This window comes from Eublepharis macularius, chromosome 2, assembly GCF_028583425.1.
Source record: "Eublepharis macularius isolate TG4126 chromosome 2, MPM_Emac_v1.0, whole genome shotgun sequence".
In the NCBI taxonomy this organism is placed as follows: Eukaryota; Metazoa; Chordata; class Lepidosauria; order Squamata; family Eublepharidae; genus Eublepharis; species Eublepharis macularius.
Window position 1 is genome coordinate 187,356,800 of NC_072791.1, and position 460,159 is coordinate 187,816,958.

The following is a 460,159-nucleotide window of genomic DNA, read 5'->3' on the forward strand; positions in this document are numbered from 1 at the left end:
GCACCATTTGTGTAGGAATTCAGGTGAGCCAAAAATTCACATGTGACTGTTACACAGGGTAGGGACCCCAGACCCAGCCTGTATTCTCTATAATGTGTGAATAGGAATGTATGACTATTGATGGTCCCTAAAGTTGATGTAACCACTTGGGAAGCAGTCACAGGCTGGAATTCCATTTGGAAACTACTTGTTTAGCTTAAATGAACCAACTTAGAAACCTTATTAGGTGGCACAACTTCACTTAACTTCCCACATCCTATAATCCCTCAGTTCCTCTATGCCTGGTCCTTGTCTGTTGTGAGGCACCCAGTGGGACTTGCATTCACACAACAAGTGTAGATCGGTGTGTATTTGGATCCACTTTTCAATGGAGATGGGAATGCATATATACAACTGCTGCCTCAGGCTGTGTGCATGCTACATGTATCTGAATCTTTGTGTCTGAATCTGCTGTCCAGCACCCAAGTGCTCAGTGATGCCAAAGGAGGCTTTTTCTTGCACATCAGCTTTCATGTAACTTACAGGCAATAAATCACTATTTAGCACTGGTAGTGTCAGAGCCAAAACAAGGTGAAAGCTTTTTAATGGCCCGATATTGCACATTTATCAGAAGCTGAACAGATCAATGTTATTAGCTATGAGGAGCTGATTGACATTTTGAGTGTCAGCTTGGAATTCTAGAGACAAATCCTGTCCAATTGAAATAAATGGAAAAGACCTCTTTTATGCAGCTCTGTGCCATTCTCCCTTCTGTGGGGGGAGAGCCTTCCATTTATGATAATAAAAGAAATAGCAGCCATGGACAGCCCCTGTATCTATTTCATTGTCCAAATTTTGCTTTGCTAATTAACTCAGCTCTGCCCTGGGGAAAGCTGTCTTTGCTATGTGAGAACAGTTATTCATTTGCCTTACCAGTCTGGTTCACATTCCTTCCTGAAAAGAAATTGTCAGTCACGTCTAATTGAGCTAAATTATGTGTGATAGATTGGAGGGGAAGTGCTATTAGCTTGCGGCACAATGGGATCTTCCACTTTAGTTTCCCTGAGCTTCACAGCAGGACTTCAGCTGCATTCTGGAACTTATGGCTAATAGGTGGCTAATAGGTGGTGTCATGTGCTATGCAATGTAAGTTGCATTGATCGGAGAGGTATAGGATGACTTCCTTTGGCAACTTCCAGAAGCCTTAAGCTTATGAAACTAAAACTAAGGATAATGGACCAGATCTTGCAGATCTATCCCACTTGGGATTGCACTAATTAGTAGCAGGAGCCTTCATTTGATGCAAGTAGCTCTTCTGCTGGTGGAAGAGATCCTTCTACCAGGAAATGTTCCTGGCAGTAGAGGCATGTGCCACCATTAGTGGAATGAATCCACAGGATCTGACTCATCATTCTTGAGCTGAAATAAGAATTGGGCATCTGTGTCCAAAGAAGGAGTAATTTAAAAAGACAGCAAGATGAATGAAATAAAATTTTTAATGTTACTACTTTTACATCTTACAGCACAGAAATCTGAATACCTGTCTCTGACTGTGATTCCGAATATAACATTTGACATTTACAATGGTTGTACAGTGCTTTCTGCCAGTTTTCACACATCCAGGGAAAGGTAAGCGTTTACCAGTTGCGCTGAATTTGACGAGAGCTATCCACTTTGCTTAAGCCCTTCCCATTGAAATAAATGGATCCTTGAAGTGCTTGCCTTTGGCTGCAACATATCTTTTGACTGCAGTAACTGTGATGTGAAGCCCAAAGTGGTAGATTTGTGTACGGACATCCCAGAGACAAAAATGGGGAAGAGGTCAGGGATGAAGAGGGAGAGGTATCCATTACCCTTGCAGGAAAAATACTGGGGGATAAGGATAACCTCCCCACCTGCAAAACAAATCAAAGAATGCATATACCTCTAGATTCTCCCAAGAAATAGAGGCACTGAACAGAATATTTGGAAGGATGAGGTGGGGAAATGGAGGTGCATCAGAAACAAGTGGGTGCTTGGCCAACATAAGAGCTGTTTGCACGTCTTACTGGCCGTGCAAAGTCGTGCAAAACTCCTGGAACGACGGCATCTTCCTGGCATGATTTTCCATTATGACTCCAGTTTGCGGTGCAATTCGTGCTGCAAACCAGAGTCATGATGAGAAATCACGCCAGGAAGACTTGAATCCCACTGAAAATTTCCACTCACAGAGAAATGTCAGTCAATGGAGGGTGAGTTCCTTGCCCCCCCCCCTTGCTGCAACCTAAAATGCCTGCCAAAATGCTCTCCCCATGGGATGCATGACCCTGGGAGGATGGAAGGTCTGAAGCAAGAGGAAGGAATTGGCAAAAGAAAGCCTCTGTGGGATGCAATCATAGTATCTGCCAGTTTTGGGGAATCTGCACCTGCTATTTTCAAGCAAGTGGCGGCAAAGGCCCTTCCCTGACAAAAGGATTCTTGGAGGGGTAAAAATGAGCTCCAGAGTCATTTAAGCAACATGGGGAACCCCATCCACCACCACCAAAACGAGCCTTTTGTTCTTTAAGAATTCACTGGTTAAATCTTTGAATTAACCAAGCCTTGGCAACGCAAAGGCTCCAGAAGGAGAAACAGTCCAGCACGCCAGAGGCAGCAGAGGGCTGTGAGAGAATTCATCCCCTCTGGAGCAATCTCTGCCAGCTCTGTTATTTAAAACTATGCTTCCAGGCTAACATTGCGTCTCCCGACATGTGAAGAACATGTGCCAGAAGTCTTGTGTAAAGAGAATCGAAGTTGTACAGCTGCCCAGTCACTCATGTTATCTTGTCATTCTTTCTCTGTGGTGGGTGCAAGCCTCCTAAACTTTGAAAAATAGAGGCTGATCAAAAAAGCTTGCACACTTCTAACAGGGTGTCCAAATCTTTTAACCCTTCCTGTCCCAGTTGGGAGGGTTGAACTTTAACCTATCTTGAAACTGGGAGTGCCAGTTAATTTGACTGAAGAAAAGGTACTCCAGTTGTTGCTGTGCCAGAATGGGCCATTTTCAGCACACATGCCAGGAATTGTCTCAGAGCCAAGCTACAAGTGACGCCTGACACAGGTTGGACACTTGTCAGCTTCCCTCAAGTTTTGACGAGAAATGTAGGCGTCCTGGTTTTACAGCTTGGCTCTCCATTACAGCTGCAAGACCAGGATGCCTACATTTCCCATCAAAACTTGAGGGAAGCTGACAAGTGTCCAACCTGTGTCAGGCGTCACTTGTAGCTTGGCTCTCAGTCTAGTCTAGGTGTGAAGCCCAAAGTGGTGAATTTGTGTACGGACATCCCAGAGACAAAAATGGGGAAGAGGACAGGGATGAAGAGGGAGAGGTATCCATTACCCTTGCAGGAAAAATACTGGGGGATAAGGATAACCTCATGTCTAGTCTAGGTACCAATTTGGACTCTTAGTACTTCCTGACTTAGTGATGAAAACTGGAAAAATTTCAGCCATATGTAAAACAATCAATAAACTTCTAAAGCTCCTTGACCTTTTAGTAACATGATCTGTTGAATAGAAGACATTTGCAGATAATGACTTGTTTAATCAAATTTGCACATTTTAAAATTTAATAATCATTTCTTTTTCCATCCATATTGAGACTTTACTCCAGAGCAGAATTGCATTTCTGAGTGAAAGATTATACTGGGTAATGCGGCATCTATTTCTTTTCTAATGTATGATGTTAAGTAGGTCACAACATGTAGAAATTACTTTTCTAACTTATTAGAGAGTTGCTTTGGAATATTCTAATGTCTCATAAAATAAAATTATTTCTCTGTCTGCGGGATAGAACTTCTCTTTCCTTTGTAGAACTTTCCCCCATTCCCAATTTTGTTGCAAAAATGGAAATTATGGAACTCTTTGTACAGGATTTTAATTTTTAAAAAATTATAAAGAATCAATTTGTAACCCATGAAGCCATATGCAGTACACCAGTGACATAGTGTGGTTTATCAAAAGCTTGACTACTACCCTATTTTTGCATTTAACATGGTGGATCACAACTTATATAGCTATTTTTGTGCAAGCTATTTTCCAAATAGGACTATTTGGTCAATTCAAGGTCTATTGAATGGAGTATGTGAAGGAACGGAGTCACAAGTCCCTCTTGTTCCTTCTGGTATGTCCCCAGGGGGTCAGAAAAAACTTTCAACTACCCCAAGGCTTGCCTGATGACACCACCCGTTCCCCTCACAGATGCAGAGGAGTTTGCCGTGTTAGTCTGTGGTAGCAAAATCAAAAAGAGTCCAGTAGCACCTTTAAGACTAACCAATTTTATTGTAGCATAAGCTTTCGAGAATCAAGTTCTCTTCGTCAGATGCCTGATACAGAGACTGGTCAAATACAGAAGAGGAGGAGAGAGAAGAGGCAATTAGGGGGAGGAAGGGGGAGGGAGCAATCAAAACATTCCTTTGCTAGTATATGTAAACATCTCCTTTTAGTGTGTGTATCAGTTGGCTTCAAAGGAGTTTGCCCTGTTAGTTTGTAGAAGCCAAACAGCTAGACCATCCAATTCCAATGCAGCATGGGCCTTCGATAACCACAGCTCTCCCTGCCAGATGCATCTGACAAAGAGATCTGTGGTTCCCGAAAGCCCACGCCAGGTGCCACTGAGCTCCCCCAGACCCCACCTCTGTAAAGGAAATCTGTTACCTGTGGTAATGTGATAACCATTCATAGTCCCTATTCAGTCCCAGCTTGACAGAGTCAAATTTGCATATGAATTCCAGTTCAGCAGCCTCCCGTTGGATTTTGTTTTTGAAAGGTTTCTGTTGAACTACAGTGACCTTTAAGTCTTTGGTGGAATGTCCTGGTAGATTGAAGTGTTCTCCCACTGGTTTCTGGACGTTTCCATTTCTAATGTCAGATTTGTGTCCATTTATTCTTTTGCGTAGAGGTTGGCTGGTTTGTCCAATGTACAGAGCAGAAGGACATTGTTGGCACATGAGGGCATATATCAGATTGGAGGATGAGCAGCTGTAAGAGCCAGAGACAGTGTAGTTGATGCCATTGGGTCCTATAATTGTATTCCCTGGGTAGATATAGGGGCAGAGCTGGCATCTGGGTCTGTTGCAGGGCCTGATACCTGTGCTGGTGACTCTGCTGGCCGATTCATGGTTGTGAGTGAGAAGTCGTTTAAGGTTGGGGGGCTGTCTGTAGGCAAGGAAAGGTCTTCCACCCAGGGCTTCTGAGAGAGAGGTATCATTTTCCAGGATGGGTTGTAGCTCCCTGATGATATATTGGATGGGTTTGAGGTGGGAGCTATAGGTGACAACCAGTGGTGTTCTGTTGTTAGTTCCTTTAGGTTTGTCCTGGAGTAGACTGTTTCTGGGTACTAGTCTGGCCCTGTTGATTTGTTTCTTCACTTCATTTGGTGGGTACTGTAGTTCCAAAAATGCTTGTTGTAAATCTCTTAAGTGTGAGTCTCGGTCGAGAGCATTGGAGCAGATACGGTTGTAACGTAAGGCTTGGCTGTAGACAATCGACCGAGTGGTATTTTAGGGTGGTAGCTGGAGGCATGTAGATATGAGTATCGGTCTGTTGGTTTCCGGTATAAGGTGGTATTTATTCGTCCATTATGTAGTTGTACAGTGGTGTCCAGGAAGTGTACCTGTTGTGTAGAGTGGTCCAGGCTTAGGTTGATAGTAGGGTGAAAGTTATTGAAGTCTTGATGAAATCTCTCAAGAGCTTCCTTCCCATGGGTCCAAATGATGAAGATGTCATCCAGGAATCTTAAGTATAGTAGTGGTTCCAGTGGATGGGAGCTGAGGAAGCGTTGTTCCAAGTCCGCCATGAATATGTTAGCGTATTGTGGTGCCATGCGTGTGCCCATGGCTGTGCCATTAATCTGTAGATATAAGTTGTCACCAAATTCGAAGTAATTGTGAGTGAGTACGAAGTGACAAAGTTCAGTGGCGAGGTGTGCTGTGGTTTTGTCTGGGATAGTATTCCCTATGGCTAGTAGTCCATCTGCATGTGGGATATTGGTGTATAAAGCCTCCACATCCACGGTTGCTAGGATGGTGTCATCAGGTAGGTTGTCAATGGACTGTATTTTCCTGAGGAAGTCAGTGGTGTCCCGTAAATAGCTGGGTGTGCTGGTGGCATAGGGCCTGAGGATAGAGTTTGCAATCTCTGTCCCTTTTGGGTGTAACCTGACAGCAGGGTGTAAGGTACTAAGCAGTTGTCTTACTTTGGCCACTCATTAGCATTGCTATGAGTAGTACTATGAGCTCTGTCCTGGGAGCTTGATGGCTCCCTTCTTCTGGCCACTAGTCTGCAGCTGGACTCCTGTACATGAACAGACAGTGGTTACAATAACTGAAATCTTGGGCGGAGGGCATTTCTGCACAGGGCTTATTCCCAGGAAAGTGTCCTTAGGATTGCACTGTTAATGTGTATAGATATATGTACAATTAAAGTAAACTGATCAATAAGTTCCCGAGAGCGGATTTAAAATTCTATTTTCTTCCATTTTTTCAGGTAGAAGAATTTTCTTTATTGAAACTATAAACAGTAAACATAAAAACTATAAACAGTAAACATAAAAAAATAAAAAACACACCATTCTAAAGGGAACACACTAACAATACATATAAACTAAAAATAACAAACAAGACAAATAATTAGTAATAATAAAGGAAAAATACAGTTTTTTTTAAAAAAAGACTAACACTAAACTACAAAATGAATTCCGATTTTCTCCTCAACAAATATATATCGTTTTCAAAATCACACTTATTCTATGTTAAACATCCCTCTTTTTTCTTTTGTTCATCGTTCTTAATCTATAAAACCAGATATCATCAAGTCATTATTATCAATTTCATGTTAAAAAAACTATAAACGGTTTCCATTCAAGCAAAAATGTAGATGTCATTTCTCTGATCAGTGAAGTATGTTTTACCATTGACACAAACTCCAAAACTTTTATCCACCATTCCTCAATTGTGGGCAATGCTGGAGTTTTCCATCTTTGAGCATACAGTACTCTTGCTGCTGTGATCAAATATAAAAACAAAGTTCCAAAGCTTCTTTCCAACTGGCTGTCCATCAATCCCAACAAAAAAGTCTCTGGTTTCAACTGGATTTTAATCTTCAAAATCTTCTGTATCAATGATTGTATCTGCAACCAGAAACTCTTTGCTTTCTTACATGTCCACCACTTATGATAAAACATCACTTCTTGTTTATCACATTTCCAACATACATTTGAGGCATCCTTATACATTCTAGCCAATTTTTCAGGAGATATACCAAAGATACATCATCTTATAGAAATTCTCCTTAATACCAGAGCTTAATGTAAATTTCAGCCGAAGATTCAACTAAAATTCTATTTTCAATAATCAGAATTTAAGCCCAGGATGTGGTATATTTATATGCATGGTATATTTATCCATATACATTACAATAGAACAGTCTGTTCCCCCCTCTGATATTTTAACCGTCTCAAGGGTAGAGTCTCTGATCTTTAGTTCTGTTTGTTACCTGGAACTGCAGACTGCATGAGTTCACTTATCCTGAAACCAGTTGCTCCTATCTCTGCATCTTCTTGTTAATAAATGGATGTTGTTTTAAACACACCCTGCTATGTGAACCTAAGAGCCAGAACCCATGTAAGTAACCTATTCCTGATTTGCAAGCAAAAGGGCACAAAACATAGTGCTTTCTTTCTCTTTTTAAAAAATCTTTTATATGAAATACTTAAGATTGGGCCACAAATCTTGTATTATACACATAAGAAATAAAAGTCATTACAATCTATGTTTCATTGTTGGCCCAAAGTGAATGCAGGCTGCTGAAGCAAGTAATTAAACAAATAAACTTCAGTAAATCTCATTCAAAACCTATAATGACCTTTTCTATCACAAAAAAAGAGCAGGTCAGAAATGAGTTGGCTTATTTAGATTTAAAATAAACTAAATCTGCCTCCAGACACAGGTACAAAAATGCTCTTGGCAGCAGCAGCAGCAAACAGCACAGGACAGGGCAGGGATTGTGTCCGCTTGCCCACATTCTCATTCCTTCCTTTTTTTGATCCATTGTGTCTGCACACAATTGGAGACTAGTAGCAGTTTCACTGGGAGCCTCTGGAAACTTGTCCCCACTTTCCTGGATCACCACCAGTGGGATGCACTGTACCATTACAGTATGATTTGGTAGGAAAAGGAGAAGAAAGTTCTTTAAAGAGCTAAAAAGAATCAGAATAGCAAGCCGACCATATCTTTTGGAAAGGGGATCTTAGCTCTGCCCCATTCCTATATTAGCTACAGTAGGAGTATCTAGATGGATACTCCACCAATAGCTATTTCCCCTTTTAACTGAAGAAAATAAGGGAGGAAAATGGGAGCCAGACAGGGTTTCCAGGTCCCCTTACCCTCCTGGTGGGAGGGGGATGACTTGGCAATCACCTTTTTAAACTCCCAGGAGCAGCAAGATGATGTCATTTCTGGGAAGTGATGTCATCACACAGGGCCCAGGTGCACTCATGCACTTCACAGTGGGCTGATTTGGGCCACAAATGTTTGGAGCCCAAATTGGCCTGCTGCAAAGCATGGGAGCACTCCCAGAGTGGCACAATAATATCACTTCCTAGAACTAACATTGTTGTGCCACCCCAAGAATGCGCCCAGGAGGCCTGTTCCCCCACCTTTCCTCTTTGCCAGCCAGGTCAGTGGTGGTGGGGAGTGGATGGAGGATCCCTCGCCTCTGCCGGGGGACCTGGGATCCCTAGAGCCAGATGAGCCATGTAAATATTGGAAGGACATTATCTGGATGATCTCCTTTACTGCAAGCAGTTCCTGCTGCCAATGACGGGGGGGGGATCCCTGTACAGAAACAGCCAAGGGTCTCTTCTTAAAAGACACGACATTTTGGAACAGTTAAAACGTGTTCTTTTAGTGCCGAGAATGTAACTATAGAGGCTCTAGTTCAGAATCTCACTTCCTAGGGGAAATGGTTTGGCATTGTCCACTTTGACAGTGTTAATCCTGATTTAAGCATGAGGCTGTGCGATTTTGCATCCTGGTTCAGGGTCTCCTTTAAACAGTGCAGCAACCCATTCAAAGTAGCTATGCAACTAAGTTTTCATGTGAGAGATCCACAGCCCTGGCAGACACTGTGCTGGGATGCTAATTAATCATGCTTTGTGTGGGCTGCAGCACCATTTGAACAAGACCCCGAGTCCATGCAAAATCACACAGGAAAGCTCTTTGTCTCACCAGTATCTGAGAGCGAAACTACAAGTGACAAAAGGCACAGGTTGGACACTTGTCAGCTTCCCTCAAGTTTTGATGGGAAATGTAGGCATCCTGGTCTTGCAGCTTGGCTCTCTGATTGCTGTCCAATGGACTTTTCAACTGTCACTTGTCCAACATTCCGCCAAGCTGCCTACATTTCCCATCAAAACTTGAGGGAAGCTTTCAAGTGTCCAACCTGTGCCTTTTGTCACTTGTAGTTCCGCTCACATTTACCTCTTACAGGATGAAGAAGGTGGTGTTCGGCCTCAGCCACCCCATTTCCTCTACCACAAATCAGTGCTTGACATTGACAAAGCTTCGTGGCTGCTCATTTATTTGGTGGTGCATAGACCAGGGACACAGAATATTCTCTCTTGTTCCCTCTCTGCCCTCCTGCACATTCAGAAAGCATTGGAAAATGAAAGACCAAGGCTGGTTTAAGGTATTTTTTATCCCAAACAAGGTACTCTCATGATCTCTTCTGCTACCAATAGTGAGGTCCAAGTCAAGTCCCCATGGCAGTGCCAAGGCTTGGACTCTATAGCCCAGTTCAGGGCTCTGGTACTGGTCACCTCCCATGTCTCTTATGACTGGCAACAGGCTGAGACTGTAATATATTTATAATTTCAGGTAGATAGCCATGTTAGACTGCTGGATTTGAGTCCAGTGGCACCTTAGAAACTAACAAGATTTTTTGAGAGGCAAAGCTCTGAAGAAGGGAGCTTTGACTCTCAAAAAGCTTATACCCTGAAAATCTTGTTGGTCTCAAGGGTTCCACTGGACTGAAATCCTGCTGATATATTTAATACATACATTACAACAGAATGGACTGCTTCCCCCTTGGTATTTGTGTGAGTTGGCTTAGTTTCATGAGATCCTGGCTTAGTAAATTCTATTTCTTAGCTAGAACTCTCTTTTTCTGAAACCAATTGCTCTCTGACCCAAATCTCCTTGTTAATAAAACAATGTTATTTGGAGCACACCCACCCACCTCTGCTATGTGAACCAGAGAGCAGGAACCTGAGAGAGTAGTACCCTATTCCTGATTTATAAGAAACAGAAAACATTACAGAGCCTCTGATACATTGACACACCCTTCATTAAGCTTACCTGAGCTTCAGGTGGCCCAGCCAGATAAGTGGCCCAGTGAAAAAGAGGATCCAGGAGTCATACAAGCCTCTTCTGCAACCACATCAAGTTTTCTCAGTTGTGTATGTATTACATTGACTGTTTTTTCTTAACAGCCAATGCATAGTTTAATAGCAGTTGTTGCAGTTCCAAGTAGAGTGTGATTGGGAGAAGCACAGAATGATTTGCCTGGAAAGAACATTTAAATTATTATGTATTTTAGTAGCACTTCTTGGGGGGGGGGCGGTGTTTATTTTGATGCATAGTTACTATTCCCCTGAGCTTGTTTTCATCACAGTTTGATAAATCATAAATAGCTAATCTTTTGAAAGAAAAGATGCTGAAGAGAAGCTGTGATTACAGTCAAAGAAGATGGCAAACATGAAAAAGCTTCCTCAGTCTTTTGAAAACCTTTCTGGTTTACAGTTACTAAAAATGGTATTGACTGGGATGCTTCTGCATAACTTGACATTTACATTTGCACAAAAGAGCTAATAGGGCTTTTTAAGTTGGCTAATCAAATTGCAGCACTTGTGTCTCATGAAAGAATATTTGAATCTATGTTTTTAATTTCTGAGCCTCCAGATGATTATTCCATATCACGTGTTCAGTTTTCACATCCATACTGTAGAAGTTCGAAATTGCATCTTATTTAGGATTTTGCAAGTGGTTAGCCAAGGCAAATCTTGCTTTGGAAGTAAATGGTCTCAGACTATTAGAAGTACACCAGCAGACATTAGAGAATTCACTCTCATCCTCCAAATTCGTGAAGTTTTTCTGGCTTGAATGGGGGGGTGTCACAATCATAGCCGCTCAGACTGACACTGATGCACTGTGTTAAGCTGTAGCATTGCTGCAAATTTGCCATGACATTGAAGTCTATGCATGGGAAACAAGGCAGAGACATGAGACCATCTCCTCATTTCCTGGGCTCTGAGAATTTCATGGCTCTTGGAGTCTTCAAAGGCACAGGGATAGCAGGAGAAGAATCCCAGCCTCCTAGCAAAATAGCTTCACACAATCAAGCCAGAAAATGTTATAGACATTCTGTACTGGTCCCTGAAGTCTTTCTAGTGTCCCTCTGCTTCTAACCAGGGTTAGATTTGTGAAATTGCTAATGCCCTTTCCAAGCTCAGTTTTTGAACAGATACAGTGTTTGGATTTGGGTTTTATTCAGAATCCAAATACATTCTGTTTCATTATTCCCTATGAGGAATTTTTTTCCAGGGAGCTGAAGAGGCCATTGGTCAAGCAGACTACACCAAAATTTCAGGGAAACTAGTCCTGCCTGTTCACTAAAAAAAAGTCAAGTTTTAATTGAATTTGACAATTCTACAGGCCTCTGAACAAGCTGCCCTCAGCCACTCTCCGTTGCTATGGGTGTGTGTGTGGGGGAGCAGAATTAAAGGCTTTCTCTAGGACACAGGAAGTCTTAGCCAAACACACAATAGCAACCAATGACCAAAAACCTCCCAATGCAAACAGAATCAACAAGGCCCAACAGAAGTAATGTCAAACCAGAGAACCCCACCAGGACCAAACTGAATCAAGGGACACTGTTACATGCCCAACAGAACCAGTGTCATTCAAAGATGCCAGGAAGAACCCAGGGCCAATGCAAGCCCAACAGAGCTAACATCGAACCAGAGAATCCCAGCAAATCTAAACTGAAGCAAGGAACACTGTTACATGCCCAACAGAAATAACGTCAAACCAGAGAATCCCAGTATCCAACCTAGCAAGCCAGTAATACCAAGGCAGCAGCCAGACCTAATAATGGCATATAGCAAGCAAGCATCTCTCTCTCTCTCTCTCTCTCTCTCTCTCTCTCTCTCTCTCTCTCTCTCTCTCTCTCTCTCTCTCTCTCTCTCACACACACACACACACACACACACACACACACACAGCTGCCTTCCTACCTACCTCCTCCTGTTGCCTGGGAAGCCTGCAAAGGGGGGAGGGAACAAGCTGCTGCAACCTTTAAAATACAATTCCCAGATATTCCCTAATATTTCCAGATAATTCGTGAATTTAAATACTGGTTTATCCAAATGTATCGGAATATACCAGAATAGCTGCAGATATACCTGAATAGTTCTGAATATGCATTTTTGGATGTACATTTAGCATTCTTGAGCCAAATTGCACACCCATACCTCCAAGACTGATGTGAGTATTGATGTGGGTATGTGGGTAAAGATGCGAACTCACACGTGGGAAATACCTGCAATTTTGAGGGTGGAGCCTGGAGAGGGTGGGCTTTGGGGAAGGAAGGGACCTCAGCAGGATATAAGCCTCTAAAGTCCACCCTTCACAGTGACCATTTTCTCCAGAGGGAATCATCTCTGTAGTATGAAGAAAATGTGTAATTCTGAGAGATCCCTAAGTTTTGGATACCGCTCATTAGTAATTTTGGTGAAATAATGTACTGTTATTTTTGCTGTTCCTAAAAAAGGGAATATATTGCTTAAACATGATGTTGGAAGAGTTATTTATTACATGGTTTTCCATATTCAATAAATTGTTGAGGGATCCTTTCTTCTGGTAACTCTGGGTCCATGTCAATATGTTTCAAAGAGTAGTGATTACCACCTCTTTCCAGTCCACCCCACTCCCACAACTACCTTAGATATTTCTGAATTTATTGAATTTATTATTACATTGATGACCAGGTGTAGAATTACACCCTAGTAAAAGAGAGAGAAATATATACACCCAACTGTGTAGTGGTTGACGGAACCCCACTTCCTCATTCCGTGGGTTAAAAAGAACCCACCTAAATCTTTGGTGCTTTTTCCCTTCTGTGCAGAGAGCAAAAATATTCAAGAAAAGACCATGGAATTCTTGGAAGTGAAGAAACGAAATCTTGTTAAGTGCTAATGTCATACTATAATCTCACTCAGGGCAATTCAGTAATCAATTCTGATAGGATTACAGCGCACTAAGTGGTATTTACTTCCTGCAGCCAAAGAAACCATCATACCTTTAACAAGCTAAGAAGAAAATGTTCCGAAAAACCAAAAGGGTTTTCTTGTATTGTTGGCACTAGGGGTGCTTAAGTATATGCCAGTTTAGCTGTTGTTCTGTTTGTCAGTCGCAAGGAGAGAGCTGTTTTTTCATCAAGCAGTTTGACTGTTCATAGGCAGCTCAACCTCGACTGGCAGATTATTGTCTATGTATTCAGACTGTACAGTACAGTGCAATTGACAGCTTTTAAAGTTGCATGTTCTCACAGCACCCAGTGGAAATCCTAGTTCCTTCCCGCAGGCTTGGTGTCACCATTTAATGGTCTGCAGCAAATTGTTTAAATAAAGAGTGAACAAACTAATCAATCAGTTATGTATAAACATGTGTTTTTAAGAAAGTTGTACCATTGGGTGTTCATCTCTGTTAGTGCTATTATTTCACACGTGTGCATTTTTGAACAGTCAAAAGGGCCTCATAGTTCCGCCTTTTAATTACTTGACACAACCATTGAAAATGCTAGGAGTGATGGTTGTGGCTTGTGTTTCCTGATCACCTTCTGGGAACTCCCTGGATCCTTGGCCAGGAGTTTTCAGATTTTACCCTTGCCCTCCTCCCTTCTAGGTTGCTTTGCTTTGCTTCTCTTTCTGGGTGGGCCAAGAGCTGATCTAGGAATCCTCTTCAGCCTTGAGTTGTGTTATATTCTCTTCCCAGTTCTCTATGGCTCTCCTGTCCATCCAGGAAATCTTCTGAGCTTGTCTTGTTTTGTTCTGCTCCCATTGCCTTGGTGACCAGCCCGAAGTATCAGAGGGTCCCATCATTCCCCTTTTGGAGTCAGGCCAGGATGGGGATGGGAGGCAGGGATTTATGTAGGCCTGACAGCTCATGAGGCTCACACCTGCTGTGCTACTACTGGAATCTGCACCTGCCAGGCCACAGAGAGGCAGGCAATATGCTGAGGGCTAAATGCTCAACTGCTGCTCTCCCATATGATGTGTCTATGGAGGCGCAGGTCACAGCAGTTGTTCGATCCTCATTTTTCTATCTAAGACAGGCTCGGCAACTTGTCCCTTACTTATCGATCCATGACCTTACGACAGTGATCCAGGCAACGGTTACCTCCAGAGTAGACTACTGTAACTCGCTGTACGCAGGGCTTCCCTTGGGCTTGATCCGGAAACTCCAGCTGGTTCAGAATGCAGCTGCATGGGTGGTTGCCAGAGCTCCAATCATGGCACATATAACATCCATCCTCCGTCAGCTGCATTGGTTACCGGTTGGGTACCGGGTCCGGTTCAAGGTTCTGGTGCTGACCTATAAAGCCCTATGCAGACTGGGCCCAGTATACTTTCGGGACCGCCTCTCCCCATATGTTCCCCGGAGGTTGCTTCGATCAGCCAATAAGCACTTGCTCATGGTCCCTGGCCCCAGGGAGGTCCGCCTGGCCTCTACCAGAGCCAGGGCCTTTTTGGTCCTGGCTCCGACCTGGTGGAACTCTCTGTCTGAGGAAACTAGGGCCCGGCAGGATTTGTTATCTTTCTGCTGGGCCTGCAAGATGGAGATGTTCTACCAGGCATTTGGTGGGGGCTAGGCTGTCCTCTCGCCGGCCGTACCACTGAAGACAATCCACCACCCATGCAGGAGCTCGTAAGTGTGATGCAGAGCATGATGCAAGAGCTAAGCCCTGCGTCTAAAATGCTGTATTTTAATATTTATATCCGCCAATTTTATTGTATTCGGAATAACGTTTTAATGTTTTTATAATGTTTTTTATTGTTTTTAATCTTTATCGTATGTTGTTACATCGTATGTTGTTACACAGCCCTGAGCCTGTCTGATAGGGAGGGCGGTCTAGAAGTGTAATAAAATAATAATAATAATAATAAAGCCTAGTGCTGGAGGGGGCTATTAAGGGGTCATGAAGCCCCGTACAATCATGGAAAATTCCTCTCCTACCCTATAGGAAAAGGAGGTAGACTTCCCATCATTTTATAACTCTTGTGCTACCTCTTTTTGGACGAGGGCCTTATCACTTTTGAAAGGGGGGACTTGTACAGGAGGGTTGCCCAGGCTACTCGCAAGTCACACTGTGATATCTTAGAAGAATAATGTGAATTATCTCCTAATTTTGGCTCTTTCTAAATTCTAACACTACCCCTTTAAATGTACTCCCAGGAGTCACTTATGCACATTGTGAAAGATGATCATACATGGGGGGGAAATAATGTGGGAACTAAAAGACACAGGTGCAGTCTGGCATATCAAATCTTGTTTGCGTCTCACTCCTGGGATATGAAATGCCATGAACGTGATCTTCTTAGTACACTCTAAGAGCCAGAACATGTCCTTCAACAGTGTGATGCTACATTGGAGGCTACCATTCACAAAGAGAGCTACAGATGGCAAGGAGCTAATCCTGCTAATTACAGACACTGTGCCTTAATACCTTGAAGGTTTACTGGGAAAGGTGTGCTATCTGGTTTTCTTTGTTCTTTTTAGAAGATCAAGGAGTCTCTCCATTTTGGTTCTGTACATGAGAGGCAGAAAATGTGTCAAATGATATTTTGTACTAGGCGGGCAGTTGTTTTAAATATATCGCAAACCTTCAAACCTTAGGAGATTTAACTCTAATCTAATCAACTGCTCAGACGCTCCAGTTTTTTCTCTCTACTCTCTTACTGATGAATAAGCTAACCTACAACTGTACAGGCTTAATTTATTTGCTTTGGGGTAGTTTGGTTCAATTTTGCTTTAAGCTGCTATGCCTGAAAAAGAATTCCATCAAAACTGAAAGCCTATAACACATCCATTTAGCCTAAGAGGACCAGGGCTGTGTATGTGCTGTGATTCTATGGGAATGCAACAGAAAGGCAGAATGTGGTTGTAACCCCCCACCATCTTTCTCTTTTTTAGTACCTTTAAACTCCTGGGTTTATTTTCCCAGGAGTAAAACTTCATTCAAGCCGGTTGAGCAATGAACAGTGCAATCCTATGCAAAGTTATTCCGGTCTAAGCCTATTGAAACCCATCTAGTCAGTCTTTCACCTAAAACCTAAATGCAAACCTTTAAGACAAAAGTTTTATTAAATATCTTGTTATGATGAAGAAGTAGGAAGGTGTATTGCTTGGCTTGTGACCTTATTACCAAGAAGGCTCAAAATATATAGGGTTCCAAAATCCTTTGTTCAAGGCTTTTCAAATGTCCAGAATGGCTCTAGGGCATGGCCTCTAGGCTCCCAGCCAATCCATGAATCTCTTATGCAGCCATCAAGTAGCATCAAAAGGGGAGAGAAGGGGGAAAAGATCAAACACTGTTCTGGTCCTAGGTGGGGGTAGCCATGTCAGTTTGTAGCAGTAGAGCACAATTTGAGTCCAGTAGCCCTTACATGACCAACACATTTTTCTAGGGTATAAGCTTTTGTGACTCAAAGTTCACTTCTTCAGATATCAAAATGGCAGCAGGAAAACTAACACAAGGAAATGTGTTCCTTGACCTGGGTCTCCTACCTCTGTGCCTGTGAAAGATTTCTACAGGAGGCCTTGAATTCATGTAGTTCAGTCACTAAAATATGCACTTAGGAACCTGTCATTCATCAATCATGAATTCAGCCACGTACAGTGAGATCCTAAGCAGAGTTATTCCAGTCTAAGTCCATTGAAATCAATGGGCTTAGACTGGCATAACTCTGCTTGGGATTTCACTGTTTATTTCAGCTCCTTTAGGGTAGGTGTAATGAGGTGCTCAGAACAGAGCTCGAAGCAGTTCACAACAATTACGTCAGTTAAGAACCAATGCAAAACGTAATGTATTCAATAAAATCACAATAAAACAATAGCATAGTACAAATACTTAAAACCTCTCTAGTCTCATCCCCAGACTATAAAACTCTGCAAGTAACACAAAATTACAAGTAAAGCAATTAGCTCTGCCTCACAATAAGGATATTACAAGTGCAATCCAAAGAAGAGTTTCTCCAGTCTAAGCGAATTGATTTCAATGGGCTTAGACTGGAGTAACTCTTAGGATTGCATTGTAAATGCCAAAAGCATGCCTGAATAGTTCTGCCTTGCAGAGTTTCATAAACACGAACAGGTCCTGCTGGCCACAAGTGCCTTCTAACAGTGCATTCCAAAGGGAGGGCACCACAATCATATAAAGGCCCTCTTCCTGGTGGAAGAAAGTCATGCCACACCAGGACTGGGAACCGCCTGAAACCCCTGCGAAGATGAACAAAGGGTGTGGGCATGTTCATAATGGGAGAGGCAGACTTGATGGTATGAAGGGTTTTAAAGGTGAGGACCAAACCTTGAATTGTATTCGGAGACTAATTGGTAACCCAGTAAAGCTGCTTTAAAATTGGTTTATATGAGCTGACCATGGTGACTTGGTCAGCAACCTAGCAGCTGCATTCTGCACTACCTGAAGTCTCTGGAGCATCTTCATGGGTAGCCCTATGTAGAGCCAGTTGCAGTAGTCTAAATGAGGTCACCGTCTCATGGGTCAATGTGGCAAGGTTAGACTGGGGCCCATTCCGCATGGTCAGTTTAAGGTGATTCAGATTCCGTTCTGCTTCTCTGGCTCTCCAGATTTCCACATGAGGAAAGGAGGTGTAAGATGCAGAACTGACCTCTTAACAACATCTACTGCGTATATACATTAAGAAGCATTGGGGACAGGACCTCACAATGTAGTTCCTGTCGGGATGAACCCTCATCCCCAATGACCACCCTCATCAAGCATCCTTGGAAGAAAGAGGAAAACCATTGTAAAGCAGTAGCTCTTAGGCCCGGGGAAGCTAGACGGTCAACAAGGACCAAATGGTCAACTGTGTTAAACGCTTCTGATAGATCTAATATAATCAGCAGTGCTCAACCGCTCTTATCTACCAGAGCTTTTATAGCCATCCAAAGCCCGGCCTGAAGCCAGACTGGAACAGATCAAGAACTGAGATATCATTCAAAAACCCCTGAAGCTGGTCAGCCCTGCCTTCTCAACAGGGCCGGATCGAGGGGGGGCAGGGGGGTAGTCTGCCCCCGGTGCCAACAGGGAGGGGGCGCCAGGAGCAGCTGCCAGAGGGCGCAGGCAGCAGTGCAGGCAGCCTCGCAGCCCCCCATGCTGCCTTTCACCTGCCCCGCAGGACAGGGGGCGGCCAGCTTGCTGCGCACCCCCTGTCCTGCAGGGCAGGCAAAAGGCAGCACGAGGGGCTGTGGGGCTGCCCGTGCCATTCGCCTGCCCCGAAGGACGGGGCAGCCAGCTGCCCCCTCTCCTGCGGGACAGGCGAATGGTGCGGGTGGCCGCGCTGCCTTTTGCCTGCCCTGCAGGACAGGGGGTGTGCGTCAAGCCAGCCGCCCCCTGTCCTGTGGGGCAGGCGAATGGCGCGGGTGGCCTTGCAGCCCCCTGCACTGCTTTTGCCTGCCGGCCACCCCCTGTCCTGCAGGGCAGGTGAAAGTAGCGTGGAGGGCTGCGAGGCCACCCGCGCCATTCGCCTGCAGGGAGGCCTCCATTCCGCCCTGCGTGATGACATCCACCCTGCAAAGTGACGTCATTACGCAGCGCGCGCACAAGGTGGCTGGCCGAGGGCGCGGGCAACCCTAGATCCAGCACTGCTTCTCAATGGCCTTAATGGCCACATTGAGAAGCACTGCTTCTCAATGGCCAAGAAAGGCAAATTCAACACTAGGTGGTAATTTTCTAGCTCCCCTTTACCCAAAGAAGGCTTTTTCAACAGAGGTCTCACTACAGCCTCCTTGAGAGAGCAAGGGAACTGACCTGATACAAGAGAATATTTTATAATTGCTCACAAAGGGCTTCTCACCCCATCATGGCATAATTTAACTAGCTAAGAGGGGCAGGGGTTCAATGAGCAAATGGTGGGAATTACAGCCGTCAAGGGTCTGTCAACATCTGCAGAGGCAAGTGGATTGAAGGAGTCTAAGCATGGACCCAACAATGCAGCAGAACCCCTGGTAAGCTACTATCAACAAACTTGGCAGCCAGGTCAGTACGAAGAATAGTTCACTGTAAAATAGCTCACAAATAAGTCACAGCTAAAAATCGAACCATCTACCACTTTAGACTCCGTAAGAGGAGTAGTTAACTGCTGAATCAATCTAAACAATTGAGCTGGATGTGAACTAGCAGATGTGATGGAGGTGGAAATGTAATTCCTCTTTGCCGTCTTCACCGCCACTTCATAGGTCTTCATCTGAGCCCTATAAAGTGTTCTCATAGCCTCGTCACAAATTTGGCACCATTTATGCTCCAGCTGTCTTAATGACCTCTTAGCCTTTTTTAGCTCCTCATTATACCATGGAGCCGCCATTTGAGCTGCATTGAAAATTGGATCCCCTTCATATGGATGAGTCTGTAGACTAGAGTTAATGTCCTTTTGGTCGCAGATAGTAACAGTGCTTAGCTTACATGACCTCCCAGTTGAGAACTGTGACATGACAAATGACTGACAAACCTAAGCCCATATTTTTGCAGCTCCAGAAGTGTAAGAAACAGGATATTTATAGAGTGCTTAAGAGGCTACCACACTGAATGGCCGCCTGTATTCAGCTTGGCTAGTTCAAGGCTTTGTGCAGCCTCTCTTACTAGGTAAGGCTACCATTTTTAGAGCTTCAAATAAATTAATTATAATGAATCAATGATTTCCTTCTGGAACCCTTTTGCCATGCTTGAGCTGTTTTCTTTTTTTGTAATTTTTTTTAATATCTAACATAAAAAACTACAAAAGACTACAAAAGTACAAGGGGGGGAAGGGAAGGGGGGACTGGGAAAAAGGGAAGAGCAACATACAAACAACAAACGCTACACTACATGTCTTGTATTCCCTTCATGCTGCAATTTTTCTTAAAAGTTAACTTTCTAATATGCTATCAGATTGGTAGATCTTATACAATACAGACTATATTCAGGATCAGGTTTTCCTCCCCCCCTACGTCTCGGTCTCAGTTCTCTCTGCGCAGCTGGAGCAGCTGCGCCCGCTCTCTCCTCCGCCCCACTTTCCCCTTCAGACTTTGGACTTTCTTCTTGCTGGAACTCCTGATGGTTGAACAAAAAGTCTGTCAGCTGCACTTCCGATGTAATCTTGTAGGTTTGATCCTTATATCTAAACCAGACGCCTTCTGGAAACAACCATTTATATTTTACATCACATTTCCTCAAGAAAGCCGCAAGTCCTTTATACTTAAATCTTCTTTTACGAGCCAAAAATGGAACATCCTTCAATATTTTAACCTTATTGCCCAAATAATCCAAGTCCACATTGTACGAATTATATAAGATGGTGTCCCGAGTCTTCTTAGATGAAAAGTTAATAATAATCTCGCGAGGCAGCTGACGCTTCATTACATACTTTGAAGATGTCCGACGGACTTCCAAAATATTGCTTTTTAACTCTTCTTTAGTTGCCTTTGCGAATGGCGCCAAAAGTCCAGACGCCAAATCTTTTAAATTTTCACTTTGCTCCTCTTTTACATTCTGAAGACGCAGTACCGTTTGGGCACGGTCCACTTGCAATCCTATTATTTGATTCTCCAAAAGCTTCACTTCCTTACTTGTTGCTTTCATGAGTACTACGTTCTCATGTGCAGACTGCTCTGCTCCGGTACCTGTTTCTTTAATGGTTTTCACTTCGCTTTCCACTGAATCAACCTTTTGCCCCATTTCATTCAGTTTCGCTACAAAGGGCTGCACAGCATCAAAGACTGCTCGTCTCACCGTCTCTTCCAAAGTTTCCCCCTTCCCCTGTAACGTCGCCATCACCGATTTACTCATTGCTGGAGTCTGCTTTTTTGTCGCCATCTTAGGGGGGGGGGCGCCAGCTAAGTTCCGAAACTCCGTGAAGGGGAAGAAATCCGCACCTTCTTAGCTTCAACTCCCACCAATCCTTCGCATACGTTTAGAAATCAGAAGGGATTCACTTACTTACAGGTTTTCACCTTAAATCTGCTTATTGCCGTTCTCCATGGCCCGGCAGCACGCGATGCGCAGCACAAGTCTGCCAGCCTCCGTTGGAGCAAACGGGCAATTTACCCCCTGCTTTGCTTTCAGGGGGTTCTTCCCGCCGCGCTCTGGACCCCGTCTCCCTCACTGGGAGTCCTGGGGGTTAACCCTCGTGGGTCAACCGCCCGGTCAGGCTGCTCGGACGTTTCCTCCCGGACCTGCGGAGAGGAGCATCCGACATGGCCAGGAAAACGAAACCAAATCCTCGAGCTGTGTTCTTGAGTATGCATTATTAGTATGAGAAAACTAAGCTGAATAAGAGCCATTATATTTACATTCTACTTGTTCATAACAGATACTTAATAATAATCTCCTTAAATTACTCCATTAAGCACCTGGACTTACATGCAACAAGAGTAATGACGAACTTGAAAATTCCAGTTTAAGCAAGGAGGATCATAGGTGGGAAAATTCAGGTGTCAAGTGGATGGATTTTGGAGGATGACCCTTTTTGAGGTGCTCCAGTTGCCAGGGATATTCTCTTTTTTCATATTGTAAAATATCGCTCTAATTTACCCACCTTGAAATAGAAACTCTCATGTCGTAAAGTTCAAAAACTGCTTTAAAAAAAGGCTCATGGTGGGACAAACTGGCATTCCAGGTGGGGCAGTTCACCCAGTGGTCTCCACTTGACTACAACCCTGTACAAGCATCATGGCCCTAGTTTGCTTCTTTTTTTTCTCCATTGTGGAAGAAAGGTTTAGTATATTCTTTTAATTGAGTAACTCCTTTCCATGAAGTTTCAGGACATCTTCCTCCATTTTCCTTATGGTAGTAGTTTTCTGAGAGCTCCCCTCCACTTCCAATTTATAGTAAACTGGTGGTGTCATGGGGCTCAGTGAGAGTGAGGACTCCTCAGGAGAAGAGGAGCCTTGTGTAACCAGCCAAGCCAGCCCTGATGCAGCTGAAGCTGGTAATCAGGACGAACAGCTACTGGCAGATCAGAGTCCATGGCCAGCAGCTGCACCAGAAGCCCCAACACCCTCCAGCTTCAATACCACCAGTGAAGCCCAGCCACCAATTGCCCAAAGTCCCCAGTCAGTAGCTGAGCCAGAGGCACCAATGCCCTCCAGCTCTAACACCATGGGAGAAACACAGCCAAGGACACCCAGACCTTCAGCTTCACCCAGAGAGCACCGCAGACAGAAGCAACGTATGGAGCTGCAGGAGAGGCAGCAGGGTGCACACCTCCTGGCCAGGTTCCAGCTGCTTGGGGAAAGTGATGGAGAGTGAGCACAGTATAGCTCCCAAGCAGCTATCCGCAAGCCCAGCTCATCTATAAAACCCAGCCACAGAAGACTAGGAGGCATGGAAGCAACACGTCAGATCCCTGCTCTGGCTGCGACCACTGCACTGAACCTTGCCTTGCTGTGTGACCCTTGGACCGTGCCTCAACCTTGTCTCTGTCTAGCTCTTGCTCTGACTGACCTTCGGACCTCCTGACCTGGCTTTTGGATTCTGGACTTTGGACTTCATACTCACTCCTGGCTTGGGACTTGCGCTCTAACCTCGGACTGGACTTGAACTACTCTGCTTGGGCTGGCCCAGCCCCTGACAGATACTACCTTACAAGAAGGAAAGCACGCACAGCCCTTAAGCAGGAACCATCTTTAAATATATGGAAGTCAAACCTCACCTTCAACAGCCTTTTAGAAATCCTGATGACCCAGAAATTTGCCTTTCAGTCATCACAAGGCTCCCTTTAACCATATATGGTTGTCTTCCACGTTGGACATTCCACATTGGATATTCATCTCCGACAGCTGTGATAGTTGCATAATGATGGGAGGTGAAGGGTGAATTCAGGGAACTGAGCTCCCCTTGGCTGCCTTGAACCATGTGATATCCCTCCAGCAAAAGCAAGACAGGGTTACAAAAGAAGAACACATTTCCCAAGTAGCCTTCTGCTTTACCCGTCGAACGCAAAAAAAGAGAAAGGAAAATATAGGAGGGAGCTACGCAAGTGACTTTGCAATGAAATAAATCTCTTTTGGCAAAATAGTTAAAGTAGAAGGAGCTTTCATGTAATTTGATTTGAGATCTGCACAAAATGTCAAAGATTTTTCTATTCCTGGCTTTCTTTGGTGCGCATCGTGTGTCTCCGGCTCAAAGATTCATTCGCTATTCCTGAGCCTGGAGCTAAATGGCAGCAATTTATTATTCTGCTATATAGCAGAGGTAGGTTCAGGAGGGAGGTCATGAAGCAGAGAGGAAAGGAACTGGAGATGGACAACAGCACCATTTCCAAGGGAGACGAGTGTCTGAGGCAAGCATATTATTTTTGCGGAAAGAATTCATTGACAAACACTCTTTGTGTTAATGAAATTATCACTTTTTTTCCTTTAGTGGCATAGCAGGGATTTTTTTTTGCTCTGATTAATAAATGTAACAACTTGAATTAAGGGAGGGATATGTGGTGATTTTAGATGTACTTTTCTCTTATAACTTTCTCTTAACAGGTGTGCTTTTCATGTTGATGTGATGTGAGAATAGGATCGCCAACTGGCCTGGAGGGGAAAAAGCCTGTCCTTTGAATAGAAGCTTAATGGGATGATATTTATCTTCACACCATGAAAAGCTTCAGCTGCCCATTGTCACAACAAGTCCCTATTAAAAGGACACATAATGCACACATTTTTCTCCAGACCAGTTGGCAACTATACATGAGAATAATGAAAAACATGAACTACACGTTTGTGTTTCAGATCACTTTGTTCATCTCAAACACAAGGACAGGTAGGATGCAGAGTGGCGGAGGGGACATCCTGTGATTAAAGTGAGCCACTGTAAAGGTAGGGTAAAATAGCACTAATAAGTTCCGTTGCCATGACGTGTGAACAGGGGCAATATGTATTTTGCCATGAATGAGCTTACAGGCTGTGTAGCTATGTCTTCAATACACCATACATTTCTTTGGAAGACTCAAATGTTCGCTTGTCTTTGAAATCTACTCCAAGGAAAGTGCTTTTGCCATCTCATGTATTCTCCCGTGTTAGCCTCTCCAGCAGAGAGTTTGGTCACGAATGTCCTGTCACAGATGTCCCTGAAGTACATACTTAGCAACAACGTTTGTGAAATGAACATTTCTGGTAATGTGTCCCATGAACACAGGGCATAAACTAGCTAGAAATTGTTATAGCTCTTGGTTTGTATATAGCCCCTGTTTTTCAGTAATTGCTTTGACCTTAGGGCAACCTAGCTTTGTGCTTTCCCCAGATAAAACTTTTCCTATTGTATATGTTTACAGTGCAGTCCTCACCTGCCTTATACATTTATAAGCCCAATGAATTCAGTAGACTTAGAACAGTATACCCTATTCAGGACAGCACTATGCAGTTTTCCTCAGGAGGACCCAGCCCCTCCATCCATATTTTATTCAATGTTGATTTTTTTGTTTGCTGATGTGCTGAATAATGATGTTAGCCTTACAAGAATATCATGCAAAATGAATGAATGTGATACCCTTCCGTTTGTTCTCAAGATCTAGATATCACATTATAATTTGCAGTGTAGATCGGAGCTCATTCTGTGCTGTGAAATGAAACGTCATAACTACCTATGATGTAAAGCATGATTTAGTTACTGCTGGGATGTTCTGACTTGAGTCTTCAATTCTTTGTTGTCAATGAAAAGAGGATACTCGGGATAGCAAGTTAATATGGCACCACTGAGGGCTCTCTCTCTCTCTCTCTCTCTCTCTCTCTCTCTCTCTCTCTCTCTCTCTCTCTCTCTCTGCAAATCAGGGTCAACAAAGGAGCTGGAAATTCCCTCATCCAAGACCTAAAAACAATGATTGAATGTGACAACTGACTTTCCCCTGAAATGTACCAGAGGGAGTCTAAATGTGAAAAAAACATGTACAATTTATAAATGGACAAATGAACAGAGTCATCACATGTGCTTATAACTATAATAGCAAAATAGTGGTTTGAATTTATGTGCCGTTTCTAACAGAGCATGCAGAGTCTCTGTCAGAGATTGTGAGCTGCTTCCAAAGCCTACTAAACTTATTGGGGAAGAGAGCCAGAATCCAACATTTCATGCCATCAGGGCTCTTAAATACCCGGTGTTGTTTGGCTGCACAGAGGTCAACAAGTAGAACATTCTTCAAATCAAATCATATCAAGTAGCACATAAGTATCTTGTATCTCATCAGGGGATTGTGGTACACAGCTGTTCCGCTAATGGTGGTGTCATTCTGGGAATCTGATGTGAGACCCTGAAGGAGTGTTGTTTTACCTCCAAATGCTCTACTTGTGTACTTGTAAACAAAACACATATCACAAAATCCCCAGAAGTCTGCAGGGTTCTCTGATCTGAAAGAAACCGATCCCAGCTAGTTGCCCTGGTATTTCTCACTGCAAGGGAAGTGGAGAATATAACTGCTACCACTGTGTGAAAATAACAGAATACGGGACATCATTGGCCCTATCTGACTGGCTCCTGAGTGCTATGGAAAGACAAGTAAACCCCTATATGAACTAGAACCAGAACTTGGGGACAAGGAAGAAAACTGTCCTCAGCACCCTTTGTGAGCCCCAATCTTGCCCCATAGTGCATCTTCACATTTTTCCTAGCTGCTTTCACATCTTGGTCCTAACTGTTGGAAGAGGAGGATCCAGCGCTGTCTCTCTCCTCAGGTTTCAGAGGGGGGTGAACCAAAAAGTTAGAAAGATAGAGAGGTCAGGGCACTCTGTTTACTGATTGTCCTTTAATATGCAGATTGCTATTCTAAGGATTCCCTCCTCCTGACTTCCTCCCTCTTTCTCCTTCTCTTTCTGGCTCTGTTCCAGGCAACTCCTCTCTCCTTCTCCTCCCTCCATCTTGGCAGCATGGATGCAGGCCTTGCCCTGCCATCCATGCCCATCCTTAGACTAGACAGGTAGTTAGGATCTGTCTCTGCTCCTTTCCTATCAGAGTATGGAGTTCCTTCAATAAAAGAACTCATTTCTTTTCTAAATAAAAACCAAGTGTATGCTTTTATTATTTTCATTCCTGCACGCACACCAGCCAGCAGAACGAGCTCACAACCACCTATAATCACACTTCCTATGCCACACAATAGACTCTGCTAATGGACCAAACATGGAATCCTTTAATTAGCTTTCTGGGGCCTACATAACAATTTATTGATCACTAACTATTGCTGGAAGGGATCCAGTTGAGGCATGCCCAGTGGGATTTTTGGCTGTATTTAAACAACTAAGCTTTTTTTCATATCATACATTACTTTTGGACTGCTTTTTCCAGCAGTATTCCCTGAAGCTCCCTTGGCCATTTGAAATTAGTTGCTCTGTTCTTTGTTTCTGGTGATAAGCATATTCAGGGCAGCTGCCAAAGCACTGGTTTTTCTCCTGCCACAAAGCCATGAGAAAAGAAGCTGTTGTCACATACATGCTGAGCTTAAGCAGAAAACGGGAACTTCTGTAATTTCCTCATTGCTATAAAGCAGGCATCCTGAACTCTTCTTCTTCTTCTCCTTCTCCTTCTCTTCTCCTTCTCCTCCTTCTTCTGCGCTTGTGGACATTTTTTGAAATTGTGAGAAAGGGTAGTGGGTAACACCACAAATGGCACCACTATGAGAAGGGGGACCAATAAAAAAATGGCTGCTGGACAGATACAAAATATTGAGAGGATCCAAGTCAAGAATTCTCCTTGAGGCTGCTGTTTACATGCAGACCCAAAGATACTGCTGCCTTCTGCAGTACCTCCTGCTGCACTGAAGTAGAGGATATCTGGGACTGGCACTTTACTTCGGGGAAGAAGGAGGTGGGCACCAGGGAATACAGTGGTGGGCACCATGGTACCCACTGGCACCACACTGGGATCACTGCTTTAAGGCAAGTGGCAAGCAACCACGAGGCCAAAAAGAGATTAGTAGCTCTGAAGAAGCTAGGAATTGCAAGCAACATGATCCTGTCTCACACGGCTGTGGTCAGTTACACCAGAAAAACACATGCAGAATACCAGGACTGAGTGTTTAGTATTCTCTAGTGACAAAAGGGGGCCTGGAAATGACGGACACCAAGGAATAAAGGAAAAGCCTGCTTTCACTGTACACAGGCTGCTAGTCTTTCTTCCATAGATAGTGCTGGGAATATCACCATTCTTTTTCTCATTGGAGAAAGGTAATCACTACATTTAATACTGAAGTTACTAGCCCAGGTTCCCAACTCTATGTTGGGAAATTCCTGGAGATCTGGGAGTGGAGTCTGAAGAGGATAAAGTTTGGAGAGGGAGCTCAGCGGTTTATAATGTCATACAGCCTACCTTCCAAAGCAGCCATTTTCTCCAGGGAAATTGATCTCTGTTGTCTGGAGATCAATTGTAATTCTGGGAGATGTTCAGACTCCACCTGGAGGATGACAACCCTACAGTGGCCTCCATACCCCTGTCAGCCATCTACAAACAAGTTGGAGGTCTCTATTTACTTGGAGGACTCTCCAGGTATGCAAAAAAATCTGACTTCATAAATTAGTCAAAGAAAAATACCCCTTTCTGCATAGCCTGAGGAGGAATGAATGCGCTCCCATCAAGAGAAGTTGAACATTAATGAAGGGGGAAATCACATTTCTCAGGTCCCTGGGAGTTCATACAATATTTGAGGTGAAGGTTTTGGCGGTGAGTGGAGATTTCCAGACTGTTTCCCCTCCAATGGTTCTTCATAAGCCCAGTTTGTCTTTACCAATTTCCAACGAATGTCGACACAATCACTTCCTGAAAATCCTGTACAAAAAGCGGACAGTACAGCATATATGCTTAACTGGATGAACTCGGGGGCTACATTTTTCTTTTCATCTTTGTATTTTTTTTCAGTGACTTTAGATGTGAGAATTCTTCTCTTACTTCCTCTTCTCTCTTCCAAATTTACTAGCTGGGCTTCTTTATCACCTCCTCAGCCAGTTCTTTCTACATGAATAGCATGCTTTGGATTTGGAGGTTACAGAAAACCCTGAGAAAGCAATGTTTTTGTATCTTCACAACAGCAGCTAGAGCTCTGCAGTGATAACATCGAACAAAATGAACAGACTTCTCATTTAATCTTTTCAATGGTGTGGGGTTTTTTTTCTTTTTGCGCTCATTCATTTTTTATTTTCACTTTTCCCTATCTAGGTCAGGAAGATTGGGATGTCCCTATTCATTCTTGCTATTTCCTGATTCCTTGTTATCTTTTCTGGAGACACCTTGTCATATCTTTGACTGATCAGAGATATTGTTTATACAAGGTCAAGCTTGTTTTTGTATTTCTACCTTTTCCAATATATTTTTAAAGAGGTGAATGGGTTCTGTGCCTATTTTGAATTCATTTTTTCTCAGTCCGACTTCTTCCTCTGGTTTCATTTTTGAAAAAAATCCTGCTTATTTCTCCTCTTTCTTTTTTAGTACTATAGCAACAAACAGTTATTGGCTTTCTGCTGCTCCCTTTATTCTTTACTCTACCCCCACTCTCAATTTTTTATTTAGCTTCCTCTTTTGATATCGCAGCAACATTTTATGATGCCAGAACCAAAGTGGATTTGCTAATCCTAAACAGAGTTACTCCAGTCTAAGCCAATTATTTTCAGTGGGTTTAGACTGGGGTAACTCTGCTAAGGATTTCACTGAGAGTCTTAAAATATGCTAGAAATCTTGGGTGCATATTATCTTATGGCCTGATCCTATGACAGGCTGTGCTAAACCGCAGTGCATAGGAATAACTGCACAGTGCTTCATCTTGGCATATTGCTGTTGTTATCCATGGAACAGTGCAAATGCCCAGACCTCAAGACCCAGACCCAGCCATTTAATAGCTTTGAAACTTCTGCCTCTTTACATCACATCGTAATGGTCCTTTGCTAGCTAGAATGAAGCCTGGTATAACTTTGAACAATCCCAACCCCTATAAATATGGATAGGATGTACAGCAGCCAGGCATAACATGCTACTTTGGTGTTAATACATTGCTGGTTTTGGTACAATAACTAAATGGGATCAATGGGAGTTGGGATTCAAAGAGCAATCTCTTTTGGTCCCAAATGACATTGTGTTTTCTTATTGTTTGTTAATGAATAGTTTCCACAAGAGACATGTTTTGCCTTCCGACAAGATTCACTGTTAGATTGATCACAGAAGGTGAGACTAAGAGACATGGTGGCATGCACTACTCACTTCTCCGAAGGATAAGAAGTTCCAGGGGGTGCACTTCCTGGGATGGTTTCCTTCGGACGAGCGATCAGAGGGATCATCTGGCATTTCTGTCATATTTCCATTATTTGAAAAAATGCAAGTAGAGTTTACATGAAGACAAAGAGACACCCGTACAGCACTGCAGGACTGCTCCCTCACATCAGAGGGGGATAGCAGAGGAAGAAGGCAAAGAGTCTGCAGTGCACCACAAAGAGCTTTACTTGACTTGTAGTTGTCTGCTTTCTCCAGACTAAAACTGCTGTTAGTTTACAGACAGGTGCATCTGCAACTTCCATTCATCTGTTGGTACTTGAACTGAGCCATGGGAGAATCAACTCCTAACACGTATCCCCCGGTGAAGAAATATCCAGTCATAAAGCAGCATTAATGGTCTTTTGGCCTAAGCCCTGGTGCTATTCTCCTTAGGAAAACCTGTTCACACCAATGAGATCGCAATCTTGCAGCACCTGTTTTTCAGTGTTACCTTCCTACAGAAGTTACTATGGGACAAGAGAGGCAATTTAAAGGGGAAAGGAAGGCAATAGGAGATGAGCCTGCTTCGTTAAGTGTGTGGACCAGAGTGTTTGGTGATGGTATTTGTGTTTTAGGCAGTAGAAGGAAGCACATGTGGAAGACTTGAATAGATGTTCCAAAGTAGGAAAAAGAATTTTGGTAGCTCCTGTGCAAGATGGTTTGTACATATCTGTTCAGTGTATTGAGTGAAATCCCATAGAGGATTGCTATAAATGGAGGGGTGGACCAAATTCCCCAATCCTACTGCAGACCTCCAGCTGTTCCTGGGTATCCATTTCCCCCAGGAGCAATATTTGGGGGTGCATTTTGATATACAGGAGTAGGGGAGGCAGGGAAGTCCTGCTCTGCAGACAGAAATCCCTCCCATCTATGGGAATCCTCTGTGGAATCTAAGCCATTCATTCTATATTCTCAGCTGTGTGTGCCATCTGTGCACTTTTCCATGTGTGTGTTTGTGCTCATTGGCTTAATTTATTCTTATTCATTAAAAAAAATTGTACACCACCACTCAGCTTAATGGATTTCAAAGTGGCTATAATATGCATCCTAGAAGTCTATCACTCTAGGACCAATCAGAGTTCCATGGGAAGATCTGCTGTTTGAAACCTAATAAAATGATGGGAATATCCCAAGAGAAGCTCTCCGCTTTCACGTCCCTTCTGTTTACTACAGCAGGGTTGTAGTAGCTTGTCAAATCTAGACTACCGGCATGGTAGTTCTAATTACTACAGAAAATTTCATTTTTATCATATATTGTTAGGGATGGTACTATGAAGCAAAGATGGAAAGGAGCCGTGGCTCACTGGTACACATCTGCTTGTATGCAGAGGGTCCCAAGTTGAATCTCTGGCATCTCCAGTTAAAATGATCAGGCCATAGGAGATGTGAAGGGCTTCTCCCTGGGAGCCTGGAGAGCTGCTGCTACTGGCCTTGATGGACTTAGGGTTGCCAATCTCCAGGTAACAGCAGGAGATCTCCTGGGATTACAACTGATCACCAGGTCAGAGATCAGTTCCCCTGGAGAAAATGGCTCCTTTGTAGGGTGAACTCCATGGCATTATACCCTGCTGAGGTCCCTCCCCTCCCCAAATCCCACCCTCTCCAGGCCGGACTCCCCAAATCTCCAAGAATTTCCCATCTTGGAGCTGGCAACCTATGATGGACCAATGGTCTGTTTCAGTATAAGGCAGGCAGTTTCATAAGTTCATAAAATGACAGTGAAAAGCAAGAAGGAACAAACAAATGTATGCCTGACCTGTGCATTTTAGTGCATTCCAATTCCTAACATCCCCGTTTTACTACACTGTGGCATATCACCAGCTTGTACAATTAGAACGTTTTGTTTTACTCCCGTGTGAATATATGAACTGTCAAGAGGTTTCATCTTTGGGAAAATATTAAGTAATGAGTCTCTATGATTTCCATTTCCCCAATCTCGGCAATTTAATTTCAATAATTGTTTCTCTGATATTTAACTGTGATTGGAGCTGTGCAGATGTAATTGTCTTTGCATGATTAAATTTTTTATATCCCATTGTATTTCTCAGGCATGCTGATAGCTTTCTTTTTATCCTCATGTGACACTCTCAAAGATGCTATACCCTAAACAAAACAAAACCCCTCCCCCAAAAAAGAATAAAGGAGGAGTGATGTCATCCCAAGGCACTGTTTTTCCATGAATGCCACAATCACAGAAATTCCTATCCTTCTTAGGGCTAGATTCTCAATCTCCTGGTTGTGCCACATGTTGCAGCAATGGCTTGAGCTTCTGATAATATGCCTAAAATCATGGCCACTTCAGTGGGGTTTGACCTGGAAAAGGATCAGACTTGCTACTTGTGAGCACTTTATCAGAAGCTCAAGCCATCGCTTCAGCATGGAACACAACAAGATTTTCCGGCTTTGCTGTCTCTTTGTCAGATCCACAGCCACTGAATAAATCAAGAACTGTTTACATTTTTCGGTTGGGCTTCATTTGCATCTCGTTTAACATGTAAGGAGAACGTAAATGGATTCATCTTTTTGCAGAAACTCTTATTTATGTTGACATTGTGTTTGATTCAGCACAAATGCTTATGTTAGATCCACTCATAGCTATCTGGAATTTCACCACTTACATTGCTGAAATTAGCTGCCATAACTGGCATGGTGGTTGAGTCACAATGACTGGGGATGCCTTTCGGTGGCACACAGTCAGTTATCTTACAAGATATATGGCGATTTAGCAAACTGCTAGGTATGTTTTGACCACCAAAAGAATATTTCCATAGTGCAGAAGCTTGAATTTGGTGGCTTGCCTAGAAGAATTTGCTGAGGAAAGTCTTTACACTTTATGCTGGTCGTTAATATGTTCAACAGGGAGCCATTATCAAAGATGCTTTGAGTAACTGCATTGCAAGCAAAGATCGCGCAACACAAATTGCAATGCAATTAAGCAGGCCTCTGATAACGGTCCTGATTGTACAGGAGTTAGCCCAAGGCCTGCTAAAATTAATTAGAATTATTTCAATATCGTGAATAGGATTTGCACTGTATCTGATCTTCTTGTCTGCCCAATAGCATAAATCTTAAGATTTGCTGCTTCAGCAGATGGGGTGTATATGATGGGGAGTATCAACAATCAAGGCAGTGAATTGTAAAATATAATGCCATGTAGGAATCAAAGTGATGTTACCAGCAGAAATCTTAACATAAGCACTTCCGTTTATATAGCCAATAAAGAAGGATGGAATAAAATAAAACTCAGAGACATTTACTAACGTATGGATACTGCACTTGTGGCTGTAATTTCTTTAAAATAAATAAAATGCAAGCTAGCCACTGGTTGAGCATAACTAGGGCTCTATATACTCTTGACCTCAAATGCTGTTCTGCTTTAAGGAAACGAACAGTGCAATTCTATGGAGAGTTACTCCAGTCTAAGCCCATTGACTTCAATTGACTTAGACTGGAGTAACTCTGCATAGGATTGCACCGGAAAACTCTTTCTTCAGCATAATAGCTAAAAAGTTGGGTGGTGCTTTAAAGAAAAGCAAAGAACCAGGGAGATGGCAGCAGCCTCTGTGACAGGCATGAGATTCTTCACATTGGTAGTGTACTGCACTGGGCACAAAATTCACCCGGCACCTAAACGATTCTCCACCAACTGAACAGGATAAGGTTTACGATCACTCTCAAACTATATCCTCCCCTCCTCAGTTTAGTCGATCCAGACTCAGGGTACACCAGTGGGTCTAGGTGATTTTTCCATGTCTGCGAGTGACTCTCACTTTAATGTCTGGTAAAGTTTCTGTAGAGAAACCGTGGCATGAATGTACAGAATCATGCGATAAATGAAAGTGAAACAGGGATTGGGGGGGGAGTTGAAACAGCAGGAATAAAAGGTTTGAAATCGTTCTTGTTTCGTTTATATGATAGATTAGGTAACGTGGTGGTGCTCATTGCACCTTAGTGAAACAGTTCAACACAGCATTCACTGCTGAGCTGAAGCCCATAAATTGAAATAAGCTTAAACATGCTGGCTGCTGTACTGGTTTGTGTTTAATTACATTTTAGATAGTTAATTCTGAAGACACTCAGGCATATTTGAGAGTAATATGTAGGGGGGGGCAGCTATGTAGATACAGAAAATGTAGATATAGATAAAATACCAAACAGATGCTCAATTGTAGAGCCACAATCTCACTTCGAGGACAAAACTATGCATGCACAATTCATAGAGAATGGCCATGGGTAATAATTTTGACCATAGATGTTTGATGTTTATACACCAATCCCATGGCAATTGTCCTAGAAAAGGGAAGAGCAACTCTCCAAAGGTTAGCATTAGCAGGCTGTAATATAGCAGAAAGTGGTTGGAGTAAACAAGCACAAACAGTGAAGAGTTCTTGTGGCACATTAAAGACAAACGCACTTATTGTGACAATTATTTTGTGGACTTGATGCAAAATAAGCCTCCTCTTCACTGGGGCAAACACATCAAAGAACACTACGATAATGTCTAACGTGCTGAGCTTAATTGGCTAAGGGTGAACAAGTTGAAACTAAGACCCCTTTCATACACACGGGTTACCGCGCCATTTCCGAGGAGTCACCATGATTGCAACAGATTCAGCTCGGCACCCGTGCGTTTCACACTGTCCAAGAAGTTTTGAATTGGCATCCTGTATTTTGTTCACACTCGCTTCGAAGCCCCGGTTTTGTTGTGGGCTTTGTGGGCTTTGGAATTTACGTCACCCTTTTTTTTTTTTAAGTTCGTGCATGTGTTGTAACGTTGTGACGTTACCACTTGAAACTCCACCCTCTCTGTGCGGCCCTTTTCGCACCCTAACTTTTCATGTTTGAAAATAGCGCCAAGGGGTGTTGAGAGCTGATTGTTCCTGCCCAACAAATTTTCTGGCCATCATTGGTCCCATGCGATCACGTGAACCCTGAATGGGTGTGGTGTGGTGATCTTTTTGGAGAAAATGTAGAGTCCCCAATGCTTGTTCGAATATCATCATTATCATTTTTATCGAGCATTAAAAATCAAAAGGGAAATGTATTCAATGTTCAAATGAACAGAAGTGGTTCTTTGCAGAGCCAGAAAGCCTATCTACTGGTGGTGATTTCCCATGGCACCTTTTTCCCAAACAGCAGTAACGTAAGAGCCTTGCTTCCTATCCATTGATTAAAAAAAGATGCACAACGTTAAAATGTCACTGTGCTTTAGAAATACAAAAAAAATTACAGAAAAAGTGGACGGGGTGCTGAGGAGGGTGGGTTTTATTAGATCCACACAGACTAATGGAAAAGGAGAGGGCAGTGTAGAGAAGCAAACAGCTCAAATGTAATGAGGAAGCTTAAGAGGAAGCCGCAGCACCAGGATGCAGGAGCAGAGGGGGGAGCACAAGGATGGGAGCCAGAAGAGAGGAGAGGCTGAACAGAGGCCTTGCAGGAGGGATAGTCCCCACCCCTCTTGCTCATTCCCAGCCTTCCACCCTCTTTCACTTTGGGCCGCAGATCATCCCCGGTTCACAAACTCGCTGGGATTTGGCAAGGGCAAGAGGCAGCTGAACGACTATTAAAGTCAGCTCAGCCCCAGACCTCGTACCGAGCGCCTTGTGCGCTGCACAGCCGAAGCCCTCCCCTCCCCCCGGCCGGGGATGCCTGCTAAGCCAAGCCACTCAGATGGAGTCACTCAGATGGAGGCGCTGGGGCACAGAGGATGAGTGCACACACCTGCACCCCGCGACCCCAGCCCTGCCTACCTCCCTCTCACTCTGTGCACTCTTCACTGGACTGCTACCAAATGCGGAAACATTAAAAAGGGGGGTGGACAAAGTGGTCGGGGAGCTGAGGAGAGTGGGAGTAGTCAGATCCGCACAGCCCAATCAGTTCCTGAGGAAAAGGAGAAGGGGGGGAAGAAGCAAAAAGGGGACAAAAGTGTTCACACTGGTATTAATCGGTTCAGTTGCGAGTCGGGAGTGGCTTAAAAATTAAAATTGCGCTATGTCCGCAGGGGGGAAAATCAGGGATACCACAGACTAAGAGCAGCACTGCATCCCATGACCAGCTTGCAAGTGTGAAACGTCTGTAAACACGGGACACGAAACAGGTACAGATACGCTGGGAAGTACGAGTGTGAAAGGTACCTAACTCCTGAGAAGGCAGAGGTAAAGCTGATCAGGAAGGCTGTGATCTTGCATTGCTTGTATTATGCCAGCCTTGATGTTTACATTGTCTTTCAGTTTCGGATTACTAGTCCTGCACTGACCTGGACAAGCCCAGGCTAGCCTGATCTTGTCAGACCTTGGAAACTAAGCAGATCTTGGATGTGAGACAGATCAGGGTTGCTGTGCAGAGGCAGGCAATGGCAAACCGCCTCTGTTAGTCTTTTGCTTTGAAAACCTCAGCATGGCGTCTCCGTAAGTCAACTACGGCTTGATGACACTTTCAACCTCCACCATTCCTAGTCCTCGTGCATTGTTATTAGAAGTCAATTTTGTATTCCTAGCCCTGTCGCACTATTCATTTGCATAGTTCACCGTATATTGTATACTGTATGTTCACACTTGCTCACATTGTCATTCAGTTTGGTACTTCAAGTCCTATTGCATTGTTCAGTTGATGTCCTATAACGTATGATTACATTCTATCCTCTGCAATCTGCCTTGAGTCTCAATGAGAAAGTTAGGCTACACATAAGGCAAATAAATAACCCACTATTTGAGTGCAGCACAAGGAGGAACCTTGTCTTCCAGATGGGCATGTAGTGAACCAAGCCACAATGTTCTGGCCTGTGTTACAGTGTAATTTCCGCAGCTGTGTCTGCAGCAAAATGATAAGGCATAGGCTTAGTTCACATTTTAACTTCTCTCTTGATTTCTTGCTTTAAAAGAAATCATTTTATGGAAGCCCTGGGATTGGCACTTATTTGAGTGTGTGGAGGTCCAGTTTAATGTGTTCATCTCTGGCATTAAATTAAAAGCTTGGTGCAAAATCCCTCATCCGTTTGCTTAGGGTAGCATTTTATAACGATGACTATTACTTACTTAAAATTCAGATAAGCTTAGCGGCCAAGTGCAAGCTGATTAGAAAGTGCAAAGAGCATCAACAGAACGTTATTATAATGACAAACACATTCCTCCTACCTTTAGGCATCCATTGAGCCTGTCCTCAAATATTAGCTCCCCATGACAGTATCATCAGGTGCTCAGAGGCAAAGGTGTGCAAGACTTCGGCACCTTTAGCAGTTACATATGTTGGTGTACCTGAAGAAATTCTATCATAATAAAAAGAGAGCCAAAAATCCACACTTAAATTGCTGTTCAGCTCTTTGAAGCAACTTCCAGAACGGTAGAAAAAATTCAGGAAACTGGGCTAGCCCATAACAACTCCCCCACACTAAAAAGTTGGTGTGTATTGATTCAATTCTTACCCATGCAATGGCCATACAGGCAGGCCAGGCAGTGGTGGGACATCCGGCAGTATCTTGTTTTCCTTAAAGGCAAGTCTATCTGCACTCATCATGCAACCAATTAGATCCAAAGCAGAAAGACTGAACCCTTAGCATTAACCATGTTGGGGATATGCATGGTGGGAAGGGGCTGTGCACGGCATGCATGACTGCATTTTTTTCTTCAGTGCTTCCTGGGCAATGGCACTGAATGGCTTGTAGGGATCAAATTGCAAAAGGTTTGCTTTGTGCCAGGGAGGGGAGCAGCAGACAGCATGGTGCCATTGGCACCAGGATCACCATCCCTTTCTGAGTGCAAGGAAAGGCCAGCAATATCCATGTGGTCATGCACATGTGAGTTTGAGGCGTGAGGTGTCTCCTTCAGCCTCTGAGCCCCTGGCTGCTGCAAAGGCTCATATTATGCAAATTAGAGTGAAAACTGGAAACAAGAAGCAATTATTAAAGGAGAGGTGCACTGAGGAGGTTTCAGGCATGTGGAGCTGGTTGATGGCCATTCAGTGGCCTTCTGCTGCTGCTGGCTTAGGTGCCAGGGACACCGCTATGACTTAAGAAGTCCTCCAAAGAAGTCCACCAAAACAAAATTTTCTCAGTGCACACCCCTTCTGTATGAGTCACTCAAATGTAAACTGGCATGACTCCTTGAAATACTGAGAACAACCAAATATACCAGTCCATATCACAAAGGACATGCAGTTGCTCCTGATGTGCATGCTGTAGCCCACTATGGCTTCTGGTAAACACATTTGACAGGATTTTTCTTCAAAAACTTGCTGAGCGTGTTTGAGCAGAAGTGACAGGGAGACAAAAGAAATGGTGAGTGCACTCTAAGGGTGATGCTCCTAGAATATAATTTTCTATTCTCTTAAAAGCTGCCACTTGCCTGCAGGTTGTAGTCATTCTGGCAATTCAGCAATCAAGAAGAAACCCTTTTAACCCTCTCCATAGCAGTTAATTGGAAGATGGGAGGTTACTGACAGTATCTTTTTTTCTTTTTCTTTTTCTACTACAGCCGCTTTGTTTTTATATCATGTAGCCTTTCATCTTGCTTTCCTTTATAGATGCAGATGTCTCTCTGAAACCAAATGACTTTAAAAAGCACTCTGTTGCAAGGGCTTCCTGGGAATTGTCATCTTAATGTGGTTTCCTTCTAGCAAGTGGAAAGAAGTAGCAATGGGCTCTGAAGTGTTCTGCTAAAAAAAAGCTACAAGATATACTCATCGGTATGAATTTCTCCTGAAATCAATGAAGTGCCAGGATTTGGAGAAGTGATATTTTCCAAATACTGCTGCCCTGGCACACTTGTCCCAAATATGTAATATGGAAGCAAGATCCACTGTAAGCCACAGGATGTGTTTCCAAGGAATAAGTTCACTATCAAATGCATGGTCTGAAGATTATTTCATCTGTTACAAAGTGGCCACAGGATGTATTTCGATCAGGTTTATTCTGTGATCAGAACTCAGTTCCCAGGAGTGCTCAGTCCCAATTCAGATGGGGACCTTGGTGTCCAAAACATCCCAGGGAAGATCATTTGTTGGAAGAACATTTGTGGAGCTATTAGTATACATTAACATGTCTTCCTCTCTGGAACTTGTAGATATCCTATGCTGCAGATGGGTATAGCAGAGATTGGAAACTGGAGAGAGAAAGAGTGGCTTGCTTACTTACACACAGTCAGTTGACAGCAAAAGGAAGTGCCTCGCTCATTTAGTTACTACACTTTGCCAGAATGTGCATTCAAATGAACTTGAGTTTTGAGTAAAGGGCCTTGCTGAAATAACAAAGTCTTCTTCATCCAAGCATGGAAGTGCCTAGGCTTATGTTTCTTGATATCTAGTTTAGATATTATGGCTGATGTTGCCAGTCTCCCAGCTTTCCATATGATTGAAATAATTTTTAAATAGTTTAAATGTATATCCCTTCTTTCCACCTATAAAGATTTCCAAAGATCATTCAAAATGTGACTATAGTTTGTTTTTTAATTTGTTAGAACTAATATTACAAACCAAAAAGAGTCCAGTAGCACCTTTAAGACTAACCAACTTTATTGTAGCATAAGCTTTCGAGAATCACAGTTCTCTTCGTCAGATGCATGGAGGGCAAGAAGATGAAGAGAACTGTGATTCTCGAAAGCTTATGCTACAATAAAGTTGGTTAGTCTTAAAGGTGCTACTGGACTCTTTACTATTTTGCTACTACAGACTAACACAGCTAACTCCTCTGAATATTAAAAACCATTTCTAATAACCAGACAAGCAAGCAACAACAATAAAATCAGAAGCACAGCTAAAATGAATATAGTATTAATAACAGCATAATATTAAAATGATTCAAAATGGCTTCCTGTCAAGATGGCCTAGATCAAACTTTCCATGCTGATAAAGCCAGCCCCTTCAATCAAATACTCTAAGAGAGGTGGGCAGTACAGATGAGTGACACTTTAATATGTGGGTCCAAAGATATGGCTGTTCCTCATACTTTGGATTTTTTGTGCCATGCTTGGAGAAATGGAACAAGTAAACCCAGCTGTAGAAACACACATTAAATGTTTTGCAGTAATAAAGCAACTTTGAAGATGTCAATAGAACTTAATTTCAATGACTAAGTATGCTTAAAGGGGGTATTGTAGTTAAAGGTGAAATTTCCCAGCAAAAATGTATGTATTTATTATATTTACATGTCTTGCTCTTCAGTAGAGGTTGGGTCCCAAAGAAACTTAAAACAATTAGAATCTTTCACAGTGATACAACATAATATATTAGGACTGCATCCATGTATTATTGTGATGTTTTCTGGCCTTTAGTTGTTGATGGCATGACCTAGGTACAAGGTTCTTTGCTGCACGGTGGGGTGGGGTAGGGGGCAGAAAGACGTAGATGAAGACACCAGGACTGGTGGATGGAGGAATGTGCGTAAAATACGCACCCAAGTATAATTGTAGTTCAGCTAAGAGCCAAGCTACAAGTGACGCCTGACACAGGTTGGACACTTGTCAGCTTCTCTCAAGTTTTGATGGGAAATGTAGGCGTCCTTGTCTTACAGCGTGGCTCTCCATTTAATTGAAGTTTACAGAAACCGCCCCTCTCCCACACCCAGCGGAGGGGAAGGGGGATCCGGGAAAGAGCTTGACATCTGCACTCCCCTCCCAACCGCACGTTCTCCCTCCCATAGACTGCCGCTCTATGGGACCAGGACGCCTACATTTCCCATCAAAACTTGAGGGAAGCTGACAAGTGTCCAACCTGTGTCATATGTCACTTGTAGCTTGGCTCTAAGTTTACTTACGATTAGTCATTTGTGGAAACAAGATCCATGATTAGACCTCCTGTAGAACTTCACTGGAAGTATAGTTCAGCAAGTATCGATACCAGGCACAGCCAAAATCTTACCACTTCTGGCTGAGATACCTCTTCTAATAGCAACACTGGCAGCAAAAATGTCACATTAGGAATGATGGATATTAAGACAATGGATATTACTGTTCTCAAGTGAACAATTCCAAAGTTACAGGCTTACGTTCTTCTAAATCCATTGAAATCAATGGGCTTAAAAGGGTATAACTTTGTTTAGGGCTGCACAGTAAATACCTGATCATATGATGGAACGGTTTGTTTCTCTGCACATTCACTTTATTTTGTATTTTGGGACACTTTTTCTTTTCTCCTTCTCAGTGCTCCTTTCCTCCGTATTTGCCCTAACTGTGCTGTGACTCAGTTGTCCAGACTTCCAATGAATCTGATGGACTATGGAAACATGCTGGTGCAGTATAGTGGTTAGAGTGTCAGACTAGGATCTGAGAGGTTTCATGTTCGAATCCCTGCTCTACCATGGAAGCTCACTGGATGATCTTGGGTCAGTCACACACTCTCAGCCTAGCCTACATCACAGGGTTGTTGTATGGATAAATGGAGTAGAGGAGAACAATGTAAGCTGCCTTGGGTCTCCATTTGGAAGAAAGGTGGGGTATAAATGAAATAAAATTACAATGAGTACTGAAAAGTAGCTCCAAATGGAGGTGTTTTTTGATAGAAACAGGTGATACTAGAAATAAAATAAACTACCATGTCTCCTGTTGTTGGGATTGAGCAAACTGAAATACCTACCCCTTTAAGAATTTGGTGTCATAAATTTGGGTCTTTGCTGTTTTTTGTCTTAAATTTCTGCCATACATTTTATCTGTGACAGTTTATTCTTTATGGACATTTAAGGGAGCAAATATATCTCTGACATTTGTCTCATAACTCAGCTTAATAGCCTAACATACCTCTGGTATTTAAATGTCAAAACAAAATGAAAGCCATTTTTTTCTTTATTTCAAAAGGCCATTTTGGTCACTGTTCAACAAAGTGAGTTCAGACAAAGTTAGGTTTTGTTAGATATATACATGTTTCATTTTGCTTTGGTAGATGCTGTATTTGTTCATGATCACCTCATAAATCTCACATCCATCTGAAATTGCTTCTGATGTCAAAGTCTTACCTTTCCAGTGGCACTCTAAAGTATATTGTTACATTTCATAAAAGTTATATTTGTGATTATAGTTACCTTTTGTTATTTAATGGATGGTCAATGGTGGAAGATTTATACACATTGACATCCTTGGGAGGGAGGGGGGAAACCAATTACAGCTCTCTTATCTTGAGACATTCTTTTACTTTAAATGGTCAGAACTAGTACATCGATCTTCTAATTGCGCTTTTACTAAACTCTCTTCTATCCTTGGCTTTTCTCCACAACCCTTTTCTTCTTCTTTTAGTGCATTAAAAAAAAACCCTTATCCATTTTAGGGGGAGAAATTACAGTGAAATGTATCTGGCTGCATATTGGCAGTGCAAGCATATCTGAGCATTTATTTCTATTCTAAGGGGATTTACGATCTTTTGTATTCTAATTTGGCCATAACATAGGTGCTTAGAAAAGAATGGTGTCCTAAAAGGGAATGCCAAGGACTTTGTCTCCAGCATCAGCAGCTGAACTAAACTTAATCAAACTGCTCATTTACCTGTGAGGTGAGTCTGCCCATGGAATTGCTTCACTATTGTTGTTGGACTTGAATGGCATGCCAAACATCTTTGTGCCTCCTTGTCGAACACAGAGTTATTTGCAATTCGCCCCCTCTTTGTACCTGCACAATCTTATGACCTATAGTGGTTATATTACTTTTTTTTTTTTTGCATCCACAGTTGGAGACATCTATCATGTTGGCACCTATCCAATACTGACTGCAAGATGAGCAAATCTGGACTCACCAACGCCATGTGGCCATGCAAGAAAGCACATGTGTGAACATACAGATCTGGACAGCTCAACAGCCAGGGACAGATCAAATCACACTGTGATAAGGCACCCAGAAATACCTAAGGGCCTCCTATATGATACAGGAAATGTGAGTCGGAATATGCAGTTGGGCATATTCAAGCTGTTCAGATACAGCTGACGGTATGTTGACTGTTTGGTTCTCATGATCACTACTTGCAGGTAGAATACAAGCCAAAATGATATGTGACTGTGCATGTTTTCTGATAGTTGATGAAAGAAGGTGCATGTGAAATGCAGCATTTCTAATTTTTGCATTTGTTTTGATTTGTATTTTCAAATCTATTAGTTTTTGCTTGCTTCTTCCTATGTCCCCATATTGCAGAAACATTTCCATTTTCCCCTTCTTGCTCTATTCAGTGAAACAAAGGAGGAGATGTGAGGGGGGGGAGCCTCTTCTGGCTGTTCCTCTGAGCTCCACACAGTGATCTCATGCACAGTGCTTAGGTTGTACACAAGTTATAAGCACTCCTTATGACTGGAGACCCTGCCTTTTCAATGGCTCCAAGCTTGCATACATACAACATATACTGCATGGGCTCTATGCAGAAAAGTCATATTAATACAGAGATCATGGGGATGGGGGCAGTGGGTACAATCTTGACCCCTCACCATTATGAGCAATGCTTATGTCTCAGAGCATGGGAATGTTTCAGTTGCATGTCTTCTGTAGCAATGAGTTGAAATTAAGAATCCAAGAGATGAGGCTGGCAAAGAAGCTTCCTAGCTTCTATGAGGTCCCTTTCTCCTGTTTTCAGGAAACAAATTAAGACTTTTTTTTTTAAGCAGAGCCTATGAGTAAGAAAGATGGGTTATGTTGCTGCCATTTGTTAGTGTTTCACTACGGCTGTTGCAGGCTGCTCTTTCATCTTGGATTTCTGTTCTTTTAATTTTCCTTTGTTGTTTTATGTGTTGTAAATGTTTTATGCTTTGTATTACATGTTGGTGACATTGATTTTGATGTTGTTAGCCACATTCTCTGCCTTATTGAGGTTGAAGAGTGAGACGTAATTCTTTTAAAGAAATAAATTAATAATACATTTTAAGGAAAAGAAGAAGGGGAGGTAGAGAAGGGCTGGGGCTTTATTATGAAAAATGGAGAGAGATTGAGCTGGTTTGAGGCAGAAGGCCCACAGAATGGGACTTTCTCCAGGGATTCTAGAAGTCTTTTAAGATAAGGGGTATCAGGACAGTCAGAACGTAATGAATGTCACCCACTTTTCAGGCACTTTTTAATATCATTTAATGGGCAAATAACCTTATTCCATTCAATATTATTGAGGCTAGTTCCTCATGATCATATGTTGCAGTTGATAAAATAAGAAAAATCTAGTTTATCCAAGCAAAAACTATGATATACTATCAGAATTACAAAGTTGGGTTAACAAATGCTTTTTTGTATGGTAAAGCTAAGCCATTTCATTTGCTTCTAAGAAATAAAGGTGAAGAGAGGTGGTGTAGTGGTTAGTGTTGGACTTGGATGGGGAAACCCGTTTGATTCCCCATTCTGCCATAGCCTGACCTACCTCATAGGAATTTTGTGGACAGGAAATTGAGGTGGGGAGAGATAATAGGGTTGCCAACCTCCAGGTGCAGCCTGCAGTTCTCTCGAAATTACAACTGATCTCTAGACTACAAAGATCATTTTTGCCTGGACTGTATGTCATCATATGCCTGCTGAGCTCCTTCCCCTCCCCAAACTCCACCCTCCTTCGGGTCTGCCCTCAAATCTCCAGGAATTTCCAACCCCAAGTTGACAACCCTAGGAGAGAACCATGTACGCCACCTGGAGTTTCTTGGAGGAAGGGCAGAATAAAAGTGAACAAATAAGGATGGATGCAACAATTCAAGGTCTTTCGCAGACACTTTTCTCACTCCAGTGTTTGTGTTCATTTTGTTGTTTCAGAGTGTGTGAGCATGTGTGTTTGTGCCTATCTTGCTTCTCTTTAACGTTTGCACAATTTACCTGCAATGCTGACTGAGGCCATTGCAGTCATTTACCAAACTAGCTCACAGTCTACGTATGCTTACCTGGGAACAAGCCTCACAGAAATCACTGGAATTTATTTTTGGACTAGATATGAATAGGATTGACAGATTAGATTATAAATCTGCTGTATTTCAAAAGGGGAGAGCAGGCCATGTGAAATTCAAAAGCGATACCAACTGAACTGGAAAAAAAAGAGTAGACGCAGATCATGAACAGAAGCATTGAAGAAGGAGAAGCTCATGCTCCAGGGATCCCTCTTTCCACTCACAACTTCACCTTTCTCTCTCTCACTCTGCACAGATTAGCTCAACACAGGTTAGTTCTTCCCTCCACAGTTCCACTCACTTCTCAAGGAACAGGAAGAAAGGCTTGCTACAAGAATGACTGTCCCTTTCCTTTTCCCTTTCCCTTTTTCAGCCTTTCTTGACTTCAACAGCTTTAGTGGCTTATCCTATTGAGCGGGGGGGATTGCTATTTGCTATTGAGTTAGTATTATCAATTAGTTGCTGCTGCAATCTGTTACTTCTGCATTACACTGGAAATGTCATTCTTGGTATGACGTGGGGGTGCTCTGGAGCGCAAGGTGAGTTCATCCAGGGCACAAATCCCCCCGACCCCTCCCCTACTTTCCCACATGTATTAGGATTACATTCACCTAATAATGCCATCAGGCTCAAGGCAGCAGGTAACAAACCTAAATTAGGCATAGGAATGATGTCAGCTGTACACAGCAATGACCTTGCACTACCAGATTGACAGCATGCACTCCCAACCACAGCCAGTCCCACCACCTACCATGTCAGGTTATCTGATGTTCCTTTCATTGGTTGTTCAGGCAGAGAAATGGAGGAGAGGAGGGCACAGAAATAGATACACATACATCTATTTTCTGCATGCAGCTGTTAATTAGATCCAGGATCAAGGGCAGAATTTGTTTCTTGCTAACCAATGATACACACGTCTTTCTTTTTTCAACTTCTGGTAAGACTTCACTTCAAAGGGCACCATTGTGGCCGTTCACAGTGCATTTTGCACAGGCATGCAATGCTGGAATGCATGGTGGTTGTGGAAAGTGCTGTCAAGTCACAGCCAACTTATGGCAAACCTATAGGGGTTTCAAGGCAAGAGTCGTTCACAGGAGATTTGCTACTGCCTGCCTCTGTGCAGCAACCCTGGACTCACTTGGTATTCTCCCATCTCAAGTACTAATAAGGGCCAACCTTGCATAGGTTCCAAGATCTGACAAAATCAGGCTAGTGCTGCCTGGGCCATCCAGATCATAATGCATAACCAAATAAAAATGCTGCCAATGCAATGGAAAAGAAGTTCAATTCTAAATGTTTCATGTGATGGTAAGGGGCGAGGTCAAAGAAAGATGATCAAGGTCCAAGAGAGTAAACAAAACCATGACCAAATCCAACCATTAGTAAAGGCCAGATCTCAGCTTGACTATAATGTTACTATCAGCAAAAATTTGGAACTGATAGAACAATGAAATTCTACCTCTTTTCAAACTAGGGTTGTTTTTACAGGAAAGACATGTTCCCTCTTCCCTGAGCCTCCTATCCACTTGCAGATTTTGTCTCCCTTTTGCAAATGGTACATTTTTTCCAAAGGGATGGAACACTGATCATAGAGAGTGAAACTGTTCACACAAAGCAGCTGTCACTAGAGGTGGGCACGGACTGAAAAACAGACCAAAATTTGACATGGACCAGCCCAGTTCGGCGTTCGTGAACAGGCGGGTCGTGGGATGCACATTTTTCACTAACGCAATGACTTTTGGGCCATTCCATTGGTCCATTGTTCTGTGAAACCAGACATCCCAGCACCAAGCAATCAATTCCCTAGGCAACGTAGGGGAGTCACCTGCAGACCTTCTGCTGCCTTTGGAACACACCAGTCTTAGCCCTGAAAACAGCTTTGGCTGCCAACCAGAGAGCTCCCATTATTCTCTATGAAAGAAAGCAGTATATATAACAGCCAGCACTGAGCTGTGGTTTCACTTTCCAGCTGGTTACTGAGGGAGGAACGGCTTGTTGTGGGAGTTTTTTAGATTGTGCGAGAGGGAGGCTTGGGCTTATGCAGCAGCAAGGCCCTGGGAGCAAGCTTATTGGGTTTCCTCAGCTGAGGGCTCACTCTTCCATTTAATATTTTTAAATTTCAATTCTTACTTGCTTGTGGGGTGGTGGGCTAACCTAGGGCTGTGCTCCAACCCAGTCTCAGAGCTGCAGTAAGGCTCTGGGTGCAAGCTTCTTGGGCTCCTGAAGGACTCACTCTTCTCTTTGATTTTTTGCATTCAATTCTTATTTGATTGTGGGGTGTTGGGTTAGCATTTGGCATCTCTGAGTGCAAAGGGGATGGTCCTAGAGCCCTCGGAAGTGATGGACCATGGACTGATGAACTGGTCTACAAATGGGTGGGTCCGTGAAAAGTTCATACTGTAGTCTGTGGTCCGTGGTTTTCCCCCAGTCTGTGCCCATGTCTAGCTACCACCATTTTCAGCCCAGCACCAACTTGAATGTGTTTCTAAAGGACCAATATAAATAAGTATAAAATGGTCAGAGATGGAGTATTGTCGAAGGCTTTCACGGCCGGAGAACGATGGTTGTTGTGGGTTTTCTGGGCTGTATTGCCGTGATCTTGGCATTGTAGTTCCTGACGTTTCGCCAGCAGCTGTGGCTGGCATCTTCAGAGGTGTAGCACCAAAAGACAGAGATCTGAGAGACACTGAGAGATCTGAGAGATCTGAAAGAGATCTCTGTCTTTTGGTGCTACACCTCTGAAGATGCCAGCCACAGCTGCTGGCAAAACGTCAGGAACTACAATGCCAAGACTACGGCAATACAGCCCGGAAAACCCACAACAACCATCGTCAGAGATGGACTTTCTTGAAGGAGTTTAGGAAAGTTTAGATGACTATTTTTGTCATCGTCAGTGCAAGAAGGTAGAATTATGACACACTTTAGTTCCTCTGCTTTTTGCACCCATATAAATGATGGTGAGGTTGCTGCTCACGGACAAAGAACACATGACACACCAACTTTGGGATGAAATGGGCCATGGTTTTATTGATTACAGGTATTGGGGCATTGGCAAGGCATAGGGCAACAGATCCACTGCATTGAGTGGCCCCTTGTCACTTGACAGTTGCTTCCCCAGCAAGCCTGCCACCCACAGTGAAATCTGCAATGGCGAGCCCAGGCACGTACCCTTCAGCCCCCCAAATCCCTTGAAGGTACCCTGAAAAGGGGAGAGTTGAGCTGCTCAGTCAGCAAGACTTACCCCATTGGATCCACCCTAATGCCTCAAAACCACCACAAGAAATGGGTGTGCTGCCCAACTCCCACCAACGCTCCAATGGCTACAAGTAAGTTGGAGCCCCTACCCAGGTGGCCCCCAGCATCCAGAGGAAGGCAAAAAAACTGGAGCCTGCAATCAATCTGTTCCCCCCAGGGAAAAATTCCTTCCTGCTGCCCTGAAAGGCAACTAGTATGCTAAACCCTGGGCAACTGGGCACAGACCACCCAGGTCAAAAACACCCATGAAGGCCAGCCCAAACCAGTCTACTTAATGTTGCTCTGCCTTACCCACATGGAGAACTTGCCAGCCAGTCTGCCTCTGGTGTTGCCACAGCACCTGCAAGTATAGCAGAGAAGCATTAGTGCCTGACTGGCCCCAGGATATGCCCCTTGTATGCCCTTGAAGTCCAGCGCTCAATAGATTGAAATTGAGATGTGGGCAAGCCCACTTTCAGTCCAAGATATCAAAAACTGAGTTGTCAAAAAAAATCTTTCACCGTCTATATTGGGAAACCAGCCTTCCAACCTGAGAACAAAGTCTCCCACATGAAAAGTATTCTGCAATGTTATACAGATATGACTGAATGAGCATGCCAAGCAAGGTTACATAGTGGATATTTACATTGACATAGTGTATGAGTGTGGAAGACGTGGCAATTATTTTTAGAATATTTATGACACACACACACACACACACACACACACACACACACTCACTGCAATATGAGAGTAATCTCTCTTTTTCACACCTCTCAGGTAACAAAAGAGAGTATTTGTCATGAGGCAGAAAAGATTAGGCGACAGGGCATGAAATTAGGATGATTTATGTCAGACATGACAAATAAATGAAATTTCAAGAACATTATTTCCACAGGGAACAATTACATGATTAGATTAAGGCCCCACAGAAGCCTGTACTGATGCCCCAGCAGCTGTTTAGTAATCGTCTTCATGCAAAAGATTAAACTTTCCTTCAATATCATTGTACCAGAGGCCAAAAAAAAAAGGTAGAAAAATCGTTCTCGTCACAATTCTTTGTTTTACTTTGTGTCTCTCTAGTTACTTTCAGCTGATCTGCATTTTAGAATAGCTAGAAATTAAACACTAGCAGATAGTTACGCAATGGCCTGTCAAATCCATTTTAAAACTGATGTTCCTCTTCAAGCAATTATAACCAAGGTTGGGGGAGGGTTTGGTCTTCTAAAACCCCGATGAAAACCTTCATCAGTTTTTTAGATATTGTTTAGACTTTCTCCCAGTTTTCTATAGTCTTTGATTGATTTAAGAATATATATTATTTTGGCTGTGTTTTTATTATATTTTATATGATTGTTAGCTGCTTTGTGGGTAAAAAGGGCAATAAATATATAAAATTAAGGGGGATACTGAATACATGTCTTTGTCAGCACTGGATTGTTCCATGAAACTGTGAACTTGATTGGAAGTTTGAGGTTGGCAGGAAAGTGTCTTTCCAGGAGGGAAAAGTTGATGGATGTTGGGGGATGTCAAAGAAATAGGTGGTGATGGAGGAACAGATTGAAAAGAGTCCAGTCTCTTTGATGATGAATATCAGAGAGAGACACAACAGTAGTTACTTGGCATGATGATACGATGAGGAAATGAAGCATGGGAGAGGGAACATCAATGTTAAGTATATATCCTAAGAAGTAGGTATGTGCTTATAAAAGGTAAGACAGAGCCTGTTCATACATTTAGGACTATGGGGAGATCAAACATCCTGAAATGGTGCTTAAAGTGGGGGCAAGGGGGGAGAAGTAGGTAAATAAGTCAATTTCTAGGCAGGACTATTTGACATACCTGTAGTTCTTTAGTATGCAAGGAGTATGTTGGAGTGCTCATTTCCCTACATCCTCCCATTGCACATTATTGCTTGTCTTTCTACCCTTAAGAAAATTAAACCATAGGTGTACTTATTCTGGGGGCAACATGGGGTGTCTCAAGTCAACTTCTCTGATGCTGACATATTATTTCCATTTTGGCACTTACCGTTGTACAATATTTTTGTAGAATTTAGATTAGAATGATCCAGAGTAATATTGACGCTGTGACTGTGAGATCACACTGTGAGAGCCAGTACGGTGTAGCAATTAGACCAGGAAAATCTAGGATCAAATCACTACTAAGTCATAGATCTCACTAAGTGATCTTTCTCAGCTTAACCTACAACAAAGGGTTGTTGTGAGGATAAAATGAAGGTGGGGGCACTGCTCTGAGCTCCTTGGAAGATGGACTGAATAAAAATGGAAGAGATAGATAGGTGTGATCCTCAATGGCTGGGCTCAAGAGCAGCAGGTGTGTTTAAGACTCATATAATGGCATGCTCAAGTGCACGCCATCTTTGATATAGAATGGTTGCCATTCATTTTTATGGGGGAATAGTTAAAGCACACATAGGGAGACTTTGTTACTATAACAGCAAAATCTGCTTGAGACCGGGTAGCTTGGCTTTACTGAGTGGGAATCTGCAGGGAGGTAAAATATCCTTGTGTTGCAAAATGCTGCTCAGAAGTGTACTGTGGGACAAAATATGCACATTCTCCTGGCATATACTGCCTGCTTGTAATAACAACTGCAGACATTTTAATCAAATATAAGTATTTTACAAACAGGACAGGGAGGGAGGCTTAAAACTTAATTGCTTTTCCTCACATTTATCCTTTACGTTTGCCTGGTGGTGAACTGTTATTCATTAGATGTGACATATGGTGTTTTAAGAAGGTGATTTTATAGAGTGTTCTGTATATATTTGCAAAACTGCTTTGAGTCCCAAATTTGGAGAGAGAGGTAGCATCAAATTATTTAGAATAAATAAATATACAACTCTTCTATCTCTCTACTGTTTCTTATTCTTGCTGCCTCCTGTTTCTACTAAAATTTAGACTCTATCTACTTATATGTGCTGCATCAGCAGAGACCTCTTTGAGAGAGCACACAAGGAAGAACTACCACCAAATCATAAAAAACAGTATTCTGCCTGCTCCTAATCCCAATGCCACTGCCTAGCTGGCTGCTGGTACTTTCCCATTATGGCTTGATCCAGAAGTGGCCAGAGCTGCTGTCCCCACTGCCCTGTGATGCAATGGTGGCCCAGCACAACGAACCCGAAAACAGCTGACAGAGATGCCAGCCCACAAGGAGGCAGTGGTTCTCCCAAACTTAGAGCCACAAGGGGGCATTGCTTCTCCTAAGCCACAAGGGGGCATTACTTTTCCCCAGCTGGTAGGGGGAGGTAAAACTAGTTAGAAGAAAGGACTGGCGATGTCTCTTGCTCAGGCCTTTAGGACTGCCAGCCGAGAAGAAGGAAGGCAACAACTATAGAATCAGTTAGTTAGATAGGCTGCTATCAGTCTCCTTCCTACCAGGGGAACTTCCTTCCCTTCTCTCCCCCACCTCTCTCTCTTCTTCCCTGCATGCCCCAGGAGAGGCAGCATGGTGTCTCCTCCTGAGAGAGATGGGCCGTCGTCACACGGGCATCTCTTCCATTAAATTTACAGCATATAGCATCCTACCTGTTATCGGCACAGTAATGTTTCTTTGGGTCACCTAACGGCTCTTCGCGCCACCAGCTGTCCACACCGAAGCACTCTGTTCTGTTCTCTCTAACTGCGCAGAAGCAGCTCCCCCCCCCCTTTTTTATTATTCTGGCGTTTAATTCCGCTATAACGGATTAACAGCATATAAACATTCCGTTAGAGCAAAATATTATGACCCCTTTGTTTTTCCAACTTTGAAATGATATAAATAGCCCTTTGCCCGCCGAAAACTCCGTGTCTGACGTGATCCCCACCGCTGAAGACTCTGCCATGGCGATTGAGTCATTTTTACTTCAGCAGAAAGTTTGCATTGTGTTATGTCGTTATGGCGTTATAAGGACATAATAAAATAAAAAAAAGGGGAGTCGCAGGAAGAAATGGATTCTGGGATTGAAGGGAGGGCATAGGACGTTGTGAGGCGAAATACATCGATGCGAGGCATTCACACTGAGGCACAAAATAGCGTGACTATCAAGCACAAAGCAGAAGAGAGAAAATCGCTACAGTGTTGGAATAAGGTGGGTGTTTGCCGGGAAATAGCGCCATTTTAGCACTAAATAAAAGCCCGTGTGACGACGGCCAAGGCCTACTTTCTATCTAAAGCCATCCCAGCTAGTTAGATCAGTTACTAGTTCTTTCTCTCCACTAAACTTATGTAAATATATTTCTTTAGATAAATAAACAGTTATTGGTTCTCTAACTTGGATGAGAGCTTTCTGTGTGCAGTTTGTTTAGTTAACGTGCCTTAAGTAAAACCCAATAAAACTCCCATAGAAAAGGCCTAAATCAGAAGGTAGAGCATATAAAGACTGTGGGGAGAGGCTGAGAAAGAGGATGTTAGGGCTGCTCCTCTCCTCAAGGCTGAGGGGAGCAATGTAGGAAGAACTGGAACCCCTTTCCTTCCCAATTCAGAACTTTGAAAGGTGGGGGGAAAGCATCTTCTCTGCTGCTAGGAAGAGAGAGGAGGAGGACCTAAATGCTAATACAACCTCGGTCCCTCTCAGCTTCAAAGACATGGAGTGGGCTATGCCAAGTTTCTCCGACTGGCCTTCACTCTGGCAGGCAAACTCAACACTCTATTCCTCACAATAAATGATCGATATATATATTTTTAAAAGCCGTTAAAGGGGCAAGTTCCCTGGAGAGTTGGCACAGAAGTTTTCCAAACAAATAAATAAATAATCTAAAAACAAACAGCATAAATTGAGCACTTCAACCTAAGAAAAACCAGTAAAACAGCCTTAGATTAGAAGCAGGCCTCAAAACTGCTAAAAAAGATAAGAGCCCCTCAGTTTAAAGCCTGGATAAAAAGAAATGTTTTGGCCTGGCACCAAAATGGCAGTAAGATAGGTAGGTGCCTCACATCAGCAGGGATACTCAAGGAGACCAAGATTTAATCTGCTGGATTTCTGCAAAGCCCACACAACTGTGAAAGACACAGAAACCCTAAGGGGGAGGGGAGCTTGTCCCAAGCTGTTCCCCCCCCCTCCTCAAATAATGCATTACATTTGTTTCTAACAGAATTATCAATAACAGTCTAAAATACGAAAAAAAGATCTAATATTATTTTTCCATCAGAGGTCAATAGATGTTACTGGAAGCTTCCATCCAGACTGCAAGGGAAATACGGGCCTTCCTTGGTTAGTTTGTCCCTTGATATATGTTGCCTCTGTACCTACCTGGAGGTTCAATTTAATTATCATGAGTAAACAAAGGTAGATAATATGTACAAAAAAACCCAATAACAACTAGGAGAAATTTTCCCCTCCCCCTAATTACATCAGGAGAAAGCAGGTGCTAAAGAAAACAATCGTTGTGTAAAACAATTAGTTTTATCTACTTCTGTCAAAATATGACTACTGTACCATCCATCTTTTATTCCCCACACATGGAAACCATTTCCAGTTTATGCTGTATACCTACTGCAGCTGTATTTTATTTAAGCCACACTGTCTACTGCCACAGCTTGTCTGTCCACCTGTGCACAATTTGCCATGAGCTCCAAACAATGGAGTGAAGTGAGTTTAGGATTTTTTTTTTAATGACAAGTTTTATTGAAATTGCAGTTGCCTCTCCAAATGGTTTAAAATGCTTCTCAGTTAATAAGACCCTTTATTTAATTTTCCAGATTTGGCATATTTATTATAGTGTACCCTATTTTTTTCCTCCACTAATCCCCAAATCACTTTCCTAGGAAGACTCCAAAAACAAGCTGTTTAATGATACCTTACATCTGTTTCGAGAGCATCTCCACACACACCAGCTTTTCCTTAATTTGAGGATAATGATTGTATTGCACATGCATATTAATTTTTCAGCATTTTTTCTAAGCCTTCTGAAGAGGATGTGTTTACGTTTTCCTTTTGGCCAGTGCTTAGAATTTTTTAGAGATACTGTTAGCAAAATTGGTAGTACCTCCAATTTCAGTACTTTGTAAAATATAAGTGGTTATGATTTGGAAAATATATTGATCTTAAAGAAAATCACTTCTTCCTCTGAAAATTCAATTCATGCTGTTATTTCCATGACTGGCTTTTAAAGACTGCATATTATTTCACTCATTGGGCTTTGTTAAAATTATACCTCTGTGGGACAGAACTTTGAAATCTTCTGCCTTCATCTTTCTTTTTTCCTACTATTATTTTTTATAATTATCGCAGCTTGGCATTTATATATTTTTCTCCTTCTGCTTATATGCTCCAGAGTATTGCATCTTCAACGCTAAGATAAAAAATGCACTTTGAATTCTGCTAGAAGTCCCATCTCTAATTCTTATACTATAATTGTTGCGTTATTTTATTTTTAATACACTATCTTTTCTGTTCTGGATGTCTAATCCTATTTATAACCTATTTGCATAATTCTTTTTGTTTCCATGTTGGATTATACTTGGAGACTCCTTATTTCATTATTACTACATTATTTCATCTTATCTCTTCATATAACTGAGTAACATAACTTTTAGTATAAAAATCATCTCTACTTATCCTTAACTTTAGAACATTTACATATCCTGCAAACTATTTGAACAATTATATATTCAAACATTTTCACCCTTATCAAACTGTGACCTCTTATGAATTATATACAATGTCAATATACGATCTTACTCCGATTTGTAAAACTACAACATCTTATATATTCTATTCTTTATGAGCAAAATAATTTCCCCATTTCTCTTCCAATTCTCTTATTTGTCTTCTATTTATGTAACTCGTCAATTTTGCCATCGCTGCATATTCTGCCATCTTGTCTTTCCAGATTTCCCTGGTTGGGCATTCATCTTCTTTCCATTTACTTGCAAATGCCACTCTTGCCGCCGTCAGCAAATGTCTGAATAATTCATGTGACGTTTTATCAATATTTTCTGGTATTATTCCCAGACGAAATCGAATTTTAAGATTTTTTGCATCTCAGCATGTTATGTCTTTCCAAATTTTTTTACATGTCCACCACATATGATAAAGAGCCATCTGCTTCTTCACATTTTCAGCATGACCCTACATATTTCTTTTCCATTTTCTCAATGTCCTTTGGTGTGATGTACCATCTGAAAGACATCTTATAAGAGTTTTCCCTTAGGGTTTGGCTTGCTGTGAACTTTATGCCCTTTGTCAAAAGATTCTCCCACTGTTGAAATGCTATTTCTTCTCCAAAATTTTGCATCCATTTTATCATGCAAATTTTAATTTGTTCTGTTTCTGTGTCATATTGGAGTAAAAGTTTATAAATTTGACCCAAAGTGTGCTCCTTCTGTGTGATTATCTTCTCAAACTCAGTAAGATCTCTTAACTGTCCTCTGTAAATTTTAAGAGCTTCTTTTAATCTGCAGACCGCCTGGAAATATATCAACCATTGTATTTTTATTCCTTCATCTTGAATTTCTTGCCATGATTTTATCTTTCCTTGAGAGTTTATCATATCTCCATAAGTTATACAGTCATTGTCTTTTCTCTGATTCTTATTACAGAAGGCTTCAATTGGTGAAAATATTGGCAATATCCGCGGACTAGTGGTAAAAAGGCAACTTGATGCATACATACATACATACATGATGCATACATGTGTAAATGTCAACTTGGGATCACATTAGCTATTATTTATATATGTACACACACACACTTATCCCTTACGTTATTCAATCTCTGTGTAAAACCTTTAAGATAAATCATTCATAGCTTTGGAATTGGATGTCCTTAGTATACATATCTGTCTATCCAAATCCCCTGGTGATGCAGTAAAGGTCTGGAGTTGCTGACTGACTGCTGTGGTCAAACGGCTGAAAGAGAACAAAGTCCAACTGGATCTTAAATTCAACTGCCAACAGTACATCCATTTAACATCCCTTGAATTGTGCTTTAATATGGATATAGTTTGCAGCTCAGAACTTTTCAGTACTTCTATTACATACCACATAGCCTGATTACTATCTCACTATTTCTGAATAGGTGCTCCCTGAAGGCACCTGGACCCTTCCTACGCCTATGAGGAAAACCAGGACTGGCTATTTGCTTTGGAGAAGACATGAATGGGGATCAGAAAACTCAGTGCTGGCCAAGGGCACTACATTGAGAATTACTGCATCTAATATTAAACCATTGCTCTAACAATAATCCAATCCCAGGCATGTTTACTTACATTTAATAACTAATGGGACTTGCTCCCAGAAATTTCAGTCTTAGTTTGCATATAGATAATCTTTATTCTGAAGCATGAGCCTGCATAGGCTAATGTGGTGCATATTCATATTTATTGCATTTTAAAAGGTCATGTTGAAAGAGTGGTTCCGAACGGTCCAACATTTGTTTATTTAGAAGTCAGTTGCACTATGTTCTATTGGATTTACTCCCATGTAACAACAACAACAACATTTGATTTATATACCGCCCTTCAGGACAACTTAATGCCCACTCAGAGCAGTTTACAAAGTATGTCACTGTTATCCCCACAACAAAACACCCTGTGAGGTGGGTGGGGCTCCAGAGAACTGTGACTAGCCCAAGGTCACCCAGCTGGCTTCAAGTGGAGGAGTAGGGAATCAAACCTGGCTCTCCAGATTAGAGTCCTGTGCTCTTAACGACTACACCAAACTGGCAGTCCTAAGTGTACTTAGGACTGCAAATTTTCATCCTGAGAGTCTTATAGTTCCATATCAGCGAGTCAAAATTTTTCTTTTCCCCCTCAAACTTAAAATGACAAAATTCCAGATGGTATTACTGTATATTCTGAACGAGTTTGGAAAGTACTTCTAAAGCTTTGGATATGACATTTTGGTAGCTACCGTGCTACAAAGTTTAATGTTCCAGAAATTAAATATAAGATGTTATTCGTCTTGTCCCATTTCCCCATCCTCCCTCAGAATGATGTTCATTTTAAAGTAAGCAGGAAGCAGAGTATAAGAAGCCTATGTGAAACAAACTGATTTGTTCAAGAACAAATTGTGGAATTGCACATTTTAGTCAAATGGTAGATATGACAATCTGTGTACCACAGAGTGACAACCTGGATATAGTTACACTTACACGTTACAATCATTTCCTATCTTTCCTCTACGAAGAAAAGAAATGTAGATAGAACCTGGTTTGTCGTTGAGATTAATCAATCTGAAAATAATTTTTTAAATAGTCAGTCTTTTAGTGGTAAGGGACAGGCAAAGCATGGAGGATAGCATATTTTTAAAAACACCATGGCCAAAGTACAGAGAACTGCAGTATTTTCTACATGTATCATGAATGATTAGAGATGGACATGAACAGCAATATGAACAAAAAAAGCCACGAACAGCCCAATCTGCTGTTTGTGAACAAGCTGTTCATGAGGCCCCATTCTAAATGAACAGGTGGTTGTTGCAAGACTCATTCGTTGCTGTTCGTCAAGCCAGACAGTCTGGCACCTGCAATCAATTCCCATGGCAATTTAGGCAGGGATTGTCTGAACTCTGTCTGAACTCCTGCTGTTGCCCTGGAAACCCCAATCTAAGCCCAATTTAGCTTGATAGGCAGGTCTTCCTTTCAAGTGTGGAGCTCCAAATTTGTTACAAGGAAGCAAAGAGCAGGGGGGAGGGGGGCTCCTAGCTTTGGCTTAGTTTGGAGACAGCGGAGAGGGAGAGAATTGCTGTTGGCATTTTGAGAGAGAGAGTGCATTGGAGCTTGAATTTTCTTTGTGTGTGGTGGGATAGGGATCTACCCCTTCAAGTTCCAGGGCTGCTGCCAGGCTCTGGCCAAGCTATTATTTATTATTGGCACCTTTCCTGCTGCCTGCTCAGGTAAGGTTTCTGGGAGTGGTGCAGTAGGGATCTTGACTTGGATGATGGCTGGAGGAGAGCCTGCTGGCCCCCATGAACAGCCAACCATGAACATGTTCATGAACAGGGCCATGTTCGTGGTTGTTTGTGAGTCCCTGTTCGTGGATGGCAATGAACAACGAATGTCATGTTTGGGTTTTTTTCTGTTCGTGCCCATCTCTAATCGTGATGCCTGTGGAAAAATAGTTCCAAGTAAGCATGAGCAAGGGGCATGTAGAGGTGGATCTCATTGGGAGTTGGCAGGATGGTACTTTTGTACTATTCTCTTCCTAGAGGTGACCTGTTACTCCCCATGAGCAATTTATTGTACCAAGAGTACATAAATTTTATATATATGGAAACTGCTTTCCACATGTGAGAGTAATCAACCCCAAACTAAGCACCTTTAAGCTTCAATTATTCTACTAGATAATGCTTAAATCCTTCCATTGAAATCTATGGGACTTTCAGCCTGACCCTGTGCATGTTTACGCGAAAGTAAATGCCCCTGAGCTCACTGGAATTTACTCTCAAGTTCATATGCATAAAACCACATTGTTCAAAGAGCACTGCAGTGACTGGGGATTGCCCAGAGAGTGTATTCACCAGGCTAGAGTTTTTAACTACAAGCTAAATCGAACAATATATAATACAAACATCGTTTACTTTTGCTTCACTATTGACTAAGCAGCAAAACAACATATAGTGTATCTATTCAATTATTGCTCCAAGTCAGATGTATGTTTATGTAGATTTGTTTTGCATTATCAATGCACTCAGCTGTAATACAAAATGCATTTCGAAATAGATTTTTTAAAAAGATGTGATGGTTGAAAATCTTCTTTCTTCTGAAAGATAGTGTCTGTGAATAGAACGATTTCACTGAAATAGGTTTTCCTCTTTCCCCAGCAGCACTGTCGTCCCTGAAAAGTTGCAGGTGCAGGGTACTGATGCACCCTGGGTCAAAGGAAGAAGAGGAATTGTGGAATAGGGCAACTTTCTGCTCCTCTCCCATCTTCCTGCACTTTCCTTCACTGTCTGCATGGCATATTGTCCAGGAAGCTATCCTGCACAGAGACTTTTTGAGGAGACACAAAGGATTGGAGAATGCATGAACGATCTACAGTTGGATCCTCCTTTTGTGTGCCGATGTTAAGATCCAGTCCTATGCATGTAACAAAAATGTTCTGTAGTGAATGACACACATTCACTAGATCACTCCTCAGAGGGTTTGTTAATTTCCTCTTTGCCTCCTGAAGGCTCTGTCAGTTTCATCTCCCATTCTAGGCAGTGAAGAGGAAATTAACAAACCCTCTGAGGAGTATCTTCCCATCTCTGTATAGAGGGGAAATTGACAAAGCCTTCTGATCTCATTTAAAACTCAGCTTCCCAGCTAACATTGCGACTCCCTTCACGTGCAGTCGTTGTGTAATTCGTCATTTGTAGTTTGGCTTTCAGATTTTACTTCTAATAAGTCAACTTACCTGGTTTTGCCTAAGTTATTGTTTCACTATGAGAGTATGGATATTGTAATTACTGAATTCAAAGTGGCTTCACTGTGAAAAGAAGACTGAAGAGGACATGAGAAAGGGGAAACTGGAAGTGTAAGAAAAGAGCACAAACTAAATACGAGGACTTATTACAGAAGCGAACGTTGCTAACAAATTGATGAAGCAATTAAAAAGAAAAAAAATGTAAATACAATCGTCTTTCCATCAAACGTGTGTTGCTCCAAGCAAGCATAGTGGGAATTATATTATGAGATTCTAAGCACTTGTAAATTTGTTAGTGTTAACTGTTTCTGCCTGCAATGTTTTCAGATATAACATGAATAGAAAACAAACACAGTGCATGTCCCTAATGGGCATGTATCAGCTCTGTCACAAAATTTCCTTGGCTAGTAAAAATCCTCTCTGATGCTGGGGGTTGGCATTTTAGCAGTCGATGTGTGTAGCAACAAATGTACTAATTAGCTGAGGAGTCACTTGTGAGATACATCCTAAGTAGGACTACTCATAATCCTACTTTAGTCTATTCAGTGGGTTTTACTCCCAGGAGCACATTCTTAGGATGGCACTGTGTGTTGCTTACTCTTGATAAACTGATGACAACCATTTCATATATCTCAATTCAATTCTGATGCATTTTTGGCCTAATTAATGGATGAGAATAAAATGTATTCTAAGGATGTGCCTGGGAGGGAAGGCAGCATGGTATAGCCCGATCTTGTAAGCTAAGCAGGGTAGCAACTAATCAATACTTGGATGGGAGATTACCAAAGGAGACTCTGCAGAGAAAGGCAATGACAAACAACCTCTGCTTCTCACTTGCTTTGAAAGCCCCAGGAGGGGTCGCCATAAGTCAGTTGTGATTTGACGGCACTTTACACACACACACACACGCGCGTGCGCACACACACACACACGTGCACACACACACAGAAGTGTCCATTTATTTTTATTTTATTTTACTTCATTTATACACCACCCTGCTCCTCTATGAGGACCCAAAATGCCTTACATAGGTCTCCTCTACTCCATTTTATCCTCACAACAACCCTGTAAGGTAGTTTTAGGTAGTTAGTCATATTGGTCTCTGATGAAAAGAGCTTGACTCTCAGATTCTTATACCGTGGAAAATCCTGTTGGTTTAAGGTGCTACTGGACTCAAATCCTGTGAGGTAGGTTAGGTTGAGAGTGTGCGACTGGCCCAAAGTCAACATGCAAACCTCCGTGGCAGAGTAGGGATTTTAACTTGGGTCTCACAGATCCTATTTTGACACTCTAACCACTACATAATACTGGCCGTTTTTTTAAAGTTCTCTTTCATATTTAAAAACTTTTTTCAGTTTTATGAAGTTTATTATAATTTATTATTTTATCAAATTTATACCCTACCCTCCCTACAAACTGCCTCAGAGCTTTCAATTTCAGTTATTGAATTAAGGGTTCATTTCCATTGGTCCCATGGAACATCCATCTGCAGCCTCTCCCGCACCCCCCATTCAATCAGGATGAGATTCTGAGGTTGCCCTCCTCCCTGAGTGACCCTCTCTGCCAAACTTCAGGCAGAAGGAAGAAAGTGTTCCAATTTTTATTGGCAGACCAGTCAAAGGCAAATATTTGCTCAAGGCCACCCAAGAAAACAGGTAGTGTGGTACAGCAGGCACATATAATCCGTAAATGATAAAACCATCAGGCAGGCACTACACCTACCAGGAGTGTCAGGTCCGCTGTTTGCTGAGCATACAGGAAAATAAATTGGGTAGAAAATGTTGCTCGAAGGGCCACCATCGAACTCCTCTGCTCTGTTTGTAACATTTGTGTGTTAGTGTGCCCCCCCTTCCACTCTCTCTAATGGAGTGGAACCACATGTTATGAATGTGGGACACTCCCAGCCCTAAGTACACCACATTACATATTTTTAAAAGCCTGATTTTTGCACCTCTTTCTTCTGTTGAGGTGAAAAACACTCATGGGCAGATCCAGCAGTGCATTTTGTATAGAGCACACACAGAAGATGCTGTTAATAGAATAATTTTATGGAGCGTCCTTCAGACTTAGTCCTATGCACACTTACTGGAGGAGAGGAGCTAGCCCTATTGAAGGCAATATTAATAAGAACATTTACAAAAGCACTTCAGATCAGTTGAGAAGTATTGTCAACCAATGGCAGAACTGAAATGAGTGATTCTGGACTTTTCTGAATAAGACACATTTTAACAGAACAGAAATACTTTTTTTTATTATTCTACAGAGCTTTGAAGAAAAATAAACTCTCTTTCTGTTTCCCCCTTCCATTACTACTAAATGAGTTGCTTTTCTTAATTGGCCTATGTATTTTATGAGTACTCTGTTATTTTTTTAAGGAACTGCTCTAAATAAACGTCTAGAATAAAATTAATGGGAAGTCACAGGTAATGAACAGCTGTATTTTAGACACTCCCACAAAGACTGAAAGAGGTTTGCCAAGATGAGTATTGAAGTAATAAACCTGTAATAAATGTCACCTCAATGGGTGCCTTGATTGGAAGAAAGCTCACATGCTCTTTTCAGCAACTGAACCTGTCAGTTATACAAATGAAAATGCATATTGGGCAGAAACAAGCAATAAATCTTTTACTCTGGAGATGAAATTTTGATTGAACATGAAGAAATACAGTGATAAGTAAATTAGCTTCCTGTTAATACCAAAGGTGGCTTCTTTTGAATATCAGCCAGTCTGTCTTAGAACATAATGAGCGTCTAATAAATATTCATGTGGGTTTGTTTTAAATAATGCAAGTGTTTCAGATAAACAGAACCCTTGGGTAGGATTGCTTCTTGCCATCAGAGGTGTCAGTTGACAAAGTAAGCAGCTGACGGGAACTTGGAACTCTTTGCTGGGGCAAATAGTTGTTTGGTAGAACGGATCCTGCAATGCTGAGCCAAAATTATATGTACTAAAGGTCACAAGTACCATCAGAAAAGCAACTGTGAAATAGGAACACGTAACTGTCCTTTGTAATATTGAGTACAAACATGGGAAACAGTAGTTGTAAAGCAGTTGCACTGTAGCATGTTACTACAGGCGGGATGTTTGCAGGCTGCGTATGGCGGCATTTCTCTTCTGTCAGGTTCTTACAGATACACTGGGACTAATGAGCTTACTGAATTCAAATCTTCTTAAGTATGGTTCTGTCCCCAAGGAAAGGACCACTCCTCAATCCCTTGTGCAGGCATATTCCAGAGATATGCTGATCAAAGATTAGTGCTGCTATTTCACTGGCAATGTCTTCTCCATAAGGACCCCCGTGGTACAAGAGGAAATACGGGCCAGAACGGAGGCATGGTGGGAGAGAAGCTCAGCTCTGCCCTCTTAAGCACCAGGGAGTGCGGTTGGTGTACTAGTCATTGACTTCCTTGCCTCAGAGCTTACCTCTCCTGTTTCCCATTGCCGTACTCTTTCCTATTAGGCTATTGGGGCAGCTTGTAGCAGTTCTTTCTGTTGCAGTTTCTGTTTTTCCTTGTTCATATGAGCACCATTACCCTTCCTTACATAAAACTTGGTCCCCTCACACAGACATCAGTGTAAACTATTTTGAATACTGACCTTTTCCACACAAGTGATTTACTCTTCTCTTTTTGAGTGTTTGCCCTTCAAGGATCAGATTTGTTTGGGTCACCTGACCTAACTTTCCACATGCTGCTTTTCATCCCGGTGTGGGTGCTGTATTTTTCTTTTAAGCACTATGATCAGGAAAAGAGGATGATGGCATTTTATCCCCAAGTGTGGTGAAACCATAAAAGAAGCTTGAACTTTCAAACTGAACCACTGTTGTGCCAAAATATAGTAACACCCCTACATATTGGTAAGTAGTGGTACAGTCTTAAGGTGCCTGGATCTTTAATAGAGAATGTTGCAAAAGATTTTGGAAAATTCCTTCTAAATGTCACAGAAACTGGTTTCCTCAGCTGTGGTAGCTTGGGACGAAAGAGAACAATGTGAGACAGATGTTAAATTGACTTTTAACTCAGTTTTTGAAACATAGTAGTTTAAATGGTAACTTGAATGTATCTTCCTTATTCCCATTCACTGCTACTGAAAAAAACAGTAAAACAGACCAAAAAAGGGTCCACTGTTAAAAAGGGATAAAGAGAGAGGTGATAATGCTGGAAGGAAAAACTGGGTTAGCATTGAAGTGCAACATCTTTTAACGTGGTCATACATTTTTACTGGATTTTCCCTTCTGGATTTGCTCTTTAGAGGCAATAAAAGTAATACATCCAGTGCTGAGGTGCCCAAGAAAACAGCTCAGATATTAAACTGTGATAAATCACATGAACTAGATGGTATTCTCTAAGAGTCCTGGAAAAAGTCTTGAAAGAGCTGGACTCCTGCCAAAAATATGTAGTTTATTATTGAACTGAGCCACAGTATTAGAACAGTGGACTGAGTATCTTGTCTAGCTTTTAAAAATGCTACTAAGATTTGTGTGAAGGACACAAGGGGAATACATTTCATTAAAATATTTGAATGCAAGGTTACTTCAACCTTCTGGTGTGTGAGAGAGATTAAAAAGGAGAGTATCTCAAAGTTACTGGAGTTCATAAACAAAAACATATTCCAGATCACAATAGTAGGATAGTATCTGTGGAAAAAACCATTGTTCCATGCAAAAATTAATGAGAAGCTGTAGCTTTCAAATGTATAAATGACAACCTGTGAGCTTTATAATTGATACCTAAGCTTGGATCACCTGCAGTTTGGCAGTTCAGAAGATATAATCAAACGAATAAATGGGATGTGAAATTTTGGCAAATACCAAAGTAATGGAAATAATAATTCTTTAATTTTGTTTTAACTTAGCTGATATGACAACTGAGTTTGAAATGATAGAAAAGTAAATCTGTATCTTTGTTTTTCAAACTATCTTTTTGGGGAAATGAAATATATGTTATTTATGCTTTTAATTTTTTAGTACATTTGATGCTGAGCTGTGGATACTGCCAATTAGTTCAGAAAAATAATCCAGTGGAAAGAATATCCCAGGTGGGTAGTCATGTTAGTCTGTGGCATCAAAACAAAACAGGAGTCTTTAACGAGTAACAATAAAACAGTGTGGGACAGATATTAAAATGACTCATTTTTTTGAAATCTGGCAGTTTAGATAGTAACATGCCTATACCATCCTCAGCCCTTTTCACTGCTACTGAAAAAATATAACAAAACAAATGAGTAGAAAGTCCACTCTTCAACAGAAAGAAGACGGAAAGGTACCACTGCACTCCTGTAACCTTTTGTTTTGGAAAGAATATCAGAATTTAAACATGGTCCAAGTGGGTTATATGGTAGAAGTTTGGCTAAAACTTCACACGTATTTTTGCGATCATGCTTCTAATTCCAATTTTACTTGTGCTTTTTTTAAAATCAAGAGAAGAAGAGGAAACACAGTAGTGATTATTTAGCTTATTTATAGCCTGCCTTTTTCATCTAGACTCGAGGCGGAAGACAGAGTAAAGAAAGAGGTGGAAACAATAATCATACAACAAGGAACAATGCACAAGGACAAGGAATACTAAAAAAAAAAAAAATCAATGCAAGCAATAATGACACCAGCAAACTGCCCAAGTCAAAGATATTCAGTGAACACTGCAGAATGTGTGATTACAAGGTACAAGACAATGTAGTAAATACCAGATGATACCTACAATATTAGATGTTAACAGTAATCATTGCACTGGCCTATAGACTTATTTCCATATGGAAGAGTCCTTCTGGGCTGGTCTGTCTTAATACAGTTCTGATTCCATTATGAGAATGCTCATTTTGGTTTTGCATATTTTGCAGAATGATACAACTATAGGAGCCCTCCTGACCTTCTTAAGCAGGCCATTCCACAAGGAGGGAGCCACCACAGAGAATGTACGTGAACAGGCATCTTACCAATCTTACCGATTTGCAGGGAGGAAACTTCAGAAGGCTTTGCTCAAATTAGCAAAATTGTCATGGCAGAACAGGAGAGGTGGTCCTGCAGTAGGTATGTGGGTCCCAGGCCACAGGGGCTTTGGAAGTGATAATCAGAATTACACCCGGTAACTCTGATTATTAAATAAATTATTTAATATATTATAAATTATTATTGTAATATATAATTATAATAAATTATTATTGTAATTATAATATATAATTATAATAAATTATAATTATAAATTATTATTAAATTAAATAAATTCACAGGACTGTATTTCAATAAAACTACTTGGACTGCTTAGAAACACAGAAATGTAGAGCTAGAAGGGGCTCAAGGGTCATCTAGTCCAGTCCCCTACACAATGCAGGAAATTCACAGCTACCTCCCCCACTCACCTCCTCCAGTGACCCCTGCTCTATGCCCAGAGGGAGGCAAAAAAACCCTCCAGGATCCCTGACCAATCTGGTCTGGAGAAAAATTCCTTCCCACCCCCAAAGTGGTGATTGGCATTACCCAGGGCACGTAAGTAAGGGTCACAAAGGCCCTTCATGCCCTCCCTCTCCCAATCTGCATAGGTTCCTATTGAGTCATAGAATCATCCTTGCCGTCAGGGGGCAATCTAACTTCTTCTTCAATACCTCCAAGGAAGGAGGGCCCACCCACCACCTCCCAAGGAAACTTGTTCCACAGAGGAATCCCTTTGTCAGGAAGTTCTTCCTCATGTTTAGCCAAAATTCTTTTGCTTTAATTTTAACCCGTTGTTTCTGGTCTGACCCTCTGGGGCAACAAAAAATGACTCTGCTCCATCCTTTATGTGACAGCCCTTCCAATATTTGCAGAGAGCTATCCTATCACCTCTCAGTTGCTTCCTCTCCAGGCTAAACGTACCCACCTTCTTCCTCATACCACTTGATCTCCAGCCCCCTCACCATCTTTGTTGCTCTCCTTTGGACACATTCCAGCTTGTCAACATCCTTCTTAAACTGTGCTGCCCCAAACGGAACATAGTATTCCGAGTGAGGTCTAATCAGAGCAGAGTAAAGTGATACTGTCACCTTGCATGATCTGGACACTATACTTCTGTGGATACAGCCTAAAATGGCATTTGCCTTTTGAGCTACCACATCACACTTCTGACTCATGTTCAGTGTATGATCTATTAAGATCCCTAGATCCTTTTCACAGGTACTATGCCCAAAACTTAACACTTAGGGATACAAAAATGGCATCCTGGACTGAGTTTTTGTTTGCTCCTCTTTTTTTTTTTAATGTACCTTACTTAAGATGGTTGACAAGTCTAAAGAGAACAAGAAAAGATAGCATGATTCACAGACAGAACCTCAAAAGCACTCCAAGCCTGTGAATGTTTTGAATAGTTGAATGGGCAGAATACATTGTAACACAGCATCCTAACTATTATTACTAGGGATGTGCACCAACATAGTTCCCGTTTCATTTCCAGGGGATCTGGAATCATTCTGTTCCATTACTTGCTTGTACAGGGTCAGCTGGTGCTAGCTTGGAATTGATCCGTTCGGTGGATTTCAAAGAAGGCGAGTATTGACAGGCACACACAATGGCAAGAAACTTACTGGCAAAGTTGTGCCAGGGGGAGACGGGACAGGTTGCTGGCTGTCAATCTCTCTTTCCAGCTGAAACTGTTAACTCAGAGTTGAATGAAAACAAAGAAACAATGTTGGTGGGCACTGCTAAATGAGAATCCTGTTGTTGTACCTGAAAATAAAATAATCTGACCAGATCGATCCTTCCACATGGAATACTGATCTGGAAAGACTTGTGTGAGTGTGAAACGCACATGCCTCTACCTCTGCTTCATTTAATGATTAAATGATCATTTAATCATATAATTTTAATCAGAGAAGGCCAAAACAACTGGCCAGAAGGCTTTCTGAGCAAGATGAAATTCCTCCTGGTGCTCCTCGACCTGCTGTCTTTGGAGGTCTTCTTAAGTTACAGTGAGTGTCCCTGGGGAACCTTGACACTAAGAGCCAAGCTACAAGTGACGCCTGACACAGGTTGGACACTTGTCAGCTTCCCTCAAGTTTTGATGGGAAATGTAGGCATCCTGGTCTTGCAGCTGTAATGGAGAGCCAAGCTGTAAAACGAGGACGCCTACATTTCCCATCAAAACTTGAGGGAAGCTGACAAGTGTCCAACCTGTGTAAGGCGTCACTTGTAGCTTGGCTCTAAGTGAAGGATAGTAGCAGCAGAAAGCCACTAAATGGGGATGAACCAGCTCCACATGCCTGAGACCTTTTGCCTTTTCTTTCCTATTTTCACCCTAATGTGCATAACATGAGCCTCTGAAGCAGCGAGGGGCTCAGAGAATGAAGGAACCCCCTCCCTCCTCAAACCCATGTGTGCATGCCCATGTGGATGTTGCTGGGCTGGCCTTTCCTTGCATTGTGCAAAAAGTTCACAGAAAGGGATGGCGGTGGCAATGGCGATGCTGGCACTGATAGCATCATGCCATCTGCTGCTCCCCCCCCCCACCGGTTTCAAAGCAAACCTTTTATCACTATGAGCTACTCAATGCCATTGCCCTGGAAGTGCTGAAAAAAATGCACTCATGCACCCCACGCATATCCCCTTCCTACCAACAGAATACATGCTTAGGGCTAAGTTTCTCCCCTTTGGAGCCAATTGGTTGCATGATGAAAGCAGACAGATTTGTCATAAAGGAAAACAAGATGCTGCCAGACAACCCCCGATTTCCTGGCCTGCCTGCATGGCCTCTGTGCGGTAAGTACCAAAATGAAACACACAGACTTTTGGAGGGGGGGGGGAGTGAGTTGGTGTGGCCTTGTCTCCAAGATTTGGTTAAGTGTTCCTGAAGCTGTTTTAATGAGCTGAACCACCGATTTCTGTGTGTAATTTCAGTTTGGTTTTCCTGTTATGCACACCCCTAATTATTACACCCTTCCAAGTCCACTGAGGTTTATAGGTTTAGAAACGACTGCACTTTTAGAACATCAGACCAAAGTAGTACACAGGGATAAAAGAAGATGAGCAACAGTGTACAGTACAGTAAAGGAAATTAACCATTAGAAATGTGTTTTGCAATTATTCTGAAATTTAGATGTCAGATTTTTCTGTGCCATTTTAAAGTGATCTCGTTGGCAACATTTCCGCTTTTTTAAAAACTTTGCATTTTCCAGTTAGTTGTGCTCTTCTTGAGAAGGACTTTCACTTAATCAAATCCTCTAATTAATTTAGGCTGCACCCCTTATTAGTCAAGATAATTAAACTGCTGTACACAGTGGGACTTACTTGCAAGAGAACATGCATAAGAATTTATTTGCTTTTTTCTGCCACTGTGCTGCAAAAATTGCCTTGATACATGGTCTTTTGCAGAATCTAGAGTTGATACTTGTTTAGTTTTGACATTGTGTAAATTGGTCTCATTGAGTCTTTCTCCATAGCTAAGCCTCTTCTTGATGGACAGGAGCTCCTCCTGAGCTATTGCCTCTTGGACGCTGCACAGTTTACGTGGCAGGCACTATTGCTGCAAGCGTATTGATCATTCTCATAGCAAAACACACAAAAGTGAATAATGCAGCTGCTTCGATAAACATGTACTCATGCTTGGGAATCCTGGCTAGCCTTTAAGATGCCACGGGGCTCTCTGCTGTTTTTCTGCAATCAGCTCATGTGTTACTCATCTTTTGGAGTGCTTCTGTTGAAAGAGGAACAGCAACCTTCATGATCTCTCATCAACAAACTTCTTACTTGTTAAAACAAAATCTGTTCGTTTTTCCTTTGGTATGCAGGAAAAGCATATGTAATGGAGAGTAATTGGTCTGGTTCCCTGAATTCTTTCTTTCCCAGCTAGGAATGCTGAAATCTAATGTGGTATAGTGGTTATAGTGTCAGGCTAGCATTTGAGAGTCCCACGTTCAAATCTCCACTTTGCCATGAGAGCTTACTTGGGGACCTTGGGCCAGTCACACACTCTCAGCCTAACCTACCTGACAAGGCTGTTGTGAGGATAAAATAAGAGAGAGAAAAATGATGTAAGATGCTTAGGGTCCCCATTTGTGGAAAAAATGGGGTCTGAAATAAATAAATGAATGAATGTAATTTTTCCCTGATTGTAGATTACAGAATTTATGTATTTACCGCTCATCATAGATGACAGATGTATCATCGAAAGACACCGATTCAACACAATCTTTAAAATACTGACTGCCAAAGCTATATGGGATGCTGGAGTTCTATGGCTGGAACTCCTGATTTGACAAAGCTTCAGGGAAGGATTGAAGCTGTGGAGTCTGGGTTTAACTGCTGTCCTCATGCCCTATTCTTGATCAAAAATGCCCCTCTGGACTTCTTCAAAGGCTGGTAACAGTAATCTCTATTGCGCCCCTCCATAGTGGCATTAAAAGCAGCTCATACATTTTTGGCCAAGAAAAGAGTATAAGAGTTAAACCCCAGTCTCTGATGTTGTGGCCCAATCCTGTATCATTACCATCTATGATTTTTCCAAATATAATGTCTGGAGTTTAGTCGTGGAACTTCATGTTTTATGCATTTTAGCCCGTATCACAGCTGATCCCCCAATTAATGAAATCTTAGTAAATTAATGAAAATTAATTGATTGCATTCACAATTAAAAACAATTGATAATTGTTTTTAGAAGGTAACACATATATGTTGTAGCAGGTATCACCTTAGGAGGATTTTGTCTATGGGTGAACAAAGGTGGAATGAGGTGAGCATCCAAGGTTTTCATCAGTGCTAGAATTTTTAAGTGACTTTAAAATATGTTATTCAATTAGGCACAATCAACTTTACAATTAAAATTACTCCATCAATTACTTGAACCAATTACTTGAGTCTGCTTGTATTGAAAAGTGGGGTAAAAGTGACTTACATGCTATATAATTCAGGCTGCAATCTTATATGCCTAGGCAGTTTAGCCTGCTGAATACTGTGGGAATTACTTCTGAGATGCTCATTCAGGCTGTGGACTTTGCACGTTAGTAAGTCCCAATGCGTTCTATTGGACTTATACATATTTACCAGAAAGTACTGGATTGGGTTCATGTGTGGGTACCGTTGCAATCTAAATAACCTATTCCTTACTACAAAAACAGTGGGATCGGGAGACCCAACCAAAAAAGCCTACGAATTCCAGCAAAAGGTTAGATCCGCACATATCGCGCCGTTGGAGCGTGTGTTGTTACCTCTGGCGCTGAACAGGATGCCAATGGAGCCTTCTGTACTATTGGTATTACTTTAAAAAAATGAACGCGCCCTCCATCCCGAATCCGAAGAGGCGCCTTATTCTGAGAGCGCCTCAAAGAAGCGGGGAGAACCGCAGCCTGAGAAGGCTCGCTTTCAGGGCCGGCCTCTGGGGGCTCGCCTGGGCGCGCCAAAGCGGCTCGAGAGCGGCAGGAGGGCGGGCTGGTTACGTAAACAGCCCTGGCAGCCCGAGGACGGCGCTTCTCTCCAGGCTGCTTTGCAATGGGCAGGCGGGTGCGACCGCGCGGCAGGGGAGTGGCCAAGGCGCCGCCGCGCTTCGCCTATTTGCCGGCCCCGCGGTTCGCCCAGCCCCGGTGCCAAGGCGGGCAGGTTACGTAAAGGCTTCCAGCCGGTTCGAGCCTGGCCTCCGGGCGGCTGCGATAGGCGGAAAGCGAGCGAGGGGCGGCCCTCAGCTGCCTGCTTGGCTCTCTTTGCCGCTGCCGATTAGTATTACCGCCGCCAAGAGATGCCAATGTGCTAGGGGCGCTCCATCTCCCCCTTCGCTGTCATCCCGGAGGAGAAGCGAGGAGGCTGCGAGATGAAGCAGCCGCCTGTGGCCGGGGAGAGACTCCCCTGGCAAGCGTGACCTTTCCTGGACTCCAGTCAAATAACACATTTGTTCCTTTTTAAAAATTATTTTTAAGAGGGCTTCCCAAGCTCCTTTCCCCGGAGCACCAGGAGCTGCAGGACGAGCCTCCTCCTCGCAGGTGAGCCCCGGGCAGATGGGGAAGGAGCGGCGCCGACGGCTCGGCTGGAAACAGCTGCCGGGGGGGGGGGGCGACTGTGGCACCAAGGCGGAGCTGGCGCGCGGTGCAAGAGGGGGGCGCTCGCAACTTTGGGCGGCTGCAGCGACGCTCTTGCCTTTAGCGGTGAGGGGCGCGCGGCTGCCTTCGGGGCTCGTCGACAGCAACTTTTGGCGCCCTTTCTTGAGCAGCGGGGGGCTCGAGGCGTCTCCCTTTGGCTGCTGTAGGGCACGACGGGGCGGCTCTGCGCCTGGGAGGGGGCCCGTCTTCCATTTTTTTTTTAAAAACCTGTTTTATCTAAACGAGGAAAGGTGCATCTCCTTAAACCGACGATAGTTCCCCATCTGCAGCGGCTATTCTGTCTCTTCTCGGTTCATTTTGGCTCGTCGTTGCTTTCTGAGGGAAGGGATGAGGGTCAGGGTCTCTCTTCCCAGACTGTAGCAGGCGTAATACGTGTGACACGGAACTGAGTGGCGTGTGGATGAGTGGCGAGGCGCAGGCACTGGTATTGTGCTGTAGTAGAAGGGGGGGGGGGCAAGGCGGCTCTCCCCAGTTCCTTCCATGCGCTGCACGCAGCTGGGGAGGCGGGGAGGGGCAAGAAAGCCTAGTGGGTGTAGTGCTTGCCAAAGGAGACCTCTGAGTGCTAGTGTCTTCCCAGTGATCCCGGGGATTGATTTTCTGAAGGCGGTGTTCTTGGTCACAGGGATCGAGGAAGATCTAATTCTTTCATCTCTCTCGAGGTGATTCTAGAAGCGTCTCGTGGGACCCGTTCAGGTCATCCGTTTAATAAGCTGAGGATAGGTGCTCACAAGCTTGCCCCTGGTTGTGTGTTTAATGTCTGGGACACGTGTTTTGTGCATGTGTATGGTGCCTTCTCCTCCTTAGTGAGGAACCACGACGAATCCTGCCTGCACCTGCAATTAGGAACAACATTTACATACAAAGGGGTGTTCTTTCATGCTAGCAAGCTTGAGGATTCCTCATTTTTAGAAACTATATATATTTTTTGTACAGTTATGTTGGACTTTCTTTGTAAGAGATTGGTGCCCTTTTAATGAAGAGAGAATACCCAGGTTGGGGAAAAGCTGTGCTTCTAGTGAAGTCTAAAGGATGCAAAATGCTAGCTTAGAGCATAATTTCTTTGGAAACGATGCCTTTGTACCCTTCTGGCACTTTCTGTAACCTTGTCTGTTGAATCAGCTTTGTAATGCAGTACAGAGCTTTGTAAAAATCTGCATATAGAAGGACAACCTAATCCTTCCAGGTACACCTAGATCCTGGTGGAGCTTCTGCTTTTCAGGCAAGGGTGTTTGGGACTGCAGCCTGGTTAACTCTAAACAAGCATTGTTAATATCATGCCCTTTTCTGTACAAGTAAGAGCTATTGAACTTATTTGTAAATATACAATAACTATGCTTCTACATTGCAATCTTATGTATATTTAGTTGCACATCTTTAGAGTAAATATGCATAGGTTCATGTCAGTCTCTTCTTTCTTCACTCCTCTCCTGTGAAAAGTCAACACTTCAGAAACTTGTATTTAAATCTCCATGTGTCCTTGTAATTTCTAGAGAAGTTAAATGTAAAGCAAGTGAAATTCTTGGTAGAGCCTGCTGATGTGAGGCCCCCTTGAACATAGTACATAGTGAGGGTCTTTTTTTCTCGGAAAGCCTGGTTGTTTGTTCCAGTACTTTACTGAAGGTCTAATATGCACCAGATAGTAAGAGCCTAGAGTCATGCAACATTTCATCTACAAGCTGTTAAAGAAGTCTGTTTCTTGGGGTGTCTATGGACCTTACATTGGCCACTTGTTTCATGAGACAGATGTTTATAGGTTATTATTACTTCCTCGGAGTTGCTTGTAAAGCTACAGTTGTCCTGACTAATACATTGCTCAGGTGTCCATTTCCTTTACTACTCTTTCTTTACTATTTATTAGTGCTGTCACTCAAATTGCTTTCATTCAAGCAAGTTTTTTTTTTTTAGCGTAGGTGTTTGTAAAATAAATGCTAAATCTGGACAGCTGAACATGCTGTGTGTGAACTCTGGAATATTATGTTTCTGGTCTTGGAAAGGAGGCTGTGAAGAACTGGAACAGAAATTACTATTCTTTTAGCTGAATGAAGCTGAAAATTAGAGTCTGGCCACATGTCACATCACGTTTTCTTCAATGCACCATTTAAAGCCTATTCAGTCCCCTGAGATAGTCTTACTCCATGCAAGAGATTTCCCTCCCCCTGTGTTGATTAATTTGTGAGATGTTTATACTGGCTTGAGTTATGGTCCTTATGCTGTCAAGTGGCATGATGTCTTGTCCTGTACCTCCTCCTGGAAAGAACTGTATGTATTGTGAATGTTCCCCACTGGTGTACAGCTATGCCAGGCCAGAAAATTTAGCAGTACACCATAAGAACTAATGGAGTACAATGATTTCAGTCTTGTCTTTCACATATCAGTGTAGTTACCTTCAAATGAATATTAGGAGGACGATGGAAGAGGTCCATTGATGCCGTTAAGTGACAGCAAACAGCCTGAGTTTAGGAAAACACCTTCTTGGAACTACTGTGGTTCTACGTGGTACAGGAAGATCCAGAATGGGGAAGCTTTGTGGGTCTAGAGACAATATTTTGGAAAGTGTCTGCGCTCACACATGATTAAGAATGCTATTACTTTCTATAGCTGATTTAGAAAAAATATTTTAATGGGTTTTTATGATGAGAACATAAGAAGATCTCTGATGGGTTACTCCATTTATCCATCTAGTCCAGCATTCTGTTTCACACAGTGACCAGTTGCCCCAGAGAACCAACATCAGGGCACAGAGACTAAGGCTGTCCTCTGATATTTACCTTCTACACTGGGATTCAGATTTTTACTCTCTCTGGTTCCCATAACTCACCTTGAAATGCAAGGTTTCTGTATCATTTGTGCAGAATAGGGACCTTCAGTCATTGTAGCTTTTCAGAGTGGAGTGTCTGCTGAATTTTCCTTTTTTACACAGCCACTAAAGGTATTACAGTAGCCCTCTTCTTCCTATGCATCCTGTAACCTTATAAAAGGTTGTGTGCTATGTTAATGGGTTACAGGAACCCAGTGTTTAGTAGATAGATCAATTCCAAGTAATGATTTAGAATGAAGGGATTATTCTAAAAGACTAATCTCCCTCAGTGCAATCAAATCTCTTGTAATAGATGAAAGTTTTCACAGGATTGTGTTTTGAGTTTTATTTCAACTGACAATATGTGATGGGATTGTTACTAAGATTTTAGTTCCATGGGGGAATAAGACAGTTGGCAAATGGCAGTTGGGTTGTGAACTGAGTAAGGACGGAACACTTAGCAGGCTTAGATTATAGGCATTTTTAATAGGTTTTCTTAGACTGATGGGGAAAAGGTTATAGAAATGGAAGAAGTTGACGCTGAATGTTCAGTTAGGGATTAGTAGGGAATTAAATAGTACTATTTCTGTCCAGTAAATGGTTGTCAGACCTTCAGCTCAAACTGTGGCAGGTGTTGTTAAAACCAATTCCCTTTTCCTTAGGTTTTGAACATTTATCATGTATGTTCTAAATATTTTAAGAATTGTTTTGGCTTAACTCACCTTATGTAGAGACCTGGGCCTTTTGAGCAGGGTACCAGGTACATAAGATAGTATCTTTGATTAGGACCAGCCAAACTGAGCATAATAGTGTGTGAGCTTTCAGGTTCAACAGAACTCTTCATCAGGTTCAATGTAACAAAAAAAATTTATAACATTAACTTATTTTGGTAACATCCAGCCTGATAATGAGTTCAGATGAATTTGAAAGTTCACATACGGTTATGTATCAGATAGTTGGTCACAATAAAAGATGTTAAGTGAATTGTGTTCTGGTTTTCTTGAATGTTACATTCGGAGCAACTCAGCTGTTAACAACTTTTTACCAGTTAGTTAGCATTTTAGTTCCCAGTTTAGTTTTTACCAGTTAGATAGCATTTTAGTTCCCACAAATGTGATTCATCCTAGAGAGAAGTATAAGCAAACAGGTTACATTTTGTAATAATAATTGAGTAGAGCATGTCTGCAGGTAGGGTTTCTGCCCTTCATTATATGATACATAATATAGTTGTATTCCTGAAAGTTGATACAGCTCCTGTAGTTGATTGAGGCATCTATAAGATGTCGTTCAAGTATCAGAATTTTAATAGTAAAGAATTCCCTTTCTTTGAGAGACTTTATATTGAAGAACTGAAATATTTTATCATCTTTTCCTCTGCCAGAAGCTTATTGAATTTAAAAGTCTTTCCCACCATCAAAGCTGTTACACTTTCAAATAGTTTTCCTTTGCTATATGACAAGGGTGGCCAAAAGTAGTTAATGTAAGAGCCACATAGAATAAACGTCAGATGTTTGAGAGCCGCAAGACATGGTACATTGAAGTGACTTCAGATGAGGAGGTGGGTTGGGGGAGTGTCCTGAAAGTGACATCACAGGAAGGAGTGGGGTTTTGGTGCAGCATGCTGGAAGTGACATCATTGGAAGGGGTGGAGCTTGGAAAGAGTCATCACCTGACCTTTGACTTGGAAGTGACATCACAAAAGTGACATCACATCCTTGCTAGGCTTCGCCCTCAAAGTCCCCAGATATTTTCTGAGTCAGACCTGGCAACCCCAGTTTTTTTATTGAAAATGTGAAAGACATGGAAAGAAAGAAGGAAGGAAGGAAAAAAGGAAAAGGGAGGGAATGGCATGGAAAGAAAGGAGAAAAGGGAGGGGAGGGAGGGAAATAAACTAGACTAAAAGAAAATTTATGGTCATGGTGATACTCAGAGACCTCTGGGAGCTGCACAGTATGTCTAGAAGAGCCAAATGTGGCTCCCGAGCTGCAGTTTGGCCACCCCGCTATATGACTTTGAGGTCTCTCTCTCTTTTTTGGAGGGGGGTTGCATATTAGTACATAAGCGTGGCTGCAGCTTTAATCTTCATAGGGCGTTGTAAAACTTTACACATGTTCACATTTAAATTCTGCATGGAAAACCAGATAAGATTTGGAAGAAACTTTATTGCATTCTGAAAAACCTGATCTGCAATTATGAACTAGGATTCCTTGGATTGTGGAAAACTGAAGTGGTGCTTTGTACAATCCTTGAAAAATTGTGGTGTGGGTAAATTTGCAGACAAGTTGAATTCCCAAAGTCAAAAGATTTCTTAGGTTGCAATCCTAAAAACACTGGGAGTAAGCTCTATTGCGTAAAGTGAGTCCGACTTCTTAGTAGACCTACTTAGGATTGTGTGTGTGTGTGTGTGTGTGTGTGTTATGTGCCGTCAAGTTGCCTCCGACCTGTGGAGACCCTATGAATGAAAGATCTTCAAAGAGCTCCAAAATGTCCCATCATTAACAGACTTGCTCAGATCCTGCAAACGTGGCTTCTTTTGAGTCAAGCCATCTTGTTTTAGGTCTTCCTCTTTTCCTACAGCCTTCCACTTTTCCTAGCATTATTGACTTTTCCAGAGAAACTTGTCTTGTCATGATGTGTTGTGACCAAAGTACGATAGCCTTAGTTTTGTCCTTTTAGCTGCTAGGGAGAATTCAGACTTGATTTGATCTGGTACCCATTATTTGTCTTTTTAGCTGTTCATGGATCTACAAAAATTCTCCAGCACCATATTTCAAATGAATCAATTTTTTCTTGTCAGCTTTCTTCACTGTTCAACTTTCACATTCATACACAGTAATGGGGAATACCATAGTTTGGATTATCTTGCTGTTGGTTCCCAGACAGACATCTATATCTTTAAGGATTTTCTCTAGCTTCCTCACAGCTGCTCTTCCAACTCTCAATCTTCTTCTGATTTCTTCATTGCAATCTCCCTTTTGGTTGATGATTGAGCCAAGGAATAGAAAATCTTGAACAATTTCAATTTCCTCATTGTCAACTTTAAAATTGTGTAATTCCTCAGTCATTACTTTTGTCTTCCTGATGTTCAGCTGTAGTCCTGCTTTGGTGCTTTCTCCTTTAGTCATTTCAGATCTTCACTATTTTCTGCCAGTAACATGGTTTCATCTGTATATCTCAAATTGTTAATGTTCCACCAATTTTCATTCTACCTTCTTCTAAATCTAATCCAGCTTTCCTTATGATATACTCTGCATAGAGGTTGAACAAGTAGGGAGATAATATGCATCCTTGTCTGACACCCTTGCCAATTCCAAACCATTCTGTTTCCCCATATTCTGTCCTGACTGTAGCCTCTTATACAGAGTACAGATTGTCCATCAAAACAATCAGATGTTGTGGTGCCCCCATTTCTTTTAACACTCTCCATAGTTTTTCATGATCCATACAGTTAAACGCTTTGCTGTAATCAGCGCCGGATCCAGGGTTGCCCACGCCCGGAGCAACCCTTGGCTTACTGCCTCGCGCGCACACGCGCGCTGCGTGATGACGTCACTTTGGTGACGTCATCACGCAGGGCGGACGGAGGCAGTGTGTGGGGCTGAGAAGCTGCCCGCCCCATTCGCCTCCCCGCAGGCGAATGACGTGGGCGGCCTTGCAGCCCCCCACGCTGCTTTCGCCTGCTCTGCAGGATAGGGGGCAGCCGGCTTGCCGCACACCCCCTGCCCTCCAGGGCAGGTGAAAGCAGCGCGGGGAGCTGCAAGGCTGCCCGCAGCATTCGCCTCCCCACAGGACAGGGGGCGGCTGGCTTGCTGGGCACCCCCTGTCCTCCAAGGCAGGCAAGAGGCAGCGCGGCTCCCCACTCTGCTTTCGCCTGCGCCGCAGTACAGGGGGCAGCCGGCTTGCCGGACACCCCCCGCCCTCCAGGGCAGGCAAAAGCAGCACAGGGGACTGCGAGGCTGCCTGCGGCATTCAGCTCCCCGCAGGACAGGGGGCGGACGGCTTGCCGTGCACCCCCTGCCCTGCAGGGCAGGCAAAAGGCAGCGCGGGGGTGCGAGGCTGCCCGCACTGCCGCCTGCGCGCTCCGGCAGCTGGGAGCTGCTCCCGGCGCCCCCTCCTTGGCGGCGCTGGGGGCAGACTACCCCCCCTGCCCCCCCGTAGATCTGGCCCTGGCTGTAATCTATAAAACACAGGCTGATTTTCTTCTGAAATTCCCTGGTATGTTCCATTAGCCATCGTAAATTTGCAACGTGATCTCTGGTGCCTCTTCCTTTTAGGCTTCTCCTTTCTTTTGGCTACAGGAATAGTCTTTGCACATTCTTCCTTGGTAATAGCTCTAGTTTCAGCCCATAGTTCTCCTGGCTCCCAAAATTCTATTTGTGTGTGTGTGTATAATGAAAAACATTTTTGAGGATTAACTAGTAGCAGACTACTTAGATGTAAACATTCTTTGTGGAAATGTAAAAAACACATCACAAAAAATTGGAATGAGTTACTTTTAGGATTCATATGCAAGTTGAGTAAATTTGTGTACACATACTGTCTAAATCAGGTTTTGTTAAGCTCAGTCGAAATCCTTTCTCTCTCCCTCCCCCTTTTGAGATTCCACAGGCAAATGTCCCAAACACTTTTAAACTTGCCTACACAGTTTGAAGCTGTGGGGAATAATGAAGCTCAAGCTTTTCAAAATGCTGAAATCTGTACCCAGCAGCAAAGCCTATGTTTGTGTGATGAAGCCACACATATTCATAGCTCTGGATATAATAGCTGAGTGATATTTGTCTGCATGCTACATAATATACTTTTTTTAAAAAAAGGGTGAAAATACTGACTAACTATTGTCATAGAGTTGGCCAAGCTTATGGGGAACAGCTTGATGGGCAGAATAACAGAAGGTGCCTCTATAGTTCAGGTCTGCAGTTGGCCTGCATTGATACCTGGATATGCCGAGCAAAGAACAAAGGGGCTCCATTATAGAATAGCCTTGGAGGAGGTCAAAGAATAAAGGAGCGTCATAAGAGTTTGGTCTAGAGACAGTCTGGTTCATACCAATTAATATAAAAAAGATGTTCCATTTTAAGACTAAGTGTGAGGAATTTCTGAGAATACCAGCCAAAGATAAATGAAATTATGTAGTTTAAAGATAAAGTGTCCTGATTAGCAGCCAACCAATAACCCTATGTATGAGAGAATAGTAATCATCATTTGATATTCATTGTTAGGACTAAAAGTTACAAGAATGTACTAATAAAACTAATTTTATGAATATATATCTTTAGGCAGGGGTGGTGTGTCAATGGAGGCAAGTCGGGCCACTGCCTCAGGCGCAGAGGCTCTGGAGGCAGCACCAGGGTGGGTGCGCACGCGCTGTGGAGCTACTGAGCGGGAGGGCTGGGAGGACGCACACATGCCAAGCATTCCCCCCCTATCTCCTGCCTGTTGCTTCACAAACTGGAAAGGAGCGGAGGAAAAGTGATAAGTTTCTTTTGGGGAACTGGGGGAGAGGATGAGATGGAATAATGACAGAAGAAAGCAAAGGGGAAGGGAAAGGAGAAAGCAGGAAGGACCTAGAGAATCAGCGGGGACATTTCTCTCTCTGCCATTCTCTCCTCCTCCTCCTCCTTCTCTTCCTCATTCTCTCTGTCTCTCTTAATTTAAGCCTTGGGTGAAGCTTCCACGTGGAGCAAGGAAGAGAGACTCTAGCTGGCTGGGGAGCAGCGAGCTCCCGCCTGACCTTTTCTCCCCCTTGCTCCCTCCTTTCTTTTTTGCTCCCTCCCATCGCCACCATTTGCTAAAAGAATGACAGGAGGATTGCCCATTGAAAATAACAGGAGAGGCTTGAAGGCTCATTGGAGATAATGGGAGCCAGGGATGCCAATACTTGCCTGGGCTCCATTGAAATGCATCACAACCCAAAAATGTTGCAAAGAAAATGCGGAATGGATTTTCCATAAAGGTCTCTGGGACCAGATAGAATACTCTGGGAGTGGAATGACAGCCCCCAGAGTGCAGTGACTGTCCCTAGCTATAGAGTTTGTGCTCTGGGACCAGAAGGACAGGTTTCAGCGTGGAATAGGCTCAGTGCTCTGGGACTGGAAGGACACTCCCCAGAGTGCAGTGCAATGACAGCCCCTGGGAGTAGAAGAAGCATTCTGGGACTGGAATGACAACTCCCAGAGTGCAATGTCAACCCTTCGGAGCAGAATCTGTTCTCTGGGAAGGAATGACAGGTTGCACAGTGGAATGACAGCCCCTGGTAGTAGTAGAAGCATTCTTGGAGTGGAATTACAGGCACCACAATAGAATGACAGCCCCTGGGAGTAGCAGAAGTTTTCTTGGACTGGAATGACAGCCTGCGAGTAGAGTGACAGCGTCTAGGAACAGAACCTGTGCTCAGAGACTGGAATGACAGGTCAAAGAGTGGAACAAGTGTTTCTGGGAATAGGGTCAGGGCTCTGGGACTGGAATGACACACCATCATTCCACACCCACTGCCATTCCAGTCCCAGACCACTGATTCTTCTTCCAGGGATTGTCATTCCACTCTGGGGCTTGTGTTGATGGATCAAGATAGGTAGCCATGTTTATCTGTAGCAGTAGAAAAAAAGCAAGAGTCCAGTAGCGCCTATAAGACTAACAAAATTTGTGGTAGGGTATGAGCTTTCATGAGCCACAGCTCACTTCTTCACTACTGGAATCTTGCTCTTTTTTTGTGTTGTAATGCATTTCAATGGAGCCCATGCAAGTAAATTGGCATTCCTGGCTCCCATTTTCTCCAGTGGGCCTTCAAGCCTCTCCCATTATTTCCAATGGGCAATCTTGTTATTCCTTTTAGTACATCCCTTTCCCCCTCCCTGGCTGGCATCAATTTTACTTCTTACCTTTCCTCGGGCTTTTTGGGGGGGGGGGTTGCTGTTTTTGGTGGAAAGAGTGGCTGGTTGTGTGTACACCACAGCAGAGGAGGGAAGAAGTGAGGTAAGACACACACAATTCCCTTTCAGTCCCTGTGCGACAGGTAGGAGCAAATCACTGTTGTTGGGTTTAAAGATGTTGTTTTAAATTCTATTACTTTCCCCCTACCCTTCTCCCTTTCGTTTTCCCTCCCCCTTCTCTGATCTCAATGCTGCTCCCCCCTTCACTCCAGCAGAGCAGTGCCCTGCACTGCGCCCCTTCTTTATCACCTCCCTTCCTCATTCCCTAGTTTCCATATATCACCCCCACCTTCCCCCTTTCCCCCAATAGTTTATTTCAATATTTATACACCATATGCTTAGCTGTCAGCTGCTGCTCACTTCAAACCCAAGGGTGGGGGGAGAAGGATGAGCATGGAGGGTAGTTCCCAAAAGGGATCTCTGACAAAGGTGATCAAGCAGGCCCTGTAAGAGAAACCCTCCTTCTACTGCCAAGAGTCTCTGGGTTCAGAGAGAGGTAGGAAGAGAGAGGGAAACTTTTTTACACATACACGCACACACACAAGGAGGTGAGCTTAAAACTTTAATGCAAGTTGCTGTTTCTGCTCACAAAATAGATTTTTTGGCTCACAATAAGAAAAACAAAGACCGTTGTTATTTATTCTCACACTTATTTTTAAAAAAAATAAATATAAATTAAGAAATAAAAATTAAATTAAAAATGTAAAAAGTTTCAAGTTTTGTGCTTTTCACTTCTCCTGCATTTCTTCTGTTTTTAAAAATTGGCTAGCAGGGGAGGGGGGCGCAAGTAGATATCTTGCCTCAGGCGCCAGAAACCCTGGCACCAGCCCTGTCTTTAGGTAACTTTTTATGGTGTTTAAAGCTCCTTACCTTGTGATTCTTCTTATTTTGAGGCCAAGCATGTATTAGACTTATGCAATGCTCTCTGTTTCATAATTATCTTTATACAATTCTTAGTGCTTTCGTATTTCTTTTAGGTTAGTAACTGTTAAAGATTTTATAGGTATGTTTTAATAATGGATGAATGAAAGCATTGTCAGGATTAATCCTGACAAGACAGATGTTCTCTGGGTTAATATAAAGGCTGACCAGCAATGTGAGAGTTCTCTTTTCTTAGATGGAGTTATACTTCCCTTGAAAATTCAGGCTTGCAGCTTTGGAGTACTGCTTCACACAGCAGTCACCTTAGGAAGCCAGGTGGGTGTGGTAGCTTAAGAGGTAGTGAGTTCAAATATCAGGCTTTTCCTAGAAAGCTTGAGCCTTGTTGCATATATATTTGATGGAACCTGAAGGTACTGCTGAGTCTTTTTCAGGATTGTGTAGAAGATGTTTCTTGCGTTAACTGCACTGTATGTTGTGGCAAGTTGTATAGAGAAAATTTTAACAGGTGTATGCTTCTCTGCTAAAACTTAACTGTGAGCATGCTTTTTAGAAAAATGGACTTAAGTGAGCTGTGATCCCTCACAGCTCACAGATCCACGTCATCTCAAATGTGAGGGATAGGTAGGCTTCAAATACTCATAATTTTTAAATTTTGAAATCACAATATAGTCAGCATAGTTCCAGCTACTGCCGCAACCATTTATCCATAAAGAAAAATCCCAGTGTCAGTATCAGGACACTGAACTGAGCTCAGAAGATGAAAAAACAGAATGAGGGCAAGGAGAGAAGCTAGCCTTAGAAAAACAGGTAAAATGTAATATGCACAACTCCCAGCAAGCTCTGTTGTATATAGCCACTACTATATCTAAGAACATCAAAATAGCTTTCCATCTCTTTTCAAATGTGGCAAGTTTCATTGATTGACTTGTACTTTCTTAGGATTGCAGACTGTCATCAGGATGCTAGAACTCAGTAGAAAATGGTAGCGCCATCCAAAGCAGAGTTAATCTTTCTAAGCACATTGACTTCAGTCGACTTAGAAGGATGGAATTCTGCATAGAATGTCACTGTAACTGCTTGTAACTGGTCAACCTGCTGGATTCAGTTATGGGGAAAAGGTTAAAGCTTTCAAACTCAGAACAATTGTGAAAGCTTAAGGTGGGTTTTGCAAAACCTGATCAATAGGAGATCTGTCCTAGGTGGTGTTTTAGTTTTTTATCTCTGCCCCCCACCCTCAGCTTTCCTGCTCTGTAGAGAGAGCAGATACTTGTCTTAAAACTACTATAGGTGTGCAGTTCCACAAGATTCTGCAAAAAACACAACCTGCGTTCTGAATGACAAACAAACAAAATAGAATCCATTCAAAACTAGCCATATGTTGACAAGCAATTTTGTGTGTGTGTGTGTGTGTGTGTTGCAAAATTACACAGTTCTGTTTTCTGTAAGACAGGTAAGCAAGGGCCAAACGAAGCGTGATGGCATCTTTGTGGCAGCCACAAGGATGCGGCCCAAATTTAAAGTGTTCTAAAAATACCAAAAGGGCCCATTCATGAAGAGACTCATAGTGGGCTAAGGGGCTCTTGTTCCCTCTTCCATCTTATAAAGTGCTGAAATGTTTGAACACCCACCTACTCTTGCACAGGCATGGGGAGGGGGCAAGAGTGCTGCAGGCCCATTCAGGATTGGGCCTCTTGGGGCATTTTTAAATCACTTTAAAATTGTGGTGGCATCCTTGTTGCTGCCACAAGGGCACTGTCACATCTAGTTTGGTCCTAAGTTGCTCTTTAAAGAAAGGATGATGGGATCCCCCTGTATATACCAGTTGGGACTAATTTTGTCTTCACTCTTGGGGTTTTATTCTAATGTCCCTTGATATGATGAATGTCAAACAACACAACCAAAATAACACAGAAAATTTCCTCACCACTTCTTTAACAAGGGGGAAATGTTCCATAGGTATGCCATGACCTCAAGAATCAAGGTTCCTTGGAAAAGGACACCAGTGTAATAATAATAAGTGTACTTTATGTACTACACTTCGAGACAGATTAGTGCCCACTCAGAATGGTGAATAAAGTCAGTGTTATTATTATCCCCACAATACAGCTGTGGAGCTGTACCAAAAAGGAGTGGCTTACCCAAGGCCAATTCAAATTCCATGTATTATAGATAAAATTTAAAAGTTAAATCATATTATGAAGCTTAAATCTGCATGGTGGAAGAATATTAGAAAAGAATCAAAGTTGGCTGCATTTTAAAAGTATATTTCGCAGGGTGGATAAAAATCAATGATTTAAAAAAAATCAAAAAAATCAGATTTTTTTTATTTAAATCATTTTTTTGATTTAAATCAGATTTTTAAAATTTAAATGGGATTTTTTTAAATAAAATGCTTTTTGAGGAAAATATATTACCATCCAAAGGTTATTCCATCATGAAATAAAGATTAGTTTTTAATTATGTAGAATAAGGCTGTATATGTTTAATTTTTTTGGTAAATAAATTACATTAATCCATTCACAATGTTATGCTCTTCCAGAGGTTTTTGTAAGATTATTGGGCAGTTTCTCTGCCTACAAGATATTAACACAGATGCTTGGTTTTGCAGTTCTCAAAACTGAATTTGTGTCAGCTCAGCAGAGATCACATGCCTCTTCTTCACAGCAAAAATGTTATAACATGAACAGAGTTGAGAAAAAGACCTTAATCCTTTTGTTCTACAAACCTATGAAGACAGAATCAACCCCTTCAGTGCTAAGTTTCAAGAAGTTCAGTGAATAGAAACAATATTTTTCTGATTGTTTGGAGTGGAATAGATCTGCACAAGAAGAAACTAAGTGTGAGGAGGGAGGGGCAAGCAGTACAAAATGAAAGTGAAACTTTTTGAGCACAATAACTGCACAAGTCTTTGGATCTTTTGTGTGTATGACCTGAGGTTTATCACATTCTTTCCTTGGAGGAAAAAACTATAATGGCAGCAGGCCGTAAAAGAGACCCAGTTTGGGAATACTTTAATGAAGTTCCTTTACCTATCGGTAAGGCAGGCATGCGTGCAAAATACAGTATATCAAGAACTGGCCTATTCTGATGACAGTTTGTGAACAAAATCGAGGTAAAATAGATGGCACTGTTACGGCCAAAATCCTCAACATTGGGCTTAAGAGAAATGTTGAACGTACGCTGAGCATCCTGAAACCCATCTCTGAAGCTTTAAACAAAATACAGAAAAATAGCTGTTTTATTGCTGATGCTGTTGAAATTTGGAAGGAACTGAGTGAACACTTAAAAACAGAACTACACAAGGACAGAATTAAATTACAAGCATTAAAAAAACAAATGGGACAAGCACTGTCTCCAGCTCATTTTTTGGCAAATATTGTCAATATCCAGTACCAGGGTCAAAACTTAAGTGCTGAGGAAGAGGAGTTAGCTATGACATGGGTATCCAGCAATCATCCATCTGTAATGCCAACTATAATAAACTTCAGAGCTAAGGGGGAACCATTCAAGAAATATATGTTTGCTGAAGATATTTTAAAGAAAGTCACACCAGTGAACTAGTGGAAGTCACTTAAGCACTTGGATTTAGAGACTGTTCAAGTAATGATTTCACTTTTAACAGCAGTAGCTTCTTCTGCAGGCGTTGAAAGAATATTCTCTTCCTTTGGACTCATTCATTCTAAATTGAGAAATCGTTTGGGACCCGATAAAGCAGGAAAGCTTGTTTTTCTTTTCCAGATTATGAACAAAGAAGAAGATGAAGATGATGAGTGAGCTACAGAGGACAGTATTTAAGTTTTTCATGTGTACGCTGGGCTGACAGTCTAAGTTTCTTAAAATATATAGATTTTGTTTAGCCAAATTAGTTAACAAACATGGATGTTTGTTTAAGCAAATAACATATGCTGTAATGTTATTGTTTCAGTTGAATAAATAAAACTATTTAAATTGTTATTATTAAGGTAATGATTATTTTTTTCCTTCCAATAAAGTACAACAGAAAAGTTGTCCAAATATGAATGATTAACCTAAACTGGGGATAATTCATCTCACAATAAATTAACTATAATGTGTTTCTAATAGTATTAAAATCAATATTTTATACAACTGTAAAACTAATATGTAAAGTTGTTATTCTAAAAATCATCTACTTGCATATTAAAGTTATACCAGCAATAATTAGTCTTTATGTAGAAAACTATGATTTAAATCAAGCCTTACTGACTAGTGATTTAAATCGTGATTTAAATCAGTTTGATTTAAATCAAATCCACCCTAATTTGTTAGACTACGTCAAAACGTTTAAGCTGTCGTTTCTACTACACTTATTTATGCATATGATGATTATACATATATTAAACCATTGGTAATCAAATGACACTCCATGCAGTTTCTGATGACTTCTTAAGGTTATTTGCAGGTGGCTAAATTGCAGTGGTAGTTGATTTTTCTTGGTAATTGTATAGTTTGATTCCAAATGCCATAATATTCAGCTGCTAAGAGTTTGCAACTCTTTAAAACTGCATTCGAAAGAGAATTTGGTCATAATGCTGTCATTCATTCTTGAAGATGGCTTATACTGAGGGCAGAACCCTCGAGATCAGTATTGTCTACTCTTAGTGGAAGTAGCCCTAAAATGGAGTTCCTCCACATCACCTAACACCTGATTCTTGGAGATACTGGAGACTGAATCTGAGTCACCCTATATACAGAGCAGATGGTGTTCAGTTGAACCACAGCCTCATTGAAACTGCATGTGATTTCTTTTTTAAAATCACAAGCTTAAGTAATATGCAAGGGAATAACACGTGTTACATGGGAATGGACTATATTACTTTTAAATGTTGCTGCACCTATCAGTTTGCAGAGGAATAGAATCAGCAAACTGATTTGGTAGGCCCCGTCCTGGTGGCAAGTGGGTGCTTCGCAGCAGCCTTGAGGCCAGAGTGGGAGGGTGCTGAGGGGAGGTGTGGGGAGGAGTGCTTAGGCAGTCAAATCGGTGGGGCCCCTCCTGATAGCAAGTTGGCGCTTTGCAGCAGCCTTGAGGCCAGAGTCATCGGCAATGTGCCCACGTGGGGATAAAAAGTGAGTCGTCTCCAATATGGCTTGCCTTTTATATAATAGGGTTTTGTTCTTTAGCCAAAGTACTATGCTTGAGATAAAATAATTCATCTTTCTGGAAACTACATCCAAAATGCTGTATAGGGAACAGTCAGCAATCATTACATGAAAAACTTCAGTTTACAAGCCATCACAAAAGAATAATATGCACAAATTTTGTGGTGTGACCAAGCATACAGAAATAAGTAATTATAACTATTCTCTCCATAGTGAAGGTGCAGGGGTGTGTGGGGGGAGGATAAATGAATAGTGGCTTGCCTAAAGCTACTTAATGAGATTATTCCAAAGCTGAAATGTGTGATCTCTTGGTTTGCAACTTGGTCTTTTGAGATTTTCCACCTTCTGGATGCTTATATAAAATCAATTTGTGTATTTCATAGAAATTATTTTATATGCTTAACAAAAATGAAATTATATAGCCTTATCTGTGTTTTGGAACTGTAGTGTTGTTCTCAAAAGAACTGTTACAAAATTCTAAAAAAATTGAGCATGCTGGCATCACAGGTACTATGGAGAAGACTACTAATTTTGTTGCCAAGCAACAGCTGTCAAAACCTGATGCTCAGTCAAGCTGTTGATGGATTCAGCTGAGGAAAGTTAAATGCATACAATGGGAAGCAGCAACACTGTGGAATTCAACTTGGGAATACTTCACAATTACGCATGTTACATCAATATTGTTTAAAATGTAAAGGGAGAAGTGAGACTCAATACTTCAAGAGTGAGGAGGATAAATGGACAACTCTGACCAATGAAGTTCCATCAGATATCATATTGTTCTTCATTCCTAATTCATTGCCACATAAGAAGCAAATGTCTGCTTTAGATAATAGGAGTTTTGATATTTATGATAAATGCTAAAAAAGAATTACAACAGTCTTTATATATAGCTGCGTGGCAGGAGGCCAGGGTGGCGCGCGGGCAGCTTCTCATCCCTCCCGGTCAGCCACCCGCACGCTGCTGCCGCCAGCTCCATGGTGTGCGCCCCTGCCCCCGGCCCCCCCTCCGGCACCTCAGCACTGGAGGCGATCAATGGAGGCGCTGGCCCTGTGTGTGTGTGTGTGTGTATAAAAACAGAGTATTAAAACTACAAAGTAGCTTTTTCCTCTCCTTCCCCATACTTATTTATAGTAAAATACACTATACTCAACATTTTATATCCAGCATTTAACATTGTAGTCAACATTTTAAATTCTACAGTTTAGATTACCGATTTAACAATGGATCTATTTTACTAATAATTTTTTCCCCTTAAATTTCATCTACATAGTCAAAAAAGCTTTCCATTTTTTCTGAAATTGGTGTATTGTGTATATAAGAAATTAATTTAGTCATTGACGCATATACATGCAATTTGTTCATCCATTTAGTCACACCTGGACAAGATTCTGCCTTCCATTTCATTGCATATCTACTGCTCTTGCTGCTGTCAGCAACAGACACAGTCTTCAGATTGCCATCTGTTAGTAGCCCACTGGCATCTGCTAGTGCCTGTGCCTTTCTCATGGTATGGGATGGCTCCCAGAGGAAGTGAGGGAGTGCTTTTTGTTGAAGTAGTTAGGAGGAGCTGCAGGTGTTTTAAGGTGTGGTGTTATACATTTTTTATTTCTTAAATTTTAATTTATAGGCATGGAACTATGGGAAAGGTAGGATATAAATATTTTAATAAACAACTTAGAGGAATATTTGTAAAAGTATGACTAAATGAAAGCTTGCAGTTGTATGAGATACATAGAGTTACCTAATATTGAATCCGACCATTGGTCCACCCCAGTCAGTGTTGTGTACTCAGACTGGCGTGACCGTCCAGTGTGTCAGGTAGAGACCTTTCACATCACCTGTTGCCCTGGTCCTTTGAACTGGAGATGGGATTAAACCCAGGACCTTCGGCATGCAAAGCAGAGGCTCTTCCACTCAAACAGAGCCCTTCCCCTAAGCATGCCTGTGAACCACAAGTTGGCTGGGTTTAAAACTACAAACACGTTTAAACACATTTATGTGTTTAAACTTGGTAAGATCAACAAGATTTTCAGAGTGTAAGCTTTTGAGAGTTGTTGGTTTCTAAATCTTGTTGGTTTCTAAAGTGCCACTGGACTCAAATCTCGGTGTTCTACTGCAGACTAACATGGCTACTACCCACCTAAACCTTGTAAGTTTTAGTTGAGAAAGACAAGTTATGATGTCTTCTGAATGCATCTACATAACTGAGTTTAAGATCTTGAGTACAGTTGTGGGCATGAACAGTAGATATGACCGTTGAGCATTCTGAATGCTCCCTCCATAGGTCTGCTCGACCACCTCTTTTTCATTTCTTACTTCCTGAACTCATCTCTCCTTATCCAGTTGCCCTGAAAGGTATGAGATGGGAAAGCTGGGAACAAATAACCACTGCAAGAGGTGGAGAGAGGTCACTAGTGGCACTGTGATTTCTTTCCCAATCTTCATGAAACTTACAGAATTCTCAACACACAGAGCCTGGATTACAAATGGGTATTTTAAAGAGGATGAATATAATGTGAAGCTTGTGTGGGTGCTCATGTGTGCATGCATGCACATATGCAGTTATGACTGAAAAGTCTTAACTGAGGGTGAGTTGTAAGGCTGGAAAACTAACCTATTAGGATTATACCCTGCTTCAGCTTGGAAGCAACATTTTCTCTATTAAAATATTATTAAATCATGAATCCAGAACAATTATAATCCTCTTTAAGGGCAGTACAGTGAGCAGTAATTTATTTCTGTAATACTCTTGTCCTTGGTTCAGGACTCATGATTTACATGATCTTTATAGTTGGCTATGCTGCCTACAAATTGATTTCTGTTACAAGCAAGAGCCATTCTGCAGACAGCCCATCTAGCATGTTATGTTCTCCTCTTATAAGGCAGCTTTCAGGCTTTTTACCATGTTAACAACAACTACTCCTTTTAACCAATAATGTTTTTATAGCTCCTTGATAATGAAATCTATAAAAGCCCCATTTTGTGTACTCTTTGTGCATCCTCTTCTTCAATTATGAACTGCCACATTCCCAAGATACACATTTTACTGTGAGTTTAGCAGCTAAATTGCCAAGCTTGATGTTAGTTAGCTTCTCCCCCCCCCCCCCACCCCGCACCTTCTGAATCTTATACTGGGATGCTACAGCATGGCCAACCTACTCCCTTCTTTTCAAGTCTGGCTGGGTGAATTTGCAACCTTCCACTTCCCCAAATATTTTACATTAGAAAACAAAACATTCCTGTACATCACAATTCAATTAAAAAGTCTTTTAAGGCATTTGAAAAGAGCATTATTAGAAGCCAATACATATTGGCTAGATTGAACCTTTGGGCTAGGAGCCAGCTTATCCCTGGGATCCTGGCCCAAGGCACATAATAATAAAGTAAAGAGGAAATTAAAGAGCCATGAACCTAACCAGAGGCATGCTGTTCTGAGATTGCTCTGGCACCTAGCAGTCTGTGGCATCAGTTCCTGCTGCTCAGGCTCCAGGTATTTCACTCCGATTCAGGAATGTGTGTTTCTCAGTATAATCTATCTTTATGGTAAGAGTATTAGACTGAGTGAAGTGTTAAATTTTCGGAGAGAGGCAGCTGGATTTCCAGCACTACAATCTCTACCGAAGTGGTATGTGCCTTGGGCTTTTGTATAATGTGTTGCATCTGATAAAAGCCACTCTTGGGACCTTGCTCAGTCATTCTTTGGACTCCTGAGAGCTGGTCGTTTTTCCCCAGAGGGAAAAGGTATATGTTCTTATAAAGGGAACAAGGATGTGGTAACACAGAAGAACAGCTCTTTTTAAAAAAGGGATAAAGTTTTAACTGAAAACGTTATGCATCTCCACACAACCCGTGCTGCATTGTTCATTGGATGTCTTATACTGTCTTTTTCATTTCTTTGCTATGAATCAGTTTATTGGAGGTACATGCTGTGTTTATTTCTCTGTTCTCTTAACTACGTGATCCATTTTCATTCATTGTTCATTGAATGTCTTTACTGGTCTTTGTTACAGTTTTGCAATTCTCCTTGAATGTCAGTGAGAAAGGCTGATGATAAATGAAGGGAAATAAAATAATGAATAAACTGGAACACATACAGAGGTTCAGCAAAGTCTGCGTTCACATATACATGTGATACAAATACACTTCCAGTTCCGGTCCAGTCATTTACCTTCTCCCTCAGGACACCGAGGGATAGGGAAGAAACAGTAGGAGCCTGAGAGCTCCTCCAGTCTTACCCCAGGTAAAGTCTCAGAGGGGCATGTGTTGACTCAGCAGAGCCTCTGTGGGCCAAACCTTCACTTTTTAAAATAGTTAGGTTCGGGTTCCCAGACTCGGATGCTTCTGTGGGTAGTTCAAGGGCTCATGTCTTTTCCCCAGGCTCTTTCTCTGTGCTGGGTGGGGGAGTTATTTCCCTGTTTTTGCTGCTCCACATGGAGCATTCTGTGCACGGGTATGGTTTATTACAATTGGGTTTCTGGGGAACTAACTTAGGGCTTCTTCACATTTCTGTTTTAATTTGATTGTTATCAAGTGCTGCCTTGGCTTTGAACATTGGTGGTTTCAAACAGAATCTATGTCAGTTGATGAACTGTATGTGAATAGCTGTGGCCATTTCAAACGATGCTGCTTTTCCTGGGGTTGGGAGTGGCTACCTCCCCCCCCCCCCCGAGCCATCAGGGTGTTAGCAATTTTTTTACAAAAATCAGCACAAAAATATTGCTATAGCACTATAGAGTTGTAATGATAGGTCTAGCAGGTTCGCTGAATTCTCAAATTTCCTTTGAAAAAAAGTATGTTTCTAGCCCCTTCCCTTTCCAAGAAATAAGGGGAAACATATGTCTCTATAAAGGAAGGGGCTAGAGACTTAATTAAAAAAGAAGAAGAAAGCTGGGAATTCAGAGAAACCACTACACATATCATTACAATACTATAGTGCTAATCATTATCCATTCAAAAAAATAAAACATGGTGTAAGTGGGTGGGAAAATAAAAAAGTCAGTGCTAGCTAAAGCACTGGTGACATTTCAGATAGTGAACTGCAGCAGATCCGAAGTGCACAGAACACTTGAGAAGGAGAGAAAATGTTGTTTTAAAAAATGGCTCAGTCATGCATTGGAAACAGGATGCAAATGGCTTTGAAAAGGAAAAAAAAATCCATTAGCAACTGGCAGCCAAGTTAGTTGTGTCTGAAGTGGCACAAATAAACCCCTACCAGCAACGCAGTTTATAAAGACTGTGTGAAAAGGGCCTTAGAGTACATAGGGGTTGCCCAAATACCAGGCACACTCCATATTTCTCAAGCGTGGTCTCCAGAGGCCCCAATGACGTCATTTTTCGTTGAAAGCTGGAAGCTGCAGGGTCTCAGTGGGCTCGAAATCAGTCCTAAACATAGCATTTCTCCAAACAAACTCACAGGGCACAACCCTAAGCCTACATATTCACAAATAAATCCCTTGGAACTCAGTGGGCCTCACAGCCTAGTTTAAGATTGCGGCCACAGTCTATTTCAGTTATGCTACAATAAGAAAGAAATAAGTTTCAAATCATGTATAGAGTGCCTCCTCTTCTCCCCCACCCCTAGTTCATACATACTCTTTTCCTTCCCCCATCTAACTTTCCTCCATCAGCTTCATTCAGTCTGATGTCATGTAGGAAACAATGCCTCTCCATTTAAACACATACTTTTCCAGCCTTCCTGAGGTTCAATTTCTTGCTTTCCTTGGCTGCATGATACACTAGTTGAGGGTGGAGGAACAAGAACAGTCTCTTCTGTTCCACTACCTCCACGTCTCTTAAGCCCAGGAATAATATGGGGATGCTAGCAGTGCAAACAATGCTACCATCTTGGAAGAGGGCAACAGTTTAAATGCTCTTTTTGTCAAGGGAGCTTGAAACTGTCTTTGGGAAAGGGGTGCGTGTGTTGAACATCTAATTATTCTCCTATATTGAGATTTGGCTGGAAGAGGGGAAGCCTGCCTGAATCTTCTGCATTGGGATAAGGGGAAAAATAAGAGTTGAAGGATATCAACATGCACCCCCATCCTACCGCTGTCAATTATCCAGCTTGGGCAGTCTCCATCGGTTGCTCTGGTTGTTAACCTGAGATGCAGGACAATTGTGAGAGGGAAGGAGATTGCACAGGAAGTTTGAGTAAGCACATTGCAGCCTTGAGATGGAGAATGTGATGCTGGCTGAGGTGACTGGGCAGTCAACTGGCTGTTGGGCAGAAATGGAGTCAGGGAGGCAGAGCCTGAGCTCTTTTGGCCAGAATGGCTGCTGGGTGGAAGTGCAAAGGGGAGGAGGCGGCAAGGAGGCAGAGCTCAAGCCTGAGTCCAACTCCTTCTCTCCTCAACGAGAGCCCGCACTTGACCTCTCCTCCAACCAGATGCTGAGACACTAATCAGCCATGCAGTGTATCGGCAGGTGTAGTGACCTGCTGACACCACTGGCTGCCTGCCAAAATTTTTGCATTCCCAGGCCCAGCAGCAGCTGATGCCGCTGCTCATCCTGCTTTGCCACTTCTCCTCCCCATTGTGCAAAAATACTGGATATTTAAATATCTGGGATTTTCTTTGAAGTTTTCCCAGACAGTTAAAGCAAATACCAGACTGTCTAGGTGAAAACTGGACATCTAGAAACGCTAAGTGTACCAAGGTGTTACAGTATGCTATCAGGATTTGCAGGTGAGTAACTTATAGTTACAGCATAGTTATGTAACACTACATATACATATATGTACAAATGGGGGACCTGCAAGAACTTGTGGGGGGTGCAATTCATTTCCTTTCCCCCATTTCTTCCACTTTTCCCTTCCTTTAAAGTCCCTACAAGCTTTCCCTTCTTCCCACTCACACTGTGGATAACTTGTGCAGCATGAGCTGCTAGGCTGGGCCTGGTTGTGCTCTGGTTGTCCTGGTTGGGCCCAATTTTAAGATGATGCAGGTAGTGATTCTCCAGTGATCGCCTTTGCACCTGTTCCTGGCAGGTTCTTCTCCACCACGGGTCATAATAGTGGCAGGGGTTGGAGTCATCTTTGCAAGGCTGTTTTGTCCTCAAAGTGCTCCTCCTAGGGCTTTGTTTTACAGAATCTAAGGCTTAAAAGGTTCAGCAGTATTGTGGTTGCCTAGCAACCTCTAAAATGTCCACTGAGAGCTCAGTGGGCATTCTTTTCTTAAAGTTTTAGGTTTATTATATATATATTTTATTTCAGATTTTTCTGCAAACCTGGAACTTCATCCAATTTTGTAGAGAAATCTATCTCTAACTCAATTTTGAAGATCTCCTGCTTGAGAGAAGGTTTTCCTGAACCTTCATGATGAGTGGTTTGAAGGCTAACATCTCACAATTCCTGGATATGTTTTAATGTTTGTTTTAATTGTATGTTTTTATTCTTTTCTTAAAAAAAAAAACACAACCAAACATCTTGTGTCTCTCAGTTTACTCCTGTTATAAATCTAGGCCTGGATACAGTTCTACTTGGGTTGTATCTTATCCCCTCAAACTTTTAAAACTCCTGTTAAATAGTGGGTTCAGACACCATGTAGTTCAACAGCTCTTTATTCAGCAGGAACACAGAACGGAAGATTTGTATTCACTTACCGTGAAGCTTCCTTCTCGGTGGTTGGGAAGTGGGTCAGTCTGACTGACGGGAAGTAGCTCCTCCTCTGCCTCAGGGTCGGTCAAATCAACGATCCTCTAGGAGGAGGGCTCTTCCCTGGAACACCAGTTCTTTTCCAAGCCCTCTAGACTCTACTGTTTTACTCAGTCTCTCCATGCCAGCTGTCTCTGCAACCAAAACTGAACACTCACATAACATTTTAACCACAATTTCAACATTATAACTCTTAACTAGTGCGGGTTTGACTGACCCACTTCCCAACCACCGAGAAGGAAGCTTCATGGTAAGTGAATACAAATCTTCCGTTCTCCCGTGGTTGGAAAGTGGGTCAGTCTGACTGACGGGATATACGTCTAGCAGTACTACATTGGGCGGGGAAGAAACACATTCATAGAGCATGCTGTAGCACCCTCCTGCCGAATGCTGCCTCAGCTGACGCTACCTTATCTACTTTGTAGTGTTTAGTAAAAGTATGAACTGACTTCCAGGTCGCCGCCCTACAAATCCTATCCAGAGATGGAAAGGTCCTATACGCTGCTGACGTGGCCGCCCCCCTCAAAGAGTGTGCAGTGATTCCCTCTGGAGGGGAAAGTTGTCTAGCCTTATATGCTAGTGTAATGCTCTCCCTAAGCCACCTACTCAGAGTGGCTGTGGATACTGCTTGTCCCAGAGAGCTCTTCCTAAACGAGATGAAAATGTTCTCCACCTTCCTAATCTCCCCAGTTCTGTCTATGTAATAACTAAGCGCCCGCTTAACATCTAGCTTGTGCCATTCCTTCTCTTTTTCATGTCTAGGGTTCTCACAGAATGATGGCAGGACAATATCTTCCCCTCTGTGAAAACGGAGTTAACCTTGGGAATAAAGGTTGGATCAGGTCTTAGTACTACTCTGTCATTATGAAATATGCACAACTCCTTGTTTACAGACAAGGCCCTAATCTCAGACACCCGCCTAGCCGAGGTAATCCCCACTAGAAATAATGTCTTAAAGGTCAACTTCTTAAGGGGGCAAGTAGCCATGGGTTCGAAAGGCCCTCTAGTGAGAGCATTTAGCACCACATTTAGGTTCCACGTGGGGAACCTATGCACCTGAGGTGGGTTAAGTTGCATAGTCCCCTTGAGGAAACACTTGACATGTGGATGATTGCTGAGGGGTACCCCACTCTTAGATCCCCTAATCGCAGAAATGGCTGCTGTCTGCCTTTTTAGGTTACTGGTGCTAAGTCCCTTGTCCAGTCCTTCCTGAAGGAATACGAGTATTTCCCTCACAGGAGCAGCAAGCGGATCAATGTCCCTCTGTCTACACCATGCATCAAATGTCTGCCATGTCCTATTGTAGCTTTTGTTAGTGGACCTTCTTCTGGAGGCCAACAAGGTGGAAATCACACTATCTCCATAACCTAGGTCTGACAGCTGTTTGCGCTCAATCTTCAAGCTGTTAATTTCAAGGATACCGGATCCGGATGTAACATCTTCCCCTGATAGAGTAGATTTTTCCACTGTGGTAGGCTCCACGGTTCCATGATAGACAGTCGCCTCAGTTCCTGGAACCAGGGCCTCCTTGGCCAGAAAGGCGCAATTAGTATCACCTCTGCCTGCTGCTGTACTACTCTTTGGAGTACTCTGTCCAGTATCCGTATTGGTGGAAAAACATAGAGAAGAGTCCGGGGCCAAACTTCGTTCAGTGCGTCTGTTCCCAACGCCCCCTGTTCTCTTAGCCTGGTGAAGAATTTTGGTAGTTGTGAGTTCTCGCTTGAAGCGAACAAGTCCACTTCCGGGTTTCCGAACCGCCTGCATACCTGGGCGAAAACTTCTTTGTTCAGCATCCACTCCGCTTGGTCGACACTGTTCCTGCTCAGCCAATCCGCCATCGTGTTTTGCGTCCCCGCCACATGTATGGCTTTTATTGATTCCAGGTTCTGTTCTGCCCAAAGCATGATTTCCTCCGCCTCCCTGTTCAGGTTCCTGTACCTGTTTCCTCCTTGTCTGTTCACGTAAGCTTTGGCTGTAGTGTTGTCTGTTTGTATCAGGATATGGTGTCCTTTCAGTACACCCTGAAGTTCCCATAATCCCATCTTGATGGCCCTCAGTTCCAGCCAGTTTATGCTGTTTTGTCTTTCTTGCACTGACCAGGTACCTTGTGCCATGTGGCTCCCTGTGTGTGCTCCCCATCTGGCCAGACTCGCATCCGTAGTCAGCACCTTCCTCGCCGGTTCTCTGAGGGGAATCCCTTCTTGGAATCTGTTCGGTGCTGTCCACCAGTTCAGTTCCTCCTTTAGTGAGTCTAGTATCGGTATGCGTTTGCGCCCCCTGCGCGCTATGACCCGTTGGAATGGCCTTAATAGTCTCTGTAGCGGTCTGGAATGAAATCTGGACCACACTAACGCATCCTGGCTGGAGACTATCATTCCCAGGAGCTTGTTTAACAGCATGACTTGTGCCACTGTCTCCCCCTGGATTACCTGAATCAACGACCTGATCTTTACTTGTCTCTCTTCCGATAAGAACATCCTGTCCAGGACAGTGTCTATTGTCACTCCCAGGTGCGTGATCCTTTGACACGGAGATAGTTTGCTTTTGCTCTTGTTGATTACAAAGCCGTGTCTCTCCAGACATGAGATGGTTGTTTGAACATCTTCCACCCCCTTCTGAAGAGAAGGGGTCTTTATTAAGATGTTGTCCAGACAGGGAAAGAGATATACCCCTTCTAGTCTGAGGAACGCCACCAGGGTCACTAGTACCTTCGTGAAAACTCTGGGGGACGACTTGAGTCCAAAGGGGAGAGCCCTGTATTGAAAGTGCTCCCCGTTGTATGCAAAGCGAAGGTATCGTCTGTGTCTTTCCCTTATAGGGACATGTAGATAGGCCTCCGACAGATCTATGGATGCCAGGAAATCCCCCTTCTGGATGGCTTCTGTTATAGATCTCATCGTCTCCATCTTGAATTTGGGTAACATAATGAATTGATTCAGCCAGCGCAAGTCCAGAATTGCTCATATGTCTCCATTCTTCTTCGGTACAGTGAAGAAAATTGAATACACTCCCCTGTTCCGATAAGGGGTAGGTACTGGTTCTATGGCTTTGATAGATAATAGATGATGAATGGCTCCCATCATTTGTAGGTGTTTTGATTGTAAAGTCTTTTTCTGAATATTGACTATTCGATTTGGGGAAAGGGACTGGAACTCCAGAGAATAGCCCCTGGATACTATCTCCGGTACCCATTTGTCTGTGATTGTCATCTCCCATTGTGGGGCAAATTCCTGAAGTCGTCCCCCGATCGGTAAGGACGTAGGTAGGCCATAGTCATGCCTGCTGGTTCTTTTTCTGGTTCTTTGCTTGCTGACTGTTCTTCCGGAAGGAGAAGGGTCTGTTATCACTTCTGGGCCTCGGTTGCCATCTGGTCTTGTAAGATCTAGTTGAGCCCTGTCTGAAGGGATGCTTGGAGTCACGAAAGGAATGTCTCTCTCTAGCCTTCGCTTCCTTTCTCTTTGATGGAAGGACCTTCTTCTTCTCCGTGTCCTCCACCAAGTATTTGTCTAGGGCTTCTCCAAATAGTTTAGTCCCCATAAATGGGATCGCTGCTACCTTGCTCCTAGCAGGGGGATCCACGTTCCAATTCCTCAGCCAGGTGTTCCTTCGAGCTGCAACGTTTGAAGCCCATCGCTCTGGAGGCCATCTGGAATGCGTCCATGGTAGCATCTGCTGCGAAGGCTATGGCCAGGGCTATCCTTTTGACCTCGTTCTTAACTTCCTTCGGCACCTCTCTACCTGCCGCTGCAAGATTAGATGCCCAATCATAGGCTGCTCTGGCGAATAATGATCCAGTAGCTGAGGCTCTGAGCGAGGCAGCTGATGCTTCAAATTCCCTCCGTAAGGCTTGTTCAATTTTCTTATCCAAGGGATCCTTGGGCATGCCTTCTGCGTCCATGGGCAGTACCGATGTGGTAGCCAGACTGGTTACTGGATCATCCACCACCGGTAGCTTTAGTTTCCTTGCAGCCTCCGGGGCTAGGGAGTAAAACTTATTAAACACTGATTGGTACGTTTTAGGCCTTGCTGGATTTTCCCATTCTGCCTTTAACACACTATGAAAGATTGCTGGTAAAGGCACTCCTGTGTGTGAAGCACTCACTTTAGGAAGCACTTTCTCCAAGCCTTGAGGGAAAGCTGGGTCTAGCTCCTCTTTACCCATTTTTGTCTGAGTAATTTCTAGGGTTCTCAGGACTTTTGGAAGCATTTTTGGAAAGACCTCCTGGGGAAAAAGTCTGGTTTGTATCACTGCCCCATTATCCTCCTGTTCATCAGAAAGCTCCCCTTCCTCACTGTCAGAGTGATGGTTAGAAAGCTCAGAATCTGACTGGATCTCTGAAAGACTGGAATCTTCTTCCAGATACTTCACTTGCCTTTTGCTTTTCTAAGCTTTTGGAGGGGTAGAGTAGTGTTTGGGCCTGGGCCTTTTGCTTGGCCCTGGGGAAGGCTCTTTCTGTGAAGTTCCCTGATCCTTAATACTGTCCTTAATTTCTCTAAACCCTTTTTTGAGTTCTGTCCTAATCCAAGTCAGTAGATTTTCTTTGGCCTCAGGCCCTGCAAGATCTAACTGGCTGCCTTCCTGGCCTAATCCACTGTAGCCTAGTGAAGATTGAGTTGAGGCAAGAGAGTATGAAGATTCCAGGCCCTCGGCCCTGTCAGGAGCCGTGCTAGGCCCTTCCATGTCTTTCCTGGCCGCCATTCCCGCCAAAACTCACTCCCGCCTAAGGTGAAAGGGGGGAGGGGAGGGGGGGAAACAGAGAAAAAACAACAAGTGGTTCTATTAGCACAGTATGGGCTTCTGAAGAACAGGTTCCCCAGTCGTGCATAGCCCCGGCGTCACTGCCCTCCAATCCCAGTGCCCAACAGGGTCACTTACCGGGATTCAGAGGTAAAAAGGGGGGTTTTGGCTACCGCTGCCGCCGAGACGTGCTTCCGTGGGATTGCCTCTCCAGTTGGCGCGGCGCTTCGCTGCCCTTTCGCCGCGCGCCTCCTCAGCCTCCCCTTCCACTCCGACGATGTTCTGGCGTCCCCCTGTGAAGCGCGCACGAGTGCCTGCCGGCTCATCTCGGCATCAGCTTCGCTCTTCCCTGCCACAGCGAGAAAGCCCGCCGCCGCTTTTGGGACCAAAAGGGGGCTCTCCGCCGCCGTGGCTGCAAACAGCTGAAGAAACCCTTGGAGGGGGTGGGAGGGAGAGTTGGGGCGGAGGGACAAGCCCTTCCTTTTCCCCAAGAGGCTTTTCTTTCTTCTTTCTTCTTCTTTCTTCTTTGGATCGGTGCTCAACAGAGCGCAGCGACTCGACTCCCTGCAAGAGCAGGGCCGGCAAAAAAACTGGTGTTCCAGGGAAGAGCCCTCCTCCTAGAGGATCGTTGATTTGACCGACCCTGAGGCAGAGGAGGAGCTACTTCCCGTCAGTCAGACTGACCCACTTTCCAACCACGGGAGAACACGCCGACAGACTGAACAGAAGCCCGCAATATATATACAGCAGCTCCACCCCAAGAATAACTGATAGCCAATGAGAACACATACTTTACAATACTACCATTTGTATAAACTGTATACAATGTATGAAGTAGGCAGGCCACTGATTGGTCTTTATTATAGAGTACCGATTGGCTGCTGCCTTGAAAAAGTAACCAGTGTTATTGCAGGGATTATGGACCAATGAGAATGCAGGCATTGGGAGCCTTGACTGAACCTTAAGCTCAACACAGTATAGTGCATTACAATCAATACAGTAACTACTTTAGAGGCCTTGCTCGGCCAACTCAGCCCAGTACACAACAACTCCCCACTGGGAATCCTGGTGCAGTGTGGTAAGTGGGGAAATTATTTTGTGATGGAGGGGAAATCCTTCATAGGTAGGTGTCTAGCCCCCAGGAAATCTCACTCCCATCATACATTGCTTTTTATAAAGGAAGTTTAAAGTATACAGAAACCAAGATGTGTGTAAATGATGTACTTCTGATGGCTAGGTCAAGTGTAGGCTTTTTTCTGTGTTGATTAAAATAACAGAAAGCATCTAAAACAAATGTTATTCTGGCATAAGATTTAGAATTCAAATTAGGTTTTTTAAAGAAAAATTACAGGAAAATACACTGCTGTTGGAAATAACCTTTTGTTATTCTCAATCTTTTGTGAAAGTCTGCTGAAATAACTTTACTGAAAACATATATACTTTAGTGTTAGCTACATGCTCATGTTAGGAGTATTTGTATTTCACAACTACAAGTCACTGGGGAGATGGATTAAATTTTTGCTTTATAGCCCTTGTCAGAAAATTGCTCTTCTGTATGGAATGGAGAACCCTTTTTTCACACTGGATCTTTCATATTCCAACTGAAGTTTATGCCTTTGGATTACATCCTTTGAGTTCTGTGTGCCGTCATCAGTTTGCTTGTACTGTACCATCCTGCCTCAAGAGATGAGCCACATATGGAAAGGATTCTTACGGAGTTTATGTCTGTGGGCATGGACTGACTCCTCAGTTTCTCTCCATGTAGCTAGCTAGCCCTTGCTAGCTTCCAATTTTTCCACAGGCATGAAAGCCACATTTCAAAGGTGTTTCAGTGAAAGAGTTTAGCTTCTGGTCTAGATTACTCTCACAAAGAATAAGCCTGATGTGAGGTGCTATTGACGAATGTGAACAAAAACTTCTGCCGTTGCATGTACAGTGGTAGGTATTATTTGTTGTTTTTAATGCAGTGAAAGTTGCCTTTTTAATGAGATTTTAAGAGCTCCACCCTTCTAAGTCCCTCAAAGTCAGTGGGCTTAGGAGGGTTTCACTGCTTAGGATGGTGCTGTAAGTAAAAGAAAATGTGCATCCAGATTGTCTTTGTAAATAATTCCTGGTGGAAGTGTCCTAAAATGTAGTAGTACTGGTAAAAGTTCAAGTGTTGCTGTGGCATGATCTGTAACATCATATTAGATCTAAACCTTATGCTTTTTTTCTTATCTGCTGCTTTAGGAGTCGGCGTATATTTGTTGTTCAGCTTTAACTACTTGTTACAGCAAAATGTATTGCATAAAAATTGAGTTTTTTAAAAGCAAATTACTGGTTATATGTGTTGATTTTCATTTTGAAAGGGTTAATTTATCTGTAACAATTTTATTTCCTTGTGTAATGGGGAAATCAGCATCAATGAATAAAGTATTTTAAATAATAAAGCAAGCAGTAAAAATGTATTGGCTTTTCCTTTGATACTGTTTTATTAATCCCATTCTCCTCCCTTCTTAATTTACAGTGGGATGTTTTCATTGTTGCGTTCATGCTGGCGTCTTGGACTTCGATACATCATTGGAACAATTGCTGTCTTTACTGCAGTGTGCTAACTAATAACTCAATAAAGAATGAGGAGATTTATCTACTGTAAGGTGGTACTTGCCACTTCGCTGATGTGGGTTCTTGTGGATGTCTTTCTGCTGTTGTACTTCAGTGAATGTAACAAATGTGATGACAAGAAAGAGAGATCTCTGCTGCCTGCTCTAAGGGGTAAGCCTAAAGTTTGTGTTGTCTATTATTATTACAAAGGAATTGTAGTTTGAACTTCTTTTCTAAAGAAGTGTGATCTTTCCTGCCATATGAAGGTATAAGCAGGTAGATGAATTTGAGTCATTTGGCCCAAAATTATATATTAGGTAAAATTATATATTAGGTACCTATATATTAGCACATGCCAATGTTATTGTTCCTGTTAACACCCACTACTCTACAAGAATTTATCACAAGTGGAGAAGCTCAACAAATTTTGTTCTTTGAGTTCTCTAAAATCCCTGATTAGAAGTTGAAAAAAGGGTTTTGAGGAATTTGGTCAGTTGTGAATGATCATTGGAGGGGGGGGGGAATCAGGTGCGTGTTAACACATTATTATTTTATTATTACTTTTGCCCTGAGAGAGAGTAAATTATTTCATAATTTGAAAGTATTGACGGGCCCCTGAGTTGAAGTAAATATACAGAATTTATTTTAGCTTTTGTTCAGTTAACTCTGCTTTTAATTCTAGTTGACTGCTTAAAGATATTTTCCTTACGGAACCTGAATAGCTAGACATTGTGTCAGATCCTAAGCTGAATGAGAAGAAGGTACTTGACTGTCTCAACAAGTGGTGGTATTTGATTTATGTAGGCCCATATTAGCCATATCTTGGGTGAAGATCTCCTGACCTTCAGAGGCAGCTTTTGGGGAATGCAGCAATATGTGAGCTACAGATCACAGACCCAGGAAGATCTGCTTGAAAATGAAGCTCTTCTTTTGGGTTCTTTGGATCTAGCCCAATAACTGCACATTAAGCAATCTTTGCTGAAAAGACTCTTCTCCCCTCCCCCATCTAAGACTGTCTTGCTTGTGTTCTTTGCTTGCATACATCATTCTAAAAAAGCAAAACAAAGTACACCATAGATACTTTTTTAAATCCCAGAATAGCATAATTTAGAATCTCACTTAAACATCTTCATATGCATTTGATTAGAGTAGTCCAGAAATAATTCTTGTTTATCAGTTATTCTAATGAACATTTCTAATAACCATGAATAGACAATTTAAGCATTAGGAAATAATTGCAATCAATGAATAAAGAACAGCAATTGGACCATTTGCAAGCTGAACAGGAAGAAGTAAGACTTATTTAATAAATTAGTCATGATAATTTGTTCTTCCAAACTATTTATAAAAAGGAGGTAAAGTACTTTGAGCCTTTAATGGGATTAGGACAAGTCACATTTAACTGGCCCCATTTTTAACAACTGCATTTATAATGCATCCTTGGAGCGTATGCCAAGGAGAACACAAACCCATCAGTTTTATGATAAATGCTCACTTCAATTGATCCACTGATTTGTAGACCAAAGCAGATGATAAATCAGTCCACCCTACTGTTTTATATTGTTTGGAGCTGCATCAAGTTGCTGTCTCTGCTGAAAACTGAACTGCCTGATGGATCATTTCAGGATGGAATGATCAGTTTGTCATCTCTTGAACTGATTCAGCCAGCTTTGTTGCTGAAGGCAAGGGAAATCTGGTTCAGCAAAAATGTCTCTTCTCAGGAAGAATAGGGATATAAATAATTACCTCTCTCAGTAGTCTGTTAACATGTTACAGTGATCACACATACATCCTGTGGGTACTTATGTACATCTGTTTGTAAGAAACAGTCAAGGTGTGTTTATTCTAATGTAATGAAACTGGAGCCCAGTATTCAGATAAGTATGTGGTATCCATCATGTGTTTCGTTGGACAAGCATTGAATGTAACATGAGAATTATTCAATACATATTTAAAGAAAAATCAGGTATATGTCGAACATGATAACTTGTGTACGTCTTCCTTCTGAGTATCTTTACTTTTCATTGTATGTGGCTAAAATTTTTAAAGTTGATATATTGGAAAGGTACACAAAATGGCTGGTTCTTGAAGATTAAGAAAAGCCTTGGTCACGTGGAGGGCATGTTGAATGAGTGGACAGCTGGATGGTTGATAGCAAGTACTGCTCTTGAGTGTCATATGTTCATTGGAGCTCTTTGGTTTGGACTGTGATTGTGTAACAATCAATATACTGATTTAATCTGTCTCTATGTATTTTGAAGCATGTTTCTTTTGATGTCCCTGGACTTTTTCATTCCTTACTTGCTGCCCTGCTTCCCCTTCTGTTCTTCTACAGCCCTTTAATGCTTTTGCTGGAGACTCAGGCTCATGCCACATGGCACACATTAAGCTAGCACTTCTGCATATTCACGCCGATCAGTGCTGAATCGACTTGGGCTCCTGGCATTCTGCACTGCACAACCTAGAGGCGATTTGGTGCTTTCTTACCAGACAAGTTGAGATGTGAAACCACCTTTTGTGGAGGCTGGAGCTGATGTCACTTTTTTATAGTCTGCCTTTCTCACTGAGACCCAAGGCGGCTTACACAGTGTGAGATTAGTACATTCAGTATCGAGAATGCTTCCATAAACAATGCCATAGGGTAAATAGATGCATGTTTACAAGGCACTTGTGTTCAGTCTGTGTAGTGGAGGATGGGATGGAGACCACACTGGCCATGATTCACATCATGCTACCTCTACTCTAATGTAATGACCTTCACAGGGGTATCTTATTTGATAACATTGGGTGGACTGAAATGAAGCGTGAGATATCCCTCTGCATTTTTACTGCTCCTGTTCATTTTCCATATGTGGTGATGCTGGGAACTGGCCCCAGGGAAAAAGTGGGTGATGGAGAGATGCCTATTAGCCATTGTTGGTGGACCAGCTATGGCAGAGGAGTTTCTACTTTTAAGTGTTCCTTCCTTCTCTCATATTAGTTTTGGTAAGAGTATTTTGTAGGGAATATCCATGTAAGCTGCATTCCGTTTTTGCCTTTCATTGTCCTGAAACTGGAATATGGGGAGTGGGAATAATCTCTTTGGCATTGCATCAATGTGTGATGTCACTTATGATGAAAAACTGGAACTGACATTATTGTTTTTGAGGTGGCATTATACCACTTCTGGATTTATGCCAGAAGTGATGTATGCTGGCACAATGCCAAAGAACCCTCTATTGGCCTTTCAAGTGATGGCAGGGAACAGGGGATGGGCTGAGAGGCTCCCCCACCTGGAACTAGTGATTGTGTGTTTTGCATATACCTGTGTTTCTTGCATCTGGAATTGCATGGTTGTGTGTCATTATGTTCCCTTTAATAATCATTGAATTTGCAGGCTGCACCTTTTGGTGTCTCCCACGGCGCCCCCCCCCCCTCCCAAGTGATGTTGTGTGTTATGAAAAAAGGAAGGACACTTAAAAGGGAGTTAATGCTGCTGTTTCATTTTATCCTGCATTGTTCCAAGTGAGATGATGGTGGGAAGCTCCCAATTTCATCTTGGTAGGATATAGCCACCCTTCTCAACTGTGTTTAAAGATGATGTGAATTCTGCTCGAGAGGATCCTAGGTCAGAACCATGAGGTGAGATCCAGTGGGAATTTCTGCAGATGGAAGGTTTTGTTCCTGAGTTTTCTTCCTCCTGCAGCAGACCTCTGACTTCCTGGTGTCCCAGGAGGAGGGATTCCCTATGTCCTTGTGGCAGCATTTTGGGCTGCAGCACAAGGGAGGTATCAAGCAAATCCCACTTGGCTGATGAAAATCCATTCTGTTGGTTGATCTCTTTTGTGGGATCCAACCCATGACTTCTTGTTGGGGCAGAATTTCTACCCACTCTTATAATTTGTTATCTTGTCATCATTTCGAGTAAGAAAAAAGTACAATCCTATTGTTGCCCTGGAAAACAAAAGGAAAGTTACCCTGGCATTATCTTTGGTTGATTTTCTTCATTGTTTTTACAAGAGCTTTTTAAAAAAATAGCATGTTTCTTTCCATGGTTCTAAATGGTAAACAACCACACTTCACATGTTCTCTTACAATCCTATTTACTTATCTGTAATTGTTAAAAAGCAAGCATTTTACTGTCACCAAAGAAATCTTGATCTTTATACTGAGAGCTGTTTATGCAGATACCCTTGACTGATATGGGGACAATAAACTGTGTATTGTGTAACAACTATGATTTTTTCTGTCTGCTTTTAACTTATCCTATCAATTCCTCATTTGAAAACTGATTCGGTTTCGTTTTCTCAGCCATGCCGGACGCTCCTCTCGGCTGGTCCGGGAGGAAACGACCGGGCACCCTGACCGGGCGGCTGATCCGCAAGGATTAGCCCCCAGGACTCCCAGGGAGGGAGCCAGGGTCCGGGACGCGGCGGGAAGAACTCCCCGAAATCAATGCGGGGGGGAATTGCCCGTTTGTCCCTATGGAGGCCGGCAGATGTGCGCGGCGCCTCGAGTGCCGCCGGGCAACGAGAAACGGCAAGTAAAAGAAACAGGCGGAAGCCTGTAAACAAGCGAATCCCTTCTGTTCTACAAGCGTTTGTGAAGGAGAGGTTGATCTGAAGAAGACTCGCTCTTCCCCTTCGTTGAGTTCCAGAATTTTGTTGGCGCCCCCCCCAAAATGGCAGCAAAGAAGCAAAGTCCCGCTCTCGGTAAGTCAATCTCGGCTACCTTGCAGAAGGGGGAGTCGCTCGAAGAGTTGGTGCGCAGGGCGGTGGTGGAAGCTATAAAACCCTTTGTTGACAAGCTGAACGAAACTGATCAAAGGGTGGGCTTAATTGAAAGCGAGGTGAAAACCATTAAGGCAGCAGCGGGGGGGGGGGGCAGAAAAGTCTGCTCTGGAAAGTGCGTCACTTGTGAAGGCTACAAAAAAGGAGCTGAAGTTGGTGGAGAACCAGCTGATCGGGCTACAGGTGGAACGAACGCAGACAATTTTGCGTCTCCAAAACGTGAAAGAGGAGGAAAATGAGGATCTGTGGGATTTGGTCTCGGAACTACTGGCGACACCCGCGAGGACGACTAAAGAAGAGGTTAAAAGTGCCATTTTGGAGGTCCGTCGGGCTTCTTCAAAATATGCAACAAAGCGACAGTTGCCTCGTGAGATCATTATTGACTTTTCATCTAAAAAGATTCGGGACACCATCCTATATAACTCATACAATGCGGATTTGGACTTTATGGGTTTGAAAGTCAAGATTTTGAAGGACGTTCCATTTCTAGTCCGGAAACGGCGTTTTAAATATAAAAAGTTTGCAGCTCTTCTGAGGGACCATGGAATAAAGTACAAATGGTTATTCCCGGAAGGAATATGGTTCAGATATAAAGATCAGGCCTATAAGATATTATCAGAAGATCAACTAAAGGATTTTGAGAATAAAAACCCAGAACTCTGCTGCACCAAGAACGAAGAAAAGGAGGAGCCGGAGGGGGGGGAGGAGGAGGAGAGCATCGCAACAGCAGTTGCACAGAGAGAATTGCGTCCGGGACCTAGAAGGGGGAGGAAAGTTTAATCAGAATTTGAAATGTTTATTCTCTGTATGATTAACCACTCCATCATTATTCTATGGAGCTATTTTTGTATTATGACAGTATGAAGGGAAACATTGAAGTGTAGTGTTTAGTGTTTGTAGTTCATTCCCTCCCCTTTTCTTTTTCCACCTCCCTTTGTCCCTTCCCTCTCCCCTTTCCTTGTGATAGTCTGGTGTAGTGTTTTGTAGTTATGAAAAATAAAAAAAATTATAAAAAAAAAAATTCCTCATTTGAAAACTTAGTATTATACACTTGCAATACAAGGCTTGGCATTCAATGTAGCTATCAAATTAACTATAAAAGTGTGATAACTCTTTGAATCAGATTGCTGCTGCTTAAAGGTTTCTACCTTGAAAAGTTATGACTTGCAACAAACACCTAAAATTGCAGCAGCGTAACTGTGAGCAGTGCCGGTGGAAAATCACAATAGCGAAGGTGTAACTTTCTAGTAATTTTTCTTTACTGAACAAAGTAAAGGGGATGTGACTCATACTGAGCCAAAATGCCACTAAACATAGGCCAATAGCTATATCCACAGAGAATGAAGGACACACCTCTGCTTATGCTAGGGGCTCTTGACTTACGTGTGTACATGTGTTGATAGGGCCAGCAAGTATGATTCAAGTTTTCTCTGCACCCCCAGCTCCCCATTCTGTATAGATTTTCTTAAATAATATTAAGGAGATTATAGCATAGATAGTACTATGTTTTGAAGGACATACCTGGTTGTGGTGAGTTTCCCATTTTTGGGTTACACAAGATAAGAATTTTTCCAGATGTTGGCCTATTATACAAAAGAATCCTCCCATTTCAAATGGGTAGATATTGTATCTTTAAACTGCAAAAGACTCTATTCCTCCAGTATATGAACTGCATGAATAAGAACACAATCTATGGGGTAACTTGCAAGTACATCACTATAGTCTTGCCAATGGAGAGGGAGAGTTCTGGAAATCTACCCTGCAGGGAGAGTTCTGGAAATCTACACTTGATGCAGTCTAAATGAAATTGTGCATATCAAGTATTTCCTATAAGATGACCCTCTCGCTTGACATTACTGATCTGGCCATGCTGATCCATGCCATGGTAACATTGAGAGTTACTGTAATGCATTTTACATAGGTCTCCCCTCTAAGTTAATTCAGAGATTCTAGTTGGTGCAGAATGTTGCAGCTCCTTTATTACCATGAATTAGAAGGAGCATGAATATTACTCCTATTCTGCAGTCACTGCACTGGCTAACTATCAGCTGCTGGCTACGGGCTATTGGCAGTTACATACAAAGCTCTTCAGGGCCTTGGTCTGGCATATCTGGAGGACTGCCTCCCTCCGTTCCTTCCAGCATGGCAACTTTGCTTATCTGAACAGGACTGTCTGCAGGTGCCACCTTCCTCAAGGGCAAAATCAGCAGGGTGCAGTGGCCTTCTTGAAGAGGTCAGGAAAGCCCCCACTCTCTTGGCTTTCCATAAATGATGCAAAACTGAATTATTCAAGAGGGCTTTTTACTCAAACAGGAGGGCTGTACTGTAAGGAAGTGGTCTCAGAGAAATGCATAAGTAAAGGGACAGGGGTATAGACTTTACTGCTGTGTACTGTCTGCTGTTATATACCACTGCATACTGTCTGCTGTTGTACGATCCTCTTGGATAGTTTATGTTGTTTAATAAGTCAGTCTTACAATCACTTATGATATTTTTTAGCATTTCCACAACTCAGTATTAGATTCTTGCTAGTTTTAAGGTTTCACAAATTTGCATTTATATACCCAATTATATTGTTTATTGAAATGTATTTGAAATTGACTATACTGATTCATACTGTGCAAATCTGCCTTAAGTCTCAGTGAGACCGGTGAACTATAAATAAAAAAAAATTGCAAGGATTAGAATTTCTTCTTTAATATAAAGTGCAAGAAACTTTCATGTATCCATAACCTTAATCAATATGCAAGAAATTTGGATGTGACTAGGATTGGCTCCTGAAGCACTAGGAGAAAGTGTGAAGTGCGTGCTTTTTAAAAAAGGAGGGGGGGGGTTGTATGCTCATTTTGAGTCTGCTGAGTGCTTGACACAAAGGTTTTTAAAAGTACTTAAATGATTGACTTGTTAGAAATGGGACATTTCATCTTGATTGTCTGGACTTCAGTGTGAGTTTTCAGCAATAAGAAGCAGTTTAAGAGGCATTGCTTCTTTTTGCTGCTCTAAGTGTTTTGCTAAATCTTTTCCTAAGGTCCTTTTCTCTATCACCAGAAGGGCTGACATAATCACATAAGTGAACTAGGTGGTAAAAGGTTTTAAGGAGAGGAAGTGAATTTCTTTTCTCTGTTTTAAACAATGTTAATATGTTATCTCTTATAAATAGTTTACCTATATAGTATAGTCGTGTTAGGATTAATGAAACATTGAAAGAATCCATTTTCATTTTTTACATTGAACTTTTATCTTTATTTATTTGCTATGCACAATATAGATCTCATTTTTTCTTTATAATGAATGTGGAGGATGGTGACAAAAGTCATAATTTACTTCTTGGACAGGCCTTGATCACCAGGGAGTGAATTTCAGGAATGACAGGTTACTTGTATCATGTTTGCACTCACTGATAATGCATTTTGCTCTTCTGACTACCTTCAGCCTCTTGTTAGAATTGGCAGATATCTTTGGAAAAGTTTAGAGCTGAGTGTAAATCTGATTTTTTTAAAAAGTCTTTCAAAGTGACAGCAGCAGGGGAGAAGAATGGAGTTGTATGTTCCTTTATAGCAGACACAAGTGAAGGGCAGCCGATATTGCTGAAGTTGCTGTGGCATTATATGATAGTGGGAAATCACTGAGGATCATGTTAGACAAGCACTTACAAGATAATTTCTAGATGTTGCATATATTACTTCACAGGGGGGGAAAAGTGGGGTACAGGAGGAAGCCTAGTATGGAGGTGTGTAGCCACTCACCTATACAAGAGTCCAGATACTGCCCCCACCCAGTAGTAGGGGAACGACACACAGTTGCTTCCTTGCAGCCCTCCTGATATTATGGACAAAAAGTGGATAGGGCTGTGTAAGTTCAACTGATCCCCTGAGTCTGAATTGGATACATTTATGTTTGCAGAAAATCCATATTTATTTGTGAGTTAACTTCAGCTAATATTTTAAGTTACTGATGCTTGACATTGTTTATGACTCTGAGATTTAGGAAGCATAGATCTTATGATCTAATAAAGCTACCTTAAACCTCTTCCAAATAGGAAATACCTTGGTCAAACACCACTACTGGGGGAAGGGAATTCCAGAGTCTAGAATGGCTACCGATAAGGTTGAGTCCTTACTAAAAGTTTAATAGGCAGTCTGAAAGGTCCTGCAACTGTGTCTCCTATATACATGTAGAGGCAGTCCTTCAGGTACCTTGGACCAATGCTATTAAGTACTAAAGAAAAACAACAACCTTTTTATTGGGTCCAGAAACATACTGGAGCCAAAGTAGTTCATGGTTTATTGAACCAAAACTTAGTAATCTGCAGTGCTCTAAACCACTGAACATTTCCAGATCATCTTCAATGCTATCCCTACACAGAGCATGCTACAAATTTTTCTGCGAACCTGTTTGGCAGACGAACTTAACTTGTTCAACATCATGATGAGACTTTGAGCCAATCAGGAATGTGTTCAGATTGCTTTGAGAAACTTGAACAACTGCTGAACACTAAGAGCCAAACTACAACGGATGAATTATACGAGGAGGAGCACGTGAAGGGAGTTGCAATGTTAGCCAGGAAACTGAGTTTTAAAAGAGATGGGAAGGCTTTGTCAATTTCTCCCTCTTTAAAGAGTCAGGGAGATCATTGCTCAGAGGGTTTCTTAATTTCCTCTTTGCCTCCTGAAGGCTAGAGCAATGTAGAAAAAGTACATTGCAGAGGTTTCCTGATCTTAAAACAAGATCAGAATTTGTTTGGATTAGGCTTCTACTAGCATCCAGCCAGCTTTTTCACTCAGCCATGCCCAGTGCTCTTTTTTTACTACAGCCTCTATCCCTGCTTTTGTTCATGCAGGTCCCATGATCCCCAGCACAGAGTTTTTGGTGGTAAAGGAGACTCCCTCCTTCCCTTTTCTCCAGTGGAAAAGCTGGCTGGCTCCAAACCAGTGTCTTGTATAAGGGATGCGTGGTTACATATAGGTATGTCGTGTGTCCACTATCAAGGAATTGTATTGATTCTAGCGTGCCAAAAACATCTTTTGATGTTGATACTGTATACACATACAGCTTTATGTATTTTTTCAATGCACAGTAACATAATATTCAGATTGATAATATATTTCTATTTGTGAAGTGAAACAGGCTGTGTTGTGTGAATTAAGTGAATGAAACATTTGGAAGCTGTATTAGGTTTGGGGCTGTGGCCAAGTTCAGATAATGATGCATTCATCATTTTAGTGGTTTCCATGGAAACAAGTTTATCTCTGAAACTATTATATGTATTTGAATCTTTAGAGTAACAATAGTAGCAAATATCCCTATTGACATATGAAACAGGTTTAATGGATGGGTTGAAAAATATTTACATAATTAAAATTCTGGCATAAACTTTTGGTAAATGAAACTTCAAAATAGTAATTTGACTTTTATGGACAATATTAGGCTTATTTTCAGTCCTTTGCCACATAATTTGGTTAAGACCACTTTCAGTGGTTTGAAGGTAGTGGGGAAGATAGTGTATTTTGCTGAGGCTTCAATGAAAGCAGAGATTCAGAAAGAAATTTTTTAAAATTGGATTCAAAACTAGCAAAAATTATTGAGCGGATTTTCAAGTATGATTACTGGTTTTTATCTATTTCTGTTCAGTAGCTATAACAGTGTTACATTTTTTTAAAATAAGGACTTACTTGAATAACAAATTTAAATTCATTCTAGACTCCAAAACTTGTTGCCCAGAATTATGCAACTTGTGGTAAGAATTTCTGCCCTTTAAACTAAAAGATTCCTCGAAAATGTAAGCAACAATGTTTTATTTATTTGAAAATATTTTTGTCCAGTTTTTCAATAAAAAGACAAACCCAAAGTAGTTTACAATAAGAATAAAAACAAAGTTACAAAATATAATTATAAGATAAAAAAAAGTTCTCAACATGGGCCGTTTCCACACAGCTTACCTCTGCCTGTAACGACCCGGGAGATTGCGCAAAAAATGCGGAACATTGCATTTTCGCGTGCGAGATTTGCGCGATGTCATGTGACGTCGTGCAAATCTTGCGCGAGAAAACGCGATGTTCTGCGTTTTTTGCGCGATCTACTGGGTCGTTATGGGCAGAGGTAAGCCGTGTGGAAACGGCTATGGTAAATCACAGAAACAGTACAGCAATTGGAAGACAGAACAAAATACCCAACACGGTGGATTTGATTTAAAAGATAACTGAAAAACTATGGCTCTGTAACTATGTGCAGTTAAATTGGGTAAAATCTGTAGTGTGAATCTCATTTGTCTTTAATCCTGTTTATTTGACATGAATATAAATGTTCTTTCTTGTTTCAGTTTTGATTTTTTTTAGCTATCCTTTCACTTAGATATTTGGTACAATTCACCAATCTCTGGTAACTTGGAAGCCTATTACAAGATCCCATGGAGTGCATGTGTGAGAGTGTGTGTAGTTGCTGTATGAGCTAGATAGCCAGCCATGTGGAGTCAGCTGAATGGATTCTTAACACCTGGAGTTGTTAGTCTCTCTCCTGAGTAATAATCATGTTGGGTGAACTTAATCTAACAAGCCTTTATGGCCCATAGCCTTTAAAAAAATCTCATTGCTTTACAACATTCTTTTTATAGTACACATTGAGTTGGCTTGTTTACCTTGCTGGTGGGGCAGACCACAGGGTCTTTTGGCCCCATGTCATAGAATCCTGTATCTTTAGAATAAGTAAATCCATGATTTTCAATGGAATGATGTTCTCTGATGTGTGTAACCTTTCCCAAATAAGATCTTTTCTCTTATGGGCTGCCCTAACAATCCATACTGACCAAGATTGTTTTATTGGGGGTTGATTGGCATATTATTGAACTTTATTTGATATGCTTGAGACTTTGGTTCCCTGATCACAACCATTTTTCTTTTGTTTTTGTGAACTGTGATGAACTTAGATTTCCTAAGTGCAGCACCATGAGAGAGCTGGGAGGGAAAGAGTTAACTCTATTGCCTGGAATGGAGAGCTGCTTCCTCCTCTCTGATTGGTCAGTTAGAACCCACAGAAGGGCCGACAGTTGGTTTCTGTCAGAATTGTTCAGAGAGAGTTTATGGGTGAGTCTGACAGGGAAGGTCAGACAGGTTCCCCTCTGGAGTGAGGGAAGAGGAAGCTTTTTCCTTTACTGTAACATTATGGTCCTGAAGAATTCAATTTAAGAATTCTTAGTGTAAGTGTCAGCAGAAGCTGAAGCCTGCATGATACAGTCACCATAGAACTGGGAGTGTATTTTGGCAAGAGTGATTTGGTAGTAGGTTAAGTTCCCTTTCAAGCCAAAAGAAGAAGGGTTATCTCTTCTTAGAATTAATTCCTGCCCAGCTTCTAAAGGAAGTTTGGCTCTGAGGAGGACCTTGGGTCTTGCTGCTAAGAACCGAGAATATTAGAAACTAAGCTTCAAAGAAACTATTTTGCCTGGTACTCCAAGTGTGTTCTGTATTACAAACAAAATTTTACCTCAGTACTTTAATTCCCTGACTAAACTTATCCAATCCCTCTATGTTAAATAAAGTTATTATTTTCTTTTTAACGTTATACAATCTACAATGCCATTTCCAACAAAAAGGAAATGGGTTCCTGCTTCTCATCATCAGATTCCTGGGCTGGGCTGGGCTAATAAGCTGAAATTATATCTGTTAGGGTGAGACAAACAGACTTTCAAACTACAAGGATTAACATGCTACTTGGGGCTGCTCTGCAGGCAAACTGAATTTTGGTGGAAAATTTGCTTCACAGTGGGGGGGGCGGTAGTCATATGAATACTACTTGTTCATCAACCTGTTGAGATGTGTCCAGGCAAATTTGGTAGTGTATGTAAGATTAGATGCTTCTACCTGACACCTCCATGTCTGCTGCCATTACCTCCAATTGTTGAAAGGCATCTATTTAAATGGGAAAATTCCATTTGAAATTTGAGTCTTACTACTAAGATGCATTTGTGTACCTGTGCCTTTTCCCACACTTTTGTCACTCTTCTTTGCAAATAGATGTCATTAAAAGGGTGCAAAGAGCAGTGTATTGAGTGTAAATCATTTAAAGACTACATCTAATTGTGCTGGTGCAAAGAACGTATAAACTGGCTGTAATTCCATGCTGGACAAGTAAGTCACTTTAACGGCCTGATCATTACCAAGGGAGATATGTGCCACCTGTGGTTATTGAGAAGATGGAGCAATATTTTTATCAAGCCATGGCCTGGCCCTGTAGCACAGGCTGCTACTGCGCAGGAATAAATCTGCTAGGCTCTGTGCTTGAGATGATTTGCAACAAAAACTATAGATGCAATCCATACAGCAGCGCAGGTGCTATTGAGAAAGTTCAGTCCAATGTAAATTCACTTGGTGATCATGTTCATGTTAAAAATCTCTACATGCCTAGTAGGAGTGTGCGATTTGATATAATAACCATTCAGTATATTAAAAAACTGGATATATGCCTAATCAGCATAATCGAGCTAGAACAGAGTCAAACAAGAGAATTCTAGATCAGATTGAGAGACCGAATTTGGATTGACTGGAGAAAATAAAGTTTATTTGGTTTTATCTGGCAAATGCAGCAGGCTGGCTTCTCTGAGCTTTCCCCTCTTTTCTTTCCAGGCACGGTGGGGTGGGAAGCAAGATTGTCTCTCTTGGCTTGTACAGTCATGGCTTCCCATGCTCCCAGCTGGCTCCTCTCGCAGCTTCTCTGCCTGCTGCCTCCTGTCCCCTGCTGGCCTCATGCCATTATTCTGCCATGGGACTTGCCTAAGTGCACTTGCAGCTCATGCCATTGCCCTCTCACTGCGGCTCCACCTCTGCTGCCTGTTTTCCTCTGCAAACGCCTCCACCTCTGAGTTACAAAAGAGCTCTTCAAGCGGGTGCCTTTTAAACTCTGTGGCCGTTCCGGCAAGCCCCCTTCACCTTGCTTCAGATTGGGGTTCTCTGGTTTGGTTCCCTTGCTGTAGTTTGGTTCTGGAGTGCTTTTTTGGTTCAGCTTGTAGTAGTAATGGGAATTGCATTAGGACTGGCTTTTGGCCAGAGGTTGCCTTTGCTTAAGGTTTTTTTGTCCTGGAAAACTTTGGAATGTTTTCCCCCATAGGAAACATTGGAGAATGGCTGGGGGCAGCTTGTTCAGGGCCCATAGAATTGGCCTGAGAACCCAATCTTCCTGAAACTTGGGGGGTCTTTAGTGGACAGGAAGAACTAGGTTCTCTGTAAATTTGGTGGAGTTTGTTTGAAAAATGACCCTCCCCCCCAGCCTCCTGGATAGTTCACCCTCTAGGGAATAATGGCCAGATAAATTTGGGATTCTATTACATTAACTGGAGTAGAGAATCTGACCCACATATCAAGGATAATGGATAGTTCTGGTATTCCTGATACCCGGATCTGGATTGAACCAATTTTTTTTTGGTACACACTCCTAGTGTCTAGAAAAAATTGAGATAAATTAGTATGTTTGTGTTTTGGTGCCAGCTTATTTTAAGGACTTCCTTCTCCCATATGAATCTTTGCAGAAGATGGCTAAATTGTGTTGAACTGAACAAAAGGACAACCACATCCGCATCAAATAATGTACAGTGTGCGTTACAACTAGTATAACAATTTTCAGTGTTTTTGGTTGTTTTCTTAAACAATATAAGGGAAATGTATGTTGTATTTCCCTTATATTTTTTACCAGGATTATTCCAATAAAAATAATTTTCACTGAAAGTTTTGGATTTGTTTGAATGTAACTATTAATCTGCACTTGATTGACTTTTGTTTTCTAATCAAATATTTCAGTTTGAGTATATGTTGCTACTAGGACATAAAATTAATGTGAGGTACTTTAATAGACCAAACTTTAAAAATATAATTCAAAATAAGCATGCTCAGTCATATTGTTTTGGAAGATCTGTATCTCCGGATAAAGCAAAGAAAAATTTTTGTGGGATGGAGAAGAGTCTCTGAACTTGTCATTGCTAAAAAAAAAAGAAGAAGAATTCATTCTCAGTATTATGACCTGGGCTGTGCCATACTGTTGTTCCTCTCATGATGTGTGCGAATAGTGGCCAAAGGCATGATTCCCTGTCCACTCACTGGATCCAACCAACTGCTTTTCTGCTACTGAAAAGGGAGGGGGAGTTTTTGATCTCCAAAAAGCTTATGCTGAGGATCATGGGACCTGCATGGACAAAAGCCATGTGGAACTGGGAGTGTAGTAAGGAGGGGAATTGAGTGAGAAGGCGTGAAAAATCTGGTGTGGTGCAACCCTGTGTTCATTAGAAGCCAAAAGAGGCTCTTTATGTGCTCTCTCAACCTAGCAGAAATGGTTCTGTGAGTGTGACCCACCTGAGTTCATGACCCTTAAGCTGAAGACCTCATGTCTATGATACCATTGATACTTTTAATTGGCCAGAGATGGACTCAGAGGTGAGCGCAGAGCACTTGTGCAAGCTTTTCAGAATGCAGTCATTACATTTTTAGTTGCCTGGGGTGACTAGGCACCCTTTTCTTTTCCAGCCTTGGGAAAGCATGACAGATTGTGTTTTGATGCCATAAAATATTAGCTATACAAATGCCCTTGCTAGCACCACTCCATACAAAACTAGACTATTATTCTTTTCTGAGAGGCTTGAAATACAGCTATATCTGCTTCATGCATTTTCAAAGTGATTCCAGCTCTAAGAAATTAACAGCATCTTATCGCAGCTCTCTGGCATTCTCAAGAGAAAACACATTCATACTATTTTATCAGTTTAGACAAGTGTAACATTAAGCATCAAAGTGATAGGCTTACAGAGTGGTTATTACACCATTGATAAAACTTTATGATGCATTTACAAGGATGAAACCGAAAACATAACTCTGCTCATCCTCGTAAGTAAGCACTGTTAAATGTGGTGGGATATCGATCAGTTTGCCTGCACAAGGCATTAATGAATTGGGCATTTTTATATGTCGGAAATGATGAAGCCTGCCTATATGTGTGTGCTGCTACAGTGTCTTTAACCTTTGTGGAGGGGCATTGATTTGAACTTTCATAACTGAAATTCTGGAATGAAAAGCACTGACTTCCTTTTATATCCTTTGAAGGCTAATGTAATGTTTTCAAATGTGAAGTACTACTATTTCCCCATGACTTCCTTAATAGGAGAAAGCATTGTTCAGCATACTATAATGAACAGCCAAACGCTGAGCAGAAAAAAGCCTTCATCAAATTCACACTTTATCATCACAGCCTCGCTAAATGGAATAGTTAAGTTGGTAGCTTGTGCCATTGATGAAAAGAACCAGGCCACTTAGACTTTCAGAGATTTCCCAGACTTAATAAATTGACCAAGAGATAACGCTTTCAGAAAGCCTCTTCATGAGGCTTGTGCATGCTTTAGGACACAGAGAATGTTGAAAACATAGTCAAATAGTTTAGATTACACAAGCCCCTTCAGTGCTCATAGCTGACAATTTCCTCATTGTTCGTTATCATTTTTATTTTAAACATTTTGTATGCTGCCTTATGACCTAATTCAGGGTCCCCAAGATGGCAAGCATTAAAACAAAATATTAAAACATTTCAGACACTAAAATGTACTTAAAATACATATATTTGAATGAAATCATAACATAAAAACATAAGAAATAGAAAAACATAAATATGGACAGATAGATAGGGAGGAGGACTAAGAAGAATTACTGAGGGAATGCAAAACAAAACAAAGTCTTCTGGTGGCAGAAGACAATGGAATAGGGAGACAGACGATTCTCCCTGGGGAGGGATGTTCCATCTCTCCCTCCTCTTAATTCCTTGTAGACCTCAAGTTTGTCATAGCATTATATCTGACAAGGATATGTGCTTATTACATCTTTATCCCTTCAAGGAGATATAGCAGCATACTGTGAGGTATGTTGAGCTGATGGAGTGGCTGGTCTTAGTCACCCAGTGTGGTCCAAGGCAGAGTGAGATTTTACCGTGGAGTCTTCTCAGTCCTAGTCCAGTACTACTGCATCTCCCTGGCATGTATAAAATTGTGCAACTCCTTCATGTTATTTCATATACAATCTTAATCTTACCTGATCATGTTGGAATATATAACCAGCCTTCATTAAGAAGCTTCTCAACCTTAAGCCATTTTCTATTTGGGGCTGACAGTTTTAAAATTCTGTGTTGCTATTTGGTTTGTTAAATTGTAGAACCAGGAATACTACTACTGCTAAATTTCGTGATTGTTTCTGCAGTATACACTTTGAGTAGCGTGATTTGATAATAGCTTATGATTTTATTCCTACTAAACCTGTCATACGGGGCTTATAAAACTGGCAAGTTTAAATGCTAATCATGTTGTTATATTAGCTTTGTTCCAAGGCCTGATACTTGAGTATATTTGCAGAGGCTATGCCACAGTGGAAGACTTTAGTTTGTCGGGCTTTACGGTCATGGATCATGAAAGAGTATATTGTTCAAGTAAGAAGCCATTTTCCCAACACGGAATTAGAATGTCCTTGATGCTTTACTGTCTGGATTGTTACAGAGGACCGGTTAATATGCAAAGAAAAGGAGGGAGGGGATGGGGGGAAGGTTGGCATTTTGTACCCTTTGCAGCATGCCAGATCTTGGAGGCATTTTCTGAAAAGATGTTATTTGCTTTAAACACTTGGTTTAGAAAAAAAAGAGCATTACTTGTTTTCAAGGCAGTTCAGGCTACAGAAGGAATAGTGACATTAGCTAAGAATGTGACATTTGCTAATCTACTATAATTTGTCTGTCAGCTCAGTGCTGGCATTAAATTGCTAAAAATTCTGGTTTCTATATGATGCCACTGCTGCCTTCTCTCCCCCCCCCCGAACAAACTCTCATGATGAAAAATGGTGTATGGATCTGTGGTTATGGAGCAGGAGCTGTCCACCTACACCCACCTCCAGAACTTGGGTGTGTAGGGCGGGGTGAGACCAGTCAATCAGTGTATTTGCAGTCTGAGGATGAGTGCCAATGATAAAACAGCTAGTGTGGGCATGTGCTTGCCTCTCAGGCTGTCAGAACCTACAGTGGTTTCCTTCCAGGGCAGAGCAACCATTGGACATGTGTAGTGATAAGTCATCTGCAGCACCCAAGTGAGAGAGGTATAGCTCCACCCAGGGTGAGGGCTTCAGAAGGGACAGAGATGGATTGAGGTGGAGGATTCTAGAGGAGATGGGGGGGGGGAAACAAAAGTAGGAGAGGGAGGGGGGTGAGGAGGCTGAACAAATGTGGGACAAGCTGGTAGTGTACAGGGTCCTGGTTGGAGGTCCGAGACCCAAGTGCCTTAATGTCTTCACTGCAAGAGGGGAGCCTAGGGAGGATACAGACTGGAGATGGTTGGTTAATGATTATGTGCACAATATGAAGATGGGGCAACCCTGTAGCATGGTTTGTCTGGCAAAGATATTGGCTTCATTGTGCTTCTTCTCCTTAATTTTGACTTAAATTTGGTTCTTTACCTGCTACCCCACTTTTAGGTCCACACTTTAATGTGGTGAAGGGATTTGAGTGTGTCAGCGAAGCTTGTGTTGTCTGACTACCTGTCTCTTGAGCCACACAGATTTTGGTGGGGTGATACCACAGCCGTTTTAACACTGCTTACCAGCCACGGAACATCGTGCCAAGCTCCCAAAATGACAGCGTCTTCCTGGTGCGATTTCGCGTGAGAACTGCAGTTTGGCAAGCAGTGTGAAAATGGCTCAAATCTCTCTGTAGTGTGGGTTTGATTGCCACTGTTATGCTGATTATGATGAAGAAAGGGTGAGTCTCAGCAAGCCTTGAGGTTAGGCAGAATGGTGTAGGCAGCTGTTCCCTGGAGCACAGAACTCAGTATGTGGGTTTCTGATGAGGAGAGGGTAGGGGAGTTGCATTCCCATTGCATTCCCTTTGCTTCTGGCAGAATGGAAGCATTTCTAGAGCAGGCCCTTACTTAAGACTGAGGAGCTTATTAAAGTTGTTTTGCTCAGACACCAACCACATAACTATCTCAGTCCTGGAATGGAGCCCCCCTCCCCTATTTTTGATCCGATTTTAATCAAATTCCTATTTCCGTAGTAACCTTCCAAGATGAGTAGATTATTCAGCAGAACTCAAAAGGGATGATTTGGCTTCCTGGGTGCTGCAGGATAAAGTCTGGAAATGCCCATGTTTATGGATTTTTGACCATTATGATCCCTCTGCCCCCAATAAAGTAGGAAGCAGTCCCCAGCATCCTTACTTTTAGGACACATCTTTTTTAAAATGTGACTTTTCCAGTTTGCATGATGGGAACTTTAGGTGAATGTTCTGCAAACAAACTAGTAACATATGAAGCAGGCCTTTAGCCTCTTATTCTAGTTTTACATTTCAGTTGATGTAAATTACTCACCAAAAACTATTATCTGTATCCATGACAAACTGGTCTTGTCCTGAGTTGCCTCCCCAAATGAATTTGAGAGGCACACAGGTGTCACTATGTGAATGAGATCAGAGTGTCATTCTTTCATGTGTTAATATAATACCAGAATTGTCCTTAATCTCTCCGGAGGGAGAAGAAAAACATTGTCTAAGTCAACAGAGGTCTGGATAAGATAGTGGATGTCATGTGACCTTTTAAACTGTTTAACCCACAAAAAAACCCCACTTTGATCATCATCAGTAGCTTTTTGTGCTCTTTCAGTTGGATGCATAAAATGTTCCAACTGTAGTGAAATCTACATTTATGCTACAGCTTGCTAGACAATGGAGAGAAGCCTCAGAGACTGTAATATTAGGCTCCCTTAGCACTGATACTCAGAAACTGCTGAGCCACAATTTAATGTATAATAAAAAAATTACTTAAAATTGGAGTGGGTTTGGGGTAAGTGAAACAGTTCATAGAAGCTGATAAAATCTATTTTGGGCCATTCCCGGACTACTTATGAAAATCTTAAGCATGCATTTTCAGTATACAGGGATTTTTTTAAAGTAACAATTTCCGCTGACTCATGTGCAGTCTTCATGAAGATGAAAAATTACTAATTGACTTTTTGGGAGACGATTTGCTATTCTCAAAGGAAAACCTGTGAAGCTTCAAGTGGATCTTTAGGTTTTGTAACTTGAATTTAGTAGATTTGTGGGACATTTGCATTTTGCAGAAAGCTTAAGAAATGGTATCCTATTCACCTTTCAAATAAAATGAATTGGATCCTCTGTTACAATTTCAGTCTCTTATTATATCATCATTCATCAAAGCAATTAATTCCTTTAACTGTTCTTTTTAGTTCCCCTCTATAATGCAGAGAAATACTGATGTGCCTTATTTTATTGTCATCGGTGATCATGATTTGTTAACACTTAAATTTATATAAATATATTTAAATATTTAAAATAGAGCCAGCATGGTATAAAAGGAGATCTAGGCTTGAATTCTCACTCTGCTATTTTCATGGATATGGCCAGAAATATAGGGGAACAGTTGCTGGACTTTACCAAAAAGATTGTGAAGGAAGTGGTTAGAAGATTTAAAAAAACCCCTATAAATATGGAAAGCTGAATTGATTGGGAATTTCTCAGAAGGTGATCCTTGCTTGTGACCTGCTTATCTTTGAGGTATGATACTTCTATGGAATGTGTGAATGCTCTCTTCTTATGATCTGTGTAACAACAGTGGATGTTATAATATTTTCTTGATTTAGTCAGGGCTAAAAATGGGATAGTTATGCTTAATAAAATGTTAAAATGGAATCAGAGATTCTCTTAATAGGATTATTTGTGTACTATGCCTTTAACAAACCTAAAACATTGTTTGAAAATCAGATATACTATTCAATATTTATTTTGATCATTTAATTTGCTAAGTTTACTTTAATTACTGCTTATTTGCCCCAGGGGCCTTGAGCATACCACACTAAATACAACAATAAATAATTTTAAAATAACCCATATTTTAGCAGACTTAAGAATCAATTAAATTTAATTACATAGACAAAAACAAAACAAAAAATGCACCGGAAACACCAAGTGTAACTTCTAAATCTATGCCTTTCAAAAGTTTTTAAACCTTATCTAATACTGATAGCCCCTCATTGTCATAAAAATAGGAATAATCCGCAAATCCCTAATACTGCAAAAAATAATGCATTCCAGTAAACAGTGCTCCAAAGTTTTCTGTCTGTCACAAAGTCTGTCAGAATATGGGATCCTTTGCATTTGACCTTGCATTGCTTGGGAAGGAAAAGAGTTTAATCTTGCAAGCATAAATGTATCGAGGTACAGTTTAAAAATCTAAATATGGTAGAGGGACCTTTGAATAAGATAATCTACAGGCTCTCTTCATAGTACTCATGTTATTTGCTGAGCAATCTTCTTTTGACTATGTTAGTTTATTTTCTCCAGTGAGTTTTTTTTTGTCCATCCTTAACCAATTAATTTTTATATCTATGATCCTATGTTCAAATTGCTGTGTAAATTTTAAAAACATTCATTTACACTTCAGTCCTGCCGTGCATGTCTCTCACTCTTGCTCTCTTTTTAAGTAGCATCTTCCTTAATGTTCCTTCCTAGGATCTAAGTTTTTTCTGTCTTGCTTTTTCTTGTTTGCTTGTGTAAGTGTGCTGTGAATTTCAAATATATCAGTTCTCATTTTCAAGCTGTGATGCTTTAAAAAAAAAACCCCTTCTCATTGCTTGGTGAAACCATGAAGGCAGCAAAGCGAAAAAGCAACCTCAAGTTATTAAAATAAAAATACACCTAGTTGTAAACATTAGGGAGATACATTATAAAAAAGTATCAAAAATCAGCCAGCCAGAGGATTAGCCGTGGGATTTGTCTTTGATGAGAAATACAAGCCATTTTAGAGTATGAGCTTCACATGGAGAAGTATTTCAATTAAAAGAGCATTTGTTTATCATATCACAATATAACTCTGGCACCTATGTAGATGCATACTTTATGTAGAAGTATGTGGAGGGAGGAAACTTCGAATCATATCTGTCATTCCTGCTGCTGACTTCTAGACATTCAAGGTGTTCTTGGCACAAGAGTATGCACACAATCTGTACTTTGCAAAAATGGAGGATATGGAAATTATATAGAGCACTTGCATATTTATATACTACCTCCCCCTGCCCAGGTTGCTTAGAGTAGCTTACAGTATTCAGCTAAAATGCTGATAATCTTGTTAATGTTTTATTAAGCTAATGTTTACAGAAGAGCCTCTGAAGATAATCCAAAAGGTGATATAGAAGGTGGCAGTCCTTCAGTTTCCTTGGTCCCAGACCAGTTAGGGCTTTTTAAATAATAACCATCACTTTAAATTGTCCCCATAAGACAATTGGTAGCCTGCATCTCTCTATTAAGACTGCAATATGACCTCATTTTATACCAGTCAATAACATTGCTGCATATATGGAGTGGGCTTTTCTAGTCCTTCTTTCATGGGTTTACTTTTGAAGTGAAACGAATGTCTGCAGCTTCTAGTGAAGGCAATTATGTATTACTAGTAACAAAGCCTGTTGTGGGAAAAATACAATGAGCTCTGGAAAGGGGAGGTCGGGCAGGCGAACATTGCCTCCTTCTCTGTGACTGATCCCAGCTGGGTGAAGACAGTGGGTGGATATTGCCACCTGCTCCACTCCTGATCCCAGCTGGGTGAAGGTGGGGGGGGGGAGGCAATACCACCTGTTCTGTGCCTGACCCCAGCTGAGCAATGGCGTGAGGTGGGCATTGCCACCTTCTCTGCGTCTGATCCCAGCTGGGTGAAAGCAGGGGTAGGCATTGCCACCTGCTCTGCTCCTGATCCCAGCTGGGTGAAGGCGGGGGGGCAGGCAATACCACCTGTTCTGTCCCTGACCTCAGCTGGGCAATGGCGTGAGGTGGGCATTGCCGCCTGCTCTGCATCTGATCCCAGCTGGATGAAGTCAGGAGGCGGGCATTGCCTCCTGCTCTGCTCCTGATCCTGGTTGTGTGATGGTGGAGGGAGGGCATTGCCTCCTGCTGTGCTCCTGATCCCAGCTGGGTGAAGGCGTGGGGGAGCAGGCAATACCACCTGTTCTGTGCCTGAAATCAGCTGGGTGATGGCATTGCCACCTGCTCCGCTCCTGATCCCAGCTGGGTGATGGTGGGGGGCAGGTATTGTCGCCTGCTCTGTGCCTGATCTTGGCCTGGGTTTCCTGCCATGATGCACTCTCTGGAGGGACAGGCTGCCTCGTCTGGGCTTCCCTCCAGGGCAGCACCCTCTGGTGGCACACCAGGGTAAGATTGCTATTTGTTTTGTTGAAGTGTTCTACAGGACTGCCATTCACACTGTATTTTTGTGTGGATGCTTTTAGGATCTCTTTGGAACCTCTCCTTAGAAGGAGTTCAGCATGTGTTTATACATTCTGCATTCACGTTCTTAGGAAATTTCAAATTAGGAGATATCCAGTGTTCGTTGGCTGGTGCACTTGCCTTTGGCACAATACTTACTTTCCAGCATTTCACAGATGAAAATAGGAATGCCTTTTGTATACTTGTTACTCTTCTATTCTTTTAATTAAGGATCATTACTAGAGTGCCCTTCCAAAGGCTGTTTTCTGTTTATTGACATCTCTAGAAGCCTCCAAAAGGAAAGCTACTCCTAAGCTCTGGAAACACTGACAGCTAGCTGCCAGGAAAACACTAGCAATAAATATTTTACAGCTATGCTGAGAGGCTACTTCAATCAAAGGGACATTACATCACACGTGTCTTAATTATGCAGTCTCAAGAGACATTAAATATATATATTTTTTAAAAAAATAAAAATTTCAAATACATAAATACTCTATGTCATGAAGTTCAGGTTTGGGTCCCATTGTCCCAATCAAGATCCAAGTAGACAAATGTAGATAGGATTCAGGCATATAGTATAGAAATGAGAACTGTTTTCTATCCCATGCAGCATTCAAAATGTGGGCCCTGGTTCTGTCCATTTGCTCTGCAGTCACCTGTCCTGTACTTGTTTCTAAGCTGAGGGAATTGGCAAATTGATAAAAACAGTTGCTTTTTTAAATGTAGTAAGAACCTTGCAGTGCAAATTTTAGTATAGTTGCCTTAGCTGGGACAAAGATAAGGCAGAAAAATAAAGTGGAATAGATGGGCCGATGGTGCTTGATGAATATTGGGGAAAATAGGATATGTAGGAGTATGCAGATTGCAGTCCAGTTTTGTGCAAATATATCATTCTATTTATTTATCTGCTTGAGAGTTGGAGACTTGGTTTAGTAACTGGTGACTCTCCAACAAGTGAGGTGATAGCACCGATACTTGTCAGGATAGCAATGATGGCATGTGTTAATAATGAATGAAGCTTGCAGTAAGTAAGAATGGCATGAGCATTTGCTTGTTGTAGATTTATTTTACAGGGTAGAATAATTCAACTTTATAATGTATATGTAAGTAGTTCAATATGCAAATATGCATGCCCATTTCAACAGGTTTTGAACTTTAATTGTTGTGATGGAATGGGCTTTTAAATGGAAGGTTTACTGCTGCACTCAGAGTAGAAGGGAAAGGGTTAAAAAAAACTGCCTGAAGGGAGAATGATTGACAAGCTGCTCCCCCCTTCTCTGTGGTTGGCCAGTGATAAGGTAACAATTGCTACTGACAGGAGTTGAAGTTTGGAGTCTGACAAGGAGAGTCAGTCTAGTAAACCTCTGTGTAAGGAAAAAGGACAAGTTTGCCCTAACTGTGACAGTTTTAGGTTTAAAGAAGACTTTAGTTAAAGTCTTCTTTAAGTGTGAAAGTGTGAAAGTCTTCTTTAAGTGTGAAAGCCAGCACTGATTTACACAGTCAAGTTAGAACTGGGGGTGTGTTGTTGGCATACGAAGTGGGTAGTGAAAGGAGATTCCCCTTCAGCCAAGTGATCAGGGTTGTGTCTTTTAGAGAAGAGTAATTCATGCCCAGTGTCTAAAAAGGTTTTTGGCTTTGAGGAAGACGCTTGGTCTGATGTAAATGGAAAAGAGTGCTGTATTGAACTCAAAACACCTAAGCATTAAAGTGAAATCTGTGAAGGGACCTTGTTAAAGTAACTTAAGTTTGAAACTACCAAGCTCTGCAACTATTGAAACTAAGCTTTAAGAAGATTATTGCATGTAATGCTTGTGAAGTATTCTGTTCTATAATCAAGTTATCTCAGCTTTTTTTCTGCCTACCTATTTACCAACCCTGCCTGTTTAAATAAACCTGTTGTTTCCTTTTGAACTTTACTCAGCCTCTAATGCCATTTCATTTAAAGAAGACATGAGCCCTTGTTTCTCCCCTACCAAATATTTGTGCTGGGACATAAGCCAAAATTATATACGTTTTAAACTTTGAGACAAAACGAATTTAAGATTATAACCAGAGGCTGTCCAGCCACAGCAAGCAATCATGACTGTTTTAGAGGGAAATCTGCCTCATAGTGGGGGACTGAGTGGGGCTTACATCATAATTGTATATTTTTTGGGCTACTAACATTGAACATATGTAAATAGTTTCCAGAAAACAATACATCCCATATAAACTTATACAAGTAACTTGGCAGCCTGGATTTTAAGGGTAAAAAGTATCTGCCTTTTAGCTTTCAAAATCTTAAAATGCCATTTGATCTTCCTTGGTTTTCAATGTGGCATTCATTTCAGAAAATAAAATCCCTAGGTAAGAATAAAATATCTTGAATAATCGATCATAAATTCACTGTATATGTGTATTGGGTTACCTAACAAAAACACAAACTTCTGTCTTGTTATAATTGTCAGTAACTTCCTTTATGTTTAGTAATTACCCAGTGCTATCCATAGCCATCTCAAATAAGAGTTGCTTGTCAGCAACACTGATTGATTAAAACCTCATCTCTTTAAGCGGCAGATTAACGCATACAACTCTAGTTACCAGCAATAGAAACACTTAACCACACATTACTTTTTGCCAGCTCTTTTGAATCAGTATTATCAATCCCATGTGCTTCAAAACCACTAGCCTTCATCCCAAACATAGAGGGAGTTTCCACTGCTTATTCAAGCATAAATTGTAGACTTTTATTTATTTTCCTGTTTCAGGTTTCACAAAGTCCAACACTTAGCTCTCAAGCTTAATTTATTTCTGTGTTTGCAAGACGGTTCTTTTTCAGAAAATGAAAACCTGACTCTAACGGTCATCAGCATTTACGTATTACTGGTGATGTTTTTGAAATTCCTTTTCCCCCTATATCTTTGTTGGAGCAACCTCGAGTGATGCACTATAGCTGCTGGGGGGGGGGGCAGCTGTTTGTAATGAGTGATTCAAGGGTTAACATACCTTCAAGGGGGCAGTGATTAATATTTCCTTCTTACCGCAGCACTTACCACAAGTGTCAAGCGCTTCCTTGTGTACCCATTGAATCTTCCCCCCACTGTACTCATACACAGTAAGGCTGCCTGCATGAAAGGGCATGTTACTCTAACTGAGCCAGTGCCACATTCTTCCATGGTTAAATAACTCTGCAGTTTTCTCAGAAGGCCAGGTTTTCTGTTATTCCCTGCCAAATTTGGTGTGGGGTCTGTATTCATCCTGTCTTCTCTGGTAATGCCAGCAGCAGCAAGCATTGCTGTGCTCGATCTGTCGTGAATATAGTACATTTAAAACACTGGATTCTGTTTTTGTTTCTAAATAACATTGTTCTCCGGATGCCTAGGGAAAGAAAACCCCAAGTAGTTTGTATTTGAGTATGAAATGTTTTTTTTCCCCTTTCTGCTGAGAGAACACTAATTACTCGCATACTAATAAATGTTCAAACAAATGCAGCTTGTGTAGAAGGATGCAGTAATGTCCTTTCCTATCTGAATACAGAACACAAGATGATGATTTTGTGGGTAAGATAATAGGTTTCATAGAATAAGCCCTTGCACCTGGGCATAGTTTTCTGAAAAGACACTGTGTTTTGTTGTGCATGGAGCATATTCTAGATATTTACTTGCACTCTTCTGAATTTCTAATAAGTATACATCCCTGTTTTGGAATTTGTGCAATTTGTGCAATCCTGTGCAAAATCACTCCAGTCTAAGCTCATTGATTTTGGTGAGTAGACTGAAGAAATCTGCATTGGATTGCATTGTGAATCTATGAAAGTTTTAGAGGTTTTTTTGGGCTGTGCTCAAATCTTTAGCTTACTACAGAAGAAAGCCACTTTAATATTTCCGTACTGTTGACAGTGAGTTGATCTGGAGTATCCCTTTTACTTGTTCCCAGTGTGGCTCCTGCAGCTTTCTTTGGAAGAAGTTATCGTATCAGACTACTACTAGCAGAGAATACTGCTCACAATGGTTTTTTTTTTTTTTTTGCCAAATTCCTTTCCTTACTGTGTCTCCCAAATGGCATGCCCAATGGGGTACAGGTGGCTGCAGTGGGAATTTTGCTGGTTATGATGACTGTGTGGAGCCTGCAGTTTAATGCACAATTCAGCAATCTACTGCCTGATATGGGTGGGCTGCTTGCTGGTGCAGGGTCAGCCTTCTGTTGTGCAGGGGGCTGCAGTAGAAGGGGAAAATGACAGAAATCCGTTCCTGCACAAACTCTTTTTCTATTCATGTAAAAGTCCACACTTTTACATGATGGGTTGGCTAATTTTCTGGTGATTACTCTTTCCTACTCCAATCCTTGTGCCACATCCCATACTTGTTCACAAGCTTTTGAAGGGTTGCAGGGGAGTGCAGGAAGAAAGGGGAGGTGGCTCAATCCTGTTTGTGAACTGATCTCTGCTCAGGGTCTTAATGCAGCTTCTCTTTAGAGGAACAATGAGAGTGGGGGGGGGAGGTTGATACACATTGCTCGAGGGGAAGAAAGCAGATTCTGTCTCAGAGACTGTACCAGATTCCAGATAGTTTTACATTTTTTTAAGGAAGGTGGGGAAAAAGCAGGTGACATTGGCTGAGTCCCATGCAAGTAGGATGTTGATGATGTTTGCCATTTAAGGGGTGGGGGATGGTGCACAATTTCCATATTTCTCCACAATTACAGACACAGTTTAGGTGTATAGCTACCCATGCATTTAAAGTGGGTCCTATTTAGGAGATTGCCAGTTGCCCATTGCATTTCCCTAAGTGCCCAAGTGCTTTGGACAAGCCATTTTTTTGTATTCATTATAACAAACTAGATGAAAAAACAATACAGAGTGAGAGAATAGATGCCTTTGATGGGAATCATAGGTGTTTTCCGCACAGTCACTTTACAGTAGGGTTGCCAGGTCCCTCAAGTCTCCTGGTGGGAGACTGGGCCACCAGCTCTTACCCTGTGGCTGCCTGTGACGGTCTGCGCTCCCGGCGTGCGTGACGACGGCACTTCCGGGAGTGACGTCATTACGCAGGGTTAAAGGGTGCCCTGCGTGATGATGTCATACACGCCAGGAAGGAGCTGAGAGAGCAGGCAGCTTGCTCTCTTGCTGCTGCCGCCGCCGCCATGCCCTTTGTCCCTACTGGCATGGGCTGCACAGGTGTGGCAGCAGCCGCGGCAAGAGAGCAGGCCACGGACACCGCAGCTCGTTCTCTTGCTGCTGCCACGCCCCTTGTCCCTGCCGGCATGGGCTGTACAGGGGTCGCCACGGCTGCGGCAAGAGAGCAGGGCTCTCTCGCTGCCGCCGCACCCCTTGTCCCTGCCAGCGCAGGCCACAGGGGCACCAGTGGCAGTCGTGGCGAGAGAGCGGGTTGCAGCAGGCGCAGCCACGGCGGTGAGAGAGCAGCCCGTGGTGACCGCGGCAGTGAGAGCAGCCTGCTCTTGCCACCTCCACCTGCTCTTTGCTGCCGCCACCCGCTCTCATGACGCGGGAACGCGCTCCCTACTCAGGGGCGCACCATGCCACCCAGGGAGGGGGCACCCCAGGGAGTGTGCCCCCGCCGCCGCCCAGGTGAGTGGGCATGGGCGCAAAGGGTGGGATCAGGGGATCTCCCGCCCTGGGTGGGGGGATGGTAACCCTACTTTACAGCATTTCAGAATCTGTTCTGTTTCCCATGTTTGCTAGAGTTCTGCACGTTTAAGGGTGTCATGGAAAGCAGAAATCTTTTTTGTCTGTCTTTCCCTCTGAACAACTTTCCCACCATTTTTATTAGTGAGGTAAGGGTCATAAGGCTGCTTCTCCATTCGTTTCCTTCCTCCCAGGTATGTACATACTCTCCTTAATTTGTCTTTGAAGCCATGAATGCTCTTTCCTTCTGGCTTTAAAAGCCAGGAAAAGATTAAATTGCTGCTTTCCCCTTTCTCCCTTGGGGATATGCGCACACTCTCCTTTATTTTTTTCAAAGCTGTAATGTTGCTACTTATTCCCTGCTGGCTTTAAAAGCCAGGAAAGGGTTAAATGCAGGGCTTTTTTTTTGAGGGGGAACGCCCCGGAATGGTGTTCTGGCAGCTCTGGAATCTGCCCATGTGATTCCTTCCTCCTTTGGCCCTGTGGGCTCTGCAGAGGAGGTTAAGCGGCTTTGAGTTCATTCTGCTTTCTTTTCATTCCTCTGTGAGTGAGTGAGTGAGTGAGAGAGTGAGTAAGCTGGGGCCCAGCACGGGCTCTGCAGAGGAGGCTAAGCTGCTTCCAGTTCATCCTACGTTCTTTTAATTATTTTGTGTGTGTGAGAGAGAGTGAGCGCAAGCAGAGCTGCTGGGGCTTGCTCTCCAGAGGAGGCTGACCTGCTTTGAGTTCATTCTGCTTTCATTTAATTCAGGGATTTCTGTGTATGTGTGTGCTGCTTTGAGTTCATTCTGTTTTATTTTCATTGGGGGACTGGGTGGGTGGGGCTATGTGTGCCTGTGCTGCTTTGAGTTCATTCTGCTTTCTTTTCAGGGGTGGGGTGGGGCTGTGTGTGTGTGTGCTCTTTTGAGTTCATTCTGCTTTCATTTCATTCAGGGGTTTCTGTGTATGTATGCGCTACTTTGAGTTCATTCTGCTTTCTTTTCAGGTGGTCGGGCTGTGTGTGTGTGTGTGTGTGTCTGCGTGCACGCGCGTGTGTGTGCTAGTTTGAGTTCATTCCATTTTCTTTTCAGGGGGTTGTGGGGCTGTGTGTGTGTGTGCTGCTTTGAGTTCATTCTGCTTTCTTTTCATGGGGTGGGTGGGGCTGTGCATGTATGTGTATGTGTGTTGCTTTCATTCTTTTGTCAACTGAAGTTGACATTGTTATGGTTCTCACAGATTTTGAATGCAGATTGGTTGTGTGTTAGTTAAATATATCAGTTATGGTTATTTGTAGGCAGGGTCAGTCAGCTGATTTTGATCCTGGAGAGGAGGGGCTTGTCCCTGGAATCACCAGTCTTTCTGGCCCTGCCATCTGAGCAGGACGTCTTCAGCAATGCTTTGCAGAGCGCAATGATCCTGGTGAAGAAGAAACTGCCAGAGATGAGCCAGGCGTGGTGGTACACGCCTGTAATCCCAGTACTCAGGGAGGCTGAGGAGCTCGCAGGGGAAAGGAAAGGCCCTACCGCCTACCCCACCCCCATTTCACTCGGAGCGACAGCGAACATTAGAGCCGACGGTCCTAGGTTGCTCCTAGGTTCCACGGCCACAGCCGCAAAACTCCACCAACGTTCCCCACCTTCGGGTTGGAAGGAACCCCAGCCCCTCAGACGGCCTGAGGGTGCAGTGTTTGAGTCTGCGGTAGCCTGTTGTAGAGACCGATATTATCGGGAACTCTCTCAGGCTTGGAAGGAGCAGCCTTCAGCATCAGCAGAGGACCTGCTCCAACCCTGGCAGCCCCGACTGAACTGCGGTAAGACTGATCCTGCGGGTAACGGGGGCAGCGAAAGGAAGGAGGGAGGAGAAAAGAGTAGCAGAAGCCTCAGTGCCAGCTCGCCCTAAATCAGAGGGAGCCCTCCTTTATTTCTCTTTCCTTTCAGCCCGGACTTGTGAGGCACGCTTTCTCTTTCATTTCTCCTTTAGGAGGGAAAATTTCTGTGGGCAGAAATTTCTGTGGGCCGCCCAAAGGCAGACCTAGCCACCTCACAGGCCTCAAAGAGCGTAAGCCTGCGGCCCAGACCTTCCAAACTTCCAGGCCTCAGCCCCTTCTAGGCCATTTCAACAGGCCAGTTTAAGAGATATGTCCAAGGGCCTGGATGGCAGAATTCAGCAAAGGCAGGCCTAGCTACCTCCCAGGCCTCAAAGAGCATATGCCTATGGCCTAGACTTTCCAAACTCCCAGGCCACAGCCCCTCCTGGGTCTCTCAACAGGCCAGTGAAAGAGAAATGCCCAGGGGCCTAGATGGCAGAATGTCAGGAAAGGCAGGCCTAGCCATCTCCCAGGCCTCTAAAAGTGCAAGCCTGCGGCCTAGACTTTCCAAACTCCCAGGCCAAAGCCTCTTCTAGGCCTCTCAGTAGGCCAGTGAAAGAGAAAAAGCCCAAGGGCCTGGACCCATCAGGCAAGAAGGCCTGGAAAAATTTTCTGCTGGTGGTAGGTCAGCAAAGGCAGGCCTAGCTTTCCTTCCAGGCCTCAGAGAGTGCAAGCCTGCAGCCTAAACTTGCCCAATTCCCAGGCCTCGGCCTACTCCCGGGCGTCTCAAGAGACTAGTGAAAGGGAAAAGGTATGGGGTTTGCATCCACCAGGCAAGGAAGCCTGAAATGAGTTGCTGTAATGTTGTGGTTAAGTGCTGGGCCATGAATCATTACCCTATTGTTTCGAGTCCCATAATTACTTGAGCTTGGTGGCTGACCTTGGGTAAAAGTCTCAATTACCTAGCAGTTCTGGGGGAATAATGATGATTCTGAACTTATCACAGCCCCTGACTGTAATATCACAGTCCAGGCAAGCCAGATCTCATCAGATCTCAGTATCTCAGCAGGATTGGCCTTGGTTAGCAATTGGATGAGAGACCTCCAAAAAAGACCAGTGTTACAGAGACAACTATGACTGGATGACATTTTCCACCACTAAGGAGAAAGAAATCACATGCCTCCTATTTACATAGTCACAGCCATAGTTACTATTTAACAAATGAACTGGCATGGCCCAGGATGAAGTAAGGAATTCAAAGAGGTCCTGAAGGCACACCAATAAATAGTCTAGCAGCTAGACTCTCAGGTGAGCAAGAGAGGCATTCCAGTATGGGAGTCTGACTCCAGATAGGTAAAGGGGTGCCCCCTCCCCAGATTAAAGAGGAGGCAAGGGCCATTAAAAGCACAGATCTCGGTTAAGCCTTCAACCTGAGGACCCTGAGCTATCAGTTTTCTCCCTCAGCCAAGAAGAAAGGGGAGCTGTTAAAAGAAGGGAAAATTCCCTAGCAGGTCTTCCTCAGGAGCCGTATCCTAGAAAGCTCCCTAAGGTGATGAGGATCCTGGAGTCTTCTCCCTTAAGGACTAAGGGGTTGGAGAGAATCCTCCCTAGAATCATCAGGGATTCCCTTCCAGTAGTCTCACATACTTTTAGAAGTCTAAGAGGGACACTTTGGCAAAACTAACTCCTCTTATTTCCTTTCCCCCCACAAGTCTTATACATTAGTTACAGGGGTTACTGAGAGGATCAAGCTGCCATTGGTGGATGATCTGGTAACCAGCCTGCCATCTAATCCTGTGCTGCCCGTTGACAAGGAAGGACTACCTAGGATTCCAGCCGCAGGTGGTTTGAACTGGCTGTGCGCAGAAAATTGGAAGTTTCCGCTACATCCTTCAGTGCATTGGTGACAGCTCCACTCCTTCCTAGAGTTACATTCTCTTGGGTCTCAGACCTGGCTGCAGTGAGCAGTAAACCCTTGCCAAAGAGCAAAACTAAGAAAATAGCCTCGGCAATATGTATGCTGTAGTCAACAAGGACCATGGTTTTCAGGCAACCAGGCACAACACTTAGCTTAGAAATTGGAACGTGGACCATTTGCCCCAAAGCCAAAGTAACCGTGGTTCCTTTCAAAGATATCAACCTGTCTGGAGAAACTCTAAATAAAGGAAAGCAGACCAAACATCGAGAGAAGGGTATTATCTTCTCCCTCTCTCCCTCCCTCCCTCCCTTTGGTCACCCCAGATTGGCATAGGAGGATGAGTCCTCATTGGAGGAGACAGACTTGTTTCCACCTCCTGAAATGCCTAGGAATAACAAATGACATGGTCAAGATTACAGAGACCAAAGATATAAATGATTCCGTTACTCTTTCTTTGGCAAAATATATAGAGGAAATAATTAAATATCAGAGAAATAACATTAAGTAAGGTTTTCCCCATTTTAAATTCTACTTAAGGCAATAGCTGCATGAGCAGTACCAGACAGACAGACTCAACTTGTGAGATAAGTCTAATGCTGGACCCAGCATCACCTTCATGGAAACTCCCTTTATAAGCCTGCAGTGAGACTGGAACCAGTGTGTGATCAACTCCTCCGCAGTCTTGCTGACAATTCTACCAGTTGACTGAGCTCTCTGGATCTTGTTGTGTGGACCTCAGGCTTACCTTTGAAATTAGATCCTCTTACTGAACCTGACTGCCTGGTACTATTGCTGTGCAATCTGTGATTGTCCAGGGGGTTGCCTCCAGCCTGTTGAGCAGGACACAGCCACAACATTGTGCAGCTCCAAGGCAGACATACTCCTTCTGAATATGTGTTTCCTGCAGACACTGTTTGGTTTCAGTTTCCAAAGGAAAGTGTTCTTTTCCTGTGCAACCACAGGAAGCAGGAGGTGTCTGTGTCCAGGGGCATAAGAAGGTGTGTTTCTATGGCCAATGCATGGTTGTGATGCACCCTCATTGCATGTGCTTTGCTCCCTGACTTTTTTCTTTTCTCCCCAAGAAAGCTTTGTCTTTTTCCTGAAAGAAAATTGGATTCCAGGATAGTAGCCATATTGTAGCAGAACTAGGGGTACCAAGGATTGAGACCAGACAGTTATTCAGGAAGGAGAGGCATTTATTAGCTGGCGGGGTCTCAGTGTAACTAATGCCACTGAGGACTGAGCCCATCGAGCAGAAGAACAGACTTGTCTTAAATAGGCAAAATGCATGGTTGCAACACTGGTTACAGTTACAAATTAACTGTTAGTTACATATTGCTAGCCGCATAGCTTGAACACGTGTACGTGCCTATTGCTCCACATAAGGTTACGTGCCTGTTAGTTCCTTATTGTTCCCGGAAAGAGTGCTTATCAGTTCCCCCCTTATTCCCGGAGAGGGTTGTGTACTACTCTGTTAATCTTAACTAATTGTCTTCTGGTAAATTTCCACTCTTCTTCTCTAGGGCAGAGGTCAGCTATTTCTCTAAGGCAGGGGTCAGCTACATTTCCCCCCTTTTGGCCTTGAAGCGAAGCAAAGAGAGCCGACTTAACTTCCCATTCCTGGTCTACAAGTTCTCCTCCCACTGTTCCTCTGGGGAGAGTCCCATCCTACGCATCTTTATTAGTTGCACACGTTCAGGTGAGAGCGAAGTGACAGTCATTAATTGAGCTACAGGGGCAAAACCTTTTGTAAGCGAGGGTGCCACCGGGGTTGCTATCATAGTCATCTTTGCAACAGTAGATTGTATTAAGCGTGTGATGCAGGGAATACAACAAGGAAGCATGATTATTCCAGCCAAAGCACATCCCACCAGGAGCAAGGCCTTTCTCCACCACCCTCCTCCGAATAGTGAATCCCACCATCCAGCATCCTAGGCAGACTTCCATGTTTGCACTGGCACATGGGCTATCTTGCGAATGTTAGAGGCTATGTCTGTGACGGCTTGTCCATTGTCATCAATATTAAGGCAACAATTGGTCAGGTTAAACTTCCCACATACACCTCCTTCTTCTGCCAACAAGTAATCCAAGGCCAATCTGTTCTGAGCACTAATTCTCCCAGCTGATAGGGGTCTCCAGTCACACCTTGCAAGGTAAGCGGGGGTCTGCCAAATACCAATTCAAAAGGGGATAATTTCGTCTGTTTGTTTGGTAGGCAACGTATCTGACAGAGTACTACCGGTAAGGCTTGTGGCCACTGCAATCCTGTTTCTTGACATACCTTTGCTAGTTGGGTTTTTAGGGTCCGGTTCATTCTTTCTGTTTTTCCGCTACTTTGAGGTCTATAAGCTGCATGCAGCTTCCACCGGATGCCTAAGAGTCGAGAGACCCCCTGGACCACCTTATCTATGAATGCAGGACCATTGTCACTCCCAATAACTGCTGGCAGACCCCACCTCCCTACAATTTCTTTTAAGAGACAACGAACTACCTCCCCAGCCTTCTCAGTCTTAGTGGGAAATGCTTCCACCCACCCAGAATACGAGTCAACAAACACTAGCAGGTATCAGAACACTTGGCACCGGGGTAATTCAGTAAAATCTTCAACTAGCAACTGAAATGGCAGAGACCTCGGGGGTTGGAACCCAGGAGGCGGACCTGGCCCTTGTCGGGGATTGTTTCTGGCACAAACAACACAACTTCTTGAAACGGCTGTATACAGTCCATGTAACTTAGCAACATACAGATCCTTGTTCAATTACTCGGCCAGTGCAGATTTTCCATAGTGGGTGGTCTCATGGGCAGTGCGCACTACTGCCTGAGCAATTGATTCTGGTACAAAGAGTCTTCCATCCGGAAGTTGGAGCCATCCATCGTACCTCTGAACATTTTGGGGTCCGGCCCATTCCTCCTCCTCTTGGGAATATTTAGGGGCCCAGTCAGAGATCCTAACTTGAAAAACAGGACACTGGAAATGGGATGGCTGCAAGTATTCTTCTCTGGCTGCTGCCTTAGCTGCCTCATCTGCCCAGCGGTTTCCCTTCGCTACAGGGCTCAGTGGTTTCTGGTGTGCACGGCAGTGCATAACAGCTACTTTCAAAGGGGCATGCACGGCTTGGAGCAATTGCAAAATCTCAGGTCCATTTTTGACTCCTTTCCCTGAAGCAGTGATGAGACCCTTTTCTTTATATAAAGCCCCATGAGCATGCAGAGTAAGAAATGCATATTTAGAATCAGTCCAGATGTTAACTTTCAGTCCTTCAGCCAGCTGAAGGGCTCTGGTCAAAGCGATAAGCTCAGCCTTCTGAGCAGAGGTATTGGGTGGCAGGGGTTTAGCTTCTATGTCCTTTGTCCAGGTTACTACTGCATACCCTGCCTTTCTAACTCCATTTTCAACAAAGCTACTGCCATCAGTAAAATAGTCAATGTCTGAATTTGGCATGGGGACATCAGTTAGGTCCCTTCGGCTAGAGTAGACTTCACCCATAGTTTGGAGACAATCATGGGTTGGGCTCTCCTCGTCTACTGGGAGTAAGGATGCTGGGTTGAGAGCACTGACCACTGTTAGCTCTACTTGTGGGTTTTCACCCAGCAGTCCCTGGTACCGGGTCATGCGTACATTTGTGAACCAATAGCTTCCCCTATAATCCATCAGGGCGAGTACAGAGTGGGGGACTTTAACACAGACCTTCTGTCCCAAAGTCAGCTTCTGTGAATCCTTGACTGGCTCTGCTGTGGCTGCTACTGCACGGAGACAGGCTGGCCAGCCCTTTGCTACAGCATCCAATTGCTTAGACAGGTATACTACGGGCCGCTCCCAATTGCCCAGATGCTGAGTTAATACTCCAGCTGCCATGCCATTCCTCTCGTGCACAAACAGGCAAAAGGGTTTCATAAGGTCTGGCAGACCCAAGGCTGGGGCTTCCAGCAACGGTCTTTTAAGAGTCTGGAATGCTTGCTTCTGCTCCTCCCCCCACAGGAAAGGATCCCGTTCTTCCCCCTTTGTAGCTTCATAGAGGGGCTTAGCTATCTCTGCAAAGTTGGGAATCCAAATTCGGTAGTACCCTGCAGACCCCAGGAATTCTCGCGCTCGCCTCCTGGAGGAGGGCTCTGGAATGGAGCAGACTGCTTCCTTACGTTCATGGCCCAGGGACCTGGTTCCCTCTGATATCTCAGATCCCAAATACTTCACTCGGGGCTGACAGAGCTGTGCTTTCTTCAGTGATACTTTGTAGGCAGCCTTGCATAGCACCTCTAGCAGCTTCTGGGTGGCTTCATAACAATCCCCCTGACTCACAGCTGCAATCATTAAATCATCTGAATATTGAATTAGCAGTCCTTGCTCAGGGTCAAGAGGAAAGTGGGTTAGATCCTGAGTCAATGCCTGGCCAAACAGAACAGGGCTGTTTTTGAACCCCTGAGGGAGCCTGGTCCAGGTGTACTGCAACTTGCGTCCCATATGTTGGTCTTCCCATTGGAAAGCAAAGAGGGGCTGGCTAACAGGGGCGAGTCTTATGCAAAAGTAAGCATCTTTTATGTCTAAAACGCTGAAGTAGCACGCCCTCTGGGGGACAAGTCCTAGGAGGGTATAGGGGTTAGGGATTGCAGAGTGAAGCGTTACTGTCATGGCCCAGTCTGAGAGTGAGGTCTCCTCTGGAGGAGAGGAGCCTCATGTAGCCAGCCAGGACTCCTCAGGAGAAGAGGAGCCCTGTGTAGCCAGCTCTAGCCTTGATTCAGCAGAAGCCAGCAATCAGGAGCAACAGCTGCTGGCTGATCAGAGCTTGCAGCCAGCAGCTGAGACACCAGCACCCTCTAGCTCCAATACTACAGGGGAAGCTCAGCCAGGGACTTCTACAGGTGCAGCGCAGCCAAGAGCCCCCCCCCCCAGGTTCACCCATGCCCAAGGAACGCCGCAGGCAGCGCCAGAGACTGGAACTGCAGGAGAGACGGCGCAGTGCTCGCCTCTCGAGCCAACGCCAGCTGCTGGAGAGTGACGATGAGTAATGTCAGGATGAAGCCCCAGCAGCTGGCTGAAAACCACGCCTGGCTATAAGAGCCAGTTTGGAGGAACTGCCGGGCGTGGAAGCAACGTGTCAATTACCTGCAACCACTTCCTGGCACCTTGCAGCTCACTCTTGCCTGCACCTTGTCTTGATACCCTCGTGCTCTGACCTACGGACTGGACTTGGCTTGGCTTTTTGGATCTTGGACACACCCCTGGCGTTTACCTTGGGCTCTGACTACAGACTGGACTCGGCTTGTGACTCTTCAACACTCCTTGGCTTCGTGTTAGTACCTGGGCTACCAGCAGGACACGTGGCAGGGGGAGCAATCTCTAACGTAACATCATCTGGCCCTTCAAAGGAGATGGTAGCTCGTAATTTGGGCAACAAATCTTGGTCTAGAAGTGGGACTGGGCACTGGGGCACATACAGGAATTGGTGGCGCACTACATGCAAATCTAGATTACAAGTCCGGGCGGCCAGGAAAGGCTGCTTCTGGCAAGCCCCTGTTGCTCCCCTTACAACAATTGTCTTATCTGTCACTGGGGCTACTGGTTATGTTACAACTGAATGTTCAGCCCCAGTGCCCACTAAGAAAGAAATATTTTGGCCCCCCACAGAAATTTCGACCATGGGCTCCTGGGGGTCAAGATTGAAGGTGCCCGGTCTGGCCTATGCCTCCCACTCTCCGTCCCATTCGGAGTCGATTTCCCATCCATATTCATCCTCTTTCAATGCTGCCTCCATGGCTGGTCCTCGTCTTTCATACATCCCATCTCGGACTTTCCCTTGGCTCTGGGGGCCCCTTCTCTTGCCGCCTCTATCATTTTGTCCTCTTCCACTGCCCCAGATACTCTGTAGCCTCTCTCTACATTCTCCCTTCCAATGGCCTCTTTTTAGGCACCACCCACATTGGTCAAATTCTAAGCCTGCCTCCTCTTCCACCCCTCAAGGTGCCCCCCATGTGCCCCCTTCCAGGGGGGTACTGTCCCTGTTGGGGCTGCTGGGCCAGTGCTACTGCCAGCAATTCTGCCTTCTTTTTCATCTTTTTCTCATTCTCTCTTTTTTCTTGCAGTTCACGGGTAATAAAAACCTTATGGGCAATTTCAAGCAGCTGCTCTATATTCATTCCCAGGAACCCTTCTTGCTTCTGTATTTTTCTTCTAATGTCCCCTGCTGCTTGGGTGACGAAAGTGTTCAAAACCATTCTCCTATTCTCTTCCGCTTCTGGGTCATAGGGAGTGTATTGACAGTAGGTCTGATAAACCCTTTCTAGGAAGGCACCAGGAGGCTCATTTGGTCCCTGTTGACACTCTTGTATCTTCCTCATATCAGTTGCCTTTTCCCCTGCGGCCTTTATCCCTTGCAACAGGGCCTGCTCGTACCCGACTAGTTTAGCCATGCCTTCCGTCTCATTTGCATTCCAATTTGGATCTGTCATAGGAAATGCCTCTTTTACCTTTGTTTCCACATCCTCCCCTTCCTTCACTAATGTTGACAGGTGTTTCTTAGCTCCCTGTATAATGCGCTTGCACTCCTCTGTGTTGAAGAACGTGATCAGGAGCTGGTTGGAGGCCTGCCAAGTCGGTTTATGGCTATTAATTATTGACTGAAACAAGGTAGTCACTGGCTCTGGCTGCTCTGAGAAAGGAGGGGTTTGTGTCTTCCAGTTGTACAGATCAGTGGTTGTAAATGGTATGTATATTAAGTGCATGGTCCCAAAGCTGGGGTCCACCGTCTCCCTTAGAGGACAATCCTTAGTTTCCTTCAAGGGATAGGCATTGCTCGCTTCCCCTTCTCCTTCTAGATTTGGAAAGTCTTTGAACTCATCCTCTGCCTCTGCACCTCCCTTCCTTGTCTGAGATCTGGTTTTGGCAGGGGTAGCATTGGAGGGATTTCTTGGTCCACCCCCAGCCCCCGCTGCTTGCTCTTCTCCTACAGGCCCTTCCTGTCTTTCTTCTCTAGGCTCTGAGAGAGCATATGGAGGTGGGGGTGCCTCTTCTTCTTGGGCTTGTTGGACAGGCTTTGCCTTCGGCTGGAGCCCGGCTTCCAGAGGGGCTGTTGGACATGCAGCAGTGCTCTGAATTGGCAAAACAGGATAGAGGCTTCCCTTTGGCTGCCGCCCCTTCAGCTGAGGGTTTATTTTCCTTCCTTTTCCTAGAGCCAGTTGCCACGCCTCCTTCTTCCTAGCCCTGTATCCTGGACACCTTTTAACCCAGGAAGGGGGGTTTAAACAGGTCTCAAACCATGACTGGGCATATATAATCTGATCCTCATGATACTTAAGAGTGAAACGATAGACATCTAAGGCAACTGATTCCTCAAATGTACCCTCTGGTGGCCAGCCTAGATCGAATGTAGGCCACTCTGAGGTACAGAAACTCTCCAACAGCTCAGAGGTTGGATTCTCCCCTGATTGAGCCCATCCTCCATACACCTCTTGGAAATGCCCCAGCATTAACTCCAGAGGAGTTGATTTGGAGGATGACCCACCCATTGTTACACAGAGACCAGACCAGACAATCTAGGGAGAGATAATGGCAAGGAGGCAGTGAGGGGTCTGCTCCTCAGGAGGCCCTACGCACTCGCTTCTCATCGTTGGCGACCTGACACAGTCGCCCAGCCAGGAACTGCGCCTCAGAGACTCACATTCCGATCACCTTGCGGCGTTCTACTCACTTCACACACACAACAAATTTCCAACCCAAAACCCTACAACAACAGCGGGTTCAGATGAGTCTCACCGACTCTCCTACTTGAGCTGTGCTAGGGGGTGATCAGGCCCCTTTTTGTTCCTAAAAGAGGAACGGTACCCCAACTTATTCCATACTCACGTACCCGGGACCACTTTGGCTCAGTCGTTCCTGATCTGTGTAGCGGCCGTTGACGCCTCAGACGGTGCCACCCGACTCCCAAGGAGAGCAGAACCTGTTCCTGAAAAAACACTCAGGGGGCGCCCACAGGTCCACCTGGTCTGGAACCAGGGCAGCACCGGACTGGGGGTCAAGAGGGGATCTCAAATGTCAAATCCCGGACGAGCCCCCAATTATGTAGCAGAACTAGGGGTACCAAGGATTGAGACCAGACAGTTATTCAGGAAGGAGAGGCGTTTATTAGCTGGTGAGGTCTCAGTGTGACTAATGCCACTGAGGACTGAGCCCATCGAGCAGAAGAACAGACTTGTCTTAAATAGGCAAAATGCATGGTTGCAACACTGGTTACAGTTACAAATTAACTGTTAGTTACATATTGCTAGCCGCATAGCTTGAACACGTGTACGTGCCTATTGCTCCACATAAGGTTACGTGCCTGTTAGTTCCTTATTGTTCCCGGAAAGAGTGCTTATCAGTTCCCCCCTTATTCCCGGAGAGGGTTGTGTACTACTCTGTTAATCTTAACTAACTGTCTTCTGGTAAATTTCCACTCTTCTTCTCTAGGGCAGAGGTCAGCTATTTCTCTAAGGCAGGGGTCGGCTACAATATTAAGTGTATCAAATGCAACAAACATTTTGCATCATTTTAAAAACTGTGCATGAATATATTTTGTTTTGTACTGTAGATAAAGGATGGATATCTGTACCAATAAGAATGCAAAAAAATATGGTTGTGATGAGAAGAATGGTGTATGCAACTAGCTTCTGAGCTCTATAATATATAGGGAGAGATAATACTAGGTGTTGCACATCTACTTACACAAACAGAACTATGTTAAGTCTAAGTATGTTTGTCACTGGATACAAGCCAATATGTGTAAACCTTAAGAGAAAATTGTGGAGCAAGTCTTCATTTGTCCTTGTGTTGTTGGCAGAAGATTGGAGTGAACTTGCTTGTCTTTCACAGAGATCTTCCTGCTGAAAAAATGGATGAAAAATTGGAAGGATATTGGGAGAAAATATCAAAAGAGCATTGTGGCATCGTTTGGTTTGTCACTCCATTTCCTCCGTGATCTGCAGGATGGATATTTGCTTAGTGTCTCCATATTCCTGGGTAATGGAAATGGTGTTGAAGCAAACTGAAGGAGAATCTGAGCATTTAAACTATAAATAAAAGAAAGTGAGTTAGCAGGCTAGAAGGCTAATTATTGATTTGTGCTACTGAAGGGACAGCAACATCACTCAGATCTTAAGATGTGTTGTGATTCTGGAATTCCAATTTGTGGTGGTGGCAGGAACTAAGGCTGGTTGTAACAAAAATTCCAAGCCAGAATAATCATGGAAAAAACTGTTTTTGAGCCTTGTTCGTATCTCTCCAGAATGGAAACACTGGTCCAGGCTGCTTGATCGTCAAGAAACCCCTCTCTCACGAAATCTGTTTCTTTCCGAGTCCAGCATTTACCAGCAATGTAGCATGAGCTTGCATTGAACCTGTCCGGAATTTCTCCCTTCCAATCAGATCATTGCAAGAGAGGAGCAACCAGCATTCCCAGCCAATCCTAAAAAAAGCTGCCATTCTCCATCCCCCTTCACCCCTCTGCCACAAACCCACGTCCAACTCAGGCTTAGGCTGACCTTCCCCTACCCTGAGGTAAAACTTCTCCTCTTTAAGCCTATGAAGCTATATACTGGGCTGGGAAGCCTCTGGTAGCGTGGTTGATGTTAAGCTTCGACTTTCCTTCTTGTCCCACCCTTAAGGATTATTAAAAATGGTTACCCAGCTAAGTCTTAGTAGGGGACAGATCAGGGGTTTGTGCTTCCCTTTAGCAGAAACTGACATACAAGACTTGGGGAGGTTCAAAACGTAACTGAAGGTTTATTTACAGAAGGTTAAAATCAAAAGGCAGGTAGGCAGATGTTTGAACTTAAGTATCAGAAAGGTTTTTATACAGCAACTTCACTGGTGTGAGGCACAGAACACTTGGTTTAACACTAGGTTGCTGGCTTCTTTCAGAGGTTGACACTGCTTCACAAATGTTTCCCTTTTAAAGCACAGCACGACTTTCCTTCCTCTCCAGACTTAAGGGTGCTCCACTGAGACAAACCCTTCCTAGATACTGGGCAGGCGTTATAATTATGAGCTATAACCCTGTTCCTCCTGGCACTGAAGGGGAGACTCCTATCTACCCACTTCCTTGGCCCACTATAATTCCCAGATCTCACAAGTTTAAGCAGGAGTTAGTGCTGGTTTTTCCCACTTTCGCCCGAGGACTGACACTGCTTCACAAACATTTATTTCCTCTCACAGAGGATTCTCTGGCTGACCCTCTCTGATCAAAAGCCAGGCTCCATCTCCCTCACTCTCTTGTTTACTTTCCAACTCCAACTGACTGCCTCCCCAACTGCGATTTCAGGCTAGCCACATGGGGGCGGGGAGGAAACATGTCAATCATATCTCACTGACTGGAAATCTCAGCATCTGAAGCTGAGTCCGTCACACCCTCCTTATGGGCTGCAGACTTTTCTTGTGAAAGTGGAAAAGCCTAATAGCGGGAGCAGGGGTTTGCTCAGGGGCCTGTAGAATTCGATCACTTTGCCCAATTTGTTTGAAACATGGGTTAATTGAAAGATGGGCAGGAGACACTCTGATGCAGTTTTGCTGACATTTGGCTGAAAAACAATGACTCCAACTCCCCCCCCCCGAAGTCCTCCATAGGAAACAATGAAAGTGTAATAATGGCTGTGGGGAGGGGCTGCAATGGAAGCCTTCCTCTCTTTCTGAAAGGAAACAAACAAGGAAGGAAGGAAGGCAAATGCAGAGTTTTCAGTGGAAAGGTTAAAAAAAATATTGTCAGTCACTGTAAGAGGAGGAAACTGAAATAAATGCAGACTGGGGAAGGGCTGTCTGGAGCTGTTGTGCAAGGCCGCCTCATGCTAGGCTGCCTGATATGGATGAGGTACTTGTTGAAGCAGGTAGACTTTCTGCTGTTCATGACTCCCATGGAACTGATGCAGGTAATTCTCCCCCTTCCTCCCATGACTGCCCTCGTTTGACAGTTGTTGGCCATCTTGAGTTGCTGCCCTTGAAGTTTTACACTGAATGGAATGTAGCATAAAAAGGATTCAGAGTGCTGCATGCCCATCTTCCCTGCTGAGCAGACACATGTACAGCTGCAGGTCAAGTGCAGGTTGAAGTGCCCTGCTCCTCCTAGCTGCTTCCTGCTTCAGTTGAGAAAAGCTAACGCCTCCCTCACAGCTCAGTGCATCAGATGGAAGAAAGTTTTGCCACTTTTTGGTGCCCTCTCTTATTTTGCTGACATCTATAAAGATAAATGTCCAAGTTCACTGGGGACTAAAATACACAAACTATGGGTTCATCTTTTGCACCTTGACAAAGAAGAAATAAAACCATTCAGTTGGGGGGGGGAATAACCTTCAGAAAGATGCTTCCTCAGACAGACAGACAGACAGACAGACACACACACACACACACACACACACACACACACACACACACACACACACAGAGGGATACGGGTGATGGCAGTTAGTGAAATGTTCCTCATTATTGCAAAGGCAGCTTTCACCATGAAAACCATTTCACCATTGCTAGTTGGTGGAACCCTAATTGTCAGGCCACATGCACACGAGGACGATGCTGTGTTCCTCCGGTTTCCTCTGGTGCACCTATGTCTACTTGTGCAAGAATTTAGGGCAGAAGCTAAAAGTTTAATCTCACTCTGCATTTTGGTTCGGAAGCAGCATTATATAAGCTTCCTCAGGATTTTCATTTTTATGTTTGGAAAACAAGCAAGAAAGGATTGATTTTGTGCTTCATATTAGTATTGGAGAGTAAAATGAAATAAATCAGTGATGATAATTAGGAACTGCATTATGCATAAGCTGTGTCAGGAAAGACACAGTGCCTGTAATGACAGAAAGGCAACTGGGAAATAGAAAAGCTAAAATAAAAGCTAGCATTCAATATTGCATTAACATTTTTTGACATGCTTCATCACTACTGGTTTAATTTATGGAGTAAAATCTGGTTTAATTCTAGTCAGTGTATATACTGAACTTATTTTTGGTTCATTTCATCATTTATTTGTCAATTAGAGATGAAATATTGATTAACAGTGTGGAATGAGAAATTTTAAATGGCTTAAATTTCCATTTACACATAAAAGGGGCACACTCATACCAGCTTCTTCCCAAAATGAAGAGGAGCTATGCATGTTGATTAGCACCAGGGCTGCTGTGCAGATGTGACTTAAGTATAGATATGTTGATGTCATTGGTGTTTGGTCTATGTATTTACATCTCTGTAGTGACAAAATGAATAGTCTGAACAGGTTAACATTATGCCGCCTTGTTATAGGGAGTCAAGTGAAGAATAACGTTGTTATTGGGAGTGGAATTTCTTTTTCCAAAATTCACTTTTTTTTAGGTATAGAGATTGATTCCGTTTGTATTCTTTCCCCTCTTTCTAAAGAAGTATTTCTCTTTGGTTTCACTTTGTAGTTTTCTTTTAGAACTCTATGTGCCCTTTTGTAATTTTAGCCCTTGCAGGCTTTCTTTTTTTCTTTTTTTTAATGTTACACTCCCCAGGTTGGTGCTCCAGCAGGAGGATAACAAAATTTTAGGAAGACATTGTCTGAGAGATTGTTGGATTTCAGGCAGAAACTGGGTAAAGAGGAATGTCAACAGTGGTAGTAGGGAACAGCCATTTATGTTAACTGCTAGGAATTCATGGAAGAATGTGTTGAAGGCCTTTTTATAGTCTTGCCCTTTCCATGTCAGCTGCTGCACCAGTGGCTGTGGTTGATGGGCTCCTAGTTCCAGTGAAAGCCATGACACACAGAGCCAGCTGTCATGCTTATCCAGCAGACAGATTTCTATTGCGGTGAACAAAGAAAGATGAGTGTTTTGTGTGTGTACTCTCTCAGCATCAAGCATATAAAATATATAAAATGATATGTGACTCCTGTGTTTAGAACCCATTAGCATATTCTTAAAGTTGGAATTTTTTTGTTCCAGTGTGCATCATTTTACACTTACCTACGTTGAACTTCATTTGCCACACTGTGACCTACTTACTCAATTTGTGGGGACCCTCCTGGAGCTATTCCCAGCTGGCTGGTTTTCACCATCCTGAATAAATGTGCAAAGTCTGCAAAATTGGGCATTATACTTATCACTCCCAGTTCCAGATATTTATGAACAAATTAAATAGCACTATCCACAATCCTTGTGGGGACCCCACTGCTTACTTCCCTCCATTGTGAGAAATGTGAATTTATTCTGACTCTCTGCATCCTATGGTTTAATGTAGTTTCAGTCCATAAGAGGACCCGCTTCTCCTGTGAATACTAAGTTTACTCAGGAGTTTTTGTTGAGGTACCTGGTCAAAAGTCTTTTGAAAATCCAAGTATATAATGTCTACCAGGTTGTCGTTATCTACATGCTTGTTCACTGTACACTATCATTACAAATTACACTGCATTAACAAAAAGCCATAACAAAAATACAAGAGAAAATTAAATGTCCATCAAGAGAAAATTTAAAAATAAAATAAAAATTTGGACATTTTCACAGGAAAGTTTGAAATACAGAAACACCATTTAAATATCTTATAATAAAACACCACATAATCCAAAGGCCAGTGACACAGAGTAGAGCAGTTACTGGTCAACCATGCTTGGGGTCAGCAGCACGACTCATTGTCTTTTTTACCTTTATGATGGTGGCAGCAGACCTTGCCATTTGGAGAGTAATGGATTTGTTGCTATCTGCCAATAATATAACTAATCTATTCTGGTCTGACCTTCCTGGGAGAGGAGATATAATGGTCCTCAAATATCTTCTGTGATCAGCCTCAGAGTTTGGACACTGGAATGTGAGTTGGGACAAATCTGCAATGAACCTATAATCACAGGAGCATAATCTTTCACCATATGGAATCCCACTGAAGTGGCCTTCCAAGACTGCAAGGGATAGAATATCTAGGCATGCCTTAGTGAAGGCCTTTTTGTGCTCATAATTTGTTATATTGGTAAAATATGCTGGAAGAGTTAGGGGAGAAAGATGTTATTGCTTATAAAGTAGGGTGCCTTCCAGTCCAGCCTTCCAGTCCAGCATCTGTTTGAGTGTTCTGCTCTAACAGTCTTTGCTTTGCTAAAAGTTTGGCTGCATAGAATCTAAGGATCCTCAAATATTCTTCTGAGAACCCAAAGGTAGACATTAATCTCAATACAAAGCTGTGCTGTGAGTTGTCCTTCTCTCCATACACCAAAGACGAAAGGCCTGGAGATGTGCCTCACCACCTTTTGATTGAAAATAATCTTTTGCACAACTTGCCTTGGCAGAAGCCATGCTGATTTCCCTTTGGCAGGCTTTGTTCCTTTATGTGCCTAATAATTCTGTCTTTGACTATAGTTTCTGCTAAGTTGCCTGGGACAGGTGTTAGGCTAACTGATCTGTGATTTCCTGGTTCCCCTCTTCTTTGAAACTGCCCTCCTAAAGAAAGTCACCTGTTTCTGAAGATTAGTAGGATGAATTGCATTTTTGAGAATTGTGTATGTACAGTTAATGATCAAAGTGGTGAACAGCTATCCATTTAGAACAGCATTGGAGGAGGATTGGTACCAGCACTTTTTCACTGGCCTTCAGTTTATGTAGGAGCTGTATTAGTGACCAACTCAAAAGATAATCAGACCATTATGCTGGATGCAGTGATTTTGGGATCCTAAACACCTGGTTCCATCAGCTTGTTATAGAAAAGGGGATTTGCTTGTCCTTGAAACCAGATGGCAGAGCAGAACTGCTGGAGTAAAGCCATCAGGAACTATCATCTTCTCCCACCGTCTCTGATACAAACATGCCCTGATGTTGTTTTTCAGTGTTTGTGACATCACACTTAGAGAAACTTTTTAGTTTCTTGTTCCTCAGTGCTTGTTGGACTCCTCTGGATTGCCTGTTTTTGACTTACTTGGATGTTCTTCATCGCTCCATCCAGTTCTGGTTTGCAGATACCTGACAAAACCTTGCTTTTTGCTTATCCAGCTAGCATCAACCTCAGTGATCTCCTAATTATCGTGCTAGTGGTAGAAAAAAACTAAAACCCTCAGGTGGTTTTCTGTAGGCATATTAAAATGTCACAGCTGTGCTGATCAGTTGTTGCTCGATTCTCTTCTTGATCACTTAATTTTAATTGCATGCCATCTTGGCTACTCCTTGAGAACAGTAAGAACACTCCTACTCAGACAGATCTTACTCTGGTTTATTTGGTAAGCTTATTATGGCTACAGTGGTCTGCATTAGCGCATGCCTGAAATGGGCTGGAAAAGTGATACAGTATATAAACACATGTTTTGAAGTAGATTAGAAGATTAATTAAATCAGTGATCATGGCTCGGGAGCCACATATGGCTTTTTGAAATACTATCTGTATCTCTTCTGAGCACTGTTGCCCAATGTGGTATCCACTCCATGTTCCAGCAAAGTTAGCTATGCTGTTATGATTGGCAGGTGAAACACCCATTATCTCAGAGGCTCAAGGACCGGTAAGCTGTGAGTCTTCCTCAGCTGTGGGTCTCATTTCAGGAATGCATTTAATGGACCCATTTTCACTAATACCCCCCCCCATCCTTTTGTGCACACTCAGCTCAGCACCCAGGTAGATGCTGGGAGGACAGAAGCTGGCCTCAGTTAAGAAAGAGTATGATCATCACCACTATGACAGGCACCCAGGAAAAGAGCAAGCAAAAGTGGTCTGAGATCTCTAATCTTGTGTAGAAGAGGGAATTTTGGCAATCATGCAATTTATCAGTGAATAAGCCATACGTCAGGGTCCAAGTCTGGTCTGGAAAACAGGTGAACTGTACTCATTATCATCATAGGGTGCATTTGTTAATTCAGAAATGGAGTATGAATCATGAAACCATACGGCCATGGACATGCATTACAGATTTGGACTGGGCCCACAGAAATGATGATTAGGCATTCAAAGGGTACAGACTGGCAACTGAAGCTCTGGGCAAAATCTGGGTTTCTTGAGGAATGTCACCTGAGTTTTCCAGTTGTTAACCCAAAGTGATAAAAAAGGGCAGGAAGGAATTTGGTCACTGGGGATCTCCACTGAGATACTTGGTGCAGTATAGTTGTGTAGTGGTGGTGTTATGGAGCAGGTAGAGCAGGTGATTGTAGGTAGGATCTATTTGTAGCAATACCAAGGATTCTTAGACTATTTCAAGAAGGTCTCAAGCAAGCAAATATTTTCTTAACTTATTTGAAGGTTTTGTGGACCTCTTTTAAAAAGATTCCCCTTGATCCAAGGGGAGTGCCTTTTCCTCAGCTATTTGATGTAGTTACAGTTGGACAGAGTTAAACAATGGATTATTTAATGTCTATGTTTTACAGTCTAGTACAGAATATTATGGAGTGGCTTTACTCATACAGCTCTAAAGAATGATTTGTAGCTAGTAATTTGTAGAGCATTAATACTGAAGTTTTTGTGGACAGAAAGCTTGACCTTGATAGTCTTAGGTCTCCCAAAGAGGCGGAAGAAGATTCAGTTTCTCAATAGTCTTGTCATATTCCTTTTTAAATGCAGCACATTTTTTATTGGGTTACTAATTTGGTAGTTGATGGAAACATTTGACTCCATAGTTGGGCTCTTAATCCTACTTCAGTGTTCGTTTTGTGGGTTCTTTGCTGATTCTTGAGATGCTGTTGCAGTGGAAACCAAAGGTATATACCTTATGAGAAAAAATTGTGTATGCAGCTGGATACAGATTATAGGTCTACTGTTAATGCCAAAGGTTTCAGGATTTAATGCTGCAAACGTCTTGATCTAACTATCCGAACAAGCTTGTTCAGAGAAAATAAAAGCTTATTTCCTTTTAAATATCTCCTTTTTGTTTGAAGAATTTCTTCTTTTTCTGTTGTCATATGGCTCTGAGAATGGAGAGCTTCTTGAAACAGATGAGATGTGTCTAGAGAACACTGCAGCCTCTTCCTTAAAAGTGGAAGGGGATGCCTTTGTAGCATGTACGATTGATATTTCTCTGGTGCTGCCTTTGGGTCTACACCTGTTCCAATGCAAAACTTGTTGGACGCTTATTATAATAAAGCTCTGTAGCGTAGTGGTTAAGTGGATGGATTGTGAATCAGCACTCTGCTGGTTCAAATCCCCCTACTGTCATGCACTCAGTAGGGGGGTTCTTGGGTAAGCCACTCCTCTCAGCCCCAACTCTCCAGCTGTAATGTGGGGATAACAACACTGACTTGTTCACTACTCTCAGTGTAGCACTAATCTGTCTAGAAGAGTAGTATGTAAGTCCATTGTTATTTGTTATGTTTTACATCCCAAAGTGGAAGACTATCCTAACCTGAAAGATTATAGAAAGGGAAATGTGCCATGTCTGCAAATTCCAGTTCTCATTGATACTGAGTAACAATCTACCCAAGACCAAGAAAGAAAAGGGGAGAGGGAACATGAAAGACCAAGAGGAGGTGGGTTAATGTGTAGTTAGATAAAGTCATGATGAGTGTTTCCTAAGACTGATTTTGTGGTCTCTACTCATATTTGTATGTTGGGGAGGTTTTCTTTATACATTCAGTCATAGTGTTGGGAGTCCAAATGTGGTTTCTTCTCAGGGTGTTTGCTAGCTGTCTGTGCATGCAACCCAAAGAGGCACTTTCTTAAAAGGGAAAACTCCTCTACTTACTGCAGCTAATAACAAATTGAGAAATTTCTTTCCCCCTTTTTGTCTGAATCCCATGAGACTTCTTCTACAACTCAGGAAATATTTCAGCACTTGCAATAAATCCTGTGAATGAGATGTTCCCTCTACAAAGGGAGCTTTGCTCTTGAGACAGATGATGAAATGTGTCTGCAGGCAGAGAACATGGAATACAACACTTTTTTCATTCTTTGTAGACATGCTTTGAATCAGCTCTGTTATCCCAGCATGAACCGAAAAGGTCATTGAAGAAATGAACTGTTAATTTTTTTGCGGCTTGGAAGAAGTTATCAATAGACAGTTTTCAGAACATATTTAGAAAGTGCTTGAATCATGTTTCAAAAGGAATACTGAAGTGGAATTTGAGTTTTTGATAAGTTACAAAAATGAGAAATCCCTGCATTGTCAATCAGTGGTTTGCATTGCTATATAAAGTCTACTTTTATTGATTTAACTGGATAGCCTGGTTGGTATATGGTTTTGTAGTTGTTTGCTTGTAATGTAATAGCTATTTCAAATATAGCAATTGGGAATGAAATTTGGTTTATAATATCTCATCTCAATTCTGTTTCGATTTCTAAAACAAACTCGATCCATATACCTGTCTCCTAGGGTAGAGAACTTTCAAAATATACTCTCATGGGGTTACTGCATTAAAGATTGAGAATCTGAAATGAAAGTTTATATTCTCTGAAAACCAGACCTAGAGGTGCTTATTATATATAAAAAAAATCACCTGTTCAGATTAAAATACCATGCAGACAATAAAAAATGAAGGAACCATCCCCTGAGAACCCAACATGTTATCTAGGCAAAGCACCTTTGGTGTCAAAAGTCAAACACTGTGACAGGTTTGTTTTTAAACAGCTCTGTTTTGTAGAATTAGAATTTGTTCCAGAATGCTGGAGCAGCAATAGAAAAGGCCTGGACTGAAGCAGATCTTACTCCTTTATGTAAAAGAATTTTAATAAAGTCTGGGAGCATGACCAAAGTTGCTGCATAGATGTACATAGGAAAAGGGGGTCCCTCAGGTATGAAGGTCTCAGAAGTCTCGAAAGATTGAAATTAGCACCTTGAATTGAATAAGGAACCTAATGGGCATCCTATGTAAAAAAAAAAAAGAATCACAGAATTGGAGTCACATAAGCAGAAATCCTTTCCCCTGCTTTTCCATACGTACACATTTCATTATATGCTATAGCTAGCCTTTCACTTTGATCTGGATGGCCCAGGCTACCTTGATCTCATCAAATCTCAAAAACTAAGCAAGGTTGGCCTTTGGTTACCGCTTGGATGGGAGACCTCCAAGGAAGCCCAGAGTCACAATGCAGAGCCAGGCAATTGCAAACGCTGTCTCTTGCATTGAAAACCCTAGAGGATTGCCATAAGTTGTCTGCGACTTGATGGCACATTACACACACAGATAGCCTCTTAGCTTTACATTAGAGTTAACAGTTGTGCAAATTGCTGCATGCTGAATCAGTTATATCTTCCACATGGTCCTCAGGGACAGTCCCACACAGAGGATGCTACGGTAAGCTTACCGTATCATATATTAGTGTGACTGTATTAGCTGGATCTATGAAGGCAGACAATTTTCATGCCAAATATCGAATCAAATACCTTTATTAGCATAACAGGACATACATATGCACAGTCAGCAAGGAGACAAAAAAAATCCCTTACTCCATCACTTAAACCATTCCTCTCCCCTTCGATGCACAACAAAGAAATTTAGCCACAGACTCCATGATCCCAGGGTTATGTGTGGATAGTAAAAGGCATGTCTTACTGTCATCCATTTGACCTTCATGATTTTGAAGCAATGGTTCTATATAAATGGCGCAAATATCACAATACAATAAGCAGTACAGGAGAACATGTTCAGTACTTTCTGTATCCCTCATGCCACAGGCACAATACCTTGTGGAGTAAGGAATTTTCTTAAACCTCCCATGGAGTACCGCAGAAGGAAGAACATTAAAGCGCGGTAATATAAATGCTCTCCGAAGGTGAGGGGAAGTCAAACCAGAAAAATACTTTGCCAATGAATCATTAGAGGAAATCCCCCCATCTCATAGGGGAACATCTACCAGAGGCGAGGCTCCTAAATTCTTGCATCTCAATATCTACCAGTCTTTGTTTAATCAAAGCAAATGCAGACCTCTCAGAAAGAAAAACTAATTCATCAAGGCAAAGCCTGATTGCAGAGATTTTTTTTCTATATCAGCTAACCATGCAGAAGACTGGGATTCAGTTAGTATGTATGCAATAAGACTATTGGGGCTGCTCCTGAAGTGCAAACGCAGCCAGAATTTAATTGTTAGAATCCAGGCTTTTGTCTCTAGGCGTCTTTGGTTGGTCTCCAAACAAATAGCTGCATAGGGCACACATCATAGCAGCCCTAAAATTTTCCTTAGAAAATTAGATTGTATTCGTTCGACTTCTTTATTAAAGGCTGTGACCCATATTGGAATGCCATAGAGCAGTTTAGCACTGATTTTATGATTAAACACTTTAAGGGCTGCTGGGATATATTGATTTCCCTTAGTGTAGAAAAAGCGAGTAATCGCTAATACGTTGCTGTTCACAGATTTTGTTACTTCTTTTTTTTGTGAGTTACCCAACTAGCTTTATGGTGGAAATAGACTCCTAGGTATCTAAAACTTTTGTCATGGAATATTGCTGGCTGGAATAACAAGTCCTGTGACCCGAACTTTAGCAGCTTCCTTAGAAAGTTTGATGTCATCTTACTCCAGGAAACCTGGGCACACTATGAGATTTTCTTAGTGGGTTTTAGGTCACTCTCCTTGCTAGCTTTCAAATCTAAGTGTTTGGGTAGATACCAAGCCGACCTTTCACTGTTATGACCTTGTAACTCCAATTTTGAGGTACTTCACCTATCGGATTGTGGTCACTTGGCGCAAGCCTGTCTCTTGAAATGTTCAGGAAAGTCCTTAATAATAATGAATGTTTATGTGCCACTTTGTGCTGCTAAAGAAACCCTGACATTATATTGGGATGGACTATTAGATTTTTTAGAGGGTCTAGAACAGAAATCCCCAGCCTTGGATATTATAATGGCTGGTGATTTTAATGCCAGAGTGGGACAGAATGCTTCAGACCTTGCAGGGAGATTAGGTTTCATTTCAGATAATGCCCTGCCTAGCTGCTTCCCTAAATTGACACTCCAAGGATTCACAAATTAATGAAGCTGGAATTTGCCTTGCCCAACTTTGCTTGAGGTTTAATTTGGTTAGTTTGAAAGGGTTGCTTCCCTACGACCTGGAGAATTTACCTATGCCTCAAGTTGTGGCTGCAGTGTTGTGGATTATATGCTGATTTCCTTGGCCCTGGTGGATGGTGTGAGAGACTTCTCAATCCTGGGACGGTTAGAAAGTGATCACTTTCCCCTGGCTTTAGCATTAAATCTCCCCTCACCCTCTCAAGTGCCGGAACATCTGAAAGATGACTCCAGAAGGGTGATAGATAGGATGCCCAGAATCCACTGGTCTAATAAGGCTGCTCAAATGGCAGCTTGTGTTCTGGACTCTCATTTTTAGAAGAATTCGTCTCATTAGCTAGGAATTTGAACCAGACATCTGAACTGCTTCAGGAGTATGACAAAATTACGTTCCAACTCTCTGAAGCGTTGAGGTCTCAGCCTGAGCAGCAACAGCGAGAAAGGGAGGTATCCATGAGAGGTTGGTTTGATAGGGAATGCCATTGTATGAAGGCCCAATTGTGTTCTGTCTATCATCAGTACAGAGAATTGAACCTAGAGTGTCTTCCAATTGAGTACTTTGATCTTTAAACTGTATTACACCAATTATACAAAGATAAGCAAAAAGCCTTTATGCAGAAATGCTGGGAACCCCTCCTCCAAGCCACAATAAATAATGATACGAGGAAATTTTGGGCATTGATCTCAAACTCTATGGGCAGGAATGCTTCTGTAAATAGTTCAATAACAGTAAATACCTGGTATGAATATTTCTTGAAGATATTTCAGGTGAATAGAGTTAACATCGTAGAAGAACCTGATTATAGCTTGGAGGATTGTGTAGAATGGCCGCCGGTACAGGCTGCAGAGGTTGAATCCTTGATCCTTAATTAAGACAGCCAAAGCCCCTAGGCCTGATGCAATCCCGCCTGAAGCTCTTACAGCATTACCAGAGTGGTAGGCACCCTTTTTAGCCACTTCATTCACTGCTATAGATAAGTCAGGTTTAATACCTGAAGCATGGATGAATACTATAGTGGTTCCTATATTTAAAAAAGGCGATTGTCAACTCCCAAGTAACTACTCCCAAGTTAGCCTTTTAGCCACTATTGGGAAGTTGTATGCAAGGTATTTGGCAAGCAAACTTAAGTTGTGGATATTAGAACAACAGATTTTAGGCCCAGACCAAGGTTCTTTTTGTCAGGGGAAGTCAACCCTAGATCACTGTATTGTGCTAAGCCATTTAGTGAATAAATATACAAAGAGAAGGGGCTTAAATTGTCTATTATATGTAGCTTTTGTAGATTTTAAGGGGGCCTTTGACTCTGTTGATAGAGATCTTCTGTGGAAGAAGCTAAGGGCCATGGGGATTGAGGTGAGATTACTTTTTTTGATTAAAAAGCTTTATTCCAAAACCACATGTCAAGTTAGATGCTCCAGGGACGGTGATCTAACTCCTAAGATTGCAATTAATATTGGAGTTAAGCAAGGATGCATCTTAGCCCCCTTTCTAATTAATCTTTTTTAAAATGACTTCGCCCCCTTTATGAAAGGAATTGATGGTCACAATCCAAAACTAGGAACAATGCAAGTACCGCTGCTTTTGTATGCAGATGATGCGGTACTCCTGTCTGTCTCGGAAATAGGAATGAAAAGAATGTTTTCTCGCTTTTTAGACTATTGTGAATTGAACAAATTGACTTTACATTTTGATAAATCCAAGATCATGGCTTTTGGGAAAACCTGGAAACCAGTTAAGTGGAATATAAGAGGGAGTGTGATTGAACACGCCAAATATAGCTTTAAAAAGACTGCCATTAAACTTGTTTGTTTCTTCAATAAAGGAGCCCGGTCCAGCAGAGCCCCATGACTCCTAACTGGATATTTTAAAGAGAGATTAACTCCATCCAAAGTAGGCAAAAGCGCCCCTTCCAGGGCTTCAACCTTCCCAATGGCCATCACTTCCATCTTCTCAAGATTAAACTTCAGCATTTTCTCCTTAGACTGCTTGACCACATGCTCTAGACACTGAACTATCACAGAGATGGCTGCTTCTGGAGCCTTATACAGCATAATACATAACTGAGTGGCCTTGGCATATGGATAACTCCAAGCTCCAATTCTCCCTACAGTGAAGCAGTATGATGTTGTTTTGGTTAATTAGTTTTGGTTGATTTGTCCTGTCCAGATCTTCAAGATTAGGTTCCTTGTCAATAACCTGTACAACTTCCACATTCTTATTATAATACATTTTGGTAATCTTTTAGTAATTTCCCCCTGGCTCTGATCTCAAAGGGCTTTATATACTGCTGTAATTTACCCAGTAATCTTATTGTTATTGGAGAGGGTGAAGAGAACTGACCTACTTCCCAAGAAATTGCTCTCTTGTTGCCAATGCTTGTTAAAGCTTGCTTGTTGCAATGTATTACTGAAGATGTTCTGATCTCAGTGGAAAGTCCCAGAGACCATTCCTTTCCTGCAGACTTAACTGTATGCTGTGTATTAGCTTTACACTAGTATCCTTCAGGTAAAAATAAGCCTGAATTGTTTTAGAAAAAAGGCAGGTGGATTTGTTTTGTTACTTCTCACGGTATCACTGACCACAAAGTATATTTATTTTTATTGTGCAGACTAAATTTGTTTCAGAGAGTAACCTATGTCATTTTCCTTACTTGGTGCATACGTGCATGCATGCATTTTCCTTACTTGGTGCATAATACGTCTTGGACAATGGCTGTTAGTTGAAAATTTGTCCCTGACTGTTAAACTTGCTCACAATTTATGCTGGTGTTTTGTGCTTGGTGATGGTGTCCTGCAGTACAAGAAGATCTTCTTCCTGAAGAATATCTTTTGTGGAAAGAAGCTTCTGTTCCTCACAGTGGACAAACATCTTGCTAGTAGTTGAGCTGAGTGGAAGGATACAGCACTGAGTAGCACATGTCCGTGTAACTAGGATTAATTAAAAGAGTGACTCCTGTGTATTTATAGGGATTTGGGGCCATACGGAATTTGAAGGGCACTTGCCAGGTTGTGGTCAGTTTCTGCAAATGACCCGATGTTGTAATATTTATTTGTTTTCTCTTCAGAAGAAAGCAGCATATGCTAATACGAGTTAAATCCTAAAATCAGAATTAAAATCAGAATAATAATCAGCATTAAGAAAACTCATCTCGTACTGCAAATGAGACCCGCACTAGTAATATGAAAATTACCAACTCAGGATAAAACAAAATCATATTTGAAAGCCAATCCCATCAATACTCCTTTTCAACCACCTTGTGAGTTTCACGATCCTGTTTTGTGAAATGTACAGAGCTCTATTTGTAAAGAATTTCCCATTTCCTGCACTCTGTGTGAGGATCTAATCTGTCAGACAGTGGTGGCTGGCTCACTAATAAATGTGCTACAAAGCTTAAAGCCATATTTTGAATAGACGGTCTGTTTAGTTCCCTATTATGATTGTTATTACTGTTATCAAAAACCAGTGACCTACTCCTTTCCCCCAAATACCAGGCTATTACAATGAATACAGAAATGGAGGGATCTTTTAATTAACTTTCTTAAAAAATTGGTTAGAAGAATGGAACATCAAGAATCTTGAATAGGCAAACTTTACTAATTTATGGTTATTAACAGTTACTGATTTTCTTCCTTTATATTCTCTCATTTCTCTCTAGCAGGGGCCCAAGGTAGCTTACATGATTCCCCTCTCCATTTTATCTTCACAGCAACCCTGTGAAAAGGTAGATTAAGCTGAGTATGAATGAATGGCTCAAGGTCACTCAGCGAGCCTCCGTAACAGAGTGGAGATTTGAATCTGTTTTTTCCAGATCTGAGACTGACAGTCTTAACTACTGTACCATATTGGTTGTAATCAGGAATGAGATGTGAAAACCCTGGGGGAGGTGGGAGAGAGAAATTTGGAAACTTATCCCTTGAACTATACAATACTGTACAATGTGGATAATATGTACCTGTTTGCTGTACATATTACCTTGTTCTTACTGTGTTGTTTTATACCTATGTAATATTGTTTTCTGCCTTGGGTCTAATACTTTGATTCGGATTTCTTTAATCCTAGTCCTATTACTAAATGTCTTATCTTACTGATTGCATTAGTTTTAACTGTGTAATCCATCTCAGTGAGAAAGGCAGACTATAAACAAAGTAACTAAAACAAATAAAATTTTGTTTTATTACAGAATTTGTTTTCTGATGTCAACCTTTTTTTTTTCTACTTCTGAGATGACAAAATTAATACACGCACTTTAAGATACAAGAAGGTGCAGCAGCAGTTTGCTGCTCTCTCTGACTTTAGTACCATATATTCTAATAGATAGGTGGCTTAGAACAGCAGACACTTAAATCCATTGACTGGGATCATTTAAAGGTATGATTTTTCTACAGACTTGAAGGTCTCCTAGGCTAGCAGAAAAAAAATCCAAAAACTCTAAAAAGCCGAAACACAGGAACTGTTTTCTGTGCATATGCAGCAACAGCACCTGTGTAGGAATGCAGCTCCTGGCATTACTCTTTGCCTCAGGGTGGGGGAGCTGCTCCCATTAATGTGGCAGTGCTGCGGGGAGGTGGGGGGAGCAGAATCATTGCTGTGGCATCAAAGTGTCAGGGGAGGGGGTTCTGCAGCGACTGTCAGTGGGGAGCGAGGAGGCACACAGACCATGCCGATGATGATGCGGGAGGTGGGGAGGTTCCCATGAAGCAGCAGGATGTCCAGCCAGCTTTTACCATGGGGTGGTGGGCGGGTGGGAGGATGGACTCCCCCTGAATTCTCATGTGCCTCTCTACCTGTTGAGCAGTTTTGCTTGGAGAAAAGTGACACGTTTAAATTCCATAAATATATCAGTTATGCTAAATTACAAATGATGCATTTTATGTTAAAGAGCAAAGTTAAAGTTGATAGAAAATAAAGTATTGCATATATTACAATCCTCCTCTCCCACCAAAAAAACTCTAGAAAAAGCTAAGTCCCCCCCCCCCCCCCGCATTTATTTAAAAGTTTCCAGAAATTTTAAATCTTTAACCAGGAATATCCAGTGTTCCTAAGGGGAGAGAAGACTCGGGTTTTTCAGTCAAGTTACAAATCTGTCTGTAGCATCTCAAACTGCTGTCTGCCATTGTTGAGATGTACGGTGTGGGTGGGACTTAAAACTAAAGGCTGGGAAGGCTGGTAACATTCAGGCTGGCTGAAATCTGCACAATAAATTTGCAATTTGTTTTCTTGATAGGTGATACTATGCATTTTTATGACAAATACAGAGCAAAAACTATGGTACTTCTGTTGTAACTTTAATGTAATTTCAAGAGCTACATACACTAATTCATCATGTTATAATGGCATCTACTTTTAATGCTGTTGCAAAACCAAAATGTGTGTGAGAGAAGAATAAAAAACCCTCCACTAAATTGCACTGTCTTGCAAATAAGTTTCATTTCATTTCAAATGATCAAAGCATTGCTCATGATGGATGTTCGATAGTGGAATGTTTTTGTTTCTAAAATTATGCATGCAAGTCAGAGGTTTTGCAAGATAACTAGAGATTCAACAGTATTTTTAAAGTTTAGGTCTTTATTTGTGGAGAGGAACATTTAATTACTTGAAGCAGATGGGCAGACTGAAGCATTGTGAATACTCTCTTATGCTACAGATAACATGGGACCAGATTATTCACTAATATATAATTTTTAAATCATTGACCTTTAAGAAGTGTTCTTTAAAAAAGCACCCCCATTAAAAAAAACTGATGGAGTAATGCTGCTTTAAAGATTGCTTTATTTGGCTTCAGCAAACTAGTTGCTGATAACTTCCCGAAATGATAGAGAAACATAGAGCTGGAAGGTATCTAAGGGGGTCATCTAGTCCAGCCCCCTGCACAATGTAGGAAATTCACAGCTGTCTCTCTCGCTCACCTCCCCCAGTGACCTCTGCTCTGTGCTCAGAGGAAGGCAAAAGACCTCCAGGAGCAGGGAGGAGTTGCGAGTAGGGTATAAAATACCTCTCCTCTAATGGCTGCCAGTGGCCCAGGTTATGAATTGCTGATCTACAGGGAAATTCTACCACCTTGTACAACCACTGTAGTATTGTAATCTTGCAAACCTAAGGGGTCTACTTGGACCTAGAAGCAGTGGCAGATGTCAACCTAGATTTTACATACTGATATGAATTAATCAGTCATTTCTTTGCCTTCAAGCTTCTAGATATTATCTGCTTAGAATTCAGCCAGAATTATAATTCTTTGTTCCCATCAGGACTTAATTTTTCCTCCAATTAAGCTTAAGAAATTATGTGAAGTGACCATTTTTAAGTGTTGTGTTTTTTCAGGATGATAGATATTTCCATGGCTTAAACTGAGGGGTCACTTTGCCTAGGTTATTTTACCAATGAGCTTTATTGACTGTGTTCTAGATTTGCTCAATCTTGACCGTTAATGGGATATGCAAGTATGAAGCCTTTCATTTGCAAACAAGTTTCAGGTAGGTAGCCATGTTAGCCTACTGCAGAACAGCAGGATTTGAGTCCAGTAGCACCTTAGAGACCAACAAGATTTTCAGGGTGTAAACTTTCAAGAGTCATCACTCCTTTCTTCACACGCAAGCAGAAGTGGACATTTGCAAACAAGATTACCCACTATTTCAATCATCCAGTTTAATCAAACTGCCCATGATTTGTATGTAGAAAATATGGCTCATTTGAAGCCTGTAAGTTGCTATGGTTTCCTTGTGCCTGAGTTGTAGAACAGATGGGTTATGGCCTTGGTATAAGTGTTGCAGGCTTTTGCTCAAAAGAAGAAATGGAAGTACTTGGGATTGGCAATGACAGGCCATGAGAACAAGCCCAGAGTAATGTTCTGTGACAGTATGTGGCATCTGTGTTTATGGTGGTATGCTACTGTTCTTTTCTGGGTTTAGGCAGATATCTTTTCTCTGGCCACAAATCCTTTACTTCCTCAGAAATGCCATTTTATAAGGTTTTAAAAGGTCGTGGAGCAATGTGTAGAACCAGTATCAGAGCAAAAGAGGGGAAGGTGTCGTCTTATTCTTTCTACAAAGCTTCTTTCTACAAAGCTCCTTTCTTTGGCTGATTGCTGGCTATTGTATATTTTAAGGTATGCTTGTTTTGTTTAAGGAACAGATTTTTAATGTCACATCTATAGCTCACTCACCTGCATACATAATAACTTTTTGTTAGCAGATTTTTAGTTAGCACATTTGGATTGAATTGGGCATACTAGGAACCAAAAGTAAACTTGATCCCAATCTCATAAGGCTTCTGGCTAGCCTAACAGGATATCTATTCTAGTGCATCTGGCATGGGTTTAAACTGCATACTTGCCCTTCACTTATCCCATATCCTGGCAACCTTCAAAGCTTTTTTTCCCCTCTCCCTTGGCTGGTATCCTATTGTAACTTGTTAAAGATTTTCTCACAAACTTGTGGACAGAAATCAGCACAAAGGTCAATACATATGTTTGCAGACCCATCTGTTTTCTCCCACTCTTCTGTGTGCAATTTAGAGTTGCCAACTTGTCTGACCAAGCCAAGCCTGGCAACTTGTGGAGAAAGGCTTGCAGGTGGAGACATGAAGGTGGCATTGTGGGTGTAATTATGTCACTTCCAGGGAAAACCTGGAAGTGATAGCATGCAGCTCTAGGAATTGACAGAAACTCTAATTTCTGGTAATTCCTAGACTTACCCATAATAGATGTAATAGCATGTGCCATGCAACTGGGTTTTTTTATTTTCCCCCTGCTACTCCTTGGAGCAGTGATGGGCAACAGGAACTCAGGGTGGGGGAATATCCTGCCCCAGCTGGGAGGGTGGCATCCCTGGTATGATTAGGGTGAGGTGTTATATCGGGATCAAGTGACTGGCAGAAGATACCATAAAATGTTGTAAGAAGGCAAATAAATGCAAGAATTTTATGTGGCAACAAATATGAAAACCATGGATGTTGTATTTATTTATTTCATTTATACCCCACTTTTTCTCCTCCCCCAAATAGGGAGGAGACCCAAAATGGGATTACAAAGTGTTTTATCCTCACAAACCTCTGTCAATTAGGTCAGGCTGTGTGTGTATGACTGGCAGTATCGAAGTTTCAGACAGGGTTTCTTCTAGAACAATGATCCCCAACCTGGCGTCTGTTGATATATTTCCTAGCACATACATTCTTAATCCTTCGAACGGCCAATTCTGGCTTTCTTCTGCCTCATTGGAGCACAGCCTTTATGTCAGTGGTGAATATTTGGAAACAGTTGCCTCAGTCATAGGAGGATACTTGGGTTGGAGCCTTCGACACTTTGCAATTGCCCCTCTCCCCCACAGCAGCCATTTTGTGATGGCACCCACTGATATTTTCAAAATTTCCATAGTGTCCACGGGATCAGCAAGCTACTGGACCCCTGCACTAGAACAACAACTTTAGAGGTATACATAGAGATTTACTATAGTAATGTCAACTAAGGCTAGTCTTACTATGTGTCAGTTTCTGTTCCATGGATCTTCCCCAAAATATCCACACCGATCAAATCAGGCAGAGACAGATTCAGTAGACAGATTTTTTAAATTCAGGAATCACAGTACAACCAACTAACGTAAGGCAGTTGCCAAGAATGACTATTTAACTGTAACAATACTGACTATATACTCCTTGCCCCTTCCTTTTCCTATGGAACTGAACTCTTGGCTTTCAATGCTAGAAAACAGCCTTTCAGTGCTAGAAAACTAAACTCCAACTATGTAACTTCCCTACCATAACTGACGGGCTAACTCCTGTCAGACATTAAACTGCAACTATGTACATTCTGCCTTCTGTGCCTGACAGGATAACCCTTGTCTGACACTATGGTTCACATGGCCTAACTAGGCCCCACATTTGTCCTTTCCAGAACTTAATGTAAGCAGCCAGCTTGCAAGCTAGAAACAGGCTGCTGCCTTGTTGGATGACGTTTCTCCTCAAGGAAGAACTGTGTTGTACTTGAAATATGAGACTTGAACCAAAAGTGTTGAATTCCACCCCCACTCCACATAATGTGCAGTCGACTCCTGACATCATTATGCTGTGTCCTTTCATACCTCCATTTCATGGTTCACAGGGAAACAGAAATGTGGTGACATCAGCACAAAGGCGACATTATCCTTTTTCTGGCAGAATCCTTGTGCCTCTTAGAATGTGCTCTTCTACCCTCAACTTCCTCAAACATTTCTTCATTGCACAAGGTGATTAGGAGAGCCAGTTTGGTGTAGTGGTTAAGAGCGCGGGACTCTAATCTGGAGAGCGAGTTTTGATTTCCCACTCCTCCACTTGAATCCAGCTGGGTGACCTTGGGTCAGTCACGGCTTCTAGCTCTCTCAGCCCCACCCAGGGGTCATTTCCTAGAAAAAGAACTGCAGGAACTCATTAGCATAACTCATTAGCATATGCCACACCCGCTGACATCACCGGAAGTGTGTCAGAAGGCAACATCCACCCCACCCCCCAGGCCCTTTCCACAAAAGTCTCCAGGTATTTCTTTAAAGGAAAATGAACTCAAAGCAGCTTACCCACATCTAGAGAGCCAGCCCTACTTGCAGCAGCTCACTCTCTCAAGTCACAAATGAAAATAAAGCAGTATGAATTCCAAGCACCCTGTGTTCCTTTGGAGCTCAGCACCACTCAGCTTGCACTCACTCACTCATTTACTCTCCCCCCTCCCAGCCACAAATGAAAGTAAAAGAGCAGAGCAGAATAAATGCAAGCAGCTTGCTTTTCTTTGGAGCCCAGCACCACTCGGCATTCACTTATTTTCTCTCCCCCCGCCCCAAGTCACAAACCAAAGTAAAAGAGCAGAGCAGAATGAATGCAATCACCATGCCTTCCTTTGGAGCCCAGCACCACTTGGCATTCACTTATTTTCTCTCCCCCCGCCCCAAGTCACAAACCAAAGTAAAAGAGCAGAGCAGAATGAATGCAATCACCATGCCTTGCTTTGGAGCCCAGCACCACTCGGCATTCACTTATTCCCCCCCCCCCAAGTCACAAACCAAAGTAAAAGAGCAGAGCAGAATAAATGCAATCACCATGCCTTCCTTTGGAGCCCAGCACCACTCGGCTTGCACACTGAGGAAAAGTAATCACGTGGGCGGGGACAAAACCCACGTGACCTCTTTTTAGAGGTACCAGAACGCCGTTCCTGTGCGTTCCAGCTCCAAATGAGCCCTGGCCCCACCTATGTCACAGGGTGTTTTGTTGCGGGGATAATGACATACTTTGTAAACCACTCTGAGTGGGTGTTAAGTCATCCTGAAGGGCGGTATATAAATCGAATGTTATTTATTGTTATTATTAATATAAATCCACAATGTTCATTCTTGCAAGCTGATATAAATGAATTAATGTATAAGGTATTTTGCTGAGAATGTTTGGATGCAGTCTAATCCTAGGAATATTATTTTACTGGACACAAAAACCACATGTTTAATTATGAAAAAGTGCTACCACATATAGCATGTATAGCAACAATGAAAAATGTATATCTTGTGAAATTATAAATGCAGCTTATGCACACACTGTGTGTGTGTATACAATATGCTGTGGTTTCTGTACCATTTTAGTTTGTATATGTTATGGCTTCAACAGAATGTGTTTGCCTTAATTATGTAAGAATGGATTGGTTTGTTGTACTTATGAGATTTGTCATAAGCATAGCTTTAGGAAGCTAGATTTGCGGGGTAAAATCCTAGTTTGAAATGAAAAAAAAAAACCACCATTGGACAAAGCAATATTTTTCTTTCATGCTATTGCTGTTGAAACCCTGGTTATTTTGAAGGCAGTGAGATGTTGCCAGAGGATTTGGTGGTTGTGCGTGTATTAAAGGCGTATGGGAAAATGTCAATAAGTAAGTGACAGAGTGCTATTACTTTGAAGAGAGATGCAGAAATTCTTTTGAGGGAGAAATAAATGGTAAATAACTAGTACTCTCCTATGCATATTTTGTCTGTACATAGTAGTGATAGCCCAGGCAAGCCCAGTCTTGCTTTATTCTTCTCCAAAATCGGGTGAAAGGACTATTCTTCCCAGGCAACAGAAAGATTTGTTTGAAAAAGTTAAGCATATATTTAGTAATGGCTTCCATTGCACGGAGTGTACATTTGAACAGAAGACATGGCTGACTCTAATATACACTATACAGTGAGCCTGTCATCTGGATAGTAATAAGAAATTACGGGTTAGACAAACTTTCAAACTTGTGGTGCTGATGCTCTGAAGAACCCATTTCCTTGATAATAGCTCCTTTTTATAGCTGTATTCACAGTGAATCAGAACATTTTTCTTTCTCTAATGAAGAATGCTGAGCATCTACATCCATTTTATTAGATGATGTGGACCCTGTAGATAATGTATTTACTATATCTATATTGGTACTTTGGAATCTGCATAGTTTTTGGGTTTTTGTCATATCACTTTCTTGTTTATCACACCATTTCTTCCTGTTTTGCTTCAATTAGTTTGGGTGAGAAACACATGTCCTGTTCTAACCTTTTTTCCTCCAGACCAATTCAGAAGAGATTCTCAGGGGTTTATGCCATTCAGCCCCAAGGATCCTCATTACTAAGTGATAGACAAAATCTATTACATATTCTCTAGTGAATTAAATCTCTGGATTGTAGAGCAACTGTGTGCCATCCAGTGATCACATGAAACAGGCAGAGCAGATGCCATTGTAACGGTAATGGTCTCTGGCCGCAAATAAATTCAATTCAGCCCCTCCTGCTTGAATTACTTTTAAGCTGGTTATTATAACTTAAGACGAGCTTTGACTTTTGAGCCTGTTTTGCATGTTTCATTTTTACCAGGTACATGGTAAACCCTGGTATGTGTCTGCTACATGCCTTTATTTCACTGCATAATCAATTTTAAGTGTCCTCTGTTGGGAGCCACAAAACCTTTTTATAACGAAAGAATGTAACAATTTCTGTTGTAGTCTGTCAATACCACTCCATAGTGGTCTTAGGAAAAATGATAGAGCTTTGTATTTCATTTACTCCAGTAATTTCATCTGGGTAATTCACAGCTCATTTAGATCATTAACAGGGAAATAACTTTGCTTCCCAGCTGTTATATTTCTTGCAAGCCCCTAAGTACCAGCAGACAAAAGGGTGTGCTCTCAGCTTTCAATATCAATCTGCATGAGTCTTTTAAATCTGACTATAACACTTTAAACCTGTGTTTTCTGCTTTAAAACATACAGATTATTTAACAGCCCAGTAAAACTTCGTCTATAGAGCATAACCGTCAAATGTATATTTCATGAGAGAAGCAGCCATGAGGAAAATCAGAAAGGTCAGGGAGGGGTTCCATTTCAGTTGCACTTCCCCTTCAAGAACAGGCTCACAGTGCTGTAGGGTCCTGCATTGCTTATTAGGTGTATTCATTTGGTATAAAAATGAGAGAGTATTGAAAAAATCTATTAAAATGGTGAATTAGGTAAAGACGGTAAATACAGCTGTAGCGATGAATGAACTGCTTCTTTCCTAGAGGCCTTAGAAGAGAAGCTGCAAAGAGTGGACAGGGTTTGCCTTGGGGTGGAGAAGTGGCGAGAAATGTTTTAAATAAAATAAATAGAATCCTCTTCCACCAGCCCTAGTGTTTGCATTGGTTTCCCCTGACGGAGAAGGCATTTTGAAGCTAGCCCCATTTGTTTTTTGTATTCTGACAGAACTTGGACTGAAAAACGATGATCTTGGCCAAATTGCTACAATTCTCATGCTAGGAATTGTTTCAGAGATCTCTTTCTAAATTAAGATAATGTTGGGGGGAGGGTTGTTAAAATTTACTAGCATCCTGATATCTTTTTGTGGGGGATAGTGCATCTAGAGTTTTTGTGGGGCTGTCTTCCTTGGGCATCCATGTATTTTTCCTTGAGCTTGTGGAGTATGCTAGGCTACATTTCTCAGCAGTCTCCAGCATCCTCTTTTTCTATCGAAGTGCAGACATTAAAAAAATCTTCTTTCCCTACTATTTTTCACATCCCCTCCCCAAGGCATCCTCTACTCCCTTGGGGGAAAAAAAAACCTAGCAAGGGTCCTCAACTTTTACATCACTCTTCTGCTCTTAAGAAGTGCTGCTTTAGAACTGGAAATGAAGTATAGCTGTCTTGTGGACACACTGACCTGAGTGAATGAACGGTTAACAAGATTATCTGTAGAAGAGATTTATTTATTTTTCCACAAGGCTGAAAAAATTATATTATTCTGAAACTACCATTGCTAGGAGGGAAGACCAGTTCCCAGTCCCCCTATAGAGATGTCTACAGATGCATTCTACATCAGCAGTGACTCTGAGACATTTTCCACTTGTCCTAAGGAGAAGTTATCCAGACCTTCCCTGAAGTTGCAAGTACAGGCCCTTTAAGACTAGAGCCCTACTTCTCATGTTATACTTGTGTTATTTTACTTGTTATATTTCAGTCTTGATAAATGCTTCCTGCTTAAAGTAACAGCTGTGGTATGTTGCTGTAAGATAAATAAATCTTTATATAAGCTGAGTGACAGTTGTTGCTTTAACACTAATGCTGCAATTCCATGCATGCTTGCTAGTAAATCTTGTTGAAATCTGTGGGTCTGGGGTCTGAATGAACATAAATAAGGTCATACTGTTAGTATTTATATAAAGCATTTCAAGTAATCAAAGTGCTAATAATTGTGTTATCTCAATCCTTTCAACCATTGTTTTTTTTAAAAAAAAATCACTGTCATCAATTGGACAAATGTCAAAGTTAGGTGCTTTTTTCTAGTTAATAAAGTTACATAATGCAGTTTGCATTTGAATTCAGAGGTACAGATGAACAGAGCTATAGTTTAGATGTTTTTATCTTTGAAGGAATTGCTTAAACTATAACGAAAAGACAATTGAAAACCTTATAATAAGACTTAGTAGGTGTATTTATTACAACTGTCCATACCTAATTTTAATACGGGCCAGGTGTTTTCTTTGCCAGTCCAACCCAAAAAAATTGTAGATGAAAGGATGTGAGCAGACTCTGTGGTTCAGACTGAGTCTGATGCCAATTACGATTGAATGTATGTAGTGAGTGTATGTATGCTCCTAGATGTATTTGCAAGATCATAAGCCGTGCATATAAAGAGGGTGATTTCCACAGCAATATGCTAGGCTCAAAGCACTTATTTTTTTCAAAGCACTTATTTCTTCTTGGAAAATCTGACTGGAATTGTTCATTTCTGAGCATTATGGACAATTCCCTTCTTGGGAAGCTGACTATGGGAATCGTTGTATATGCTGTCAAGAAAATGGGCCCTCATAGTTTTTTTTGGTTTTTTCAAATGTTTGGTTCAGGCTTTTGAGCCCAGTTAAGCAAGGCCCATCTCTGGAGAATTATGACTTGCAGTTGTCTGAGAAGAAATGTGATGGAACTGAGATACAAGTGCAGATGAGATCATGGGATTCCTCCTTGTATATCAATTAACAGTTTGATTGTAATCTTCTACTGAAGGCTCTTTTGGTCAGCCAAAAAAAAATTCAGAGATACTTAATAGTGAATAAGGAATGTGGCACTACTTTGTTGTTGGCTGATAATAAAATCCGTGGCTATTTTAGTCTACCACGTTTTTACACTACCACGTTTTTATGTGGCAGTTATTTTTTGTGTTGTTTCATTCATATACTGGATCTCTTCTGGTGTGCATAGTCTTCATGTATTTAAATGGCTATCACTGTATACACTGCCGGCGCCAGGGGTTCTGGCGCCTGCAGCAACCCTCCAACGTGCACGCGCACAGCGCGCGCGTGCCACAGACTGCATGATGATGTCATCATGCAATGACGTCATCACGCAGTGCGAGATGGGGGCATTGGCCGGAGATGACTGGGGTGGGGGGCGGAGGGCGCTCTGCGCTCTGCACGCTGCCCTGGCACGGGGCGGGCTGGCTGCAGCAGGTGCAGCCCAGCCATGCCAGCTCCGCGGCGCACGCCTCTGCCCCTGACACCGCCTCCGGTGCCCTCGCACCCTGAGGCCACCGCCTACCTGGCCTCAATGGGCGCACCGGCCCTGACTGTATAGAAGATTTGCCAGTGCTTCGCAGCATAAAGATGTTCTCATCGGTTCTTTGAAATCTCTCTTACAAGTTATTCACAATATACCTATGATTCTATACTGTGGTTACCTTTAAATACTGGGTGATAGCTTGTTTATGGGAAATAGCTTATGCAACATAGGTATCACAGATAGTTCACTTTGAATAAAGTTGCCTTATCATATACAAGATGTATCAGTCAGTAGGAGGAAAGCCTCTGACTAAATGAGTACCCCTGTGTAAGTAATTGTGCCTGTTGGCCTGACTCATTACAATAGCACAAGCAACATTCGTCTAGAGCTGGAGGAAGTATATGAAGAAGTTTAGAAATCTCTTGTATGTTTATGCCAGTTTTTTTTTACCAACTATGCTACTGACTAACTGAGCTCATAATTCTGTTTTCTATTACCATGTTATCTTTACAAGTAATGCAGTGTTGGATAGAAATGAGTAAAAAAAAATGAGCTGTTCAGTTTCTGGCTTGAATGTCATATGCAGTTTCCTCTGAGAATTTGAACTGGATAATGTTCTCAAATATTAATGAGATAATTGTTATGTTTTGGAAATAGATTTATGGCATGCATATGGTCAATTATATGCAGTGCAGAAATCTAACAGAAGAGAACTTTTTTTCTTAAATAGGAAGAGCCCATACATTTCAGTTTGGGTTTTTTTGTTCTTTGAGCCCATAAAAATGTTCAACTTTTTGTGTCTATGTGCTGGAGACAAAGCAGTGTTCACAGAACACTGCACAATATCCCTAACTGGTGTATAAGGATCACTATCGGGGAGCTTTCCTTGACTTAGCTGACCAAAGTTCAAGTAGCCTCCAGTGCATTTCCCATGTTACCAGATCTTATTGGTAGCTTGTTTCATACTGAGGGCTAAAATATATATCATATTCTGTTTTTTTGGCCAAAGTTGTCTCCCTAAGCTTCTTTTGTGTACACACAAGAAGCACGCACGCGCGCACACACACACATGAATAACATTGGAAATCAATACAAATGTTCCTTGCTGAGAGCATTTGTAGCTGAGCTGAATCTAGACAGATGGGGAGTTTCCTGCCTGTTCCCTGTACTCTCTCTGGTAGTCCTATTATCAGCAGCAGGACACAGCAGAGAAGGAATACTGAACTGGAGCAAACTGGATATGAACTAGAAAAAACAAAGCTAACGTGCACATGTTGGTTTTGTGTAACTGTGTGTGTGTGTTTGTGTGAAGTCACTTCTGACTTATGGTGACCCTATGAATGAATGACCTCTAAAACATCCTGTCATTAACAGATCTTGCAAACTGGAGAACATAGCCTCCTTTATTGAATCAAGCCATCTCATTTTGGGTCTTCCTCATTTCCTACTGCCTTTCACTTTTCCTAGCATTTGCTTAACTAGTATGCATATTTTTCATTGACTGTTCGCTCCCTGTTAACTTTCAATCAGTAAAGCTTCCTAGCCAGCTTTAGGTAAAGAATGGGTTTGGATGAGATTGTCTCCTTTCTGTTGTTGTATTGATACCTAAAGCAATCATTTCTGCAGCAACATGGAAAAGTCTTGCCGCTGCTGGGACATGCATACTCACTATTTTGAGGAATATTTTCTAAATGCTACCTAAGAGACTGTGTATAATTCAGTATATTATTGGGGAGGGAAAATGGCATAGCTGCATTACAAGATCATTTAATACTATTAGCCATTACAACATTTTGGCTTAACAGAGTGGTGAAAGCCCCTGTTCAGTCTTGAAGTTCACCTTGAGTCAGTCACTATTGCTAAGCCTAATTTACATCACAGGCTCTCAGTGAGGAAAAAATAGGAGAACATTCCTGAGCTCTTTGAAGACAAAGTGTGAATTATCAACCCATATGATCATTACAAACTGGAGGAAGTAAAGTGTGTCTTCCAACTTCTGATCCTAAAATAAATACCGAATCTGACTCTCATCTTGAGCATGAATGACCTGTATACTGAAAGCTATACAAAGGTAAAGTACAATTACTGCTTCTGAGCATCAGATACCAAAAACACAACAGAAATGAAGTTTGTACACAATGAGACTAGAACAGAATGAGTAAAATGTAATTTTTGGATGTCTTCTATTACAGCTGTAATCTCAAGAAGCCAAGAAGGACCTGGAGAGATGGGAAAGGCAGTCCTTATCCCCAAGGATGACCAGGAGAAAATGAAAGAGATGTTTAAAATCAACCAGTTTAATCTAATGGCCAGTGATTTGATTGCATTCAACAGGAGTTTACCTGATGTAAGGCTAGAAGGGTGAGTCTAAAAAAATTGTCTTGGCCTTGCTTTTTTGATTCTGAGGAATTTGTAACATATCACATTGAGATTCCCAATATTTGTGAACAACTAAATACTTGGCTATTTTGTGGGTTTGTGTGTCTTATCAGAGTAGCATCTTCCTTTGCAAGTTGATTGGATTTTATAAATAAAAATGCTTCACAGAATGGATTCTCACCTTGGAGAAGAGATGAAAAACATAGCATGTATTGTTTTCTTCAATTTATAGTTTATGTTGATGCCTCATGATGGGGGGAAAGAACTTGGCATTGAAGGGCTTGTGTTCAAGCTCATGATTCAGCAATCTGTGTGTTCTCTTCTTTGCCTAGGATAGTTGCCAACTTGACAATGGGTTACAGAATTCTTCCATAGAAAACATTTAAATGCCAGAAAACAAAGGTATTGTATGAAGGCAGCTAATTCATTGTCTAGGGTAGGTAGATCACAGATGTCGTACTGCTTTGGTGAGGTAGGTGAAGGGAGCAGAAATAAGTTGGAAATCAAATACCAGCTGAGAATCTGAGTAAGGGCTTCAGGAACGAAACAGAGGAGTGGTGCATGCTTAGGACACCCATCACCCAAGTACTAGGCTGCCAGATTTTGTATAGAAACACGGAGCTGGGTATTGGGTTCAAGGGTGAAGGACTCAGAAACATATGTGCTGATGTAATAATTGCCTAGTTAGGTTAAGAGTGTTGGTTGCTTCTTACAATGGTGAAAGTGGCAAAGCAGTGCAAGAATCTTGTTGGAGTTCTAACAAACAAGCAGAGTTTGTTCATTTAGAATAGTTTTTGGAGTTTGGTGGGAAAATGGAGATGAAAGTGGTAGTGAAAATTCTTGTTGGATATCCATTCCTTAATTTGGTCTATGTTTGTTCCATTGCTTTGCTTTCAGTAGTTGACTGGAACAGTTAATTGAAGGCTTTGGAGTGTGTATAATCATACGTAAATTGCTGGAGTAAATAGGCATGTATAGGGTTCTGAAACTTTTCTAAAACTCTAATTTTTTATGGTTGCAACATTCTGGTGTGATTCATACTAAAAAAAAATGAAAATGCCGTTATTTTCATGCTACCTGATCCTACTATTCCTTTAGCATTCCAGTTTCTTTCCTTCACCTCTGTTCCATCTGGCTATGTATAGAATGTGTTACTCCAATAATATGTGCAATTTTTTGTATTGTCCTTGGGTCAGGGGCCCATCGAATTGGACTTTGAGGTCCACTCTTCCTGAAATCTGGGACATCTTTAGTGGACAGGAAGGAGTAGGTTGCCTACAAACTTGATGGAATTTTCTTTAAAAATGACTGCCCCCCCCCAGCCCTTTGGATAGTTTTCTCCATAGGGAATAATGGTCAGATAACTTTGGGATTCTCTAAATGGATTAGAGAATCTGATGCAGATTTCAGTGATATTGAATTTTTATGGTATCCCTGAAACCCATGTCTGGATCAACCAGATTTTTTTTTTAGTGCAAACCACTGAGTAATGCTGACAACTACCACCCTATCTGTCAGGATCCCACCCCCCATATTCAGTCTTTGATAAGAGTAGTCCTAGATGAAGCATTAGTGGCAGGCTATATTGATGGTAAAATGCATAAAGCTCTCATCAACCCGTTTCCCAGGACGCCAGTATTTTACGTTATGCCTAAGATCCACAAGAATATCTTCCCTCCGCCTGGTCGCCCCATTATATCTCGGAGTAATTCCATTCTTGAAATCCTGGCGAGATATATTGATCAATTTTTATAGCCAGCCGTTATGCAGACCCGTTCCTATGTTAGAGATTCTGGGGATTTTATACAACAAACTGAGTGTCTAGTGGTCAGTGAGGATTCATTGTTGGTTACGATGGATGTTACTTCCCTGTACACTTCAATACTCTATGAGGGAGCGCGAAATGTTATTGAGGGCACTTTAAGCTCACATCCCAACTCTTTTCCACCCACTGAGTTCTTGATATAATTATATGATTTGGTTGTTGAAAAGAATTTTTTTCATTTCGCTGACCAATTTACAACAGAAAGGAGTAGCCATGGGCAGAGCCACGGCACCCAGCGTGGCTAATCTCTATATGGCGAACCTCGAAGAGACCTTGATTCTGAATAGACTTACCAACCCGTTCTTTGATAATATTCAGTTCTATTGTAGATTTATAGATGATTATTTTTTTATTGTTTCCCGGGTTGAAAATTTTGTTCCCATGGGTGACTGGTTCAATACCATAGATGGAAATACACAGTTTACATGGCAGGAGAGCAGAACTAATGTTAATTTCTTAGATGTTACGATTTATAGAACAGCAGAAAACACCTTGGGAGTTAAACCTTATAAGAAACTGACCGACCGTAATTCTTATTTATAATTCGGTTCTTACCATCCTCATCATCTTAAGATAAACATACCCTATGACCAGTTGCTCCGCCTTAAACATAATGCCACGGAACATTTAGAATATGAGAGGGAATCCAAGAATACCTTACAATCATTTTATAATAGGGGTTACCCCAGTGGAGTCCTATATGAAGCCCGTAATTGTGCAGAGGTTGTACCTAGAGGGGATTTGTTTGAAGTGAAGACCAGTCCTGTTTGTAATCGTATCAGGTGGGTGATAGATTTCATGCCCAAGGCTCAACAGGTACGGAGAATAGTCCATAAATATTGACCCCTATTGTGCGATATTAAAGGCTGTGAATCACCTCCCTACGTAGGCTTCAGGTGGACTAGAAATTTAAAGGATTTGATTGTCCATTCTGACTTCAAAGTAACCCCTAGAGGCTCCATCCCTCCACGTAGTCATTATAGATGCAGCCACTGTCGCCTGTGTCCTCTAGCCATAATGGGAGATCAGATTCTTGTTCCTTCATATAGTAAAACCATACATTTAAAAGCTCTGACTACTTGTCAGTCTATGGGCGTAGTTTATTTAATTATTTGCAAATGCAACAGGTTATATGTTGGAAGCACTACGAGGCATTTAAAAACTCGCTTATTAGAACACATGTCATGTATACTGTTAAAAGTAGCAGAGGCTCCACTGGTGGAGCACTTCGAGAGTTTTGGCCATAGGGAGGACGATTTTAAATTTATGGTTCTATTTTTGAACCCGAATATTCGTAGACGAGACTTACAGAGAACATTGCTGAGAAAAGAGGCACAGAGGATTTTCACATTAAATAGCCTTAAACCTAAGGGTCTAAATAGTGAACTAGACCTTTCATGCTTTTTATAATCTCCTTTACAATACTTGATGCAGTAGTTAAGATTTCTTGACAGGAGCATACCCAGCGGAGTGATGTAATTACTTCCAGTATATATTTCCACCCTGTTGTATTGGTCTGTGCATGAGGAAGCCAGTTGAGACTCATTGTGACTATTCATTGATTGACTGTACTGAATAATATGACTGAACACGTTTGATTAACTATTGGTAAGACTTTATTGATTTTGCACAACACCTTGGATACTGTTTTAGTGTTAAATAAGATGCAGTAGTTTTGTATAATTGCATGTTGTTTTTAGTTGTGGTGGATACTTCTTGCCCCTGAGGAGGTTGTCGACACGAAACAGCGGAATCAAGCCGGCGCTGCATGTCGGGAATCGTGGGTCTTGAGAACTGCATCCCACCGGTTACAGCTCCACCTGGAAAGAAAGAATATACTATTTATTGACTTTAATAAGAACACTTACCTGTTGGATGTCTTCCTTATTGGATCTTACAGTACTCCCAATTGTATGGAAATTTGTGTAGGTGCACTAGTTGTGATTTTGAGGTGCACCGAGCTTTGACTTTGATATTTGATTTATTGTGATTCTTTGACTGTACTGAGAGAGTTTTTTTACTACAATATACTGTTTTGATATTTTTTTGATTCATTACTGTTTCCTACTCGTGTGCTTTCACTCCCCTTGTTATTCTTTTGAGTAGGTTCCTCTCTTGTGGCTGTGTAGAATGTATTCTAAAGCATTTCTCAAATGAATAAGATTGCAGACTTAGTTCATGTTGGATGTTGCCACATCATCTTTAGGGCAGCATAGCTATGAAGCCCTGTGAGAAAACAGATTCGCCAGCAGATAAATTCAGAGTCACAATTTGCAATGGCAGGATCCATAGGGCTGAACAGGTCCCTGATTACTTACTTGGGAGGAAAATGCCTTGTTGCTGCTCCTTGCTGCTTCAAATTTAACAGTATGATTTTATAGCATTAGACTTTATCACAGTGGAAGATGGAGAACATTGTGGGGAAAAGCCTGATTGGTTGCCTAGTAACCACCTAAATGTCCCCTGTTGCTTTCTGGTTACAAAAGAAAGCGGTAGGTGGCACATAGGTAGTAGCCTAGCAACTATTCATGTTGTTTCTCTCTCCTATCCATGATTAAGATTCCTGAGTTCACTTGCCACAATGTCAGCTGTAAAAATTAGGGTGACACCTGGCAATGTGGAATGTGTGTGTGGGGGGGGGGGGGCGCGTTACTGTAGTTAGTGTGCCAGCTGGAAGGCTTTGGTAAGGTAGTTTTGACGTGAATGCAACTGCTTTTCAACTGTAACATTAGAATCTGGTTTCCTTGTTTGGTTATCATCAGTGTTTACCAGTTAACATGAATGTACAGCTCTGAGTTAACTGAAGTTAGTTCCCAGTCCCAAACCAGGATTCTAATCTAGAACTTAACCAAGTTTTAGAACCCAGTTTTGTACACACTCCATTTGTGCACTGGTTTGTACACAGCTCTACTTATTATCTGTTCAAAGTGATATCAGAATGCAGCCTATGGAGTGGCTAGACTTTTCGGTTTAGATATGACAGATTTAGATTCAAGTCCCTGCTGAGCTTATCCACAGGATCTGAGGGTGGCACACAAGTAATAGCATTCCTCACAGGCATCCCTCATGGGCTTATTGTAAGGGTCAGCTGCCTCTCAGAGTTTTTTAGATGTGTAGAGTGGGATACAAATGTAATAACTTTCATATTGGGTTGGGTAACCCAAGGAAACACTGTATTTGTGTCTTTTGAAAATCATTCATAACTGGGGTATTGTGACTGGAGTTCTCATGAGTAGATTCCATCTTCCCTGGCCACAAGGTCTCATATTGTTTGGCATCTTGCTGGGGCTTTCCTTGTCTCACAGGCTTCTATCTTGTTTACACAGTGTGCACTGGGTGAGATGGTACAGAGAAATGGAGAAGGATGTAATTGGTATCCTGATGCCACTCAACTCAGTATGGGGTCTGTGTATGTCTGTTTTTGAGAAATACCCCTCTCTCTGATATAATTATTGCTGTTTTGTAAACTGAGAGAAATAGAGTCTAGACCTGCCTTTCTCTCTTTCTCGCCATCCCTGTATTCAACTCCATACAGTGGGAATTTATCATAGCAGACAACCTGGTTCAGTGTATTGACTTTCAATGTTATTTCTGCTTGTTGGCAACTGAAATTTGAAACAAAATAGAATCACACTCAATATAAAGGTTCTGTTCTTCTGTCTTAGATTGTCAAATTTTGCAGTGCCAGGCTGCTGTTTGCCTTAGTTCATTGCTCAAATTGCAGGTGTACTTTATGTGAAGCTGTCTGTCACTTTCAGTATCTAGGAATACCTTCTGCTTTTTCAGTTTCCGCCCACAGGCTGTTAGATGCCTATTTTCATACTGAAAACAGTCAGTTTCCAGCAAATGGAGAATTAACAGCACAGCCCAGTGACAAATGAAGTAATCTTCTTGGTGTGCTTTTCCAAGGTGCACACCAAAGACATTTGAGTTTATAGAGGACTTTATCTGACCAGCTACAGACTATCAGACTTCCCAAAGAACTCTTGACAATGGAGGGCAGCCTGTCTCTGGAGGACAAACAGGCACCTAGATCATGGCAGTGATACCAGTGCTCCATATGTTGCTCGGTTTTTAAAAAGGTCTCTTTCTCTCATGTACCAAAGTTATTGCTTGCATACATACGTATTATAATACTACTCCCTAAAGCACTTTTTGCTTACCTCTTTCTAAAATCTTTTTGCTTTTACCTTGCTAAAATCTTTTACCCCTTAGCATTTTTTAAATCTACAAGAGTGAGGAATCTTTGAAACATTACCAGGAAGAAGGCAGACAGAGATACTAAAAGTCAGCAGTTCTGTGGCTCTGGTAATATCTAGTTCTATTCTGAAGTCATGTCAGTTAAATGGGTTTTCTTTCATTCCTTACACAATACCAAATTCTGTTTAGTGGCTAGTCACACTTGCATTCTGTCCTTTTTATTGTGCTGGAGAATTGAGCAATTATGATGGATAGCTTTAAGCACATTAGCATGGAAATAAAATTTTATAAAATGTGCCATGTTATGTTGGGCACACCTATACTGTATTGCCATGGAACTGGCTCCATATTGACCTGATGAGAGCTATTGTAGTGTAATGGCTAGGAGCTGTGAGCCAGGAAATCCTTGAATTAAATTTTGATACATCCAGGAACTCACTGAGTGGCCACAAGCATTCTGCACTCCTCTGGTTCAAAGGGGAAAAAACCTGACTACCAATACTAGTACTTTAACCAAGGCAGCAAAAAATTTCCTTTGGGGATGGGTGGGAAGGGGGAGAGAGAGAGAGAGAGAGAGAGAGAGAGAGTGCGCACACAATATGCACCTTTGAATTTATAATATCTTGAAAAAAAATGGACACCTAAACATGGGCAGTGCTGGGTACCAGCTAGAATCTTTAAACCTAGCCTTAGATTCTCCAAGAGCAACATCACCACAAAGAAACTTGAGTTTTAGGCAACACATCTGAATAACTCTGTTCTGTCCAGTTCTCTCCCCCAAATCCTGCTGTTCCATTCTATCCCCCATGAATCCTGGAGAGCACTGCTTTCAGACCCCACATCATTTGCTCCCATTAAAGAAATATCAGCCTATCATCTTTGACTTCTAGCTAGCAGTCAGCTTAACAAAAAGTAGTGGCTTAGCAATTAATATCTTCTTTCTCAATCACCCAGCTGCCTACATGCTTCCATCTGTAATATGAGGATAATAATACTGATGTACCTTACAGGATTATTATAAGGATTACAGAGGTAGTGCAGGTGAAACCCTTTAAATGTTACAAAAGTACTACGTAAATTTTATGCATCACTTCCAGCCTAGCTATGGTATTCTGATTGACGTTTATGGTCATGATCAATAATGTGAACTAGTCAGCTGTATTACTATTTGGGAGCTGTTCATAGTGGTTAAGTTGTTGGGATGTGAATCAGCACTCTGCTGGTTCGAATCCCACTGCTGCCATGAGCTTATTAGGTGGCCTTGGGTAAGCCACTCCTCTCAGGCCCAGCCCCCCAGTTGTATTGTGAGGTAAGTAATAACACTGTCTTCTTTCACTGCTCTGAGTGGGGCACTAATCTGTCTAGAAGAGTGCAGATTATTATTATGAAATGTATCTCCTGTAAAGCATCTTAACAGGGTTTTAAAAAAAAATTGGTTTGTTTTTCTTTATTTCCTCTGCATTTTTGCTCACTGAGAAAGTTGATAGTGATCCTTATTGGCATCATCCCTGTTTGCAGCAGAGTCCACCTTGTGAGTCAAGTAGAACTCGATTTTCCGACTTAATAGTGTAAGGCTATCCAGGCATGAAATTGCTTCCTTCATGTAGGGCAGTTCTTTTATTTGGCCTGGGCAGCCACAGCTTAGAAACTTGATAGTTACAAAGACTACAGCTGTTGGACAACCAGTTGCTACTTGGATCAGAGTTAAATTGTTACATGTGATGCCTTCCCTTACCTCCCATGTTAAATTGGATTAGAAAAGACATTAATTAGAGAGGGTCAGCTAATCAGCTAGGATTCAACCTGGGACCTTCTGTATGCCAAGCAAGTACATGCTACAGCCCCTTCTTCATCTTTCTTTTGGGATAAGAGCTTTTGTGCTCTGTTTGAAAAAGTTATACAGCTTCCATAGTGTAGCCCAGTTTTGGAATTGAAGGGAACACATTTTTGAATGCTGTTAGTAAAAGCTGCGGTACAGAAGACCCCACTAGTTTTCAGAATGAAGCAGCAGTTGTTTTGAAGCAATGGTAATGATAACTTAGGACCTGTCATAAGCATTTAGCAGCAGATACAGGGCCAGATACTGTGGCTACCACTTCTTTCACTTCAAACTAGGAGAGAGAGCTGAGGTTCTCACGTGAGCATTTGTAATATCAAATGAAGGGGGGAAAGCAAGTTGAAAAGGGCTATTGTGGGGAGATGAGTGAGGAAAGGGTTAAGCACATTACTTATTCACTGCTTAGGCACAGTATATGATGTCCATGTACATCCCTCACCACTTTATACTGCAGAACAATGAATGAGGGTTTCCAGCCCTGGTTTTTTTCCAGTAGATGTTGGGATCAGCCTCATTAGCATAATCTCCCCTACAGGTTTATGGTAATTATACTGCTGCTAAGATTTATGCTGTTATCATAATTTAATGTCTTTTTACTGCTTATCTTTTTGTATTTAATGATCGGTTTTAATTGAATAAGATTTGAAGCCACCTTGGGAGATTGTGTGCTGAGTGTTAAAAATACTTTCAGGGTAAAAATACTTAAAATAAATCAATAAGCCTAGTTGAAAGAGTGGGTTCCATTGTGAGTATGAATGTAGCAGACGAGAATGTTCTTTTAATATATGATCTTGCAGTTATACCATTATTACCTTTTTAGTATGTTTAGCAATAAAACTGAATTGTTGAAATTGTAACTGTTTATTAAATATATTTATGTTGTATATTTTTATCCTGTCCTTCATTCTAGGAGGAAGGGTAGTGTGTGGGTTCAAGGTTTCTGAGCTTCATAGCAGAACCGTGACTTGAACTTTTGTCTTCCCATTTCAAGGCACACTGCCTTCCATGAAGTTATGGCTCTCATAAAGTCCAGTTTCTAAGTATCTCTCCCCACACACACATTACTTCTTTTCTTTTTCCTTTTGTCTGCCTCCCATTTCATTTCAGAGTTATAGTACAAGTTTCTTTCTTTTTGGCACAAGTTACTGTATAAATATAATGCATACTAATTGCACTATATAATCATTAAAAACTGAAATATCTTAATACCCACCATCTAATTCTATGTCCAGTGTTATTTCTCATCTTTTGAGTAAATGCAAGCTACCTATTTTTAGGGGTTCTTGGATTCTATCTGAGATCAACTGGATACTTTAAATACTACAGATAAGATAATGGGACACTAACAGTGTCAATGTGCTTAGACTGGAGTAACTCTGCTTAGGATGGAACTGTAAGTGTCTGTAGAAAAATAGTCTAGGGCTATTTCTGACTCAGATTTAAGAACATTACAGCCACATATTTTTTTAGAACGTGTCATTAGTACCTTGAGAAGGCCTAGAGTTCTATCCTTTTTGGAATCTTAAAATGAAATTAATTTACTTATTGGACTATCTTCCTGCATTTCATGTTTCTAGTGGAACATAAGGCAACACAAATGTGAATTGTTAACTACTTTGTTTATAAGCATTATCAATTATGTCAACACAAGGTGTTCTAGTTAGCTAATGATTCCCCAACTGTCAGGTTATTTGGATCTGTGGCAGCAAAGCAACCATAGCATATGGTCGAAGGTTATCTGAATGGGAGACCTTGTCCATGCATTTCTAAAAGGTGTTCTGTAATTTCTATTAGTAGCTGGACATTTAATTTTGTTTGATTGAATGAGGGAGTGGAGCAGATAAAGCAAAAAAAAAAACCCTGAAAAAGCTCAAGGAAAACAGCCAGAGGGGTCAAAAGAGAAAATATGAGGGGGCTGGATCTTGGGTCCATTGGACTCAGTTGATTGCTTTGGGCTACTCTGTGTCTCTCAAGTTTTTACATTTTTTTTTGGCACTCAGGTACTGTTTCCCAAGTATACATCATGCTCCAGCTATTAAAACTGCATCCATTTCAAATCTATCTTTCCCATTCAACCTAAAACTAGGAGACAAAGAGGTAAAGGTCTTCAATTGCTTGGAGACACTAGGTTCCTTTCATAGAAGACAATGGGTTTTATGCTCCATCTGAATATTGGCCAAGATAGACCCATTGTCTGCCAACATACATTAAACATTCTGTATAGTTGTGCTTCTCAGAGTTGGAGAAAATACTCTCATATTAATAGTAAATTATTTTATAAAAGTAGTTAGTAGACAGTAAGTACAGTGGATAAGAACTTTAAATGAAAGCATATGTCCAGATGTGGAAGCATCAATTTCCTTTCTTCTAAGATTGGAATTCTCACTTGTCACAGGTTTTTTTTTTTTAATCGTTGCTTTTCCTCTCTTGACAGAAATCCAATTTAGGGGAGGAAGCTCTGAGACCAGCACATCTGTTACCTGCTTTATGAAGCACAGCACTGAAGGCTGCCTTATACCTATTAGTAAATTCTGAGCACCAAAAACAAGCAACAAATAAACCCACCCAAATGCATGTATTACAAAAATATATGCCACAATTCTTCTCCTTTTATAATAGTAGAGAATTTTGCCCCTTAGCTAATTGCTCTTAACCTAGCTTTTGAACATGATTAGAATATTAAAAAAGCATCTACGATTAAGCCATTAGTATGCAGAAAGAAATGGGAACCCAGTGAAATTTCATTAAATCACCTCTTCTAATAAAGTGAGGTGAGCATACAAGCTAATCTGAGTGAAGCTTGCATTTAATCGTTGGTACACAGAAAGAAGAAGACAAAGAGAGACGATTTTTACAAGGAGGTCACTGTACAAGTCATATGTGTCAGTTGTCATATCTGACTGTTCCATTATTTCCGTGTGAACATGGGGAAGGGCTATGGCAAGATAAGGAAGGCTATAAAGACAGCAGCATAACTTTCAATGGCACCCATTCACTTCTAAGTGAAAAAGATACTTTGTGGGAAGTGGGGACAGAACTGAGCATCACCAGTGGTGAGTAAGTGGAAAGAGGAAGGGAAACTTTTGTCCATGTATCCATAATTGCAGCCTTCCTGTTTTTTATCTTGTACAGACTGGCAAGTCTCATTCATTTCCATGGTACACAGTAAACAGGCTTCCACCAATGAGATGGGAAGGGAAATTGGTTGCTCACTCGTAAAGCTTTGAGAATTTTGAAGAATGGAGAGAGGATATTTTAGCTAGTATCTAATGGTGCATCAAGGAAAGGTGCAGAGAGAGGGTTGGTTTTTTTTTTACACCTTCCTAGGGTTGCATGAAGGAATAGCCTCCTGAGTCAGAGGGCTTTAGTGAAGAGGGAAAAGGGGGTGATGGAATTTATTTATTTATGTCATTTATAGTCTGCCTTTCTAACTGGGGCTCGAGGCATAATACACAGGGTGAGATTAGTACAGTCAATTTCAAGGACATTTCCATAAACAATGCAATAGGGTAAATAAAAACAATTTTAGCAAGACATAGCTTTAGTAAGAATCCAGTGCAGAGTTGAAGAAATGTTGAAACGGAACATAAGCTATTCTAGGGCTGACATTAGACCACATGAAGCACAAGTAGCTCATAGGAGCACATATTTAAGACAACAGGTAGTACGTAAGGCAACTTAGTGGTGAAGTCTATGGTCCTTAACTCATTAGCGAAGCATCTGAGAGCCCCTCCCTACAATAAAAAAGCCTTTTTGAATAATTTGATTTTGCATCGTTTGCAGAAAGCAAGGAGAGTAGGGACTCTCCTCACCTCCTCAAGCAGGCCATTCCACAGAGTTGGGAGCACCACAGAGAAAGCCCGTGTACGAGCTGCTGTTGATTTCACCCATGTGCAGAGTGGCGCCTGCAGGAGACCCTGTTCAGATAAGTGAAACTGCCATGGAGGAACATAGGGAGGGAGGTGGTCCTGTAGGTGTGCCGGGCCAAGGGCATGAAGAGCTTTGTATGTGATAACCAATGCCTTGAACTGAGCACAGTAGCTGATAGGTAGCCAATGGAGTGACTGCAGAATGGGGATGATGTTCATACTCCTGCTCGCTCCTGATAGCAGTCACACTGCAGCGTTTTGCACCAATTGCATCCCAGTGACATCTAGTTGATTACTAATCAATATATCCAACTAGAATATTTACAGCCTGCCCCTTTACATTTTCACTCTATCTTGGTTCCATGGTGCTTATTATTACTTTGAGCCTAAGGCTGGGTCCAGGTTTGGGGGAGCCCTGGCCAAAATCACAGGTGCTGAAGTTAACTGTGCTCCATCTCTTCTGTTGCCACTTCCATATCTCATTTTTCTGCTTGCAGTTTATGAATTCAGAGCTTAAATGAGCTAGAGGGTTGATCTTTCACTTCCTCCAGTGTATCTGTCGAGGAAATTCAAGATTGTCCTAGATGCTTCTTCAACATCCAGGGTTTTTTCAAGCAATCAGGTGGGAGAGGTATTAGAGCACAGCTCTCTTGTGCAAGTATGGCTCTTTTGTTGACTTCTGTCTGGCATCCTTTTCCAACAGATTGTCCCCTTTCCTGGTGAGACCAAATGAACTAAGCATCTCAGGTTGTTGGGGAGTCCAAGGCTGCGAACACTGAGAATGCTCCAGCACACTGAGTTTGGACACTAGCCCTTCTTGAACTTTTGAACTGTTAGGAAAACTGGAACACTAGAGAGAGCCTACAGAAACTTAGTTAAGTGGGTACCCTGATTGTGGTTATGAGTCTCCTCTTTTTCCTTTTTTAAAACTTGCAAGCATCTCATTCATTTTGACTTAATAAAATGATCTCTATCAGTTTCTGTATTTGTGAGATCAGGGGCTGTTTGTTATTTGATTAGACTGATGCAGTTGGGGAAAGCGTGGAAAGAATCTGTAAATTATCCACTTCAGTTACTTCAGAGATGCAGGAGAAGATTAGGTTTTAAAACTGCTTTTTGTATTTTTTTTCAACTTGAAGTACTCCTTCATCTGTAACGTTTTCTTACTCTGGCACAAAGCTTTTGGAGCTTTTAAGTAAATGAAATTGTTGCATAGAGTAACTTCTGAAAAATTAATGCTGTATTTAGAGTTCAAAATCCCCAAGGAAAGTTTGATATTCAAGCCCACATTCAAGGTATGTCATTGTTATGAATAGTGACAGCCGAAGGTGTGAGTGAAGTGTCTTTGTTCTTGCAAACTGCAAACCTATTTATACTGCATAATAGAACACGAGAGAGCCATTTTCATGACACTTTTCCTCATCTATCATCTGCTAGATGTAAGGATTGATTGGCTATGGAGATTTTTGGTTTAGCAAAACTCAACCAGGTAATGGTGATGGAATTGTTTTTAAGTGCTGCCTCACTAAGTGGAATAAAAATTGTAAATTATGTTACCTTTCATCAGCACAAATTATTGCTTAAGGTTGCAGTAACTTGTGGAATTTTTTTCTATTATACATGTTGCCACTGGAAAACTGTGGCAGTCTTCTGTTCTACTATATAAAATGCAAGCCATGTTGCCGACGACTCACTTTTTATCTGGCGCAGACATACTCCTCCCCATGCCTTCAGCACTCTCCCGCTCTCACTTTTTATCCTGGTACAGGCACACTCCTCCCTGCACCTCTCCTCAGCGCCCTCCTGCTCTGGCCTCTGGGCTGCTGCAAAGCTCCTGCTTCTTGACAAGAAGTGTGCTCAGTCCATCGGTTTGCCTGGCCCCCTCATGGCGGCAAGTGGGTGCTTTGCAGCGGCCCCCAGGCCAGAGTGTGAGGGCACTGGGGGGAAGATGAGCAGGCTGCTCTTTCCAGGAGGGGGTGGGGGTTGCCATCTCTAAGTTGGGAAATTCCTGGAAATGTGGAGGGCGGGGTGAAACCTGGAGATGGCAGGGTTCGGGGGAGGAAAGGACCTCAGCATGGTATAATTCCATAGAGTTCATCCTCTAAATCAGCCATTTTCTCCTGGTAAACTGATCTCTGTGGCCTAGAGATATGTTGTAATTCCAAGAGATCTCTAGCCACTACCTAAAGCTGGCAACCCTAGAGAGGGCCCGCCAAATCAGTTTTCTAGAGCCCATTGTATTTTTTCACACAACGGGCTTTGTTACTAATTATATAATAATTATGAGTCATTCTTGTCTTAGATACCTGCTTGAAATAGATGATGCTTCTAGATAGTTTTCACACGCAACATACTGCTGTACTCATAGTATCTGAATATTGTGTACAAGTAACAAAAGGCAGTGATAATTAACACAAAAAAATCAGATTTCAAAATGATATGCATTGTGAACCTCTTTGCGATGTATGGATTGGCATTGGTAACTCCTGTTGTCTCCAAATGTACTTGGAGGTGAAATACTTCAATGTGGCTGTTACCCAAATAGGAAGTCTTCTTAATTGGTTGAGGGAATTAGCATTAAAGAAGACAAGCAAGAGGGAGTAAGTGGGATTCTCCACCTATGCAAATGGGGATTATTCCCTTAGAGAACTCTCAAATAAAGAGGCAGATGTTCAACAAGAAAGGTTTTTTAATTAAAGAGAAATTAAAAGGCAAGCATTCAGAAAACCACATACAGAGCTAACTAAGAAAATAGTGCGGAAATGGGAAAATAGTTGGGGAGAAGGGCAATAATTACTGGTCTCAAATAGGAGGAAGTCTGCAGAAGAAGCAGTGTGAATGACCAGCATTTCATGGAGAGAGGAGAGGAAGCCTAAACAAATTTGGGGGTATGCAGATTGGTCCCAGAACAGGAAGCTCAGTTATAGGGCAAAATGTTCCCTGAGACAATGTTGATGTCTTACCCCCCCAAAACAATAGCTTAATGACTTGTCTGAAGGTAGGACAATAAATTGGGAGAGGTTTGTTATGAATATCTGGGATGGACTATAGGCAAAAATACTGTTTGATGACTTGGCAAAGTACTGGATGGGAAGGCTATCAGGTGTGCTGAATAGCTTTAATTAAGATAAGTGGGTAAGGGGAGGTAAATGAAGGTGTTGATGGGATTAGGTAGGGAGTTTTCTCATTATCTCTGCTGCTCTCTGGGGCAAGGGGACTGTCAATTAGTCATCCCTCCTCTCTGACTGTCCTGGTAACTTTCCAGTCTCAAGGTAAGCTGGCATCTGATCTTCCTGGCATCAGGCAGTGCCTAAACCTTATGGCAAGGGGTTTATGATATTCCATATCTATAAACTGTCCTTGGAGTGTGGGGAGGGGGTTGGACTGCTAACAGCTGGGTTTAAGAACACTGGATGTGATCTGGATGTGATAATGGATGTTCCTTAAAAATAGCTAGCTAATGAATCTCTCTACACGAGGCATCTTACACGAGGACACTCAAGTGTAGGGAGATGCAGTGTTAACTGGGAAACATAGTTCAATTTCACCTCTCTACAGGAACCAGGAGGGATCGCTACTCAGAGGGTTTGTTAATTTCATCTTGGCCTCCCCAGAGGCTCTGTCAGTTTCACCTCCCTGAACAAACCCATTGAGGAGTGATCTCTACTGGCTCAGTCTTTTTAAACTACTTTAAACTACTCTCCTGTAGAGAGGTGAAATTGACAGAGCCTCTGTCTTTTTAAACTACACTTCCCGGCTAACATTGCATCTCCCTACACTGAAGTGTCCTTGTATAAGAGGTCTCATGTAGAGAGACTCAATAAAACATGAAGCTCAGGGGTTTGCAGCCAAAGGTAAAAATAAACTAGCACCTAAATGTGTGTACAGGTTAGTCATATGCACATGACATCTCTTGGGATTCTAGCTTATAGATCTAATATAAATGTTTAATTGGTATGGGAAGGAGAGAAAGAATCTTTAAAAGCCGCAGGCTAATCTTGGGGTAACTGTTTACATTATTAAATACAAGCAAGGGACCTGCAAAGACTTGCAGGGACCATCTCATTTCCCCTTGTATCCTCTCCCTCACTATTTACTCTTTTCTTTCCCCAGTAGCCCCCATAGCCTCTTCCTTTTCCTTCTTTCTTCTCTTCTTTTCACCTGCTGTTATGACCCCTTTTGATTTAAAAAACTTAAATGGTACTAGAGACATTTTGAAATTCAAAAATAATAAAATATTTTATTTAACATAGATGGGGAAGGTCCGGTGAAATCAGAGTTTCTGCAAACCTCATCAGAAGCATCAAGTTTGCAGGATAATAGAAAGAAAGAGAAACCCTAATATGGTGGCCCCTCGGCCACCTTCACATGCACAGAGGGAAGAAGACTTCCCTGAAGATGCAGTTGCTCACTCATCCAACCCCTCACCTTCATCATTAGAACTGTCTTTCCTATACCAGGACATGAAGATTAAACTATAAATAGATAGCATTGTTATTTTTGTAAGACTTACAGGTCTTCATACCAAACCTCTAAAATAAACCTGTGATTTTGCCTTGATTCAGACAGATCACATTTTGTACTTTGCTGACTTGCTGATATAAAAGGGTAATTAACTCTTCCAGGGTCACAAGGGAAAGGAAGAGTCTCTGCATTTACAACTTCAGCTCTTGTAAACATACTAAACGGAAAGGTGTCAGCACAAACATGACAACATTGCAGTTCATAACAATCTGTATCAGTATTTTTCTTGTTCAAAGCTGTCAGGTTGCAAGCTGTCCGGCGCCTGCCCGCGGCCCCTGGACGAGCGGCCCCCCCAGTTCCCCCCGGCCCCTCTCACCTCGGCATGGCCAGGCCGGGGGTGGTCGAAGAGGAGGTGGCGGCGACGGCAGGGACGGCTGTGGCAGGAGCGAAGGCGGTGGCGGCAGGAGCAATGGAGGCGGCCACGGCGGCGGCCAAGCCCAGGACGGGCTCCACCCGGCACGCCTGGCTTCCAGGGCGGCGGTGGCCGTGGTGGCCCTGGGACGGGTGGCGGCACGGCGGTGCGGGCCGGTGGCACGGCATGGCCTCCGGGCGCCCCGGGGCGCGGCCAGTGTGGCCGGCGCCGCCTGCGGCCGTGCTGACCACACCCCAGCCCGGGAGGCTGAGGCCGTGGGCAGGCCCGCCCCCGCTGCACGGGAGGCGGGCTGTGATTGGGCCCGAGGAGAAAGAGGGTGGACGAGTGCATGGGAGAGGACGAAACATGGCACGGGAAGCATGGCACGGGGCGGCAGCATGCGGTGGGGTGGAGCCCTGGCCTCTGGCCCTACCTGTTCCAGGTGGTGGGCCTGGCCCTGGGGGCAGGCTCCTGGGAGCAGGGGTGGAGCTGGGAATAGGGGGAGGAATAAAGGAGGGCTCCAGGACCCAGGCCGAGGAGGAATGTATGAGAGCAAGTGGACCAGTCTGTAACTGCAGTGAAGAGACAGCTGTCCGAAGGCGGCAAGGGCAGCCAGGCCCGACGCCTGTCCAAGTTCTGAGGCCTATTGGGGAGGAGCCCTCGCCTACCTCCGGCAGGGAGAGCTCGGCCGACCCGGCAGCTGGCGTCAGGGAAGGAGGCGGACCTGTTCGGGGGAGGCCAGGACGGCTACCCCAACCTCACCGGTGCATGCGGCCCCGCCCGACCCTGACAACAGCTTTATAGTTCTGAGAGTTCCCTCATGATATTACCTCTTCTGCATACCGTAGTGCTAGGCCCTAAAGTTTTAGGGAAAGAGAAGGTTCAAACCCCAAACTCCAGGTACACACACTTCTGTCTCCCTGCCATTCTTATGGCTCTTCAGTCAGATTCTCCCCCTTTTCCCGCCACATACAGAAACACCCCAACTTCCAATCTTAGCCCCATTAATTCAGGACACCCTATTGACACAAAGACACTACCAAGTGTACATATAAAGTGACCTAATTTACATGGTATATGGATTACCCAGGTATAAAGGTAACCTCAAAAAAAGTAGTTTTTGCCTGCCCTCACTGGTAGCCTTATTCACTCTACGGGCAAGCTGCTATAATTGAAGATACTTTTTGAGATTGACAGGGGAAACTATCCTGACTGCCTCTCTTCAGGACAGGTCATAGGTTTTACCTTCACACCCACACTTAAACACGATGAGAAGACTTAAGATTCACAGCTTCATATCAACTTAGCCTCACTGGTGTAGGGTGGAAACAAGCCCCTTTATCTTATGAAATGTGTGCTGGTCAGCATTCCTCTTTTTACATTATATTTTTTCTAGTGTTTGCATTAGTAATTGTTTCTTTGCTTCTCTATGTAATTTTGAGCAAGCCTTATTGGTTAGAGATTGGCATTTTCATCTGCCTTACTGATGAGAAGTTGGAAGTCTATCTATTCCTGTTGCTATTCAGTAATTATGGTAATTTGGGCATTAATTGTAGTCTATCTGGTGATGTTGATTGCCCACCAGATTGGGGTGTAACATGGGTGTGTTAGGAGATCTCCATTCCCTAATAAGTTGATCTTCCTCAAGTAATTAGGGATGACACCCTTAGGAGGCCTTGATATAGATAGGAAGCAAGATTCCTGCATATACCTCAGTGGTATTGTTTGGTTTGTGCAATGGATGTGCTCAGATGGACACCTCTAGAGGCCAGGAAACAAACTTGGGTAGCCCTTTGGGTTATAGAGAGGGAGCAGGTACAACTGAGGCTGAAGGAGGAGATGTGTTGCAGGGAGCCGAGGAAATGGAGGGATGGGGCACACATGATTGGTGAGATGGAATGGGAAAATGGAGCTGCTAGGGAAGCTTCCTTCCCTTCAAGTTCTCACTGGATTCCCCTAGTTGTATATGTATCGTGTTTCATCAAGTTCAGTATTTTTTGCATCAGTGAATAGATACATATGATGATTACTTAGAAGAAATTTACTGGGTAGCAACTAAGAGTGGGCAGAGATAGAAATAGTCAGTTTTCCTACTTTGGAATTTCCAAAGCGGGAAAAAGAATTGGAAATAAGTGATTTTCGAAGTGGTAAGCTGCTTCGGAAACTGCTTATTGCCCTGCTTTGGTATGCTCTGTGAAGATTCAGAGCACAGTGAAATTTGCTGCCATACCACTTATTTCACCCAATGGGAGGGGTATGGGGAGGAGTGTAAAGAGCCCGCATTTCATCTGGCCGGTTGGAGGGAATCCCCCCACTGGCCAGCTGAAATTTAGAGAGCCCTTTCCGTGCCTCTTGGCCCTTTAAAACTTCAGCTGGCCGGCAGGGGGATCCCCTCCACCAGTCAGCTGGAGCCAGCCATGGGGTTTGAAAGCACCCCGAAGCTTCCCTAAGTGACCCAAATTGTTTCGGGAAGTTTTGATTTAACATTTTTGAATGAAGGCCAGCATACTGAAATCCTGAATCTTTACAAATCGGGTCTGTTTCGAGTATTTTTCCCGAATCAGAAACCCAAATTGCATACTCCTAGTAGCAACTACAATTACATTGATTGTGATAGTCCATAGATTGCAACCCAAATAATGAAGCTATATTGGTTTATGAAAATAGCTAAAAGATAAAGATTACTGCTTCCCCTGTTCTCCAGCAGTGGTGAATAATCATAATGGCTAACCTGTTATCTGTGCCCAGCCAGTATTATGCATCAGAAGGCTTTCAAGATTATGTGTATGAAGTTGGTTTGTGTGCACGTACACACACATAGGCATACTCTAATTGTTGCATTTGATAACCTAGCATGAGTGGAAGGACTCCTGATACTTTCTGATACGAGGTAGGAACTTCCGGATTGGCATAGGCATTTTTGTGCATGTATGAGCAAACAGTAAACTTGTAAATTTGTGTGCACAATAAGTCCCTGTTTCACTTGTTTTGATGCACCTATTATAATTGGATCTGATTGGTACTTTGTACATTTGACTTCACATAGTGTTCCAGACATTCTGTGAAGAATGTAAAGGCATTCTGTTGTGCACACTGTTGTGGTAGAGTTAAACCTGCCCATAATACATCAGTGGCAAGCAGCAGGTTTGAACTTATCCCATCCACCCATGGTCCAGTGAATTCACTTCACTTCACTGGAAAAATAATCCAGGATGTATTCAAGAATATTGTTGGGGCAGGAGTTGATCCCTCTTCCTACTCCTAAGAACAGAAAGTTTTACAGAAGAATCCCAATCAGGTCTACTCAGAATCTTACTCATGTTTGTTTAATGTGGCCTATTCTCAGGCAAGTGTTCTTGAGATCGCTCTGTTAATTTCTCCCATAGAATTATATGTAGCAACTCTGACCTCTTAGGGACGTGGAAAAAGGTGTAGCTGAGTTACAAGAACAGGCTGACCAGTGAAAGTAAAAGGTGAGTTACCTATCTTGTCCTTGGGTGGTTATTGTTGGTACTTAGTTATTTTGGTGGCTAAAATCAGTAGATATTGAACAAAAATGTATCTTAACATTGACCGTTGAGATTTCAAGTATCTCAGTAATGCAGTGTCCCATCTTGAGGAGCCTGTATTAAAATGTATTTTCGTATCAGTCACCCATTTCTGTGGTCTGACCTTTAGTTTAAATTTGATGTGAGTTATTGTATTGTTTACAAGATGAGCTTCAGCAGTGCCATTAAGAATCTGGCAAACCATTTTACATGTAAAATCTATCGCATGTTTTGGGAGAAAAAACCCTTTAACCTAATTTATATGCATATTAATAATGGATTCAATATTATATTCTGGGAATTCAGCAATAATGGAAGTTTTGATTGCTTGCTCGTAAATTTAATATTCTTCAAAGACGAGTGACTTCAGCAATGGAACTGCAGATGGATTTTTGTATTTCTCTTAACTGTGATGCTACCACCTGTGATAGACTTAGTAGGAATATTACAGATTTGAGATTAATCATTCGTATCCATTTTGCTATTGCCTTAATTTTTATAGCTTTTATCAGTGTAAAAGTAACAAAGAAATTTTCTGATCCTTTGATATTGGGTTGCACTTAAAATGTTCAAAGAAGATAGTATTTTCTGCTCCTAAATTACACCAGGGCCGATTCCAGATGGCCAGAAATTGCGGTTTTTCTGCGGAAATAATCGCTTACCGGCCACACGTTCACTTTCGTTTCCATCTGCTTTGTCTCGCAGCGTGCCGTGCCATCCCGCTTCCAGATGTTCGCACGGCCAACTGAGGTACCCGGGATTGGTTGTTTCCTCCCTGTCACAGTTGACGTCGGGGGCCTTCATTGGTTCGCATTTCAGTTTTTAAAAAAAAATTTTTTTACGTGTTTTGCGCAAATGCGCAAATGTGCAAGTATGCGAATACACAGCGTCAACTTTTGTGCATTTGTGCATTTGTGCGCATTTGCGCAGTTCGATGTGCGCAAACATGTGACTGCGCAAATGGCGCCTGGTTTAAAAAAAGAAATTAAGGGAATATTGTTGCCGGCCGGCCAGCAAAGGAAGGAGGGAAAGGGGAGGGCCTCTCCACGGCGACGAAGCGTCCAGAAGTGTGCAAACCCGCAATACGGCATTCACACCGTCCGCTTCTGGAGCGCAACACAGCGCCATGAACCGGAGGTAAGCAGGGACGGGACATTATGGGTTTTTACGAGTGAGGTCGCTGGAAAAGCGAAAGCACTCGCTTTATTTGTGCCTGTCTGGAATCGGCCCAGTATTCACCTTGCTCAATGCTAGTTTTGGAACTTTTGTAGGCAGTGCTTGTTGGATTAATGTTCCTCTCCTTCTCTATAGCTGAATACTTTGGGACCCACTTCAGAATGCTTGATAAATTGCCTAAAGTGTCAGGGTGTCTGTGTTTGTGTTGATGCAACCTTTCATTTAAAACATGAGGTTTGACCCTCCTTAATGTAGGTGGGCATGGAGTGGGAAAACCCCATGGACCACTGACCCATGGTCTGTCGATTTTCACAGACCACGGACCATGAACTTTCACAGACCAGCCCCATTCACGGACTGATTTGTCAGTCCATGGTCCATGACTTCTGGAAGCACTGGCTCCGCCCCTTCACACCCAGAGAGCCCAAACTCACAAGAAATCTTCATCAGCCTCTCCTCCAGCCACCCTCCAAGTTTGGTCAAGATTGCATTTCAGATGTCTGAGTTACAGACCACAAAGTGGTCACCCCCAGGAAACTTCCAGTAGATACTGGAATCGCAAATGCCAATAGAGTTGCATTAACTAGCAGCATCAAAAAGTTGCAATGAGGCAAAATCAAACAGAAAAGGGTGGGGAAAGAGCCTCCTCACTCACCACACAGACACCTTCCCAGCTGTGGCATAGGGAATTTTCTTGCTCCTTGCTCACATAGAGAAGAATGGGAGCTTTCTGGTTGTCAGGCAGAGTTGCCTATCAAGGTTTTGAGGGCTAAAATTGGTGTTGCCATGACTGCAGAACGTCCACCTCTCTGTTAATTCTTGCTCCTTGCTTGCATAGAGCAGAATGGGAGCTGTCTGTTTGGCAGGCAGAGCTGCCTATCTACATTTTGAGGGCTAAGATTGGTGTTGCCTTGGCTGGAGAATGTCCACCCCTCTGTTGCCTAAGGAATTCATTCTTGCTCCTTGCTCCATAGAGCAGAATGGGAGCTCTCTGGTTGGCAAGCAGAGTTGCCTATCAAGGTTTTGAGGGCTAAGATTGGCTGCAGAATGTCCACCCCTCCCTTGCAGAATGAGAGCTCTCTGGTTGACAGGCAGAGCTGCCTATCAAGGTTTTGAGGGCTAAGATTGGCTGCAGAATGTTCACCCCTCCGTTGGCTAGGGAATTAATTCTTCCTCCTTGCTCACTTAGATCAGAATGGGAGGTCTCTGCTCGCCCGGCAGAAATGCCTATTAATTTTTTAAGGTCTGCAAAAGGTCTGTGGACATCCTCTCCATTGCCTGGAGAATTGATAGATCAGTGCCAGGATGTCTGGATTCACAGACCACTGGACCAAAATTTGTGAAAAAGGTGAGTCTCACGAACTGTGTGTTTGTGAACCACAAACCGGGCTGAACCATGCAAAATCTTGATCCATTTTCCATACCATGCCCACCTCTACTCCTTAATATTGTTTTCAGACATGTTGCATGTAAGCAGAGGTTGCTAAATAGAACAAACCTCTACTCCCTAAAAGTTCCTCAGGCATTTTCATGTGCAAACCATATCCTAACTGGGCACCAGGCTGCAGATTAAGAATCTGTAAAATATGACCACAAAGGGATGGGGGAGAGGTTTCTGAAAATGTGAAAAATCTTAACAAAAATGGGATGGGGAGAAAATAAAGTATTTTGTGCCAAGTGCCCCAAGATCTCATAAGACAGACTCAGTGGGAGACCAGAGGGAGTGGCCATTGTTAAAAACGTGATATTACTTTTCGGAAAAACCCAGAAATGATGTCAAGCTTCTCTAGGAATCACCAGGAAGTATGTGGTAAAACCATAGAGTTTCCAGTGATTCCTAGATGGGCATTGCATCACTGCTGGGTTTCCCCCAGAAAGTGACATCAAGCTGTCAACCTGATGGGCATTTTAAATTTTTTCTCCTGCTGTCACTCAGAGCAGAGCTGGGAAAAAGGAGCTGGCGGTGGGGCATCCCCCATCCCCTTTGAGAAGCTGACGACCCTACCCCTGTGAGACCTTGGCAGCCATTTTTGGTTGTCTAGGAGAGCTCAAATAGCTGTCAGGGTCTCATCAGGCACTTTTGAGAAATTTTGATGGTAGTTATTCCACTATGAAACTGAGAGATAATTGGGGGTGGAGTGGGGGGGAGGAATGATGTAGTAACCAGCCATGAAGGCAGAGGGAGAAGCAGAACTATGAAGCAACTAAAATCAAACAGTAAGGATGAGAAATGGGTACCAGAAGGGGAGAAGGTAAGAGAAGGTCCCCTTGTTGTTCCTTCTAATAGCAAACTTAATGGTGCTCTTCCAAGTATTATATGGTAGAATAACTGGATCACCCATAAACAAGATAACTCTGAAAACTTAGGGGACTCCTCAGGTGTGGAGAAGGTCATTATGTTTTCTTTTTAAAAGAGACAACAAACAACCCATACATGAATCTTTCCCATAGGAACACAGATACAGGCAAACTACTAAAAGCCTTAACGATAAAAACAAGGAAGGCCATTCTCTTGCAGCAAGGAAAATTACTTTTTCTCAGACCATGGTAGTAGATCCAAGGAACTTCCTCCAACTTAAGTGTCTCTTCCTCCACAAGAAGAGCCATTTAAGTTGAGAAAGGATATTTAGGCTAGAAGACTTCAGACTTTGCTCAGTGGACTGGTAGTGTGGTAGGTTTAGGAGGGGAGCCAGCCATCTCTAAATTCTCTCTGTCTAAATTTAGAGGCTGGGAATGCAGTGTAGGCAAGTAGTTATTAGAAGTTATTTAAGTATTATAATTAAATGAGTAGAGTTAAATCTCTTTAAAAAAAAATCACTTAAATTTTTCCAGAGAATGTTTTTCTTGACCTGTGAAGTGAATTTGCCACTTTGATGTGAATCTCAAATTAGGATTTTATTTTAAAATTACAACTCCCCCCAAATCCCAAAACCTAACCCCTCCCCCCAAAAAACCAACAACCTGATAGTCAAAAAAATATTTCTTCCAGATCACAGGATCCAGGGCATTTTGGACTCTTTCTTTAACTAATCTTGATGGTCTTTTCCTACTTTTTAAAATACTTGACCTTTAAATTCAATGTATTCCTTAGGAATCACTTGTAGGTTTTGGCATAGAATTCTGACATTTAGGGCTTCTATATCACCAGATTCCCATAGAGATTGATCACAGAATACTGTCATACTTCCCTTAGAAATTTCATACTGCATGTTTCATATATGGAGTGTGTCCCATAGTTCTGTATGAAAATTTGCTTTTATTTGGTGAGATAGTGATAATCTTGCCTGGCAGTGAGACTTGTCATGTGTGTTTTTAAAAAGTCTTTATTGCAAAGGTTCATTTGTTCATGGTTAATAGCTTGGGGTGGGCCTTGGGTTCATGTATTCTATTGCCCTCTCTTTGGTGTGAAACTCCATTCCTTTTCCTTGATCATTTTAGATATAGGTTAATGTTGTGGCTTGAATCCAGTGCAAGGACCATGTGAAGTCAAAAATTCCTGACCTTTCTGTCTTTCTACCTCTACCAGCAGCCATTTCTGACACTATGAAAATTTATTTCCAGGGTTGCAGGCCCCACTGTTTCTTAGTCACACGTGTGTGAGGGGGCAAGTAGAAGGGGGTAGAATCACTCCTTTCTACCTTTTTCGTCAGCAGAGTTCTGCTCATGCTTGAGTCAGCAGAGAGTATTCTTGCTCCCTTCTCACTGCAGTATCCCAGTCTATGGTGTAAGCTATTACTCCTTGTCCTTGAAGGTCATTTGTCCAAAGGAATACACTTACTCAGGTTAAGAAATGGCTGCTGGTGAGGAGGGGAAAGCCAGACAGATTTATAAACATGATTGCCTTACACTGAAAGACCTCAAGATATAATTCTACATCCATGCTACTTCTAACCAGGGCTTTTTTTCAGCTGGAACGCGGTGGAACGGAGTTCCGGAACCTCTTGAAAATGGTCACATGGCTGGTGGCCCTGCCCCCTGATCTCCAGACAGAGGGGAGTATAGATTGCTCTCCGTGCCATGTGGTGTGGAGGGCAATCTAAACACCTCTCTGTCTGGAGATCAGGGAGCGGGGCCACCAGCCATGTGACCATTTTCTCCAAGGGCAACCCATTGAGTTCCACCACCTCTTTTCCCAGAAAAAAGCCCTGCTTCTAACCATGATTGCCTTCTTTGCCAGTGTTTTAAACAGGTTTGCAAACCATTTTAATGAAAGAACCTGGTTGGTATTAGGAGAGATCTACTGCCTTAAGCCATGCTTAAGGGAAGGTGAAAGAATTAGTGCCATAGAAAGGGGAGAGTGAAATGGATACCAGTTAACATCCATCACAGTAGGGACAGAACAGGTAGACTTGCCAACTCCTGACCAGAAAATTCCTGGAGATTTGGGACTGGAGCCTCAAGAAGGCAGAGTTTGGGGATGGGAGGGAGCTCAGCAGGGATAAGATGGGATGGAGTCCAACTTTCAAAGCTGTAACTGTTGTCTGTCTTCTGGAGATCAATTGTAATTCAAGGAGAAACCCAGGCCCCACCTGAAGGCTTGCAATTCTAGTTCGAAGCTTACACCAGATCTCTTAACTATAGTTAAAGATATAGCAGCATTATGTCTTCCCTGGACTTACATTGTACATAGAACAAGAATAGCCTCTCTTGTTGCTTTAATCAAAACAGGATACATTCCCATGTAGTTGTATGAATTCGAACAGTTGTAAAACCTGGGAAATAGCCACCATTTTGTAAGATTCATTAAATCCATGATTGAGTAAATAATCGATTTAGTAGTGGCAATGACATAAAAAAGAACAAATGCTTGAAGTCTTTTTATTTCAGGCCACATTTTTGATTTCTGCTATTAACTTCCATAATGTATAACAATAAATAACAACAACTATGTAGATTACTCTGTTACAATCCAAAAAGTTGTCTGAACTACTGTGTTTGCTTTTGGTCCTAAATGATAACTTTTCTGGCATAAATTGCCTATAGTCACTGCACTTTCTCATTTCTCACACTGGTTTACTTCTGTTCATGGGATGTGTTATCTACAAATCCATTGCTGAACACACTGATGCAATCCTAGAAGGGATAAAATCACAATAGGAACAGTTTATGGTCACATAATTGGTATGTAGCCAAAGGAAATGATAGCAAAATAAGTAGATAGTTGCAGTTTGTTTTCATGTTATTGATCTTGGGAAATGTGTGTTCCTTACATTTTAAACAGCTGTACTTAACTTTGTGGGGTTTTATAAACCTACATCCGACAAATAGATGATTTCCACAGGAAAGCATTTCAGTCACGAGAATATTGCTTGCAGTCACATAGATTGTATTGTCCTAAAGAAGACTTGGACAGAACGGTAGGCTGTTTACTGCTGCAGTTTATTTACGTTGTAATTGCAGCAATTGTTGTGGTTTAATATGGTATTGTTTGAATGGAGAAAAAATATTTTATGCAGTTCAGAATGTAAAAGTATTTTACATCTATGTTCATAAATCAATGTCATGAAATTGGTCCTGGAGAAACATTTAAAAATTCTAGGCAACAGCATCACGTTTCTAGCTGCCAGACCTGGACTGGATTGGAAAGGATGTACTCATATCAGGTGTTACGATGCTTGGTAATTTTGCAGCCCCAGTTGTCATTATAGACATCTAACTGTTACAGCATATAATTGTTCTGTGATGAAATTTTGTACCTTTTTGTTCTGTAAGGTTTATAGTGTACTGTTGGAGCCCAAGTCTGCTTTGCAGAACTTTTTGGTGTTTACATTTGTCCTTATGGTTGATTGATAGGACTTATATCCTTCCTTCCTACAAAATGTACTCAAGGTACTGAAGGATAGAGCTTAACTTTTTCAAGTTGCCTCTGTTGTCAGTATTCCATATTTCCCCCGTTTATACTAACATCTAAATTATTGTATGTTGTTTATATCATAGCCGCTTCTCTTTTTGCTCTCATAAAAGCCCAAGATTCCCATCATACCTTAACAACATATCAAGATATTGAAACCAGGGCAGGATATGCAGATGGCAGGCTAGCTTCAGCTCCACATTGGCATCTATTCGGGAAAAAAAACTATACAGTCTGCAATTTGGAACATAAACTGAGAGGAGGCACAACCTTTCTGTCATGCCAGGCATCCAGTTTTTATCATCCTTCCTAAATATCATTGTCACTTCCCTAGTTACTGTTACTTGAGCCAGGATGATATTTCTGTTTGGTGGAGCCTTTATGTGGAAGAAGTCCTATGCATTTTTCACAAGAGATTAAAATCCTAAGAACAGCCACCTAGATCAATGGCCTATCTAGTCCAGCATCCTGTTTACCATAGTGGGCAACCTGTCGATCCTGAAAGGTATATAAGCAAGACACAGAAGACAAAACCTCTCTCTGTTATTGCGTCCGAGCAGGTGATGTTTGGAAGTATACGGAGTCTGAACATGGAAGCTCTCTCTAGCTGCCATGGCAAATATTTATTATTTTATTTTTACGCTACCTTTTAATCTAGAATTCTCGGGAGTTGTTCCATCAGGCACTGATCAGCCACCTACCTGTGTAACTTTGCAAGGCATCTGCTTCATGCACTTGCCAGCCATACCTGGAAACTAACAGCCTATATGGAATCTCTACATTCAGAGACAGTGTTTGGAACTTATCCATAAATTAGAACTTGCCTTCCAGTTTAAGATAGGCTATTGTTTTGATTTTCCATCCTATGTCAACACATCAAGAAAGTCTAGTGCATCTTGAATGTGAGCTCTTACAGTCTTGCTTCACCTAAGATACCCCATTGGTTTGTTTGAACCACATTTTGTTTTCCAAAGTGTGAGTGTTACAGAGGTACGTTAAAAAAAAGGATATTAGTTTTCTTCCTCCTGATGCCATTCTGTATTCCCTCAACTGTGATAAACTTTTGGACTTTCATATTGAGGGATTTCTGCTGTTGTTTTTTAAGTTAGCCGTCATATTTTTTCACATTCTCCAGAACTACAGAATCCAGATTTGTCCATCAGCCAATGTAGATCATTCAGAAGTGCTTAAAGGAATTCTGGTTTAGTTTTCTGTTGTTGTGCCTGCTGTTGTTCCAGTCAATTGCCGAAGGTGATTAGACTGGTTTTTTTTTCTTATTGAGGTTCCTGCCTGTGAAAGTTAGAGCAGAATAGGTTCACAGCTAGGATCTAGTATTTTTGTAACTATTAGGGTAGGTCGATGAAAGCTAGTCAATCTAGGGAGGGCTCACTCTGTGGGTGGCTGGGGAATTATCCTATCCTACTGAAACAGAAATTAACAGACTGATTTTATACATGAGGAAGATACACAGGCTGGATTTTTCCCCACAGCGATGCTTTAACTATCTGGAGGTATTGATAATTGTACTGTCCCAATCATATCATTGTCCTCTGAGGTCCCAAACTTGTTTTCCATTTTTGTGGAATTGTATCCTGAGTAGTTTACCCTATTTTATAATGCTAGACTAAGAAGCATAATTGGTTTGTTTGGCTTAGATCTCTTGGGCCTGGTTCAAAGCCACTTCAATCAAACCTCTAGGAAGTTTAATCCTGCCTTCACTAGGAGGTTAGGAGGACAGTAATGCTAAAACCCTTTTTTGTGAGTAAGTGGGTCAGGTACACAATGTCTTCCCACAGGAAACTTACATCTCAATTTATTCTGTCACTTTTCCTTTGCACAATTTTGATGTTGTTGTCTTTTTTCATTTGGTATTGTAAAATATTGATTCTTATTATACTCAGAAGTAAAATAACTTAAGGAAGTACATTTTATGAGACTTAATACTAATATCCCTGTTAGCCACAGCACAGACCCATTCATTACCTCTGTGAATATCCCTTGCTTAATATTCTTCTCTCATTCCACTTTTAATGCAGCAACCTTGGGGCCTGCCTTCTAACCTGATTAACTTCTATGTCATTATTTAGTGCCACAGAATGAATTTCTGAATAAATTACCCTCCTTTTTTATCTTTGACAGATGCAAGACAAAAGTCTACCCTGATGAATTACCAAACACAAGTGTGGTTATAGTATTTCATAATGAAGCCTGGAGTACTTTACTTCGAACTATTTACAGTGTTATAAATCGGTCTCCACACTATCTGCTTTCTGAAATCATCTTAGTAGATGATGCCAGCGAAAGAGGTATGCATGAACAGGGTTGCCAAAATGACTAGAAAATAAGTAGTAATTTCAGAATAACATTGTGTTGTATTGATAGATTAAAGGATTCTTCTCCTGCTCCTATTTTGAAAATCTCATGGAAAATCTCATGGAACAAAACAGTATTCTGTTCAACAACTTTGCTTTGGCCAGAGTACTCTTGATTCCCCCCCCCTCTGTGTGTTTTCTTCTTCTTCATACTGTAGTCCTTTCCCCAAAAGATTTATTTATTTTTATTTATTTATTAAACTTCTGTCCCTCCCTGCAAGTGGGCTCAGGCGGGTTATACATTAAAAACCTCAATAAAACCACAGAATTAACACCACCTCCAGACAGCGACCTTACACCCCATCCCTGCCAATAATACACAACAGGGTGGGCAAAAGCATGGGGAACAGGCATTACAGTCAGCAGTAACTCATAAAAAGAGCACTTACTGTCCTAAACAATTATTGTATTTATTTGTTATTTATAGTCCACCTTTCTCAGTTGAACACAAGGCAGATTACACAGAGAAAGTCAATACAGTCAACCGGATGGGACATCCAATTAACAATGCAATAGGAGTTTGGATTGTAGAAATCTGGAATCAACCAGAAATCTGAAACAGAACTGTAGCAAAGCAATAAACAGTAAAAACTATACAGAGTGATATAGACAACAGTCCCTAATCTTTTACCTAAGTGACTTTCTTAACTGTTTTGTTACACTACACCCCTATTATCTGTTTTGTTATAGTACATCCCTATCATCTGTGTAGAAAAGCCCTCAGCCCTAATTCAGTTTTGCATAGTTTGTGGAAAGCCAGGATGGAATGCAACCCTTCCTGACCACATCAGGCAAGCCGTTCCATAAGGCGGGGGCCACAACAGAGAATGCGCATGTGTAGGCAGTTGTTAATTTTGCACAATTGAAGGTTGATACCTACAGAAGGCCCTGCTCAGATGAGTGAAGCTGTCATGGTTAAGCTTAGATGGAGAGATGGTAACAGATGGGCAGCCAGTAGAATGATTGCAGAATGCGACTAATATGCATGCTTTCTCCAGTTCCTGATAATAGCTGAGCTGCAGCATTCTGCACTGACTGGAATCTCTGAGTTGATCTTGAGGGGAGACCACTGTAAATTGCATTACAATAGTTTAGTCTCAGTGTTACAGTGGCATGGATCCAGGTGGCCAGATTAACCACATCCAGGTAGGGGACCATCTTCCAGGCGAGATTGAGTTGGAAGAAAGGGGGGGGGGTTGCAGTTGGATTAGCTTGCTTCTCTAGCAATTATATTGGATTTAGTATAACCCCCAAGGTTCTTAACTGAGTCAGCAAGTGTCCGCTGAATCCCATTGATAGCAGAGAGCACAATGTCCTCTAAGATACTCACCTTCCCAACCAGCATTACCTCTGTCTTTTCAAGGTTCAGTTCTAATTTGTTGCATCTTAGCCACAATTACCCACAGAAGCCAGGTTGCGACTTCTACCACATTACCAAGAGATTTGCATAAGAGTAGAGCTGGGTATCATCAGCATATTTATGACAGTGATCCCAAAACTACAAATGATTTGTCTTAAGGGCTTTATGTAGAGATTGAAAAGCAAAATTAAAAAAAGCAAAATAAAAAAGCGAAATAGATACTGTTTCTTTAGTGATGTAAAAAGAAATGCAAACAGTATTACTGGCTGCTGAAAGTTGATTCTTTAGAGAGTCTATTGCAGTAACTCAGGTGTTGCAAGCTTTCAGAACAATGAGAGATATGTGCTGCTTCAGGTGAGGGAGAAAAATGGTGAGGACTAGTATTTAAAGAGCTCTAGTTTGCCTGTGATTAACTATTCTGAGCCATCCAGAGGATGGTTCTTGTCTGCGGTGTTTGTGTCAGCAGGATTTGGCACTCCTCATTTTCTTCTTCTGTTGGACTTGAAATATTGTTTCATGCATTATAAATATCTTTTTATACTACAGATATTGAGAAAGAGAGGTCTAGGTACCTGCCTTCTATTTGGAGCACAAGGGGGCCTCTGTACATGTGTATATGCCTATTGTGTGTATGCCATCCATAAAGATTCTCTACTTCACTGTCATATTCAGAAAACTACTGTCTTTTGGCCGTGGTGCCATTTTTAGGAATATGTGAAACGAACAGATGCTGTCTTCATCTCAGCAGGTCAAAATGTGGCTCAGCACATGATTTCCTGCACTTTGGTTAATTAATTCGATGAATTTGAAAAACAGCTTATTATATTTCTTTTACGGTCTCCCAATTTAGAAGCTTTTGACCTTTTGTATATTTGTTTGTTAGAGCGTAGTAAAGAAGTTACCCTTTCATCAACCAGCATGGTATCCTAACTGCATGATTCTATTCTGTACTCCAGTTGGCTTCTGAATTTATCTCAAACAAATCTTTCATTGTATTTTCATTCTTAATTGCCTTTGGCAGATTTTCTGAAGGCCCCATTAGAGAATTATGTGAAAAATCTGCAAGTGCCAGTAAAAATTATTAGGATGGAGCAGCGGTCAGGTCTGATTCGAGCTCGGCTTAGAGGAGCAGCGGCTTCTAAGGGGCAGGTCATAACTTTCCTGGATGCACACTGTGAATGCACTTTAGGCTGGCTGGAGCCCCTGCTGGCAAGAATAAAGGATGACAGGTAAGAATTCAGAACTGATCTTGTGGTACACTTGTGCTATGGCAGCATCCACAAGCAGAACTTTAATTAGGAACTTGTTAATTAACTACTCTTTTCTAAGTGTTTATACCTTACCCATCAGGAAAATAAGGTATTTCAACCTGAGGTCATGTTATTTTCATTGGTGAGAACTGGAAGAAGATTCTATTCTGGAAAAAATATATTTCAGTTGTAATTTTGTAGGACTTCAAGATTTAGCTAATTAAATGGTTTGATTAAGCAGCAAAGTAATATTTTGATCCATTAAAAAGGTACCCAGTTTAACTGGTATTATAGGAAGGCTGATTTAGAGATAGCAGTATCACAGAATGGTCAGCATGAAGAGGTAGCTGTGAGGCAGAAAAGAGATCCTTCATTCCAGATTAATCGGGCATTTTGGTTAACTAAAAATAGCATTTATTTATAGGTACATATGTGTGATGGTTGCAGAGTATTGCTAAGCATTTTGATTTCAAAATCCGTTTCCATGTGCCCTCCAGTGGCAGGCAAACTCCCAGGGGTTTGCCACCTTGCCCACCGACCTGCCAGTGGTTGGCGGGAGGTGGCAAGTTCCCAGAGGTTGTCTGCCACTGGCAGGAACACCAGGAACACGCCTTGCACGCTCCCAAGGGGCGTGATGACGTCACCCCTGTAGGTGGCATCATCGTGCAGGCTGCAGGAGTGTTCCTGCACTTTGGACCCCAAACAGGCCGAATCAGCCCTACACGGAGCATGGGAGCTCTCCTATGGCCGGCATGACGACGTCACTTCTGGTGGTGACATCATCACGCAGGCGCTGGAGCGCACTCACGTGAAGAGAACCTCGCTGCTGGCATGAGATAAGTGCCAGGTACCCCCCTCCCAGCAGGAGAGCATAGGGACCTGGCAACCCTATTGATAATCGTTACATATTCTTAATGGTATATTCAAAGATCCAGTCACAAAGACTAATTTTCCACACACTTCTTCATTTTCCAAATAATTCATCCACCCAGACAACATACTCTCTCAGGATCCACACAGATTGCCTGACCTAGACAGAATCAATGAACTAGACAGAATAACTAGACAGATACGCTCAGACTGACTCAGTCTTTCACCCAGTTTGCTTGCTTTAGGCAGAATGAATACTTTCTCTCAGCACTCAGACTAAAAAAATACCATTCATTCTTCCCTCTAGTGTACAGCTATCATCCAGTCACAGCAAACCTCACTCACCCATCCAGCCTCCCTCCCTCTAACATTAGAGGCCTGCACTTCTAATCAGAGTAAGCATATATTCAAAAACCCTATTAATAAACAGAAATAAAACACACCCACTATTTAAATTGCAAAAATTTGCAGCGGTGCTTTTTACAATGCCTAAGAATCATGAATTTGTGTTACCATTCCAAGAAATTACAGTAATGACCCAAAACAGAGATTTTTCTGTATGTTTTCAGTTGGGAATTTGAGAATGCTCACCTCTAAAATTGCAGAACCCACCCTTTTCACGGGCAGAAGTGCCTTGTATTTGCTCAGGGAGTGGTGGGTTAGAATGCAGTCCATGGTTTTGTTCATAAATATATACAGATTTAATTGATTATAACTGATGTGATCCTTCAACTTTGTTCACTGGGTAAGAGTGCTAACATTTAGCTTTTGAAATGAAAACAAAGATTTTTAAAATAAGGCTGCTGCTATTAACTTGTTTCAAGCCAAAGATTCTTGTGTAGAATCCGATCTCCCCCCAGTTGGTTGCACTTGTTCCCATGCTATGTTGTCTGCTGCTCTGCTGTCTCTCTGAAGCTTTGGAATAAGCTTTTGGGGAGAGTGATGAGCTGTGCCAAAATGGAGTCCAAAAAGTCTTGTGAACATGCTTTCTGTTCATGCATAAGATATTTATGTCCAAACCACAATGATGTTTTATTGTTGCTTTTATGGCATGTAGCCATTAATTTTGTTGTCATGCTAATTTGTCATATTTGTTTTCATTTTTTAAAATATGAATTATACACAGTCAATTTCCCTAGTTTGTTCATTTCTCATTAGGTTACTTAGAGACAACTGAGATGCATGCATCTTCTTATTTTCTAGCAGAAAAATTATTACTATTTTTGTCCAAACCAATTCAGCTGAAATTAAAAACAAGATAAACAACAAAAAAAGGTGAATCTTGTGCAGCTTGTTCCATTATATGTCTGTGTCTGCCCACCAATATTAAGTTAATGAGAGCAAAATACATTTAAACCGAAGGGGGTAGGGAGAGCTGAGAAACTTGTTTGTTTAAATCTCGTTGAATTAAATGGAACATAGGTTTTAAAAATATTCATATTTGCTTAAATTTAGAAAAGGGCCATCTGCATGTGGAAGCAAGTTTCTGTATCCTGATCTGGGTGAGGAACTATATGTGCAAATGAGTACTGTCCTCTTTCTGTTTCAGTGTCAGAGTTGCATACATGGAAAAAATATTAATTTTGTTTGGAAAGAAAAGCAGGATGGACCTGATTGGATTTAGGCCCCTACCATTGTTTCTTTGAATAAGTGTGTTGAATCCCTGGACAAATGTATATCTGGACTGGGGCCAGAGTTTTACATGGGATGAAAACTTATATATGCATGTATACTTTTTCTTTTCTAGGAAGATTGTAGTTTGCCCAATCATTGATGTGATCAGTGATGACACTTTTGAGTATATGGCTGGGTCAGACATGACTTACGGAGGATTTAACTGGAAACTTAATTTTCGTTGGTATCCTGTTCCCCAGAGAGAGATGGACAGAAGGAAAGGAGATAGAACACTGCCTGTGAGGTAAGAGGTTTTTATGATCACTGGCTAGTTGCTAATATACTTGATATGTCAGTTTGTGTATTCATAATTCTGATTAGATTTATAACGTGCTGCATGGATTAGAATAAAAGATGAACTTCCAGAAGGCTGTAGAATAGAGTTGGTCATGAACCAAAATATGAACCAAAGTTCGGCACAAACTGGGCTGGTTCGTGGTTTGCGAACCAGCGGTTCGTCAGAGCCCATTTCTGACGAACTGCCACAAACTTTAAGCTGGTTTGTTTGGTTCGTTTTTTGGTTTGTCACTGCAGACAGCCTGGTGCTGATCAATTGGTTTCCTAGGCAACAGGGGATGGACTTCCTGCAGACCTTTTACTGACCTGGAAGTGACGATTTGCTGACTCGGATGTGACGTTTTCATGAACCAAACGAGCCGTCTCATGAACTGGAGCAAGTTCGTGAAAGTTTGTGGTTTGTGCGTCGTGAAATGGGACAAACCATGAACCACATGGTTTGGTTTTTTTCCGTTTCGTGCCCATTTCTACTGTAGAATGTATCAAAACAAGGAAGATATCTTGCATTCCTACATTCAGTATAGAAAAAAAATATTGCATATTCTTCTTGCTTTTTAAAAAAAAGTTTAATGTTAAGAACATTATGATAAAGACAAATTTTAACCATCACCTGAAAAGTGTTTGAGCCTATTCAATTACAGAAGATTCCTGAGAATTTTCAGTTCATATAGTTATTTGCACAAGGTACCCTTTTTGTGGAAGTGAGTTTGAAAAGCCTTTCCATACCCTTGCGGAGGCTGCTACAGCTTGTGGAATGATACAGAGAGATCATCTAAATGCAGAGCCTAGGTCTGCATTCCACATTCCACTTTGATCCAGGAATCAGTGTGTAGTGTTGTTAGCCACTGGACTCCTTCATCATTTCTGTATATTGGGTAGGAGACGTCAGTGCAGGTATTACATTTCTTCCTCATCAGTTTTGTGGGAAAGCTCTAGGAAAGCTTTTATACTCAGCTGTGCCTAGAATAGGAGCTTTTATCTTTAGTTGGTATGTTTAAATAATCCCTAAGGTGATCAACTTTCAATGTATGGGATTTTATAAATTCAATATATGACTGTCGACATCAGCTCTAAAAACCATGGCTTTCATTTTAAAAAGCAATATTTTAGTCCTTGCTTTTATAGAAATAATTTCCAAAATTATCTACATTTAAAAGCCAGCAACAAAACAATGAGGAAACTGAGCATTCATGATGTCCAATCACCGAAAGAGCACAAACTTGTGGGTTGTCTAATGATTCTGAGTTTTTTCAGTTGTCATCTGTGTATATCCGTTGCATATATTTAATGTTAAGATCTTTTGATAAACCTTTGGAAGTGTGTAACCTGTCACACAGACTGGATCATTCTGACGTGCACCGGACAAGCCTAATACACTTGTATGAGGAATTATAAGCTTCATATTTTTGTTGTGGTGGGTGTCTCTTGCCCTCCCTTCCCTGTCCAAATAGTTTATCTTGACTTTCAATGTATCAAATATGTCGGAAAATACAGTAAACCAATCCTCCACCCATTAAACATGAATTCCCAAAACATTTTACATACTTTTCTATTTTATCAAATGTATTTTAAAAAAAGGTAAACTACCTGCCTGAGCCTTCCAAAATATGAATAAAACAAAAAAAATTCACAGATAAAGATAGGCAGAAAAAATTAAAATGTTGATTCACTGAACACTATTTATAGAAGACAACACTTCAGGGAATTGAACTTCCAATGATAACAGGCATTTCCAAATGCATTCTGCGCTGCTCGTTAGGGTATGCAATCTAGATCCAGAATTTGAAAAAATTAAGGCCAGATTTTTGCTAATCTTGCTAAATCCAGCTTTCTCAAATCAAATCAGAGAATCCAGAATCTGATCCAGAAATGAGGATCTAGACCTAGAGATAAATCTGGTAAATCCAGGAAAAGTGACTTCAGCCTCTAGCTGGCTCCTTCCTGGGTTTCTTCCACTTTTTTCCAAGAGGGGAGGGGGGAATGAGGCAGGCAGTGGGGAGTGAGTGGCCAATACCATGCACGAACTCTCCTTGTCTGTCTGGCTTCTGTGAGTGACACTGGTTCAGTTGGCCTAAGTTGCAACAGTGTCCCTTGCTTCAGTTTGGTTTGGATGGAATTCTCTGTTCTGACATAATTCTATAATTTGATGTTGGCCCCCTTGATTCACTTGGGTTCTTGCTTCAGTTTGACTTGGGTGAAATTCTCTGTTTTGACATGATTCTCTGGTTTGGCTGTTTGTCCCCTTGATTCACTTGGGTTCTGGGGGCGGGATTCCATCTATTCCCTTGCTTCATTTTACTTTTGTTGGACTCCTTGCACTTGGCAGTGTGCCTTTGACCACTGGCAGTCTTGCCCCTGTGTGTTTCTGCCTGAGAGCCTTCTTGGAAGTGTTTCCCCCAGGAAACAATGGAGAGTGGTTGGGCATCTTGTCCAGGGGGTGAGTTTACTTGAAAAATGCTTGCCAGCCCTCCAAGAATGCCCCAGATTGTTTTCCCTATAGGAAATAATGGCTGAATAAATCTGGGATTCTCAGGTCTGTCTCAAACAAATCAGAGGATCTTTCCTGGATTTCGGGAAACCCAGATTTTTTTGAGATCCCAGAAATCTGAGTCCAGATTTCCCATTTTTTTCTTGGTACACACTCCTACTGCTGATGAAAAAATGTTTAGGAGTAGAGCACAGAAATATCCATGTTGTTTGGACGGATGGTATGGAGCACCTCAAGTAAGAGAGGCTTAATTATATTACGTTCAGCTCTATCAGACTGTCTGTTTCCAGTCAGGAAGTACCCTAATAAAGGTGGTTCTCCTTTAAGTTTGTCAGTTATTAAATTCAGTTTGCCTGTAAGACCTGCTCATGTGGGAGGTTTACCTTTCTGGTATCAGAGGCTCTTGCGGAAAATAACGAAAGAGGTGTGATTCCCCCTTGAGACACTTCTCCCATGTTGCACACTAGAATTTAGGCATTTATCTGCATGGGTAAGCTATCAGTCAGTACCAAGCATCTTTAGCAATACATATTTTAGGTATGCCCAGTCTATACTTCAAAATATAGGAATGATGAAAATGTGCTCAGTTTTGAGTGGTGTATTTTTGACTTTGCTCTCCTGTTACTGAAGACAATGAAATTCACTTCCATTTGAAATAAAAGTCAAGATAAGTGGCCATTGTGTGCCTTAGGAATAACAATCAGCTTTTTTCAGTTGTCATGTAATGTTGTTGGATTGTTAAGGAGTTGAAGCAATAGAAATATTAACCTTTTTAGAGTTAGCTCGAATTTATGGCAAAGGTTAATTAAATCAGTGACTTCCTTATAAAAGCCCTGTAGGTAATTGTCATCTAAGACAGCTGTACCTGTTCCTGAAAAAAGGGAATATAGGCAGTTCCTATATTATATCTGTAGTTAGCCAGAAGCTATAGAATGTCATTAAAAATATTTCCAGTCTCTAATTAATAATGCTTAAAGTTGCAAATAAAGATTCAGGATTTAGTTAAAGACTAATCAAATCATGCTATTTCAATTTCAGTTCAAGCCTTTTTCACCAATCACTATTTAATATCAAGTTTCTCTTTATTTTAAGCTAACACCGAATAATAGAATGTCTACAATATCCCCACTTTAAAAGCCTCACTAAAGCCACCAGACCTCTTTTAAAGCAATCCTCAAGAATTGCAGCCTGCTTATTCTTTTTCCGCATATTCCCTTATTTTTGTTGTGCATGAAATGAAAATGCAGAATGCTCTACAAAGTGGGTGGGAGTACTGAGTTTTCTCTCTCTGCTTAGTGACTGTTTATAGAAGTGATACTCCACTCTGTGGCTCAGGAGCCACCTGTGGCTCTTTAACACAACACATTGGAGTCCTGAGCATGGTTCCCCAATGTGACACCTACCTCTCGTTTCAGGAAAGTGGACAAGGCTCTTGCCTGATGGCTGGCAGGTGGTTCCTGTCTTGAAACAGCTACTGCCAGAGTAATGGATTTTGGACTGATAACAGGGATAGAAGTAAATGTAGCTCTTTTGGAAGATGTAATTATGAATGTTGCTCTCTATGAGCTGTTTAGTAAGGACTACTGGGTTATAGTAAGAGCCTAACAATTGATCCTTTGAGAAGAGCTTAGGACCAGAGATAATACCTAGCTAATACCTCTGCTGATAAATTCAGTAAACCAGGGTAGTACTTGACAATAGGGACTGTTAATAGATTGCAAGGTTTCTCAGATTCAGGGCTTGTCATTCTTAATGTAAACCTATATTATTTACACAAGTAAACACTGTAACTTCCTTTGTGGATCAAATACAGCACTAAGGAAATATAGTGACAAAAAATGAATTATCTGTTTTTTAAAATGTAAAATTAGTGCAATATAGGTCATGTACTATAGTAATCCTCTGTATTCATTAATTACTAAGCTTGAATGAAGGACAATATATTCTTGTGAATTTGGTTCTGGAAACTCAGCCTGCTAATCAACAAGATAAACTGGCAGAGTTTCTGCCAGTGCTATGCTGGTATGTTTAATATCCCAGGCACTTTCTGAATCAAATGGTTTAATGGCACCACTTCAAGTAGTTTATAAGTATGAGCTTTGGAAATCATTTGAAAAACGTGCTTTTAGCAGGGCAATGTTTTGTGATGCTCATCCCTTTTAACGTGTTAGGCTGCATACCCTAAGTGTGTTGTTGATGCCGCTTTGTTGTAGCAAAAAGATGAGTGGTTGTGAGGAAAAGGTGAGTGTTGGACTACCTTGTGTGCAGAGAGAACACAAAGGTATTTCTCTCATAATCATTCCGCTCCAAATTACATGGGTAATGGCTGTCATTAATAGTAGCACTTGGAAGTTGGTTCATGTGCTACATTCCATTTTCACAGTGAATAATAAATTGGCTGTTAAGTTTTATCTTATTGTAAAAATTCTTGAGGCATATTGTGATAAGAAGTAAGTGCTTAATTTAAGAATATATGTTTTGTCATCTGCAATAACTTCTTTTAAAAGCTGATTTAGTATCAGAAAGGGTCTAAGCTGCAGGACAGCTGTCTCAGGTTCCATGCTGGGTGGAGTACCATTGCTGCTCTTCTAATTGCCTTGTTTTCTCTGTGGGTTGGTTCATTGCGATTTAGTGATGGACTTCATATAGCAGAAGAATTATTGGATGGAAGAATCCATTTCACTGCACAGATATGCCAGTGGGAGAGTTAGGTGTTCCATGCCAGTACCTGATTTTGAATGGAAGTTTCTTTTGAATGGAAGTACCTTTTACTCAGAAGGGGAACACATACAGTTTCCTTGTGACTGGGCATTATTATGAAGCACTCCGCTCACAAGTGGCAAAGTCTGAATGTTGATTGACAGTGGAAGTTACCTACCTATAAACCAGGCCAGCGCCTCACTAATATCAGAAAACTAGCTCTCTCTGGTAGTCATCTCACACAAGCTACACAGATCAAAATCTGCCACTGAACCTGCCTTTTTTTCCTCTGTCCCAGGGCTCAAGAGGACACGTGCCCTCTTGCTCAGTCCTCTTCTGAGTGACACCTGACCCCTCTACAAAAACATCAGCATGAAGCGCCGCCCCGCCCCGCCCCTCCCATTCTTTTGTCTCAGGGACCTCCGTTGGAATAGAAAAGTTTGAAGGGACTGTGTTGAAGTCTGGGCTATTGAGAGTCAATGAGGAATAATGGTTCACATGTTAAACCCTGATTCAAATCATCATTCGTCCACAAAGCTCAGTGGATGACCTTGGGCCAGTCATTTCCTTTTATCCTTCCCTACATCACAGGGTTGTGGAGAAGGAAAAATGAGGGAAGGGAGAACTATATATGCCACTTTGACTTCCTGGTAGAAAGCGGGGGGAGGGGGGGAGTGGAATAGATGAATTAGGGAAATCATACAGAGACAGACAATCAGAGAAGGAACCTGCAAATGGAGGTGTCTTCTCCATAAAACCAAAGAATGGCCTACTCAAGAGACAATACTGAAGCATGTGACATAGTCAGAGCCCTGAGCTGCAAGAATATGTTTCCAGGCTATCTATACTTCTGTCAGAGCCACTACTATTAACATAGGTCAAAACATGTCTCTCTCAAAGCATGAGTTTTGGCATATTTTTTCCTACTTGAACAGCTAAACCCCTCCTAGGAATGCATTATTACAGGGAGCCACACTATTTTTTTTAATTTTTTTTTATTATTTTTTAATTAATGCATCACATATTATTACATTTCAATACAGTCACAGTTCTCCTATGATACATCTTTTACCCCTTTTGTAACCCTCCCCCCCACATGGTGGCCATCCTATAACTACAAATTAAATTTTTAGCCATGAGCACATTTTTTCCAATTTTCCAAATATAGTTGTATTGACAGGGAGCCACACTATTGAGAGGATGATGATCAGCAGAATTATATGTTCATATCATGTTGGACTAAAGTGTTTGCGCAGTGTTCATGACACAGCGATCACTGTAAAGCTTTTTTTACCGCAAACTGGCACTGTGAGCTGCTTTTGTCCAGTATCTGCCTTTGTTAAATCATTTCTTGGGTCCTGGATTACTGTAAGCTCTTGGTTGCGCTATCTTCTGTTATACCAACTTTTGTATATACTTAATATGGCTTTTCATCTGGATTTCTTTTCCTTCATTTCTAGTCTAGTATTTTGGATAGAATTGCCAACTTCCAGGTGGTGACTGGAGATCTCCTGGAATTACAACTCCAGGCCATGTAGCTCAATTTTCCGGGAGAAAAAGGCTGCTTTGGAGGGTGAACTGTATGACATTATACCCTGCTAAGGTCTTTCCCCTCCCCAAATCCTACCCTCTCCATGCTCCTCCCCCCAAATCTTGAGGAATTTCCCAACCCAGAATTAGCAACTCTAATGTTGGTTGCAATTAGAGATGTGAAGGCCTGGGGGGGGGGGGGCGGGGACTGAAACATTTGTAGAAAAAAGTAGTTTTTCCCATTTTTTTCTGAAGCCCCTTCTGGAAAATTGGAAATAAGAACTCCTATGAAATACTCTGTTTTAAATGAGTGAAATGCTTTTAAAGATGAGGTGGGTATGCTGTAAGACTGATACAGCTTTTAAATCCAAGATGCATCTCTGCATCTAGAAGATGTGAAAAAATAGAAAAGCTTGTTTCAGTGTATGCAAACCTCAAGCTTTTCAAAGAGCTGCATGAGGATAAAAATGAAGACTCATAATCAGAAGTTTCAGAGACTGGTTCTGATATTTTTATTTTTAAATGTGACTAATTTTGTACATTATTAAACTGCTATATGATCTATGCTGATAATACCCTACTGAATGGGTCAATTATTTCATTTTATGAAATTTAACTACATGTCAAAATGTGATACTGGTTTTACTGTGTATGTGTGACCCTTTTCCTGACCAAGTAATATATTTATGTTATATAACACAAAGCTTGTGTTTGCTGTTTAACTCCTCCCCCCGCCCCACTTTTCAGATAGCAAAAATTAAGATGAATGTGCTAAGGTAGCATAGGGTGCATCAGCTTGCAATTCTCTCTCAAGTATTGGTTATGTTTGCAATTTTGCTTGTAGAACACTAGGTCATTTATGAATTTTAAATTCCATAAATATCTCAAATATTGCTATTTTATATGCTAAGTAATTTATAAAAGATGCATTTTAAGTTGTTAAAGCAGTAAAATTAGTTTAGGACAGTAAGTATTGCTTATTCCCCCCCCCCCCCCGCCGCCCCCAAATTTCTGTTTTTTCCTATAGGGAAAAGGTTTTTTCCCCCTGTGGCTTCAAAATTTCCAGAAATTTTATATCTCTAGCTTCTTTTGAACTTGGTAGGTTGTTGTTTGTATAAACATAGGGTAGCAGTGTTAATTTTCTTCAACAGCTAGCTTATAAAGTGAGCAAGGCCTAAAATTTTATGAGTATGGGGAGGGGAGAAGAAAGTAATTACATTGTGTGCAAGACTATTGATATTGAACTTGAGCAGTCCAATAATAATATAGACAGCATCTACAAATCCTGGTTCAGGTTTTTTTGCTTCTTAATAACTGCTGGTGTGCATGTGTTTAGCAATTGATCAGATTTTGTTGGGATGGAAGGCTGCAGAAGGTGAACTGCAAAGTCACACTCATTAATGATTAAGGAAACAATTTTACGTTCATGATGAGAAGTGTTCAGGAAATGATGGTGCTAATTTAGAGTATTAAAACCTGCCAATTATGTGGCCATGTGATTTAAACAGCGCTCAGTTTGAGAAACCTCCAGTCAAATCTGGGACAGATTCATGTGACTCAGTTATAAGGAACTGAATTCATTCGGCTGGAACATAAGAAATAGTGTGTGGCTGTAGAAGATCTGGCATCTTTCCCTTTCTTCTGCAGCGTCCTTTGCCCCCTGAAAATCTGTTCCTGGAGGTTGTGAAGCCTAGGGGTTTGTAGCCAAAAGAGAAAAGCAGTAACTCCACAATATTTTTTGTGTTAGTCAAACAAGATGTGGAAGGTTCCCCCCCCCCCACTTCAAGCTGCAGTTTTCTGTGCTGTGTCACATGCCGTTACTGAGAGCCTGACCCTAAAGAATCACTTTTTATAAGCTCAGAGGGCTACAGTGGAAGGGGAAGATAGCAGAAATCCCTTTCATGAACTGTCTGTGTTTATAGTTCTTTAAGATCCAGTCCAGGGAAAAATATGCACCTGAAGTCTTTGTTAGAGAATAACAGTTTAAAATGGAACTGAATAATTCAGCAGAATTAACCTTGTGTGTGTGTTTCCATTGTTTTATAAGTGTGTGCATACTGCAAGTGAAGGCCTCTTAGGTAAAGAGAAAGAATGCACATTTCCTTTTTAATAATAAATAAAAATTAACAGTGCAATCCTATACAAAGTTATTATTCCAGTCTGGGTTTAGACTGGAGTAACTCCAGTAACATAGGATTGAACTGTCAATGTTTGGTTTCCGTTTCTACCCTATTTCTTAGTCAAGTAAAGTGCTACAAACATTCAGGAGTGTCTGAACTTAAATAACCATAGAGTGGAAAAAATCCAGTATGTATCAAATATATCATGTATACGCTTTGATAAATCAATGCAAAATAATCAATAAAAATTGCATTACTAAAGCAGGCTAGTGCTACCTCAGCTGTCTGCATGTGCACTCTTAAGTGAAGGTTTATGGGACCCCATAGAATTTACGTAATGAAATCACTGGGAAAAAACATCCGTTTCTCGTTCTAATGCCTCCTTTATGGAGGTTTTAAACATGAAACCAATACATTTATTGCTGCACATACTTCTCTAACCAGATTTTAAAGAAATTAAGCTAGATTTAATTTTTTTCAAGTAATGGATATTTTCAAGCAATGAAACATTGACATTTGTATAGAAATTCACAATAACTCAATTTGTTTTTTCCAAGGGTTTATAATTCTAACTGGTTGTACCTTGTAATTCTGTGAACACTGTTGAAGACGTTAAATTGTGAAAGACAATACTTCCCACTTGTATTGAGATTATTTTTCTAGATGTGGATGGCAGTATTCCATTAACTTAATGGTGTGAGGTATACTGCCTTAACAAAAAAAGAGAAGAAATGATAATTTTCAAAAAGAAATCTAGAGTGTATTCGTAATTTGGCCAGGTATGAAACAAATGCTCTGGACAAATGCAAGCAAAAACAATATACCCCTTTAAATTATCGTAAATAGACTGTGATTATGTCTGAAGTGTCTGCAAGATGTGTGCTATAGTATCACTTCTTAAATTCCACACAGTATCTTTCAAAAGGTTCTTTTCTTTGTTTTTGTGTTTGTTTTTTGTTTTTCTTTTTGTTTTCAACTAGGACCCCTACTATGGCTGGTGGCCTATTTTCTATTGACAGAAACTACTTTGAAGAGATAGGAACTTACGATGCAGGAATGGATATCTGGGGTGGAGAGAATCTTGAAATGTCTTTTAGGGTAATTCACCATTTTACTTCCTTTTCTGACAACTGGCTCAGTTACTGTGTAAAAATGTTGACGTTTATGATGGCTTCATTTTGCTTATTTATTGTAAATGCAAGTTTTAGTTGGTCATTTTTTCCCTCCTTCACTTTAATATTAACACTGTTTTAGCAGCTTTTGGAACTTGACAGTAGTATTGAGATATGCATAAATTGATATGCTGTGAGGTTTCACTCAAGTAATGAAAATGACAGTTGATATGAATGAACAATTAATGTACAGCACTGCAAACTATCATGCATTTTCAGCAGGAATTTCCAAATGTCTTTGTCATGAATTCAGAAACTGTTAATGGGATTTCTTTCATTGTGCTTCATTTGAGATTATGACAGGATTTGATTCATGTTCCAGTGCGTACCAACTTAATTCTGTCATTAGAGGGTTTTATGGTCCATGTCAAAATGGAAACAACTTTGGCTGGATTTCCTTTATTTAGAATAACTTCCAGACATATGAACCTCAGAAAACTGATTTTTTAAAAAATGTGCAATGGCAAATATGATCAATGACTGAACAGAGGTGTGTTAGAAAATCTGGGACTGGTTGACCTACTTGCCCACTGGCAGGGCAGCCAGCCCCATATTTGCTGTTCACTATGTGTACAACATCATAAGTGTGGACAAGCCTTACAATGCACATATCCATATGTACATGCCCAGCACTCATAAAAAGACATGGATAGATTACAGAGACTGAGTATACATATGGCATACATGATGAGGGAAAGTAACCAGTCTGCTCTCACATTGATGATACTGTACACACAAATGGGTGAGATTGTAAACCAGTCCATGTGGCTTGTTAAATAAAACTATATACCCACGGCAACAAGTCAGACTTTCAAAAGCTGAAACAAGAATTTCAAGAAGCAATCAGCTGATGATTTGATAGCATCTCTTAAACTTGATATTTTTGAAGCATATCCAATGGCGTGCTTGCCTAATGGAACAAAGTAAATAAGGAAACTTCCTTCTGCCAGAGCACATTGGAAGGAAGTAGTTGGGTGGGTCAACTCATAGTTTTTATCATAACTTTCTTTTGAGGAAAACACTGGCCGTTTTCACACAGCCATGCACCCGGAAGATCGCGCGAAACTCATGGCATAAAAGTGTCTTCCTAGCACGATTTCCTGGCACAATCCCATTTAATGTCCCTTTTTCTGACTTCATTGGGGCCATTAAAGGGGATCATGCCAGGAGACTGTGCTAGGAAGATGCTTCATGTGAGTTTGCATGATCTTCTGGGGAGTGTGTGAAAACAGCCACTATTAATGTGTCTTTTTCTCACTGTTTTGAAGATTAGAATTCAGTAGTATTCCCAGCGAACTGACATGACCCCAATCTAGAGAAAGTTAACAATTACTAGCTTTTTCCTAGTGAATTTTCATATTGTTGACAAATGGAGTAGTCAAAGATATTTAGCTTGTTTACTTATTTAGTACATTTTTATCTCAACCTTTATCCAGAGAGCTCAATATGTCATTCTCCCCTTCTTGAATTTATCCTCACTATACCCTGTTAGGTGGGTGACTGGCTGAAAGTAATCCAGGCTGTTTCCTGGCAGGGTGGGAATTTAATCCAGATCCTACTCCCTATCCGCTACACCACACTGTCTTCCAATTTTCTTTTTGTGTCCTGCAATCTATAGGGTATGTGTCTTTGTGCTTTGACCTCTCTGACTGCCCTTATAGCACTCCTTTATAACCTGTGACAGAATATTATCCAAGCAACTCATAACTGACATATTTGCATCTGGGCACAAGGGAGTATATTTCAGCATTGTCTCAATTTCCAGGAGTCTGTAAGCCATGTATTGTGTAAATAAGTAATATTTTATAGTGTTTCTTGGTGATGGAGAGTGCCCTCAAGTCATAGCTGACTTATGGCAACCCGTAGTGGGGTTTTCATGGCAAGAGACTAAGAGAGGTGGTTTGCCGTTGCCTGCCTCTGCATCCCTGGTCTTCATTGGAGGTCTCCCATCCAATTGCTAAAAAAGACTGACTGTGCTTAGCTTCTGAGATCTGATGAAAGCAGGCTCACCTGGGCTATCCAGGTCAAGGTATAGTGTCCCTTATCATCTCCAAATACACCTTGTAATAATAAATTCACTTATTAGCTTGACACTGGTTTTCTCTCCATCTTTAAACTTGGAGGAAGAGAGATCTCATTTTCTACCTCTATCAATAGAGACAGATTTCCCCATCCTCTGGCACATGTAGAAGAATTACAGGTCAGAGTAGCGGTCACCTTCCAGTTCTGGGTTTCCTAGATTTAAGCTCAAAAATAGAATGAGAAAATGTGCATCTCAAAATTGTAGAGACACTAGACAGGCTGATTCTATTCCTTAAGGAATGAGCAGGAGACTTTACTCGTTTCATGATCTTTCTGGTCACTTCTTTCTGGCCTCCCAGTCCAGAGTAAGATGGGAGACTGATCCTGGCCTTTACGCTGGCCCTTGGAAGGATAAGGTCCTTCATTCACCACAGGCTAGTTGGGGCACTCAGTGATAAGATAAAATCTCATTGCTTCTAAGTGTGTCCCAGCATAACTCAATTTGAGTTTGAGTTTCCCAGCATAACTCAATTTGGGTTTCCATGTAAACCTTCTAATTGGGTTGAGATATTACGTGGGTGTTGAAATCAAAAGCACTAAGACACAATCCTGCCAAAGTTGAATACATTTTTGGCCTCATAGATCTCAGTGGGGAAATGAAGCACATGCTGAGGCTTATCTGATTTGAAAGCAGTGGGGCTTAAGTGATTAACTTTGGCTTTGAAGTTTATAATTCTGTCTTGCATCTTAAGATTGGCCCATGCTTCTAGAAAAGTTTGGTGTCTTGTACTAAATCTGAGTAGGGAATTATATAGGGTTTAGCTCTACTCCAGAAAGTGGCACAGGAAATCTTTGCATGTAGCTTTGTGTTTTTTTCTCCTTTTTGCCACTTACTAGAATAGCAGGTTGTCATGACCTCCTTTCTGTCCTTAGATTTTGCCTTTAACCCTCTTCTTCTTACACCCTCTGGGTAGATAGCTGCCACCAGGAATTATATTCCAAAATAGTTCATTCCCCTTTGATAATGAGCACAAGTGTGAAGCTCCTTCGTGGGACTATGTGGCTCTGAGGATAGGAATGGGATATATAGGAATGACAGATACTCTGGGATGAACAAAAAACAAACAAAAAACCCTTTTATTTTTGCAAGAAGCATATCGGTTTCACACTTAAGCTTGATGGTTTCAAAGATAGTTAATGGTTCTTAAAGTTTCTTTTCATAGGCTCATTCTCACAGATATATATATATATATTTCTCTCTCAGGAGCATTCACAGTTTGCCTATTTCAGATAGATGTACATCTCACTCAGATGTACATAGACTTTCTCAGCCGCACACACAGTTTGCCTGCTTTAAACAGCATGTTAACTCTCAGACACACAGAGTTCAGGCTTCTACACAGGTTGCCTGTCTAAACCAGAATGCCTTTTCCTCTTTGCTCAGTAAAAACTGCAATTCTCTCCACCCCTAGAGCACTGCTACTGTCCAATCAGATTTCACTCGTCACACTTCTCAACTCCACTCACACTGTCAGTCATCAACCAATCATCTCACTCACCCCTCTCTTTTACCCCCACTCTTCATCTGTATCACACCAAGCATTTAAAGAAACACACACTTAAAATCATTACACAGCTCAATAGAGACATTCTACCAAATTGCATTGCAAGTGATTTCTAGAACACGCTTTTTTTCAATGGTTTTGTAATGCCAAAGCTCACATTCCTAGCTCTGGAAAGGCTGTAGATAAGTGCATGTTGGAATTTATTGAGATTATTCATCTAAAACCCAGTTAATCAGTTGATTGGAAGATTCTCTAGCTTTAGAGGAAGTATGCTGTTTGTGGGAGGGAGTGAGGAAGGAGTGTGTTTTGTGCACCACATGATAGGCTTCCAAGATCATTTTCTAGAACTAAGAATTACGAGTGGCTAATTTGCTCTTTAACGTGACAAGCTTTCTCCTCTCAGAAAATTTATCTAATCCTGTGTCTTATTTATAGTTTATCCTGTACTGAAATGCTTCAGTGATTTGAGTTTATAAATTGTTACTGACTTTTTGTTGAGTACGGCATACTTGCTACATTTAGGAAGGATTGGAAAACAGTTTTATTCCAGGCACCATTTGGTGAAGGGTAAATTGTTTCAGCAGATTTGGCTGTGTTTGTTTTAATTCTCTGCGCTTTTTAATTTGCAATTTCTGCATTTTAATCTATGTTTTAATCTTGCTAATTGGACTGATACGTTTTGAGTCTGAGTCAATGAGGCAGGATATAAATGTTTTAAATTAATATATAATTTTGCATACTTTACTCTTAAATACACCTAGTTAATTGGCATTTTAAAATAATTTTAACAACGTAGAAAACTAAATTGGAGTTAATGGGGGAAATATAGGTCATGTTTTTATGCATTCATAAGGTAACATTAGAAATTATTTTTAACAATAAAAGAATAAAAGATTAGTAGTAGAAGATAAGCCCTGACCTGGATGGCCTAGGCTAGCTCAGTCTTGTTAGAGCTTGGAAGCTAAGCAGGGTCAACACCGATTAGTACTTGGATAGGAGATCATAAAAGAAGATCAGGGTTGCTATGCAGAGGCATGCAATGGCAAACCACTTCTGTTAGTATTTTGCCTTGAAAATCCCAGTAGGAGCCGCCATAAGTTGACTACAACTTGATAGCAGTTCACACACACAGCAGATGAAGCAACCACAAAATATCTTAATTATCCTAGATTATTTTACTAATTCTGTAATAGGCCAGGCACTAAAGAAGTCTTGTTCGCTCCAAACCTAATGTGCCATACTAAAGGTAGAACTTGATATGTGAGTCTTCCCATTGGATAGTTTAACAGGTGGTATGAAATTTGGAGCACCCTACCATTGAACTTAAAACTTTACAGATGTTACTGTTCTGTGAATGTCTGGCTGAATTTCATAAGATAAATATATATTACTTCCCTTAAGAACATGATGAGAGTATGTTGGGGGTTTTCCGGGCTGTATTGCCGTGGTCTTGGCATTGTAGTTCCTGACGTTTCGCCAGCAGCTGTGGCTGGCATCTTCAGAGGTGTAGCACCAAAAGACAGAGATCTCTCAGTGTCACAGTGTGGAAAAGATGTAGGTCATTTGTATCTACTCAGGAGGGGTGGGGTTGAGCTGAGTCATTCTGTAAGAGTTTCCCAGGGTGTGGAATGCTAATGGCGGGAGGCTTCACTGTCTCCTGAGGAGGTTCTTTTGCATATGGATTGGTGCTTGATGTGCTAATCTTCTCTGCAGGGCTATTGTCGGGTGTGGAGTGTTTTGTTGGCCTGGTGTTTTTCAGAACCGGAGCCCATGCTCTGTTCATTCTTAAGGTTTCTTCTTTCCTGTTGAAGTTTTGCTTATGCTTGTGAATTTCAATGGCTTCCCTGTGCAGTCTGACAAAGTAGTTGGAAGTGTTGTCCAGTATTTTGGTGTCCTGGAATAAGATACTGTGCCCTGTTTGAGTTAGGCTATGTTCAGCCACAGCTGATTTTTCAGGCTGTCCAAGTCTGCAGTGTCTTTCATGTTCTTTTATTCTTGTCTGGATGCTACGCTTTGTGGTCCCGATGTAAACTTGTCCACAGCTGCAGGGTATACGGTATACTCCTGCAGAGGTGAGGGGATCTCTGCTGTCTTTTGCTGATCGTAGCATCTGTTGTATTTTTCGGGTGGGTCTGAATACTGCTTGAAGGTTATGCTTTTCCATAAGCTTTCCCATCTGATCAGTAATTCCTTTGATATATGGCAAAAACACTTTTCCTGTAGGTGACTGTTTTTCCTTGGTTGTTTGATTCATCCTGGGTTTGATTGCTCTTCGGATTTCATTTCTGGAGTAGCCATTTGCCTGAAGTGCGTGGTTTAGATGATTAATTTCCTCATTGAGAAAGCGCGGCTCACATATCCGTCTTGCACGATCCACTAATGTTTTCATTATGCCTCTTTTCTGTCGGGGGTGGTGATTGGAGTTTTTGTGTAAGTACCGATCAGTGTGAGTTGGTTTCCTGTAGACCTTGTGACCTAACTGAAAGTTTGCTTTGCGGATGACCAAGGTATCCAGGAATGAGAGTTTTCCCTCACTTTCTTTCTCCATTGTGAATTGTATGTTCAGGTGGATGTTGTTGAGATGATTCAAAAACTCCCTCAATTCTTCCTCCCCATGGCTCCAAATGATGAATGTATCATCCACAAACCGGAACCATACACTGGGTTTGTGGGGTGCTGATTCTAGAGCTGTTTTTTCAAAATGTTCCATGTAGAAGTTTGCTATAACTGGGCTGAGTGGGCTCCCCATGGCCACCCCATCCATCTGTTCATAGAATTCGTTGTCCCATTGGAAGTAACTGGTTGTCAGACAATGATGGAATAAGGCTGTTACATCCTCTGGGAAAATCTGATTAATCAGTGCAATAGTGTCTTTTACTGGAACCTTGGTAAACAGGGATACAACATCAAAACTGACAAGTATGTCTTGTGGATTGAGTTTCAGAGAACTGACTTTGTTGATGAAATCTGCTGAATCTTTGATGTAAGACGAGGTTTTCCCGATGTGGTCCTGCAGGAGATCTGCCAGATGTCTAGCTAATTCATATGTCGGTGAACCAATGGCACTCACAATGGGTCGGAGTGGGACTGAATCTTTATGTATTTTGGGGAGTCCATATAGTCTAGGTGGCTGTGCTTCAGTCTTGCATAGTTTTCTGTGCGTGTCGGGATGTAGTGAGGAATTCTTGATCAGCGCATTTGTTAGCCTGGTGATTTTGCAAGTGGGATCTCGTTTTAGTTTTTTGTAGGTGGAGGGGTCCAGGAGTTCCTTAATCTTCTTTTTGTATTCCTCCGTTTTCATGATCACTGTAGCATTGCCTTTATCAGCTGGTAGAATGATGATGTCTGGATCTGCATTGAGGGTCTTGATGGCATTTCTCTCCTTGCGTGTTATATTGCTGGTGGGAAGCTTTGCCTTTCGTAGAATCCTGGCTGTCTCTCCTCTTATTTCCTCAGCTTCCTCTTCAGGTAGATGACGGATGGCAGCTTCTACATTTGCAATGATGTCTTCCACAGGAATTCTGGTGGGGGTGACTGCAAAGTTTCCTCCCTTTGCCAAGATGGAGGTTTCTTCTGGTGAGAGTTGACGGTCTGTCAGATTGATGACAATGCGTGCATTGTCGAGCATTGGGCTTGTCTTTCTTTTTTCCTGTAGTTTGTTAAACTTCTGCTTCTGTCTGGATGTGTGGTTGGTAAACACTTGTTCCATCTTCCTGTAGGTGAGATTATCGACCTTGTCCCAATCCTGACTTCTCATTTTATGGCTGGTGTTGATATGCAAGCAAAATAGCTCCTTGTCTGTGGCAGCAAGTTCTCTGCGGGTAGTATGGATTCTCTCACGTAAGAGGGCCTGTTCTAGACGGTCATAAATGCGGTTCGCCTGTGTGGTTTTGAAGATTCTTTTAGTTGTGAGAAAAGATGGAATGGTTCTTGTGTCCCTGCAGCGTAGAAGAAAGGTCAAAGAACAGAGTAGATGTGCTTTCTTGTTCCGAAGTGTTTCCAATCTTCGGGTCTGTTGGAATGTTTCCTCCCCGTAGAGGTGTTCGATGTATTGTCGAAGGCTTTCACGGCCGGAGAACGATGGTTGTTGGGGGTTTTCCGGGCTGTATTGCCGTGGTCTTGGCATTGTAGTTCCTGACGTTTCGCCAGCAGCTGTGGCTGGCATCTTCAGAGGTGTAGCACCAAAAGACAGAGATCTCTCAGTGTCACAGTGTGGAAAAGATGTAGGTCATTTGTATCTACTCAGGAGGGGTGGGGTTGAGCTGAGTCATTCTGTAAGAGTTTCCCAGGGTGTGGAATGCTAATCTTATTCCAGGACACCAAAATACTGGACAACACTTCCAACTACTTTGTCAGACTGCACAGGGAAGCCATTGAAATTCACAAGCATAAGCAACACTTCAACAGGAAAGAAGAAACCTTAAGAATGAACAGAGCATGGGCTCCGGTTCTGAAAAACACCAGGCCAACAAAACACTCCACACCCGACAATAGCCCTGCAGAGAAGATTAGCACATCAAGCACCAATCCATATGCAAAAGAACCTCCTCAGGAGACAGTGAAGCCTCCCGCCATTAGCATTCCACACCCTGGGAAACTCTTACAGAATGACTCAGCTCAACCCCACCCCTCCTGAGTAGATACAAATGACCTACATCTTTTCCACACTGTGACACTGAGAGATCTCTGTCTTTTGGTGCTACACCTCTGAAGATGCCAGCCACAGCTGCTGGCGAAACGTCAGGAACTACAATGCCAAGACCACGGCAATACAGCCCGGAAAACCCCCAACAACCATCGTTCTCCGGCCGTGAAAGCCTTCGACAATACATGATGAGAGTATGCTGTCATCTTTCTAGCATATGTGGAAAATCATTAGAATATTTATCTACATATAGTCACAAATAAGTAAAAATCAGTTGTGTAAGGGGAAGTGTATGTTTGTGCAGATTTTAGCCTTTGTATCTGATCAAGTGATCTGCAGATGCAAGGATTGTGAATCTTTCCCAAGTTGCCCTTCCTTTCCACCACGAGTTGTGGAACCCATGTGGATTAATACCTAGTGGGTCTGTAGTAGAAAGGAGGAAGAGAACAAAATTACCCTTTTCTCCCTTTTCTGTCAACAGACCTGTACTGATGGAAGAGGTAGAAAGTTCAATTGCTTCCCTACTGCAGCCTTCTGATTATGTCAGACAAGTGGCTGTCCTGTCCTTCATCAAGTCATGTATCATCAAGTTTTGAATGTTCAGAGACGTAGCAACATCTAGTCAGGAGAGAACGTTGAATGCTGAGGGAGAGGGAGAAATTGGGAATGAACTGACAACTCCAAAGGTTCTTCATAGGAGAAAGTGTCTGACCACTGAAGGGTCTGATTGCTGAGGGGTTTAGTGGGGTAGAGAGTCTGGCTAAGGTAGAGCAATCTGGTTATTTGATTAAGGTTTCTGAGGGAAAGTAATCTTAATTAAGAATGAGCCTATTTTCTGAGGGAAGTAGACTGGAGACCTCTGTATTTCTGTGACTATGCAGTCTGGTTGATTTGAAGAACATCAGAAATTGGAGTTGTCATACAGTGGTTGACTGAAACCGTTGTTAGTCAGAGTTGACAGTACATTTAAGATCTGAAGGGATTTGAGTTATTTTGTATTTAAGCTCATGCGTAACAGAAATTATCTGAAAAAGAAAATATTTCCCTCAGCTGAAAGTTGTGATGCTGTGTTGTTGCAATACATTTGTACAGCAGCTGTTTTTAAATATAGTGTTAAACCCTACTAAGAAAGTAAATAAACAAATGTATTTCTTTTGTAATCCTGACTCCTGTGCCTCAGTAACATTTACAAATAATTTGCCATTCCTCCCAATACCAAACTGTGAAACTGTGTCATGTTGCTTTAAAATACATCAAGGGAGATTTGTCATGAATAAAGATAAAGGTTTATCACACCAACCCACAACCAGGGCTTTTTTTCTGGGAAAAGAGGTGATGGAACTCAGTGGTGGAACTCAGGACCACACAATGACGTCACTTTGGGTCAGTGGGAACAAGGGGGGAGTTTTCAAAAGTTTAAATCACCTTCGGCAAAAATGGTCATATGGCCAGTGGTCCCGCCCCCTGATCTCCAGACAGAGGGGAGTTTAGATTTCCCTCCGCACCACTGGAGCGCGTGGAGGGCAATCTAAACTCCCCTCTGTCTGGAGATCAGGGGGCGGGGCCACCGGCCATGTGACCATTTTCAGGAGGTGCCGGAATTCCATTTCACCGCGTTCCATCTGAAAAAAAGCCCTGCCCACAACTATGAAATCATGTAGGTCTCATGACTACACTAATAAATCTTCCCAGAGTCATAAACAACTGCTGGGGGAGGGGGCGCACCGGAAAGTTCTGTGATCTTCACCACTTTCCACTGATAGATTGCTGGACCCAAATTATGGATAGATTTTATTAATGGCAGAGCTTTCTGCTGGCACAGGGTTTCTTCTGTTGGGAAGCTCTGCCACACTCAGAATGGATCCAGAGATTTTAACCCACGTGCATTACTATTTCATATATTTATATGAAATGTAAACCGGTGTGGAGAGTATATCATCCCTGTAATCTTATGTTGTTGAATAGTGGTATATGATGCCTCTGTGGGATGTGTGGAAGCAGATAGAATGAATAAGGAAAGGGGATGGACTGAGTTGAGTTTTGTGGGGTTGTATTAATAAATTCCATAGTGGAGCAACTGCAGCAAATTTGAATTCTCATATGTTGCTAACTAAAAGTCCTTAGCGGGATTTATGAAAAATCAAGTATTTTCTTAAAGATTCATATTAACTAGTATTCAATTGCCACTCTTGTATAAATTACATTATTTGCACATCCCTTTAAAATAGTGCTCTGAGGATGGGAAGCTTCGGTCATAAAAATTTTTAGAGCATGATTTGTGTTTAGTAGCACCTTAAAGACTAACTAGATTTCTAGAGTATGAACTTTCAAGAGTCAGAGCTGCCTTCGTCATATATGAGGAACGAAAAAAGGAAGGAGTTCTTATAATCAGGCAAAGGGTGGGAGGAATATTATAAATTAGAGTGTCGGGAAGCTAGCTATAATACATGTTGTAGTTTGCTTGATATAGCCTGGTTGCAAAGTATAGAAAATTAAAATCTGAAATGTGAGAAAAATTTTATGTCCTGCTTCAACCATGGCGGATCCATTGTTCCAAATTTGCAAATAAACTCAGTTTCAGCAATTTCTTGTTGTAATTTTCCTTTGACGTTTCTCTGCTTGAGAACTGCTACTTTTAGGTCAGCGTTCCCATCACTTTTTGAATGTTATGGGGTTTGATACTGGATATATACCCATTCTTTCTTTTGCAAAGGGACTGACCTGTTTGTCCAATATAGAGAGTTGAAAGGCATTGCTGACACTTGATGGCATATATAATGTTGGAAGATGAACAAGTGAATGAGCCTGAAATGGTATGGCTGGTGCTGTTAGATCCACTGATAGTGCTATTCGAGTGAATTGTGCTGTTGAGCAGAGTTGGCATCTTGATTTATTGCAGGCCCAGCTCCAGAGTTTGTGTCCATGTTGGGAAGTGCATTGTTGTGAATGAGGAGTTGTTTAATGTTGGGTAAATGTTTGCGAGCAAGAAAAGGTTTGCCTCCCAATTGTTACCAGAACTGCTCTTTATTGTAATGGGGAATTAGCTGTAGCAGTCTGTAACTTAAAATTAAGCGCGGATCATAACCTATGTATACGGAGGTCCCGATCCCAGACACTCTAGTGAAAAAGAGGCAGACAACAAATAAGTTCCAAACACGTGTATTTAGTGTGGCGTAAGCCTAACTTGCACAATCATACAAGGAACACACAAGATCTAGGAAAATACAGAGTAGGAAATACAGAGACGTTCGCATTAGCTGGTTCCCAATGATGATAGGGGGAATACTCACTTATCCTGGAGCGAAGCAGAGACACAGCAGCGGGGGTGGTGGTCCAATGCCAGCACTGGAACCACAGACGGACAGCAAGGAAGTCTGGATAGGATGGCACGCGCCTGGACAGGACGGGAATGGCACGAGCACCATGCGGTCTGAGAGGCCGGCTTAAATACCCCAAAACGTACCCTGGGGCTGGTGCTGTACTTGGTGGTTCTCACAGATTAAAACAAAGGGTCTAATGGGCTACTGAATGGCTTGGATGGGCCACTTTAGTAATCAGATTGTGATAAGTGACACCTCAGGAAGAGGGGACAAAAGAGGGAGGGGGAAATCCAAGTGGGCTGAAAGGATGTTCCAGCGGACAGGGCTTGTCCTGATGTCATCAGCTTCTGGAATGCGGAGGTTTCTTTGAGATGCATTCTCTAAGTGCTTGGGATGGTCGGCACTTAGCTCTTCTCCGGGGCGGCTCCTAAGATATGCAGAGCGGGGCGAGGTGCTCTCGCTGCGGACGTGGTGTGCCCGCTTCGCCGAAATGGCTTCCCAAAGCAGTCTTCTTCCCAGGGTCTTCGGGCTGCCTGAGAACATGGATGCCGGCTGGGCATAGCTGAGGCTGGTTTGCAGGTTGCCCGGTAGCGAGGGCAAGCTCGGCGACCGGTCCGCGGGAGGCTCCAGGCGGGAACTGACCAGGGAGCGCCTAGCCAGGCTCGCTGGAGGTTTCCCCGGCGGGCGCCCGGCTGCTAGCAGCGGCTTGGGCCCATATGAGGCAGGCTTCCATGGAGGCAGGGGGAACAACACTTTAAAACACAGTCCAAAGCAGGGAACAGGCACGGTTCGTGGCAGATGGTAATGCAGGCACGGGGCACACTTGTAACAGAGTCCAAACACACACTGGGAATTCCAGATACAGGTCAGGGCAGGGCTGCCCAGAAAGAGAGTCCTTTGTGCAGTTATCCAAACATGGAGTCAGTAAACTACACAGTCTATTGCAGCAGCAAGATAATTGACACGCAGGCAGGAAACTGACACGTGTATCAGAGCACACGTGCAAAGCAATCTTTGTGCAGCAGTGAAACAGTAACGCAGGAGACTTTAACACAGTTCATGGCAGGCCTTAAAGCAGGGGAGGGGGCCTACTTGGCAACACAATGCCTGTGTGAGAGAGGTATCATTGTCCAGCATAGGTTGCAGGTTATTAATGATGTATTGAACTGGTTTAAACTGGGAGCCGTATGTGACTACCAGTGGAGTTCTGTAGCAGGTCATCCTTTAGTATCATTCTGGCTTTATTGATTTTTTTTCTTACTATATCTGGTGGATTTAAAGATTTTATGGATTGGGGAAAGCTTTCTAGCTTTTTCATTGGCAAATTAAACATTCTGTATTCAGATATCTATAACAGGGACTCGTTATGAGTTATATAATACAACTCTGTTCCCAACATGCCACTTCTATTTCATTTCTATTTCTTGGAATACTGCTTTCTTCACACCAAAGCTTACCTCCTCCTCCACAACAAATTTTGCAGTCTCTTTTCTGCCTGCTTACGTTGAATGATTGCACTCTACAGTGGTCATTCATAGAAAACGAGTCTCAGTGAGAAAGGCCAATGTCTGAGTCCAAAATGAGTGTTGCTACCTGCAACATGAAAAAAGGCTGTGCGCTAAAAGACACAGAAACCACCAGGTGCATTGTGTACACATTTACAAGCATGTGCATTATCATCAGCCCTGTTCAGAAACTTTATTTATTGATACCCCCAATGGGGCTGGAGGCAGGGGTGCTAGAGTAGTACAGTTCTAAACCCATTAGCATGAAAACACTTATAGTTTTAAAGGCACCCCCCAAGCTCTGCTGTTATGGCCCTGTATCCCTGTAGACTTAAAGGGGTGTTTAAGCCTAACTTCTCAAAGGGAGCAATCTAGTCTCCTTCCTGAGTTAGCTGATCATGAATCAACTGTTCTCCTGTACCTGAGTCTCGACACATCTACAAGTCAGTATCCATTGTGTTTGAGTTACTCAGGGGACCATCTCTTGTCACAATTAGCTTTTGCCACAAACAGATACTAATAAAGAAAATAATTTTCTATGAAACCTGAAACCAGATAACTGACAGTGCAATTCTAAACAGAGTTACTCCAACGGGCTTAGACTAGAGTAACTCTGTTTATGATTACACTGCTAATTTGTCTCCAGTAATTACCACCTGGCACACACACCATGGGAAATTAGATATATTAGGTCTGGGATTTAACTGTACTCTTTGGGTCAGATTTTTCCATCTACTTTCAGCACTAAGGAGATGGCTTCAAGACTAGAAGATATGATCTAACTTTTTTCTTAATATCTCCCTCTTTCTCTTACTATGGCCTATGCTCCCCATGTTCTTCCTCCCCCATTACTCTGACACAGCTCCTAGTTCCTGCTATGGACGCTCCATTTGTCTCTCCCAAAGCCCATCTCTAGATCCTCTGGTTCTCTAGTCCTGTCAGCCCTACCCCACCACCAATTTGTCCATGTCTCCAGCACAACTGTCCTTCTCAGTGGAGGGTACAACCCTCCTTGCATTATCTGTAATTCTCTCTGCCATTTAGTTCTTCTTCCCATTCTCTTCAGAGGTATGCAAATATCCACACAAGTCCCTCATAGACTAACTATGAGTCAGTCATAATTTGGCATTTATCAGAGATTTTACTAATTGTTTGATTAGTATTTCAGTAGAATTTTTAAAGTATTTTACTTTGACCTGCCAAATATGTTGATTTCCACTGCTTTTCAGATTTCCTTTCTGTCTTGCATCCAATCTGACTATCTGTGTTTGTTTGTTTGTTTATAGTCCACCTTTCTCACTGAGATTCAAGGCGGATTACATAGTGTGAGATTAGTACAGTCAATATCAAAGGTATTTCAATAAACAATGACAGGGTAAATAAATGCAAGTTTACAAATAACATTAGCAAAAATCTGATACAGAGTTGAAGAAATGCTGAAACGGTATAAGCAATTCTAGGACTGACATTAGACAGCATAGAACTACCCAGTAGGGTTAAACTTAAAGCAACAGGTAGTAGAGAGGAGCACATACTTAAAGCAAGATAGCAGTGAAATCTATGATCCCTAACTCATTAGTGAAACATCTCTTTAAGACCACCTCCCTACAATATAGTCCTCCTATCTGTGTAAAAAATCCTTTTGAATAATTCAGTTATGTGCCATTTGCGAAAAGCCAGGAGAGTTAGGGCTCTCCACTTGACTTTCTCAGGCAGGCCATTCCACAGGGAATGGTCACCACAGAGAATGCATGTGGATGGATGGATGTTGATTTCACTCATGTGCAGGGTGGCACCTGTTGGAGCGTCTGTTCAGATGAGCAAACATAGGAAGAGTGGTGGTCCTGTAAGTATGTTGGACCAAGGCTGTGAAGAGCCTTGTATGTGATAGCCAATACCTTGAATTGAGCCCGATAACTGAAAGGTAGCCAATGGAGTGACTGCAGGATGGGAGTGATATTCATGCTTCTGCTCACTCCCCTTAACAGCCGAGACGCAGCATTTGCAGTCTCCTAGTTAACTTAGATGGTAACAATAACAACAACATTCAATTTATATACCACCCTTCAGGACAACTTAATGCCCAATCAGAGTGGTTTACAAAGTAAATCATTATTATCCCCACAACAAAATACCCTGTGAGGTGGGTGGGGCTGAGAGAGCTCCAGAGAGCTGTGACTAGCCCAAGGTCATCCAGCTGGCTTCAAGTGGAGGAGTGGGGAATCAAACTCGGCTCTCCAGATTAGAGTCCCACGCTCTTAACCACTACACTAAACTGGTAGATGGTTAACTTATATCATAGTCTTGATGTTACCATAGCATGGATCCAGGTGGCCAGTTCGGCCATGTCAAGGTACGAAACCATCTTCCAGGCAAGAGTGAGGTTGTAGAAAACATTTTTTGCACTGCCTTAACTTGCTTTTCTAGCAGTAGTGCTAGATTCAATGTAAAACCTAGGCTCTTAACCAAGTCTTCAAGGGTCAGACGAACTCTGTCGAAAGTGGGGAGTACAATATCCTTCAAGATCCCTGCGTCCCAACGAAGACCTGGAGTTGGTCAGCTACTGGTCTCTCAATCTCTAATCTGCCCAGAAAGGGCAGATTAGAGACTGAACAATAATTGGCTGCATCATTTTTGTCTAAAGATGAGTTTTTTTTAATTAGCAGGCAGATAACCGCCTGTTTGAGGGGCCAGGGGAAGATTCTCTGAGTGAGCGATTGATTTACAATAGACCTCAGTGGTTCACTTATGTGGTCCTTTCTTGATTTTAACTGCCAAGATGGGCAAGGATCCAACACACAAGTAGCAGCTTTCATAGATGTTAAGATCCTGTCAAAGTCTATCATTTCAACCTTTTAAAAACAATGGCCTCATTCTTTTATGGGAAAATACCGTATCAGTTTGCATACACAAAGACTCAGATTGCAAAAGGCCCAGAGTTGGGGATGCATGTATGAATGGCACACATATTTATTCCTCCCAGTCCCCAGGTAACACTATCCCTAAACCAAAAGTGGGGACGATTAAGGAGAGTAATTTACCTCAGAGTCAGCTACTGTAAAATAGGGAATGTCTTACTTTATTTATAAATTAGTATAGTTAAAGAGTATAGTGATCTTCTCATCCCGATTATTCAGTGAATTACACTGAGGATTTTTTTCAACTATAACCGTAATCAGCTTCCTCATAGGTATGATGTGTAGTGTATGGTTTGTTCTACAAATACAGCTGGTCACATTCAGGATCATTTAAGAAATTGCTTATTTTCTGTATTTCTTTCTACACTGCATAAAAACGAAGTGAAACACTTAACAATTCAGAAGCAAATAATCTAGTAGTAAAAAATATGTTTTATAACCAAAAAGATGGGTATAATTTAAACACCAGAAGATTGTAATTGGGTGAAGTACATAATCTGAGCCCCTCTGGGAAAGGCTAAATAATATTAAAGGGTTGAAAACAGTGGAATTCTGTTCTAATAAAAAAATGAAAACATAATAGGTCTTACATGTTCTAAATATATTCTGTGTGGGTTTAATGGTGGCAAATTATATAGCATGGTTTATGTTTTTTCCTTTTAGACCTTCCCCCTTTGCGTTGTATAGTCTTGTGTAACGGAGTGAACTCACAGCAGGAGCTGAATGTATGAAACCTAGCTGTGCTTTTGGATGACTAGGGAATCTAAGTAATAAATTGGCCGGAGAGGAAATGCTCTTTTTTTCCTTGCACAGTTGCCAGTTTTAAAAAAAAAACAGCAATGAATTATACCTGAAACACAAAAAGCACATTTGCCCAGTTCTTGGTTAGAGGAAAACAGTTCAATCAAACAAAAGGGGGAAAAGAGACACAGCAAATTATCTATGGGAATAATAAAGCTTGTCTCGGAGAAGAAAAAAAATCTGTGCAAAGTGCATGATTTTAGAGACTGCTATGGTCGCTGAGAAGAGAATAAGCAGCACTGATAAAAAGATGATAGTGGTCTGTTGTTTAAAGAGCTTGAAAACCTAGAACTGTAAGAATAATTAGATACATTCTCCAAGTAATTCTGGGGTTAATGGGAAAGCCTGACTGGTGCATTTTCTTATGGTAGTATACCCTGTGGTGGCAACCAAAAATGTAATGCAACATGATGGTATTTCATGTAGCAACTGTACAATGTGAAAGCTGCTTTTCACTTGGTTTGATCTAATTTTACAGAAACTGCCCATCATACAGCCAGTCCTCCACTAGGCCTATGTAGCACTGGTAATTAAGGCATCCACGCAATTAGATCCCGGACTACTGGGAAAACCAACTTTTAAATGGTGATCTGAAAGCAGTGTTTTGTGGCCTCTGTCCTGGGGCTATAATGCTTCAAAGTCAGGATTGTTTTTGTTATCTAAACCACCATTTCTTTGACAGAATAATGTTGGGTGTGGGTACCAGCAACCACACAAAGATTGGAGGCGATTGATGATGCTGTCCCTTCCACAGCACCAACAATTTGTTTTAGAAGTGTGTTGACAGAAGAGACAGAGTTTGGATCCAAAGAACCATGAGTGGAAGGCAAGTAGTTGTTTTACAGATGCTTGCCCAAGATGGAGTGTGACTCTTAAATGCTTATACTCTGGAAATCTTGTTGATTTTTAAGGTGCTACTGGACTCAAATTTTGCTCTTCTGCTGCAGACTAACACAGCTACCCACCTGAAACTAGCTTGGACAAGAGATTATTACAAGGAAATGTAATGCTATAATAGGTTCTATATTTGTTCTCATACTTTACCCATTGATTCATGGTGGGGTTTTTTTCCTTGTGTAGTGTTTATTGTATGCTGTATAAAAAAATCCTTCCCTAACAAGAAGTTCAGGATGACTCTGGTCAGGCCTGATTCAGATACAGGCATGCACTTAAGAAACGCTAAGTATCTAGTTAACTCTCCTATATCTAATCACTTAACTCCTGATGAGAAGTACACCTCAAGTAATGTTTTAGGTTTATTAACAGATATTATCCCCAAGCAAATACAGTTCTAGAATCTGCTTCCATTCTAAGCCTTAATTAAATCATGGTTTTTCAATTTCTCAATATTCTCTCAATCAACAGAAAATCATACCATCCATTATAAATATGTAGATTGTTAAAGGAGAGCAATTACATAAGTCCAAGGAAGTCTCTTACCCAAAGATAAGCAGGTCACAGTCAAAGAGCCCCTTCTAAGAAGCAGCTCCCAATCAATCCAACCTCATATTTATAGGGCTTCAGAATCATCTGCTGACAGTAATGAACTGTCCCACTTGAAAAGGGCGCACATTCTTGGCTAATTAATTATTTTATAACTTCAAATACCAGATGAGGTTATTTACATTTTAAACGTCTTCTTAAAGTATATAAAACTTGTTCATTCTTGCTCCATTTTATTTTAACAAAGTCTGTAAAGTTAATTATTACGTTTCTCATACGTAGGAATATCTTTTGACCTTCAACCAGTTCGACCACAACTCCTGTGAAGTTAGACATTCCTATTCATCTCAAATGCTCTCTGTACCTGGGCCTCAACACATAGTATCTATTACTATGCTTAGATGATCCTGGTATATTTTCTTTTAATTATCTTTCTCTTTTGGAGTTAGGAATGTTGGAACCTGCTTTCTAGTATCCCAATCTTCTGTCCACACACCAGTGCTTTCCTTTAGTCCTTAACTGAATCTGAAGGTTTCTACAGACAGTTTCCAACCACACCCAACTAGGGATCTCTTCACTCTCCATCATGACCTCCCTGTTTAACTGGGTAGGGAAGTTCTCCTGTCCTCAGAAGATCTATCCCCTTTTCCTTGGCCCATTTGGGAGTCTGTACTCACTTTCCAAACCTCCTTGTCAACTTTTCCCAGTTCTGCTGTTGATGTTAAAACTGCTCTCTCCATTAAGACTCCGTCTCTCCATCCTCACACTGGATTTCACTCTCTGCCAGCATAGGTGGGATGAGACAAAGCTGAAGTAAGTCTTGCTTTTCATTCTGTGTTAACTATGTAGCATGCAGCTCCTGGGGGATGAAAACAAGGGAACTCATGCCATCTGTATTTCATGGACTCCACCCTATGAAAAAGTTGTTTGCATCCCTGAATATCTTTGTTAATAAATAGACAGTGCTTTGAACACACCAACCTCTGTTGTATGAACCTGAGAGCTGGAACCTGAACAAGTATCCAAATTGTGACCTACAAGTAATAGAGAACATTACATTAGGAGCAAGCAAAACAAAACTCCTGAGCCAAAGATATACGTGGAAATAACTGTTTCGAATCATTACCTTGATTCTCCAGAATGGTAACACAAATTTAAGATAGTTGGAACAAAGAAAACTCCTCCTCAAAAAATCCATTGTATTTTTTTTCAGTTTCTGATGCTTACCAGCCATGCAGCATGAGCACACGTTTTTGTTTGATTGTCTTGATTTCCCGGAAATGGCACCTGTCTCTTCCAATCAGACCCTTTCAAGGGAAAAGCAAGAGCACTCCAATCCCAATCTGCAGAGAGCTGCCATTCTCCTTCTTTCCTCCTTTGTGGGTTGGAGAGAGAGTTTTCTTTCCCTCTGAAAGTAGAAAGCCTGGGCTTGTTCAGGGGCTTGTAGAATTCAGTTTGCTTGAAACTTGGGTGTTCTGTGCTGGACAGTCAGAAGACTCTCCACTGCAATGTTGGTGACATGTGGTTGAAAAAGAACTATGCCCCCCCCCCCGAAAAAGTCCCCCATAGGGAAAAATGGGCATACAAATATGATGGCTTGGGGGAGGGGCTTGTTCAGGGACCTGTAGAATTAAACCCTTTTCCGGATTTGCTTGAAATTTGGGAGTTATTTAAAGGACAGGCAGAAGACAGTCTGCTGTAATTTTGGTGATATTTGGTTGAAAAACAATACAACCACCCAGAAAAATGTCCCCCATAGGGAATAATGGAAAAACGGCCTATCTCATTCCTTTCTTTGTTAAACAGACCATAACAAGGAAGCACGGCAAATGGATAGTTTTCAGTGGATTTTTATTGTAAGGGTTAAATGTCTGCTTTTCTCCCTCCCTTGTGTTCTGCCAGTGTTGCAAATCAAAGCAGCAGCAAGCTAAAGAAGCAGCATTTTAACCCTTTTGTGGCTTGGCTTTTTAAAAAAATAAATGACAGTGGTACATGTTTTACCCCAGAACTCTGCCACCAATTGCCTCTCCAATGGGCAGGGGACAGCCCAATCAGCAAAAGGAGGGGGGAATTGGTTCCAACATTGCAATGTTGAAAAAAAAAAGTGTGACATCTATTGCAGAGCCCTGAAATCCCAAAACTGCACTGAAGCTTCAAAGCCAGTCTAAAATGAAAAACAAAGATGCCAAATCAAAACTTCTGCGGACAGTGTGAAAAGAGCGGGTGCCAAGCTGAAGCCATTGCGATTGTGGTGACTGCTCAGAAATGGCGCTTTAAACCGCAAGTGCAAAAGGGTCCAAGTTCAGCACAGGAGGGGCCTCCCATAGGTCTTGTACTCTCTGTGTGTGTTGGTTGCAGTCTTCCAGTGTGTGTCTTAGTATTTTCCATATGTGAGTGTTCTCTCCCAGTTGGAAGCAGTAAAGAGACCTGTTACTGAAGCTTCTAGAGAGTCCTGTGTGTTGGCTATTTATCAGGACTGAGGGTGATCTAATAGGTAAATTTACTCTTATCTTCCATGCTTCAGAGGATACTACAACTTTAATCTGTTGGAGATGAATGATATATAAGATGTCAAAGACTGTTTTTTATACGTTGTTGCAGATCCCAGTTTTGTTCTCAATTACTTTAGGTCTAATTAAATAAACTCTGCAATCAGTTACTATAGCAACATTTCCTTTAATGTAAATCAACTTTAAATGTTCCTATGTTTTCTTTACCTTCAATCTCTAAATGGCTAAGGGTACTTAAAAGACCTGTTTAGTTCTTCCCAACCACTAGCTAAGGTCTTCATTCCAATCTCTGTTCTATGAGTGGACGAGGGACAGGATTATTTTACCAGTGGCACCTGCATGAGGGACATTTTCCCTCTGGAAACCTGCCTGGTGCCTACCCTTTTGGCTTTCGGGTGCCAGATTCAGATTTTTTTTTTCTTTGGCCCAGGCTGTAAACTGAATTACTAATTTTTCTTGGCCTTCTTTAAAAATTCTTTTGGCCATGTTAATATTTTATCATCTATTTTATGATTTCTATTATATGCTGCTGGATTATACAGTTTACTTTTATACTGTCGTTGTGTGCATTTTCATTCATCCTTCACTGTTGGTTTGTTGCTTTTCTGTTTAATTTGCCCATTGATTATTCTAATTATACTGTTTGTTTGTTTGTGATTGGTTGCTATTTAGTAATTTGTGGTACATTTTTCTGTTTCTTTGTTTTTATATTGTTGTGTTGTAAGCCATATTGGGCAGCTTCGTTCTGGAAGGGTGGAGTAGAAATGTTCTAAATAAAGAAAAGCAGAGCAGTGCTTAATAATAATAACTGCACTTATATACTGCTCTTCTAGACAGATTAGTGCCTCACCCAGCGGTGAACAAGTTAGTGCTATTATTATCCCCACAATACAGCTGGGGAACTGGGGCTGAGAGGAGTGGCTTGCCCATGGCACCTACTAAGCTCATGGCAGTAGTGGGATTCGAACCATTAGAGTGCTGATTCACAGCTGAACCACTTAATTGGGATCCCAGAGGCATTCAGATTATTTTGTTTAGAACAATTTTTTTCCACATTTACTGTTTAGTGATTGCTTGGAGGGTAGTCTGTTAGGAGAAAGGGAAATGTTTCAAAGCATATTTTAAATTTGTACCTTCAATTTCTATACTATTATAACAATATAATACTAGCCATTTTCATGTGCATTTATTTTGTTGAATGTCAACCAAATATATAGAAATTATTCAAGGTCATGGAACGTATTTGATATGGACTAATCTTGAGCTAGATCAATCGTGAAAATTTATATTTCCTTATTTTAAAGGTTTTATGCCTTCTATCTGCCACTATGGACATTCAAGGTGGCTCACAATAAAAAGAATTACAATTGTGTGATAACTTAAACAATCATTTTTATAATGTAACAGTAGTAATTAACAACGTTTGGCATGTTCTGAATTAATTAAAGTTTCTGAAGACTCTTCAAAGGCAGCTCCGCATATATTATAGTAGTCTATCTTGAGCAAGTATAAGTAACTGTGACAAGATCATCCTTTGCAAGGAAGGGCAGTAGCTGGTATGAAGCTGAGAAAAGTTGGTAAACAGCTATGGATATTACATGGGTATTCATAAGGAGTGCAGAATCTAACTACTGATTAATTTATTAAGGGTTTAATTAATGCATACCCGTTAAACGGGTATGCAACATCAGTCAGTGGTCATGAATGCTACTGCCATAATCTGACAAAATGCCTATCGATCGTGACTCTGCCTTTGTGCGTGTTCAGTTTAAATTTTTACATTCCATCCATCTCTTGACCCACTGAAGGTACCCACTGAACATTCAATAGCTCACCTATATTAGATGAAAAGGAGAAATAGTTGGGTATGACTATTGATACCTAGTTTAAACCTCTGAAGCATTGGTTGATATTAGATAGATATTAGATAGTGATGCTTGGACTCCTGCCATGTCAGCTAATTTCCTGTTTCCAAGAGGTGATAAGGCAACCTGTTAATTGAGCTGTTTAGCTGTTCATGACCTGTTTGATTTTGTTTGCATGAAGGAGCCGAGGCTGGGATCAGCTGAGTCTAGCTTCTGGTCTCCTGCTGGGAAAATTTTTCTGTACACAGCAAAGGTTTTTGTGGGGGGACGGGGTGGTTCGGAGCCAGGTCCAGGGAAAAGGTTCTTCTGATCGTCCATCTTGGAAACTTTTGTGCCTCTATGATTGGCTGAAATGTAACAAATTTGGGGGGCAGGGTGATCAGAAGTTCAGCTCATTTTTCGCAATGCAGACATTAAAAGTATTGCTTCTGTCTCTGTCCAGCTTGGAGGGGAGGGAAGACAAATGTACACTTTCTTCTCTGAAGATAGATCAAGATAGGTAGCCATGTTAGTCTGCCTGTAGCAGTAGAAAAGAGCAAGAGTCCAGTAGCATCTATAAGACTAACAAAATTTATGATAGGGTATGAGCTTTTGTGAGCCAGAGCTCACTTCTTGCTCTTTTCTGCTTTCTTCTCTCTCTTTTACAGTTTCTGCTCCCTTTTGCTGAGTGGGCAATATCATTATCTGACTTTCAGCTGATCCCCAGATCAGCTATGAGTTGGCTTTTAACCAGTAGGCAGCTGTTCCATTTGTTCAATGTAGTCTGTGTGTATCCATGATTGGCTCATACTCTGATTATGAGTGTCTAATAAGGCAAGTTTGTCTGCCAAACAAGATTGATGAAAAATTGGGAGCATCCCTAATACTAAATTCAATGGCGGACCAAACTGAGGCTTGGGGAACTCAGTACCATAAATATCATGGCACTTGGCACCACTGTCCAGGCATGAGCTGTCCTCACCCCCCTGACTTTTCACAGCCACAGCACCTGGTGCCTGCAAAAGATGTATCACCGCCACAGCAGGCAGAGAGCTGGGGGACACCAGGGCCTGTGGAAGCCACAGACGGGCAAGAAGGCAGCCTGCGGATGCCAGGAGACCCAGGAGCAACCATAGACAAGCCCCAGGCCTCTCCCCAGGTGCAAGGCACCAAAGGGCAAACCACATGCCCAAACAACCTAGACAGGAAATCCCCCCGCCCAGGCACACAGAAATACCACCTACCCAGGGGACCTATCTAGCCACACAGATGCCCCCTGAGAGGCGGCTACCTGGCCACCTTGCCTGGAAAGGCCCTGCCAGCCCCCTCCTCCAAGAAGGGAATAAGGGAAAAGGGAGAGGATGTAGCTGGAGAGAGACACCTAGGAGCTTCCCCAACTGGCCCAGATCAGAAGCAATCAGCCCAGGAGAAGGGTGGCGATCAGAGCAGGGAGGGACACCTGGAGGCCTCCCCAGCTGGCCAAGATCAGGAACAATCAGCCCAGGAAGGAAGGGAAGAGAGCATAGCAGGAAGCCCTATATAAGCAGGCTTAGTTGGGAGCCAAGTGGTGGAGAGTTGAGGGGTAGATAGAGAGAGAGGTGAGTGTGTGGTGTTGAGAGGGAGGGGGAGAACAGGGCTGCATATAGAAGGGAGTGAGAAAGGAGGCAGCAGGCAGTCAAGGTGATGTGTGGGTGATGTATACCCCCCTACGGCCATGAACTCAACACCGGTGATGCGCCTCAAGGCAGCCTCCCTGAAGCTCCCACTAGGCACAAGAGTGCCTTGTGTGGCGGCGCCTAAGCCGAAGCGCCACTTACCTAAAGCCCCAGCAAGACACCAAGGGGCCAAGTGCAGCTATGCCCCAGCCGAGGTGAGGTGAATCTGCTTACCTGAAGCCTCCGACAGGCAGAAGGGCGCCAGGCATAGCCATGCCCAGATATGGGCCTGACAACCACTTTTAGAATTCAGATACCAGATAGAACAGAACCAGAGGATGACAATTTGTCCATTTCCCAACCCTTCCAGTTAATTCAGAAAGTTGCTGTCACAAACCCTCGTCTAACTCAGGCGTGTGCTGACCTTCCTTTACCCTGAGGTAAAACTTCTCCTCACCAAGCATATGAAGTTGAATACTGGGCTAGGAAGCCTTTAGTAGCACGGTTGAGGTTTAGCTTCAACCTTCTTTCTTGTCCCACCCTTAAGAACCATATAAGTGGTATGGTTACCCAGCCAAGTCTAAGTAGGGGAAAGATCAGGGGTTTGCACTTCCCTTAGAAAGGAACTGGCACATGAGGCTTAGGGAGATTCAAAATGAAACAGAGGGTTTATTTACAAGTAGGTAAAATAAGAAGACATGTAGGGAGGTATTTAAAACTGAAATAACTTAGAGGTTTTTAAACTGAATATTTCACTGGTGTAAGGCACAAAACATTTGGTGTGATTCTTAAGTTGCTTGATTCTATGAGAGAAGTTGGTGTTATCAGACTTAAAGATGTTAAAGTGAATTCTTTCTGAGATTGGCACTCTTTCACAAGATAGGTGCTCCAAGTTTAACACCTACACAGCACAGCCTCCCCTTTTCTGCAGACTTCAGGATCAGGATACTCCACTGAGTCAAAACCCTTTTAAGATACTGGGCAGGATTTATAGTTATGCCCCAGCTATAACACTGTTCCTTATGCCGAAGGGAGACTCCTTTCTACCCACTTCCTCGGCCCACTACAATTCCCAGATCCCTTTTGTCTATGTAGACGTTAGTGCTGTCTTTCCCACTTTAGTCCAAGGACTACAAGTGCTTCATGAACATTATGATTTCTCTTATAAGGGTACACCTTCCCTTCCTTCCTCCCACAGAGGATTCTCTGGCTGACCCTCTCTGGTTAGAAGCCAGACTCCAACTCCCCTCACTCTTCAGTTTACTCCAACTGTCAACCCTTCCCTCTGGTAGCACCGTCACCTCAACATTCCATCTTCAACTGCCATTTCAGGCTAGCCACAAGGGTGGGGGACATGTTAATCATCCTCCCCTCTTTACTGCCTGGCAGTCTTAGCATTTGAAGCTGCGTCTGTCACAGATGCCAGTGTTGTTTGTGTTGAAAAGCTGCTGAAGTGCACAGAATAATCAACAGTCTCATATTTCCCCTGTCTCCCAGTGCAGGTCATCCACCTGGGCATCCAAGGCTATTGCAATCCCATAAACTTGTCCTTGACTGATAATTACAAAGGTTACAGGCTTACTTAATTTTTTTATTGAAGAAAAGGGGAAAATACTGGACTGTCTGGTTCAAAATGGGACACCTGGCAACCCTACCCAGGAAGGCAGCACCATCATCTGCTGCCTCTCAAAAGGAAGGCAGAAGTGCCTCCTTAAAGGCAGTCAGGAACACCTCCTCTCTGAACAAGCCATCTCTGAACAAACCAGAGATTATACCAGCCAAGAAGGGCAAAGGTCAAAAAATATGCATGGCAAGCTATATTTCTCCAAATGCTGTCAACATACTCAGGCTGCCATTAAAAGGGATATAAGTAAAAATGGAGGAAGAAGTGTGAAAGGAATACATCATAGAAATGCAGTATATTTAAGCTAGAGTCCAAGTTAGCCAAAAAACACAAATGAGCACTGATGCAGTGAACTAAATTCTTCACACAATGTTCACAAAAATAATTTAGTGAATTTGAAAGTAATATACAAGAGTGAATACAACATGTGAAATTCTAAAACATCATAATCACTATAATATCATCACAATCAATCACACACAGCAAGGTGTTACAACACCGAGTAGCATGTGTATCCTCAGAAAAGGGAAGAATCCCAAGAGTTCTCTTATGAGCTGTCTTCAGTCAGTACACTGAGGATTCCCGCTGAAACCGCGGGGGCAGATGGCGGGGAGGTCCCCCTCGGGGGCTCCCGGTTGCTGTTCTCCACCTGCACATTCCATTCTCCTCCCAGTCTTCCAGCTCCTTTCCACTTTGTCCGGAGGGACTTTTCATCTGCCCCCGCGGTTTCAGCGGGAATCCTCAGTGTACTGACTGAAGACAGCTCATAAGAGAACTCTTGGGATTCTTCCCTTTTCTGAGGATACACATGCTACTCGGTGTTGTAACACCTTGCTGTGTGTGATTGATTGTGATGATATTATAGTGATTATGATGTTTTAGAATTTCACATGTTGTATTCACTCTTGTATATTACTTTCAAATTCACTAAATTATTTTTGTGAACATTGTGTGAAGAATTTAGTTCACTGCATCAGTGCTCATTTGTGTTTTTTGGCAAGTTTGGGTGGGTGAGCATCTTTGATAGCCTCTTTTGGTTAGAGTCCAAGTTAGGGCACAAAAGAGCAATTTTATCCACAATGGCAACAGAGAATGTTAATGGCCTTGGGTCTTAAAAGACCCTTTATCAGCTGGAAAAGCTTCCCTGGACAGCACACCAAAAAATTAATATATAAAAGCACACAAAACATTAATATTTTTTGTTTGTTGTTGCCTGTGTTTGATGAGATTTTCCCCACATTTTTCTTCATGAGTGGTGTCATCTCAGCTGCTTTCTTGTTCTGTGCTCTCTGATATACTGGGGAGCTGATCCTAAAGGGCAAGACATCTACAAGTCATTGTATCTACAGCCAAAGGCAACTTGACAGCATTGCCTGACCTGCATCTCATATCCATCACAAATTTCCTCTGAGCTCTCTGAAAACTATCCAGAATTTTCAGGCTCTGAGCCAGATAAACAGATCTCTCCTGGAAAATTTCAGAATCCCTCATAGGCTAACAGGGCAATCCTAAACCTATTGACTCAAGTGGGCTTAGGCTTGAGTAACTCTGTTTTGGATTGCACTGTAAATCAGTAATCTACAGTGTAGTGCCTGTAGGCACCATTATACATTCCAGTGAAATTGTAGGGCTAGTGTGGTGTAATGGTTAGAGCATTGGATTAAGAGCTGTGAAAAAATGGAGGAAAGCAGAATTATGTAAACTGCTTTGGGGCCCTATTGGGAAGACAAGATGGGGTATAAATAAAGTAGATAAATAAATAAGTAAATAATTTTCTTTTAATAATTCTGAGGACCACCAAAGTAAAGAGTCAGTCCTGACTTCATTGGAAGAGAAGGTGTTTCAGAGAGCTCAGGGGGTAATACCGTTGATTTCTGATGCAGCACCTCTTCTGAAACAGTTGCTTCCATCTTCAGAGGCTGCTTGGCTTGGAACCTCTCACCATTCTGTGGAATCTTCCAACATTTTCTGATTGGCCCAGCCCCCATGGCACCCATTTCCTGATTGGCCCTTCCTCCAAGTCATTTTGTAGTGTACCCTTTCTCAAAATTCCCAAAACATCAACTGGTTAAAGAAGGTTCAGGATTTTTTGGTCTAAATCTTGCCAGTTTTGTGTAGTGGTTAATAATGACGGGACTCTAATCTGGAGAACTGGGTTTGATTCCCCACTCCTCCACTTGAAGCCAGCTGGATGACCTTAAGTCAGTCACAGCACTCCAGAGCTCTCTCAGCCCCACTCACCTCACAGGGGGATTGTTGTGGGGATAATAATGGCATACTTTGTAAACCATTCTGAGTGGGTGTTAAGTTATCCTAAAGGGCGGTATATACATTGGTGGTGGTTGTTACAGGTAGTAATCTGACCAGGACATGGTCATTGTTGACACTTTTCCTATTTCTGGATCACCATCCAGCATAGAATACCAAATTGTGAGGACAGAAAGTTCAGACGGGTATGCACCTTCTTTATGTAAATGTCCAAGCTAATTATTCACCCGAGCTTCAAAATACTTTTAGATACTAGATTGTATATATTGAACTGATACTCTCTTTTGTGTATTTTAAAGTTTTGCTTTCCCTTACTCAATTTTACACTGCCCCACTGAGTGGAACTAAATAAATATTTTGGCCCTGGCCTCTCTATTCTTGTAGCAGAAATTATAATAAAGAGGGACAGGTGTTTTGTCGCATTGGAAATGGTGACATAATAAATATATGTTGTTCTGGTATGAATGATCATTGAGATGAAAGGCTAATTGTATATCTCCTAAAACTTTCAACATTTAGTCTCTCTTAGAGCCCAAATTTGACATAAATTGAATGTTGTTGTTGTTGTTGTTGTTGTTAAAAATTGATGGGATAATATAATTTTATTTACAGACCAATACGCTACCTCTCCAGACCTGGGCCATTTCCACACATCCTTAAAGGGACGGCCCACTCACTAAACACTGGCGGCTTTTCTCCTTCACTCCACATGTCTCCAGTTTCAAAGCGGAAGCAGGCCGTTTGGCTTCTGCTTTTCTGTGCCTTTTTGGGGTCACAGGAAAGTGCAGGAAATTGTGTTCTCATAAAAAGTGCCAAAAAGCCTGCTACCACGATGAAATTGAAGACGTGTGGAGTGAAGAAGAAAGCTGCCAGCATTCGGTGAGTGGGGTGCCCCTTTAAGGATGTGAGAAAACGGTCCTGCTCTAGGTGGCTCAGATCAATAATATAAAACCAAGCAAAAAGACAATTAAAACAACATCAAATGACAGCAATGAAATATATCAATAAATCAATCCAAGTCCATAAGAACATGCCAATAAAAGCAAGCCAGGGCATAAAAGCATGTAAAACAGAACAAAGTGCGACTTATTAAAAAGGTCCTCAAGTTAGAGCAGACCATAAAACAGTTTTAAAAGGCTGGATACAGAGAAATATTTTGGCTTGGCATCTAAGAGAAGGTGAAGTAGGCACCAAGCAAGCTTCAAGGGAGAGGGCATTCCAAAGGCAAGGTATCACTGCCATAAAAGTAATACACTTTCCTTAACTTTAGTATAAGGATCAACCGTTATCATAGGGACAGATTCTATAGAATCTGTAGTATTTGGTAGAAAAGAATCAAGCCTCAATGAAGTTACAGCTGTCTGAAGGCTAGTAATATGGTGCAATGTAATGGGAAATATACAAGTGGCTTTCACATTGCAGCCTTGTAAAAAATTTAACTCACGGTTCTAACATGCAAGATACACAAGCCCCATCCTTACAAATTTGAGATCCATGGGTCCTGGGATTCTTGGATCACTGTCTGTGATCCTGCAAGTTAAAGTTCTTTCAGAAATGAACTTGTGTTATTTTATCCAGCGTGCTTGGATATTTCACTACTTTGTGTTTTTTGTTTGGAAAAATCTGGTTAGCAATATCCACTCAAATAATCACTGTAAGTGTAAGGTTCTATTTGTAAGACTTCCAAATAAATATGTTCAGGAAAGGGCTAGGGGACCTAAAGAATGGTATATATTCAAGGATAACATAGTGAACCATGCTCCCAGGATAGCACATTTTTGAGCTCCACTTTTTTACTTTCATATCCTTTCTTGTATAATAAGTAACACCAACACTTAGTTTTTTGTCTGATTGCAAACAAGCTACTTACTTTTTATTTATGTTTAACATTTCAGATCTGGCAATGTGGAGGCTCATTGGAGATTGTAACATGCTCACATGTTGGCCATGTCTTTCGGAAAGCTACGCCTTATACCTTTCCTGGTGGTACTGGTCATGTAATTAACAAGAACAATAGACGACTGGCGGAGGTGTGGATGGATGAATTTAAAGATTTCTTCTATATAATATCTCCTGGTAAGGAATCCTTTTGTGGGAAGTATGAAATAAAAGCAGTGCTGTCCTCTTTATCAATCTGTCTATTGAGACAGGGATAGGAGGATGCCTGTATTTAATATTAGTATTAAATACAGTTCTTAATCATATATTTTTGAAAGAGTAATGTTTTGTTTCAAAATATAAACCTTTCTGTTGCAGCCATCCAAGGCCCAATAATACTTTTGGTGAAGAGTGTGCAATTTGAAACTTTGTGGGTTTTTATTTTGTATATGGCAGCAACTGCCCTTACCAACCTTATAGCATGTATCACCTTCATTCTGAACATTCCATTGTAAGGCAGGGAAGCTTGGAGGGGACCCTGATGTACTTAAGCAAAACCGCAGTGAAGAGACTTCGTTGGCATAATGTCAGAGCAGGGATTGCCGATTTGTTGCCTATCCACGCCTAGGGGTATGTGATCAGGGATTTGTGATCTGGCTAAATAGCCAGACTTGTGCCCAATCCAGCATAATCCAGCCATGCCAGATCAAATTGGAGAATCTCATGTCAGATCTGGGGAGCCAAACTCTCTTGGGCTTGATTTATTCAGCAGCAGATAGTTGCAGCAGAGGTGGAGCAGCAGCAAGTGAGAGGGCAGTGGTGTGAAGGAGAGGCAAGCTCTGCACCATGGTAGGAAAGCTGTGCAAGGGTTGTGGTGACAGGAGGCAGCAGGCAGAGTAGATTCCCATCCTACCCTTCACCCCTGCCTATGCTCCAGAATGGCCCTTCAAGCTGCTACCAGCCACCTTTTAAACTCCATGGCTCCAGTGAGCTTCACCTGCTCTTGCTTCTCTACTTTTACATTGGAGTTTTCTGGTTGGTGTATTGGGATTCTCTGATTTGACATTGGTTCCCTTCCTTTGGTTCCATTGGGCTTAGTTGGTTCAGCTTGAATGGGAGTGGAACTTACACTTAGGACTGGTTTTGGCCAAAGGTTGCCTTTGCTTAACTTTTCCCTTAGCCTGGAAAGCCTTGTAAATGTTTCCCACATAGGAAAAAATGGACAGTGGCTGGGGGCAGCTTATACAGGGGCCAACAGAATTGGATCCCAGGGCCCAATCTTCCTGAAACTTGGGGAGGGGGGTCTTCTGTTGACAGGAAGGACTAAGTTCCTTGCAAATTTGGTAGAGTTTGCTTTAAAAATGTCCCCGTCCCCCAATATTTTCCCCATAGGGAATAATGGCTGGATACTTTTGAGATTCTCTAACCAGATTAGAGAATCTGACCTGAATTATCCAGATGTCAGATTTTTTTGGTATCCCTGAAACCTAGATCCAGATTCACCCATTTTTTTTAGTTCACACCCTTATTCACGCTATAGCAGTCATTAACGCTTTTTTTAAATGTCTACCAAGTGTTTTTTAAAAGTGGGTAGGGCTGAGTGGGTCTTTGGCTCAGCAAGGCTTCTGACTGGCCATTGGAGATTTCATTGGCTGCACAGATTTTTAAAATCTTTGCTTTGGCAGCACTGCCACCACAGCACAAGGTTAATGAAGATAACATGTAGCAACCATTGTGTGTCTGGCTCTGCCTCCTGCAGCAGCCATGTTGTGGCTACTCCCACCTTGCTGTTTCAGAACTTGCAGGCCGGCAGGCTCAGAAAGATTGGAGACCCCTGTTCTAGGGCTTTGAAGCAGAAGCTTCAACAGCAGAGACTTTGAATGAAAAAACCCTGGATCTCACCTGCTCAGCTATTGGTGGTGCCTTCCTACAGTACGTGGAACCTGGTTCTGTGCATTGGGAAAGATGCTGCTGTTAACCAACTAAAACAAAAGGAAATACTTTTTTAACACAACGAGTTATTAGAATGTGAAATTCACTGTCAGATGATGTAGTGATGGCCACAAGCATAAATGTCTAAAGCATAAAAGTAGACAAATTCATGAAGGCTATTAGCCAAGGTGACCAAAGGGAGTCAGGATGCAACATCAAGGAAAGACCTCTGCCTCTGTACTGTTGTTGGCCCTCCAGAGTAGCTGGTAAGCCACTGTGTGAGACATGATGCTGGACTAGATGAGCCACTGTTCTGATCCAGCAGGGATCTTTTTATGTTCTTATGTAACCCATTTCCCAAACAGTCACCTTTAGAAAAATCCTGTTCAGTGATACTGTTTTCCCTGGCGGCTGTTATACTGTAATTTCTTTCATGGTTACTTCTGTCTCCTTCCTGACTTAGTCGCATAAATGACTTAATTGTATCTCATGATGACATCAAAGTACTATAGAATGTCAGATTAGCCTATGTGAAAGCATCATTGAGGGAAAGGTAAAAAGGGGGATGCATTTTGCGCACAGCTGAGTGTTAAAAACTTGTGAGTAATTTTGCTTGGTTGTAATTTAAAATCCATTTAATATCATGCTTGCATTCCTATTCAGCTGCTGTTCAATTCATTTTATGTTACTGTTAAACTAGTAAGGATTAAACACCTAGGATTCCCTTTAAAAACTCTTAAGGCAATTTTAGGTTCCTGGTAAAATGGTTCTTTTGGCTTCAAGCTACCTAACGCAGCAGGTAATTTGAAGAAAAGTGACTCAAGGTTGAAATCATTCTCTAGTGAATTCACAGGATTTCAAATGGAAAGGGCACTTGCTAAGATCAAAGACAAGAATTGAAAACTTCAAATTGTAGCTTTGATCAGAAATAACTGTATTTATCTGAAATGCCAGCTTTCCAGTAATGACTACTTTCACCCCTGCATTTCAAGAAGTATCTTGATTGGTGGAAACTAGTCATTTGTAAGCTATCAAAAGCATTATGAGCTAAGACTTTAAAAAAACAAGGGGGCAAGATGTGTGACTATACTACTTTTGTCCAGAGTCATCCATGATCTGCTACAGGTAAACATTAACGAGGCTACAAGATTCTTCCATAAAATTTAAAATCCTCTCAAATATTTTGAATAGCTTTCATTGTACACTGAAGCTTAAAATGTCAAGTGCAAGCAAGCCCAATGTAGTAAGAATGACCTATGTATGGAAATAGGCCCTAAAAGTGGGGGACCCGCAAAGACTTGTGGGGGGTATTTCATTTCCCCCCTCCACTATTTCCTCTTTCCCCTCCTGAAAACCCACCTAGCCTCTTACCATTCCTTGCTTCCTTCTTTCTTTCCTTCCCACCCACCACTGCTACCTACCTTTAACTCCCCCCACCCTAACCTCACTTGTTTCTCCCTCGCTACCCCTGGCAACCTTTCCCTATGGCCAGTTGCATGATGCCAGTCACCAAGTCGGGCTCAGTGTCATATTGGCCAAGCTGGGTGGGCCCACTTGCATGGTGCTGGCCAGGCAAGGCCAAGTTGCACAATGAGGAAGCTGCAAGGACAACTAATCTTCCCCTGTATCTTCCTCCCCACACTATTTCTTCTTTCCAGCCCTCATATGTTCACCTTTTCCTGCTTGCTTCTCTCCTTTTCACCCACTAACCAACCTGCCTTTTCTCTGCCCCCTCAACCAGCTATATTTATTATTTATTCATTTCTATCTTGCCTTTCTCCACAATACAACTTACATCATTCTCCTCTCCTCCATATTATCTGCTGAAGAACCCTTTGAGGTAGGTTAGGTTGAGAGTGAATGACTGAGCCATGAACACCATAGTGGTGCTGCAAACCTGGCTCTCCCAGATCCTAGTATAAAACTAACCACTATACCACACTGGTATCTGTGGGGTGGCTGCTGTTGAACATCAGCAAGCAGCCAATCATGGGCAAGTCATGCAAATCAGATGATGATGAGTCACACAGTGATTGCTGCCAGCCATTGTCCCAATGAGTCCTCACTTAATCAACCCTGGAAAGGGCCTTTCCCCACCTCCATGCCTTTTACTGAGAGAAACCAAGTTTTAAAGGCTCACAGTACTGTTGTGGTTGCCTAGCAACTGCCACAAGTGCATTAGTCTCTTAAAGTTACAAGCGCTGCTTCTGTTTTTGGAAGGTTTTAACTCCTCAGTGCAGGGGTGGTTTTTTCAGTTTTTTCTGCAAACCTGGGGCATTTTTCAGGTTTGTAGAAAGATCTATCTTGTCTATTCATGGCTCCAGTCTCTGGATTTAAATATCCACAGATTTGGCCATGTTGAGAATTAGATATATTCATGGTGCTCACAAAATTGTGCTTGAGGTCAAACTCTAAACCCAATAATGAAGATGGCCCTCTAGTTTCCCCTGTCAGCAGCACCATTGCATCGCTTCAGAATCCTATCCATTTGGTTCTAGTAGGTACATCCCCACCCCCGCACTCACCCATTTTCCATGAGTATGTATTTTATTTATTCAGATTACGTATTAGTTTCTTCTCCGAGAAATTTTTTAAAAATCTACGTATGTATGTAGCAATAATTTTAAAAAATCAATGAAAAGTAAAATAAAAACTATAGAATAAGAAAAATTAGTAACAAACTAAGCAACATTTAACATGCACAAAAGAAAATGCTAGGAAAATGTATAAAACAACATCTGTCCAAGAACCAAGAATACGCTGCAGTGGACCTTTACAGCACACACAAAAAAGTCTGAGCAGATAAATATTTGCTCAGTACAATATAAGGAAAGAGTTTTTATTCTACTTTTTGACAAGGATGGTTCTGAATGGTATAGTGTCATTCTTGGTGATGTTTACACTGACACAAAGTCTGTTTTTGTGAATTGCATATATTTTCTCTGTTAAGTGAAGAAGGAACTCCTAGACAAAGGCTGTCCAAATTGAAAAGTACTCTAAGGGATTGTTAAGAAAACACATATCCTTTGAACGCTTATAGTTCCCATTGATGATGCAGAGACCAGCGATATTAGCCCTTTTGAAGACAGCTTTTTGTTGATTTTTTTTTTTTTTTAGAAAAATTTTTATTGGGTTAGAATATTATTATTTTTACATTACATTCAATTTTCCCCAAATTTTTCATTTCTAACCCCCTCCCTTTCCCCCCCTTTTGTTGACTTCCAACAGCTTTCCCCCCCTCTGTCCCTTTTCCCTTACTTCTATTAAATTCCTCTATCTAAAACAGATATGCATTCTCCATTATATTAAGCAGTACATCTTTAACTCCTTTACTTACTATACACCCAAACTGTACGTCCTTGGATAAACAATTTATCCCCTTTTCCCATTCTGAATATTTCTATATATCATAAACCTATATATCATAAACCATAAAAATTTCCCACATTTAAATCAAACAAATCAAACAATTTGATTTGTTCTCTATATGTTACTCATTTCATCTTTTTATGGTAATTCTATATAGCTCATCACATAGTCAATCAATTTAACTCTTCTGTACATTCAGTTTGGTGCATATAAATCTTATCAAAGAAAGAAAATATTGTTAGTTACTCAATCCTCATGTTTAAACCTTATCATTAATTATTCTCTATCAATGTTCTATCAATTAACCTATACATATCTATATATATATATCAATCTATTAATCTAACTGCTTATAAGTTCACTTTTCTCTTCCTCCCCCGGTAAAGTCACCCCTCTCTTTTATACTTATATTATACTTCAGTAGTTCTCAAACTGCCACAGTTTTCCTCCCACCTCCCATTTCTTCTCCAGATGTTGTTTCAGCTTCTCCCAGTCCGTGTTAAACTGCCCTGAGTCCAGATCTCTCAATTTTCTCGTCATCTTGTCCATTTCAGCCATATACAGCAATTTGTAGATCCAATCTTCAATAGTTGGCACTTCTTGTACTTTCCATTTTTGCGCATACAAAAGTCTAGCTGCTGCTGTCATATAAAATATCAACGTCCTATGATGGGCTGGAATTCCCTCCATTCCCAAGTTTAGTAGCAGGAGTTCTGGGTTCTTATTTATTTGAAACTGTAAAATTTCACTCATTTCTCTTATTATTTCCCCCCAGTACTGCCTAGCTACCTCACACGACCACCACATGTGGTAGAGGGAGCCCTCATGTTTCTTACATTTCCAGCATTTATTAGAAGTATTCAAGTTCCCTAGCGCAATCTTCTTTGGTGTCATGTACCAACGATAAATCATTTTGTAAATGTTCTCTTTAATATTAGTACATGTCGTTATCTTCATTGTAGTTTTCCACAAGTATTCCCATGCCTCCATTGTTATTTCTTTATTAAAATTTATAGCCCATTTCACCATCTGTGTTTTAACTGTCTCGTCCTCAGTATACCATTTCAGCAGTACTTGGTATACCTTGGATATTCTTTTCTTATCTTCTTTAAGAAGGGTCTGCTCTAGTTCCGAGTTCTCTGTTCGTATGCCCCGTTTTGCAGAGTCCGAATTGTATAAGTCTCTGATCTGCCTATACTGGAACCAATCATAGTTAGGTGATAGTTCCTCTTGCGTCTTTATTCTAAGTTTAGATACTTCAATTTTAGTTATTTCTTTGTACGTTAAGCATTGTTGTTCATTATCAACAGCTCTCGGGTCTATCACCTCATATGGAACCACCCACAAGGGGGTTCCTTCATGTAGATAAATTCTGTACTTCTTCCAGATTGTATATAAACTTCTCCTTACAAAATGATGCAGGAACATCGAGTTGACCTTCACTTTGTCATGCCATAGGTATGCGTGCCATCCAAAAATTTTTTTATATCCCTCTAGGGCTAATAGTTTCTTATTCTTTAATGTCATCCACTCTTTTAGCCAAACTAGGCAGATTGCATCATGATAAAGTCTCAGGTTGGGCAGTTGCATTCCGCCTCTTTCCTTTGCATCTTGTAAAACTTTTACTTTCACTCGAGGCTTCTTGCCTGCCCAAACAAAATCTGATATTTTCCTCTGCCATTTTTCAAATTGTTTAGAGTCTCTGATGATTGGTATTGTCTGTAGCAAAAACATTACTCTTGGTAACACATTCATCTTAACTGCTGCAATCCTGCCCAGCCATGACAAGTTCAATCTATTCCATTTGATCAAGTCTCTCTCTATCTGAATCCATAATTTTTCATAATTATTCTTGAACAAATCTATATTTTTTGCAGTCAGCTCAACTCCCAAATATTTCACCTTACTAGTTACTTCACAATCCGTTGTTTCCATTAACAATTGTTGTTTCTGCTTAGTCATGTTTTTGCATAGTATCTTTGACTTCTTTTTGTTAATGAAGAAACCTGCCAAGTCTCCAAACTCCTTAATCTTATCTATCACTTTTGGCATGTTCTCCAGTGGGTCTTCTACAATTAACATTATGTCATCTGCAAATGCTCTGACCTTATATGAATAGTCCTTTATTTTTATTCCTCGTATTTCCTCGTCTTGTCGTATTTGTATCATCAGAATCTCCAATACTAAAATGAACAGCAATGGAGATAACGGGCAACCTTGTCTTGTTCCTTTACTAATCGTCAATTTCTTGGTCAGTTCATCATTCACTACAATTGCTGCAGTCTGGTCTCTATAAATTTCCTTAATTGCTTTGACAAATCTTTCTCCCAGTTGTAGCTTTTCCATAGTGGCAAACATAAAGTCCCAGTTTAAATTGTCAAACGCTTTTTCAGCATCTACAAAGAAGAAACCAACCTCTTTGTCACAACGCTTGTCATAATATTCAATAGCATTGATCACTGTCCTTAAATTGTCTCTTATTTGTCTGTCTGGCAAAAAGCCTGCTTGTTCCTCCTCTATAACTTCCGAGAGCCACCCCTTCAATCTCTCCGCCAATATCTTCGCAAAAATTTTATAGTCATTGTTAAGTAGTGATATAGGTCTGTAATTTTTCACGTTGGTCAGGTCTTGGCCCTCTTTTGGGATCAATGATATATTCGCTTCACTCCAAGTATCTGGAATCCTTTGATCCCTAAAAACTCCATTCATCACCTCTTTTAGGAATGGTGCCAGTTCATTGGCCATTATCTTATAAAATTTAGCCGTAAGTCCATCTGGCCCTGGCGCCTTTCCTAGATTTGCGGATTGTATTGCCTTACTTATTTCCTCATCAGTTACTTCACTGTTCAACTTATTTCTCCAAGCTTCCGAGATTTCTGGAAGTTTGGTTTTCTCCAGATATGATGCTATTGATTCTTTGTTTACTTCTTTTTTATTATACAGCTTAGCATAAAATTTATAAAAGGCTCTACTGATGGTAGTCTGCTCCAAGTATGTTTTATTTTCTTCACAGATTTTATTTATTGTTTTCTTTTCCCTTTTCTTCTTCAATTGCCATGCCAAATATTTCCCAGGTTTATTGGCACCCTCAAACGCTTTTTGATTCAATCTTTTAAGGTTCCACTCCAATTCTTTATTACTCATTGCTGTTAGCTGTTCTTGAAGAATTTTGATTTCCTGGTATATTTTCTTTTTTCCTGGTCTCTTTTTTAACTGTGCTTCTTTGGCTTTTATTTTCTCCTCAATCTCTTGTCTTTTCTCCTCTTTCTTTTTCCTTGCTCTACCATTTAAGTCCATTAGTATGCCCCTTACAACCGCCTTGTATGCATCCCAAACTTTGTTGGTTGGTACTTCTTTGTTCACGTTGTATTGTATGAAAAACTTTGTCTCTCTTCTCAATATTTCCATATTCTCTCTTTCCTGTAACAAGTCCTCATTTATTCTCCAGGCTTTCCTTTTTCTCCTTTTTCCAAATTTCCATATAATTGGGTTGTGATCTGAGCCTACCATCGGCATTATTTCTACCTCCTTAGTCCATAACGCTAAGTCTTTTGAGGCCCAGATCATGTCAATTCTTGATAATGTAAGATGCCTTGCAGAATAAAAAGTAAACTGTCTGGTTTTAGGATATTCTCTCCTCCATACATCTTCGAGAGTCTCTTGTTGAATCAACTCAAAAAAAAGCTTTGGCAATAGTCCTCTTTTCTTTTGTGCTGTTGTAGTCTTTTTGTCTAATTCCAAATCTGTCACTCCATTGAAGTCTCCAGCAAGAATTATCTGGTCATATGCAAGATCGTCTAAATGCTTCCTTAAATCCTCAAAGAAGCTTTCCTTTGCACCATTAGGTGCATAAAGTCCGACTACCAACACTCTCTTTAAATTCCAATTACATTCCACTGCTACAAATCTAGCTTCCACATCTCTCATAACAAATTTTGGCTGCAGCTCCTCCTTTATGTACAACACCACTCCTCTTTTTTTCTTGTTGGAGGCCGCTACAAATTCTTTACCCAATTTTCCAGATTTTAAATATTTTACATCCTGTTTTCTAATATGGGTCTCCTGCAAACAAACAATATCACATTTTTGTTTTAGTAGCCAATGAAAAATATTTTTCCTCTTATTCGGTGAGTTTAGTCCATTTACATTCCAAGATAATACTTTACACTCCATATTCATAGTTTTGTTGGTAAGTCTTTTTCATTGTCCTTAATAAATCGCTCCATCTCCCGCTCAGATCTGATGCGTTTTTTTGCCCCTCCAAACTCAAAGGACACTCCTTCCGGTAGCTCCCATCTGTACCTAATATTCATGTCCTTCAAAGTCTGAATTAGCACTTTATATTTTTTCCGGTCCAATAACACTGATCTGGGCAGCTCCTTCATTATAATAATCGTCTTGCCATCAATCTCCAATGGATCTTGAAACTGTTTTGTCACAATCCTCTCTTTCATGTTTCTAGTTGTAAACTGCACAATCACATCCCTTGGTAATTTCCTCTGGGCTGCAATTCTCGAGTTCACACGGTACGCCACATCTAGGATAGCCACAACTTCCTCCTCCTCCTTCCCCAGGTATTCAGCCAACACCTCAGTCATCTGTTCTTGCGCTGACTTTCCTTCCACTTCTGGCAAGCCACGAAAACGTAGCTGCTTCTCCATATGTTTAGTTTCTGCAACTGACATTCTCCCCTTCACCAATCTCATCTCTGTTTGTTGCGTGTCTGCTAAATTCTCCATCGCGTCTTCTACTGTTTTAACTCTCTGCTGCGTTCCTTGTAGTTCACTTCGTATTGTTTCCATACCTTTTTTCACTTCTGACAGCTCCGATTTTACTGTCTGTGTAACCTCTTTAACCTCTTTTATCAGCTCCAATTTCGTGTCCTTAAGTTCTTTAATCATATCCAAAAGTTTTTTGTCCAGGTTTTTATCCAGGTTTTCTATTGCCGATTGCCACTCTTTTTTTGACATCGTGGGGCTTGCTTTAGCTCGCTCCCACGAATCCGCTCTCTTCCTTAACTCCGTGGCGTAAAATTTAACGTTTTTCTATTTTAAATGTCCCGGTCTTCTTATAGAAATTAAGTTTTAAAGAGTCCAAAATGTCGGGCGTCTTTTCTCTATGGTTTCTCTATGATTTTGTAATCCAAGATGGCCTACTTCCTCTTCCACTGAAGCCGCGACCCTTCCCCTTTCAAAAATGGCGATTCCCTACTTCCTGCCCTCCAGCAAGGGCCGCTTCTCTCCAGCCACTCTATTGTTATTACGCACTTCCTGTCTCCCGTCTTCCCACAGCAGATCTCGCGATGGTGTCTTTTTCTCACAGCTCCAAAGCCACAGGTATTCAAAACAATAGTCCCATTTCTTTAATAACTTCTTTAAACTTAGTCTCTTTTTAAATTCGATTCCTGCCGAGTCTTCCCCTCCTTTTCACTAGTCTGTTGCAGTTTAAAAATCTACTTTTTTTCCTCTCTGTTTTTATCAATCTGTCCCGTCTCAGAAGATAATGATCTTTACCTTCTCTTCACTTTTCTCGGGTTGTAATCGCTGTTTCGATTTTAAGTTCTCCTCTCAGCTTCTTCCCCCAATCGATGCTTGGGTATGTAGGTCTTATGCCAGCCGAATTGGCCCCAAAACTGCCGCAGAGATTATAGCCGACCCGTCGCAAGGTGGGACCTCAAGGATCGGGGGGAGACTCGCTGTGTAGAGCCCCCCCTCGTCCGAGATCTAGCTCACCCTAGGGTCTTGAGCGTTCTTTGCCTGCTCCCCACCTGAGAGCAGTCGGCCGCGGGCTATTTTCACCCCTCCGGCCGGTTAAAACGGCAGTCCGGTCAGCTCCGCAAGTGGAGCTGCGTTAGACCTCCATGGATCCCAAACAGGAAGTCCAGCTTTTTGTTGATTTGGAGGATCCTTCATTATTCAAAGGTACTTAAGAATTGCATTTTCCCACTTGTAAATGAGCAGCATAGATCAGAATACAGGTTCTAGTTCAAGGAATTTTTTTTGTCTTTTTTTAACGGCACCAACCTTGCAATGTTACTGTTTAAAAATTTTTGTTTTATAAAACACCAAAAGCTTTTTGTGTTAGCCATACTACAGTATCCCCACCCCCTCCACCACCACCCCACAGTTGCAAGGTTGTTTTTTTTTCCCTTTTAGGCACCAACATTACAACATTGCTAATCATTCTTTTGGAAACAGAATTCAGCGAAAAAAACTTAATTGGTTACTATTCAACCAGTCAGGATACAGGGGGAATAAAGGAGAGGGTGAAAATCAGGACCAAGGCTAAGCTTCACACCCAAGAAAGATTCTGCAGTTCATAAAAGCCCCAGTTTTACTATGTTGGGGCGGGAGCGGGGGACCACTGGGGTATGTGCACTGGGAGAAAAGCTGCAGAAAAGCAAGGGAAAGCTTTTCTCCCTGTGCTCATGCAGCTTTTCTCCATGAGGAACGCAAAAAAGTCTGTGAAGCAATTTGGAGACGAAATGGGGTATTTTGAACATGCATGCAGAAGTCTGGACAGAAATTAATGCGGTATGGAGCCAGAACCCATGAAAAAGCCCTGTGTGGAAAAGTCGAGACTCTGTCCTCCAAAGCAGCCATTTTCTGCAGAGGAACTGATCTCTGTAGTCTGGAGATCAGTTGTAATTCCATGAGATCTCCAGGACCCACCTGGCAGATTATAAGCACCATTAAGAGAATAAAATTCTTTGCTGTTTTGTGTGTGTGTCCGCACACGTGTCTGTATGGGAAAAGGAACTGGATTTTCTACCTCTCTTGCCCAGATGTCTTCTATTGGCCCTGTGGTGCAGAACCTTTGGACTTCGCTAGCATTGTTTAACTCATTTTTGTAATTTGCAGGCCCAATTATTTTCCTTCTTTCTTCTGTGTCTTCCCTGTAAATGGTTGTCATCTTCCATGATAAACTCAACCAGAATCTTGGGGGTTTATTTCTGTTGTTCTTAAGATTTTCTTTCAAAGCTCCAGGTTTTGTAGGAAAGAGGGACAGGCATATAGGTTTGCCTGTGGTATAACAGAGTGCTTAATTGAGATTGCTTTTGTGTTTTTTTCCTATTTTGATTAAGTTTTTTAATTACACTTAGTTTAGAAGAACGGCTGATTTCTGAGGCAGAGGGTAGAGGTTAGATTCAATAATTACTTCAGTAACAAAGCACATGCTTTAGGCTAACTAAGTGGATATTGAAAATAAAATAGTTTTCAGGAATTATTTAGAAAGAATGTTTAATTATAAAGCTATGTTCCTTTGTAAGTATTTTCACTGAGTAAATTAAAGGAATGCCATTCACTCTTAAATTCAGTACCCTTCTACTTCCCTCTCTGCATCTTAATTGTAGAGTTTTATTAGTGCTTTTGGGTTGACAAAAATTTCAGTCAAAAATTTCAGCATACACTGAAATATGAGTGCAAGAACTCATCAGCGCCTATAGTACAATCAAGCTATTTTTGTATTCTGTGACAAGCAGAAAAAACCTGTCATATCAATAACAGTTTGTAGGGGGGGGCAAGTTTTGTGTGCAGAAGTCCAAGATCCAAACCTAGCACCTCCATTTGATCCACAGGATCTCTTCCTGAGACGTGGCGAGTTGCTGCTGTCAGGGAATTTGAATTCGATAAACGAATGGTTCAATGTGCTAGATTGTCTGACTTGATATAACGCATATGTTCAGATATGCTGGGCGCTTTTATGAAACCAGGGAAATTCCACAACTTTCAGATTATTATATTTATAAAATGTGTTATATGTTGCCCCTTAAGAAACCAGCTTGAGGCAACTCATGAAATAAAATATTAAAATCATAAAGTATGAAAAATAATTGATCATAAACAGCTATGAAAACAAACGGTCTAAAGAGGAAACAGGCTAGAATCAGACAATCAAATGGGTCAGAAAGATAGAACCCCTTGATTAAAATGTTTCCCCCTGGCATTTAAAGGACAGTAAGAGAGTCACAAGCCTGACGAGTAGTCTGAAGATGAGGCCCCACCACTAAAAGGCTGTGCTTCAGGCAGCCACCCACCTCAGCTTTGCAGATCAGGGCTTGGGAAGAAAGCCTTAATTGGAGGGCTAGATGGTATAGAAAATGGTGGTTCTTCAAGTATCCCAGACCCAAACCATTTAGCATATTAAAGGTAAGAAAGCATTTTGAAATGTGTAGTGTAGACCTTTCAGTATGGAGCTGTAGTGTAGACCTTTCAGTATGGAGCTGTCTATATCCTAACAGTAGGCTGGCTGCTGCATTCTGGACCAGTTGAACCTTCTGGACAAAGGCAACCAAACAACTTTACTGTAACCCAGCCTAGATGTGTTTGAAGCCCTGGATCATGTATTTCAAGGAAGGGCCTTAGAAGGGTGTATCAGGAAAAGCTGATAAAAGGGGCTACGTGCCCAGAGGAGACCTGAACCTCCAACCACAGGCCAAGATTTAACAGCCTCCTAAGCTACACACCTGGTCCTTCAGGAGGAGGTTAGGTATGCAGGTTTTCTTAGTCGTCGTGAGACAGAGAAAGAACTCAACAGACAATGACTTGAATCCCACCAGTCCACTCTGCAAAGTTTGAAACTTTCCTTCAGTCTAAGGATCCTTCCTCTGACAGAAGTGGTTCTTTGGTCAGAGGAAGGCTCTTCCCAGGAAAAGCAACTTCTGTTGGAGGAGGGCTCCTTAGCCTAGAGGAAAATTTCAAACGTGCAAGATTCAAGCCCGTTTGTTGCTTTCAATGTGAGGATTAAATCCTAGCCTGTTAATTTCTTACTATATCTTAAACCAAAGTATTCACTACAACATACACTGGGACAGCTGGCCTTGTAGGATCGTCCATTCACTTAGAGAGAAGGGGCAGCAGTGCGTGTTGAGTACTATACAGCCTTCTGTTTGCCAAACAGGATTCTCAAAATTCCACTTGCATTTTGCTTCAGGTGAAATTCTGTGACAGCTTTAGCAGGAATGAATAATAATAATTTGAGGAGGAAAGTGAATCATTGTTGATTTATTTTTGTCACACACCCTCAGAATACATGCGGTAAGCCAGCATGACATTCACTATATATGTTTTATGTTTGAGAAGGCATTTTATTCCACAGAGTTTATTTTGTTTTAAATATTATTATTCATCACCAGTATCTTGAAATAGTAGGATAAACATCTAAATAAATAATTGATTGCCTAGCAAATTTCCTTCTTAAATGACTGGCTGAAAAAGCGCAAAAGGCATAACTTTTCATTTAGTAACAATATTAATAGAAATTATTTGCACTATCATAATGGAGACTTTCCCCCAGAAATTCCTTTGGTTTATTTGTGTATATCATTTTTAATGTCAGAAAACAGGTTATTTAATGTACTCTGCTCTGCTGATCCTTCAGTTTATATAAATTTCTTCAAAGAGGCTGTCAAGTAAAACAGTGATTTCTATGAAGAAGAAAAGGCAATGAGTGTTGACAATGAGGTTCTGAAATTGATATCTTTGGGGGGCTTACACTTCTCTCTCTTGCAGGAATGTGTTTGCTCAGAAAAGAGAAAGTGATGGTTAGTCCTGCCACTGTCTTGTTAAATATATCCTTTGAGCTAGGCATGGTGAAAAACTTGTATTTATATCTAGGAGTAAATTTTCATTCATCTAAGAATAAACACCTGCATTGACACTATGTAGCAGGGAAGAACATATCCACTGAGTGATAATGTTTGTCAAAGATTTAATTTATAGATAAGGATGCTCTCTGTACTGTGTGAGAGAAAGCTCAAAAACCCAACGGACACCGTAATATGAAAGAAGCATAGTTTTAAAGATTTCATACATACAAGAAGGAATGTGGCATCTAACATGTCCTACCAAAAGTAGTATTAAAGCAGTATACATCTGCTGTAGTTTTTATGAAAGTATTTTTAGTAGTTATGTTTAGATCAAACTGTGTTACTAGAAGTGGGATAGTATAATTGTGTGTTCATAAATCACAGCCGAGTCCTACCTGCCTGCCCCTCCCTCCCACTTCTGCATTCCTTTACAGAAGGGTTTTTCATACAGTGACAGGCTTGTGTAGTTTCCCAATTGTTAATGCTGCTGCTGATACAGTGCTGCAGCAATAGGGTTTCCACATGACAGGTTTTGCTGTAGTTTCCCTGCAGAGGTCACTACCCCCCCCCCCCAAACACACACAAGCTGGCACTAGCAGAACTGAATTCCCAGCTTTCATTTTTTAAAGGAAGTCACTAGCCCCTCTGTTGCAGAAATATGCCTTTCCCCTTATATCGCTGCAAAAGAAGGGCTTGACACTAACTTTCAAACAAATGAAATCTGGGAACGCAAAGAACCTGATAAACAGATGGTTATAATATTATTATACTATTTAGTTGCCAATTTTTAAAATGCACCCTGGTGGCAGGGGGAGGAAATGGCATGGTTGTTTAGTATTTTTGCCAAACTTGTATTGCATTTTAGTTTTCTGGGTGGGAAAGGGAGAAAAAGGGTCCTCTCTATCCCTTCTCAAAGTCCACATGTCTAATGACCGCTTTTTCCTAGAATAAGTGAAATTTCAGGACACATGAGGGCAGCCAGCTCTCCCACTATGTTAGGAGACCTCTGTGTTCCCACTACTGCTTGGTAGAGCAGCCAGAGCAAAACGAATGAAAAAGCAGCAGTGCCACAGAATCCCTTTGGTAATGTGTTCAGAAGTGATGTAAAGGCTGTTTTTTGTTTTGTTTTGTTTACCACCGAGATTTGGAAAATTCCTAGAGCACTGACATTATGTCACTTTCAGGTACATATATAACCCCCAGAGCTCTGAGGGCCAGGTTCAATTTCTAGAGATATGTTTACAAATTTAAAATGTGAATCCAATTCATTTAAATATAAGAGAACACAACTGTGAAAATGTTCCCAAAATTATCAATACTGGTTCACTAACCAGTGACCCCAGAGCAGAATCCTACTCACAATCCACTTGGTAGAGGGTGCAGACAGTTCTGTGGGTTTGGCCAGAGGCTATGCCTGGAACAGAATCCCAGATATCCAGAAGGCCTTGCAACAGCAGGACTCTTCTTATGAAGATGCTATATGAATCCTGGAGCTTGCTTGTTGCCCTAGGAGCAGTTCTCCTTTCCTCCTGGCAAGACAAAGTGGGGCAGCTCTGTACTAGGGTGTTGGTCTCAGGCAGTCAGTAAAGTGTTCAGCTGTCAGCAATTCCTGCTCTTTGCTCTTCTTTGCTTCTTCAGCTCTTCCCAGCTACTGCTGTTCTCCCAGGGAGAAGTGTTAAATTCTTTTCAGCTAGCAGTTGCAGCTCTGTGAGTTTAGATCCAAGAAAAAGCTTTGTCTCCCAAAGAACACTAGCTTCGGAACATCTTTCTCTGTTCCAGTGTTTTCAGCTAGCCTACTCCTGCATTATACTACCTCTCCAAGTGATGGTGGCCTTTTCCAACACATGCCCCATGAGCCTTTGCTAAACATGCAAATTAATACAAACTTAGGTACACATCAGTTATCTGCTAGTCTGGTCTATCTAAGTATCTGCAGTCTATTAATCAGACCTAGGCCCTAGGCCCCAGACTCTTTTTCCAGTACAGGCTTACACATAAATGCATAGCATTAGCGTGCCCTACCCAGAAAAGCTCCAGTAGGCTGCTGGCAGAGAGAGACTACCCTAAGACATAATCATAATCATTTCTGTGAGTAATGTATATTTAAACATAAAGATTCTTCACTCTGTTGAAATAACACCCCTCAGACATCCCCTGTAGAGATACCTACCACTATTTGCCTTTATTCCTATGAATGCACCCTGTATAAATGGCATTTTGAAATTATATACCTACATTTATAAGTATATAGATGTGTAGCTTTTAATGGTGTAAAGAATTTTTTTCGATGAATTTCTCGGTATAACATACCTGTCAGTGGAAAGCTGGCAATGCCATACAATGACAAAAATATTTCTATCAAAGACTGTGTTTTCTCTGTTTAGTTTCCTGCTGTAAAATAAGTTGGTCATATGTATATAAAGTTATGGTGGCCCATACCTCCATTTCTTAATTATATTCAAATGTTGAGTGATTCCGCACACGTTGTATAACACACTTTCAATGTACTTTATCAATCGTTTGAGGTGGATTTTTTGTTCCGCACACGAAAAAATCCGTTCCAAATGATCTATAAAGAGGATTGGAAGTGCATTATCCAACGTGTGCGGAATCACTCGTTATTTCACTCACTAGATTAGGACTACTTTTGACTTTACATTAGTGGAAACTTACATATTTGTTCATAATGTTGCAGATGCTGCTTAATACCTGCTGAACATGTGTCTAAAGGGCACAACCTGCCTTAGAGGAACAATTAAATTGCTTTTGATAATGGCATTGTTTCCCACCCCACACACACACACAAGCTGTTTTGCCTATGCCTGTGGACTGACCATGTGGATAAGCTATACTTCAAATCTCCTCCCCCCCCCCAAGTATGTACAAGAACTGTATATGTGGAAAGCCGCTGTGCATAAACAGACTTACCTGGAGCTCCAGTTGCAGCCCAGGGGATGGGGTGTGTGGCATATGGTGGCAGCTGTCTTCTGTGGAGCCCTGTGGCTCCCAGCACAGTGATCCTTTAGGACTGTTCCAATGTCTAACTGGTATAGGGCTGCCAGACGCCTGGGCCCGTTTTGGCACAGATCGGGCCCGTTGTGGGCCCCTGCCGAGCACAAGAACGCTCCCGCGCTCCACAGGGGCCTAAAACGGGCCCAATCCACGCCGAAACGGACCCGATCCGTGCAAAAATGGGCACAGATCAGGCCCGTTTGGGTGCGGATCAGGCCCGTTGTGGGCCCCTGCGGAGTGCAGCAACGCTCCTGTGCTCCACAGGGGCCTACAATGGGCCCGATCCACGCCCAAACAGGCTGCATGGTGGAGACACTTCCCAGCAGTGACATCATCACGCTTGCAGGAGCACGCGCACATGTGTGCACCCCCCCTCCAGGTAAGAGCCAGGTCTCAATCTCCCGCTGGGAGATTGAGAGGGCCTGGCAACCCTAAACTGGTATGAGGTCTTCATGAGGATCATTCACATGCTTAGTATTGGCGCCAGAGTTTGCTTTCACTTTGTCACAACTTGTGGTAGGGTGGCACTGGGCATTGATTATTTTGGGGGAAACAGGGTGTTATGAGCCTGGCTTAGTGAGGCCTAGTAGCTCTGGGGAAGCCTGAACTAAAGTGACTACAGGGCCTACATTTCACAGGTCCCCTTTGGACCTTGTGATTGATTAAGAGGGGATTTGGAGAGGAAAATGGCACCAATAGAGAAGGGGGGGGTGCCTGAGAGAAGGGATAAGAGGCCTCACCATAGTGGGAGGGTGTTCACTCTTAGGGAGCAGAGCTGAGGAGAGGCTGTTGCAGATGGAGGGATCCCTCATCCAGAATGGGTGAGACAGTTGAGTCAGTCACCAGGAGAATGGTAGGAACAGTCCAGTTAGATGTAGGGTTGCCAGGTCCCTCAAGTCTCCCAGAGGGAAACTGGGATGCTAGCTTCTACCTCATTAGGGGCTGTCCTTTTTGTGCCTGCGTGTGCGATCAAAGCACACACGCACGCTCCCGTTGTGCATGATGATGTCACTTTTAACATCACGCAGGGAGAAAGGGTAGAGAGTGTGGGCAGCTCTCTCTGTCTCTCTCGCTGCCGCTGCCGCACCCCTTGTTCCTGCTGGAGCAGGCAGCACATGGGCAGCGGCGGCGGCAAGAGAGCTCTCGCGCGCACAGCAGCTGCTGCTGCCCCTGTGCTGCCCGCATTGGCAGGGACAAGGGGCGCAGCAGCGGTGGCGGGCAGCGGCGAGAGAGAGAGCAGGCTGTGGCCACCGCAGCTCGCTCTCTTGCTGCCGCTGCCACTGCACCCCTTGACCCTGCTGGCGCTGGCTGCACAGCACCGGCGGCAGCCATAGCGAGAAAGCAGGCGGCGGGAGTGAGAGCGGCATGCTCTTGCAACCACCACCTGCTTTCTCTCTGCCACTGCCTGCTCTCGCGGCACGGGAGCGCACCCCGCACCCAGGGGAGCGCTGCGCCACCCGGGGAGGGGGCTCCCCAGGAAGCGCCCCCCCCCCGCTGGCCAGGTAAGTGGGTGCGGGGGAGGGAGGGTGGGATCGGGAGATCCCCTGCCCTGAGCGGGGGGATGGGAACCCTAGTTAGACATGTTAGGATGTTTTATTTTGTTTGTTCACCAACCTGTACTGTTGTCTTTATCTTACAAAGTTTTGAACACCAGTTATAAATAACCTTTTAAAATAAAGTTGTTTATTATTCTGCCTGGGTCCTCACGCCTCATTTGGTCACAGGTAATATAAAACCTACTGGGAAAGAGTAAACAAAAGGGGTTGGTTGCTCTTGATCCTTGTGGTGACAGCCTACAGAGAACTTCCCTGGTTCTTGCCTACTGTGACACAGGGCCTGCAACCCCAGTTTCCCCATTTTGGGGATCTCCTTAAGGGATCTTGGGGGTGAGGCATTGCAGGTGCTTGCCCAGCTCTGGGACTGCCAGAGTATCCTCACTCCCAGGTAGAAGGGGACCAAACAGAGGTGTGCACCTACTTGGTATCCCACTAACTGTCACCCCATTGTTCCTCCCCCAGCAGGCAGGCTGAGGGGCATGGAGATCATTGGCTGGCAGGCAGGTCAGCTGGTGCTGAATCTATGCTCCATGCTACTCCAATGCTCCATAAGCTTTGAACCAATAAAGTCGTAGCCTTTTTAGCTCCAACAAGTTGTCTGGTGTTTTCTGTCCCCTTGTCCTCATCCCCCTCATCCATTGATGCTGGACCTACAAAGAGACAGTTCCTCACACGTAGAAAGAACCACTATGTGAAAACCATTCCCATTTGTTTATTATGTCACAATTGGGCAAAAAATTATTAGAACTAACCTGAATTACCTCCAAATCATATTTTTGCTAGTTTGGGCATGCTCACGAATCAAGATCAATCCAACAAAGAAAGAGTAGAGAGAATCTGTACATGTGAAGGGGGATCTTGACTGAAGCTGGAGTTTGGGGAACACAGCATCTGAGCTTTGTCAATTTTTATATCAGCAAGTTGAAAAATTAATATATTTGAACAGTTTTTTTTAAACACAAGAATATTTATTGAGAGTTTGCATATTACAGATATAAATGCAGAGTTAAACTAAAAATAACAGAAATACAAATGGGTACAATGTTATTCCTTATATAAACTACATTGAAATCAACAATATGCTGATTATGTTAAAAAAAACTTGAACATGAAAACAATAATTAGAGAAATTAAAGACTGAAACTTTTGAATTGGGCAGAAAGTTATTTTTTTCTATAAATTCAACAAAGGGAGACCATTTCTCTAAGAAATGTGTTTCGTTTGGGAAGTGTTCAGATCGGTATATTTTATCATGTATTTTTTCTAATATAAAACTATCCCATATTTTAGCAACCCAATTTTCTGAGGTCGGGATTATATTTGAACAGTTGAATCTTTATTTTTACAGAAGCTTATAACTTGACCGCTGGTATGAACATTTTGAGAAAGAAGCCTGCTTTTGTAAAAAAATTAGTCAGAAAACAACTTCCTGGCTTTCCTTGGACACTTTCAGAATCAGAAGAGTAGTCTGGAGTTTCAGTTTACTTTGTTTTACTGCTGCTTTTCTCAATCTTTCTTGGCCTTTCTAAGGCTAGTGTTAATCTCATAATGAATGGTGAACAGAAGGAACTGAAGGAATAATAACTCAAGGGCAAATGTTTCTGAGGATAATTGTAGCCTCTGACTCTACATCTATTCTATTTTCTGTTAATGAATGTGCACAGGCATATTTTTTCTTCATTATTGTATGTAAGGCATTGAATTCTTTTGGGAACTTCTAAGCCTATCCCTAGGCAATGCTTGTTCCCATGTCTATATATATAGAGAGAGAGAGAGACATGGAATATTGTTGAAGAATTCATAAGGAGAGCTTTCTGAATATTGCATGATTTTGAAATGATCACTATCTCCAACATATATAATTTTCAACATGACCAAATCTGCAAATACTAAAATGCAGAGACTGGAACCATGCATGGACAAGACAAAGGAGGATTCATTGGGGCCAGGCCAGCAACTACCAGCAACTTGCATGACTCAGTCAGACCTGGCTGCTTGCTGCTGGTTAACAGCAGACACACCATGAAAGTCAGTGTTGTGTAGTGCTTAGTCTGAGTTTCAGATTAGGATCTGGGGGGACTCAGGTTTGCATCGCCAGTCTGCCATGGAAGCTTACTGGGTGACCTTAGATCAGTCGCACACACTCAGCCTAACCTAACGTGCAGGGTTGCTCTGAGGAACAAATGGAGGAGAAGAAAATGATATAACCTGGTTTAGGTCCCTATTATGGCTAAAGGTGGGATACAAGTGAGATAAATCAATAAAAATAGCTGAAGATGGGGGGGGGGCAGATAAAAGGTAGGTTGGTTGGTGCATGTGAAGAATAGAAGGAAACAGAATATGGAGGGAAGGAGAAAGTAGTGAGGGGAGGGGATACAGAGGAAAATGAGGTGCCCTATGCAAGTCTCCACCACTCAGCTGTGCCTGTCTTGGCAGCCATCACTGCCAACTTGGCCAGACTTTCCCCTCGGAAATGCTGCCAGGGATAGGGAAGAAGGGAAACCTGAAGGCAGGGGGATAAAGGTAGATTGGATGGTGGGTGGAAGGAGAGAAGGAGGTAGGAAAAGGGGAGATGTTAAGGGAGCTTTCAGGGAAGGGAAAGAAGAAATACTGGAAGAGGGGAAAATGAGATGCCTCCCACAAGTCCTTGTGGGTCCCCAGTGTGTGTGTACTTGCAAATTTAAAATTGAAGCATATGCTTTTAGAGGTTACTGTCAGTTGCTGTATTTAACCAACAGGAAGAGACCTTGATGATCCTTCAATTTAAAAAGTTTTTCTAGGGTTTTTATTAGTGTACTTAACTGTAACCTCTAAGGGAATTTAAGACAGACACCTGCTTTTTTGTCGGTATATGTGGGGGAAAATCCTAGGCATTGTTTCAGATAAATAGGAAATAAATAAGGTGGAAAGAACTAGGCTTTGACTGATATTTGTGGATTCTAACACTGAAGACACTTGAGAATGGAAAGGCTGAGGATCCTCTGTCTCTAGAGCTTTTAAATAATTGTCAGGGGCAGGAGTGAGAAACAAGAATCTGTTTGTTTGTTTGTTTGTTTGTTTGTTAGTTTGACTTATACCCCACCCTTCCTACAAGTGGGCTCAGGGCAGCTTTCAACAATGTTTCAATAAATAAAATAAAAACATTAAAACCACTTAATCCAGGCAAAAAGTTCAGGCACCACTGATCAAACTAGGCTACTGTAAAACCACTACAAGCCACAGGCACTTCTATGGTGTGAGTTCTGGGCGGCCGCAAAAGGAGGGCAGGCGGTCAGAAAGAGGGGGACTCAAAGCTGGCCCCTAATCAAAGGCCCGGTGGACCATCTCTGTCTTGCAGGCCATGCAGAACTGTAACAGGTCCCAGATCTCCAGTGGGAGAGCATTCCACCAGGCTGGGGCTAGGGCAGAAAAGGCCCTGGCCCTAGTCAAGGCCAGCTGGATGTCCCTTGGGCCGGGGACCACCAGGAGCTGCTTATCCGCAGAGCGTAAGGACTTGCGGGGGACATAATGGGAGACGCAGTCCCGCAAGTATGCAGGTCCCAGTCTGCAAAGGGCTTTAAATACTGGAACAAATACCTTGAACTGGATCCAGAACTCAACTGGGAGCCAGTGCAGCCATCATAACATAGGGTGGATGTGCGCCCTAAATCAGTTTGGTGTAGTGGTTAAGAGCATGGGACTCTAATCTGGAGAGCCGGGTTTGATTCCCCACTCCTCCACGAAGCCAGCTGGGTGACCTTGGGTGAGTCACAGTTCTCTAGAGCTCTCTCAGCCCCACCCACCTCACAGGGTGATTGTTGTGGGGTAATAATAACACTTTGTAAACCGCTCTGAGTGGGCATTAAGTTGTCCTGAAGGGCGGTATATAAATCAAATTTTATTATGTTATTATTATTATTAAATGGCATCCCCATGAGGACACATGCTGCTGCATTCTGGACCAGCTGTAACTTCTGGGTCAAGTCCACAGGCAGCCCAGCGTAGAGCTAGTTGGAGTAGTCTAGTCTAGAGGTGACAGTTGCATGGATTACTGAAACTACGTCCTGAGACCATCTGCCGAAGATGAAAAAATGCAGATCTGGCTATGGCTGCAACCTGGGCCTCCATAGAAAGTGTGACATCCAGGAGCACACCCAGACTCTTCACCATCGAAGAAGGCCATAATTGCACTCCGCCAAGGGCTGGGAGATGGATTCCCAATTCCATCGTCCCACGCCCCAGACACAGAACATCCGTCTTCAAGGGATTCAACTTCAGGTGGCTCTGACACAACCATTTCATCACAGCATCCAGACATCTGGCCAAGGAACCCGGAGCAGCATCTAACTGGCCATCCATCAACAGATAGAGCTAGGTGTCATCAGCATACTGGTGACAACCCAGCCCAAAGCCATGAACCAATTGGGCAAGGGGGGCATATAGATGTTAAATAAAATCAGAGAAAGAATCGCCCCCTGAGGGATGCCACACACCAAAGGATGGCAGGTGCACATCTGTTCCCCTAGCTCAACCCTCTGTCCCCGCCCATGGAGAAAGGAGCTCAGCCATTGCAGGGCTGTCCCACAGATTTCCACGGCAGCGATTTGCACTAAAATGTTTCACTGTACAGAAAATGGATTTGATTATCTTAGAGAATACCTGTGAGACCATTTGTTTGGGGAAGATCTGTGTGGGAAGTTACTTGAGAGCTGTAGGTACATTGCTTAATTCATGTGAGAGCTATCACCCTGCCTAGCATGAGCTTCTATATTTATCAATTTAGCCATAGTTCAGAGAGTAGGCTAAATCTTAGTTAGCATCTATAAGTGGGTTGGGGGAAATAAATCTGAAGTTATTGAAAAATGGGATTCTATATTATAATTCAGATTTGCCAAGCTGCTATTTTTAAGGACAGAAGGTAGTGGCTGTCGTTCATTTTAACAACTTAGTATAACGATGTGTGAGAGCAGAGTTGAGCAGCAAGACTTCTTGTTTTGCTGGTGTTATACTGACGTTAAACTTGGAGAAGTAGCTCTGCCTAATGACTTATTCCAGAAGGCTGGCAAGGGATTTATATAGCTTTAGAGGGTTGGAAGCTTATCTCTGGCTGGAAACTTGATATAGTGCTACAGTGGTTACAATCTAAGTACTTTTAAAGACACTTTCCAGCTTTCAGAATATTTCATGAGGCACATTTTTGTTGGCTTTATTATAAACTCCAATTTCCACAGAAACTACCTTGGATTAAATTTCAGCAATAAAAAGAGTGACAGGCTTGTATGCAATTATTTTGAAATAGCTGCTGGTGCCAGCCATTATCCCAAGGTCTTCATGTGAAAATCAAAATACGCACTTGGGACTTACTCTATTACGTTACCTGGCGGCAGTTCTTTAGAACAGCTCACTCGCACCAATCTCTGAATGTGCTAATGAAACAAAGGACAACCAAAAATAAGGGGGAGTTAAATTTTAGCTGGTAGGGGACTTGTTTTATCCCCCTCCCCTGCGCCATATTTCTAGAGGCATTAGAAAACACAATTATTGGAAGTTCAAACCTCATACTTTCTAGCAAAAAAGAAAACATGTAAAACAAACATTTAGAGCAAATTAATACATTTTTTTTCTTTTTTGTGGGGAAGAGGTCATGTGAGTAGATGCAAATGTCTCCAAGTATGTATAAGCATAGCTTGGCATTTTTTAAAAAAAGGCAGTACTCAGATCACGTTAAATGCAGCAGAACTCGTAAGCACAGTTGCTGGCCCGTGTACTGTTTGCGTGCTCTTCATGAAAATAATTTTTCTGGTTGAAGATTGCCTTGTGAATTCACTTCAGAGGATCTTATCGAATGCTTTTTTAAAGAATACAAAGGAGAATTTATTTTACTAAGTTATGGCTGAGTTAGTGGTTACATAATTTACATTTCCACAGATTATGTGGTAATGCTCTCAAGTATCAAAGTCTGTACAGTCTATGAATGATAAGGGTTTAAAGTCTACACAAAGAAGAGAAGAAAAGGAGAAGGAAATTACATCAATCATAAAATAGAAGGGACTTTATACTTTTAAAGCTGATGGAATAGGTGAAGAGGCATTAAAGGTGCAGAAGGGCCAGAGAGCCCGAAAAGGAGGGTTGGAAATATAACTCAGTTTCAGGATTACTGGAAATCAAACACAAAACTCATTATCTCCCCTCCCCCTTCCCCAGGGCCTACTCTGCCTTTTCCCTTGACATCTCAGCTGCAGGCGCTTCCATGGAGCCCAAAGCCACCTTCCTTGGAACAGCGGCTGCCAACACCAGTGTTATTATGATTATGATATATTTATTTATAGTCCACCTTTGTCACTGAGATCCAAGACGGATAACAAAGTACAAGTGAAAATACAATATAATCAGTGTACTATAATGTCTCTTTAAGTGAAGCAGTTTCTCAGCATAGCTGAAAGGTATTTAGGGTTTTATTGTTTTCTTGTCAGTTAGTTGTTGGCGTTCTTGCAGTTTGGGAGTGATAATTTGTTTGGAACCTTTTGTGTGGTGTCAATAAACTGACTTATCTACTATGTGGAATGTCTGAGTGACATGAAGTCTTGTATGATTTGAGCTGATACAACAACATTACAATCAGCAGCTGGGACATTGACTGAGCAAAGTACAATAATGAACAACAGTTATGACATCCAGGGGAACAGATACAATAGGGACTGACCCCGATCAGCAACCCCCAGGCGTACAGCTCACTCTTCCTGTAGCAAACCAGGTGGCTCAGCTTCAGCCTGGCCAACAAAAGGCCTTCAGCAGTCCTGGTGGTGCAAGCACAGGCCCTAGGCTGCTGAGGGAGCCTACAGAAAAGCTCCAGGAGCAGCAGGAGTGAGCCCAACACAGGGCAGAGCAAAAGCTCCTCCATGGGCTGAGATGGGGTGAGAGGGGCCAGGAGGCTGCAGAGGCTACCAGCCCTCCTATCTGATAGGCTGGAAGGAGAGCCACTTAGGGAGACTGGTCTGGGATTGCAAGGAAACCTAGGTAGATGGGAAAGGGGAACCCTTTTAAAGCAGGTTCCTGTGAGGGCTGAGGAAGGAGGCAAGGGAAGAGGCAACTGGAGTGTACAGAATGAAAGAAGTGATGTAACCCCTTGTCCTGCCCTTCTGAGGCCTGAGGACACCTTCCTTCAATGGCTAGCATGGTGGTGGATGATCGAATGAGGTTGTTGGTGTGTGAGGAGTCTCACGTGTTTATTATTTTTCAAGCATGCAAGAAGAAAGAGGAGGGAGCTGGAATACTGCTGTTTTCTGAAATCCAAAAATCTTTTGTTTGCTTCATACAAGGATAAGAGCTGACACAAGAATCGCAATGACACCGATTTTCAGCTCTGTCGCTGCCAGACTCCCTGGTTGGGCATGTGTCCTTCTCAGGATTGTGAAGGGATTGTGAATTGGCCTCCTTCTTTTTCAGTGTTATACTCTGTGCAAACACTCAATAAAGTGACGCATGCTTATTTGAAAGAAGGTGTACTTGGTTTGCAATGTACTAAACTTTTAAAAGTTTTATCTTAGAATTTCACAACATTTAACTTCCACTTGCAAACTTCTTGAAATCGTGTAATGCATATTCTGTGGTCTAGATATGTACATGGTTAAACAGTGCTAAAAGTTTAGTATGAAATGTAGGTTGATTTAATTTTGAGGAGCTCTGGGGATTTTTGTATTTAATTGGTGTTTTCTATACAAAGCCTAAACCCCTGTGACACCAGTTTGTTACTGATGCTGGCGTAGCATCAGTTATCTTGTGCTCTTTCAGCAGAGAAAAGCCATTTTTTAAAAGGCTGACTGAAAACATAGAAACCATTCTGGAGTTCACAGTGACATTGCCAGCAGCCACCAGTTGTTGAGTGGCATGGCAACAGCACCCCTATACTAGCTGTATACAGAAGGAGCAAGCTACTATGGAATCACTCATAGAAGAGGACAGGAAAGAAACAAAGACTACTTTCAGCTGAATAGGGAACTGCAGTGATATGGATAGTGTCCCTGTCTCCTCCTAAATTCTTCGGATTGCCACAGATGGGTTTTGAATCTTCTTCTGTGAACATATACCATTTTCACAGGCAGACACAGACAGAAGGAAGTATGACAAATCTGAGCATGTCACTGGGCCTCTTTCCAGCTTACTAGAAACCAGCTCCTACAAGCTGTGACTGACCCAAGGTCACCCAGCTGACTTCAAGTGAAGGAGTGGGGAATCAAACCTGGTTCTCCAGTTTAGAGTCCTGTGCTCTTAACCACTATACCAAACTTAGTCTCTTAAACTGCATTGCAGCAGTATGGGGTCGAGGGAAGTAGTGGGAAGGGACACTGTTTTACACTACAGGTATTCCTGAAGGATTCCTCTGTCCAGAATCCCTTCCAATCCGGTTTGTGCCGTGATCATGGGACGGAGACAACACTGGTTGCCCTCATGGATGACACCTGGATTGGGGCAGATCGGTGCTGCTGGTGTTGTTAGATCTCTCTGCAGCGTTCGATACAGTTGACTATGACCTACTGATTTATCGTCTCACCGATGTGGGGATTCGTGGGACAGCCTTAAAGTGGCTGGTCTCCTTCCTCCACGGCCAGGGACAGAAGGGTCGCATTGGTGGAGTAGTTATCACCCCACCACCTCTTAGTGTGTGGTGTTTCCCAAGGTGCAATACTCTCCCCGATGTTATTTCACATCTATATGTGCCCCCTCACCCAACTGGTGCAGAGCTTTGGGTTGGGTTGTCATCAATATGCTGATGACACCCAGCTCTATCTGTTGATGGATGGCCAGCTGGACTCCACCCCAGATACTTTAACCAGGGCTTTAGAGGCCACGACTGGTTGGATAAAACAGAGCCAACTGAAATTGAATCCCATGAAGACGGAGGTCCTGCATCTGGGGCGTGCATTGACAGGTTCTGGGATCCCCACCTCCCTACTCTGGATGGAGCACCGTTGGTGCCTGTTCCAGTGGTGAGGAGTTTGGGTGTGGTCCTGGATGCCTCCTTGACAATGGAGGCCCAGGTCACAGCAATTGTCAGGTCTGCATTTTTTCATCTTCGCCAGGCCAGGCAACTTGCTCCCTACCTCTCGACCAGTGACCTAGCTGAGGTGATCCATGCAATGGTCACCTTCAGATTGGACTACTGTAACTCACTATATGCTGGGCTGCCTTTGAGACTGCTCTGGAAACTGCAAATGGTCCAGAATGCAGCAGCGTGCATCCTGACCGGAACTCCATTCCAGTCACATATAACACCAGTTTTACGCCAACTGCACTGGCTCCCAGTTGAATTCTGGATCAGGTTCAAAGTGTTCGTTCTAACCTTTAAAGCCTTTAGTGGACTGGGACCAGCATACCTGCAGGACCACCTCTCACCACATGTTCCCAGGAGACTGCTTCGTTCAGCAGATAAACACCTACTAGTGGTCCCCAGCCCCAGGGAGGTTCGCCTTGCCTCGACCAGGGCCAGGGCTTTCTTGGCCCTGGCCCCAATCTAGTGGAACTCTCTTTCTGTGTCAATGAGGACCCATTCGGATTTGTTATCCTTCTATCAGCCTGCAAGACAAGAGATGTTCCACCAGGCATTTGATGGTTGATCCGGACAGACCATCTAAAATATCATGTCAGCCTCCTGCCATGGGGGGGGGGGAGTATATGCCCCTCTCAGGCTCTGTAAACATTTATGACTGGCCACTCACCCCGCAGGTTATTTCGTTTGATGGGTTAGGGGAAAATGTGCATGGCTGTTTATAATTGATGCGTTTTAATGTTTATATTGCTGCTAAATTTTATTCTATTTATTGTATATTTTAAAATGTTGTGATCTGCTCTGAGCCCACTTGCAGGCAGAATGGAATAGAAATCAAATCAAATAAATAAATCCATTGAATTCAGTGAGGGTATACTGCCTTAACATTATTCCAGTGCTGGGGGTGAATTCTAAGCTGAAAGGGCTTTAGGGTGTTTCTGAAGTCCTGTGCATATCCAACACGCTGTGTAGCATAGTACTGGCATATCTTCACTGACACTGTAGCTTAGCTGACATTGCAAGCTACTCTGGAACAGTGTTAGGGTTGTGCTTTTTGTTTTTTACGGGGCCATCCTTTAAAGATTTTAGTATTTAATCTTTTTTTAAAAACACAACAAACACATAGATTGAATCTGCTGTGGCATATAAGTTCCAGGGTCTGCTGGATGGCACATCTGTTCTTGATCTATTTCAGTTTGGGTTTGCATCTGGGAGAGTACCTTGTTGGATCTGCATGTACATGTGGATAAAGGGAATGGTTCTTTATTAATGTTCTTCAGTCTCTCTGCTAACTGGCATGGTTGATTACTCATTGTTGCAGCATTGGTAGATTTCTGTGGGGATTCAAGGGATGGCTTCTAAATGGTTTATGTCCTTCTTGATTGACTGTATTAAGAAGATTGTCATAGGTGACAGTCTGCAGTGTGGCATTTCTCCAGTGGAGTTTCATATGGTTCAGAGTTACTGCTCATACTTTTTAATATCTGCTAGATCTGGATGGCCCAGGCTAGCCTGATTTCATCAGATCTTGGAAGCTAAGCAGATTTGGCCATAGTTAGTATTTGGATGGGAGACAACCAAGGATATCCAGAGTCTCTGTGCAGAAGCAGGCAATGGCAAACCACCCCTGTTCATCTCCTGCATTAAAATCCCTATGAAGTTGCCATAAGTCAGCTATTACTAGATGGCTCTGTGTACACACACTGACCTCTAAACAAGATCATCATTATGTTTATGACACTAATATATTTCTGTTTCTTTAAACAAGTCTTTAGATGTTGCAGTCTTTGTCTTTGGTTAATAATTACTGACCATGGTTAAGTGGCTGAGGGGAGCACAAACTGAAATTGCATCCAGGCAAGACACAGTAGATATCAGTCAGTGAGGCTGATATTCTTGATGGGATTGTGCTACTACTGTTGAATAGTGGTAGAAAAGAGCAAAATTCCAGTAGCACCTGTAAGACTAACAAAATTTGTGGTAGGGTATGAGCTTTCATGAGCCACAGCTCGCTTCTTCAGATACCTATCCTTGTTGGATAATGTCTCTCTCTCTGGTAGTTTCCCTTAAAAGCCTAGGAGTCCTACAGGACTCAACCCTTTCGTTAGGATAGCACAGGGCTGGTTCTAGGTTTAGGAGGACCCTAGGCACATGTCCTTTCTTCAGTGATACCGGACAGCCTATGACTGGGCTGGGCCACTGCTGTCACTGCCAAACATGCCACAACTCTGCACCACCCACATGACTTTCCACAATGATGATGGGTGGGCCATGTGGCAGGGATCATTGGTGGTAGACCGCCAAGCAGGTATGGGATAAGGGCACACAGGCAGGTGGTAGGGCAGGCACATGAGCGAGAAGTTAGTGGTAGTGTGCCCCACCAGAAGCCCCGGACCTTGTCAGCTGCCCCACCTCATGGTATGCTGAAGCTGCCCCTGGGATAGCAGAGCAGTGCATGGGCTAAAAGTGCATTTTTTCCCAAATGAGCTTTTTAATAAGTTGCTCTCCCTTCTAGATGCATGTAATCTAACTGCCCTAATAAATGCTTCAATAACCTCAAGACTTGATTATTGTAAAGGGCCCTTAAAGACAAACTCAATTAATTCAGAATATGACAGACTGATTGCTATGTGGAACTAACACTTCACATTATCCCAATTTTGAGATCTTTGCAATGGTTACCTATTTAATTCTTACCATTGAGGTGCTAATTCTTACCTTCTAAAGCTCTTTGTGACCAGAGAGCCACATACTTGAAGTGCCACCTCTCCTTGTATGAACCTATGCAATGATTCCAGTAGTCTCAACAGGTTTTCTTTTCCATTCCTTCATGCAAGCAGCTGTGAACAATTTTGGCTTTTTTCTGTAGTAGCCCTCACACTTTGAATTAGCTTCTCTGAAACTATGAAGAAAAGCTCCCATTCAGAAGATACTCAAGACTGAGTTGCTAGAAGAATATTTGGGACTCCTTGAAAAGCAGAACTAATGTTTGCAATTGGGATACAGTTTTGTGTGGAAGTTTTTGATTTTAATTGTGTTAAACATACTTATAAATATTTGAAATGAGTAAATGCCTACTTATTTATTTCTTGGACATGGCTTTCCCACCATATTTATCTTATTCCATTTTTATTTTCCATTTTTTAATTCTAGTGTTATTTACTAGCAAAAAAAAAAAAGCCATCTCTGGAGCTATTAGATGGATTGTTTTTCCACACACTGATTGACTTGCTTCTTGAAACATTCTCCCTCTTCAGCTACTAAATGTATAATTTTTTCTTCATTAACCTGAACATGTCTCCAAGCTGGGAATTTGAAGTGACCTTGAATATTCTGTTTGGAAATGAGAAATGAGACTAAACAGATTTTCTTCAAGGTATTGCTTTCATGTTATGTCTCGGCAGTGAGGGTCCTTTTGGCCAGATGAAAATGTTTTCTCATAGGCTATTCTTGTCCTTCCCTATAAGCTGCCCTGAATATTCTCTTCTCCTTCTTTCCTAAGCAATTTACATATTTCTAACTATTAATGACAATGATTTCAGATTTCCTCTCCTTATGTTTTAATCCTTTTCACTTTGAGCCTTGATCATAAGTCAGTGCTAGAAATTTTTACTTGTACCTGTAGTCAGGGCTGTTCTGCCCATCAGGTGGACCTAGGTGATCGCCTAGGGCACTTGAGGATGTGTGTGTCAGGGGTGACAAGGAGCAACTCTGAGTAGCACCTCTGGTCTGAACACTGCTGCCCAGAATAATGCATGCCAGCCAACGCTTGGTTGCCAGGCCTACTTTTCTCTGCCTCACTACTATGAAGGAGGGAGGGAGGAGGAATAGGCAGCCACCAGCTCTGCTGCCAGTGGTCTCCCCACCCATCTGGTTTGCAGTCAAGGAGCCAGCAACTCCTTACCCGTTCAACCCAGGCATGGCAGCCTGGAGAATACCCGAGGGCCGAGTTCATGCACACAAGGCTGAAGATGTGATTATTTCATGTGCACCCTGTTCCATGTACACCTAGCTTGCAACATGCCCATGTGCACGCTGGATTGGGCATGGTAGCTCGGGGTGCCTCTGTGGCTATACATGCCGCATTTGAGTGTAGTAGCTTGGGACACATCAAAGGACCGGGGCCATGCATGCTTGACTTGGGTGTCATGGCTTCGGGTGCAGCTGCTCTGCACACACTGAGCATGGAGTGAGGGTGTTGGCCAACCCTGCGAACATTGTTCTCCTTTCCGCTGATTCTTCATGAGCCTCCACCTGGTATCTTCTCTGTTGATAACTTCTTTTTGAAATAAGGTTTTTAAATCTTTGATTATTAAATATAATTATCTACTCCACTGATTTATTCCTAAATCCAACAAATTGCCATTAAAAAATGTGACTTCTTGATGTGTTGCAGTGTTCCGCATGTGGGCATATCCTCAACAGAAGTGGCTTAAGAAGTCGAACATTCATTATGTATCTATGCTCTCTGATGCTCCTGAAATAGGAAATAAATTGACACAATATGTGTGTGTTATACTCAGATATCTATATCGGAATACAACATTAGAAGTGATGCTGTGCTATAGATGGAAGATGCTAAATAGAAGTGTACTTTGGTTATAATCATAGTCAGAAAGGGTTATTGGGTTTCAAACAGAGCATGTCATTTCCAGTGAGAGCAAACTAATAGATTTCCTACATAGCAGCTTTTGGCACTTCTTTTTGTATCTCTCTAGATGTAAACTCATGTTAAAACAAGGCAATTAAAGCTGTATAATGATAGTAATCCCCTTATATCCCTATGCCCTACAGCCACACACATCATAAAAAGGAAATGTTACTGTGTTTAGATTGTTTACAAAATTTATACCCGCCTTCTACTCTGGTCAGGGCCACCAAGATGGCTGATTAGCCCACTGGTGGAAGGTGACAATAGCAGGCTGTCTCTTGGGACAGAGTTCCAGATTTTGGTGCTGTGAACGAGATGGCCCTTTCTCACGTTGCCATCCACCAGCCCAATGACTCTGACTCAGAGTAATCAAAGGAAGAGCCTGAGGAGCCAATGCCAGGGAACCCAGAGGACCAGAGGGCCTGATACTGCAGAGGCCCCTGCTGACCATGCTCCAGCTGTGCCAGAGGCCAGCCCATGAGAGCCTATGAGAGAGACCTTGCCACTGGTCTCTGAGATAGCCAGTAGGCCTCTGCCTGGCAAGACGCAAACTTGGGACCCATAGCTGTTCAGGACTTGCTCCAGCACGGAAGAACGGTGTTGGCAGAAGGCCCGGGCTGAGTCAGTGCAACAAATGTAAAGTGTCAGGCTGGCCGCTTGCTCTCCCAGCCTGGATCCAGAACAGGGCCCTGAATGTTACCCAAATAGGCAGTCTCCTAATTAGTTGGGGGAAGTTACTTAAAGGAGGCAAAGAAAGGGGGTAATTGGGATACTTCACCAATGTTTACAGGGATTTTGCTCTTAAGAGAACTCTTGAAATAAACCAGCCAGATGTTCAGCCAGAAAGGTTTTTAATGAAAGAGAAATAAAAGGGCAAACGTATAAACACACACAGAACACATACAAAGCTAACTAAGAGGAAATCAGGGAGGAGAGAACAGAAAGCAATTTTGGGTATGACTATAGTTACCGGTCTTGAAGATGAAAGTCCACAAAGGTGGCAGCAAAACAACCAACTTTTAATGGAGAAAAGGAGAGAAAGTCCAAACGGATTTGGGGGTGTACGTACAGGTCCCAAAACACACACGCTCACACACACAGTTGGCTAGGGACTCCAGATATAGGGCAAAATGTTCCCTGGGGCAAGCCCCCAAAACAATAACTTGATGGGTTTTCTGGAGCTGGAATAATTAGTGTAAATGGTGCTTGATCACCCTGTGAGTACCAGATGGGAAAAGCTACCAGGTTTGGTGTTAAGTGTTTTTCATTAGGGTTTTCAGGGACTGTGCCGGGGTTGTTGGAGCTTAGGATGGCTTATGTGACTGACCTAGTTCAGGATAGGCCTTAGAACTGGGGGAAGAAGGGTGGTTAGGTGCACCCTGGCTCCCTCTCTCCCTCCATTAAATGAGTTCCGTGTGCACCTTTGCCCACCTCTCTTTGTGCCTTGTCACGCTCAAACTCTCACAGTCCTCGCATGTACATATCCACTCCCCATCTACTCCTCACTGGCCTTCCTGTACCCAGCCCTTATATAGCTCACCTGGAGGAGGTTCCTGCCCTTCCCCCCAGGCTTTGCCCTGTTGGAGACCACCCTGCCCCTCTCCCTGGCACTGCCAGGGCTGACTGCTTCTCCTGGCCTCTCTGGGTGTGCTTGCCTGCCCCCAGCCCCTCCCAGGACCTCCCCCTTTGCCATGTAGGGCGAGGCTGGCTGGTCTCCACTAGTGGGTGTGGCCCCGCTTCATCATCGGAGCAGGATGAGTAGCTTGGCCCATGGCTGCTTTGACGGCCTCTGGGCCATCCACTGAGGCTTCTGCCACTGGCAGCAGTAGGGACGCTTCTGGGCTCGTCTGCGTGCTTCTCCATGCTCCCTGGAGTTTTGGCCATGCCTCAATGCAGCTCCACCAGGCCAGCATGCCTGTCAGCTTACAGGCTGCTCCTGGACCCCACTAGGAGTTGCGCTGTTGCAGCAGCATCTTCCACAGCTTGCTGCTGCCATGCCACCTCTTGGGCCGTCTGTGAGGTGGGCTGTTGCTGCAATGTCTCTCCCGTTGGCTGAGGGTCATGCTGTGGCAGCGGCCCTGGTGGTAGCTGACCCATGGTCCTCTGGCCTCCTGGGCTCTCCGCTGCCCCCCCCGTAAGTCTGAGGGGGGGGGTTTCTGTCAAGCCAGGGGGGGTGTCTGAGTTTCCCACCCTGGACAAGGGTAAATGGGTGAGGGAAAGTGAGGAAGGGTGTTGATGAGATTAGTCAACAGTTTCTTGGGAAATCCATTTTCCCCGGTGCATAAGGAGCCATTAGTCAGTCAGCCACTCTAACTCCCTTCTAAAATATTTTTCCAGGCTCTCAACTGGCTGGCATCCATTTTGTTTAATTTTAGGCCAAGCAGAGTCTTGCGCTTAAACTGCCTTTCAGCAGGAGGAAGGATCTTGTTCACCGGGCACAAGCCCAGTGCTCCCAGCTCTTAATCTTCAGCTCCAAGGTCCAAGAGCTTATAAAATGCTACACTTGGAGATATTAGGTTGTATCTAACCAGCTTTTTTTATGATTCAGAAAGGGGAGTCTCCTTTGACCACCAAAAAAGCCTATGCTGGGGATCATGGGACTTATATATACAAAAGATGCATGTAATGAGGGCTGTAGAATGGATGGGAATTGGGCAAGACTGAGTGAAAAAGCTGGCTGGATAAGATGTATTTTCACCATGGAATTGGATGGTTTTGGACTCTGCATTATAAATTCACCATTGTGATAAGATCAAAAGAATTGCAAAATCCATATAACTTGTATAACTTCCACGTTTGAAAGCCATCTCATGAACTCCTGATTCAAACAACAAAATTCAAGTCCAGTAGCTTTAACCCTTAAAAACTTATAACCTGAAAATCTTGTTGGGCTTTAAGGTGAAACTGGACTCAAATCTTGCTGTTCTACTGCAGACCAATGCTGCTACTCACCTGAGAACTGGTTCAAACAAGGAATGGATTGCGGAAATGAGTACAGGAGATGGGGAAGGGAGAAACTAGTTTAATTTTCCAGTTGTCCACAACTGAAAGGGCTATCCTGCACCTCCTGAGGTCTCTGCAATTGGCAGTGATGTGGTTAGGTAATTTTAGATTCTTGCTATAATAATCCACCCACCAACCCTAGATGTTAATAATAAATAAATGTTAATGTATTACTTCACTTACTTCAAAGCACAGAAAGAACATACAAATATAACTACTTCTGAATGAGAGGGTGCATGCAATATAATATGCAATATAAATATAATCACACAAAAGGATAAAAACTGACACCCACAAATAATAACAGCTTCAAGAGGGGATTGGATAAACATGGAGCAGAGGTCCATCAGTGGCTATTAGCCACAAGGTATAGATGGAACTCTCTGTCTAGGGCAGTGATGCTCTGTATTCTTGGTGTTTGGGGGGGGGGCATTCAGTAGGAGGGCTTCTAGTGTCCCATCCGCACTGACAGACCTCCTGAGGACACCTGGGGGTTTTTTGGCCACTGTGTGACACACAGTGCTGGACTGTATGGGCCGTTGGCCTGATCCAACATGGCTTCTCTTATGTTCTTAATGAAAAATAATCACAAAATCTGTTTGAAAATATACAAACATGCACCAGAATATACATAAAGTTGATGACTGCACATAAGAATACATGAATTGAAAAAATACACAAAAATTGAATAGCGTCATACAAAAACAGCCTCAATTGAAAAAGCTAGCGCTTTAATGAATAACACGTATTATGATGGCTGCTAGCAGTGTATTTCAAATTATCTGCTTCAGATAAATACATGTTATTCTTCAGACAACTAAAATGACCTGAAACAATCTAAACACTACCAATAAACAGTCCTAAATACCACCCCAAAAAGTCAAACAAGCCCTTATATACTTAATAAGATGACATTAACATGTTTAGTTTATATCAATTATACAAGAAGATATAACCAGTTAGACAACCAAATATTTACCTCTGAAATACAAAGCTGAAATTCACCAAGTACTCTCTTTCAGGTCCATGTTAAATAAATGTGCTGCAATGCACAACCTTCATGAATTCAGTTCAGCATGTGACATAGCTCTTCTACAGTCACGGTCTATGTAAGAAACTTGAAATAATTTTTATTTTCAATCCTCGGGGCGGAGGGGAGAGAGGCTTGCTATTGCATGTATTCCTATTACAAATCTTGCATTTATCTACTGGAACCAAGACATGATCTGGAGAATGCAACAAATTACTTGTTGAATATCTAGAAATAATGCCTTGAAAGAGATGCTCCGTCAGTTGTAGTTTTCCTGCTACTATTCCCTCCTCAATTTGTTAGACAAATGGCAAAGGTTTGGTACCTATTCCCCTGATTCTATTAAGCAATGTGTGTCACAATTACATTTGTGGCCCCAGCTATGTTTTTTGTTATCTGTGAGTTTGTGCAGGTGACCTGTGTTCCCTTCTTGCTTGTAGGGATGTGTTCGTGCTAGCTACCTTTATAAATTAGAAGTGGGAGCTGCAGCCAGATTCTCAGTTGCAAGAAATATAGAAGATTGATAGCCTGGCTGATAGAAAAGGCTGAATACCTTTTGTGTACTACAAAATGTTTCTGAGGCAGGACCATGTGGGGTACACAAGAAGAAGATAGACTTTGAAGACATGTGCCTGCACCATCCTTTATATACAAATGCTGGTAGCTGAGAAACATAAGAAATAAGTGTCTTAGCATTCACTGTAACAAAATGTACTAGTTTGAATCCACAATATCCACATCATGTGAGAAGGGATTGCTGATATGTTCCTTCCTGTCTGCGGACTTCTGTGTCACATTTCATAACCATTATGGAAGGTCCCAGAAGTCTCAGGAGTGACTTATTAGGGTGCATGAAGAATGGTAGCAGGAGAGAGTATATCTTAGAACTTGTTGAAATTATTTTTCTGTGTTTATTTTTCACTCATTGGAATTGCCCGCCTTTCCCATTTTTTCTCATAGGCAAAGAATTCAGTCAAGTGAACAGAAGACCCGTAATTTGGTTGAGTCCAAGGCTCTCTCTGTCCTTTAATGTGGTCTTGTTTATAATCACATGATGGAATTATGAAAAGTTGTTCAAAAAAATGCTACTTGTTCCAACAGGCTAAAGAAATATGTAACACTGGAGGTGTGTGATTCCTCCCTAATTAGAAATGAATTGCCTGGAATTAAACAGGAAGAGTTGAGTTGTTGTAGCCTCCTTATTCCTGCCCTTAAAGCAAAGCTTTTAAAAGCCTTCTGCTATAGATGGATAGACTTTTCAATCTATGGATAAGATCACACTGTGAATGTAGTTTACTGGAGATTAAAAGGTCACGGGATGAAAATACATGGCGTGAAGCATAAACAAGATATTCTTTCAAATCATACAATGCTGCTCTTGCAAACAGCAGGTTTTTGTGTAAGAGAACCTTTATTTCCATGTTGGGTTTTTTAAAAAATGTATTTTTTAGTCTCTAGGGTAGCTTATGATTGTACAAAAACGTGTAATCATTTTAATATTCGTGGTTCATGCTGTTCCATTTAATATTGATAACTATGTAAATGGCTTTGCAGCTCTGAGAGAGACTGGCTGGGTCAAAGATGTTAATTATGCGACAGTCACATGACACGGCAGCAGCAAACAGCTCTTCTTGAATAAATAGACAAATATCTTTAGTTGTCAAACTGTGGAACTGGAAATAGTAATACCAAGTTTCTTTTAGGGATTTGGAAATACTCTCCAGTTCCTATTTTAGGCCTTAAACAGCCATTACAGAGGGTAGATAAAAATACTGAGAACGTTTTGATATTGTTGGGATCAGTTGTTTGTCCTAGCTGCTGCTGCATTCTTCTCTCTTTTTCTCTTCTCTGGATTTGTCTCCATCCATCTGTTCATTGTCCACCATTCCTGTAGCACCTCAAGGCAGATTACAGAGTTATAAAAACAATGCAATAATGGCAAATATAATATGTACAATAAATAAGGCAATAAAATTAGATTACACAGTTAAAGAGTAAAAACAGTATTATACCTCCCCCGGTTGAAACGGGAGATCCCCTAATCCCAGCCTCTGCCCCCGCCACTATTCACCTGGCGGGGGGAGGGAAGCATGGGAAATGGGCCCAGGAGCTCGGGAGAGTGCTTTGGAGCTTTCCCTTGTCACACCAGGGATGATGTCATTCCCAGCGCAACAAGGAAGTGCTCCAGAGCATGCACATGAGGTAAGTCTCCCCTGCGTGCTCCCCTACAACTCCCCCATCCCCTGGGTTGAGCTCCAGGGGTCCTGGCAATCCTATTACATAATGATGTCACGATACTACTTTAGTGTGGTGATTTCATATGTTTGTTCCTTTCAATGTGGATCAATATTTTAGATTGTCCTACTCCACTCCAGGACTTAATATGGGCAGGAAAGGGGAGAGAGTAAGAATCCAAGTTATTAAATGGTGATGTGCTCTTGTTTGAAACTCTGCTGCCTTATTTTGATACCTAACATTAATGATATAACACTTAGCTCATTGGATTTGATGATAAAAGACAATATCAAAAAAATTATAAAGCGATAAAGCTGTTTTGTTAGTGCAAAAGGTATTAACAGAATACTGAGCTTTTTAAAAAAAAATCAGCACTAGTGTCCTTTATAAGAATTCTTTTATATATAAGTAAAATTATTTTGCTCCAAAATATACTCTGAAAGTAGTTGGGTTACAGGTCTAGCTTATACTAAAATAGTAATTTATCATGTCTGCTCTGATCTACTATGGAAAATTAAAGAACCGAATGAATTTCATCGTGAGAAACTGCTAAGGCCGTTAATAATTAAGAGCCATGACGTGGACTTGCTCTTGCTTCCTTCTGAATCCTTTATGGTTTACAAATCAAAATGATTGTATGTGGTCTTGGAAGTGAAGATGACTTTGCAGTGCTTTCCATAACAGCTTTCTTGACGGAGTATCTTTAAAATGTACTTGTCTGATCTTGAGGTAGTTTTTTTTAAGCCGATGGAATGTTCACTGCATGCTAATTGACCAGATCACCAAATGAAATAGTAAGGTGAAACTAGCACCCAAACTATATGGTGGCAGTAGACTTTAATCGCAGACCTTCCTCAATCACATGTAAAGCAGGTGGTGGGGTACAATGTTAAGGGGCAAAGAGATGTGTGAGGATGCTGAACCCCTCCCATTTTACTGCTGTTTGTCCTTTCTTAACTTCCTGTCTCTAGGCATATATTTCCTTCCTGGGTTCAGTTCTGGTATAGAAGACTATCTGGGGAGAAAATAACTTTATGGGCTGTATTTGGGACGGTGACAGCAGTGGGCTAAATGTTGAGCACCCCTGTTTCACAATATAAACTGCATTACTATTCCTCTTCCTCACTATAGATTAGGTATGCTGAGAACTTCAACGAATACATAATTATCAGATAAATTTACCTCAGTTTTACATGAGGTCAGTCATTGATTAGATTGCCATGAAGATTATTGTAGAAATTCATCTTAAGCTCTCTAAGAAATAGCTCCACTCTATCCACTTGTGATACAGGACAAGGCCATGCCTTGATAAGTAACCATTAAACTTGATGAAATCTTCTTGATTACCAGAAATACAGCACATCTGAGGTCAAGGTCAGGTCATTAAAATGACTTACTTATCAGCACCAGGATTGCTTGCAGTTCATCCCCTATTTGTACCTGAGCAGTTGGATAAATCCTTTAAATGTCTGGTTTTAGATGCATTGCATTGCTTGCTTTTACCTGTGCTGTCAGTGCCATTTATTTGTGAAATGATTTCAAAAATTGATTACTAACGTGGCTAGGTTCATAGACAGACGGACACCTGCAGCACATAGAAACATATAAGTAATAATTCTCAACTGAAAAATCTCAAGCAGATTTCCTCCTTCCTTTAATTATGTGCTTTCTAATTATTAGAGATAGAGGCAGACAGGGAGAGCTGGCAGCAATGAGAAAAGTTTGATCATGTGCGAAAGCAGTCTAATCAGACAAATAGGCACAACCAAATTTGTTGAGACATATCTGAACAGCTCAATGAACAATCAGGTCTCTTTTCATGAACAGGACACAAACTGAACTGGCAAGTGATCAAACACAAATACTTTAGATATAATGGAAACAAAATATGGGTTTGTTGCTATTGTATGTAGGTTGGACATTAGTATTGTGTATGTGTGTGTTACACACAACTCTTTAATTACCTGTTTGCTTGTGAACTGTTTAATTTTAATTCAGTTTCTCCATTAAATTTATTATTTTTGAACATATTTTGTTAGACAGATTATTAAATATACTCCTGATTGAATCAAGATTTTAAAATGAGTGGGTTGGATCAATTATGCCATTTTCTTCCTGCACCATCAGAAATGGAATTATTATCCAACCTGATTAGTTCATCTTTACAGGCATTATCAAAGCAGTTGAGCTGAAACATATAGAAGTTGTCATCAGCCACAAGAGAAAGATGAGAATTGGTCCTTAGAAACTTTGGTTTGTGAAAGTCATATACTGTAATGAGTCCCATGGTGATGTTTACTTTTGTCTTGGTCGTAATTATTTGATTAGATTCCTGGCTAGTCCCTATTTAGAGTTACTCAATGCAACAGTACATGTGTATTATGTTTTTGGTACTGCCACCACTGGCAACCTACTTGACAGGAAAGGTGTTCCCATTTTTCAGAATGATTTCCTTCACCTTTGAAACATTGGGAACACCTTGGTGAATAGGGAGAAAAACTAGCACACTGGATTGGGTTCTGAGGTTCTAGAGCAGCCTGAATTACCCACTTTACTTTTCGTAATCTGTCATTTTTTGATAACTGCTAACATAATACAGCTTATTTTAGAACTATACAAATATTCTTTTGGAAAAGCACTTTGTTCCCTGAAACAGCACATTTTGTGTCTAGTTTTGTTTTTTACAAAAGTGTGCTAACTGTGGTTCCAGTTATCCTATTTCCCCTTGAGTATTCAAGCATATCAAGGAAGTGAGCATACTGGAAGGACACCCTGTCAAGAGACAATATAAGGCAGGCATATTCATACTCTAAATAAATAAAATTATGCAGTAGTAAGAAATGTTTCAATTTTATTATAAATATGTACAAATGTACATTAATAGCCACCAAGATGGCTAACAAATCAAAAACACAATAATATCATGTCTTAAAAACTTAAGCCAACAGAAAACATCATTGAAACAAAACCAGATGGAACATCTGGTTACAAAAACATAAAAACTATTAAAAAATTGGGCAAAAGGATGGATCACTGAGGGAACAAAAAATGAAACAAAAAAGTGTTCACCCACAGGCAACAGGAGACAGATGAGTCTCGCTGCAGTGAGTTTCAAATGTTGCTGTTTCAACCAAGAAGGCCATCTCCTAGGTTGCTACCTGCCTAATCAGAGAAGCACCCAAAGCAGGGCCTCAGAAGATGACTGTAGTGATTGGATAGGTTCATAAGGAACTCAGTGGTCCCTCAGGTATGTTGGTCCCCACAGACAGACAGACAGACAGACAGATACCCGTGCTTCGCTATGGTATTTAACAACTTTAAATCCAGTTATAGTACTTATGGGTATATAACTTTTTTTGGTTTGTGGGTTTTCTTTTTTTTGAGTTGGTTTTGTAGCATAGTACCCGAATAAAGCGAAGCATGTTATCCCTATTCAGGAGTCTTGTTACTATCTTTCTTCAGCTGTCTGCAGTTTCCTTTACCTGATTTTTGCCAGAACTCAGAGTTCCACAGCTGACCGATCAGAGCTGACCAATCAGAGAGAGGGAACTGCCAGCCACACAGGAAAGCCAGGCCCCACAGGGAGATTGGCAACCCTAGTGAACTTTTAAGGGAAGACTGGGAGGTACATTTTACCTCAGGACACATTCAATAACTCCCAATAGCAACTGCATACTGTTTAGAATGTTGGGGGAGGACCAATCAGGCCGCATACACAAATGACCTGTGTGTTCCAACTGTCTCTGCGGGGGTGGGTTTGAGGTGTGGAATGTTGTGAACCCCAATCAGCCTGCATATGCAAATAACCTTGAAAGACTAACCCAATCAGGGAAGAATGGCCAAGTTGGCAGTGGGTGGGGACGCAAGCAGGCAGCAGCCTGCCAGCCACACAAGGAAGCTGTATCCCTTTGGGAAAACACATTTTACCCCTTTTTACCCCCTTAGGGAAGCAGATTTCTTAAAATCCCTTCTTAGTGGTTGTTTGCATCATGAAAGGTATGTTCTCCCCAAATTTCATGTTTCTAGGTCCAGGGGTTTGGGCTGGGCATTGATGAGTCAGTCAGGACACTTGTCTTTATATAGATAGATAGATACTTACTTTGAATTAGGAAGTCCAGTACTATACTTGAAGACTCCCAACAGCTCAATGTGCTTTAATCCTATTAGGAAATTTGTACTGGTCCATTAGAATTTTTTAAAATCCCAAAGCAATAGTAGTATATTTTGTTAGAACCTTTTATTAGGTGAGACTGTGCGAAATAAATTTCAGAGTGCACCTGGGGCAACTGAGACAGAAGCTAGCTAAGGCTGTTAACCCATTGAAAATAGGGATCCCCACAGCAGTTTGGATATGCCTTTTATCTAGTGAGTGGAGGGAATGTAGTCTTTGCAAAAGTAAAGCTCCATTAGTTTGTGATAGATGATCCACTATGTAGGTAGCTGTATCCAATTTGAGACTACATCTAATGGTCCAACTAAAATTAATCTCCAGTTTTATTAATTAAGGACTATCTCTTGCCATTTTTTACTCTGCTTTGCAAGAAAATTATGTGATCCAATTAGCACTAGAGGTAAATCCAAATTATTACTAGTTGTATATATTCAAAAGGAGAATAACCTTTCTTCGTTATCCCAGCATATTCTGATGCAACAGGATTCCTTGCAGGAATAATAATAACATAATAACTTTCAATTTATATACTGCCCTTCAGGACAACTTCATGCCCACTCAGAGTGGTTTACAAAGTATGTCATTATTATCCCCACAACAATAATCACCCTGTGAGGTGAGTGGGGCTGAGAGAGCTCTGAGAATCTGTGACTGACCCAAGGTCACCCAGCTGGCTTCAAGTGGAGGAGTGGGGAATCAAATCCTGTTCTTCAGATTAGAGTCCTGTGCTCTTAACCACAAAACCAAACTGGCTGGAACTATAATTCAGGTTGAAAACCAAAGCATACTTACCTGGGATTCAGCCCCAGAGAACACAAGTGGGTCTTTTGAGTAACCATGCAAAGAATTATCATAGCTCCTTTTTTCTCTTTTAAAAATATTACAATTTAGGTGAGAACACTATGCCCTGCAATTTTTATTTTATTTATTTATGTTTATAGTATGACTGTCTCACTGATACTCCAGGTGACTTACACAGTGTGAGTCAGTATAGTCAGTTTCAGCGATATTGCAATAAACATGTAATGGTTATATACATGCAAATTTGCAAAGATTTAAAAACATCAGAATTCCAGTACAGAGTTGAAGAAATACTGAAATAGAGCATAAACAATTCTAAGAAGGACATATTAACAACATAGAAACTAACCAGTAGGATCATACTTACAGCAACAGACAGTACATGGTAGTAAAGTCTATGGTCTCAGGGTTGCCAAGTCCAGGATGGGAAATTCCTGGAGATTTTGGGGATGGAACCTGGAAAGAGTGGAGTTTGGGGAGTGGAGGGTCCTTACTGTGGTATAATGCCATAGAGTCTACACTCCAAAGCAGCCATTTTCTCCAGGGGAACTGATCTCTGTTGGCTGGAGATCAGTTGTAATTCTGGGAGATCTCCTGCTGTCACCTGGAGGCTGGCAAACCTAATGGTCCCTATGTCTTTCCTAATGCAACTCTTTGAGACCACTTCTTACAGATCAGCCTTCCTATCTGAGTAAAAAGCCCTCTTGAATGACTTGGTTTCAATAGCTCTATCCTCCCCCCCCCCATTTTTATTGCTTAGTGTACTACCTGATGAAGAATAAACTCAAAAGCTTACTCGTGATTTTGCTTTCAGCTGGTCCTAATACAGATATGATGATGGTGATGCATACTTTTGGAAAGCTGAAGATTTTGAACTCTCTCATTGCTTAACAGCCTCTCAGCCTTCAGGAGAGTACAGGGCTTGTGATTCAGGACTAGATGGAACTGAGATAGGCATGTTGGCTTGATTCTCTTTTCCTCCCTTCCTCCACACAGACATTCCCACAGCATTTTAGGAAAGAAGAATTCCCAACAAACAGCAACAAGTAGTTGGGCTTGGCTGTGCCTTATATTGTACACTGTCATTTTAGGAAAGCAAAGAACAGAATTCCAATCTTTTTCTGGAACCTGAGGCTAACTTGTCTCATGATATCTCAGAAGCCAAGCAGAGTCGGTCCTGATTAGTACTTGCATGGGAGACCACCAGGGAAGTGCAGAGTCGCTCCACAGAGGCAGGCAATGGCAAACTACCTCTGAACACCTTTTTGCCTTGAAAACTCTAATGGATCACCATAAGTCAGCTGCAACTTGAGGGCACTTTCCACCATTACCAGCAAAAAATGTCTTTTCTGTTGTCTAGAGGAGGCAGCTCCCAGGTACCATCATTTCTTGACAGTGATGCTGTTCCCTGAGATATTAGAGTCAGAGGTGGAGCTTTGTCCCTGATTGCCACCCCACTTTCCTCAGAGCTATGAATTTCATTCTCAGTGGCAGACGTGGGGAGAAGAACTGGCAAATAACTGGCTGATGAAATACCAACAGTGCTCCATTTCCAAGGGTCTCCACCAAGCCTCAAGATTTCTACCCCTTCAGATTCTTCTCTCTTGGTCTCCCTGGATCATGCATCGACACCTGTGAACCAAGACACAATTTCCTCTTGAGAGATAACTGCTTTCAGTGCTGCTTTGTCTGTGACACCCTTTTCCCTTAACCCACATTCTCTGTTAGATATTGTTAAGAAGATCATAAGTGGGAAGACGAAGAAGGAAATGTAGGCAAAATTCGGAGCCTGGGTATAGTTCAAACTTGAAATATGATGGATTACACGAAGGGCGGTCAAGCATCGTAATATAAATATTGTAGAACAAATAAACTGGAAACCATATTTTCTCTTCGGTCTTTAAAATACATAGAAGGTTTAAATGGAAGGGTCCATGTGTTATGACTGCTTGCTACCTCTGTGTTTATCAAGGTTGCTGAATTTTGAGCTGTGTTGATTTGATGACAGGCATATCATTTGATGTGCTGCGACTTGAAAGAAGACATGCTGGAGGCTTTCAGGGTGGCTTTGGACATTATAGTTGAGAGACTTGTGACTATGGTTATTTGTACTACTTCACAAAAGATGGAAATAGCATACATTCCTCATGTTGAGATAGATACCTGATCTGTACATGCTACCTGCTCATACTTTTATCCATGGAGAAGATAAGCTATTTCCTTCTGTGCATCGACTGGAAGGATGTAAAGAGGCTGTCAGCAACATGCCCACTGTTCTCTTTATTGTTACATTTGGTGCCATCCTATGCAAAATAATATTAACCCATTTGAAAATCTAGATGGTCAGAGGGTGAAGAAATCATGACAGCAACTCATTATGCTTTTATCTTTGTGCTTAAGAATCTGTCTATATACTCAGGAGTCAGCATTTATAACAATACAGTAAGTAATATGCACATATGATTTACCACCGCAGTGCTGCCCCCTTCCCCCCAGAAATGTCATATGAAAAGAGCTATTATTAACAAAAGAGCTATTATTAACAGAGTTTTGAAGACTAAATATCTGAATGTCCTTGCTTCATTAAATCCTCATGTGATACCTAGAAATCTCTTCCAAGCATATATAGAAACTTAGATTGAAGGATCTGCAGCTTATCATACTGATTTTTGTGGATTATTTTGCATGAGTAAGGTCTGGACATATATTTCATTTCTTGCTAGGAACTACTATGCATTTTCCATCTAAAATAATTTAAAGATTTTGAAATGTCTGGGTCCTGACTTTACATGGGAAAACACTTCCACCTGCTGGATGCTTTGTGAAAAAATCAAGATTTCATTCAAAGCATTTAAAGCTCTGTTTAATTTCGCCTTTTAGCTAAAACTGAACTAAACCAGCGTAGTTAGCTTTGTTTTTATAGTAAGGAATATATTTATAGCATATTTTCAAATACTCCTCCAGACTTCATACATCTTTGCATCTGAATCATGGATAGTAATTGGAGTTCTGACACGTCTTTTCCACATTTTGGTTTAATTTCCATGTCATTTTTGTTAAAAAGTTCCTTATTAATTGTATCTGAATCAGTTGTTAGTGACCTGTACGGTGACACACAGGAGACACATGTACAGCCTCATAGTTCCTGCCATCAGGTTTGTCAGACTTATTTGCAATAGCTTGGATTTGCCAATACCAGCTGTTACCCAGTGAAGAGGTCTCCTTGCAAGTTGGGGGAATTAGCATTCAAGGAGAGGCAGCAAGAGGCAGGTAACTTCGGGATCTCCACCTGTGTATACAAGGATTTTCCTGGCTAGAGAACTCTTTCGATGAACAGACAGATGTTTCCATCAAAAGGGTTTTTTTATTGAAAATAATAAAGATCAACAGCACGCAAAAACACACACAACACAGAGCTAACTAGAAAGCAGTGGTGAAAATTGGCTAGAGTTTGAGGGATTGGGTGATAGTTAGCATCTAGAGGAAGGCATCTGGGAGAGCATTGAGCAGCAAGTACATCAATGCGGAGGAGCTCAAGCGGAGGTCCGAAGGTGAATGCTGGATCCGAGAGCATGCACACAACTATGGCGGAGGGGCAGTCCAATTATACTGAGAAACATATGCTGGGGCAAGATTGCATCTTCTGCCCCAAAACAATGACTTAATGGTTGTCCCCAGGATGGGACAAAGGATTGGGAAGCTGTCTCTGGGGCAAGACAATAAACTGGGAAGGTTTGATAAAGTCTTCCTGGGCTGACCTAAAGTTACCAGTGATGATTGATGACCCACGATATATGGGTGGGTAAGGCTACCAGAGTCCTGGGTTGCCTGAGAATAGGAAAGTGGGTAAGGGGTCTGTTACGGTGATTAATTCAGGAACTCCAGGAAGACCCCATTGTCTTAGTATCTTTGCACTTCTCTGGGGCATGGGAGCTGAAAACTGGCCTCACCTGATATCTCACATGCTATCAACATTCCATTTCCTGGCTAGTATCTGCTTCCATATTTCTGCCTGCTTGGGCAGTATTTTGTGCTTGAAACACGTGCAGAGAAGGGGCATATTCACAAGCCTTCTTAATATCGTGAGGGCAAGTCTGACCACTCACTCAGGCAAACCCATCTGTAAACACCTACTTCTTCCATTTATCCCAACTATCCAAGAATTGGAACTTCCATTGAAAGGGATGTTCACAATGCCATGTTCAGCACCTTAGGAAATACTACCACCAATTATGAGATCTGTCACATAATGTAATTTAGGAAAATGGATATCCAATTTGAATGCATTAATTGTAAAAATGAAATTGTACACAGATTTACACATAAATGAAATATTGGCCGTAGCAGGACTTCTTTCTGGGTTGGGTGAGATTCTGTTTCCCAGATTATTTGCATATTACTATGTACATACAACTACTACCTGCAGTGTGAAGCTGGGGACCATATATGAAATGTATAGGAAGCATAAGCTGAGTCTAAAGTATGCCCATGCTGGCCAAGCTTAAGGTATGATAGGGTATGTCAGAATTCAGCATCGTAGCAAAAATGGTAACATTTCTTATCCCATTAACTGATAGGACCTGCCATCTGTTTAAAGTATTTGAAGCTTTTAAGTTTGCTGAGAGAGCTTTAGAAGTGGCTGAATGAGAGATCAGAGCTTGCTGAGCAGTTAAATGGATTCTTATGACAGGTAAGAGAGACAGTTTGGTGTAGTGGTTAAGAGCAGCAGGACTCTAATCTGGAGAACCGGGTTTAATTCCCCACTCCTCCACTTGAAGCCAGCTGGATGATCTTGGGTCAGTCACAGCTCTCTCAGAGCTCTCTCATCCCCACACACCTCACAGGGCAATTGTCATGAGGATAATAATAACACACTTTATAAACTGCTCTGTGTATCATTAAGTTTTCCTGAAGGGTGGTATATAAACCAGATGTTGTTGTTAAACTAGTATCAAAATGTTTGCAGTGCATATTCTCTCAGGCTCACGCACTTTCTTTTTTCCTCTCTCTCTCCACTTCCCAAATCCAGTCAGTTTCTTCTGTGCTGTGGTAGCATAGAAGACTGCAATTCCAAAGACTTAACGGCACTACCTTTCTTAAGAGGGGATATTTCTGCCAGTTTCCCATAGCCCACTGAACCTGCAAAATAGCATAGCAAGGATCTACAATAAAAAGAGAAATTGCCACCCTCTTTTAAGTGCCCTTAAGTTTTCGGAATGCCGTAGGATACAGACCAGTGATATCAGATCCTATCCTACAGAGAGACTGATCATCAAGAAATCGTCTCTTAACCATTAGTTCCCATTAAAGAAATAGCAGTTGATCTTCTGGATTATTAGCATGCAGTTGAAACAAAGTACAGCCAACTGTTCCTTGATTACCTTTGCATTAGTAGATTTATATATATCTATAGAGATCAAATCAGGGCATAAATAATCTGTAATAATACTAAACTTAGCTTCTTTTTCCTTTTGCTATTTTTATCTTGTCCATTCAGTGTTGACTGATAAACTGATGGTCAAGTCATTTCTGGGCCCTAATATGCTAAGGAAAAGTTAATAAATGTTATGTTACTGGAATAGGACTTCTTGCGAGTAAATAGGGGGATTAACGGCAAGGAGAAGGCTTTGCAAGAGCGGTAACAAATGGGACTTCCAGCAATTTTCACGAGGTTCCCTCCCCAAGGAGACTGACAAGACTAATGTTCTTCAAAGTAAAGGAATAATTTTATTTAAAGGAGAAAGTACACACACACAAGAAGTAATAAACGGTTTACCCAAGCACACAGAGTCCTAGGAAATTAGCCAAAGGTTAGAATCGAATGAGAGATTTGGAGTATATTACCGATCTACAAAGCGGGGTGTAGAGTAGAGCAGTCCACAGAGGAAGAGGACTTCAAACAGCCAGTGTTCTCAACCAGGAGAGTTTTAGGGAAAGTGACCCTAAGGATACAGTGCACAGATTCAGGAAAGCGTGCACAGTTTGAATGGGGCAAGAGCCCTTGTTTTTATATGGCAAAATGTGTCCTGAGGCTGGGGAGCCCCCTCACCTGTTGGGACAAAGACATTAAAGGTCATCTCCTGGGAATGACAAAGGTTTGATTACCTTTGATTAATGCTACCAGAATATATTGTCGAAGGCTTTCACAGCCGGAGAACAATGGTTGTTGTGGATTTTCCGGGCTGTATAGCCGTGGTCTTGGCATTGTAGTTCCTGACGTTTCGCCAGCAGCTGTGGCTGGCATCTTCAGAGGTGTAGCACCAAAAGACAGAGATCTCTCAGTGTCACAGTGTGGAAAAGAAGTTGGCAGGTAATTTATATCTACCTTCCTGAGTAGATATAAATTACCTGCCAACTTCTTTTCCACACTGTGACACTGAGAGATCTCTGTCTTTTGGTGCTACACCTCTGAAGATGCCAGCCACAGCTGCTGGCGAAATGTCTGGAACTACAATGCCAAGACCACGGCTATACAGCCCGGAAAATCCACAACAACCAATGCTACCAGAGTGTGATAAAAGAAATGTATAGTCTTCTAGTGCTTCACAAAGAAGCAGTTTGCTAATGAGCGTTCCTGGAGCTGACCTGAAGAATTTAGAAGTTTTGCTTAAATGTTCCCAAGGAGTGGCGAACTTATCAGAGCTGATTGATGGCTCGCAATCTTTAGGGTGGAAATGGAATCATGGAAAGAAAGGGGATCGGAATGTGGGGTTGATGTTGCAGTTAATAATTGTTAGATACCAGTAATCATATTTAAGCTATTTAGAATTATTTTATTCACATTCCTGTGGGTATGCGTTCATCAAAAGTGGTTATTGATTTAAAACACTGGCTTCATTTGGGAAAATATTCTTGTGAGTATACATTTCTTAATAAAATCTGAGTCCAGTAGCACCTCAAAGGCTAACAAAATTGTATGTCAAAGCTAACTTCTCTGGATTGCTAAATAATTTATTACATTGGTATAACACACCTTTTTAACATCTGGGTGAGAAGGACCAACTATAGGTACATATTTCTAGGGATGGCATTCAGGGGGGTACCCAGGAACTCAGCAGTATTCAAAGCCTTTGGCTATCATGCCATTAAAAAAAGAACACTCATACTATGAAAGTTCTTATGGATGTCTGGTGGAAGGTACAGTCAATCTAAGATTATTTTATATACTGTTTTATGAATCCCATAATAAAATAAGTTATTCTTGTGCTAGTTAAGGTGGGTATTCTCTGTTTTTATTCATAATTTACTTGCACTTCAAACCATAGAATGCCAACACTATGTGATGAAAACTTACAGAGGAAGCAGTGATATTGGACAACTCCTCTCATGTTTGTGGAGTAAAAAAAACCTAGGATAACAAATACTTTTATCATGATAGCAATTCTGTGTAGACTATCAAATTTAGCCATGTCCATGCTTCAGTGTTGATGGGCTCTTCATGCATACACATACTCCAACATTGCTATCATCTGTTTTGCATTATACTAATGTGTAGGCAATGCATGATAGATGATAGAGGTCTTTGAAATATAAGCCATATTGCATAGAGCACTAATGGCATCAAATACTTTTTGATGGACTATAAGCACCTGCAGCCGTTTTTATATCACTGTTGTACATCATCGAGTGCTTATCTGTAGATAGGAAATTTGAAACCATATGTATGTGCACTCTTTCCAGTTTCCATTGTATCTTCTCTGATCTCAGAACTAGTGTGGTGTTCGTCAGATTGCCAGGCTGTTTCCTATCAAAGTTCATGAGCTGTCAGAAAGTTGATCTGGTGGAATGTGTATGAACGGAGCACAATTGATTTATGTTAACATTGCCTGGTGATGTAAAGGCTACGATAATTGCTTGTTCTGCTACTGTCACTTTTGTAACACATCTCTAGTTAGGAAATTAAATACAACCATGAAATACTATGGCAAATGCAGTCTAAATACATGTGTAGACTAAAAGCTTTTTTAATACAGCGAACCTTTAAATGGTTTCATGTTATGAAGAAAATCAGGCAGGAAGTTGACAACCAGTTTTAAGGCAGTGTCAGAAAACTGTTTTCCTACTTGTAACTGAATACAGGCCAACTGAAGAGATCCAAACTCATATGCCATCAGTCTAGCTAGTTGCAAATATAATGACACCAAAATACATTATACATTGCTTCATTCATAGCACACAGTTTCTCGCAGATCTAGGGTAGGATTCATTGGTCACTGCATGAATGGGCAGGGGAAAAGAATATGCCCTTAGTATATTTATTCAAGTGAAATTAGCTATTTTGCATTGTGTGGAGAAAAACATGCTTTTCTGCAACACTTACAGTCTTTAAAATTTGGCTTATATTCATGGCCAGCCTCACAGCAGCCAATCAACAGCTCTGTCTTGTGGGGCTAGTTAGTAGCATGGTATAAGCTGTCTTGCTACTAATCCAAACAGCCTAAGGAGAAAAACAGAGGCATTTAACTCAATAGGACTCAATGGATTAGAGATATGCTTTTGGTGGTTAATAGGTATTACACACTGTACCCTAAAGTGGCTAGATTCCGATTATTTCAGTTTCAAGGTGACACATTCATCACTGGTAGAGGGAAGGATTTATGTACATTCTTTTTTTATAGTAAAATAATCAGTGTCATTTTTGCGCAATTTGAAAGAATCTGAATATTGACTATGCTGTCTTTCTAAAAAAAAAAAAATTTCAGGAGTTGTCAAAGTGGATTATGGAGATGTATCAGCCAGAAAGGCACTGAGAGAGAACCTGAAATGTAATCCATTTTCATGGTACCTAGAAAATGTCTATCCAGATTCCCAGATTCCAAGGCGATATTACTCACTTGGAGAGGTATGAAGTATTTCTTTTTATATTAACAATGAGTAAGACTTAATATGTTACTGAATTATTTGACATTAAATGAAATGCACCTAAAAACATGATGGTTTCTGCAAATCTTTTCAGAAGCTTTCAGAAGACATGAACTGTGTCAGCTGCTACAGGTTCCACTTTGGTAGAAGCCAATTTGGTGTAGTGGTTAAGAGTAGAGGGACTCTAGTCTGGAGAACTGGGTTTAATTCCCCATTCCTCCACTTGAAGCCAGCTGGGTGACCTTGGGTCAGTCACAGCTCTCTCAGAGCTCTCTCAGCCCCATCCACTTCACAGGGTGATTGTTGTGGGGATAATAATGACATATTTTGTAAGCCACTTTGAGTGGGTGTTAAGTTGTCCTGAAGGGCAGTATATAAATTGAATGTTGTTGTTATTTGGGATTTTGCACTATATATTTGTCTTGGTACTTCCCCTAAGTGGTGCCAAGTAGCACCAACAAAGATTGCTGTGTAGAGATGGGCACGGAACAAAAAAAAAATGAACCACGTGATTCGTGGTTTGTAGCATTCCACGGAACATCGAACCACGAACTTCCGTCCTTTTCCCAGTTCGTGGTTCGTTGTTCCGTGGCATTTCAATCGCCCTGCACCAGCTGCTGAAGCCGGTGCGGGGCATTTGAAACAGGTAGCCCCTTTCTTCTGCTGCCTGGCAGCAGAAGAAAGAAGCTGCCATTTCACAGACCCTGCACTGGAACGGGCGGGGGAGGGGGGTCTGTGAAATGACAGCTTCTTTCTTCTGCTGCCAGGGCTGTCCGTTTTACAGACCCCACACTGTTCCAGTGCGGGGTCTCTGAAACTGACAGCCCATTTCTCCTGCTGCCCGGGCTGTCCATTTCACAGACCCCATGCTGTGGGTCTGTAAAACAGACAGCCCAGGCAGCAGGAGAAACGGTCTGTCAGTTTCACAGTCTCCATGCTGGAACTGGCACAGAGGCAGTGATATGACAGGTTCTTTCTCCCACTGCTCTGGCAGCAGAAGAAAAAGCTGTAATTTCACAGACCCTGCGCCAGTTCCAGCGCAGGGTCTGTGAAACAGACAGCCCATTTCTCCTGCTGCCTGGGCTGTCCGTTTCACAGACGCTGTGCTGTGGGTCTGTAAAACGGACAGCCCAGGCAGCAGGAGAAATGGGCTGTCAGTTTCACAGACCCCATGCTGGGTTCAGCCGATGGGCGGAAACTGGCACGGGGTCTGTGAAACTCTGAACCCGGCCATGGAACGGCTGGAAAAATTCGTTTGTTCCATAATCACGCATTCCCATGGAACATGTGTTTCAGTGCAAACGAACCAGCCATTCCACACAGAATTTTATTCCGTAGTTCGTTTTGTGCCCATCTCTATTGCTGTGTAGTGAAGATGAGCAAGCTCCCTTAATCCTAACTCCAGTGAACTGATCTGGAACTAACTCTTGGGCCAAATTAACTTCTTTAATTTGTTTATGATCCACCCCCTGTTGTGTCCCTCTCACCAAAGAGCACTGGCTGCCCAGTCCTGCTGCTTTTGCCCCAGTACCCAAACTTATTCTGAGGCTAGTTGGGAGAAGGGAAACAGAGGTCTCAAAGCAGCATGACCTCAGCTGAAGGCCTGAATACGTGTGCTTTAGGGAATCCTTCCTGGTACAAACTCTTGTATGTGTTCATGGGAGAATCCAGACCTTAAGACTGAAGCCTACACAGCTAATAGGCATAATTTCCATGATGCCTTCTCTGTTGGGTAAATTTGGTAGTAGGAAGGATGGGTGGGTAAGGTTTGGTGGCCCAGAACTAACAATGAGTAAGACTTAATACGTTACTGAATTATTTCACATTAAATGAAATACACCTAAAAATATGATGGTTTCTGCAAATCTTTTCAGATTTTGTTTTCATAAGACATGCACTGTGTCAGGTGCTACAGGTTCCATTTTGGTGGAAGCACAAATACTGGATGGGGGATACACTTCTGGGTAGTAGTGTATGTGAAAGAGATCTTGGGGTAAGAGTGGACTGCAAACTAAATATGAGCAGTCAATATGATGCGGTGGCAAAAAAGGCAAACTAAGTCTTGGGTTGTATCAAAGGGCCATTGCATCAAAATCACAGGAGGTCATAGTCCCTCTCTATACTGCCTTGGTCAGGCCGCACCTGGAGTACTGTGTGCAGTTCTGGAGCCCTCACTTCAAAAAGGATGTGGACAAAATTGAGAGAGTACAGAAGAGAGCGATGAGGATGATCAGGGGTCTGAGACTGAGCCCTACAAGGAAAGGCTGAGGGCCTTGGGAATGTTTAGTTTAGAGAAGAGGAGATTGAAGGAGGACATGATTGCTCTCTTTAAATATTTGAAAGGCTGTCATTTGGAGTACGGCAAGGAGCTGTTCCACTTGGCTGCAGAGGACAGGGCCAGAAGCAACAGGCTTAAATTACATGCAGAAAGGTACCGGCTGGATATTAGGAAAAACTTCACGGTCAAAGTAGTTCAATGGTGGAATCAGCTGCGCAGGGAGATGGTGAGCTCCCCTTCATTGGCAGTTTTCAAGAAGCTGGATGAATATTTGTCAGAGATGCTTTAGGCTCATCCTGCATTGGGCAGGGGGTTGGACTAGAAGGTCTGTATGGTCCCTTCCAACTCTGTGATTCTGATTCTGTGAAGCCAGTTTGGGGGTGTGGTTAAGAGCGGAGGGACTCTAATCTGGAGAACTGTATTTAATTCCTCACTCCTCCAAATTCCTCATGCTTCAAGATCAGAAATGTTGAATTTGTTGGCCCTTGTTTATAGGTTTTGGACTGGTCAGCATTATTAATAAATATGTAATTCTGTGAGGGATTTCACTCTCAAATCTTGATTCTCCCTCCTTCAGAGTGTTCTTCCAACGAAAACGTATATTAATATTCAAATTCAAAAGGAGTTCATAGTTGAGGGGGGTTTCCCGATCTTTTCTTAGCAAGCCCTGGGTGGGAGGAGAGATGAGTATTCTATCTTTACTCCTTGCACTCTGCTCTTCATTGCTCTGCTAAATTTAACAGGAGATCATCTGAGCAAAATCCTGAAGTAAAAGAAGAGAATGAATTCCATTGCAGTTAGAACTGGGGGAAGCTGCTCATCCCAAACCATTAATAGATAATTTGCTATTTTAATAATCACCCATCTTTCACCATATTTCATTATTTAGAAAATCTATTTTGTCTGAAAAGCCTTATATGAAAGTGTGATTACAAAAAGGTGAGCAGCATTTACCTCACAAATGACGGTAATCTCTACTTTAGAATTTAAAATAACAATGTATAGTAAAGGCCAATTCAGGATTGTCATTATAACTATGTTTTTTAAAAGGAAGGCTGATAGTATTTCAAGACATTTATTTTAAAATAGTATGCATGATAAGCATGAAATAATAGAGTTTTGCCACACAGTGGTCAGACAGGCAAACCAAGATAAGTGAAGTTATGAAACAGTAATTAAAAACATCTTATTTTCCCCAATAAGAGCTGGGTTCCTATGGAAACAGGAGAATAATTTCAAGCAGCAATGTGTGTTCACTGCTTTGAGTTGCGACAGCATCCTGTAATGTTGCCCAAGCTTCCTTTTTGTTGTGTTGTGTTGCACAGAAGTTGCTGTTAACTTGGGATGGGATGTATATGTGCGTAACATTTACTCTTTTTTTTGTAAAGTAAGGTTTCTTTGCAAATATGAGGTTTCCCCTGAAGAGCTCTAGGTTGCATTTGTGGCTGGTCTGTGTGGATTTGTCAGCCCTTGTATATGAGGGATTAGGGTTATTTGAAAAAAACAGCCCCACTTTCAGGAACGTATATGAAATATGGTTTCTTTTAGTTTTCTCTTTTTAAAAAATGGCTTCAAACAGAAATACCACCATTATTTTAGACACATTTTGGCAGGTACCTCAGCTAGGAACTGAGTCCAGACACTTTCTCTAATGTTCATTAATGTTAAATAGCTGGTTCATCCAGACCTCTTCCATACTGATCCATATGATCACTTGTAGATGCAGGTTTCATACAATTTTAAGACATGATCAGATCATAAGTCAAATTGTGTTGCCGTGATCCTCTCAGATCCTGACTATAGGTAACAACCAGTGGTGTTCTGTTGTTAGTTCCTTTAGGTTTGTCCTGGAGCAGGTTGTTTTAGACTAGTACCCAGAAACAGCCTGCTCCAGGACAAACCTAAAGGAACTAACAACAGAACACCACTGGTTGTTACTAGGGGTGTGCAAGCCAAAAATTTTCGGCTAAAGCCGAAAGCAGAAAGCCAAAAGAGGATTCTCTTTCGTATAAGCCGAAAGCCGAAACGGCCAGCCGTTTCGGCTTTTGGCTTTCGGCTTACTTTCGGCTTTCGGCTTTCGGCTTTTTCAATGGGAAAATGCCTCCGGCGTCTTCCCGGACGTCTGGGGGAGGCATTTTCCCACCGAATCAGCCCACAATTGGTGGGGACCTTCCTCTAACCCCTCTCTACAAACCCCCCAAGTTTCAGACCGATTGGACTTTGGGGGGCCATGTTATGGCCCCCCAAAGCAGGTCCCCCTATCCTCCCATAAGAAAGCGAAGGAGCAGCATATTGTTAGCATGCTGCTGCTCATCTTCTTCATTATTTCCTATGGGGAAAAATGAAGAAGCAGACTTCCTTTGCCAGGGGTGGCATTTTGCATGCAAAATGCCCCCATACCCTCAGGGGCCCTTCTCCCACCCTTCCTCCCACCCCCCACCAAGGCTCAGCCTGCTCCCACTTGGGGGGGGCATTTCATGGCCTCCCCAAGTAGGTGCTCTGCTCTCATCTCTACCACTGACAGCTGGGGGAGGCTTGTCTTGCCAGGGGTGGCATTTTGCATGCAAAATGCCCCCCAACCCTCTGGGGCCCTTCTCCCACCCCCACCAAGGCTCAGCCTGCTCCCACTTGGGGGGGGGGGCATTTCATGGCCTCCCCAAGTAGGTGCTCTAATCTCTACCACTGACAGCTGGGGGAGGCTTGTCTTGCCAGGGGTGGCATTTTGCATGCAAAATGCCCCCCAGCCCTCTGGGACCCTTCTCCCACCCTTCCTCCCACCCCCCACCAAGGCTCAGCCTGCTCCCACTTGGGGGGGGCATTTCATGGCCTCCCCAAGTAGGTGCTCTAATCTCTACCACTGACAGCTGGGGGAGGCTTGTCTTGCCAGGGGTGGCATTTTGCATGCAAAATGCCCCCCAGCCCTCTGGGACCCTTCTCCCACCCTTCCTCCCACCCCCCACCAAGGCTCAGACTGCTCCCACTTGGGGGGGCCATTTCATGGCCTCCCCAAGTAGGTGCTCTAATCTCTACCACTGACAGCTGGGGGAGGCTTGTCTTGCCAGGGGTGGCATTTTGCATGCAAAATGCCCCCCAGCCCTCTGGGACCCTTCTCCCACCCTTCCTCCCACCCCCCACCAAGGCTCAGACTGCTCCCACTTGGGGGGGCCATTTCATGGCCTCCCCAAGTAGGTGCTCTTTTCTCCCACCTGCCCCACACCCATAACCCCAGGAACAGGCTGGCAAAGGCCAGCCCTCTCCCTTTGTTCCCTATGCTGGGAACTTCTAAACTCTCTTTCCCTGGGCAATTCTGCACAGCCCAGGGGTGCCACAATGGTGGGCACACTTCTGAGTGCCAGCTGGTCCCTGTGAAAGAGCACCTGAACCACAGACACCCTCCCTCAAATTCCCCCACCACCTACAGAGATGGCTGGCCAGCCAGCCCCATTGTTCCCTATGATGGGAACCAACTGCACAACAAAGAATAAAACAAGAACAGCACAAAATAAAGTTTTTAAAAAATTATTTTCTCCCTTCCAAAGTACAAGTAGGCAAAGCATTATGACACAAAGCACGATTCCTGTCAAAAACACTTTATTTCTTGAACAGCTTTAGGTTACACAGCAGGGGGGAACACCAAAGGGCATGGCAGCACTATCTTACACAAAAATAACACAACTCACTTAACATCAGAGAATCACAAAAACACAATTCCTGGCAAAAACACTTTATTTCTTGAACAGCTTTAGGTTACACAGTAGGAGGGCACAACAGGGCATGATAGCAATGTACTACAAAAAATAATACAACCCACTTCACCGTTTTTGACAGCAATTGTGTTTGTGTGATTCTCTGATGTGAAGTGAGTTGTGTTATTTTTGTGTAGTACACTGCTTTCCTGCTCTGTTGTGCCTTCCTACTGTGTGACCTAAAGCAGTTACAGAAATAAAGTGCTTTTGACAGCAATTTTTGGGGTGATTCTTTAATGTGAAGTGAGTTGTGTTATTTTTGTGTAAGATACTGCTTCCATGCCCTTTGGTGTTCCCCCCCTGCTGTGTAACCTAAAGCTGTTCAAGAAATAAAGTGTTTTTGACAGGAATCGTGCTTTGTGATTCTCTGATGTTAAGTGAGTTGTGTTATTTTTCTGTGTGGGGGACTGCTGGTGTAATGTGTCATTATGCTTTGCCTACTTGTACTTTGGAAGGGAGAAAATAATTTTTTAAAAACTTTATTTTGTGTTGTTCTTGTTTTATTCTTTGTTGTGCAGTTGGTTCCCATCATAGGGAACAATGGGGCTGGCTGGCCAGCCATCACTGTAGGTGGTGGGGGAATTTGAGGGAGGGTGTCTGTGGTTCAGGTGCTCTTTCACAGGGACCAGCTGGCACTCAGAAGAGTGCCCACCATTGTGGCACCCCTGGGCTGTGCAGAATTGCCCAGGGAAAGAGAGTTTAGAAGTTCCCAGCATAGGGAACAAAGGGAGAGGGCTGGCCTTTGCCAGCCTGTTCCTGGGGTTATGGGTGTGGGGCAGGTGGGGGTGGATTTGGGTCTGTGAGGAGCTAATGTGGGGATTTGGGTCTGTGTGTGGCAGCTGGGGGGGAATTGGGTTTGTGTGGGGCTGTAGGGGGTGGACTTTGGGGGCTGAGAGGACCTACTTGGGGAGGCCATGAAATGGCCCCCCCAAGTGGGAGCAGTCTGAGCCATGGTGGGGGGTGGGAGGAAGGGTGGGAGAAGGGCCCCAGAGGGCTGGGGGGCATTTTGCATGCAAAATGCCACCCCTGGCAAGACAAGCCTCCCCCAGCTGTCAGTGGTAGAGATGAGAGCACCTACTTGGGGAGGCCATGAAATGGCCCCCCCAAGTGGGAGCAGTCTGAGCCTTGGTGGGGGGTGGGAGAAGGCCCCCAGAGGGTTGGGGGGCATTTTGCATGCAAAATGCCACCCCTGGCAAGACAAGCCTCCCCCAGCTGTCAGTGGTAGAGAATGAGATTAGAGCACCTACTTGGGGAGGCCATGAAATGCCCCCCCCAAGTGGGAGCAGGCTGAGCCTTGGTGGGGGGTGGGAGGAGGGGTGGGAGAAGGGCCTCTGAGGGTGAGGGGGCATTTTGCATGCAAAATGCCACCCCTGGCAAAGGAAGCCTGCTTCTTCATTTTTCCCCATAGGGTTTGTAGAGAGGGGTTAGAGGAAGGTCCCCACCAATTTTGGGCTGATTCGGTGGGAAAATGCCTCCCCCAGACGTCCGGGAAGACGCCGGAGGCATTTTCCCATTGAAAAAGCCTAAAGCCGAAACGTTTCGGCTTTTTTTCTTTCGGCTAGCCGAAACGTTTCGGCTTAGCCTGAAACGTTTTGGCTAACCTGAAAGAAGCCGAAACACTTTTGTTTCGGCTTTCTTTCGGCTTTCAGAAAGCCGAAATGCACATCCCTAGTTGTTACCTATAGTTCCCAGCTCAAACCCATCCAATGTATCATCAGTGATCTACAACCCATCGTGGAAAATGATGCCTCTCTCTCACAAGCCCTGGGTGGAAGACCTCTCTGTGCCTACAGACAGCCCCCCAACCTTAAACAACTTCTCACTTACAACCATGAATTGGATAGCAGAGTCACCAACACAGGTACAAGACCCTGCAACAGACCCAGATGCCCGCTCTGCCCTCATATCTACCCAGGAAATACAATTTCAGGACCCAATGACAACAACTACACTATGTCTAGCTCTTACAGCTGCTCATCCTCCAATGTGATATATGCCCTCATGTGCCAACAATGTCCATCTGCTCTGTACATTGGACAAACCAGCCAACCTCTGCACAAAAGAATAAATGGACACAAATCTGACATTAAAAATGGCAACATCCAGAAACCAGTGGGAGAACACTTCAGTCCATCAGAACATTCCATCAACAACTTAAAGGTCACTGTAGTTCAACAGAAACCTTTCAAAAACAGAATCCAATGGGAAGCTGCTGAATTGGAATTCATATGTAAATTTGACTCAGTCAAGCTTGGATTAAATAGGGACTATGAATGATTATCTCATTATCAGAAGTAACTAATCCCATTATCAGAAGCTACTGATTGCATCTACTCCCCCCTCCCCTCTCCACCTATATATCTGACCAGTTTCTTCTTACCCTCCATGCATCTGACAAAGAGAACTGTGATTCTCGAAAGCGTATGCTACAGTAAAGTTGGTTAGTCTTAAAGGTGCTACTGGACTCTTCAGAAATGAAGTAGTTGGCACATTACAATTACATTTGCATATTTCTAAATGTCTCTTGCAAGAAAAAAATAAACAATTAAATACCCCAAAAGAGGCTAAGGTTGAGATTTTTTTCCCTGATTTACTCTTGTAGCACTGATTGCTTCCATGTAAAAGATGAGAAAGAAATGAACAAAGGAAATGATCTCCAACCACAGGATTTTTGATGTCCCTGTGCATTTTTTTTTCCATATGAATGGGACAAATTCAGGGGAAGGAACATCACTTCTTGCGCCTATCAGTTATTCCCACCCATGATGATTTGATTCTTCTCCCAAATTTGGTTTTATTTAATCTTGTTTCATGCCATCCAGTAGCTGCTATTTTGGTAATAGGTTTTTTTCCTGTCATCTGTTGCCTCCTCACTGAACTAATGACATAACGCCATGGATGACGTGATAATACCAGTCATATTTGATTGCAGTATTACATCACTGAGTACAACTTAGGGCAAAATCTCCTTCAGGGTGATGTAAATAAGTGAATATTTTTGGTGGGGGGGGGGGGAATCACTAAAAAAAATGAAGACATTGTTTTAATCTTGTCTTGAAGTTCATGAAAAACTGAGTAGTTGCAGCTCCACTCTAATATTAAATAATTGAAAACGATGGTGTGCAAGCACCTCCCCATTAGCTGTTTTTTTTATCCAAAACTTGTCACATTGTCAACGTCAGCAAAACTAGCTATTTTCTTCTTGCACTTACTCATTTCTGTTATTAAGTGTGCTAGTATATCGTCCTTAATTGAAGATCTTGAACTATGTTAAGAATGTGCCACAACTGCTATCACTTCATTCCTTTCCTTTCCTTGAAGCGTGAATGAAAATACAGTTGTTATTACCAAAGTCTGAGATGCATGTATGTCAAGGGAGAAATGAATCAAAGCTTTCAATTTGTAGCTCCTTTTTAACAGGAATAATTGTCTTATTCAATCAGTACAACAAATCTAAAAACTAACATACATAAGCATCGGAATAACATTCAAGATTCTTAAAGCTCTCAAAGATTTTTATACATCTGAAATAGCAAAGTCAAATTCACGTCTCTCAGTTCTCTAGAATAAAATTATTAATATTATGGAGAAAACTGAATATGGGGTCTTGTTTCTCCAAGTTCATTTAACAAAGATCACCATTGCTACAATATCACAAACTATTAGTAATCAGTTCTTGACATGTGAATTTGTTGCCTTTTCCCAAAACTTGGCAACATGTAACTGAACCAGCAGCTAATAGTGTATCAAACCTGACCATCTCTTCAATATTTCCTAATAGCAATGTTTCTAGAGATTCTGGTTACTTGATAAAGTGCCATAAAACTTAATTGTATTGGTGACCTCCAACCAGTTCTATTTGATTCTTGAAATACTCTACTCTTTTTCTTTTAGTTTCCAAGTAGTAAAGTTTTGTCTTACTATAACTTTATAATAAGCTTCTTTCATATATGGACTGAAAAATAAATTCCAAACTTTAGCTGTATTGCCAAATACGTTCAGGCACTGAATTTATTTTCCCTCTGCACAAATATGCAGTAGGCTTGGGATTCATGTTTAGTGTGGTCATCTTGCTTTTTCACTCCAAATCTTCCGCAAAGGATATTAACCTCTTATAGACTGCCAGGTTTCTCCATTCCATGGTATATTGGTTGACAAATTTGGAATAAAGACAGTCTTTTTCTATTCAGGTTCCTGATACATGGCAGGCAATTAGTACAAAAGCAGGTTAACCTTTCCCATCTACTAAAGACAGTCCTGGAACCATTTTAAATACTAATTCACAAGTAGCCACCCAGGTGAATATTTAAACCCACATGTCAGGGATACTTGGGATCAAAAGAGATGTTTCTGCAACCTTAGGGGACTCCCCAGGGTTGCGGAAAAATCTAAAAACAGGAAAAAATGCAGGATTTAATAACACAAAATCATTTTCCTGACATTATTTATTTGACATTTTCCACAGAAATTATTTATTTAGATTTTTATATCCTGCTTTTCTCCCCAATGGGGATCCAAAGCAGCTTACAACATCATTCTGCCCTCCATTTTATCCTCACAACAACCCTGTGAGGTAGGTTGGGCTGAGAGAGAAAGAGACAGCCCCAAAATTCCAAAGCACAATGGGAATTTGAACTACTGTTTCCCAGATCCTAACCCAACATTCTAAGTATGGCATGTCCAAAGTCAATTTGCCATGCAAATGTATGTTAAAAGAATGGAGAAAGTTCACTCTTTTAGAGTCATGTCTGTGTGAGATGAAATGAGCAACTGGACAGAACCTGCAGGAACTGTTCAGTGACAGAGCACTCCAAATGACTCGGCTGTGTTTGGGGCGCTGCCTCCACTGGAGGAATGGAGGGTGTCCTCCCTTGCCAGCTGCTTCAGAAGCTGGCAGGTGACCACCTTCTGTAGTCTTGCCTTTCCCTGGCCTGAGTGCTATGGCTACAAGCTGCCCCAGGCCCAGGCACTGCAGCTGCAAGCTGCCCCAAGCCTCCACAGGCCCAGTCAGGAGGTAGCAGCTAATGGGAGGGGGAGTAAAAGAATTGGAGGTTTGGGTTAAAGCAATTGGAGGTTTGGGGGAGGGGGAGCAGAACTGGGAAAAGAAGGGCTTAGGGCAGGGGAAAAAGGAATAGGGAAGGGTGTTTAGGAGAGGGAAAGAGTAACAGGAAAAGGGGGAAGTGAAGATAGGGAAAACAAGATTCCCCCTCTCTGCAAGTTCCCTGTGCCCCCTTGCCACTCTTGGGACCACCACAGCTACAACATTGCCAGATCCAGCACAGCTCCCTGCCCCCACACATCCCCACAACACAATTTGCAGCATTTTATTATGGGGACCCACTTGTCACACTGCAGAAAAAAGTAAAATCATTTACTTTAAATGATGTTAAGATGTTTATCCAAATTCTTAGCAGGCTAACCATCAGGATACTGTTTTGCTGTTTAACTAATATAATCTTTTCCCCTCTAGGCCCTGGGTCCCCACAGTTTTTGGACTTGCAGCACCTTTGGGATACTGGCACAGGGTGGGGGAAGCAGCTACAAAGTGGCAGCAAAAGTCTTCATATTAACACCTCAATGTTTTAAACTTCCTTTTAAAATGAACATTGTTTATTGTTTTAAAATATTGTCTAGCATACACACAGCTTACCTTCTTCACACAGTGTAGATCCCTATGCTCTGCTGGCAACTTTTGCAAAGATTTTTTTTAAAAATCTGCACAGCCAATCACATCTCCAGTGGCCAATCACAAGTAGAGATGGGCACGAACAGGAAAAAAACTGTCATTCGTGGTTCATCGCATTTCACGAACCACAGACTTTCATGAACCTGCCGCGGTTTGCAAACTGGTTCGTTTGGTTTGTGAAAATGTCACATCTAGGTCAGCAAATTGTCACTTCCATGCCAGCAGAAGGTCACTTCCATGCCAACAGAAGGCCACTTCCGGGTCAGCAGAAGGTCTGCAGGAAGTCCATCCCCTGTTGCCTAGGAAACTGATTGATCGGCACCAGGCTGTCTGCAGTGACAAACCAAAAAACGAACCAAATGAACCAGCCTAAAGTTTGTGCGGTTCATCAGAAATGGGCTCTGATGAACCACTGGTTCGCGAACCACAAACCGGCTTGGTTCGTATTTCGGTTCGTACCCATCTCTAATTACAAGCCCTGCTGGGCAAAAGGCCCATCTAGTTTCTAAAAAGACGTATCTAGTGCCAGGAAAGGTGTCAGTGGACACCACATTGGGGATCCCGCTCTAGGCCAAAGAAGTTTCTTCATGGGAATCTTAATACAAGGTTTGCCACTGGTATTTTCCTTCTAATAATTTCTATAGTACCCAACAGCTAACTGTAACTCACAGGGATAGTAATACAAACAAATAACAGAAATTCCCTGACCACTTTCCACTCAGCGCTTTATCAAGGCTATTCTGGAATGTTTAAAAATGTGAATTTTAAAAGCAGTATCCTACACTTTGTTTCATGGTGAAATATATATTAGTAAAGGTCAAAACATTTATTGAGAGCCAGTTTGGTGTAGTGGTTAAGAGCACGGGACTCTAATCTGGAGAGCCGGGTTTGATTCCCCACTCTTCCACTTGAAGCCAGCTGGGTGACCTTGGGCTAGTCACAGTTCTCTGGAGCTCTCTCAGCCCCACCCACCTCACAGGGTGATTGTTGTGGGGTAATAATAACACTTTGTAAACCACTCTGAGTGGGCATTAAGTTGTCCTGAAGGGCGGTATATAAATTGAATGTTATTATTATTATTATTTAAATAAAAAAATATCTTTAATAAAGCTATAGTCTTTGTGACATCATAATCTGGCTCCACTTTGTCAAACCTTCCTTCAGTTCCCTTACCAGGAGACAGATTTTTGCATTGAATAAAATGTCCAAATTGCAGGTTAATACATTAATTACCTGTTATATCAATTAAATTTTACAAATCACTTCTCCTCCTGTCTTGTCTTCAAATCTGGTAGTTGAGATGTGCCTTTTATACCTTTCTATAATTTGTGACAAGCTCTCAACAAGTTAATGGTACTGATCAAAATGTTGACTACCTTGTTTGCATACAGTGAGATTCTGAATTCTTTCTTATTCACTATAACCATCTTATTTCTATCTCTCAACGTCCAATTAATAAAAACAAATTGAGAGAGAAAGAAACCCACCCTTCCTCTAGTAGTCTTTCTATATAATGAAGTATCCAGATATATATTTGTCCATGAAAAGTCAGGACACTCATTCAGCAAGCATCCAGAAAGGAGTCATTTAGTATGAGCTTTGCGTGCAGTTTTCTTACTTTGATAAATATTTATTCAGATTCTTGTAAAGTGGTTTGGAAGCATGAACACAACTTTCTCTGTTAATAAAATGGCAGAATATCCTCTCTGAAGATCTCAAGTATGTTTAACTTTAATTTGAAAGTGAAATAGAAGGTGCTCGTTATCCACTAGAACTCAATCACAAATACTTTTTTCTTTTTTAAAAAAATGTGTGGTACAGATACTATGCTACTAATATCTGCCATGCCAAGTGCCCAGTCAGGCACGCTGTGCAGTCAGGTGATGCTGGGAAGAGAGAGGAGTACATTTATTTCCTCCCTATTGGAATATCTCCAGTAATTTACATATTTCTTGAAACTATTATATGAAATCAGATAATCTAGGTCCACTTTCTTGTCATTACTCAAGCCTTAAACTGGTCACATGAAAACTGAATTTTTAAGCCAAGTGTTCAGAACCATGAAATTGAACAGGAAAAAGTATTTAAGTAGCTTAATGAAGCTCATCTATTTTAAACCTAATAAGCAAATCATCATCGAGTAATAAGCACTGTCTCTGAAGTTAAATCTTCTCCTTTGGAGTCTTTTTTTTAAAAAAAATCATTTTTGTAAAGTTATATTACAATTACAGCCAATTCTATAGGTTACAGGGTTGAATGCTAGGTCCTGTGTTAGCATGAGGTGCTTGTCTGTTGAGCTGATGCTTCTAATTATAATTCCATTCTTATGATCCACTCCCTCCACATGGTAGCCATCTAATCAGTAGGCTTTGAGGAGAGGATGGTTATGTAAGAAAGTGTAGCCAGCAAGAGCCTCTTACATTACGCGTCATAGGCCTTTTATTGGAGCAACAGCTACATGCAGGAATGGTATCAGATTACAGGTCTACTGATAACTTATGATAAGAGGTCTTCAAAATAAGAGGAGCAATGCAGATTATCTGTTACTGTTTGATCAAATAATGAGTGGAGCTGCAGCTGCTATAGTACTAGCTGCTGTTTGCACCACAACAACTACAGCTAAACTGAGTAGGACTGGGCTGACAGTAGGACTGATTAGGTGTGTGGAGCAAAAAAAAAAAAGGTATAATTTGCATCCAGAAACAGGAATACCACAAATATTTAGTATTCCTGCTCAGTTAGATTCTTTATTCAGATTCAGTTTTATTAGAGAATCACAAAATATATCTGGCTATTACTCCCTATGGGGGAAACTATCGGAAGGGGGGGCATTGTTGAGCAAATTCAACCCAATTTGCAGGGAACTTTGTCCTTCCTTTCCACTAAAGCCCCTCCAAGTCTTAGGAAGATTGGGCCACTCTCCATTGTTTCCTATGGGGGGAAACGTTCCAAGGCTTTGAAGAGCAAAGAAACCTTAGCAAAAGCAATCCCTTGCCAAAAGCCAGTCACAATGCAAGTCTTACTCCCAGTGCAAGCTGAATCAACAAAGCCCAACAGAACCAAACTAAAGCAAGGAAACCAACATCATCAATCCAGAGAATCCTACCAGAACTGAAACAGTGGAACCTATGTCAAACCAGAGAATCCTTTTGGAACCAAACTGAAGCAAGGGACACTAACAAGAAAACAACAGGCATCTGCTTAAGCAACCCCCCCCCACACACACACACACAAGAAGCAAGAAGTAAATAAACACGAAGCAACTGCTTGAGCAACTCTCCCCTCACAAGAACAACTCTTAATAAATAAATAAACACTAGCAAGAAGCAAAGCAAGCAACACTTGTCTTTAAAATAACTGAATCAGGAAAAAAAACTACCTTCCCAATGCATATCCACTCACTCCCACTGAAACAAAGTAACAACTGAAACAGCAGCAGTCTGTTTCGGAGTGAAACAAAGTAAGAAAAACAGCTTGGAGAAGCAGCCTGCCAACTTTGAATTGCATATCCCTAGGACTGACATGGAGGTGGCAAGCCATTCTTCTAAGGGCAGTTTGACCTCCATAACTTGCCATTTCCCAGTAACAGATTTCCATCTGGCAATTCACCTCAGTGCCTACCACATCATGCCATGTCGTTCTTCCTGGCAATACCATTGCTAAATGTTCCAGAAACATGCATCACTATTGTGGAAGCTTTTACAATGCCAGGGTCTGTTTAAGAAATTATACTTGTTGCAGAAATCTCTAACCACCAGGTATAAAGTAACATGTGGTCTAGCCTGTAGACGGAGGACACCTCCAAGGTTACTCTTCATTTTGCCAAAGTTCCACAGTGACCTTCCAAGTTCTAGATTGTCAGTGTGATGGACTTGCGGGCATTCCTCCTGGGAAAGAAGAAAGTTGTCAGAACTGCCTATGTGCATTTTGCAAGGAAGGAAAAACCTGCTGGAACCTAGGAGCATGACTTTCCCCTTCTAAATTTGTGGGAGGAAAAGTGTAGTGCCACCATGTCCAGGGAAGATCTACTAAGCCCAAAATAATCTCTCCTCCCTGACCCTTCCTTAAAGAGGTTCAAGATGCTGCCTCTCTCTGTGGTCTCATTTCAAATCTCCATACATACAAGGGCCTCTGTTTCTCCCTTGGATAAGAAAGACATTAAGATTTCCATGCCAAATCATGTAGGTCAGGAACTGTTTCGTATTTTCAGTACTAGTCTCTCCCTTCTCTTTTGAAGTCTTTCTTTGGGGAAGTGATCTCATTATCTTCACATTTAACATATCACTGGTTGAGAGCAAAATACTGGAGATAACTGAGTTTGCTTTGTGTAAATCATATCACTGTTCTGATTATTATACTGTTATTATATAATGTTATTATACTATTATTAAATGGCTTTTTAAATGAATTTTAAAGGCTTTTTCGTGTGTTTGTAATTTAATGTTTTTACTTAAGCCACCTTGAGGAGAGCTCTGGAGAGGCAGCATAAAATGTCCTAAATTAATTAATTAATCCATTGTATTTTTTTTAGTTTTACTAAATCTTTAAACATTTTTAACATTTTATACTTTGATTTTCCTGATTGTATTTTATTTATTTCCCTGTAGATCAGAAATGTTGAGACCAATCAATGCTTGGATAACATGGGACGCAAAGAAAATGAAAAAGTTGGAATATTCAACTGCCATGGCATGGGAGGAAACCAGGTAAAAAACAAAACAATAGGGTATAGATGTATTCAATACTTCTACCAATCAACACAGGGCACCACACGGGAAATAAATCTAGGGGGCATTCAGTTAAGGATATTGTTGTGGTTGAACAGATTTCATTTGTTGTCCTGTTCACTGAATACTGTTACCCATTATACATGTGTGAAATGAAGTGGGACAGAAGTTACGTCCTCTGTGTGTTTAGGGTTGCTTTTCAAAATGCCACTGGCTTTGCAATGGGTTCCTGACAGAATAGAAACATGAACTTGAAAGATATCATTTGGTCTCAGTTAAAAGCATTCCTCTGATATTAGTATCCAAGACAGGAGACACTACAGCCCTACTTGTAGCTTCTCCTGTTGTTTAATACCTCTTCAGAGATTAATTTGGCGAGTTTCTTTCCAACATTATCCATAAATCTACTTCCTTTGTAATTTAAGATAATTGCAGCATCCTGGCTTCAATTGAAGACAGTGAGCAATTTGTTCTCCTTCTTCTTGACACTGGGACTAGTTGGGTTTTCCCCATGCTATAAGTCTTCCACCGTGCCTTCTCTTGCACTCTGCCTGCCTCCTGATTATTTATAGACTACATCTATAATTTTGGAGTTGGTGCATGTGCCGTTTGTTCTTGCTACAGCTCTCTGTTCTTCCAATGTTTGTCTGATTCCAATGTTCATCTGATTCTTTTTCCTCCTTGGTAAGAGGCATATTCCCATCTGCATCTGAGTTCTCAAGTGGGTTCTGTTTAAACAGAAGTGATTTTATTTCGGCTAATAAACATAACCAGATAGTCGTCGAAGGCTTTCATGGCCGGAGAACGATGGTTGTTGTGGGTTTTCCGGGCTGTATTGCCATGGTCTTGGCATTGTAGTTCCTTTGTTTTACAGGAACTACAATGCCAAGACTACGGCAATACAGCCCGGAAAACCCACAACAACCATAACCAGATAGCATTACAAACCTGAGAGGGGTACACTAAACTTGACATATGTCTGTGGTTGTGGTTTTTAATTGTATGAGTATGCAAACTGGAGCAAGGTAGCTGGTTTGAAGGTGAGTAGGTGATCTTAAATCTGATTAGAAGTGTATCAGTACAATCCTAAAAAGATTTACTGGAGTAACTGTATTTAGGATTGCATTCTAAATTTGACACATATATGTTACTAGAGAATGATTTGTTTAGAACTGCAAAGAGCTTGAAAATTACTAGAAGATTATATTCCCTTAATTCTCACAGATTCAGGTAGAAAAGAAATACGTGAACTTAACCAGCCTGGCCAGTTTCATGTGTGTCAGTTTTAAGCCTCTCTATTGTCCTTTAACTCATATTCTGAACAAGGGAAATCTATGGATAAAATTAGTTTAAGCAAAATTTAAAAGCTTCCCTGTCTTCAGTATTTGAACACTGCCATCTTGTTCATCCTTCCTATCTTCTTTTATATTTTTGAAATCTGGCAGACCTTGTTTGTTCATTTTCCTCTTAAATGTAGTGACGTCTTAAATATTTCTGTTCTTTATAATCAGAACCCTCTGAACAATTTATCATCATTAGAGTGGTAGCACCAAGAGGCCTTGTGGACATTAGATTCAGTGTCCTCCAATAACTTGTGGTCTGTTTTACTTGAAGGGAAATGAACTAGTGCCACTCCTACTGAAGCTACTGAAAAACTCTTGAACTTTAGAATTTTCTCTCTGCCAGGAAAGTGGAAGGCAGTAGGAAAAGAGGAAGACCCTAAACAAGATGTCTGGACTCAATAAAGGAAGCCACATCCTTCTGTGTGCAATATCTGAGCAAGTCTGTTAATGTTAGGACATCTTGGAAGTCTTGCATTCATAGAGTTGCCATAAATTGGAAGTGACTTGATGGCACATAGCACACACACTCACACACATAAATAATGTGAAAAATCAAGTCAAACATTGCAAACTGGGCTGGTGCATTTACATGCAACACTATAAATGCACCAATCCATTATTCTTACATGAAGATAATTTAGTAAAGATGGCATAGTTGACTCAGCTTAGGCTAATAGTGCTAGATGAATTATTAAGTAATGAATGATAAACAAAGAAATAGAACTGTTTTACTTTCAGGAAAAAGGGGAAAATACCTTGGACATGGTCCATTCCCACCAAAGGCACAGCGCTTGTCTGTGGACAAAGCCAAGAGTGCTCCATGGAGCTCTTTTCTTCTTCCTCATTCTGTTGTGCACGCATAGATAGTTACTATGGGATGTTTAGAAGAATGGACTGTGTGCACTTCCCACATTTAGCCCTTTCTTTATGCCTTGTGCTCAGAGCCCAAGTAATTGGGAAACAGAATAAAAGAATATTCTGTAGGTCTAATGCATGAGAAAACACAGCATGTCTTTAGCATTTCTTCTACAGTATTGGAAAGATCTTTCATTTTGCCTATGTACATTTTGTGTTTCAGCTTATAAGAAAAGCCTTTTCAAAAAAAAACTCTAGGGTATTACTAATATTAGAATATGAAGAAATAAAACATACTTAACTCTACTTTTAATTTTTTTTTCCTTTCTAAGGCACCTTAATTGGCAACTTAGTATGACTTCCATGCATTCTCTAATTGGTAATGCAATCAAGTTCAATTTGCGTGCTTTGCCGAAGGCTGCTTTCAGCAATTAATTGCCAAAAGGTTGCCTTCAACAATTAGAAGAAAGCGCTTTCCTTGTAGCTTTGATTAGAATGCTTTAAATCAATTGAAAGGTGAACTCAGAATAATTGAGAGTCTTGTAAATAATTTAAAAAGCAGCCACAGAAGGTTGCTTTATATCAGTAGCCTTTAGCTTTTTCAGGGCTGTGACCCTCTTTTATTCTCAACTTTCAGCATAAGATCTACTGCTAATCTTTTGTTACCACATGATACTTGGGCTAATGTGGGAATGAATAAAATCCTGCCTCTCAGTCATAACTGACTTGTGACATAGCAAGAGACTAACAGAGGTGGTTTGCCATTACCTGCCTCTGCAACCCTGGTCATCAGTGGAGGTCTCCTATCCAGTTAATAACCAAGGCAGACCCTGCTTAGTTTCTGAGATCTGATGAGAGCAGGCTCTCCTGGGCTATCCAGGTCAGGGCAAGTTAATGTGTGCAAAGGTGATAATGCTGGTTCTAGACACCTTGCTCTCACAAGCAAATTTACTTTTGCTGTCCATTTTGCACTAATGATGACTATTTAAACATTTCATATGTTTAATATACATTTAATATGTTTTGCCTCAAAAGCAAACATGTCTCCATAACTGACTTCTGCAGGATTTTAACTGTTTTCCCAAAGTGCTGCACTGGGTCTAACATACGGATTGTTTCCTAATATGGAGTCCTGCAGTGAAATCCTAACCAGAGTTACCCCAGTCTAAGCCTATTGAAATCAATGGTATTAGACTGGAAATCATTTAGACTGGAGTAATTCTACTTAGGATTTCACTGTTAATGTAGTTTTTTCAGTTTCATTGATGTAATCCAACTTGAGTTTCTGTGAGAATGTAAATAATATAAATTAACAAAATTTCTGCACCACCATTTGTTAATGAAAACTTTAATCACATCCACATGGACATTCTAGAATTACTGCACTTACATTTTTAAAAAAGGTATTCTGTTCTGTGTTTGTTAAGCCATAATCTTCTTAAACTGGGGTCTGTTTTATGTTATTTTGCATTTGGAACAAAGATATTTGTAGTTGCTTATGCTGAAACATACACAATTTCAATATTAACTATCTGGGTTTTCAATAAGGCCAATTTCAAAAATTCAAAAACCATGTCAAAGCCAATTTCACAGGCTAACAATTTCTGAAAGAAAATGAAAAACATAAACTTTTATCTTTTAAAGATAAATGCTGGAAACCTCCAAAGGTCAAATCTGAAGAAGGGAGCTTTGACTCAGTAGCTTATACATTGAAAATCTTGTTGGTCTGTAAGGTTCCACTGGATTCAAATCCTGCTGTTCTACTGGCTACCTACCTGAAACTACTCAAATGTCATGTTGGTCCACTTGCCAATTCCAAAGCAAAACTTGTGTAATAAAAGGTATATATTTTTATTAAACAATTTTTGTTTGGGAATTTTTCTGATGACTATCCCTGCTAATTAAAATCTTTGCATATTTTGGATAATACCAAATCTAGCCATCAAAGCTCATTTGGAGGAAGATGGATCTTTATATAGATCTTTTCTTATGGGTGCTCCTTGTCCTTCATCCTCTTGATAATATTACTCAGTTTGGCTTCTGGACTCTATAATATAAGGTATTGCACTAGGTAATTACCAGCTTTAATATAAGGACCACCACATGTTTTGTTTTATCTAGCTTGCAGGGGAACTGTGAGTCTCTTTTAAGGGCCAAACTAGATGTGCATAACGAGCTAAGATCCCAAGAAAATGGAGGTGATACTGGAACAGCGAAAGTTTGACCTAGGAATGAGGATATATCCGAAATGAGCACTTCCCTAAACAATATATCCTAAAAGAGCATGCTTTACTCTGCTTTGGTTAGACCTCACCTAGAGTACTGGGTTCAGTATTGGGCACCACAATTTAAGAAGGATATAGACAAGCTGGAACATGTCCAGAGAAGGGCAATGAAGATAGTGAGAAAAGGCTGAAGGAGCTTGGTATGTTTAGCCTAAAGAGGAGATGACTGAGAGGTCAAGATAACCATCTTCAAGTACTTGAAGGGCTGTCATATAAAGGATGGCGTGGACTTGTTTTCCATTGCCCCAGAAGGTTGGACCAGAACCAATGAGTTGAAATGAAATCAAAAGTTTTCAGCTAAACATTAGGAAGAACTTCCTGACAGAACGGTCCCTTGGTGGAACAGGCTTCCTCAGGAGGTGGAGGACTCTCCTTCTTTGGAGGTTTTTAAGCAAAAGCTAGATGACCATCTGACAGCAATGCTAATTCTTTGAACCTAGGAAGGTCATGAGACGAAGAGTAGGAAGGGTTACATCAGTGTTTAGTTCTCATGGCCTCTTCTTACATGCTCAGGGTAATGCTGATCACCACTTTGGGGTCAGGAAGCAATTTTTCCACAGGCCAGTTTAGGTGAGGATTTTGATGGTGTTCTGCCATCTTCTGGGCATGGAACAGGGGTCACTGGGTGAGTGTGGGAGGGAAGTAGTTGTGAATTCCTTGTGTTGTGTAGGATTAGAGGTACCTTCCAACTCTGTGATTCCCCTAAAGGAGCAGATTCGTAGCTTAGGGAGGCTGCTGGTCTCAGAACTTATGTTGTATATACAAGTGGCAGCAGTAGCCAGGGGTGTCTTTCCTCAGTTCCTGCTATGGCCCTTTCTGTGTAGGTAAATCTTACCACTGTGGTACATGCCCTGGTAACATCTAGATTAGATTACTGCAGCACATTCTATGTGGGGCTGACCTTGCAAACTGTCCAGAAGCTGCAATTGGTACAGTAAATGTTTTAATATGTGTTGTTTGCTGCCTTGAGGACTTTATTTTGGGTGGAAATGTTTCAAATAAATACATTTTTAAAGACTTGGGTTCAGCTTCCCATGTAAGCTACTTTGGATCCCCATTGTGGAGAAAGGCAGTATATAAATGAAGTGGTGGTAGTGAATAGTACTGTCAAGTCATAGCTGACTTATGGCAACATCTGGTGTGATTTTCATGGCAAGAGACTAGAAGAGGAGGTTTGCCATTGCCTGCCTCTGCAACCCTGGTCTTAATTGGAGGCCTCCCATCCAATTACTAACCAAAGCCAACCTGGCATAGCTTCCCAGATCTGCTGAGATCGGGCTTACCTGGGCTATCCAGGTCAGGGCATATAAATGAATTAATAAATATAGCTGAAGATGGGGGCAGGGCAGATAAAAGGTAAGTTGTTTCATAGGTTTGAAGGAGAGAAGGATGTAGGGAAAGATGAGCAAATGGAGGCTGCTTGGAAGAGGAAATAGTGTGGGGAAGGGGATACAGGAGAAAATGAAGTATCCCTTGTCCTTACAAGTTCCCCACCATGCAACTGGGCCTGGCTCATCTGGCATCATGCAACTGAGAGAGGGTGCTGGGGGAAAAGGTGATGACAGGGGGCAGACAAAGGTAGGTGGGATGGAAAGAAGGAGGCAGGAAAAGGGGGAGATGCTATGGGCGTGGCCAGGGAAGGGAAAGAGGACATGATGAGGGGGAATGAGATGCCCCCCACAAGTCCTTGTTGTATTTATTTTATCTGTTGAAGTTTTTCAAATTCTAAAGAACAGGACACTATTAAAATAGTTCCACTGAAGTATTCCTTTATCTTGAGTTTTTTGTCATTTGGGAAAAAAATACTTCAGTATTGCTTGTGATGTGATCTGCACTTTGTAACAAACGTGGTTTGTAAAGATTGAAAGTAGCCTTGGGGAGTTAGATTTTCATAGACAAGTCTCAAGCGGCAACTGGTATTTAATAACACTAGAGCCACTCTGGAATCTTATTTACTCTATAAAAATATTGTTGATCCATTCTTAGACAGGGAAATGATTATAAGGAATTTCTATGTCAGCGCTATAGAGAATTGCTTTTCCATTCCTTTTTTGAGGGTACAAATGGGTGAAACATTTATAACTGGTCGTGCCAATGAAACTTGCAATGACCAGGTTCAGATCATGAATTAGCTTGTTTATAATGTGTGTATGTGCGTGAGTGTCTATGTCTATATCAATACACACACACACACATAAAATTATGCCAAGATGTTCCGCCAGGAGGTTGAGGCAGGCAGGCAGATTATCCAGCCAGCCTCCTCTTGGGGGAGGGGGCTTTGATCTCCCCCAGATCATGTTGTCTGTTTTCTACAACTCCCCCCACACACACACACACACTATGGGATCTGAATTTAGGAGCTGTGAAATAGAATCATAGGATCATAGGGTTGGAAGGGGAAGGTACCTCTAGGGTCATCTAGTCCAACCCCCTGCACAATGCAAGAAATTCACAACTAACCCTCCCCCCTCAACTGCCCCAGTGACCCCTGCTCCATGCCCAGAAGATGGCAAAACACATCCAGGATCCCTAGCCAAACTGGCCTATGGAAAATTGCTACCTGACCCCAAGGTGGCAATTGGCATTACCCTGGGCGTGTAAGAAGGCCACAAGAACTAAGCACTGATATAACCCATTCTGCCCTCCCACTCATGATCTGCCCAGGTTCAAAGAATCAGTATTGCTGTCAGATGGCCATGTAGCTTCTGCTAGAGCCCACCACCTCCCAAGGAAGCTTGTTCCACTGAGGGACCGCTCTGTCAGGAAGTTCTTCCTAACATTTAGCCAAAAACTCTTTTGATTTAATTTCAAGCCATTGATTCTAGTCTGACCTTCTGGGGCAGCAGAAAACAACTCTACGCCATTCTCTATATGACAGCCCTTCAAGTACTTGAAGATGGTTATCTGATCACCTCTCAGTCGTCTCCTCTCCAGGCTAAATATTCCGAGCTCCTTCAACTTTTCCTCATAGGACTTGGTCTCCAGACCCCTCACCATCTTCATTGCCCTCCTCTGGATACGTTCCAGCTTGTCTATATCCTTCTTAAATTGTGGTGCCCAAAAATGAACACAATATTCTAGGTGAGGTCTAACCAGAGCAGAACAGAGTGATACCATCACTTTGTGTGATCTGGACACTGTGCTTCTGTTGATATAGCCCAAAATTGCATTTGCCTTTTTTGCTACCCTATCAAAGTGCTGACTCATGTTCAGTGTATGGTCTACTAAGACCCCTAGATCCTTCTCGCACATACTACTGCCAAGACAAGTCTCCCCCATCCTATAATTATGCATTTGATTTTTCCTTCCTAAATGTAGAACTTTGCATTTATCTGTTGAAATTAATTTTATTTGTTTTAGCCCAGTTTTGCAGCCTGTCAGGATCATCCTTACTCCATCTTTGACTGTATTTGCTACCCCTCCCTATTTAGTATCATCTGCAAATTTAATAAACATTCCCTGTATTCCTTCATCCAAATCATTTCTAAAAATGTTGAACAGAGCAGGTTTGAGGATTGATCCCTGAGAAACTCCACTTGTCACTCTTCTCCAAGAGGATGAGGACTCTTTGGGTGCGATCTGCCAACCAGTTACAGATCCACCTAATAGTAACAGGATTCAAACATTTTACCAACTTGTCAACAAGGATATTATGTGGAACCTTATCAAAAGCCTTACTGAAACCGAGATAAACTATGTCTACAGCATTCCCCTGATCCACCAAGGTAGTAACTTCCTCAAAATAAAGAATTAAGGTTAGTCTGACATGACTTGTTCTTGAGTAACCCATGTTAGCTCTTAGTAATCTCAGCCATCATTTTTAAATGCTCAATGACTGACTATTTGATGATTTGTTCTAAGACTTTTCCAGGTATAGATGTCGAGCTGACGGTTCGGTAGTTACCTGGATCCCCCTTTTCCCCCCTTCTTGAAGATGGGGACAACATTTGCCCACCTCCAATCCTCTGGCACCTCGCCTAATCTCCAAGAATTCTCAAAAATGATGGATAGAGGCTCAGCAATTACATCTATGAGTTCTTTTAGTACCCTTGGGTGAAATTCATCTGATCCTGGGGAAACTAGGTGTTTACGTACTACCTCTATGCTGAACCTAGGCTGTAACTTCTTTCACCCATCACATGTTCTGTTATTGCCATGTTGAGCATCATTTCCCTTGCAGGAGAAGGCTGAGGAAAAGTAGAAATTGAGCAATTCTGCCCTTTCTTCATCACCTGTTAAAATTTCACTTCCCTGTCCCTGCAGTGGGCCTGCCATATCCTTGCTCTTTTTCTTTCTTTGAACGTAAGCAAAGAACCCTTTTTTTTGTTTTTAGCATCTCTTGCTAGCCTAAGATCATACTGAGCTTTAGCTTTTCTAACATGCTACCTACAAGCATTGGTTTTTTGTTTATATTCATCCTTGATTATAAGGCCCTCCTTCCATTTCTTAAATGAGTCTTTTTTATTTCTCAGTTCATTAGAAAGCTGCTTATGAAGCCACCGTGGCTTCTTTAAGCTCCTCCCATTCCCTAATACTGAGTGCCACATTGAGAAATTGTTTTATTGTATTTATAGTGCTGATGGATTTTATTCAATGTTGTTGCTGTTATAACTGATGTTGTTATCTGCTCTGAGCCCATTTGTGGGCAGAATGGGCTATAAGTTTAATCAAATCAGATCAATAGATATATCACAGGTGTCAACTCTTGAAAAAGTTCTGGATTAGCTTATAATGTAAAACAAGACTTGTTTGTTTATTAACATGTTCAGCAGAGTCCACTGTCCTTTCTTACAGCCTTTGGGCATCACACAAAGGTCCTTCCTCAACCTGTTCTTAGGTTGTCTCCTGTACAGGCATCAGTATCAAAACACCTGGATGTGGGCAATGCAAGAAACCTCTCTGCTGCCACTGCAACTTCAAAGATTCCCAAACCCTTACAACAAGCACCCAGGCAAGTTTCTACCCCTTCCTCAGAGACCCCCCCCCATTCCTTGATAGGTCAGTCTTGATTATACCTGCAGCAACTCCATTAGCTACAGGGGCTTAGAGGCCTGCGGAGGCTGTCTTCCCAGGGGCCACCAAAACCTGGACCCAGCCCTGAGAACAGCCAAGGAAGAGCCTGACCAGAAGGAGAGGCTCTGTGCTAGTAGATGACGGCATCTGTCACAATATTGGTCTCTCCTGACAACTAGCTTCCATCTACTGGCTTGACTTTGTGCCTCAGCTAAATCACATAGGAGATGGGGTCCACAGGGAAATCTTTATCCATTTTGGGTTCCTTCTGCCAACTAGATCAGAACCAGGGTAGCAGCCACCACCAGAGAAACTCCAGTTATTGGAATTTTCCCTGTATAATACTGGAACAGATGGTCTCTGGTTTACCTCAGAACACACATGTGCACACGTGTGACAGGATTTCTAGGTCAGTCTTCTTCGCTTCCTCTCCCTCTTCTCCCTCCCTTCTGGATTTATTAGGGACAGGCCCATCGGTCAGGATACAAATCCTTGCAAAACCTTAGTAGTCTGTAAGCTTACATGGGCTGGAGTTGTTTCTGTAAGAAATTTCCTCTCCTCCCAGAGATCAGGCACTTTTGTTTCTAAAAGGTTTGTTTCTAAAAGCTTTATTCCACTAAGCACCTAATTAAGCAGGAAGCAAAGGCAAATATAGCAGAGTTAGCCAGAGAAAAATAAACATAAAACCGTGCTTGCTTGTGTTTACTTCCACTCTGCTGAACATCTCCCATCTTCCTAGTGTTTAGTCAGTTTCTGCCCCACCTCTGAACAAGCTTATTGAGCTGCCTCCCTCCCTATTGAGGTTCCGTCTGCCTGAGCTCCCTTAAATCTTGTTGTGGCTTGAAGTCTGCCCATTGTTTTGGACAGGGGGCATACTCTCTAGTTCCCACCAAAAACTGATCTCCAATAATATGTCCAGTAACAGACTAGAGGCTTTCCAGCCCCTGTCTCTCACTTTGGTTTTTGGGCAGATTACCTCTTGGTGCCTTCAAGGTGAGATCCAGATCTTCGGTCAGAGGAGAAGTGACAACTTAAAGATGCTTTGCTGCTTGCCCAGATTTTCCAAGGTCATGCATGGATCACTTTAAAAATGCCACTCTACATCTTTAGTGCAGCTAGGAATTTAATCACCATTCCAGCAAATAAATATGTATTATTTTAGCATCCTAATTACTTCCCCCATTCATAACAGAGCCAAGATTAGGGGAAACTGGCTATTGAAATTTAATTTGTGGAGTGAACTAGAACAAGGATTTCCACCTTCCTTAACTGGAGTAATTTGAGCAAATCAACAAGTCAAGTGTACCTGCATTATAAGTGTACACAGTTAAGCAGCCATATTATCCTTTTAGTAATGAATTCCTGAATAAAGTTTTTATATTTTGCTTCTTATTATCCCATGGTCTCAATGTCTTTCTATTCTACATACAGATGTAATCCTCTACCTACTAAATTCCAAGCTACCAAGTGTGTTTTGTCTTTTCATGGCAAATTGTTATGACATAATACAAAGGCTCAATAACAGAATTTTTTAATAGAATGCAATTGAGAAGTCACACTAACAGTGACCTAGGCCACCCATACTTGAGTTTGGAAGTGGGTAGGTAGGATTTTAAGAAACCTAACCTCTACATTGGGGCCTCCAACATGGTGCTTGCAGGAGCAGTGGCGCTCACTGGCACTTTTCCTGATGGGATCAGGCAGACTTTTGTCCAGCAGGGCTTCTAATTGACATTGAAAATCAGATGGGGTGTTTGGTTTTAAAAAGTTGCATCACAGGCAGATGCAATAAAAGTAGAAGGCTCTGGTGCAGTGCGTTCTCTCTCCTGCAGGTGGAGCATTCCTTTTAAAATAGACACTAAGAATCTAAGACACTAAGAAAACTAAGAATCTCTTTATTTCATAGCAACTCTATAGCCACTATTCCACAGGACTGTTACTGAAGTAACTGTTGTCTTACAGCCTCTTTCTTACAAGATGACAGCTCTCTGACTGAAGAGAAGTCAGAACATATATTTTCCAGGTATCAAGTGAAAATCAATAATCAATGTTGTCCTTTAAGACTTTTATTTAAAATAGATAAGGCTCATAAAAATGCAAAAGACAGCTCCATATGTCAAAGATATCAGAAACAGATAAACGTTCATTTCATCATCCTTTATCTTTTCTATCTGCCAAGGACATGAGGAGCAGTGCAGCACACACGTGATGCAAAATGACAAATATAACTGACAGCTGCAGTTTAACATTTCCGTCCTCTCCAACAAAGAATGTGATGGGCAAGGCAGCTGCCCTAAATTTATTTATTTATTTATTTATTTATTTATTTATTTATTTATTTATTTATTTATTTATTTATTTATTTATTTATTTATTTATATCCCATCCTCCCCGCAAGCAGGCTCAGGGCAGCTAACAACATTTTAAAACAATTTAAAACATTACAACTGTATAAATATTAAATATTAAAACACCATTTAAAACAGCGGCATTTTGTATTGTGCGGCAGCAGCATCAGGAAGACTTACAATATTTTGAATGCATACTGTGGTGGACAGTTTTTCATGAGGGGGTTAAATTTCCTTCTTCCCCAGGCCAACGGAGGCCCAACCTTAGCCATGAGCCTGGCAGAACAACTCTGTCTTGCAGGCCTGGCGGAAAGACAATAAATCCCGCCGGGCCCTGATCTCAGTAGACAGAGCGTTCCCCCAGATAGGAGCCAGGACCATCGTAGCCAGGCAGGCCTCCTTGAGACCAGGGACCATTAATAGCTGTTTTTCTCCCAATCAGAGAGTCCTCCGGAGAATATATGGGGAGAGACGGTCCCGCAGATACGCTGGCCCTAGTCCACATAGGGCCTTATAGGTCAATACCAGAACCTTGAATGTGATCCAGTACTCCACTGGCAACCAATGCAACTCACGTAGTATCGGTGTTATATGCGCTCTACTTGGCGTTCTCGTAATAACATGCACCGCTGCATTTTGCACCAGCTGTAATCTCCGGGTCAGGCTCAAGGGCAGTCCTGCATAGAGCAAGTTACAGTAGTCCAACCTCAAGATGACCATTGCCTGGATCAATGTAGTTAAGTCACAGGTTGACAAGTAAGGGACAAGTTACTTGGTCTGCCACAGATGGAAAAAAGAGGACCTAACAACTTCTGCGACCTGTGCCTCCATTTTTAAGGAGGCATCCAGGATCACCCCCAGGTTCTCGACCCTCGGAACTGGCACAGCTGTGCCCCATCGAGGGCTGGGAGCCAGAGTCCCGAACCTAGTCCCCCCTGGCTCAAGTACAAGACCTCCGTCTTTGTCATCTTCAGCTTCAGCCGACTCTGTCTCAACCAACCAGTCAAGGCTGCAAACACATGTTCCAGGGCGTCTGTGGGGCTGAGTCAGGCCGGCCGTCCATCATCAGATATAACTGGGTGTCATCTGCATACTGATGACACCCAAGTCCGAAGCTTTGCACCAGCTGGGCAAGGGGGAGCATATAAACGTTGAATAATAATGGGGAGAGTATTGCCTCCTGCGGGACCCCATAAACCAATGGCTGCCGAGATGACAATTTCTCCCCAAGCGCCGCCCTCTGTCCTCGACCGTGGAGAAAAGAGACAAGCCACTGTAAGGCAGTCCCTTGTATCCCCACATTGGCGAGGTGGAAAGTCAAAAGATCCTAATCAACTGTATTGAACGCTGCTGACAGATCCAATAATATCAGCAGCGCTGAGCCACCTCGATCCAGGTGTCTGCGAAGGTCATCTGTAAGGGCGACCACCAACGTCTCTGTCTAATGCCCTGGAAGGTACCTGGACTGGAAGGGGTCTAGGGCTGAGACGTCCTTCAGGAAACCCTGTAGCTGTTCCACCACTGCCTGTTCAATCACCTTTTCCAGAAACGGGAGGTTCAAGACCAGGCAGTAATTGACCAGGTCAGTAGGGTCCAGTGATGGCTTCTTTAAGAGAGATCTCACTACGGTTTCCTTTAATGGCCTGGGAAAAACCCTGGTGCTCAAGGATATATTAACAATGGCCTCCAACAAGGACCATAGTCCCTCCGTGCTGGCTTTTACCAGCCACAATGGGTATGGGTCCAAGGGGCATATGGTAGGCCTGACTGGTTGCAGGGTCCTGTCAATCTCCTCCCCAGAGAGTGGGCTGAATCGATCAAATGTTAGCTCCAAAGACAGCCAAGGGGTCTCGAGTTCCTTCACTGTATCAATTGTGGCTGGTAAATCACGATGGAGAGACAAAATTTTATCAGCAAAAAAGCTCCCAAAAGCCTCACAGCCAATATCTGAATTCTGAATTTGGTGGCCTCCCTCTGAGAGGGAGACCAACAACCGAACCACATTAAACAATTTTGCTGGGCACGAGCTAGCTGATGCGATGGGGGCTGTATAAAACTCTTTCTTCACATGGGTCGAATCCACATTCACCCATTACCCGCATGTTTATCGGAGATCTTCCGTTTGCCTCCAATCCGTGATTTTTTCCTCTTCGTTCACATTCCTGCTTCCAATCCGTCTTTCTCGCACGTCCCTCCGGTCACACAGCTGCTCGAAAACTGCTTTTTGGGGCGGGACCTTTTTTTCCCGCCCATTTTTTTTTGAGCGCACTTTTCCGTTATTTCGATCTTGCCTTATAAAGAAACATCATTGAAGATAATGATGCCTCTCTTTCCCCCACTGACAGCACTGATGGCTCTCTCCCGTTTCTTTTTTGGAAATTTGGAAGCATGTGGGAGGCTTTTATGGGCATTTCCTATGCAGGACAGTTCAGTGCCTGAATTTTACTGAAGTTTCACTTCCTTGGAGTGTCATTATGTTCCCAATAGTCACTGGCCTAATCCGCATTCACCCCACACCCACATTTTCCACTTTTGAGGGAGGGAACAGATCTTCCCGCATTTTTTTAAAAATTACTTTTCCATTATTTCGATCTTGCCTTATAAGGATATTGTATATCCTTATAAGGATATTGTAATTTCGATATTACAGTAATATAAAATAAAAAAAATAAAAAACAGTTAAAAAGGAAGTTTCGCGAGTCCGTTCTGAGGATGGATTCACCCCAAAATGATTTTTCAAACTACCAGATTTGATTCAGAAACAGCATAATCAATAAATCCAGTGCTATGAAGTCAAAAACAGTCTTTTGCAGACTACAGAGCACTTGCAAGTTGAATCAGCTAATAGGAACTCTCGGAACGGCCAGAGAGACAGGAAGGGGGGTGGTTTTTTTAAAAAACGCATAAATTGCGCATTGGCCCATTCACGGCCACCGTGAAACTCCCGTTGAAAACCTGTGACCACATATTCGGGAGAAATGCGAATGAAATGCGTCTGTTTAATGAGGTAATGTGACCGGCACTCAGGATTGCGTGGGGAATGCGGGGAACATGCGACTTAGAATGAGTAATGTGGATTTGCCCATGGTCTCAATGGTCCCAGGTAGGGGTGTGCACGGGGGTAAAAAATTGGATTTCCTGCTTCAGTTTACCCAAAGCGTTAAAATGATCCATAAAAACCCGAAAGCCAAAGCAGCTTCCGCCAGAGCAATGGCCTGGGGAAGGCTGGAGCTGTCACCTGTGCTGCCTGCGCCACCTCCTCCACCGCCATAGCAGCCAGAGGAGTAGCAGGGAAGGTCGCAGCCAGCTCCTCCACCGCCCGTGCCACCTCCTCTGCTGCCGCCGCGGCCATAGGGACAGCAGGGAAGGTCACAGTCGGCACTTCCACTGCTCGTGCTGCCCCTTCCGCCAAAGCAGAAACCTGCGGAGTGGTGGGGAAGGGCGGAGCCAGCACCTCTGCCACTCATGCCACCTCCTCTGCCGCCACCGTGGCTAGAGGGGTGGTGAGGAAGGCCATAGCCAGCTCCTCCACCACCCATGTCACCTCCTCCACTGCCGCTGCGGCCAAAGGAGCATCAGGGAAGACTGGATCTGGCACTTTTGCCACCCATGCCGTCTCTTGTGCGGCAGCAGCAGCCTGCAGAATGGTGGGGAAGGCTGCAGCTGGCACCTCCACCGCCTGCGCCGCCTCCTCCACTGCTATGGTGGCCAGCTGGGCAGTGGAGAAGTCAGCTGCAGCTGCCTGCACTGCATCAGCACTGCAGCGAGGGGTCAGGTAAGTGGGGTGGTGGGTGGGACAGAGGGAGCTCTTTAAAGTGTAAAGGTCCCAAAGCTTCCTGAAGCGATACGAATTGCTTCAGGAAGCTTTTATTCGAGGGTTCCGAATTGAGGCCAGCATACTGGCCCTGATTCAGAACCCCCGAATCTTTACGGATCGGGTCCAATTCGGGAATTTATCCGAAATCGGATACCCAAAGTGCATGCCCCTAGTCCCAGGGCTATTTCTTGAGGAACTGGACGGAGGGAAACAGGCTCTGTTAAATTCCTGACTGCCTACCCAATCGGATGCTGGATGACTTCTAGGGTCAACAGTATCTGTCTTCATATTCATAAATTATTACTTTATGCAGTGCTTTTTTTCTGAATAGGTACTGTTACTCGTCGTGATGCTCTCCCCGCTCAGCCCAAGTCCCAAATCCCCAAGGGGTGCTGGGACTCCGTGAAGAAATGCTGGTATTCTGTATTAGCGTGTACCCCTTGAAAAAAAGCCATGACTTCATCACACTAATATGTATGACACATACTCATACTGCTTCAGAGCAGTTCAGATCAGATACTGAAACATCCTTTTAAATTCATGATATGAACCAAAACCCCAATGAAAGGGTTAAAAATGTGTTAATGGACATGAACCAGAAATAAATCAAAAATTTTAGTGGATTGTGATAAGAGTAATTCACTGTTGGTTATTACCTCTTTCCAGCACTCCTATGTAAGTTTTCTCTTTCTAAAGAGATTCTATTAATTATGTCAAAAAGAGTCCAGTAGCACCTTTAAGACTAACCAATTTTATTGTAGCATAAGCTTTCGAGAATCACAGTTCTCTTCGTCAGATGCATGAAGGGCAAAAAGAAACTGGTCAGATATAGAGGAGGAGAGGGGAGAGCGGAGTAGATGCAAACAGCTCCTTCTGATATGGAGATGCAAACAGCTCCTTCTGATATGGAGATCAGTTTGCTTCTGTTAAGGAAATCAGTTACCTCTGATAATGAGATAACAATTCATAGACCCTATTCAGTCCCAGCTTGACAGAGTCAAATTTACCTATGAATTCCAATTCAGCAGCTTCCCGTTGGATTTTGTTTTTGAAAGGTTTCTGTTGGACTACAGTGACCTTTAAGTCTTTGATGGAATGTACTGGTAGGTTGAAGTGTTCTCCCACTGGTTTCTGGACATTGCCATTTCTAATGTCAGATTTGTGTCCATTTATTCTTTTGCGTAGAGGTTGGCTGGTTTGTCCAATGTACAGAGCAGATGGACATTGTTGGCACATGAGGGCATATATCAGATTGGAGGATGGGCAGCTGTAAGAGCTAGACATAGTGTAGTTGTTGTCATTGGGTCCTGTAATTGTATTCCCTGGGTAGATATAAGGGCAGAGCTGGCATCTGGGTCTGTTGCAGGGCCTGGTACCTGTGCTGGTGACTCTGCTAGCCGATTCATGATTGTAAGTGAGAAGTTGTTTAAGGTTGGGGGGCTGTCTGTAGGCAAGGAGAGGTCTTCCACCCAGGGCTTCTGAGAGAGAGGTATCATTTTCCAGGATGGGTTGTAGCTCACTGATGATACGTTGGATGGGTTTGAGCTGGGAACTATAGGTGACAACCAGTGGTGTTCTGTTGTTAGTTCTTTTAGGTTTGTCCTGGAGCAGGCTGTTTCTGGGTACTAGTCTGGCCCTGTTGATTTGTTTCCTCACTTCATTTGGTGAGTACTGTAGCCCCAAAAATGCTTGTTGTAAATCTCTTAAGTGGGAGTCCCGATCAAGAGCATTGGAGCAGATACGGTTGTAACATAAGGTTTGGCTGTAGACAATTGACCGAGTGGTATATTTAGGGTGGTAGCTGGAGGCATGTAGATATGAGTATCGGTCTGTGGGTTTCTGGTATAAGGTGGTATTTATCTGTCCATTATGTAGTTGTACAGTGGTGTCCAGGAAGTGTACCTGTTGTGTAGAGTGGTCCAGGCTCAGGTTGATAGTAGGGTGAAAGTTGTTGAAGTCCTGATGAAATCTCTCAAGATATACAAGATATAAGATATAAGCTTATATCTACAGGTTAATGGCACAGCCATGGGCACACGCATGGCACCACAATATGCTAACATATTCATGGCAGACTTGGAGCAATGCTTCCTCAGCTCCCGTCCACTGGAACCACTACTATACTTAAGATTCTTGGATGACATCTTCATCATTTGGACCCATGGGAAGGATGCCCTTGAGAGATTTCATCAGAAGGAGCTGTTTGCATCTACTCTGCCCTCCCCTCTCCTCTGTATCTGACCAGTTTCTTTTTGCCCTCCATGCATCTGACAAAGAGAACTGTGATTCTCAAAAGCTTATGCTACAATAAAATTGGTTAGTCTTAAAGGTGCTACTGGACTCTTTTTGATTTTGCTACTACAGACTAACACGGCTAACTCCTCTGGATCTATTAATTATGTGAAGCTGTCTACAATGAATGAGGTATGAAGGTGCATACTAAAAACATACATGTTTGAGAAGATAGAAATTTAAAACAAAGAGTAGTTGGTCTACATTAGGTGTGGCAAGTCTTTTGTTTTTTCAAAGACAAACCTGTTGAGTTCTTTTTCCACTTCCTTGTAAAATCAATTTAATTGTTTCTTCATTTCCTCTCCTTTTTACTTTATTTTGTTCCTTCATACAAAGCAATTGAACTGGAAAGCTGTGGAAAATCCAATTGCCCCAGCACCCCCAAATATGACCCAAGACAATAAATACAGGCACCAATTATGTTGGTTCAACTAGTTTATTTCTTAGCCTTCAACTTTAAACTGCTGATCTCCGTCAAATGCATATACCATAAGCTGACTATTTTGAGGGTGGGATGCACTAGAGATCCTCTTTGGGTGTCCACCTGGTAAGTCCATCTTGGCTGCAAACCTGGCTGGTGGCTTTCAGCTGCCTTGTTTATTATAGCCTGTGCAGCCTCCTGTGCCAAGAGGTGCCCAGCTTCATCTGTTTCCAGTAACAGGTTGCAAGCCATCTACCAGGTTCAGGAGATGCTGCTCAGCAGTCCTTCGCAGCACCACCCAATTGCCCGGCATGGGATGGCCTGGACGCACACCCCATCACCACGGTACCTCAAGGTGTTTGCTGATACACCCTACCTATCCTGAGCAACCCACCCTATTTCTTCCAAACAAGGGGGTTTGCCTATCTTAACCCCACCCTTTCCCACCTGCTGACAATTATGTCCCACAGGCCCTGATGAAGATCAGCTAAATAGAGGTCACAACCCTCCTCAGAGAGGCGAACCCCATCACTTCTATACAAGTGCAGCTGATTAAACAATCAAAAGATGAGAAATGCTAGCCCCTCCATTTTCCACAGCAGCCTTTTTAATGGCCATATTGGCATTCCTTTTGATTCTAGCTGGTTTGCTTGTACCCCTCCAGATCCTCCTCTGAAGAAATTCTATCCAAAACAGCAGCAGTCCGGGGCATAGATGTCTAATTTGTTGTAAATTCCTCCGAGCCCTATTTATGAGTGCAGCTCTTGGTGTCTGCACTAAATTATTCTCTCCTAAGTGAATAGCCAAAAGAACTGCCCTCTGTCAATACCTGGTGGAGAGAGGGCAGTAGCTGGCCCCATAACATTCCCTGCTTGCCACACCATCTGATGTTTGCAAGCAGGGACAGGCCAACAGCAACCCATTGATACTAGGTTTGGCCCTCCTTTTCACCCAAAAGACAATCGAGTGGCCCACAATGAGGATTCTGGTGGGACTTCACGCTCTACATACACATGGAAGACAGCAAGTTGCATATTTTAGAACCCATAACTACACCCATCCTTTTGGCCAACAGACACACACACACACACCCCGCATATCACTCCTGAAAACCCTTATTGCCACCAGCTGATCCGCTGTATAAACTAGCCAGGTAGGCCTAAAGCTGCAGCTGTTGATGCCACACCAATCTAAAAGGAGTGTGTTCCAAACTCAAGTGCTGGCAACCCAGCATCCACCAAAATTTACCATGTGGCGGCCCAGAACTGATATTGCATCAGTGCTTCACCACCGTAATGCTGAAACAACCTGGAGCCTTGTCCTACAACTCCAGATACCCGCCCAGAGCTCTCATGGGGCAGAATTGGGGTGTCTCCAGCCATCCTTAATATCACCTCCTGTCCCTTGCCCTTCCGGTCAGTCTTGGACTGCCATATGTATAACCTCACCTGGTCCAAGTGGATGGTAACGTCGGCCAGCTGCAGCACCCTCCAAGACCCGTCCCACCATGATCAAGCCAAGAACTCACTCACTCTGAGTGAAGGCTGAGGGATAGGACAGCCAGCCACATCCCCTGCTGCCCCATCCAGATTGGCTGAGCCACCCACCTCAGCTCCCACCCATCAAACCTTGCGCCATATTCAAATTATGTGGGCCGGGCCAAACTGTTCCATGGCTAAGAGCCATGAACCTCACTTTTCTTAAACTACAAATCTTTTGTTTTGCCCCTATCATTGTAATATATGTAATTACTGTTCTCAAATATTCATACATATATATGTAATATTTGTAATTACTATTTTGAAAGTATTCAAAAATTGTTTTGTAAAGTATATATATATATATATTTTAAAAATACATTTTTATTAGCAACTTGCGAAGCATATAAAACATTATCAAAGATTGCCTTCATTTGAAAATTTTTAACAGCTTAGCCTCAGTGTTTCTTTGGAGAACAATAGTATTCATCAGTTTACCTCATACTCTATGGGAATATGGACAGTACTCTGGTCATACTCAAGGGCACTTTTCCTGGAGGCTGCAGGCTATTGCATATTACAGGAAAATTTAGGCCAAATCAGAGAACAGAGGGCTGCAGGCCAGATTAATCTCTTTCTACTGTGCAAACTAGTCCAGCTTTGATTTAAAATGTATTTCTTTAGCAACACATGACAGGGAGCTGTTTCATTTGCTTATGTCTAGGGCATAGAGAAAGTTAGTAGACCTACAATTATGTTAAAATCTCGTTAGTGATGGAGGGTTGTACTCCGCCTCCCTTAATTACATCAATATGTATTATTTTTCTTTGATCATTCTTTACCTAGTAAATGTACATGAGTAACTAGTAAAGTGTTTTGGATGTCTGTCATCAATATGACAACACAGACCATTTCTGTAGTACATTTAGACACTTCAAAGCTCTTCGCATATACTATTACAGTAATTTTTACATTACCCCTAGGGTAGATGAGTATTCTTATCCCTGTATTGCAATATGAAGGACTGACCGAAAATTACTTGTCTAAGGTCACCCAGCGAATTCATGGCTGAGATGAGATTTGAATTGGGCTCCCTTTGCCCCTGTGCTGTACCTGTTATTTACACAAGTATAATTCACAAAAATTAGTGTTAATATATATGAGAATTGAGATTACCAAATTGAATAGTGCTTCCTGTGAACATGGTGGAGCATTTTATAACATCCTCAACTGTATGTTCATTGGTGAAAACTTTCCAAGGGTTCATGCAGGACTGAGATACATCCTTGTTTGTCTTGATCCTTGCCATGCCCCCCCCCCCAAGTTAGAGATTCTTTTTTGTGTTCTGTTAATTTACAATAATTTGCCTAATAACTGGATATGATGGAAATGCATGCGTGGATTCATCCTTCTCCAGAGACTCAGATTGATTATGAATATTTTTGTATTCATCATGCTAATTGCAGTTTCTAGTAGCCTTTTATTTATCTGTAGTTAGTTCCAGTGCTGAGAATTCTGCAACAAGTATTTAGAGGTTCATGCCAGATTTGTCATTCCAGTTGTCTTAACTTCAAGACTAGATTGCTGTAATGGGACACCCTAAGGGACTGCCATGGAAAGCTATTTTTGATGCAGATAGCTTGCTGAGGTGTATTACACTGCCATTCGGGCACAAGTTAAGATAACTTTATTAAGTCCTCTGTCAAAAGAGGTGCATGATTACATGCATTCTCTGCGATGTTTCCTTTCTTTGTTCTAGTTAAAATGTTGAACTTTATATCTATATATATTACCATGATTAAAAATGATTATTTTACTTTGTGAGCTGCCTTGATGACCACATTGTGCTGAAAACAGGATTTAGATTTTTAAAAGTGTTTAAACCTCTGTGGGTGCCCCTGAACAACTTGCTTACTTTCCCTCTAGGCTACTGGACCTCACACATCTGAGATACTCTCTCTTCCTAGGCTCTGTCACAACTTTTTGGTATTAACAAAGTATTTTATCTGTGCTCCTCATCACAAAGAAGAAAACCAACAGGGCATTTGTTGTTTCTCAACAAGAAGAAAACTGCATTTCCCCAGAGAGAGAGATGTTGATGTGAGAATCAAACAGCAGTATATTTTATTATAATGCCATTCACAGACCAAGATTGTGCCACGGTGTGAATTGTGGAAGGGCTAGCATAGTGTTTTATAGATTTCATATCTTGGTGGGGTTTTTTCATTCAAATTCTCACTACTGCAGTATTGTTAACATGATCCTTTATCTCTTCCAGGTATTTTCATACACTGCTGACATGGAGATTCGCACAGATGATTTATGCTTAGATGTCTCTAGGCTCAATGGCCCTGTCATTATGTTAAAGTGCCACCACATGAGAGGAAATCAACTTTGGGAATACGATGCTGAGGTATTTATTCAAATTCAGCAGGAAGCCAAACTTTTATTAATTGTATTCAAATATTGCTTGTCTGAAACCGTGTCAGGTTCAATCTGTTGACCCAAATCTATTCTTTAGGCTAAAGTTTGGTAAGAAAACCTCCATCCAAGCTCAGGCCTGTCTTCCCTAAAATTTTCGGCAGCTCTGTGATCTTTTGACTGTACTTTAACGTCATTCTAGAAAGTTAATTTCCCCCACACATACTTTCAAAGAACATAATTTAAACAAAAACAAAAAATGTACTTTACTAACCCAGTGTTGGCATTGAATGGACCACAAAGTAAGCCATAGAAATTCTTAAAAGTCTCGGTGGTTTTATTAAGCAGTCCAAAGGAAAAAACCATCTATACTTCATTATTTACCTTTGACAGTTCAGGAACAGAACCACAACAGGGAAAAAAATATAAGAAAGTAAAATTCTGTCATTCTGTGACCCTGGAGATCCCTTCCAACCCTGTGATTCTATGTGCTTATTACTTTCCTAAGCAATGTAATTAGGGGTAGAAATGACCTCCAACACCATGAAAGTCCATGCTGCAGTTTACAAAAACTCACAAGTGATGATGGCAGAAAGCACCACAGGGCAACTGACCTCTGTAAGGTTGACGGATATACAGTTGGAGACAATTGAAAGCAATGTCAATTCTCCCCCACTTCGCTGGGTCAATTTGACTCCACTTTTTGATCAAGGATATTAATTCCTTATATCTCACAAATACGACATCTTTCTGGGTACATCTAACCTGATGCATGAAGCGAGGAAGTATAAATTGGCTATATTTTTGAGTGTATATATGTGCATATACATGTTGCAAGCATATAAATATACGTAGGATGGTTGTCCGTGTCACTTTATTCAGGACAGCAGTGATTTTATATTTCTAATTCCAAGGATGGGAAATGATTATTATGAATATATCAATCAAGCACATATCAATCAATCTTTATTAAAATGGTCCTAGACAAGCATAAAATGTAACCGCATTCTTATTCTCAAGAGATCAAAGGTAAAAATTATTAGCTCCGCATGACTAAAAATATTATACAAAGTTAAAATACCATGTCAGCATTTCATCACATATCTGTATACCTTTCTTAACTGGTGGAATACAGAGAGAATATATGAGAGTGGTTCAAGTAGCATGGCTGCATCAGTCTGGAGAAGAGTCTTCCTTCAAGTAATTAGGTTTTCAGCTTTGGCTGGGAGCATTTTCATTACTTGCTCTGGTCATATTTAATTTCACTTCTGGTCTAGAAACTACAATTCAGGACATCATAAACTCAATTTGCCATTGTTTGTTGGAGTGCTCTTACTGTTCAATAGCTGGAGTGGAGTCTTGTGCACCTTCTCGTAGTGGTGAGACTGCAAATGGAAATGCATTTATTAGCTATTAGTGAATAGTAAAGTATAACATGCCTAGAAGATTATAGGGACCTACATTCAAGTTCACACTGAAAATATGTTTATACAGTAAGTTCTTGAAACCTACCATTTCCACAGTTACCTGCTTCCCGTAAACCAGTAGTATATGAGTCCTTGTTCATTATTTCAAGGTTGCATTTATTCTCAACACTGTAAAGTACTGTGATTAGATAGAATGAATATTCACGTGGTGAATGTAGTTCTCAGGATATGCAAACAAAAGTCTATATAATGTAATGGTGAGAAACTGTATGATATATATGTGACACTGTATGATATATATGTGATTTTTTGGTGCTGAAACTGCTCTACGTAAGGATGCCTTATCTCAGCTCCTTCACATTGGATCTCTCTCTGCAAGGACTGAAAACCAAGACCCTCCTCCTTTCAGCTCATGCTACCCAATCAGATCCCTTGAAGTAGCCTGTCACTCACAGCTCTCTTATTCTGTGAGGGATTAACTCTTAATCATCCTGCAGCTGTGTATACAGCCCTTTCAGGCTTTTAAAATGTGCAATCCGTGGCAGCTCCCCATGGCTCCATCATGCACTTCCCCCTATGCCTTATTTTTCCCCCAGTCAGCAAGGCAAGTGGGGTCAAGAGGTGCCAGGTGGGGGGTTCCCTGCCCTAGGTTAGGGGATAGCAAGCCTAGACAGGCAAGTCCCTTCGCCTTCACAGGGAAAAAGTTCTCTATTGAGTTAATGTTAGAAAACTCTGAAGCATAATAGGGCCACAGGAACAGAAAACAATAAAATAAGGAAAATAACAATTAACATGTGGTCTTCAGGCCCACAGTTCATTACAACAGGGCATTACCCTATTGGACTAATTGTAATTCATGCAATTAATAGACTTTTAAAAAATCTGTATGTATGTGCATAATAATAACAACAACCATTGTGAAGAAAGACATGTTTAGCACTGAACGTAGGTGTGCAAAAAGACTACTATCTCAAAAGAATTTGTTCTTACTTTGTAAACAGACATTGTCTTAAATAAGACATTTCTTCTTGTGTAAGACTAAGGAATGTGTATGGCCTTGTGTACACTTTCCTGGGACTGATAAGCAGGGTGGCTGCTGTAATTGGAAGGTGTGTATGCATGTTTTAGACAAGGATGGTTAAGTTGGGATATGTTAGGATACTTGTCTTTGCTGAGTAACCATACCTTGTTATTGGAATCCTTCTTTCTTTTGTACTCTTCTGTATTTTATTTATTTACAAGATTTATACCCCACCTTTCTGCCTTCATCAGGGCCACTAACAGATTAAAAATATACATAATAAAATCATATCTTAAAAAACGTTGAAACCAACAAAAAACACACTTTATTAAAATACAACCAGAGCTAAAATCCAAATGCAAAAACGTAAAAAAGAAACAATTAAAAGGTAGGGTAGGATCACTGAGGGAATGTCCAAGAAACAAATAAAGGTCTTCATCCTCTGTGGAAAATGGCAACAGAAAGGGACAAATGAGTCTCCCTGGGGATAAAGTTCCAGAGATTTGGTGCTACAACCAAGAAGGCTTATCAACAGGCCTTTTTTTCAGCAGGAACACGGTGGAACGGAGTTCCGGCACCTCTTGAACATGGTCACATGGCTGGTGGCCCCGCCATCTGCTCTCCAGACAGAGGGGAGATTGCCCTTCGTGCTGCTGAGCAGTGCGGAGGGCAATCTAAACTCCACTCTGTCTGGAGAGCAAGGGGCGGTGCCACCAGCCATGTGACCATTTTCACCAAGGGTGATTTAAACTTTAAAAAACTTCCCCTTTCTTCCAGCTGACCCAAAGTGACGTCATTGTGTGGTCTTGGGAGCATGCGCATACTTTGCGCACATGCATGTGGCACCAGGGGTACTACCTCCTGCCAAGAGTTGCCCCCCTGTACTGGCAACCCACTGAGTTCCACCACCACTTTTCCCAGAAAAAAAGCCCTGCTTATCAACCTCCTAATTTCATAAGGCAGGGACACCCAAAGCAGGGACTCAGAAGACAACTGCAATGGTCAGGTTAATTTTAAATGTAATTTATTTTTTTAAAATTTCAAACCTAATTAAGTTTTTTTTGTTTGGTACTACTCCTGCTTGGAGGCTGAGCCAGGCACTTCCTCTAGTAATAAAAGGGTATCAAAGAGTGAAAGGAAGGATAACCTGCCCCCTCTTCAGTAAAGCAAACATTCCAAATCTAGGTTGGTGGCAATAGCAAACTCTACTGCCAAGTAGTTAAGTAGGGTAGAGGGAATGAAGCAGGAAAGGGGGCGTAGAAGCAGCAGGGTGGTTGGTAGCCTGGGGAAGGGATTCTGTGGCTATTTCTTCTTGCTCCAGGGACCCCTGCTTCTGTGACAATAGATCAGTACACTACAGATCCTTTATAATGTGTCCTTAATAGTAATTGTTTAAACGTTTTGATTAAAACAAAGCTCTATTTATAATGTTGGAATGATGCTAGAAATGCTGTGTTTTGCATGAGGATTGATGATATTCGCCTTAGTGTTTTAGGGGAGTTATGGGGAGTTTGCAGACAAATGTAGAAGAACCTTGTAAAATCAGGATTAGCCATTAGATGGAGCCAATAAAAAAGAAATCATTTTCTGTGCTTCAGAATGTTGAGATTGTTCTGTGAGGACAATTCACTACTGCTTTCATTTGCAGGTTCTATTCGGTTTACTTGTTCTGTTGCTTGCATTAATGAGAAAATATTGAAAATTTTTCTAGGAAATATTTTAATATATTTTAATAAAAATATAACTATATCATGTGAAGTTATATTTATTATGCTTTATGCTTCTTGATTTTGAAGTTAATTTTAGTAGTAGTTACTTTGTTTTTAAAGTTCTTTTTGGTTTTCAGTATATTGCAGAAATCTGAATTTTTGCTACAAATGATGCTTGGGTTCCCCACCCCCCCATTCCCATTTTTATTGTATGAGTGTAGCTTTTATTTTGTTTTCATATAGGAAGGAACAGTCTTTAGGAAAATAAATTTTAAGAAAAATAGCAACTAACAGTGTTTTTGAAAAAAGAATAAAATTTCCACTTAATTTCCCCTTTAGAGTAACTACAGGATCTCTTTGCATTTCAGTAGCTGTTTATTTGTTTATGGAAAAATACAAAGACTCTGAAATACTAGGACAATCCAGTCCAGTTTAAACACAAGGTAGGGAATGCTCAAACACCCACCATTTGGTCTCATATTCTATTCAGTAGTCATGAACAGCGAGCCGACTTTTTGATGATAGGTTTAACTATTTTGTTGACATGTTCATGGCAGTTTGGCAGATTATTTCACAAGATTCCTTCCTAACAATGTAGTTCAGTCCATTTTCTCTGTATCTGTGGCCACCACAGATTTATCTATCATACCACCAGATGGCTTTTGAGGGTTTTTTAAAAACTGTAATTGCTATTGCAAATGTGCACACTAACATTCTGACAATCTATTGGCACAACCTCTAAATTCCCAGCATTCATTTTAGAAAAGTCTCATCTCTTGTCTTGTTTAGCAAGTGTTTGTAGCCATTTAGCATAAACTAAATAAAACAGGTAATTGGCTCATGTCTGACTGACATCTTTGAACATGGTAAGGTTGTTGGTCGAACACGTACAATGTGAAATTCTCAGCATCCAGTCTTTTAAGCCCTATGGATTTAAATGTAAGAACCAAGTAGGTGCTTTTGTCTTTTTATGAATGCCCTAGGTTTCTGAAGTGGGAGTAAAATTTGGGGATAATAATCAACATTAGATTGTAACTAAAGTTGCACTTGAGCAGGCAGAAGACATTTGGCTATCATACAAGGGGGTTAACAATTTTTTGAGGTTTTCCATCCCATACACTGAAATTCATGTTCTTCTGCACCTGATCTTCAGAAGGAGCTTATCACTGTCTGTAGAAAGCAGCAAAGATCTATTCTGCAAACAAAGCTCCTCTTACAGTTTTTTGTGTCATTAAACCTTTGTATGTTAAACTTGGTGAATATATGACAGTTCGAATGAGTATTCTGTCTTATCTACATAGGCAGAACAGCAATCTTTCAGGATGTATTTTGTTGTCACTGCAATTTATAATTGCAGTGCACCCTTCCAAGTCCATTGCTTAAGCTTTTGCTGTTAGTACACCAGTTTGGCCAGTTTGTAATGTTTTGATATATTATGAATAGTTCACCATTCCACACACATGAACACCTGAACTTCTTCAACTTAGACTGTTAAACAAATTCTGCATGCAAGGCCAGTTATACATAGAACTTAACTTTTTTTCTCCTTTAAACTGTTTATCTCAAAATACTGTTGATTACTGTGGAATTTTTTAAATGGCCCACAGTTTGTAAAGTACTATGTTGTGTGAATAAATACATTAATTATGTAGTTGATATCCTCCCAGGTGTGAAAATCACATGTGCATTGGTCCAACAAATCATACCTGAATGGGGATCATATAATATTACAGTGCACCTGTAAACTTAATCATAGTTTGTCATACCCTGGCAAAGTATAACAAAAATTCTCATACCTTGAGATGCTGTCATTGCCACAAGCTGAGATTCCCATCTACATACACATGCCAAACATAGGAACTGGAACTCTCAGAAATTGCTGAGTTTTCTTTCTAAATACTCACCAGAGACGGTTTTGTGTAATGATTTTAAGTAAATGTGTGTATGTGTCTTTAAATGCTTGATGTGGTATAGATGAAAAGTGAGTGTGAAAGAGAGGGATGAGTGAGTGATATGATTGGTTGATGACTGAGAGTGTGGGCGGAGTGAATGCAGTTTTAGACTAAGAGTGGAGAAAAAAAATTCAGTCAGGACAAGAGAGGCAAGCTGTGTGCAGCCTTAGCATGTTTAAGCATTTCTGAGAGAAATATTGAGTCAGGTATTATTAGCAGGCAAGCTGTGTGCAGCCTAAGTAATTTTAAGCAGTTCTGTGAGAAATATTTAGTCAGGAGAAAGCAGGCAAGCTTCTTGCCTGAGAGAAATATAACCTGTGTGGAAGCCTGAACTGTATGTTTGTGAAAGAATGTTCAGTCAGGAGCAAGCAGGCAAACTGTGTGTGCCTGAGAAAAGGTCTTACTTGTAATTGAGAGAGAAATTAATATCAAAAGCAGGCAAACTGTGTGTGAAGCCTGAGAGAAGATCTGTGTGACTGGGTTTAAGTAAAGTAACTTTAAGAATTGAGAACTACTCTTTTGAAACCATCAAGTTTTAGAAATAATATGAAATGGATGCTGCTTATAAAAATAAAAGTTTATTTTGTTTGTTTTTTTAAATCCAAGAGTTATTTCTATACCCCATTCCTTTCCTCAGGGCCACATAGTACCACGAAAAAGCCTGACCCTTGGGCATGTTACTAAAAGGAGAAATTTAAGTTATTCTGGAATTTAACTCCTGGTGGCAGCAATCTACGAAGAGGGGGCAACAATAAAAAGGCTTAAAGACCAAATCTACCCAAGAGAAAGAAGGAGGTCATAACAGTTTGTAAATGCCAAGCAGATTTTGAATTGTGATAGGGGGAGTTTGCCCATAATTAGATTTCTTAGGTTTTTAATCACATAATCAACATTTTAAATCCTAAAAAAATTCTGCTGAAACTGTAGGACCAGTACATTTAACAACCAAGCCCATTGAGCCGTTCTGTTTTATGGACTATTTTACTGTAATGTTTAACAATGCCATACTGTGCTGGGGGGCAGCCTAAAACTGAGTTCACAGTTTTCAGTGAATACTTTCTACAACTGTGATATCATTATAGTAGAAATAAATACTTTAGATAAATGCCATTATGTAATATCTTATTAATTATGCCGTGGCTATGTGGTGAGTATGCTTAATTGTCCCTCTACAAGAACACAGCCCTCCTAAAAATTCTCCAGTTATAATCTATGCAAATGCCCAGAGAAGAGACTGTGACACTTCAGCATGCATTGTTTGAATATGAGCTGGCCTTGAATATAGGTAATATGGAAGAATTTCACATAAGTTTTTTTTTTTTAAGTTCACTTCTGGCAGGGCTTTTTTTCAGCAGGAACACAGTGGAACGGAGTTCCGGAACCTCTTGAAAATGGTCACATGGCTAGTGGCCCCGCCCCCTGATCTCCAGACAGAGGGGAATTTAGATTTAGATCAGCGGCACAGAGGGCAATCTAAACTCCCCTCTGTCTGGAGATCGGGGGCGGGACCACCAGCCATGTGACCATTTTCTCTGAGGACAACCCACTGAGTTCCACCACCTCTTTTCCCAGAAAAAAAGCCCTGACTTCTGGTAAACATCAAGGAGCCCTGTGGCGCAGAGTGGTAAGCTGCAGTACTGCAGCCCAAGCTCTGCTCATGTCCTGAGTTCGATCCTGGTGGAAGCCGTGTTCAGGTAGCCAGCTCAAGGTTGACTCAGCCTTCCATCCTTCCGAGGTCGGTAAAATGAGTACCCAGTTTCCTGGGGGTAAAGCGTAGATGACTGGGGAAGGCAGTGGCAAACCACCCCGTAACAAAAGTCTGCCAAGAAAATGTCGTGATGTGACGTCCCCCCATGGGCCAGTAATGACTTGGTGCTTGCACAGGGGACTACCTTTACCTTTACCTGGTAAACATTATTGTTTCACTGGATTGGATCCCAGCTAAACTTTAAGCACATGTAAGCAGGACTTCTTTTGCCAGTTTCACTCATCTTGTGGAAGATCTCCAATCCCCCCTGCCCACAGAAACCTACGGTGGTCCCTGTAGAGATATGAAGACCCAGACAAGGAACACAAAAGATTCCAAAAATGGTTATTCACCTAAGAATGAAGATTATTTGGATTATATTAATACACTGTCTAAATGTAACTATATGTAGGTCAGTCAACAAGTGCAAGCCCCAACCTCCACTCCTAATTGGCCTTGGCCATTTTTTTCCATTTCCTGACTCTGCCTCTTTTCTATCCCTTTGTGCCATTATGCTGTCCCCAATGTACTGTTTATGCTGCATTGTGAAGAACCATAGGTATGAATCAGAACCCCTTGACGCATACACCAGTACTTCTGTGCACGTTCATTTGAATACCTTTTCCACCTGACCAAAATTCCTCATATTGCATCGCTTAGCACCTCCAGTTCACTCACACATTATTCTTGTAGCTTGTAGCTGCACAAATGGCTGTTTTCAGAAAAGAAAGTTTCAGATACGCCACTGTGTGCAGAGTTCATTATTTAGCTGTGGTACTGGCAATATGGTGTGTGTGCCTGTTACACATGGAAAAGTAGTCAGTTATGTAAGAAATAATAACAGCAGCAGCAGCAGCATGCTATTTATATACCGCCCTTCAGGACAACTTAACACCCACTCAGAGCGGTTTACAAAGTATGTTGTTATTATCCCCAGAACAACCACCCTGTGAGCTGGGTGGGCTGAGAGAGTTCCAGAGAGCTGTGACTGACCCAAGGTCACGCAGCTGGCTACAAGTGGAGGATTAGGGAATCAAACCTGGTTCTCCAGATAAGAGTCCTGCCACTCTTAACCACTACACCAAACTGGCCAGTTAGTTCTGAGGACTAGTATTCAATTTTTATGAACATGTCCAAGAATTTTATGAACATGTCAAAAGATGAGAATTATTTGCAGTAAAACATTTTCCTGCATTATAATTTGATTATGTGTGTCACATTTCTTTGCTTTTGTCAGTATATAGGTAAATGGCAGTATAGCTTTGAGGTAAGTAGTTTATGCTTGATAATCCCTGTGATTGATTCTAGTATAGTTCTAGTATAGGATCTTGCTTTACCGCTGTGGTGTTGACCTTGCTTTACCGCTGGCTCTTATTTAGTTACCTTCAGTAGATTGTGTTATATAATGTGAACTTCTGGTTAGACATAGTACAATACCAGTAGTTAAAAATATTTTGTCATAATCCACTTAGGTTCCTTTTTTTAAAAAAAAAACCCTCTTTATTCTATGTAGTGCTAAAGATGTATAAGTAAAATAGCCAAAATATCCTTTCCTAGCATGTATATCCTATATTGTTTTAGGACAACTTTTGTCTTAAGCCAGTGGTTCCTAACTATCTCAAATCAAGGGTGCATCTTTGAGCCAAGCTACAAGTGATGCCTGACACAGGTTGGACACTTGTCAGTTTCCCTCAAGTTTTGATGGGAAATGTAGGCATCCTGGTCTTGCAGCTGTAATGGAGAGCCAAGCTGTAAAACCAGGACACCTACATTTCCCAGCAAAACTTGAGGTAAGCTGACAAGTGTCCAACCTGTTTAAGGCATCACTTGTAGCTTGGCTCTCAATAATCAAATTCAAATACCATCCAGGCCACAGGAGTCTTTTTTAAGGACATAAAAACAGCATTCCAGACCAGGCCACTACATTTATGATATATCAGTGTCAGAGATATTCAGTGAGACCCTTGTGCATAGAGGCCATTGGCCAACAGTTTATTGTTAAGTGGAATGCCTTCTTGCTGTGTGTGCCATTTTTTAATGCTAGATTGTTTTTTAAACAAAATTCATAATTACAATTTGATCCTTGGAACAGATGGAGTCAACAGTGTAAATTTTATGCTATAAAACAACTCCTAACCTGTTGCAAAAGGAGAGAAGGGGTTGCATAAAATCCCAAATGTTCCAAAGTTCTGTGTCCTCTGCAATCTGTAGCTAACCCTCTAAGAAGCGATATGCCTCCAGTTAAGAATCAGTGCCTTACACATTGCAGTGTTGTGGTCTTCTGGTATCTTCAGTCAGAGTCTCTTTAAAGATTACCCCAAGGTATTTAAAGGAGCTGCATTGTTGAATTGGGTTGCCAAGGATGCTCCAGAGGGAGATTGGTATCGTCAGTCAGCCAAGTTATCCAAAATGTAATTTATGATTTCTCCTGTGCCTGAAAACTGCCAGGCTCCCATAGATTTAGTAGTACAGCTGGATTGCATCTTTTGTTAAGCACTCAATAATAGGATATCAGAACCATGAACTGAAGAGAGGAGAACCAGTTCATTAACTAACTGTCCTCCTTTAGCTTCATTTATTCAAAATGCTAATGCCAGATTGCTATTTTTGAGCACTTGTCAGTAGACAAGTGATGTGAAGAAAGTTGAATAAATGCTAGCGGATGCAAGGAGGCGGATGGAGGGAACCGAATGTGAAGATACCTGGCAAATAGGAGAACCATCCAAATAATAATCTAAGGCATTTGCAGTTCTTTTTATTGTATATTTCCAAATCTATTAAAGATTATCAGTATAGATGTAATTGATTACTTTGAGCAACTGGCTGCAGTTTCTTTTTTGGAAGGGAAAGTCAAATAACTCTTGGCTGGCAGTCATGCATTGACTAGTTTTTCATGTACTGGTCTTCATCATTCAGGTTCCTGTAATACATCAGTTCTAAAGTTAAGGCAGCCAAGCAGTAGAGTTTTGCTGCATCTTGTAGGTCAGAGTTCCACCCAAAACACAGACTGTCTGAAAGTTTAATAGTTATATGGGATTTATTTTTTTCCTGCGAATAGGCAAGATTAAGTGAAAGGCAAACAGTACAGGTATAACAGCTTTGAGATAAGATTAGTTCTATTGAATTAGTTCAATTCACTGAATTGAAAGCACTTGTTACATTCCCTCCAGATCTCAAATTGTTTGTAAAATCCACCTTACCTTGTTTATAATTGTCTCTTGGATCTGTTGAATATGTGTGTTTTAATCAATGTTTAAATATGCAAGGCTGTAACAGCTCCCATTAATTTATTCACATGACATTTTCTTTCCTCTAGTGAAAAAGGGATAGACATGAGCATGCATCTCAGATACATAATGAAACTAAAGCAAAAATTGGTGTTCCAACAGCTTACTCAAACTGACATTATAAGGACACTCATTTTTGAAAATTTCTTCTTGTTCTCTATGCAAGTAATTCTTAAAGACAAAAAAGTATGCTGCAGTGTCTCAATAGGCAAGCATTCAATATGTATTTTTATACAATTGTACTCAAGCATAGCTGTAACCTCTGTACTGATTTAATCTTCCTCCAATGTCATCCATTTAGGTTTGCTTTTTATATATTAAAAAGCAGACTATACTGTGGTACATGCATTGTGGGCAATCATTAATATTCATAATATAATTACTGTATACTAATTAAGCATATGTTGTTTTATTTTCCTCTGGCCTTAGTTCCAGTTTCCATAAACTCAGAGCAACTCTAATATTTGTGCTCCTCTATAGATTTTGAGGATAGTTACATTTCTGTAGATCATGTTAAAAATAGACAGTAATAACTAGTTTCTCATGCAAGTTTTCATGTCCTTTCTTAAAATCAGTGCCCTGTGCTGAGATTGATTTTTCATTCTTGGCACTGATTGAGACTGATAAATTGAGCTTGCTGAATTTAGATGTACTCTTTCAGCACCCATGCAAACTGCAAGGTGCACAAAGAGCACTGGCAAGCTGGCCTGTTTAGTACATTAGTACAGATTAGTACATGCATTGCTTTGTGTACATTGAGCTGCCTCCTCTGCTGAAGTGAATTAGGAAGCCCTTGTAGAACAGGGAGCATTGAGAGGAACTTGAAGCACCCTCAATAGATCTCAGGATCAAAGTGAGTGCCTTCACTTTCAGAAATGCCTGGAGGGGGGCACACAGTTTAAAAATGAACAGAAACAAGGTTGCTTTTGTAACCACATAGCACAGTTCCTTATATGACATTTGTTGCATATGTTTGCAGGTATTTTAAAATCATATTTCTGTACCTACCCATGCTTAAGATCTCTCCACGGCTGAGGACCTCACTGTACTATCCTGCTTTCCTCTCAGCATGCATACAAAAAAATGTAAAATTGTGGCACCATTGTTCTCTGTACATGCCATGCACACTACCAGCATGTCCTTCCAAAAAGCAGCAAAAAAAGAAAACACTCTAGCAACTCTGTAGGGATTCCATAACGCAGCTGATGGGGATCCTTGAGTGACATGAGGGTCCCTATGATGCCTTTTGTCTTCCAGGACAATAGAGATAAAACACTTTAACCTCCTTTAGCGTCCCTATAAGTGGTGACCAGCCACAATGGTAGAATTTTACCCTGTCTGAAAGCTTATAAGCTATATAGACATACCTGCTAGTAAATGAATGGAAATTGGAAATGAGGAAGCAGCAAAGACCACCAAATGTCCAACAGCAACATTATTAATTGCTCTTACATGAAGGCTATATCTATTCATCACTGGATGTTGTGATATCGTACTAAGATTATCCTTAGTAAATGGATTTCCTGAGTTGACAAACCAGTGACTGTTGTAGCATAAGATCCAATGATGTGTGGATTCAGCCATCGAAAACTCTCTATAACTTCTTTTTTAAAATAAACATTTAATCAGGAAGAAAACCAGATTAGAATAGCCTCTTAAATGCAGTGGTTGTCTACATGCATGGCAATTTCACCTTTTAAAAAAACGTTTCCCGTCTTCAGAAAATAAGATGATCTCAACAGCAGCATGAAAACAGTGCCACACAGACGGTTGAGTTTGATTTTAGTGAACAGGAGGTTGACTTTAAGTTAATATAAAGTGAATGTTTCATTTGAACTCAGACAATCAAGAGGGACTATAAGTTTTAAAAAATCATTTGAACCAGAAGTGCTCTGCATTACTTGTTAAAACAAATATGACAGTGGGAGAAGAAATTACTTGACTTACAGCTAATGTGGTTGATACGATTCAATCCAAATTTACAAGACAATTCTGCATCATTTTTAGATTGAGGTTTCCTCCTTCTGATGCTGTTTCTAGATCAGATTTGATCATCTTGTGTTCATTATCAGTATTTCATAGTGTTTAGTGTGGTATGTAACAGCCTAGGATTACACGTAGAAAAAATATCTTACAGCTATGCTTGAGAACGTCAATTACTCTGGTATGTAGACTTCGTTGTCAAAGATCCTATGGAGAAATTTTCTGCTTCTTTGTTTGTGATTTCTGTATGTACCATTCTTCTGTCACACAGACACACACATTTCTTCATATCATTACTCAATCATGTCTGACAATAAGCAGAATAGAAGATGGCACTCGTGGCCCCACAGTGGAGACATGTAATGGCGGTCGTTCTCAAAGATGGCTGCTGAGAAACTACACGCGGTTGGAGGTTTTTAGGAATATTTTTGACAGCCCCACTGACTATTTCCTTTAGCAAATGTCTGGAGGTTGGTATCAAATAATGCACAAATTTTATGTCTGTTCCTTTCTTCTTTCTTCATCTGTCTTCTAATCTCCGTCCTAGCTAGTTTAGTTTTATAGATAGTGATTAGGGGGGGGGGGGGGGAGTTCCATTCAAATGTGTGACTTTAAAGTAAGTCTTTAGTAAGCCGAGTTAACAGCTATCTTAATGAGCCAGTCTTATCACACTTTAGCTTGACTAGTAGCACATGTATTGTGAAGTTGCTGCTGCCATCTCTTCCCACCACTGGAAGTTGCTTCATTCTAGAGCAGGCCCTATTTACTCTGCGTAGAAGAGTTATAAGTTCTGGCTGTTAGAAGGTGTGTGAAATAGAGTTTCTCCCTGCATAGAGTAACTTGCCATCTTATTTAATTTAATTTAATTTAATTTATTATATTTATATTCCGCCCTCCCTGCTTTCGCAGGCTCAGGGCGGATAACAAATACAAACATGTTTAAAAACATTTAAAAACATTAAATAATACATTTAAAAACATTTAAAAACATTAAATATAACAATTCATGCTGCCCAGTGGTTCATACATGCCTCTGTGTTTGCATAGGGGTGATGGTTTAACCCCCCCTTCACGGGGGGGGCGGGCACTGCCTGGCGTTAGCCATATGCCTGGCGGAATAGCTCTGTCTTACAGGCCCGGCGAAATGCAAGCAAATCTTGCCGGGCCCTTGTCTCGCAAGACAGAGCATTCCACCAGGTCGGGGCCAGGACTGAAAAGGCCCTGGCCCTGGTCGACGCCAGGCGGGCCTCCCTAGGGCCAGGGACACTTAAAAGATGTTTTCCGCCAGAGCGGAGAGTCCTCCGGGGCTCATATGGTGAGAGACGGTCCCTCAGATACGTCGGTCCCAGTCCGCGTAGGGCTTTGTAGGTTAACACCAAAACCTTGAACCTGATTCGGTACTCCACTGGCAGCCAATGCAGCTGGCGTAGCACCGGTGTAATATGCTCCCACACCGGTGCTCCAGCAATGACCCGCGCTGCTGCATTCTGTACCAGCTGTAACCGCCGGATCAGGCCCATGGGAAGCCCAGCGTAGAGCGCGTTACAGTAATCCAACCTAGAGGTGACCATTGCTTGGACCACTGTAGTCATGTCACGGGGAGACAAATAAGGGGCAAGCTGCCTGGCCTGCCGAAGATAATAAAAGGAAGACCTGGCAACTGCAGTGATCTGGTCCTCCATCTTCAAGGAGGAATCCAGAATCACCCCCAGGCTCCTAACCCTCGGGGCCAGTGTAAGTGCTGCCCCATCAAGTGTAGGAAGCTGGGGTCCCAAAGCCATCTCCCCACGACCCACATACAGGACCTCCGTCTTCGTGGGATTCAATTTCAGCCGACTTTGTCTCAACCAACCAGCCACAGCCTCAAAAGCACGCTCCAGGGCATCAGGGGCCGATCCAGGCTGCCCGTCCAACAACAGATAAAGCTGGGTGTCATCCGCGTATTGGTGACACCCAAGCCCGAAACTCCGCACCAGCTGGGCGAGGGGGCGCATATAGATATTAAATAATAATGGAGAGAGTATCGCTCCCTGTGGCACACCACAAACCAGTGGCCTACGAGATGACACCCTCTCCCCGAGCGCCACCCTCTGTCCCCGATCGTGGAGAAAGGAGACCAGCCACTGCAGTGCTGTCCCCTGAATCCCCACATCGGCAAGGCGGTGGGTCAAAAGCTCATGATCGACCGTATCAAACGCTGCTGACAGATCCAGCAAAATCAGCAGTGCTGATCCGCCCTGATCCAGATGTCTGCGGAGATCGTCTGTGAGGGCAACCAACAATGTCTCGACCCCATGTCCCGGGCGGAAACCAGACTGGAAGGGGTCTAGGGCTGAGGTCTCCTTCAGGAAATTCTGCAGTTGCTTCTCTGCCGCCCGCTCAATCACCTTCCCCAAAAACGGAAGGTTGGAAACTGGTCGGTAATTGAGCAGGTCAGCAGGATCTAATGATGATTTCTTCAGAAGAGGCCGTACCACAGCTTCCTTCAGCGCCTTGGGAAAAACCCCAGAGCTAAGGACAGGTTTATAATCGCCTCCAAGGAATTCCGAAGCCCGTCAACACTGGCTTTCACCAGCCATGACGGGCACGGGTCCAAGGGGCACGTGGTAGGCCGTACCACCTGCAGAATCCTGTCCACCTCTTCCCCGAAAAGAGGGCTGAAATGATCTAATATGGGTCCCGAAGACGGCCAAGGGGCCTCTAGTTCATTTACTGTATCAACTGTGGCTGGTAAGTCGCGGCGGAGAAGCAAGATCTTATCAGTAAAAAAGCTCGCAAAAGCCTCACAGCTTATCTCCAAATTCAACTTTTGATGGTCTCCACCTGATTGGGAGACCAATGAACGGACCACATTAAATAATTTAGCTGGGCGAGAGCTAGCTGATGCGATGGCCCACACTACGTTGGCCCACACTTTGATTTTTCAATGCCCCTTCTTTTAGGTAGACAACTCTGACCTTCCTGAGAACCGTGACATTTTCTGTGATGGCGCCCACCCTTTGGAACAGTATTCCAGAGGAGGTGCAAAGAGCATCTACTCTGACTAGCAACCGCAGGCTGTGTATGGCCAGGCTATTTCAGCAGATCCTGTTGCTGAAACCTTGGAAGATCCCTTGACCTTCTTGATTTGTAAATGGCTGCTGTTTCTTAAGTATATTTCAGACTGGATCGCCACATTGGGATATTTGTCATTGGATACTGTTTCTCTGTTTTTATTAATCTTATGTTATTTGTTATCAGCTGTTGTTATAATTTTATAATTTTTATTGTTAGCTGTCTTGAGCAGAGATGGGTGGGATATGTATATATATTTATAAATGACCTCATTTTTACCATGACTGCATTATTGGAGTAATGCTGGGAGAAGGCATAGGTGGCCGTGAAACATATAAAGTTTGTCAAGTATATCACTGACATGGATGGATACAATAAGAACATAAAAAATATCTGTTTCTTCAGCTACTAGCTTTATTAAGAAAGAAATGTGCTATTTAAGTTTACAGGCATGAACAGTTCTATTATGATGCAAAGACTTCTAGTGTATCACATGATTGCTTGAAAGACCTTGCCTGAAATCCAGACATGAGCAAACCTCAAATTGCAGTATACATACCGTAGTGTGTGCAATATTATGGATTCTAGCCCATATTGTGGTGTTTCTTTACCAGCTTTCTGCTCTGGGAGTTTTTATGAATCACTTTATTCCACTCTAAAACCCCATATTGTGGGATTATTATGAAAATGTCCAATATGCATTTAGTTCCTGGTCACTTGTGGAAAAAGTAGTCATCCAAACCTTGGCTACACCTTTTTTAAAGAACAAGACAGGTCCAGTAGCACCTTAGAGACCAACTAGATTTCCAGGGTATGAGCTTTCAAGAACTTTGACTCATACCCTGGGATCTAGTCTCTAAGGTGCAACTGGACCTGAATCTTGCTCTTCTAGTACAGACCAACACAAATTTACAGAAATTTCAAGTAGTCCTTAAAGTTTTGTTTTAAATAATAAACAGCTATCCAGCTTGCTAATTGTTGGTTTTTTAAATTCTCTCCTCAAACTGCTAAGGCAGCAGAATTACTATGCTTTTTTACTGTGTTTGTCATAATGAATGGTATTATATTGTAAACTCTTCTAAACAAGCTTACATATGTTTGAGTAAAGAAAACAGAAGGGTTTTTATATGTGTTTATGCAGCTTGAGGTTGCCACAGTGCAATAATCATGGTGCTGAAAAATTAACAAGATATTCTAGACTGGGTGGTTATGCTGGTAATGTTTTCTTAACGTAATTGATTGTTGACCAAACAAAGCAGACATTTTATAATAGCATACATAAGAACAGAACAGGAGAAATAAGTGCTTTTTAGAAGACGAAAATCCCAACAATATCAGACACAGCTGATCGGAGACAGCATGATATCTGTAGTCTTGCTTGGATTTCTAGTTATGAGAGTCACAGTATTACCAACTTAATTAAGCCTAAAATATTGAGTTATCCTGAACAGAGTGATATGAGGAATAATCCACATTGGTTAACATGACAGTTCTCATCTCTTATAATTAAAGGAAAATGTCATGGGCTGGGCCCGCCCAAGTTGGTAGCCCAGGTACTACCACGAAGCCAAGGAGTGTTCAAGAGTCACAAGCCAACTCCAGTCTGTAGTCAGAGCCCAAGGTAAACACCAGGGGTGTGTCCAAGATCCAAAAAGCCAAGCCAAGTGCAGTCCGTAGGTCAGAGCACGAGGGTATCAAGGTAAGATGCAGGCAAGAGCAAGACACAAGGTACCAGGAAGTGGTTGCAGGTAATTGACACATTGCTTCCACACCTGGCAGTTGGTCCTGACTGGCTTTTATAGCCAGGCATGATTTTCAGCCAGCTGCTGGGGCTCCATCCTGATGCTTCTCATCATCGCTCTCCAGCAACTGGCGTCGGCTCAGGAGACAAGCACTGCGCCGTCTCTCCTGCAGTTCCAGTCTCTGGCACTGTCTGCGGCGCTCTCCAGGAGTGGGTGAACCTGGGGGGGTGGAAGCCCCTGGCTGGGCTTCCCCTGGTGGTTCTGGCAGTCCCTGACTGAGCTTCCCCTGTGGAAGTTCCTGGCTGAGCTTCCCCTGTGGTATTGGGGCTAGAGGGTGCTGGTGTCTCAGCTACTGGCTGTGAGCTTTGATCAGCCAGCAGCTGCTGCTCCTGATTGCCAGCTTCTGCTGAGTCAGGGCTAGGGCTGGCTACACAGAACTATTCTTCTCCTGAGGAGTCCTGGCTGGCTACATGAGGCTCCTCTCCTCCAGAGGAGACCTCACTCTCAGATTGGGCCATGACAGAAAATGGCTATTCTCACACTGCTGCAAAATATGAAACAGCCACGAGTGATCTAATGTCAGGGGTGTAGCCTTTTCTTTGGGAAGTGCATGATGGTTTGTTTAAACTAAGAGGGAAAACCTCAGGTGAGATGTTCCTTAAAGAGCTTTCCCAGGAGAAATTGTACAGCACATAAAGTCATGCAAAGTGACAGTCTAGCATGAAATAAAGTGTCACCGTTTTGCAGAAGCTTAGATGTTTGTGCAATCTCAAAACTGAAGCTCTCTCTTTTTTAAAATGTTAAATTGACAAATGTTATTGCAGTGGTGTCATAGATTTAACTTTGTTTTTTTTTCTCCTTAATGCTAACTGTAAAGGTGCTAAATAAATAATAGCTAGTGCTTCTAGATAAAGAGCCTTAAGCTAAAATTTTACTAATCTGTTTTGTTGTAAACAAATTATCATTATTGATTACAAGGGAGATTATGATCACCAGAGCTCTAATTCATATGGATCCCCATGCTTCATAGCCATTTAGTGAAAGAACTACTGCAGTGCAGCAAGTACACACAGGAACACACAAACCAAACTACTTTTGTTGCTGCTTACCCAAAGTAAAGAACATGACATGCATTTCTAAATTCTATGCATTTCTAAATTCCCCTGATGAAGTTAGAAGATATTTGTGTAATAGGTACCATTTTTTCCCCACAACTATATGAATGAGTTCCATAACATTTGGCCAACATGGTTCCACAGCTGAGTTGAGCTGAGCTAGAATGTGCTGAGTATTGCATCAGGAATCTAGATTCCCTGATTCCGTGTCACTGATAAATCTTGTTTTAATCTGCACTAGCCTTCTAACAGATTTTTTTCTGTATCCCAGTGAGTTGTAGTTCCAGAGTTCTGTGATGATAACCAGGGACCATGAAGTAATTCAAAGTATAGGATTCTCTACACAGATCATTTCAGAGAGGTAGCCATGTTGGTCTGCAATAGAACAATAGGCTATGAGTCCAGTAGCACCTTAGACACCAACAAGATTTTCAAGGTATATGCTTTCAAACGGAAAGTTTAGACTCTTGAACACTTTATATATACCCTGATAATCTTGTTGATCCCTAAGGTGCCACTGGACTCAAATCCTGCTTTTCACAAAGATCTGTGCAACCCGTGGCCCATTACATTCCTTGTAGCCCACCAGCCTAACAGATGAGCAAAATGCTCTCCCCTCACTCCCATTTTTCAGTTACTGGCAGGCAGCAAAAAAAAAAAAGTTCATTAAGCCCATGGTGGATCACCATATGTGGCTTTGTAGTTCACAAAGAATAACTGCAGGGTAATCTTAAAAAGCAAAGATGACATTTGTTGCACATGTTAAGTCGCTAGTGATTTTTCACCACCATCAAATGTTAGCAGATATTCAGCACTGTGTCAGTGTGCAGAGTGTAAATGCACACTGACAATCTAGAAGAGCTGTGATTTATATATGCACACTGGCCATTTCCAAAGTGAGAGGTAGAAGAGCAGATTAAAATACGCCAAGTTTTTTCCCATATTGTATTAAACAGTGCTGTCTGAAATAGAACTGACATCCTTGGATACATTGGTTGCCATAGTAAGCATTTTCTTCTGCATTGATTACTACCGAAGAAAGCCTGCATGCAGAATACACATTGGCAGACTGCAAGAGCTACCTGGGATTATAGCTTCTGTGTCCAATGTTTATTCAAACAGAAAATTAAAACTTTCTGCATATTTGTCACTCTGCTCCCCAAGAGTATTTCATTTGGGACAGATGGTAAAGATCGCACATTTTCCCACCTGTTTTGAGAAACCGTTTAAAGGAATTGATATGCTATTAGAGGATATGCAGTGACCCAGTATATCAAGACATCCTGACATAAAAATCCCAGAAATGCTTCTCTGCCCACTTCACCATTATAGATTTAAAATGAGTAAAATCACTTCCTGAACTGAAAATTGCATAGACAATGACCAGTGAAATCTATAAACAAAACAAAAATCATACTAGTATTTTAATTGATAGGTTACAAGGTCATATATAAATGGCCAGGCAGTGAAATGCCAAGCAGAGTTATTCCAGTTTAAGACCATTGATTTCAGAGTAACTCTGCTTAGCATTTCACTGAGAAAAGATCATGCACTCATTGTCTATAAGACCCAGGAGTCATATTGGCTTAATGGTAAGAGATAACTTGGAAAAACATTTACGAAGCATCCACAAATGGCATTTCAGCCCAGCTGCTTTAAATAGCACAGTTCAATGGAAAGCTGGTCAGCTGGCCAGTTCTATGATGCTGTGAGTATAACAATAGTTCTTGGAAGGATTCTGATGCATATGCTGGATACTGAAGCACGTGGCTTCATTGCTGCATATTGCTTAATGTGACTGTGACCTTTCCATAGTGCTAAGAAAAAAAAAAGCATCCGGAAATCTTCAACAATATCAAGAAGTTGTAAACCATCAAAATAATACTTGCTGTCCAACAGCTGTATTGATGCAATACAAAGTCTTCAAAGGCTAGGGAAACTAAGGGGTTGCGGGGGTGGGGGGAGAGAAATAAATGTTTAAAATAGCTATATGAGCTGGCAACAGTGAAGACAGTGGCCATTTCCACACATTCTTAAAGGAATGGCCCACTCACCAAACGCTGGTAGCTTTTCCCCTTCACTCCATACGTCTCAGTTTTCAAAAAGGTTGCAGGGTGTTTGGCTTCTATTTTTTCAGCATTTTTTCTGGGAATGCACTTTCCATAGTCCCAGAAAAGGTGCTGGAAAAATGGAAGCCAAACAGCCTGCGACCTTTTTGAAAACGGAGACATCTGGAGTGACGGGGAAAAGCTACCAGTGTTTCGTGAGTGGGCCTTTAAGGACTTGTGGAAACAACCAATATCTGAAAGCTTGCAGCAACAACAAAAATCTATATTAAAGAGGGGGCTCAGTTCTCCATCAGTGTTGGTCTTTGAAGTAGAAATGCATTATAATATCTACAATAAAGATTATGGGGTATTTTATAGGTGGTGTTTCAACTTTTAAGGCGGTGTGCATGTTTCCATTTGATAATCTGCTTAATCCAATATTCTAATGCATTCTGTGTCACAAAAGCTGAATATCATTTACATTTCAAACATGCTGCGGCTGGCTGCATGTAAGCTGCTCAGAGCTTGAAGACTGTCCTGTATGGATAATAAATAAAAAGAACACTGTAAAACTCTTGAAATGTGCACACCCTGAATAATGTTTTATTTCAGAATTATTACAAACTACTAGTAGTTGGTACACCATTATCTTTACAGCCTTATATTTTAAATACAAGTTTTTCAGGTCTACACTATTTAGGATCCTGCAGCTTTACTTTAGTAAAATATTTTTAACAAATCATAAGTAATTGGGAGTTTTTAACCTAAGATCAAAGATGAGCAAGTGACGAGTAGAAAAAAGGTACAGAGGATCGTGAATGAGAAATGTTGGTTTGCCACTACAGAAAGACAAAGCTTCGTGTAATATGAAAGTCTTGTCCTCTGTTAGACTCAGCCAATCTGGCCATCCTTACTACAGTAACATCAAAACTAGATTACACCAGTTTGCTGTAGTGGTTAAGAGTGTGGGACTCTTATCTGTAGAACCGGGTTTGATACCCTACTCCTCCACTTGTAGCCAGCTGGGTGACCTTGGGTCAGTCACAGCTTCTAGGAGTTCTCTCAGTTCCACCCACCTCACAGGGTGATTGTTGTTGTGGGGATAAAGATAACATACTTTGTAAACTGCTCTGAGTGGGTGTTAAGTCATCCTGAAGGGCAGTATATAAATTGAACGTTGTTGTTGTTGTTGTTGTTGTTGTTGTTGTTGTTGTTGCTGTTGTTGTTGTTGTTACACAATATATGTGGGGCTGCCCTTGAAGAAAGTTCAATTGGTTAAAAAATATATTCTCAGCTGTTGTCAAGCTAGCTGATTTGCACCATCTTGAGATGTTTCACTTTAGTTTCCTATTTCTTTCTTGGTTTAATTCAAGGTGCTGGTTCTGACCCTTTAAAGCCCAGCGCAGCTTCAGACCCACATACTTAAAGGATCATCTCTCCTGTATGGCACTTGCATTCATGCAGTCAGTCTCTGATTTTCATACAAGTTAGAAAAGTTAGTGTTTGTCCACACTTGAGCTTTTACATTGGTAGCTTCCATGTTCTGTAATGGCCATTATGAAAATGTAAGGAAGGTGCATATATTTAGAAGTGTCTCTGTAAGGCTTTGGAAGGGGAGTCATTGGTAATAGTCCCTTTTTCTGGTTTCTTGTTTTATTCTATTTGTGATTAATTACGTTTTAAATTTTTTGTTGTGAGCCACTAGCAGTGCTTTTGGAGACAAAAGTAGGTTATAAACATTTTAAATAAAGTAAAATATAAAGCCGTCATCACTAGTCATACTATATAAAGAGGACCTGACATTTTCCTTCTCTGGAAGTTTTCATCAGTAACAAAGGCTTACTTTGTCATCTGTGTTTTAATTCTGGGGACTGGAAAAATTCAAGAGGTGCCACGATTCTGTAAATCACAGTGCAATTCACTCGCTCATACATAAGCCACTAGACCTATCTCTACTTTTCCCTCCTTAGGGAATAACCCCTCTTTAGGTTATTTTCATGGCATAGGAGCTGCTGCAATACAACTTTTTCTTGTACTGACAAAGTAATATCATAAAGTCTTGAAATGATGTAGGATGAGTCTCTCCAGTGGTGCTAAAGTAGACATTGCACTACTTTCTTGATATAAACTTGAATATGATATTCAAATGATATATGGTTATTATACTCTAAATAATCTATGTAATGTGTATCTCAGTCTTCCCTTAGTGTAATGTGTATTCCTGTTTTTCTTTTTTTTTCTTTATCCCCTTTATTGTTTAGAAAATTTTAAAAAATAAAAATAAAGTAGACATTGTGCTACTTTCTTGAGAAATGTATGAACTATTTGAAACTGAAACTATCTTTCACTTTTTTTAGCGACTTACCTTGAGACATGTTAACAGTAATCAGTGTCTTGATGAGCCATCTGAGGAAGACAAAATGGTTCCTACCATGAAGGACTGCAACGAAAGCCGATCTCAGCAATGGCTGCTACGCAACATGACCTTGGGTGCCTAAAACCAAGAGAGACTTGCTGTTTCCTCAGGCCTTGTAAGGTTCTAGGCTTTTTGTACTTCACACATTTATATCGGACAAAAAGGATGCATTCCTCTTCCCCAGCTGTTGGTGAAGTAAAAGGTTCTGAATGCTCGGTTAAAAGCCCACCTGTCAGAAAAAAATACACTTTTTTAATTGCTTAAAGCATGTTTGCACTCCCCCCTCAATTTTTTACTCATTCAGCTAAACATATGAGCTTGTTAGAACATTGGCATTCATTATTATTGAGAAATGTTATTCTTGGGGGGAATCAGAGTCATGAAAAGCATTACAAAGCTAAACTCCAAGGTTCGAGGGCCATTGGGCTTCACTGTTGGTTACGTCACGTAATGTTGCTTGGAAGTGACGATGTTAAATGCCTTATGAAACTTTGCATTGTGAAAGGTTATATCATTTGTTTTATAAAGTTGATGTGCTTGTACTGGCCCTTCATGGCAACAGAGGAAGAATATTAGTTTTTATCTGGTGCTAGTGGTAACCAGTGGAATGCTCAGCTGAAAGGATTTATGAGCAGTCAATTTACTGTATATAATGGATGTTGTACCAAAAAAGGTGACATTTTTATCATAAAAAATATTTTGATCATTAAAAAAAATGATCGTAAAATCAACAAAACTGAAGGAGAATGCTGTAGGAAATAGGATGCAAAATAACAAAAGACAACACAGATCAGAATTTATAGTGTATTCAAATAACACAGGTCCTGGGGTGAGGGGATAATCTCTATGAAATAGTAGTACCTATGGCCAAGTCATTAACCAATTGCACAAACCTAACAAAGAGCAGAACTTGATCATATGAATCAACTAGGATGAAGCTATGTTTTACAGAACAGTACTTTTGGAGTACTAAGACTATTTGAGGTCCAGTTAAGCTTCACTGGATTAATCATTTAGCTTTTCCACTCATTATTATAGTTTTTCTTTCTAGAAGACTGGTCTTATAGGTATATATAGCAGATATGGAGGATAATTACAGGCTATCTGAAAAAGTTATTAACTTGAAACCAGTTAATAAATGCAGTACGCATGATAACAGTGGAGCTGGGATAATTAAAAATCATATCTAATAAGAAGCTGATGGCTTGCACCATAGCCACTTTCAGGACCATGTTTGCCCCAGAGGCATAGTAGAAATATTAAATATAAAAATAAGGGCAGTTATATTCCATACCTTCATCCCTGTGTATAGCAGGAGCAAACATTTCCTAAAACTAAAATTCCTCCCCAGGTTAGGTCAGTCATGAGCAGTATTGGGGCTAGAGATGCATAAACTGCTAAATTTACATGCACTTTATATATTTGAGCCACTTGCCATGCCAAAAATCTCGTCTAAATTGTACTTTATTGTTGAGTGGTATGAATTCACCAGTATCATTACCACATTGCATCAGGGAGATGGTTAGGCCCTCTCTCTGTAGCATGATAGAAGCATCCTTTGAGAAAGGATCAAATAGAGAATCTATTTATGGGCCAAGCTATCCACACTGTTTTGTCTCAACATTCACATCTCCTCTCTGGAGTTTAAGTATGAATAGGTCTAATCCGTCTTCAACAAAAATCTGATTGAGCAGTTTCAGTTTCCATACTCTCCATCATGCAGAAGAAAATAGGGAAGGCCTTGTTTACATACCAAGGATTACAGCCTGATATCTCCATACATTCACACATATACACACCACTCACTGACTAGTCATTCACTGCTGGATGCTCTTCTCAGTCCATTTTTGTTTACCGTCATATTTTGTCTATTACCAGCTTCTGCTGCAGGCACTTTATCTAGATAGGCAATTATCAGAGAATGAAAGGAAGGCAGTATAGTAGCATTTTGTGTCTGTGAACATACATGTGCTGTAGTCAACATTCATCTGCACTCCACTCAGAAATGTGACTTGAGAAGAGACTGGAAGACCTCTGATAAGTACACATTGGCAAATTTTTGAAAGGGGATATCAATAGCATCTTCTCAAATACAAGGCACAAGTTTACCAGGTGTTGATATTAGACTGTGTCTTGTAAATCAGGGATCGTTGAAGAGTGTTTCCATATATTCAAGCTCCAGAACAACCGCACAGTCCAGTCACCCATAACATGAGGAAAAGATCACCCCTTCTAGTAGTCTCCACCACACCATTTGTGTGTGGAACATCTTTCTGATTTTCTCAGGCTCTAATAATAATGATTTACCTTTACTGACCAAAATACATTAATTTTATTGTGACCAAGAAATAAACATGCTCAACTTTCTTTCATATATAATATGAATGTATAGCCTTGATCAATTTGAACACATTCTTTAGAACACTGAGGACGAAAATTGAAGTAGATAAATATAAAATAAACAAGTCTAGTTCTTAGAGTTCCCAGGTGCCCACCAGCAGCGGGCAAACTCCCAAGGATTTGTCCCCTCATTTACCAATCGCCCACTGATCGGCAGGGAGGACAAGCTCCCAGAGATTGCTTGCCACTGGCAGGCACTTCAGGAGCATGCATCATGTGCGCGCTCCCAACCGGTGCAGTGACATCACTTCCAGAAGTGACATCATGCTGCCCACGGGAGCATTCCCATGCTTTGTTTGGGCTTGATTTGGGTCCTAAATGGGCTGAATCAACCCCGGGAGCGATTGCACGGCTGGCATGGTCACATCACTTCCGGAAGTAATGTCATCACGTTGGCTCAGGGGCATGCATGCGTGAGCAAAAGAGGACCTTGTATGGTGCACCAGGTAAGTGCCAGTGACTCCACCCTCCCAACAGGAGGTGAGGGGTACCTGGCAACCCTATTAGTTCTTCATGTTGCTCTGTATGAACCTTACCGTAATGATCTTGGGCAAAAGTAGATTGATCCTACCTTCCCTTTCCCCCAGCAGCACTCTGCAGTCCAAAAACAGATGTAGGTGGTCACAAGACCATTGTGGATAAACATATGAGAGGTTGCAGTAAGGAGGTGAATTAAGCCACCCGCCCCCTTCTTTGGTCAGCAGAACATTTGGTCAGCAGAACATTAGCTGAGTACAATCCAATTAAATTAAAAATTCTTACACAATCAAGCAAATAATCCAAAAATATCTGTAATAATTGAACAGAAGGTTCTTACCATAAACAGTGCTATTTCAAGGCATTACTAAGAGTATGTTCAGGAAGTGTGCAAGTAAGAATGTGGGAACTAGGCAAAGTTCTGTTGTTACATATCTGTGCCCTTGGCAAAATGTTTGGGCTGAGATTGTTTAAAAAGTAGATTCTAATGGTGGTTACCTTAATCTGTGGTGCCTACTCTGAGTGTTTAGTAGACTAATAAAAATAGCTGTTGGAAAAATAAATGGCATTCAAAACTTAAATTTTCAGGTGAAACGCTTTACAATGACTTTGATCCAAACACTTCCCCCTTGCCTTAACCGGAGCAAAGGGCACTTCCGTGAGGAGCAGGGATCTGCAGTTCTGCTGCACTTTCTGTACCACGTCCCATGGTAATCCTTGAGGTCTCCCAAACCTGAGTAGTGGGCTTTGGAGGAGACGCACAGGGAATGCATGAAGAAGGGGTACACAGAGTAGTCATGGTTAGAGATGAGCATGAACCGAAATACAAACCAAAGTTCATGACGAACCGAGCTGGTTCGTGGTTCGTAAACCGGTGGTTCTTCAGAGCCACCACAAACTTTAGACTGGTTCATTTTTTGGTTTGTTACTGCAGACAGCCTGATGCTAATCAACTAGTTTCCTGGGCAACAGGGGATGGACTTCCTGCAGACCTTCTGCTGACCCGAAAGTGACGATTTGCTGACCTGGATGTGACGTTTTCATGAACCAAACGAACCAGTTCGCGAACCACAAACTGCACAGTTCGTTTTTTTCTGGTTCGTGCCCATCTCTAATCATGGTCCGTATGCAAAACTCCAGTTGAAGTTCTTAAGGTTCCTTCAAATGTCTGTGAGTTGTGAGTTCAGTCTGGGTTGTTTCCTATCTGAAAAGTGGAAGCAGCTCTTCCTAATTTCTTATGGTATAATGGAGGTTAGTCACTATTTGTTTGAAATGTCAAAAATAAAAAGTATGGAAGTATCCGCTATTTAATTTAACACTGCTAATGGATTTTTTAGTTCTTCCATATCCTCAGTTGCTTTCATGAAATGGGCGGGAAGCAAAGGTGGAGGTATGTTCAAAGTATGTGTATATTAAGACGGCAAGAAGAAGATAACAGTATTACAGTCCTTTATGGTTGATAATATTATGAAGCGATTGCTGTGTAAACTTTGGACCAGTTGTAGTGAATAAGCTTTGTCTTCAAAAGCTGTTTCTGGACCATGGAAACCCAACTATGATGTTTTTATTTTGTAACAAACTTGTATATATAACTAGCCTTTTAAGCAAAAAGAGATTAGTACTGTACTGTTAACCAGCATGGTCCAGGATTTTTTTTTTACTTGAACATAAAGATCATATCTGATCACGTAAATTTTAGTTGCATCTCATTTGTAGATGCTAAATACAGTCTCAGATGAGGCAAATATTAGTGAAGGTGCTTTAATGTCAAGCTATGAATTAGGGTGTAGGGAAAAGTCTCAAACAGGATTTTAATGTCAGGACCTCAGACATGTAATTAACTACTGTGACCGTTAGAGCTTGAGAATTCCAAGTGTATTCCACTAACCACCACTTTCTTTTTTGGATTTCAATGTATGGAATAGATGAAAAACAAATCTGCTGCTATTACTGTACAGCGTATGAACACATCTGGTGAGAGTACACCCATTTAAACTTGCTACTAAATATAATACTGTTTTATCTCAAGGTGTTGAATGAACACCAGCAGTGTGTTTTCAATTAGGTTGTGTGAATTCTTAATGTAAAAGTGTTTGTTTTCAAACATTCAGCTATTCTTTGAAAATCTCAATTTTGTTGTTCCAAATACGTTAAAGTCCCTGTTGGTCCCTCAAGCAGCCTGTGTTTAGGACTGATGGGGAAGTCCTTTACCCTGAAAACAGGTCTGTTCTATACATCAGTGCTCCATAATCATCTAAGCTGTTTCCCATATAATGTGGTGGCAAATCCAAGTTTGGCTCCATTGTACACTCACAAAGAGTTGTAACCGATTCCAGCTTCCAGATGAGTATACTTGTATGGTACATATATTTGGAAACACTTATTTCCACATTCCCAGTTTTTACATTTTTAGGTGTATATGTCCAACATATATGTACACCTAAAAAGGGTAATGCATGAAGTAATTCTTTAAACATGACAATTGTGGACTTTGCTGTGTATTTTATTTCCCTTGTCAGAAAGAGGCTGTATTTCAGGAATTGCTCACAAAGCTTCCTGAATAAAGTTCTTGGGACACAAATACGTGTTACATTTATACAAATGGGATGTAGATAAATAATTGCACCACTTTAAATGTTGTAACCGTTACTAAATGTTAACGCTGCTGTAAATTTTAAATATTTATACATTTTGTAGAAATAAAATATGCCAGTTTAGTTTTATTCTCTTGTCCATTGTTTTTGTTGTTGGCATCCACAAAGCTGTCATCTGAATCTTAGTGATGTACATATTCTACAGGATGCTTCTTTAGCAAGCTTGCATTCTGAAGTACCCCAGATGATGGAAATTGCATGTCGTGGTGGACTGATAAGCTTTCGCTGAACTGTCTTGGTTGAAAGGGAGACATTCAGAGGCAAGAGGCTGACTCTGAACAGCCATCATGGAAGTAAAAAAATACTTTGGTGTTTCTCTCATAGTATGCAGACTGTCTCTTTAAAATCCCATAGGGATGGTTCATTCACGCGTGTGAAACACTTCATTATTTGCATGTATGAGTGGGCTGTCATTGAGATAGCACCACAGGCATAAATTTGGTATCTCCTCACATCTCTAATGCAGTACTTTTCAATAGAGTCAGTTCGTAAATTCAACTGCTGCTCATACAGGACAATAGTAGTCAAATGTAGATTAATTAAGTTGTATACTTATATGTATGAATCGTATATTAGGGTTCTCTCCTTCCACCATGGATGCATGCATGCACACACTAAAAATACCCATTTCCCAGACCACATTTTAAGTTGCTTTTACACCTCTGGAAGTTTGAACAGCAGTTTGAGATGCAACATAGGGGAAGCTCTAGCAGACCACAAAAAAAAAATCCTATTGGGAACAGCTTCACTATTCTCTGGTTTATAGCCAGTCTGCTTAATTAAAATCACACTTAAAACATTGTCAATAATATAGATAGCACAAATATTTTCTGAGGGTTTTTTAAATGCAAAATAAAGTTTTTGATGAATAAGTCCTATGCATCTATAATAATTAGGACACATATATGCTTATTTAAAACTCTCAAAGACAACTATTCTTAGAAATGCAAGCAACATTTTTTATTTCTTTGCAAAGAGCTAGCGAATACAAAAAAGGATACTCTTAAAAAGCAATCATCTTAATGGCTGGTTTGTGAGGCTTTTCATCCACAGCTTTACAACAATAGTCTCTGATTACATAAAAATATGGCAAAATATGAAATCTTGTCACACTTCCATGCTTAAAATTAACAGATACTCAAGTGTCAGTTTATGTTAATAGCTAGATGTATTTTAAAATCCTATTTTTTATATTATGCTCTGAAAAGATAATTTCTGCTCTGTAAAAGGCAAAGAAAAAAGACTATTGGAAAAATAAAAGATTAGTGCGTGAATAGGGTGTAAATTAAATCCATCTCAGGAGACTGAAGAGATAAGGGACAAGAGAGAAAACGAATCCACTTTACCACATTTTGGAACAGAAAGTAATTCATAATGTGTGTTATAATGAACAATGGCAAGCTCTGATTAGATTATTTCACACTTCAGTATGAACTCAAAATGTATGATGAGCTTGCATGCATTTGTAGTTAACCTTGTACCATTTTCAGGAAGATACTTTTTTTGTTTATTTTGTTTATTTTTAAAAACCGAATAGCATCATGTAGGAGAAATATACACCAAGTTACTTCAATAGATAGATTTCATTAAAAACATTACTAGTAAAAGACTCATTTCGAAAATGGAAGGAGGGCCTTATAACTGAATATAAACAACCAGTGCTTGTAGGAAAAGCATTAGAAAAGTTAAAGCTCAGTATGAGTTTAGCAAGAGCTGCTAAAAACAATAAAAAGGGTTCTTTGCTTATGTTCAAAGTAAAAAAAAGAGCAAGGACATGGTAGGCCCATTGCAGGGACAGGAAAGTAAAATTGTAACAAGCGATGTAGAAAGAGCTGCTCAATTCCTACTTTTCCTCAGTCTTCTCCTGCAAGGGAAATGGTGCTCAACATGGCAATAACAGAATATACGATGAGGGAAGGGATGAGGGAAGGGAGTTGCAGCCTAAGATTGGCATAGGGGTAGTACATAAACACCTAGTTTCTGTAAATTAAACTAAATCCTCAGGGAACTAAAAGAACTCACAGATGTAATTTCTGAGCGTCTGTCCATCATTTTCGAGAATTCTTGGAGAACAGGTGAGGTGCCAGAAGATTGGAGGCGGGCGAATGTTGTCCTCATCTTCAAAAAAGGGGGAAAGGAGGATCCATGTAACTACCTATCTGTCAGTCTATACCTGGAAAAGTTTTAGAACAAATCATCAGTCAGTCCTTGAGCATTTAGAAAGGATGGCTGTGATTACTAAGATGTGATTACTAAGCATGGGTTCCTCAAGAACAAGTCATGTCAGACTAACCTTAATTCTTTATTTTGAGGAAGTTACTACCTTGATGGATCAGGGGAATGCTGTAGACATAGTTTATCTCGGTTTCAGTAAGACTTTTGATAAGGTTCCACATAATATCCTTGTTGACAAGTTTGTAAAATGTGGTTTGGATCCTATTACTATTAGGTGGATCTGTAATTGGTTGACAAATCACACCCCAAGAGAGCTTCTTACTGGTTCCTCGTCTTCTTGGAGAAGAGTGACAAGAGGACTGCCCCAGGGATCAGTCCTGGGACCTGTTCTTTTCAATATTTTTATAAATGATTTGGATGAAAGAATAGAAGGAATGCTTATTAAATTTGCGGACTATACCAAATTGGGAAGGGTAGCAAATACAGTAGAAGAGAGTTAGGATACAGGATAGTCTTGACAGGCTTGAAAACTGGGCTAAAACAAATAAAATGAATTTCAACAGGGATAAATGCAAAGTTCTGCATTTAGGTAGGAAAAATCAAATGCATAATTATAGGATGGGGGAGACTTGTCTTGGCAGTTGTATGGGTGAAAAGGATCTAGGGGTCTTAGTAGACCATACATTGAACATAAGTCAGCAGTGTGACGTAGCTAAAAAGGCAAATGCAATTTTAGGCTGTATCAACAGAAGCACAGTGTCCAGATCACATGAAGTGATGGTATCACTCTGCTGTGATTAGCCCTCATCTAGAGTATTGGTTCAGTTTTGGACACCACAACTAAAGAATAATATAGACACACTGGAGCAAGTTCAGAGGAAAGCAACGAAGATGGTGAAAGGTCTGGAGACCAAGTACTATGAGGAAAAGTTGAAGGAGCTCAGTATGTTTAGCCTGGAGAGGAGACGACTGAGAGGTGATATGATAATCATCAAGTACTTGAAGGGCTGTTATATAGAGAATGGCACAGAGTTGTTTTCTGCTGCCCCAGAAGGTCAGACCAGAATCAATGGCTTGAAATTAAATCAAAAGAGTTTTTGGCTAAACTTTAGGAAGAACTTCCTGACAGAGCGGTCCCTCAGTGGAACAGGCTTCCTTGAGAAGTGGTGAACTCTTCTTCTTTGGAGGTTTCTAAGCAGGTGGCCATCTGAAAGCAATGCTGATTCTGTGAACATAGGCAGATCATGAGAGGGAGTGCAGGAAGGCTTACATTAGTGCTTAGTTCTTGTGGCCCCTTCTTACATACCCAGGATAATGCCAATTGCCACCTTGGGGTCAGGTAGCAATTTTTGCCAGACCAGTTTGGCTAGGAATCCTGGCAGTGTTTTACCATCATCTGGGCATGGGAAAAAACCCTCCTCCGAAGAGGAAAAAAATATAGAGATTCTTCAATAGTACATTAATAAATATTTTTGTATATTTTTAAAATATTTCTTGTTATGTAAAGTGCAAAGTGCTGAAATGTGCGATGTAATAATGAATTAACAGGAATACCTATAAATATAATAATGTAACTTTATATGAGAAGACTATGTAACAATCCTTCCTGTCATCACATACAATCAATGTTACAATATTACAATGTTAACACTACAATGAAATATATAATCCACAAGTCCAATAGGTGAAAAAGGTGTCCTCCAAGTTAATCTTGCAGGTAAGTATTCTTCAGTATCTTCTTATCAGTAATTAATATTCCTTCTCTTTACAGGTATAGTCACCATGTGTCAACCAGATGTTTCCACTGGAATGATATCCCTACTCTAGAATGTAAAAATCCTGTTACAGGGCAGAGCCTGAGGGGGCTTGCTCGCATATCAACTTTCCCGTTTCGTGTTTAAAACTTTTTCAAAGGCTCATCATTCCATAACTGAGGACTTGCATTCTTCAGACTCTTATCACTCGAATGCACATTTTAGCACTTTGCACTTTACATAACAAGAAATATTTTTTAAAATATACAAAAATATTTATTAATGTACTATGGAAGAATCTCTCTCTCTCTCTCTCTCTCTCTCTCTCTCTCTCTCTCTCTCTCTCTCTCTATATATATATATATATATATATAAAGAGAAAGAGAAAGAGAGGGAGGGAGGGAGCGAGTGAGAGAGATTCCTTCTCTATATATATATTCCCCCCCCCTTAATTGTTACTGGTTTTGCACCGAAGGAGCCCTCACATTGTTAATTTGTTTTTTTTAATCTTCTGGGCATGGAGCAAGGGTCATTGTGTGTGTGTGAGGGAAGGGGAGGTAGTTGTGAAATTCCTGCATTGTGCAGGGGGTTGGACTAGATGACCTTGGCGGTACCTTCCAGTCCTATGATTCTATGATTCTAGGACAGGTTTCATGCACAAAGAGGACTTTAGACTTGTGTTCCTGGCACATCTATCCTCCTGATCATATAGCAAGCTTCTTTGAAACAGAAAAACTTTTCAAAAAGCTTTTGGGACTTTGGCTGGAAGAAAGAGAGATTGGCTGCTCATTGAAGGCCCCCTTCCCAAAAGCCCCACCCTGAGTGGACCCAAATTTTGAGTACCCCTTTTGTTCAAGGCCCGATTGTACTTTTTTCAAATTGTAACTGCATAATGCAGTCCCAATGCAAGCAGATTAAGTTAGTGATGACTGAATCCTATTGTTTCAATCCTCTTTGGCTTTTATAATTCAAGTAGACTCAACCTGCAAAGGGGAAGGTAGGGATGCACCTCAGGTCCTATCCCTGACGTTCATGTGTTCACTCTTTATGTGTTCATAGAGCCCACCAGTGTACATTTTTCACATGCAAAAATCTACCTGTAGATAAGTTATATGCATTTAAATTCTGTTTACACAAGAAAAGGCAGTTTCTGGAGATTGGAACTAGGGACAGCAATCATGGTTTCTCCCTCACACCCATGAGTTGGGTTTACACAGAGTTTAACTTCAGGTTGATTATAGGCTTGGCATTTAACATTAGCTAAAATTACGTGATGCAGGTTTGGGGGCTACTTGTCCTGTTCCAAATACTTATGCATGTTTGGACTGACCACTACGAACAGCACAACTCTGCACACCAAGAGGAATATGGATGGGTGTAAATGGAGAGACTCACTGGGGTCACAAGTAAACTGGGAGGATTTACATGCATTTGTGACATTTAATCTCGGTATGAGAACATTGCGTTGTATGTAAAAATATTGTTGATTCAATACTGACTTTATAATGAAAGCAGATTACCTTGAACATGTGTTCTGTCATAAACAGTAAGATCGACCACCGTGCGCTTACCATCATTGCACCATGTGCAGATAGCAAAGGTGTGCTGAGAAGGCCATCTTAGCAAATATCATACCATTTCAGAAACACTGTTCCATCACCCGAATCAAAAGTGAGTATTTTTTGCAAACTAACATCCTTGACCTTTTTGCTATCTTTTAGTGCCTGGAATTAAGGGTATCAGTCTTCCAAAGGTGCAGAAAAGTTCCAAAGGGTATCAGTCTTCCAAAGGTGCAGACGGTATTTTGCTGTGTATTTCCCAAATACAAAAGATTGCAAACTGTATTATATGGTTAATTCCATTAACCCCGTGCCTCTTTGTAGAGAATGCTCCATCAAAACAAGAGCTTTCTCTGCTGGGGAAAGGAACTTTTAATATTGGCAGAAAGCCTCTTTTGCTATAGGAACATGTCAGTTGAACAGATGGTAGGATCCAATCCATAGTAACTGCTGGGTCAGAGAACAAACTAGACATGATTCAGGGTTGTTGTAGGTTTTTAAAAAACGGATACAAAGTATTAGAGGCTGTAACAATAAAAATAGTATTGTGAAATATACAAAGATACAGTGTGCCTTAGTTCATACAAAAATAACCATAGATTAATTACAAGTGTGATCAATATAACTACAGAAATGCACAGTGTAAGATTGTGGGTTCATAAATAACACTGACAAAAATCATGACATCAGCACCAGTCAGTCATATATTGCAATCCTAAAAAGAGTTACACCAGTCTAAGCCCATTGAAATCAATGGGCTTAGACTGGAGTAAGTCTCCTTAGGATTGCACTGTTAATCATATAGTCATCATAAGCAATACTTGCAAACACTCAATTACAGAACACGAGCAGTACTTCATTTCAAAAAAATTCATCGTCGATCAAAAGATTATTAGAGAAGTCTATGTTCAGAAGTCACTCCGGATTCATATAATTTCATGGTCTGGCAGAAACAAATCAGCCAAAATAGGCCTACCAAAAGAAATGAAGGCTGTAAGAGATCTCTTTAAGAAACTTACTCAAATGAAGACTGGGCCACTTTATAATGCATTATATTCAAACCCAAAATGAAAACGGCTCTAAATAAAACATGAAGATCAGCTGCCAAGTTTGTAAATGCATTTCAAAAAAAGCTGCCATTAAACAAATTCAGGCTTACTGTGAAAATCCCCATATGCAGTCTTCTAAAAGAGAGAAACTTGCTGCCTACATATTGTAGCTAAGTCAAAACCACAACAAAAACTAAAATTGACCCAACAGCTGAGCATACTCATTGGTGTTCTATTATTTAAATAATAATAATAATAACAACATTTAATTTATGTACTGCCCTTCAGTACAACTTAACACCCATTCAGAGCAGTTTACTAAGTGTGTCATTATTATCCCCACAACAAAACACCCTGTGAGGTGGGTGGCACTGAGAGAGCTCCAGAGAGCCGTGACTAGCGCAAGGTCTCCCAGCTGGCTTCAAGCAGAGGAGTGGGGAATCAAACCTGGCTCTCCAGATTAGAGTTCTGCCACTCTAAACCCCTACAGCAAAAGAAACAGAGAACCAACAAGGTGTTGCGTTATATGAATGGAGAGTCCATAAGGTCATTCATTCCTTTAGGTTGTAATGAATCCAAAGCATGGATCTAGAATGCTTCTTTTAGAACAGGGTTTTCCTTATTTCATTTTTAACTTGAAGTAGTTTTCAGTAGTTGCTATACTGGACAAGGCTCCACTTACTTGTGGGAATTTTAAAAATCAAAACTGCACAAGCTGCTGTGCGGTATGTACTAATATTTTTCTCCTATGGAAAAAAGCAGCTTGGAGGGATGGTTGCAGTAAGGAGCCTCCAGGAAAAAGATAAGCATCTCCTCTCCAGGATGTATACTTTTGTTCTAGATCATAGCTTGAGAAAATATTAATGGAACCATTGTCACATGTAATCTGATCTTAGGCACTGACAGAAGTCATGAAGACAAAAATCGGATTTAAGTGAAGAGGCCAAAAGTTTCCCAACTGTTGCTAAGTGTTGGTATGAGCAAACATGGAGGCACAAATGCATTGCATGTAGGGTTGTATTGTATTGTAGGTATGTATGCATTGTATATAAGGTTGCCAGGTTTGGCAACTGGTGGGAGTTACAGAAGTGGGGATACGGGAGCATGTTATCTGCATAATGATATCACTTACGGTAAAACCATAGAGTATCTGGCAATTCCTAGAGCTACCCAATGTCACTTCCAGGTTTTCTCCAGCATGGTTGACCCCAATTTTTTTTTAAGCTCCTGCTGCCACTCAGAGCAGTGGCAGGCAATGACAGCTGTCAATAGAAGGCCTCCTACCATAGCAAGATGCTGTCCAGGGGGCAAATGAGACTTGGCTCCTCCAAGAAAAAAGGTAAAAATGCATTTAAAGACTTAATTGTATTAAATTACTCAATTAAAAATTTCTGTGTGACCTAAGCTAAGGCATCAACTAATTAATCTTGGTTGTCCAAACTCACGGCTTTTCCCTGATGTTAAAATCTTGCGTTTCAAACTGGTTTTTCATCCTGGCCTCTCTGAGGCTGTCAGGAAAAAGGGGAGAGCTCTGCAGACTAAGAATTCATGGCAACACTCCCTTTTGCAATCAGTACAGAGAGGACCCCTTTACTTTTTGGCTCTTCTTAGCCAGTGGCTGCTGAGGCTGCCAGCAGCTGTGAGGCAATTTTCAGCCAATCACATACATCCAGTAAGCCTTGGGTAGGGCACGCCCCTCCGATATGTCTTGAATACCACTTCCTTCCAATTGGCTGATTTTTCTCTATTAGTACATCCATAGACAGGAGCCAATTATCATAATATGCCAAACAAAAGCCCTTCACTGACACATCCCCGTAATGTATTTTTCAAAAGCATTATCTCTAGCAAATGACAGGTGATAGTCATTTGTTGCATTATTATGATAGAGCTGATACTTATCCCTTTTTGTAAGTTAAGTTAGGCACTCAGAAGCCAGCTATAACTTACTTTTGGAATTGCCAACTCCAAAAAAAGAAATGAAGAAGGGACATTCCCTCACGTTAAAGATTCACATACACACACAAGGAAACTATGCATATGTGTTGAACGTACACACAACTGTAACTGTTGTAGTGATGCATGCTATGCATGAGCAAAAGAAATTGGCCCTACGACTACAAGCCTTGTGAGTTGCCACCGGCAGGATGTCAGGCAACCCCTAATTGTGTGCAATTCATTATGAGTTATATTCAGAAAGTAATAAAAAAACAAGCCTGAGCATGCACTGTTCATTAAACTCAGAAAGGTAAGTCATCTGAATGAAATTTTCTCCTCTTTTCCTAAACCGGATACCAGATCTGGATGTTTTCCTTGTAGCATCACCAGGCCTGCAGCTGCACTATGCTTCAGTTTCCCGTGATGTTTCTCTGGGGCAGCAAGTAATTCAGCAAATGCTTTTTATGTGCTTTGGAGACACAGGAAGGTGCTCGGCAGAAATTTCCAAGTACAGCTGATGCTGCAGGCAGAATTAGAATCTTTGTTTCTGTAGGGCAGTTGCACAGCTGGCACAAGAATGGGATGGATTTATACTTGTTGTAGAGCTTTAACCTCGGAACTCTTTCCTATAGTGTTGTTGGGTGGAATAGCAGTTTGAGTTGATACTGCTGTAGTGTATAGGCAGTCAGTTCTCAGGGGTGGGCTGTGGCTCAGTGGTACAGTATATGCTTAGCAAGCAGAAGGTCCCAGGTTCAAACCCTGGCATCTGCCATCAGGTGGCAGGGATTCGGAAAGGGACCCTGGAGAGATGCTGCTAATCAGAATACTGAGCTAGATGGGTCAATGTCACATGCACATTGAGGTTCCCCCAGTTGCGAGGCCAGTTGAGGAGTTGCTGACAACACTTGAAGGGTTAATATCTGTCACCAAACATTTGCCAGGTATGAATAATAGCATCAGAGGTGCCTTTGTTGTCTTAGTTAGGAAGCTTGCTGTTGGCTGCAAGTAGGGAAAGCATGTAATGTGGCAGACAAAGTCCTTGGGGCACCTTTAGCCCCAAATGTAAGATCATCCATCATGAAGCTCATAAGACATTTCAACTATTTAGGCAACTGGGAAAGTTTGAGGAGTGACTAGAGGTGGGCATGAACCAAAATAAAAAACAAACCATGTGATTCGTGGTTCGTAGCATTCCACAGAACCTCAAACCACGAACTTCTGACCTTTTCCCAGTTCGTGGTTCATTGTTCCTTGGCATTTCAACCACCCTGCACCAGCTGCTGAAGCCGGTGCAGAGCATTTGAAACAGACAGCCCCTTTCTTCAGCTGCAAGGGCAGCAGGAGAACAGGGCTATCAGTTTCACAGACCCCGTGCCGGTTTCAGTCGTTGGGCTGAACCCAGCATGGGCTCTGTGAAACTGACAGCCTCTTTTCCTGCTGCCCGGACAGTCAGTTTCACAGACCCTGCGCTGGAACCGGCGCGGGGTCTATGAAACAGACAGCCCCTTTCTCCTGCTGCCTGGGTGACAGGCTATGGATGACAGGACATGGCAGACAGATCCCTGTACCATTGCAACAAGAAGTCCAGGCTCTTGGGTAATGGTTTTATTCAGAAATCAAATCATTTCCATATATGTGTCCATAGGATTACTCAGAAGCAAGGTAAGCATCTAAGCAGTAAGACCAAGATTGTCAGAATAGTAATTCTTGGGAAAAACCTTCCTCTTAACACACACAGTTGCTCCTTCCCCCCTCCCAACAGTAAACAGGATTTGCAGTGCAAAGTTGCCCTGAGAACATCTCGCATAGCTGTACTATGAAGTTGAGACACTGAGAAAGCAAGAGATCAAAGTCGAGACATAGTAATGCATGGGAGTGAGTAGTCTACAAGGTCATGAACACTGAAAGTTTCTGCAGTCCCTTAGATAAGCACCTGCAAGCAGCCTGTGAAAGAAACAGTTATGGCATTGGCAATAGGACATCAAGTTACAGTATGAAACATTGGTTCAGTATTAGCATTGGCATAGATGGGGCTCAGACATGACACCGGGCTGTCCATTTCACAGACCCCGCGCTGTGGGTCTGTAAAACGGACAGTCTGGGCAGCAGGAGAAACGGGCTGTCTATTTCACAGACCCTGCACCGGTTCCAGCGTGGGGTCTGTGAAACAGACAGCCCGGGCAGCAGGAGAAAGGAGCTGTCAGTTTCACAGACCCCATGCTAGGTTCAGCCGATGTGCTGAAACTGGTGCGGGGTCTGTGAAACTCCAAACCGGCCATGGAACAGCTGGAAAAATTTGTTTGTTCTGGAAAACGCGTTCCCACGGAATGCATTTTGGTGCAAACGAACCGGCCATTCTGTACGGAATTTTGTTCCATGGTTCATTTCATGCCCATCTCTAGGAGTGACTGGAATGGGCCATAATCACCTCATGTTGTTCATGGGGATTTCACATCATTCTTTTCTCCCCCATATCATCCTCACAACAACCCTGTGAAGTAGGTTATGCTGCAAGTGTATGGCTGGCCAAGGTCACCCAGCAAGTTTCCATAGCAGAGCAGGGATTCAAACCTGGATCTCCCAGATCCTAGTCTGACTCTCCAGCCACTGCATTCCACTGGCTCATACTGGAGAAAGTTGAGCTTTGGGTGCCAGAGCTATTTTGCAGGCAAGCTATTTTGGAGGGCTCAGAGGGGGATCTCCTACTTCAGTTCTGGCCCAGTTGCACCTCAGTTATGTTGGCTAGCATTGAGTGGTACAGAAGCTGTGGGACATCCTGGAGCCAGCTGTTCTTTTAGATCTGCCACCACTTGAAGATTGCACTCCCCTGCAAGTGTGTTATTCACTTGGGCAAGAATGACTCCATCGCTACCAAAATGTGGCTCTCAGTATACACCTTCCACTGATTATGGGTCCCAGGGAATCATCAAACTCTGCTCTGATGTGCTTCGGAATGGGCGCCAAACCAGGTAGGATGCCTTACAAAAGGCACAGGGAGACGTGGAGGGCTTTTGTGGCAGGTAGGGGGATTTTGTTTCCCGCCTGGGGTTCCTCACCTGCATAGAGGGGCTAGGGGCTGGGGCAGCTTTCCTAGAGGGATGCACTTCTGTTTCCAACTGATCTGCAGCATGGCCTGTGTGACCATTCAGCAGTTAGGCAGTCGGTGACTAAGCAAGGCAGGAATATGTCGGTTAATATGAGGTAGGCAGGAGGGCTTGGCAGGCACTCTGAAGCATCTATAGATGGAGGGAGTTTACCAAAGTCAGTCACTTATTGGCTAAAGAGCCGGGGGGGGGCCTCCTTTGGTACTGAGCAGCATTCAGCAGAACTCGCATTACTGTGAACCCCGGGGTGGGATTTTGGTGGAGCTCAGCATTTCTTGGCATAATTTTGTGTAGGCAATAAAGAAGCAGGGCGTGGCAGTGGTAGGTGGGCTGAATTTGGAGCTATGGTGGAATTTCCCCTTCTTCTGCAACCTTTACTGCGGTGCTTTTAGCCGACCTGCACAATTTGGGGTGTTACAAGAGTTAATATTTTGCTGCAGATCAGTTTTGAATAAACCCACTTTAACCCATACATTTGACTTGTGTCTTCATTGCAGGGCGGAGCAAATGTCTTTCTTGTAGTGGATGGCAGAATATGGGCAGGGAGGGGGAGATAGAAGCAAAGTTGTTTTGACCTATGTCTGATGCCACTGCTCCCGCCAAGACTGCTACTGGCCTTCTACCTCCAAAGAAAACGTCAAAGGCTTTACTTGTATTCTCTGTAAGGCAGGACAGTGGCAGTTAGTGACTGTCAAAAGCTAGAGGTTATTTTTGCATCTGTATGCAAGGGAGCCATCTGAATTGAAGTAAGCCACACTGGAAGTATAAGAGCTAAAATTAGGCAGAAAACAGAATGGGGCTGTGGATAAGGATGCCAACTCTGAGTTGGAAAATTCATGAATATTTGTGAATGGAGACTGGGGGAGGGTGAAGTTTAGGGAAGGAAAAGAACTAGGGCTGCCAGTTCCCTTTACCCTCACAGTGGGAGGGAGATGACTCAGCACTCATCTTGTTTCTTCACCTTATGCATGCACAAAGCATTTGTGCACTCCAGGCACAATGCAATGATGTCACTTCCAGGAGTGACACCATCGCAGGTCCTGGGAGTGCTCCTGCGCTTCACATTGGGCTGATTGGGGCCCCAAATGAAACTAATTCTTTAAAAATTGGCCCATTTGGGGGCCCAAATTAGCCTGCAGGAGCGCTCCTGGGGCCTGCACGATGATGTCACTCCTGGGAGTGATGTCATCGTGCCACACGAGCAGCATGTCTGGGAAGCCTGTTCCCCCACCAGCCAGCTGAGTGGGGGGTGCAGAGCTGCCATTTTCTCCAGGGGTAAGACTAACAATTACAACCGTGTAGTTTGAAAACTACAAACAATGCATAGGATAAGCAGTCATAAGTATCTAGTAACAATCCTATCAATGACTCATAAGTCATAACAATAATGCAGTGTTTACACTATCAATGCAGCTGGTCATATGCAATCCAAAATAAATATCATTTATTGGCAAAATTCACATCTAATATAAATTCTTATATCCAATCCACAATAATAGATAATCAATGTGCTCCCGGTGATAAACCACATTTTGATGAAAACATCTTCAAATGTGGATTAATCAAAGTTTTGATGGTTAAATGTCTTTCTTCAATTCGCAGTTAAAGTTAAAGTGACTGTGCTATGAAAGTGTAAAAAACAGCAGTAAGTAAACTATTTCCCTAGTCAAGTTTTAACCATTGATTGCAAACACAGGGTATTAAATGACCTTTCCCCCTATCCCCAGTTTGTACATTATGGAAAACAACATCTTACTGATACAGAAAGTTCTTCTGAAGTATACAAAACATAAACTATTGAACAACATTCATACAATATCCAACCATTAATTTTAAAGAGGAGTATTTTACAATATCAAAAACAAACATGCATATTAAACATTATGACATTGTGCCACTCAATCTCTTGGCAAAAGCCTCCATCCCTTCTGAAGTTGGCTATAGTTAGTTACACCATTCTACATAGACATGTTAAATCCCACCAACCTCCATAGGTGTTCTTAATTCACTTGCTCTGTTAAAGAAACAGTACACAAAAGTACAGCATTCCTTCATCCCATAAGATTAATGCTTATAGAAAGGCTGTAAAGTCTACTGATTGGTTTAAGCCATTAGGAACTATAATATAAAACCTGTAAATCAAACGCATTTCTATCTGGAGTAGAACCCATGTGATGTCAACCTTATTATAGGGATGTGCCCTATATTGGTACAAAATGCAATATGTAAAGGCATTTGGTCTTTGATTAAGTTGGGTGAAGAGCTCTACCAATGGGGCATCAAAGATCTTATTTTTAATCCAAGAGATATGCTCAATTATCCTCACCTTAATTGGGCTTATACTCATACCAATATACAGGGCTTTTTTTCTGGGAAAAGAGGTGGTGGAACTCAGTGGGTTGCCCTCAGAGAAAATGGTGACATGGCTGGTGGCCCCGCCCCCTGATCTCCAGACAGAGGAGAGTTTAGATTGCCCTCCACGCCACTGAGCGGCGCGGAGGTCAATCTAAACTCCCCTCTGTCTGGAGTTCAGGGGGTGGGGCCACCAGCCATGTGACCATTTTCAAGAGGTTCCGGAACTCCATTCCCCCGCGTTCCCCCTGAAAAAAAGCCCTGCCAATATACAATAAATTGCATGGACAAACAATTAAATAAACCACATTTTTTTAACTGCAGTTTATATACTGTTTCAGATTATAATACAACCCTCCCGGTTGTAAAGAGATCTTGTCAGCAATCCATGCCTATCTACATACAGAGCAATTGTAACATCTGTTGTGACCCAGTTTCGATATTATATTCCAATGAGCATATCCACTATCAGCTCTAACCACTAGGTCATGGATACTCCTTGCTTTTCTAAAACCAATCAATGGTTTGCTATTACACCCTGGATACAATGTGAATAATAGATTTGATGAGCTGTGCTAAATGGGTGAACTGAAAAGCACACTGTACAACCAGGTTAGATTTTATTTGAGAGTCACCTAAGAGGACTATTCTATTAGCCCTATACCTAGCTCTTTGTACCATCTCTCTCGGATAACTTCTGTTCATAAATTGTTGTGCCAGTCTCTCACTATCAATCAAATAATCTTTATTTAAAGTGGAATTGTGTTTGAGTCTTAAAAATTGGCCATAAGGAATGTTATGATGAAGATAACAGGAGTGAAAAGAACGAAAATGTAAGTAAGAGTTTTATCAGTCTCCTTATTATATGTCCTAATAAATAACATTGTTTTTATCCACAGATACTGTGGTATCTAAGAAATTCATCTGGTCCCTGTGAATTTAATAATGGGATGCTGAATGTTAAGCCACTCAACAAAAGGCTTCAAGAGGGTTTGTGAAAATCAAAAAGATGTCAAGAAAGTGTTTGTACAAATAAATGTATTTTTGAAACTTATTATTGTTGTTGAAAATTATTCTGCTTTACTAATCAGCCATAAATAAGTTGGCTAGGCTTGATGCCATGTGACTGCCCATGGCCACGCCTCTAACTTGCAAAAAGAAATTATTTCCATACGGAAAATATTCTCCAAGATTAAATCTACTAAATCCAAAAGAAAATGAGTAGCTGTGTGTGTGGATCATCACGAGAATCCAAAACGTTCTGAGTAATATATCTGCCCTCATCATGAGGAATGTTAACATAGAGGGCTGTGACATCTAAAGTGACCAATATAGCCTTATTGGGAATTGTCAACCCCTCAATCTTGTTCACAAAATCCTTAGTGTCTTTAATATAGGACTCAATTTTAACAACAAAAGGTTGTAAAAATAAATCAATGAATTTAGCTGATGGTTCCAATATAGATCTACATCCAGATACTATTGGACGTCCTGGGGGCAGAAAAGTACTTTTATGGTCTTTGGAAGAGTGTAAAAAATAGGCACATGGGGGAACTTGTTAACAAGGAAATTAGAAAGTTTATCTTCAATGTAACCCAAGGCCAAGCCTTCCTGTACAACTATGTTGACCAAGAGCATAATGTGTTTAGCAGGATCACATGCCAATAATTCATAATAGGAAGCATCCTGCAGTTGCCTACAAATTTCCTCATGGTACATTTCTGACTCAGGTGTAAAGAATTTAATTCTTCCCAATTTTCTGAACAAGGGCTTACTAATTGTGATTCATTTCAGATTGCTTGCTTTCCCCCTCTTCGCTCAGCCAAAAAGCCATTAGCCCAAAGATGTTAATGCTGACTGGTTTTTTTTCAAATCCTATCAGGTTTCAAATCCTTGAAAACAATATATCATTTCAAAATGCCATGTTCTGTGCCTCTTATCTGGTATAGGACCAGCACTATTGCAAAGTCCTTGTTTTTTCCTCCCCCCTCACCTTCCAGAAATCCCACGAAGTTAATTTTATGCCTTTCACCTGACAGTGACTTGTAATGAATTCAGTTATGAACACCTAAGCCACACCATCTGTTCAATGGCAGGGGATGTTTAATCTGAGCCATTCGTTCCATCTCCGCTGTTTCGATGATATACACTTGTCTCCAACCTGCACAAGGCCAGCTTTGCTACTAAGAATTAATCAAAATCACAGATCCTAAAGCTGACATCCTTCCAGTCATCCTTCACTATCAAAGAATAGTTTTTCCTTGAACATTTTATCTTTTGGTAACTTAGATATATTGGAGGCAGGGTCCCGATAGATTATATTTAAAGGTGAGAATCTCAGTCTAAGTACAGCCATTTTAATTTGGAGCAGTAAGGATATTGGCAGCAAAGTAAAAGTAATGGAAAAGTAAACAAACCTGCCCACAACAGAGGTACTTGTTTTTCTTTTTTAATAACAACAACTGTGCTTATGTATTATTCCAGAGTGGTGAACAAAGTCGGTATTATTATTATCCCTACAATACAGCTGGGGAGCTGGGGCTGAGAGGAGTGCTTACCCAAAGCCACCTGCTGAGTTCATGGCAATACTGGGATTCAAACCGGCGGAGTGCTGTTTGGCAACACAACCACTTAACCACTATACTACAGCAGCTCTTGAGAAAGGCAAATTTCCCTGCACTCAACTTGAAACTTTTTGCCATTTGCATTGTTGTGAGCATCCATGGTGAACATTCAACTATGCTCAGTGTCAGGTACTTAGCATCACCTATCATACTCAGCAACACCCTACTGTTAGGATTGTATGCTTTATGTTACGGTTATGGTTAAATGCTGAGGCTATTCTTTGATTGGACTGCAAATGTTACTCACCTTGTCTTTCGGACCCACAATGTGAAACTATGCAAGGGAGGTGTTTGTTCCTGCTGTTACCTATGCTCCTCTGAACTGCACCAAGGCCCTCTCTCCTTAGTCTGGGAAGAGGTGCCTGCACAGACACCATGACCTTGAAAATCCCATACATCAGTTCTGCTGTTTTCCCGCTTAGAGGCTTTCCTGCTGAGCTTAGCTGACCGTTAGACTGGGGGCGCGGTGGATTTTAGAATTTGCCCATGCTTTGGAAGCCTATACATGTTCAATGCTTGCATGTAAACCTCATTCCTGGCGAAGATGGAATAAGCTGATGATACTAGCAGCTTTTCAATAAAGTTCTTTTTCTGCCTGCAGTGAAGTCTTTTGAGAGTTGCTTGGCAGATCCTTACATTCAGGCATTTGTGAGCATTCTGTTGAATGCTCTCAAAATGTGCATATCCTACTTCAATCCAAGCCAAAAAATTTTGCCGGGGAGGGGTGGGGGGAAGCAAGGGTATGGCTTTTTAAACAGGGACCCACCTATTCCAAAACTAACTTCCATCTTCTTCAGTTTCAGTGCCTGACGGGGCTAATTGGAATTGTTGTTTTTGTGGCCTCCCATAGTGAAACAGATGTAGAATATTACATTTCCCATGAACCTTAGTGATCCAAACAAGTTCTGAGCATGTGCCAGGAGGGAGTAACAATCAGAGCCAAGCTACAAGTGATGCCTGACACAGGTTGGACACTTGTCAGCTTCCCTCAAGTTTTGATGGGAAATGTAGGCAGCATGGCGGAATGTTGGACAAGTGACAATTGAAAAGTCCATTGGACAGCAGTCGGAGAGCCAAGCTGCAAGACCAGGACGCCTACATTTCCCATCAAAACTTGAGGGAAGCTGACAAGTGTCCATCCTGTGTCAGGCATCACTTGTAGCTTGGCTCTCAGTCACCTATTGAATGCCACTATTTGAGCAGATGCCAACAAATACAAAAAGTTCACTTGTGAACAAATAATCAATATGAGCAGATTGGCTGCTCAGCACATGAGTAATGGGCATCGCATGTAGGATATATTTTCAGACATATTATTTCTGACTATTACAGCATTACTGATTACTAGTGCGCATCTCTGAATTTTTGCCTTCTAATACTGTGTTATTGGATGGGAACAAATAATCTCAACTGTGGACAGTTTCCAGAAAGTGAGTACATATTTATCAGACTTGAAAGGATTGTGTTGCCTTGTAGGCAAATCAATGTACTGAGACACAAGGCTAATTCTCTTAATATGAATCTCGACAAGTCTGTAATGGCACAGCAGTAAGTGATGATATTTGAAAGTCCAATTTCCTGGAGCACCTTTTTCTGAGCAATTTACTCTTCAGTAATGAAGTTGCCGCAGGATTTAGCAACAGCGGATCTTGAAATAAATTTGACAGATCCTTCTCAGAAGATTCAAGAACAGTTAAAAGTACTGCAAAAAGTTCTGATCAAGTTTCTCAAGGTTTCATACAAGAACCAGTCTACAGTGGAGTGGAGAGAATCTCTACCACAAGAAGTATATTAAGTAGCAGAGACATCATGTATCTGAAAAAGTGGGTTGTGGCTCACATGAACCTGGTGCCACAAAAAAATTGGTAGTATTTGAGATCTCACCATACTCTTAGGCAGACTAATATGGCTATATATATTACAACTCTTCATGATGATTGAGGAATGTTGTTGTAGAGTGGATACAGATGGCTCCTCCTGGTATGCTGAAAGAATGAATAGATACAGAGAAAACCGCCCTGGGCCAAATGGTATACTTGTCAGGCAACATCTTTGATACATTTCTCTGTTTGTTCAACTTTGAATACATTTGTATTGCTATCGTACCTTTGCAAAATTTGTATTTGGGTTTTATTTATTGGAAATATTTCTATCCTACTGAATCTCCTTAGATGCAATACAGCTAACAAAGTAACAACAAGTTGTGGACTCATAAAAGTAGTATACCAGTCAGTCAGCAAGATAAAAGTAACACACAAGATAAAACGCAGCCAGAAATTTTACCCTTCATAAAAGGTATCGCTGTCACGGAAGGGTAATATATTTGCACACTTACATTTGTTAATTTATTTACAACATAATTATATGAGAGTTCAGTGGCAACTTTGGAGCTCACATCATCAGATGCAAGAAGTTTATGTGCACATAACAGGGACATTAACATCCAAAGTTGCAGTCAAGAGAAGGTAGCTTTGGGTATAAATGACTCTGATAAAGTGAGTTTTGTCTCACAAAAGCTTACACTAAATTAAATGTTGTTAGAATTTAAAGTGCCAGAGGGCTCCTGATTAATTTTGCTGTAACCTACTAACAAGGCTGGTGGAAAGTGCTGTCAAGTCATAGCTGACATATATTGACACCCCCTCCCGCATATATTTTTTAAGACAAGAGACAAACAAAGCAGTTTGCCATTACCTGCCTCTGCATAGCAACCCTGGTCTTCCTTGGTGGTCTCCCATACAAGTACTAACCATAACCAGGGCCGACCCTGCTTAGCTTCCAAAATCTAATGAAATTCGGTTGGCCTGGTCAGGGCGGCTAATACCCAAACTATATCTAATGTGCCATAATATTTTGCTCTGATGGTTCCCTTCTCCTGTAGTTTGAGATTGGTCTAGCATGATGTAAAATTATGCATTTCATCTTTAGTTGTGCTTCTGCTGAACTCCATTCTTCTCTTGGAACCGGATTGCACAAGGTGTTGATGTTTGGGGTATCTCCCCAATGATGCTGCTGGACTTCATATTTCCTAGGCTCTGAATAAAAAGCTCGATGGCTTGCAATATCTGTCCACACTTATATCTTCTCCTTCCTCCAAGGCATATGTAGTTCTCCCCTCTTCTACTGTAATATTCAACTTCTGCATTTGCCAAGCCAAAGAGAAACTCTTCCTTTCCCCCTCCTGAATAATTCAATTTACCTGCAAAGGCTGTAAGCTGTGGTGTCTGCTGAGGCAGAAGGAAGGATGTGTTCATCTCTACCCATCTGTTTTCTCTCACCAGGAGCCTCCAACACTGCTTTGGAAGTGTTAGTATTCTGGATGATATAGTCCCCAGGGAAACTTTATATTGAGTATATTCTTCCTCAAAAGAAGGGGGTATTAGAATCCTCAGAAAATATCGAGTGGTAAGATATCCCCACCCCAATTCACCAGTGTTGCTTATAACTGCATTTTCTGCAGCAACTTGAACTGCTGTGTGGAAACATACTAGCGGTGGACACCCAGATCAGGTGACGACGGGAATCCTGCTTTGGCTTCCTTCTCTCTGCCCAGCTTCTCTTCCCCCCACTGTGGACTGGGCTGGTGAAGAGTAAGTAAGTAGGGCAGCAAGGATAGGGCGGGAAGCAGAAGCAAGTGTGTGAAGCGGCAATCAGGGGAGATAAACCTGAGCAAATTAGTGAGGGGAGGGGGAGAAATGAGTGTGCAGGTGGGAGGCAGAATGAAAACCAAAATGAACGTATGGGAAGATGTTGGGAAGGGAAGCCAAAGTGGTTATGTCATGATCTGGCTGTGCCATGAAGGCCTAGCAAGGCCTCAGAAGCCTGTTAGCAGTGAGAGTAGGCCTGCCTACAATTCCCAGGAGCTCCTGGGCCGTTTTGGCACCCTTTTTGGCCAATCAGAACACAGGGGGCTGGTGCTGTATAAGTCTGGGAGGAAAAAAAGCTTGTGTTCTTTCTCCCAGGGAGCAGGCCAGAGGAGGTTTCTGCTAGGGAGAGAGGCCCTCATCCAGGTAGGGTGAGAAGGCAGGCCTGGCAGACAGAGGGACAGTGAGTTCAGTTGCACTAGGGCCTTTTGTTTATTTTGCTTTCACCCATCTATTGTTGCTAATGTACCTTGCTTGTTTGTTTGTTATTAACTGACCTCCTCGTAAATAAATCCTTTTGTTTGTTGTTACTCTGCTGGGTCCTCCTCACACCTCTTTATTGGCCAAGCTACGGTGGTCAGAAGGGTTGGGAGGGTACTCTGGGCCTTCCCAAGGGACCCTAAATCCCAGAGTGGTGGCAGCGTAAGGTAGCTCACCCTACCTGAGGCATGCATGACAGGTTATATAGGAGGGAAGCTTGATTTAGTGCAGCTTAGTAGCAGGCAGGGGGAAACAAGGAGAAAGGAAAGGAAGCTTCCTCTACTGTTGTCTTCTGTCGGCAGGTGAAGACTTTTTTGTTTTGCTTGGCTTTCTCACAGTGATGCTTATTAGCCCTCCTTGTTTGTGTGTTTACATGCTTGTTTTGTGTGTATAAAATGCTGTTTGAATGTTCAGAATGTTTTAAATGTTGGACAGCTTGGAGTCCCTGAGTTGGGTGGAAGGCAGCATAGAAATGTTTTATGGAAATACGTTTTCTCTTTCCCATAATTCCTTGCAGGTCTCCACTTGTGAAATCTAGAGGAATTGATGAGAAAATATGTGATTGATTTGCATGTATACACAATAAAGCATATACATGCAAATCATATATTGCTTTAATTATTCCTTTCATTTATTTTGGGCTCTTTGAGCCAAAAATAAACGAAAGGGGTAATTAAAGCAACTTTACTGAGGAGGTGTGGATGTGAATGTGTTGAATTTTTATTCTTATTTTTAAATGAGGTAGGCTTTATTTAGTTTGACTAAACCAGATTATTTCCAGCAGAATGTCCTCTAGCTAAGATGCCAGCCTTAAGAACGTTTTGGTTTCATTTTTCTCTTTTTTATTATGTGTGTAGCAATAGGGAGACATTTGTTCATGCCCTGGAGAGCTACAATTTATCTTATGACAGGAAAATGATTTTGAGTAGTTAGGGATGATTGAAAGTAATAAATATTGAGTTATAAGAAGCTGCTTTTTGCTGACAACCAAATGAGACTTTGAAACATCTGATACAATTCCAGCGTTCTTTGAGGTACCATTCAGGGTGTTTCACAAAGCACTGAGCCTAGTCATTTCCGCATGGAGATTTGTCTTCAGCGTGGCATCAGTTTTCCCTCAACCTTGCACACACTACTGTTTGCTCGTCGTTGCTCTGCTGATTCCTTCTCCTCTTTCGCTATGGTTTTTCTGGAACGAATGCACTCGGAGCATTTTTTGTAGTGTTTGTACACTTTGCTGCACTTCTAAAGGTTCTGCTCGCATCCAACCACTTCTATACCCTGCTTCCTAGTCACCTCCTTTTTTCCTAAGCTGCTGTTGTTTTGCCTTGTGATGATCACAATAAACTGTTGTAGCAAATGACCATAAACTGAAGAAGGGGGAAGAGTCTTGTCTTGCTTAGCTCTTTAAGCTCCTTTTTTCTCTTTAATGTGCTGACTGATAATGGACAGCTCTGAGCTGATCAGATAAAGGGGGCTAGTGAGTTACCAGGCAAGAAGAGACCCCACTGCAGGGTTCCGTATAAGCTGAATACTTCACACATAACCCTGCAGTAGGGCAGGGTTTATTTATTTCATTTATATCCACTGTACTCCCCAATAAGGACCCAAAGTAGTTTAAAACATTCTCCTTCTCTGTTTTGTTCTTACAACAGTCCTGTAAGGTAGGTTAACTTGAGAGTGTGTGACTGACTCAGCAAATTTCCATGGCAGAGGGGGGATTTGACCTTGGGCCTCCAAGATCCTAGCCCACCTCTAAGAACTACACCATGCAGATTCAAGGTCCGCTGAGGCCTTTTTTACTTGGGAAAACAATATAGAGAGGGAGCAAAACCACAGCCTGACTCATCTAATCATATAACATCTAGTTTAGACCTAAGCCTTTCACCTTATACTGGTTTCCTGACCTCAGTAGACCCAAATACTTGCCCATATGTTTTCGCCTGCACAACAAATAGCTGTTTTGCTGGGGGAGTAGGGTTGCCAGCCTCCAGGTGGTAGCTGGAGATCTCCTGGAATTACAGCTGATCTCCAGGCAACAGACCAGTTCCCCTGGAGACAATGGCTGCTCTGAAGGGTAAACTCTATGGCATCATACGCCTCTGAGATCCCTCTCCACACTAAACTCTCCCTTTCCAGGCTCCATTCCCAACATCCCCAGGAATTTCCCAACCTGGACCTGGCAATCCTATGAGGGAGGGGACTGAGGCTGCATTAGCTGTCATAAGGTTTTTGGAATCTTTCCCAATCATTATCCTTGAATAAGGATATTCACTATTAAAAGCAGGTGATTTTGTTTATAGATTTCCAGTGATCCAGTGGATCATTTACTTTGACCCTGAGACAAAGCATCTGGCTCACTACCGTCTATTCTGATTACCCTCAACTGTCCAGAATCTCAGGCAGACCTCTTTTTCCATCCCGACTGTCACCGGGAATTGAACTTTTGACCTTTTACTCCCATTGAGCTATATGGTCTCTTGTTCATCACCAGGGAATGCCTTTTAGGTACTGTCAGAAAGGGCTCTGTACATATAAAGATATAATGGACATGAACCTCTGTGCTTTTTAATCTCACTTTTCAGTCAAAACTTGACTTGTTGCAGTCCAAAGCTAATAAAAATGCTAAGTAAAAAGTTACTTGTGAAAGCAGTTCTCAACCTGAACTGGACGCAGGCATGGCAGAGAAGGCCCTATCTGTCTCCAGCTTTTCCTGTGATGGTTTCTTCAATAACATTTGGAAACTAGAGGGAAAAGGGTTAGGCTTAGCAAAGAGAGATTACACAGAGTAGAGGGCAGAATACGCTAATGGTTAGAGTGGCATAGGTCCAAATTCAAATCCCTACATTGCCATAGAAGCTCATTGAGTGACCGTGGGCCAGCCACTGTATCTCCTTACAGGAAGGACCACAATATTAGGTAGATGTTACCACATTACTCACCCTGTAAAACGAAACATTTAATCTTTTGTCCTGTTCGTATCAGAGAAACAAGTACTCAAGCTACCCTCTTTTCTTGCTTTTCCCTGCTCTGATTCCCATGTTCCAGCAGCATCTTTGTCCCTCTACTGCATAGTCTTCTGTTTGGTTCACTTTAAAATAGTATGATACAGCAACACGTCTAAAGGAGTCTGCATTAAAGGGAGCTACAGGTGGGAAGCTATGTTGATCTGTATAAGAGCAAGATTCATTGGTCTCTAAATGCTACTGGACTTGAATCTTGCATTAAGAGGAGTAGTGCTGCTGGTTTCACAGAATTATCTTCCGTGTGTTGAAAACAAAGAGCCAGATTTTGGCACATCCTCTTCCAGAGCTGTGAACGAAACAAGTGAGGAGCTCTGCTGATAGTTTACCTCATCTTTGAGGCACAGATTGTTACATGAACTGTTGGAAGGACTGGACTTGAATCTGGCAAGCCTACTGTTAAAATCTCTTGTGGTGAATGCCATGTCTAAAAATATCACGTTCAGCTAAGTGCATTTCTTTGTGTCATTTTTTTGGCAGGTTTGTCTCAAGAGGGTAACTGATTTTATCGAAGGCCAACCAGAAACAAAATGGTTAACTCAGATCTGTCATTTATGGCATGAAAGGGGTTCTTTCGATGCCTTATCTGCAATTAATAGAAGCTACACACAAAATGTATTTTTGAAAGACTTTTGTCTTTCTGCCCATTTTGATACATCCTGTCCATTTTTTCACAGTTGCTCTTGTAACACTGTCAAATGCATGATTTAACTAACAGGGTAGAGTATGTGAGAAGAATTTAAATATCTAAATGGAAGAAAGTTAAAACAGCGTTTTAATATACAGTTTTAATACAGCATAAGCTCTTGTTACCCTTTGGTGAGCATGTGACTTTGAGACTGGCAAAAAACAAAGGAGAATGATCCTTAATAAGAATTATGCAATATGTTTCATGACTTACAGACTTCTCCTCAGGAAATGCAGTGTATAATCCGTTGAAGTTGTAAGTTCTAATAGTGATACAGCTATGTGGGAAGGACGTGGTAAATCCTCTGCAGGCATGGCCTGTGTAACTTTAAACCATGGTTGTGTTTAGATATCACAAATAAATTTCTGTCATGAATAGACAACCTGGTTTGTTGCCATGCATCATATCCCCTCTTCACATGCAGAGAACAATTGCAGGCTTTCTGGTTTCAGAAGACTTTAATTAAGCTCCAATATGTCATGATGCAGGCACCTGGGCAAATTGGACCTTGCAGCCAGGATCCTAAATTGCTAAGACATCTGATGAGAAGACATCCCAACAGACCCAGGTGCCTCAATTCGCCTGGCATTGGATCCAAGATTTCCAATCCCAGGATTCTTTCAGTTGTGACCCACATGCAAAAGGGGAGAGAGGGAACAAGAGAGCATGTCAACATGCCATGTGTGTATGCCCAATAGACATGGGCATGAATTAAAATATGAAGCAAATTTCATCACGAAACAGGCTGTTTCGTGTATCGCGAAACACCATTTTGTGGGGCTGCAGTTATCACGAAATTTTCATGAAATTCACGACTTTTTTGCCTGTTTTGTTAGCTTCATGAACTATTCATAATTGCAGAAAGGCTGGCGCTGATCCATTGATTCCCTAGGCAACAATGGGCTCAGACCTTTCGTTGCCATTGGAAACCCCAATCATAGCCCACTTACTCTTGATTGGCAGCTCTCCATTCTGCTCTATTCAGCCAGGAGCTGGGGGTCAGTCCCCTAGACAACCAAGGAGGTGGGCCTTCTTTAGCCATGGGCACACCAATTTCATCTCTCCAAACCCTGTTAGGCAGGTCTGTCAGCCAACCACAGACCTTCTGTTCTTGGAATGAATGGCAGGGTTTTGGAGAAACATCCAGCTCATCCTCCACATTCCAAACTTTTGGGACTGTCCCTGCCTGCCGTCTACCCCTCACTCCGTCTTTCTGACCCAGCTCCACACCACGGCCAGTCCCTCATCCTCCTCTGATCCAGCAAATCCCAATTCCCATTTCAGTTATGCACTCTGGCAACACTTCCCTTCCACCCTTCCCATTGACCTTCCCAGTCAACGTATTGCAAACTGGGAGGGTGGGTGGAGGAGAGACAGCTGAAGTCTCCCTGTGAGTGGCATCTCCGGGTATGAAGGGGGCTGTTGAAATGCCCCGGGTTCTGATGACTCACGAAACTAATGAATAGTTTCGGCAAACATGTCAATTTCATGAAATTTTGAGATTCGCGACTCGTGGATTGCGACGAAACATGAAACTCTCATTTCTCTTTCCCCCCCATTTCATGCCCATGTTTAATGCCCAATCATGCACAAATAGACACTTGTTGCAGTGTCTGAATGCAACCTGTTATGGATCTGGGGGGTGGGGGTGGGCTATGTTCTGGTCTCTCTGATCACCCAGTTTCTCCTATTTGGGCTGGCACCACCCAAACTAAACAGGAGTTTCATCCACCACCATTGTTGGGGAAAGATGGTTAGCCTCTGAACATATACAGAGTTCTGGCATGTGACCAGGAGCAGGCATGTGAATGAGGATGGACAAACTTTTCTTAACCAAGAAAGGTCATTATTGAACAACTAAACACTACAAAAGATGAAGAGCACACAAGTCAGGGAAAATCGATCTTGCACAAAAGATTTGCAGCTGCAAAAGAAAATAAAAGCAGTTGCTACTCTCTGTCACATATCACAGAGTACTTTATTCATTTCTTGCTGGAGATGGGTGCCAAGTGCCTGGAGGAAGAAGCAAGCTCTGTCTATTGGGTCTCCAAGGTGTCGCAGTCCAGCTAAATGGCTGCAGAGGCTTTTTGTACCCTCTCTTTCCCAAAGGGGGGAGGAGTTCCCTCTCCTAAAATCCAGCTTCTTCCCTAACTGGCCATGGCTAGGTGGCTCTCCTGGCACATATCTCTCATCTCTCAGATTCTGAATTCTTATGATGGCACCAAAAGGCTAGAACAATACACAAAAAATATATCTCAAGTTGTCAGTTTCCCCATACATCTGAAGAAGGGGTGTCAAGGAGAGCAAGTGGCCTCTCAATTGCCCTGCTCTTCCTGACTTGACTATGTGAAGGTGAATCAGAGGTCAGTTTGATATTAAAAGGCCCTGGGCCTGCTTCATAACACAGCCCATCTCTGAGAAGTACTCATTTTATGAGAAAATTTGAATCTAAGAAGATGCTTGGTAGATCTACAGGTGAAGGGGGGATTTTCAGAAATGCAATCATTTGTTGACAAAGTAATGGAAAAGTGGAAGGAATATAATTCAGAATCAGAATACTTTTGGTTTTTCCAGCAGTAGTAGCATAGATAGATTGACAATGATTGGTCACTGATTTTAGGAAAAGTTCATACATCTTCTCTATTCCCCAGAATATAAGTGCATTTATAAATGACATTCAACACCTGAGGAAATTGAGAATCAAAATTATATGTGCCAAAGAAGAGAAGAGGCCTCTAAACACGCCAAGTTTTATAGAAAACATGTTGAAGTTATAAACTGTTTGAAGAATTTCTAAGGTCTAGCCAGTCAACACATGCTTGATATTCTGTAAAATTTAATGAATTGTTGTATGATACATTTAGGCTATATGTATGTATATGATACAATCTTAGTATTCAAAAATGATATTTCTGGTTCTAGTTTTCATAATTTAATGTTAGAACATTAGCATTTTTTTAAAAAAATGATATTGATTTATGTCTTAAGTTTTTCCAATTTAACTGATGTATACTGTGTAAGCAGAAAGTTGCACTGAGCCCATCCTGATATCTTTTGAGAGCATAACTCCTGATAATTGGAAATAGAAATGGCTTCTCTGATTTGTGCATTATGAATTCTAACTGGAAGGGTCTGTTCTAAAATAAAAAGATTATCTGCCTTGCTGATGAATTAATGGCCAATATCAATGTGTTATTCTCAGCTACAATGCACTTAGCATACGTGAATCATAAGAAAAATTAGTGTGTAATGTATTGGATTTTATGAATCATGAACTCCATCACAGATTAAGCTTCCTACTGATCTGAAGAACATCCATTTCTCCAAGAACTGTCGAATTTTCCAGTTTACCTCTCAGTTAAATGTTTAAGTAGATTTTCTAGATGTGTTCCAGAATCTTTTGGACCATGGTTCAGGTGACAGAATGCTTTCGGCATGTTCTGCTTTGTATTATCCCCTCCTTCCCAGAACTACATTCCTGTCACCATACAATTGATAAAGCAACATCTAACCACTCAAAGTTGTCCTCAAGAACAATCGGTACTCTCTCCACATTCAATAAGAATCTGGGTAGTCCTAATTAAGCAGTACTTGGGTTTAATCTCAATAGGAATCTACATCACTAACATCATGAACATATCTGTATTTTGCACGAAGAGCAGATTTGTGACATTTGCTCATTAGTTCTTGTGGATTACTTTTGTACTGTGATTTTGCATAAATTTTACATTAAATTGATTGGCAATGTATTATTTCAGTTAAATAAACAATATAAGTTATTTATGTATTTATTTATTACATTTATATCACACCTTATCTCCTTGGATATAAGATACAGCATCTCAATGTAGTATTAATTGGTTATTTAATTGGCATAGCCCAATGACCATCTATAGGCCTTTCAAGAAAGCCCTCAAGGATGCCCTGAAAGCACTGCTTTCCCCATACCAACAACTGACATTAGTAATATACTACCTCTGAACATGGTGATTCCATTTAACTATCAGGACTAATAGCTGTTGTTAGGATCTATCCTCTGTGATCTGTCTACCACATCATCATCTTGTGACAAGGTATTCCTTAAATTAAGTATTGTTTGAAGAAGTGTCACAATCCAGCATGGGTTGCAGGTCATTGATAATGTGTTGAACTGGCTTGAGTTGTGAGCTGTAGGTGACCACCAGTGATGTTCTGTTGTTATTTTCTTGTAGCAAGCTGTCCCTAGGTGTCATTCTGGCCTTTCCAATCATCTTTCTCACCATGTCAGGGGGATACTGTAGTTGCAAAAATGCCTGCTGCAGATCCTTCAAGTGAATACTTCTGTCTGAGGGGTTGAAGCAGATGTGACTATAGTGTAGGGCTTGGCTATACACAATGGATTGCTTGATGGGGTTGGGGTGGTAGGTAGAGGCATGTAGATATGATTGCCAATCTGTCAGTTTCCAGTGTAATGTGGTACTTAGGTGCAGGGCTCATTTCGAGGGGTAACGCACAGGAACGCAGTTCCAGCAGTTACCCAAAGGGGTCACATGTCATGTGGCCCCACCCACCTGACTCTCGGCCATTCTGGTCCCGTTTCAGCCTGGATTGGGGCCAAAATGTCCCGGATCGGGCCTCTGACAGATGGTGGATCACTCTCCCACTCAGCAGCGGCCCGATCCTGACCATTTTGGGCCCCTTTTCGGCCATTTTCAGCCCCTTTTTGCCATTTTAGGCCCAATTTCAGCCCTGAATGGCTAGTATTGGGTCCAAAACAGGCAGAATAGGTGATGTCAGGGGGTGTGGCATATGCTAATAGATTATGCTAATGAGTTATGCTAATGAGTTCCTCTAGCTCTTTTTCTACGAAATGTCCCCTGCTTAGGTGTGTCTCGTATATCTATACTGTGGTGTCCAGGAAGTTTATTTCTTGTATAAAGTGATTCATAGTTAGATTGATGTTGGAGTGGGAGTTGTAGAAAGTTTGGTGAAATCTCTCAAGGGCTTCTTTGCCATGGGTCCAGACAATAAAAATATTATCAATGAATCTCAAGTAAAGGAGAGGTGTCAATGGATAGTTCAGAAAATGCTGTTCTAGGTCCGCCATGAAAATGCTGACATACTGTGGAGCCATGCGGGTGCCCATGGCTGTGCCACTGATGGCTGTGCCACTGCATACCCACCCTGTCCAATCACACCTGCTGTTGTCATTCACCAGCTTTTCTCATTTACCTGCTATTGTCATTCAGCATCTGAAACTACTCAATTCACCAAGATATAAGTACAGATGGACTCACATTCTCGCTGTATCTGAAGAAGTGAGCTGTGATTCACAAAAACTCATACCCTATCACAATTTTTGCTAGTCTTATAGGTGCTACTGGACTCTTACTCTTTTCTATAAATAAATATTTTTGTTATTTTTATAAGCCCCCTGCTTCGGTGATCTCTGAGTTCTTACCACAAAACTTACCCCATGGCAGAGAACCAAAGCCTTTACACTCAGTACCATAAGAACATCTAGAAGCTGAGGGGAAAGCTTACATTTCAAAACAAACCTCGTCCCCAAAATGATACAAAACTGTGTGGGTTCCCTCAGCTGAAAGAAAAAGCCAGTCTCATATGCAAATTTTACAAAGTTCTACCATACTTTTCCTTAGTTGTGTTTTCAGTAAATGAAAATATTCTAGATTTTCAAAACTTTCCTTGAAGGAAAGGATGTTCCAATCCCTAGATTATCTGGCAGCTCTTTTTGGCACTCTTTCCAGATCTATAATATCTTTTTTTATGATGGCGTTTCTACGGCTACAAAGTATTGCAAATGCAGCCATACAATGGATTTATATTATGATATTTCAAAACTGCCTGTTTTATTTTCAATCACGTTCCTAATAATCTCTAAAATGGAATTTGTCTTTTCCACTGAGTTGACATTTTCATTGAGCTATCCACCGTGACCCTGAGATCTCTTTCCTGGTTAGTTGCTGCCTGTTCAGATCCCATCAGTGTATATGTGAAGTTAGGGTTTTCTTTCCTCCCATGTGCAGCATTTTCATTATTCCTTTCTTTGTAACTGTAGACATCCCAGTGCATTTAAGTTAAACAGCTGAGCATTTATATAGCAAGCTCCAACTGTATTCAAAGCAGAAGAGCTTTTGATTCGGTTTCGTTTTCTCAGCCATGCCGGACGCTCCTCTCGGCTGGTCCGGGAGGAAACGACCGGGCACCCTGACCGGGCGGCTGATCCGCAAGGATTAGCCCCCAGGACTCCCAGGGAGGGAGCCAGGGTCCGGGACGCGGCGGGAAGAACTCCCCGAAATCAATGCGGGGGGGGAATTGCCCGTTTGTCCCTATGGAGGCCGGCAGATGTGCGCGGCGCCTCGAGTGCCGCCAGGCAACGAGAAACGGCAAGTAAAAGAAACAGGCGGAAGCCTGTAAACAAGCAAATCCCTTCTGTTTTACAAGCGTTTGTGAAGGAGAGGTTGATCTGAAGAAGACTCGCTCTTCCCCTTCGTTGAGTTCCAGAATTTTGTTGGCGCCCCCCCCCCCCAAAATGGCAGCAAGGAAGCAAAGTCCCGCTCTCGGTAAGTCAATCTCGGCTACTTTGAAGGGGGAGTCGCTCGAAGAGTTGGTGCGCAGGGCGGTGGTGGAAGCCATAAAACCCTTTGTTGACAAGCTGAACGAAACTGATCAAAGGGTGGGCTTAATTGAAAGCGAGGTGAAAACCATTAAGGCAGCAGCGGGGGGGGCAGAAAAGTCTGCTCTGGAAAGTGCGTCACTTGTGAAGGCTACAAAAAAGGAGCTGAAGTTGGTGGAGAACCAGCTGATCGGGCTACAGGTGGAACGAACGCAGACAATTTTGCGTCTCCAAAACGTGAAAGAGGAGGAAAATGAGGATCTGTGGGATTTGGTCTCGGAACTACTGGCGACACCCGCGAGGACAACTAAAGAAGAGGTTAAAAGCGCCATTTTGGAGGTCCGTCGGGCTTCTTCAAAATATGCAACAAAGCGACAGTTGCCTCGTGAGATCATTATTGACTTTTCATCTAAAAAGATTCGGGACACCATCCTATATAACTCATACAATGCGGATTTGGACTTTATGGGTTTGAAAGTCAAGATCTTGAAGGACGTTCCATTTCTAGTCCGGAAACGGCGTTTTAAATATAAAAAGTTTGCAGCTCTTCTGAGGGACCAGGGAATAAAGTACAAATGGTTATTCCCGGAAGGAATATGGTTCAGATATAAAGATCAGGCCTATAAGATATTATCAGAAGATCAACTAAAGGATTTTGAGAATAAAAACCCAGAACTCTGCTGCACCGAGAACGAAGAAAAGGAGGAGCCGGAGGGGGGGGAGGAGGAGGAGGAGAGCAACGCAACAGCGGTTGCACAGAGAGAATTGCGTCCGGGACCTAGAAGGGGGAGGAAAGTTTAACCAGAATTTGAAATGTTTATTCTCTGTATGATTAACCACTCCATCATTATTCTATGGAGCTATTTTTGTATTATGACAGTATGAAGGGAAACATTGAAGTGTAGTGTTTAGTGTTTGTAGTTCATTCCCCCCCCTTTTCTTTTTCCACCCCCATTTGTTCCTTCCCTCTCCCCTTTCCTTGTGATAGTCTGGTGTAGTGTTTTGTAGTTATGAAAATAAAATTTTTTTAAAAAAAATAAAAAAAAAAAGCAGAAGAGCTTTTATCATACCCCAAATTACAAGAATTTAGCATAGATGAAATTAAAGTCACCCACTGTCACCAAATGTATAAAGCGTATATTGCATATTGAACTTTGCAGTAACAATACATAAATGTTTCAGTCTTGGGTTTAATGATTGTCAGTGAAATGTCAGGCTCTTACTGAACATGGCAGAAGATTATAGGCTAATACTATCCACAATTTCCGCCTCCATGTCTGTAATTGAATTTGGATTCCCTTATTGTTTGTAGGCAGTCATTTCCTAACCTTTACAAATAGTGTGATTGCTATTTAAGGATACCTGAGTACCTCTTTTTTTATAGTGTTATATCAACAGTCTCATATTCAAATAATGCATAAAAACGCCTGCTGGTCTGAACAGAATTTTCATGCCTTATAGATGTAAAGGTTACTGATCTGCCCTAGAAGGGGGGGGGGGGAAACCAGTGGCTTATCAGGCTGCTGCAGAGAAGACCTTAGCATTGAGTTGCCCCATCAGAGTATTTCTTATACTGGATGTAACTTACTCACTTCAGCTGGAAGTTAGAAAATATCCAGAAAATAGTGGCAAAGGCAACAGGTCAGACAGTCTGCTTCTGTAAGTACAAGATTAAACAAAGCGGTGAAGTCTACACAGTGTAGTGGTTAAGAGCATCTGATCAGCAATGGGGACAGGTTCAAATTCTCATTTGACCATAAAAGCTCAGTGAGTGACCTTAAGCCAATTTCTCTCTCAGTCTAACCAACTTCACAATGGTAACTCAGCTTTGTTTAGTTCAACATCACATTCTTGGTGAATGGTGCTATAGCTTACACAAGCTCCAATTGCTACTCCAACTTGTGGTGATCGAGAAGGCTCCATCGTTTTTACAGAGTGGAAGTGTTTTATTTGAGGAAGTTTTCCTGCTAATTTTATGAGACAAAGTCATTAGTGCCTGAAATTTTGGACCTTGTTTGCGGGCTGGAGAGTGAATTTCTTTTTGAGCTGTGATAGGATAGTTTAACGTGTTCTCTAATTTTTATGACTGGTTATTGTGTGTATGGTTTTATTATACTTGTAAATACGTTTGGAAGGATAGCATATAACTTTTTGAATGAATAAATGGAATAGAAAGTAAAGTTGTTAGAGTAAAATGTGAAGAGAGAACAATGTGCACCATTCCTAGTGCTGACTTAGAATAATTATGGATCCATATTGTTGTGTTGTAAGAATTTTGTTGGCCAGAATGATGATGATAATAGTAATATGCAGTAATTAGCAATACTGTACAAAACTCATCATAGATATAATTTCCACCATTCTCTTGTTACATCTCTATTATGGTTGCCAGGTCCCCCAGAGGCCAAAGTAGAGAGGGTGGGGGGCAGTAGGGAACTTACCTCCCAGGCATATGCATGCTCTCGCACTTCCCTGCCCTGCCAGAAAATGAGGTCATTTTCTGGAATGATAGGGGAGCTGCAGGTTACACTGAAGCCCAGTTGGCCCTGTTGGGAGGTGATTTTTTTAATCCCCCTTTCGTGCCAGAAAAGGGGGAGTTGTGGGTTGTGTTGAAAGTGAATGAATTAAAAATTGCCTCCAAATAGGTGATTGTTAATGAACTGAGCTTCAGCGTGACCTGCAGGTCCCCCATCACATGAGAAAATGATGTCATTTTGTAGCATGACGGGATCACAGTGTGCACACATACTTCTCCACCCTATGCCTTTCTCTTCTGACAGCCAGGACACCAGGGCTCGGAAAAGCAGATGGGGGCAGGGGCTAGCAAGCCTAATCTCTATAATGTAAATGTCTCTCCCACAACCAAGAAGGCAATAAACGTTTTTAGATATTATTAGAATGATATATGTACAATGAATATGATCTAGCCAGAGTTGAACTCTTGGGAAAGTTAAGCACATGGAATCACTGGGACTTAAATCATGTGGATAATGCTCAATGATTATTCAGAGAATGTTCTTTAGTTTCCCCTTTTAAGTTATTCAGCCACACCAGAAAAAACACTGTGGGCTAGCCCTTGTGCTAAGTATGTCTGTAGTTTCCCCCTTATGCTGCTGCTGCTAATGTCTTATTCCATGCTGTTCTGAAGGATCTCCAGGCCTTGAAGAGCAGATTTTCAAAAGGCAGAAAGATTCATCGGGAAAAAGAGATACGGAAAAATCCATCCTGTGAACTTTGCTTTGCTCTTGGTTCTTAGGATCCAACAATGTGACTAGTAATATTTGGCTGGCAACAAGTTCCAGGATCAATATTAGACATGGGCACAGACTGGGGAAAAACCTACAAACCGTTGGTCTGTGGTCCATTACATTTCACGGATCACGGACCATGAACTTGTCATGGACCCACCCCTGTTCATGGTCTGGTTTGTCAGTCCATGGTCCATCTCTTCTTTGGGCCCTAGGACTACCCCCTTCACACTCAGAAATGCCAAACTCACAGTGAGTCTTCAGCAGGCTCTCCTCCAGCCACCCTCCAAGTTTGGCCAAGATGGCATTTCGGAGGTCCGAGTTACAGACACCCAAAGTGGCCACCCCCAAGAAACTTCCAGTAGATAGAATATGAGCTGCAAATGCCAATTGACTTGCATTGGCTTGCAGCAATTGGCAGAGCCCTAGGCTAGCCCAACACCCCACAATCAAATAAGAACTGAAAGGGAAAAATGAAACAAGAGTGAGCCCTCAAGGAGCCCAATAAGCTTGGTCCCAGAGCCTTCCTGCAGCCCTGAGACTGGGTTGGGACAGAGCCCTAGGCTAGCCCACCATCCCACAATCAAATAAGAATTGATTTTTTTTTAAATGAAATAAAAACATTGAAATAAAAAAAATTAAATAGAAAAGTGAGCCCTGAGCTGAGGAAATCCGATAAGCTTTCTCACAGAGCCTTGCTGCAGCACAAGCCCCAAGCCTGCCTCTCGCACAATCCAAAAAACTCCAGCAACAAGCCGTTCCTCCCTTGGTAACCAGCTGGAAAGTAAAACTGCAGCTCAGCACTGGGTGTTATGTATACTGCTTGCCAGGGCTTTTTTTCTGGGAAAAGAGGTGGTGGAACTCAGTGGGTTGCCCTAGGAGAAAATGGTCACATGGCTGGTGGCCTTGCTCCCTAATCTCCAGACAGAGGGGAGTTTAGATTGCCCTCTGCGCCGCTGAGCAATCTGAACTCCCCTCTGTCTGCAATCTAAACTCCCCTCTGTCTGGAGATCAGAGGGCAGGGCCACCAGCCATGTGACCATTTTCAAGAGTTTCCGGAACTCTGTTCCCCCGTGTTCCTGCTGGAAAAAAAGCCCTGCTACTTGCTCTCATAGAGAATAATGGGAGCTCTCTGGATGGCAGCCAGAGCTACCTATCAAGGTTTTCAGGGCTAAGACTGGTGTGTTCCAAAGGCAGCAGAAGGTCTGCAGGCGACTCCCCTACGTTGCCTAGGGACTTGATTGCTCTGCGCCAGGATGCCTGGTTTCACAGAACAATGGACCGATGGAACAGCCCAAAAGTCATCGCGTTTGTGAAAAATGCACATCCCATGATCTGCCTGTTCACAAACGCCGAACCAGGCGGGTCCATGTCAAATTTTGGTCCATTTTTCGATCATGTCACCTCTAATCAATACTGAAAATGGTGTCCGTTTGACAGCACAGTGTTTGGAAACATTTATGATCCATATTTCCCCTCTGTTTACATCAGCCTTATTGCCACCATAAATTGGGTAAATAAAAAATATGGGATTTTATTGTCATAGCATGCCATTTGTTTTACTGAAATTGTGACATTCTATGAATGAGATTACCAGATACCTGTAGTTAGTACATTATTGTTTTGGCCCTTGCAATTCAGTGTGTTTTTAGTTGCATTAAATTTATTGTGGTCTGAAGATGCTGCATTTGATAAAGTGTGTGAAGAATAGCAATCTGTATTTCTTTTATTTTTAAATCGAGAGTTTGGTAAGACACCAGAATGCCATCAAGGCCAATGCAGGTGTGAGTGAAGGAAGTTGATAAACAGATTATTTTAGTTGACCTTGGTGATCAGAGATGAGAATTTAAATGTTTGGAATGATTTCTGTTTGTTAGTTTGGACTCATAAGAGGAAGGAAGAGAGTGCAGCCAACTTCAAATGTGGTTTATTAAGATGGAAGTGTTGATTAAAATTGCAGTCCTCAAGGCAACTTAGAACAAACAATGCAATCCTAAAAAGTTACTACTGTCTAAGAAGAGTAACTTTTCTTAAGGTTGCACTAAAATGAGATAAAACATACAATAAACTCAAAATATCCTCTATGCTTTCTGATATTTTTTGCTATCTGTTGATAAATGCCATATTCATTATGTTGGTTTCAGTGTTCCCTTATAGTATGCAGAGGTCTAAAATAATGCTAGAATAAGCTCCTGTGTCAGGCTCTGCTAGGAGATTCTCCTAGACGACTCCACTTCAGCAGACCAGGCTGGATGAGTTAAAGGTCTTTATTAAGAGATTACCTCCATTAGAGTACAGTACAAAGCAATTGCCAGGAATACTCAAGTAAGGCCCAGTGGCCCAGTTATACCCTCCTCTCTCCTCCCCCTTTTTCAAGTTGAAGTCCGTTAGTCTTGGCATGCGTTTTCTCGCAGGAAAGCTGGCAGGGAGAAGAGATGCAAGCTCCAAGGCTCCGAGGTAATTTGGCTGGTTCCCAGGAGCCTCAAGATAAGACAGCTGAATGCAGGATAGCAACAGCATAGAAGATAGCAAGAGAACCGCAGAACTACACACGACCCTATCCCCCAAAGTAAAAGACATCACTGAGTATGGCAGGCAAGTCATAGGCCTGCGTGACATTCTGCTTCTTAAATGTGGATAAGGGAGCTTTCAAACTGCCTTGGCCACTTCCACCAATTCTGTGCTGCCACTCTAAAGGCCTTGTTGCATACTTCTACAAGACTCATGGGGCCTTGCGATAAATTGTCTACATTATTAGCTTTTTAAAGGGCTAATTTGTAAGTAGTCAGAAACTGAGGAACTGAGGAACACATGAAAACGCTGACCTTAAAGGACCACTTGTTTTGGCATTGTTAACATTTCACGTCTAATACTTATTGTCTTCAGATTCCTGTAATCCTTGTCCTACTGCTTTGCTCTTATTCTTTTGATTGCACTAATTTCCATTGTGTAATTCTCCTTGAATCTCAATGAGAAAGGTGGACTATAAATAAATAAATAAATCCGCCACTTCAGGCTACTCCCTATGTTATGCAAGGCTGATTTAAATGGGTCTCAGGCTCTTATGATCTGGTAAGCCATTTTTGTTTAGGAGCTTTTGACAGAGTCTGGGTGACTTTCCCCACAGCATTGCTAGCCATCCTTAATCTAATCTGCAACTATGCTTCAGTTCAGATATCTGTGTGCACTCCAATACATGCATACATATATTTCATACACAGAGATTCCCAGCCATGTCAAAGGAGAAAGCTGATTTGTCCTTGCAAGGGAATCCATGTATGGGTTGTCCCCCCGCTGTTTAATCAAGAAGCCATTCTATGTTAAATCAATTCCGTATGTACCCTGGAGGTATTGTGTCTGCATGGATTAATTGTAGATGTCCTTCTTTCTGAATTGCTCTTTTTAAAAACTACCACCTAATGCAACACTGAATGAAAGATTCCAAGAAAGATTTCTAAACACCATAAAATCCAACTTCTGGCAGGTTGTAGCAAGAGGGAAAGGTGTGAGTTTGTGGGTGAAACAGTGTTTGGGTTCCTTTAGTGATGAATACAATTACCATCTGCAATCCCCCCCCCAGTTTATTTATGATCAAGGTGGCCTTGTGGTTCTTTTCTTGATAGTCCTTCCCTATCTTAATCTTAAATATGCAAATGAACACTAATAATCCCTCTTGCCCAAGACAGACAACCATCTCGGTTGTGAGCCTTTGTATTTTATGGGACTTTTAAAATGACAAATTACTTGGTTCCATAATGATTGCTGAGTACTGACAGTATGTTTTCTGGGTAAGGAATAATTTCAGACACACTTCATTTATAATTTCCTGTTGTGGTAACTTTTGCTGCAGTTATTGTTTGCTTTAGGCTTAGCTCTGAAGTGTCTTGGGCAATCTATCAAAAAATTAGTGGTGCATGCTGGATCGGACCATTTCATTGACATTGCACAGTGTTTTTCAATAATGTAACTTGACACGCTTACAAGCAAAAAGTCCTGCTACTTAACACCAATTCACATTTTTTTCATATTGGCTATACAGATTTAGCCCATTATAAGAAATGGCCAGTTTAGGTATTACTGAATAACAGTTGTCCATGGCAAGTTTCTGTTGCTTCTTATATAGGTGTTAATGGTGTTCTAGGTGTTAATGGAACTGGGGAAATAAACCAGTACCACAAATGCAGAGTGGTGTTTTATAAAGATTACTGTGACAACAGGGTTACAACAAGCATTAGCTGACTATAGGCTAGGGTTGCTGCTGCTCCTACCTCCTGCTCCCCTGGCCAGAAGGAGGAGAAAGGTGAAGGGAGGCTGGCTCAAGCACTCAGTGGAATGGCACGCACTCCATCTGCTGACATCACTACTAGTTCAATCCAGAAGTGATGAGGTCTCAATAGAGCCAATCGTTTAGGAATCAACCCAAAATATAGAGAAAATAATATGTGAAAATGCATAGTGGTTTTGTTATGTTTTCGACCAGTTTCTATAGAATCAGCCCTCCTGAGCCACCAGTTTTAACCAGAAGTGAAGTGACTGGAAGCCCTGCAGTGTGTGTGTTTGTCCACTTTGTGCGCACACATGCAAGAAGAACTGGCATCTGCCCGACACCTCCTCTCCCGATTTGAAGGTAGGGGGACCTGAAAACCCTGCTATAGGCTTTCCAGGAGCATCCAGATCTGGAGGATGCATGATCTGATAGGCAGAGAGAAAGTAAAGCAAGAATGACATTTAGTAAGCTCTGGGCAATAGGGAAAAATAAAATATGCCTCCCCCTAGAGTCAGAATGGACTAAACACATCTTGTAATCAGTTACATACCTACTTTGCTGTACACATATTCCACATATTGAGGTCTCTTCAGCTCTAGGAACATACCCTATAAGTGGTGGCTGCTGTGAAGGATTAAGCAGCACTGATAGCCCAGAAGATGCTGTAAGTATCTCACAGGACATTTTCTCTGTCAGCATTTATTGGGACGTTTCATGCTCTAGTGTTACTAACTGTTTGCAAGCCCCTTGCACTGCAGAGCAGCATGTAGTGGAAGTGATTAAAGCTAAGCACAGGCAGCTGGGCCGTTCGGCCATGTCCTCCTAAGAATACTGGATTGGGACAAAAAGCTAAAAGGGTTGGGGAGGAACTGAGAGCGCACACAGAAAATTTATGGAGCAATCAATGTGAAACGGTTACCCAACCGCATAGGATTTCTTAACGTTTTGGCCTGAGGAAAGACGATTCGGTCTGAAACGAGCGGAGAGACATTGCCGGCTCAGACTCGTTGCCATCTCTAGCAAACGGAGTTTTGCTTCACTGCATATGGTGCCTTGCTGTTCTGGATTATACCTTGCCATCTTTAGCAAACGGAGTTTTGCTTTATTGCAAATGGTGCCTTGCCGCTTTGGATTGTACCTGGTTATTGACTGAATTTTTGGATATTGCAACATATGAGTGATTTCCTCCAGGACTTTGGATATTGTACATGTTGTAAACTGTATTACTGTAAACTGTACATATTGTGATCTTTATTATTGCACGTTGGGAATTGGTAGACAGTGTGGACTTTGTTAATGTGAATTGCGACAAGCATAAATAACTTGTGAATGTGATTTTCACTTCTTTTCCTTTTTCTTGCGTACAATGCAAGTATTAGCAGATGTTTCTATATTCAGACCATGGAACCATACTTTGTCTCTTTATATACTTAAGCTTTGTTTCTCTTTTTCTCTCCCTTAGAACATTTTTCTAGCCCTGTTTATGAATCTGGGGGATGTACATACAATTACTGATTTAGAGAAGATGAATCTCACACACTCCTGCAGCTTGGGAAGCTGCTGCTTACCACACTTATTACTTGAATAAATCTCAAACACAGGCATCCTAACCTTGCTGCTCTTTTCTCATTGAAAATAATAGCAAAATCGTCATTGATTCCAACGGGAACAGAATCCAGCACAAAGTTCCCGGCGAGTGATTTATGATTTCTACTTTACTTATCCTTTGAGCAGTTAAAAAAATCACAAAGCAACAGCCACTGCTCTGTAACTAACTACATGACTGTATAATCTCATTGGGATAAAGCTAGCCTGAAGATAGCAGCAGGCTTTAATAACAACCTCATTATATCTTACCCCATCGATTAACAGGACACCTTAGTAATCAGTCATAGCGCTTGCATAATGCATTCTTTTACCACCTCCCCCATAACTATCTCTTACTAGTGAAGAGGGGAGGAAAAGGAGAAGGAACAAATATTAACCCCCTTCTGCATGGGACTATTTCATCAGTTCAGTTCCCATACTGTAGCATTTTTTTCCTGACCATCTGCACCATATTTGCTGCCATGACTAGTCACAATGGTCACTATGCAGCTTTTCCCCAGCTTTCCTGGGGGTGCATATACCACGACTTTAAAAAAAAATCCATTTTGTGATCTGTTTCTCTGTGCACACTCTTTATTCAGTTTTTGGGTGTTCCACCGAACTTCTTCTCTCCCATCTCCTGCCAGCCCACTTCATTGTGATTGGCTACTCTCATCTATCCAGCCACTCCCTCCCTCCTCCTTTCCATCTTCCCTCCCATCCTCTCTTTCCTCTTTTTTTTTTTAAATGTTAAGTCCAGTGCAGGATAGATGAATTGCTGGTCTGAAAGCACGGAGGGGCAAGTTCCTTTTTCATTCTTTTTGCAAAAAGACCCTACAACTGAAATTGACTGACTTTCATCAATTTTACCTTCTAGCTATCTAGAAGAGGCTTGTCAATTTCACCCCATTTCCATCCAGACTTTGTGAATAGAAAGTTTTTAAAAAGCTGCCTCCTTGTTGAGGACAGGTAAATTGTCATCCTCCACCCCCCCCCCCCCGCCCCCAAGTTTTCAACCTGAGAACCACCCAGAACGTTGCTGCACAAATATGACAAAAAGGGGGGGGGGACACCCAGACCAAACATGAGAGGTGCGAATGGCCACATACAGCTGATTCCGTGCCTTTCAGCTTGACTTCATGGATAATGCAGAGTTATGTCCCCAGTGCAGAAGGGGCTATTTACTCATTCTGATTCCCCCATTCTGAAGAGGTGCTATATTAAGGCATTTATGAAGCCCCATCACCCTTGATTCCAGTTTTGTTTGAGAGCACAAAAGTGTGTAAAAACATTAAACTAGAGACAAAACTGGCACCCAAATTCCATAAATACCACCACCCAATCCGGTTTTTGAGACTCCACAGTGTTGCAACCCAGAATGCTGATAGATCTTTATAGTCCCTAGTGCAATAAGAGACAAGCCAATTGCAGCTTCTCCTACTCATTCCTTCTGGGATTCTGTCATCTGCCTCCCACTTGCTATAAGACATGCCCAGGACCCTGTTTACTATAGCAGCTCACAGGGGGAGAGAGGACAGGCAAAAGGACAGTGGGAGAAATTGTAGCAGAAGCTAGAACTGCCTTGTCTGCTATCACATCAGAGAATGTAAAAGTGTATGAACAACTAAAACAGCTAAAAGAATTAAGACAGGCCATCAGACCAACTGAAGGAAAAAAATATTTAAAATAGCAGAAATTAAAACTAGATACTGCTTAGATGGGGGGAGGACATTTCAGTTTAAGGAGATTCATTCCAAAATCCCATAAAACTTTCAAGGGATAATCATAAAAAGACATTTGCTCATTCTCCAAAAAGCATAACTTAAAATGTAAGGATTCAGTATCAGTTGGGCCTTCTAGGGAGAGAGATCCACAATCTATATAATAGTGTTGTGGTATGCTGTGTGTTAATGTGAACAAGTCTATCACTAGGGATTTGGCCTGAAATGGCATGCTTGGTGGAATGTGGGACCTATGAGAAAGGGTTACTGTTCCTCAGCGGCTGGTAATTGTTAGAAGCTAGTCCCATGATAGCTCTGTTTGAGGGTGATGATGACCCCTACTAGCTGTGGGAAGGGAACAGTTGTATGTGGATAAACAGCCAGTTTTGAGTGCTGAAGAGAGTAGTGAGGCAAGCAGAAAGCTGTGAGTTGACTTGAAGGACCTTAAGGAGCAGGATCTTTCATTCCCTTGGAACAGCAGATCTGCTTCTTATAAGACTGTCTCTTTTAAGGCAACCTGTGTTCTACTTTTAGATTTGTAAATAAAATAAATAATACAAATGACGCCATAGTACAAATGATGTCTAGCTCTAATTCCTCCGTAGGGAAACAACCCCAGAGAGAGGAGGACTAGGGGTACAAAATTTGGGGGCTCCTGGTCACTCTGAGAGCTGGGATTAATGCAGCATACTCATTCTAATCGAGTGTCTTGTGCTGCTGAATATGACGGGGGCAGATGGACTCTTTTGTCCGGGGGCCCTATGATGGCTCTTGACAGCACTGACCAACCCAGGTAGAGTTGCCTTCTTGCTGCTCACAAAAGCAGGGCGTACATAACCAACTTGCTTTACATGTGGGATTTTAAAATCAGTCTTAAAGGGAAAGCTTCAAACACATGAACAGGTTGTTTCTGTGGGGGAGAGGCGGTGGCATCCTTGGCATCTCCAGTTTAAAGGAGCAGGGAACCGGTGATATGAAAACTCTCTACCTAAGACCTTTTAAGAGCTGCTCCCAGTCAAAGTAGACAATACTGGCCTCGATAAACAAATGGCCTTCCTTAATATACAGCTGTGTGCATGTGTGCAACTGTGTGTAATACCTGTCTTTCATCACTTAGAACTTTAAGTTTATTTGAATTTATGTGTTGTGGTTTGTATATTCTCAGTCTAGATGAACGACTATGCACATTGGATGTTATGGATTTAACAATGATGATATAATCAATTTATTTTTCACACTTCTATATTGTGCACTGTTGTTTATCATTTTGTTGAATTAAGAAAAGATTGGCTGTATTGCTGACATAGAGAGCTTGTGTTTTTTCTGCTGTATCTTGCTTGCTCTCTCTTTACGAGCCTCTGTTCTAGCCAGTGCACTTCCTCAATATACATCAGCTTCACATGCGCTTCATGCCATTTAGGCTCCTTCTGTAACCATGCAAATTAGTTGAATGCGGATGCTCTAAAACAAACCCGCGCTAGCCTGAAAACTTGTAAATTCTGCGTATCTAAAAAGTACAAAAGGGGCAGATGTGTGTTTTGCGGCAAGCATGGTTTTGGATAAGCCATGAAAGTTCATAGCAGATGTGACTGCAGCAGGTGTTGCCTGTCCAATCGCTTCTTACAACAAGCCTGCTAGTTTGCTGGTGGCAGCTGAGGACCATCTGGGATGAGTGTTTCTTCTCTTATTGCAGGAACTTAGCCTAGGTGTGGCCAGAGGTGAGAACCAAAAGGTTATTGGTCTTTAGCCTACGGCTCATAGTCTGGAGTCTTTATTAGGTATTTCCATGATCTGGGACTGGGACCAGCATATGCTTGTGTTTTCTTTATTTTGCTTATTTAAATTGTATTATTGAAATTATTGGTTGTCACTGTATTGTGACATTTTCTGGAAGCTTCGGCACTTAGGGTCCCTTTGAGGAAGGAAGTTGCATAAAATTGCCCAAATAAGCAAACAAACCTCCTTCTCTTTCCATAAATGTACTTAGTCATACTGCCACGGGGGGAAAACATTGGCTACCTGGAACAAAGTGAGTGTGGTGGTGCTGTCGGGTTCTGAAAAATTTCAGGGAAGGAACAGCTGGTAATACAAATGATACACAAAGCACCGCGGTGCTTTGCCAGTCCTTCGTGGGCTTTGCTGCTGCTCTGGAGCCGGTGCTTTTCTGCCTCTGCTAGTCCCCAAATGCCAGGGTCGCTTAATACAAATACAGACCCAGTTTTTAAAACTTAATTGAAATATCCATGGGAGCCCTAATAGCTGCTGTCAGTAGTGCTGTCCCATGCTGTTCCTGCCTGAGATGCATGTAAGGAGAAGCAACTCTTATTCTTGCAGTTCGGTGTAGATTGCTAGGCAACACAGCGCTATCAATTCTTTCTAACTGTGAAAGGGCAGCAGGCAGTTGTAGAGAGAGTCACAGCCGAGCAGGAACAAATAAGTAAATAGTAACCCAGATAGACGGGAAAGGGCTAAGCAAACTGAGACAGACCAGCCATCTTGAAGAGGAAGGAGATAACAGAAGAAGATGCAGCTAGAAGAAGAGAAAGATGACACGAAAGGAGGAAGAGCCAGAGCTGTGTGTATTTTCAGGTGGTGCATAAGTGGAGAAGCTCGGTACTTGCTCACCTGTTCATTCTGTGCCAATCTGTTGCCACTCTGCAGTGCAAATGAAAGTGCCAGCTCAGGCTGTGCAGTCTTTCATTGCTTGTGTACCAACCACGTTTCCTTTTTAAGTAAGTCTCTGCACAAAAATCACCTCAGTCTTTCTGATCTTTCAGAAACTGCTTTCAGGCTAATAATGGGTAAATGCCACTTGGTTGGATTGCACTTCAGCTTTGGTAAAAGGTAATCTGGCTTTTCATTTGTGCCCTCCTGCATGCATGTGCTTTATTGTATCGCTTCCTCAGAACTGTGGTTCACCACCCCCACCTTGGGCTGAAAGCCACATGTGAATTCAGCCACCACTACTGTCCAAAAATGAGCGCACCGGAGAATTAGAGAGTGCTTTGGGTCTACAGTAAATGCAAAAAACTTTAACATGAAACAATGAAGAGATTTGACCCTGATAGAGAAGATACTGTGTTTTGCAATGCCATCCTAAGTAGAGTTACACCCTTCAAACCCATTGACTTGAGTGGACAGAAGGCTGTAAGTCTGCTTAGGGCAGCACTGTTGGTCTTGGCTGAGAGTATCCTCAAGAGTAAACATGACGATGATTAAATCATGTCTTTGCATGGCCTTATAAGTCAGACTGGTCTGCCTAGACATGTATAATTCCTGGACATTTTAGTCATAAAGGGTAAATGGTTTAAATTTCCTCCATATTTTATTTGGGAGAGGAGAAATAAAAATTTGAAGGAACGTCTGCACTACTTTAAGAATGTAACATGTATGATGTATAGCTCACTGTAAAGCCAGATGAGATGCTGGAAGACCTAACATTCGATTTCTATTGCGTATTTTATAGCTAAATAACAAATCACAGTTAAAATCAGGACTAGGGCAAGGTGGTAAGAAGGTCCAGTATTTTCTCTATGCCACTTTCCTGATTTGTGCCCTCATTTTGTATTTCCTCCAATGGGGAAAAGAAAACCATCAGCAAGCTATTTTTCCCCCAATGAGGCTATTTGAGGTTAGAAAAATGGCACAGAAGGAGGAGAGTTAACCTTCCCCCTCTCCCCACACACACAAACACCATAATTTCACTCTGAATTGTGGCTTGAGACTTGCACAGGAAAAACATGCTGGGTACCCAGTAATGGATCTTTCAGCATACTGTCTGGTTTAATCCTTGGTTAACACTCTCCATTGTACAACGTGATATGAAATCTGAATATATGTTTTGTTAAAAAAAGAATTACAAATACATTCGGTGTTAGAGGTGGAACAGAAAGTTTACACATCCAAGCATATGTTACCTTGTACTAGCTGGGAAAATGGGAAATAACTGTAGAAACCACCGATACTGTAGTTAAGAAAAAGAGGTTTCAAAAAGCTTTACCTGGACTTAAAATAGTCCCCTCATTATGCAGCCAGCTTTATCCAGGGAAAACACCTCAAGTGATGGTATTCCTGTCACATTGCTTCCTTCTCTCGGAAAGAAGATGGAGCCCTCCACCATCAGAAGCGAGGCAGGTGGTGAGAGTTACTGGCTCAGCTCACATCCAGTTTCCCTCTTGCAATCAGGGAGCCAGTTTTGTGATGGACTGTATGTCGCTCCGTCAACTCATGTCCAAACTATGGTTTGCATGTAACATGAGATCGCCATGGGGACTTGCGGCAGGATGCCAACTTCCCTTTGGGAACTCAGGTTTGAAGCACACGGGTCTGATTTATGCCGATTTTATTTCCGCCACCTGAAACGGCACCAGGGGGTATTACCGGTCCCATCTGAGAACTGAATGTGCTCTGAGTCAGAGACGGGGGAGATGAAGATGGAATCCTGCTGCAAGTCCTTGTGGCGACTGTGTTCAGCCAGCTGCTTCACCATATTCCTTTCTTTTAGTACATGTGCATTCTTGCATAGTCCGATGTCCCCACCCCCCCCACTGTGCTGAAGGTTTGCTGAGCAGGCAATAATAATTAAATTGGTCACAGATCGTATAAATCAGTCATAAAAATGCTGTTTTTTTAAAAAGAACTATTGTTCAATGTTTATCGAAGTAGTCCTTAGCAACATTGGTCATCTTTGAAAGCCCTGCTTTCCAAGGCCCCACCATCTCGGGCTAGGCAGGTGTCAACCTGAGAAAGGGCCTTCCCAGTCATAGCATCAAAATTATGGAATTCCTTCCCCAGGGAGATTCAACTATCCCATTCTGATCCTGAGCACATGCTAATTAAATAAAAGATTTTTCTTGAGAGGTGTTTTGACTCCCATGAAATCCTGGTCCACCTGCCTAGCTGCTCAGACAGGCTTATGCACGTATACGCATCTCCCTTCTTGCTGACTCAAGGCTCTAAGAGGATTTTGAGAAGCAATTTAATGATACTTGGAGTGGTAGACTCTGCTAAGGGACCCCAACACTGAGAAGGGGATTTAGGGAGAAAGGGGTTTTCCCAAAGGAGCTGGGGTTTCCTGAGCGTGCGCACACCAGCAACTCAGCTCTCCTTGCCACTTGCCATCTCTGGAGCAAGTGACAGAGAGGGAAGAGGGGAAGAAAGGGTGAGGAGGAGATGTGGGGGCAATTGTGATAGGATTCAGTGATAGACTGCCACTTGTTCTAAGCAAGTCTCTTGTCTCCCACCAGCAGTCATCTGACACCAGGAAAGCATTTCCAGGGTTGTAGAACCCATGTGTCTGTTAATAATATACCTGTTTGAGTCAGGATGTTGTATTGAGGAGGAGGTAAAATTATTCTCTTCTGCCTTTCTGTCAGTTGAAGAAGCAGGAGGCAGCAAGTCTCTACCCTACTACAGCCTACCAGCATACAATCTATGTTGAGAAAAAGCCGCGTGGGTTCCATGACTCTGGGGATAAACTTTCCTGTGGTTGGAAATAGCTGCCTGGGGAAGGGGAGAACTGGAAAGACCTCAGCTCTTTCTACTGAATCACAGAATCCAACCCTCAATATCTCAGCTAACCAAACACAGGTTTGTTGTGGGGATGAAAGGTGGGGGAAACCATGCATGGTATCTTGTGCTTCATAGAGAATGGGTGGAATTAAAACATAATACAGAAGCTGCTTTTAAGATTCAGGCCCTATTTGTCAGGGGCATGAAATGGTTACTCAAGTGAGTTGGTAAAGAGAGGATAAAACAAAATTATTTTTTTACAAGGTGGGATTATCAAAACCCTGCATATTTTGGACATTCACTGTAACATATTAACATTTAAAAAATCCTCTTGTTTCAGATAACTTTTCTACATTATGTAGAAATGCTTTTAATGTGGAAAATGCGCATAAACCTCTTCAGCCCAAATCTCTCTCTGCTGCAATCAAGGGTACAAGTTGACTAAGCCTCGGTGTAGTTGTTTTCCCTATTAAATGTGGGCTCTGTAAAGCCTCCAGTATATACCAGACAACAAATATAATCAATGTTCTCATAGCAACGCAAGCAGCAGCTATTGTGCTTGTGTACCATTCATTTTGGCATGTGTTTGTAGGACAGGGATATTCAAGGGAATAAAAGTACATTTTATACTCTGATCAGTCTTGTTCTACAGGGCTCTGGGTTCCATTTCTCCTTTCCATTCCTATAACAATCTAATCCATTCGTTTATTCACTTCCATATTAATACCAGAGCTTCCCTTTCATGGAATACCAGATGCTGCTGAAAAAAGACAACTTGGGAAAACATCTGGCCAGATACTCGGCTACATGGACTCTTAGACTGATCAAGTGGTACTCTTCTAATGGCCTTATATCTGGCAAATCTTATTTCTCTGAGTCCGCATAATTATTTGATTTCCTGAGGTCTTAACAGCCTTCCTATATTATAAGACTGAGATATATTCCAGAAGAACATAGCCACCTTCCATAACTTCATTATACTTTCAACCCTGTAAGATATGAAATCCACACAGTTCAAGAAAAAATCCTTTCTTCACCTGTATTTTAGAACTTGATCAGGCATAACTATTCTCACTATGATACTTGTTTCAGTGTTTTAACAACAAATGTCAGTACTGAGCTAATTTGTTATAAATCTTTTGTCTTTTCATAGTTTATACAAAAAATTTGCTCCAGGTAGGCCCTTTTCTAATATCTTTGGATAGTTTTGCTATCCCATAAACCGTTATCATACAATAAATGGAAGTCTGTAGCACCTTAAAGACTAATATATTTTCATTTTAGCATAAGCTTTTGCATGGCTGCCAAGAGGAGAAAGCACCAAGGGTACAAAATCCCTAGAGCCCAGGCTGGTTTTGGGGTCCAGAGAATAGGTCTTCAGCTTCAGCAGGAGATCTCCTGGTCTCCATCTGTGTTGCTTGCTGAGTGCTGGGGGGTGGGTGTAGGGGGTGGGGGTTAAGTGACATCTCACCCATTACATGCCAACACTTCCAGTTAGGGTTGCCAGGCTCTCGGCAGGGGATGTCTCACTCTTCGCTCTCATTTCCCTACTGCTAGGAGCAGTTGTGAGAGAAAAAGACAAAAATGGCCGGAGGGCCATTCTGGGTTTTCCCAGGAGTAATGCTGCATCACTGCCAGCATCCCCCTCCCCGCCCCCGCCATGTCCCTACCCTCTTGGGTCATGCTGTATGCCAGGCCATGCCTAGAAACCCTATTTCTGGTGAATACCAGGAAGTGATACCACAATACCAGCATGATGCCAACTTGTGCTCTAGGATTCAGGCAAAGCATTATGGTTTTGCTGTAGTTTTGTCTGAATCTTAGAGTGCCATGGCAGCATCATGCCAGTGACATGATGACACTTCCAGGTATTCACTAGATGGCACAATATCATCCCCCCATCCTCCCTTTCTCTTTCCCACTGGTTGCCAGCTCTGGGCTTGGCAACCCTCATCTGGGTGCCTGAGAAGGTGGTGCACTTTGTGATCATGCTAGAGGGAAAACAGGAAAAACTGGTGTCATCATACCTGTTGATGTCATCATACCATATCTCTGGGAATCCAGAACTGATCTCTTTTATTAGTTGTCTGACTTGAGATCATAGTATGTTATCTCCTGCACCAGTTTGGGTTTTTTTTGGTTACACAAGGGGTTAAATTGAAAGACTCTGGATTCCTAGAGACACTTTTCCCCTTCAGTAATGTACAGTTCCTTCTCTTCCTTAGCCTGTGTGTGTATTGCTGAGAGAGGAGTATTGAAGGCAAAATAAATCCCTCTGAGTTTAATGGAGGCTATTTCACTTTTCTTACTGCTTGCGCATCCTGCTTGTGTGTGCGCTCTCTCTTCCCCCCTCTCTTCATTTCCTTCTTAATTTTGTGTTTCTTAAAACGGGAGATACAGTCTTTGTAAAAGAGCTCATGCTAGCTCTTTGAATCTTTAAATCTCTTGTGGATTAAATCCCATTTCATCAGACGCATCACATAAACTAGGTTATAATCCACAAAACTTTATACTAGAATAAAAACTTGTTAGTCTTTGTAGTGCTGGATAACTTCTGTTTATTTTTACTGTAACAAAGCTACCCCTCAGGGAATATAATAATTAATTATATTCTAAACCACCTTTCTGCTTTACCCAAGAAAATGTAAACACCAAATTTAACCATCTTAAAATGTGATCCTATTCTGTATCCTAACTAGAGATGGGCACAAACCTAATTACAACCCAACCCCCCCCCCATACACAAAACAGGCTGATTCGTGGTTCGCAAACCAGGGTTCGTGGAAGCTCCTTTAACGGAACTTCCATGAACTTTATACTGGTTCATTGGGTCGTATTACAGAGGCAGTTTAAATGGCCAAATAGACATTTAAACTGCCCCTTTAAGGGACTTGCAAGGGCAGGTCCCTTTAAACTGCCCAAACCTCAGAGGAGGCCGAGAATGGCCTTGCTGTTCCTCAAATGGCCGCGATGTGGCCATTTGAGGGGCGGCAAGGCCGTTTTCGGCCTCCTCCATCCCTGCACAGGCCCGCAGACGGATGGAGGAGGCCAAGAACGGCCTTGCCACCCCTCAAATGGCCACATCGCGGCCATTTGAGGGGCGGCAGGGCAATCAGATTTATTTACAGTTAATAACCAGTACAGACTTATAAAGGGGCGGCAGGGCCATTTTGGGTGTCCTCTGTCCCTGCATGGGCCCGTTTGGGCAGTTTAAAGGGCCCTGCCACCGGCAGGTCCCTTTAAACTGTTAAAGGCCCCTTTCCCTGCTGCTGCTAAGCAGCTGGAAAGGGGTATTTAAACCCCACAAACCACAAACTGGGTTGTAACTGGCCCCAGTTCCATGCCAGTTCGTGGGTTTTGGTTCGTTAAAATCCACAAAACACGAATCTCATTGTTTGTTTTTTTTGGTTCGTGCCCATCTCTAATCCTAAATTAAGCATCTTGTAAAAAAAATATACTTCAAGACAATTAACAGCTCTCCAGAAGAAGCCCTCAAAGGCCACCATGACACAGATACATGCTATAGTTTGTAAACCCACATCTCTGCCATCTCCTGGCCATGTACAGTTCCTGGGTAATGCAAAGATGTTGCTACATTTGTGTCATAAATAGTTAAACCACATGCAATAATCTCATTTACTAATATCATAGTATATCACATGAATGGTTTCAGCTTCAAACTATGTACCATGAAAGCTTTATGTAGATGAAAGTGAGCACATTTTTCTGTTCAGTGGGTGTTCCCTGTTTAAATGAGCTCTGCTATAAACAGACACCTTCACTGTAGGCTTCCAGTCCTGATAAGGAGCCAACACACAAGAGGTTACAGAGCATTCGAGAGGACAGCAGGGTCCTGGAAGGACTCACCGAAGGCTTCTCATTTTCCTCTCCCTCACTATTTCCTCTTTCCCTTTCCTAAAAGTCCCTCTAGCCTCTTCCCTTATTCAGCTTCTTCTCTCCTTCCCACCCATCAGCCAACCTACTTTTTTTGCCCCCCTTCTCTATTTTTATTATTTATTTGCTTTCATTTATACTCCCCTTTTGTCCCTAATGGGGACTCAAAGCAGCTTACATCATAACCCTTCCCTCTATTTAACCTCACAACAACCTTGTAAGTTAGGCTGAGTGTGTGTGACTGGCCCAAGGTCACCCTGTGAGTTTCCTTGGGAAATGGGGATTCAAACATGGGTCTTCCAGATCCTAATCTGAAACTAACCACTGCAGCACACTGGCTTTCATTGGTTGACTGCTGTTGAACAATAACTAGCAGCCAGGCCAAAGTGAGTTAAGCATATTGTGGAGGGATCCCATTTCTCCTCATGGTAGCAGGGGATCCCCTGCTTTCACCCTCTGCTCCTCCACCTCCACTTACCTGGGTGGTGGGGCAGGAAAGCATGGAAACAGGCCTCCTAGGTGTGCTCCTGGGGTGGCATGACGATGTCACTCCCAGGAGTGACATCATCACGCCACTCAAGCCAAACAGGCCCATTTGAGGCCAGAGTCAGCCCTCTGTGAAGCACGCATGCCTCTGCACAATGACATCACTTCCTGGAAGTGACATCATCATGCTAGCGCAGGGCTGCATGCATGCAAGGAGTATCATGGGCTAGGGTTCTTGGGTGCCTGCCAGTAGTGGGCAAACTCCCGGGAATTTGCCCCCCTCACTCACCGATCACCCATCGATTGGCGGGAGATAGCAAGCCCCCCAGAGGTTGCTTGCCACTGGCAGACACTCAGGGAATAAATCTTGTGTGCATGCTTCCTGGGGGTGTGGTGATGTCACTTCCAGAAGTGACGTTGTTGTACTGGCTGTGGGAGTGTTCCTGTGCTTCGTTTGGGGCCAATTTGGGCCCCAAACAGGCCAAATTGGCCCTGTGGAGCGCAGGAGCACTTGTGCAGCCGGCGCAGTAACATCACTTCTGGAAGTGATGCCACCGCAACATGGAGTAAGTGCCAGAAAGCCTCCCCTCCCAGCAGGAGGGGAGAGGGAGCTGGTAACCCTATCATGGGCCCAGCAAAAAGGTAAGTGCCAGATCCCCCACCTCCTATTGGGAGGCTAAGGGGACCTGATAACCCTAATGTTATGTGGTAGCAAGTTGCTCCTGTGGTTGCTCCTGGGCCTGGCATCGATGAGTTCTCATTAAGCAGTCCTGGAAAGGGAGACATCTCTCCTGCCTTTTACTGACAGAAACAAAGGCTTGAAGGCAGGGAATACTGTTGTGGTTGTTGGCAGAGTTCAGAAAATAATCCAATCCACACTTTGGAATTTGCTGTCAATGAATGTACTGCAAAAGGATTTTTGTAAAAGATGATAACTAACTGCAAGATATTAATGCAACAGAGAGGCCTTCAGATCAGAAGCACTAACACATATTAACACACAGCAGAAAGAGAAAAACAATAAGAGGTAGGTTTAACTGCAAAAAAAACATTCAATAAACCCTGAACACTAGAGAATGCTCCACACTTCCCCCTAGAGTACAAGTACTAAACTACTTTTTCAGCCGTATTTACAGTAATTAGACTCCTAGCAGGTTGTCACTGTAATTATGTAGCAATAACCTCTGAGGGTATTTAGATTGTAGATTTCAGTAGTGGCATTTTTCATGTTTGTAGAAAGATCTGTCTTGTCTATTCAACCCCACAGATTCATGTTGAGAATTAAGTATATAGGACAATTTGAGTCAAATTCATCAAAACCTGGAAATGTTGTTTATTTTTAAGATGCTACTGGATTCGAATCTCACCCAAACTGAAACAGAAGGGCCAAGAGAAAATACCATGTATTCATGTTTGTATATTTCTGTTTCTTATACAAAATAGGTTTACAACTCAGTATACTTCCTTGGCCAACTCACCTGTGCAGTTCACTACCACAGGATAATCACAGTGTGTTTTCAGGTACCTGGTACCTGGCACAGTAAAGCAATCAGTTTGCAGCATGATGATGAATGATAATCTCTCTGCCCCCTTGGCAATAAATGAAGGGATGGGGTTGCAATTTCATCGAAAGGGTGATCTGATCTTTCAGAGAAATGTGTCATATTTAAATTCACTAAACATCAAGAATAATAAAAGACGACCAGCAAGTTCTATATATTGTGAAGAGCCTAGTTGGGAGGGATACAGTATATTTCTACAATAAAATAATGGCCACTGTTTTAACCTTCACCTTATTCTCTATTTTAGCTTAAGCAACACACAGCTCTGTATCTCAGACTTTCAGAATATGAATAAGAACGTTCATATTAGTTTATTAGAACGTTTATATTAGTTGCTGCTTAATAGTCAAATCGGATTAAATTCAAAAATCCATATCTTTCCATTTACACCTGATCCACAATGGAAGAATATAAAAGTAATGCTGTTCAAAGGCCAAGAAAAGTGTTACTCTTCTGCACAAAAGATGGCATATTTCTCTTTTGGCATTCATTTAGTATTTGCTGCTATTGCTTCTGCTTAAAAAAAATTGCAATTGTGTTATGTATAAAGCTGGCAGGTTTGGGCTTTATCAAACTGCTACAGTGGGAATGAATTTTTCATGAAAGTCATAGAGTTCTATGGACAATTCAGCCTACATAGCTGGGAAGATATTCAGTGTTTAAAATGAAAGCTGAGTTCAGGGCTAATAGCCATGATTCTTGCTCGCTGTATTCCATGTTGTAGTTTAAAAATGAGAAGGCAGAGGAGGACAAATAAAAAACTAAAAAAAAAGAGATCAAAACTGAGGCTTATTATGTTGTTTTAATAGTTCTCATTCCTGAAGAGAACTCAGAGTTACTATTTAACCAATCAGAGTGGTCATATTGCCTGAGGGAAGCTAAAACAAGCCTGCTGCTGCCAATTGCTTCTTCCAGCTATTTCTTGACTGAATGGTGTTCATAAAGCTTCCAGGAAATGGTGTATTTTTCACAAGTAGGGAGGACAAAAAAAAGATGATTTGTAAATTCCAACTATCCCAATGATGTAATATTTATATATTTTTAAGATTACTAAACATATAATGTGGCAGGGAAATGACTTGGCGCTAGTCTTTTCATTACATAGTGAATGTATCTTTATATCTTTTCTCAGTAATTTGACATTCTGTTTACCTAGTCTCACAACATAGATTCCATTAATTTGTTGTGATGAGTAATCAGCTTTATTACAATTTAAGAGAGAGGCTTAAAATTGTGTGGAAGTTACATTGATTAGTCAAAACATAGAGATTCGCTTCCCAGTGCTGAACATTAGCATCAGAGAAAATTGTTTAATGACTCTAGTGCAAAATTCATAATTTACATACTGATTATATAGTAGTATTTCATTCATTCTTCAGGCACAATTTGCTATATTTATAATATGTTTCTCTAAATGTGTATTCCCCTCAGAAATGAGAATGAAAATTGATATGGTTTATCATTATCAACACAACTTTAGGTTCTTACTGAATTCAAGGGATGTGCATTGGGAAATTAACTAATTAAAACCTGAATCAAATCCTCTTTACTCTTTAATATTTTTAATATAACTAATCTGGTTACTAGTCTGGTTGCTAGTCTACAGTAATCTTTGGAAATGATCATTGTTCTGTCAGCAAAGTGTGCTTAGGCAAGGGGAGGAGTAGAAAAGGAGGAGAAACTAGATCAGCAAACAATCTGATTGTAGTGTCTTCCAACCAAAAGAATTAGCAGAAGTTTCCACCAAAGTTGCCTTTTTCTGCTTATCAATGATCATTGCATTTAAAAGAATAATGAGACGTGGTTTCTGATTGCCTAATTTCCCACTCTGTGTTCTGATGCTATGTCTGCCTACCAGCCAGAAGCAAATGGTGCTGCAGACTGGAAAGGTGGAGAAAGTGGCATGTAGTATCTGTCCCATTATTTTGTCAATGCCTAATTGAAGCCCATGCAGTAAGCAGGGATGAAAGAACCTAGAAAATACTTCACTATGTAGCAAGAATGCTATATTATATAATAGACAATAAAACATACAACTTACCCCAAACAAATCAACACTTCATGGGGGAATGATGTTATTTATATTTCCATAGCTTTCCCATTTCATCCTCACAAGACTAGGCTGAGACTGATTGAACCATGACTGAATAAAGATTTGGATCTCGGTCTACCAGTTCTTAATCTAACACCAACAGTGCTGTCCTAAACAGAATTGCACACTTCTAAGTTAATTGACTTCAAAAGTCTTAGAACTGTATAACTCTGTTTAGGATGTGGAAAAGAGCAAGAGTCCAGTAGCACCTATATGACTAACAAAATTAGTGGTAGGGTATGAGCTTTGGTGAGCCACAGCTCACTTCTTCAAATACCAGGTAGGTATTTATAGGTGCTACTGGACACTTGCTCTTTTCCGCTATTACAGACAGACTAGCACAGCTACCCATCTTGATCTGTTTAGAGTTGCACTGATAAATTACCATATGTAGCTTGCACAAATTCCTTCTGTGATACTCTCTTATGGTGGCACCGTGAAAGATATTTAATACAACCATGTATTACCAAACTTATTTGTTTGCATAAACAGCAGGATTTGACTTTAGAGACCAACAAGATTTTTGGCATAAATAATCTGTTGAGATAAGAAATAATCCACCTACTTCAGAAGCAATTGCAATGAGAAGTTGTTAAGAATGTTAGAAGAGGAGAACTTGATGCTGTCCCTTTCGTCAGGTTCAGAGGGGGACAAACCAAAGAGAAAGATAGAGAGGTCAGGGCATCTGTTTACTGCTCTGATTATCCTTTGATGTGTAGATTGCTATTCTCAGGATTTCCACCTCGTGACATTCTTCACTTCCTGGCTTTGACACACCTCTCTCCCTTCTCTCCATCTCCCATCATGGATGCAGAGCTTGTCCTGCCATCTGTGTCCAAACTTAGACTACATAGGTAGATAGTAATCTATATCTCCTCCTTTTCTAGCATAGTATGGAGTTCTTATAATAAAGAACTCATTTCCTTTCTAAATATAAGCAAGTGAAAGTTTGTTATTTTCTCTCTTACACTCACACCAGCTAGCACACAAGCTCCAACCCCCCGTCAAGTTTTCTCTTTAGTCTCTGCTAATGCCCAAATATGAATTCCTTTAAATAGGTTTCTTGGGCCAGCATAACCTCAAATTTTAATGAAGGGTACTTACAAGAAGCCATGTGGGCAGTGACCAAGGAGAGGGTTTCTGTTATGGTGCTATGTCTTCAGAAAGGAATCTCGCAGGCTGTGTTGTAACTGAGGGCTGTGTTGCAATCCAGCACTGGAAGAGGAGGAGCAGGAAGGAGGCCCACTTCTGAGGGCAACAATGTGGTTGGTGCCACTCCAGTAGTGCCTCAGCAGGAGCAGGATGCTTTCCTGCTCACCCACCGCTCAATCCAGGCAGCCAGTGGTCCAGTCACAACTTTAAGGGTTAGGTGGTTTTGAGGCATTGGGCCGGATTCTGAAAGGGTGAGCAAGGCATAACGGGCGGCTCACCCCGCGGTCACAAAGAGAGGCAAGGCCCATCCAGCAACTGCTGGTGGCAGAACACCACTTGCTGTCCCGCGGTGACAGCATGAGGGCCAGGGGAATAGTGCACCGAACAGCATGGGGCTTTTCAATGCCAAAGGATCTGCTGCCCATATGCCTGGCCAATGCTCCAAAAAGGCTGTAATCAATAAAGTTGTGGCCATTCCAACCAAATACAAGTGTCTGTGTATCATTTGACAGAACCCAAATGGAACATTACATAGCACATAGGTTGCAATATGACTTTAGAATACGTTCCCCTGTGAGAGTTCTCCTGGTGCCTTCATTGTTGGCATTCAGACACCAGGTGGATACATAATTATAATTATAATTATAATAACAACAACATTTGATTTATATACCGCCCTTCAGGACAACTTAATGCCCACTCAGAGCAGTTTACAAAGTATGTCATTTATCCCCACAACAAAACACCCTGTGAAGTGGGTGGGGCTGAGAGAGCTCCAGAGAACCGTGACTAGCCCAAGGTCACCCAGCTGGCTTCAAGTGGAGGAGTGGGGAATCAAACCCGGCTCTCCAGATTAGAGTCCAGCGCTCTTAACCGCTACACCAAACTGGCTCTCATGCACATTTGATGTCCTCTTTTTATTTGACCCGTTCAGTTATGATTGTGGAAGAGGGAAATTTGTATCTTCTGCTGATGTCTGTTGCCTGATTCTGTTGTTATGATGCCATAGCGTCTACCTTCTAAAACCAACATTTCATTCAGGGGAACTGATCTCTGTAGTCTGGAGATCAGTTATAATTCTGGGAGAAGTCCAGGCCCCATCAGGGGGTTGGCAGCCATAATATGCTTGCTTAATCTAGTATCCATTTCTCATTGGTGGCATTGATACCATTTGGTTACCAGCTTTGAAAATTTTCTTGGAAAAACCAGGCCAACTTGAGCTTTGTGTGTGGCGGGGTGGCCCTTAGCCCCACATAAGCATATTGTTGTCACTCCATGATTCATCCTCAATGGTTGGGAGAAGGAGTTTCAATCTCTAGTAGCGATGACAATGTGACAGAGCATCAAAGATGTACCAGGTACAGAGCCACTTCATCAAACTTAGAACACCACCAATAATGCTTTTAATAAGGACATAAACAGTATGTTGTCACTTTTAAGTGTTGTGCCTTGTAGCAATTATTAAACAGAAGAAAATACAATCAGAACTATATACCATGTGTAACTCCATGTGTAACGGTAGCCGTAAGCTTGCAGAGGTAAATCTTCCCATAAAAACTTTTCTTTCAAACTCTGTGGTTACTGTGAAAATTACTGAGGAGGATATCAAAATGAGTCATACCTGGGAGCTCATCTTTTACTTCTCACATTGTGAAGTTTGTTTCTGTCTATTTGCTAAACAAGTGGCTCCAGTTGTGCCTGTTTCTTTGTATGTATACTGCAGATATTTTAAGAAATAATTGTGTGGTATATTATAGACATTTTTATTGTTGTAATTTTCTGAACAGTTCTTTGAAGGGTCTAGACTGTGGGTTTCTTCTTATTACTCCCATTCTGCAGTCACTTCAGAATGGATGTATTAAGAGGAAAGAAACCCCACAGACTAGCCCCCCCTAAGAACTGTTTGCAAATGGACAAAATCAAAAACTGCCTGTACAGGTACTTCCTCTGTTTCGGCACCCACCTTATGTTATGGCTCCCATTCTCCTGATTTCCCACAAACTATGCAAAACAGAATCATTTTGGAGGGCTTTTTTACACAGGTAAGAGGGCTGTGTTGTAAGGAAACTGTTCAGAGAGATGCTTTGGTAAACCAACAGGGACAGTGGTCTATAATACTGCGTACTGTACGTTACTGTGAGTATACTCCGACTGGGTAGCTTCTGCATTGTATAAGATGTCACGTTAAACTGATTATGCTTTGTTTCAGCATTGTTCCAGCTCTGTATCAGATTTCTGCTTATCCAACTTGAGTATCAGTGAGGAAGTTTGAAATATAAATAACATAAATAAGTCCAGTTTGAAATCTGGAAAAAGTTCTTTCCCTATATTACCTATCATTTTGAAATAGTAATACTCTGAAGCCAAAGGGAAGGATCATATCTCAGCCATATTGGTGGGATGGGCAGGGGGAAATTTTTGGATTGTAGCTATCACAAGTTACTATCTTCTGCCCAGCAAGGTACCGATGGGGAATGTAGGAAGAATATAGTTGTTCTGGAGTTGATTAGAGACAGAGATGCAGTTTTAGAAAATGGCTAATATGAAACAGCCCCAGGGAGCTACAGGGTGTTTATTGCTTTGGGGAAACTGATACTGTGTTAAGAGCAAGCACTGCCTATCTATGTGCCTTCTTGCTTCCCTCTGCCCTATTATTCTGAAGAACGAGATATTGTTTTATCCAAAAAATACCCCAGCTCTCCATTACTGTCTCCTTAGAAGGGAAAATCAGGCAAAGCTTCTCCTTGAATTTCTAGCACTCAGGGAAGCAGGAAACACTCTACAAAATACTGGATTCCCCCCCTAGCCTATTAAAATTGTTAAATTCTTCTTTTAGATCTCTTGAGTAAATAAAATAACTCCCATTAAATGAGACGGCTAAAAGTAACACATTTGAAAAGAAATCTACGGCACAAAAAGAATGGTTTCCAGATCTGCCTTTCAGCGGCTTTACTACACACCAAACTAATTGACTATATTTTTAGCAGTCTATATTTTACAAAATAAGAACTGAACAGCAGGTCTTTGTCACAGCTTCAAGTTCACTGTAGAAGGAGGTAATGATTTAAAACTTCACAAAATTTATACATGGCTAAGAAACAACCTAGGGCCAGCCTGCGGGTTCACATACCAGAACATACAAGTAGCAATCTAATATGGCAAACATTTCATTTTTAGCATACACTTTGGCAGCAGCCCCAAACATTTTCACTCTGAGCTGATTCAGGAGATTTTCTATAGCTCACAATACAGTAGGGAGGGACACATGACTGTTTATCTCTGCACTTTTGTTACGTTTCACATTTTTCATTTATTATTTCTAATCAAATATTGGCTGTTCCTTGATTCTACATGATTTTAAAACTAAAAACTCTTAAAAGCTGAACTGAAAATCTGAACTAATTTCACATCTCAAATAAAAATATTAAAGAAACATATTCCATAAATAATATAAGAGGAAATGTTACAGTAGCCATAGTTTGGTAGCCATAATACTCATTTTGTGTGTGCATAGAAGGGGGTAGGGATGCCATTCCCCCGATGGGGGCACAGGATCCTCTGCTCCCCCCCTCCGCCCCCCCACCTCTACTAATCTGGCAGGCAGGGGAGGAAAGGTGGGAGAACACTGCCCCGGGCTCACTCCTGGGGTGGTGCAATGCCATTACCTCCGGGAGCGATGTCATTGTACTGCCCCTGAGAGCTTTCCTGCACTTCTCAGTGGGCCAATTTTGGCTCCAAATGGGCTGAATTAGGCTCTTTTGGACCCCAAATCAGCCTGCTGAAAAGTGCGCGGCTTCCCACACTTGCACACTAGTAATTGCTTAGGGCTGGGACAAGGTTCTGGGGAGTCTGGAAATGAAGGAAAAGAGAGCCTGAGACAACATAACATTTGGTGTACTAGTTAAGAGTGTCAGACCAGAATCTGGGAGACCCAGGTTTGAGTCCCCGTTCTGCCTTGGAAGCTTGTTGGATGCCTTTTGGCCAGTTACACACTCTCACCCTAACCTACCTCACTGGGTTGTTGTGAGGACAAAATAAAGAAGAAAAAGATAAGCTGCTTTGGATCCCCACTGGGGAAAAAGTGGGATATAAATGAAGTATATAAATAACTGAAGGAAAGATGCGGAGCAGGAGCACCATCAAGATATTTAATTGTGTGACATTGAACTATCTCAAATGTATTGTTTTGTCCTAGATTTTTTTTTTTAACTTATAGTGATTTTGGGATAAATATCCATTGCAATCTATACTTTATTTAAGATACTTTAGAACCCTTTCTTAGGTATAATGGACAATAATACCCCCTTGGTCATCTGGGTTAACCCTCTATATTCTCTTTTGGCGCCTGGCCTTCTAATTTGCCCATCTTTCATTAACTTTTACAAATAGCCACTTGCACACGGTCTTCCTCTTTAAATGTGCACACAATTCAGCAAGGCTATTGCAAACATTACTCAGATCATGAAGGCTACCAAAACTAGTTCCACATGACGGTGCTCCATTTGGCAGGGATAATGTTTGCAAGCTCTTTAAACCTAAGCATTATTTGCATTGGCTTAGATCTGGTCAAGTGCTCATGTAATTGGAAGGCACTTTTGCTCATTTAAGGGGAAGTCCCCAGTTTATGTTGATTTCTTAAAGATGTGGCAGCTCTGCTGCTGTGAACATGTGAAACTGCATTATACTGAGTCGGAGCTTTGATCTATAAAGGTAAGTATTATTCTGACAGGCAAAAGCCCTCCAGGGACTTAGGCTGAGAACTTTCATATCAACCATGAGCAGAGTTAGGTGAGTCTGCAGTAGAACAGCAGAATTTGAGTCCACCTTAGAGACCAACAAGATTTTCAGAATACAAGCTTTCGAGAGTTCAAGCCCTCTGAGCAGGGAAATACCCTGGAGCCCAGCTCAAGGAGGCCCGGACCCAGCCTCGCCACGCCAAGGCAAAGGGAGCTCTGAGTCGACTCTCAAAAGCTTACACTCTGAAAATCTAGATGGTCTCTAAGGTGCCACTGGACTCAAATCGTGCAGTTCATATCAACCACTGTCTGATTCTTTTGACTGGAGATGCCAGGAATTAAACCTGGGACCTCCTATGTACAAAGCAGATGCTCTACGGCTGAGCCACAGCCCAATCCACAAGCCATTTGGGAGGAGCAGGGGCTTCTTTCAGGGCACAGCAGCTACTGCAGGAAGGAGGAAGTGGGAAAACTCTGTTCCACATGCTCTGCTTGCAGTTATTTGGGTTCAGCCCTCTGAAACTTTCCACACCACCAGGACATATGGTGCAAATGTGGGTATATGCCATACAACTGGTAAAAAAAATTGCAAAGTGCAGCAGTCTACATGGTCAAGATAATATTTTTAACCAGCCTAAAGGATAATGCCACTAAATTATGCTACTTTACGAATCAGGTCAGGTGGACTTGTTGGAAAGAGACAGTGCTGAATTGCTAGTGTCACTTTGCCTTCTCATTGAAATACGGCATTCAGCAGCACAGCCCGTTTCATACTAGTAGTGCTTTCCATGTTGCATTGGAAATCTACTGAGTTTCTTATGCAGTGGCTGGCAGCAATATCAGCCAGGGAAAACTATTCCTTTCTGAACTTACCAACCATCTCTCTTCTTTTATGCCCTGACTGATGCGCTGCTTGGAATCTGAATATTTAACTGGCCAAGTCATAACAAAATGCTGTGAATCTATACCGGCATGTCTAAATGGTGCACATCAGAAAGTGTTTTTAAAAATATGATTGACCCAATAGACATCTGGTTAGTGAGTAACATGGATTATGAGATGAATAAATTGCACAGTAGGAGGCTGAGCGGAATATAGCACAAGATAGTTTCCAAGCTCTGACACAGGCAAATACGGTTGCCATTAGTAACAAGTTAAATCTTTACAATTCAGCGTCACCAAATACTAAGTCAAATATTACACCAAGGAGAAAGGTGTTTTCAGTTGTTGACATTTAAATGTGCTGGTAACAGTATTAAGGTTGCCTCACATGTGAATGGAAAAATGACAATTATTTTAATTATTGTTGCACATCAATGCTTCTGAAACAAATAGAACGGTACTAAGGCATCATGAGAAACTTGAAACTAACCAGAACTTTTTTTCAGGGGGAACATGGGGGAACGGAGTTCCGGAACCTCTTGAAAATGGTCACATGGCAGGTGGCCCTGCCCCCGATCTCCAAGCAGAGGGGAGTTTAGATTGCCCTCCGCGCCGCTGAGCAATCTAAACTCCCCTCTGTCTGGAGATCAGGGGGCAGGGCCACCAGCCATGTGACCATTTTCTCTGAGGGCAACCCACTGAGTTCCACCACCTCTTTTCCCAGAAAAAAAGCCCTGAAACTAACCCTTGTGAAGTTGCTTTTTGATTATCCAGGCATGTGACTATTGGCTAGAATAATAAAATAAGAAGCAGTTTGTGGTGAAAGAGGATGATGGATTCTATTTCTGTTATTCATTTGAATTGGCAAGAAGAGTGGAACTTTGTGAAAACCATTGACAGCAATCTCTGAATAGCTTGACAGTCAAGTCCATTCAGTATTATCATACTCTCATTTTATTCTCCCTGAGCATTCCAAATACAGCCAGTTATAGACAAAATCTGAAAGGGAAACTGTGTGCAAGAGCAGGAGATGTGAAAAATGTGCACTCCTTCCAAACTGAATAAATATTACTTTGACAATGGAAGCATCCCCATAGGAAGACTCCCATTTCCTTGCTGTGTGAAGAAGCAAATCCTATGGTGTGGGTGAGTGTAGAGATTTCGGGCAAGCTTGTCTGCATCCCGGGGGGGGGGGGGGCTTCCAGTCACCTCTAATGGTATCCAGGTTGAGTCCAGAAACAAACTAACAGAGTAACATGTGGCAAATTGGCCCAAGAACTGGATTTGGATTGGAGCCACAGCTCTTAATAACTCCATACTGATATAAGAAAAGTAATTTATTAAAGAAAACCACAAAGGAAAAAAATAAACATAGAAGTATGTGGAGAAGCACAAGACAACAACAGACTATTTAAGCTAGGCTACATTCACTAGAAATCCCTGAACGGGTTCCAGATGTTGCCTTCAGCAAGTTTCAGAGTTTAAATGGGAACTTTAGCTCTTAAATCCAGAAGTCTAAAAACAGAAAAGTTGCTAGTACAGGAATCCACTAGTAGTTGCATGGCATTCAAGAGCAGGAGCAAAAGGAAGGAAAGTGGTATAAACTGAAAAAACCCTCTTTTCACTCTTTTATAAACCGGATACCTGCCCTGGCCTAAACTCTTAGCCAATTGAAAGGGCCAAGATCTCTGACGACAAGTCCTGCCGTGGCCTGTCCTCACAGGTAAGGGCGGGGGGAAGGAATTCATCACCCCACCCCGCTTAATGCTAAGTGCTAACAAGCCAGGAAGTTGATGCCAGCCTCCGTCAAACTTTGTCCTTGATAACTGTTTCTGGTTTGCATCCATGGCTTAAGGTCAGAATAGAAAGTGCCAACCAGCCCCATCTCCCAAAAGGAAAAAAAGTACCAAAACCTAACCAAGATGTTTAAACTAAAAAAGAAATTAATGAATTTCTTTACGGTCAGAATAATCACATCAAAACCTCATTGCCTGCACCAATACCTGTCCTTGGCATGGATTTTTTTGAGTAGTGACTCTCACTGCTCATTCATGCACCTCCAGGGGGTTACCTAGCTTTTCACTGATCTTTCTCGAACCTGGTTTGCTCCAGTGTTTAGGAAAGATTGCAGTAAAGCTTCGATGGCTACTGTGGGGGTGGCTAAATTTGGATTTGCTGCCCCACATGCCAGCCATTTTTCCTCATCTTGTCCCCATGGCAGCCATTTCTTCCCCTTGCTACCAGGGTGACTTATTAAAAAAATCAGTACAAGAATATTGTTATATCCATATACTATTGTAACAAAAGGTGTAGCAGGTTCTATGAACTCTCAGCTTTCTTTTTTAAAAGTATGCGTCTAGCCCCTTCCCTTGTTGAGATAAAAAGAAAAAGGCATAAAGACCTTTTTAATGAAAGCTAGGAATTCAGAGAACCTGCTACACCTGTAGTTACAACAGTATAATAGTATTCTAGTGCTGCTTTTAAAATTGTACTTTCAATTGTTACTAGCCCAGCATTCTGCCAACTCTCATTGGCTGTTTCCCACATCAAAGTCAAGCACTCTAGTTACAACAAATGGGCCAAAATTAAACAAAGGGTGGCAGTGTAAATGGGGCATTAACTCTGAGTTCCCTTTCCACAATAGCCTTGGGCAGTAGCTGGGTGAGGGGAAGTAAATATAGGGAACTGGCTGCCTGTCTGGTAAGAGCCTCTGGAAAGAGGAGTAAGAGGGGACCCTGTGTGGATTTGGATCAGGGATCTCTTCCTGATAAATAGAAGTAAATAGAGGTGGTGGGTTATTACTGCCCTTAACTGCCTGTGAAATCCCAGAACTGTGAAGGGAGGTTTATGATGGGTGGCGGTGTGTAAAGGACGGGAACCACAATATGGTTAGGATTGCACTGCCCATCAGACAAATCACTTATCTCTCACAACTGCTACCTTTGTGCAGGTTTCACAACATTCAAGAATGTCAAGGTCCTCCTGGGACTAATTGGTCTGCTAATTTACTTTCTAAGATTAAGGGAGCTTTCATATTTCATTACTAATCATTTTTAAATGTCAGCTTTTAAAAATTCTAAAATCAATAGCTTTCCATTCTAACCTAAGGGCAGCTCCTCTTGGGGGGCTATTGTGTCTTTCCCTCCCCCTCATAAGTCAGAGTTTTTAGATATTAAATGAGCAACTTCATGGCTTGAAGCTAGGACCTAACTTTCTGAGCTATTCAGGACTATGTATGCTTCCAATATACCCTAGAGCTCTTTTAATTCACAGCCAGCAGATTAGTGTGCTGATTGACGGATGGAATCAAGCTTCCAAATTGCCAGGCCAAGTATAAATTAATCTGACCATTTGTCCTTACATAGTCAATACAGTAGAATCTCCTTATCTTGGAGAGAGACTCTGGAATTACTTGCTTTGTTCTGGGTAAGGCTACCCTCAGCCCTCGCCTACACCTAGTAGTTGAAATAGGGTCCTACAACATTCAATAGGGTTGCCAGCCCTATTGCAAGGGGATGGAGGGTGGCAAGTGGGTGGTTGGTGGTGGGCCCCATTCCATGCCACTCCTGAGGCCCTCTGGGAATATAGTGTTTTTGCTATGTTTGCTGCCAATTTTGCCCCACTGAAACCCTGTAGCTTCTAGTTTTCAATAGAGATGGGCACAAACCAAAATACGAACCAAAATTCATGACGAACCAGGCCGGTTCATGGTTTGCGAACCAGCAGTTCGTCAGATCCCATTTCTGACGAACCGCCACGAACTTTAGGCTGGTTCGTTTGGTTCACTTTTTGGTTCACCACTGCAGACAGCCTGGTGCTGATCAATCAGTTTCCTAGGCAACAGGGGATGGACTTCCTGCAGACCTTCTGCTGACCCGGAAGTGACGATTTGCTGTCCTGGATGTGACGTTTTCACAAACCAAATGAACCGGTTCATGAAAGTTCATGGTTCGTGAAATTTGACGAACCACGAACCACATGGTTCTTTTTTCCCGGTTCATACCCATCTCTAGTTTTCAACTAGAAGTGAAGTTATTGGGGCCGCCAAAGTGCACATCATTTCACTGTGTGCTTCGGGGCTCCTGGCCTCCCTCCCCCGTCTTACCCCCTGCCAGCCAGGTGAGCAGGGCCAGGGGGGTCCCTACTGTGTACTCAAGGACAAAGCTACACCTACTAATTTTGGCATCATGTCTCCAGTTATTACACCAATAGAAAGAAGTTTTTGTGTTGCAGTGTAGCACACCGTGCAGACATAAAGAAGCCCAAGAGAGCATGTGTGCAGACGGCCTTAATCTGACCCATGTGTGTGAGAGAAGTTTGACAGTAAATTAAGTTTTGTCTGTTATGGTTGGTGGCTAATTAGCCGCCCTGAGCCCATCTGTGGGGAGGGCGGGGTATATATATATATATATATTCAAAAGTTAGATTTGGAGTGGAGTTTTATGTCAATTTAAAGATGTGAGTCAGATTCTTTAATACTGGAAATAAAGCTTTTCATATTAAGAACAAAATCTAAAGAGGCTCCTCCACCAAAAACGTAAGCAAAAAAGGAAGGCAAAACAAACTGCAAGTGGAGGGGAAAGAACACTATCCAACCTATCACAATAGCAAGAATCAATACCACAATATATTCAATGAAACATTCATTCAAGAAAAACTCAGTTTAATATAAATTAAGAAAACAGTATGCAGGCAAGCTGCTCCAAAGGACTGTTAGAAAAAGACGCTTAGTCCAACAGATGAAGTCCACCAAGATAATGGTCTCTGTAAAAGTCCATTCGAACATAAATAAACAAGGTGAGTGAAGTAGATGTTAAGAATATTCCAATGAGTAAAAGATGGTAACTTTTCTTCTCTTGAGCAGGTGTGAAATGTATTACAAAAAATGGAACATCAGGGAAACGCACCCTCCTGCCCAACCATCAGGGCTGGCTGTATTGCCTGTTGTTTCATGCGAGCACCTGATCAGGGGCGGAAACACTATTCACCAATACAATGCCATTCAAGTACAAAAATAGTCAAATACAAGAAGTCAACCAGAAGAAATCCAGGCTTAGCTGCCGCCTACTTCAGTCACCTTGTTTATTTATGTTTGAATGGACTTTTGTGGAGATCATTAACTCAGTGGACTTCATCTGTTGGACTAAGCGTCTTTTTCTAAAAGTCTTTTGGAGCGGCTTGCCTGCATACTGTTGTTTGCTTAATTTATCTTAAACAGAGTTTTTCTTGAATGAATTTTTCATTGAATATATTGTGGTATTGATTCTTGCTATTGTGATAGGTTGGATACTGTTCTTTTCCCTCCACTTGCTGTCATATTAGGAAGGCAGTGCAATATGCATTTCGGTTGGTTTCAGTGGGAGGCATATTTCAACTTAAAGTGTAATCGCCTTTCTCAAGCAATCCTCTGTCTCAAATTTCAGGTAACAGTGAGAAAGCATTCCTCATTAGACAGTTAAAATTCTCACAAGCTTGTAAGGGGGAGGCAGGCCTGAAATGGCATGGGAACGAGCTTTTCCTTTCTGTTCTCTGTTTCCTTAGTTGGTAGGAGGGGCTGTTTTAATTACAAAAATGGAACATGCAGGTGAACACAGCTAACCTTTCCTCTGCACTGTATTCTATTTTTTCTGCAGCTTTCTTACAACCCACTTGAAAAATTTGTATGCTGACACTTTAATGACCTGCTTGAGGCAGCTCGCAAAATAAACCAAGATAAAATCATTCAAATTAACAAATCTGGTAATTAATTTTGAAAAATCCAAGGTTTTAGTTTTTGCTAGATCTTTTAGACCAAAGTTGTTATTCTGGAATATCTCAGGTCACCATATGGAAGAAGTTCAATCTTATAAATATCTGGGAGTTATGTTCCAACATTCCCTCTCTTGGGCTTTGCATGCTAAGAAGATATCCATGAAAGCCAAGAGTATAACTGCAATTTTGAGGAATTTTTTTTCACCTTAGGTGCACAATTTGTCTTAGCAGCTTTAGATGCATTTTGGGTAAAAATAACCTCAATGTTTTGTATGCTATTCCAGTGTGGATTGGTAGCTTGTGTTCGTGCCCAGAAGTAATCCTGACAAATTTCCTTAGATCCGTTTTAGCATGTCCTATTCAAATAAACAAATCTCTAAAAACCTCCCAATAAAAATCCAGAGTATTTAAATACATGACATTAATATACTTCTATGTCATAGACATTGAAGTTTCTGAGGTGGTTAGAGGTGGAGGTTGCTCCCCCCCCCATTAGTAAAGACACATGCACACCCCAAACCTTCCCAGGTTGCCTTTTTTCTGTACTAAAAGAAACTTGAGGGTGGTGGGATTTGTACTGGGAAAACAGGGTGGCTTAGTGTTTTGATATGAAATTACAGAGACAGCTGGAATCCTGATTCAACAATTCCCTCATACACAGAGAGATGATCTAATCCAGCCTTATGACTGATCTCGTATCTATTCTGCTTTGGGATGTATTTGTGTGAATGTTTACTGTTGGGGTGGCAAAACCTGTGCTTCTTATCACCTCAGGAATTTTGTTGTGTGTGGTATAAGTATGTGGAATAATAAAATAGTTTCCTCTCTGTTTTCTGTATGGCAGACGGTCAGTCATCACTGTGGGTACAGGGTGTTTCTGTTCCCCTCAATAGCCTTGCCACCCTCCCCAATGGTACAAGTGATACTTTCCCTCTATCACATGCAGGGCATGAAGGGTAGCTATGCCGGCATAGCTTCTATGATGGTATTTCTCCATCTGTCCTGGCTGTCGAGTGAATATGGCGAAGACTTTCCTCTTCATGCCTTGAATATAGACAGACAGAGATAACAGTACCAAGACCAGAGATTATGTACAATTAGAAAAGGTCTTCCAAAGCCACTGAAAATATATAAAGATTGGTAGAAACATTGAACACAGGAATACCAATTTGGATGATTCTGATGGGGAAGTCTTCTGGTTGAAATGAATTTTCATCACATATACACTGGATGGCTATTCAAGACCACTGGGTTGAATGAACAGTAATAGAAAAGAAAGAACATATACGTTGGAGGCAGTGTGGTATATAGTTAGAGTTTCAGACTAGGAGCTTAGGCAACCATGTTCAAACCCCACCATACCATCGTTCACTAGAACAGTTTGGATCAGTTACTCTCTCCCAGCCTAAAACTATCTCTCGGGGTTGATGTGAGGACAAAATTAGGCGGGGGGGGGGGGGAATCTATGTTCACTGCTCTGAGCTTCATGAGAAAGGGCATGATAAAAATGGATGGACAGCCATCTGCTGATGTACTTTCTTCTCTTGCTGCCCAAGCCTCTCCAGCTGCATAGAAAACAGAAACCAGAGAGCTAAATTCCAAAATAAATTAACAGATTAGATGGCTTCTGAGTGTTCCAAAGCTTTAGAATGTATTGTCATATGGACTTAATAATAAATTGTCCGGTGGATTTAAACATATGTTGTGTAAGGCATACTGCTTTGCCAAAAGGTGCCGTGTGTTGCCTCCTAAAACTTCCTTCCACTAACTGTGTGAAGTCTGGATTTGGTGGAAGGAGTCCTGTGGTACATCAAGAGTTCTCACTTGGTGGATGGGAGCTGAAGGATCCATTTGTTCGGTTCAAACTATAAGGAAACTCTCAAAACAGAAACTGTAACTGAAGGTGACAGTTTTCCTAATAAACGTTTGTATTTGTCCCCCAAAATATTTTACATTGAGTGGGCAAAAACCTGCGTTTGTACAGCCAAGTAACTATAATATATTAGAGCCCTTGAGTAATCCTCTGCTTGATTTTCTACCACTGTTAAGTATTACAGTAATAGAGTCTATTACCTACATTATCTCCCTAGGGAACTGTGGGGATTAATAAGTGTCTGAAGATGAAATGTACATATTGTAATAATAGTACATTACATGCATTAATTTTGTTTTGTGCGTAGTCTTTTATCATCAGAAGGTATGCAATTAATACACCTGTATTAGCCTGGCTTCAGAAAATAAACCTCCAAATAACAGAATAATTTTATTTATCTGTTTTAATGTACTTACTTAAGTATTTCCATCTTGTTTTTCTCCCTGCTGGGGACTCAACGTGGCTTGCAAAGGAAAACAAAAATGTAATTCAGATAAACAAATACAAAAAAAATTATACAGTATAACTCTAATTCCTAGGCTGGTTCTGAATCCACTGGCCCCCTCTTACTCAGAGTCACTCTTTGTATTTATTTACTTCAGTTATACCTTGCCTTTCTTTCCAATGGGGACTCAAAGCAGCTTCAAACATTCTCCTTTCTTCCATGTTATCCTCACAACAACCTTGTGAGGTAGATTAGGCTGAATATTTGTGGCTGACCCAAGGTTACGCTGTGAGCTATCATAGCAGAGTGGGGATTTGAACCTGGATCTCCCAGGTTCAAACTGGGCCCGGGTTGGGCCCAAAATGGCCAGGATCAAGCCACTGCCAGGTGGGAGAGGGTTCCCCTGCCTAGCAGCAGCCCATTCCAGGCCAATTCGGTCCAAATTCGGGCCATTTTGGGCCCGTTTTGACCATTTGGGGCCCATTTAGGGCCCAAAATGGCCAGGAGCGGGCCTGAAATAGCCATAATTGGGCCACTGCCAGGTGGGGGAGGGTTCCCCCACCTGGCAGCAGCATGTTCCAGGCTGATTTGGTCCTGATCTGGGCCATTTGGGGCCCCAAATGGCCAGGATCAGGCCCAAAATGGCTTAGATTGGGCCACTGGTGGGGGAGTGCTCTCCTGTGCAGCAGCAGCCTGTTCCAGGCCAATTCAGGCCCAATCTGGGCCGTTTCGGGCCCGTTTTGGCCCAATATGGCCCAGATTGGCCACTCCTGGGTGAGGGTGTGCATCCCTATGCTGCAGCTGCCCATTCATGGCTGATTCAGGCCTGATTTGGGCCAATTTTGGCCTGATCTGGGCTGAATCAGGTCCCCCATGGAACACAGGAGCACTCCCAGGGCTGCCACAACCTGCGTGATAACATCACTTCCTGGAACTGACACCATCGTGCAGTCCTGTGAGTGCGCTCGTGCTGTGCACAAACACACATGTACTGACAGGGGCAGCACCTCCTCCTGGGAGTTGCCTTGGGTGATAATTCCCCTACCTCTTGCCCTAGAAAAAAAGCCCTGATTGGTCTGTATTTTTCCAACCTGAAACTAAAGCATTCTGAAGAATCTCAAGAACGAACAGTTACAGGTAATGCAACCATGTTATCCTAGTGCAATCCTCTAACCACTTCACCATGCTGCCTCTCTAGTGAAGTTGCAAGCCAAAGGACCAAGAGTCCTTTGGCTCTTGCCCTTTGACTCATACCAAAAGGCTTGTACCTCTGGCCATACTCAGCCATAATGGCTGTAACAGAGGAAAAACTGAAGCTCAGTCCAGACTTCATTCAGCTGCCACAGCAATGTTTCCAATCCTCCCAAATGCTCACTGTATAGTTTCTACTAAATTGGCTACAGCAGAAATACTACATCATCATCTTTAGGCGGTATGGTCTGCTAGCTCATTACAGTTCTGATAAGCATCTGTTGTACCATGAATATAAGTGAGCTTTGTTTTTGCCAGTCTTTTCCAAGCATTACTCAGCTGTTAAGAGTAATTCAAGAAGAATACTGACTTCACTGGGTCATAGCTGCTTTTTTCTCTTAAGAGAATGTGTCTCTGTCTCCTTACTGTTCATTGCACAATGATTCCATAAGCCAAGAGCCTTGACTTTTTGCTAGTGTGAATATAAATATCAACTACTTGTTTAATAGACCAAGGTAGCATTGTTTACATCTTAAGCTATGTTGTATGCAAGTCCTTGCAGGTCTGTGAGGTGTTTGCTCATTGCTATGAGAATACAAACCAAGGTTATGTAAGATACTCATTTATTTCAAGCATACCACAATGATAACAGTGCTATGAATATAAGTAGCATCGCACAATAGATAAGTCCAAGAGGAGAATAGGCAAACTGTAGAGCAGAACACTGACCAAAGTTTTCTGTCCTACTGCTTGTGTTGTTGGGAAGTCAAAGCACCGTGATAAAAAGGCAGTCAGGCACACAGTCCAGCTTGGAACTTCTACAATCCCTTTATGAAATATAAACAGTACATCTGTGCAACAACTATTGTCTAACAAGAAGAAAAACAGTAGCTGCATTCTTCTGATCCAGAGTAATGGCTAGGGCCTAATGCAAAAGAGGATGGTATGGCCTATTGAAAGGAGTTCTAGATACCCTCTTTTAATAACTTCTGCTAAAAAAAAAAAAAAAAGGAAGAAAGTCCTAGCCCTTCATTACAGTGATGGAAGGGGGAAAGTGCAGGTAGTATTAGCCCAACTGATCAGTAATACTAGAACAAGAAATGTTAATTCTCTTTTGTAAATCAATAGAGTTTAAAGGGTTCTTTCCTCTCCCTTACTCAAAATGCTGGTGTATATTATTTCAAACTGAGTCTCTGCTCTCCACCCAGAATGAATGTTTTCATGCCATTATTTTTTTTCTAGAAATCATCTCATTCCTCTTTTTTAGTCTCCAAATGTTAATTAATTAACATTTATAGCCAGTCCTTCTCACTAAGACACAAGGTGGATTGCAAAATATGAAAAGCAGTTCAGTCAGACTGCAAAAACCTCCCATAAACAATGCGGTAGGACAAGGATGACAGAACTGGAAAACAATACAAATGAAAAACTGCCTAAGGCAACAAAGACTATCTAAGGCATGGCACACCATTCTGAAGAAAGGTTTTTACAAAGGTAGAGGATATTGCTGTGAAAAAGGAAGGCGCTATGTGAATAAACATTGCAGTAGACTACAATACTATCCCTTACAGAAGTGACCTCTTGTGTTATCTCATAATTCTTTGTAAAAATGCCTCTTTGTATAAATGCCCCCTGAACATATTTTTGCACGTTCTGCAAAATGGTAGAAGTGTGGGGCCTTCCCAACCACCTCAGGCATGCCATTCCACAGAAAATGCTTGTGAATGAGCAGTTGCCAATTTTACCTGCTTGTAGGGTGGTATCTTCAGAAGACTTCACTCAGATGAGTGAAGTCTCCATGGTAGGGCATGGCCAAGGAGACAGTCTTGCAGATCATAGAATCATAGAATCGTAGAGTTGGAAGGGGTTGTGGGTCCTAGGCCATTAAGATCTTTGTAGACAATAATCAGAATCTTGAACTGAACCTGGTAATTGATTTAATTTTTAAATTGATTAACTTCATTTTAATCAGCTATTACAGCTGCTTTCTTTCTTTACACACATCTTCTTCCACTTCTCTTCTGATGTTAGGAGTCACCTCTTCCAAGCTTCTATGGATTTTTTAAAAAAGTTTCAATATTAGAAAATTATCAAAATAGAACAACACAATTTCATATATACAATATATCCATAAATGTAATAGAAAGAGAAAAGGAAGTAATTTACCTCATAAACACCCTATGTTTTGACACTATGTACCTTATAAACTAACATCCATTATTGATCCAATTCACTGTCATCCTGAGATTTTTAGTGGCATAAAATCTAAGTAACACATACACTTCCTCCTTTACTTTATCCATTAGCAGTTTCTGGTTCCTTTACATAAATTAATCTGACCATTTTTATATATATATATAAAACTAACACATGATGATTTTAGGGAACAGAAACAACATAGTTAAACAAAGTTAATTCTAATGGACAATTCATATTAAAATCAAGCCCCATAAATCACAAGCTATCTCTGAACAATTAGCACCACCACCACCAACAACAACAACAACTTCACTTGTATACTGCTTTTCTAGACAGATTAGTGCCCCACTCAGAGTAGTGAACAAAATCAGTGTTGTTATTATCCCCACAAAGCAGCTGGGGCTGAGCTCATGACCATCTGCTGAATTCATGGTAGTAGTGGAATCTGAACCAGCAGAGTGCTTATTTGCTGCCCAGTCATTTAACCACTATACTATAACAGCAGCTCATCATTGAGAAAGCGCCAGTCAACCATTCTGAGCTATCAACTCAACAAAGGAATGGTCAACCAACATATGAAGCAATATTACTACTGATTCCAGTGCAACACTTGGTACAATCCCTATGGGAATATATACAGCAGAGAACCATAATGACATCCTAAGTCACAAACTTAAGGCACTAATAATGCAATCCTATGCAGAGTTACACTCTTATAACAGCACTGACTTCAGCAGGCTTACAAAAGTGTAGCACTGCTTATGACTGCACTAATAGATGGTGAAATGTTATGGGGGACCCAAACATCATCATCAGCAACAAAAAGGAAAACAGATGAGAATTATAACAGAAAATTTTATTTGATGTTGCTTGTTTAGTATTACCCAACTTATTGTATATTTTTACTTAATGTGACCTACTTGGAACAATTAGAAAATTATAATTAGAAAAAAGCAGAAATGTAGAATGTTATTATTTATGAATGTAATCAGAAATCTTTAATACATCACCATGTAATTTACTGACTGTTGATGTTGTCTTTTTACTATTAATGTAAATAGTACATTACAGGGATGCCAGAGTGACTGTACGAAGGATTCAAGCCAAGACAAATTACTTCATAATTGTTATTGCAACAATAAAATGCATGGCACTGCCCAAAATAACATCAAAAGGAAGGTCCTTCCCTGAGGATCTTGTAGTCTTAAGATTTGACATTGGGAAAGCAATAGAGAAATAAGATGGAGATAAGTGTAAAGAGGGGAAAAGATCATGCTGAGTGGATATTAGAAAAGAATGACATTGAGAAGGGATTTGAAGGAAAAGATGACATAACATAGTTCTTATGAAAGGGAGTTCCAGGAATAATGATGAGAAAGAGAGGGCAGAGTAATTTAAGAAGCAGGAGGCCTTCAGGCAGTAGATGATTATGGATATAAGGAATATGACAATTTCGATATAAGGAGGGGATAAAACCACAGTAATCTTTGAAGATTACAAGAAAGAGTTTGTGCTGAGTAAAGTGTAGGCAGGAAGTAGTGTAGAGATTTAAGGAGGAACATCATGTGGCTGGAGTGACCATATAACTGAAATGAATCCTGTCAACTGAGATAAGATAGCATGAGCGACCTTGAACATGAATTTCTGGGTCATCGTGGGAGCCTTGGAGTCAAGGGAACCTTGGCGTGAGTTAAATAAAAGGAGTGTCGCACCATCTTAAAATCAAGCAGGTTTATTGTGACAGGGAAGACTTCATGGCATGAATCTCCCTGCGTAAAATATGATTAGAAAACAAACTATAAACAGAACATCAATGAACGTTTATGTCACAATAATTCTGTTTGGTTTTAAAATGCCTATATTGGTGCAACAGATCAACATGGCCGGGGGGCGTGGCACCGGCTCCGAAGGAGAAGTTTGCTTGAGAAGAGAGCTCTGTCCCTCCCCCCTCTAATTCCTCATTGTACATCATCATAACAAAACTAAAAATCAAAATAAGAGAAGAATATGGGCAAACAAGGCATGGGGAAGAAAAAAGGAAAGTTAAACATCTCAAAAAGACTGCAGGACTTCTTCCCAAACTCGCAGCAGGCAGCAGAGGAAAAGTGTGCTGTAATCAAAATGGTGGACAAAAGCAGCAAAGGCAGGAGCAATTTAACTACTGATGGTTGTTGAGGGTTTTCCAGGCTCTATTGCCGTGGTCTTGGCATTGTAGTTCCTGACGTTTCACCAGCAGCTGTGGCTGGCATCTTCAGAGGTGTAGCACCAAAAGACAATGTCACAGTGTCTTTTGGTGCTACACCTCTGAAGATGCCAGCCACAGCTGCTGGCGAAATGTCAGGAACTACAATGCCAAGACCACAGCAATACAGCCCGGAAAACCCACAACAACCATCGTTCTCCGGCCGTGAAAGCCTTCGACAATACATCAATTTAACTACCCTTGCTGATCCCACGCTTATTGAATTTCTGGCCCATATGGAACAAAAAATAGTGAACAAAATGTCAACTTTGCTTCAACCATTGATACATCAGCTGACAGAAATAAAATCGGCTTTAGATAAAACAGCACAGATTGCTGGACAAGCACTAGCATTAAGCACGTCATTACAGTCTGAACTATCTGGGTTACAACAAGAGAACAAGCAACTACAAGAAAAAATTGTACATATGGAGATAACAGCAAAAAAAATCAAATCTGAAGTTTAGAAATTTTGAAGAGCAAGCAACTTTTAATGTTGATTTGCCTTCTTTTCTAGCATCATGGTTAGCACAACACTTAAAACTTAAAAAAGGTGCAACCCCTTTGATTACCAAAGCTTACCTAGTGGGAACCCAAAAAAATCCAGAATATAAAAAGCCTAGAGATATCTTAGCTACAATTCCAGATGGGGAAATATGGAGAAAAATCCTGGAAATAGCAAGGAAGAAAGGCTCAATCCCTTATAAAGGAACACCTATCTCAATACTTACAGACTTGCCACCTTCAGTTTTAAACAAAAGAAGAGAACTTAGATCAATAACTGAAGCATTGAGGAAAGCTCAGATAAAATATAAATGGACCAACTATACGAAACTTCATGTTAAAACACAGGACTTTACTTATCAAGTTACAGACCAAGAATCTGGAAGATCACTTTTGCAAAACCTCGGTATTGAGTTTCCTAAGAACTGCAACAGTACCATACAGAAAAGAAAAGGACCCAATCTCTTGCTAACGCACAGGGAAAGCAGGATTCCAGTGAGATGCAGCCAGCAAGTCAGGAGCAAATAAAATTTGATGTAACAAAATGTGATGTAACAACTGCAAGTTAAATACAAAATTCAATATCATGTAAATATGTTATGACCATATAATCTTTAAAAATCATATAGGAGTAGAGGTATTGGGGGGGGGGGAGCAGAGCTCATATAGGGCTCCCATTTATTTTTTTACAGTTCTTTAAGTTTGGTTTATATTTAGATGCCAATAGTCTATAGGGTGTATCTCTTAGGCTACAGGGAACTGTTTAGCATAATTTAGACCATTGTTTATTTGTCAGTATGTAAAATATTCATTATTTAACCAATTTAGGTATTAATATCATTGAAAAAGAAGGGAATTTGGGTTAAGTGTGGGAGGGGGTAATGAAGGAAGGAATTATCTTAGTTAATAAGAATTCTAATAAAAGCTACAAATCAATATTTTTCTTTTAAGAAGGAATAGATTTAAGAGAGGGAGGGGGAAGGGAAGGAGGGATTAGTTAAGCAGGTTAATAAGTGTTTGAATAATGGTTACAAATCATAGTTTTCTTTTTTATATATCATTTTTGGTAACCAATCTACTGAAGATCTGGCACTATGGCAATCCTTATTTAATCACCTTTATAAAAGAATCTATTTTTATATATTATCTTTACCAATATACTGAGTATCATCAATATAGAAATAGAGCCTTATATCAAGTATAATATTATAAAGATATTTCAATAATAATATCAGGCCTTTGGATAATGCTTAAGAAAAAAAAATTACTCATTTATTTAACTATTTTTTTATAGGTAGCAAACATTGGAAAGAAAACTAATAATATTGTATGCTAACTATCTTTAACATCTGGAATAGAAGACTTATTTGATAACATTGTATAATATCTACCTTTATTATATTTGTAACTGTTTAAGCATAATTTAATTAAAAAATTATTTAAAAAAAAAACATGGCCAAGCCTTTGGAATTTCTTGGCATGGGATTTGGTTTCATTTTCGCGGCCATGTCGGACGCTCCTCTCGGCAGGTCCGAGAAGAAGCGGCCGAGCAGCCTGACCGGGCGGCTGATCTGCAAAGGTTAGCCCCCAGGGCTCCCAGGGAGGGAGTCTGGGTCCGGGACGCGACGGGAAGAGCCCTCTGGCAGATCGAGGCAGGGGGTAAATTGCCCGTTTGTCCCTATGGAGGCCGGCAGATGTGCGCGGCACCTTGTGTGCTGCCGGGCCATGGAAAATGGCAAAGAACAGGATTAGGCAGAAGCCTGTAAGTAAGCGAATCCCTTCTGTTACTACAAGCGCATGTGAAGGAGTGGTGGGATCTGAAGTTTAGAAGATTCGGATTTTTCCCCCCCTCGCAGAGTCTCGGAAGATTAGCGGTTCCCCCCCCCCTAAAATGGCAGCAAAAAAGCAGAGTCCTGCTTTGGGCAAGTCAGTTTCGGCTGCCCTGCAGGGAAGAGGCAAGTCGCTTGAGGAACTGGTGAAAAGATCGGTTATCGAAGCCATAAAACCCTTTGTTGACAAGCTGAATGAAACAGATCAAAGGGTGGGCTTAATTGAGAGCGATGTGAAAGCCATCAAGGAAGTAGCGGGGGGGGGGCAGAGAAGTCTGCTCGGGAAAATGCGTCACTTATGAGAGCAACGAACAAGGAGCTAAAGTTGGTGGAAAACCAGCTGATTGGGCTGCAAGTGGAGCGAACACAGACCATTTTGCGTCTCCAGAATGTTAAAGAGGAGGAAAACGAGGATTTATGGGATCTTGCCTCGGAACTTTTAGCGACACCTGCGAGGGCAACTAAAGAAGAAGTAAAAAGCGCCATTTTGGGAGTCCGTCGGGCATCTTCAAAATATGCAATGAAGCGGCAGCTGCCTCGCGAGATTGTTATTGAGTTCTCATCCAGGAGGGTCCGGGACAATATCCTATATAACTCATATAATGCGGAGTTGGACTTTCTTGGAAATAAAGTCAAGATACTGAAAGACGTTCCATTTTTAGTCCGGAAGAGAAGGTTTAAGTATAAAAAGCTGGCAGCTCTTTTGAGGGAACGTGACATAAAGTACAAATGGCTACTTCCGGAAGGAATCGGGTTTAGTTATAAAGATCAAGCTTACAAGATTAATTCGGAAGATCAGCTAAGGGATTTTGTGGACAAAAATCCAGAATTTGGGCCAGACACCAAGCAAAAAGAAGAAGATTTGAAGCCTGAAGGGAGCGGGGAGGCAACGAGCGCTGCGGCTGTAGCTGCTCAGAGAGAACTGCGTCCGAGGCCCGGGGGGGGGGAGATTTAATTTGAACTGTAATTTGTATTTTGTAAGATCAACCATTCCATCATTACTTTATTAAGCTATTTTCTTTAATTATGGCAGTATGAAGGGAAAGCATTGAAGTGTAGTGTTTAGTGTTTGTGAGTTGCCTTCCCCATTTTTCCACCCCCCCTTCCCCCTCTTTTTTTCCCTCTCCCTTCTTTCCCTCCCCTTGTACTATTGTAGTTTTTTGTAGTTTATTGTTCTAGATGTTAAAATAAAAAATTATTTTTTTTTTTAAAAAAAGGAATTTCTTGGCATGGAAATTAAAGTTCTCCAGGACAGAATGGAAGCTCTAAAGAATAAGAAGGTCTTTCAAGTAAGAGAGGGAAGCTGATCTTAGCAAGCAGTGGGACAGATGAAGCGCAGTATTGATTATTGGCTCATATCAGCCTCTTCAGCAGCTGTTTCTTTCAGCAATGTAGGGAACCCGTTAATGAGGAGATGGAGCAGGCCATCTAGTGATGTAGACCTGCACAGGTAACAGCGGGGTGAACTTCAGGAAGTAAATACTACTTCGTGTTATGACTAAGAAAATAGTCAGGCAATGCCTTATCTATACTTTCAGGAGTCCATAGTTATGACTTGTACTGAATGTAGATGTTTCTTCCATGATGTACTGCTGCTTTTTAATATTCAGCTTTTCTGTACGTCCCTTCACAGACAGGCATCGAAATTGATAATGCTGAAATGTATAAATAGAAAAGGACTTCGTATGCATTTCATTTTTAACACAGGTTCTGCTGTAGCAGGAAATGCAGAGCAATCATTTAGGTTGTTTGTCCATAAAAATTGGGATTTACTGAATTCTTGTTTGATTTCAGAACATACTATGTATTTATATACGACTTTTCTATTTGGTGTAGCTCTGGACAGAACCCCGGACATGGATTCAGAGGGTGATGAGCCACTATGGATTCTGACAAGAATCCTGGATTCAGTAGCCAAGAGCCCTATGAACTGAAGATCCCAGCCAGCAGCTCCCAACACAGATCTCTTAAAAACACCCAACAAGGGACTTGTAATCTCTGTTGTGCACCTACTAGAGACATCAACACAGCCAGATGGAACTTATACCATGGTGAATGGTGCTAGCCTTCAGGCAAAGTGACTTCCTTTTAAAAACGCTTCACTTCATCAAGACAGAGACTCAAAAAGTTTGTGCTGGTAAAGATGTAAGATCTCACATTGCATTCACTGCTACTTGGAGCTGTCCCAGGTGCTGCAGAATCTTTTTTACACAATGCTTGTGTTTCACTGTTTCTTTGGCTCTTGGTTTCCTTCTGAATCCAGCTTCCATTTTTGCTACAGACTAGTTGTTAGTTCTGGACCACTTGCTGGAGCAGTCCAGCCAGATCCTCCTACATGTTCTGCCCTGCTAGGATTTGACCTTGTCATGAAATAATATTAGAATAGCTTCGTCTATTGAAACATTGATTAGAAATTCATGGAGGACAGGTCCATTAGTTACTGTGACTAAAATGAACCTACACACCTCTGAATACCAGTGCTAATAAGCAACACTGGGGAAAAGCCTGGCCTCTAGTTTGGAATCATACAGGAGAGCCAGTTTGGTGTAGTGGTTAAGAGTGAAGGACTCTGATCTAGAGAACCCAAATAAATGCAATATTTAAAAAAGGTCTATATGTGCCTTTTAATGTTTGAAAGGGGGAAATGTCAATATAATGAAGTGTGAAATAATTTGTTCTTTGAATTTAGGTGCGTCTGGTTTCAAGTACTTATCTTCTTAGGCATGGTTTTCTTTACTATTAATCACTTTATATAATATCAATATTCATATCCATGAAGTGTTGTGATGTTTGAGATACTGATTAGCGCTTTATAATGAACTGAAAAACTGGGATGGCTGACAACTTGCCTTTAAGCCAAGAACAATCACCTTGTGAGGCATAAAATGTTGATGCAAAAATTAACATTAAGAATATACTTTTTTTCTGGTTAAGATCATTGCCATGTTACACAACAAATAGCAAAGCTATGAATGCATAGAAGAATAACCAAATGTAGTAAGCACCACGGACACCAAGTACAGGTGTTACAATCTGAGCACTATTGTGTCATCCACAATATTCTACCCAAACTGGTATTCTGCCTGTTTCCACAGATGCCATTTAGTGTGGCAATAACACAAAGATTTGCCTCACAAGTAATAGATTCCTTGTCATTGATATGAATAATCCAGTGCTAAATATACTAATTTCTTCATTGAAACTTGTGAAACTTTTCACAAAATATTTTGTTGTTTTGCACAGGTACCGTAGTATAAATTACATGTGCATCCCATCAAAGATGAAGTGTGAATGCCTATTTTAATCAAGAATTCTTCTGTTCAAAATACTTCCCAGTTAGGGGTCCCAATTCTCTTATGCTTTCTAAGTTTCAAGTATTCTGAAGGAAAAGGCCAGGCTTGAAACACAGTTGCATTTTCATATCTGATATGATGTTTAAACTCAGAAAAGCATTACTTAGGTTAATAATTTAACTTATTTGTAAGATTCCAGAGCATAAGGACCGCTGTGAAGATGCTTCGATTTGTTTCACCTGCTGCAGAGGTGGCAAGAAGAGAAGAACTAAGAGTGTGGGCAGGTGTTTTTGGCACCACTTGTAGTTTCTAAAAAGACTTCAAAGGCAGCCCTATTTTAACCATGTTACAGTAATTTGGTCTGAATGTCACTAAAGGTGTGTGGCCAAGGCCAGGTCTTCCATTTCTAGGAATGAGCTGGGGAAAGACCCTCTTGACTACCTCTGCTACTTATTTTTTTCAAGCAGTTTGGCAGGATCCAAGAGCAATCCCAAGCTATACAGCTGCTTTTTAAACCTAGTGCTACCATATATCAGTCCAAATTATATGCTCACATTGTCCTTTACTACCTACTGTCTCTGGTTTCACTGCATCCTTGGATTAGATGGAAAGGGGAAAGAAAGTTGTCTGCCAGTAGTATATTGGTAGCACTTTAGACCAAACTTCCATTATGCCTAACATTTACAACATTGCACAACATTTTTCAAGAAAGCAGGAACTGGAATTCTTCACTGAAACACGCTATCATGAACAAGTAGGCCACATTTCAGAGCTGTTCTACAGTGGAACAGGCCACCTTGGGAAATGGTGGGAAATCTTCATTGGAGATCATTAAGCAGAGCTTGGATGAGCAGGATCACCATAGTTGCGTAGTTTTCCACTGACCGGAGGGCTAGAGTACATAGTGTTAACCAATGAGGAGGTCTCCTTGCGAGTTGGGGCAATTAGCATCAAGGAGAGGCAGCGAGAGGTGTGTAACTTTGGGATCTCCACCTGCGTATATGAGGATTGTCCCAGCTAGAGAACTCTTTCAATGATCAGACAGATGTTTCAATCAAAAGGGGGGTTATTGAAAATAATAAAGATCAACAGCACGCAAAAACACGCAACACACACACTCGGAGCTAACTAGAAAGCAATGGTAAAAATTGGATAGAGTTTGAAGGATTGGGTGATTGTTATCATCCGAGAGAGAGCATTGAGCGACCAGCGAATTAACACAGAGTGGTAAGCTGCAGCCCAAGCTCTGCTCAAAACCTGAGTTCTATCCTGGTGGAAGCCAGGTTCAGATAGCTGGCTCAAGATTAACTCAGCCTTCCATCCTTCCAAGATCAGTAAAATGAGTACCTAGTTTCCGGGAGGTTAAGTGTAGATGACTGGGGAAGGCACTGACAAACAAAAAGTGTGCCAAAAAAGTCATAATGCAATGTCCCCCATGGGTCAGTAATGACTCAGTGCTTGAACAGGGGACTACCTTTACCTTTTACCTTTTTATACAGATATATTGATAAGCAAGGTTTTTTCTATTTCTAATATTCCATTTGAATAACTGTTAATTTTAGCCAGTAATTGGAGAAGCTACATTTCCCCTTTCTCTAGCTGATATTGTCTAGTGTGTGACCACACAGAAAGAAGTGAGAATAAAAGGATATCAATCGTTAAAGCAGTAGTTTGCACATGTCAAATCTAATGCACCTTCTGAAATAAAATCAATTCTGAGAACACCATTCATGACATCCTGGACTTCAGAGAACAAGTAATTTCTGATAATTTTGGATAGGTTACCAAATAATAAATAGAATGAGAAAACAGCAGCAGTAAAACCAAAAGTGTTCATGGCCTTTATATGAGACCTGCTGAGATACATTGATTTCTGCACACTTTGAGAGTGGTTAAAAGGCATATCATAATCTAATGTTAAGACAAGGTAAGATACAGGCTGGAAATTAAGGATGAGATTAGGTTATCAGAACTTAACCTTGGTTATCAGAAATTCGATAAATATCAGTATTGATATTGGGCTCCAAAAACACCGATATAGTACTTAGATTCCTCATTTGGGGGGAGGGGCATCTGAATACATTTGGCTCCATTATTCCCTACGGGGGAAACGTGCTGGGGGAGGATGCAGGAAGATCTGTTTTTAATGCAAACTATACTGAAATTGCAGTGCTTCCTATCCTTTAAAGACTCCCCACATTTCAAGTGAATCAGAGCAACGGTTCTGATTCTACAGGCTCCTGAAAAAGGTTCCCCCAGCCACTCTCCATTGTAGCCTCTGGGGGTGAGGAAACTGCATATTTTCTCCAGGATAAAGAAGGTTTACCCAAACACAGAAGTGCAACAACTGATTCAAAGCCTCCCCAAAAGAACGAAACGAAGCCCAACAAAACTGGAGAATCCCAACAGAACCCACCTTGCAAAGCTCCTTACCCTGAAATTGTGGCTTGCCACCCCTTTGCTTTTCTTTGTTTTCCCAGTCAAGGAGAGTGGGGGGGAGGGAGATGGAGGTGGGTAACTCTCAAAGACAAATGGCATTGCATGTTAGGGACGGCAGCTATACCTGCCTGTCCAACCATGATCATTGTGTAAGTTAGAGGAGAAGTAAATCCTCTCCTCTTCTTGTAACTGCAGAAATTCTAGGAGGAATCCAAGCCGTTGTTATCAGTTTTGGTCTGCCATATTTTTGTTGCTGTTCTTGATGATCCATTGCTTTCTTTTGTGCCATTTTGTATTTATAGGCAAATGATGTTCAAATATATAGTAAACATTTTATAGAGAAACAATTTGCCACAAGGAAACCAAACAGTGGTGCAAAAATTGTTCCTCACAAGGGAGAAATGGAATTGCAAATGGAGACATTTATACCAGCAAGCTTATGAAACTGAGTCCCCTATGAATCCTACGTATGATGTAGGAAAGTTAGGATGAAAAACTAATACATATCCATAATGGATCAGCCTCAATAATCAGCTATTGGCTTATTTGGTTACTTTCTCCTTTTTAAACTTTCACTTATGAATGGAAATTCTAATATATCTGACAATGGGATCTCTGTCTAAGCAGTTCTCTTAATTCACATGTCTTGGCTTTTGTGCAGCGTTCCCAATGTGAAGATGTCTACAAAATTTTATTCGCCTGAGAATCAGATACATAGGATTAGCTTTTTGCAATCTGCCACTATGGAAGCCTCTGCATAGGCCAGTGCAAATGTATTGGTGGGTCTAATAAGTTCTTTAAAAAAACACAAAACCATGTCCCAAAGTCATTTATGCAGACACTTAATTAAACTATATATAACAGTTAATTACTATAATAAAACAATGATTAAAAATTTAAAAGTGACAGGAATTCAGTATATACTAGCATAAAAGCCAGACCCTTCACCATTTACCAAGGATCAACATAACAAGATTCAAGAAGCAGCTGCAAAATAGATCCATGAATGGCTATTATCCATGGTGGTAAAATGGATCCTCACTTGTATGCATATGAGTTATTTGGGAAAGGGTAACAACACAGGGAGGCCTGGTTCTCTGTTCCCTACCTCTGGACCTTCAGCTAGGTATGAAACAGAATGCTTGACTTGTTGGGCCATTGGTCCAATACAGAAGGAATCTTCTTATGTTCTTAATAATGTGGGGGTCCTTCGTGGAGAATGGGGTCATCTTGGGTCTAAATTTCTGAACTACTGCCCAAAGTTCTCTGGGTGATACTTCCTCTGTAAGAGTAAAAGGTTATGTAAATAAAACCTCAAACACGAGATAAAGTTCAAAATTCTGAACTGCCCCAAGAAACTAGTAAAAAATGAACCCTACCAGAGGCATGATATACCCAATCCATTGGTTTGCAGCTAAAGGTTTGCAGCTGGACTCAGGCTTCCTGTTGATAAACAGGTAGCAGTGGTGATGACCAGGGGTGCCTTTCCTCAGGTTCAGCCAGTTGCGACCCTTCCTGGGTGGGAAAAGATCTCTCTAGTGTGCGCCCAGGTAAAATCTAGATTAGATTACTGCAGTACAGACTACATGGGGCTGCCTTCAAAGACTGTCCAGAAGGTTCATTTGGTGCAGCCAGAATGTTGACTGGAATGAATCATAGGGCCCATATCACTTCAGTCTTGTTTCATCTAGACTGGCTGCCAATTTGCTTCCGGGTCCAGTTCAAGGTATTGCTCTTTTAAAGCCTTATACACTGGGACCAGCCTACCTTAAAATTGCCTTTTACCTGTATGAATTTACACTCCAGTCCCTGTCCACTCTGGTCACCCTTAGAAGCCCTGCCCCCCACCATCTGAGGCCAGATGGATGGCGACCTGAGAAAGGGCCTTTTAGGATATGGTGCCAAAAGTCTGAAACTCACTTTCCACTGAGATTTGTCTGTCTCCCTCTCTCATTGCCTTCCACCAATGGGTGATGATTTTTTTTTCTTGTTTGGCATACACTCAGTTACTGTTATTGGCCCTCCTTCCTTATTGCATTGTTTTTTGTGTTTCTGTATTTATATGTTTTTATTGAATTATTTGTTTTATATATACTATCTTTTAAATGCTGTTTTAAGGTTGATATGTTTTAATGTTCCCTGCCTCGTGGGGGGGGGAGTGGGGGGGCTATTTGGGTAGAAAGGTTTTAAATAAATAGAAAAACATAGAAATGTTTTAAATAAATAAAATATTCTTCAGTAACCCTAAGAATTCTAAGCCTGCTGACAATCTATCATGAATAGACAATTTATGGTATATAATGTACATTGATACCTCAGGAAGCAAAGAATAATTATAGCATGTTCAAAGTCTGAGGATAAGTGCTACAATCTCAACATGAGAGTTTATAGTAAGGGAGAGACGGAGTTGAATGGCTAAATTTACTCTTGTGTTCTCCAAAGAAAACTTCTGAATTAGCTGCCACAACTTCCCTTGAAGTGTTTTAGACTTTATTACTCCAGTTCCAGGGGTCTATTTGAGACTGATTGCATGATTTTCATTCCTTTTTCTAAAGAAATAGAGCTGGAAGAACTACATGGCACCTCCTAATTGAAAACCTGCTTTAAGGCAGCATACCTAAAGCATCTCTAATGAAATCTAGTGAAATGGCTTTATAGATGGTGTATGAGAAGATGCTTCTCACAGCCCAGTTTTTTTACAGAGTGAGGTGCACATAAAACCACTGAAATTGCCTCTACACAAATCAGAATAAACATTTCTACCAAGTTTTTGTAGGGGGCTTTTCTGTCCCTGGAGAAGTTGTCAGTTCTGATGCTGTGGCAAGCATTACATAGTCTACAGCTCAAGTAAAAACAGTACCGATTGTACAAGCTGGGGGAAAAAACCCTTGAATTTTCTTTTAAAAATCTGCTTATCTGGGGATAATGACTACTAAATTTAGTGCATTTTATAATTTTCTTATACCACTCAGTAAAAACTAATCCTTGTGTCTAGTATTTCGATCTTTATTTCTGAATCTAAATGAAGAACACAAGAACAGCTCTGCTGATGGATCCCACTAATGGTTCATGTTAAAGCATTTTGTTTCACAAATGGCAATCCCAGTGTGCCTAGAAGGTCTACAGCCCCAGCACGGGGGCCATGTCCTCCTGTTGTTGCCCCTTTCCCCCAGCATTGATGTTTACAGATTTACTGCCCCTAAATATGGAGGGTCCATTTAGTTATTGATGGACGTATCCTCCACGTGGACTAAATTTCATAGTCCATTGTAAACAATCAGCTGCTCATACAATGCAAACAGCTTCCTTTGTAACCCTTCTGTCATCTTGCTCCATGGATGCTTAATGTTTGACAGCACAGCTTGTTGGTCACTGTCTAGGAATCACAGCTGAAAAAGCTGGAGAGCCAACAGGAGATTTTTCTCCCATTGTGAACAATGCTCTTCTCAGTTTCACTGAAAAGGGTGCCTCTTTTGATAATGTCATACCTGTCAGTGTCATAGTTGTTCCTGATCGTGAACCTATTAATCAGCTCAAAGCATATAATAGCAGAACCCAGTAAACCAGAGCGAGCTTCTGCCTTAGCAAGTGTATGCCAAAAGATCTTTCCAAAACAACACTGCTGCAGTCATGATGACAACAGCGTGCAGTGGCTGATGCATTTCTAAGATTCGTCTTCACAGAAACCAATTTACCAGCTTTGATCTTGAATAAAACAGTTTTAAATGGGAATGTATTTGACTAGATCTTTTTAAAATAAAAAAATCTTAGTTCCCCCTGAATGATTATTAGTCACAAAGGTATCTTCCCAGTTCATTTATTTTGCAAACCCAAGCCACAGCCTGAACACAAAGGAAATTAAAGGCATATATTTCACTGCAAGGTAAGAAATATATAAATGTTAACACGCCATTATTTATTTATTTATTTATTTAAAAGCAAAGCAGAAAATTCAAGACAATTAATAAAAAGAAAACAAACACAAATAGATGTAAGCAAGCCAATGGAAAGGCCCTTACTATAGCTATCCCACCAACGCAGAACGGCTGGGTGACAGAGGAAAGCGACTCTTTTCTCTTGTTTTTTCTTCTGCTATACTGCAGAATTACAAATGTTTGATGTTTTTGTACACATGTGTCTTGCTCACAGTGGCTCTATATTTAGTCCTAATGCTGCATCAGAAGCCACTGGTTTTGAAGCATGCATTTTAACTTTTTTTAATATAAGCTCCAGAGTGATGGTATGGTAAGACCTGAGAGACCCGGGCTGAAGTCCCTGCTCTGCCGTGGAAGCTCACTGGGTGATAGTGGCTATTCTTATGTTATATATGTGCCTTCAAGTTGCAACAGACTCATGGCAACCCCAAAAAGAGGTTTTCAAAGCAAGTGAGGAGAGGTGGTTTGCTGTTGCCTTCCTCTGCAGAGTCTTCCTTGATCACCCCCCCCCCTCAATCCAGGTACTCTCCCTGCTTAGCTTCTGAAAGCTGATGAAATTGGACTATACCATGCTGCCTTCCCTCCATTCTCATGTATACGTGATGCTTTGTTATCCTGGCACTATATAACATACTTCCCGGATGTGCTACAACAGATGTGGTGGAAGTAGTGTAAATTCCAATCCCAAACAAAATTATGTTTTAGGAGGAACTAACACTATTCTCTAATGTTTTGCAGATAAAAATAGACACATTTGCATATGTATTCTCCTCATGCATGCACACCACTTTTTGGTGTATATATCTCCTTTTAAAAATATGCCTCAGTGATGTCGACTGTGCTGTCGTGTGAAGAATATTTATTTAGTACTTTTTAATTCTGCCTTTCTACAAAAGTAAAGGTGTGCAAGCACCGAGTCATTACTGACCCATGAGGGACATTGCATCACGACGTTTTCTTGGCAGACTTTTTACAGGGTGGTTTGCCATTGCCTTCCCCAGTCATCTACACTTTGCCCCCAGGAACCTGGGTACTCATTTTACCGACCTCGGAGGGATGGACGGTTGAGTCAACCTTGAGCCGGCTACCTGAACTCAGCTTACACCAGGATCGAACTCAGGTCATGAGCAGAGCTTGGGCTGCAGTACTGCAGCTTACCACTCTGCGCCATAGGGCTCTTACCTGCCACGGGGCTCTTCCACCAAGGACTCAAGCAAAATATACACTGTTTTCCTCCTCCATTTTATCCTCACTACTACCCTATTGGGTAGATTAGGCTGAGAACGTGACTGGCCCAAGGTCATCCTGTGTTGAGTTCCATGGCAAAGAGAAGATTTGAAGCTGAGTCTCCCAGGCCTTAATCCGGCAGTCTATCCACTACACGGTACTGGCTGGGACAACCCATCAAGAATCTTCTGAAACAAAACTTCAAGCCTACTTTTAAGAATAGGAACATTGAAATACCACGTCTGTTTTTAAGAATACATCGTTCATGAATGAGAGGATACTGAATCAAAGAATCAATTTTCCTAAATCTGCTGCAATTTTGGAATGCCTTATCTGATTGTTAGAAGTAAAACTTTTCTAAACAGTTCTGTTTTAGGGAAGAATATAGTGGCAATCCCCACATAAAGGGGATTTATGGCCTCTGTTCCTGTGTAATGCCATACTTGTATTTGGGATTTCACATGTCACTGTACCCTCTATTAGCACAACTTAGTTATTTGAATTGTGTAGATAAAGTAACAGTTAGCTGAGTTCTTTGTATTTGTAGACATTGTGTATAAATATTTTTCTTATCAGTGAAACATCTGCTTGTTTAGTTTTAGGTGCTAAATGAGCATTCAGTTCATTTTCTGTGCAGCATATAAGAGCTGAATTTAAATTAGTAATGTGGATACTATAGCCATTTATCATGGCTTTCCATTTAATCTCTGAGAAAATATGCAAAACCATGACTGACTTTAAAAAAACCTCTTTTTACGGTAGTATTAATAGTTTTTCATCATGATTTATGCATGTATATTTTTTCTATGCCTCATCTAGCATTTTTTGAAATTATATACTATGGAGGTATGCAAGACATCTTGCATCTACAATATCAGTTTATGTTCAAGGTCCTTATATGAAGCTTGTGTGATGCGATTAAGAATGAGTTACAGGTTTTTGAGAAGATTACAGTCAAATGTAGAAGTCTGTGGAATATCATAAGCCCAGAAAAAAGATGGTACAATACAGACTGATCATAAAAGGAAATCAGAAAGCTCCAAAGGCCATCTTACCTTGCTACTTTGGAACAGTTGGAAAGAGTCAAGGATAGGTAATGAAGCCAAAGACAGGTGCTGAGACATAATAACCGTATCGCAATGGTAAATTGGAGGAGTGGCAGTGTGGTGACAAAAAGAATAGAACAGGGAGAGGCAGATACACTCAGGAATGCTCTTTAAGGAGGATGAGAATAAGAAAAACGGAACATGCATACCTGACAATGCAGGACTCATGCCCTACAGACATTTTAATTCGTTTTGCGATACAAATATAAATCCTACCTTGGCCAGTATGTTCATTTATGAATGACTCTCTTTTCATTTTCTGTTTGAGTGACAGCTGCCTTGAATCAAGAAGAAAGCTGGGGTACAGATATTTAAATTAATTTAAATAAATGGGATTTGTCTGTTAACTTAAATAGTGTGAGAGAGGATGAAAAGGCAACGTGTGAAAATGTTGAGCAATATTCAGTTTGCATCCAGAGACGATTTTTAAAAAACCTGAGTTAAGCATCATGTGTGAAACCAACTGTAACGCTTCTCATGCTTGCCCTCTAGGGTGCATTCCTACTAGCACTAAACAATCAGAGGTTTATTTGCTTGTAGGCCATGAGCCAAAGCGAATACAAGGAGGACTCGGTGCAGACCCCCACACCTATACCTGCACATACACATGCACACAGTTGACTCTGATCCAGACATCGGCTCTGTAGCCCTGCAGCGCTGTGACTCTTGTGACTCCCAACGTTGTGAGCAGAATACCCTGTCCAGAGAAGGTGCAATTTATTATGCAAATTAAGGGTATGATTCATACTACTGCTCCCATTCCGGGGAGCCCACTTAATCAAGTATGTGATGGTTTTATTTAGGTGAGCCCGGTTGGTTGATGGGGGTGTGGAATCACTGCTGCCTTGGACTTATAGTTGGTGCTGCAGCAGTGGCACAATATGCAGCACTCCCCTCTCTTCTTTGGGAGAACAGCAGAAGGTAGTTTCTGGTGCAATGTTTGCAATTGGTAGTTTTTTTTTTAAGGAAAAAAAAGCCTGGCAAGATACCAGCTTGTTCAGACGGGGTTGACTTTCACCCACTGCCCCAGGCAAATGACTCCGCTCCGCTGTGCCTCAGATCGCTCCTCTTCCTTTATGCCCCCTGGGCACACATTCGATGCCGGAGCTCCCCAGCGGGCAGCACGAGGCTCTGGCGCTGCTGGCACATTCGCCTCCTTAGTGACAGCAGTTGTTGCTCTATTTCGGAAGGAGGGTGGAAGAAGGGGAAAGTGGGGGTGTGAACAGCTGAAGGGCTTGTTGCTCACAGGGGATGGTGGTGGTGGCGGCGGCAGCTTTTGGCTCCCGGGCACTGCCAGCGCCGCCGCCTTTGGCACTGCAGCTGGACAAGGAGAGCAGGCGAAGTGGCTGTGGTGGAGACGGGAGGCAGGCAAGGGACAGGCGGGGCTAAACCCGAAGGGCTGCAGATCGCCGCACGCATTGCCTCCCTTTCTCTCTCACACACGCACAGCTTGTCTCTCCTGCTGCTGCTGCTGCCGCCGCCGTCGCCGCCTCAGAAAAGCGCGCAACCAGCCGGGCTAATTCACGCCTCCCGCTATCAGGAGGAGGAAAAAAGAAATCCCCCCCCCCAATTGGGAAGCTTCGTTTTCGGAGCAGGCGGAGAAGCAGAACAACGTGGATTATTCTAAACCAGCCCGAAGAGCGGGCAAAGACTTCAGCGCGGAGAGCCTGAGGAGGAAATGCTGCCGCTTTAGCTCAGCGCCCCGGAGCTCTCGGGCAGC

General features: G+C 41.8%; 1 protein-coding gene across 4 annotated transcripts; it reads left to right on the forward strand.

Moving 5' to 3' along the window:
- The first annotated feature begins 101,720 nt into the window (after window positions 1–101,720).
- On the forward strand, window positions 101,721–362,812 carry GALNT13 (polypeptide N-acetylgalactosaminyltransferase 13). 4 transcript variants are annotated; one of them, XM_054971448.1, is made up of 13 exons: window positions 101,721–101,848; window positions 110,034–110,052; window positions 131,983–132,001; window positions 172,105–172,252; window positions 201,592–201,758; window positions 204,206–204,413; window positions 207,052–207,222; window positions 217,094–217,211; window positions 247,301–247,481; window positions 300,360–300,499; window positions 316,837–316,935; window positions 339,087–339,221; window positions 362,672–362,812. In XM_054971448.1, exons 1-13 carry the CDS (start codon window positions 101,721–101,723, stop codon window positions 362,810–362,812), a joined length of 1,674 nt encoding a protein of 557 aa, XP_054827423.1. The 4 variants fall into 4 exon arrangements, with proteins under 4 accessions (XP_054827423.1, XP_054827421.1, XP_054827420.1 ...); XM_054971446.1 differs by lacking the exons at window positions 110,034–110,052; window positions 131,983–132,001 and having other exon boundaries at window positions 101,721–101,862; window positions 172,084–172,252; XM_054971445.1 differs by lacking the exons at window positions 110,034–110,052; window positions 131,983–132,001; window positions 362,672–362,812 and adding an exon at window positions 352,627–352,812 and having other exon boundaries at window positions 101,721–101,862; window positions 172,084–172,252.
- Window positions 362,813–460,159: the final 97,347 nt, after the last annotated feature.

Coding starts and splice junctions, on each gene's coding strand:
- GALNT13 (XM_054971445.1), top strand. CDS start 101,721: ATGAGGAGATTTATCTACTGTAAGGTGGTACTTGCCACTTCGCTGATG. Junction 207,223..217,093: donor GATAGAACACTGCCTGTGAG/GTAAGAGGTTTT, acceptor GTTTTCAACTAG/GACCCCTACTATGGCTGGTG. Junction 247,482..300,359: donor CTTCTATATAATATCTCCTG/GTAAGGAATCCT, acceptor AAAAAATTTCAG/GAGTTGTCAAAGTGGATTAT.